Here is a 512,926-nt window from a genome sequence, read left to right as displayed (position 1 = left end):
TTCTGATGTTGGTGCCCCCAGAGCTGGACCCAGCACTGCAGGGGGGTCTCACAAGAGCGGAGCAGAGGGGGAGAATCCCCCCCCCCCTCACCCTGCTGGCCACACTGCTCTGGATGCAGCCCAGGACACAGTTGGCTTTCTGGGCTGCGAGCGCACATTGCTGGCTCATGGTCAGTTTTCCATCCACTAACACCCCCAAGTCCTTCTCCCTGGGGCTGCTCTCAATCCACTCCTCGCCCAGCCTGTGCTTGTGCTTGGGATTGCCCCGACCCATGGGCAGGACCTTGCCCTTGACCTTGTTGAACCTCATGAGGTTCACACAGGCCCAGCTCTCCAGCCTGTCCAGGTCCCTCTGGATGGCACATCCCTTCCCTCCAGCGTGTCGACCGCACCACACAGCTTGGTGCTGTTGGTGAACTTGCTGAGGGTGCCTCGATCCCACTCTCGGTGTCTCCAACAAAGGTGTTAAACAGCGCCAGTCCCAACAGCCACCCCTGAGGGCACCACTCGTCACTGCTCTCCACTTGGACATCGAGCCCTTGACCACAACTCTTTGAGTGCGACCATCCAGCCAATTCCTTATCCACCAAGTGGTCCATCTGTCAAATCCATGTCTCTCCAATGTAGAGACAAGGATTTTGTGCGGGACAGTGTCAAATGCCTTGCACAAGTCCAGGTAGATGACGTGATGTTTAATATAAACTGACTGCTGGTTATGTGATTTTTATCCCTGTGAAGCTGGAAGCTCCGTTCATGAGAAGGGCAGAGGCTGGTGCTCTGTGTAACAGAGGCACTTCTTGCCCCTGAGAACTGACTGCATAAAATCCTCTCTCTGAATTAGGGGTAAGTTCTGTCAGTAACAGCTCTGCAGAGGGACAGAATTAATGCTCCCATTTTTCTCACTCACACTGTAACCTCTGTGTTCCCCAGACGTGCTGGATTCTGTTGTGTCGTTGTACAGTTACTCTAACAACTGACTTGCTATACATGACTGACTGTATGTACTGAATACAATTACACAGCCCAGTGGCCATTTGCCTGCTGAGCTGACTGCCAGATGTTTGGAAATCCCAGACAAAAGATTAAGTTATGCCTTTACCATCCAGCCACAAAATCCACGTGGAAAAAGGACATATCTGAGGACATGTAGAAGTGATACAGTAGCTGTAGGTTAAAGCAAACTCTGAGGAAGAAGAAAGAGGCACTGGCCTGGGTAGCGCAAAGTACAGAATTCACTGTATGCCAGAGGTGCCCATCACAATTTTTTGGCTAGATGGAGCTCCGCACAAGACACAAAGCTGCTCTGAAAGTCTGAATCAGGCTTCCTCCCACATGCATTTCTGACATTTCAGAAGAGTATAGCTCGTACAAGTCCCATGTCCAGAAGTGTTATTACACACCTACTTTCTTTGTTACAATCCATCAGCCTCTCACACTCCCACCCCCAGCGCAAAAAGCAACTATTTTATGAAGGAAAAAAATATGTCTGAAAGTTTAGACATGCTGCACAGTCCCCAGGATCTGGCAGCACGATCACAGTCCCCCAAAGGAAGGATTCTTTCAGAGGCAGCTGCTGGCTGCCTCTCTGGACCTTTGCTCCTTGGTGCTTCATTATGCTGAGGAGTCCTTGGGGCTCACTGTAGGCAGAGCCCATGAGGACTCTCATGAGAAGATGATCCCTTACTTGCTCCTCTCCCCGCACAGACAAAACCATCCTATTACCACACCCTACCCACTGAATCGCTCTTCAGGTTAGAGCTCACTGAACAGACTATCTCACTAATCAGAGACTTTTTAAGTGCACTCAAATTGCTTCCACCAAAATCCAGTTTTGGTGACTAAGAGCATTAAAAAAAACCCCCAATTTTTCTTTGCTCCAACCCATTCCTGACTCAAAACACTAATCCCCTTTGTGCTTTTCCTCCAGAGCCAGTCCCAACCTGCAGCCCCTTCTGTCTGGTAAAAAACATCTGCAAGCTTCACTGAAAAAGCAGCAAAAAGCCCCATGAGAGCACATTGGAAAAGAGCAGCTTTTCCTTCTGTCCCATGGCAGGGCTGGCGCAGGGAGCTGGCTGCAGGGTCTGCCTTGGGAGCAGGGCAGGAAGAGCTTCTGTGCACCTGAAGGATGCTATAGTGCCCCACTCCTACCCCACTTACTGTACTTACAGCCCTCCAGACTGACAAGGATATTGTAAAAAAATCACCATGGGATTATACATCACCTCTTCAGGGAGGAGTTTTGACTGGTCTGCACAAAAATCTTTTGCAGTTCTTAAAAATAAACTAGAGAAAAAAACTAGTTCTCAAGCATTACACAGCTGAAAACAGCGTCACACAAAACAAACATATTGAGGAACAAATTTAAACAGTTTTTCCATTTGTTCAGAAGCTTTTTTTAACATATTTAAATCCATAAAGGATCCTCCTCTATAAAAGCCCTTGTTCATGTCTGGTTCTAAGCAGGTTAGCTGAGTTTCTTACGTAACTATTATGATAATCACAAGGATAGCAGCTGCTTATGCTCCTTTTGATTTTCTTCTTACTCTTCCTCCCCTCCACGCAGGAGATGAGATGCGTTAAGAAAGTCACGAGGGATATCTGAATACTGTCTATGGCTTCTGGGAATAAACTGCATTTAGAGCAGGAATTCAGGGACCAACAGAAGGTTGACTACATCTACTCTACTTTAAATCTGACTGTTAACGTTTTCAGTTTGTCAGAACATTTAGAAACAGCATTAAAGTCTTCATTACCCTCATTTGGGCACCTACAGTTCTGCTAGCAGCAGTCTGCGGATGTCTAAGGATCTGCTTTTGAACATGCCTTGCAGACCGTGCAGCCTGAACAGTGTCTGAACAGTCCCAGAACCTGTGGCAGCAGAGTAAGAGACTCTCTCAGCACAGATCTAATTGCACAGGTTTATTTTTCTCTCTGCAGAACACAGCAAAACAAGCTTGGGAAGCCCATGACAATCCCTTTATCTTGGAGCTCTGTGGTCTAAGCATTACGCATGTCCAATGTCACCATGAACAAGTTTTCCAGCCTCATAGTTGAGGGCTCCAGCCACACAGATTGTCACAACCACCTCCACGAAGAGCAAGAATTAGATGTATCTGATGAAGTAGATTACATGCACCAAACTAATACAGAGGGCTGGGTGATCAGCTCACTGAATCAACACAGATGATGTGTTGTTTGGTGTTTGTTTTTTTTTTTTTAAAACAAGTCTTGAAGCACAGGAAAGTTCCTGAGAGTGTATGATACACCAGAATTTAAACAGAATAATCTTTAATGGGCCAGCTAGCGCCAGGCAAACTCACAGAAAGCCCAGTGTAGGCTGCAGCCATTTGAAGGCTTACAACAGAAATGTGCAAAGTTCTATTAAAAACAGCCTTTAAAAAACCTCCCTGCATAGTATTTCAAAATTGGCTGAGAAGTCACCTCACAAATTTGGTTCTGAAAAATAATTACTAAAGGTGATACTTTTGGGGTCATACTTTATTGCAGCTGTGCACTTTCCCTCTCTCCTGGTGCCTAACTCCATGTGGCTCATAGTAACCTGAGCTATTATTTTCTCAGCACAACACTTTCTCATTCTTCTACAACCTGCAATATAGGATAACCTGCACTAGGGTGACTAGGACATCAAATTCTCCATAGACTCTCCCACTTTATTTAAAAAAAAAAAAAAAAGAGAAGCTGTTGTCAGAACAGAAAAGTTTGAAAACTGTTGTCTGAATCCATCCTGTCCCAGGACAGAATCTGTCTATATCTGTGTCAAACCTAGTGATATTTATCTAAACTGTTCCTAATATCTTCCCATGGTGGAAACTCCAAAACCTTGCCATGACCATAATTACTGAAGGTTTAATTCTCCTGAAAAATAAAAATTGTGACCCAGCTGTTTTTTGCTGTATTTCTGTACACACCTTCTTAGATTATCCACCAACTGTCAAACACCAGAAATCGCACTTCTCTGTGTTTTATGAGGAAGGTCACAAATATAACTTGCTAGCAAAAACCTGGCAATAAAATACAGTTCTAAATATATTGCAGACAAACCCAGCATTGTCTCCCTTTCCCTCGCTCAGGAACCTCAATCCTACTGCAAATCTCAATCCTGTTTCTGAAGTAAACAGGACATCTCTACCACTCCTAAACTTCATAAAGGGGGAAGTATTTGTTTTTAGAAGGTATTCTGTGAAAGAAACTGTCTTTTCCAAACAGAGAGTTACAATGAAATCAACAGGAGCACCTGCAACTTCCAACCAGGATTTTAGAATGTTGGAACATTCAAAACTCGAGTGTTAATAAATAAATATATATATCCTGATAGTGACACTATATATAATTGCTTTTGTCCTGTATTCATAAGCAACATTTGCTATTCCTTTCCTGAGTGGAAGAAATGGCAACTTTTCTCTTCAGAATGCACCTACTGTTAGAAGTCTGCAGTGACCTCATTAAAAGTTATTTCCACAGCCACCAGGCTGTTTGCTTTTGAGTTACTAGTGGTTTCTCATAGAGCAGGAAGAACTCAAAATAGCTTAGCATGGGCCAAGCTCAGGCCACTGCCACCCATTTCTTTACAGTTAATGTCTATCAAAGGGCTTCCTGTTGCTCTTACTAGGTTCTCTCTTTAATTGATCTTCTGTGTCCTGATTGACAGTGGAATTAACCTGAATCAGCACTGGCTTTCTCTGACCTATACACAATGCACAGGTCAGTCCCTGGCCTCACTAGACCTCTACAAGCTATTGCAATCACCATCCCTCCTGGCTGATGAGTGTTTGGGACACAGGGCTGGCTAAACTGTCCTGCCCAGAGAGGACTTTGCTCACAGAGAGAGCAAGAATTTAAGTCTCAAAAGGCCTTAGGAAGCAGAACTTGCTTGTTGAGGAAAGCTTCTGCTAAGAGACCTCACTCCAAAAGTGAAACTCAACTATCTCTTATAAACTTTGTTAATAATCCACAGGTATGCAACAGGATATTTTTTTTTTTTTTTAATAAAACAGCCCAGAACAGCACAGGCAATGAACTATTCATTTAGCCATGGCTGAATCATCAGGAAACATGCACTGAGATGTCACCGTGCATTGTGTAAATCACTGTTGGTAGTGCAAATGGACCTGAACTAATGTGAGTGCCCACATAAACACCTCTATACAGCTGTGCTGATTTGTTCTAACTTGTCTATTTGCTGCTGCGTTACCATGACAAAGGTTTAGCATAAAATACTGAGCAGATTATGTGTTTTCCTGGATATTGCCTTCAGCTAGCTCAGGTACAGCTGTTACTGTTGCAGCCACACCTTCTGGCTTTGGGGTATACATAAGGCGCAGAATTCAAACTACACGTTTAGATCATTGCCACAATGGAGTGATGATTAATCCAGGATTGAGGGAATATACAAATCTGCCCGCCTAATTATTAGACACAGTTAATTACAAGGGTTTTTTCCTAACTGAAATTATTCTGCTGTCACTTCACATACAAGGATTTAGCAAGGAAGAGCAGACATAAGAGAACCACAGTAATCACTTGTAACAATGAGTTCTGCCAGCTGCACAACGCTGCACACAGAATTTGTTCCTGAATCTTCCAAACTCCCTACGAAGGATGAGATCCAGTTATTTCCATCTTGATACACATCACACTTTCCAGCTCTACTCAAGTTTCAGGCTGTGTATTTCAAACAATCATTTATCACAGATTTATTTGCTACTGTTCTCACTGACTGACTTTTTCCTCCCGTAACTATGTAATGTTAAAGGTACCTATAGTACCTTCTTTAAATGGGTAAAAAGCAGATCTCTTTAGAGCAATAAACAACCCTCAGTTGTGTATTCTCTGATTTATTATATACAAGTATAGCTGCAGACCTACTCCTTTTTGATGCTGCCTTGACTTTCAAGTTTAGCTGCCTACCATTCAGCATTTAAAAACCATGCTCATATATATAATCCAGTTTTTCAGTGATGCTGAGTATCTAAAATTCCAAAATTCAGTCACTTACATAATAACGGGGGGCTTAACTTTACATCGTTAAACTGAATTAAAAAAAAAAACCAACAACAAAAGAGAACAAAATTCTCTGACTAGTGCTGGCAAATTACAAATAGAACCATTGTACTATCCCTTTCCCTTTAATTACACACTTGTCTGATTTTCATCAAGCTCCGGCAAGAAATATAACTTGTAAAAATATTTGTGAAATGAGAAAATGAAATATTATTTGTAAATATTATTTGAAAAATTGTATTGATCTGTATGTATACTTCTTGACGTAGCTAAGTGTATGGAAATTTTTATCCCAGTTCTGAAGCCATCAGATCAAACAGCTTCCCTGACAAATGCTTGTTATTCACTTTACACTCCAAACAATCAACATATAAATCAGCAGTGGTCCTTCCCCAAAACCATCTTTTGCATACTTCATCTCTCTTACAGGTAGTGAATCATCACAGATGTTTCCTAATACTGTTTGTTTATTCGGTCATGTTATAATAGCACCTAATGAAGTTGATGCCTCATACAGCAAATGTCCCTGTCCCAAAGATCTCAGTCTTAGGAGCTTATAATCAAAACCTGAAACTCTTTTAATATGGTTACTGGGCAGAAGAAACTAGAAAGAGCTTATAGAAAAAAAATGCCATATCAGACTGTATACTAAACACAACTTAGTCATTCTGAAATGCTTTCACAAAGGTGTTACAGCATGAAGTGAGCTTGTCACTCCTTTGTTTGCAAAGGCTCCACAGAAGTTCTCGTAGAGCCGGAGTTCGACATCTGATTTGCTTATCCATTACCACCACAGAGAGAAAACTATTTCTTATCACAGCGATACCAACAACTTTGTGTGAGGCCACACACAGATACTGATGCTTAGCTCTTTAGACAAGCATTTTGCTCTCAATCAGCCATTCTTCACCCTCCCAGGAAAAACAAGTAGCCAGACCTTTCATTTTTTTCCAAACAGTATTTTGAAATAGTTTGTGTAACGCTATCACTGTTAACATACCAGCTTAAAAGCACCTGCTGTAGAGTAGCATTTCAATTTCCAGATAGGACAAAATTGAAAAAAGAATAAAAACCAGAGAAAGTTCTCATGAGATACTAGTAAGGATAAGAAAGTGATTGCTCCATAGATGATTACTAAATCCAGAAAATGCCTAGGGACTGATGGGTTAAGGAGTCTGTAGAGAACAGCTAATTGGCTTGTATTGGCAGAATAAACATCATCATACTTAATACATTTCTGTATCTGAACCCTTTTTCCCTGCCTGCAAGCTTTTAAGGACATGGAGCTGTCAGTAACAAATAGCTGACGCTCCAGAAATGCTTTCGGATACTTTGTGATAAAGCTCCCTAAGTAAAAGTTCCCATATGTAACTTAAATGTGTGTTAAATACATCAATTGGCTGCGCAGCCACATTGTATCACTGTAACTTCAACCCTCCTTATTTACACTGCCTCTGCTGTTTGTCACACTGCAAGTGAGGCCATTCTATCTAGAATAGAAAAAAAACCAAACCAACAAACCAACCAAAAACTTCAGGGAAAATACTTCTACCTGTATAGTAAAATGACTCCTAATGTTTTCTGTATGGACAAACTGAAAAACTATAAAGCAATCAGGAGCAAAATTATAAAGGATTACACACAAAGCACTTAGATCAATGACAGACTAAAAGAATTATTTGAACAGAAAATCACAAATACAGCTCCAGAGTGAAAGTCACTGATTGGCATGATATAGGAGACTAGACAGTAAGAGTGAAACAGTGAATGAAACCAACAGATGAAACTGTGTAATTTCCTTTGCTGGAGGAGTTAAAAACCACAACACACAACACAGACTGTTAAACAGGGAGCCTGCAGCAGTAGATGGACCAACGCTTTACAAGGTTTCCAAATATACAGGAGAAAGCGTAACGAGAAATGCTAACACAACTTTATTTGGACTTGTACTCTAAGTACTTAGAGTGCAAGTTTACTTTTATTAATCTAGTAAATTGTGGCAATTAATTAAGAGATCAGTTCCCTTTAAGTATAATATAGAGTACTGGCACAGTAATAGCAAACATAGCACATGTCAACGCAGTGCTGTAAAGAGAATTTCTCTTGATTTGAGTTTCTAGTCTCCGCTCGGTATCACACAATTCTAAAATCACATCTCTCACGGCAGAAGCCTGGCCCTTACCCTCCACTGAAGACCTTGGCGTCGCTCGTTCGGTAGGTCTCGTGTGGACCGCCAGTTTAACGCTCTGCATCTCAGAAATCATTTGTGCTATACTTTCCTGGAGACTGTTAAACTGCTGTTGTAAACTCCCTAGACATGAACTGACTTGTTTAGTGTAGTTTAGCTGTTCATTTAAAGGAATTAAAAGAGAATCTATTTTTATGGAGTCATTCCTGTCTCCTCTAGTTAACAAAGCACCTTCTTTTATTTCCTGTGATGTCCTGGTTTGCAGCACATTTTTCAGCTCTGCTATGACGTCACTGAGATCCTTCTGCTGTAAGTGATGGCTGGAGGCCTGTTCTTTGATGGCTTCTTGCAGATTTATTGGCCCCTTCTGTGCTTCAAGCACCAAGACTTTCAATTCTTGCAGCCTTACTCGATTAACATAGGTGGAACCAAGAACACCTATAATGGCTCCCAGTATAGAACCAATAATAGACCAGTTCTTCGTTTTTTCAGCTCTTGTTCGCTCTTTCTCATGGCTTTCCCTTACAGCTGCAGAGAAGAGAGAGAATTTTTCTCTCTCAGATTCTTCTGCATTTAAATATGCAGCTCGGTACCTCTTCTCTTCCTGCAAGAAATACAGTGATTTGAAGGAGAAGGTATATATGAAGCTATAAAGCCTATACAAAAAAAACCCCAAAACAAACCCCCAGTGCAGATGAAGGAATGGAAACTAAGAACATCCAGTAGTTCTGTTTCAGAAATCTTCCTTTTAACATGGGATTTTCTTTATTAATCCTACTTAAGTCAATGAGACACCATTTTAAATCAAAACTGAGCAATGGAAAAGGTCATCAGGAATTACAGCTGAATATCCTCTACACAAGAATCTGTCACATGCTGATGACAGAAAAGGGGTACGAGTGGGCAAGGTCTTTCTCTCCCCATAACGCACACTTTTTCAGCCCGGCTTACTTCTCCAAACACTACCTTTACCACACTTCTCCCTTTCAGTTCTAAATTCCTTCAGTGAGAACTGAAAACAGGACTGGAAAGGGTGTCTCGGATAAGTTCATCTCATGAACATACACGCTTCTTATTCCTCCGCATTCTCTTTCTTATCCTGCTCACAGACAAATGTCTTTCCCTTTCTCCCTGCATCTCTTGGAATTATTCTCATTCTTCCAAGCCTTTATTTCTTTTGTGAGGTGGCACCACCACCTTACAGACAGTGGGGACTTGAGTGCTACCTTTCTTCATAGTCATGCAGAGCTCTATTCTTCTTTAAGTCTCATCCACACCTGATCCCTTATTTAGACAACTAGAGCTCTCTATTCTCTCCTGATGTTCCACCCACTGATCGAGGGGCTCAGTTTAAGCTCAGGCATTGGCACCCACTCCTTCCCTGAGCTTTGCCATAGGTATACCTGCTTCCAGGCCTATTCTCTGCTGTTGCTGCAGTTTCATCTGGATTTCCTGGACTGACGTGGGCTGACACCTTGCTTTTATCTCTGATTGATGGACTGTTGTTAATAACATGTTCTTGTCACCAGCCTTGCTTGGCTCATCTCGCTGAGGTGCTGTAGGACCGTGCCATGGTGGTGAGGATACTGCCCCAGCCTGCGCCGTGGTCAACCTCATCTTCCTGCTTGCCCTCCCTCATGGAGCAGCCTCCTTCTTGCTGCTCCCTGACAAAAGCTTTAATGAGTTGCCTGGGTTTTGTAGCCATATAGAAGGCAGCTGAGAGTATTTTCATGGATTAACAACCAGAAAGAAGCTTCTCTCATCATATGGAAGGTTAATTATTGAATCCCAGCTTTTTGTTGACTACTCACATACAAGTCATCACTACAACAATACATTTTCTAGGCTCACTATCTTCAGCTTTCTTGTCCAAATTTACTATCCTATTTTAGCATTAACATATATAATTTGCATAGCAGATCAAACCATCGCTAATAATTAACTAAAAAGTAATAAATTAACTCAGATCACTGTACTTCAGAACTGAACTGCATCTACAAAAACAGACCCTAGTGACAGAAGCAAAGCACACAACTTTTCATCGTATTTGCCAGTGCTCAAGTACCAACAAATTACCTGCAGCAACCTGTGTTCCAGAGTAGCCAGTTCTAAATACTGGGTGTCATCCCGAGAGACCCTGTCCAAGCGGTCCCGAATTTCCTTCAGTTTGATCTGCTGGGCTTCTACATTTTCACGAGCCTCTCGTACTATCCCTCGAGCTATCATAAAGACATTTTCAGCCTAAGAAGAAAGGGTATTTATTTTAGAGACTTATTATCAGACAGATCTAAATCACTAATTATATGAATTTTGGGGGGAAAAAAAATCCCAACAAAACAAACTATGCTCCATTTTAATTTAAGGGATAACCTGTATTTACTAGCATGCATAGACTAGAACACATTTATAATATGTCCACAGACAGAGCAGAAGACAGGACATGATTCTCCTTGGAAGATCTTCTTTGCCTCACAGCCAGTGTTTATACTTCATGTAGCTTAACACATAGTTCTTAAATTTCCACATTATCTCCATGTTTACCTCTGTCACTTTTCCCTGAGCCTCTCGAACTTCATTAATTCCAACAAACTCTTCATATCTGTCCCACCAACTCTTGCATGTTGCAGACATTTTTTGAAGGGAGTTTTTTCCCATAATGGTCCCAGCTTCTGTCAGCCGATTAAGACGGCCCATGGCCATTTCTATCGCAGACTTGGCTTCAGGCCTCTTCGGTGCTGATGAGCAGTAAGTCCGCACTATGTATAAATTCATTTTTGGACTCCACTTTATCAATAAATGGGGATACTGCAGGCCACAGGACACTGAGGACACACCTGACTTATATTTCATTGGCCCCGCATCTTGAATTTAATCACTGAATAAAAGTGTGACAAGGATGAAGAAGGAAAAGTTATTGAAGTATGGCTGATTAATACCTCTTAAAACTACATGTGTACCAAAACCAATAAAATTCAAGAATGGCTAAACCATCACTAGTCTTACAGCATTACTTACCTAGAGAATTTTCCACAATTTTCAACAAAGGGCAGTTCTGCCACAGATTCCTGCTTTTCTGTTGTTAGTAAGTACTCCCACCATGCTGCCTGATTGTTAATTCACTCTCTTCATCAACAGTGATTATGTGCAGATCCAGTACCAGCAGGAGCAGCCTCAGAGTAGAGTAATTTAGCGCTTCAGCACAGAAGTGATTGCCATATGAAATTTTGCCTTGTGCTTTCAGACTTGAGTTTGGTGTGCCATGTCACAGGTACTAACAGTTCTGCAAAAGAATAGAAAAGGAAAAAAGACAAGAGAGGGGAAAAAAATCTTGATAAGAAGTGGGTCTTGATAATTCCCTTTATCTTACACTTCACAGATACACAGAGTGTTGAAGAATGCAAAGACAAAAACATAAAGGACAGAGAAAACACAGGAGTGCTGAACTGAACACAAGTATTCTCATGAGACCGCCTACAAAAGTAAAACATAAGGAATAGCCATGAGATCAGAAAAATATCAGGTAGTGAACACACAGCTAGGGCTGCATTTTAAAATGAGCTTAAAATTCTTGTTTACACTGCAAAAGCAGACTGCTAGTTAGTTTGTTGTCTATTGATTTGTAAATAAGATGTTAATCTTCTGAGTGCATTTCTCTAAAAACTGTAAACAGGAAAACTTCCAAATAAGGTTTTATATGAAGTTTGACTATATTAGGCTTTGAATAATATATTATAAAAACATGGGTTATTGAGAAAGCTTGATAGCTGCTCTATAGTTTTTTTAAAACTGTTTTAAAACAGTTTTCCATGTTAATTTCAGGTGTCTAATAACATCATATATATGCAAATACAGGCATCTCCACAGGAAAGGATTCTTCCTACTGGAAGACATTTTTGATCCACTTTTAGCTGGCTACTGATTCTGAATGCCACAGGTTCATTCCCTGTTAAGTATTTCTAACAAATAGTAATAACAGCAAGCAGCATTGTGAAAACCTTGTCGGTTGTTTTATATGCATAAGAATATGGTAGATCAAAACAACAAAAACATGGAAATGAAGTAAGTTCTCTCCTTCCAGCATCACTCATACATCTTACCCTTACAACACTGACTCTATGTTGCAGGCCATGTACTAAAACCTCCGCTCAGATTTGTCCTCTCTAGACTGCAAGATTTCTCTCTTGTAACTGCACTACTACATGAAGAGTTTTACCAAATATTCAGGCTACTGAGGCAGTATAGCAAAAAGAGAAAGTTGTGACTTTTAGAAGAATTTCTATGTAGACAGTTGCAAACAAACTGCAAAGAAAGTAATCTCAGCCTGAGCTAACAGGACCTAAGACAGTTATCAAAACTTCATCTGATATAACATGCTTTATCCCTCTCTTGTTTCCTCTTGTAAGAAAAGGAGTTTCCTCTCCCTGCAGTCATTGACATATACTCTTTCCAATGGTTTACACCCCAGTTGCTACACACACTGGACACTGGTGGCGAGTAAGCCTAGCTTTCACGGGTCATATCTTATTTTGCAGCAGTCTCTTTTGTCACAGCCAAAATGTAAAACCAGGATTTCCGATACGTCGCCACACACTCACAGCTCTACTTCTCACCCTTGATAGGGGTGAAAATTCAGTTTTCTCCACATGACCAACCCCTTCCCTGCCGGAGGGGGCCCTTTCACCGCCCGCAGAGCTACGAGACTACGCTCCCGGCACCCTGCAGACCCGCACGGCAGAACCGCTACCGCCTCCAGTAGCCACACACAGGCCCGGGCAGCAGCACCGGTCTCACCTCAGCCACAGCAGGTGACCGGCGAGAGGGAGCGGCCCGCCGCGGGGGGCTCCCACCGCCAGCCCTCGCCTAGGCCGCGCCCGCCAGGGGCGACGCGGGGCTCCGTGCGCGGCGGAGGCTGGGCCGAGCCGCTCCTCCCCCACCGGGCAGCCGTCCCCAAGGAGCCCCCCTCCCGCCGCACCACCCAGCCCCGGGCAGCACCTCCTACCCGCCCGGGGACCGGCCCGGCCCAGCCCGGCACCTGAGGCGGAAGCGGCGGCGGCGGAAGCGCTACGGCGGCCGCGCGGGGCCAGGCGGAAGCGGCCGCCCGGCGGCGCGAGCCCGCGTGCGCGCGCGGGAGCTGAGGCGCGGCGGAGCGGAGCGGGCACCATGTCGGGCCGAGAGGGTAAGGCCGGGCCCGGGACCCCCGGCGCCGCCCGTCCATCCCTCCCTCCCTGGGCTTCACTGTCTCCTCTGTCTTTACAGGCGGCAAGAAGAAGCCGCTGAAGCAGCCGAAGAAGCAGTCGAAGGACCTGGATGAGGTAGGGCGGCGGGCGAGCCCCGGGGTCCTGCGGCACTGGGCGTGGGCCACGGTCCCTGCGGGCGGGGGGGTCTGCTTTCCGCTTTGGCGTTACCCCCTCAGCTCAGCTTTCCATAGCAATACACATTTTGTGAAACGTCACGTTTTGCCAAGCGTCGTTCTGACGTTTAAACTCACGGCCGTAAGGGACCAAGAGGTGACGCGCTGCTTTCCGCGACCCCGGTTTTCCCGGTTTTTGTCTGCTGACATCCCGCCTGCGTTCAGGGTAAACGCAGCAGTGCTGGCTAACGGAGGAGTTCGGTGCCACGGAGAAGGCTGCAATGTTCTCTCTACGGCAGCAGGCTGTGATGGGAGGTCTAACAAATTAACGCGGTCACAGGAGCCTAGGACAGGACACAAAACCCGGGGATTAACACTCAGCTCAAATAAACCAGGTACTAGTGAATCCTCTTAGAGATACTTAAACATAAAAGCTCAGAGTATGGGTGTAAGCAGTTATTTCTGAGGATAGTGGAGGATGGATGAGACACCAATGATTGGAAACAGATAGAATCACAGAATCATCTAGGTTGGAAAAGACCTTGAAGATCATCTAGTCATATAAATAAATATAGACAAATACCATGTCCCTTTGAAAAAGGAGAAAAAAAATCATAGTTTTCTAAATAAGCTTTAGAAAAAGAGAAATTTCTTTTAGAGAAATGGTAGAACCAATTAAGTGCTACAGGATCCAAGTGATAATAATGTAAAAATTAATAGCCAGTATGGATTTTAGTGCAGCTGTGGCAAACAAAGGCAATTCTGTCTGTAGCGGGGCAGTGCCATGTGCATGAAGTGAGGTTCTCGATGCTGGCTCCGGTGGTGTCCTCAGGGCAGGGCAGGAACGGGACCCGAAAGGTGATGGGAGGTAAGCGTGCAGCCTGCCGGAATGCCACGCTCTAAAAGCAGTTACTAACAGTTCAGTCTCTGACTGCAAGGACATACGGAGTGGGGTTTTGCAAAATTTTGTATTTGATCGGAGTCTAGGTAATATTTTGATTAGTGCCTCCTTTGGCTGGTTGACTGACAGTATGGCTAATATTCTCTTGGTGGAAAACAGAAGTTTGGAAGGGCCACAGACTGTCAGAGGACAAGACTAGTAGTCAAAGTAATCTTAACAAGTTGGAGAAAGTTTGAAAAAATGGATTAATTTAATTAGGCATGTATTCTAAGTCCCTTTCTTTGGTAAGACTAATCAACTTTATAAAATACAAGGAGAATGACTGGCTAAACTCCAGGTCCACCTGAAAGGATTTGAGACTTAGATCATACACTGAACATGAACCTGCAAAAACAGGTGTTGCAAAAGAAGTAAATCATACAAGATGTATAAACAGAATCCTGTGTGTCAAACATGATGTAATAAGATTTCTCTTCCTCTGTTGTGGTTTAACCCCAGCCAGTAATTAAGCACCACATAGCTGCTTGCTCACTCCCCTCGCCCCCAGTGGGATGGGGGAGAGACTTGGAAAAAAAAAAAAAAGTAAAACTTGTGGGTTGAGATAAAGACAGTTTAACAGGTCAGAAAAGGAAGGGGGGGCGGGGGGAAGAAAAAAAGATAGAGTATACAAAAGAAGTGATACACAATACAATTGCTTACTAGCTGCTGACTGATGCCCAGCCAATCCCTGAGCCGTGGTGCCCCCCCTGGCCAACTCCCCTCGGTTTATATACTGGTCTGGAATACCCCTTTGGCTCGTTTGGGTTGGCTGTCCTGGCTGTGTTCCCTCCCAGCTTCTTGTGCCCTCCCCAGCCTCCGCTGGCAGGGCAGCATGAAAAGCTGAAAAGTCCCTGACTTCGTATAAACTCTGCTCAGCAACAACTAAAACATCAGCGTGTTATCAACGTTATTCTCATCCTAAACCCAAAACACAGCACTCTACCAGCTACTAGGAAGAAGATTAACTTTATTCCAGCCGAAACCAGGGCATCCTCTCAGCACTGCAATACTGGAAGTGCTTGGGGGCAACACTTTGTGAGAAAAAAAAAAAACACAGAAGGGCATAAATGGGAGGGATTGATTTACTAACAAAGACACATTAGTCTACAGGGAAAAAAAACAACCCAGTGGAAAACGTGAAGAGAAAAACAGAATATTCTGTTCTGTGTGGTATAGGTAGGGGAAGTCATAGTCTTACACTGCAGCAAGCAAAGCTTTAACTTAAGAGGAAAACTTTGCAGTTATAAGGGTCGTTGAGCCATGGACTGGATTGGTGAAGAATCTGTAGAACCTCAGTTGTCTATGTCCTCAGTTTAGTTACTCCAAAATCCTGAGTGCCAGGGAAGATGCCTGTGGTCCCTTTCAGCCTTGATGTCTGTGAAGAATATGTATCTAAGGGATAGAATATGTCTGAGCTCTCTTGAATTCTGGAGGCTGTTCTAGCAGGGATGCTCAACAGCTGGCTTGCTTGTACGATTTGCCAGTGGTCTCGTTAGATTTCCTGGAACTAATACAAATGTATTAAACCTGGCACAAATAGTCACATGTACGTGGAAGGTTTTCTTTGAAATTAATGCTTGTTTTTAGTAAAAGCAACCTTTTTTCTTACATCCTATATAATCCAAGTTTTATTGTTAGACAGTGCTTGTGCACAAGGCTCCCAGTATCACTGGTTGTATATTAATGAATGGTTTTAGTGCAAACATCTATCATTCAGAGGGCAGAATGAGATTATGCCATAGGAAACAATACTTGTTTAATTTCAGAAAGATCAAACGTACAAAGTTAAATTTCAGTCATTGTGTTCTGGTACAGCAAAAAAAGGTTTTGTATATTTAGTAGTATTCAGCCATCTTGCATCAGTTCCATCAGGTTTTTATTGCTGTTAGAACATTACATTTATTTCTTATTGCTTGTCAGTTGTTCTTCAATTTTTTGGGGGGAGGAGATGTTAACAAAAACTGTTGTTCTTCTCTTTAGACAGATCTGGCATTTAAACAAAAGCAGAAGGAGGAGCAAAAGAAACTTGAGGAGATGAAAGCAAAGGCTGCTGGAAAAGGGCCCCTCAGTAAGTGAAGTGCCATACGGCTAGCAAAAATGGAGGGCTTGCTGGCCTCAAAAATTTAATGTTTTTGCTTGACAAACATAAAAAGGCATGTACCTCTAGGTTATTTAACCTACACCGGTAAGTTGAATGGCAGGTGCAGATGATAAGTAACAAATAAGAGGATAATTTTTTTTTAAAAAAAATTCACTATGCAATTTCATCCCCAAATTACTCATGCATGTTCTGGCTTAGCAGGTATAACAGTGTGCCTGGCATGGTAACCTATTCCAGTGGGATGGCGCAGAGATATTTCTACTCTTATTTTAGCATACCGTCCTTTTCTTTCCAGATATGTTATGTGTAGGCTTTACAAAGTTCAACAAATCCTCTTAGAGGATGAATTTCTTCAAGAGCAGTAGATTCCTGGCAGAAAAAAAAAATGTGACTGGAAATTAGTCTGGCTTCAACCCTTTTGCCTAAGTGACTGTAAAGTACACTGTGTCGCCGCAGAAAGTTTGTAGGGTGTGTCATGGTGGTGCATTGAGACCATTGATGGTCTTTGTCTCAGACAGTGATAGCAGGAGGTAGTGTCAGTGTGAGTCTGTGCACTCCTTGTACTCCTCAGTGTCTGCAGTGATTGGATTAGAGATGTTAAAGGGCGCACCCTGCCTATTCCCTCTAGGTGTTTTTGACCTGTGGTCCGTTAATATGACTAATCACTTTTCCATTCTGTTAAGACCCTTAAACTTTACATTTTGCTTCCTATTCTTTAGCAAGCTTTCAGTCTTGAAAGGTCCCAGAAAGACCTTTCCAGCAATCCCATGGCAACTTAGTCTCACTAACAACCTTTGCTATGGAATCTTGCCAGGCGCTGTTTGAAAATGCGAAGTTCCCTGGATTCAGTTTATCCATATGCTTAACGATAACCTCAGAGTTCCAGCAGGTCAGTGAGGAAGGATTTAACATTTATAGAAGTCCTGTTGACTTTCACAAGACTGTGTTTATCCATTTGCTTTGTTACAGACTCTTCTCAGAGATCAAGGTCAGACTTGCTGGTCTGTAGTTCCCCAGTTCTAACAGAATCCTTTCTGTACCTGGGATCTGTGCTGGCAGCCTGAGTCCTCAGACATAGTGGCTGTAACAATAAGTTTCAAATCTTAGCAGTTCTGCATTTTCACATTAGAGCTTGTCAGTGCTCTTGGAGGGAATGCCATCCAGTCCCACTGACTTGGGATATTTCTTGTTTGTTTATTTCAAATTGATTGAGCTCCTCTGATTTATCGGTGTACAAAAAACATGCCGGGTGTGGGACTCGGAATATCTTTGGTATTACAAACTGATGCAAAACAATTCACTGAGCCTCTCTTCTGTGTCCTTGACATTCTAAACTTGTTCTGCATAGGGCGCTTCAGCTTACAGATTTCTTAATAGTTCTTTCCTGCTGTTATTACTCTGCCTTTTCCTAGGCTGAATTTCAGTCATCTGGTCCTTGTCCAATGCTTGCCAAAGCAGATAGTGATTATGTTATTGCGGGAGGGCTAGACTATTCCCAAGAGCCTCAGCAAGGCAGCGCTGTTAGAATCATATTGCAGTGCAGAGCTTGTTGTTGACCATCAGCCCTTGCAGCCTATCTTGCCATAGCCTTGCTATTCTTTTTTCTTTTCCACTGGTCATATATGACACATGCGGTAAAAATCAGCATTTTCTAAAAAGTGCTGCACTTGGTGCTGCGTTAATATGTTGTGTTCTTTCACCCTGCTTTAGTCTCTTCAAAAATAGGGACTGCAGAGAACAGGTAATTCCAGAGAAGTGGAATTCCCATAATTGCAGTACCTGCTTCTGTTGCACTTCGATCCCAACCGGGGGCTCTGGTTGCTGTAGGGATACCAATGCTTTTATATTCCCTTAGCCTTGAATTTGATTTGACCAGACTATACTCCTGCTGTATAAGAAATAAACAATGGAGGGTGTCCATGGCGGAACAAAGGAATTGTTGAAATATTTAGTTCTGCTGTAGATTTATGGGGCATATTTGGTTCCAGGAGAAACTTGGTTTCTAATGTTAAGTAAGTTATTCATTCAGAGTGAAGTATGTGAGATCACAAACACAGAAGAGTAACACGTGCAAAAACAATTCACCAGTGGGGATCTGAGTTGTACAGGCAGTCTAGTGGGGATTTGAATTTATGAGGAACTAAATTTGTAGCTAAGCTCTGTAGCAGTTGTCTAACCAGTTGTGTTGTTTCTTTTGGCAGCCAGTGGTGGAATAAAGAAGTCTGGCAAAAAGTAGTTTGATCAAACTGCAGGGTAAGAAGTGATCGAGTTACTCAGTGGATCTGCAGACTTCAGAGTCATGAAAACTCACTGTCATTTGGGAAACATTGTACATTTTGTTTAGTCAGAATAAATCTTTTTTGTTAAGATGTGATATTTTCTCTTTACCTGTAGGTTTTGTTTTAAAAATGGCGTTACTCTTTTATACTGGAAATGAAACTTTTACCGAAGACCACTTTTGACCTTATGCAGCCTCAGTGCATCTGCTGGTTTGGTAGTCATTTCTGAGAATAAATTTCAACTTCTGATGTCTTTTGACAATGGGAGTCAGGGCTTGAATGTTAAAATCTGCAGTTTTAATCTGGAGGTTTAAGTTTAGCTGCAGTTTTCCAAGATGTGGCTATATCAGCGCATGCTCTAGTAAGAGCTGGAAGTTTTCTCTTGGTTGGGTTATACTTCCATTGCCAGCAAAGTGGTTACCTTAGGGTCAACCACTGTCCAGAACAATACTCCTTTTCATATTACTACTTAAGTGCACTGTGGTGCTATGCCCTGTAGTCCCAGTGGCTGCTGAACATGCCTTTGTCCTACAGATAGTCACCTAACACCTTGTTTTCCTTGAACTTCGGGGTACTGACATCACCACAGCTCCTTTACACTCACAGCAATGCCTCTGGGGGGAGAGGGGAGGGGAACAGTGCTTACGGGACTGTAAATTTTTGAAATGAGTAGCAGGGACAGTACACTGGCTATGGAAGCTTCAAGGAAGGAATATGATGTTCCCAAGGTATGAATTAAAGAATTAACGCAGAGTACTTCTTACCTGAGTGAATGGTAATGGTGGGATACAGACTGCTCCCTCTGTCAGGAAAAGTTTGCAGCGAGTGGGGGACCTTCTGTAAACAAGGCACTTCAACTGCATCTGTGGGGAGTTACATGGTAAATCTGAGGACATGTTCTGGGTTCATCAGGAAGAGACTGCAGATGTTGGTTGTCAGTGCACAAGGTGCTTAAAAAGATGTTTCTGCAGGGCTGGGGGTGTTACCTTCTGAGGGTGACTGCTACTGAGGGGACACACCGTTCTTCATCCTCTTGAAACACGAGGCCCCGTGTCAGCAGGGCAGGAAAGGCAGGTGCCCACGGCGGCTGGAAGAGGACGGGGAAGCTTTCCGCTGCCATCAGGCCCTTCACCCCTCAGCAGCGACGGGCGGCCGCTCGGGGCCGGCAGCAGCTCCCTCAGCCGCCGGGCGGGACGCGCCAGACTCTGCCGCCCCCGCGCGGTCAGGCCGCGGCGCTGCAGGCGACCGCTGGGCGCATGCGCACGGCAGCGGCGGGAAGCCCCGCGTGCCACTGCTGTGGGCGCGCGCATGCGCCCCCCGCCCCTTGCTGCGGAGCGCGCCGCCGGCGCATGCGCACTAGCGGCTGCGCGCACGGCGGTCTTCGCTCGCCTCAGCCTGCCGCTGCAGCTGGGCGGCGCGCGCATGCGCACCGCTCCCCGTCGGCCCTCCGCCCCGGGAACGCGCCGCTCCGCAGCTCCCAGAGAGGCAGCGCAGCCCGACTTGGCTGCCCGCTGCTCGGCAGTGCCACCGCTGTACGACTCGGCGGAGCTCCCACGGGGCTGCGGCCTCCGGTACCTCCGGGCCGTGCCGGGCGAAGCCGCCCCGGGCCGCCACCGCCTGAGGAATGCGCCGAGCGCCGCACTGCGCACGCGCCCCCTCTCCTGTGGCAGCCACTGGCGCGTGCGCCGTGTGCCGAGAAGTTCCCGCCTCACGCTTCCCGCCGAAGTGTGAGGGTGGGCGGTCATCCCTCAGACTGCGGCCAGGGGCACGGACACCCCGGGGCCACCCCACGACCGGGCACCCTCTTCCCAACAGTCAGAATATCTCTAGCGAGGTATGAGAGACGCTTGTCTGTAGGGCCTCAGCTTGTAATCCCTGCCTGCCTGTTCCTTAACATCAAGAAGCCAGGCCTCTCCAAAGAGAAGAACTTTCCAGACTTTTCCCTCCTGTGGGCTGTATTTGCTTCTGGCACTATGTGTGAGGGAGGCACGTTCTGCATCTGTGGACAGGGGCTTGGAGGTTAGTACTATAGCAGATGTTGGACACATCTTGTCATGAAATTATGTAAGGACCACAGTCCTCTATTTCTGTGGCACAGCATCCCACCAGCTCTAATGGTGCAATGGCTTATGTTAATAGTTTTCTGAATGCACTCTGTGCAGAAGTTAGGCATCCATTTTTTGGGGAGCTGGATCTTCTAGAAGACAGCACAGTGTGACAGCCCCATTTTGGTCTAAAAACACACCTATATATTCTTTAAAGCTTTAGGAGAATCAGCTTTGGTGCTTGTTTGGTGGTTTTGAGGAGAAGGGTAGCCCTGGATGCTATGAGGGAGGAGATCACTGCTGTTCCTGAATGCTGCAGTCTTGGGGGTGCAGCCATCTTAGGGGTGCAGCTAAGGGAAAGTAAGGGAAAAGTGCCCTTGTAAACATCAAGGGAGGTCTGAGGGTAAACAAAATGAGGGAGACATTGTTAGGACAAAAGCTGAAACTCTTTAGTTGTTACACACCTATGGTAGATTGGCTCCTTGGTGTCTCTGATGAAGCTGCTCTGTACTTCTTACCTGAACACCGAGAGATTTCACAACCTCTGTGAACAAATTTAGGTGATTTACACTGGTCCAAGTGAAAAGAGCCCCTAGAGCAATACAGGGTAAGCACTGGATGGCGTTGGCACCTCTGGGTAAAGGCTGGAAACCTCTCAGTGATACAAGCAGAAGGACCATTCTCTGAGTTCTGGTCATAGCTGCAATCTGAGCTGGGAGGCTGGGTAACTGCTTCAGTTATAGTCATACAACACTTCTGTCAGCAAAAGCCCATTTACCATAAATACATATAAGGTTTCAGTCACTTTGCACTTAAAGGTCAAAGCACGTTTATCATTGAGTGTGGTGGTGGCTAAGCATGATCAGGCATCTCTGCGTCTCAGCGTAAATCATGACATGAGTTAGTGGCTGAGCTGGCAGCACAACACCAGAGCAACATCTTGCCTCTCCTTTGGATCTCTCTCTTTAAATGAGGCTAAACTAATTTTAAACTTTCCAGAAGAAATACAGGGATTATTTTTCTTCCTTAGTGCTTCCTAAGAATAGTATTTATTTCTCTGTGAAAACAGAATTTTGATTTAATTAGAGAAAGCAAGCAAAGCACTTTCTTAATTATAAAGTAAACTTCCAGCTAAAACTGTTACATTTCAATTGAATTTTTTGTGAAAGTTCAAGTTTCTACGGCCTGCTCAAGGCCATATCTTTAACAGACGGGTAAATTAATCCAGTCGTGTATGCTAACCCACTCTTGGTACATTCTTGCCTCCGTTTAACCTCTTTAACTGCTCTAAGATGCAAAGTCAGTACCTTGGGTCTTATGGGTCAAGGCTGGACATAAATTTTTGATGAAATTTCAACAGACCAAAAAAAGGGAGAGGAGGAAAGATCTTGGTCCAAGTTTACTACAAGGTGGGAGACATTAGGTTATAGCAGGACTAGATTTTAGCAACTCTAGATCTACTGATAGAACTGGTATCAGGACCAGGCCTCCTGGACACCGAAGGACTTGGAGAACCATTTGTATTAAAAACAGTTAACAAGGACAGTGTGATTGATACAGTATCTGCCTCTGACATTACAGAATTGCAGCCAGGTACTTTTTACCCCTTCTAGCAGCCTTAGCTGACATGCTAATAGTTCATAGCCAGATCCAGATCCCTGCTCCCCTCCAAGGGGGTGAAAATCAGCCTTTGGTGACACACAGAAAATTGTCTTCTTTAAAGGTACTTCTCTGGAGATCAGATTGAGTCCTGCCAGCCAGCCAGAGCAGGTGAAGGCTGAAATTCAAGCATTCTTGAATGCTTTTTGCATTTTGGACAAAGAGAACTTATGTATCAGAAAATTATTCAAGGAAAGATGTGGGACAAAGCTGCCTTGGATGGTGCCCAAGCCACGGTCGGCCCCTGGGTCTGTGCAGAACACCGAAGGCAACACGAGCAGAGGCAGAGCTCAGGCAGAGCAGAGGCAGAGCTCTTGGGGGAGAGCTCAGTTCCAACACATGAAATGCAACCACAGATACAGTGTGCCCACAGTTTTGAATGCTCAGAGAAGAGTGAAAACACAAGCTTGCTTTGCTTTAAGTCAGCCATATCCTGATGGTGGCAGACCCTTACAGCATAGCCCAAGCACAAGTAGGTAGCTTGGCGGGGGTGGTTTAAAATGAGGAGGAAGAGCAAATGGGTGACACATCCTCTAGATCTGGCCAGAATATGAGAAAATGAACCTTGGCAGTGTATCAATAAGCAATTGTTTGCCCCAGGAATTACTAAATGAAATGAATGAGGTTGCCAGTCACAGTGAAGCTAACTTGAGGCAGTCTGAGTGAAATAAGAATGAAATAGATTGAATAGAAATGTGTGCTCCACAGCATGAGAGAATATGCAAAAGCATTTCAGCCAAAAATCAAGACAAGAGGGAAGGAGACCAAATGGCAAAGTGACAGATTGCTGCTGTGGGAGAGCTGTTCTCAATAGGCTTTAGTTTAATGTAGACATTGAACTGCTTTCCTGGCCAAGAGTCCTCCTGTATTTAGTATTAGGCTATGGAAATGAAGCTGAACAAACGAACACTTTGATAGTATGTTTTTACATAATGCTATGTAATAAATGCCATTTCATTCCTTAGTGCAGCTCCAGCTCAGTGTTAAACTAATGCAAAGACAATATAGCTCCTAGATCACATACATACATAAAATTAGCCACAGTCTGAAGGGCACAGAAAAAACAAAGCTCAGAAGGCATTAGGAAATGAACATCAATGATTAAAATAGTAGCAGAACAGATGCAAATATTGTTTATAGGGAAATCCATCGAAGGATATGATTGACATAATGAATTCAAGTCAAGCTCTAATGTTTTAAAGCACTTTGCCCACTCTTTAGAGTTAGTGCAGCTCCAAGGAAACCATACCCTACTCTGAATGACTTCCACATACTGATTCCTGTGAGGTCTTAAATATGAAACTTCTCTAGCAGAAGTCAGCCAGCCTGGAGAACTGGGTTTGAACTTCTGCTCTGCCACGGACTTCATTTGTGACCTTCCATAAGATATTTTGCATTTCAGTTTTCTTCTTTCTCCAAAATGGGGATAGGGGTGTTATCTTACTTCAGAATAATATTCTGAGGCTTAGTTAATAAATAATTGTAATGTACTGCGATTGTAGACCAAGAGTGGCTAAGAAAGCATGAAGTACACAACCCAAAACATCCTAAAAAGCGTCACTGCGCTGCCCAGCGAGCTTCAAAACATTCTGGGGAGTTTCTCATGCTTTTATGTTCTAGTCGATCCTTCCTCCCACAGCTGCCTTAAACAAAAAATTAGAAAGAGGTACACAATATAACACAGAGATACCACGGCAATTTGAGCACAGAGCTCCTGGGTCTAACTCTGCCTGACTAGTGATTCTTTCGCAGCATTTAGCAGCTCCGCCAATCTCCGTTCTCCATTTCCCTTTTCTCCAAGCTGTAATGGTACCATTTGGACCCCCATCTTCCAAGGACACTATAGTGGTTTCTAAGTCATGGCCTTTCAAAGATATGAAATACATGTCAGTTTTAAATTTTTTTTTTTTCAATTTCTTTCAAACAGCAGAATCGCTCATTCAGTCTGATCGTATTTGTAAGAACCAAGAAACTATAATACTAAATTCTTTCTTGCTATGAAATTTAAATATGGATTGGTTAAAGCATCTGGTCAAAAGGGATTGTTTTTCCCAATAGGCTTCATAAAATACTTCGAAATGCATGACTTGCTTTAAAAAGAGCAGTGTTTCTAAGCTGGAACCCTGCCTCACACTGAAATTGCCCGTTACAAGTGAAATCTTAGATGTTTATTCCAGTGTTTATTCCAACATACAGCTAAGCTGTTTTGAGTCCAAGTTTACCATTTACTCACATACACAAAAGTTATATGATTTGAACAAAGCTTTCCCAGACTGACAGTAGGAATCTGAATGAGGGCCTTTATTTCCTGTGCTAGTGCTGTAAGAACCAAGCTGCCCTAATTAAATAGATTAAACAAGACAGCCACTATTAAGTTACATCTGTCAATAAGATGTCAGACATGTTCCTGTACCACTTAAGCATCAGGACAAAGGTGGTGATCCCCCTGGCAAGGCACAGCAGTGAAATCTGGTAGTGGATACCTAGGAAGTTTACCCTAAGTAGTTTTGTACTCTAAAGAAGTAGTAGAATCTTTGCACATAACTCTGACTTAACAATTAGCTTTTGCCTTGTTTACTCCGTGGGCAATCAAACACTTCTTGACAAAACATTACAACATTTAACATCAGTTTCTATGTACAAGTTCAAAAACTGGTGGTACTGCAAGAAGACTGTTTTCCTAACTAGTGAAATTTGAAATTTGTGTTTTGACCACTTCTTCTCTTTGTGGAAACAAGCTGCTGAAACACAACCCAACTGTTTTAAACTCAAAATTAAATGTGAGGTGACACAGCATTTGAAAAAATTCTACTCAGATCAGGGTCATCAGACACTACTTCAATGTTACTATGAAATAAATAGCAGAAAATAGGTGTATACTGGCAGAATTTCTTATAGAAAATCAGTAAGACTAGACTGCCATCTCATGGATATTGACTAACCTGAGATTGTACCAAATTTATGAGGAAAAAAACCTGCATTGGTACTGTCACATTTGGTAAAACCAGATGGGTTTGTAACATCTGACTTTTGTTATTAGTAAATGATCATTATTCATTTTCAGGTTCTTTATTTGTACTGAAGAGATGCAAGGAAAAGAAGAAATATACACCTTAACGCTACCTGCAGCAGCTGAGTTCAGGTCAGTCTCAGCAGCAGCAAAAATAATGAGCTGCTGCTAAGCTTTCTCTGCATTTCAGGTGGATGTGGCCATTAATGGTGTCATACTCTCCTCAAGTTCTAGGTCTGTTGAAACAGAAACCCAGTTAGCATAAAGCTCCAGTCTTTTAACCATGTGGTAAGGATAAAAGACTGGGGTATTTTGTGCCTTTAAAATGGTACCACTGGTGCTGCTGTGGGGTGTTACTCCTGCTCTGCAAATTCCTGTGCAAAAGCCAGTGATATAGAAAGAAGGAGATGGAAGTGTGTTTACTAGCTGAGGTTAAAACAGTGTGGGGACAGTGGATGTGTTCTGCATGCTGCAGAGTTTGCTCAGTGACCTTGAACACATTGTTGTTTGCCAGCTTTGAAAGCAGCCTGAAATCTCACTGAAGCACACACGAGTAGCACGTTGTCTCTTTGGCCACTTACTTCACTATTTGGTTCAAATGTTCACTACTTTGACAGTATCACTGTCATTTTAGATTATCTGTGAGATTGCCCATTCCGACCTTCTTTTCTAGGTCTTATCCTTATACGAGTTTTTAAAATACAAATGGGGGTAACTTCAGAAATAAAAATGTTCTACATGGTAAATAAGTATTATTCTCGCTTACTAAGATTCCAAAATAAAAGCTTGTTTGGTAGAGGTTGGTCTGCTTTTATATATAATGACTGCTATATCACAGTTTTTGGAAAAAATTTCTGAATAAAATAAAGTCATAAACATAACAAATGATGCAAGAAAAATTCCCTTGGAGAATTACGAGAGCATTTTCTAAACCAGAAAGACAGTAATTTCAGGTGTCAAGACTTCTACTTTAGTGAAGTGTTTATTAGTCTAACCATCATTTCTTGATTTCTGCAATGCCTTCCTCCACTCTAACTTGCTTCCCAGAATTCTGAGTTATGTGCAGACCTCAGGAATGCAATAGCCATTAAAACCATGTGAATTACTCTCCACCACTGTTCACTAGATAATATTCTGCACTTCCTAAAGGCAGGAGATTAAGTAGGTAACAAATTTCCTAAATCTGTTCGGTATTTAGCAGCAGAGGGCCTGCCATTTCATACTGTTTCTACAGATATCATTGAACTTGTAGTACCTCCAAACCAGAAGCTAGCTGGGGAGGAAAAGAGTAAAGGAAGAGTTCATCTTTTGAAAGAAAGCCATTAATATACCCCTAAGTTCAGGTGTAAATGGCAAAGAGTTAAAATGAAATATGTACTAAACTAAATAAGTATTGCCAAAAAACTCCACAAAATTTTAATGGGGGGGGGGGGGGGGCGGGGGAAGAACCACCAACAGGGCAAAAGTACAGCCATGATGTAAAATAGCTTAGGTCTCCAGGAGATTTATTTTGATCTACTTACAGAAACTTATTTTTCCCAGCTGTGGGAAAATCATATTCTTGCTGAGAAGATAATTGTATTTCAGTTCTTTAAATTACCTTTCTTGCTTATCTTTTTGCTCAGTTCAAGTCACTTGTCTGTAATAAGACAGCATATCATCTAAACTTTGGTAAAGTGGTTCCTGATTTTGAGTGTCACTGCTGTCGGTCTGCCCTGGCGGCGGCACATCTTGGGCGCTGCAGCCACACGCCTGCATTGGCGGTGGCACATCCTGAGCGCTGCAGCCACAGGCCTGCATTGGTGGCGGCACATCTTGGGCGCCGTAGCCATAAGCCTGCATTGGAAAGGGCATATCATGAGTGTTGTAGCCGTAAGCATGCATCGGTGGCCCCATGCCTTGAGCGCCATAGCCATAAGCCGGCATCGGAAAGGGCATATCATGAGCACTATAGCCGTAAGCTGGCATTGACGACAGCACGTTTTGAGCGCCGTAGCCATAAGCGTGCATTGATGGCGGCACACCTGGAGCACCGTAGCCGTAAGCCTGTGCCGAGGGCAGCAGATCCTCGTCGTCGCTGCTGTCATCCTCTGATGATGATGGCACATCTTGAGGGTCGCCGCCATGGGCCTCTGTTGAGGCTGACTCATCTTGAACACTGCTGTTGTAAGCCTGTGCTGCCGGTGGCACACCTTCAGAGCTGCTGCCATTGGCCTGCACTGGTGGCACCTGCTGACTTTGCGCTGTCTCTGTTTCCAGTTTTTCAGAGGAAGTTTCAGGACTGTTCAAATTCTGACTTCTGTAATTATCGTCTTTCTTTTGTCCCATAAAGTAATCAGAAGGTGGTGCAAATTCTGGATCTCGCTCATCTCTGAGTTCCTCCTGTTTCTTTGACCATTGTCCAAACATCAATTCTGTTAGAAACAGGAAAAGTGGTAGATTGAATATAGATTTCAAGGTCTGAAGATCAGTCAGAAAGGAGGGAAAACAAATTAGCAAACAGAGAACATGCAGCTGTGTAAAGCCAGTTGAAGTTACTTTCCATCTAGTACTGTCTGACAGTCTGCTTTCTTTACAGAGCGGGAACAAAGGCATTGAGCATTAAAGATAACCACCATCCTCTCTAAAACTCATCCTAGTCACTTTAAGATCCTTTAACAATGTGGCCATTGGTTATGAAAAATGACTAATTAGTTAGGGGTGAATCAAAATACAAACCAATCAAAGCATTAAGATCTTAGTTATTAGAAGATGGAAATGATGAGATTATCTCTAGTGAGCAAAGGCAAAAACCAGTAACTTCGTTATTTCAACAGAAGTGGTAGATATTCTAGTTACTGTGACAGCTGCTGATTTCTGATTAAAAATACTTCTGAAGTACTGCAATGGAGTGACAGCTCAAGATCACCACACTTAAAAAGATATCCCCAAAACCTTCTCCAAAGATGTTCCCCAAACCTACTCTCTAAAACCAGTAAAATTCTTTTCAGTATTCATTTCTATCAAGACTTCTGTAAAAGATGAAGTAGAAAATTTTAACACAGAAGGGCTACACGTTTGTCTGACGTAGCAAAATATAGCCCCAATCAGAGAAGGAATTCTTCCTTTGCTTTTGTAAAAATATAACAAAATATGAAATAGTAAGGAGGAAAGCATATAAGAGAGAGAGGAGTTTTGTTTATTCCTTCTTATACTAATTTAGATGCTTGTGTTACCTTTATGGTCAGTGAAACAGTTATTTTACTTCACATTTTAGAGTAAGCTGTCCTCTGCTCTCTGAGTGTAATATTTGTTGCGTAGTACAGTGCTGCTTGGGTATCAGTCAGATACTAGGATTCCTCAGAGGCAGGGAAAAAAACAGTGTTGGGCAGGATAGAGATTTAACACATAGGACCTGAAACTTTTGGTTTTTAATGGAACCACAAAGTTTCCCCTCACAACGATGTTCATAAACAGAACACAAAGACGGCTGTGAAAAGTAAAAAGAAGCTGGAAATAACAGTCCTGCACAGAATAGGAATGCTGCCTGGGTACTAAAAAAGGTGGACATTTGTGTGCTTTCCCTATTTCTTGTTTGCTTTTACTTAGAAGTCAGGCATCAGACTACAAGAATGTGCATCAGCTTAAAGGTGTAAAATGAGTTAATGGGTTTGGGAAGGATCTAGAAGACAGCCATCACTGGATGTTGTGACAAGGAAAATGCTTCAAGATGGGACACTGGCACTGAAGTGGTCTCTGCCTGCATCACTTTTTAGTATCATCCTGTACCAGTTTCAGAGTAACACATCCCGCCATCACATAGCACAAACTACAGAAATACATCAAGAAAGATCATACTGAAAGACAGTGAATCTTATGAACTATGAAATTTGTCATTCTGCCAACCTCTCTGGATCATCCAGAAATGGAATAACTCATACAGAAGAAAAAATTATGGGGACATTTTAGCAGGTACTGGCGCTAAGGCATGCCTTCTCAATCACTGCACTGGACACTAGATAGTCATCAATACAATGGCAGAAAATATTTCTTTGCTTCTCAGTCTTACCATACTTTGTCACAAAATAGAAATGAAAATAACAGTGTGCACACTGCTTCCATACAATGTTTCTGAATCTACATTTCCTTACCTTTGCCTTTATCCCACTCTCGGACATAAGGCACTCCAGGCTTTGTATCTCTTCTCTCTTGGATGACAACCTCTACCTTCCTACTTGCAGTAACTCTTGGAGCTTCTGGTTCGTCAGTAACACCTTTCACCTCTGTGTTACAGAAAGAGATAGTAGCTTTTGTTAGTAATGGCAAAAAATTCATATGAACTTCATAGGAGGGATGGGAAGCAAGAGTTATGTGCATTTTTAGAGCTCATACTAGTGATTCAATTTCATTCTAATAATGAAATGTATCTGAGTGGGGAGGTGATTTTTTTTTTTTTGAATTACTGTGTATTAGTTCAGAAAAGATAATGGGTAAGCCAGATAATCGGGAAGCGTATCTGCCAAGAGACAATTCATTAGCTTTCTAGCTGTATCAAAAAGACTGCTGAAAATCTATAGCCTAATAACCCAAAAAGAAATGTGCTGAGTGTTATACTGAAACTAGAAGATTAGGTGAAAATAAGAACATTAGCATGTTATCTCCATTTCATTTACTGGAAGAAAACAATTTACATTCTTATTCTTCTGAACAGTAACAGTTAGCAGTGGCACATCAGTGTTCTTCCTTTCCAGAACACTTCCCAGTTAATCACTTGCATAGAATTCTGACAGTGAAATATTAGCTACATTTTACAGTAGGAGGCAGACAGTACAAGTGAGTAGCAGTGTCTTAAGGGAGACAGGGCAGAGATGGGATTAGAACTCAAAGTCATCACCCTAAATCCTAAAGTCAGCTGTATGTCCAATTTACAGACTGCACTGAAACTGTAGGAGTATGTATTATATGATATCAAAATTAACTTGTTACTACTTTTTATTCATCTTAAAAAAAGAGAGTAAAATTTCAGCAGCTCTAACCTCAACCTGCATAATTAACCCACATAATTCCTGCTGTCAAGTATGAATCAAAAAAAGCCTATGATCTACATATCACATTTCTACCTGCATTATTAAGCTATTTCTGGCATGATTTTATATCTACAGTCACATGAACTCTCACTATCTTAGCAGTTATAATAATTGTATATATAGAATATGTAATACCAATATATTGAATGTCCAAACCTAGATCAGAGTATGCCTGTCCGTCAATCAGGTACAGGATGAAATAGCAAGTATTTAATTTTAAAAGGCAGATCATACCTCCATTCTCCAATTTTTCTGCCTCTTCCTCTAATCCAGCTTCCCTTAACTTCTTAATCTTCCGTGCTCGAAGTTTAGACAGCCTTGCGTCCAGAGCTGCCTTCCTTTTTTCTTTTAGCTGTTCACGTTTAGTTCTCTGATCAAGTGTCTTAACAGCAAAGAAAAACATGAATTAATCTCCCTTTGTTATGATAGTCATCTACATATCTTTCTTCACTAAACGACTAAAAGCAACCCTTATCAGGTACCATGCTTCAACAGGGAAAAAAAGAACCAATTTTTTCTGGAGGCAGCTGCAGGCATCACCTAGTATAAGACTTAGACGACAAATCAAAGACAGTGATCACTGAAACTAGGATGGCCTCATACCCCAGTCTGCTCTTTAAACTCATACCTGTTCTCTTAGCATATCCAATGTTGCCCGTTGTTTATTCCTAAGTTCTTTGTCACGAGAAAAGGCAAAGTAGCCAACACCAAGCTGTCTGGCCTCTGCAAAGAAGAAAATCAGTAAATTTAAGTTACGCTCAGTTTATAATTGACAGTAACTACAAGCACCATTGTAGTTCAGGCAAGGAATTACTCCCAACAACATACATCACATTAGTTTTAGATGGCTAAAAAGGGCTTGTTTTAGATGATGCATGAAGTGAAGGAGAACACAGGAGGAGGTAATGAAATGTGAAAAAAATTTGAGAAAAATACAATTTGAAGAAAAATAAATCTAGACTTATGTACTGGTAATTTGAACGGTTATTACACATGTGGCTTAGCACATACCCACACTTTGCCACATAGGCACAAGAAGTAACTTGCCCTTGCTTCCTCTAAAACTAATCTCTTTGGTGATATAAAGTGATACAAAGTAAGGAAGTATACCATTTTCCCGAATGTCCTCATAATGTATGGGTCCCATGGGTTTTCTGAGGGCTTCTTCTTCTTCTTTTTCCCACTGCTGCCTCTGAAGTTCTCTTCTCATGTCTTCAGATAACAGAGTATTCCCATCAGGACCTTGTCTAATTAAAATCAAAACAAAACAAATGTCTGGGATTACGGAGCAGAATTTACCAGTTTTGCTGTATCAAACAGTGAAAGTGTGATCCACTACTGCAGTTTTTACAAAAAAAAAGATCATTGTAACCACCATTTAGTGATGCAAGATTGATGACTATGGTACATGGTGAAGACAGAAATACAAAAACTACCTCTGAAACAAGGAACTAGAAGAATATGTTATTAAAAGACAAAATCATACCCTTTCTCAGAAGCGTTATGAAATCATTATCAAATCACAGAATAGGAGATGAAATAATTGCTTTTATTGGCATCTGTTGGGATTCTAGCAATCACACATAGAAACATTTCAGATTTAACATAAGAAAATGAAAGGTATTTGAAATAACAAAAAGCTAGCCATTAATTTATCTAGAAGTCCATGCCAAATATTAATTCTCAATATGGGAAATGTTTTTGTTTTCCCAAGAGATGCAGCAGGATCTTTTTCTTTTGTCTAGCTAAAGCTGGTTTTGCTGACCAACTGTCATCCATAACAATGCAGAGACTGCAATTTCAAAGCACTCATACTCTCCATCTTATGTTTAAAATATAGAGAACACACTACCGAGTTTTTAGTGTGAAAGAATTTTCACTTCAGCAACAGTAAGGGCTGTTGAGGTGCCTTTAGATTATTTTCTGAAAACAATTCTCAGTGCTGCCATAGTAATTTCAACAGAAGAGCTGTTAAACAGCTGTTTAACAGAAGAGCAAAAACAAACAAATGGAGGTCTAACAAATTCACTTTGAATGTCATGATGAATGTGGAATTGCTAAAAGACTATTCTCAGTTTCCAGGCTAAACAGAACCAGGAATCACTTCTCTGGCATTTTCTAAAACGTATAATAAAATACAATTTCCATACAGGGACCACGGTTTTAAAGGATGCATCAAATATCCGAGAGATTGCTAAGTCAAATTTATTAGAACTCTTCTCTGCAAACTATGCTCTGTAAGTGATGTTTCAGATTTAGTCAGCGTTTACATCAAAAAGATGCCTTAGTAGTTTATTAAAAATTTCATTTGGGCTTTTATTTGATATCTATGGTCTCCATTCTGTTGCAATTTAAAACCAATACACCAGCCACATATTTCAAATGGTCAGCTGCCAAGGTGAAATAGAAGACTTGAAATACTATCTGAATCTATAATTGAAAGTTTTCATAAAAAAAAAATCACAGTCATGCACAATTACTCTGTAGCTACTCTGTCTAATTTTTAAGGCACAATGTTGTAACCAGCAGAAGTTTGTCTCAAGTAAATCTAGAGAAAGCAGTAGCATCAACAATTCTGGATTGAGAATGGGGTAACAAAGTACAGCTTCTCTTCCTTCTCATAAAATATGTATGTTAAATACTGCAAGAAACATCCACTTCCATTAGAGAAACCCCACCTTTTTCCTTGAAGTTCCTGATCCATTTTAAGTAGACTTGGTAAATCCTTCTTCATACAGCGTCTAGATCGGCCCAAGAAATCAACATAATCAACCCTGTAATGAAAGCAAAGGAAACTTCATGCAGAACTTCTGTTTGCAGATTTACAGAACTCTTAACCAGAAGACAGAAGCAGTGACACTTTCCAAAGAGTATTCATCACCTCCCAGGCTCTCCATGTGTGACAGTTTCTTCTACCTTTCAATTAACAGGCTCACAGGTTGAGAGGATACATTCTGAACAGGGCATATGACAGTTTTACCACAGACACTTACTCAACCTCTCTTTGAGCCGGCTGTTTGCCTTGGCAATAAGATGGTGTAAAAAAATGTTCAAAAGTTACAATGTCATGCAGTTTTCACACCAAAATAAAACTGAGCTTAGTACTTGCTTCCCATGGTGAAAATAATGATGCGGCATTGACTTCTTGCGGATATGAAATTGCTACAATATATTTCAATTATCAGCCTAAAGCTCATTTAGAATAGGCTGATAGCATTCATTCAACTGGCATAACAAAGGCTGACTAAAATGCAAGCAAAATGGTCCTTTGAAGCAACTCTTTATAGAACTGAATACTTAATTTACAGTTGTTGAAAAAGCTGTTAAGAGCTATACTTATTGTCCTGTAATGCTAGAAAGTTCTTTAGCATTAAGCTGCCTCAATTATCCCATCTAAAGAATTAATATTACATCTGAAAAAGTATGACTGGCAATCTGGTTCCCAAAACCCAAACTTTTAAAGATCTGTGCTTTTAGTAAGTTAAGTCTTTTACATAATTTCTAAGGATATCTGCAGCTTAGTATATAGCACTCAGTGCCCTTTGGTTTTTATTACGTTGTAACATCAGTAGAAAAAAAAAAAAGTCTGCATTCTCTACAGTAAAGATGTAACTATGGCTGCAGAATAACTATCATTAATTACGCCAGCACCCAAATATCCTCATTAGGATATGGCATTACTGAGATGGACAATATATTAATAATAATACATGTTACTGAAGTGAGATGTAGGCAGTCATAGAAAAGCACAGTGTGAAGAGTAAAATGTATCAGTTTAAATTTCTGCTACTTCACGGTGATGAGAGCACAAGGTAGTTTGAGCCCATCACTGGATCACTGACAGTTTCATCTTGAAATTCAGTAAGACGCTGGTAATGGGTATATCTGCCTTTCCAACCCAGCAGTCTTCTGGGACTCTGCTGGATTCATTCTCACAGTTTATTCTGAAACATTACACTGCAAATCTTATTCTTGGTCTAATAAACTAGAGAATGGGGGTGCTCTTTCTCATACTGGTTACTGCTGTTTTAAACTGATTACCAGAAGCAAAATCTCTGTTCCATACGCATTTTACACAAATGGGCGAGGAAAATGTTTAGTCAGACCAGTTTCATAATTATTCCTAATGTCTTGGATGAAAAACTAGTAGTTACTTGGAATGTCACAGAAAATTGTCACAGACTATTTGCTGTGCTGCAGTTAAACAGTGGAAGAAATGCTGGGAAATTGTGTTCTTTTTCCAATCCGAGTTTCTCTCCTTTAAGAGGAGGTCACACAAGGAAAAACTCACCTGTAAGTCACAGGCAATTAGAGAAGGGAAGGTGGATACAATAAAAACCCCAAGTTTTGCTACATTTGAATTCAAAACATCAAAGCATAAAATTGTATCAATACTGGGATCGGAACTCCCAGAAACTATGCAAGAAAATGAAAGGATATTACAAAGTCTCACTTATAGTACATTTCCCTGATTGATATTTCTCGAAATCCTGGATGTAGATCCTATTGCAGTGTTACCTACATGGAAAGGAAAGTAACATGAAGGGACTGTCTTTTAATGAGACATGAAATGAAAAAATGTTACCACCTCTTCTCAATGTGTAGTATTAACCAAAAATAAAGCACTCCTCCACATACTTTGGGGAATAAAATTATTTTCTCATACAATTGTCAAGAAACAGCCAAGTCAGGACAGCTTAGCTCCGTCAGTGGTACCAACCATTCTTCGTCTGGGTCCTCGGGTGGTGGTATTTCCACTTCAGGCTGAGTTTCCTCATCATCTGTGTCTTTTTCTGAAGTCTTTTGAGCAGCTTCGCTCTGATACAGTTCCTGTACTTCGTGCTGTTTGTCTATGATCTTCTGAGTGAAATCCACTAGGTACAAATCCTCAGTTTCTTCATCTAAGGCAGAAAATCGATTCTTAGAGAACAGCCACGAAAAGAACAGAACTGAGCACAAAGTCAATACAAAATAGCCACAATCAGCTTTTCAGCTGCCAGCAATGCCCTTGATCACACTATTGGGGAATACTTAAATATCATTCAGTGCCAAACAATCTTGAAGCTATAAATTGGCTCCACAGTGATAACCTCTATTTCTGAATAGAAGTTTTAGGGTATTTTAAAGCAATTAATCATTTGTGTACAATACAGAAAAGGTTGCGGTCTTTGCACTAAGATATCCTCTGCTCATTAACTATTTCAGAACTTTGTTATGTAACAGTTCAAATAGATTTTTGATGCTTAACATCTGGTGTATTGGCAGTAGTTAAGCAGTCACTAGAGTATTTTTAGAAAAGTAGAGAAAAGTGGTGGGGTCACGCGGACAAAGATGGACACTAGTAAAGAAAACATTAGAGATTAATCGCCAGGAGATCTGGATTCTATTTTCATAATTACTTCTTGCAAGGCACTGAGTGAGAGAGTAGAATTCTCTAACCCTATTAGCTGCATGACTGGCATTCACGTATGGACCAGCCAGACCCCCGTCCTGCTCCTCTTCTCTTCATAAAGGTGCAAGAATTAGAATGCAGGTCAGAACACCAGCAATGCAATCCAAAGACTGCATAATGGAGAATAAATTAATTTTGTTCTTCTAAGATTCTGTATTGAAAAAACAGAATATATTCCATCCACTTAATGAATGAGAGGGTGAAACAAGCCAACAGTGCTTTACTAGGACAGGCTCTCCTTCAAAAAGTAATTTTATTTTCTCTAGTACCTATATTTTTTCCCCCTTTCAAAGCAGAATAACCCATGTGAATCACTTTGTATAACTCAAAAAAAATTTCCCATGTAAGAAGGCAGGCAGTGAATTCATAGTGTAGCTGCTGTAAATCACCAGTCGGAAAGACCAACTTTTAGGGTGAACTGTACAAATTTTATATATATATGTATATATACTCATTTAGACTACTTTTGTTCACCTGGAAAGTCGCCTTTTGTCATTTTCTCATACAGCTTTGCTTTCTCTTCTAGTTTTTTCCTGAAAAAGAAAAAAAAAAAAACAACCCACTAGTAACACTGCAATTCCACCAATTGCAAACACAGTTCAAAATGACCAGTTTAGCCTTAGATAAATGGAACAGCAAAGTACCAGGAGTGCTTGAAATGCTTACTAGAAGCTGACTTAAGCCTGGCTTTTGTTTTGAACCTTAACTGACATTTCTGAGGATACAGAGGTATCCAGTTCCAGAGTTTATACTGACAATAACTGTAGTGAAGTTACAGAATTAATCTTAAGGGTAACTTGTCAAGTAGGCAGGTACACAACATAACAAGTATTCCATCTCTAACTACTACATCTGTCAGATAAATACTGGAAACTAGACCACTACTTGCACGTATGAGATACTGAAATACTGTTTTACAGAAAAAAAAAAGAAAAAAGAAAGAGATAACATGGAGTTACACTTAATCTTAGAAGTTGAAGATAAACCTTAGCTAATTTCTGGAATGGTAGAAGACAATTTTGAAGAGGAAGGAACTGCCTACAGAAAACTAGCAAATGGCTTATAAATCGCATTTTCAACATATATCTTATTGTGCAACTAACCCATTTAAAAGATGAAGTAAATCTTGCAAAAAAGTGAACCATTTTCTGTTAAGTCCAAGAAACATTTTGCTATAGAATTCTGATGTATCGCTGCCCTGGCTTTTAATTCTAAAGATGACTTCAAAAAAAAAATCAATAACCTGACATACAGAGACAGCTACAATACTGTGAGGGCAGGTATCCGTAGAGCATGGGACTGCCGGACTGCAGTTTGTACACTACTGGTAAGGAGCACGGAATTGATGCTGGTCTTACTGGTTGGGCTAATGAGAACCGCTGGTCCAAAACATGCATAACTTGCTTTATGTGCTTTTCTAAACTCTGAAAAAACAAGTTCTACAAAGCATTCCTTTCTTACAGAGCTTAGGAGTTACCTTGACTTATCCAATATATGCTCCTCTTCTGTCTTCTGCTCAACATCTTTCTCTGCTCGATTTGCAACTCCTGTGTTTTGTTTGTTCCAGATGCTTGGTTTCTGTGGAGTACAATTTTATAGCAACAAACAAACAAATAAATAAAAATATTGAAGTGGGAATGATTAAAAAATATTTCTACTCCATAATGCAAACTTTGCAAATCAATCATGAAAGACTTTGTAAATAACATCTTAAACATGTTTGACTTGAGACTATACCTACTGTGCTGTAGGCTGCAGCAGGTATGTCCTAAATTCCACAGATTGCAGTGTAATATAATAATTAAGGACAGGCTGAAAAGCAAAAAAAAAAAAAACCCAACAAAACCAAACCACTCAGAAATCAGACAAAATCTATTCTGGCAAATATGTTAAGGTTAAAAAAAATTAGTAAGAACAATCTTGCTGGTTACTAAAGTAATAACGAACCCATGGATTGCTTCTATTACCTTCATTTTTGATATAAAATACAATCGGTTTGCCTGTTTATAGCATAACACTGTAAATGCTGCATCATCTTCAACCATGGCAGCAATACTATATCCCACTACTAGAAATCTACTGAATGAATAAAACCCAGTCTGAAGTAAAGAGTAAAACATGGGAGATAATTGTGTATTCATTATTATACACCACCACACAGAGGAACAGATAGTTGAGCATTTATCAAGAGTGTCTCATCCTCCATCCTTCAGAGGAGCATACAAAATTTTGGCAGAAAAAAGAAACATCTTCTATAGTTACAAAAGCTGTGGGTCCCTGGGGAGCCAAGACTAAGTGGTGATTTTAGGGCATAAGCATGAGATAAGTTTTCTGCTATGCACAAGAATCTCACCTGGAAATGAAATTTAAAGAACATCCTCATCATGTAGATTTTACATCTGAATAGTAATATAGCTCTGAGTATTTATTTATTTAGATTTGGATATGAACTTCCCTACTTTAAGGAGAAAGAATGACAAAAACAACAACAGAAAAATATTTCTACCTTATTAGAAGTTTTGGGCTTTGTGAAGATGCCAGCATCTTTCAATAGCTTTTCCTTCTTGAATTCTTCTTGCTTTCGGAAGAGTTCTGCTTTGAGATCTACCAACTACATCAACAGCAAAACAAACAAATAACTAACCAAGACACATTACATGCATATACATCAGTTACTGTAATAAATAACTGTATTTCTAGTACAACAACCTGGCATTTACGGTTATATGAGCATCTGATTGCATTTTGATATGGAACTTTGAAGCACTGATCCAATCACAAAGATCGCTCTTAAGTTTACAGCAAACAATATACAAAAAACACAGAATGCAAATTATGATTAGGGATTTAAAACAAACCCAAAGATGTCCTTGATCCTTTGATAAATAATGGGAATAAGAGAGCCATAATTCCGTACAGATTTTACTAGCCTCCTGATGGCAAACAAATAGAGAAGGACTAATGAAATACCACTCTTGAAAAGGAAACTTCTAACCATCAGATAATGAATAAAGTCCTGTCTCAGAAAGAACTGATAAAAGTTTGCTTTCATAGAATATATATACTTTCCCAGTGTTTTATACAGACTGTTTATATAGTTCTAGATTTTCTTTCTTTCTTCTTTTTTAATAAATATGTAACACTGCATCTATGACCAATGCCCATCTCATCTTTTATTAGGAAACATCACCAGCAGGGGTATTATTTCAAAATTAAGTAGAAGACCTAGTCTGGGAGAGGATATTGTGTCATTTTCCGTGCAAGTCCTACAGAAAACAAATTTCACTGAGATACATTAAATCAGAGAAGTGGAAGACTTTAATGTTAATATTTGTCCTAAACACTAATGCAGTTGCTTTTCAGGGCCCTGTAACGATGTAAATATGTTGTAAATTAACCCTTCTTCCTCCACTGCTTAAAAGTGATCACCCAAAAAGTCAATGTTAAATATTTCACATGCAACAACCCACAGTTTACATTAACTGTTTATTTGGAAAAATTAAAGAGTTTGGCAGCCGTCTCTTGTTAACAGACCACTGGAGAGCAGCAAGGAACAGCACCTTGCCACCCCTAAGGGTCCGAGGTTAATTTGCCAAGACACGGACCTCCTGTTACTTAAGAAAAAAATCAGGAAATAAACTCTCATTTCCCTCTCATACCCTCATTTTATCATTACATCATGAACGAAGGCAAATTCAGCCCTGACACACTCAGGTCAAGCGCGCAGCACGTCAGGAAGGCGAAGGGTCATCACGGAGCCGGGATGTGACTTCAGACCGCCCGGCGTTACAGCAGGACGTTTTCAACCAGCATTTCCTTTAATGAGTGCGCATTTCAGTGGGTCGGAATTAAGGCGAGGAGACAGAAACACCCCCTCGCTGTGCTGTCTCCCCTGGGAGCGGCTCACACCAGCGAGGCCCCAGGCCCGAGCCGCACGGCCTCCGCCGGCTGGGCCCGCCCGTGGGGTAAGGGGGCAGGTCTGGCCGCCCTTACACCCTTATAATCCGAACGACAGGCCTTCCCGGCGAGGCGGAGGGGGTTTTTTTATTTCTTCCTAGCCGCAACCAGTTTCGCCCACTCACCGAGGAGGCGGCCACATCCAGCGGCTTCTTCCTCCGGTCCATGGCGGCCTCCGATCCTCCGGCAATCCCTTCACCGGCTGCTTTCTTCCCCGCTTTACGGCCTTACCGTAAAGCGCAGCGAAAGCGAGGCGCTATTGCGACAGCGCTGGTGAGGCCAGGCGGGCGCTTCCCTGCCGCCATGTTGGGGAGGTCAGGGGCCGGTGGATGGCTGAGGGCGATGCGCTGGGCCCTGCAGCACCGCTGAGCAGGGTGCCTGCTGCAATGGCGGGTCCTTCCTGCCTCAGAGCCTCTCGCTGTGGCCGCAGGGCAGCCTGCGAGCAAGCCTGGCTCAGTCTGATGTGGCCTGGTGGTGGCTGAAGCTCTCCCAGCCTGTGACTTCCCTGGCTGTGCCTCAGTTGTGTGTGAAGTGAGGCCAGATTCTTCAGGTCCCCTGTTGGAAATGGCTGCCTGTGGCTGCTGTGGCCAGTGAGAGTGGTGTGGGGTGCTCTGGGGCTGCTGGGCTGGGAGATGGCCCCTGTGGCCAGAAATGAAATAGGGCTTGGCAGGATTGCAGGCCCTCCCAGTTTGGAGCTAAATGAAGAACTACATGGTTGAAATTTGGTAAGGACAGAAAAATGAAAAAAAATCAATCTCTTTCCTGCCTTACTTGATACATGAGTGCTATGGGGATGAGACCTGAAATGCTGCTTGGAGCTGGAGACAGCCATGTCCTAGGCTGGGTTTAGCCCTGTGACCACTGCCCTCTGGGCTGCCTTGTTTAAGCTGTGTGTTTGGGATGAAGTGCTGTGGCTGTCCTGCTGTCCCTGGCCCTCTGCCTGTATGGATCTGTGCTGAGGAGGTGGGAGTTAATTAGCCACTGCTTTGCAGGACTGATGAGCGTGGTCCATAATACCTAAATACAAATTCACCTATATGTGCTGGAGCCAGCTCTGTAACCTCAGAGATGAGTGCAGGTGGCTCTTGGGGAGCAAGGTTCAGTGTCTTACTTACACTGAGTAGCTCATTGTATCCTTTATCATCCCCATGAAGAAAAAGGAATGTCTGATAGGTTTTAATTCAAAGTGAGTCTGAAGATCATAATTATCTGGAGTTACAAGAGGAAGCTGCCTTTCACTTGTCTTTATTAAAGTAGAAAAATATAAGGCGCTCTGATGTTGTTGCTTGGCAATGTGACAGCTGATAGAAATGTCGGATACAGTTCTTTTAATTTTTGAAATGTTTTGCTTTTGTGTTTGGAAAGCTGGGTCAGGCCTGTATTTAAATAGTTTATGGACACAGAATGGCAGTGCTGACAGAGATTCTCAGTTGCGACGTAAGCTACACCTGTATGCCAGGGAGTATGAAGTGTACAATTCAGAAAGAGCAATTTGTGGCCCTGGTGAAGCTGTATTGCTTTTGGCATTTTAAGAGGAGAAGGAAAAATGGTGGGAGAGAACAGACACAGAAAAGTGCAGGTCGTATTAGGGCCATAAGGTTTACTATTTTAATCTGCAATGGTAGAAGAGAAATGAGCATTACTGAAAAATAGGACAAAGGAATGAAAACATCTGTGCTATTCTAATTAAATCTCACTTCAACAAATCATGTGGTGTTGCCTGTTCAAACCTCACCTAGAGACAACACTGAGAAGAAGATCCAGCCCTGGGTTGGTTCTAATTCCCACCTTTTATTTGGAGGCAGTGTCTGTGTGAGGGCACATTTCCCTCCTAAAGTGCATTAATTCTTCTCCACATTGCTCACATTCTACATTACAGCGACAGGACTCGCTTGCTCACCCATTAGGGTTTCCAGTGCTGTAGGTGTTGAGCACATTCAGGAGCTCAGGAGTATTTTAATCTTGAGATTCTCATAACATGAAGTGGTGCTGAAGAGCTGATAGTCAGACTTGGTCATGTATACCTTCTTGTAACTGCAGGTGCAAAAACATGTGAAGATATCTTGGTCTCTTGAAAACTTGGCCTGTAAAATGTAATGGCCACTGGCTAAGCTTAATGTCTGAGAAACCCTACATGACCAGTTTTAGAAATGTAACACTAGATAGTTGTACAGGTACTACAATGCTTCTTTATATTTTCTGAATTAAATGTAAAATGATACAAATGCTATGTCTATTCAGGCTACTACTCTGGAAGACACTTTTTTACCTGTCTGTCATCTCTCCCCTTCAGATGCCTGAAACCAGCCCTTTGCTTGCAGGATTCCTTATTCTGTGGCACTGCCTAAGCCCCTGTAAGGCTGTTTGCAGCTCCTTCCTACATTCTGTCCTTGCTATATTTTTCCCCTATGACCTGCCCATATCTCTTAGCAAACAGCTTGTCACAGCACCCTGATTTCAATTCCTAGCAGCACATTACAAGCGAGCTCACCCTCTCTTGTAATGTTAGAAGCACGTTCTCCTTTTCCACATTTACAAACCCATTTCTTTGATTTGCTCTCTCCTTCCTGCGCTCTCTGTTTTCCTGTCCAAGCCATGGTGGAACAACACCCTTTCTGGTTTGGGTGTTGCTTAAAATGGCTCGGTATCATCTTGGCAGCCCTCTATGTATCAGGTGTTACTTGGATAGTCTTAGGGGATATGTGAAGATAGAAAGAGGCCCTGGAGGTGTCAGCATCTCTCTTAAAATGTTCCTTTCTGGTTGAGGGTGAGATGCATGACCAGGGTTGTAAGGAAAATCTGTGCTACTGAGTGGTTACATGACAGGATGCAGAATAAGGAATTAATCTTAGAAATTGCAGGCTAGCTCGTGGTGTTGCTGTGAGTGAGGATCTCAGAGCTGGTGCTTCTGCGCTTGCAAGAAACAGTAGATTGTTTTGTGGGTAGCAAAGGTGTGGCTAGATGTGCCTGAATTGGGAGTGAGTCAATCAGTGTCACTGATGCTGTATATAAATGGACTCATGCTAGGAGATAACCTTTGCCTCTCGTTGTCTCGCCGTTAACATCAGCAGGGCCTGCAGGCAGTGCTAAAAGCAGACCCGGGCAGAGGGGAGCACCGTGCTTGCCGGAGCCGCGGGGTAGCTCTGCGTGCTGTCGTGTTTCCCTAGGTGTGGGATTCGGCACTCGAGCGCGCATCCAGACAGATGGCTTTCAGAGCACTTCATAAACGTCAGTTCAGTAGTCTTGTGTTTACAGTCTAAGAACTGACAAGCTTTCACACATACTGTTCCCTCAAAAAGGCTCGATGTCAACTCTAACCTGTGGAAGGCTGTTCTGGGCATTTTTTTTTAATCCAGCCCACAGGCATTCATAAAATGCCAATGAGGGAGGGAGAGCTGGAATAAGAAGCTTTCCAAGTTGTGAAGCAAAATCAGCTTAGCTTAAAGAAGTGAGATCAGGAAGGGGAGGAATCTGCCGTTGTATGTATAGTACAGACTCAGTGTGGCTGTGCTATGCTTATTTCTTATCGGGAGTCTGTGAAAGCTGTATAACCTACCATGTCTGATCTCAGACTGCTGATAGCCCTGACTTCCTGGGGAATAATCGATTCAGCACTTCTCATTAGTATGCTGCTCATTTTAGCATGTGGCCTAATTGTGTTTACTTCCACAAAGCTGCATCAACACAAAAAGCTTGTTTATTATTTTTGAGGAAGATGGGGGATCCCAGTAGATTGTTCTAAGGGGATTTTGTATGAAACAGTGGCGTTTCAGCGTCTTGTAAGATTGGTGAGAGATACTGCACAAACTTGAAATTAATCAGTTGCAAAGCAGCCCCCCTCCCAAAACTAGACTTACAGGAGCCCAAAACCAAATTACACTGATGTTTGGGGGATTTGCTCTCTTATCACAGACACTAAGGTTTCATCCTACCCTAAGGATTTGATGTTCTATCTTACTTTCTACATCTTGGCTTTAAGATGAAATAAAACTGTGGGCAAATAACAGCTGGACATTTTGTGAGATAAGCCTTGATGCTAGGGCACTGTGTCCTCACACACTTTTATAGCCACTTGACATAAGGTAACATATCCATGTTTCTCTGAGGGATGGAGAAATTCCTTCTGGTTTTCTTTTTCTTTTTTTTTCAGGCTCTTCATCTCAGAAGTTATCATATGAGGGAATTTGTGCTATGTCAACAAATAAATTTTTAAAACAGGGCAAGAATATTTTTGCTTTCCATAATTTGCATATTTTTGGTTGCCGAGACTAACAGCTTGTTGAATTTGTTAAAGACTTAGTGTGTATGAGGCTACAAGCAAAACTGTTTGCAAACTAATTCTTGTAACGTGAGAGATCAAAAAGGGTTTCTTTCCTTCATAGCAAAGATTACATCTCTTGCCAAGATGAAGTCCCAGCATATCTTTTTTTACTTCTGTAAATTTTCCTAAAGGTACCTGAAGCATACCCTAGGTTTTTGTATTTTAGCATTGCCTTTACAGAGCATTGAATTGCTGCAGCAAAACAAAAAAACCAAAACCCCATCCATATCTAGATGGATATTGGTTTTTTGCAGGAAGACTAAAAGTTAAAAACATTTGGGTATGTAATCAGCAGGTGTGCAGGTTAGGAGAAAAATTATAAATGCTTGAGGTTTTTTAGCATGATCCTACGCAAAAAGTCAAAACCAGAAGTGGTGCATAAGAATAGTGTTTGTAACCTGTTCCTGGCACACATGTGGCTCTCTGGTTTTTGCCTCTTGGGTCACAAGCTGCAATGCCAGGCTGCTTTAGTGCTAGCTATTTTTGCTTGCAAACTACAAAATGGGCACAGAAGACAAATCTGATGGTGATTTAATGCTGAATTAGAACAAGATCTCAAGTAACCTTGTCATGCTCTAGGGGAACCTGTACTCTATGTATGGTTTTACAATGCACTTGAAATCATATCTTGTGTCAACACTATTGTCCTCTCTTCTCTATTTGCATGTGTTATGAGAGAGGGAGTGCTGCTATATGCTACTTGTGTAGAAAGACATTGTAATTCCTCTCAAATACAGCTAGAAAATAGGGATTCCCTAAGAGCGTCCAACAACTTAGATCAGATGTAGGCTTAATGCCATCTTACAACAGAATCTGTAAGGGGAACATAGTTATTGCAACTGGAATTAGCTTAGAAAACTATTATTGATAGCCTTACTTTTTTTTTAATATGCATTTTAACAAGCCTTGATGAAAATAGGCATAATGACCCTTCCTCCTTTGGGGAGCTTGTGTGCCTGTTCTTAAGTCTGACAGGCATAAGAAAACATTGAGTACCAGTTCAAAAGATTAATAGGTTTCTCACTATTTTCCTGTACTAAGGGATATAAATACACACATTTTCTAAACTAGAGATGTAAGAAAGTGCCAAAGAAAACTGGTTTATCAATTACATTGGGGAGCAGCTGTGGATATTTTCATCCTCAGAACAAGAACTATTGGACTACACTGTGAATATATTGTTGTCTGTGGTTTCTGTGCATCTGGCATAAAAGACAAATATGCCCTTTAAGAAATTGCTCAACTCCTTGAGATTTACCCATTCATCTGTCCACCCTTCTCTCACCATCTGTTTCTTTTGCTGTGGACATGTGAAGTTGCTCCATCCCTGCAGCAAAATGCAGCTTGGATGGTTCACAATCTGGCTTTTACATGAAGCGGAGTTCTGTCTTTGCAAGCACGGATGGACTTGCCTCTCCATCAAGGTGTAGCCCTATAAAGAAGCTGGGTTTTGCATTCCAGCTGCACATCTGCAAGCTCCTTCAGGACACTACAGACTTGTATTTCTTTGTCTCTAGGTCTGGGATGCCGGGCTGGAGGAAGACCCTTGTTTTCTGTCTGCAGAGAATGGAGGACAGAGGTAAGGCAAGAGGGGACAGCAAAGGGGGAGACTATAATCTAGGGGATGATCATGAGAAGGGGTTGGATTCAGTGCTTTTTTCCACCCATTGATATTGCTGAAGCTGCAGATCTGTCCCAAAACTTGTGACTTTTTATTAAAAAAAAAAACCCACCACAATGTAGCTTTCCCATTAGAAAGCACATTTTTAACTTAAAATCTATTCCTCTTCCAAAGTACTGGTCCAGATCTCTGTGAGAATGTTGTTAGTAAAGGCGTGCCTGCTTTGCCTACAGCTCTGTTTTTAATCTGAACCTGGCCTAGCATATACAGCTTTTACAGTGGTAAAGTTGTATCTATTAAAAGGCATCTACCCGAGCATAACAGTTGGGAATTTTAAAGCTCACATACCTACTTCACGATCTGTTTTTCTTCTTTTAAAGAAAACACTGTGCTATTGATTGTGTCAGACTGATAGACACATGCTCATTGTAGCTGTGACTTTCCAAAGAGGCTACTTTCTAGCTTTGAGTTTAAACCCTGTTACTTATGTTCATTTAGTGCCAAGGTGATGATGCAAGCCATATTTATATCACCTTCACTGCTCATGAAATGCTTCTGTTTATATCCCGCTTTTTGAGCTGAATTATTTTAAACCAGCAGGTTTATGGCAGCAAATTAAGGTTTTCTGACATGGTGGCAGGAATCTGGGTCCTGTAGCACGTTGCTAGACTACTTTGGAGGAGAGGGGATAGTTTATATTTACTAGTTCTAGCACAATATCGTTGAATTGCTGTTGGTGCTCTTTAAACATATATTGAATGGTGTCATTAAAGTGTGAACTGCGTGGGATTTCAGTTCAGTACAAAGCAACATGTTTTTTTCCTTAGAACCACAGAAAACTGCCCTGAGGTTTCTCATTTGTCTTCTCAGGCTAGAAATGCCAAAGCATGTGTCTGTTTTAAGAATAAGTATATATATAAAAAACTTTTTTCTGTTGGTTATCAATGATCCTTGAATTGCACTTTGAGATGCAGACATGAAGACACCCCTTCTGCACACTTTCTGTTTATGGAGGGTCTAGTTCTTGACACCGAGCAGAAGACGGGCTGGCATAATTGAGCAAATTATGAACCTACGTGTGATTTCCTGATGCACTGGAATGATGAAATCTGCATACTTGGGCAGGACATATCTCTGGCATATGATCATTTTTACCTTGATACACTGGAGAGATTTAAATCAGCATAATTGGGTATGGAGTTTCTCTACCATATGGGCATTGGTTACCTTGCAGTCATCTACCATATGCCTGTGTAGATGGCTAAGTGGCAGCTATGATTAATTTATTAAGAAAACAAAACTATCCTGTGTATATATTCCTTCTCTGATATTCTGGTAGTGAAAAGCTGCTGTTAGATGTTTTAGAACCGAGGGACCTTTTTGCCCACTGTGGCTAAAAGCCTCGATCCATTCTAGTTTGGATTCCTCTTTATTTTCAAAAGTCAGCTTTATCTGCAATAAAGTGTTCTCTCACTACCCATCATCCCATGAATTGCCCCCAAAACTGAACTGAAGGAGATACGTTGTCTTTCTGGATAAAGTAGTTGAGCATCGTGCGTGTTTGCAGAGACGCTTGAAAGGCTGTATAGCAAAAGATAAAGGAAAAGAGATAACAGCATCTAAGGAAGAACGGGGTAGCTGTTGGTGGCTCACTCCTGCTGCAGCGATGTCACGGAGGTGAGTTGCTCGTGCTAGTAACGGGGTCTCAACGCGGTAGATGGCAGTACGAGACTGCTAGTACAGCCACGTAGTTCCTATCCCAGCGGTACTGTGAGCACTTAGCAGAGGTTACCTTACATAAGGGAGCATCTTCCCCTGCAGTTCCCTGTCATCTCGCCAGCATTGGAGGAGTAAATTGGTTTCTTCTCCCCATTCCTCCAGTCTCATATGTGTAAAGTTCAGTGAGATTATAAGACAAGTGGAGAACACAGAACTGCAAGATGAGCTGATCCTGGATTTCAGGCTGCCAGTTCAAATTCTGCGTGAGTTAGTGGGACTCAAGTTTTGGCTTCTGCTTTGGCCAGCTCTCTGAAATGAAAGTTGGACAAGTGCTTGTATGTTAAGTAGCATGAGCATAGCAGCTGCCACCCTTTCAAACTCACAGCTGACTATGGCCTTGCTAGGAATAAGACTAAAGATTAAATAGGTAAGGAATTCTCCAGAAGGGCTGTTAGCTTTGCAGGGACACCAAAACACACACCCTAAGGAAATCCACATTTCTTTTGCTTGAGTGGTCCCTGTCCTGTTGTTGAACAGCCCTCAGGACAGGCCTCCTGATACAAAGGTTACTTAAAATAGAAGCCCAGAAGGCACTAAAGTGTTGCTATATGTATCACAAAAGAAAGCTTTGAGTGATTATAGATGTTATTTTAGAAATAATTGAGAAAAGAAATATTGAGTCTCTGTACATAGAGAGAGCTTGGAAGTGTGTGTGGTACTGCTGCCATTAGTCAAATATAGACAAGTGGAATGAGAACTAGAATAATACTTCAAAATGAATAACTACATCAGGCAAAAGTCCAATGATTGCTTTATTAAAGCCTTGATGAGTGCCAAGCAACTCCTCAGCTATACCAAGGAGCTGTACAAAATGTAAATTCCAGTATTTTATGAAACACTGGAGGAGGGTGCCTACACCTCATGGAAGTAAAGGGGGCTTTATATTTTTTAACTCTTGCCCACAGTACTTGTTTCCTTGCCAGCCAGTTTGGTAAAGATCAGAAGACTGAAATGGCAATTATTGTCTTTTTTCCATCCCCTTTGAATGTACATGCAAAAATAGAGTGTTTCCATTAAGACCAACAGTCAGTATCAATGATTTGCAACTGTCTTGCCTCCTTCTCTGATCTGAAATAGACTGTAGTCATTAATGTGTTACTGACAGCTGGAGCTGGGTCACAATGAGAAGGACGAGGAAGCAAGACAGTCATAGTAATGACTTTTAACATATGTTGACAGAGCTGTAGTGTTGCTTTCTGCACCCTGCTCATTTCTTGAACTGCTTCTGTTCACCAACCGGAAAAAAAGAAAAACATTTTATTTTATCTAGTGGCAATATTGAAAGTAGTCTTCATGAGATGCAAATGCTGATGTTCCTTACTGAGAGATGGATGGATGGATGGATGGATGGATGGATGGATGGATGGATGGATAGTGTTTCTCTGCTTACTCTCAAGTGCAGTAGTTCAGAGTGGGGTTTTGGTGGAACAGATGAGTGCTTAATGCCAGCTCTGGTTTAAGAGAAGCTCAGGAAGGAACCTGAGACTGTGGCATGAATGAAGGGTGGGTCCAAGCCTGTCTTCATGTCCTGAGCCATCTGCCACTGATGCACAACTGAAACTCACCTCACAGACTTGTTTAGCACAGCTCCTCGTTCATGAGGTCTGGATGGAGTAGGATCAGCAGGACCAAACAAGTCAGAGTCAAACCAGCTGCTGCCCTGAGCACCTGGCATGTTTGGTCTTGTCCTCCCTTCCCTCCCGGTGTACTTCTAAATGGAGTTCTGGGCATGGCAGATACTGCTGTCATGTTAATAGATGGCACAGAAGTACTTCTGCTAAGCATTTCTTCTATGGTTGTTAAAAGACACTAAGCTATTCCTGTGAGGAATGACAAATCCCAGGTGAGCAACTTTTTTTTTACTTGTACAGCTGGTAACCAGGAAAGATGCAGTTTGAGAGTGTAGGGACAGCTTAGATATCCTTCCCCATATAGAAAAGTTTGTCAGTCAGGAAATCAAAGCAAAATGTAGAGCATGTCCTAATTGGAAACTTTCCCAGGCTGAGATCTGTCTGATACCTGGGGTTCTCAGTGGTGCAGAGCCAACTATCCCGCACCTAATAACTCTTTCACTTAAGTGATTTGTAAAACTTCCCTGAGGCACCTCTGCAATGAGGAGCAGAGATGAAACCTTCTATAGCTAGAGGCAAATCTTGCTGCTAAGTGGATGCCTGGAATGAAAACCTTTATATGGCAGTGAGATGGTATGGGGATCTTTACTGTGGGTAAATAGCGATAAGCACTGTTCTTGCTTGAGAGGATTATGTGACTCCATGAAGAAGAACACTTGGACATGGTACAAATGGGTGATGTTTTATTAGTGATGCTGTGTCTGTGTCTAAGGGGAAAGATGGTGTGAGGGAGAAATTAATAGAAGCAAAAAAGGGAAGGAGGGAGTCCTGAAAGCAGTTTTGAAAGGGCAAGAATATGTTTCCAGGAACAGCATCTTCAATCACAAGTTAGAAAAGTGGCTCTTGCATTGCTGTGACTAAGTTCAGGCTTGTTTTTAAATTCTGTCTTCCTAAATAACAGTCCAGATCACACAGCATCAAACCCAGACAAAGCTGTCCGCTGGCCATCCTGAGGAGGCTTTCACACAGGATGGGACCAAATGCCGTTGTCTCTTATGTTGTACAGTTGTAAGCAAATATTAACAGTGTTAAGCAACTGTATCAGCTGCTAGCACTTCAGGCTCTGTGCCAACTGCTTGGATTTGGAGGGTACACAGAATAACGTGTAACATACACGGTCACCTCAGTGTATTGAATTTCTGACACATGCCTCAGTAGCCTGGAAATCAATAGGCAGCAGCTGCCGTGGAGTTCTGGGCACTGCAGAGCCCTAAACCCCGCTGTTAGCAGGGGAAGAGGCACAGACCTCTGAGTCTTGCTTAAACACTGATGGTTTTGGGCAAGCAGTGAGGAAGGTGCAAAGCTTCTCTGGCCTGGTCTTACTACGCTGTGTAGTCCTTCCAGCACCATCTTGCGTGTTGCTGGACCACTGGTGGGTAAATGTGGAGAATCTCTGTGATGGGGCATTGGCAGTAAGTGATGAGATTCTGTTTGTTTAGGAACACAAGGTGGACATCCAGTCTAGTGTTGTTGGCAGAAAAGGTGTCTGGTATTTGTGACTTGCTCTAAACAGCATCTAAAAGTTAAGAACCCTCAAAGGAAGCAAAGTCAAAGCTTTGGCACTGGCGTAAGCTCAGCAGTCAGGTCAGTGACGACAGGCATTGTGCGCAGGAGAAGAGACCTGATGACAGTGGTGTTGCAGGAGGAGGAGGGCCAAGGGGAGATACCTCATACCAGTGGGTTTGCTGGCTGGCAGGCAGCCTCACTGCTTCAGCGCTCAGAGCTCACTGCGCACTTTGCAGGGCTCTTACAGAATGAAGATGTCTTTGGAAGGAGGTGAGGGACTGGTCTGAGCCCCTTCATGCTTATGCTGTAATTTCCAAGGAAGGAGGTGAGGAACCAGCTTCAGAGCTGACTCCAAGTGTGCCTTTGGGACAGAAACAAGGAGCACTTGAGCTCCCTTCCAGCAGGAACAGAGCACAGTAGTGATCATATCCTCATGATGCCCATAAATGGCATGTATACTGGCATCAGTAAAATCCAAAGACATTCTCTCTGTCTAAAAGGTATTCTGCCTTTCAGAGAGATGAGTATCACCCAGAAGAGGCAGAATGACAGATTGCTTCCAGCCTTCAAAACCTAGTTGGACATGAGCACTTCTGCAGAACTCCATAGTATGAATGTATGCCCTGAAGTTCCTAACAAGAAGCAGACAATGAAGAGAGTAAACTGTTTGCACTACATGTATTTAAGGGAAAAGAGAACCAAGTGGGATTAAGAGGTAAACTTGCTATTAATCAACCTCTGGTGGTGATAGCAAAATGAAGATAATCCATTTTAAAACTGCCTTTAACCTTCTACCATGACAGGATTATTTTTAAATTCCATGATCACAATGCTGTTTACTGCTGTCTGTGGGTTACGGGACACTGCTGCATACAAGTGAGAGTGTAGCAGTCATCAGTGAAACAAATCCATCCTGACACTGTGTTGTGACAGATTTATGCCTTATATTCCCAGTCCCATTCCCTGTACCTGGAAGTGAAAGTAGAGACTGGTTCTTCATTACAGCAGCCATGTGCTATTTACATGTCATGGTGGGATTATTCTAGATACCTAACTAGATTTCCTTTGTGCAGGATTACATAGGTCAAAGTAATTTCTAGCTTGATCTTAACTATTGAATGCTGCCAGACAGTAGCAGTGAGTCAGTATGGGAGGGGAAAGCCCACAGTCCTCTCTGTTTCCCCAGGGGGTTTCCTGATGCCTCCAGATCACTGTTAAAACAGTGTAGCCTGGGGGGTGCCCCCCCACTAGTGGTACATCTTCACTCAAGCTGCTGGGAATGTCAGGAAGATAGAACACCACTCCTAAGGCTCTCCCAAGTGCCAGATCCTCACTGACTCAGAAATGGCAGAAGGGGAACTCTTACATCACCTGATTTGGGGCTGAAAGTGAAAATTGTCTCATTCCACTAACTTTCCTGGTTGCAGGGAGTCGGCTTATTCTCAGTGTGGGCTGATGAAGTGAGTGACCTTGAAGGTGAGGGAGCACATGACAGGAGAATCTGATAGGATGTCTGGAGGCATACAGAGCAAGGACAAAATGGAAGCTAAAATGCCTGGACATTCTCCCTTAACCCTTGTAGGAAAACGGGGTTTGTACTCAGGAGCCTCCTCTGACCACACATGCGATATCAGTGCCTGCTCACCACCCTGTGCATACAGCGTGCAGGAGAGTGCAACATCCACCTGACCTGAAAAGCCTGCTTTGCATGCTTGGTGACAGACCTGAACCTTCCAATCACAGGAGCTGGCTATTGAGCAAAAACTTGGTGCTTTCATCTTTTTTTCTTACAGCTGTAGTGGTATTTAAAGCACAGTGCACCCAGCTCTCTCCTCTCATATGCCAAAGCAAGCTGCTGGGAGGGAGGTACAGAGCTTGAAGCTACCTATGGTTCTACAGACTGTGTTCCCTGCAAACCTGTAACTCAAGACCTACCTTCATCCCTCCAGCCCTAGAGAGACACCTCAAAACACATGCAAGGAAAACTTGCTTTGTGTTCTGAGCCATGCTGCCTGTTTAAGCTGCAGGCACTGCAGGGCAGAGACCTTCCCTTTTGCCAAATTTGCAAGCAGCTGCAACTTCAGTCATGCTGTTCTCTGTGTGTGTTCCTCAGTGCGGCAAGGACCACCGGCGGGTGAAACAGTCAATGCACAGAGCTTGGTCAAGTCACCAGTTGATCAAAACAGGTTGCCTTGTCCCAGGGCATGTGGCCAAAGCGGAATCTCTGCCTCACACATTTGGTTTGACAACCATTTCTGCAGGATGGTGCAGCTGGGTGGGAAGACAGCAGCACTTTCTGAAGTTGTGGCAGTGTCCATGTCACCGTGGTGCCTAAAATCCCACAGCTGGACGTTTCAGTCATACAGACAGATTAGACATTGCTCAGGGACATGGATGTTCACTTCTGAGGTTTCCTATGGACTTTCTGCTGCTTGAAATATCCCTCCATGACTCCCCTCCAAAGATGTACCATAGCATCTGTCTTACATTGATTCTGCTTACGACTTCACTACCAGTATTTTTAGCTATGTTTTGTTTTCTCTGGCACAGTTTCCCATCTGAGTACTGAAGTTAGGCTAACGTGGAGCGCTTGAGAAAATCTCACCACGCTACATTTGGCTCTTTCTACAATAATGTATATGTCTAATTCAATTGTTAAAAGCCCTGAGCTACATTTTCAGCTAGTAATGTGCTTGCTATTTTCATGTTTAATTATTTCTGTGGCACCAATGTCCTTTAAAAGTAGCACTGTTGTAGCCATGATGGTCTAAAGAGATTTAAGGGAGAGAGTCTTTTATGAGATCAGTCAGTGTAAATGGCAGAAACAAATGAGTTTTTAGGTACAAAAAGTGTTGATTTGACCTTACTTTTAGAAGCTCCTTCCTATGTCATGTTTTCCTCAGACTCTCATTACTTTTCTTGAGAACAATGTTAGATCAATAATGATCACTTTTCTGGGAATCCTTCTCTAATACCCAGAATCTGAATATCATCAAGTGATTATAAATTACAGCTGAGGAAACTAAGGCATAGAAAGGGCAGGTGATTTGCTTGTGTGGGTGGTTGAGTCAGTCATATAACTCAACAGCATTTGTCTCCGTGTGCTGGGTTTTAACTATTGAACAAGCACCACCGTCTTCCACCAGGGTGTATTCTGGCTTCACATCAGTCCTTCTCCAAAAAGCTCCCGAGTTTTGCTGTCAGCTGGAATATTCAGTGTGTATCACCAACTTCCTGTAAGTTAGTGTGATGTGCTCGGATCAAATCCAGCTCTGGAGTTGTGATTTGTTGTGAGTCCCAAAGGTACCAGGCACATTTACAGTGAAATTGTGGAGGGCTGTGTTTTCCCCTGAGGAGCAAGCTGCAGAAATGTGCCATATTTAGTGTGAAGAAAGGAGCTCTTTAAGAAGTTGTAGCTGGGTGGGGAGTCAATCCCTACTTATGTTGCTACTCTGATGGTAAATGTGGGCAAAACCATCTTTTTATTTCTGTGAATTTTTCTGTGCTGCTAGTTGGGGATAGGCAGGGTCTGAGGTATAGCAGTGCTCCTGCTGCTGATAGTCCTCTGGAAATCTCTTAGAAGGGATTGCTCCAGGTGGCTGGAATAAGCCCTCAGATGCCCTCCACTCACTGTCCTTTAAACTGATGGGTAACTCCCTGGTTAGAAATGTGGAAGGGAAGGAGTCTGTACAGCGGTGCTGCTCTTTGCTGTGGTGGGAACCTCTCATGCAGTTCTTGGGCACTGCATGCCACTGTCTGCCCTCTGCAGTGCTGCAAACTCTTACGCTTAATTGAAGAGGGCTCTTCTCGTGGGTTTATGATTGTCCCAGCTTAACTCACTGGAAAAACATGCTACTGATAGTAACTTCAAAACCGATGCTCTCCAGCCCAGCTCCTACGTTGCTCTTGAAGAACCTGTGAGGCTGGAAGAAAAATGAGTTAACTTAAACATAAGTCTTTAACTCAAGTACCTCAGTTAGGATCCTCATCCCTTCAGACTCCCCCAAAGTCATGGACTTTGGCAGGTTTCTGCTTTCAGCCCCTTTGTGCAGAAACTGGTTTTCTCCTGTGACATGCGCAGAGCTGCAGGAGGTTGTTTCAAGCAGACTCTCTCCCAGGTGCCTTTGGGTTGAGCCACTTTGGTTTTCATCAGGCAGCAGAGAGGTTCCCAGACTCCCGCTGCCCAGCTTGGCATCTGCTGTGTCACACTTGGCTGCCCTGTAAACCTGCCTGCCAGTGCCCGGAACGGCAAATGCTTTTGGACATGAGCTGCAGGCAGAGCATGGAGGGTGAGGCTGCTGCCCCTCAGCAGGCTACTCGGCTGTCCTGTGCCAGCTGCTTTTCATTCAGGTAGGGACAGAAAAACTGGTCTGAAAATGAAGCCCGTGAGCTTAATTTTCTAGAGGATTGTATTCCTTTGGTATTGGAGCTGCCCTGTCCTGTCCGGGTGGTGTCAGACGTTAGCCTTCTGAAACTGAATTAGCTCATGCTACCCAGGGAGAGCTGGGTCTGTAATATTTTAGATTATAGCAGATGTTGCACATAATATTATCACTCTCACAAAGGGAGGCAGAGATGCAAAGCAAGACCTACCAGCCAGCTAATAAAAGGCCTAATGAAGAACAAAAAAAAGCTGCTAGTCATTGCAGAGATATGTTGCCCCCAGGAAATTAAAAACATGAATACCCTGGCATATGCAATAAACATCTCCTTTGTGCCCGTGTAAAAGCACTGAAACCTCTGGAATATTAAGAGATTACAAAGATGCTTTTCAGTCCCTCCCGCACTTCACCTGGTTGCAAGCGGTGGTGAAAAAGATGAAGTAGATCAGCCCGAGTGTTGTGCAACTTTGTGTTCTTGAGCCCCCGACTTGAGGCTGACTCCACGCCCGAGCGAGCACACCTGTGCCCGGGCAGCGCCCGCTCGCCCCGGGACCAGCAGGGGGGCTTCCTCCCTCCCTGGGGCTCTTCAACAGCGGCTGGTGACCCCAGAAACGCCGCTGTGGGTCAGAGCCCGCTGGGTGACAGCGGGAAGGGGGGGAGCGTACTGTCCAAGCACACCCCACCTGGGGAAAATTTATTAAAAAAAAATATATTTAATTTTTTCCGAACACCTCCCGCCCCCGGTCTTGCCTCCCCCCGTCATCCACGGCGGGCGGGCGGGCGCTGCGCCCCGCGGGGCTGTGCGCAGGCGGGGGCGGGCAGCGTCGTTTCCCCCCCTCCCTCCCCGTTCCCACCTCCCGCCCGGCCCGGCCCCGCCGCCGCCGCATGCACCGCCCGGCAATAAAGCGCCGGGGAGCCCGGCTGCGCTCGGCAGCGCCGCTCCCGCCGGCCCCCCCGGGCCTCTGAACCCCACCGCTGCCCCGGGGGGCGGCAGCGCTGCCCCCGCCGCCATGCCGGGCTGGAGGAAGAGCCTCGCCCTGTGCCTGCAGCGGATGCAAGAGGACGGTGAGCACGGCCGGGGGGAAGAGGAGGGTTGGAGGGGCTCGGATTTATCCTCCACCTCGCCTTTGCCTTTTTTTTTTTTTTTTTTTTTTTTTTTTTAGGGGGGGGTCCCTGGTGGGGGGGCAATTCTTTGCTGGCATGGAGCTCCGCTAATGACGGGGCTGGAGGGGGGATGCTCTTCGTGCCGGTAAACTTTGCTGCAGCAAATCTGTCCTTCCATCCCCGGGTTTGCTTGGTCTCTGCTTTATTTTCTTTTTTTTCCCCCCCTCCTGTCAGTGGTGGGGACAAGCCTGTGCGAGCGGTGGCTGCGCGGTCCTTTCTGGATATTTAGAGGGGTTTGCAGCATCTGAGCTCTAACTTTCTAAAGCTACCGGTGCTGCTGTTCTCAGCTGGTAATTATCCCTAGTGCCCAACTACAACTGGGGGTTAAAGGGTTTGAAAATTGCACAGAGGATGCGTCGCGGTAACCTGATTCTTATTGTGCTGCTTACTGTTGCTCACAGTGACTGTGAATTATTTTGTTTACGTGCTCACGAGTGTGATGTTAAATAAACGCTGGACCTGCAGCTCATGACAGTCGGGAGAAGACCTCCACAAGGTGGCACAACATAAGGGAGGTTTAAACCTTGCTCTCCAGCTCCTGCGTTTATAGATGAACAGGAATGAGAGTGGTGGGGAAAGTTTATGTCTACAAAATGAAGTGCAGTTCCCATGTGCTCTCATAAGACTCAGGTAAAGGAGTGATCTGGGATGGGCAGAAGTAAGCAGGAATGTGTGTCTTGTTAACCTTAGCTGTTTTGGTGCAAGTGGTTAACGGCAGGTTTTTCTTTTGCATCCCTTTCCCTGGCTTCTTTAGGTTGTGGGCTGGTAAGCAGACTTACAAAATATCTGAAGTGGCACTGTTGCATCACTTGGTGTGAGTAATGCAAAAATCAGGGAATTCTCTGGTCCTGCTGGCTAATAAGCATGGAGAGAAATTGTGCTGTTAAACGCCCTGTAAGGTGTCAGGACAGAGCCCTTAAGCTGCTGAGTCTTTCTGCTGCTGCTTCCTTGCTCCCACTGCTTTGGTAGCACACCATCTATTTCTGATGTTAGACCCCTCTGGGACCATGGCTTCTGCTCAGAGACTGCAGCTCACCAGAGATAGAGCTGCTAAAAATCTTGTCCTGTAGAAGGGGAAATCAATCCCCTGTTTGACACACTGAGACCTGTCGGTGTGAATTCAGCCCTGTTACGGCGCAGTGCTTTGTGATGCTGCTCTGCTGCAGCTGACGGGGATGCTCTTGCACCGCTGGACCAGGGGTGGCTTTAGGGGCATTCTAAAACAGTTACAGCACTGCTACGGTACAGCTGTATTGGGTCAGTGTGTTTGCCAGGTTACTTTCTCTGTGACTTCATATGTATGTACTGGCTCTTGTCTCTGGGGGTCTACGTAATGCCTCTCCTCCTCCTCTGCCCTCCCTCTGACTTCAGTCCCAGCACTGCAGTGAGTGTGTGACTGGTGTGCATCCCTTCAAGTACGTTGGGCATTTTCCCTAGTAACGTTGCATTTATTTTTATGGGTGGCTCAAGAGTAGTCGGTCTCTGGCAGTTACCTTTTAGTTAATCACAGAATGGTTTGTCTGGAGGAATAAATCTTGCAGGCTCGAGCTGATGCGCTGTGTAGAGGAGGAGGTATATGCCTGCTAAAGAATATGCTGAGTTTGTAGGGAACTTCTTTCCCCTTTCCCCAAGGTGACCAGTTTGATGGTCATATTACAGCACATAACTCTGCAGGGATAGCAGAGGAGGTATTTGGTAATGTTTTTGTGTCACTGCAGTGTTAACAGGTATGGTTACAAGATTTAACTGGATGCTAGAGAAGGTTTTGCATCGTGTGACGTATAACGCTGCCAGGAAATCTCTGCAGGGTTCTGTTCAGATTTTGATTTTTGCAAGCCTACCTCCAACCAATCTATGAAGAAATACTGACCTCTGGTTTTCCTTATTCAAAACAAGTTATGTCTGTGTCTCCATGCCTATGCAGATGCGGTAGTTTTTGTTTCAGGTATCTAAGCTGGGGAGCTTCTCCCAAGGGCATGCATGCTCTAGCCTATGAGTGTGTTCACTTCCTCTGAGGACCACAGTGCTCAGGTTTCCAAAGGAAATGTCCTGGCATTCAGCAGAGGCACAGTTGTGATTAGAAGAGTGGTATATTTTGGTTACTGAATATTAATGTGATGAGCATCTCTTGCAATTTGCAGCCATTCAGTGCTGGGTTGGAAGCTTCATTAATCACAGTTGGTACTCAAAAGGTCAGCAGTGGTAAGTCACACAGGGAAATGCAAGATACACGTGAACTGTGCTGAACTATGATTGTCGTTTCAAAATGCCACCCACAGTGAGTTTTCTTATGCATGTTTTGCCCTAAAATTTCTGTCCCTTGAGGGATGGGGGTGACTCCTGACCGCTTCAGAGAAGTGCTTCATTCTGTAATGTATTGTGTTCCCCACTACAAGAGGGTTGTACATGGGGTGTGCTACTCCTTACTCCATGCGGGGGGGGAAAAAAAAGGATTAATGTTAATAGCTTGGAAATTCTTGGTGGAAAATGTGTTCCCTCCAGCCTGTATTGATAATGGCCCTGTTACTCCCAAGTCAGGAGGTTGATTTGCTTCTCTCTGTGCAACTGTGGTGTTGTCTCAGACCTGGGAGTGGAGGTTAGAGCATACAGCCTGGCAGTTCTGTCCATAGCTGTGTGTACAGAGCTGTGCAGCCAGATCTCCTGCTGATTTACCTCCCTGAGAGATGGCCCTCTCTTGTGGGGCAGTGGAGAGAGCTAACTGGCCATGCCAGACCCTTTCCCATCCCAATTTTTTCCCTCGTGCTGCTGTCCTTTATGTGAGGACTGCAGGATTTGGACTATGTTCTTGCTGCTCCCAGGCTTTCAGTAGCAAAAGAAGCAAAGGCTAATTTCTGCTTTGGGAGCATGAATGTATGTGGGCAGGTGGGAAAGTCTCTGGGGGTTTTGGCACATCTGAGTGGATGTAGAAACTGGATGCCTAGGAAGGATAAACTGTATCTGCAGACTGAGCAGTGGAGATGCTTTTATCCTTACTGATGAAAATAAGTGTTATCTAGATGCATATGACTTGTATAACATGGGTCACAGTAGTGGGCAGACACCCTTTGCTAAACCTGAGACATTTTTCTCCTTCTACTGGGAGGGAATTCAGAGTTTGAGTGTAAATTTAGGTTGTTGATATAATTCCCCTTCCTCCCCCAGATGGTTTTCTTTCAGTAAAACCAGAAAATTTGACTCTCACCTTAAAACTCCAATATGATGCCTTATTAAAGAAAAAAAACCACCCCAAACCTTAAGAAAGGCTGATGTAATGGGGTTATAAAATGTGAAGTGAGTTACCTACCCCTTGCACAAATTGTGGGGCAACTGGAAAGAAGCTGGCGAAAGGGGCAACTCAGACTTGCTCCAAAAAGTGACGATATTGCAGGATTGCGTTGCTGCTGTTTGCTTCCTTCCCTTGTATACGGCTCTGTGCTGGTTACCTTGGAAACAGCTGTAGGAGTATATAGGGGCATTTTGCTGCTGTGCAGCCATGGGCAGAGGTGTCCTGTGGTGCGTGGGGAAAGGGAGATGCTTTGTGGTGCAGGATTTGCAGGATGAGGGCAACAAAGTAAAAACCCATTGCAAGATCTCCCTTTCTCTCCTGCCTTATCTTGCTGCAGGTGCAATTTGGCAGGAGTGGGACCCTGGGGAAAACTTAGCAGGGGGGTGGTTTTTCATGGTTTTGGCAGAGCTACTTAAATTTTTATAATGGGAAGGTAAAAATATCACAGCAGTCTGTCTTGAGGGGGTTTATAACAGCTGGGCTATAAACATCAGCTTTTTATTCTGTCCTCAGAACAGTGTACCGGGATGTTTTGCTCCATAGCTGTGAAACTATGATTATGGCTGGAAATGGGATTTTTCTTCACTTAATCACACACATCAAGGAGAAATATCCCAATAAGATGGAAATCTTCTGGTTTTGCATGATTACCAGAAAATTAGAAGATCTTTCATTGAGTTCCCCGTTGTTTGTGATATGCATGTGTGATGTGTAGAAAAACTAAAATAGAGTAACTGTTAAAAGTAATGTGAATTGTCTTTTGTTCACTTACCCATAAATGTTTTGATCTTGCAAACTGTATGGTGTGCATAACTTGAAATCAGGTGAACTATTCTGCTGCTTAAAATTAAGTGCTTGCTCTTGTGCTTGCCACATCAGAAATAATTCAGTCATTCAGAGAGGAGGTTTTGGTATTTATCAAGTTGTCTTAGGACCATCTTTCAGTGCCAGGTTGAGTCTGTTCAGTTTAATACGTTACCTTACAGAGTCTTTTTGTCCAAACCTACAATGACATGATCTATTGTACTGGCACTTAATTTTCACTAAAGAAATTCAACTGGATAGCTGTCACTTAAATAGCGTGCAACTGAGCTGCTCTGTGGTTGAAGGGCTGTTATGTCTGTTGGCTGAATGCAGAGTATTAATATATTCCTGTGTGTGATACTCTTACTTTACGGTGCATCCAAGCTTTGTCAGACATGAGGACTTCCACACACAGCTCTCAGGAATTTATGGGCTGCTGTTTGTTGGTAATACTCATTATACAGGCCATTGCTTTTAAACAAAATGTAAAAATAGAGGTTCTGACCCTCCAGTGAAGTGTGGTGGGGAATTAGGATTGCTTGAAGGCTGTGGTGGTAATGCTTAAGGGATAATGTTCATTCATCAAACTGATGGGACAGCCAGAGCAAATCCTGCTAGACTTTGATGGGGTCTTTTTCGTTCATTAATATGTTGATGTGGATTTGGCACCCATCAAGTGAGAGAGTAATAGCTGCACCCGAGTGCTGTGCTTGCCTGCTCCCCTCCTCTCTGGCTGTCACGCTGTCATGCTGCTCTGAGTTTGGGCTGCTGCTTTTGATCCTGTACTTCAGCAATCATAAAATTCAGCTCCGATTGAGAAGTCCTGCACAGCTTAAGGATGAAGCCACAAGGGTTTTACAGAATGACTCTAAAGCCTCATTAGAATTTGATTAAAGACAGAGATTGATATTGTTTTGCTTTTCGAAGCGGTCTGCCAGATTTTACAACCTGACAGCAATCCTAGACTCACAGAATTTGGCCGTATGAAACTGTATGGGCATCATGCAGCTCTGCTCTCTCTCTCACTTAAGCTGTTACACTCTGTAGGGCTTCTTGCAAAAGAGTTTTTATTAGCAGTGTTGAGTGATGATGCTCAGTGTTGAGCAAATGCATCAGCTGCAGTGGTTTGGCATGCTCTCCCTGTAGAGGTGCCAAGGTTGGAAAGTGGTGGGGCAACCTCTCAGAAAGCTGAAGACCTTGATGGAAACCATGAATTGTGGTAGCGAGGAGAATTTCAGAGTGAGAAGAATTGCCAGATCTGCCTGGATTCAGGCCATGCTTGTTGTTCTCCAAACCTGTTGGTGTTGCTATGGGTTCGTGCCAAGTGTAGTGGAAAAGCATGTGGGCAATTCCCAGGAAATGGATGTGGCCTTTGGAACTGGTCCAGTCCTGAGCTGTGATTGCAGCTGCTGACCTAGAGGTCTTCTGATGCTCTGGGTTGCACTAAGATAAAGATTGCTCAGGTTAAACTGAGGTGTGTGGCAAGTCTAAGAGGCAGATGATTTGCTCTGCCTGTTTTTTTGTTTGCTGTTTGTCTCCTCTAGGCAGACCCAAGTGCAGGGGAGCTGCCTAGTTATACCCCCAGCCAGACCCTTGCTGGGTGGATAGCTGAAGGAGGGTCCTCCACCATGGCATGTGCTCTGTGCCAGCTTATCTCTTTCTGTGGTTAAAACTCTGTAGGCCTTCCTATGTGTGTCCCATTTTAGAATAAAAATGTCTATTTTGTTAATTATCTGACTTCATTATAGTGGAATAAAATTACTTATTTTGAAACAGAAGTGAATTTACAGAGGTGTAAATACAGTAAAATATTACCAGGGTATAGCTCTGTTGAAATTATCCTTCGTAGATGAGCCCAAAGATAGTGAATTGGATATTTTTGGGGTGCTGCATCACTTAAATATAAAGCCACATCTCCTAAAATTCACTCCTAATCCTTGAAGTTCAGAGCAGTGATCTATGCCTGAAAGGCCTGTGTAATGTTTAGAGTGAGTTGAAAATTTGCCGAGTTTTTCCTGCCATGATCCCTTTTCCCAGAGGAGCCACAAGTCTGCTCCAGTGAATGCTGGTGATGACTCCACATGTATGGGAACTGCTCCTGCATGCACGTCTTAGTGCAAACACAGTTATACCATGTAAACATCTCTTTGTGTTCCTGAAACGAGTATAGCCACTGTGGATTGACACTGGTGTAACTGGGATTGGAGCATGTGTATTACTTGATCTGGAAAACAAATCCCATGCTGATGGCCTCTGGAAATAGTAGCTTCTCTTCTGCAGTGCTTGGCCTGGGTGAACCACACACTGGGATAAAACATCTCCTCTTGGAAGGGTCTGCATTTTGTCCAGTTATACTTGATCTTCCCATGAACTCCTTCCATTGAGAGGAAAAGTAATGAAGCTTTCCATTTTGAATTCAAGTAGGGTTGGTTTTTTCAGCCCTCTTGTTTTGTCAAGAGAATGAATTACTTTTTTTATTTTCTCCCATTTTTTTCCTCTTCTCTTTGTCTTTGGAAGATGAAGTAATTCAAATAATAAAACTAAACCAAATAAATTTTACAATTATGGTGATTTCGCTGTTACTGACTTTCCCCCTCATTAATGTTATATGAACTTGGCATCTAGTAATTACTGGCTTTTGCTTTTGAGCCAGAACTGTTTTCTGGCTCCAGCAAAATTTGCTGATTCTGCTGATAGCACTGGGAGAGCAGCTTTCCACTGGGAAATTAGTTCCATCAAACATATTTTCCTCTGACAGCTTCAGATGTTTTGCATCAAGACCACTCTGCATTTAAGGAGAAGGGGGCTACCATGTGCTGTTTGAGATCAAGGAAATGCTAGGCATTAAGATGTGGTTAGATCCATGTCTTATCTGTGTATTTAAGTAGAGGTGTCAGTGACCCTGCCAACTAAACTGCTGTGTCTTGATGAGTAGAAACCTCTTGCTGAGGCTGCAAAATAAATTCAATTCTAAGCTTTTCAAGCTGTCTATGAAGTAACACGCTTTTTTGCTTAACAACTTCATTTCCGCTGTGAACAAGGCATTACAGAGCTTTTGTTTTAAGTTATATTAACCTCATCTGCTGCTTTGTTGCCAGAGTCAGAGGCTATTCTGAGTATTTATTTGGATTATAGGTGTTGTCACCTTTTCTTGTACATGTGATGCTGTTAGTCATCTTGGTGACACCTCATTCATCTGTGCAGAGAAATAAAGGTTCTGGCTCACATTTGAGTGTTGCCTCATACAACCCAAGAGGGGAGCTGCTGCTAGAGGCAAGGATTACATCAAGCTTGAGAGCTGTCACTTGGGTCCTGCGGGATGGAGTTGAGGTTGGCCTCTGGATTATTTTTTTTTCCTGTCTTCCATTAAAAAAAAAAAAAAAAGTCTTTTCCTCTCTGTTCTCAGGGCAAAGTTAAGGTGATCCTACAGTGTCTGGGCACAGAGGGCCCCTGCCTTACCTTTGGTCCCAGCTTGACAAAAGCAGTTACCACAGAAGCAGTGTGTAGACTCGAGGCGGAAGGGCTTGTCTTCATTTGCATCCCCTTGCAGCAGAGGCCTTGAAGATTTAGCAACAAGTGAGATGCAAAGAAACAAGGAAAAAAATAAGATAATAAGGCAAACTGTCAGGCAGTGTGACAGTTTCACAGAAATTAGTGATGCTAAGTTCCTCTTTTCTTACTTGGTACCAAAGTGCTTTCCTGATGTAGGTTCAGTCTTTTCTATGTATGTTGCAGGACATGAAGATGTTTGCAGTAGTGGGGGCTCCTTCATTAAAACCATCTTGCCCAGATCCATTGTTTTTGACTATAGGAAGTCAGAGGAGATTCCCTGGAGCTGTCACAGTGGGATGAATTTAGCAAAGAGCTGGGAGGATGAGTTAGTAAATATTCATAGCAGCTTCTCTTGGGGCTACGTGTTAATCCTGAACAGAGGGCACTGTTGGGAATGAATATTTTGTTTCTAGATTAAATGTTGTTTTGCTTACTTTCATCTTGGAATAGGAGGCAGTCAACCTCCTTATTGTACATGCAGTCATGTCCATAAAAAAACCTCTCGAACCTCCTTTTTGTGATGGGAGGGCAGGTAGATGAGTGTGAGTCAGGGAGCAGTGCTGTGGTGCTGCCTCTTTGTCTTCTTCCCCCTTGGGAGCATTATCTCTTCACTCTTTTTCCACCTCTTGTTTTCCTTTCAAGCTGGGGAGGTACATGGCTGGCAGTCTTCAGTGACTTAGAAAAGGTCCTGAGGCCAGCATGCTGCGAGGTCTTGTTCCTGCAGGATGCATCTCTCCGGGTCCCAGGAGAAGAGCAACTTTGATGCGTGCTTGGTGAAGGACACGGCTGCTCAGAGCTGGGATGTGGTTGACCTGCACAACTTCTGTGTAGGATTTGGACTTAATTGACAGCTTTTTGCCTCTCCTGTACCTCAGCATCCAGAGGTGAAGTGGTCTTGTGGATACTGTCACTGCAGCTCTTAATGCTCTCATTTGCCTCCTTATTCCTGTCAATGGCTGAGGCCCTTTAAACTTGCATGGGTGTTGTTGGTTTGGGTTTTTTTTTCCCCTGAGATAAGGAATTCTTTCTAGACCAATAAGAGGGAATGAGAAATTGGTGAGCAAGTCTTAAAAGGTAATGCTCAGTCCCAGGAAAAGTGGGTGAATGACCAGTGGCAGAGCTGTTAGTGGAACTGGAGGAGCTGAAAGACAAGAGTTGTTTTAATTCTGCACTGCAGAAATCAATACAAGTTGCTGGAGAGTGAATGAGGGTGGAAGAGAAATAACTTGGTGTTCCTGCCTTTTATTTTGTCAAAAATAACATTTGCAAGCAGGTTTTGAATAACTAGCACAAATTGGTCTTTAACACAGAAGCCGCAAGTTGTGGAGGTTCCTTCTCGGTGGGTTGGAAGGTACCTGCAGATAACATGTTTGGGCTCTGTCCCCACATGGGGCTGGAGGCTGGTGTGCTGCCTTGAGGTAATTTCAAATGAAAACAAAGTTTAGGCATGCTGCAAATCCCATGGCACACATTCAGATGAGATATTGATGCTGTGAGCATGCTTCAATTTACTGGCCATATTTTGCTACTCCAGCATGTTTCATTTGCTTTATGTCCTTCTTTACATCCCATCCAAACACCTTGTGCAGAAGCACCTGGCTGCATTAAACAGCTGCCGTGTTCCCCAACAGATCATGTTGTAGTCCAGTGGTAACTACAGCAATTCCAGTGTGGCTGGCACTTATTAATTAGTCAGTTAGTATTGGGGATTGAGCCACAGACCTTTTGGTCCTGTGCCTAGCTCTGTTCCTGACTGAGTGTAGGGCTTTGAGCAAAATACAATTACCGTTTAGTTGCTCGGAGTGGTGGGGAATTTCCTGTGTCATTTGAAATTAATGGGACTGAGGAGTTCTGTGCCACTTGGAAAACCAGTCTGCAGACCTCTGCATGCCCCAGTCTTCACATCTGCAGGCAGGGATAATGACTACACTTTAAAAGGTTTTGATGCTCAGATCAAAACACATATGAAAGTGCAATTACTGAGTGTAACTTCATGACTGTCTCTGCTCAACATCTTCATACTCAGAATTATGCTAACTGTGCCAAATATTTAGAAAAATGATCAGTATGTGGTAGAATATGACTTTCTGGCACAGGGTTGCAAATCTATGGCCGCACACAGCTGGGCAGAACAAAAAGTTCTGTTTAAGTGTGTAGAAATTTCCTTCTACAGTCATGATCTGTGTTGCGAGTTTACCAGCTATCTAATCTAGTTTCCATCCATTACATCAAGTGATAATCCTCCAGCAAATTAGGTGCTGTTAGCAGCATTTCTGTCAGCCTGGGTATGGCTGCACATCGAGGCAACCTGCCTTTGAGGAATTTCAACATGCGCCTTAGTCATGCTGCTTCCTCAGCCTCTGGAGACTGCATTTCAAATGTTACACAAAGCTGAGCTGTCCCTCTTGCTTGTTTAACTGTATTTATTCTGCTTTTCCTCCCCCCACGACCTGCCAAGGGTGTTTGACCATATATACGGATGGCTCCTGGGTTGTTTTTTTGGAATAGCCATTGTAATTGGCTTTTTGACATATCTTGTCCTACTTTACTATAATTCCTTCACTGCCACTGTGCTTACGCAGGGGCATGTTAGTAAGTGAGCTGGGGATCAGAAAGCAAAAAATTTGCAAACCAGGCCGTGATGCTCGGTTTCTGTAGGGCTTGCTGGCTGTAACGTGTCCTTGCCTGGAGACAAACAGCGCAGCAGCCGTGTGCCTCCAGCTCGCAAAACCAGGCTTGCTCCGTGATGAACCCCGTGCTGCTCTTGCAGCCAGCGCTGCCCTGGTACTTTGGGGCAGCCCCTTGCCAAGGGTCATGTACTGCCTGGGAGAGTAATTCAGTGACAGGCAACAATGCAATGAATGCCATCCAGTTTCTGCCTCTGAATAATTACGAGGGAGTGTGGCTTTTGACCAGGGAGTGCCATCCTCTGCCACTCATCTGCTTCCGTGACTGTTGCTTGAAGCAGCTGCCCCTCTCCAGGGGCTTCCCAGCAGGGCATGGGGCCACTGATTCCCAACCACCCTTCATTGCCTTGCCACTTATCAAGCAAGCTTGAAGTCCTCAGGGTGACGTTCTTCTGTGCTGCTTTTCTCTCCCGCAAAATCATGCCACGATATTTAATTGCAAGCTGCAACGTTGGTGCTTGGTTTCAGTGCAGCAGTGGAGAGTGTGGAGGTGGGAGCGAAGGACAGGAGCTGGAGCAGTGTGGAGTGAGGGGACTTGTTTGCCTGTTGTCTCTCTCCACAACTGTGAGTTTCTTACAGAAATCCAGCTCTTACGCAGCTGGCTATAGGCTGGAGGTGCCGTTCAGCAGCATGAAGGGAGAGCAGTGTTGAATTACACTGCAGGGAGATCCCTCGTGCTGGGGTCTTAGCACGGTGGGCATGCTGTCAAAGCCCCTGTGTAGAAGTGGGGAAACTTTTCAGCAGAGTGTGAGGCAAAAGCACTGACAAAGCAGCCCTTGCATTACAGGGGCAGGTGGTGATGGCCACCTCCACAGTGTTTTAAAACAGTTGAGGAATTTCTTCTGTATATGGATATGTGCAGGGTTTTTTTTTTAATGTGAATCTAACTCCAGGGTGAATTGACTCTAGAGGCTTTTCATAGCTCCTAAGTAGGAGCAATATCCTTATTAGCTGTGCCCTGTACAGTGGGGTAGTCCACCACTTGACCTGTTGAATCTCAACACCAAGTAAGCAAAAGCCAGGAAAACACCCTAGAATTGTGACAGTGGCCCCCAGCTTTGCAAACTCATCTCTGGACACTGTGCCCCACTGCAAACCCTACTTCTTCCCCATCCACAGCTTTCCTTGTTCAGAGTTTTCTGCTGGAGCCTGGCAGATTTCCTTGAACAATGACCACTCTGAGCCAATGTGACAGTCAGTGTGTGAGTTCTGTTTCCCATCTACCTGTCACCTCCTCAGCCTGCTGCTAATCAGCCAGGTTGGTTAGCCACCGGCAAGCTATTAAGCCCTTAAACAGTTTTGACACAGTGAGTTAGACTCACAAGTCAGGGGTGAAATAGGTCCTATCATACAACCAAAATACTTTGATCTGTGCTGTGAGAGGAGAGTGTTGCTGATGGTGTTTTGGGGAATATTATGTGAGTTTGGGGGGCAGAGATAGCTCAAAAAATTATTTCCCTGTTTTCATGCATAGAAACTTGAAGTAGAGTGGAAAAGAACAATTTGAGGGTGGGTAGGGGGAGTAGAAAAACTAATTTTTGCAGCCTAGTAAGGAAGAGAGTGGAGGTGTTTTATTGGACTGTGCCATGGCTGGACAGATTTATTAGACAGTGCAGTTCTAGTGTACAATATTCCCATTTCACTGCAAGAGAAGACAGATGCTGATCTGCCCAAGATCCACAAAAACTCCTTTGTGGAAAGGAGTCCTCCTCCCAGGAAGTGGTTGCTTCCCACTATCTTCATGGCTGACTCTGGTGACCCAGCATTGGGAAGGACCTCCGGGGTCTACTTCCCCTGTGAGACATTAAAACACCAATCATCCAGGATAATACTGTTTCAGGAGCTCATTGATTTTTAGCGGAGAGAAGTGAGTTAAAATGATGAGTCACTGACCTATTAGAAAATGAACAACCTCCTTAGTGTCATTAGGAGCTGGTAATGGATCATCCTGGACAAGAGCTGGTGAATGGGGATTAAGGGGTCCCCTTGTGCCTGCCATTGCTCTACATGGTATGTGACTGCTGTTGCACTCACAATTATTTTTTTTTTTTATGGGTGAAGAAGCAGCACACCTTATATCTAAAAAGCCAACAATTTCTTGTGAGTGTAATTGAAATTCTAAGAGTCTAATCCTTACTAGTCCAGCTATAATTGTTACAGAAAAAGAAAGAATAATAACGCAGTTAAAATTGTTATACATTCGTGTTGCTGGCCAAGGAGGATACAGTGTTCGTACTGATAGTTTCTTTTTCCAGAGTTAGGATCTGTTTGGGGTAATTTTTGTTTGCTAAGACACTTTCACACCTTTGTTCATCAGTCTGTAGCTCCAGGTTAGGTTACAGTTTATGTATGCTGGATGCTATTTGTTCTCTTCATTATCCCTCCAAGCAGATTAGTCCAGCTCCAGATGTGCATTTCTATAACTGATCATAGGTAAGTTGTTTAGAGTTGTGAGGTCTCCAGTGTCAAGTCTGTGCCCCATCTCTTGCCATCCTGTACTGGTGTTCCCTCTGCCGCACCCTATATCTCTGCTCCTCAGGTGTGCTATTTCTCTGCATCATGTCATCATGTTGGTCATAAATATTCTTCACAGAATAACTACTTGTTACAAATGCTTATATAGAACTATGGTTGTACCATACAGATATGTCCGGCAAAGCCACAGATACTTGGTCAATTTAGAGAAATTGCTGCCACAGCTGAATCAAGTAAAGCTAAAGCTGTGGGCAGGTCAAGAAAAGCTCAGACAGAGCAAGCCACTGAGTGCTGAGGCCCTGCAAGCTCACTACAGAGCTTACGGCTAGTAACTGACCGTGGCAATGCCATATTACAGGGCTGCATGGTTACACTGCTGTGAGCAGAGAAGATGCGCTGAAGAGTCATCGTCAGTAAGGAGAGAGAGGCTGACACTCTTTCGTGCTGGGAGGCAAAATCAGCGGTATGTGCCCTGTATTTAGGGGTGGCTGTGGTCTCTCTATTGACTTGCTGGTCTCAGCCCTTGCTGAGGAGACCTGGCAGTGATGGATAGTGGGACTGGAGCTGGTGTAAAGGGCTTCTTCCATTAGAGGGCTCCTTGTGTGGGGGTATCTGAACTATCTTGCAGGCAAATTCCCTGCAGCTTTTCTTCTCTGCCCTCCTTGGTCCTCCCTGTCTGGGCTGAGGAGCTGTTGGCTTGTTCTGGGCTTTAGCTAGCCACAGGAGGTGTGGAGAAATGAGTGACTGCAGGCCTGGCCTTCTTATTAATTTGTAAAATACTCTGGGATCCTTCTCTGAGAAGTGATGAACAAATTTAAAGTTTTGATTTTAAAACTGAATAACACTGTAATGATTTTTTTGCTTCTTGTAACGTAGATTAACATTGAACCCATGCTTATTTGCTCTCTTGCTATTAAAATTTCAGTCCCTGCCTCTTGATCACTTTTTTCCTATCTCTGGTACCTGTGCAGGGCTTTGGGATAATAAAGTTAAAGTCCACTACTGAAGTATCTTTTATAGGTTTTATGCCAAGCCGTGACTTGGGGAGTTCAGTCAGTGTTGTGGTAGATATGATCAATAAAGCTCCTAGTTATGTACTTTGCTATGAAGTCTTAGTTCATTGATTTAAGGAGTTACCAGGAACTAGGGAAATAACATGGTTAATTAAGTTAATTGGATTGTAAGGTCTACAGGGATTGTGCCTTTCTGTCTGCTCTCTGAAGCACCTCAGACACCTCTGATCACCATAAAATAATGACTTTTTCTTTCCACACAGTGGCAGTTTAAACTATTTGGTTGCTTTAAAACTATTTGCATTTCAAGGCAACTAATTTCTACATGAGCCATGGAGTTACAGCTTTGTAGCCCTTGGCATTAGAGGTCCAGGTAGAGGTGGAGAAGGGGGTTCTTAATAGGACTCAGCTAAATGATCCCGAGGAATTTGGATCCTTGTATTTGTTTGCCAAGATGTCTTGCTAAGTGGTTACGTGTGCTCTTAGCAAAAAGCCTGTGGGGCAACTTCTAGTCTGCTGGTGTTTTATACCTTGGCCTTGGAGTTAATTTTAATTACATTTCTCTTGCCGTCCAGCAAGGCACGCAGAGAAATAATATATCAGGCTCTAGATAGATCTATTCTGTGGCATCCATTTTTCAGGGAAATTTGTAAACAGATCTCCCCCTGTCGAAAATGGAAATTTATTCTGGGTATATAAAGTGAAATCTAGCACAGAGGTATTCTTCTGGAGCTTGTATTTCTTCTAATTTATAGCTCCTCTTCTCTTCCAAGTGAATTGGAGACTTAAACCTCCCGTTATGGGTCTGTAATTTATGTTTTCAAAATTTTACTATTGTTATCTTTCAGTGTTTTTATGAAGCTCTGCTGTGGAGGTGCTCAGATAAGGTTGTATATTAAGTATTGGCCAATTCACTAGGAGCAAAACTGGGATTATAAATTACCAGAAACATTGTCCCTCAGCATGAGTTCATTCTCATGTTAATTTTTTTTAACCTCTTTTGAAGAATTAGGGAAGATGAGCTATGGAAAGATAGACTGGATGAAGCTATTATGCAGTGGCCGGAAAACTGTACTTGGGCTTAGTGGGTAGTGATTGTAGTCCCTGTGGACAAACAGATTGAGTGAGATTCCCCTGGCATCTCTTGAGGCTCTGGTAAAAGTCAACCCTTTCATTGCTGACCTATTGAAGGAAAAGAGAATATGCTTGTTGTGTTTTTAAGATGGCACTAAGTGTTAAGCTGTCACAAAAATATTGGTGAGGAAAGCGTGGGCTTGGTGATCTCCTGAGACACCTTCAGGAATATCTTTTTGATTCCTCTGACTTCATGGGAAAAGCAAGGAATAAATGATACTGAGAATGCGTGAGTACTGTGTTTGGTTCTTATATGAATTAGGGCTTCTTGTGTTTTTTTTTTTTTTTTTTCCCAAATGAATACTAAGGAGAAAGCATTTCTGTGCTGCTTAGCAATGCACCAGTCAAGTGAAGAAAATTCTTGAAATTATATTTATCTAGTAATTTATCTTGAAACTATCTTTCTAAAGTTTTAATTGTAGACCTGAACCCCCTGTGCCTCCAGTGTCACCCTTTCTGAGTGTTCTGGGACTCTTCCCCATGTTTCTAGTCCCACAGCAACCAAGGAGTCATCCAAACCTTGGGAGTAAAGAGTTTCTAGTTCTGTTGTGCTTGTTTTGTTTTGGTTTTTTTTTTGCTTCCCAGCCAAAAGCTCAACCCACTTTAATTTAGGGACCTGTCTGCTGCCCCAAATCCAGATGTGGGAGCAGCTTGGCGTTTTTCTTTTTGACATGGCTGTTGTGTTTTTCCTACAGCTGTTTTTCAAAGTGAAACAAATTGTCATAGAAAATTTTACTATTTCCGTAGTGCTATTTGTGATGGTGTAAGTGATTCATTCACCCTCTTGCCCGACCAGTTGTCTTGTCAGGAAAACACTTAATCCTGAATCTTGCTAGCCAGACTTGTGTGTACTATTCTGCTGTATGTTGATATGAAGCGGTGCTTTTAATTTTTACATGAGGAACTTCGTTTTCAGTATTTTTTTGAATTACTGAATAGAAAGCAAAGATGTTTAGAAGTTTTGTGTGGTTGGTTGGTGGTTTTTGTGTGTGTTTGGGGTTTTTGTGTGGTGGTTTTTTTCCTTCTCCTAAGAGAAGTAATATTTATTTACAAAAATGCTTTCCTTGAAAAAAGCCAACTTAGTTCTTCCTGGGAGGATGCAGTAACTGCTGCTTGTGGTTGGTACAAAATCAGAGGTATTGAAGAAATGCTTACCCTAACAGTAACTGAACTCCATGAAGACAGGTTTTCTGAAGCATCTAAGTATCGTATGGCTGGAAGTAGGAGTTGGTGGTGTGTGTGTCGTGGGTTTTTTTGGTTTTGTGGTGGTTTTTTTTTTTTACATGTGGATGTGTGTTTTTAAAATCTTGCCTGCAGACACCTGCATTTGCAGAAGCTGGCTGTCGCTTGAATGAAAGACTGTCTCCTTGTCGGCCATGCCTGATGTATGGGTAATCTTACTGTCATCAGTGGCAAATTTATTGGCTGCACTGTGATTAGATGGAGGGCAATGGAGTTGTGCAAGCAGTGCAGTGTATCTTGTTCTCTGTTGCGTTGCCATCCCCGTGGACAGGAGGAGCAGGAGAGGAGAGAGTGCTGGGGCGGTCTGCTATCGGTTCATCATGGTTTTTGTCAGTGAGCATCTATTGCTCTTGACCAGTTCCCTGCAAAGCTGCTATGAGAGATGCGTGACCAGACATAAAGCGTGCCCTCCTCAGTGTTTAAAGCTTCCTAGATGTTTCTGCAAATGCCTCTCCGATTTCTCCCCCAGTTTGCCCCTAAGTCCCATTATTCAGGATTATTACAGCTGCTGGAAGAAGCTCCTCTAACTATCTAGGACAGCCTGTCTGTTTTATCAGCTCTTCACAATATTCGCAAAACCCTTTTTCTCTCTTAACTAATTTTCACTTCCTGAAAGTTACAGGTTCTCAAATTTAGTTTTGAGAGTTTGTGGTTATGTGTGAGCTGAAGCAGGGCAGGGAAGTGACGCTCCTGGAGGGCAGGCTGAGGTCTTGCCCAGGGATACTTGGTTTTACCTCCTCTAGAAAACTGCGGACACCGTGAGTTGCCACTTCTGTCAACCCAGTGGAATACAAATCTCCATGGTACGGAACAAGGGGCTTTCAGCTTAGTCCTCTGTATTTTAGATCTAAGGAATTGTTATTCAGGCTGCAATCTTACCAAGTATATGCAGAGCTGAGCAGGTCTGTCCCTTTTACCCAGGCTACTGAGTTATCTGGGAGACTGCTGCTTTTCTCTCTCTCAGTACCTGATAGTGGGGTATAAACTGTTTGGTCCCATTAATGCACTCCTGTGAGCAGCAAAAGTGTTCTGCCAGCTTTGTTCCAACAATGCAGTGCTGGTGTGGGCACCACATTACCTGTGTGGGTACAGCCAGCTTTCAGATGGCAATTCTGAAATCCTCTTTTCAGGCGACAGTGATGGCTGTCCTTGCAACCTTTATCCCAAAGGACATGGCAAGCATAAATCTATCTCTGTTTTAATGCCCTGTGCACGCTGAAATGCCTTTGCTCCTACAATATCTCTCTGCATGCAACCACTGCTCAAACGGCAGCTACATCTTGGGCTGGGAGATGTCCTGGATTTCCCCAGCCTGCAGGAGGAGTTGCTATTGGAGACCTCACAGCGGGGGTTGCTGTAGGAATGGGTGCTTGCTTGAGTGTTGCAAATGTTTGAGAGATAAACACCAGTGCTGGAGAAAGGGAAGAGGCCACAGGAAAGGAGATGGACAGAAGAGCTGGTGCTGATCCTCTTGCCCAGGATCAGAAGCTGCACTAGGCGAAATGCTGCTGTTGGTGAGCTATGATGGAAATCCCATGACATCTGGAGGAGGAATGCCAAAGTGCTTCTGGAGGAGAAAGATTGCCACTGAGAGCTCCTGCAAGTATATTGCTCTTGAGCAAAGAGGAACTCAGAAGCTGAAGCCCGTGAAGGGATGAGAGGTCAGGTAGGTGCATTTGTTGTCTGAGCCACCAACTCCTCTTACCTCCATCCTGAACACCTACAGCAGGGAGCCTTTTGAAGTAGTCATTTTACTTTATCTATATGCGTAGGCTGTCTCGGGCAAAACACCAGAAATCCCTCCAAAAAACCAAGAAGAAAGAGAATAGTAAAGCACCTCCAAACTACTCCCAAGTGCTGCCTCTGCAGTGGATACAGCTTCCAGCAGCACAAACCACTGCATTGCAAACAAGCAAAACAAACAGAGGAGCTTGCACCTGAGTACTGAAATAAGCTACAAAACTCAAAATAAATGCTTGAAAGTAGCTCAGCAATAGCTTGTTAAGTTCTCAGCATGGGGGGTAGGGGGAATGAAATAAGATTTAAGCACTAAAAAAACCTTGAAGTAGCCTTTCCCCACTGTGAGAGTTAATTTGCAGCAAACTGCTGATGTCTGGTAGTAAGATTTGGGTGTAGAGAGAGGGAGTAACAGTTTGAGGCTATTTTGAATTGGTTTGGGAGACTGAGCAGTGCAATGTGTCTTTCCACTTGGTGTTTCAAATAGATCTCAAGACACTTGTCCCTTTTGTGCCCTGGCACCACCTTGCTCTACCCTTCCAGACAGTGTTTCAAAACTCCCTGTCCACAGAGTCTCTTTATTTAGTATCTAGCCCATCGTAGTAACATTTGTCATCTCTCTGTGGTGAGCACCAGAGATGCCATTGCTGCACAGTAGCTCCCCACTGCATGGATCAAGCCTTTGCCTGTCTAGGGCCACTGTGACTTGAGCAACTCATCAGCCAGATTGTCTCACTGCTCTGCCTGTGCACTTACACGAGGTACCTGGCAGTCTGCAGTGGACTTCCCTGTCTTCTGCTCTCAACACTGACAATGCTCAAGTGCTGATATGACTCACTCAACGTTATTCTCAAAGTTGTTATGGACCTCTTCTGGGGAGTTTTTGTCACTTTTATGGCTTCTTGTCTGCTAAGTCCTTCTGTCATCTTTATCAGTGTCCCAAACCCCTGACAGACACTGTGACCAGAAAGAGGCCATCTAGTTTTCTCAAGAGCTTCAGGGCTGGGACTTGAAGAAATGAGGCAGTAGAAGACAAAGGGTGGAGGGAATGCAAGAATGTATTTAAACAAGAGCTTAAAATACAAGCTGCTGGCTTTATCTCATGATGGAAAGATGGTGGGGTACATTTTAGAAATCTTTGTTACAACTTGCTAAAGTTTAACTTTGTAAAAGTGATGATTTAGACATTCTGTCCTCCAAAATAGACCACCCTTTCCTGCCTTCTTGCCCAAATAAGAATTGTAAAATTCTTAAGCCAGTGTTGAGAAATACAGGTATAACTCTGGTCAGAAGCAAGGAGATGGCATTGCTCACACCCCCCCCCCCCCAGTGTCCTGCCTGGGTGTGGCATTACTTCACTGCTCAGGACTGCCTTGGCCTTGCTCTCATGTACCCTTATTGTCATCCTTGTATCTGACTGAGCACCATCAGACAGCCAGACTGAGCTTCTCTGCTGTCCTCTGCCAGCCCTCCGATAACACTTTCCATCTTTGTTTTTTTGTGCAAAGTTTAGAGGCATCGCACACACACCAGCATCCTTTTCAGCTCATCAGATGCATGTAGCTACAGCACTGGCAGTTTTCATTCACTGTCAGCAACATTTACTTCTCAGGTTCCTTTTTTATTTTCCCCAACACTTCATTTTAAGCAGATGGTTGGAGGCTCTCCCTGTTGGCAGGCTCCAAACAAAGATGCTGTAGGATGGGATTTGTTTGCCTAACTTTGTCCATCTGCCCCCCTTCCTCATTGCAGAAGGGAAATCAGTGGTTTTGCCCCAATCCAGATAGCCAGCCTATCTGCAGGGATTGCTTTAGCTGTAAAGGGGAGTTGGAGCGACTACCTGAGGTGGGGACACCTGCAGAGTCCAGCTCTCTGGCCAGACATGGTAGTAAGTGATGGGTGTAATAAATGGGCCCAAACCCTCTGTTAAGACTAGAGGTGTTTTAGTGAGGTGAGTGAAGACATCCAGAGAGGGTGGGTGTCCCTGACCAGGAAGCCTCTTTGGTGACTTTGAGGCAGGAGGGAACAGAACTGGAGGTTCAATAACAGTGAAATTCAAGTTGTTCTTCAGTGGAGGCTGTGATGAGGGATCCAGACATGCCAATCAGTCCATTAAATCCTAACCTCCCATACTGAGTCCTCAGAGACATCACTTTCAAATCAGAAGGCCTGTGAAGGTGGCTAAGGGCAGGAAGAAATGAATGAGGGGAAGATTTGGTGTCCCAAGTTGGAGTGGTGTCTTGGCTGCTGGCAGATTGCATCTTTCATCTTTGTTGGCCTACTCAAAAGACCAACTACTTGGTGTAAATCCCTGCCCATCTACCTCCTGAAGATCCTCATTTAGGGTAGACCCTTCTGCCCATGTTTCTTCCAGCATACTGCAGGCATCAGTTTAATTAGAAATAAAAATTGATTAGTGTGGTCTCTAGTGGATCTTTCAGAGGTTTGGCAGCAACTGCAAATAATGTGTGTGCAGCTGTTTAGTGAGGGGGTGAGATGGCTCTTACTCCTCTTAAAAATTGATCAGTGCTATTTCTGGGTATTGATCTGAGCCTCCTGGACAGATGATGAGCCAGCTCTGTCCAAGGGCAGATGGGTGGCAGCTTCTCGAGGAGACTGGGAGAACAGCCCACTACGTGGGAGAAGAAACTTTTATTCTTCTTGGACCTGTCATGTATTTTAACTTTTCTTCCTCCAAGAACTTCCCTTACGGTCACACTTACAAGTTTTGAGTATGGAAGTCCCCAGCGTTTAGCGCTTAGTGGAAGCTGTAAATGGCACTCTGGCTGTACAGATCTAGCACGTGTCAATGTTTTATATTTGCTTGGGGAAAATACACATTGCCTCTCCCAGGCATAATTTGCTATAGCGGATGCAGGCAGGATGCCACTGCACTGAGGAGCTTTGCTCTAGCTCATTCCAGTTTTGTATTGAGTTGGTTTGTGACAGTAAATGAATTGATCTAAGTCTGTATTGGCGCAGTGGGAAAAGCAGTCTGTCTGCTGGTGGCTCCAGTGTTTGTCGTCTTTTCCTATTGCTTTTCATTCACAAAAGTCCACGTGCTTCGCTGAGCTCCCTACAGAGCTACGTGTGTATCTCAGCTCTGTTGAGTGAGAAGGGCAGGCAAGGTGTGGTGAGGTGAGGACCTTGCCTAAGGAAGAAACATGCCCACAAACCAGAACTGGGGAGTCCCTCTGTATGGCTATATGGGATTAAATGCTGCTGTACAGCTCCTCTTGTCAGCAGGAGGTCAGAAGTGACGCCTGGTAAACAACCACCTCTGTGTCATGTATTCCTCTTCCTCGTCACCTCTGTCCCTTCTTGACAGCTGAGTTTGGCTTTTCCTTTGTCATAAAAGCTAATTAGGGGAACAAGGTATCAGGGAGGATTTTAAAGTCCAAATTGCTTGATATCTAGCCAGGTATCCACAGGTTAGTGTTACCTAACGTGGTACATCCCCTTTGCTGAGCCTGCTCTGGCCACTGAGCCTGCTCTGGCTACAGAGCCTCTTCTCTTTGCTCAGGCAGTGCGAGCTTTGCAAGAGCTGTTAGCTGGGTGCTGTGCCCAGGCCTGACCCAAAACCACTGTGTGCAGTAACAGCCTGATCTCTTTTTATCTTATGTTAGAAATTTGTGTCCAAGCACTGGAAGCTAGCAGGGTGTGAGGGTTTGGGTTTTTTTGTGGGTTTTATTTGTTTTTTTAGTTTATAACCCATAGCTTTAATCCACCTTGAAATGAAGAGTAAATACATTTCTGTTGCTTCTGTGCCCCAGGGAAGTCTGTGTGTGAAAAGAGAAGGTTAGAGAGTTCAGGAGTTTGTTGCATGGGATTAGCTGGGAGGCAGATGGGGACTTTTTTTTATTCTCTTGGTAGTATACTGAGTCTCTGTAAGGGTAGTAGATTTCTCCATGTTAGTATCTTTTCATGGAAATTTATCTGAAAATGGACCTATCCATCAGGCTGTTGTGCACCCGGGTGCTCCTGTGTGGTCAGTAGGAACGGAGCAGGTCAGGCATCCCAATAGCAGGAGGGCTGTAATGTTTGCTCCTGCGCTGGCTTTGACAAAGCTCACGGTGTCCCCCCTGCAGAGGGGTGCCACCACTAGAGTCCCAGGGTGCTGTGGGGCTGGGCACGTTGCCTAATTTAGTGCTGCTTCTGAATCCTATAAAGTGGGGTTACAAATGGACGGGGCTGTAGTGTTTCTAAGCATGTGGTTCACTGACGGAGGTGTCCAGCTATGCACGAGCGGTGGGCGATGCTGTGGGGCAGTGCCCAGAGCCTGGGTTTCAGCATGCAGAGTGCCAGAGCCCCAGGGCTGTCTTGCCCTGCTCTGTGATGGGTGCAGTGTGCTGATGCCTGGCTTTTCCTGTGTGCTTGTCCTTCAGCCCTGTGCTCCTGAAGGCATTAATGAATGGTGGGGGATGAGGGGAAAGGGATGGCTTTGGGCTTGCTGTTGAGATTTAGTGTTGCTCTGAGCCAAGAGCAAAAACTTCCGTGGACTTGGAAGAAGCAGGACTGGATGAGAATTTGTGTCCCCAGAGCATTCACTTCACAGCCAAGAATAGCTGCTGAGGAGAAGGAAGTACAAGCCAAATGCCCCAGGGTGAATTTCCCAGGAACAGCTTGCTGAAGGGACAGCAGCCTTGCAGGGGCAGTCAGTGCTGGTGCCTCCCATCCTCAGTACGGCCTGAGAGCAGTGCAGGTAGCAGTTTTGCTTGGTACCTCCTCCAGGAGACTGCAGCAAACTTTTCCTTGCCTCCGTCCATGACTGTTAATCATTCATTTCCCTCTTCTCAGGATTTCTGGGTGTGCAGTGGTGGTGTGGTGGTTTTTTTTTTTTTTATTTGTGCAAATCTCAGTCCCTTACCACCTTTGCATCCTGTCTAAGATTATTTAATAACCTACAAATTTCTGCATAGAGCAGGGCTACTGGCTTTTGGGTGATGACTGTATTAGCTGTGCTGCTGACAGCTCCTTACATTTTGTGCTAGAGGATCAATTAAACAATGAAATAAGCCCCTCGGGAAAGAGGTGGGAAGGCCACTGTTTGATATTTAAAGCTTGACTGCACAAGGAGGACATGGAGAAATCAAGCCCCTTGGGAAGGTGCCAGGCATGAGGCCCACGCAGAAAAGGATGCTGGAGCTGCCTGGGTCATGGGCTGACTACCCCCCATCGCTTTGTCAGGCAGCTTTGCCATGATGGTGAGCACGACCCCTGGGCGATGCTGTGGGAGTGAAATTGCTATTAATTGGAGCAGTCTGGTCCTCTGGTTTGCCAGGATTTCCTGAGAGATTTGCTTTACCAGATCAGGCTTCTGGGGTGTGAAGCACAACATCCCGTGGTGGGTGGTGTCTGAAATGGCTAATCTTGTTATGTCATTGTGTAATTTGTTGGACATCTTATTTGGACCAGTGGGTGGTGGTCTCTCCATACTGGAAAATATATTTCAGAATCAGAGAGTATTCAGAGGATGGAAGAAGAAGAATTAATAACATGGAATAATTTTCTTGGGAAGAAAGTAAGTAAAGACTGGAAGCCTACCCCAGAAAGGAGATGTATAAGAAAGGACACCAGTAAGATATGTACCATAATGGCCAGTCTGGGGAAGGCCAAAGGGAGTGTTCAGTTATCCTGTTTTGGCAATAGAGGAACAACAAAAGGTGTGCAAAATGTTTGAAGTTGGTAAAGGAAAATATGTTATTAGCCATGCAGTGGGGTTATGGAGTTTGCAGTTCTCTAAAATGATATCAAAGGCAAGAAGATTTTTTTAAAGCTTCATGGAGGGGGGTGTGACTGTTTCAGGAGTAGTCAGAATTCATTCTAGTTTGGAGGGTAATCAGTTTTAGGAAAGGGAGGAGGCAGAAGGAACCTCAAACAAACCCTCTGCAAGGTTTTAGTCTAGAAGATACCTCAGTATAGAAGCAATGAACTATCTCCTTGGGATTAGGACAAGACCTCCTAGAGCGCAGAGTATCTCAAAACAAAGTCGTTTCCCTATGGGCCTCTGAAATCCTAGATCCACCTGCTTTTGTGGTGTTCATATGCCACAGAGTCAGTGTCTTCTCCGATCTTCCCAAGTGATCGTCTCGCATCCTAAAGTGTGAGAATCCAGAGATGTGCCGTGAACGCCAACCACAAACACAGGATACCTACTCAGAGTACCTGAGCTGACACGCTGTGTGGCCACTGGACTGCACAGAAATGCAGGCCCATGGTGCCAACCAGCATGAATTTTGTCATGGCAATGGGTCCAACACAAGGATATGTATTTCTGAACCATCCATTGGCATGTCTTCTGTTAACGACTGACCTGGAGGCAGAGCTGATGTGCCCTCCTGCAGCTTTGCGGGTTGGCTTCCAGGTACCTAAAAACCTGCAGGGATGCTCTGAAGTGCTGCTGTTATCTAGGATGCCTGCTGGCCTCCTCTCCCATTTCTGAAGTTGAGCACTTGGTCTCTTGTTCCAGCTCTTGGTACCCATGAGCTGAGGTGTGGCACCACACAGAGCTACTACTAGCTTGTTTGGTTCAGTGCATCATCCCCTGCTATTTTGGGGGTGGAGCTGTTTGCAGTAACAGGGATGCTAAGAAATGGCGTTGCTATATATGGCAACAGAGCATTTCTGTGCACAGTGTCTTGTTTGGTTTTCTCCTTTTAATGATATCTGTGATGAGGAAGGAATGATAGATCTTTTTGCTCAAATTTGGAAGAAGGCCTGGATGGCTCCCTCCATCAGCAGTATGAAAGACGTGAAGGCTTTCATCCTTTAGAGACAGGTAAATCTTCCATGAAAAATCAATGAAATGGCTTCAGGTGATGGACGTGCAACAGCCAGTTCAAACTTGTTCTGGCTGAGAGGTTCACAACAGTGTTCAGTCCATTAGCTGTGGCTGGGCCCATGTTTCATAGATCCCTTATATCACCCCCTGGCAGAAAACAACCCCTGTGCTCTTTGCTTTCTCTACTAGCTAGTTCTCTTTCAACGTGGTGGTAAATTAATCTCTTTCTAGAGGAAAAGAGCCTAGACGTCAGGATAGTGAGGAGGGTGCTGCAAACCAAGCAAAGCTACTGGAACTAACTTCCTACAAATGGCAGGTTTATCATTGCTGAGCATGTGGATTGACAAAGTAACCCAGCTACTGAACCTTGCTGTGTGTGGTTAAAAAGTGCAGCCCTGCTGTCTTCCTGCACATCTGATCTTACCTAGCGTTGGGCAGAGTCAGAAATAACATTGTCCTGGTAAACTAATTTCAAAATTTCCAGGTACTCGTCTTCGATTATAAATTTAAAAACTCACAGGAAAGTAGATATGGAAGAATTGGAAGCATGAGTTTTAATGTAAGAGCGTGTGTGTGTATATATATATATGATTGTAGGCATTCCTCATGTTTAAACTGAACTGAATCTAACCAGCATGCTGAGTGTAATTTCTTCCCAGCACTTCTGCTGTGTCTTCTTATCAACAAATTTTATAAAGCAGTGGGATGCATCTCACAGGTAGGATGTGGAGAGCTGGAGAGATTTGCTTAGGTTGCAAAACTGTAACAGGACCTGGATTCTGATGGCTTAGTAGACCATAACTGGCTACCTTGCAGAGATGACAGAGACCCCTTTATAGCCTCTAAGCTTTTAGTGCAAGGTTTTGCTTCTTTTATGATCTGGGGGCAGGTTTTGACTGGAGCAGTTGCAGGTGGTGTAGAAACTTGTTCTTTCCCAGACTGCTGTTGTCAGGCTGTGGGTTTTCTCTCCTTTCTCCCCTTCTACAGAGCTTGGACTTGGAAAGGGCTCCTTACTGAAATAAACGGTGATCTTGAAACTTTATGGCAGCCACATCATTGCTTAGAGTACTACTGTAATGATCATCGTAGCATTAACCATGGCAGCTTTACTCTTGCTAGTCATTGAACTGTGAACCTAGTTTATAGCAGTACAAAAAGTGGCATTAAACTGGTCACAAATCACTTGGTTTGCTGGGAAAGCTGTTAGGAGCATTCCTGTCCCATGGAAGAGCTGTTTGGTTTGTGAGGGCAAGTTTAAATGCAGCTATGAAAAAACAACAAAAAAATCTGTGTAGTTGTGTAGTGCAAGCAAGAGGTTGGCGTTGACTGGAAGGGGTTGGTACTAACAAATCTGGAGCTGAAATAAGCAATTTGGTCAAATTTTTGGTAAAAAGTTTCTAAGTCCTTACTGGTCTTTGCTGTTTCTGAGCATCTCTGGGTTGGAAGCTGGGATGGCTTCTGCTAGGAGCAGTGTAACCCTCCCGGTGCTGCCTGCACAGAGGAAGGTGCTCATATGGCCACTAGATTTTCCGTGTACAAAGCTGGAATTGTATTTCTGCACTCCTATCACTCTACTCTTGGTACAGAATAAGGCGTTTCAGGTGCAATGCGGAAGATGTGTGCTGAGTTCACTGCATCTGCCGGAGGGGCAGTGCAGTGCAAGTTGCCTACAACAACTGCCAGCAAAAGGCCTGTCTTGCTATCTGCTGCCTGTGTGTGTCCTCTCTTGTACTGAAAATTTCAGTGCTAAAAGCTTCCAATTAGATGAACGTGTGCCTTCAGAGCTGGGAGTTAAGTTGAGGTAGATTATTTAATATTCACAAATCCACAGCCTTTTTAAATCATCCGAACAACCACCAGTGCTCTCCCCATTTCAGGCTGCAGCTGTACGATGTGTGGCTTGTGACCTCCAGCTTGAGTGCCTGGGCCAGGAAGTGGCAATTGCTTGCTGAGTGCTCTTGGGCAAACATTTCTGAAGCTTATGAATACAATAAATGATATGTGGATAAAAATAAAATGCCAACTCTAGGACATGGTGAAAAAGGAGGGGGCTATTCCCACAGCTCAGGTCTATTAGACAGGGTGGCTGAAGTGTTAGACATTTCGCTTTCATTCCAAAAGTGCCTGAGTTACCCTGCTTCATTTAAAATGGGTCTTCAAATCGGTTTTGTTAAATTGCTGCAAAATCCTGTGTGGATGCTTCTTCAGTTGATTTAATCTTGGTTTATGTTGATTTAGTTTCTTGCCAACTTTTGCTAAATCCATTTGAGACAGAGTTAAATCAACTTACGAGTGTCCTTGCAATTTAATTAAATCGACTGATGTAGCTAATGTAACTGATTGTAATTAAACGCAAGCAGCTTTTATATAAAGACAAGCCCTGAGGGTGTTCAGGAAATCCCATCTCATGTTCCCATTAGCCCCTAAAAGGAGTTTGCTCACAATTTACCACCTCTGCCTCTGATCCTTGTCCCCGAGCAGAGCTCTGCCTTGTTGCGCCATGCTTTGCATTTAAGATAAACCCCATCCCTGGTTGCTCAGCCCTGTGGCTGCCCCACCGCCTGCCATCCCTGCCTTCCCTTCCACCGCCTGCCATCCCTGCCTTCCCTTCCACTGCTGCGCTTGTGTGGCCATGTGCCAACAGCCCCGTGGGGAATGGCAGTGGGTTACTTGCTGCCTCAAATGAATAATAACCTGCTCAAATGAAAAATAAGCATGTCCACAGCAAAAAAGAGGGTTTTTTTCTCCTTCCCCCCTCCCCCTCTTCTCTGTGGCATCCAGAGTCATCCTGTGGAAAGACTAAGCAGGGAGCTGCGGGGATGGGGGGTTGTGTAGGGGCTGGAACAAGGTACCTTATGAAGGATGCTCATATTCAGCATGAGCTTATACAGATTCACTTAGTGGAGGATTTTGCTGTCGTATTACTTGTTTCCAGGTGTTTAAAACCTCTTGTTTCTTATGCAGTCAGTCATGCTGAATATTGGCTTTTGCTTAGAAGTGCATTGCTTTTTTCTTGTTCTCAGTCTCAAACTGGAGGCTGCGGTCTGTAATGATGTAATCTTTCCTACAACAGCCAGATCTCACACCCCAAAGGCTGCTTTTTGATGTCCAGCAGGGAGCCTTGCTATTCAAGGAGCAAAGATCCCATATTAACATGAATTTCTGTGGCTCTGAGTGATGGGAGAAGAGAGGGCCAGATGGGAGAGCAGCCAGAGCAGGCTGTAGCATTCTGCTTTTTTTTTTCTTTTTTTTTCCCATGTTGCATGGACTCTCTGCAGTGATGGCAGCAAAGGGAAAGCCAAGGAGTATCCCTCTTCTCCCACCCCCTGCTACTAATGTCCCTGAAAGTCTGGGTAGCAGGAGATGGGTAGGGGAGGCACTATCCGTGTCCACACAAGCTTTTAATTTTTTTTTTCTCCTGCTCTCTGTTTCCAGCTCAGTTCACCCATTAAGAAAACATTAATAGTCTCTGATGATAGTTTCATGCTCTGTTTGCATCCCTCCTAACAAGACCCACCTGCATCTGTGGGAGTGCTCCCTCCATGAGTGGAGGTGCCATGCGTGGACGTGCTACTAAGTGACAGCCCCATGCACAAAGACAGAAACCCCCAGGGATTTGCTGGGGCTGTTCATGTCCTGGTGCTCAAAGATGCTCCTTCTCCGGGTCTTCAACGATCAACGTTGGGCCCTGGGGCTCGGAACTGGGCTCTTGTGCTGCCTCAGCTGCCAGATGTTCAGATGGAGGCTCTTTTCCAGGAGCATCAGCTCTCCACAGCGTCCACCTTGCCAAGGGCTTCTAGGCTCTCTTTTCTCTCTCATTCAACTCTTCTTCTAGCCTGGGGTAACCCTGAATTTTTCTTGTGCCTTATTATCTCTCTGTAGGTGAGCCATGCCTTCAGGAGCACTGGGAGAGTAGCTCCTGGGGCTTAGTGAGCTGAGTAAAGTCAAGTCTCTTGGTGCTCAAGAGAGTGCACCTAAGAGGAAAAGTGGCCAAGGAAGAAAGCGTGTGTGGGGGGTGCTGAGGTGCATCTGGGGCTAATGGATATGAGCTCCTCTAATCAGGAGGTGGGGTGGGAGACAGCAGAGCTTGAAGAGCATCAGTGGGAGGGGATTTGTGGACAGAAAGGGAAGTGACTGGCTTTAAAAAAAAATTAATGGTTTCTTTCCATGATTATTCATAGAGGGGAGTGAGGGACATGCCAGAAACAGCTTTTCTAGGATGGAGTTACTGGTAGAAATTAGGGTCATCTTAGAACAGCTGACTGTGAAATATAACTATCTGAAGGCTGGTAAGTCCTAGATCTCAGAGCAGAGTGTCAAAAGAGATAGGGTGGCCTTTGGCAGTCATGTTTCAAGACAGCGTTGGAAATAGGCCAGGCTGGATGGCTGAAGTGAAGCTGACACCTTGCAGAATAGCTGAGGATAGCTGAGCAAGGAAGAGGTGAACCTCTGAACCATCCAGCACGAGGCTGCTGAAAGCCTTTGTGAGGGAGGGAGGGAGGAAGGGGACGCTGGAAGGCACTGAACACAAAAATGAACATGATATAATTTTTCTCAATCTGTGGAAGTTGAGGGGGAAAAAAAAAAACCACCTTAAAGAAGGGACAGCACAGACATTTGTCTAGGTGTTAGGCAGAGCAGATCAAACCATTTGTACCTAAAAATAACATTTCCAAAAAGAAAATCTATCTCAAAGAATGAGTTTAAAACACTGTTTTGTTCACTTGTTTGAAATCCTTTTTGGTGTGCTCTGCTCACCCATAAAAATGCATTTAGACTTTTAATGAGTGAAAAAAATTGGAAAGTGATTTTGATTATTTTTGATGTTGTTGAAAGAGAAGTACTTGCAGGGAAGTTAATGAAGGAGAGAAAAAAAGGTGGTTTATAACATTTCTCAGCCCTCTCTAGTACCAGGGAGTGTTTTTGTACTGCAGGATCACACTGTCTTGCTAACCAACATCAAGGCAGAGAAAGGAAGCTGTTGGCAGAGGTGCTGTGGGGCATGAGATGAGTGTGTGCCATATGCAGTATGTATTTGTGTGATGTGTATGTAGCACCTATATGACAAGTCAAGAGTGCAGTTAAATGATGAAAGCAGCACCTAAATGCTATAAACACGGAAAAAGCAGTGGGGCTGCTGGTGCAGGGATGTGCCACGAGATATTCTGAGCATTTAGGGCAAAACCCCTATAGTAGGTTCAGTCTGGAGAAAAACTGGGAGTTGGGAGGGGGTAAGTGGATTAAAAACCTCCTGCAGTGAGTGCGGAGCTTGCTGAGTGATAGCGTGAAACATTTGGGTGTTATCTTGAGCTTTTTTAATTGAAACTTCTTTTCCCTTGTTCTGAAGATCTTTCTCCCTGAATGATTTTATTTTTTTTTAATCCAAAAAACACTAGAAAACCAATAGCATCAGTTTAACACAAAAAACCCCAAGCCAGTTTCCTTGGAGTGTTGGGCCAAGATGTTCCAATTGGCAGGGGGAAATAAATTTTATGCTGAAAACTATAGTCTTGAATGAAAAGGAGATGGTTTGGGGTTTTTTTTTTTTTTAGTTTAAAAAAAAACCACAACACCCTCTTGTCACTGAGCGTATCTTTAATTATCTGGAAAACATGGCTCCATCCTGTGGAGGAAAGACCAGGGAAATCAGTGATTGCATTTTAAGGAGTGCACTCAATAGATATTTCCTCTTTTAGCTGTGGAGATGTGGAGCAGGAGGTAGAAAAAGATGGAGAGAAAGGACTAGAAAAAGAGACATAAAAGGGAAAATAAGGCATAAGGTAACCACTGCTCATGTGCCAGTAGATGGTATTTAATTTATTTATTTTCCTTGTTCTGGTGTATTTCCCAGCAGGAGTTCTCTGATGCTAGAATGGTTTTGAGGAGAGGATGTGAGCTCTGAATACTGATATTAATGTAGCTAGCAACTCTGGATTTCATAAAGAAATGATTGAATGAAAGAAGTGGATAAAATCACTCACATTGACCTGGCTGCGTGTGAACCTGTCATCTGCTGCCTGGTAACAAATATTCAGTGTAAACCCGAGCTTATTTGTAAAAATTGTCCCTTGGGATATTTTTTCAGAGATTCAATACACTGTTTGAGAACTGTTTCAGCAGATGTAGTTGGTGATGCTGGGTGGGGTGTGCGTGTGTGTCTTTTTTTTTTTTTGTTGCAAATGCTTCAGTTTGGTTGGGAAGGACAGAGGTGCTTGGTACTGTGGAGATGGGATGCTGAGAGCGATGAGGCCCATCCTTCTGTCATCATGTGCGGGTTGCTAATGGCAGGAAGGAAGGGGAATGCCAATTGTTAATAAATACCTTATTCAGGGATCTGCAAAACAACAAAAAGGGCAGGAGATGGAACACAAATGATGTACATGCACAAAGTGAGAGTACCCTGTGGAAGAAGGGAGCACACAGTCATGCAAGAACAACTCGGTAGACTATGAAATGTAGTTTTATTCCATTAAACTTCAGTGTTTTCCAGGATACCTTCCTGAGCCACGCAGAGCCTGTGTGGCAAGCATCTTCATGTTTTCCTGCTTGGTAGACTATGAAATGTACTTAGTCACAGTGCTCTGTCCCTGATCACAGAATCACTCTGATCTCCCACTAATAACTTTTTTTTTTTAGCTCAACATCTTCATTCCCTGTGGAATGGGAGCAAATATATATTCCCAGCACAACTCTGACATTCCTGGGCAGTAATTTCTTTCCTCTCTCTATGCTCTCAATATTCATAAGACTGGTTTTAAAACTAAAACAAAAGGCAAGGCAGACTTGTGCAGAGTGTCTTTATGGGGAAGGTCCTGCTCCCCCCTGGAGTGCTGGCTGCAGGATGCTGTTGGATTTGGTGGCGACTGAGCACTGTAGAAACTGAGGCACAGGCACTGTGGTGGTTTTGTGCATTCTCTGCTGTCAGGGCTGAATTGGTGGGACTTCTTCCCAGAGCTTGTTTAGAATAAGTCTGTAAGTACAAGAAGGTTACACTGTCTTCGCCCTGGTTCCTCCTAGAGCTGTGGAAGTCCTGTCTGCTCCTGCTCCATGTACAGAGCCTGCTCTTTAAAGCTGTCTTTTTGCCTTCAGGTTAGACCATGTTTTTTATAATATTTAGGTAGTTTTCCTTCTAGATTTCCAAGCAAGGAGACCTTCCCTCACCCAGGGAGCCAATATTTCCATGATGTTACACTAGGGTGTTTGCAGAGCAGATCTGATCAATGTGGTCCACTGATACAGCCTTATTAAGCACAAGGGTTGTGTTACAAAGATGTTTGGAATTCCCCTCCTAGATTGTGCAGTTCAAGAGGGAAGTTGGCTTGACACTGCCATAGCAGCATGTCTGAAGCTTCTCTCTGGAGAGATCTGGTTTTCTTGCAGCAGTACTGCTATAGCAATGTGATTTCACAGAATCATCAAGGTTGGAAAAGACCTTGAAGATCCTTCAGTCCAACCATTAACCTCACACTGACCGTTCCCAACTCCACCAGATCCCTCAGCCCTGGGTCAACCCGACTCTTCAACCCCTCCAGGGATGGGGACTCCCCCCCTGCCCTGGGCAGCCCATTCCAACGCCCAACAACCCCTTCTGCAAAGAAATCCTTCCTAAGAGCCAGTCTGACCCTGCCCTGGCACAGCTTGAGGCCATTCCCTCTTGTCCTGGTGCTTGTTCCTTGGCTCAAGAGACTCATCCCCCCTCTCTGCACCCTCCTTTCAGGCAGTTGTAGAGGGTGATGAGGTCTCCCCTCAGCAGCCTCCTCTCCAGAATACACCCCCCACCCCCACCCCCAGTTCCCTCAGCCATTCCTCATAAGACATGTGCTCCAGATTTGACCAAATCCAGAGCCTCGTGCATTGTGCTCACCCTGGTATCCAAACTTGCCCTGGGGAAATGATGGCATAGCATGAAAGCCCTACTGGGAAGAAGGTATTCCCATGGTCTTGCAGTCATTTGATGACATTACACTTGCAAAACCAAGAGGATTGAGAGGTTTGAACATCTTGCAGACTGTTGGCACTGGAGCTGGACTGCAGCCTGGCACTGGGGAAGTGTGTCTGGCACTGGGAGCTGGGGAGCAGTCCCGCAGCAGGGTGCATCTGGAGCAGGATGCTGTGAGGATCCCGCTGTGTGCATTAACCAGGGTCTCCTGCCTCCTTTGGCCCTGCGGTGGCAAGCGGGTGGCTGCAGCAACCTTTCTCACCTCCCTCTTGAAATGAGAGTTGCCAGTGGCTGCAGCAGCCATTTAACTGAGGCCTGAAGCTCAGCCATGCAGGATGGCTTCCCCCCGACTGGGGCTGCTGCCAAGGGTTTGTAATTTTGCATCCCACAGGGTTTGTGGAACTGTTGAGATCGTATCCGTGGGGATATAATTGCTTTGGGGGAGAGGTGACCGGGTGGGAGAGGACACACAGCAAAGTAGAAGGCAGAAGTGAAGTGTTGGCTTTAAAGCAGAGGTGAGGGCTGCCATGGCTGTATCCCACCCCAGTGTATCAGCCTGTCTTGGTGACAGGCAGCCTTGCACCTGGGGATCAGGTGACATCAGGGAGAGGAGTTTATTAGGATCTTGCAGTTGGTAGATGCTTTATATTGGCTGTCATCTTATTTTGCAAAACTGCTAGGTATTTTCCATGTCGATCCCCAGCTGTTGGTGTAAAGTAAAAGTGAAGCACCACATTTTTGTGTTTATAGTGTTAGCTCTCAAAAAAAAGGGGGAAAAAAAAAAAAAGGCGATTCACTAGCACTGTAGGTTTTATATTTACATGCTGGTAATGGGAGAGAAGGGAACTCGGGGCAGTGCTGTCCCTGAGCCTTTCCCTCTGTGATGGCAGGTGACCACCCTTGCTGGCCCATGGAGAAAACAAAACCACCGAGTTGCTTCATGGGCTGTTGCATTTGGCTTATGGTTTGTGGGGTGGTTTTTAGGCACCTTATAGCACTTGGTTTTAGCAACTGTTTTAGGAATGTGCATCTGTCATCTTCACCCCCTCTAAACACTGCTGTTGCTCAGGATTTTATATCAATTAAAACCACTTTCAGATGTACTTTCTTACCACTTTTCTCTGCTCCTCTGGGAATTGAAATGAGAGAGGACGTGTCAAAATATTGAGCTTGAGCCTGCTTTCCTGTGGAGTCTGGCCCTGCTGTAATCCTAACTGCTTGTGACTGAGCAGTGTTTGAAGGATGACAAGCAAGGCGGTTTTGATGTGATCTCCAAAGAGATTCACGTGTGAACGAAGACTCCCTGGCTGTTACAACTCCTAACTGGTCTTTTGTGAAACTCTGATTTGGCTGTGTAGTATCCCCTGCTGCATAAACTGTAGCTCAGCCTGCAGCTTTCAAATACCACTAACTTAATGATGTTGCCTGGATTTTCTACAACCTCTGTGCAAATTTCTACTTGGAGCTGTTGTACACTGGTGTGTTATACCTTGCTGTGGCCAAGGATACCTAAGCCTCTAACTAGCACAACTGTTTTCCTTGTCAACCGCATTTGTCCTACTGCCACAAATGAGAAGGGAGCTGAGGTCAGGATATAACTAAATGAACAGCTGGGAAGGAGCTGAGTAAACCCCTTTATAAGGAGACCTGAGGACTGAGCGATGCTGAGAGCTCAGAGATGCATGTGCAGGGGTGAACGCTCCCTCCTGTGTCTTCACATCTTTGAGGAGCATGGACCTGTTGCCCTGGGCCCGTGCAATCGCTCCAGTTATCTCTGCTGCCAGTCCTGCTCTCCCCTTCTCTTGGCACCAGCTGTACAGCAGTGAGTTGTCTGCAGCGGGGCTGTGTAATTGCCTGGCTGTGTGGCAGCCCCCCATTATTTTAGCGGCCCCAGCAGTACACCTGTAATGTATGGCTGTATAGGATCTCGTGGGTGTATGGTATCCTAAAGCTCTGCAGAGAAATAAGAGCTAGCTCTGAAATCCTGTACAGCTGCAGAGATCTTCCTTGAAATATTCTTGCTCAGCCAGGGGAATAGTTGTCTGAGCAAGCCGATGACATCCTCTTTACTATGGTTTGTCTTAAAGTTTGGCCCTCCTGTTACCTCCTAAGGGGCTTGTTCATCTGCAGCCTTGCCTGTGCAAAGGCACAGGATCTTTCGTCTCTGCTGTTCTGCACCTCACCGGAGCTGCTCCCCTCTGCTTCTCCATCCCAGGTGTGTGGATCTGGCCGTGGCTGAGAGCTTACTGGGGGGTGTAGGGGGCACTGATACACAAGTACACCCTTTCTTTGCAAAGAGGGAGGCAAGTAAGAGCTAATGGCATTCGGTTCATGGCCCATTTCATATCTGCCAGCATGTGTGCAGACATCTGCTCGTTTGGTTTAACAGTGGCCACTCAGCTGGACATCCTCTCCTGCCATTTATACTGGAGCTGGGTCTGTCTGGCCATGCCCGTGCTATAAACTTTTGTTTCTTTAGGAAAACAGGCCAAAAATTGCTTTTTGTTACCTGGTGGTCAACAGCACCGAGAGCTTTGTTTGGAGCAGACCTACAGTACCTTTGCAAACACTGTGTTTTCCCAGTTCCTTTCTGTCACGCCCATGCAATATGGATATGCTCTGCAGGGTATGCTCCAGCAGCCTTTTTATAGCAAGTTAAAAATACTTGCAGCTCTCCATCTCCCTGAAAGCATTTGAATGGTATCAACCAGCAGGCCAGCAGTCCTGGGAGCCCATCTTTTCTGTGCTGATTTATGAGCTGTATCAGGGATTTTTTTGTCTTTGGGCAGCACCTTCCAATGACTTTTTTTGCAGACTCAGAATTTTACTAAAGAGACTAGTATTGAGACCCAAATCATCATCAATTTTCTTTCATCATCTCCAAGAACTAATTTTCAGCCAAATGCCAAGTCCCTAACATGCCTTAAAAAACTCTTACTACTTTGTCATATAAAGTATTATAGTTTGTCAAAGCTGTCTTTGCTTTAGGCACAATGTGCTTCCTATCTACTGTGAGGATGACTTGGGCAGTGAGGAGTTTTGTGCCTTCACAAATACTCAGTGCATCTTTTTTCTTTCTAACATAGGACAGTATTTGTCTTGGTTCTGTACTGCAGGGGGGTTTAAAAGGTAAACAAAAAACCCCCTTAAATGCAAACCCAGATATTCAGTGAAATAAGCTTTGTGAACTTTCCTCACAGACTTTTTAGCAGGTTTCTCTGATTCCCAGTCCATTCTTGCATCCAAAAATATTTTTTTTTTTTCTGAATTAACAGACAGACCTTTTCGGCATGATTGGGTTTTGCTGCGTGAGCAGTATTTAAAGTCTTTGCCTGCAGAAGACATTTAGCCAGCATGGCTCTGACATGGGCTGGGATCTTGGTTCTGGGTTGCATGTGACCAGCAGAGATAGTGACAAACCCTCCAAATACAAGACTTGTCTGCTTATAGTTGGAAGACTTCTTCAAACCACCCTCTCCTTTTCTGAGGCTTAATAAGCTTCAGCCCTTGTTGACTAACAAGTTGTTTCTAAGCCCCCTTGGGGATGTCTCATTCAAAGACTGTGCCTCTGGAGATGTACAGTGATGTGGAGGACGTTCCCCAGGGAACACCATCCTCTGGAGAAGGCTCACAAGGGCCATTGCTAGTTTGTTGGACATTGCTTTTCTCCTAAGGCAGGCCTTGCAACACACTCTGTCACAGAGGCAGAGTTCTGAATTTAATTTTATTACTATGTTATTGCCCCTAGAGATAAGCAAATAGAACTTCTGCAGCTCATTAGGAAGAGCAGAGGTGGTTTGGCCACAAAAAGTTCTCAATGTGGTGTGGAGAAGTTACTGCACAGAACCACCTGTTTTTAATTAATCTTTTGAACCAATTTGGTTCTAGCAAACCAATTCTATTAACAGGCTAAGCAGAATAATGACAGGCACAGCTGCTATAATTCCTTGTTATGCTTCTAGTTAAAACAAAATCCTCTTTGCATCGGGAAACACTAATCTAATGTCATGACTGTGTTCATTATGAAATCTTTGGTGGTTCAGCACATCCAAATGTTTCACATGTGTTTTCATAATTTTTCCCCTCCCTGCTATATGACCAAAATATGCAAATTATGAGATGACTTCTCCCCAGAGAAAGAGAGCTAATTGGTGCATTAATGTTCCTGAGATAAATCAAATTGAAGTCCCCTGCTATGATTAGCTATAGGGTAGCCTTACATAGTAGCTCTAATGTTCTTTGGGATGATTTAAATTTGATTTCAGTCAGTTTTGTATCTCACCAGCCAGACATGGGTTCAGATGTTCAGTTGCTGTCTTCAGAGAACTGGAGTGTGCTGGGTTAAGCTTGAATTAGCAAATGGTCTCAGCTGATAAGAAAAAGATACTTGCCAGATGGGCTCCAACCATCTATCCCAGTTATCCTATCCCTGATAGTACTAAAGGATGCCCAGAGAAGATGCACAGGTGTGTGTGTGTTGGGTGCTCATTCCCTACGTGCAGCCTTCCCCCTCCTCCTGCCTCCCAGCTGGGTGTCCTGCTCCTTGAGAACTGGCTGTGAGTTGGGTGATGTCCTTTGGAAACCCACCTGTGCTTTTGGCCTCCTTCCTGTCCTTAAGCTGTGGGTTTCACAGTGCAGCTGTAAACTGTGCAAGAATCCCACTTTATTTGGTTTAAATGACATGTCCTTGTGTGTGCCTTAAATCATCTTTACTGATGATCTAGACGAGGGGATCGAGTGCCCCTTCAATCAGTTTGCAGATGACACCAAGTTGGATGGGAGTGTTGATCTGCTCGAGGGTAGGGAGGTTCTTGCAGAGAGATCTCAACAGGCTGGAGCGATGGGCTAAGGCCAAATAGAGGAGTTTCAATGAGGCCAAATGCCGGGTTCTGCACTTGGGCCACAACGACCCCCAGCAGTGCTACAGGCTTGGGGAGGAGTGGCTGGAGAGCTGCCAGTCAGAGAGGGACCTGGGGGGGTTGATTGCTAGCCAGCTGAACAGGAGCCAGCAGTGTGCCCAGGTGGCCAAGAAGGCCAATGGTATCCTGGCTTGTATCAGCAATAGCGTGGCCAGCAGGGACAGGGAAGGGATCATACCCCTGTACTCAGCACTGGTGAGGCCGCACCCCGATGACTGGGTTCAGTTTTGGCCCCCTCGCTCCAAAAAGGCCATTGAATGACTCGAGCGTGTCCAGAGAAGGGCAACGGAGCTGGTGCGGGGTCTGGAGCACAGGTCTGATGGGGAGCGGCTGAGGGAACTGGGGGGGTTTAGTCTGGAGAAGAGGAGGCTGAGGGGAGACCTCCTGGCCCTCTACAACTCCCTGAAAGGAGGGTGCAGAGAGGGGGGATGAGTCCCTTGACCCAAGGAACAAGCACCAGGACAAGAGGGAATGGCCTCAAGCTGCACCAGGGCAGGGTCAGACTGGCTCTTAGGAAGGATTTCTTTGCAGAAGGGGTTGTTGGGCGTTGGAATGGGCTGCCCAGGGCAGGGGGGGAGTCCCCATCCCTGGAGGGGTTGAAGAGTTGGGTTGACCCAGCGCTGAGGGATCTGGTGGAGTTGAGAACGGTCAGTGTGAGGTTCATGGTTGGACTGGAGGAGCTTCAAGGTCTTTTCCAACCCAGATGATTCTGTGATTAAATCACCAGGGTACCTGCATCTCTGGCTAAAAGGTCAAAGTGCTTGGGGAGGAGGGAAATATTGCAGTGCTGGGACTTGAATGGTCAGGTTGTAGAGTAGGCAAAATGGGAAACCCAAGGAGGCAAGAAGGGGATGTAGGTCCAGATCTGGCTCGTGATCCAACACCCAGCCTTTGAACGAGTGCTTGCTGCTTGTTATACCTGCTCTGGGCCTGTGCGTGTATGCGATGTGTGCTGCTGCCTTTCGGAGATTTACAGCTTACCCTCAAGGTCTGACATTGCTAATTTCTAAAGTGCTAGTTTTCCAAACTGGATTTATCACTAAGAAACAGCAGAGGTTTCATGGATTAGAGTCAAACCATCCACCCTGAGAGATAGTGCAGAAAGGGGGATCCTGGCATGGGCTGTGTTTACTCCCTCCTGGAGCAAGCATGAAGCACGAGGCAGCCCAGCTCCTTTCCCATGTCTGAGCCTGGGCATTGCCTCTTATCCATGCTGCAGTGTTATCGCCCAACTCCTTGCCTGTAAGTGGTCTTCTCCTGGGATGTGGTATCTCACTGCATTGCTGTGAGGAAGCTGTAAAGCTTCTGGTCTCGTTAGCAGCTGCAGCATCTCTTGGTGCAGTGACTTCAGGTCTAGCTGGTGAAACATTGGGCTGCTCGCTGTGAGGGTTTGCTGACTGGAGTCACACAATGGGGGTTTCATGTTCAAAGGCTGTAATTTAACTTCAGATGGGATGCTTTTTTAAACTGCTCCAGTTTTCCTGTGTATTTTTACAGTGCATAGCCCATTAGAGCCCTGATGTGCAATTTGGGGTTTCTTACCCTACAAATACATAGTAAGAAGGGTATTGCTCAACTCTTTGGAGAGGCACTGGTTTGCTGTGCTGGGGCTACAGCTGCTTGTATGGCCTTAGGGACACGATACAGCTCTGCACGTGTGGCTGCTCTTCCCTGCTGCTGTGTATGTGGGGTAGCTTTTGCAGTCAGCGACCAGGCTGGCGTTCACGTTAGACTTGCACTGTACCTGAACGTGGAGAAACAGGCTCCTGATTTTTGTGCAAATGATGTTTCAATGAAACAGCACAGGGGAAGAGAGTAATGTAAGTCACTGTGTGATAATTTTGAAACTGTCTGCCCTGCTGTGAGGTTTTGCTGAGTGATTCAAGAAGTGACGTTCAGCACAGCTTATCAGCTTAGCTTAGTTAGGAGGAACAAGAAATTAGAGGAGTGATGGAGGCCAACCTTCAGAGACCAGCTTTGCCAGAGAAGGCAGCTGCCAAGCAGAGCTTTACATGACTTGTGCGCAGTGGAGCAAGACTGTGGAAATCCTTATGACTCCAACTTTAAGTGGCTTGCTGCAGATAATCAAATACACAACCCTCTGCTGACCACGTCCATCCTCTCGTGTAGGCGCGTGCATGTGTCTGCAGGCACATACGCTCACCCTCTTGGTAAGTGGATCTGTATCTCAGCTTTTCTGGCTGAGGTAGCTCCAAACCTGCTCCAGACAGATAAATGGGGTAGGGATAAACCACTGCTGTGATTGCTCCCCATCTGGGCTCTGTCCCTGCTGTGTTCATTAGGGAGATGCAGGTGGCTGAGCCAAAATCTGCCGGGCATTTGTGATGGCAGTGTCAGGAGGTGAGTGCAAGCAGCCACAGCACCCCTGCAAAAGGAATATCGTACCCAGCTTGATCACTCCTGGAGTTACAGTGCTGCGTTGTTTCCATGGGATGTGCCTGTCACCCTTTCCCATTGCTTTCATTGTCAGTACGGCTTGTGAAATATGTGGGTCTTCAGCAGGTATCACAGATGATGAGAAATCTGCTCTTTTTATGGTTAAAAATCCAGGGCCACTCTCCTCTAGAAAAAATCCGGGGTAGCCAATGGAGTTATGCCAGCAATGTATTTGGCACAGCAGGCCGATTGTAAAACCTGTTTGCTTCTCTGTCAATAAACCCTTGATACCTTGTTTTAGTGAAACACCTGAAGGGTGATGTGCAGCTTCTTCCAATAGTGAGGCCATCCATTGCTAATCATAAAGCTGTTTCAGCCAGGCTAGTAAAACATGATGGTTTATCAACTGTATCTGTGTGATTTGAAAACAGTTTCTATCTTTTAGGCACTTTGAATGTGATGGTATTTGAACTACAGCTTCCAGAGTATCCAGCATAAGCATTGCTCCCAAAATCAAAGGAAAAACACCAATACCCACCCCCCTCACACCCGAAAACCCTGCAGTAGCAAATAATAATCACTGTTAACATTTCGAGGCTTAATGCTTCTGCCATGGTACTTAATCGATAATTGAAATAGCAAGAGAAGTGTAGTGCTTGAAATTCATGCAGTTAATTTTATTGCTAGCACTTGTAATTTGAAAGTAATTCTGAAATCAATATCAATGTGACTTTGCGTGGAACGGGAAAGCCTGGAGTAGGTTCAACCACAAACAGTTCAGTATTTAAGTGGGAGCCACTGTTCTGTGAGAGATCAGGATTAATTCTACCCAGGTTTTTTCCCAGCTATAAATAAGATTTCCCCCACACCGTTTGGGTGCACTTAGTGTTTCTAAATTGCAGGAGGTTGTATTTCTCAAAGGCTTTGGATGCTTCTTTCAAGTTCTGTGTGTGTTCTGCAGGCTACTCTGAGTGCCAGTGGGGCTGTGGGAGAGGGGAGAGGCCAGGAGAAGGTTATGAAACTTCTCCCTGCCTAAATCCTGCTGTTTCACAGCAAAATATATTCTTGCACAGCTTTCCAGCTCTAGCTCCCCACTGCTGTAGGCTCCAAAGGAGGCGTTAATAGAGGCAGGAGCATGCTGGGGTGATTTGTACCTCTGTGTCTTCCTGATGAGCTCATTGCAAGGGGTTCCTCCTGGGCTTGGCAGGGGCTGCAGTGAAGGTAAAGTACAAGGGTTTATGCTGGAAAAGCATTGCAATGCCCTGGCTTTGCCTCAGGTCATTAAAGCTTCTGTAATTATTCTGCAGATGAGCAAAGAAGCTGGCTGGGACTACTGAATCTTTCAGAGATGTCTGTTTGTGCTGCAGGTGTCACTGTGCCCCAGAAGACTTTGTCTGCACTAATTGCTTGGGCCTCATTGGGGTTGGGGAGGCTCTGTGGGCAGTCCTGGTGGGCTTCCAGTGAGGAGTTGCAGGAGACCTGGAAAGGCAGCCAAGGTGCAGAGGGTGAAGGGGCTGTTGCATGTGTGTCGGTGGGAAAGTGGCCCAACTCTCACCTTAGAACTTCTCCTTTGGCAGAGTCCAGCCAATTTCATAACATCCCATTCTCTTCCCAAACTGCTCTAGCTTGGCAAAAAAACCCCACATTGGTTTCAAAGATGAATCTTGGTGTTGCCACCATAAATCTTGGTTTCCATCTTGTTGGCTGGAGGACCCTCATCCCTTCCTGAAGCAGGTCAGATGCTCTGTGGCTTTCGAGCCAGCCCTCCTTGGATGTCACGGCACGAGAGCTGGCAGCTTGAATCCTCCTCATGGTTTGCCTGTCCTTCTCCTGTTCAAATGCAACTGCATTTATGGGCACAGCAATAAACGTCACTTATTTTGCAGACTGTCTTTGTGGCACTGAAGTTCAAAGGGTTTTTTGACACAAATCTAAAATGACGTGTGCCCTGATCAAGAGCTTGAACCCAATTTGTGCGCCCGCAGCGTAAGCAGAATGCAGTGTGGGCCTTTAGTCTCCCTTGAGCAGGGATCGGGACCCAGTGCTGCCATCCAGTCTGTCTAGCTGCTTATTCAAACCGGCATCCTCTTGATCTCCGTGGGAGGGCTGACAAATTTAAGAGCGATGATTTCTCTATATGTAAAACAACCAGGTAGGCTAACTTTAGAAATAACAATGCTCTGATTGTTTTCCAAAATAGCTTTGGTGTGTAACTTCCAATGGCTGACAGAACTTGTGGGGGGTTAGTTAAATAAGAAAATTCTTTTTTACATTCAGTCTCATCCTTTAATTTATCAAGCTAATTAACTGATCTTACCCGGGGATGCTTTGTTCCTATGCAATACCCTCCCCCACCTGAGTCACGAGAAGACATCTGCATGCACGGGGTGTGTTATTCCCATCCTGTAAATTGTATGCAAGTACGCTGGTGCTTTCTCATTCATTTGGCTTTGTTTTAATCTTTTTCTCTTCACCCTGAGCTCAGCTGAAGTACATCACAGGTTCTGCAGCTAATTAGGATGATCACAGCTGTCCGCATCACATTGGGAGATTGAGTTAGAAGCAGTCAGGATCCCAATGTACTGGAGTCTCATTACTGAGTCTCCAGTGCAGCCACATCTAATGAAATTCAAACAGATCAGGTTAAATTAGATTAGTTAATGGAATTCTCATTTTCTCAGTTCAGTGTAATTCTGAACACTGAATCTTTAGTTTACCTAGAAAATAAATGTTTCTTTGAGTTGGACTTGACCTAACTCTGCAGGCCTAAGCTCCTTGGACCTCAGAGAAGTTAATGTCCAGGATCTGTACTCTGTGGGCTCAGCTTGTTGGTAGTTTTTGGGGACCTTGTGCTAGGGGATCCGGGAGTAACTTGGTACTGGGAGAGAAGAGGAGGCTTTGCAGTGCTCTTTCTTGGTGGCCATGGGGTGACCTCAAGGGAGTTGCATGGTGGGTCACTTCTGCCCTCAGTGACCATGATTGGGACAGAAGTACAGAGCGACTGCCTGTGCCACAGCTACTGTACCCCAGTGCAGAAGCAGGGTGGCCAGAAGAAATAGTGTCTGTTGCAGCATGTTTTGAAACGTTTGTCTTGTTTTGCTATTAGCAACTCAGTCCTTTATCCTGGTACTGCAAAAAGATGAAGGACTGGGCAGGCACCTGACAGGTAACTCCAGCAATTGCCCCACTGGATTGATGCTCTTGTCCCAAAGTAGACAAATTTCTGGAAATATAGTAGGACCTATTTCTTTGGCAAGATTAGGCTCCTTTTTTTTTTTTTTTTTTTTTTTATAGAGGCAGTGTCTTGCATGATCCCTTAGCAATCCCAAGCACAGGCAGCAAAAATAGCAGTGCTAAAGAGTGAGAGCAGCCTTCAAAGCTCGACAGGGAGCTGCAAAGTTGTGCAGGACTCGGCAAAGCTGCTGAAGTGTCTTTTTGCTGTGAGCCCTTTCATAATCAGCAAGGAAACAGGCAAGATGCAGTGAAAGGTCCTGGCCTGCTTATCACTGTCTTGGTGGAAGATGCACAGGCTTAAAGATTCACTAGGGATGGCAGGGTACCAATGCCTGCCGGGGGCTGACTCTGCTGAGTGAGGGTCCCTGGTACGTGGCTGCTGTTAATCCTGGAGTGACACGTGTGCTGGTGGAGGGTCACTGTATCTTCTTCCTGGTGGAAATGGCAAAAGCTGCTTCTTTGCTTACTTAAAGAGCTAATGGTGCGTGTAGGAAAGGATATGGTGTGCTAGTAGAGGGCCAGGGAGGCATGCAACTGGGGGGAAGGTTGGATGGAGAGAAAAAAAGAAAGATATTTGCTGGATTTCTCTGTCTTTAAGCAAGCTGCTTCACTTTTTGAACTCTGTCAGCGTGGCACCTTTTGCAAGTACTAAATTCACTTAATTTGTGATGGTGTTGTGAGTGTGGTTACTTGGCGTTGCTGGCTGACAGCATGAGGGCTTTTGAAAGGCCATTAGGGCTGCGTGCTGTGTTTGTCTTGGATCCCCTTCATTTGCCTTCTTGAACACCAGGCACTTCTAACTGTGTGGTGCCCTCAGCCAGCACACTATGCGGGCGTCTGTACTGCACTGTTGTGATCAGAGTCCCCCCAGGATCAGATGAAGCATTTGATTCTTTTCCCCATCTTCCAGCAAACTGAGCAAGTTTTGGTTAGAAGAAAAGTAACTTTAGGCCATACAGGGACACTCTGAGGGCTTTGAGCTTCTCCGGATGGTTTTGTTGTCACAGGTTTTGTTGCTTTTGGTAGCATCTGCTGGTAAAAATGAAGGTTTCAGAGCAAAGGTGGGTCTCTTCATGCCAATTTTCTTTTTTAAAGCTCTCCTTGCTGTGCCATCTATGCTCTGTCCTCTGGGGAGTTTGTGATTTGGCAGATATATTGTCCCTGTGTGCGTCCACCAGCCCACCCAGCTTGAAGTACAATATATTCTTGCTGGTTATAGGATGCTGTCGGGACTGGGAGCAGTTATTCATAGTGGCACTCCTCACTCCTTCCTTAATACTCATTTCTTCTCAGCTGCAAATCCTATTGCCAAGCACAATAATTGTTTTCATTGCTTCATTGGGAGTAGTGAGGTTAACATCTTGAGCAGCAGCTAAAATAGACAAGAGCAAATAGCACAATAGCTTAATCCCCTGGAAATTATTCTTTTCGGCAGGGAGTTATGTTTCCTTTTTATCTCCCTCCCCCTTTTCTTTTAAAGGGCAAAATTACATATTGGGTACAGCTGAGCCCAGGACCTGTAGTCTGCTGCTTCTGTGTGCAGAGTCACTGAATAATCCTCTGGATATCCTTTTCTTGAAGGGAATTTCCTGGCTAGAGTGTTGCGAGACCTTGGCAATGCAGGGAGCAGCAGTTCAACCACACGGTCTCACCTTCCCTAAACGTGGCCCGTTGCAAATGAGGTCCCTCAGTGGAGCAGCAGCTCTCTGGTCCCGCCTGCAGTGGAGCTGGGAGCGAGTTCAAGTTGTCATTGCAGAGATGAGCGGCTTCCAGTGTACATAAATATCCAACCCTTCTCTGTTGACTCTATCACTTTCCTTATAAACAGACGCACACTCATTTTCCAAGTGAGCCATCTGGGTTTGACAGATGTCTCTGGCTTTTTCTGGGCCCATTGTTAAAGGGGAAAAAGGGAGGGAATATTCTGAATTGAAGGAAATAGCTTCTGATGGCAGTCTGCAATTTCATGGGCTGGGAGATGAACTGCCCCTCTTCCCCTCAATTGCCATCAGCTCCATTGATTGTAATCTGCATTTGCAGCTTGGGGAGCATCTCTTCTCCTGGGAAGTGCTGGAATTGTCACTTTTTGGGGAAAGATGTTCAGGTGTACTTTTACCCTTGATACAGAGCTAGTGGTCTTTGCATACTGCTGAGAGAGAGGCAACACTGATTTCTGAAGCCATGTGAGTGAGGTCTTTACAGCCCTTATCTGGGACTTCATTATCACACTTTGCATGCCTCTTATCTATTCTGATTCCAAAGGTTTGCAGACACCAGTATGAGGTAAGGTCCCCCCTCCTCTCCATCTTAGAGCTGTGTGTATTCGTACACTCTTAAAGCCTCTTTGAATCATGTTATTTAGTACTTCTGTAGAGAGATCCCCGTGCCTGATCGTTGCTGACAAATTGTGAAGTTAGCAAAGTTGACATTATGGCTAAATAACAACATCAAATGTCAATGTTATGCTATCTATATCTTTTCATTTTTTCCTTTTGGATTTTTTGGTTGTTCTTGATGAAAGCATGTGAAATACCTCAGCTTCCTGAAAGTGATGATATTAAAAATAGAAGGGGAGGTGTGTATGAAGTGCTTTCTACGCTAAAGGTCATGCATCAGAAGTGAGTTTCAAAGAATATATTCAGATGGGAGGCTGGGATGAGACTCTTTGCTTCTGCTTTCTAATATGTGGGGGTGGAGTCTCAAGCTCTTACTTCCTTGACACACACGTACAGGTTTTGCTCTGCCTGAAGTTCTCAGCCATCCTCATGGCGCTGCTGGTGGTGGCTGCGAAGCATCTAGTGCAGAAGACTGACTGTGCAGAATTGCAGGGCTGCAGGTGTGCTGTCACGTACTGAATGTGAACATGCAAATTATCATAATGCTTCAGGGAGAGCTAAGTCCGAAGGGCACATTTAGGACAACTTTGCTAAAACCACAGATTTTATGGCTGCTTTTAGAGTTTACACGATTAGCTGAAGAGGGGAGGAGAGAAGCAGGGGGAGCACTGTAATTACTCCATACTGCATTTGTGGCAGCATACCAAGCGGGAAATTGTCAAAGATAGAAGTTTGGTAAAGAAATCTGTCAATACTGGAAGCCTCATTTCCTCCTCTGTGTTATCTTCCCTGAGGGAGGCAATAAAGGGTGGTATTACATAACCCTTGTGTTTATTTGCTGTAACAACTTCCCACAGAGCAGTGATTACCAAATTACAATCTACAGACCATCAGTGGTCTAGAAAATCATGGAGAATAATCCATGCGACAATACTACCATTGTTAAATTTTCGTTTATGAGATGAATGTTGAGATGCTTGCTCCTTGGGAAATGTGGTGTTGGACATAAGAAATGTTGAGTTACCAGTTATTTGATGGTGCAGAAATTTTGGAAGCACCCCATTACCCTAGAGTGGGGATGTCTGCTGAGGTCTCCTGTAGCCCTTTGGCAACAGCACAGCCCGTGTTTGGAGCCTGCTCTGAAGTCCTTGGATTTGAGTCGCTCTTTGAGAGCAACAGAAAAGACATAGCTCATGGGGGGTCCCACTGTGCGTACTTTGGGTGCTTGGATGCATGTTGGAGGGTGTACTTGAGTCTTTGATGTATAGATTTATGTGAGGGCTGCTGCCCTGTTCTCAGATGTAAGCCACCAAACCACGTTTCTGTTCTGTGCTTACACTACAGAAATATGTTTCCACTTTGTGAGCTTTATATGTGTTTAACAGAAAGGTGCCTGCCCTGCATTGTAAACATTTCTGAAAAGATTTTGTCCCTACTGTGTATCACATAATTCAATGTTTTCTTGCAAATTGTTCTGGAATAGAGCTTAGGTTTGTGCTTTTATGTGACTCTAGGGAAAAATGGTAATTTCTGCAGAAGGGTCTGACTTATGTACAATAATTTTAAGGGATACATGGGCAAGGAGGAAAACAAACAGAAACTTAAGTGGCCAGCATTTTGTGTCAACAGAAACTTTCGCACGTTAAAAAACTCTTTAAACATCATTTGCATTTAAGTATGGTGGGCTTCAGGGCAAGCACAGAGCTTCAAGTGCCTTTCCCTATCCATCTGCCGCTTCTGTGGTCTGTGGCAGCAGTGGGGTGGCAGAAACGTCAGCTTTCTGTGTGCGGCCGCCCTGGTGAGCTACCACAGCTCCGCTGGGCGTGGGAAAGCTCTGGCTCTTTTCCCCTTCTCCCTGCTGGACTCTGTCCTGGGGCTGTGCCATCAGCAATGGGCTCTTCCTGTGGTTTCCTTGCTCCTCTCCTACTGCTCCTTCTCTATCCAGCCCCACTGCTGTGCTCCTTTTTTATAGCTCGCTGTGGTGCATGTTCTCTGGTGGTGGTTGGCATGGGAATAATCCTGAACTCCTTTGTCCTACCAAGTGTTGGAGGAGGCACCTCCTCAGCCTGGGACACTTGCAGAACGGGCAGTGCATCTCCAAGAGCTGACCCCAAAGGGGATCTTAGGGGAGTACTGACCTGCATGTGGTCTTGGATCAGGGTGAAACACCCAAAACCACTGGGAAATACAGAATGTTGTAGAGTTAAAAGGCATAGGTGCTCTTCAGTACCCAGGTTGGAAGGCGCAGAGTCTGTAATGCTGAATAGCGTGAATGGTATCCTCTTGCTTGATGTGTTTATTTTGCCCATCAAGGTCTGCTTGCTAGCAGTGCCTGAAAGGAGGACCTTCACTGGCTCTGCTGAAGAACTGAATGTTAACACAGTTTGGGATTTGCAGTGGGGTCCATGGAAATGGCATTTAGCTCCCTTGGGGATACTTGGAAAACCCTAGCCCACAAAAGCGAATTGATTTACAGCTTTGTGAAGAGAAGTGTGATAAAGGGGTTTGGAAAGCTCAACGAGAGATGGGAGGTAGTTTGAGGCCTCTGCAGAAAGGGATCTGTGTGTTTAGAAGCTGAAACGCTGTTTGAATCAACAACTGGATGAATTGGATTTGTTTCGGGGTCAGTGCCCAAACAAATATTTGCAGTAAGACATTCACCAGCCTTTATTAAACCTAGACTGAGGCTAGCCTGTACTCTCTGAGGCAGTGAAGAAAGAGATACAAGATAAAAGGTTTACATTAGTATTGATAGTTATGTTTGAGCAAGGATTTTTTTTTGTCTTGCTTAAAGGGAAGACAGGTCCATGAGTGTTTGTGAGATGACAGAAGAGGCACTTTGGGACACAACTTTTCCTTTTCCATGAATTTTTAAAACCCCTGAAGCTAGAAAAGCTTTGCCCTCAATAGTGTCCTATGAAACTCAGAATTTGCTTTCAAGTGAAAAAACAACTGCAAACACACAGGGGAAGGCACAGGGCAAAATCCTGCTTTGAAGGAGTTAACAAGCAAGTGGAGCAGAGTGCTCTGCTGATAGTCTGCTTGGATTTTTCAAAGACATTTATCAAGGTTCCTCACAGAAGATGTTTAAGGAAATGAAGCAGCTGTGGAAAAAGAGAGGGAGGGTCTTAAAAAAAAAAAAAAGGCTAGTAAAGAGAAGATGAACAGAGAGTGGAAGTAAATAATGAGTCTTCCTGGTGGAGGGAATTCACCAGCAGAACTCAGGGTCTCATGCTGAGACCTTGGATCCTTCAAATATGCATCAGGGACTTGAAAAAGGAACAAAAAAAGACAAGAAATTAGTTTTTTTGGCAGCACAGAAAACTGTTTGGAGTAGTAAAGACAGGCAAAGTGTGAAGATGTGCAGAAGGATGTTCTGAAACAGAGTGACGGGATGCTAAAATGGCAGATGAATTTCAGGGTACGAAAATGTTAAGTGATGCACATAAAAGTAATTCTGTGTGTACACAAGGCAATGAGCTGTGAGATGCCAACAGGCTCTGGGGGTTTGAGGTCCTGGGTTATAATGTAGAGCTCTATGGTTGTGTTGGCTCAGTGCTCAGCAGTGATCAGAAACAAATTGAACATTAGGAGTTATTAGCAAAGGCAGTGGGAAGAAAACATGCTGCATCTGTGTAAGCCTGTGGCTGCATGGCCTGGTGCTTTATCTCCTGGGTCTGGAACACACCAGGAGAACTGGAAAGAGGCTCAGAGCAGGGTCAAAATGAGAGATACAGGGGAGGTTTTGTACCAGGAGTTTTCAAGATGACCAGGACTCCTTAAACTGAGAAAGAGATGGCTAAGGTGAAATATTGCAGCAGGCTGTATAAACAGTGGGAGACAGTGAAGGTGAATAGGGAGTGATTTCTGGTGGTCCACCTCCATCCTGGTACGAAGGGGCATCTGGTGAAGGGTGGGACTGCAAGTTTTGCTTCCAAGAGGGAGTGTAGATCAGGACGTGTAGTTGTAGCAATGCATGTGAAATACTAATCATGAGTGTAGTGGCCTTTTTGTAAATGTCTAGGAAGCCTTTAATGAAAGGTTAATTGGGCGGTGGATTGGCAGAGGTCTCAAGGGAGAATGGAGTGTTGCTGAGAGAAAAGGGTGAGTGCACAAGTGGTGCCAAATTGATTTTATTTCTATGTACCACAATAGGATGGTAATTCATGCTGTTCCCTAGTTCATGTTTGCTGAAATTGCAATGCCACCGTTCAGCCTGTGGCTGTCCTGTCCTCGTGGCATGGGTGCAAATTGGTCCTTTGACAACACGTGCCATTCCTTTGGCTTCGTTCGAGGCTGATGGGACTTCATCCCAATGGAGCATCTGGGTCTTGGGAGGAGCGTGCCCTGGGAGACCTGGGTGTCTCACAGACCTACCTTATTGTGCGGGCACATGTGATGCTGAGCTCTGTCCCCGTTAACCTTGTTGAGACCTGTTCAGAGTGGGGCTGGGGAGCAGTGGACTCCACTGGCTTTGCTTCTCATCACCATCCACATCATGGCATGCTGGCACTGAAGAAGCAAAGCTGATGAGATCCTGTTCTTGGAAGTGTATCTGGGTTTTATCTCTGTTAATAAAAACATAAGGTTAAAGGAAGCTCTGGAAGGGGGAACAGTCTTCAAATTAATTTAACTTTTTAACTGGACAGATATCTTGAAGATTGTAGTGGTCGAAATGAGCTGGGATCTTTTCCCTTGCTCAAGGCAAGTGCTGCCATGTCAGAATAAAATATTTCTGGGATCTGAGTGCCTGCCAGCAACAGGGCTGCAGACCATGTCAGGCTTTTTTTGAAGTCTCTTATTTCTTATATAATTGGCTGCATTTCATGAATTATCCCTGGGGTTGCTACTGTGGTGTTGTTACTAGGCTACACCCCCTGCACACTGCTATTTTGTTCGCTGCTCAGACTCTGACCTCCTAACTCCACGTGATTACTATGGAAATCTTCCTTTCACCTGGCTGTGTAATTATTAATGTGACCATATGCTGTCCTGTCTCTTGGTGCCACTTGGAGTGGGTAGGTTGAGGGCCCTCTTACTGGAGGGTTGGCTTTGGCATGAGGGGCACACACTGTGGGGCCATAGCCTGCATGATGCTCTTCATTAGGTGCCTGGGAGCAGATCTGTTGTCTCTAACATGGATTGGGGTCTTGACAGTGAGGATCAGGTAGAGTTGGGTTGGGTCAAAATGGGCCAGGTAGATGCCAGGTCTTATTTAGAAAATCCTTCCTTGTGTTTTGTTGGCATTTGGGCATGGTAGAGACATCTGCATTGATTCTTGTATATGCTGAGGACATATGGCTGCCCTGAAAATAACTTTTCAGTGTTTCAATGAGCAGAGTTTATTGTCTGCTCACGGATGTTCAACATATCTAGCTTTGCACAAGGCTGAGGCTGCAATCACTCTCCCATTAGGCTTAAGCTCTTTGGATTTACCCCTTTTCATATTGCTGTTAACTTTCTTTCCCCCCAGAATTACTTTGGTGATGTGGAAGGGGAGGACAAGAGGACTTGAACAGTGCTTTTGTGACACTTTTTTTCAAAACATCAGCCATTTATTTAGACCCTAAATTGCTTTTAAATGCAAGGCCCTTTTTCAGACTTGGATCTACCACTTTTGGTTGATTGTTTGCCTCCATTTTTCTGGCCTTGAAATACTGGATAATCTCTACTATCAGTGTCCTTTAGAAATGCATGTATTATTCTCTCTATTCTTTTTTCTCATATATTAGCTCCTGTGACATCCTGTTGTTAGCTGCAAGCCTAAAAATACCCTTTTAGGCTTGGTCAGACAGAAGCCCTTTCCCAAGGAGTAGCTGGGGTAGCAGGTGGGAGCATTGTAGTTACAATACTCCCGAGGAAAGCTGACTTCTGCTCTCTGAGAAAACCAGAATATAAGTTACTTTATTAGACCAAACTTGTAAACCAGAAAAGCTTTTCTTTTAATTGTTCAAAGGCTTGTCTGTTACTGGCTTTTTCTGAATTTTTCTAATAGAAAAAAAATCGTAAAGAAAAAAGCTGATAATTACTGGTTGATCAGATTCTCTCTAAATCTGAGAATGAATAAATCCAGGATAAAAGAGTCTGGGCACATAAGATTTGCAATATCATATAATAACCCACTGGCCTGGTGATGTGTATGGGATACTGCCAAAGAAGGTATTTAACAATACGCTCTTGCATGCTTGATAGGGCATCTGCAAAAGCCAAGTCATGAGCTCTCTTCTGCGCTGCTTGTGGACCAGCAGTATTTCCTAACCCGAAACCTACACACCTTAGAAAAGGTCACAAATGTCCTGGATTTTCTTAAATTCTCTGCTTTGAAGGAGAAGCCCTGGAAAACTGTATGACACCTGAAACTGTGCCCTTTTTTCAGGATGCTCCACTAATTTCCTGATGAGTAACCAAGCTCAAGTCCCTCCTGGTGCAGGCAGGTGGAAGTAGGTGAGCATGATGAACCCTGATGAATGTTAACGAGGAAGTTGGAGCCACCTTGTTCCTGTGGAGGTCCCAATGCTCTGAGTCCTCCTGTGGCTCCTGGTTTGCAGACTGGAGGGAGTCCCATGCCTCTCCCGCAGTGTGCAGGTGGGACAGAGTGCTGTCATACAGGCTGCAGTGGGCCTCTCTGTTCTTTTAAAAGCATGTTTTTCTCGCTGTCAACACTAGCACAGTCTCATGAGCTGGCACTATTAGCATGTGAGTTTTCCCTTCGCACTGTGCAGGAATAATTACCCTCTCTCAGCAGTACGAGTGTTTCTGTTCCCTCTGATTTATGGAGGCAAAGAACTTGTTTGGGAGGATGAGTCAGAAGTAATTAAGCTCCAGGGGTGCTGTATTTCATGGCTTTTCCTCTCTTTATTTTTGCTCTGTACTGTACCTCATGGTTACCAGTGCCTTGGCCTTCCAGGGAACGTGCATTAAGGCTTAGAAGTGAGCTCGGGCTGTATACTGTCTTGATTCACATTTGAAAACCAACCTGATTCTGTAACTCAAGAATGTGACACAGAGGTAATCTTTTGAAGCTTTGTAATGCTATTATAAATATAATTCATTGTTGGTTATTCCCAAACACTTGGCACCTTGTACAAAACGCAGGACGGGTGTGAGAGCTGCTCTGCAGGAGCATCCACATGCAGCTGCTGCTGGAGGGGGGATTTGGCAACTGCTGAGTTGCAGGGAGCGGTGTTGGGTTTAGGTGCAGAGCACGGATTAGAGGATTGTGAGGTATAACTGAAGCTCTTGGAAAGACAGTCATTCAGCGACCGGGGAAGGCTTTGAGGAAGGGCTGGTGCTCCTCCAGAGAGGAAGCCAAAGGTGTGTGTGTCTGAAGAGGGGGAGATTCGCAGTTGGTTTGTGTGGGAGTATGATGCTGTTTCATTGCTGTTGCTTGAATGAGTCATTAAATCAGAGCCCAGATGAGCAGGGAATCAATGGCATGGACTGGGGCAGAGGTGGGATACAGAACCATCGTTTACTGAACTGACGTAAGTAATAGATGGACAGCAGGTACATTTTGCACCTTGCTGGTGAAGGTCTGTGGGGTTGACCTCCCCACAATGTTTTGAGAAGGCATTTGAGCCCCACAGTGGCTGAGTGAGCATCAGGGCAAACTGAAAGACCTGCGGTGCAATGAGCTGCTGGTTGACCAGCTGGCAGCAAAGAAAGGACTTTTTATTACCCCCTTGAAATAATTCCTGCCCTGGTGTGGTGGTGAGCCAGGCACTGGTGCTCACAGGGGCCTCAATCTCACAGGCAGGATTTGAGCTGAATCATTTCCCTTGTTTTTCTAGAACGGTGTGGCAGAAAGTCAGTGGCAACCAGGTGATCTGGGAGCCTTGGGCAGTGCAATTCAAGTTGGGATGTCTGCCTCTTTTTCTGGTTTGGTTTCTTCTTCTTGTGCAAGTATCCCTTGTTTTAGTTCAAAACTTTTCCTGCTGAAACTCTCTGGTGATAGGAGACAGCAAGGTGGTTCACACGGTGCCCTGTTCCCCTGCTATTTTGCATGACACCTTTGCTGTTAGCTGAAACAGTTGCCTGATTCAGCCTCTGCCTTCTCCCAACTTGGGGCTGACTGATAAACCTCTGTACAAGCTGCAGTGACTGACAACTCTGCTCTCGCAATTCGATTTCTATTTAGAGTTTAATTTATCTCTCTCTCTCTGTTGAGTGCTTCTTGAGAACACTTCAGTGGCTTTTTCCTTCAAGTGTAGCAAAACTAAACAAAAGAGTTTGATGTTTCTTTGCTGGGCTGAGTAACTCACTGTTATGATTGATAATGGTGAAACTGGTTTATAATCTGTCTGAACAGTAATGCAAATCGTTAAAAACCGAGCAGACAAACTCCAAGTCCTCTACAAATCTGATTGCTTTGAACAGCAGATGATCTCTGGGGAACTCAGTGGGAGCTCTGGCTCCAAGGGTGCTTTGAAGCAAGAAGCTGAATGCATAAGAGGTAATCGTGAAAACTAAGGTGATGGATCAACAGTTCATTGATTTGTAAGTGCTGTTGATGGGTAGAATTGTCTGTGGTGTTTGCTAGCTTTTAGACAGTAATCTCTTGGTTGTCCATCCATGTCCCCCGCTGCCTTATTTCTGCTAAAGAGACCTCATTGTCTCAGAATTAATCCAGTTAGTTAATTACAGTCTTATTTTCCCTGTGGCTTCTTTAGTCTGCAGATCCAAACTGTGAATGGTGTAGCATGCATGGCGTAGTATGTTGTGGTTTTCTGGGCTGTGGCCAGCTCAGATTTGGGGTGTGGATGCTTGTGGGGATTAAGCTGAAAACACCAGTGTTGCAGCCTCTTAAACTGTATTTTTCTCAGGTGCATCCACTTATGCTCTTTGTTTACAAGAAGGGTTTTAGGAAACAAAAACACAATGCAAATCTGGTTAGAGGAAAAAACCCTAAAAAGACACAATGCAAATCTGGTTGGGGGGGGGGGGGAAACCACCAAACTAAAACATGCAAGCCAGCACTCATGGAAAGTTTTCTGATGAAGTTGCCAGCCTTCCTTGGATATGTTTTTGCAAACTGAATTTTGCTGGAAAGGTACCCAAGGTTTGCCACATACACAGGTTTCTGACTCTGATTTGCCATTCAGGCATCCAAGTGTGTGTTGCTTAAGCCATTCTTATGGGTGAAGGTGGTGCCTGGTGCAGTCAAATGATCGATCTATCTGTCCATCTACCTGATGGCCTCCCATCACTGTCTGGTTTGACCTTTAAAACCGTACAATGTCCTGCCATGTACAGCTTTCATAGATGGAAGGAGTTGTTTCTCTTTTGCAGATAAAGGCCGGTGGTGACCTTCAGTCATGTTAAATGCTGGGGAGAGATTTAAACCCAAATTCCTTGACCATTGGGCTATCCTTCATCTCTGAGCTGAATTCCTCCGTGGACAGTTTTGTAAATGCATGGGTCGCTCACTCTGAAGCACTATCTCCCCCCTAGATGGAGATAAATTCCCATTTCTCTCTGTTGTGTTGGAAGCAGCTGGTGTGCTCAAGACACCAGGATCATCCAACAATTACCCTGTTAATCAGAGCTTATTTTTCACTTTACTACTTTGAACACAAATATCCTAAAATGGCCCAAAGATGCACGGTTGAGTAGCCATGTGAAACAACTCCAGCCTTCCTACAAGTCCAAAATACAGGTGGCTGCTAAAAATATTGTTGCCTGGAAAAGTCTTGGGACCATTTGATTTACTGAGGGCAGTTACAGCTATCAGACATCTCTGTGGCTTATGTCAAAGGACTTTGAAGGTTGCTACTTGATTGCAACTAAGAGATAAGTTTCTTATTACAGGGCAGTAAAATTGGTCCCAAGCTACTAGTAAATCATGATGCTTACTGAGAGTAGTAGAGGAGCTGCAGCAGAAGGTGTGGAAGAGATGTTTACTGAGTCGGTTGTAACTCGGATGGCAGAGCATAAGATAGCAGGTTGCTTTAAATGAGTTGCAACCCTGTGGTGACAAGAGTTTGATGTGGCCCCAGAGTCTTAGCAACAAATAGCCTCATCTCCTTGCTAGACCTCTGAAACACAAGGTATGCAGAAGCCGCCTCTCTGAAAATCCCCAGAGACAGGCTGGGTCCTTCAAGAAAACGGCTTGCTCACAGCTTTGAGGGAAAGCCTTGTGCTGGTTTTGACGGCACTGCTGGATAGAAGTGTTCTTGCTGCTGCTGGCACTGCCGTGTTAATATTGCATCCCTCCCCTGTGACAAGGGTTTGAGGATGATTTAAGTATCTTTGTATTGTTTGCTGTTTGGAGGAGGTGTGAGAATTACAGGGGAAGCAGTGTCAGACATACGGGACCAGCGCAGGACAGGGTGAGCCCCTGCTGCCCAGGGAAGGCAGGATGGTGTGGTAGGGGGCTAGCGGAGCTGGAGATGGCTAATGAAGGACAGGCAGCATGGCCAGGAACAATCAGCTGAAAGGGCTGCAGGCAGGACAGGCAGCTTCCTCACCTATGAGATGGGCTGCTGTGGAAGATGGACCATGGAGACACCCCAGTGCAAGATGTCGTTTTTTGTTGACAGTGGAATTTGGCTTGTTCATGTTCAACATGGTCACTGGGAGCGAAGAGCTGGGGTCCTTCCACAGTCCCTGAGGGGGACAAGCAGCTGTAGAGCTCAAACCTCTTTGTCCCAAGGCAGGAATGAAAGATAAGGTAAAGGGGCTTCCCTCTACCCCATGGAGGGAAAGTCCATGGAAAACACCACACCTCCTGTCAGTGAGGACCACTGAGCCCGTTGGCTTTCTTAGCGGTAGAGGGGTACACTTGTGTTTTCCCAAGAGCTGCTGTTAGTCTGGACCTCCAAAAAGCACAGTGCTAAAATTTTTTGTGCCCATTGCATTGAAGTGGCTGTGAGGAAACTGAAGTTTTTTTTAAGGAGGTGTAGGACAAGTCAAAGGCGAGCTTGATTTCTCATCCTGCTGCCAATCTACTACATTATGGCTGTGCCTCTGGCTTTCCTGTTAAATGGGGCTAATGCTGCTTGTCCCTGGAGCAGGAGAGGCAGTGAGACACTGTCAAGGCTTCTGCACTACCAGAGCCTGGCCCTCAGTGTTGAATCTGGTTTGATTCCAGAGGGCAGCTGAGTACCACGCAGCCCTTCACTCACCCTTTCCCCACCAGTGCTGGGAAGGAGAAAATGAATCAGAAGGCTCAGGTATTGAGATGAGGACAGAGAGGGGTGCTTCACCCATTATGGTCACAGGCAAAAGACAGACTTGTTAGGGGAAGAAAAAAAGAAGACAGGAGTTTTAATTCAAAACGCTAACAATGACACTTAACAGACAGAATGGGACACTGAGAAGCATCACCACATCTTAAAAATCTCCCACCACCTCTCCCTTCTTCCCGGGCTCTGTTCTGTTCCCAATATCTCTACCTCTTATCCTGCATCAGCTGCAGGGGCAGGGGATGGGGGGTGAAGTCAGCTGGCCACTTTCTTCCTGCAAGGGGTGGAGGGGGAGCACTTTTCTGCATTCTTTGCCCTGCTCCACATGGCGTCCCTCTCAGAGGCAACAGTCCTCCACAAACTCTCTCTGCTGTGAGGCCTCCCCATGGGATACATTCTTCCTGAGATGCTCCGGTGTGGGTCATCCCCGTGTGTTGCACCTCTCAGCACCGAACTACAACAATGGGGGGGCTGCTTCTTCCCACAGAGCCCTGGGGGTCCTCCCCAGGCTGCAGGCAAATCTCTGCTCCCCTGGTGACCCCCATGGTGGTGGTGGTGGTGGTGGAGGGGGGGTGGCCCTGCCCTCTCACCACAGGATTACAGGGGGGGTTCTGCTCTGGCGCATCTCCCCGCCTTCCTCCTCCTTCCTTCCACAGACCTCGGGGTTGGCATAGGTGTCCTTCTCATAACTCCTCCTCAAAGTCCCAATCCCCTCTGATATTCCTCTTCTTAAATATGTTATTGCAGAGGTGCAGCTGCCATCGCTAATTGTCTTGTCCTTGGCCAGAGGTGGGTCCAGCTTGGAGCTGGGGGAGCTTTCAAGAAGCTTCTCACCGGGGCCACCACTGTAGCCACCTTCCTTGCTACCAAAAACCCCTCCACACAAACCCAGCACACTAAGTGAGGCAAGGGCCTAAAGAAAACAAACCCTGCTCTTTGCATCCAACATGAGAGTAATTTTCTCTCTGAAAAGCTTCTTCTGAAATGAGAATGGCCTTGTCGCTAATGAGTGCATCAAAGAACATCAGGGGGCACACAAAACAGCGCAGCATTTCTTCTAATTCCCTGCACTGCTACGGTAGGGCAAGAGGTCTTTTTAATTTGATTTAAGGTCCTTTTGCTGATAAGGATACAGAATATGGATGCAAATACTCTTTCAGCTGATGACATTTTGAAATGAGTATGTTTCTTTGAGATTTTACCCAGAGGGTATGTTGTTGTGTGTTTTGATTTGTTATGCTAAGTAATTGCAAAATATCTCTGTGCTGGGCAAAGGTTTGGTGCAGTGCTACCATGTGCGTGATTACACATCTTTCTTCTTCCTTCCCTGCCATACTAGATCTCCCTTTCCTCCTTATTGGTATTGTCTGTGCAAAATGAATTAAAACAAGCAAGTGCGTAGCTGCTAAATCCAGGAGTCTCCAAATGCTCTCCTTCCTGGGAAGGACCTGAAAGCAGCAGAGCCCTACCTGTTCAGAGTGGTTGCAGTGGGGTGCCTGTGTCTGTCCCACGACACCCTGCCTCAAGCAGGATTGCTTTGAGTTTAGTTATTCAGCAGAGCTGGTGTTTCCTGAGAAGGGTTACCCATGGCCTGCTTCCAGACTGGTGTCTGTGCCCTTTTTATTATTCAACCTGAAATAAATAAATACATGAAAAATGTGTTTCTTTAGCTGCTGTTGGAATACATTTGTTTTTCCCATAGGAATGGAAATAAGCAACCAAAATGTCATCTGTATTTTTTTCCATGCTTTTCACTATTTGAGACTTAGCATAGTCCTGCAGACCACTCCCTCTTCAAGCTCAGTCCAGCTTTTTCCAATTGCTTCTAATGAGATTCCTCCCCCCCTCTTTTTTTTTTTTTTTTTTTCCCTCTCCCCTAAGGACAGTGGCTAGCCTTGTCTTTATACTCCAAATGGGCAGCTATTCTGGGGTGGATTGTGGGGTAGATATTGTAGACCAGCACTGTTCATGGACTATTGAGTGTAATTCATAGATATGGTGGCCCTTCGCTAATTATTTATCAGTCCTATCCCAGCAGTGTCCAGAGGCCTCTGATCAGGTTTCCACTGTGCTGACCATGGTTCAGAGAATCCTTTTGGGATGTTTATCAGTAGTACGAGGAAGAAGAGGGTGACTGTGACTCCAGATGAGGAGGAAGGGTCAGGCAGATGGAGTTCATGGTACCAGAGCAAGGAACTGCTAAACACAGTGTGTTCCTGGTGACATCAGCTTCTTTTTTGGCACATTTAGTGATCCTTTTAGCTCTCTTTATGATAGCGTCCCAGAGTTTAATGCGATGCTGGCATCCTGATCACCCAGACTTGCACTTGCAGGGCTCTATTTGCAGACTAGTGTGTTCATGGCAGCACGTGCCACCTCCATGGCTGTGCGGATACCTTATCCCTGCAAACCTGCGCTGCAGGTGGTGGGTCAGGATGTCTGACCTGCCGTTATCTACGGGCGTGGAAGGATTGGCGCAGAGGAAAAGGGAAGATGCTTTGCTTGAATTTGTATCTCAGTATCTACAGCACTTAATTTTATTTTTTGCATTGTCAATTAAGTGTTTTTTTGTTGTATTGCCATAACTCCCTCTGGTGGCTAATTTGACAGTTCAACCATCTGTTTTGATTGATTTTACATCTAGATGAAGTTATGTCTTGGAGACTGCTTTGGATGGAAAAGGTGAGGAGTTTATGCCCTCTTGGGGCAGTGTATTTGCTGCCTGTTCTTGCTGTGCAGGTTTGCCTCTCTCTGGGGGTGAGTAAACTCACTCCCCTGACTAATTGTCCTCTGCCTCGCAGCTACTGAGGGCATCTGTAGCAATTGAAATCCCCATCAGAAGGGTTTGCTGAGTATCTGCTCTGCTGCCAGACTGCAGCTGGTAGAGCTGTGGCCAGAGATGCCAGCTGAGGCCATAGTTGGGAGTGAGTTGTTCCCCTCTCCACAAGCACCACTGCAAAAAGGAAATCCCAGGTACAATGGGAGCGTTGTGCTGCGGAGATTCCCAGGAGTTATCTGATATAGCTGGCAGTTATTAATGCCACGCTGAAGCTGAGACAGGCAGCTGTGCTGTGCAGAAATCTCTCTCCCAGCTGGAAGACTCAGAGGTGGCTCAGAGTTTTGGTCTCTGCACCGCTGGGTCGCAGCTGCGCATCCTGCGCTGGGACCATCACCTGCCTTTGTGGGCATCTCTGCTCCCTGCTCTGACAGACACCTCTGCCAGCTCCTTGCCCCACTTCCCCGGGGGGAAGTAGTTTGTCTCTTCCACAAGCTGCTCAGATACAAGAATACTTACAAGTTGTCTTTGCCTATATCATACAGAAACCACAGAAGAGTTGTTAAATAAATATCAGAATAAGTACTATGTTTCTGCAAAGGCATCAGTTTTTATATTTTTATATATATGCACACCTTTGTAGGAATTCTGGTGCAAAAATAATAAATAACAGGTTCCCCTTTTTCCCAGCATAATAGAAAGAAAAGACAGATACTATCTTTTTGTTCTCTGGGTATTATTCCTTGCTGCTTGGTATTGAGTTTAATTAAATTCTGGACATTTAACCCTTAAAGTTGATGGATTATGTTTAAAACTACATGCTAGTTAGAACTATTGTGGGGATAGTGCTGAAATGCTCAGGAGCTGTTGGAGCAGAAGAACAGTTATCTCTCTCTAGCTCCTGTGGGCTCACCTTGATTTAGTGCAGAAGTGCTAAAGTGCCAGGTCCCTAATCTATGGCTGGGAAGCTGAGAGATGTGGGTGATTTGGATCAGATTTAAAGTCTGCCCCCTATCCTGATGTATTTTGCCTGTTTAAAAATAGAATCTGGGGTGTGGTCCTCTTTCCTTCTCTCTTTCTTCATGCTGACATAACTGTTGAACTTGATGAACCTGCATGTATGTCAAGCCAATGTAAGAAACTGGAAAAAATTCTGTCTTTTTGGCACTGGCTGAGGTACCCCAGGTTTGTTTTGGTGCGAGAAGAGGATGGAGTTGGCCGTTTTCTTGTGTAACTGGTAGGTGTACTGGGCTGAACTCTGCATTTCTGTATGTGCATTCATCACACCAGTGTGAGAAGGCTGTCCCAGGATTTGTCTGCCCTCTGGGCTAGAGGGCGGTGTAGGGATCCCCTGCCACCCCCAGACTGGGAAGCAGTGTGGTCATGTCCAGGGATGCTGAGAACATCCTTTCTGTGAACAGCTGGGACTTGTTACCTTTTTTCTGTCCAACTTTGGGCTGTTGAACAGGCCTTTGTAAGGCAGCCTGGGGAGATGGAGATGGTGGCTGGTAGGGGAAGGAGAGGTAGCATGAGAAGGGGAGATGAGGAGCAAAGTCTGGGAAAAGGCAGGCAGTAATTGTCTTGTCTGGTCAAGGCTGAGCTGAAATCCTCCTTGAAATATCACCCTTCCCTGGTGGGTCATGTTAAGGGGTAAGTTACAGGCAAGTTACAGGCAAGAGGTTAGCAATTCCCTTTTCAGGTTTCTAAGAACATTAAATCTGCTGACCACAGGTGGATCCGTAAAATTACAAGAAAAACCTGAATGGATCAGCGTGATCCATTACTTCTTGCGGGTCTGAGATGGTATAAGGGTACCGCAGGGGAGAGCAGTGGTGAATCCTGCTGGGAGGGTTAATCCTTCCCGGAGCTGCTGCAGGCAGACCCAGGTTACCAGTTCTCAGAGACCTGGGGAACCATTGGGAAGCTGGGCAGGAGGAGATTAAATGCAGCAGTAGCAGCAAAGCTGTGCTGCCTGTCAGCACCCCTCCTCAGGGGGTTACAACCACAGATGCACTGTGTTGAACTCAGGGGCTCAGGCAGTGGAGCTGAGTGCTGGAGGTGCTGCAGCCCCAGCCAGAGTGCTTGTGTCTGTCTGTGCTCAAGGTGCTTCTCAGTGCAGGTGCCAAAAGGAGAAAAATTTATCGTGACCTGAGTGTGCTTCTGCTGGTGGTAGGAAATTGGTGGGCTCCTCACCTAGCCCTTACCAGATGTGCATCCCATGTCCCCAGCTGTGCCTGCTGCTTGCCTCTGCTGCCAGGGAATTTGTGACTCTTGGGAAACTAGTGATGGAGGAGCTGCAGCTTATTGGAGAGAGCAGGAGTTTTTTTGGGTAAATGCCCCATCACAGAGCTTGGAGACTTTCCCAGAAGGTTTTGACTCATCTCAAAAGCTGGTGGTTCAGAACTGGACCTGGGGGAGCTGCCTGCATTGCACTTGCTGTGATTTGTTGTGACTGGAAAAAAAATAAACCTGCAGAACTGGGGAATTTATTACAGTGATTAACTGTGAGCTGCAGAAAGTGAGGGACATCCTGGACGTGGAGGAAATTGAATGGGAAGTGGTATTGAGCTTATGGGATGGAATTGCAAAGAGCTCTGTTTGCAGGGTGGAAATTAATTATTGGATTTTGTCTAAAGCTGAGCTTATGTAAGAGGCGTGTCTTTGGAAGACTTTGCCACCTCACCTCTTGGCTTCTCTGTTCATTAAAGAGGCACAGGTAATGATCTGCCTGGTGACAGCTCAAGCCAGCTCAGTGGGGCTAGCTTGTGAAGACTGCTGATGTTTTCATTCAGGGATGTTTTAGTTTCAGATTAAAATTTTAGTTGACTGAAGGCAAATCAAATCTCTCTGCCTGTCACCCAAAATGCAAGCCACTGCAAGCCCTCCACATGCAGCTCTAGCATGTGGCCTTGAACAGGGATGCGGCGCACCCTGGCAAAAGCAGGGTGAGGAGGACATTGAGCTGACACTGAGATCTCCCAGTTTCTACAGGGATGTGGGATTGTTTGTGCCCTTCTCTGGCACCCAAGAAAAGTGGTTGCTTTGGCCAGTGCTGCCCACGCTTTGGCTTCTCTGACGCTGCTGGACTTGAGCATGTTCAGGATGGGACATCCCGGTGACAAGCACAGGGTGTGTGTTGGCAGCAGTTGACTCTGCACTGGTCACTGTTCATCTGCAGGAGAGATTCAGAAGAAAAGCATTTGGACTGTTACAGTAGGGATATTATTACTTGCTGTATATTTCTGTGGGCATCCCCCAGGAGCCCAGATCATAGACCAGGGCTGGTAGGCACTTGTCAGCCACAGAACAGTGTTTAATTCATTGATTGTTCTGCTAGAACCTTGACAGTTGTTGCGCTTTTTTCTCTTTTCATTTTCCCACATGCAGAGAGTAGCTCCAATATTTTTCTCTATATGTTGACCTTTGTTTGAAATGAAAGCAAAAGAAAATTGTAGAAAGCCTCAGTGAGAAAGCCAGAGGTTGGTCTCCTTTAATGTACCGCATGGCTTGTATCTCATAGAAAGGCCATTTGTCTGGTTAAAATGTTTTCATCAAAATTATTTTTCTAGAAGAAATGGCTTTTCAAAGGAAGCAAAATATTACTGAGAACTCTTGCTATTTCAGTTTTTATATTTTGTGGAAAGACATTTGTTGCTCATTCCTTTTTTTTTTCAGAAAATCTGTGGAAAATGTTAAACATTTGAGACTTCGATTTTGTCGTGGAATATATCCTTACTAATTTTCTAATTGTTCCTTATCAGTGCACAGGGAAACTCTCTCTCTGTATATGACCTAGCAGAAATAATAAAAAAACCTATTTTCATAGGCAATTCTGGTGAAAAATAAAATAAAAAAAAAAACCAAACAAGAGGAAGTGAGTGGTGCTCTGCCTCAGTGCAGTATACAACAGCACAGGTCCTACCTGTAAGGTTGCTCTATCCTCAGAAGAAGAAAAGAAAACTAGAGCTGCCCTGAAGCTCTGCAAGAACATATTTAAGTGGAAATAATAATGATGCAATTATTTCTTCCCTAAAAATGACATTTAGATGAAAATTTAATCCTTCCAAAAAGAAAACAATAATGACTAAAAAAAACCATGAAAAAAATCTTTATTACAATATTACCTTGGGGATAATGCAGTTAGTGGTGGGAGATTCCTTTAGTGCTGCTGGTCTTATGAAAGCTTATTGTGTTTTATTTTTAATGACGAGAATATTCAAAATATATCAGCAACAAAGCCCATATTCTTCTAAAATTGTGTCTTCCTTTGGATGTGCGTAGGTTTGCTGCTGGGGTGGAGGATGGCTGGGGTAGCTGTGCAATGCAGTGTGCTGCTGAGTTGGTGATCGCCTCTTACCAGTGTTCTGATTTTTGGTTTTAGGTCTTTATTTATGGAAATACATTTTTATGTCTTATCTCTAATCGAAGAGAGCACTGGGATGTCCAGCAAGTGTGTTTCAATATGGGGTTTTGATGATTTTTTTAATTTTTTTTTTTTTTTTTTTTTGTTCCTTACTGGAGCAACCCTGCAGGGCTACATTACACCTGTTTGGGGGACATTACGCTCAGAGTACCTTAGATTTATTTCCACATATAATTCAGTGGGGAGCTGAAACGTGACCTGCTGTAATGCACTCGCTCGGCATCTCTGGCCCCTTGCGTTGGTTATCCCTGTACAACCTCTCACAGCCTTTGCATGGGGAGAGGTTAAGCAGCTGAAATAAGATGTCAGTACCTAGAAAAAGGGTTATCTTCTTAAGATTCACAAGAGGTCAGATGATAGTGGCAGGTCACTTATTTAACCTTGCACTGGGTACAGCAAAGATTCAACAGACCTCAGATAAACTGTTGGAACCAGTGGCCAGATTGTGAACTAAAATCCAACCCTGTCATTTATGTATAAACGTGCTCTGAATATACCCTGCTTTTAAGATGTAGGTGACGAGCATTAAGAGGAGTTCCTGTGGAAGTGCAGTTGCAGTTTCTAGCTCAGCTTACTGCTTTCTGATCAAAGGGCTCTCTGCTCAGACCGCTCAAGTGTAGTGTGCGAGGGAGGCAAAGCCTCACAAGCATCGCTTCAGGCTCAGCATAATTAATGGTAAAGTACGACCCTTTTTAACATATTTGGAGGGAGTGGAGGAGAGGCTTGTGACAGAATTTGACAACCCCTTAATTAACGGTGTGACCTTAATGCTCAGCATGTGCTTGCTGAGCCCGAGCCTTGCCCTCATGTGTACCGGACCGTTGCTGCCCTGCCGTGCAGCAGGGTGAGAGACACCCCAGAGAGGCAGCTGGTGTCTGGCATCACCTCCCCAAACTGCTGGGCTTTGGCGTTTGGGAGAGAGCTGACAGGACTCCCCTGGGCTGCTTCATTTCAGACTGTTTTGGTTTGGTCGTTTAAATAATGATGGATGAGCTTCCTGTGTGGATTTTGAAGGGTCTGAAAAATGTGACAGGATTGCTTCCATTTCTCACTTTATATTTCTGACATAGGAAGGGAAGATGAAGAATGTGAGGTGCCTTCCTTTAAATTTGCAAGACTTCTGCCTGATGTGGTTAATAATTAGTATTTTTCATAGAACTGGATTAAAGACCTGGAAGCATGGACCCAGGGGAGGAGTGCTGCCTAGAGCACGTGTGAGAGGGGGATGTGCAACTGATACGATGGCAACTTCCTGTGATGGGAAAGTAGGAAGACTTACATGGAATGACAGGTGTGGTGACCCCTTGGAGCAGAGACCTTGGTGCAGCTGAGACAAGTTATGAGCTTCCCTAAACGCAGAGCATGCGTGTAGATGCTCGTCTTTTTTCTCTTGGTTAAATCAAGAGAGAGACCCACTAACTATTTTAAACCTTTCCTTTCACTTTACCATGTGGTTTGGTTCACCTGAGAAGTGTCAAGTCTGACCCTCTTTGATTTTACTAGAGCACTTATTAGCTATTTCAGCCCAATCTGATGTCACCCCTCGCAACACTTGATTGAAGGCCTGGGAAGGTATAGAGTCTTTAAGCAAAATGAGTTTGTGAGGCTGCACCTTGATTACTGGGTTCAGTTTTGGGCACCTCATTCCCAAAAGGCCATTGAATGACTCGAGCATGTCCAGAGAAGGGCAATGAAGCTGGTGCAGGGTCTGGAGCACAGGTCTGATGGGGAGCGGCTGAGGGAACTGGGGGGGTTTAGTCTGGAGAAGAGGAGGCTGAGGGGAGACCTCCTGGCCCTCTACAACTCCCTGAAAGGAGGGTGCAGAGAGGGGGGATGAGTCTCTTGAGCCAAGGAACAAGCACCAGGCCAAGAGGGAATGGCCTCAAGCTGCGCCAGGGCAGGGTCAGACTGGCTCTTAGGAAGTATTTCTTTGCAGAAGGGGTTGTTGGGCGTTGGAATGGGCTGCCCAGGGCAGGGGGGGAGTCCCCATCCCTGGAGGGGTTGAAGAGTCGGGTTGACCCAGCGCTGAGGGATCTGGTGGAGTTGGGAACGGTCAGTGTGAGGTTAATGGTTGGACTGAAGGATCTTCAAGGTCTTTTCCAACCCAGATGACTCTGTGATTTTTTTTTTTTTCATTTGACTGTATGCAGTGCCATTGAGATAGAGGTTAACAAAATAAAATAAGACCAGAGAAGAGCAGAAACTCTACTCTTTGCTGTATAGAAATCCTTTTGTTCTCTCAAACTTTTTTCCACTAGTGTATCAGAGACTGCAGTCAGAATGTGTGTTTTCTGCTTCTCTTCTATTAACTGGTCTGTATTTCCTTATGTTTTTATGAGACTGACAAGTCCACCCATTTCCCAGTAAGTCCACAGATTTTGAAATGGTGAAGCTTTGTATGAGCTGTGATAAAGAAACATGGCACATGGCCACACTTCTTAGTTTGCCAGTTGATTATTTGCACTGAATGCTCAAGTCAGTGTCTCCTGTGTGTGTAGCTGAATATTTGATTGAAATTTGGGCGGGGAAAAAGATCAGTCGCAGCTCAGCAAGAGAAAATAAGGTTCAAAGTTGGCATGAGTCTCCTTTTTTATTTCTTTCATTGCCTTCTGCAGTCCAGAGGGAGTCATTACTTCTGTTTACATGAAGCTGCCTTTTCTGTTTGCTGTTTGCATCTCAGTTTTGGGTGTTTTACATTGGTTATTTTCCGACTGCTGGATTTTTTTTCCCTAATGTAATGTATGCTTGCACTTGGTATCTTTTTAGGGCTGCTTTCATCTATTAGTGCGGCTCCTGAAATCAAGACACCAAGACTCAATAATGAACTTCATTAATCGTCTTGGCACCATGTAGGTACTGCACTGCGTGCAGCAGGGGTGCCTCCAGCGAAGGCGGGCTCTGTGTGTTTGGGAGGGAGTAGTGGGCACTGGCAAACGCTGCCAGAAGCACAGGACAGCGAGGCTGGAAGAGATGGCCAGGCACCACGTGGCCGTTGATGCAGCACTGGGAGGACAAATGTGCCTACCACTTCTGCATTCTGCAAGCTTTACCTGGCTCGAAGTGGAAGAGGGTTGAACTTTATCTGCTTGTATTTAGCCTTGGCTACGTCCCTGCAGCTGGTCCAGCTCCTGGCTGTCCCACGTGAGCAACTGCTTCTGCACCCAGGGGGTTTCAAAGCCCAAGATTCTGATTGCCAGTCGAATCACGTCAAAAGCTATCTTCTGCTTTTTCTAATTCTTTATGCCGTTTATCTTATCTCTTTTCAATATCCGTGTCTGAAGTCTGCTCCATTCTGTGTGTGTGTGTGCACGGGGACAGGGTGGGTCCCGATGGCAGCAGAGAGAAATGAGGTGGGAACAAATACTTTCTTATTAGGGCTGCAGGTTAACGGAATGAAAGCAATAGAGTTGGGGAGGTGCTGCCACATGTCCTGGGGACTGCATGAGAGGAAGATGAGAAGGGCACTTGTGATGTCCTGGAAAAGATTTTAAATCCTTGTTTAAACTTCACAGCATTGATTGAATTAACATCAGTGGCACTTGGATTCTTTCCTTTCTGAGTGTGTGTCCCTCAGTGAAAGATGCAAAGTCTCTGGCGTAACATCATTAGCAGAACACCTCCACCCTTTCAGGTATAATTGCATGTCAGATTGGACCCTTTCCCGAAGAACTGTGAACATGATCAGACTCCCAGTGGGGATCCTCCTGTGACGTGTGTGAGATGGCTATGGAAGTGATTGCTTTCCTCTTTCCAGCCTGCAAAAAGACTGGACTGTTAGATGAACGTGCACCTTGGGTCAGTGATTGATACTGTGGAAAAGAGTTGCTTTTGATTCCATCAGTTATAATATGACTTTTTTTTGGAAGCAATTATATATAATGTTTTTTAAGATTTCGCACTATTAATAAGTATTCACATTTTTTCATTATATCTGCCTCTCCACACACCTCCTTCTCACCCCCACCAGCCATTTCGTTTTAAATGACAGTAATTTCCTGTTATTGAGCAGCAATGAATAGTGTTCCTGGAGTAGTGGAGAGGTGGTGACAGTGCTGTTGACAGAGGCATGTGGCCGGTTGTGCTGGAAGGGAGCAGAATTTGGCTCCGTTATTAGCTTCTTCATAGGAGAGGTGAGACTATGGGTTATGTCATCATCTTTGAGATCTCTTTGTGCGTCCCAGACTACCCTAACTCATGGAAGCCCGCGTGATGTTTCAGCAAAGGGTTTTACACCTCTGTGCTGTACTTCCTTCCCATCCTTTACAAGGATCCACAGTCTGTCACCAGTATCTTGCCCCAACTGTAACACTTTTACATTTCAGCTGTGTCATGAGGAATGACATGTAGATCCAGAGATTTGCCTCTGCTTTCAGCTGCTGATAGAAATCAAGATCTCAGTTGCATCGCAAAATTATGGCTAGCTAACTAGTTCTTGGTATAGGGAGAATACTCTGTATGGATAGTGTCCAAAATGCTGCACTGCATTATCTGATGGTTGGAGAGTGAAATGACCCAAAGTAAGTCAATACAAAATTGAAGTTGGGGATGTGTCAAGACAACAAGAGACTTGAGCTCTTTCGGGCAGGAAGGATATGTATAGGATGTGGCTGGACTCCGCCCTCCCATCACTAGCCTCAGAAACAGTTGAACTGCTTCATGTGAAATCTCCCCCTTCCTCCCAAATGATATCTATACACAGATATATATGTGGGAGTGTATGTATAGCCTGAGGCAAACACCTGCCATGAAAAATGTCATCCCAATCCATTAAAACTTGGTGGAGATTTAAGCAACAAAAGAGAATCTTATAACGGAAAATAGAGTGCTCCCAACACAGCTTACAGAGTCCAGTGAATTGAGAAAAATGCCTCTTGAGCTGTATTGAATGGATTGTGTATTGAACAGGTCGTGTGTTGAGCTGTGCCGAACGGATCACTGAGGGCATCATTTCCAGGTGATGAGCATTACCAGTTGGGCCTTTCAGAGAGGCTGAGCAGAGGGATGTGTAATTGTGTATGTAAACGTCCATGGCTGCATTTTACCTGGTGTAAATCAGCTTAATTCTGGGGGCTTCAGAGTGGCTTTGGCTATTACCTTGGCTTAAGCTGAAGCCCTTGCTAATGGCATTAACAGGGAGCGCTGGGCTCCTGCCCTTCTCAGTCTCTGTCCATCATCATCCCCTGGGCTGCCAGTTGAAAACTCACAGCTGGAGTATTAAAAACCCAAGAGACAGGATTAAAAATGAAGGGATTTAGAGAAAAAAAAAAGTTTCTCTTTTTACTTGCCAGTGGTTTTGAAACTTGGGTCACATTTTCGGGATTTTTCTATCATTTCCTTTGCAAAACTAAAGACTAGCTTGTATTTGCACAAATTTAGGACCACAGAGAAAATGTAAATATGGTGAGACTTGGGATAAAATCAGACTGACAGCACTGAGCTGCTAACTCCATACTGGGCTAAATCATCATTATTTGGATTTACTGGAGTCCAGAAAATGCTTACCTCATGTTTTGAGTAAAGCCAGCAGTCACATCCTGCGTTCTTAATTGCTATTTGATATGAACCATGATAATTTCCATTATGAATCCAGTTTTAATTAAGCAAACACAACCTCTCTGTTCTTCTTTCTGGCCAGCTTTTGATGGCTTCTACTGAATTGTGACAATCAGGCTTCAATGTGCTCTTCAAATGCGGCAAGGTTTGGAAGCTGTAATAAAGGGGAGAACCATGTGCATGGCCTTAAGCAGTAGCTTTGCGTGGTGCAGAGGCTGTCAGTGCTTGCCACTGGCTACCAAGTAGGATTTTAGCCGTCAGTAAGTGCCGTGTTGCTTGGGGGTCTGTAAGGTGATATGTAGCTGAATGTGAATGCAATAATTTAAGGGATCAAGGGGGGCTTCAAGTAGGAGGGAGATGCTTTGTCCAGGGTGCTGCAGGTTCTGCCTGAAGCTGCAACTCCAATTGCATTGGAGGGGGAGCTATAAATCAGCAATTATTGTTACATTCTCTCTGATAGAGGGAGAACCGTTCCTGGCCCTTGTTGCAGAGTTGTTATACACCAGGCTGTGGCTAGAGTTGAGGCCAAGAGTGACAGATATTTGAACCATTTTCTGCAGGGTCTGCGCATGGGTTTCTATGCTTGGATTATGACTCCTTGGCCTTTTTCATGGTCTTTGAACAAAAGATGTGGGAAATGAAGGACAGCCTGCCTCGAGGTATCTGAGTGGGCTCATGGTGCTGCTTGTGCGATGTGTGACCCACACCCTCCTGCGAGAGCCCCAAAAGATGACTCCAGGAAAAGCAGGAGCCCCATCCAGGTATCACTCATTAGGGCATGTAGGGAGTGTGGGCTGAGAAAGTTGCTGGAGAGCTGATGAATTGCTGTAGCAGCATGGGAAAATCACTTGCTGCCGAAGGGCAAAGGGGTGGTTTAACATAGGCAGATAGATGTAGGCAGCAGGTAATTTATTTCTCCCCATCACTTGTAAATAGTCATGGTACATAAATAATATATAACAGCTAACCTGATACCTGATTAAATAATGGCCAGGGTAGAGCACGGGCAGGCACGTGAGTTGTTTCACATCTTGCTTCCCTTTGGACTAGCAAGAGAGTTAATGAGACACTTACTCAAGACTTACTTATGCAGGTCCCTGAGTGTGGCCACAGGAGTCTTAATATTTAAAAATCTTCTAGGCCTTCAGGTTTTGCCAGTGTTTTGCAGGAGAGTGGAGAGGATGGTGGGTTTCATGAGTACTGCCCAGGGAACAAGGCTGGATGGTAACGGGAGGGGGAAGATTGAATGTCTGGTCTCACTACATCTGTGTGAGGAGGAGGAAGATAAATGAGCGTTTGCTAAATGCTATTTCTCCTTGACCTGACAACTAAAGCAGTACTTTATTGTTTGTTCATTTTAAGATCGTGGGTCTTCTTTTTCCCCACAGTTCCCTGTGAAAAATTTGAGCTCAAGACAAACTTTTAGAGATAATCCCAATTTAAACAGTTAAGATAATTTACAGCTAATTATAATACTCCTCTACTTGAATCCTCCTTCATCCTTTGAGTTGTCTGATGATATTTAGCCACAAGTAGTCTCTTCCCGAACCACTTTTTACAGTCTTTACAATATTAACTGGGTTCCTTCCCACGCTGGTGGTGCTAATGGCCACTTTAAATATTAATACCCTTTTACTAATAATACTGGTAATATAGCTGGGGCTGCTTAGTTGTGATCCAACTGTCCTAGTGGAATGAAATGCATTAAGTATCATTCCCCAGTGAGACTGTAATTCATAAAAGCACGGTGGACAGTATGTTATGCCTGTCTGATGTGTTTTAGAGAACATCTCTGCTGATGACTATACTTTGGGAAATGGGAAGAACATTTCCCCAGGATATATAAAGTGGCTGTCTATTAGGGACATGTAGAGGATGTGTCAGGTTTTTGAGAAATGTACTAGAAAGAGAAATCAGATTTGAAAAAGCCAGTGCACCAACGAAGGCAGGCAACCCCTTTTTTTCCAAGGTGGACGAATCCGAGTTCTGTTTAGGCATGCGTACAACTTTAGAGCTGCATGTATGGGCTCAGGAGGGATCAAAACAACATTTTCAAGAGGCTGGCAGGACTTGTCTGAAACAAAGGTACCTCGTTAGCAGATACTGATCCTATCAGAAAAAAAGTAAATGATGTCTTTTGCTTCACTGAAGAAAATACTGCCTTAAACCCTCTCCCCAGCAGGAAGTCTCTAGGCAGCAGTGATTAAGGGTTCGGGCAGAGCAGTCTTGAGGGGGATCAAGGGTTCAGACAAGCCCGGGAGACACTGCGGAACTGTTAATCCTGTTTGATTTATTAATGGACCACATTGCAGAAGTGGGACGTGTTTGGAGTCCATGTACCCTCAGGACTCTGCTTGGGAAACAAGCTGGAAGACACATCTGGTACCACACGTGAAGTTTTGCTTTTAAATAATAGTTGGGTGGCTGGGAGGGAGCTGCCATGGAAGAGGGATGACAGAGTCACTGATGTGGAGGGGGACAGGAGCTGTGTTGGATGCAGCATGTAGAATCATGGAGAGAAGGGGCAGTCTGCAGTTTTATACCCTGAATCTTGCAGGGAAGAAACTAATGCTGTGACTGGGAAGTTACTTTGAATTTTTTTTAATTTTCCTTTCTGCTATATGTTTAGTGCAGCTGTCAGCGCAGTGAGGGGGCAGATGGAGGAGGAAAAGGAGGACAATTAAGGTGGAAGTCAGGGTCCTGGAGTTGGTCTTTCATTCCTCAGGTGTATGGATCAATTCAGGCCCAGGTGGTATAGGTTGGCCTTGCTAATAATCCTTTTAGTCAGTTTTCTAAAAAAAGAGAACAAGCAGTGAATGCATCCTTAGCTATAAGGGTTGTGGCTCTGATTTACAATGCTGAAGGGCTCAAAGGTGAAGATTCAGGATAATGAAAAATTCTCTGAGCTCTACCTGGGCCATGGAGGAATCTTTTAGCCAATCTTCCCACTATCAGCAGCCAGCAAGAGGGAAGGGAGGAGAAATAGAAAGAGCCATTATATCCCAGTAGCTTGTATTCATGATTGCCTGTCGTGTGGTATGTACCTGTGGGGGGATTCTGCTTGCATCTTCCTTCCCTCTCATCTTTAAAGGGTTTCATTAACATCTAATTGTCACTTGTTTTCCTCATTCAGAGCATCCAGGTGCTGTACAATGTTCATAATCAAGTGTGAAAAGACCATTTATAAAGAAAGCTCCTGCTCCTTCAGCAAGGTGTTTCTGAAAATGGCCTTTATCTGTGGTTATCGAGGGGAAAATAAGTGTCAAGAGTCTTGAACTTGACTGAGATCTTGGCTTGAGCCTACCAACCTTGTCTCTATGCTCACACGTCACAGTAGCATAGCAACAAAAGCAGGATCTAAAGGAACCAGAACTAATTTAATGGGATGATGACAATGTTGGCCTGTATTGGTGGCTTGCTGAGCAGCTCTTGGGACAAGGAGGTCACTCAAACAGGAGGGCGAGAGATGAGCAATGCAAGATGTTAATAGAAGCCTTAAATCCTTTTCTCTGTAGAACTGGGAGACTGGCTGGGGAAATGCATAGTTTTTGAGCCCAGGCAGGGGAGTGGTAATGAGAACAGAAGATACATGGGCTCCCCTTGGCCTCATGCATCTTGTTTCAGTCAGAAAGGGTAAAGTGTGAGAGGTGTTCTTGAACTGGCATAGCAAGGGAATAGCTCTCGTTGATGTCAGTTGTCTTAAGTTCAGACTTTCCCTTTATCTTCTCAGCCTGTTGGTCCTGTTCAGCAGTGCATGAGAGGATCAGAGTGATGGATTGTTCTCCCACTGGCAACATGCAAGGCTTGAGGACCCAGGTGTGTTTGCTCACGCCATAACCAGTGACATTGGGGAACTTAAAGGGTTAGTAAGGTTATGAGAATACTGTCCTTTGTGAGAAGGAACATATGTTCTCCTCTGTCTGATTGAAAGTGACTGTAGAAAACATTAAGAGTATTTTTTCCCCCTACACCTCACAGAATTAATCCAGTGGAAACAATCTGGATTTAAGCTAGCATAGCTGGAATCAGAATAAATACTTTATTTTTCTGGGCTATTAGGGTATTTGCTAGCTATTGGCTAAAACCTCTGCTGATATGACTTCACTAAATTCAGTGAAGCTTGGATCAAGGTCTCCATTGGCATATTTTTCATCCAGTTCATTAAGCAGCAAGCAGTTGGATCAGATAGGAAACAGAAAGCACAAAACACTTGCTGAGAATCTAATATCATTCATTAGTCAACTGGGCTTGCAAAAGAGTAGGGAAAGAGTTGTACCCACATCATCAAAGTCATGTTGGCCCTCAGTGGGTGTCTTGCCGTGCATCTCCAGCCCCTGTGTGAGAGGGACTGTGGAAGAGCTGCGCAGATGCAGCTGTGTTGATCAGCGGTCTGAGATGGTTTGCAGCTTGCTGAACTGAAATGGCGTAGCGAGGGAAAACTTCCGATGGAACAAGCAGCAAGGGACAAAAAGGATAAAAAAAGATGAGAAAGCATATCCATCCCCACAGAAATCCTGTTGATGCCATGTTGTTCCTGGGTGCTGCTGATGGCAAAGGGGAGCAGCTAGGATGGCTTCTGCAGCTGCAGCACCTAGCAGTCAATCTGGGACCATAAGGAAATGTTTATGGTGCTTTTAAAACAAAGATTTGGTTTTGTTTTTTTTTTTTTTTGAGCAAATGCAGTTCACAGGGTGTCTCAGTTTTCTTTAGGAGAGTTTGAGTGAATTTAGCATGAGCTAAACATATCTGTGGGCTTGCTGTGAACTGTAGCAAGCGTGCTGGAAAGGGTAAGCATCCTACGTGCCCATCCAAGAGTGGTGTGGCAGTCTCTCCGAGCCCTTCAGCACGAACACCCATGACTGCATGTGACTGTAGGAGGAGGGGGAAAGGCAAGGGTGCAGGAGGAAGGCTGCAGTTCCTTAGGAATGTGGAAAGGAGGATTACACCCACAGGGTTTGATACAGGAGAGCAAGGATTACTGTCTGTGTGTGACATCGTGTGGGAGAGATTAAAGTCATCCCAGGCAGGCAAGAATTGGGTGTGAAGCAGGAAAAGAGAGAGAGAGGAATTTAGGCTGGGAGGGATGTGGTACAGGTGGAAGGAGGAGAGTTCCTCTGGGTGAAACACAGATGGTATAAGATGACAAGAGGGTTGCTGTGGGTAGCAGGTGAGGTGGCAGCAGGGGTACAAGGACTGAAGGATCTGCAGGATGGAGCTGGTCTCAATTCCAGACCTTGAACTCCTCCTGGAGATTTCCTCCAGCTGTCTGAAGCAGGTGGTATGAGGTTTACCAGGACAAGGCTTTGATGTTCAGCTCTTGAGATAGGGGTGATGCAGGATGCTTCAGAGTTTGGGTGAATTGTAGAACATCAGGAGTCTTGTATTCTCCAGGAACTGGTTGTTGCCCTTAGCTGAAACATTAGAGGCTTTCAGCTTTTGGAGGGAGTTCCAGGGTTCCGCAGGTGTCACTTATCAGCTCCATGGAGAGCTTGCTGCTACTGTGAAGGAATCTCTATCCTATTCTCTTTGTAGTTGAGATGCCCAGACATTTCAAATAAATTAAGTCTCCACTGTGTCAAGTACTATGTTAAAATGTAATAAGGGATAGTTTTTGCCCTGAGGATACTTTTTCTGCTATACCAGGAGAAGAAAAACAAAGTATGGTATAGAAAAGCCCCAAAATAGAGGGATTGTTGGGCTTGTCAATGCATCATCTCAAGGGTGCCTCAGCATGTTTGGTACAAGGGAAGACTCTGGAGGGGAGGTGTCTCCAACATCTGGAGGGGCTCACATCTGGGGGGATTTAGACCTGGCTGGAGTGCTTTACAGAGGGTGTTCAAGTGTGAAAGTACAGAGAAGACAATCTGCTGAGTGTCTAAGGCTGATGTTGCATGTGGGGTGTCTACATTGTTTACTTATGTTTAAAATCCAACCATAAAATTGTACTTGGAGTGGCTGTTACACATTTCCTGCTCCAGGAGCAGACTTTCAAAGCCCACAAGAAATATTAACTTACAATTATGTCTGATTTAAAGGGAAAAGATCTGTAGCTTTGTAGCCTTAATAATTTGCTCAAACAGCTGTAGATTAATGAAAGTGTTGCTCAAGGCACATTTCCAGAAATAGCATGTAGCTCAGCCCTCTGAAGTCACGTTGGGTTAGGAAATGTGTTTGTTTTTAATGCTGGGAGTGCACGCAGGAGGTGGTATACCCAAGCACTGTGGGCTCGTGGTCTAGCTGATTGGGTGATGTCTGGAAGAGCTTGAAAACTCTTTCTTTATGGAGTTGCAGAGGTCTTAAGAAGCACCTTGTATTTGGTTTTACATATTGCAGAGGGAACATCAGCCTCACCCCAGCTAGTGACCGCTCAGCAGCCAGAGCACTGAGAGCCTGATGTGATATTTTTGTCCCAGGAGTCGGAAAGCAGGTATAAATCTGCTATTTGAAACAGTGAGATTTTGAAAGAATCTACTAAGCTTTTTACTCTGTAGTGCTGAACACTATTGACTTCCATAGTACTGTGTTCACCAGAAAACTGCTCTTTTTGGTGTATGTGTTTTTTTCAGTCTATTGTCTCTTAATTTGATTGAGGTCAGAATGACTAAGGACAAGAGGTTATTTGACAAGAAAACTGCAGTCTTTGAGTGGAACCAGTTCTCATTTCCCCTCATCATCCCCCTTGCACGCAGAGCCACAGGGACCTTGCCTCCATAAGGGCGGTGTGCTTTCCATAGAGAGTTGCAGTCTGTCAGGGGTTGCTTTAGCCTGGTGTATTCCAGCCTGGGATGAAATGCCTGTGGTGGTCAATGTACTGCGGTTGTTGCTCGTGTCACAGTAGTCCCTGGTGGCACATGATGGGTCAACGTTGTGTTGTAGGTATTAGATGTGCATGTTGGGTCCCTGATCTGCTTGTGAGGTGTTATCTCTGCGTTACTAAAGGAGAGCTGGAACACAAAAGGAGCAAATGCTCTTCTTGCTCTTGCTGAGATCTCTGGTCCACAGCCTTGAAGGTGGGACTGTTCCTCCCCTGAGAGCCATGGAGATCTCTGGCCATACCTGGTTCAGCTGAGGATGTGCTTTAGAGGGGAAAGGTGAATCTGGATTTTGTGTTGCTAGTCTCCACGGCTACAGGTGGATGATCTTTATTGCCTTTCACAGAATCACAGAATCATCAAGGTTGGAAAAGACCTTGAAGATCCTCCAGTCCAACCATGAACCTCACACTGACCGTTCCCAACTCCACCAGATCCCTCAGCGCTGGGTCAACCCGACTCTTCAACCCCTCCAGGGATGGGGACTCCCCCCCTGCCCTGGGCAGCCCATTCCAATGCCCAACAACCCCTTCTGCAAAGAAATCCTTCCTAAGAGCCAGTCTGACCCTGCCCTGGCGCAGCTTGAGGCCATTCCCTCTTGGCCTGGTGCTTGTTCCTTGGCTCAAGAGACTCATCCCCCCTCTCTGCACCCTCCTTTCAGGGAGTTGTAGAGGGCCAGGAGGTCTCCCCTCAGCCTCCTCTTCTCCAGACTAAACCCCCCCAGGTCCCTCAGCCGCTCCCTATCAGACCTGTGCTCCAGACCCTGCACCAGCTCCGTTGCCCTTCTCTGGACATGCTCGAGTCATTCAATGGCCTTTTTGGAGTGAGGGGCCCAAAACTGAACCCAGTAATCAAGGTGCAGCCTCACCAGTGCTGAATATAGGGGTAAGGGGTCTTTGGAGGTCTTCTGTTGGGACTGACCAGCTTTCCCTAGTCCAGGCAGGGGTTGGTGTGAAAGCAGAGTTAGTATCTTACAATGATGTGTTGTTTAAGGTCATGTAACGCCCTGTTCATCGGACACCTATACTTGAGGTAGCTGAAGTCAGGAACCTGTTTTGGCACCTGTGCTGCCACCATTATCCCTTGGGCTTGTTCCTGGCTCTGAAGAAAAACATACGGAAACTGGTATGAATGCTGGGCTTTGCCAGGAGGGTAGGGACCATCCCGGTCCTTGCTCCAATCATGGGTAAAGGATTCTAAAGTGTCCTGTAAGGTACAGGATTGTCCCAAGGGGTACGAGAGCAGGGCTAAATAAGATTTGCTTTCTTGTGAAGATCTGATGACTTGCTGAGTTGTGCCCAGCAGTGGGGCTGGCAAACTTCCCGCAGTCGTTGCTGCTCATCATTCCTGTGGTGGAGAGCTGAAGATCTCTCCCTCCCGAGGCTAATATGCCACCTCACTGCTCCCACTTCAATAAAGAAACATCCACTGTTCTGCGTAAGAAGCAAGAAACCTGCCAATTTGTTCAAACGCTGCTCCCCTGCAATAACACACGCTTTTCTTCTTAGACACTCACTTGATTGGGATTTTTCCATTGATGTCTGGCCTGATTTATCCATTTCAAACATAACTGCAAATAAAAGCAGAGCTCGTTGAGCTGATCCAATCTGACCTGACAGGGACAAAATGACTAGAGCTGGATGGAAATTCTCTTCCAACAGAAAATGACAGTGGAAGATGGGGGGAGATATGGCTTGGTATTTTCCACAGAAGTGGTCCATTTCTTTTTTTTTTTTCATTTGTTTCATAAGCTTAAATAAAAATTTGATTTTTTTTTTTTCTTTCCAGTGAAAACAATTTTTTGCTCATGGGTGGTAGATATCTTTTTTTTTTTGAGGGGAGGGTGGTGGGAAATTGCATTAATTAGGAAAAAGAGTTATGCTGCTGGAAATTTTTGGCAAGCCTTAAAAAAGCCTAATTTTGTGATATGTGTCTGCTGAGTGCATTGACTCTTGGTCATGTATGTCTTGGAGCAGCAGACTTCATTCATCCAACGTGGAGGTTTGAAAATATTGGCTGCCATAAGCCACTAGACACAAATGCAAGTGGATCTGCAATGGTGGGGGGGGAAGGGAGTTGCAGAGCTCGTGCGTGTTGCATTATTGTTTCTGTAAAGCAAAGTGAAGGTGGCACTTGACCCCAGAGTTGCCTCCAGATGGGATGATGTGAGAAAATCCTCGGTGATGGGGAAAAGGGGTGGCGGCATCAGATTGCAGGGAGGAATTGGCTCCTGAGAAGTGGGAAGATTGTTTCATTTCTCTGCCTGCCCCTCCATTTCACTGGGATTTATTGCTATGAAGATTGCAACTGTTCTCATTAACAACCTTCTCTTCTCTGCTGCCGTGGGTCACTATTAACCCCTTCACTGATGTGTGCATGGGGAGATGTGGCAGCTCTTCATGTCGTCTCAGGTATACTCGGTCTTCAGAAACACCAAAAAGAAAATATTCCAAATTGCATTGAATCCACCACACTTCTTTAAAAAATGCCCTTGTTCCCCAAGGATGGTGAAGATTGTGGTGTGGGGCTGCTGGCGCCGGAGGGAGTGTGTCTGGGCAGCATGTGGCAGAGCAATGGGAACACAATAGGCTGATGGCTTTCGGTCTGATCAAAATTGCTGTTCTGTACTCTGCGTTGGGGTAATGAAGTGAAGAGACTTTTATGGGGCTAACCATTGTTCTGGGGAGGTGGAAAAAGGCAATGGACTTAACAGTTGTGGTTTTTTTTCTTTTTAAAAAAAAATATTTGAGAAAATCCAACCAAACACTAGCTTCAGTCTTTCTTTGAGAAATTGTCAACAAAATGAATTCCGGAACTTCTTCACGAAAAGGGGGTATTTTCATTAAAACAAGTAGCTTTTCTGGGCTGCTTTCTGAGAGAAGATTTGTCTCCTGGTGAAGTGGAGAGGCTTCTGCTACCTGCAGTTGCTGCTGCCTTTGAGGGCATCACCTTCTGTCATGGTTATGTTCTGGTGCCGGTGCCCATCTTGCAGGCCTCCCTGATCTGTCATCAGGCCTCAGGGTCGCCCTTTGCAGAGGCTGTGGTCCATGTGGCTGGTTGGTTTGTTTTTGTTTTTTTCTTTTCAAAAAGTTTTGCAGTTAAGGCATGTTGAGAAGTGAAGTTGTTCCTTTTGGCTGCAGTCCCCTGTGCTCAGTTTCTCAGTCTAAACTGAAGCTGTTGGATATCTCCTACATCCCAGCAAGCTTGGTGCAGCTGGCAAGAACAAACATCATAAATTGGCAAGTCTTTGGGATTGCATTCATTGCATTGGCAGGATCACACCTCATACACTAATGTAATTTAGGGCTTGATTCTTGGAGGTGCTGAGCTACCTCATGTCCTTGTGGATGTTCAGGTGCTTGGAGTTTTCTCCAGCAACTTTGTGTCAGCGTTGCTGTATTCCAGGCAGCCCTGCTGTAACCATAGCTCTGTAACCATGACACTGAAAGAGCAGGCAGAGGTTATAAAGAGCCATTCACAAATCGGATAGCCTCTTCCTTTTAGACACGTTCATAATTTCTTGCTTGCATCTGCAGAGAGCTCATCAGCTCTAAGGTAGCTTGGCTGGGTTGCGTGGCCATTGGTTGTCCTTCCTCCCAAATCCATTGCCATCCATCCCGTGCAGGAGGTCTCTGAGCACTCAGTGTTTCTTTAGTGATCACCAGTTGTAGAAACTAGCGCTTCTCTTGAAGGTGCTCCCATCCCCTCCTTCCCCTGTGCTGGCAGCACATTTTGCAAGCCCTGTCCTGTGTGTCTGACAAGTGGATGGAGTCACTTCTGTCATCTCTGAGATAAGACCTCTCTACCAGGAAGGCACTGAAAGGAGCCTTTGGCAGTGGAGGGCCTTGGCACTTCTCTTTGTGGGGTCAGCTGGCGTCATGCTTCAGTGGAGCTGTCTGCTCTGGCACTTCTGCCGATTTTGACCCTGGGGGGTTCTGATGGCATCATTTGTCTTCTGAGGTTTTTCTGCATTATTCTCAGGCCAGGTATCCCCCTTCTTGCCAAGGGCCAGAGCTAGGAGATTTCTGGGCTGTTGGACCTGCTCCTGGGTCTCACAGATGTTCCCTGGAGCTTGTAATTTAAGAAAATAATAATGATAAAAAAAATCAGCTGTGTGATATCCTGAAATGTGCTTGCCTCCATTTGCTGACTCCTGATGTATATAACCACTGTGCATATCTGACTGTATGAAGCAGGAGAGGACATAGAACTGTACCTTCTTGTACTTAAGGCAGAGCTAATTTGCCTGTGCCAGGGACTGGAAATAGTGACAAGGAGAGTTACTGCTAATAAAACATTCTCTCAAAGAAGTAGTCCTGGGGAGCAACAAGGCTGGCAGCTGCTAAAGCAGTTGGTGTGAATTTGGAAGCACCAGAGCTTGCTAAGTGAGCACTGGCTGTTGCACCACCAGTGAAGGCAAGTGAGGAGCTGTTGCAGTGCTAAGGTGCAGCACCAGGCGCTGATTTAATGACTTGAGTAATGCCTGTAGGGTGAGCAGGAGTTGAAATGAAGGAAGATTCCCTATTTCCTTCATTTAGACTGACAAATAATTGAGCTAGGATGCTTGTGGCTGGGTGTCCCAGTTTGCTTCTCCGTGGAGAGACCATTCAGGACAACTTAGAGCTGTGTGTAGCAACTGGTCTTTTCCAAGGGGAGACCTGCAGGATAGCACCTCTGCTTGTTCCCAGCCCAAGGAGAAATACCCCTTGGTTTCAAGGGCATCGACAACCTTGGAGACAAGTCTACATTTTCAAGACGAGACAGTACTAAAAGATTAATTTTCTTTGCAGAAGTAATGCAAAAAGGACTAACTGTCTTTCCCGTGCACAGGACACCAGGGAGAGGAGAGGGACGGGGATGGCAAAGAGCTTGCAGAGTTTCACAGTGTTATTGCACGTTTGGTTTTGCTTAATGAGAGACTTATTTGCAGGCTTCGTGCTTGCCACTAGATGACAGCCTTACTCTGTGCACCAGGGTCTTGGTTATCATTATTAGGGGGCAGGGAAATTACGCTCTTAAAGGACATGTCCTACCTGTCTGTCTTCCAAATGCCTTCTTGCAAGGCAGGGAGCTGGGCACAGAGGAGCTGATGGTGGAGATAAACCCACTGAATAGAGAACATGGTACTTGAATTTTGGTCACGCTTCAGATGTGGGCAAATCAAAAGGTAAAAGCAAGAAATTGCATTTCCTTCAAGAATGAAAGGGTGGATTTGTTTTGAGGAGCAGGGCCGTGCTCTTTGGATTGCTTCTGCCAGCCTGACCCAGTGTAGTCTCAAATCTGGCAAGCTCTGAGCTCCACAGTAGGGCTCTGGGCTGGTTCCCATTGATGTTCATGGTGAGCTGCCCTGCGCAGGGACCTGGCAGAGCCTCCTCATACCGCTGAGCAGAGGGAATGAGGTGTGAGGACTCTTCTCCTCAAGCTTGTCGCCAAGGAAATGTCCCATAATCTCCTGTTTGACCACTTGATTGTTTCTCGTCTGCAATTTTCCTGTCTTTGGTTTAAGCCATAAAGCTTGCTGACCCCTTTGCTCTTCTCTGTTTTCTACATGTGCAGATACTGGAATCAGGTTGCATGGTGTTGTTTTTGGGCAGTGTCCCCTCCCCTTCCTTCTGCAGGCTCTTAGGATCTGGATGCTGCACAAGTGCTGGGGAGGGGAAACGCGAATTACCCGGATAATATGACTTTGCCATCCGTTTGTTAGGGTGGCTGTAGTATATAAAGTGATAAAGAGATCAGCAAGGCAGGTTTAATGGCATGAAAGCTTTCACACTGCCACTGTAATAGTATCAAATCTGAATATATGTGTGTTATGTCTGGGCTGGCTTTGGGACTGTGGAGCTGTGTCTGAAAGGAATACAAAGTGAAGGAGGTAAATGTGAGAGTCATTAGGGAGATTTTTAATACTGGTATTATGTGACCCATCTCAACCCTTCTCAAGGGGGGCTTTTGGAGAGAGACCCTCGCGGAGATTTTGAGTCCTGATTTTGGCTGGGATAGAGTTAGTTTGTTTTCTTAGTAGCTAGAATAGTGCTGTGCTTTGGATTCAATATGGGATTTGGTATGAGAAGAATGTTGATAATACACTGATGTTTTCAGTGGTTGTTTAAGAGATCAGGGACTTTCCAACTTCCCATGTCCTGCCCATGTGCAGGTGCACAAGAAACTAGGAGGGAGCAGAGCCAGAGCACTGGACCCAAACTGGCCAATGAAATATTCCATGTCATGTAATGTCATGCTTAGTGTGTAGAGGAGGGTCGGCCGGGAAAGGGGGGTTCTTTCCCGCTTCTGGGATTGAGGTTTCAGGATCTTGGTTTCTCCGCGATTGCTAGCTGGGAACGAACTAGGTATCAGTCGGCTGGTGGTGAGCAATAGTATTGTGCATTACCCCTTTGTACTTTCTATTATTTTTTAAAAAATTATTTTATTTCAATTATTAAACTTTTTATCTCAACCTACGAGTCTCCCTTTACCCCTCCAACTCTTTCCTACACCCCCCTGGGCTGCATGGTGTTTGGCTGCCAGCCGCATTTAAACTATGACAAGAGTCTTTGTTCAACCATTAAGTCGTATTCACACCATACTGTGCCCTGCCTGAATGCGTTTATGTTGTTGCAGTCACGAGAGCCCACGTTGTGTGGTGACAGGTGACACTCCCACCTGAACGTGGGTTTCCACCATTGCAGGACAAAAGATTTCCTGTTGGGCTGTGCCTTCTGGCCCTGCTCAAGTAGAGCAGGACTGTGCTTTGGGCTATATTTTGTCTGTGTTGTCTGTCCCAGGGCCCTTGTCTTCAGTCAGGGAACCTAAAGGGAATGTAGGTACCAGCTGGGAGGGGTGTCTCAGTGGCCAGAAGTGTGTTGCTGACAGGCTGATGTTAAAGAATCTGAGGTGTGACATCATTATTGATCAAGATCTTCTGAAAGCTTGAACCACTGAACTTGCCTTGTATTGAATTCTCTTTCTCTCCCTCTCCTTTCATTTACTCTTTTTCAATTATGCAATTTGAATATTCATTTATTGCTTGTGAAAGGTGCCAGCTTATGGATATTGTAATAGCAGCTGGGATTAGAAATTTCCTTCAGGAGTAGACAGTGTGCTTTGATCCCCGGGCAGGTCACAGTCTGTGTCTGTACCTTCTGTGTGTATGTGGGAGACAATTAAACATGTCCAAATTTGAATCCATTCTTTAATAGCTGGAACGTTACTGTTCATTTTTCATTATCAGGGTGTGAATATTCATGTATCTCAGTTCTTGTTAAACTACCTTGCAAACACATCAAATACCTTTCTAATTGTTGTGCCTTATACCAAAATTTGTGTATTTGCTTTTTGCAAATATTCAGCACAACTTCTTGATCTGAGTAGTATGAGAATCAGTGGCACCAAAGCCAGGGGATGATCTCCTTCTCTAATGGAAATGTTTCTGCATAGGTTTCACGGTTTGCATCATTGGGAAACCGAGGCAGAAAGTGTGCAAGCAGCAGCCTGCAGAGCCAAGAATAGGTCCCAGGCCTCTTGCCTTCCTACACTGGTGGCAGTTTCTTGCATGGCTGCAGGATGGTTTTGTGGTTAAGGCGGTGAGCTGGGCCTCAGGAAGCATTCCACGGTGCTATGCAGAGGTTGGGTTTGCTGCTTCCTTTTTGGTAATGTCCTTCCTGATTCTTCCCGATCTCTGAGAACACCTGTCTGTGAGTTGGAGCCAGTGCAGGCTGCAGGATTAAATTCCCATCTCTCTGAGGCACCGTCTCTTTATCCAACACTCTGCTGGCTGGAAAGTCTCTCTTTCTGTTGGGCGGTCCTGGATGGCTTGCGCCCGACAGCATCACTGACGGTACTGAATTATTGCCTCCAGGCTGATCCTGAGCACTGGGACGTGAGCAGGTGCTGATAAGGAGCGGATTTATGGGTGTGCAGTTTTGCTCTTGATAAACCTGGTGCTGTTTCGGTGTGCGTTGGCTCAGGCTGGAAGGAGGGCAGGGATGGATGCACCAGAGCACAGGGAGGGAGGGTGGGCAGGTCCTGAGCCAGCTTGTTGAGGCAGAAACCCGAGGTAATGCCAGCAAGCCCCAACTTACTGCTGTGCCTCACTGCAGGCTCGGATGCAGCCTCTTGCCTGCAGCACAGAGCCTGCCCCAGGCAAAATGCACAAGGAAAAGATGCGAGATAATGTATAGTTCCTTTATACAGTGTGTTACACACACATGCAACAGCCGTGAGCTTGTGGTCTGTACGGCTGCTGGATAACTCTTCTGAAACAGCCTTTTCCTGGATGTGAGCATTGCTATCATCTCTGTTTTGATTAGGGTGCTAATACATATTTATATTTTACTGCTTTCCACCTATCAGCTGAAGAAGGGATGTGCTTTACAAGTGCTTAGCTAGCTTGTTTTAATGGGCATAACATAAATAATAACACTAATGAGAGGGGAAGGAGGTAATACATGGAGTGGAACTCATTAATTATTATTTATTAGTCATTAAGAAGTTAACAAAGTGCTAATTGAAGTGTATCAGCTTCACTAGCCATGAGTGTTTTCATATGGCTGTAAGAAAGTCACTGTTTTTCAAAACAGAGCATTTTGAATTCTATTAAATATTTTTTGCATCCTTGATCTTTGCTGAAGGTTTTCAAGCTATGGTGTTGCAAGAAGATACCTGCTAGTAATTTTCAGCAGAACTTAGCCTCTAGAAATTTGTTGGAGACTCATCCTTATGTTAGAAGTACTGTTTGGTTTTGTGTTTTTTTCACTAGCTAGAACATGCCTCTCTCCACAAAAAACCCCAGACCTTTTTGTGTTCAGCTGAGTGTCCATGTCTTTTTCTGGGCCATATTCTGGTTTTATTTCCACCTTTCGATACTTGCAAACATACCTTATATTTACTGACAGAGCTGAGGTTGGGTTCTGTCTGCAGGTGTTTGTGTGTGCAAACATCTGTCTCTTCATTATGAACCCTCGCTGTCGATGGTATGTTTTGCTGTTTATTTACAGTTGTTACCTGTCTTCATTCTGTTTGAGGGAATTGAGCAGTAACACTCATCTCTTTGTTTTCTGCAGCCACCTTTTCCTCTTCTGTGACTCTTTTTCTCTTTTTCCTCCTTTCCATTGTTTGGATGCTGAATTGGGGTTTCTCCTTGCTTGCGAGAGTGGCTTTTCAGGCACTCGATATGTGGCAGGACACCTCAGCGTGTAGCAGACCCACAGGCTTGCCTGCCAGGGCTGTGCTCCCGCATGAAGGGGCATGTTGTGAGATGCCCCTGGCCTCGACGCCCTCCTGCTCTGATGCTTCTTGACAGTTGCGATCGAGTCCAGGAGGAGCTTTGAGCAGGAGTGTGTCTCGGCCCTTTGCTCTTGTTTCTGGCTCTGTTGTGAAGAATGAGGCTTTTCATCACATTAAATAGCCTTTCAGGAAACATGAATAGAAAGTCTCCCAGCTGCATGTCTGGTTGCAGCAGCCAAGCCTAGGGCGAGCCTTTGTCTTACACTGAGGGCTGCTGTGGGATGGACTCTCATAGGTGCCCTCGAGAAAAGTGTGGGTGCTGTGGGAAATGGTTAGCAGTGGCTTTTCAGGTCTCTGCTGGTGATGCAGTGTCTCCATAGGCTGTCTCCCTGCTCCCCTTGAGCCAAAGGATGGTGGCTACTTGTCCTGGTTTTGGACAGTGGTTCTGGCTTTTAAAGACCTGGTCTTGTAACTGGGCATGGAAACACCCAGAGCTGTTGCTGGGGAGCCCAAAGGGGAGCTGGCTGCAGAGTAAGAGAGGTGGACACTGGGGACTCACTCCCATTTTTCCCAATGGAGAAATAAGGAATTGGATGAAAAACCCTGAGTGTACCAAAAGAGAAGGCTCCAAATCCATGAGCTCTTCTCTTCCTCACCCTACTTTGGTCCCTTGAAGATACTTTAATGGACAGGCTCATCCTCCTCCCCTGTGAAGGGCAGGGGTGCTGTATAGGCTGCAGCTTGAACAGTGATGGGACCACCTTTTTTAGTCCGTTTTGGATCATTTGTAGCATGCATGATCCTCTCTAGGACTAGGACCACTAGACACATTATGAAAGTTTTACATGGTTGCATTGCATGTCTGTTCCTCCCCTTTAGTAGAGAAGCAGAAGGATGCAGCTAGCAGGGGTAGTGCAGGTTTTGCCTTGTGCAGGGATGCTCCAGGCCCAGCTGGCTGCAGGCAGCGAGCATGGTCATTCCCTCGCTGCACCCATGGTGTGGATAGGGCAGCTCCTGTCTTTCCTTTCAGGTGAGCAGCATCACCAGGGTTTCTGAGCATGGACACAGCCCCTCTTGGAGGAACATCTCCATCTTTATTGAAGTCTGCAGCTGGACTTCAGTTGTTCCTGTTGTTTGTTTGTTTGTTTTAATATTAGCTTGTTAATTATCCTAAAAAGAAATCTGTGTTTGTTCTTCTAAAAATAACAAATCCTTAAATGCTTTTGTGCCTGAATAATCTCAATTTGGCGACCCACAAACCATAGGCAGAAGCATAAAAGAAATAATTTTCTTTTTCTCTTAGGAACCAGATGGCTCAGTTCAATCTCTGTGACATTCTCCAAATGAAATTGTGTTGTAGACATTCAGTGAGAAACTAATTTCAGGAGTTTGGGAGAACTCTGGAGGGGTGAAGGGACCAAAATCACAAATTGTGTATCTCAACAGGGGACAGGAGAGAAGATGTGGGAGGGAGAAGGGAGAAAATAATTACAACACAATTTATTCTAAGCTTTTCCTTTCTTTTTTTCCTCTGCAAAGAAATTGCAAAATTCACATATTTATTCAGCACTCACATTTAATAGCAAACTTGTGTCAGTCTGTAGTTCTTGGCCTGAAGTTGTTAATTGAACAACTCCTTAAAGCTGTTTGCGATTCATGTTGTGGCAACTCTCTACGTACATCAGCTGGCAATGCTGCACTTTCCCCATATGTGACTGCAGCAGTGTGAATTTGGAACAGCGTATTTGAACATAATGTTTGCAGATGGATAGCTGTATGGCTGGAAGCTTGTAGCCTGCAAATATTTGAGTGGCTGAGTGTAAAATTTGCTTTTGCCTGAGTGTTCACACCTGTAAAGCTCAAGCCTTAGAGCTGGTACTGTGGGAAAGACAAGTTTGAAGAAAGGACAGGGAGGAGGAAAGAGGATGGTTCAGTTCAGTCATTGGGAACACCCAGTGCTGAGAGCATTGCTGTACTTGAAGACAACAGGGCAAGAGTGAGGGTTTTGAGGAGGAAATGAGGGTGTGGAGGAAGGGGAGAATGGACTTTAGCCTGATCGACTGTTGATGAGGGCTGATCTAGCAGGAGGAAATGGCTGAGCCTGTGTCATGAATCCTGATTTAGCATCCTGCTGACTACGCCAGTTTGACACGGATGAGCGTTTTAGATCACTTAAAGAATCACCATCAAAGGTATTAGCAAAAGTGATTTTAATATGAATTTGTAAAAGTGCAACTTAACAGAGTTCGATGGCAAGGTTCACTCTATCACTTACTGCATGGAAGAAACATACAAAGGAAAATCGAGTTGGAATTGATTTAAAATGACTTACCCAGAGACTGGAGATGCAAAATGGTCAGAGACCCTCCTGTTGAGTCTCAAGGTTCAGAGTGGACCCCCTTGCTTTCCAAACTCCTGATGGAGTTTAGGGGCAGCTGGGTCCAATCTTAGTCTCAGACTTGGTCAACGGTTTATGTCTAACGGAAGAGATACAAGGGGTAAGGAAAACATCCTGTTGAGTCACAAGGTTCAGAATGACCCCCTTTCTGCACTCCTTCGCAGAGAGGAGCCTAAGGTGTGGCTGCATCCATGGTCAATGGTTTATGGCTAATAGAATTAGATAATAAATAATTAGATACATGGATTTCATTAGACATTCATTCAGCATGTGTTGTGGTTTGAGCCCAGAGGGCAACCGAGCACCGTGCAGCTGTTCAGTTCACTCATCCCTTCCCCCTCAGGAATGGGAAGGAGAAAAATGAAGTTAAAGCCTCAGGAATTGAGATAAGGACAGAGAGGGGTGACTCACCCATTATGGTTATGGACAAAAGACAGACTCGTTAGGGAAAGAAAAAGAACATCACTTTAATTCACACTTAACAGACAGAGTGGGACAGTGAGAAGCATTACCACATTTTAAAAACACCTCCCCCCACCCCTCCCTTCTTCCCGGGCTCAGTTTTGTTCCTGATCTCCTCCCCTGCAGCAGTGCAGGGGGCAGGGAATGGCGGTTACGGTCAGTTTGCTGCACCTTCCTCCTCAGGGGGAGGACTCATCACATTCTCCCCTGCTTCATGTGGTTCCCCTCTCACGGGAGACAGTCCTCTGTGAACCTTCTCCATTGTGAGTTCTTCCCACGGGCATTGAGAGGCATCCCTGCTCAAGGGGAGAGTTGCCTGGTGTGCAGTACAGTTGCTATCCAGGGACAACTCAAATTGGGCTCATCCAACAATCTGTCATTGGTAAAAGTTCTCGTTGCTTTGAGGAGCAGCCTTGAGAAGTGTCCCAGCTCAAGGGCAGATCACTGCTGTGCAGCCATGCTGCCTAGCAGGGAGGGCTCAAAGGCAGCCCACTTAGGCTGTCTTATTTATGGGATAAAGTGATTAGCTTGTAGTCAAATTGCATACAATGGAAGAGGTACTCCTTGTACCCACAGCTTTCTTTGTTCCTTGATAAATAAGTCTTGGAAAAACCCCCTGCTATTCATGTGTTAATCGTACGGCCGATGTTTCAAACTCATACGCATTAGTGCTCACTGTGCTCCGCTCCTTTATGGGTTTCCTGGAGGAGTCCTTGACCCAGCAGTGGCTCTGGCCTTTACCTCCTTTGGAGCCTGTACCAAACTACTGCTAGTTTGGTTAAGGGGGGTCAAGTGCATCCATCACAGCCTGCAAGGTAGGTATTAGATCTGGACGTGATGGAGAGGCGCGGGGGGTTACCTCTCACTAGCCACACTGGCAGGCGGTTTTACTCCTCTCTGTGGTGGATGAGAAAAGTGCATGAGATCAGCAGAACTATGGGAAATTGTGACAACTCTAAACTGTGGTGACTATTGCTTTTAGTCATCTGCATTGTATTTTAGCAGAGAACAAAATTACTGTCTGGAATACATGAGTGCCATGGGAACAGCTTGGTTTTAGCTGCTCCAGTAGCCCAGGGCTGGAAAGCAGAAGATGGAAGGAAAAGGCTGGAATGGTGGTGATTTCCATCCTATTTGTAAGGATGTTTTCAAGCTAACTGGGATGTTCTGTGCTATTGTGTGGTGAAAACATGGGCTGCCTCTGGTCTCTTGAGCATCCTTGGACATGTCTGTTAGCCATCCTGTGCCTCGGTTTCCCCATGTTGGATATAAATTTTGATTCTCCTTTTAGGATCTGTTTTGGTGTAATCTGCCGTAATACTATAAGGCACTTCTGAAGATAATATATATTGCCCTGCTGCTATGGAGCTTCTGGATGGAAGAGGGTATATGGTGTAGGACATGTCAATGTTAGGAGTGTGTTTGATCAGGGCATAAAACACAAGCAGTAGAACAGAAAGATGGGGTGTAAAAGAGGGAAATGAAAACGTATTGTTATTGGCTCTCTAACCAGAACTTTTTTTTTTCTTCCCCTCCCTGGGGCAAAATAAGGTACAATTAATGTTACAAAGCCTGACACATTAACAGAGAGGTGCAAAGGTTTGTGAAACTGTGGAAATAATTGCTTTGACTCTTGCACTGGAGCTTTAGGATTGCTGAAGTGCTGGATGATATTTTTTCTGCCTCTGTCATTGTGATCTTGTTCCTGTGCATCACCTAACACAAAACATCATCCCTGCAGGCTTTGGAAACTGTGGCAAATTGTCATCTTGCCATTACTGACTTTTTCTTTAACAGCCAGTTTGTATTTCCATAGCCTGCAGCTGCCATCACAGACTTCCCAGAGAAAGGAAGGAGTGTTTTGTCTATTTGTTTCTCAATTTCTAGATTATTTTATACCCTTTTCTCCAGTGGGGGCTGCATTTGCTTCCATGCTAGCAGAAAGAGCTTGCTAAGAGCTTTGTCACTGTCATTATTTTGCTGCAGGCTGGAACCAGTGCTGTGCTTTATGAATTTCCCCCTTTCCCTCCTCCACTAAGGGCTGTCCTTCCAGACCACTTAGTTGGGCAGCCTCCGGAGTAGCCCCCCCTGTCCTTGGTAGCACAGAGTTGAACTCCTCTGCTCTGTTCCCAAGTCTGTTTTCCTAAAAGTAGCAAAAGCAAAATATTACCCCCTTTTTTCAGGGGAGGGTGTTGAGGCAAGGAGAGATTCAGTGGTATAATGGAGGTTGAGGCAAAGGAAGGAAAATTGTCATATTGGCTGTCCTTTGTCATCTGGCCTTTCTTCCCTTCTGTAATGAAAGATCATAAAATTTGACCTGCTTCAATTAAAGTTTACTATCTTGTGAATTTTTGGATGGTAAAACAATCACAGTCCTGGAATCCTCTTGCTCTCAGCTGGGAAAAAGGCACTGATGAGGGTGGTCTATGATTAGGTATGAAAATATAGCTCTATGTTTAGGCCTGTTAAATTTTGGCTGAAATGTGCCTAAGGAGAGCTGGGCTGAGGTTATAGTATTCAAACTTGGGTAGTTTTCTTAGGTGTTGTGTTCAGTGACACCAAAATATTGCACACCCCTCTTGCAAGCTTTCTGTCCAAAGCAGGAGTTTCCTAGGTTTAGCTGTCCCTATGCAACATCCAGCACACTGGGTTGAGAAGCCTTATGAGATGGATCTTAACCTCAAGAGAAAGGTCTCTTTGGATGGTAAATAAAGCTTGAAACCAGGGCGCTAGAGCTGACCTGGAGGTTTAAATCCAGCCCTCATCCCTTGAGTCTTGAATTTGATCAGATCCAAAGTTGGTGGTTTTTTGGGGTTTTTTTGTTTGTTTTCTGGGGTTTTTTTTGGTTGTTTTTGTGAGTCTTTTGGTTTTAGTTTTTTTGGTTTTGTTTTTTGTTTTCATGGTGTTTTGTGGGGTTTTTTTGGTGGTTTTTTGTTTGTTTGTTTTTTGGGTTTTTTTTATTTGTTTTGGTGTTTTATTTTGGTTTTTTATTTTGTGTGGCCACTAGAGACGCATGTGCCAGCAGCTTCCATGACATAAGAGATGTGCCCCTGAGAAACTGAGATAATGTGTCCTGTGGGCCCACAACATGTCATATGACGACCTGCTATGACTTATGAAGAGTCATTGTTGTTTGCTCCTAGGTAGTGTTGGATTTTAACAGTGGAGTACCCTGCTGCAAAAGTGAGGGACTTTGCATCTGCTTGTCCCTTCTCTGAGTGTCCCATCTTCTTCAGAGAGGAGCAAAAGATGGCTTTGCTCTAATAGCTGCCATGTTCTGTCATGATTTAAACCTGGCCAGCTGCCACTCACCCTTCCCTGCCCGGGGCATGGGGAAGAGAATTGGAGGGGTAAAGGTAAGAAGAGTCTTAGGTTGAGATAAAAACAGTTTAATAATTGAAATAAAATAAAATAAATTTTTAAGAATAATAGAAAATACAAACAGGTAATGTACAATGCGATTGCTCACCACCCACCAACCAATGCCCAGCCCCTTCCCAGCTAGCAATCCTGGGGAAGCCAAGATCCTGAAACTGCAATCCCAGAAGAGCTCCCACTTCTCGACTGACCATCCTCTATATATGGAGCATGACATTATACGATACGGAATAATTCATTGGCCAGTTTGGGTCCAGCGCTCTGGCTCTGCTTCCTCCCAGCTTCTTGTACACCTGCACATGGGCAGGACATGGGAAGTTGGAAAGTCCGTGATTTGTTAGCAACAACCAAAAACATCAGTGTATCATCAACATTCTTCTCATAGCAAATCCCACACTGAATCCAAAGCACGGCGCTATTCTAGCTACTAAGAAGACAATTAACTCTATCCCAGCCAAAATCAGGACAGTTCTTTGAAGATGGATGAAGTATGTGAGTTCTAATCTGTTGTTATTTTTAGCTCTGCTAGGAGGATTTACTCATTTCAGTTCAATATTACTGATATTTGGTGTGTGTGACATTCAACCTAAAGCCGTGGAACATCTCTCGTTGCTGACCTCTCTGAACAGCCCTGCAGTGCCCTGTGGCAGAGCTGTCTTTGTGTGGATGATTGGTTTTGGGTCTTGGTGGCCAGGGAGGAAAAGTGGATTGGAAAACTGATCCTGATGAGCAGTGAAGGATTAGCTAGGGAGATTGTACACTGTAAATGTGCATTTCCTTTCCTAGATAGTCCCAGGAAATGCAGAGAAAGAGGAAGCACAAACATCACCAAGAAAACCAATAGTCTTAAGCTAGTTTTGAACTTCAAGGAAACATCCAGCTAGTGTTTAAGGTAAAATTACAGGCTTTGTTGTCCAAACTCATCAGTGCCATGGGGCTGGTGTCTTGGAGCTGTGGAAGAGTAGGTTGGCTTCTCTTTGCTGTATATATCATTAATGCCAAAGCCAATGTAGTTCTGATTATTTTTTTTTTTTTTAAACATAATGTTCAGCAATGATTCATGAAGCAGAAAGGATGTTGTTTGATTTTGGTTTTTTTCTCCTTGCCCCCTCCACCCCAATAACCAGCCGTAGTTTTTTGCTTGCTGTCAGCTCAGGAAAAATCATGTTGAGACTTTAAATGGAACAAATAGGATGAGAGAAAGAAATAAGGAGTACTAAAGATGTTGGAGTTTGTTTTTAGAGTCATACAGTGGTGATGCCTTATCAGATGAGGTTAGTACTGGATGGGAGAGACTGTAGGAGCTGGCAACTGTAGCAGTGCTGGTGTGGGTACCAGTCTCTTCAAGGTGGGACTGAACTGTTGGCTGCAGGAGCAAGGAGGCTTTTCTCCCTGGCCTCAAAAATCTGAGGGAGCCAACTGCAGGCTACAGACCACTTGCTGGCACTGTTCTGTCTCCCAGTCCCTCCTGAACTGGTTAAGGGGGTAGTCAGGTGTCAAACCCGTCTTGAGAGCTCTGTTATTATCCAAGAGAAAAGTAGCCCCTGAGTACCAAGGACCCAAGCTCTTAAGGGTTTGAGGCTCAAACCCCCAGCTTCTGACTGGGCAAACAGCTGGTGAAGCTCACTCAGAACTGAGGCATTTAGAAGTAGGGGGCCTAGAAAAAGTCCCAGGGGATCAGTTAAATGCTTGACATAGGAGACACCATGGCTAGCAATGTTTTGCAGTCTTCCCCCCATAGCCTTCATGCTGCTGTGAGCAGGAGTACACAGAAACCAGCTGGTCCTCAGCCAAACTGATGGCTCTCTCAGGAGCACAGTGTGGTTGGCAGTATGCAAGAAGCCAAGTCAATTTTTCATCTGTTATTAGATCATCAGTCACTGCAATAAACGTGGCTTCTGTCCTAGCCCCTCTTTACACTGTGTGGCCATTAAAAATTTGTAAGTGGTATTCAGAGTTTCTTTACTTAGTTTTTCATGGAGGTCATACCTGGACCTGAGCTGAACCTTCAGCAGTCAGTGCTCCATTGAAAGCCCACAGAAATCTGTGGGGAAACTCCCACTGACTTTGAGTTGTGGTTCATGCTCCAATCTGTTGTCTGCTGTTTATGTTGTTTCAGAGGGATTATGAATTTTGGGTTTGGTCAATTTTCTGACTTTTTTTTTTTTTAAATCCAAAAGGATGTAGGCACCAGAGATATCAGTTCATTCTTCTACTGGTTGATTAACTTGGTTTGATTCACTATCATTTTAATCAGCAAAAGCACGTTTTGGCAGCTGAAAGGCCTAACCTACTGCAACAGTGCTTCCTACTCCTCACTGGCATCAGCTCTCCTTTTGACATTGTCGCTGGGAAGGGGGAATAGGGTGGTAATGCCACCTGAAATGTCAAGCACACAAATGCTCTATTAATTTGTACAAGCAAAGGGCATACTGCACAGAGCACCTCTGCTTGAAGGCTACACTGAAAGCAAAATATGCAGTAAAATAATGGGGAGGCTGGGGCATAAACCTGCCCTGGGCAAGAAGTTCAAAGCTGCTGCTGCAGCAGGTATCTGCTTTGCACAGCAGGTTTCTTTCAGTGGCTGGACATTCATCCTTTTGTGATAGTGGCTTTATCTCCTCCTGGGGCATCTGACCTGTTATGCAATGTCCAGGAGAGGTGACGTGGAGACATGGGCAGCCAACATAGCATGGTCCATTGGGGAAATAATCCCATTTCCCTGGGGGCTTTTGCAGAGGATGTCAGCTGGTAATGGACCATGTTTTAGTGGGAATGGAAACCATTATTCTCTTGTTTTATAGGGATGCCTGACCAAGGAGAGCCTGGCATTTTCTGATCCTCCTCTAAAAGTCAGTGATGGTCACTCTCTTGAGCTTTTAGAAGATCTTTTGAGGTTTCATATTTAACCCTGTTTTTGCTTGTGTGATGCTAGTCTGGTTTTGTGTTTAACCAAATCCAGTGACCACAGAGGGAAAGCGCAAAACTCGGTAAGCTTTAAAATGTGCTTTGTAAAGATTTAAAATAAACTGAAAAGGCTCAGTATTGAGGAGCAGTGGGCCTTATTAACTGAAGGCACTAATAATGAGATACAGAGTCTTTCCTTTACAGGTTGCCAGGCTGAATTTAGTCAGACTGTATGAAAAGCATGTTCCAAGTAACAGTTCATCTTCTCTCATTCCCACCTGAAGCCACAATAAATCCTCTGTTGACATCCCAGTTGTTCTGACAATAATCAGGATGCTACTGACAGCCAGGGAGGCTATCAAGAAGAATAAGTGGTAGGGGAAGAGCCTGTGACTGCTTCTTCAATGGTGACTGTATTTACATAGGAACCCCTAAGGAATAATGGATCAGTGAAGCAGTCGAGCTGACGGTACAATGCAGCAGGGGAATGGGTGTAGTAATGTGTTGGGGGCCCGTGGTGACCTTTGGAGTTCAAAGCGGTGGTGGGGAATATGGTTTCTCTGCCTACAGACTTCTCTGGAAGTGATAGATGAACACCTCTGTGTCGGTTTAGATCTGCATTTCCTAGACCATGCTTAGGATTGATGCATTTATTCATGGTGGTGGAACCCCAGAGGAGCTTATGCATTTAACATTAGCCACAATCTAATCTCTACAGACTCAACTGAAGGTCTGACCCATTTTTAACATCAGTCAGGTGGTGTTGACACCTTCCACAAAGGTTCTTACAATTTTGCTTGAAACTAGCAATAGCTTCAGGAAAAAGTCACTGTAGGATGAACTCTCATTTAATTTCTTCCCCGCTTTAACATTTCAGCTATTTGGAGCTTGAGTGTGAGGATTGAGCACTCCTAAGTTTTGGAACTGGGTGCTTCTGGTTTCTGAACTGTTTTCTTGGGCATGAATCTGAAAAGAGACTTCTTAAGGAGGGTGCACTCCTTTTGCATTGGGTAAAGACACCGCAGGAAAATTTTCTCTGCTGGAATATTCTGGCATTTGCACCTCAACTTCTGAAGTGAAACACTTAGGGGGGAGAAAAGCAAAATTGAAAAATGAATAACCACTTCTGAACATTTTGGATGGAAATGGCCTGTTTTCAGCCTGAAAGTGGGCAAATGTCTTGTTCTCCAGCATAGATTGCAGGGCACTGGTTGGAGTTACTACATTTGCTACAGTGAAGATGTAACAAAATTCTTGGATTGACTAGCTGACTTTTGATTTTTAGTTTTTTAATTTGTGAAATAAACCCGTGACCACTTTGCCCTTTCAGTAATTGGTCACTCCAGTCACTTTGTAGCTCCTTTTTATAGCACAGGTGAGATTCTGTCTTCTCCAGAGAAACAAGCTTGTGCTGGTTGAGCTGAAATAGCCAGAGAGGGTATATGACCAAAAAAAAAAAAAAAAAAGCGCAATCCTGAATCGCTCCACTGGAGGGAAGTGTTTGACATACAGTGTCGAAAGTATCAGTGTAATTTTTTTCCTTAAATCTACTTTTTTTCCCCTTTTCCTTCAAGTGTATATGATGGGAAACTGTGCAGCAAAAAAGCAACCAATATTGTCTGCGGACTATTTCAGCAAATCCTGTACCCCTGCAAGAGTACCTCTGTTTGAGATGCTTAAACTTCTGGGGGAGGAAAAAAGTCAAAATAACAGGTTTTGGGGATCTGTTGCTTTTCATAGCTGATTGAATTACTGTCATTATCTCTTTTGACCTAGACCTTTGACGTTTGACTGAGTCTGTGACATTTTCTTTAAAGAGATGGTGAAAACATTGGTTATGTCTTCCTAATGACAGACTAATCACTTTTAGAGACTAAAGGGACATGTTTCGGCTCTTACTTGTAATTGTTCTCTGCCTACCAATGAAGTCCTGTTCCCAAATGTTTTCTGAAGTTGTGTTAGCTGGTACTAACATTTCTACTATTAAAAAGCTTAGATTAGGAGCAAAAAAGAAAGAAAGAAAAAAAAAAAAGTAGCCCTGGAAAGTGTGCATGTGCTGGGTGACAAATGGCAGAGTGTGGCTTAGTGATCATGGTGCTGCTCACTGTGGTTTTGGCTGAACCCTCTCAGGAACAAAGCCCGTGATTTGCCGAATTGACACAGGTTTTCTCAGGTAAGTGGGGCTTGAGGTGCTCTGCTCCACATTTCCTTTGCAGGCAGGACTTGAGCCCTGAGCAAATTGAACATCACCTGAGACTAAATTTAAAACATAAAAACATTTCTAGGAGGTTCCAGTCCCAGCACAGCTGTGTGCGTGGTGAAATGTGGTTTTCCACCAGAAGGTGTTTGAGTTCTGAGTGGTAGTGGAGGATCAAACTGGGTCCAGGCTCTGTTGGTGCATCCCATGCTGTCAGGAGATGTGAGTACACTAGTGGTTACTGTTATATTTCATACAGCTGGTGCTTCTTTAATCTTACAAGATGGGTCCATTAGAGAGGTTGCTTTGTTGGTATTTGAGAGATGTTGGTTTGATTCTCTCCTTTTTCAGAAGTTCCCTCTGACCTTGGATAAATCACCAAGGGAAGCCTCAGCCCCATCTGTGATTTTGCACCCAGAGGCAGCTCCTGGCTGGGATTTGGGGACATAAAACCCCCAGGAAAGCAAGATGTGGGAACTTGTAGGGCCAAATCCAGGTCTTAGCCTCTGTTTCAATTACCTGTTCACAACAGAAGGATGACAGCTAGTGGCACTCCCTTGGGAATGCTGTGAGGATAAATTGGTTTAAGATGGTGAGTGGAGAGGGGTGATGCTGCAGGGAACAGAGAGTTAATGGGGGTGAGCTAGAGGAATGCCAGAAAACCAGTTTTAGAATTGACACAGGTTAAAAATTTGGAACACACATTAGTGTAGACGTTTGCTTGTAGATTATCTCTTCTCTCTCTGTGAGCAGACAGACCAGCTCCCTCTTGCTCATAACTGCGGAATTATCTCCTCCGGTCACTGCACACAGAGTGACTCAGTGGTAATTTCTGATTCTGAGGCAGGAAAGTGACTGTAGGAAAGTGCTTGGAGATACTTCCAGCACTGGGTGAACAATCGGCACTGTGCAGGCTGGTGTGGGTGTGGGACTGGGAGCGTGGCTGCAGAAACGCTAGTCTGAGCATCTCATCATTTTTTGTGTTCAAGCTCCAGCAACCTTTTCTCCCTCGTGCCCTCCCTTTTGTCATTTTTAAACCCTAATCAAGAGCAGGAAGGACATAAATGCAGCCAATCTGTTTGAACAGCTCTCCCTTTCCACCTAGGCCATGTCTGGATGCTTTACTTTAATGGGTGTGCTTTGCATGACTTCGTAGGATGCTTTAAAATCACACAATCAGAGGGCACTGTAATGGATCAGGATAGTTTTCTGCTTTCAGCAGCATCTGCTAAAGGACTGCCAGTCTTTTCTGTGCTGTGGCGTGAATTTATGCCTTAGTTTCCTGTCTAAAATGAGACTGATGTTGCTTCTCTTTAATGGGTGACTGGTGGTTTAAATAATTAAGGTGCCATAAAATTATTTCCTATTGTGAAAAGTACTGGGTCTGGGCAAATTCTGTTGTAATCCTTACAATATGTAAGTGCACTTTTGTCTTTTTTAAGAAAGAGCAATAGTTTAGACAAATTCTGAGTCTTTGCAGAAGGCAAACAGTTAGAAAGTCTGGCTGAGGCTGTGCTTGTCAGGGTAGGAGGCTTTTTCTGCAAGGAGTCTGTGGCTGCAAGGCGCTGTGCTCCCTGGGCATCGGCGAGCTTTTTTTAAGGTGGTGGAAGAAGAGATTGCAGCTTGGGCTGACTTTTTCTGGCTATCCTGGCTATGTGCTACATGGGGTAGATAGTCCAGATGTTGTTCCATGAGTTCAATGTGTGGTTGATGCCCACAGGTGTGCTGTTGGTGCTGGTATTCCTTGGTGTATGTTATTCTGAGGTTTGGCTTTTGGTAACTGAGGAGCTCTGAGTAGTGAAAAGCCCTGGGAAAACTTCTTTAACAGAAGCCTGTTTGCCTTTGTGTTGATTACCACAGAGGAGTACTATGTAGAAAACATGTTTGTTCAGCCAGTGGGCAAGAGGCAATGTGGCCTTTCCTCTCTGAACTGTGAAGTTTCCAAGGTAGGGCTGATCAAAAAAAAACTCAGGAGAAGATCTTGCTTTGGTTCTCACCATCCAGGTGCAGCAAGGAAAAAATTCTGCTCTATACTGAGCTCTGCAAGCCTGAGTGAACGTCCGATGTGACTTTAACACCTTGATGGTCCCAGATCTTCGGGATGCTGGGAGTAACCTCAGGAGTGATGCAAATGTGCCTGAGCAGCACTTCAGCTCCCAGCACGTTCACAGATGTTGCCTGTGCCTTGGGAACCAGCAGAGACATTCTGTGTGCTCTGCTCTTCACAAGGGGATGATTTTTCTTATTTTTTTGTCTCGCAAAGCGGGAAGGCTTTCATCTTTCCATCAGTGACTCAAATAAAGGTTGAGTCACTAGGAGAGAAGTCTTTACCATCTGATAGCTCCTTTGTAATCTGGGAAGAATAATTTGGTGAGTGTTGGTTTAGTCCCTACTGGGACAGATGTCTGCATCACAAAAAAATCGATTTGCCGTTTGAATAGAGAGGCTAAATGGACTGTGAAGACTGCTCTCTTGTCAGCTCTAGGGGCAATGATATCTTGTGATTTCAGGATATCAAATGTAAGGCACCTTGATAGGACAGAGAGGGAAAAGATGGAATTGCCAGGGCACAGTCTGCAGCTGCTTCATGGCCAAAATGCTCTTCTTGGCTTAGAATAACCAGAGTATGCCAAGAATATATGGATACATTTGTTTTAAACGTGTGCTTGGCCACACGCACCTGAGAACATGCACATACACATGAAAGCATGCATAGCACGTATGAGAAGAAGAGGAAGAAGAGTGAGTCAGATCCAAATGTCAACAGATGACAAGAAAATTCCCTCCAGGAAACCGACAGCTTGACTCTCAGCCTTGAAATGTTCATTGGTGACCTGAATAATATCATAATGCAGACCTGTCTCCCTCTTTATCCCCCTTTTTTACAGGCTTTTATTTGCCTGCCTTATTTTCATGCCCACATCACAGTTCAAATCATTTTAGCAAGATGGCTGTGCTTAATCTGACGCCCTGTGCCATGTGTATCTCGTTGATTACAGACCCTCTTAAAATGCTATTATGAGTGACTCTTTGCATGCCCTCCTGTCAGCAGCTTTTCCCTTCCTTAAGCCTTTTGAATGTCTTTGCTCACGAGATTATAAGCCTTTCAATAAATACAGTGTGATTACCGAATTAGTGTAAACTTTGCTCTGGGATTGCTAGTCACTTGGTATTTGGAAAGCAACAGCAATTAAAGGCACCTGTAGATGGTCTGTGCCAATGTCTGGCGGAGGCCTGAAAAGTAGCACAAAGATGTCTCTTTATTTCCGTGCAAATCATATTAGGAATTGGTGTTTGGTCTTTGATGTCTGCTTTCATGCTCCAGGTAATTTGGGAATAGGTGGAGCCACGCATCCCCTTTGGGTGCACAGAGGTCCTTCCCACTCTCGGGTGCAAGCTGGGCTGAGGTGTGATGGAAAGGGCTGGGGAAGGGGAGAGCGGGCTGGTGGACAAGAGAGGCAAATAATTCATTAAGATCTGCTCATTTCTGTGTTTCTTGTTGAGAGCTCAAATTTTGCAAAGCACTGTGCCTGCAAGCTTGTGGGGAAAAAAAAACCCTTTGAACATACAAAGTGGTGAGACTCTGCTGTCTTTCAGCAGCAACCACAGAAAAGTAGATGAGATGCATCTGAGTGGGCATTTATCCCTAATAAATCTCTAATTTCTCCTTGCCTCTGTTTCTTGTTTTTGATAAAGTGACATGAGAGGACGTTCCAAAGAGTTCCCTGTCTGACTTGCGCTCTAAGATGACTGGGTTGCTTTGAAAGGCTGTATCCACATTTTAAGATAAACCCCCTGCTGGGATGCTTGACCAGCTCAGGGAAGGGCTGTGTTTTTTAACTCCAAAGCCCAATTTTGGTCTATGTCTCCCTTTATAGTGCAGGCTGTTATTAGAGGACATCATGTTAATTGCTTGTTCAGATCTAATACGTTAACATGTTTTGGATGACACTTTAAAAATACTGAAGTGTTTTAGACAACAAGTCCCACTGATTCTTTGTGCACCCTGTATTCCTTGAGAAGTTGTCTGCTTTTGAGAAATCTTGTAGGAATGCAAGGAGAAAAAGAAGCAGCAAGCGCCCAGTGTGTCTGAATGAGAGGCTGCTCTGTCTGCCTTTGGCAGAGTACCCGCAGGTAATGTTGATGGTGTGGGAGACACAGGCTGGGGAATGCACTTTTCTCCCTGCTGGAACTCAAAAGCTGACTGCTTCCCTCTGCCACAAAGTGTCTCGAAAATGAGTTTGATTTGATTCAGGTCGACCTTCTGAAAACCAGTCTTGGTTTCAGGTTGCAGAGAGGAGATGTTTACGGACTCGGACTAGCTCTGTGCACCCAGAAAATGGCTGTAAAGGATCAGGCTGTGGAAAGTGTGACCTGGCTCAACTCAGTGTGTGCGTGTGGGCATGGACTGGGGTTGTCTGTGCTACAGGAGCATGTCCTGGAGGGTTCTTAAGGGGCCCCAAAGACTTGTCATCTCTGCAGACCCAAAGTGGTGCCTCGAAGGACTTATGTAGGCATCTATTCTAGTCCGAGTATTTTGTGTATAAGGCAGACTGCAGTAGATTGGGTTAAACCTGAGAAGAGAGGCCAAAGATGAATAATCCAGGAACAGCGTGGATGCAAGTGAACTTGCACATTGCTATTGGAGGCACTGAAACCGCAGATGGAAGGATTGGTGTGTGCTTTCCCTTTTACGTCAGTGATCCTCGTATGGACAAGTCTTCAGGCATGCTGACTTTTTGACTATTAGAGTGGAGTTAGTAGTATTCTGCTTGGAGCCTATATGCAGAAAAATGTTTGCTTGGCAGTGAGTTATTTTTATGCCTCAGGCACTGGTTTGATAAAAGCAACTAGTGCAACAAGAAGTGCACTATTCTGATAGGTGTTGGTTTTGGGGGCAAGAATATTTTTAGAATGTGAATTCTTAGCTTTTAGGAGGTTATTCTATTTAATAATGTTTTTTGAAAATGAGAATGGAAATTAAGTGTTTCAAAGAAATATTCCCTCGCCCCTCCCCTTAACTTGGCAGAAAATTATGAAACTTTGGGGGATTGTTACTACTTTAGTTCCATGACAAAGCAAGCACAAACTCCTGAAGCTTTCTGTGTAATGAGGAGCAGTGGGCATGGGTGAAGCTGTCTCTGTTTGAGTGCTCCCACCTCGAGCAAATTTCTTACTACTCCTTAGCCAAGTATTGGCATCATGCAATTCCACTCCAGGTGGTGTTAAATCATGTCTCCACCACTTCTGAATTTGGCTTAAGCTTTTTTTGTCCCCCTCTGTTCCTTTGTTGGCTGGTTTTTGGGATAATCATGGGAAGCCAGGCCGGACAGTAGGACAGCTTAGCAGATGGAAGGTGTCAGGGTGGTGTTTCCTGCAGTGAGGACAAGTGAGGTCTTCCAGATCCCACAGGAGACACTGGCTTGTTTTTGGAAATGGCAATTATCAGACATTTGACTATGTCTGATTAAATCCTTCAGCTGTGTTATATGTGCCTGTGTAAGTGTAACACGAGTGCAGTTGTCCAGGCACGCTCTCTGAGTATTGTAATGACTTTGTTAATGTAGCAAATACTTTCTATTATTTAATACTTTTAAGTGGTGTTTTTTGCTTCCTGTTCTATATTTTTATGGCATTTCACTGCTCTGTTAAATTGCCTGTGTACTTCTCCTGGTGCCCATTAATGGCAGATGAGTGGGTCTGATGAATGGGTTTCCAAAGCTGCAGGGAGCAGCTGAGATAAGCAGAACCCCATTTGCCTGCACATCTGCAGTGGCTGCAGCCATGGCTGTATCACGTACATGTACAAATGGGCTCTTGTTTTTAGTTCAAGATATGGGGGAGGTAAAAACTCAAGCCTTATGCAAACTGATTTAGTGCAATGTGTCCCCTGAAGTCCCTGCCTGCTGTAGAAATGAGAGGGGTTGAATCTCCCATGTGGTGTCACAGGAGGTGGCTGGTTCTTCTCTCAGCAGAATCCATCAGAAGGGTTTTACCCTGGTGCTGCAGGTTGGGTCCTGTATCTACAGGAGGCTGGTTTGGGGTCAAATGCTAGCAATTAAGTCTGCTCTTGGTGGGTTTATCCTCTCCCAGGAAGAGGAGACTCTTTATAAGCTACACATAACCTGCCTGGTCCCTCCTTCCTGCATCTCCCCCAGTCCCTTTGCTCTTGGTTTTCTCAGAACATCTCAAGGCTTCCACCAGGCCTGGGCTAACTCTATTGATTGATGTTTCTCCTGTAGTTGAAGGGAACAGCAGCACACCTTTGCAGAACAGAAAGCAACCCTGCTGTGGCAGGAAGAGAGGAGGTTTGAGAAAACTCTTGCTAGTTCTTTTTCAAGATCATTTAATGAAACAGTGCGGTTCAAGTGCTCCTGTGAAGCAGAGCTCAGTGGCATCCAGCTTGGTCTGAGTACGGAACAGGAATGAGATTGAATGTACAGCTGAGCCATACTGATTTATTTTTTTCAATTATTGTTTAAGGTCAATATTGCAACAAAATAAGCTGCAGCATAACTAAGCTAGATGTGGAGTAACCTGGGAGGTAGAATTTATGGTCTAGCTCTGCACTCCTACACTTTGAACAGACTTTAATGGGAACTGTGTGTGCTTAGCACCTGGGAAAAATCGAAAGCCATCTGCTAAGTGTTTGTGGGAGCAGATTTTTCCTTCCATCCAGACAACTCCGAGTTGGACTGGGAGCCTGGAAAATGGAGCCTGTTTAGAAGCTAACCACAAATCATCTCAAGGACAGCTCTGTTTCGCTAACACACTTTTTTGTCATGTTTGGTTAAAAAAGCCCTGGTTGCTAGCTGGATTTGGGCAGCCGATCGAGCACTTTGGCTCTGCATTTTCGTTGTGTCATTTGTTTGTTAGTTCACTGGTAAGAGAAATAAGTTGAAAGATCTGGGACCTGTGCTCCCTGCTTGGCCCTTGAGTTTCTAAAAGCTTCGATTCAACTAATGGTCTGATGTTTTGATAACTGGTGCTTGTGGGGAACAAGGCAGAAATTGTAGAACATGGACTGGGAGAACTGCAAATAATACATTTGTGTGGAAGGGAATAGGACAACATTGATTTTTGTTTTCTTATTGTCAACAAACTGATTACAGCATTTTTGCTTTTATCTTCCCATGGCACCTGTCTCCTGGGTGCAACAGGGACACCACTTACTATCTGTAGGTATTGTACATGGCACTTGGTGGGGCAAAAGCAACTCTGGCCTTGCAAATTACCAAGAGACACAGCCCAGCACTGGGATGCTCAAGGAGCATCATGCAGCTTTAAATTATGGGCTGTGGCATCGTCGTGTAACAGACCTGTTCATTCACTTGCTCTTAAGTTGTTCCTTGAGTTCTTTGCCTACCTGTTAGTTTTCAATGTAATTTATTCCAAAGCGTTCCCATTTCAGCGTGTGGTTTGCAAAGTCAGCGCACAGTAAACGTGTTTCAGTCTTTGCGGGGAATTAAAGAGGTGAAAGTAGGCTGAGTTCATGGAAGGACATGAGTAGCAGCAGACTGCCTGACTTGAGAAGCTGCTTATTTTTTCAGCACTGCTGATGTCTGGATAAACAGATACATTCTATTTCAAGGTGAGAAGAAACAGGAGAAAAGAGATTATTAGCTGTGCGAGGGGCCAGCGAGCTTCTGCAAGGAGTTTGAGGCCAAGGCATTCAGATTCAGCAGTCTGAAATGAAAGATCTGGAATAGAAGGAAGAAAATCTGAGCTGAACCAGCACCACAATTTACGCGTAGCCTAGTGAGGGCTTCTGCACTGTGGTAGTTGAATTCTTTCTCTTTTCTTTAAAACTTGAAGGTAATAGCTTTCCCAGTGCTTTGTGCTGTCCAACAAGCTGAAATGCTTTAAAGACAGGGGTGAAGTCCCCAGCCAGAAGTTGGGAGAGATTTAGGAGGAAACAGTATGTGAAGGACAGCAGAGCAATGAGCAGTTAAGGCTGTCTCTTCTCCAAGGCTGCTGGACCTCCGCTGCCTGCTTGGGAAATGCCTTGGGGAATGAAGGATCTGAGTACTGTATACAGGATCTAGATTTTCACATCCATAATAAATAAGGATTAAATGAAAGGCTCCTAATATTTTATTCTGTCCTGTGTTAATGAGTAAGATCTTATTTATAAAGGTGCAGTTTTATGAATGTTCTGCTGGTGATGTTCGTGTTTGCTGGCGTGGTCATGGCAGGCGGTGTATCTGGCCAGGAAAGAGTGCTCGTTACAGTTGGAAGGGAGCAGATGGATTATGTTTGCTTTTCTCTGTGTATTCTTTGATGTTTTTACTTAGTAATGGGTAAGATGTCTATATTCACGAGATGATGATGTCTGCCTTTGTATGCATTTTTAGAACGGCACAGTGCTGTTATAAGCACATGCAAAATGAAATTTTCCAGTTAAATTCTGAAGTTGCCTCTAGTTTGTGGCTGCATAATCTTTCAGACACGTCAGCTCTGGTTGGCAGATGGCAAATGAGAGGCTCTGGGCATCCCCTGTGTCCATAGTGAATAGGTCAGGAAGAAACAGGCTTAAAATAGCAGGTGGGGGCGTGAAGGTTAGGAGGGAGCTTTAGGGTTAGGAAAAAAGCCAAAGCTTTATCAGAAGAAGTAGCTGTTTTTCCTCTACCCCTCTAGCAGCTGGGGCAGGTTCACAAATGGCTGGGCATCCAACCTCCAGCAAGACAGGCAAAGGACAGATCCTTATTTCTGGTGTTCCTGACTTAAGATGGTGTCCCCACATCCCCAGCAGAGACTTGCTCTTAAAAGTGCCCCACATAGCCTGAGGTCAGAGAGGGAGGAGAATAAACGTGCTAGTTTCCAACATCAGTTATTCCATGGTTCAGTCTGCGTGGGCCCAAGCAACTGTCCCTGCCAACTTCTGAGAGGTCCCTTTTCACCCAGGGACGGCTAAGGGCTAATTAAAATTGTGTCCTTCAAGACTTGGATTTAATGAGCTGTTTAGTGACAGTGAAGAATAAGTAAGTTTTTTAAAAAAACACTTCAGTAGAAGGACAATTAAAACAATTTTCCAATGGTTTTAAGATGCATGAAAGTAAAAGCAGCAAGAATTAAGATCCCATCCTTCTGTGCTCAGGTGTGGAGGTGTCTGAGGATTTCCTCAAGCCGTTCCCTCCCTGGATGGAGGGACCAGAGTGCTGTTATGAGGATGGGCTTTGCCCTCATCTTATACACTCTGTGACAGCATTGATCTCTGTGACAGTAAAGATGCATTGAAAATGCTGGCAGCAGCACTGGGACCCGAAATGCTCTCATTTCCATCCTGTTTTCACAATTACCTGTGCATAGTTTAGATGGTCCAACCCCAAATTTGTGGTCTGGTTTACTGAGGTTTTGCTTTGCCTTCTCTGCGTTTCAGCAGTGAGAATGGAAGAAAACACTGTGTATATCTCAAAAGCACCTGTGTTCTGCACCGGTTCCCTTTAATGTCAAAAATGAAGGTGTCCTCAGAAGTTTCTAAGGTCAGAAGAAAGTAGAATGGCACTTCTGGGGATTGTTGTTTTTGATTGAGATGCCCAAACTACCTTGGCAAGCGAAGCTCCCTGTGACTGCTCTCCTTTCTATGCCCTTACATCCTTTCCCTGTGTAATAACTAAAAACACCGAGGTGTGAATTCCCCTTCTGCCTCCATTCTCTGACATGTTACTGTGTCTCTGAGCCTGGGGCAAACTTGCATTGCATCTGGTTTTACATATAAACTCGAGCAGTTTCAGGGAATCGTTTTGCTGCCAATCAAGTGAGCAATGCAGCGTATCGGCATTGCAGCTTTGTCTGGGTCCCCCTTTCCTCCTCACACCCTGACTGCAGCGAGGCATCCTGCTTTCATCAGCAAAGACTTTATTCTGTGAAATGTGGAGGACCGTCTACTCAGCCAATATAAAATGACCAAGAGCAAGGTCAAAACAGTATTTTATGGGAGATGAGACTCTGGCCTCTTGGCTTCTGGAAAGAGGGAGGTGTGGAGCAGCACTGCGTTGTACAGAAGAGCTGCATGGGAACCATGGGCATGGTGCCACCCGCTTTGGACTAGGTCCAGGCTATCTTCCCCCAAAGAACTTCCTTTGCACTGTATATTGCATTATGTTTATGTGTTATGATTGCTTGGAAGGATTCAAGTTAAAACTTAATGAGTTTCTGTCCGAGAGGCATTGTGAAAATAAATGCAATTCCGCCTCCTTGGACTCTTCCACACGCTCCGGCTCCCCCCACGCCCCTCGTGTCAGAGCAATCACATAATCATATGTTGCTGAATAAACAAAATGGCCTAATGTTTTAAATGTGGTGTAAATGGAGCAAATGACACAGATTTTAATTTATTTGATAAACAAATGTGCTCAAGGAGTTGGTTTTGCTCACCAAAGGGACATAGTGGTACTCTTGTCCCTGTTCTGCGCTGGTCGTGGTGCAGATGCTGAAGGACCAAAGCAACAGGATCGGAGGGGCTCAGCTGGCCATGCAGCCCTTAGGCTATCTGGGTTTTTGTGTTAGTATTGCTGTCCTCTTTCCTTGGGATTGTGTTTGCCATGGGCTCCTTCCCAGCTGTGCAAAGTCTCCCTCAGCCGCCTTTCATTTCCAGGATGCTTCTTTAATGTTTGTTGCCAGAAGGACGAAGAGGAGCCTGGAAAGCAGCAGCTGTCATGTGAGAGCTGTGGTAGATCAGATAGCAAGGTATTTATTTCATAATTCTCTTTGCCATTTCTTCACAATTTCATGGTTCTGGATAGGGCAGCAGGAAAGCTGAAGTGTACCTGTCAGTCACAGTGTTTGCTGAAGGGCAATCAGGAGTGACAGAGGAAGTGAAAGAGAAGATAAAGCAACATAATCAGCTGGGTTTCAGTGGGATTTTTTCATGCCTCCCATGCTCCCTTGCCTCGTTCCTGCTGTTATTCCAGCCAGCACGGTCAATAGCTGGCCAGGGACCATGTGTGGCTTGACCAAATTCCCACCCAGGGGCAGCCCATTTCTCTGGGCAAGGTTTTGCAGCTCAGGAGGTGCTGCCTGTGCTCCCACCCCCTTTTCTTACCCTGTTGCAGAGAACCTTTTACTAATTTATTAGCCTTTATTTACTTTATTTGCTCTTGGCAACCAACTCTGTAATACTCAGATTGGCGACTACTGTTCCAAATACCTGCCTGGGAAAGCTGACCCTGAAGTTATAGAAACTCTGGGATTTTGGGTCCCGGGGAAACCAAAGTGCACTTCGATTGTGTTGTAGATGGCCATGTTACCACCTCTGACTCCCTGTAAGCTCACAGTGGGAAATGGGAGCTTACAGGTAGAAATGTGCTAATTATTATAGCTGGATCAAGCATGGAGAGGCCTCAGGTCTGAATGAGACTTGATACTTTAATTTTGCCCTTAACTTCTCACCTTGAAAACTAACTAATGAATCAGCTTTCCTTCTACTGCTCTGTTTGCTTGTGTGCATTTAAAATTCTTAAATTCTTCAGGGGCAAAAGGAGCCCAGGATGCTAAACCTCTTTTTTTTTTTTTTTTCCTGACAAGTAAGTAGGCTTGTGTAATGGCTAAATGTTTGTGTGTTGAATGAACAATAAAGAAATGGAGCATTTGCTTAACTACATAAAGATATAAACCCCTTAGCACCCCACTGTAAAATGGCTATGAATTGCACAAGTACCTCCATGCATTGCATAGCTGTGGGGAACCCATATATTATGCTGTCAGGATGAGTGATACCCTGTTTTGGTAGGAACAACAGGAGTCATTCATTACTTTGAGAGCTCTTTTCAAGCTGACAAGGTGGCAGCCTGCACTCGCAATAACATCTTTTAAAGCTGAAAATACCCTCCTTGTGCTATCAGGAGAGGTTGGACTCTCAGAGAGCTTCTTCCTGCTGATTTGGCATTGGCACTGTCCGTGGGACAAGCGCCTTGCTGGCTCTCCTGCAAGGCACTGCGGGAGGTGGAGAAGCAATGGATGATTTTAAGAGTTATTGCTGTTTCCAACCTCACCACAAATCCTTGTTTAAAGGCAATATTTCCACAAGTGATTTATGAACCTAGTTGTCACAGAGTGGCAAAGGGCTGCAGGCACCAAAGTTAGTTTAGAGTTTTCGATGTGTTTAATCCTCTGGCTATAAGTGAAAATGTACTTGAAGATCTCACCAATAATTATAGAAGGGATAAGGACTTTTGGACATTTAGCTCAGCAGATGCTTTTTGAGAAGTGCTTTGTTGCAGGAATCGGGTCTTCGGCCTATTGAACGGGGGATCCAGAAAATAGGGGTGTTCAAAGTCAGTGGTGGCTCTTGAATTCTGTCCTGTGCTACAGGCCTGCAGGCAGGATGGAGCCACCTGTGCTGGAAGGGGGGTGCTGTGCAGCAGCAATGCCAACCAAAAAGTGGAACAGTGGAGCTGTTTGAGAGGCAGGGATGAAGCAGTGTGCTCAAAAGTGAGAAAACACCTCATCTTCAGTCAGTGCTAATTAGTCCCTTGCTTACAAGAACACCAAAGTAATAAATAATGAATTAGCTCCTATCAATATTCTGGACATGTAGTTGCTGAAACCCCCAAGTAGCCTTTTCTGGCTCTGGTAGCTCTAGTGGCGTTGCACAGATGCTTTATAAATATCTTTGCATGTTCACCTTTGCCTGGAACAACAATCCTTATGGGCGGCATAGTGCTGAATTAGAGTAAGAGGCATGTGGTGTGTCTCAGTGTCCTTCCTCTGCCCTCACTGATGTTCTGCACTGCCTTGTGTCTCCCTGATATTCTTCTGTGTTTATTATTACCTTTAGAGCTAGGGAAATACTTTGAATTACGCCTTTTGAGGCTGTTCACACATGCAAAATTGAGTTGTCTTTGACTCTTCTTCCACCTTTCATTTTCTAGTACTGAAATATTCTCCTGAATTCATTTTCTTCAGCCAGATTTGCTGTCCCTAATGTCTCAAAATGTGAGTTTAGATGTTGAATTATTATTTTTCTTTATAAATAATACATTTGGAGCCCTTGATGTAAAGCATGATTCCTTAGCCTTTAAGCCACAGTCAGTTTATGTTTTCAGAGCTTTTTTGTTGGTAATTGTGAAGTTTAAAAGCGTGGCTTTTTCAGAAATGAAAACTGAGATTCTCACATAATTAGTTGCCTTCAGGAATTGCAGATTTAAAAGAAACACCAAATGTTGTGAGACTCCCAGTAAAATCATAAGGCTTGGCCGCTCTGGGAATACCCTTAGATTTTTAATTTGACAGGTTAAGCACCGACAGTCTTCTGAGTGGTGCGTTTCCTCTAACAGGAATGAATTTTAAGAAGCTTGTATGGAATTTTTTTCCAAAAGTGAGTGCTGAGGTTTGCAAATATAAACTCTCACATGGGAAAAGCATGTCCAGTCAGCAACAGAGAGAGGAACAAAGCCAAGCTGGGAAGCAACCTGTGAATTCACTCAGAGCTGGCCCACACCATCTGAATATTGATAAGTCTCTTGCAATAACTTTTACTTCTGGGGCCAGCTGTTGTTCCATCTTAATCAATGTCAGAATCCCTTTGGGCATCACTGGAGCACGGATGTCAGCCTTGTCTGCTGCCTCTGCATTTCTTATGTAAGAGTGTTGAAGTTCTGCAGTCAGGAACTGCATTGAACAAAAACAAACAAAAAAATTTCCAACTTTTCGGTGGCTTTGTAAAATTAGTTGTTTGTTTGTTTTGTTTTCTGTAGATAACTAGATTTAATCACAAGGTTTCAATAAGGAGGACCTCAATACAGGGCCTGTGTTGATAGTTTCCCCTCTGCTTATTTTCAGTTGCCTGATATTAGGTCATTTGTCAGCTGCCTTCATCGCATGTGACACCACGTTTCTCACGCTGTCATGTACTATCAGAGGTGGCAATGACTGTGGTGAGAGCAGACCAGCAGCCTTGGTGTGTTTGAACTAAACATTTGGCGTGCGACCGAACTGCTGTGGTTTAAGTGAGGATCTCTTCAACACCTCTGGGAGATCTGTGTGCTTTGGGGTTTGTCCAGGACTTCTGTCGCGTCCACAAAATGACCCTTGTGCTGCAGAGCATGGCCCAGGGTGGCACTGATCTCATGTCTGGGCCTTTGAACCTCCATAATGGGAGCTTCATTTTGTATGAGCCACACATTTATTCATTCTAGGCTTAAGAAGCTTTTATGAAACTCCTATTTTTAATCCTTAAAGCAGTCCTTTCTCTTTTATAAAAGATGGTATATAGAAAATAAATGTCATTGTGTTACATTCCTGATCATCAACCCTACTGCCCAAAGTGTTGAACCATGCTGTGCACCAGCCCATTGGGTCATTTCTAAAGACATAGAAGCATAAAACTTCCCATGAGGTTTCTTTTTTTCCTTGTTCCTCATTTCTATGAGAAATCTGTTTGCAGGTGTGCAGAGCTGGAGGTCTTTTCTAGATTTTTGGATGTGGCGGAAGAAAAGCTCATTTACTGCAGAGAAACACCTAGGAAGACTAGTTAGTAAATGAGGTTTTCTTCCACTGCATCCAAACTCTAGAGACCTCCAGCTCTGCACACCTGCAGAGAGATTTCTCGTAGGATAGTTGAAATGATAATGAACGCACAAACATTGTGGACTGTGCTATAAATATTATACTGTATATATCTACATGTGTGTGTATCTGCACAGGGGAGGCCAGAGCTATTGCTCTCCAGATTTTGGTGAATTTAGGCCAACCTTCAATGGAAATAATCATTCTTGTATCATTTTAATCACGTTGAAATCTGAAGTGACCAGGAACTTCAAACTGTGGTAGAGTTTGGATCTGGAAATCCGTAAGTGAAATCTCCCTGGTGCTCCAAAGAAACTCTGAACCAAATGACCAGTTTTATCCTATCGCTATTATTTACAAGAGAGAAAAAGCATCAGTGTTAATTATTTCCTCTTAGCATCAAAGGAGGAGGTAGACTGCATAGGAGTAGAAAAATAGCTGATAGCTCATGGAATATAGAATAATATTGCCATAACAATTACCATAAATTGGGGTAAGATTTTTGTCTGTCAGCTTCATGGTGTGACTTAAATGAGGCTGAATTGAAGGGAAAACACTGAAGAGCAGAGGAAGAAATAAGAAAACTGGTACTGAAAAGCGAAGATGATGAGACAACACAAAAGAAATTCCTCTTAAACGGTGTCTACTGTGTGTGCTACAACTAGTGTTTCTCACATGCGCACTTTTAACGAGAGAGGCTGGGATTTGGGCTGAACCTGACAGAAGATGCATACAAACCTGAGAAACCTGTGCAGGCCAAGCTCTGTTAGAGCTGCGCACCTGGCCAGGCTTGGGTATCAGCACAAGTGCCCGGATTAATTACAGAAGGGGAAAATGACCTGCAGCAAGCCAATTTTTTCTCTTTCTAATGGGGCATGTGTAACACTTACAGCAAGCTATTACAATCAGAATCAGGTTGCATTATCATCTACTTCAAATTGCATCCAAATCTCCTCAAAGCCTACTGCTTCCCAGTTAGATGGAAAGACATCTCCCCCTCACACCCAGTTTTGCTAAATCTGCTGTCCCAGTGTCTCACTCCATGACATTTAACATCTTTGCCAAATTCAATTTTTGCAAAATCAGCCACTTAGCTGGACTGTGCTCAGCACAAGTGATTTTAGCAGCATGTGGACACCACAGTGATTGACACTGCAAGCAGCAACCCTGGGGCTCCCGGGAGAGACTTGCTGATCCCACGTTGGTTTCTGCCGTACTGGGCTTGCAGAGCAGACCTTGCTGTGTGGCCAGAAAGGTTAAACCCCGAGTTGGGCAGAGAAGTGTGTTTAACTGGTCAACTAAGGAGGCTGCAGCTATTTTTCTATGGCCTGGCAGGCTGTAGGGTTTGGGTATGTATAGGTAGGAAGGGTGCATGACATATTTTGGCTGGGTGTAATTGTTTTTGTCATATTTGCTGGTGGTGTAGAGTGCAGGTAGCAAAGAGCAGACGTGAGTTGGAGAGGGAGAAACCTGTGGTTGGCCTGAAGTTTCATACTCAGTTTTGCAATACTGACTCTTCTGTGGATGATGCAAAGTCATCTACTCGCCCAAACTGACCCAAAAGCTGGCAGTTGAAGTGCTCGCTGGTGTGCTGTCCTCTACCAGCCATGCTCAACCTTCATGCATGGCAGGGACACTTTCTCACCTCCCTTCCCAAATGGGATGTGGAGGTGGGTACAAACTGCTTCGTGCTCTTTGTGCACCTCACCATCAGCCCGGCTGTAGAGAGGAAAGAGCTTCTGATGCTGCAGATCCGTCGAGCTCTTAGCCCTTGCTGCTTAGTTGGCCAAATGCAGCGACACGTGGCTGCTGCTTATGGCTGGATAAATCAGGGTGGGGAGACTGTAAGGAGAGGTCAGACCTGAAGTGCAACTCATTTTCAGATCTTCATATTTTCACCTGTATGTGTGCTCTTAGCTCAGATTGCTCAGAGGGCAATCAGCTGGAGGAGCCTTCCCTACAAACCGGGCTCAGAGCTGAACCTGAGCTGAACCTGGGCTACTGAGGTACACAGATTTTGGCTGTACCCATTAGGAAAATGTGTTCTCTCTCCTAATTACTATTTATTATCTACTCTCACTCCCCCAAATAGTTGTTCTATAATTGCATTTTTCCTGAATAAACTTAGAAAATGGTAAAAGTTTTTTGTCTTTTGGTACTTAAGCATGTCCTTGCAGTCTCATTTGAAGTAATCTAGAGGTATGGTCAACAACTTTATAAATAATTAAAGATATGTACGTGTTTGGTTTTTTAATTTTTTTAAATATCTGGTCCTGCAAACAAACACATGAAAACTGTTACGTATGCATAAAATGTTGAACAAGTTTTGGCTGTGAAAAGCCCATTGACACATTCTATGCATCAAAGATCAGTCTAGCATTTAATACCAACATTCTGGTCAGTCCCTGTCTTCGTTATGCCTCAGATATACAGTGAATATTTTCTATCCTGAGGTCACAGGTCTAGTGATTCATCAAATTGTCCAAGTGATTGCCCTGTGAGTTGTGTTGCTTTGTAAGGATAGAGACCTGGGAAAACAGTGTCTCTTGATCGCTATCATAGCTTTTAGGCGTAAGGTTGTTTTCTAAAAAAATGCGTATTTTACATAATGAAGTCTTTGAGTTTTATAAGATATACAGAAAGACTGATCCAGCTGTTTACCGAAGTATCGCAAGATCTATAGGCGTAAAAAGTGTTTATCTGATTTGTAAGATGAATGTGATTTAACACATTTGAGCAACATGCAGTTTGCATCCAAGGGTATTAGTCTGATGGGTCCTCTTGATAGGCAAGAGCATGTCACGTATCCCTCTGTGAAAGAAGAGAAGGTCACTTTGTATGAAGGATTCAGGACTATCTTAACTCTTCCTTTATATAGAGATAAATCTCTCGTCTGGCTATTTGTCATGAACATGTAAGAGAGAGGGAGAGATTTAGACAGAGATTTTCTGATTTAGATTTTTAGATGGGTTATATTAGCCAGTATCTTAGCCTGCAGCAGATGTGCAAGAAAAGTCCATTTTTTCTTTTTCCAGTGACAGCTGAGCTTCAAACTTCATTTTTACCACAGGCAGAAAAGCATCTAGATACTTGGGTACGCCTTCAAGTATTTATCTGAGTCCTTTTGGTTTGCTTATCAAAATGATTTTACAGTGGCTTAGTATATAAATAAGTACTCCTACTATGGGAGAATACTGGATATTAAAAAGCTCTTGAATCTAGTAGAGAAATGCAGAACAAGAACTAATGGCTGAAAGATGGAGCCAGATGTATCTACAGCAGAAGGGCGATGAATGTTTTAAAGAGTAACTTTAAATAATCATTGAGACTATGGAAGTAAAGAATAGGGTGGAGTTACCATCTCTCAATACCTTCAGATCATGACTGAATGCCTTTCTGAAAGATTTTTTTTAGGAAATTACATGCTACTGAGCTCAGTATAAAGATAACTGGGCAAAAAGTAACGGTCTGTGTTAGAAGAGAGTTGTCACCAATTAGTAAATGGTGTCTCCCGGCCTTAGCTGCTATGAATTGAAACGGCTGAGGACTTGGTACCTGGTGGTGTGGAAGGCATTTTCTTGTAATGTTTCCAGGACTTCTGTATGGGCTGAAAGTACAGGTATAAGTTAGCTCTGAAGAGGAGGTAACTTTTTCACATTAAAAAAACCCAAAACCAACCCAGAGGGGTTTCCATTCAGCTTTTTCTTCTCTTTAGCTCTAACTCCTTAGTCAGATTTTGGGGGTACAGCGTGACAGGTGAACAGGAATACTTCAACTGTTCCTTAAGAGTTAGATGTATCTTTTCTTCCAATAACACGGTCAAACCCCTTGTTTAGTGTATAAAATTAATGCAGGAGCTAGAGCTAATCTAAGTTGTGAATTAAACCTGATGAGCCTGGACTAATCACTTATGCTGATGTCTCATTTCAAATATAAAGTATACCATAATTTATGACTACTTTGTAATTTGACATTTTCTTGAAATCCTCTATTTTATAAAGATTTAACTTTACAATTTTACTTGTTATAAAGGTTTGTTTCTTTTACTTTGAGATCCTGTAATAGAAACTCTCATCTAGGCAGAAGGTGTCACAAAGGGGAAATCATGTGTGGTAAAAAAAGTGCCTCCATCTGCCAAAGCATGTAGTATCTGTCCCTGGGGATGTTTCAACGGAAAGATGCAGTGAAACTAGAAGACAAAGTGTATTAGATGTTTGACTAGTACCTGAATTTTGCACCCACACATAAGTGGTGAGGTTTTTTTCTCCCATCACTATTTGAAGGAGGACTCTTATTTCACTCTTGCATGGGAGAGTTGCAGATACTCCTCCCTGGTGCCAAGTACCCCACTGGTGACATCACCAGGGTGGAGGTGAACCCTTTTGTAAGTCTCTTGCCACTTTTGCTCCAGGGATGCCACCTCCAAACTGTTCCCCTTAAAAATTACGTGTGAAACATTGAAGTCTCTCTTTCTTCCGAGAGCCATCACATTGAACTCCTGTACTTTTTTTCACTGAGATGCTCCCTTGAGGAGCTTCCCTGTCAAACTATAAAATCTCTGCAGAGATGCTGGCTTTGCTTGCTCTAGTAATCCCTTCTGCCAATTCTGGGACACACGTGGATCTGAACATTGTCAGAAAGGACAGTGATACATATTAGTGGGAAATGCTTCTGACAGAGCAGCAAGTGTTGCTCAATATAATCTTCCCCATGGAAGTCAAGAAGAGCTTGGTGCCCGTGGAAAATGATGGGCTAGGAGTTGCTGGTGGAGTCCAGCGCTGGCCTCCTGTCCCAGACATCTGTGCAAGCACAGCTCCCTCTTACAGCCTTGCAGAGCAGATGTTATTTGAGGTGGATACATGACTATGTGCTGGAGAGGAGTGACTGGGGCTGAAGGCAGAGATAGAGAGGACTAGTTTCCATATAGGTTTGTCCAATTTTCATCTTCTTTCTCATGCAATGATGTGTGGTTGCTGTATAAGAAGGGATGATGAGCTAGCTCAACCTTTGATCTGATCTGCTGTGTATTAACCTGCTACATCAACGTAATAATTTCTGTTGGATGAATTGTTAGCACAGTAGCAGTGAAAATCCTCATCCTTCAGGAGCCAATTAATCAGTTTTCTGTTCCCCGTGGGTGGTGTTGCCTGGTTGTCACACCATACCTCGTTGCTCCTAGTTAGGCCTGTGTTGTAGTGGATTTTGTCTTATGAGACTTGGCATCGAGATACAGCAGTGATGGAAATAGTACAAATTCTTTAGGCAGGTACAGCAGTTCACCTGGAGAATTGTGATACCAAAACAAAGTGAGAAATTTTGTGTCTGGAAAATGAATTTTCGAGGAACTTGGAACTCTAAAGCCAATGCTTCTCTTGAGGTGCATGCACAGGGTCTGGTTTTCTGCTGTCCCTGCACTGCGCATGACTGCTGTGGGAGTTGTGTGATGGAAAGCCACGTTCCCACTGATTATTTATACACACAGCAATGTAACTCAGCCTCTGAGTGAGGTATTTATACCAGTGGGATCCTAGTGCTGTATAAATAATTGCAGTATTGCAGGCATTGCCTGCTGACTGTATGGCATAACCACACTATTTATATGAATCTGACAATATAACTATAGCCGTGGAAGACGATTTAAATACAGCCAGCAAAGTAAGTATACCCTTAGGAAGGTGTAACTAACTACACAGATAATAGTATCAGGTAACTACACCCACAGGAGAGCATAAACATACAAATAATAGCCACAATGTAAGTATAATATAGAAGTCAGAGGGTCTCAATATTGATATAATAGTAGCAGGGTAACTTTACTCAGAGGAGAGGAATATAACTGTCTGAATCACAGCTGTAGCCTAACTGCAGTGACAGGAGAGGGTAGCTTGAAGAGTTACAGCTGTGATACATAACTCTCCCAGTAACAGGAGGTCATCTGCATGTGGCCAGAGCAGCATCTGAATTGGAAACTTTAAGGAACTGGGACTTGAAGGATGGGCAATTAACTGCAGAGGGATCTTCTCCCAGGCAGCACAGCGCTGGGGAGGTGGAAGTTGTGCTTTACCACGGAAGGATGATGGAGGAGGAGTGCGTAGTGGATTGCGCATGTGAGTTGCTGCTTTCCTGGAACTTCCTCAGGAATTCCGTTGGAGAACATAGTTTTAAGGTGAAATGCAGATGTCCTCAAAGGGAAAAGGTTTCCCAATATGTGAAATGGTGATGGGCCCATCTGGCTGTGGAGCAGCGACATCGTGCTGTGTGTGCTGAGTAGGGGGTTAGTAACTTCTGCTGGAAAGGAGGGGATGGGAGAGCAGAAAGACTCAAAAGCAGCACTTTGTGCAGTGACAAACAGCACACATAAGGGAAAATTAATGTCTCAGTTTTATCTTTTTTCTTTATCTTTTTTCCAGGTTGGTCTAATTGACCTTCTAAATATAGATGGCTTTATTTTTTTATTCCCATGTCTTCTACAACTAAAAAGAGAAATAAAAATCATGCCAGTTATCCTTTATTTGTGTACAGCTCTACAGCAACAAACCATCTGAAAAGACAGCAGAAGCAATCTGCGTTCCCACTGCCTGCCATGTTAGATTGTGACTGGTGCTGTGTTCTCCAAGCTGTGTTCAGACAGAAATTGGATTGAGTAAAATAATATGACTGCTGTCTCCTCTAGACCTTCACATGGGCTTTTTATCTTTCATAAGATGTGTGTTTGATGGTGGAAGGGGAATGACTTAGTTTTAAAATAGAATCAGTTTAAAGCTTCCACACAGTGCTGGTCAGTGTATTGTTTAAGACAAGAAACTGGGTTTTGGAGTGGGTTTTTTTTTTTGAGTTAATTTTTTCATTAATTGTTTGGAGGATGCTGATTATCAAAACCCAGATTTGAATACCTGAGGAGCTGTGTTGAGGATGAGCACTGAAACATCACCAAGTCCAGGGCGCAATGTTTCTGAGGTTTGCAAATCACTTGGCTTATTCCTGAGAAGCTGTTTTGATCAGTTCTGATTTTTAGAAACAGGGAGCAAAATAAATTCCTTTATCTCTGTGGAAACGTAGTATAAATATGTAATGATTAGATTGGTTTTCCTTTGTCCTTGGTGCAATGACAGCTGTTTGAATGCTGAGACAGCCCCATAGGAATTGCTGCCTGGAACAGACCGGTCGTTGTCCAAGGGATCATTGTATCTTATGAATGAATGGCTCATTGGAAATCTAAGAATAATCTCCATTACAGAGGTGAGCTGAAGTGTCTGGCCACTTCATTTTAATGTGCCAAGAATATCCTTTACTCTGCAAGCAAGATGATTGGGAAAGCCTTGAGGTTCAGTATTAAATTCCTATAGGGTGCAGGCATACAGGCATAAAGTGCAAAGACCAAATGAGATAAAAGAGGTCGATCTTCTGCTTGAAGTTTCGCATTTACAGGAGGAAGGATGTGCATTGTTCCCTGAAGAAAGCTTCTTTGGGAGGGTGTCTCATTAGCAATGCATATTCCCCTTTTTCAAGTTCAACCTGGGAGCATTTCCTGATTTGAAGTGACAGAATAGCAATGGGGCAACATGCTGGTGGGTTGGACATGGGTAGCAAGAAGCCCTACAGGTAGAAGTAAAGGCCACCAAGAAGAGGAGGGAGGAGGGGAGAGATGCTGACCATGGAGAGAAGTCAGCTACATTATTCACCAGTTCCCTTTAGGCCAGCTGCAGGACTCACGTTCTGCTCTGCTGCATTCAAAAATCACTGTGGCGGGTGCTTGGTGCAATCTCTCAGCCGATTTAACAACGCCAATGGATAGATTTACCAGATGGTATCATACATGAGTGGCAATGTCTGACAGACCCCCATATATTGCTTGAAACCAAGGTTTCTGGAATGACACAAAGTGCTTGCACGATCTGGTTGGGTCTGGTCCTAATCAGAGTTCTAAACAGGTCAGTAGCTGCAGAAATGAGGCCGTCTTGAGGATGTATGTGTTGCAAGAGCTAACAGAGGACTTTTAGGGGTCCTCTTCCTCAATTGGTGATGCGGGCATCTTAAGCTTGTTCTCAGTTTTGGCACTTTCTCCAGAAGGTAAATATATAGCTCTTGCATTGTTAAAAAGAATAATTATCGATGATAGACAAAGACTTTTAGAAAAAAGTCTTATTGTTCTAAATCTCTGCAAGAATAGTAAACAAACCAAAGCAAAACCAAACTACTCCTGATAATTAGAGCTGTTAAATAATGTTAAATAATCCTGATAAATTGCCAACCTGTTGCAGGGTCTCCCAGCATAGGCAGTGTTCACACTACCCAGTTTCTGTTGTTCATTTAAGCAGCTGGGGTGCCTTGTCCCTCTGGAATTGCTCTCAGGTTAATAGAGGGGAATATGGTTCTTTGGAGAGTGGTTTAAGACATGTCAACAAATGCCTAATTACAGTGTTTTGAACCCTCTGCCCCTTCTATTGCTTCTCCCTTGGTGATTGGTGAAAGCATGGGAGGATTGGTCCATAATGAACACAGAAGAATTGAAGCTGAAGAAAGTGTGAACACAAAAGGGGAAGAAGTGATGGACAGATGCTTCTTTTAGCAAGTTAGCTTATATAATTAAACCTTGGTAGGCCCAGGAACAACATCTTTGTTACAGACCAAATACATCCTATTTGCCAGTGAACCCCATGGTGTCACTGGGTCACTGATGATGCACAACTGATGGCATTGGCAAGGCTATTCATCACGGCTTGTGCGGGGATGAGTGTCTTCACCTGTAGCTCACAGGTTCCTGTCAAATGGTGGTGTCTCGACGGCTTATCTGACAATCTCAACTCATAAGTAGATTGAGACATTCATTAGTGCTCTTACTGACAGTCTTAGCAGGCTGAGCATGAGGGACTCTACATGCAGTGTAAACTCTCTTCTTGCACCCAGATAAGGCTCTTCCAGGGCAGGTAGAGGTACAAAGGCAAGCTGGTGCCATACTGCTGGGGAAATTATGCTGGCACTGCTGTGATCAGTAGGTGGACTTCTCAGCTTTGCCTTGAGCACAGTAGAAAATTAATAAAACAGTTGTTTGTCTTTAGTGCCAGAACCTGTGAATGAGGGGAGCACTCCTCTGTGTTTTTGCAGCATGAAAATAGTGAAGTGCATGAATGTACTCTGGTGGTACTTCCCATCTGGACGGGCTGACGTGCTCAGCTGCGCAGCAGACTGCTGCTGCTAAAGACATCCATTAACCTCCTTCACTGTGGGAGGGCTGTGCACATGTTTTGTGTTCCTCTTCAGTGGCTGATACAGTCCTGAAAAGGAAGGGAAAAACATAATTTTCTTTTACTGATTTGAAAAGTTACTGTTCTGAGAAACTGAGATTTTTGGGGGTGTTTCAGCCTTGGCCACGCAGCAGTGAAGTGCTTTACTTTTGCTGTGATCCTGCTAAATTCTGTTTTCCCTTTGAATCCCAAGGTAACACAGGGGAAAGTTAAAACATGGCTTGAATGTTCATTGGCACAGTGTACCAAGAAAATCCAAGTACCTGTGAGTAGGAGTAAGCCATGTGTGGTTGCTCTTTCTGGAGTACTTGGTAGCAAACATGTGGTTAAGATTAGGGTAGAGATACGCAAGGAAGTTCTGAGAATGTGCCTTTTTTTTTTTTTTTTCCCCTTAATAGTTAATTTCTATGTCTATTAAAGTGAGTGGAAGTTCTTAGCATGACCTGTGGCTCCAAGTCTTTTGCCATTCTGACATTATTTGTTTAGCTCCCCATAGCAGCTGCCACTGCAGACTTACTGGGTTTGGTTTATTGTATTTTGTTTGGATCCAACTGACGAGATCTGTTGCAATTTGTTGTCTTTATTGCAGTTATTCTTAGTGATTAAGGAGTTCAATATGCTTGCATTTAGCTAATGACCAGAAATTGTGCATTATAAGGTTTCAGTCCCAAAATTCCTTCATACGATACTTTTTTTCGCAGCAGTCAGCTGCTTTTCGTCAGTCTAACTTTCAAAGAAATGTAATAACAATTTAATGATAATGGTAAAACAGTTGTACTTCATTAAATGTAGTCTCTGTCTTTTCCTTTGGAATTTCAGCATTGCAAATTTTACTTGACTCTGAGTACTGTTTCATAACCACTCTTGCTTAAGGCCATTTCAGAATATCCCACCTCAACCCATACATGCTTTATGACGGTAATGGCTCAAATTCTACAAACAAAAAGAGGTGATTCACAGTAAACTTGCAGAATTCCTTCCCAAAGGATGTTATAAAGGCAAAAGATTTGTATATACCTCTGCAGACCTCCTCTCCATACAGCTGGGAGAAGTGCCTGCTAGAGAGACCTGCTGATCAAGACCCGGCTCGGAAGAACCCAGACAAGAAGATATTTGAAGCCTGGGAGACTGCTTGTGGGTGTCATATGCACCTGCCCTGTTCTTGGTCTTCCCTGGATGTCCTCTTGTGCCCACTGCTGAAGAGAGCATGTCGAGCTAAATGGAGCCTTAGTCTGGGTCAGTGCGGCTGATGCTGAATCACCTTTGTTGGCTACTGTGAAGCATGAGGTTTTTTCTAATTGGTGACTCAGTTTAGGATTTCTTGAATTATTTTTCTTTTAAATTTTTGGTTTTTTACTTTTGCCGCTGAACAGCAATGCCACTCTCCACCTCAGCCGGCCCCCTGGCAGTGATCACAGCCATGCTTCCCTCTCACTGGCAGTGAGAGGCAATGGTAAAGTTCAGTTAATCTCAAAGTGTTGGAGATTCGCTGAATTACTCAGTAGAGGATTAAGGTTAGTGTAAAGCCATTGTTTGGATGTCAAGTCCTTCTTAGCTGGTGGCTGTTCTTAGGAGGAACTGGAAAAAAGGGAGATTTTGCGTCAGTCAATAGCAGTTTTCATCAGCACCTTAGAAAAAACCTATACTAAGCCTGTCTGAAAACAAAGATGTATTTTTCCCCATATGAATTCTGTTCATCCAGTATTGTCTTTCCTTTCTGTTATAAAGCTTTCTTTCTGTTGTGTTTTCCAGCTGGCCCAAATACACCACTGCTTAGCAAAGCAGCCTCTTTTTAACTGAGGTCTTTCTAACGTTAATACCCCTGTATTCTTTTCATTGGAAACGCTGCTGTTGCTATACAAAATTGCTTTAAAAATTACCCTGTGACCCAGAGGTTGTCCTTTGTGAAGACAAACTGAAATGCTAAAAATATAGCTACACAAGGACAGAAAATCTGTATCATAAATTGGCAATATTCTAGCACATGAATAAAACGGAATACCATAATCACTGTTTCAAGGGATTTGTTGCTGAATGGATGCCTTTTCAGTCTAGGTCACCAGTTTATTTGTAGGAAAAGGTCCTTGCCATAACATGTCTGTTGCATAGTTTGTGTGAAATGACATGGTAGTCTCCATTTGTTCCCGTATGGACGAATCCATATGGGATAACTGGACATACTGGTAGGAGAGGCAAAGCACTGAGTGAGAGCAGGATTTTGATGCTGGAGACCAGCATGGGCAATGGCAGGTGAGGCACGGAGGGTTTGTCTTGCTGCTGCCACCACCACACGTGCCACAGGGTAAAGTTTGTCTCTCCACGTTGCCAGCTGAGTAGAGTTCTTGCACGCTGAAGTTTATTTCAGTGTTACAATGAAGAAAAAAGAACAGTCAAAGGAGGGTGGTTCTTGTGTAACTTTGCATGCTATGGATGAAGGGAAAATACCACCCTCTGCACTTTGGCTTTGAGAAGAGCAGAGGGAACTTAGCACTACTTAGGAAGAACAAAACTTAGTGAAGGAAAGAGGTGGGATTTAACTCCTTTTTCAGTACTTCTGTGGCCTTTCAAATCCTTTGTCTTGAAGCTCTCTGCCAGGCAGGAGACAGAAGGTTATCTTGAAAGCCAGGAGAGGTGTCTTGCCTTGAACTCTCTGGAGAAGGAGCTCAGTAGCAATGAAGATGACCATCGCTTCTCACCTCTGTGGATCTCCATGAAGTCAAAGCCCTTGTCCTTCTCTCACTGGTGCTCAGTGATTTGCATGCTGAGCTGTGTCCCTGCCTGAAGCCAAGGTGGGTTTTGCTGCATGTGATTTATATAGTATTTCTAAACTGCTGGGAGACAGTTTGCCAACCCAGTTTTCCTTCTAATGTTCATTTCTGCATGAAGATAAAAAGTGTTTTCGAGGATTCCCTTGAGGACCAATTTAGAGTTCAGTTTTGATTGAATTAGTTGGATGTATGTAAATAGAATCATGCATTTAATGGAAACTCAGATGAAAGACAGTTTCAGGAGGGCTCAGGGCAGATGTTGTGTTAGCCTGCAGCAAGCACCTCAGAGCAAATCCTGCACTTCTCCCTTTTATTGTGGTTTATTACTTTTTCCTTTACATTTCAGTCACTGATGAATACTGTTGTTGTGAGATGCAGCTTTGTTTTGGCACTTTTACCTTAGACCTACCTTGGGTCTGCGGCTGGCCCCTTTTATGTACCTGTGGACCACAGGAAAAATGGCTTTTGTGCTGTTCTTGAAGTCCTGGTGTTTGTGAAAAACTGGAGTCATAAATATGGATGGTACAATTTGTTGGCATGAGCAGAGAGGGAGGGAAGATTAAGGAAAACTGCTTTAATTAGCTGTCTGTGTATTGGGGGATGTGCACCCCATGTGTCGGCAGCCCGGAAAGGGGGATGAGGGACTCCTCGTTACCTCCCTGTTGCGAGCATGTGGCTGGTGAGGGACAGCTGCCTGCAAAGCCGGCGGCCCAGGCAGGGCACAGGCAGCGTGCAGGCAGCAGATGCAGTGAATGGAGCAGGAGCTGTAAGTATAGCTGAGGTTGTAAAGGGCTGCACGGTCCTGCATCTCCATCGCACACATTGGGTGTGCAGGGACTGGCAGCCAACTCACACCTCGGCTCAGTGAGCGCTGGAGCACCAGGCTCTGCTCCAGACACATCTGTGAATCGCTGAGGAAGGCAGCTTCCTCTATTCCTCACACCAAGAGCCTTAATTGCAATCTTCTTGACTGGCAGTTATTCTCATCTGGGTCCTTCATGAGGTCATGACATGACTGTATGACACCCAGAAACACCCATTCATCTTCCTGTGGGAAGCCGTGACCTCTGCAAGAAGCATCTGCTGGGCTGTAGCTGGGAGAGTTTTGGGACCACTCCAGCAAATGGGCTGCTGACGTGGCAGGGTCGGGCCCATCTGCTGAACTGGGAACGCAGGGAAGGCTGGAGACAACACTCCTGCTTTCCAAGGTGACTTGGAAGTGACCAGCTTGCTTCCTTTCCACCACAGGTCCAGAAAGGTCCTTAGTTTGTGTTTCCTTGGGTTTGCAAAGTTCAGTGCTAGAAGCTGGAAAAAGTTGGGCTTTCCACAGCAAAAAGGGCTGTGCACTTAAATATAGATGTATATAATCAGCTGTGGGACCAATTCTTTCATTTTAACCATCTCGGAGAAGCACAAACAACCCCAGTAACAGCAAGGTTTTTGAGTCTTGTATGCAGAATAGTCTCGCCAGTGCTGCTCTCGCTTGTAGCCACGCTATTTGGCCAGGGCCTGATCCAGTTCAGATGTGGCTATACTGCTGCTCTGGTATGTCTGTACGGCACGAGGTGCTATGCAATCAGATATCCTGCATCACTTTTTAAAAGCAAAGTAAGTAACATGCTGTCCATCTTCTCCCACCCCTAAACCTGCCTGCTTCCCTCCCTGAATCTGGGCTCTTGTGAGTTATTTAGCTAAAGGCTAAATCACATTGTCATACATATTAACTGGAAACAAAGCAAGTCTCAGCAGACACCTGAACAGATGCCAAATGTCAAATTTGATGGAAAATGCTTAATTACTTCTCCCAAACCTACTTTTTTTTTGCCTCCCTGTGTTTTTTGAAAACTCCTCTCTTGCAGTGTGAAATGTTCTCTCTGTTTCAGCTCTCAGTTCAGCTCTCCTGCCTAGGGCTTCTTGTTCCCTGTGAGAAGCTGGGAAACTCAGATGAGGGAGCTTGGAAGAACAGGATCATTTCAACTTAGTCTTTGCAGCTTATTTTTATTCTCAGTTTCATGGCCAGCTCTCTTCCATAGCATCATTTTGGCATTTTGAGATTTCCTTTCTGCTTTTGTCCTTCAGTGATTCTTTCCAGTGGATTTTTGCACTGTATCTCGTTGGCTGCATTTTTACCACTCGCTGTATGCCATGAGAGTTAACTGCAGAGTGCACAGTGATGATGTGATAAAACTTAGGGGTAGAGCTGCTTGGGAGCCTGTGATCCTAGGTGAAACTACTGGTCAAACTGAGATGGTCGGAGTCTGAAATGCTCAAAAACTTGTCATAGGAACTGTGTATTATGTGCATGAAATCCAGTTTCAATTCACTGTACTAAAGCTGGTCAGGGCACAGGCTTAAAACTTGCTTTCCACGGCCAAGGTAAGTGCTCTGTCCACAAGGCTGTTCTGGGAGGACCTCTCTTTTCTCCCTGCTATTTTTTGCTGTTGGTCTAAGGATGAATTCAAATGGGGTTTGTCCCTTGATGGGACAAATGTATGTTTATGAAATCATGGTTACTCCTGCAGGATAAAAAATCCCTCCGTACAAAGGCACAGCAGTTGGCTGTATAACCATTCAGAAGGACACCAGTGAGGACTTGATACACAGCCTTGGTTTGAATACATGGTCTTAGGCTGGTGCTGTTTCCAAGAGCTGTATTTTAGCTATTGAAGAGCTTTATGCACAAAGAGGTTGAGTGCTGCATTGCCAGCAGAAGCTTTGCATATCCCAAATGGTGGAAAGCAGGGGAATGAGAGCTACAGGGCTTTTGGGAACACAGTCTTGGGGGTGCTGAAAACACCTCACACGATCCTGTTCCCTACGAGCAGGGCAACTGCTGTGCCTGCAATGCAGGTTCCATGCTGTGTGACCACAGCTTGGAGCTTGTGCCAGTGGTAGCAGAGACCTTCCTGCACCACAGGCAATGTGGCTGTGGTTTGTGCCTCATGCAGACAAGAAGGAAATGATGAATTCATTTCAGGGGTCTCGTGGAGGAATTGGGGCTTTCTCTCTTTCTAAGCAGCTGCCCTGTTTCCAGGTCTTTTTCACCCTTTTGTGTTTCTTGTCCCATCCAAACACTGACCAGTGCAGTTGCTGCAGAGCACAGACAAGGATCTATAGTGTGTACAAGGAGCCTGTTGATGGTACAGAAGTGAGATGAATGAGTTGCCTTTTTTTTTTTCATATTTGAAATCCTTTCTGTGATAAATGAGTTCCCTGTGCTTGGATTTCTCTGCTTTCCAGCTCTGCCTGCATGTCTTCCCCTAACATTTTCATTTGTTGAGTGTCCCCTGTCCCACTGGGCCAGCCCAGCAGCAGTAGAGCTTTTCCTCGCACAGGATCTCCCAGCACACAGGGAGCCATGATTTGGGAGGAGGGGAAGGGATAGTGGTGTCTGCTTTTATTTGTTGTAGTGTTTCCACAGAGGTGAGAAATTAGACAGGGTGGTGGATATCTACAGGACCTGAGATCCTGCTCACTGTATGGCAGGACATGAGTAGCCTGTGGCATGATATTATCATAAAAAAGCAAACTATAAAAAGAAGAGAGTGAAATGAACTTGCATTTGCTCTCTTTTTAAAGGGTAGTTTCCTTAATGTCCCCCCTGCTCAGGATCCCCGAGGTGCTCACCTGCACCTGAAGAGCCTTTGCCATCTTCAAGCAGTCCTTGCCCACACGGGTGTTCGGGCTTGCACTGGGACTCCGATGTCCTCTCCCACTGGGCTCTGGTGTTTGGAGCATCCGTAGTCCCATCCAGAAACAAACCCAGAGCAATTCACTTTGATGTGTAAAGTCTGAATTAATGAAATGACTGAATTAATGTTTTGTGCCTCTTGGGGAAGAGAGCAAGGGGAACGTGTTGGCCTATATTTCATCAGAGCAAAAAACTTGTTTAGTTGCACGCACAGAGCCAAGATTTCTTAGCCTGTATGGTCTCTGTGTTGCTCAAAAGCAAGATCTCCAAACCTGCTCCATTTCCTATGTGGCAGTTTTGTGCTGACTTGTAAACTGCTGGCCAGAACAAGGGCAAAATTAAACTTTCTTTTATTTCTTTCCTTGAATGTCGAAATGGGATTTTGAAAAAGAAACATCTCCTCTGGCTGTTTGTGGCTGTGTGCAGTGGGACCCTGTTGGAAAGCAGAAACGCCCTCCTCGCTTCTGAGGAGGATCGTGAAGTTCGATTCCTTAATCATTGTGAAGCACGTGGATGATGCAGTGATTAATGCTAGAGAGAAGGTATGGCCGTGGGGAACATGGGGCCCTGGATTTAGAGCTGTCTGTGACTGGGGTGAGGTGAGTTGGGTGCTGAGAGGCCCCTGGCTCTGTAGTTTCATCAGTGTGTGGAAGGTTATTGCCATTAAACCACTGAAGAGAAAGGAGGCCCTCAATTAAAAATAGTACATATCCTGTAATTAAAAATGTGTACCTTCATATTTATGCACTTGGAGACTGAATTAAAGTATAAAACCACTCCTAAATGTGCACTTCATCATGCAGTTTATAGTTTAATATTCATACACTCGGCTCTGTTTTTCTGTGTGGTTTTTATGTGCAATCTGTCTGGAGTGGTCAGGGACGGCGTGCAGGCAGTGACAGTATTTGCACATGGCTTTTTGAGCACTGAGAAGCGGTAGCTGGCAGCCCTGGAGCTGCTTGGGGCCAGCCCGTCTGCCAGCAGATCAGGTTCCCTGTGTCCTGGCACAGTGGTGCCTGGCTAAATTATGATCTGAGCCCGCTCCACACAAGGCATGTTTTTCCAGCAAGTTGAGCATATCAGTTGTTCAGCTGAATCTCAGCTGGACTCTCTTCACTTCATTGGAGAGGGCAGAGCATTTTACTGTCCTAATTAATCATTAATTAGGGGTGCTAGGTCTTAACATGCAATGCTTGGTGTGTCACAGGAGCTGCTCAGCATCTTGCAGTATTAGCCCCCAACTTGTTTGCTCAACTTTAGCACTGAGCAAACTGCAAATGGGGAGGGAATAGGAAGGTTTTACTTTATTTTATTTTTTATTTTGAGAAATCAGGTCACCTTGTGCTATTCCCATACAAAATAGCTTTAAGAGAGAGAACATTTTCCTGCAATAACCTTGATTATTTTTCTGTGGTGCTTTCTCACAGAAAAATGTGTTGCTGTGGTCCCTGCTCATTGCTTTGGCAGAATATTTTTTTTAATTATTCTTCTCTGTGCAAGATGCTCTCGGGAATTGATGCTGAATCAAACGTAAAGGAACAGGGCAGAAGTGAGAGGAACAAAGCAGTAAGTTGTTTTGTCCATCTGCAAAATTTCCTGGATTCTGCCTGGTCCCTTGTATTAGCTTTATTTATTTGGGTAGAAACCCATTGAGATTGCAGTCTTGTCTTCTAGGATGACTTGTCCCAGTCTCTTGGTTTTGAAAAACAATACTGTGGTCTCCAAACCATCTCAGGGGTGACACTGGCTGTTTTCTTCTGCTGCTTGCAATCTGTTATGCTGCTATAGGAAGCTGTAAATGGTTTGTTTGTTTGCTTTTTTTCTACGCAGCTCCTGTAAATCTTTCCTCCCCTGCTCAGGGTGTGACTTACGACTCATCAGAGGGTTGGTGAAAATCACCCTGAAAGGGATGGGAATTATCAATTTGCTGGTCAAACAGCCAGTAAGTCATTTATTTGTAAGGGCTGGGAGAAACATTCCTGGAAATTGCAGCTCTGTTCCTCTTAACAGTTGTCCCCACTGCTCGTGGTGTAGCAGTGGTGTTGATTGTATTGCTCTCCTCTGGCGTGGGATGGCCGATCCCATGTCTGCAAAGACCTGGGCCAGCAAAAGGAGGAACGGAGGGTACGTTGCCACCCTGTGTGCAGGCCTCTCTAGATCCACTGTGAAATAGGCTTGGCAAAGCTTTGACATCAGAACTGGTATCAGGGTTTTCCCCTTGCATAAAAAAAAGCCTCCCCCACGGCTCAGTTGGTGGCAGTCCTAAAAGGTGAAATATTTTCCAATAATCCACAGCACTGGCAAACCTGCGCATGGGTGATATCTTCTGATGTTTTCCCATGTGCAGCCCTGGTCAGGCCTTGGACTTGCAAGGTAGGACTTTGCCACACCAGTAGTTTCAAGAGAGATGTTGGCCCTAGCAAAATCTTATTTGGGTTTTGCAGTGAGAAAGCCTTTAAAAGAGTGGGAGGCTGGGTCTGACCATGCTGATGTCAGTCTCGATTTAGCTGCGTTGAAGGGAATGAGGTTAGTCTAGATTGACACCGGCATAAAAGGAGGGCAGAATTAGGTTTACGGTATCTGAAAAATGTCTTAGGCCCTGATTCATCAAAGTATTTAACTGTGGCTGAATTCTTCCTAAAGCTCGTATGTTAGCATTTTGCTGACAGGGGACATTAACTTTTATTCTGAATTATCAGAAAGGACTAAAAGGAACACTTGAAATGGCTTCCTTCTGACTAGAAGTATAATTGGCTCTAAAATCAGGGGCAGACATGAGAAAACGTGTTTTAGGCTGAGAATTTCTTGTATGCTAGATAGTGTATTTAACTGCGGAAAGCAGCTTTTAATGAAACTGTTGTGTCAGTTGTGATGACAACATCGCTAGTAACAGCGGTGGAATTATTATTTTTGATAATGAAAGAACATACTATTATTTTGAGACAAGAAAGCTATGGAGTGGTCATCGTGTAGGGATTTTTTTTTACTGGCAATAACCTATTTCTATATGATGTTATAATCATGACATAATCACAATCTTGAGATAATATAAGCACTTGTCTACCCTTTGTGCATCAAAATGCCCCAGAGATATAATTATCTCACGGCTACTACATTTTCTGACAAGTCTCATTGCTTAAATATTGCAAGCCATGAACACTGATATGTACAGAAAACATTAAATATTCATTTGCTGATACACGTATTTATAAAAATCCCATTTCTCTGTTGAGTGAGCGGTGGTTTTCAGGTCACCCAATTCAATAGCTGTGAAGATATTTGAGGACTCAGGGATTCTTGCTCATTTGAAGTTCTGTAGTTTTCTTTTTCTTGGGCAAAATAAATACAGTAACTACTTTGCCAGGAAGCAGGAATACATTTTTTCACTGGTTTGTTCTGCTAATAGTCCCTGCACTGCAACTGCCGCAGCCTAATCCCTATAAACTTATAATGCTCTGTGCAGAGCTGCAGCTCCTCCAGTCTTTTGCAAGGTGCAGACTGACCTTCTACCCTCCTCAAGCCTCGAAGTTCATAGCAGGGAGACAGACAGCCTTGGTCGGGCTGCAGGAGGGGTGTGAGGTTCCCATTTCATCTCTTCTGTCTCCCTGAGCTTGGTGAACAAAACTTCATGTTTTGAATCATTACGCCGTGCTTGTCTTTCCTGCAGGATGAACAAATCCACCACTCGCCCCACTAAAAGTGTCCTTTATTTGTGTTGAAGCAGTGTGTACCTCCCCTATTGGTTTTGGCCGAAGCAACCCCTTGTGTTGAACTGGGTTTTGGCCAGATGGTGTCTGGGTGGCTTCAGATTCAGAAAGAAAAATGACCAGTGCTAGTAGCAAATGTTAGAAGATGTCTCGGCTTTAAAAAAACAAACCAGTTTGTTCCTAGTCTGTATCAGCACAGAACTGTCCAATTCGTATTTTGGAGAGTGAATTATTAGTTATGGCTACGTATAGACCCTGTGTGTGAGAACTTGTGGTGCCCATACTGTATGAATGCTGTGCGTGCCCCGGTGTCTCTTTGGAGTCTGTGTTGCTCTGGATGCTGGAAGCACCAGGTTTGCTCTTTTTTCAAGCTGCTCAGGATGAGGAAGGAGCTGGGGATCCCTCCGATGAGTTTTGCTCTCCGGTTTCACCAACAAGTGCGGTGCATTAGTGTCGCCTCTGATATCATTAAATGATCTAGGAAAATTAGACTGAGAGAGCCAGGAGCCCTCACCAGTGATTACATGGCAGCACAGAAACAGGCAACGGAGCTGCAAGAGGTACGTGTGCCCCTGGGTGCTCCTCTGCTGGCGTGCCCCGCTGAACTGATAGATAAACCAGGAGGCTGCATGTTCCTCAATAACAAATTAAATCTTCCTCTAGTAATTGCCTGAAACACAACTTCTGGTGTTTTGGACAAGCTGAGCAGTTGCACTGCTGCTCGTGCTTCTCCAAATGGCCCAGGCAGTGAGGGTTGCTTCGCTTGAGTGTACCAAATACTAGTAAGGCAAAGGAGCCAGATCCAACAGGAGAAAAAGTCCCGTGAATCCCAGGCAGTCAGCCCAACTAGCTTGATGCCTTCTCTTGCACTGAGTAATAATCCATGCTTTCCAGGAAAAATAGATTGCCTGCTGATGTACCAACTCACAGGGGTATTACATGAGGGGGAGAGGTTCTCTGTATTCAAGGAGCCAAACTGCTTCTAGCCTGGTGCTGTATCTCCTGTACAGGTGCAGGAGGATGAACTGAGGAGAGTCTCCTGTGCTATCCTTACTGAAGGGGAAAAAAAAAAAAAAAAAAAAAAGCAAAGCCCTGCATTTCCAGATGTGCCATGGCTTCGGGTTGGGGTAGTCCTGCTGCAGTGACTGAGAACTCTGTGAGTTTGCAGTACCAGTCCACAGTGATGCTTTTGGAATTTGTTGTTTTATTTCAATCCTTTTGCAAAGCCTAGCTGTCATCCTGCTCTTATGTTACTTAAGGAAAAAACCAAACCACCACAACACAAACAATTAAATAAGAGGTCAAAATGCCTTTAGTTGTGTGGTTTTTTAATCTGTTCAGCCCTGAGAAAACCTTTCTGCTATCACCCTCCCTCAGGTACGCAGATATTTACCTGTTGTTTGAAGGATAGTATCACTTTTATGCTTCATGTACTTCAAAGGAGGTTAAATAAATAACTCCTTTTAGTTTGTCTTGGACTCTTCACCCCTAAGAAAGTGTGAAGCCAAGTGGAATCAGGGAAGGACTATACAGCAAGCAGTTTGTCCATGAAATGCATTTGTTTTTAATTGCCTCATTAAGTCAGGTTATGATGGATTGTATGACCTTACCCAATGCAATCTGACATAATGGGATGCTGTCAGAAGTTCTGGAAAAATGGAGTGATATTCACTTGACTGGGGTTTTCTTGCTTGTGTTTATTGCCTTGTCGATCACTTGGCAGTGGTTATATGCATTAAGAACGCCTTAGCATGAGAAAGGGCAAGGTCATTAATGCTTTTTGTCATGATTACTTGATGAGCTTGTTGTTCCACCAGGAATTAATGCCTTGCTGGTAGCACAGGAAGGAGGCGTGGGGCTGTTGTGCTGTGGTGCAACGGGGTGGGTGTCGGGCTCACAGATTTCTGATGCTGCCTTCCAGGGCTCCGTCCATCAGCTGTTATCAGGAATCACAGCTGGTAACAGCACAGCCATTCCTTGCAACCCACAGATTAATTTTCAGCTGAGGATAACTGAGATATTTTAAATTCTTTGACTGGTGTTTAATAAACATGGCTTGAATAGGCTCCTCCACACCACGCATCTGTTTTAGAGAGGGGTATAGCAAATGGAGGTGTCGTGTCCAAGGCAAAGCAAGCTTGCTTGGCAGGTGGGGCTGGCTTTGCTACTCAAGCCATGAGGGAACTGGAGCCCTCCCTTATTTCCTGGCTTGTGTTGGTGGCTTGTGTAATGGAGCGATACAAGAATATCCTCCTCTTTCTGTGATAGATGAATTCTGTAAGTCTCAAACTGTTTAAATAAGACTTTTCGCCACCCAGGAGCTCCAAGTAGCTTCTCCAAAAACAGAGGAGAGAAAAAAACCACTCTCAGGTGCAGCATTATGCTGCATTTGTTTTCCAAACCCTGTAAAAAAGAAAATGGTAATTTTGAACACAGTACCTTCTGCCTTTTCTATTTTTCCCTTAGAATCTCCCAGTTGTTAAATTAATTTTTGGATTCAGCCCAAACTTATGAATATTTCTGTGTTCTTCATTTATCCCTCTCTCCTCCCCGTCCTTTTCCAGAATAATTTCCAGCGGATGAAGTTTTTGGAAACAGTATTTCCATGTACAGGTCTGACTCACCCTGCACATCTTTCCTTAAATAAGATGATACTGTTTTGTTGTGTTGTTGGTTTGTTTTTTTGTTTTTGTGTTTTTTTTTTTTCACATCATGGGTGGTTCTATTTAATTACCAAGAGCTGGACTGTTGACTTGGATGAAGCCCCGTTATGTGTAAATGCTCTTACAAGCATTGATTAGGATGGCAGGTTTTGACAGCTGAGTCAGCCAGAAACCTTGAAATATGCCATTTGGGGCTGTTTGTTGGTGATAATGAGTCTCAACTGCCACAGGCTTTATTCTTTTTTTCAAAAGTTTAGAGCTTTCTCCTTCATCAGGACAAGGGCATTCTTCAAATTCTCTTGAAATGGATGCAGCCCCGTCTCTCTCCTGCAGTGGTCACTGCTGTGGATATTTGTGAAGGAAATAAGTGAGATTTAGGAATTGTTTGGAGATAAGGTTGTTTGCATTAAAGCTCACGGGGAAGTTGATTTCCATAATAATTTTTGAGGTCTGTGGGACAAAAATGAATTCTGAATCAGAACACATCTAAACGTAAAAATTTACCCAAGAAATTTCACAGTATTCCTCAAGAAAATGCTGAGATGTGTTTCCAGGAGAGTAGATTGCTGTCTGGCACTTCTCTGGGACTTTGGCTGAACTTGACATTATTCTTGTCAGCTTCATTCGAGCTCCTCAGCGGAAGGCGGTAGAAGACTGAGAAAATTAATGTCAAGTCCAGTTTGCAGTTGTTGGGGCTTGTAGGCTCTGTGGATCCCTGTGCTTCTTGCAAGTGTCACACAAGGCTGAGCAGGTGTTTAGCCCCACAGTTGGTTTGGCCACCGTGGCATCTGCTTGTGGTGTCTGAAGTGAAAACACAACTGCACGTCCCTCTCATTCAGCCTGCAGCATTCAGACTCCCTGCACAGCCTGATCCATGAGACAGCTGACTCCATCCCTCCTCTTATGTCTCTTCCCTGTTGAGATTGCCCTGACAGACCCCTAAACCAGTTTGTTTCTGAGGATTGTCTATGTTGTAGCTACTGTGGACTTGGAAACCTTGGAGAAATGCAGCAGAGCCAGGCAGTGGCAAGGCTCCCATGGATGCCCATGAAAATAGAGCTGCTTCTATCAAAAGTTTTCTTAGAAGCCAGTCCTTTGGAAAAACACATATTTCGTCAAAAACCTCCTTTATTTTGGTTCCTTCTCTCTCTACTTGTCCATCTCCTCATTCCTGTTCTCACTCTTCTCTTTGCATCTTCCTTTAATTCCATCCTGCAGTTCTGGTACAAAGTGTTGTATCGGGCTGCCAGCTCCTCGCAAGGAGCTGGAGTTAGCGTGTTTTGGGAAAATACAAGCCCATGAAACAGCATAGAAATATGAATGCTTCTCTGGGGGCACAGGGGAATCTGCGGAGCTAAAACTTAGTCCTGATAAAATCCAGGGAGCTTTTACCATAATGAAGTTCTTTAGCAAGAACTGTTGTTTGTTTGGAGCTGCTGTGCGGTGATTATTTTTTCAATAAGAGTTTCATGTTCACCTGTGTATATCTGCAGTGATTACAGGACTGAACCTAAATGTCTGGGGAGAATATGCTAAACTTCACTGCTGTTGGTGACAGGCTTCAGTAATACCTACCTCCGCAAGCCTAGGGGTTTAGACATCTGCTTTATTTGGGCTTCCTGCAAATTACACCCCCAAGGAGCTTAAGGGAGTGAAGTAATCTGTCCTGACAGTTCATGGTGTGGAAATGTCCTTCCTTAGCCATCCTGCTGATGCATGACTTCAACATGGAAGCAAAGGCAGATTGATGGCAGAGAGCAAGTGAAAATCACACTGAGGTTTGGGTTTGACCTGGGGTAGTAGACACTGGAGAAAGAAGTAAATGGGAGAAGGAAATTTGGTCCAGAAATGTCATTCCTTCTGTTTCTTAACTGTCTAAGGTAGGTGAGGTATCTCAGCTTCTCGTACCAGAAGCACCACTGTGTATTGCTTTGCTTTGCAGTGCCATCTTTTCAGAGTATTTTGTTTCAATTCTGGGAGAGCTGAGCTGAGCCTCTGAAGAGCTGTAATAAGCCCATGTCTTCATTTCCAAATGGTGTCCCTTGAGAACATTAAGAAGGTGGTGGGGTTTAGGAGCAGTGAGCTGTCTGCTTCTCACTGGGGATGGCAGCCTCAGGGGTCAGGAGACCCTGTAATTAATAGGGAGTGATGAGCCAGCTGGGAAGCTCTGCACACAAGCTGAGATCCTGGGTGGAAGCTAAGGGAAGAGGGGGAAAGGTAGCGAGAAACCTGGGAATGTCCTTCCTCTTGTAGCCCTCATCAGAGCTGAGCCTTGGCCACGGGAATACTTAATTTGAAGGAGCGTATGAAATTGTTTTTCCTCCTGAATCAGATTGGATCCCTGTATTGTAGCCCTTGATTACTGTGCCAGCTATGCGCTTTGAGGTCCTGAATGTATTTGCATTCTGAGGAGTGTCTTGATGGTGGAATGTGCTCTTATCCCTGTTTTTAGCTGGGTGGTTGAGGCAGAAGTCCTGCTGATTGCAAGGGGTTGGCTTGGCACCATGTGGCATGGCCCATCACCTCACACAGGTCCAGAGATGATGCCATTCACCTCTCCTATGGTTAAGCTATGGTCTTCCATGCCAAGAAAAGGAAGGGTGTTTTGGGGCCAGTTGGCAGCTCTGTGGTCTCTCCATGATCTGGCCAGAGGTTCTTACAGCACGAGCCATCTGCTGCTTGCAGGAGTCTGCCTCTGTTTCTTGCTTACAGCAAGGCAGAGAGAGCTATTTCAGCTTGAAATGCTTGGGAGCAGGCTTTGAGAGGCTGATTATTCGCAGTCATGCCTGGTGCTACTGGAGAATAGGGTAGGGTTTGTTCCTCTTCAGCTTTCTGATCTGCAAAATAACAACAACATTTGTCAGTATGAATCCCCTGCGAGGCAGCGAGCTCGGAGCCTATGCGTGAGGTGCGGTGGTAGTTTGTCTGCAGAACAGACACCGTTTGGGAGGTGGGAGAGCAAACTCTCATCCCCCCTCATCCCACTGAAACACGCCGCTTTGCCAGCATGTCTCTGGTCTGCCGCAGAGTAAATCTCTTCCTTGTTCTTATGAGCTCCCGAATCCCCACCACCACCACCACCCCGACCGCCATCTGAACTACCTGCTGAAACACACGCTGGGTTTGAGGGCTATATTTCACCAGGGTTTGGACTGAGTCCCACGTCTTATAATCAAACTCTCAGGGGGTTAATGCCTCTTCTGCATGGCACCCTCGGGCTGAATTCAGACTGGCAGGGTAGCTTCCAGTTTCATTCCACTGATGGTTCTCCAGCCATCCTGTCTTACAAGCCGTGTGTATAACTTGATTCTGGTGATCTCTCTCAATACTGTTTCTTCTTTCTAGTCCTTCACTTCCAAGCCTCAGGGATTCAAGTGAAAGCAGAATTTTGGACCTGTGTGTATACCTTTGCCTCTGTGAAGGGGTAGAGATCATCCTCCACTAAGAAACCATGGTTACAGGATCAGTCCCTTTAGACTCAGATACTACTGTGTCACTTGTGATACTTTATACTACTGAAAAACTCTGTTTCTCTGAACTTGCTCCCTTCTGCAGCTGTCTGCCAGCCTGCATTTGGCACATGATCAGAGTTGTCACCTTTCCAGATTTCTTTATTGAACCAGAACAAAATTTCAGAGAGGCTATAGCATGGGAGTGCTGAGAAATAGTACCTGAAAGCATAAAGTTGTGGCTTTGGGGAGCTGAAATTAAACAAGCACTATCTTGACATGCAATGTTCGAACTTTCACAAAACAAGACCCAGAGTTTTGCTTTAACAATTTTATGTTGGTCTCTCTGTTTCCCTTTCCAGTAGAAAAGTGTCTACCTACATGCTCCTGGACTTGGCTGCAGCATATGTTTGGGTCTCTGCTAGTCCCAGGGACACCTAGGAGATGTGTCAGTCACCAAATGTCATTTTACCCCGCTCTTCCAGGGCTGGAGCTCTCACCCTACCTAGTGAGACTCAACAAAGACTATTTAATGGTGCTATTATGATTGCACAGCAACTTTCAGAGGCCCGAAGGGCACTGCAGGTGCTGGAAGATCTTGTGAACTACTGTCAGACAAGTGAAAGAAATGAAGGTAATTGCAGGAAAGAACCTGGGAAGGAAAATGTGTAAGTCAGATACGTTCATATTTTACCCGGGCATGTTTAATCATTTTCCATGATAAATGGGCACCGTCTGTTCCCCGGTCTCAGCACTGTTATTGTTACAGTGAAAAATACCGTGGCCCTGTCAGGAACTGGAATTTATTTATGTGGCTGGTGCAGTTTTTGTTGTCTCTACAGCAATTCCAGCTCTTTATTCATCCACAGATATTTTTGACCAGATATGTGTTTTCCCACCCCAGAAAAATAAACAAACAGAAAGCCTAATCTGCACCTGATGCTTTTAAAATTGGGAAGATTTTTAAAGCCATCTGAGCCCTGTTTTTCTTTGGTCAATATTAATTCTGAGACCACATTCCCTTGAAAGAAGCATGAGCTTAGTGTGAGTGGTTGGAAGTAGCTGCGTGACTCCTTAATTGCTCTGTCAGGCCTGTGCTCTTCCATTGCTTGAAGATTTTCAAATCCCCAACTTTCATTTCTGTAGCTGCAGTCAAGCTGGTAAGATGCTGTGCACAAGTGGCAAACCTCCAACATCCTCTTTCTCTGTTGCCTTGATTTATTGTCATGTTTATTATTTTGTAATAAAGCCAAAAGCCCAAACTAACTTGCTTGAAATGCAGCAGTTGCAAGCCACGAAACGGTTGACTTCTCAAAAGCTTCTTATGATCTTTGAAACAGTTGGAAAATATCTAAGGGAAAGGAGTTAAGTGGCAGGGCATCAGCAGAAACTTGCAGAGGGGTTCAGTGCCACAGACTGGTGTTAAAACAATTGAAGGTGTCATGACATGAAGCCTAACAGCAGTGCTGCATGGTGTGATTAATAACTGCAGCATGCAAGATGGTGTTTTGTGCTGTCTCTAGCCTCACTAAGCCTAACGAACTCAGATTTATGGAACAAGCATATTGTGGTAGAGAAGGATTAAGCAAGGATTTACCGGTGAAATAGTCCTTGTTTTGGAGGCATTTGCTCAGTGTTGAATGAGGACATGGTGTCTCTGTGGTGTCTCTCCACGCTGCAGCACACCCACGTGTTGCATGTGATCGCTGAGAACCATGCTGCAGTTGGTGATGCATGGGTTGACCTGCTGGCTTCGGGAACTTCCAAGCCCTCCAGTTTTGCCTGAGGACTGCCTGCCAAAAAAACAGGCCAGAGGTTTGGGTATGCTTAAATATGTCAGCTGTGACTTGGGTGGCCTGGTGTAGGCAAATAGGGCTATCTTTCTGCATCCCTACTCCTTAAGGTCTTCCTGCTGAGAACCTCCCTCCCTTTTGTGTTTGTGGCAGATGTGCCACACCTATGTTTTATAAAAATTAAGGGCAATAGTATTGGCTGCTTTCCTGTTTGAAATCACCTGGGATGCTCCAATGCTGAGAAATACCTAATAATACTGCTGGTTAGGGAGCAGCCTCTTCCATGGGGCGTAGGATGGCTCTGCTAATCCTACGTAGGGATAGGATTAAACAGGAGCATGAAGGAGAGGAGGATTGCGGGGCTGAAATAGAGCATGAGGCTGTTCTCAGTCTTCTTGGGCAAGAGGCAGCCACTGTGTGCTGCTGACTCATGTAATGACCCTTGTGCTAATGCTGTTCCCTATCATTTAACACAAAAATAAAACTGCTAAATTGAGACCAATTTGAAACATGCGTGGTTTGCTTTGGAAAACACTTAATAGCTGCTATACTTTAGGACTGTGATTGAAAAAGGAGGGATAAGTAAATAGTTTGGATTAATTTAGCAATATTAAACTGTTATTATTGAACTTTCCTAAATTCTACCCAAATCTTGGCTCAAATCAAACAGCTTCAGATAATTTGTGAGAAGTGGAAGGTGAAGTTAAGTGGGAATAGGACATGAAAAGAGTGTGTGATTACCTGAAAGGAAACCAAAGTGTTTCCAGCACTCACAGTAGTTAGTGAGTTGCTTTGAAGGATTTTTCACCCCTTAAATCCTTAGTGCTTTGAGGCAGCAATTTTGGCCTTCAGATGAGCAGAGAGCAACTTGCTGCTCTGACTGCAGAATAAATTTTGAAAGCCGTATGAGTGCAATCTACAGGATTAACAGCCAGGCTGGCCATAAAGCAGAAATCTTTCCAAAACAGGTTATTAAGAGATCTTATGATTACTTAATCATGGAGAAGTAGCCTACAAAGCCTGGATAGTTCACGGTGGCTTGTCACCTTTTATAGTGCCCAGCCAGATCCTGTTTTAAGAATGTGGACACCATCCTCTCCGCTGCAGACAGCAGCAACTCTACAGGCGTTTTGCACACTAAGGCAGACAGTGACATTGCATCAAAGACTATTTTTCCTTATCCATGTGTATGATAGGTCACTCGATACTGTGGCAGGTGGGAAAATGCAGAATGGGTTGAGTGCAAGTAGCATCTACAGTCACAGGGGATATGTGAGTTGTATCTTTAGTCCCTGAGAGCTCATCTCAGCAAAATGCTTTAAGTTGCTCCACATAAAGCATTTCTTGCTTTTCTGCTGCTCACTGTATTGCTGCAGCTCTCTAAATATTAATTAAATGAGAAAGGAATTGCACTCAGATGACCCTCTATTGCATTGCTTGCTGAATTGAGTCTGGGCTGCAGTACAGCCCCAAATTGGTGTTTTTTTGTGGAAGTGGTAATGGTGACTCAGTATGGACGACAACTTGAATTGGTTATGTCAGCTCTAACTAATGACATTGAAGACCAATAAAGTGACTCTTAGATTGGTTTAGCATTAATGGTCTCATTATTAATTATGTATACATGACAGCAGCATTAGTGCTAGTATTAACCATCAAAATAAAATGGAATTGTAGTCATAAATCTCACTGATGAGGAATACTTGAAGGATTACAGCCATTCTCTGAAGGAGAGGAGAGGAAATGGTGTGAGTCTGGGGTAGGAGTGAGATGGAGATGGGGGAGAGTTTGGGGAAGGATACCAGTATGATGAAGGAGGAGCCTGAGCACAGGGGAGCAGGACTAGGGGTGAAGTCTGCCCCTGCCCTGGGTGGATAAGGTTGGGTTTTCCTGCGTGGTGGCAGGAGTTGTAGACCCCATCACCCTTGAGCCCTGCTGCCTGCATAGTGCTTCCCCTTGCCTTTGGGACTCTGCTGCCAGCTTGATATCTAATCTGGGAACCACTGCAAAGGGTTTCTTCATTGTGCGAGGCTAGGACGAGCACCCTGCCCATCTCCCAGGGCACTTGTGAAAGCCTTAACGCCTGTGAAGAGCATGGGGATCGCAAACGGCAGAGACCAATGCAAACTGGGACAAGCACTTGCCAGGAGCAGGTTCTGCTTTGGGTGCTGCCCATGGACAGGAGGAAGAGGAAGCAGTCACAGCCGTCCTGCCCTGGAGGGAAGGCAGGGAGATCCTTGCTCAGCAGAAGAGCTGCCTTTGCTCCTGGTAGCAGAGCCAGCTCTGACCATGGAAAACTGCTGAGCCCAGACAGTGCAAATTACCTCCTGCCCCAGACAAACGTGGAAAAAGAAGAATTATGCCTCGGAGGGATGTGTGGGAACACACAGTTTCCTGGGGTGGTGCAATTTGCACAGCGCTGCTTGTCTGGGGCCACGTCTCATTAAAATCTAGGCCTTAATGAGCTGGGAAAGACTGCATCTGTCAAAGCTTGCCATTGAGGTCTGCTCTGCGGCAGTGCTGACATGGCCACATCTGGGTGCGAGAGTTCAGGCCTGAAAGGGTTAACTGAGGCTGGAGGTGGCTGTCGATGGTGGGCCATGCTCTGCCCTGTGCTGGCCTTCACATGGGGGTGGTGGGTGTGGGTTGCATCTTGCTCAGCGGTGAGAGTAATGGCTCTATTTATAATGCCTTAAATGAAGTGCATGATAATTTAATTTGTACATCCATTAATACTCTCTACTGCGGGGTTTGTTCTTAATTATATTGCTGTAAATGGAGTTTTAGGCGTATTAACAGGCTCTCGGTCCTGCTGCCAGGCACAGCCATGTCCATCCCACATGTGGTTGCTTGGAAAAGGAACTTTTCCATTCCACTACCCCCACTGCCCTGGTTGGAGAGGGCTTCTCCCAAGCTGACAGTCATTGCCCAAAAAGCACTTTTTCTCCCTGAAATGGCCAGGAGACAATCACGATGGCTATTTCCTTGGCATCAGTGTGGGAGATAGGATGGTGTTGACTCTCTCCCCAGGGTCTGAGGTCAAAAGGGTCCTGTGGGACCTACAGCCCCAGGGTCAGCAGCTACCTCAGCTCCTAAGGTTTTCCAAGGGCAGCTCATCCTGCAAATAGGAACTGGGCACCCAAATACCTTTGTAGGTTGGCCCAGGGTTGCCCTGACTATTATGTACTGATAATCTGCCTCTGCCATTGGTTCCCCTGGGTATGATTCCCCTGGATTCAAAAGCATCTATCTTCAGTCATGTCTCATGGTCTGGTTTACAGCTGAGAAGCCAGCAGTAAAGGTGTGTGTTTGTCATCTGCCTCACTCCCAGGCAGCCTTTCTCAAGCACACAGGGTTATTTTCCGCTTAGCCTCCTGACTCTGAAAACTGTCACTTACCACTCAAAATGATTGTTTCAAGGAGAGCACTCTTCTTACTCCCGACCCGTGCCTCAGTTTGCAATGTCAGGATGGCAGTAGTGGAAGGGACTCTGAGCTCTACATCTCTGGAGATTGCCATGGATGGGAGATTGTGTCGGAGCTTCCCACCCGGGGTTCTTGCATCCTTCTCTGTGGTTTGTTTGGCTGATGTCTGAGAGCAGCTATGGCCCTGGGTGGACACTGCAGGCCGCAAGTTGTTGTCCATTAAAGTCTGTTTAAAAATATCAGAGGGTCATTTAAAAACTTTTAGAGGCTCTAAATTATTTGAAAAGTTTAGAGAGCCTAAACTTTTGAAATAGGGGGAGAAGCTATTTGCAGGGATGTGTTCAGTGGTTGTGCTAAAAATGTCTTGACTAGCCTCTTCACCTTGAAGTGCCCCAGTGTCTGCAGGAAACTGGGGAAATTACTTGCCTCTTTCCAAAGATGTCGGTGAGAAATCGATTGCTGAAACGTGCTGGATAAATGTGAGTAATTATGCAAGTCCAGGAAAGTTGAGGTTCTTTCCTACAGACTGCACAGTTATTTAGCATTTCTCATAGATGCAGATAGTATTTGCTGTCTGCATTAGCTGTTTCTAATCTGTGAAATGAAGCCAGAATTATTTAAGAGTCACTGCTTTTTCTGAGCTGATGCTGCCTCTTTTGCCTGAGGAGCATTTGAAATCTGCCAGAATGCATGTATTGTCGAAAACAGAAATTGAAAACCCTATACAGGATCTGCTGCCCCTGTGAGTTATGAGCTTTCCCAAGACATCACGGAGAAGAAATGCCTGCTCTCGTTGTCTGCAAGAGCTGTGGATGGACAGAAGCAAAAGAAATCCTTCACCCTCCATCCCCCCGCCTGCTGCCACCCAAAACTCTCTCTTTGGGTGAAAAGAGGCTTTTGACACAGAGACATGCATGCATACACACACGAGTGCTTTCGTGCCTCCCAGTGACCTGCCTGCTTCTAGCTGTCCCTCCTTCCCAGGGAGCTGGAGCTGCCGAGACACAGGAGTAGGGGAGATCCCGTCCCCTCTCTGTGGCTGTGAGACCAAATGAATAAAGTGAACAAGGTTTTGAAGATCCTTAAGAAGTCATCGAGGAGGAGGAAGAGATGGAGAGAGGAGCTGAGGGTGGAGGAGGAAGGGGAGAGCCAGGAACTCTGTGACCCAGGTGGTTTGTGCCGCCTGCACCTCTGTACTGGTGGTAAGGGAACAGGAATGCTCCTGCTTGCCTGGAGATAGTGTGCCTGGTTGATATCCATTGCTTACGTTCCAGGAGAGCTTCCTACAGCCAGCCTCTGCTGTTGTGCTTTTCAAGGGCTGAAAAATATTGGTGGGAGAAGTGTTAAGGGTGGGGAGCTGGGGCTCTTGGGTCTCCTTTATAAACCTTCTGTTGCTTGTGAGGGCAGCATTTTGCACATCTGTGAAGCACAGACAGCAGGGAGTCTTCTTTCCAGTGGGACAGTATTTTTAAAAGTGCAGGGAGAACGAGTAGCTCATTGAGATTTTTGTTTGATATGTGTTGTTGCAGTTTGAGATATTTAAGCCTGGATGTTTGTTATGTATATTTGTGCAACAGAAAAGCAATGGGAAATCGAGAAATTTAGGTTGTTGTTTTTCTGAGGGATGTTTTTGTCTGCAAAAGTGTGCTATGGCCAAAGTTGGTCTGGACCCAGATTTGTTATACCCATCTTTATCTTCCAAGCAAACTATGCTGTGGCAGTAATATCACCGAAAATTATTCTGGTTTTAGTCTATCTATAAAAATGCCAAACAAGAGAAGCCCAGAACATGAAAAAGAGACATTTACAGCATTCACTGACATGTCCTCAGCATGGTTGAATCTGCCGGTGGCTGTGACCCAGCAGAGGAAAATGTGACGGGCTGCACACTTGGCCATCAGGCTCAGCTTCTTTCATTCTGCATTGCTGGAGTCCAGGGGATGTGAAGCATTTATGAAACTACACTTAAGATGAAGCTATGCTCATATCTAGCTAGTGTAGGTCACTGTTCTTTTCACTGTCACATTTGGTAGTTTATTTGCAATAGTATTGTTGTATCTTTTGAACGCTTTACGGGCTCACTCTTTTTCTTTCTCACCCACCTAATTATGTTGAGCTGCTTTTCTGACCCTACCCTGGTGCGTCCAATGGCCCCATTCTTACAGGATCTGGGTGGCTGGATGGCTTCATGTACAGCTGGAGACTGGGGGCACAGAGATGTTGTTGGGCTTGCCCAGGGTTACACAGATTGGGGCAGGGCTGGGCATTGGCCTCTGAGCTTGGGGCCTGAGCCAGTGCCATGATAAGCAACACTGGTAACTATCCTGCTCTCAGCTTCAGCTTCTACGTGAAAAATGCTTTCTTGCTAAAAACCTGCCTTGCCAAGGTGGTTCAGATCAAATGGGTGAGTGGTAGAAAGCCAGCAAATACTGGGGTGAAGGTGGCATACCAGCTCAGACTGTGCCTTTGTGCTTTTGTGTGTAATGCCTTCTTTAGTTACACCATGGCCATCAGGAGATCATACCCTAGTATGTCTTGCCATCTTTCTTTGTGACCTGGATCAGGCCTAAAGCCAGCCAGCCTAGAGGGCATTTAACTGGGCTGCCTATAACCCCAGTGGGTTTGAGCCACTGGAGGATTCTTTATCGACCTCTTTCTTGGGTCCCTCTGAGGTGTCCCTGCCTCTTCCAGTCCTAAGCTAGGGTGAGAACAGGATATCCTTCCTAACTGGGTCTTTGTTGCTTGTAGGATTTGATTTGATTTCATTTACTTACCCATATTCATTCATTCATTCTGCTTCCAGCTGCCCAGACCTTCTCCTGTCTTACCTCCTATCATGGTTTAACCCCAGCCAGCAACTAAGCACCACGCAGCCGCTCGCTCACTCCCCCCTGATGAGATGGTAGTTCAAGAGTTTGAGATGTGTTTTTGCCACCATTTTTCCAGTGAAATATGCTCAAATACTTTTTCTTAAACTTTTCATTATATTTTTTGTACCGTCTTTAGTTAGAAATTGATCAACAGATAAGAAAGGAAATTAAAACCTGAAAACATTTTAGGTATCAGAAAATGAAGCGGCAGTAGAAAATGTTAGATAGATCTAAATTGACAGTTAATGCTATTGTTAACCCTCTGTGTATTTTACTTTATCTTTTTAATAGACAGCTGTCAGCTGAGAGAGTTCACACCCAGCCCTGAGCTTTCCTGCTGCCTGGGAACATGGTCCCATCAGCATTGAGTTTTACATTCAGTCTGCATCCTTCTCACCATCTGCTAAGTTTTTGGGTGCTGACCTGAGAGATTGAGTGCTTTGGTTATTTTTTATTTATTTGGTTATTCTTTTATCAAAGGAATGATCTTTTGAACCTGTAGTTAATGCCAACCTGTATGGGCAGGTTAGTTAGATGGCCTGGGTCCACCTCAGCTGGACATACGGAGTGGACCTCTCCCTCTGAGCTGTGTCCAGGCTGCTTAGCAGGGAAAGGAGAGCAATTGGTGCTTCTCAACCCATCTCAAACTTGCAGGATGAATTCTCAAGAGTCTGTTCCTCTCTGTTGACTGTAGGGGAAGTATAAGTGACTGGCTAAGATGAAGATGTGTCTCGTGGGCTGGCTTCTCTGTGGCTTGTAGGGTTTTTGGAACATGAATGTGCAACTGTCTTAAGAAAGTTTTGGTTTTACTGCCTGGATATGTTTTAGGTGAAGGGCCCCCTCTTTCACAGTCTGCTACTCTGTAAGTTTGTTAGCCTGAGACTTTGTAAAAAGCTGAGCCGATGGCTTTTTTCCCTAAACGCAAGATAGGTAGTGGGTTAATGCCCCTTCTGCTATCTGGAAAACAGTGATAGAGATGGATTGCCAGAAAAAAAAGCATCTGTTAAGGCAAATGGGGAGAAAAATAGTGCATTCCTGCAGTCGGATTCTCTGCCGGCAGTTATTTCAGCCAGTTATATCACCACAATAAAATGTAAATGAATGCAATCATTTATTTTGCAGCCTGGAGGCCTAGTGGTATGAAAAGATAAGAGAACATTTTCCATTGTTTATATGGTGGAGGTGGCTTTTCTGTGTCTGCTACTGTCTCTCTGATACCTTGGCAGCATCTAAATGTTGCCTTTATTATTAAAAACACATATATGGGAGTCTAATATCTTAAACAGATTAGCATGGTGTTTACAGAAGCATCAGCCAGCCCCCGCTCCCCACAGGCTCTTTGGCATTCATGTGTCTTCTTTGGGAGCAGTGCACAGAAAGCAGAAATGCCATCGGCTGGCCAAGAACTGGTAAAAAAGCAGTTTGTGTGAAGATGCAAGGCAAGGAGCGATGGGCCTGGAACGTGTACGGCTGTCGCTGGTTGGAGGGACGAGCAGAAGGGATTGGGGGACGCCGGTGAGCTGCTCCTCCGGAGGCTGGAGAGGGGGAACAAAGGGAGGGTGGAGAACAATAGGACACAACAGTGGCATTGGGATAATCTCTGCTTGTATTTAGGCATGTTTAATAGGCCTGTCAGTTTTTCACATCTCATGCATTTTCATAAGGATTCCTCTTTGCCTCTTGTTTTATCTTCTTGTAGCTCCTTGGATTTCCCTGCGGACAGTCTCTCCAGATTTCTTTGTTTTGTTCTCTCTCCTCCCCACCCCATTTCAAAGTAGTGCTGAGTTGCCTGGCTTTGTGGTGTCTAAGCAGAAAGGCAGATTCAGCAAAGGGGATGTTTGGGAAAATCTCACGTTATCCTCAACAGAGGGAGAACTTTGGTATAGGAGGGGGGATTGGCAGTGACCTAGACACGCATGCCATCTGTCACAGCTCTCTCTGCACTGGACTAGGGCTCTGAATATAAACCCACGTCCCAGTTATGTGTAAGACTATGGGGAATTAAAACTTATACTCGAGATTTTTACATTTTTTTTTTCCCTCTGGTCCCTCTGAAAGCTAATATACATTTGTTCTTCAGGTTTTCCACCATCAGCTACCTTAGAAATATAGAGCTACTCAACTTCTAGGTTAAATAAATACATTCAAAGGGATGTTGCACAGTCTTTCAGATCATCTGTGCTAAACTCCTACCCTTCCATTGCTAAGTGATGCCAGACCTAGTTGCTTCATCCTCCCACAAGAAATCCCCCAGGCACATAATTAAAACCAAGCCATCCTTGTAAAGCCACTGGCTGAGCTCACCAGAATTGTTCCTGCATTTCTTGTGGCTTTGAAGTTCATGAGTGCTGGGGCTTGGAGGGATGTGAGGACCCACAGAGACAGAGCCCTGGCAGGCGAAGGAGATCAGGAGCTGCAGTGATCGCTGACGGGCTCCTCTTAGAGCCAGTCTTGTCCCACCTGATCCCTGGGGTGAAGACAAACATCTTCAGATAGGTTACTGGCCCAGAGTGGGACCACACCAACAAGAGTCCAAAACTACATGGCCAGCCTGTCCAAAGGGTTTGGGTGCTTTAGGTGCCTTTGGGCCTGATGAAACTTGATAGCCTTTCAGAAATGTCTCATCATCAGGATTTGGGGGCTGGTACTCTGGATATCATGGAGCAAAGCTCATGAGAAACCAGCGGAGTGTCCCAGACCCTGGGCAGGGAAGGAGATGGGAAGAGCTGCAGGTGGTGGTGGTGGTGGAGGAGGCCAGGGATGGGAGTCTCCCACTTGGTTGCTTAGGAAGATAGCACCTATACCTCATGCCAGCAGAAGAGCAGCTGCCATAAGGCCCTCTGTCCCATCATCGGGGTGGTTTTCACATGGCTTTTACACATTTTGTGATGACAGTTTGGTTTGTGGCAATTTATTGTCCTGCAGGTTTGTTTCCTCTGTTTATATCCCATGGGTCTCATTGTACAGCAGTAAATCATTGCAAAGCTGATAGTTTAGTTTCCAGCCATAAATTCAGATGCTGGAAAAAAAGATTTGTGTATTCCTATGCCTCTCTTCTTCGAATGTGGCTGTTCGTAGAGCTCCGTGTACCCCCAGGTGTGAAGATGTTTGGTAAAAGTGGTGATAACTAAAATAGTGTCTTGAGGAACCTCTAAATAAACGGTTGCTTTTTTATATGGGAATGCAGGAGGTGAAGTGATTTTTACACAGCTGTATAGCAGGGAAGGAGTGAGACAGGAACAAGAAAAAGATTCTTTTGGCAGAGCATCGGCACGAGGCTGGGTGTACGGGTGCTGTACTTGTCTGGTCCTGGTCGTGGTCTGGGGATGGTGCTAGAGTACTGCAAGCAGCAGTCAAGCAGCTGAGATCTAACCTGCTGCAGGTCCTGGGACGACTCTGAGACCTGGCACCAAGTGTTCTGCTAGCGGGAGCGGTATTGTTGCTGGTGGAAAGGGGAAAACCTAAGAGCAGGAATTAATGTGTGGCTCTGACAAAGTTAGGGTTAGTAGCATTGAGACAGGGATATTTGTAGATAAAGGCAACAGGCTGGAGACCCTAATAATCTTCTCCCCACCTGTGCCCTACGGTAGTGAGCGTGCTGTAAATGAAGCAGTTATTAGCAGTTATGCTCATATCACAAGATACAAACTGGTCTGTTGAGAGGGAAAGAGTTGCCCTTTTTTGACCTTTTGAAGCGACTTCCCTTGTGGTGACCAGCAGAAGGAGAAAGCTGTATTTCCTAAGTGGACCTGGTGCCCTTTCAAAGCCCCAGCATCTCCAATCTCCCTCTTTGCTAACGGGGTCATACAGCTGTGTTATTTCTGGTGTCTCCCCCACTTGCACGTCCTATAGTGGCTGCAGAAAGAGGATTCCTGGTGTACGCTGGAGAGTCAAAGGTGATTAAAAGCTCATGAATGGTTATGGGATCTCTAACTTCCAGCAGAGACAATTGTACAGAGAAAGCTTTTGATCAAACAGAATCAATCCATTGTAACCAAACACAAATTTTGCTGTAAAAATATGCTGTTTCAACTTCTTCAGCAATTAAACCCTTCCTCATCCGGACTGTTTGGTGCTAGAGATTAATTAGCTGATAATACTCTCTTTAGAATAAAGACAAATGTTTTCATGTCTTTGCTGAAGGCTAATATTTGCAGAAAGAAAAAGAAAAGTAGATGAGTTCCTTCAGTCTCTGTCATCTTGCCCCGATAAATATGCTTCCCTACTGTTAAGCTTTCCATAGCTTTCCATGAATTTGTGTGCCTTTTTCTCACCTTTCATATAATGCTAAGTGCTAGACAATGGCTAAATCAAAGCTGCAGGTGTCAGCCTTCAGAGGACTGGAGTGATCAGATTCAATCCGGTCCTTCCATCTTGGGGTCACCTGTCATAAATGCCAAGGAAACGGGTAAGAGTGAAAATGTGTAATGGGACAAACGGTCTTTTTCTTCAAGAGCAAGTATGTGAACGCTCATATGGTTAGAGATGGTATCCACACCCCGCTTGCTTATCAAGTAGTTGCAGAAGCGGAGTAGTTTAGTCCTTCCTGCAGCTTCATCTTGACTTAGTCTGCTGATGAGACAAGCACAGGTGAGCCTGGAGGCCAGCTGTTTGATTTCCTAGGGAAGCAGAGACATGTGCTGAATTAACTTCTCAAGACACTCTGTAGCACTTGCTTTGGCAGCTTTTTTGCAGTTGAATAATAAAAATAAGTAAGCAAAGCCAGGCAGCACAGGAGTTTTCTAAAACTTCAGGTACCATCTTTCTTCTGACCAACCTGAAGCCCCACCTGTAGGGTGCATCAACACCGACTTTGGAACAAAGTGTTTTCCTGCTCGTTCACCTGATGATGGGACCAATCCATTAATAAGGAAATACTAATAGAGAGTGAGAGTTTCAGGCTCCCTGACTATAAAATGCAGCTTTGATATTGTTTTTAGTCGTCAACATAAAATATAAGGTATAGACGGAACTGTAACCTTTGTGAAGGGCTGAGTTTGGGATTGCTATTTAGAGAAATGAACGTGGCAATTCCTGGATGAGAGAAATGTAGGGTATTGGGGTAGGAAAGTACTTCAGAAATAGGGATAATAAATGATGTCTGAAGAGAGGAGATATGGGAGCTGGAGTTCTCAAAGTCTCCCTTGGACCACAAAAGTAAATATCTCCCTTAGTGGGAAGTAAGAAATTGATAGTAAGTGCTTTTCAAAATACCACCTGTCAGTGAGATTTCATCCATTTTTAATTATGCCATCATGATGATAATTACTACAATTTAGGCATTTCCCAAACAAGTCTCTAGTTAATTATGGGTGCAGTCAATTCTTGGAAGAGTGAGTGCTGGGCCACCTCCGCGATGGTGCAGCTCTGGGTCTGATAACCGTAGGGGCAGGCAAATCTGCACCTTCTGTCAAACGGGGTAAGAAATTCAAGCCTTGTGTGAATGGAAAAATGCTTCAAGCAGGAAAAATTAATGATAAGCTTTCAGCTGGATGTATGCATTTAATTAGGGCTGGGCTCAGTTCCCTGCTCTGCTATTGGCTCCCAGTTCAATACTGGGCAAGCCACTGATGGACAAGTTTTCTGCCAGAGTAAACTGGTGTGGCTGTTTTGCAGATGAGAAAGCAACGCCAGCTATATGCGGCAGTAGATGTGGTCATTAGATTTGATAGTGGACAAGGATAATTTAGCTTGATGTCCTGTAAAAACACAGGCCAAAACCTTCATCCGTGTATCCCTAGTAACTTGGACAAGAGCAAGGCAAACCTTCTGGTTGGTTTTCTGGAAGGCAGACATCTGGTTTTGATTCAAGGAGACCAGAACAGATAATGTGCTATTTTCCCCAAGTAATTTGTTCTTGTGAGTGAAGCACCTTTACTGCTATTATTTTGAAAAGGACTCTGTCTGTAACAGTTTAAAATTGAGAGAATTGTACTCCTCTTGTCCTATTCTTTCTCTGTCTCCTCTACTCAAACCGCACTCAGTGTGATACAGGAACATTTGTACAACGCAGGCAAAATGACCCCCCAGATGAGGTCTATGTAAGCAACCATAATATTGGTGCAGTGTGTTTAATGATAATAAAATTCAATTTCATGGGTCCTTAAGACCTCTTGAACACTCTGTTATTGATTAATAATCGTGTAACTTGGAACTTTCAATCCTTTGCTTAAAAAACTAGTTTTTTGCTGGGTGCTAAATATCAGTAATAAGTGTACCGGCACAAACATACTACTTAAAAATGTACATATATTTCCTAGCAGAAGCAGTACTGATTCTGCATGATTATTTTAAATTTCCCAATATAACATGTCTAAAGTGAGGCTGTTTAATTTCAAAGCGAAGCTGCGTGTTGCAGTGACCGCAGCTTTCCTGTCATCCTTTCTGGGCCGGGAAGACGGATGATGCTCTGTAAGTAACAGTTAGATTTGGGTATTACCTTTTAACTGCTCCCAGTAAAAGATTGCAGCTGGCACTTAAGCAGGGTAACGAGAACCTGCTTAAAAGGGAAATGACTTTTGCCCTTTGGCATACTAACTCGTCTGGGGCTGTTACTAGCTAATTGCTTCATTAGCAGAACAACAACGTAAAATCCAGTGAGAAGGCTGTTGGGAGTACATCCAGGAAGGCGTAGCGTGACCCCTGTCTAGGCCAGCATCTGCAGTCGGCATTTGCAAGAGCCTTTCGTTCCTCTAAGTAAATTGGCAGTCAGAGCGAGTGGCAATACAGCACATGGAGATAAGACTATTTTAATTTCTTGCTTCAGGAGACTCAGCTGTCTCCTTGGAAAGACTGATGCCTTGTCCGTGGATTCGCAGATTGAGCAAACATACTGTACCATTTAATTATTAAAGAACAGCTTCAGCATTTCCTGGCAAAATAAACTGCGGTCTCAGGCTGATTCCGGCAACAGTGTTCCACCTGCAAGACCTCGCTTCTTACCATGGGCCATAGGCAGTACCACTTTGGTCACTACTCTTTGGGATAATACAGCTCTCCTAACCCCATTTCCAAATGTATTCAATATTTTCTTGCAATTCAATAGCTGCTGTTATTTACTACTATTGCAGCAGCATTTCCAAGTAGGGACCTGCCTTCTCATGCTCTGTGTTGTGCAGAAGCAGGAAAAAAAGATGGGCTTGAGCATCCAGCACCTGAGCTTTTGGTTTGCTGTGGATGCTGATAAAATGCAGCATCACCACTGAAATACTACCAGGGAAGAATATAAGAATACTTTTACACATGAATTGTTGAGATGTTCTTGTCAGCTGATAAAATAATTATAGTAGGTGGAGATGTCTGAGTAATACTGATAGGGTTCAAGAAGCTCAAAAAAGGAACATAGATGTGAATGTTTAAATTAGCTGCCTTCTTAGCTTTGGGACACAATCCAAATGCCATTCACCCAGTTGAATTGCAGAAAAGTGCCCATAAAATCCTACACATTCAGCCTTCCTGCTGATCTGGGGTGTGAATTATGGAGAGGACAACTAGGAAGACATCATCAGCATATAGCTTTCACCCCTAGCCTTCACTTGTCTTTAAACCATCTTCCTTGAATTCTAGTCTCAGTCTAATCTAGATGCAAATCATTACCATCTCTGCAGTTGAGGTTGGAGGTGCAGTCCCCATGAGTGTTACTTTTGAAACTGTGGGACTGTGGTGCTTATTCCCGGTGTCAGCAAATGCAATGGTGAGAACTGGGCATTTCTCCAAAGAACCTCTTGCTGATTTCTTGCAGCAGATGCTACAGAGGGTCGAGGGTCTGGAGAAGTTCTAATTCAGGGAAATAATTGCATATAGCCAAAAATGAAACATGGCATTTCTCATGAGATGGCCTTCTGTGAAGCTGGTGAGTTTGTAAGAAGTTGCACAGGATGCTCAGAGCATGTGTCAGAAGTCACCTATGGATGCAGAAAATATGTAGGGCTTTCAAAATACCAAGGGTGAAGGTTAATGACTGAAGCCTCTTTGTCTACTTAGCTGAGCACAGTTTCATGACCGACTGTCACCTTCATAAGTTACTGTCAGGGTAATTAAACCTAATAGTGCCACATCAAACTTTCCCCCCTGATGTTACTCCGTTGGAGGCTGTGGCATCGCACAGGGGAAAGCTGTAGCCACTCTAATTAGGACCAGGGAAGGTACTTGTAAAGCATAATTTAGACCATTTCCTTTTGGGAATTGTCTACTAATAGAGCGTGGTTTCAATGAAACTGTTCATCTTTCACGCTGTCGCTGGGATCATTTGTTAAGGGTAATCAGTTAAAGCAGTACAAGTGTCAGTGTGGGCAGAGCATCTTCTCCCAAACCTTTGTTACTGACAGTGTCAACACACAAGGATAAACAAGTTCAGCCTGGCTTTGCCAAGCTGTCAATGTGACCCCCCCGCCCTGAACTAACAGCATTTGTTAGCAGCGTGTTAGATTTAACAGGCACCAACAGGCAATAAACTTGGAACCTGGGGTCTGTTCAGTTGCTCTGGGGAGGGGGTGAGCACTTTCTGGCTACCCTGGAGCTGCTCTGTTTTACGCAGAGGATACGGGCATTTCTGTGGGAATTCACCCATCAGGAGGGAGAGCTTCATCGCTGACACACAGCATCCCATGAGACTATGGATATCTGATTTTTATAGATCAGCTCATTCTGAGTTTGGTTCAAGGCATTACTGTATTGGATTTGTTGTTTCAGCATTGATCTGACTTGCTTATCTAAGGCAGACTTTTTGTCTCCAAATGCCTTAATGCCACATTTGGCCGATGTTATTTGCTGCTGTAGCTCTCAAAGAGCTCCCAAGCTCTTAGGGGGAGATCCGTTGCCTGCTAATTGCAATGGCTTATCTTTAACATACACTATGGCATGAATATTTTTGAGAGATACCTTCAGTATGTCGTTGGCCAGTCTGTTTGATGTATTTTTACTGGACTAATTATCCAACAAAATCTGTTTGCCAAGGACAAGATTTTAACAAAGGGCTGTAGTACGAAGGCAGGTTGTTTCATAGCTTTTGTTACTGATACCTGTAATTATTCCAATGAGAAGTTAGTGATATGCTATTTATAGAGCAAAACCATCTATAGTGAACTTTGTTTATTTTGTTTTCTTTTTAAATGGAAGATGTACACTGGTTAGCTAGTTTAATGTAGTCTAATCTATAGTGATGATAAGAAGCCTGTCAGCCCAGTATCTGGTAATATCTGTTTTTACTTTTTGCAGACAATGTTTGAATACAAAATGGGAAAAAAAAAAAAAAAAAAAGGCTGCCTTTCCATAGAAATCTGCAGTTTTCTCCCCAGAACACGTTTTATGGGTCTGCCCACTGACTGTACCTCTAGTCATACAGAATTGAAGCATATATAAAGTAAGGTTGGAATGTCCTTTAAACTGATGAAGAGAAGATGAAAATAATCTGAACAAATTCACAAAGGCAGTATTATCAGTATTTGTAACATTAAAACATTCAACTGTAACTGTACCTGTTAGTAAGGAAATACTGCCTTTTAAAATATGTTTTAGTACAGTGTGTAATTTTCAGGATATGTATTAGACACATGGGATTTTGCATTACTATTCCTGAGAAAGGAAACTAGCTGTATGGCAACTTCAAGGAAAACTAATTTAATGTGAGCTCTAGTTTAGGTAGTTTCTGCTCCTTTAATTTTGTTCTGATACATATTTTTAAATATTTGCACGAATAGACAACTGTTCTCTTCCTTACCGTTTCTCTACAGTTTGCTATAGAAAAAGTGTAATCATTGCCAGACAGATACACACAGCAGTACATACATATATTCTGAATACTGTATATTAATTAATCACATGGTGTTTTGCTTTATTTATCTGAAACTTGGTGTATATCTATTTTCATTATCCTCTTGCATTATTTGCAATGGGTTCTATGACTTGGCAGAGCCACTTCAAATACCAGACATGATAAATGGTAATAGATTTCCCATTATACAAATGCTTTTTTATCCTCTTAGTTTAATTGCTGCATTTCTCACTCCTTCTATTGTGTGCTCTTGATGACCAGTGTCCCCACAGTCATTTCCTTAGCTGAAATGAGGATTAGATTTATATGCAGGAGAGCTGAAAACACACTTGTTTCAGTATCAAAGAGAAACAGCTGTGTTTTGTTTGCGACTGGAATTTCCTCTGAGGTAAAACCAATTGTCTTGGGACATACAGGCAATTCCTCTGGCTAAAGAAGTTCACTGAGCCTCTCAGAGAGTAAACTGGATCTTAATATTCAGGTCTATGTCTGAATATGCTTAAATCCCAGTGATGAACCTAGAGAGAGGATGAAATGACATAGTTCCTCTAGACTTATTTGTGACTGGTACTTCAGCACCATGAAAACGGCAAAATCTGGTGCAAAATGATAGTTTGATTGGGAAAAATGTTAAGTTCCTCTGCTACAGCTCCAGCAAAATTAATTGGAGATGCATGTGCTCAGTAGAGGTAGGAAAAGAAAAAGCAACCTGGACAGAGCAAGCAGCTGTGCACGGGGAGCTGCGGATCAGCTCGCGGGCTGTCTCAGAAACTGAACATCTGGGGCTCTGTGTCATCTGAGCAGCGCCCTTGTGCTCTCAGCAGTTGCAGAAGCAGGAGGAGAAACCCTGTGGCCTGGCCCCATCCCTCAACCCATCATCAGCCCCACGTGCATGTTTCTCACACAATGCAAACACGCTCAGGCTTTTCATCTTGTGTACGAGGCTTTAAATACATACATCTAAATTTATCTATACTTGCTATACATGTGCACACCTGTCAATGCTTTCAACTCTATATAATAAAGAAAACAAGATAGAGCCAAGAAGAAAATCTCTTGTGCAGTTATGTAAAGATTGATCTCTCAAGCATTGAGTTTCGAGGGTCTGTAATTGGAATTCTTGAATTTGAAATTCAGTGTTAGCTCCTCTGGGATTGCCATTTGTGCTGTGCGGCTAACGCTGCCACGCGTTCAAAGCAGCTCTCTTTTAGCCTTTTCCTTGCCAGAAAGCTTTCTGGGTCAATCTGTGTTACGTTTTCCTTTGAATTTACCAAACTGTGCATGTGTCCTTGCAGCCTAAAAAGTGGGAGAGTAACCCTGGTAATTAAGTGCAAAGACTCAGTGCTGAGATCAGACATCGGAGGTGAATTATTCTGTGTCATGTCGCTAAGGGACCTCCTGAAAAGATGCACCATGTTGCTGCCTGCAGCAGTTGGTCTGTGGAAACAATCTGCGACCTCCTAAGTCATCTGTGGGATCAGCAGAAATGTTGGCTAGGGAAGGTGCTCAGAGATTTTGTGTTGGTAAACTCCCATCTATTGAGAGCAGCCTTTAGCCCTCAGGTAATGGGGCCTACTTCTATAAATCTGGAGTTTCCCTGTGAGTTTGGGATAGATAAGGATAGAATGGTTTGGGTTGGAAGGGACCTTAAAGATCATTAGGTCCAACCCCCCTGCCATGGACAGGGACACCTTCTACTAGCCCCGTCCAAAGCTGGTCTTGAACAATGCCCAAAACCCTGTCCAACCTGGCCTTGAACCCTTCCAGGGAGGGAGCAGCCACAGCTTCTCTGGGCAACCTGTGCCAGTGTCTCACCACCCTCACAGTAAGGAATTTCTTCCTTGTATCTAATCTAAATCTACTCTCTTTCAGTTTAAAACTGTTCCCCCTCATCCTGTCCCTCCCCACCTTTCCTGTAGCCCCTTTAAGTCCTGGGAGGCCACTCTAAGGTCTCCCTGGAGCCTTCTCTTCTCCAGCTGAACCCCCCCAACTCTCTCAGCCTGTCCTCACAGGGGAGAGGCTCCAGCCCCCTGAGCATCTTTGTGGCCTCCTCTGGCCAGGGTTTCTGCAGACACAAAAAGTGTTTTTTCAGAAAAATTTCTTTAGCGGGATTTAATGCTGCCGAGGCTGTTGTCAGCACATAGCCCCATGGCATGTGCACTGGTGCTGGGTTTCTGGTGAACTGGTCCCATAAAATTGAGGGCTTTTATTTCCTTTGCTTTGGTAAACTCTGGATTAGCTTTCTGGTGAAGTGTAAGCATGCACCCTTAAGTGCTAAGGTAAAACGTTACTTTGCAAATTAATATGTTAATGTAGTACCAGATTCCCAGCCCTTAACAGCAGGAGACTGGTGATAGGTTCATAAACATCAATGAGTGATTTTATTCATCTGGGCAAGATAATGAGACAAAACAGCCCCCCACTGAAAGTCCTGGTGGAAAGGGTCTGTGCCCCCTCTAGCTGTGTCTTTGCCACCCTCCCCCCAAAACCCCTTCCTTCTCACTCCCTCTGCCACTACATAAAGCACGACTCCGTTTCACGGTAATCATAAATTAATTTCGAGCCGGCAGCCCCTTGCAGAGCCAGGCAGAGGTGCGGAGGGAGAAGCGGCACAGAGCCATGTGAGTGGAGCGCTGGAGGCTGCGGTCGGGGAAGATGTTTGCTGTTTCGCTCAAGTGTCGGCTTGGGGTGGTGAGACGGAGGAATAAAGGTATGATGAGAGCAGAGCGAGAGGGACTTGGAGGGGACTCATTTGAACATTTACTTTTCCTTAGCTGGGCAGGAGGGAAAAAGCTACATGGTCTGTGATTGATTTTCATTCTTGATGTGTGTTGGTGGGGGAGACTAGGATGATTTTACTTTTTTGCATGTCGTATGTTTTTCAGAGGTTGGATTTTTTTTTCCCCATTGACTCTCTGGATTTTTATTCTATCCGACTGCCATGGTCATTATTGCAGTAAAGTAGTTTTAGGTGTGCCTCAGAGTCTCACAAGGTTTCCCTTCTCCCATGCGGGAGCTGTTACTTTGCAGGGAGAGGCACTTGGGTGTTTGCTGGACTCCACCAGACTGTTTGGGAGTCCTGATGTCTGTCCCTCCCCATCCTACTTCTGGGAGGGGAGTGGGTTGAAAGGATGAGAAACCTGGGAGGATAACAGGGAGAAAATCAAACTTTGAGAAGATTTGAGGAGCAGTAATATTTTAAGTATATCTCAGAGTAAATTAATCTGAGACAGGACAGAGTTTCTGTTCTCATAGTCCTGAAGAGCTGCATGTGATGAGAAGTTTTTTTGTGCTGGACTGTGATCCCAGGGTCCCTTGCCCCTGGTTTAGTTTTATGAGTGTTAGATGGTCTCTGACCTTCCATGGCAGAGGTTGCTGTGGCTGCAGAGCTCCCTGCTCACAGTCCAGTTGCTGTTGCCTTTGATTTCTGAGAGGTTTGCATTTGAATGGGGCCTGGAGCCGTTGCTAACGGCTGGGAGCTCTGCTCTCCTGTGCAAGCCCTTACTGCCAGCAGCACTCCTGCAGCAGATCAAAGTCCTTTGGTGTAAAAGAAGACGACCTGCATTTTTATAGGGACCTCTACAGAACAACAGCTTTTAGGGGCTCAGTGTAACTTGGATATTATCGATTTCACACTTCACTGAATACACAAACTCAGCTGTTAGCCTCACTTAGGGGGAGAGAGACTTACTTGCCTGTGCAGGGATCTGTGCGTTGGTGCATGGGAACTCTTGTCAGGACACTGGCAGGTACAAAACTCTGGCAGCAAATGGCAGGGTCTGAATGCAATGCATGTGTTTCTGAGGTGGGCTAGACCTTACTTAAGTCTGGGGTGCAATTCCTGTGCGTGACTTGCCTAGTAAGTAAAAAAGTATTTGCTTAGATCAAGGTCGCAATTCTATGGGACAGACCTGAGTATAGAGCAGAAGCCTGAGGGCTGCTACACTTGACATCAGTTATTGGGGTGCTGAGAGAATAAGGGAGCATGTGGTTTATGGTTACCTTGCCGGGCTCCTTCCTCTGGTGAGTGCACAGTCAGTGCCATGCACGTACAGGTGTCAGCGAGAGGGTCCCTGTGCTCTTTGCTGCACAGACGGGAACGTTCACCCTGGGGTTATCATCCTGCTGTGGCAGCCTCGGGGTGAGTTTATTTCAGATGTATGAATTTGTATTTGGCATCGCTTGCTTTTGACAGTTTATGCTGATGTTTCTTTGTTTCTTCTCCTCCCTGGTTTGGAGGTTTCATGGGTTTCTCTCTGCACTGGAAGGAGTTTCATGTTCTCAATCAAACAGGGTGGCACAGGCAGGATTTCCACCTTCTAGAGTGACCCCTGGAAGTGCTTGGATAAAACACAGCCCTGAGGTCCTTTTTAGTGGGGAGATACCAGGAGATTTGGTGCCTTGTTAGTTTTTCCAGTTCTTTTCCCTGGCATGCTTTTTTGCTCGAGCATCCCGAAGGAATTGGCAAAAGTGTTGTATCATGAGGGATTTTTTTCTTATGCAGCTTTCCAGGGAAGTTCAAAAGACTGTTCTGACACAAGTAGAGTAAGTGCCTGCAAAACACTATGAAAATGCAGCCTGAGGTTGTAATAAAGGTTAAAAAAGTGTTATCCCTGTACTACCTGATAAAGTTTCAGTGGCTTTGGTTGAAATATTTAGAATTGACTTAGATCACCTGCATTTCTTAGTGACAGATTTAAATGAGCGAATCACTAATCCAATGCTAAATTGTACTGCTTTGATCAAGGATTAAACTGAGCTGGAATTGGCTTTTGGGACTAGGGCTTTGAAATGAACAGCCAGAGAGAGATGTTGTTACTTGTCTTCTATATTTTGGGACAGCTGATGTTTGAAGTACATCCCCAAAAGAATAATGAAAAATAAACGATGCCTAGGCACTGTTGCTATCAGAATGAGCCCATCATGACTGGGCAGCAACCAAGGGTGGGAGCTGATAGAAATTATGCTAGCGAGTAATGAGCTCCACTGCATTTCCCATCAGTAAATGCTCAAAACCAAACTAGCTATCTATTGCATTTTAGGAGATGGTCAGGCCTGGCACTAAAAATAACAACCGTCTTTGTTTGGAAGAGAGAAAGGAAGACATAGCAAAGGGGTTGCATGTGTAGAAGAGGGGCAGATACCCCAGCTTAGGTAATCTGTCTGTCCTCTGGTCCAGGCATTTATGTGACCCCGTGTCCCAAAACCGTGCTGGGCTCTGCCTGGGTTTCCAGCTGGATGCTTGCTTGGGGAGATACCCCTTCTGCTCAAAGTTAATTGTAATTTAATTGTAAGGTAATATGTTCAAATCTCAGCTATAGTGGCTGCTGTTAGGTTTATGTAGTTTTAAGCTTAAACATCCTCATGGAAATGAGGATTAATCTCCCTGTACTAACTGCTACTCTCTGCTTCAAAACAGACCCCTTTCCACAGGCTGGCACTTTTTCTTAGGTAAGCTTTCCCCAGCTCCCTTCTTTCTGCTGCATTTTCATTTTCTTCCCTCAAACTCCAGCTGCCCCTCCCCGGCTAATCCCCTCACTTCAGAGAGAAATTCTTGCTCTCATTCCTCTTGGATTCCTCCTTTTCTTTTCTTGCTGAGCCCTTGAGCTTTTCCTGGCATGGGGAACCTTCACAGTTAATCTGGCAGGCATTCATTTGGCTGACCAGTGACAGGCAGGGCTTCCCTGCCTGCAGCTCAGCAGCTGCCTTTGGCCAACACCGGCTCATACAGCCGTAGGGCTCCTCTCTCCTCTTCAAGGTCCCTTGATCCTCTGCAGAAGGTGCTGTTGAAAACCCCAGGGAACAAACAGTCACTTGTCCAATACAATAATTAAACTTTCCTCCATATTAGTGATGACATTAGCAAATGCTGTGGATGTCACGTAGCAAATGTCTGTGTGAGGGGTCACTGCCACCCACGCCTGTGGTACTGCCGTGCATCCCGCTGCCGTGGTTTCTGTACGGCCATGCCTCATGTTCAGCTGAGCTCAAATTGGACTGTTTGGAGAGTGGTGGTTGCCTTCCCTGCTAGCCCCCGATTACTACAGCAAATCAACTGTATTTTATAAATAAGTAAACAGAAGTGATGGAGATCCTAAATCATTAACCAGATACATGTGTCGGCCTGAAAAGTAGCAAATGAGGGAATTTAAAGGTGCTCTCACTGCTTCTTCTACTTCCCAAAGCCCGCAGCCCAAGGGAGTGGACGCTCTGCAAGAGCTGGTGAGACCAGGAGCTGCCTGAGCCACCAGCAGCACACACCGAGAGGCCTAGACCCCACTGCTGCGGCAGAAGAAAAAGCTTGGTTACTTGGTTTGAGATTCTCAAGCTTAAAGCATGTTTATTTTTGTCCACTCTAATTCCTCCCAGTGTGTGGTGTGAGTGATGCCAGAGTAATAAAAGTCATTTTGCTATTCCTTTGTCAAAAGCTGTCATTTGGAACATGCTAGACATCAAAATTTGTAAAAGAAAATATATGTTCTGCTTTTCTTTTACTTACCTCTGTGTTTTTCAGCCTTTTAAGCTCTACCAAATCATATTTACTACCTTTTTTCTTTTTTGTTTGGACTAGGTGCTTCCTTTTCCTTTTTGTTCTTCCTCTCTTGTTCTTCCTCTCTTGTGTCTGAATGGGAACGGAGAAAATAAGTAAGCAAAGAAAAAACACTCCGAAAACCCCGGGAACAGACTAGAAGAATGTGTTCAGAAAAACTGTCAAATAGCTTGAGACTTGCTATAAAATTATCAGTTTTAGCATGGCAGCTTTTATACTGAAATCCAGATTTTCAAAGATACCACATTTGTACTAGTAGGCGTCCTGACTTGTCCTTTAGACAGAAGTTACTGCATCCTGTTTGCTGTAGAAAGACGTTTTATTTCCATGTTTTTGTTGTGAACTGTGTCATGGAAATCAATCCCAGGAACTGGGAACAAGCTCTCGTGCCATGTCACCTTGTTTGCTGTACAGGAATATCACACCATAAAGCATCCTGGTTGTGTTTCATAGCAGGGAGCATTTCTGTGACTGGATTTCTGTTACCAAAAGATTTGCTTCCTGCAGATAAACAAGAAGTGTTTTGGATGTCTTGCTGACAAGGGGGAAAAAAAAAGAAAAACGTGGGTAAGCAGGTAAACTTTCCATCCTGTGGTGTGATGTCAAGTCCAGGGCACTGCACAGCGAAGTGGTAAGAGTGGAAAGTCCTATGGAGCATCTATTCCTGGAGGAGGCAGCAGTCTATTACTGCATTTATCTTCCAGGCCCTGACTAGCCAGTAAAACAAAGCAGTTTTTATTTAGTAGATGGGCAACCAGCGCACAGAGAAGTCAGACTTCCCAAAATGCAGCTGTGGCGCAGAGGTTGATCCCATGGTCTCGGAAACCTAAGGCTGAGCACAATATCCCTCGCTTGGCCACCTTTTCTTTAGGATGATGGTTGTCTCCTAGGATTTATCCTTACCTGCATGTTTCATAGTGGAAGACATCTCGGAGGCTGCTGCGGTGAATATTTATGGGGTTGTTCCTTTTGCAGCATTGAAAGCCGGGCAGTGGTGAACACAGGAAAGCCCAAACCACTGAGCTGGCAACGGCTGTGATTCCTCTTCTGTCAGTGTGGCTACGCTTCAGCCCTTTCTGTATCTCATTAATAACTTATGATTTGGCATGTTTTATTTATGTCTCCTAATGAAGCCCATTTTTCAGCCTGAACCCGTAGCATCCCAGGTGACTCTCACCTGCTGTCAGCACTGTGCGGCTCCTTTGGCCACAGCTCATCCCTCATCTTCCTCTGGGCTCCAGTGGCAGAGAGGATTTGGTCTCTTAGGGGGGGTAATTGAATGAAAAAGGGCCCTTGCAGCCCAGAGGCGGATGATAAATCCTTGCAGGGAAGCTGGTGTGCAAGGCCGAGTGTCCATGGTGGCATTAACCCTTCCTGCTGGAAAGGTACAGCATGTCTTGGTATCCCGAGGGCAAATCCTGCCCAGATCCCACAGGTGTGCTTTGGTTGCAACAGGAATGAAAGCCCCCCCCCTGCCCCAACCTTGCTGTGAGTACATCAAACCAGTGCAGTTCCACTGGCCCGTGTGACAGCCGAGCGTCCCTTTGCGCCGATGCACAGTGAGTCCAGGCTCTTTCTGGAATGGGTTGAAAAATCTGTTGTCCCTAGCTGTAAACTACTATAAAAAAGGGGTGAATTCCATGTTCTTCTTGTGCATGCCTGTGCATCCTTTCTGTTTTGCATTTAAAACTGTGTGGTGGGTTTTTTTTGTTATTAAAGCTAGAAAAAGGGGTTGGGGTCTCTTCATCCAATGCCCTCCATTTATGTTATTGTGATTAACAATTTGTGTGTGCTGGGGGTTTTCATGGGCATTTATTTTTTCTGTAACAACTATCCCAGCTGTCCCAGTTGAGACTCTCAGGAAAAGTCCAGGATGGTGAAAGCAGGCACTGGGGCATGTCAGGCTTAATGCATGCTGGCAACGCTCGAGAGAGAGCTCTGGGATGGGAACAGGAAGACAACACTGTGGGTCAGCGTTGGAACGGTGCTGGCAGAGCCACAGCAAAATGAGAAGTTAGCTTTTTAGACTAACCTGATTCCTCTTTGCATGGTGGGGATAGGGTTTTCCAAGAGGTGGCTGGTATTTAGGTGGCTAAAGGTATAGATAGCTGCTTATTGAAAAAAAACAAAAGAAACAAAAACTGAAGAAAAAAATACCCAAACTCCCTAAATATTTTCAGTGCCTGATCTGTTTTGATTTCACAGCCTCTTGGCAAGACAGTTGGACTTGCAGCTGGAAGAGGTGTTTCCAGCAAAGCTGTGTGAAGCTGGCAGAGGGGTTTCTGTGCCTTGCATAAAGGTCATTTCCCACCATGTCCTGATGACCAGCAGTTTCAAGAATTGGGAGGGAGATTTCTAAAAGTAGCTAGGAATTAACACCTCCTTAATTCCAGTAGAAGCTAGGAGCCTAGACAGACTTGGAAAGCTGTTCCTTGATGCCCAAGACACTTAAAAACATCCCACCCACGTATCTCTGTTTCTTTAAACATCTCACTAAATGGGAAAATCCAATTCTTCAGCTTTTTTTCCCCCTTTATCCCAACCAAGAACTTTTTGGTTGAACTGCTTGTCTCTAAACATTTTTTTTTTTTCAGTCAAGATAAGTATTTTCACTAGAAAAGGCTTTCAGAATCAGAAGAAAGGTAGTTTCTTCTTTCCCCAGGGAATGCATACGCAATGGATTATTATTATTTTTTTAAAAATAAGACTAGTTGTTGGGGTTCTGACACTCTCTCTAGTGTTTGTGAGCCGGGGGAGTGATCTGTACATGCTGTTGCCGTGGTGAGTAAATGGCACAAGACTGCAGCTCGTGTTGGCAAGGGGTGACCTACAGTTCCCAAATGATGTGGAGAACCCCTTGCAAAGATAATCTGACCCTTTGCTGCTGAAGGAGGATTGCTGCTATGGGTGATGCACCGTCTCATGGGGTGGCACTGGGAGAACAGACCTGCGCCCCAATTCCCACTCTCCATCACCAGCTTTTGCTGTTTAATTAAGACCCCTGTGATGTTCTTGGGCTTTTAACCAGTGGGGTCGTTGGATGAGGGGAAACAATGTTTTCATCTCTTGTGGTGGCAAGGAGGAAATTTGAAAACATGGTTTTTACAGCCATGAAAGATAAATCGTTGCCTGTTCTAGGTGAGCAGACTGTGATTTAATGCTAAGCTAAAGGTGGGAGGGAGGGCAGGAAGACCTGACTCCCTCTGAGCACTGATTTTGACTTTATACTTGTCTTCATCTCTCAGTCCCTTCCACCCTTCAGGTCTCTCATAACTCACCTCCAGGCACATCCTTCCTCTGTCCTTGGGCAGTGGGTTTTTTTTATTGATCCTGGATTGTGCATGATTGGCAGCCTTGCAAATTAAAGGCAGAACTTGACAGGAGAACAAGGAGGGTGTAGAGGCCACACTGATGCCGTTGGGACCATTTGCTGTGGCTCCAGTCGATGGGCTCCCTGTGAAGGGATGCAGTGCTGCAGCAGTGAGCAGTCTGGATGATGGAATCAAGACCTTCAAAAGCAATCCTGAGGAGTAATTTTAATAGTACTGACTGTAGCCTGGTCATAAATTTGTTCTTATGCTTGTCTTTTCCTGACTTAGAAATATGAATGGGGCATGGCATGCGGGAAGTCGTTTGCTGCTGTATTGCCAGGAGGTCTTGAAAGCTGTTGTAGATCCTGTTATCGATCAGGGCTTGTTTAAGTGGATGGGTTTGTCCCATCAGATGCAGGGCCTCGAACATCACCCTCTGCCCCATGTGTCCCCTGGCACAAGGGCATGTTGTGGTGATGCATGGGCAGCCCCTGAGGCTGGGAAGTGCTGCTGATTTGCATCTCTGGCTCAAAGGCTCAGCCAGGCGTTCTGGAGAATGAAGAAAAATTTCCTTGACTCAGATGACATTTAATCTGCTTTGTTATATAGAGAAAAATCAGACCTTAAATATGGAAAGCTGTTAAAGGTCCATGAGGTCACCACTGACCAATGTGTAGAGTATGTGAGAGAAAAAAATGCAAATTCAGATGATAGTGTGGTTTGACATTTAACTATTTTTGAAATAACACCTAGTTGGCCAAAGTTTGTAAGATGCAGTGAGCTCAGGGTCAATACAAACAATATTTTTGTAATATTATGTCAGAATTAGCATCTTTCTGCTTACGAGGTGTGTCTGAAGTTTCTCTGTTTCCATTGTACACATGTCACCAGAGAGGGTTTGGATGTTAAAACCATGGATCTAAAGAAAATTGTTTTCCCTGTTTAGTAATTGAGATACTTTCCTCCTGACTCCATTCCTTACGTACAGCTCTGTGAGATTTTTACCTACTTCTTCTAAGGCAGTGAATAACACAAAGCAGCCTGGAAGCCAGCATTTATAACAGGTGAGGAAATACCTTGATCACTCCTATTCCCCTGCACCTGTAGAGCTTTTTATCTGTAGCATCTCTTCCACCCTGTATAGGCATCTGGCTTTGCATGCTCACAGGGATGTGCCAAATCACACTTCATTTTTTTCAGAACTGACAGGGGATCTTCAGTAGGTCTGTCTGGAGGCCAATCTGCTCCTGTGCCCCAGGGCCATGTCAAGGGAATCGGTGGGGTTTTTAACTATTAGCTTCTCAGTTGCTCTGCTCTCTCAGTGTGGCAGGATGTACTTTTGTTTCAACTATGAAAATCCACCCAAATTTGACAGAATTGGAAGTCTAGAATCACCCCATGGGCCCCTGTTGTGGTTTAAACCCGACCAGCAGCCAAGCACCATGCAGCTGCTTGCTCATCCTCCCCCACTCCTGGGGAATGGGGAAGACAGTTGGAGGGGTAAGGGTAAGGAGACTCTTAGGTTGAGATAAAAACAATTTAATAATTGAAATAAAATAAAATAAAATTAAAATGATAATAATAGTAATAGTAATAATAGAAAATACAAATGAGTAATGCACAGTGGGATGGCTCACAGCCCCTGACCGATGCCCAGCCCATTCCCAGCTAGTGATCCCAGAGAAGAGAGAATCCTGAAACCACCATCCCAAAAACCTGAGTGGTCCTTCCCGATCAACCCTTATCTATGTACTGAGTGTGACATTAGATAATACAGAATATTCCACTGGCCAATTTGGGTCTGTTGTTTTGGCTTTGCTCCCCCCCCAGCTTCTTGTGTGTATGTGTACTAGCAGGACATGAGAAGTTGAAACGTCCTTGATCTCTTAGCAACAACTCAAAACATCAGTGCATTATCAACATTCTTCTCATATCAAATTCCATACTGAATCCAAAGCACAGCACTATTCTAGCTACTAAGAAGGAATGAAAAACCCCAAACCCAATTAGCTCTATCCCAGCCAAAACCAGGACAGCACCCCCAGTAAATTTTGTATAAAGCTGTTCTCCTTCCTTGTGAAAGTCTTAAAATTCAGGGCTCTCACCAGGCTGCTTTGTGCCTCCAGTCTGAAATCTAAAGCAACTAGACAAAATTAGAAGCCCGCATCAGTAAAAATGAATATTTTTTCCTTCTTTCTGCTATATTCACCTACAAAAAATTAAAAAAAAAAGATCTCCAGAAATCAGGAGCTAGAAAGGCAGGAACTATCTATAGACTGATGTTACTAGTATGGGATGTTTTATATCCTTCCTGGCAGATCTAGGCTTTCTATCCTGTCTCAGTGTAAATACCTGGTAAGGAACTAGGTTTTCATTTCATACTTTGATGAAATTACTTTGGATGGCAATGGATGAAACGAAATGGCTTTATTAACTAGCAAAATATTTTAACAGTGCATTGCAGAGGAGTAAGAGGACAAAAATAATGTGAAGTGAGGTTTCAGTGTTCCGGCTCTAGTGGAGTCCTGAGATGATGATAAGGTTACATACTAGCAAGGTATAAAAGTCTGTATTTCATATTTTGTAATCTGGCAAAAAAATGATGGTTTTATGAGTTACAGATACAAACAGAAAGCTAAACAACACTGGCTCTTGCTGTAGGCTAAAATTAGGGTCATTTTTCAATTAGTTCTGACAAATCTGGTGGTCACCAGCTGCTCTCCTAACGCAACAGTTAGCTAATAACAAGAAGTGCTTCTCTAGCTTTCCGTTCCCTCCCTGATACGTTATGCTGGCTCACTTAGCTCGGGTAAAAGGAGTGATCTGTCTCCTTGCAGAGTGTGTCGGGATGGGATCTGGACAGGATCCCTCCATTCGCTTTGGTCTCTGTTGTATTGAGCTAATCACATCCCACCATACTCAGGGGAAGGAAAATGGAACCATGTGCATCATCCTCAGGTCTAAGTTCTTGAAAAAAAAAAAAAAAATCCATTGTTTTCTTCTAATAAGGCTTTATAAAAACTTTTCTCTAAAATGTGTTGTGTTGTGCATCTGAGGCTCAGGGGGTCTGACACGCTGGAGTTGGGGCTGTGTCCTTGCCCAGGCTGGCAGCCTAGCGCTGAACTTTTCTCCTCTTGGTTTCACTAGGATCCTTAGGGTTATTGTAACCTAGTTTTTTGTGAGCGATTTCCTTTTCTCTCTCTCTCCCTCTTGCTCTTTTGCTTTACAGAGTATAGCCAGACTAATCACACAAAGCCATGGAAATCAACAGCAGTCTGTAATTCAGGGCTTGATAACTGATAGTGGGAGGATGCAGGGGAAGGGTTGTTACAAAATCGCCACATATTTTATCAATCCCCAAGACATCTGTCTGCATTTCCTTTTTTACAATCTATTTCAGGAAACACAAAACCAAAAGGAAACTAACTGCCTTTTCAGATAAATGGTCTATCTTCACAGCCAATACGCCCCTTCTCATCTTGAGTGCATTGGACTGTAGAGGAACAGTCATGAGATAATGTTTTCTCCTCATACATGCTCTTTTTTCCGCTGAGAAAACATGCCTGAGCAGAAAACAAGTGCTTTGGACGTTTGTCCAGAATCTTGCAGCGGTTTGCTTCGTACAATTGCTATTGCTGTGACTGTACTGCCTTGGATAGATGAGCATCCATTGCACTCGGGCCAAAGACAAAAAAAAAAAAAAGAATAAAAGTGATTAAAAACCAATACTTGCTGAGATATCTGTGCATGAGCACACTTTTCACCAAGGTACCTCAGCCTAAGCATGAAGTTACTAGACATCAGCTTTTTCTATGAGAAGATGTAGCCTTTTTGCTGCTGACTGGCACGTAATCAAGAGGAAGTATCATCCTTTTTCAGTCAAGGGCTTTGCACATAATTCTTGGTTTTATTTTATTTTTTTTTTCCCCCTCTCTCTGCTTGCTTATATATTGTTTGCTTAAAATATGTTTGCATATCTTTAAAAGTTTTGGGAAATTAGGAATGTAACTGGCAGTGAGGAAGTCAGAATCTTCCTCCCCATTTAATTTCTTCCCCATGTCTACTGCAACCCATGTGAGTGGTCTCAGAAATGGAGGTAGTTGGGAGTTTTTTTAGTTAAAAGGGAGAGTCAGAACCCAGGTATTCACAGGATCTGTAGAGTTCTGATATACCTGCCATTAGAAACTCCTTCCTGAGTCCAGGATGAGCTTTCTAACTACAGACTAAATAGAAAGAGACATTTCCCTGAGAAACAGGCAATGACTGGGTGGTCAGGACATTCACATGAGCAGAGAGATCCCAGCTCAGATCCCTGATGTGCCTGATTTAGATCTGGAGCTGGAATTGGCATCTCAAGTTATTTTAGGTTATCAGTTATGATATGTACAGCCTCTGTATCATCCCAGAAAAAAAAAAATCAGTTTTTGCAAGACACAAAAATACTTCCCCACTCAGATCTGCTGCCAGTACAACAAGAAATGCACATAGAGATATGAATCCAATAACACAGGTCTCTCTTCCTGAAGTAATTCTTCCTCTGCCTGTAAGTGAGGGCTCCAAGGCTGAGTATCGGTTTATCCAATATCTGTTCAGTGATCCCAGCTGGAAAATAAAATAGTGGAAAATGAAATAGTGGCCACTTAGTTTGCTTACCAACCACTGTCCCCATATATTAGCAACACCTATGGTCTTATATCCCAGAGATACTGGCAAGGTCTTTTCTTTGACAAAATCATCCCAGATTGGTAAAGCAGGAAGAAATAACTCCTTTTCATTTCTATGATACATAGATGAACTTTCAAAAAAATGAGACGTTTTCAGAAAGTAAGGAATTTAAATAGTAATAATACACTGTCTGTGTTCCTCCCATAAAGCAAGCGTTGCTTCCCTGAGCAGTTCCTTTCTTACATACTTTCTTTGAATCTATTCTGTGTTTTCTGATGGACTCCCTTCCTGCCCTGGAAAGAGCTATTGCTTACGGTTTTGTCTTCAAGCAATGATCATAATAATAGATACTAAAATGACTCAAGAAATCAGGTACTAGAGCACCCCCATTTATACATTTCGTTCTGGGAAAAAAATCCAAAGAAATATAGATAGGGCATAAAACAGACTGATTTGAATGACAAAAAGCAATTCTAACATCCCTCACAGGGTAAATTAAAATGACTGTAGTGTTTCTGATATATTTTTCTTGGAAAACAGCCAAGAGCTGAGCTTTTGTTGAGTAAGTTCAGGCTTTGTCTGTGTGTCTGTCTAGCTAAGGTGGTATCATTTGGTGCGGTGGAGTAGGCTGGTTTCAGGTTGCAAGCAGCACAGATGTGCTGATGGTTAAAGCCTCAGTGGCCAGGTCCACCCTGATTTTGGGAACCTCAGGGGGTGAAGTAAACCCTGCACAGCCCCTGACCCTGCAGGTACTGCTGGTGAACGCAGATGGATTAGCTGCAGTCTGGGGCTCGTACTCCCTGCACTGCATAGGGCCATACCCAATGAGAGAACAAGAGCTCAGTCCCTTTCGCACTTCTAGGCATCAGATGAAGTTCAGCCCAAGGGCTGAATATCATCAGCCTTTAAAGCTGTTGGGGGTACACATGAAGAGACCTGGAGATGTTACTGGTGGAAAACAAAGCCCATTGTTGTGTTTGTCTTGCTGTCATGTTGCGCAGTCCTGCTTCAGGCAGAGTGGGGGTGTTGAGAAGCTGCTTTTTGGGCAGAGTGTACATGGCTCATGTGTCTGTCTGTGGAGGCAGGAGCCAGGCCCCAGGTGCCCTGGGGTGGAGTGCTTGGATCTGAGAAGATTCAGATGAACAAAACCTGGGAAGTGGATGGGGACACAAAATCATCAGGTGACTGGTGTGAATTTGTGTCATGGTACTGAATTCAAGGACGCTGTGACTGCATTGGCCTGCGATTTGCTCCGAGACCTGTTTTGTTTAGGGGCTTCTTTGCAAACCCTGTATCAGACACCCATAATTTGGCTTGGGCCTTTTGAAGGATTAAAGTATCGAGCTGGGTCTAAGTAAGGTTGTCCATCCAACGCTGCCTTTTCCCCAAAGGGACCTGTGAAATCTCGTCAAAGCTGAAGGTCTCCAGAGGTGGCTTTAGGTCATAGGAGGAAGTTTGTTCATGCATGTCCCACTCGTGTATGGGTCGGAGCCTGGATCCTCTGCGGTCGCTCCTTAGGGGCCCATTTCAGGTCCATGCTGAGAATCTCCCCACCACTGCCACAAGGAATGGGGCTTAGAGCTGCAGTGCCTGGAGGGAGCCCAGCATGACCAGTCTGACCAGTGGGCTGGTGTGATGGGACCAGTGGGACAACCTCCATCGCTGGCTTTAACCATGTTTTTGGGAGATGTTGGAGTTACCCACGCTGGGTTGCCAGAACCCTGCTGCACCCAGAGTATTTGACAAAAACCCCCCTTTATCTGCCACTTCTATTGTAGCTTAGGGTAACATGATATTTTCATTTTCCAACAATTGCACCACTTTTTTCCCCTGCACATAAGCATCAAATGCTGTTTGCTGAATATTTCACTTGTTCTTATCTGGACTGAAGGTTTCTGTTACCAGTGGCCCTTAGGGGACCAATTTAGCTGCACTGAACCAGTTTTGGTGTTCAAATCCTTCTTTTCAAAGAGCTGCATTTCCACATCAGTTGAACCCTTCGTACGCTGCCATCTTCCACACTTCCAGCTCAATGAATGTTTAAAAAAGATATTTCTCCCTCCTGTCTATCCTCACACATACATATGCCTCTGCTATCTAAATGGGGGGGATGACATGAAAGCCATGCTGAGAAGCGGGGGAGATTTTAAAGTAAATGATGTACCGCGAGGGACACAACCTCATTCCGGCTGAGTGAGGTTTTATGCACAGAAATGCAAAATATTCAGCCCATGTATCATTAAAGTGTTGCAGCCTCTCCTAGCCAGCAAGTACCTAAGTAAATTCTGAATTGCTGACCGTGTCTCAGCTCTCTGTCCCGACCTGTGCCATGATACTGTCTTTCACAATTGCAAACATGTCTTGCAGCATCCCGTTGTCTGCAGGGTTCTTGTGCCGAGTAAATCTTCACCCTGTTTGTGTCTTGTGGCTTTCATGCCTTGGAGGGGAAGCCTGCAAAATTCTCTTTGTTCTCTTCCAGTCTTAGTAAGAGATGCAGGCAGAGGCGGTAATTTCATAGTCTGTTGTGTTTTTTGGATAAAACACACAGGATTTAAGATAATATGGGTGTTTTGGTGCACAGAGTATTATGAAATAATGCTTGGAGATTGGAAATGCAATAAGCGTTAATATTGTTTTAGGTTATGACTTTCCTTAATTTAACCAAGGTTTGTGATGTTGATGTCATGGTGGAGGAGAGAGGGCTTTGTGTTTTATTACAGGGATTTTTCAGAAGTATCATTCTGACTTCAGCACATGGGTCTTTTCATGAGGCTGGTGCCCTGCAATCACACAGATGCTTTAGAAAAGCCCATCTCACTCTCTTCTTTGAAACATCTTCCCACACTGAGCTGCACAGGAATCAGCCTATTCAGACTTTAGAGGATAAAGATACTAGAGCTAAAACAAACTCCTGGAGAGGATCCCTGAAGGTGGTGTGTGCATGTATCCTGCCCTGAGTGTGCAAATACCCCTAAATCCTGTATTTTCCTTTTGGGCCATTAATTTCCCTTCAGACTGTAGCATCTGAGTGATGGATTGCAGAACTCTGCCTATTGCCTGCCTATCAGTTTAACTTTTCAAAGCCCTTTTGAAAGCTGTGGCGCTGTATAAGCAGAAGATGTAATTATTTAGAGGTCTTTTTGCTGTAGCTATTGGCACAATGGAGTCCAAACGGTCTTTTTCACCCTAGTTGGCACAACCTTTCTCACCATAGGATGGAAAAAGCCTGATGAAAATACGTCAAGGGACTGTGATGTGAATGTTAGTACTGAAGATCTCCATCCCAAGCTGGTGTAACACAGCACCTGCTCTGTGTTGGCTGTGTGTGGTGTGCTGGGGAGGCGTGTGTTTTAATGCTGGTACCATGTAAATTGTATTATAGTAGTTGTGTGTTAGTATTAGTAGTATATTATAGCCCTGTAGCCTGCGCGGGGATATACCATGTGCAGGGTAATACAAAATGTGAATGATTGAACTCTCTGTCCTCAGCATGGCTGACTTGATAGAGCATCCAGGAGAGTCATTAGGCATGTTCATGTATTTCCCTTCCCATCTCAGGCACAGGCTGTTATCCCCGCTGGCTCCTGTTTACTGGACGCTGCTGCTCAATTCTGCATAGTCAGACTCTGCTATTTAGGGCTGGCACCAAAGCAGCATTATTTGTTTGCTTTTCCCATTCCATATGCATGTCTCCTCTTCCCTTAAAGCCATAAAGAGAGCATAAAGAAGACCCCTGCCTGCCTGCTTGAGCTTGCAATGACCACCCAAACAGGACACCTTGCCCAGGACACCTTGCTCTCCCAGTTCTCCCCTATGCAAAACATGTCTCTGAACGAGTTCCATGCGTGGTGGCAAAGGAGATATCAAGCCCATCTCCAGCACAAGCCCAAGTCATCGAGGGCTGGGATCCATTTATTTATTTGTGGCATATCCTCTCGGCTCTGGTAGTTGAGTTATTAAAATGAGGCTTGTCAGCACACCGAAGAGGGTTGGGGTAGCTTTGCATCTTTCATGCGGTTTGATCCTGCTCGGCTTGTTAACACTCAGTTGCTTTTGTGATTAATTATTCAGTCCTCTCCCTCGGTACTGGGGTATAATAGCACAGCCCCCATTTCTGCTGAGATTCACAGTTCTTTGCTTTTCCCTGCAAGCCCTTCACGCCACCTCGAAGCGCAGAGAAGGAGGTCTGGGCTGCGATGCTTAAAGAGCCTGTCAGCCACCCGAGCTGCTGCTCGCCCCGCGGCACCCCTGCGGCAGTCGGGCAAGGACCTGGGCTCTGCCCACGGGCGACCATCAGTCCCAGCTACTGCATGTGCCAACGTCAGCAGGGAGCAGCGGGGAGAGCTGTCCCCGAGTGCCCTGTCCCTCCAAACATGGGCTCTCGCTCTAGTGGGTACTTGCTGGATGGGGAGGCATCAGATGGGGGCTGGCATTGACTCCAGGTGCAGTCAGACACAAGAATCACAAATTGGAGGTGAGCTTGTCAGTAGAGAGACTTTATTTGGGGAGTCAGGCTTAGCAGCCCTCTTCCCTTTCTCTTCTGGATGCCTTTTTGAACAGCTTTCAGTTCAAGTTTTTGTAATCACTCAGGCATAGCTTCTTCAGCCATTTGGTTTTAGGGGTGGTGTTTGTTGTCTTGATTTGCTCTCTAAGGCCACATGTGCAAAGAAGTTTGCTAGCTCTCTGCACCCAGTGCTCAGGCACCTGCTTGCACATAGCAGGGGCTTGTGGCCGTGGTGGAGCAGGTGTGGGGTCCCTCCCAACGTGCCGCTGTGGTCAGGTGCTGGCGTGTGCTCACACTTGTGTGGACAGGTGTAGGGTGAATTTGTGCCCAGTGGGTGCTGTGGTTGTTGTTACTGGGGTTGTGTTTTGAAATGGGTGAGCTGAGTGCTTGTCACAGCCGAACCATCGCCTGTCCTCTGGGGCTGCAGGGCCCATGGACCACGTGCAACTGGTGGCCCAGGGAGGGCTGGCAGGTCCCCCTCCCCGGCTCTGGAAGGCACCTTCCCCCTCTCTGAGCACCCTTGGCTGTGCTTCCTGCTTGAAGCCCCAACTGCTGGATGAGGCAAGGCCTGAGGTCTGAATAATTAGCAAGGAATTAGTTGTATTTTCCTTATGGCTCGGTCTCCCTGGTTCTTCTGATGTTTGCATCCTTCTCCTTTCATCTCAGCCTCCGTGGCAAGCGCCCTGCGCAGTCGTGGGCCGCTTTGCCAAGGGGTGGGCAGGCGCAGCGCAGTGGGGAGGCCGTGCTTGTGCCCCAGCCCTGAGGGGGTGAGCCTGTCCTTTGCCCTGCTGCAAACTCCCTGTCTGCTGCTGGACGAGCTACCCTTCCTTCAGGTCCATAAAACAGTGAAGTGCCGACTCTCCTCCCCACCAAAGTTGTTGGAAAAGCTGATGACTTTATGCTTGGGAAGTTGATGAAGCATTAGCCTGGGTTTCTTTATGTTTTATTGGGGTCCGTAAATTAAACGAAAGCTCACAATGATGAGGAAAGGAGCCAGGGAGAGCAATTATTTGTCGGGAAGACATCATGATGAGTGGTTTTGCTACATGTTAATTGAAAGCGTTGGAAGTTTTAGCAAAGTAACACCCGAAGGCAGCTGGTACTGAGTGTATAGAGCAGACTACAACAGGCTGCATCACTCACTCGCTGCTTAGGAAGCTCAGTAGTAACCAAAAGGTGTTAATCAAATAGCAGCTCTAAGACTTTGAGCCAGATGACAGAGCCACAAAGCCCCAATCCTCTGAACATCCACGTCTCTGTTTTTAAAGCTAAGGCCCCTACCTGCAGACCAATTTACTGTCTCCAAATGTTGTTTGAGCCGCAGTTTCCCCGTAGGTTATAATTTTTGAATGGCTCGTCCCTGCCAGATCCCTTGGGGATGTTTTGCTTGACCTCCTGGAGCTGTACTTTGGTGTAAATCTGTGCAAAATCTTTGGGGCTCCCTATGCAGATGTGGAGCGCAGAGACATGTGTGCTCACAGCCTCTGCCTGCATGCCCTCACCATAAAATTTTCAACATGCAGACCCAAGACCTCAGACACCTCCCAGGTGGGTGGCGGTGGGTCCCTGTGAGCCCTGGCTGCCCACCACCGCATGATGGGGACTGTCACCGTTGTGGTGCCAAGTGTCACTGAGGCCCTCCCTGTCCCTGGGGCCAGATCCAGCCTGTGGGAATGACATCTCCTTTCCGATCAGAGAATCATAGTGTGTGCCTCCACCTCCAGTGTCCATTAATAGCACATAAATAACCCACTTGGGTCAGGGATGCTGAGGGTAATACGTAAGCTGGAAACAATCCAGAGTGAACGCTGGACTCACTGTCCTGGCACTTAGATCATAGCAAAAATAAAACTCGAGCCCAAAATGCCCTTTTCTTTTTCAAACTCAACCAACTCTTGAAATTACTTTGAGTCACACCATAAGTGTAGGTATCCCAGGTGTAGCTTCTTCATAACAAAACAGCATTTTAAGACCCCAATATCATAACCATTGAGCCATATTGGTCATATTATTTATTAATAGTTACCATTTCAACAGTATAAAGCTTCACTTCATACCGTTGCTTAGTCTATTTAATGCTTGTGGAACTATTCATGTTACAGGGAAGCTAAGATACATAATAACATGTGGGATTCAGACTGTCTATAAGAATGTTTACCATCTCATTTTTCAATAAATTAGCAAAAAAGATAGTTCCATAATAAAAGAGTATATGAAGTAAAGAAGTTTAAAATATACATTCTATATAACATCTTGGTAAAGTCCCACTTACAAAATCATTAAATCTCTCAAATTATTATCTAAATAAATATTTTATTGTATTTTAATGCGCTTTATTATATTCTGCTGTGCCCTGAGTACCTTGACTTCATAAATAAAAGAATTATTATGTAGAGTCTTTGCAATATGAAAATTAATGCTTAAATGCTTGGAGACCTAAAAAAAATTCAGCAGGTTTTCTAAGGCTAGTGATAAGGATTCATAAACACGCTAATTTTTCCACTCTTAAACATTTCAGGTCAATGGAGTACAAAGAGGAGATGTTAACAAAACCTGTGCTCTTTTAATAAGAGACTGGAGTGTTTGAAGGGCAGCGTACCCAACTGTTACACTGCAGCACACTAATAACATCTCCAGACACTGCAATAGCAATAAAGCATGTCAAGATTGTATAATAACTCTATTAATCACTTTTTCCAGTATCACGAAATGAGCATGTTATAGGAACCATCTAACCCCTGCCCCCTTTCAGTGCCTTGGGAAATCTGGGGCAGTTATTGCAGAGGACTACCATCCGTTGTTTGAGTCTCTGAACTCCTTTTTAGGGTGGTGCATGTAGCGTGTTTTTCTTCTTGGAAGGAACTGGGAGCAGGACATGCACGTATGTCTGTCCCACTTGCCTGCCGGGAGAGGCTTTGGGAAAGGGACAAAGACAGTTTGATGCAAAGGCACGTTAAACATGCTCATCCCAGCTTTCCTCCTGATCAGATCTCAAGTCCTCACTTGCGTTATTTAAGTATTTTTCCCCTAACTTTGTGACCTGGGGGATGGGGAGGGAAGAAAGCTCTGGGGTGGGAGCGTCTGCGCTTGGTTTATGGTAGGAGCCCATTGCAGGGTGGACATCAGTGCCCTCTCCAGCCTAGGGTCAGGTCTCCTGAGCCCTGGGCAGTGTTGGCAGTAACAACCTTCCTGCTGCTGTGGCTCTGCATTGCACACAGGATCTGCACATCACCCCAACATGAGGCTCCAAAGTCCTCAGTGGCCAAAGATTCATCGAGGGATAATGCCACAGGCGGTCTCTGGATGGACGGCCCGTTGCTGATTAAGCACACAATGGGGAAACTGGGGGTTCTTTTCCCCCTTGTGTAAATTTGCACATCTAATGACCTGACCGCCTGGGTAGCAGACACATAAAGTCGGATTGGATGGAGAGGTTTCCAAAAGGATGCTACTTGACCTCTGCCACCCACTCTTTCCGAAGCTTCTCAGTAGCCACAAGGCATCCCAGAAGAAGATAATTAGGCTTGTGCTGTTTCAACCTCCTCTGATCCCTAAGAAAGAGTTAATTACAGTCTTTTCCCTCTTGCTCAAAGGTGCCTGGGTATTATTATCAGAGCTGTAATTATTCATGCTAATTGCTTATTTGGAGAGGAAGAGAGAATGAGAGAGAGAAGCCCCAGACTCCACATCGGTGATTAGCAGAGCAGAGCAGGTGCACTTTGCTACGGCTGGACCGAGGTAGTGCCAGGGGTGGAAGGAGGTTGGTGATGCCGGAGTGTTTGTGAGCGAGTGGTGGAGCAGACCCCGTCCTGCTAATGCTGCCTCCTCCTCCGGGACTGAGAAAAAAGGGCATGCACTTCTTGCAGACCTTCCTCCGGTGGAGGGCACTCCGAGGTAATTGTACTGCTGATTGGAGTCTTCATTTGTTTTGTAGCTTAATTAACCTTTCATCGTTTTTTTAATTTTGTTTTGTTTTAAATCTCCCTGCGAGGGAGCAGAGTGGGTTGTAAGATATATGTCTGAGGTTTATGTTTAAGCTCCTCTGCAGATCTTGCGGCTGATACTTTATTAATTGAACGAAAACTTCTATGATCCCCTTGGTGTTGGTGTTGTTGAGTTGGGAAGGGGAAGAAGAGGTGGTGTGTCTGTCCTCATCCCTAGTTATGGGCTTTTAATAAAGGGTGAATTTCCTTTGGAGGCTTATTCCTGTAACCAGATCTGGGGCTTGCCTGTTAAAAACAATGGATTTAAGCTTTATTTATTGTGGTTAAGGGAGTCTGAAGTGTGATGGTCCTGATTAGATGCTTTGAAAGCAGCGGCATGGTGAAATTTAGCATGCTGCAGAAGCTGGGACTTGGTGGGAAAACGCTGTGGGAAGCTGTCTGCTTGTGGTTTGGGGATGGTGTTGTGCCGTGAGCGTGATGGCACACACCGGCTTCTTCTGAAGTGACCAAATTGTTGATGAGGTGGGAGCTTGTTGTGAGGACTTGAGTCATCCCTAAGAAAGAATTATTTTATTTTACTTTATTTTTCCCTGGAACAGCAGGACCATGTGTCCTGCTTGACAAGGATTGCAAACTGCTCCTGGTATCTAATCTTTGCATGAGGCAGTGCAGTGGTGAGCGGTCCACTGGCATGGGTTGTTTCCTGTTGATCTTTCGTGTTTTCTCTTACGCCTTTGGTTCCTGCTGTTCTTAAGGCTGAGAAAAACAACCTTAAGAATCACACTTACAGGTGACATGAACTATGCAGGTTTTAACCAAAAAAATGGAAGGAGATGCCCCCTGCCAAATACCTTTGAGTGTTCCTCTATCTTTATAAAGGTCTCTCTGCTGTCATCCTTGTGGACAATGGCCACTTGTTGTGCTGAAAGCCAAACCGGACTGCTCTCTCTTCTGGAGATCTAAAATTATTATCCTTGTGCTTTAACTTCCTAACTGGCCGTAATTATGTTTTAATGTACTGAATAATCTTTTCATCTGGATGTTTTACTACTTACTCAAATTATACAGGCTTTCCATGTTCATATCCTCTTCCTGACGGAGGAATTAGTTCAAGTACAGCGAGGTGGGGACTGAGGACTGCTGCTGCAGGGACTGCAGTTGTCCCCATCCTCTGGGGTGGGAGCCAGAGACAGGGACGGGGAGATGCTTCCTTGTGAGTATCGGGGAAGTTTGGATTTACAAAGAGGTCAGAGCCTTGCATCGCTATTCTAACAGGTATTGTGTTGCTGCATGTGAGCTGAAGGTTTATTCGTAGTTTTCTAAGCCTTTTGCATGCTGATTATTGGGAATGCTAGGCACCTCCATGAAGCCAAGGGATCAAAATTTACAGCAGTGGTACAACAGAAATAGCCCTTAGTAAACCCGGTCCATCCAAATCTGGATCCCCTAAAGAGAGCAAATTTTTGACTTCTCTTGAAATCTGTAGAAATTAAGAGTCTTTTTAAAGAGTTCTAAGGTATCTGGGCAAAGCACAGTGATTTTTTGTCTCTTTTTTTTTTTTTTTCTTTTTCTTTTTTCTCCACATATTTTCTGACAATTACCACTTCATCCTTTTCTGTTCTGTTCCCAAGCAATGTGCGTGCACATTATCCAGCTCCCACCCCAGAGCTTTCTTCCCACCCCATCCCCCAGGTCACAAAGTTAGGGGAAAAACACGGAAATAATGCAAGTGAGGACTTGAGATCTGATCAGGAGGAAAGCTGGGATGAGCACATTTCCTATGGACCTTAGATCTCCCAAACACCTCCGAAATAACGCTTCCTACAACAAGCTTCCCATGCACTGCCAGCAGCGCTTGCTTCCTCTCTGCCTGCAGTTTATTCTTCATGGTGGGGTTGAAGGATTATAAATGAGTGTTGACCTTGCACCTGTGTCACTCAGTGGTTCAACTCCATGTGCAAATTGCCTGGGGAGGTCAGAAATCTTTGGGCTGTAGACCTGATCTTTGCTTTACAGGGGTTAAAATATGGTGTGTTGCTGCCATCAAGGAGAGCGGGGCCCCAGAGGAATGTGCTCTGGAGGCTGCCAAAGCCCAGGGGAGACCGTGATCTCTCTAATGAGAGAAACACATCCCTCGGGGAGGGACTACATAGGGCACACAGTGCGTGGCTCTCATGGAGATCCCTGGCGGTGGGGCTCTGCAGCAGCAGAATTTACTTTGAAAATCTCTACAGTTCATGTCCTTTTCAAGTCCTAAAGGGATTCCTTGATGGATTTTTGTGTCTGCTATTTCTACTTGGATATGAGAGTTAGAGTATGTAGGTAGGGAAGAACTCTTAACTATTATTGGATTTTTCCATTAAGCTGTTGCTGGTAGGGAAACTAGGCTACAGATGCTGTGCTCAGAATGTCTCTGCTGGAATGGGTTAATGCTGGCTCTGGACAGGCTGGGGCTAAGCTATTGCACTGCCATGGTGTTCATTCCTGTTCACTGGGAAGGGAGGTGACAAGGCTGCCAAGAGCAACTTGTCCACTCAGTGCTTGGTATTGGGACCTGATGGTGTTTTGCGTGGTCAGTGACTGGAGGGTGACCAACATGCATCCTAGGGATGTTAACCATTGTTTTGATAATAGTAGTAGTAGTAATAATAATAAAATAATTTAAAAAAAATAGCCTAAGTGACCTGGAGTGCCTTGTGCAACTGTCTGACCTTGTGTGCCATAGGAAGAAGGATGTAGGATGTCTAATATGGGGGAGTCCAAACCAGAGACAACACCGTTGCCCTTGACCTGTTGACATCCAAATTTTTGGGATACAAGTAAAAAGGGTTGAAGCAAGGTGGCTGCAAGTACAGGGCAGGGTAAGAAGGCTGGGCAGGGAAGACTCAGTAGCAGTTTGGTGTGTTTGCTAAATACTGGCCTTTCATCTGCTGTTGACCTGTATTGGGCTTGGAGCTAATTGGGAGATACACAGCCAAGCCTTTCGGAAAGCAGGCGTGTCGAAGCAGACTTGGTGTGTTTTGATGTGAAAGGCTCACCTGTAAGTATCAGCCTGTCTTTCAAATGATTGCTGTGGGAGAGAGGTTTTGGAGTGAGATGGCACAGTTGGGTTTACTGGATTTTTCAACTCCAGAAATTGAAATCAGAAAATGTAGAGGAAAAGCTTTGTAAGAGGCTGGCTCTGGGAGTGGGGGGACTGGGGAAGCTGCCTCTCTAGTCTACATCAAGTATTGCAGTAGTTTGGGCAGTATTATAATTTTCTTTTTTTTTTTTTTTCTGAAAAAATCCTTTAAAAGGCTACATCAGTCAGCACTCATTGAGTTTGACCGATCTGAGATTCAATGCTAATTCATGGAGCTGCTCTGCATGGGGGGTGTGTGAGTGTCTTTAGGGGCTGAATAATCATCTGTCAGTTTGGGTTCTTGCTCCATCTCCCCCCAGTATATCTGGGGGTGGGGGCGTGGGGAATGGGGGAGGGAGACTTTACAAAACTCAGCAAGATTAATGAATATCTCAGGAAGAAAAAATTAAAATCTATACATTAGCTATCAGAACAGCGGAGCTGAGAAAAGGGGTTTGGCCAGTGACCAAATTGCACTTCCCAGAGAGTACCCTTCTCCATGGCGAGCCCTGACAGTTTCTGTAGCCACGTTGTGAGGAGCAAGTGCTGATTTTTATTTTTATTTTAATTTTTTTCTTGAGATATTGCTATTTCCTTCCTTTGCCCTCACAACACTGATGAGGGCATCCCCCATTATCCTCATCCAGGGCAGAACTTTTAAACCCTTGCTCAAATCTTTGTCATTTTGTCTAAACAGTGACATGCAGTGGTGACATAATGTGATAGAGACGTATGTACAAGTTTCTGTGGAGAGACATATGTAGGTATATATGTGTGTATGTATGTTTTACTAGCACTTAAATGTATTACTGGTTTCTCCCGCATTTCTTTGCTGATGCAGCAATCTGTGGTGGGGATTTTGTGGGCTATTCCCAAACTCACAGGCAGGCACGTTGCAGCTGTCTTCTATATTCCCCTTTTCATGCTCAGCCAGAGTTACAAGGTCCTTTCCAAGGTCCTTTCCAACATATACCGCCAACTAAATATTGTTGGTAGTATTCTCTTGACAGCAAATAACCCGTGCTGCTCTTGCTTTGGGCTGTGTTATTCTCTAACTCCCTCTTGCACTATGCAGGTGCACTATCCACACGCACATGCACACCGTGATGTTTCCTGCTGAGGTCCTCACCAGCTGTAAAACTTTGCTGGTGCCACTGCATGAGGCCCTTTGTATGCCCGTCATCAGAAAATGAACAGGCAGTGATCGAGCAGGGATTTGATCGAGCGGTCCTGGGTGCAAGGCTCAGCTGGAAGGTATGCTGTGTCATCTTAATCCTAACCTAACCAATAAGGTGGTGCAGGAAGCTCTTGTGTGAACTGTCTTAACCCCCTCCTCATCTCCTTCTAGTTGGCTGCTCTGTGCCTTCAATAAAACCTGACTTCGGGGGCTGATGTATATTAAATTTTTTCTTTCTTTACTCTTTGTGAGGCTTAATTCAGGTTAGCACATGAATTTTGCGGCTTGCTGAGTTTACACAAGGGGAACAGCAAAGGCAAATGTCAAAACAGGATCTCAGTTCCTGTTGAAAGGCTGGGAAAGAAGAAGATAAGTGGTATCCAGTGCTTCTATTGGACTTGTTTGGAATATCAACAAATTATTACGAGGGCCAAGTCAGGCCCTCCTGGCTTCAATACCTGACGTGCGACTCCTGAAGAGCCTGGTGCAACTGGGTTGAAATCGGCTCTGAAGCCTGATTCTCCCTAACAACTGGGTTTCTTGGGATTTTTTGTTTGGTTTCAGGGTGGTGTTTGTTGTTGCTGTTGTTGTTTTGGGGTTTTTTTAACCATCCAGCAGTTATTTGCTCTGGTAGGTCAGTTTATGTGGACACCAAAGCAAGAAATAATCAACTGTGCATCGCAGCAGCACCTTCTTTCTTGCAGGGTGATGTTGTGACTCTTTATATGTGCGTGTGAGAATAAAAATATTAAACTGCATCCCTTTCTGTCCCTGTTCTCCTCCCCCAGCTCTGCGTTAGCCATTTTAAAAGCAGCTGTGGAGTCCAACGCTCTGAACTGAAAGTACATGCTGCTCCCTCGTGGAGCCCCATGCATTGCAGGCGAGGCCAGGAGCGCAGCGCGGCTTTGCCTTGCAGCTTTAGGCAGATCACTGTGTATAAAGGACCTGGCCTAGCAGCCTCTGAAACTAGTGATGCTCCTTTTAGGAAGGGAAAATGGAATTTTGCAGGTAATGAAATGCGGGTTTTTGCTGGCTTTTCCAGCCAGCCGCTGCCTTAGGAGGATGTGGGAGTAGGTCGTGGAGCCGGCTTGGCTTTGGAGGGTGGATGAGTGAGGAAGGATGAGGACAGTGGTGGTGGGGAGAGATTTCTCCAGGCTTTTTTAGAGATGAGTTGACCTGAAGAGCGTGAATGCCCAGGATATTAGAGGCTTGCCAGCATGTCCAGCGTGCTCCCTGCAGGCAGCCCGTGTCTGCAGTGCCACAGCCCAAGTGAAAGGCAAAGTGCTGGGCACTGCCAAACACGGGGCTAAATCCCTCTTGCAAGAGATGGAACAAACCTGAGGTCTGGACTGTTTCCAGAGAGGAGCAGGAATTGACCTGTGTGCCTCCTGCTCTGCTGAGGAATCTGCTAAATCCTACCATCATCCAGCAGCTTCCAGCTCTGAGAGAGGTCAATAAATAAATGGTTCTTATCATGTCTGCTGGAAGTAGGTACCTTTTTGGTGAAAAGCCCTCTTCCCTTCTGATGCACAGGGAAGGGGGAGAGATTTGAAACGTGGCTGTAATCACAAGAGGGCAGAGTTGGTTCATGGCTCCTGAGCTTCTCCAGGTCATGGACCCAACAAGGGGCAGTGGGAGCTGGCCTTGCCCTTGGCGCTGGTGGCAGCCGGAGCTGCGGCAGTTGCTGGGCTGTCGGCACAAACGTGACTCCATCCCTCTGACTGTGCCCTTCAGCACCAATATTACCTGGGGGGAAATATATAAATAAGACAAGAGTATCTCTTGTGACCCTTCTCTAGTTGCTTTGAAAGGTCGACTGTACCCATGCTATACTTGTGGGCGTCTCTCTATGGCATTAATAAAAGCTTCAAATTAATATTGATGTTAGAATTGAAAACATAAATTGATTGTTAATTAGCAGCTGAACAGTGGCTCAAGCAGTGCTGGTAATGATGCATGGGAGTTGGCTTCCCAAGCAGTGTCTGCTCTAAACTACACAAATGGCATAAATGCAGATCACAGGTCCTGGTTGCGTTTAAAATAGCAGAGGTGTCATTACTAGTGTGCATGTGTATCTTCCTAGCAGATACTCAGCGGACTACTAGTACTGGCACATTTTGAGAGTATCTTTAGTGACATTGCCTGGAAGGAGCTGGAATGATCACGGTGGGACTGCCTCCTAGTTACCTGTTGGTGGTTGCTCTTGGCACTTTCAGATAATGCTGTGTCTGAGGCTTTTAAATAAATTTTAGATTTAGAATGATGGGAGGAAACAGTCTTGCATCATCTCATTCAATTCCAGGGGAAAACAATTACCTGGATTAGTTCAGCCACTGCTTCTGGGAACCTGCCTGGAGGCTGAAGTGCAGTGCAGGTACTTTTTGGAAGCCCTCCTGGATGAGAAATGAGTTTCTTGTCTCCCTCTGAGGTGCTCTGGCTCCCTGCAGAGTATCCTGGGATGGGGCAGACTTGTGCTCTAACTTCAGCACATCAAGAGCAGATCTGCTACTACCCGCGAGTGCCCACACATGAGACACTGAGGTCCCTGAGTTTGTGACCACTTGGGTCCTAGACTGGAGACAAAGCCAGTGCTGGGTATCTGGGCTGCAAACACAGCCTAGAGGCTGAAACCTGTTCTTCAGAGAGATGAAATAATTTGAAATGAAAATCTGAAATAGCCCGAGGTTATGTCATGTCTCCGAGCATGGACAGTGTTGTCTGGCTGAAGGAAACCTACAGGTCCTCTCTCCGTGCCTGTGCTGCTGGCTCTCTCAGCCGTGCCTACAGACATCTGTCCCATGGAGCAGCATCTCAGGCTGCCGAGCTCCCGAGTGCTGCCCGGAGGGATCTGTGAAGGTAAGAGATCCCACACAGGCTGTCTGCTGTTATCAACATCAAGGTGAGGGAATCTGTAGACTGTCCCCAGGACAAATGAAATAGTGCTGCTCACTTCTACTGGTTTTCACTTTGCTCACAGAAACCTGTCACAGGGAAAGGTACGGCCGGCCAGTGGTGCCGAGGCTGTGCGGCGTCAGGGTGGAAGATTGTCCCTGTTTCCCACACTGTGAGTCCAATTAGATCAAGGTTTTAAAAGATGAATGATGCAGAAACATCTTGTTCCTGGGAGCTTAGTGACTGAGTCACGCTGCCTGTGCCCCTCTTTAGCTTCAAGGGCTTTCTCTTTTTTTCTTCAAACTTGGGGCATTTTTGCAGCTACATGGCAGAGAAACAACTGGCAGGGCTGGATTGCTGTACTTCAGCTTTCCCCCCAGCTGCAAGTTACAATCCAAAGAGCATTTTGGTGTTGTCAACAGCTTTTCCTCTTGGCTGTTTCAGTTTCTATGCCAAGGAAACACAGGTTTCTCAGTTGTAGCTTTAGGAAGTGGACTAGCTTACTGGGAAACAACCAGTGACAACTCATCAGGCTTAGTGGGGTTGGAGGTTTTCCTTCACTTTTTTTTTTCCCTTCTTTTTTCTTTCTTAACTGGAGAGCCTTTGAACATAGTGAACTGTTGGGAAGTCGTGTTACCCTTCTGAAATGTAACTGAACTGTAGAGTACTCACTGAAGAGGTGCCCCTGGGTTGGGGGGAGGGTGTTTGCTTTATGTTGTGCTTGATGTTCCGGATGAGGAGTTACCAGGAGGAAATCTTTAATGTGTGTTGTTGAGGCTGGTTTGCATCAAAATAGAAATCCATTGCACAACTGTATGAAACGGTCTGAAATGTGGAAATCAATGCAAGTGTGACCTGTGTGACTTTTAGGTAAGAACATGTGTAACCTTCACCAGAGCTTTCTGGGTCTCACTGATGCCATCAAGACCAGCAATAAAATTATCTTGAATGGACAATTCGACATTCTATGGGATTTCTCCTGGCGTGGGGGAATTAGGGTGGCATTTTTGGGCCTCATCCTCCAATTAAATTTCCTTGAAAGAAAAATTGGAGTTGTAAAACTGAAGACAGAGCTATATCACCATCCAAGGCATGCTGGCATCTCCCACGGCCTTCCCCCTGCTGTGAATGGGATTGAACAGTAGCTCTCCTATGCAGCTGCAGTAGGGTTTGTAGCTAGCTCCGCTGTCTGTCGATCTATCGAGCATCTCCAGCGTGAGCCTGCTCTGATCAGGTGCAATACTGGTATCCGTATTACAGATCCTCCTCTAATGAGGTGATAGGAGGTGGTGCATACCATTAACCTTCCAGGCTGCTCTAATTACTCAGTTTCTGATCAGACAGAGCTTGTGTTAGTATGTGATGGCTAAACTCAGTAGAGTGTTGTCGGAGTGTCGTGGGCTCTGCTCTCCAGCAGACTCCTCTCTTCTCTTCCCTTGTTCCCCAGCTCTATACGTGAGGAAACCAAGACTGAAGCACAGTCTTGGCAAAGGGGTTGGGGGAGGTAATCTGGGCCAAACCCAACCAATAAAGCCAAAGCAAGCTGCAAGAATCCCCCAGGTTTTGTGTGCGTTTGCACTCAGTCATTTTCTGTATCTTTCTTCTCAGTCTTCATACTTTTCCCATAATTTTTTCCTTATCAGTCTTGGGAGTTGCTTTGAAATGGGACTTCCCTAATTTACATCCCCACCCCTCACTTATTTAATTCAAACACTGCTTTAATCCTCTTCCGGCCCTACCTGAGCCCAGTATTTTCACAGGAAAAAAAGCTTATTTCACTGGTTAGTTGTGTTTGCTCTCCGGTTTGCTGGCTGGGTGACTAACTCCTTAGTTTTGTAATCCATGAAGAGGTGGTGTCTGGTCGCACACAGAAGTGGTGCTTCAGATAGGCTGTGCGAGTGCAGGCACGCAAACGTGTCTCAATAGCTCCTGGAGCAGAGCCAGCTTCCAGCAGCACCAGCTGGGACCAAAGGTGATGGGTTGAGCTTGTCTAAACAAGCAAATGCTCTCTTCCAGAGCTGATGGGTGCTTCTGGTGATGTAGGAAGGACTGGTGGCGGGGCTGCCAGCCATGGACTCCAAGACAGAGAAGCATGAGAGGGATCCCAAACCCTGGGCATTGGGGGTAGCTCTTCAGGGCGCTGTTGAGAGGCAAGAAGAAGTGTTGCTAACTTCTCCCATCGATCCAGCTTTCATTGTAAAGTCTGAAGAGTGATTTCCTGAGGTACCACAGATGAAGTGACAGGAAGACACAGAAGGAAAAGGACTTCCTGAAGTGAAGTAGATGTGGTGGGAGGCACGCGATTAGCAGAGCTGGTGGTAAACATTGCCCTTGTCTTGATGGGAATGTATAGGGAACATATGTGCTGGCACACTTGGCTTGGCTTAACATGACTGAAGAGCCTCATCTAAGATGTAGAGTAATGCATCTGAAGTTGCTTAGATCTGAACTTGTCCCTAGGCAACGACATTTGCTTCAGTGAAGACTCATCTTGTACTGTATGTTCATTATGGCTGAATTCTGTTTAAGGATGCTCATGGTAGAGCATCCCATAAAATAAAATCAATTATGCTTCAGCCATCTTATCTCTACTAAGTGTAAAATGGGGATTGATTGTGCCTCTGAGAAGAAAACGCCATGTAACACTCCTCATCTTTGTCTAAATGTGTTCCTGGTAGACCAAAACCACTTAAAAACAGCTGTAGCAAGAGTAAGATGCTGGGGCTGGATGGGAGCTGGCGCTGTCTTGTCTTATCCTCAAAGATGATATAGGAAGAGCCCTATATTGCTTTAAAACAGCATCGTTTTTGGAAATGCACTTGAACAACAGTCTTGGGAACAGTCCCAAACGTAATACCTGATCAAATCGTGCTCTTGGTGTGTCAGATTAGCTGCAGATGCAATGATCAAGCAGTCCTGTTTAATAGATTTTTATCTTCTGTACCAGTGGATTCAAAGGGATGAAAAAGATCCGGAGTGCTGGGCCACAGCATGTGGGAGGAAAGCAGCCTCTGAGTCACTGGTGGTTATTAAATGACAGCAGAATTGCAGTGCCTCAAAAGCCCCAACCATGCACTCATGTAGGCCGGTAATTGTTGATGATCTGCAAAGGCAAAGCCCTGACTGAACTTCTGAGAGGGTCTTGTTTCCGTAACCAAAAAGAGGAATAAACCGGCCTTTTCGCCAACCTCTCAGCTGAGCTATGGGAACGCGTACGATGCAGAAGGCACGGCCCCCCCCTTGGGCTGCTGGCTGAGATGGGATGGCATCGCTGCCCCGGGCCCCCAAAAAGCAACCCCCTCTCCTCTCCTGCAGCACCAAGCAGAGCCCGGCGTGCAGCCACCTGGGAGGCCCACAGCTCTCACTGTGGTGGTGGTTCATGGTGCCTCTGTAAATGCAACAACTGGGGTGCAAAGCATAGCTGTCGCCCTTTTATTCTGGGAGGAAATGAGTCCCAGGGAGCGATGCTGGAGGGGCAAAGGATTGCTGTATGCAGAACCACTCCTGCTGGTGCTGAGAGGCCCTTTGCTTTCCTAAAAGGGTGAGGGTGCTCTTCTAGGATATAAAGCTCCACCCAGGGTTAATTGCCAGATTGAGATCATTCTTCTCCATCCTGTGGTTTCCTTATTCACCAGGTCTCTTGCTTGTACCTGAGTTGGTTTTAATTCCCTCCAGGCTGTGCAGGAAAGCTTTCTGGTCAAGGCTGAGGAACATCAGGTTTAACCGGGATATTTCCACTAGATAACAACTCTCCCTGAAGGATTTTGTTGGAAAAATTTCTCAACCTGTTCAATTCTCCTACAACCCTGGTGCCATGAGTGCGGGAGGACCCAAGCACTCCCAGCTCTGTGAAGCACTCCTGGGCTGGCACTGGTGGCCTCAGGGACCCGATGGAGAGGAGCTGAGTTGTGGAGGTGGCATGCAGGGCACTCCACTGCAGCCTGCTGTTGCCAGGCTCCCCCACCAAAAATAGCTGTGCATACCTGAGTTGAGGCACTGTATAATGCAAGCTTTGTGTGAGGAGAACAAATGAATTAGGAGCTTACAGCTCACTTTAAAGTCAGTAGAAGAAGGACCAACTTGGTCCTCCCTGTTGACAGCCCCAAGAGATCATGACTCTCATATCTGTGGTTTAACATGACTTTTTGCCCCTAAAACTGATGCTGACTAATTCTACAAAAAGACACATTGGAGCTATAGCTCGGTGCCCGGGGAGATGTTGGAGGTATTAGTAGGTCACTGTGCAAAACTCACCAGGGCTTAGTTTGAGGTCAGAGCCTTGTCCCCAGACGTAAGACCCACCTTGCTGCATGGAGGGGCTCAGACACAAATATGTACCTGCCCCCTGGCTCCTTTGGGCTCGCAGTAATGCTGGCTCCTTCCCTGCTGTCCTCATTGACTTGTTCCTCTCTAAGAAAACACAATGCTTTCCTAAATTTAGCTGCATAAGTACTGTGGGCGTTGTCTTTTCTCCCCCCCTTCCCCAGTTTCGAAAGCCATCTTAAAAACTGCACAGCGATTTAAATGGCAGCTTGATGGGAATCCATAGCAAATGACTCTGCAATTAGTAAATCTCTCCTATTGTGACAGCTCTATTATTAAACTGCCATAAATGCCAGGCTATTAATCTGCTGTCTCCTCAATCCCCATGCTTCCCGTTACTTGCCCGTACTTTTCACCATTGGATTTCTTTTCTTTTTTTTTTTTTTTTAAAGTTTCAACTGCCTTCCAGCAAGTGTTTCCAGGGAGGGGATGTGAGGTGGCACTTGCAGGGGGAGGAAAACTTTGTGACACTGTCCCGTAGGAGCTTTTCATCTGTAAGGCAGGTGAGAGAAAGCCCCAAATGGTTGCCTCTCACTTGCTTGGAAACTTTTGCTACTTCAAAACTGAAGAACGTGAAACTTGTAATTTGCACAAGTGAAAGTTTAGCCCTTAAGGAAGCCCCTTTTTGCAGGAAGGCAAATGGGTAGGGAGGGAAGCTGTGAGAGCAAACGGGCAGCAGTATTGTCTTAGGAAGTGATAGCTGTCCCGACAGCAGGGTGAACTCTGCAGCTGCGGTTTCCTCCATCCCATGATATAGATGTTCCTCTTATTTCTACGCCCATAAATCTGCTCTGTCTGTCTGCCCAGGCCTTGGGGACAGGCGGTGCCCTAGGCAATGTGGTGGGGCCGGAGCATGCAGGGCTGCAAACAGCAATGAAAGCAGAGCCTCAGATTTTACCCCAGACAGTGCCTCCGTAGTGCAGGTGTGTTGTGTGCTGGCAGCGGATGCTTGCACACACTCATCCCTCCTCAAAAAGCAAAGGCTGCCTAGCTGGGGGCAGAGGGAGGGATAGTGTGCGGAGGGGTGGCTGCTGTGGGGTAGGACTGGGGTGGCAGAAAGGTTTCACCTTTACAGAACCACAGAATCATCTGGGTTGGAAAAGAGCTTGAAGATCCTCCAGTCCAACCATGAACCTCACACTGACCGTTCTCAACTCCACCAGATCCCTCAGCACTAGGTCAACCCGACTCTTCAACCCCTCCAGGGATGGGGACTCCCCCCCTGCCCTGGGCAGCCCATTCCAACGCCCAACAACCCCTTCTGCAAAGAAATCCTTCCTAAGAGCCAGTCTGACCCTGCCCTGGCGCAGCTGGAGGCCATTCCCTCTTGTCCTGGCGCTTGTTCCTTGGTTAACAAGTAACCTTTAATCTGAACTTTGAGATTGGCACATTGAGGAGGCAGTTCTGGCACCTCTGTCCTGGGGTTTCTGCTAGGGAAGGAAATTGTGTCCTCCTTGCAGTGGTGTGAGGATGAGCTTAGCACAGGGAGGTGTCTGCTTGCTGGCAAGAAAACGCTTGGGAACGTCCCCACCAGCCTTAAATCTGGGACCTCTTGGCTTACAGCTGCTGCTTGGGATGGTGCTGGTCTCAGTGGAAAGGTCTGTCCCCCCTGCAGCTCCCCTGGCACCACGGTGCCCTCTGGAGGAAGAGCTGTTGATGCTGCTGCCTGGCAGCCTTGCAGAAAATCTGGAAATGTATTTAGAAAAACTGCATTTATAGTTGTCCTGTTCTTCTCCACTTCAATAAGAAGTGATACTGCCCTGTAACCACTATACTTTCACCTGCTGCTTGGAGAAGAGTGTATCTTGCAGTATTGTCTGGACTACGTCTTTCTGAAAGCTTGGAAATTTGGGATTGTATGGACTTTTAAGAGCTGGACTATGAAGAAATCACCCACCCCCTTCCTTGGCAGAGATAACAGGAAAGTGACCTATGAACCCAAAATCTGAGACTTAAAAAAACTGTTGTGGGGATGAACTGAAGAGCAGCAAAACTCCTCCCATAGGGAATTGTACATTATTTTTTCAGGCTTTTCCCTTGGCATCAATGACTTAAACATAGCCATGCTAGCATAAATCAGCTGTGCCATGTAGATACTTAAATTCTCTTTGCATCCCATTGCTATAGAAACTTCCCCAAAGCCTGGGTACCTGCACAGCTGCTTTGCTGGGGCATCTGGTCGAGGAGATCTGCTGTGAATTTGGTCCATTTTGGGAAGGACTTTTGTCTGCTGCTGCTTTTGGGCTGCTGAGGTATTAAAGAAAATGAAGATCTGCATCCACTTAGGGAGAGCTTTAGTCCCTTGTGATGAGAGATGGCTTCTGCCGAGCATGCTGCCCTCTGTTAGCTGTGGGTATTTAGGAGGCTCTTAAATACAGTATTATACTCCTAATTATGCAGAAATCCTTCAGTCTGGCCTGTTTCATGTGGAATTATACTCAACCATCAAATCCTGCCAAAAACCTTCTTCTTAGAGCAAGGGAGGCTGGTGCACTTGGATTGCACTTGGAGAGGTGAAACCCAGCCAGGAGGCCAAGTCGTCCAGCCCTGGGCAGGATGACCAGATGTGGGGGGCTGCTGGCATGGAGGTGCCCATCTCACCTCCCTTCTCACAGCGGGACGTGGGCACGGCCATGGGCACCCGCCTTCCCAGCCCTTCAACCTGTGTGGTCCCTGTAAACACTTATGCTGTCAGATGCCTCCCAAGTAAGCGGAGTATTTTTGTGTTTGTCCATGGGGCTGCTTCATGGCAGCGCTTCTAGAGGAAGCTGGATGGAGGCTTTCACCAGAGAAGATGGGAGAGGAGAGAGTGAATTTGGGAGAGGACTGATGTGGCAGCTACAGGAATGACTTGTGAAGAGCATTTGCACACTCCTCCTCCAGCACCCTCTCCTCTGGCTACACCCCTTTACACCAGGAATGAGTCATTCTGGGGATAACTAAGGCTACATGATGCTTTGTATGTTTAATAGCATATTTAAAGAGGCTGCAATTCAGATCACAAACATCCTTGGCAATGGTGCAACTACTGCCTAAAAAACCACCCCGACGGGCTTGAGGCGAATGCTGTTTCTAAAGGAATCCAGTTCTTAATTACCTTGGAAAATCACAGAAGATGTAGGTAATTGTTAGTTATGTCTGGGCACCACCTGCCTAGCATGCAGTGCTCTCCAGGAGTATGGTGTTTTAGGGGTGCACCTTGAATCTTGCGAGGAAGCTTTGATGCCCACTTTGCGATCTGTCCCTCACGCTGTGCTTGTTGGGTCAGAGCACCTCTAAGCTTCACTGCTCTGTCTGATCTCCCCCAGCCCAACATACACGCATCACTTCTCAGCTATATAACTTTCACTCAAATCTCTACATCCTGTTAAGCCTTGCGCTGCTTCTTAGCAACGAATTAATAGTTGAGTGAAAGGGTTTTATAGTACAATGTATTCTAGAGAATAAATATTCTTAAATTACCGTTCTGTAAGTAATTGGACAGACTAATTCTGTTATGAAAAACTTTTTCTAGGGAGCTCTTTTAAACCTGTAATGCTAGTTCCTGTTCTGCAGTAGGTCTGGTTATTACTGTGTGTCAGGGATGTCAGGTAATATGAAGGTGCAATATAGCAAAACGAGATTTTCATAGCTCTTCTTATAGCTTTGAGAAAAAAAATTTCTCTCTGTGCTTCTTTCATTTTTTTTTGCTTCAAAAACAAGGGGGCAGTCAAAGCATCTTTTTGCCAAGCGTACAACTTCAAAACTTGGCTTTCTTGGCAATAATTCATCCAGTGTTGATTCTGGCCTGGATTCTGCGTGTTCATCTTTGTGGAGTAATAAGGTTTGTAGCCGTCAGCCTTTCAATATTGTTCCCAGTGGCCCTTGCACAGAAATATACTCTTGGAGTAGGAGGTGTAGCACTGGAGAGTGAACTTCTAAAACAGTTCCTGTGCCTTTGAGTAGCAGAAAAAATGTCCAGGAAAGCACAGGGAAATAAGATGTTGAGGGAACAGCTCTGGTCTAAATGTTACTCATGTTACTCTAAACTTTATGGCAAAAATGAATAAATCTCTAACTTTTATTGCCTTATGGCACACATAACTATTGTGTTTCAGCATTCAAATGGCTGCTGAGGTAGCAGAGACTGCACACTTGCTGCCTCTTCTCATGTGTAATTAAAAGGTACAACTGAGAAGGCATCTTTCTCATAAACTGGGTCACTGGGTTAATAGAGTTTTGAAAATATCCCCTCCTAACCCGTGCCGTTGATATCTCAGTATCTATCTAGATTTTAATACTGTTATATGCCTGTGATATGTGTGTCTGTCATCTGCTTGCTCTAAAGGTTTTTTCCCTTACTCGAGGAAATACTCTGCATGATAGAGATCACTGCTGAATGCAATACGATGCTTTGACTGGCAACAATTCATCTTCATTTGAACACTAAATATTCCATTTCTTCTAGCTAGTGAAAGGCTTGATTTAGGATAGCGGCTTAGTGACTATTCCAGGCAAGGGTTTGAAAAGGCAGTATTCAGCTGAACTTTACACAAATTCAGTTTTTTAAAACTAGTTAACTTCTGACGTTTTTGTGTCTGCTACCCGTTCCCCGGACTCTCATGTCTCCTGCTGCCACAGGTTTGATGGAGACACTCTTGTAGGGGTGGTGTTTGCGCTGCTTTCTCGCTGGGTTTTAGTATGTTCCCTTCAATAGTGATTCAGCAGGAAATTCTAGGTTTTAGGGGGAGGAGGAATAGGGGAAGCAGTTAATGAGCTGTATTTGCTGTTCTGTCAAAAGAGATGAATCTTCTCTCTATTTTACAGATTGCTAAAGTTAGGAACTTAATCTGAGGCACTTGAGATGAACTGTTCTCTAGGAAAAGATGTCTTTCTTCTTGGCCGTCCCCGAGGAAGCCCAGGTGACGCTCTCCTGTTAGACACCTCATATAGGTGGGGATGGATCCCTTCCCTAGCACCTTCCTGAAAGGTGCTGCTCTTGTTCTGAACAGTGCTGCTGAGACTTTGTGACAGAAAACGTAACTTTACTTTCCTACTGATTGAAACACTAAACACTTCATCCTTCTCCCCATACCTTTTGGGCCCAGGTGCTGTGTTGCTTTTCTGAGATACAGTCTGGGTAGGGTGGGCTGGCACACTGCTACTCCTAATGGTGTGGCCTTCCCCAATCTGATAACGGGAATATGAAAAAATGCTGTGATAACGGGTGTGTTATCCCTTTTGGATTGGTAGGATCTTGCATGGAGGTGCCAGGTGCCTGGTTTCCTGAGCAGCAGGGGTGAAGATTTCATGGGAAGGAGGACTCAGTCCTCCTTGGCCTAGAGCTGTATGGCCATGACCTGATTTTGTTAATTTTCAGATGTCTTTCAACTCACTTTTTCTACCCCTCCTCTCCTTCTGAGAGATAGGGGTCATTCTGCCTTTGCTGTTAGGGATACTCCTGTCCTTCCCTAAGTGCATTTCTCCCAGAGAGATCACACGATCAAGCCAACACCTTTTTTCTCATGTAATGCAAATCCCATCTACTCCAGGTAGTCAAGATTACCAACTGACTTTACTTCCAGCCTGTGAGAGCAATAGCTTGTAGTTGTCATTGTGGTTAGCAAAACAAAAGCAATTTCTCTCTGCTTATAATGGAAGGCAGTTGTTCTTCCCACCAGCTCCTTTAAGTCTTCTTCCAGCCTAGAGCTTAGCAGCCAGGCCTGGCCACCCTGAAGTTTGTGGGATCACACACAGACTTCTGCAGGATAATGATTTTTCTGCCCACGTCCAAATGACACCGGCTACCAGTTACGAAAGGAGAATGGTAAATTCATCTGTTAGCTGCTCTCTCTCCTGGAAGATTTACTTCCATCAGGGATTTTTATAGGCCGATGCTGTGTCTTTCGTGATGGGGATGTGTGGTGGAAGAAATTTATTGTTCCCTTCCTAATAGATAGCTGTAATTTCATTTCGGAACAACCACTTTATGTGCGAGAAAGCGATTCCATTATGCCACAGCACAGCGTTGGGAGCATCTGTGGCAGTGGGGGCATTTGGATTAAAGAGAGTAAAGGCTGCACATCTGCTGCCCTCCACCCCTATTCACAGAACACACTGTTAATCCTAAAGAAAAGAGAGCAATTAGCTTGTAAACCCTTCCTGAACCCACTGGAAGATTAGCCATTTTCAATTAAAGCTTTTCAGCTGGAAAGATAATGGGCTAAAATTTCCAGCTTTTAAAAAATACTATTATTGACCATGTGGTTTTATTTCTGTCAATTTACATCCTTTATAATTAGCTACCCTGGGATAATTAGGACTGCCTTGCGCTATACCCCGTTCCCCACTCTTTCCCCTTATAATGCAAATGGCAAACTGACTTTGTGGTCTGTCTTCTGGCCTGTTGCAACTAGCACTGATCCACTGCAGTTGTCTGGGCCCGCGCTGGGGATGAGCCGTAAGCAGTACTTCTGTAGGTTACTGTAACTCACGAGTAAAAGGATAAACCTTTACATACCACTATGAGCATGCTACAACTGTTCCCAGGGAGCCTGGATGGGATGAGGGAGGTTGATCCCATCTTGCAAGCCTGCAATAACAAGCAATTTGCAGTCCCTCGGGGAACTCCACACACTCTAAAGCCAAAATACTTCTTTATATATCACTGGTCCCAGCATTTGGGGGTTACCTGGAGCTGTGTGTGGCATCGCTTTGACCCAGCTTGGGAGGTAAAACTTCACAAGCCAGAGCTGGAGCCAAACGGGCAGATGGAAACGCCTCGCCCCAAAACACGCGGCTGATCGACTCTGTCTGAAGGCGTCTGCGTGTTTGAGTGCTTCTGAAAGCTGCATCGCTCCTGGGGGCATCTGTGAGCCAGGAGCCTTCCTGCGGCAGCAAGGGAGTCTGACCTGGTTTCACCCCACGTTGGAAAGCTGCTGCCGACCACTGTGGGGTTGGCAGTGCCTTTTGGGTCATCTCTTTTTGTTTACTGTGACCTGCTCCCTCCATGTTTCCTGCCGCTGTCACAGGAGCGCAGCGCTGGCGTCGCTCAACGTGGGCTGTGCCGCAGACCCAGCGTGGGCAAGAGCCTGGGGCTGGAGCTGACGGCCAGCTCATGGCCTCATCCAGCGCTGACCACTGCGGGGTCCCCCCTCAAACGCGTGTCCCTATCTGCACCGTGCGTGCAGCCTTGCAGCTCGTACTACCGCGAGTTGATGTCATCAGCTGTGTTTTAGGGGACTAGGGGCTTGGGTGTTGGTGCTGGTCTCTTCTCACAGGTAATTAGCGATAGGACAAGAGGGAATGGCCTTAAACTGCAACAGGGGAGGTTCAGAGTGGACATTAGGAAAAAAATTTTCACAGAAAGAGTGGTTAGACAGTGGAATAGGCTGCCCAGGGAGGGGGTGGAGTCACGATCCCTGGAGGTGTTTAAGGGTCGTTTAGATGAGATGCTGGGGGATGTGGTGTAGGGGAGAACTTTGTAGAGTAGGGCTGATGGTTGGACTCGATGATCCCAAGGGTCTTTTCCAACCTGAATGATTCTGTGATTCTGTGATCCTGTGTGACTGAAACACAGCCCTGCCTGTGATGCTGTTAGTAGCTGTGCTACATCTAAACAAAAGAAGAGAAGAAAGGCTGATCTTTCAGGGAACTGCTGGGCTGTGTACCAGGCTGAGGGACCTGATGTGGAAATGAGCCCTCTGGCCATGGCCAAGGACTTCCGAATGAGGTAAGCTCAATGAGTTATCGGAATGCAAAACCACCGAGAGCTCTGACTCCTGGGTGCAACGTGGGCTGTGCTTTCTCTGAGTCACCAGAATCATTGGTATTGCTCCTAGTTCTTGGCTGTCTCCCATGCAGGCCTCGGCCAGGTCCCATCCGGCTTTGACTTGTCTCTTCTAGAAGAGTTGCCCAGAACAGGTACTGCATGGTAGTGTGTAAGAGTGGATATAAAAGCCATTAAAGCTTCTTTTGTTTAAGGAATATGGCTTGGTGCTCCTGGGATCTCACTGGCCTTATCATGCTACTAATACTAACATTGTCTTCTTGCAGTCAGCGCTTTTCCTGCTATTTCTTTATTGAAACGCATATGAAAATATGCCTTGGAAAATATTTTACATCTGAACTAGTTAATACAGCACCTTGGAGAGAAGGTGTCTGATGCAACAGAGTACAAATGAAGCCTCATTAAGCAGGAATTCAGTGATTCTGCTGAATGCCCCAGCAATTAAATTTCATCTCGATTCATATGCAGGTCAGGAGAGTTTGGAAGGAGAATAGAGGAAGCAAAGCACTGTGGCTCTGTACTATGCAAATTAGTGTTAACATGGCATTTCATTTATTGTTAATGCATTGTTACGCTGCTACTCATTGAAAAGAAACTGTGTGACAACTGCTAAGACTGATGACCCACTTGCTTATTTTTCCGTCTGTGTTGGCAGCATTGCCTCTGAAAAGACCAGTGCCGAGGTAAATCTTTTAAGGGGAAGATGCAGAGGTTTTTCTTCCCACAGAGAGGAGTGGAGTTGGATGCTGACTAAATGTTAAGACTTGTCCTTCAGGCTGCAGTAAGCTGTAGCGTTGCCTCTCTCTCTCTTTTGGGGTGCGATGTGGCATGGCCCACATCCTGCTACTGGAAGGATCCTTTCTTTGGGCTCAAGAGCTGGGTCCTTTTGGAGCAAGAGGAACAAGTCTTCAGTCCCTACTGTTGCAAAGATCTGAGTTCTTGTGGCATGTTATGTAGTAAGAGGTTCAGGGATGCTGACTTGCTTTGCATCCCCATCAACACGTCCACACCTCTGCTCCCATGGGGCAGCTCCCTGCTGTCGCTTGGGCTGATGGAGCTGTGGGGCTGCTGTCCTGTTTTTGGAGGGCTGAAGTGCCAGTTCCCCATTTTCTCCCTATATCCAAAGATCCACAGCAGGATATGTTTCCTCTCTTCTGTTTTTGATTAATGTGGTCTGTGCAATGGAGCTTTTGTCATTTAAACTGCCTACCCATAGTGAGGAAGGAGGGTGGATACTGGCTGGCTGCTAATACAGACTCATCACTATTTTAATTCTTGGTGATATTAATAAAATATAAAGAAGAAACAGCATTTCTGCTGAAGAGGAGAGATCATGAACAGGCTCTGCCAGGGCAGCACTGGTGCTAATATTGAGGTGCCAAGTGCAGCTGCTACATACTCACTGTAAATTGGAGTGGTTTAATGACCTTAAAACTGGGAACCAGTCCCGTCACTGAAGAACTTGGACACTTATTCTCCCTCCAGTTTTTTAGCTGTAAACAACTTGCTATGGCACATTGATCACTAAAAGCTGAGAAGGTGGGAGCTGTTAGGCATTTTGGTTTCCCCCAGGTGCATGGTGCTGCTCTTGGTCTTTGTTTCTTCATGGTTCCTCCATTCACACGTAGTTCTTTGCTGAGCTGGTTCAGTGCACACTCAAGAGGATTTTACTTGTGTCCCAAGGCTGTTTAGTATCTCCTAGATACATTGCTGTGAAAGATGTGAAGGCAGAAAGAAAAGTAAAGCCAATTAGGAGCATCCCCAAATTGGGAGGGGGGTTATGTTTTGCCCTGAAAAAGTGTTTGTTCTGTCCAATATAGCCACAGAGGTAGAGATAAATGGGAGAAACATGCTCTGTCTAGCTGAAAGTGGTGAACCTGCCTTCAGATGCTGTACATGCAGCTTCCAGAACTCTGCTCCTTTTGGACCAGGTTATAAACTCCCACCTTGCCCTGGCATGACTGGTGGTTGCCGATAGATCATAAACCTCCTGCTGCATTGCTTATTGCTGCGTCTTCTCAAGCTCATCTCCATTTGGCTTAAAAAAACATTGAAAAGCTGAGATTCACTTCTGTTGGGATGACCTCTGCTAACAAGGTCCCTGAACGAGCTCTTTTGTATCATTAGAGCTGGCCAGGGAATAAAGGATCTTGTACTTTGCTGCAGCCTATTTGTCTTCCGCTGTTTCTCTGTTGGCACTGGAGTCTCCAACCCTGTAGTGTCCTCCTCTGATTACCCAGATCCAGAAATCCAGAGCTTGGGGTAAATTGTGGGGTTTCTCCTAAAGTTCAGTGACTAATTAAAAAATGGCATAGCATATATAGAGTATTAAGGGAGAAAGACGTGCTCCATGCTGCCCTGAGGACCAACTCTTTATGGCCTCAGCTAGGGCAATGGAGCTGGGGCTGCTCTTTGCATAACCTGAAGTACGACTGAAGGATCCGTAAATGCAATTGCTCCCCAGAGTTCAGAGCACTTTCTTCCTCCCACGCCAACTGAGCATTACAAGTCCTTTTACCAGGGTTTTGGACCTGTTTTCACAGCTTCAGATCACTGACTGAGGTATTAGCTAAAAGGGTGCAGTAAGGAGGAGCTGCCTGGACGAGGCAGGTTAATCATTGAGGTTAAACCCAGAAATGCTGGAAAATGCTTTGAAGCAATGTGAGACGTGTCTTGATGGGGGCATGGCTCGCAGGCATGATCTGGTGATGGTGCCTGCTATTTATGGCTCTTGACGTGAGATTTGAAATACCTGTTTTACCCAGCAGCATGATGTTCTCTGGCAGATGGTTGCAGAAAGCACAAACCTGACCCTACGGTTCACCCAGAAAAGCCCCAGTGGCAAGACAGAGCATGAGAGAAGGGAGGCCAGGAGAAGGTCGAGAGGTGTGCGTGAAGGCACCATCAGGACCATGGTGATGAATGTTTTTGTGGATCTGAAAGGATGTTGTACCTCAAATTGGTAAAAGAAACCCCCGTGACTACTGAAAATGGCAGCACGATCTTCTCATTTGGGTTTTGGGTTAGAATTTTTTAATTCCCAAATCTGTGTAGTTATTTCTCTTCTGTCACAGCCTCTCTCATGTAGTCCAGTCCCTTAAATTTGCTGTTGTTAGTAATGATGCTGGTACATCCCATCTCTTTTGTTAGCCCAGTGACTTGACCCTTGAGTTTTACTCATGGACACGTTCTCATGCATTTATTCCTCTTGTTCCACAAAAAAGTTTTTGCCAGGAACACATATGGAGAAACCAAATGTAAAGCATCAGTGAACGTGTATTTACAAGGTGAACATGGAGACCATTAAAGCTCCAAGGACAGCTGTGCTCTGTCATCTGGCTGAGACCAGCCAGTGAAGTTTTTTAAGGGAGTTAAATGTAGTTCATTGTTCATTTCAGTGGAGTGTGGTGACCACTTTCCATATGAGGTTGAGACAAGATGTTTTCTGTCTTCCATTTAGCTAAAAAACTCTTCTAGTTAACTCACTTGGCTTTTAGTCGCTTGCAAAAGGAAAGTGTTGAGCCATTTCAGGTTATAATTTCTTACCAGGGGTTCAATTGAGGAGACTAGACTGATTTGAAGAGAAAGGACCAGTGCTTCCCAGACACAGATTCTTTGAATTGTTTGTAAATTTAGCAAGTGAAAATTCAAGTGCCTGGGCTTGCATCTGCATGGAACAGGGAAGGAAATGTCCCCTGCAGTTAGGAGGGAGGGAGATCTGCTGAGGTTGGCCAGGGGATGTTGGTCAGGCCAGGGGATGTTGGTCATTAGGAACGGCCAAAAGTTTCAGTTTTTAAAAACTGGAACTTCCAGTAACTGCAGTTTTGAGCCGTGTTTCTTTCCTGCACTAAAAGTCCATAGCTTTGGTGTGCATTTCAGCCCAGTTAGGGATGCTGGTGGACAGGCAAAATGTGTAATTGGGGAACACTGAAGCACTGGTGTCACATGGAGAAAGGGTCACTGCAGTGCTTCCTTCTTCCCATTAATCACAGCTCCGGGGGGCATCCTACATTCCCCACCGGCGTCTTCCCCCACAGTGCTGTCAGGCGATGACAGATGTGGACATCTCTTTCTGAAATGGTTAAGCAGAAAAACGCACAGCAACTGTTTTATTGTGCTCTGGTGGTGGAGGGAATGGATGGGGGTCTCGCAAGTACCTCTAGCAGTGCTCTCTGTCTCGGTGCTCTGCGTGTGTGCATGCAGCAAGGGCTCTAATTGCCTACTGGATGGGTCAATTTATCTTTCAGTGTTCATTACCTGTAATAAATTAATGCTTAGTATTGGCTGGTGGAATTTGCACTTAAAGGAAAGAGTAATCAAGGACTTCTTGCTCTGGTTCCATTATTAAACTGTTTAAATGCCCTTTTCTTTAAAGATTTTTTTTTTTAAAGTCCATTCTCCCTTTCCTATAAAAACATATCAGTAAAACAGCATGTTGTGTTTTGGGTCTGTGTGTGAAAAACAGGGCATCTGCTTAGACCAAAGATGAGCCCTGCTGCAGGCCTCAGGCTGGCATGCAGTTGTCTGGGCTTTCTAAATAAGCACAACTGTGTAAAATTGGAGCAGATGAAATGGAGCAAATGTGCAGCTAGTGGATAGCTGGGTAATCAGCTGTAAAGTCTCGTCCACCAAGACAGTGATGGATCTTTCTCTTGTCCCTCCTCCTCCTCCCTGTCTGCTGCAACCAAAAATCAATCAAGGAGTGGTGTAGGCTCTCCAAACCTCTTGATTTTGTGCAGAGATGGGTTGGAGTTCCCAGTAAAAACTGGCTTTCCCAGTAAGACATCTGGAAGCACTGGGTCTGCTGTGCTAGAAGCAAGCTTTGACAGGGTGGATGAGCAAAAAGCGGGGGTCTCCAGCCCCAGGCAGACCCCTGATGTGCAGGCATGTATTTTTAAATGGAAGAAGTAGGATGGGGAGAAGGAGATGGCAACGTAAAATCTTAATTTAAGATCTGAATTTAAAAGAAATAGAAAGCATCTGCATCAGTCTCTTCTGAACTTTTCCTAACCCGAAGCAATTTCTGTTGCTATTAATATAATTTTTATATGCGGTTAGAACTTCGGTGTTTCTCTGTGCACTGTAAGTGTGTGTGGTTGGGTGTTTTTCCTCATCGTTTTCCTGTGGCTGACTGTTCATTACGTTCATTCAGCTGTCTTCAGAGAGTCTCCTGAGACTTCCTAATGCGGAATGATGTAAGATCCTCTGCAGGTTCTCCTGGGCTCGGAGCGTGTTCAATGCTAAGTGGTCCATTTCAGGATCTTGCTGGAGTGTACTGGAGTTCTGTGACTTCTGACGAGTATGCTTTTGGATGTGTTTAAGTAAGTAATGGTTTAAATCAAAGGAACAAATACCCGTAAAGCAGTGGAGTAAATCACTGATATTCTGAATAGCCTGTGATCTTCCCTCTGCTGTCCTCCCTGTCTTGTTTGCATGAAAGTGTATTCTGTAAATGTCATCCCAACCAATTTAGGCCATGTAAGGTTTGCAGCTTTCACCAGTGTTCTGGGAGGACTTGTAAGTTAGCTCTGGGGAAAGATACATTAAGTTCAGGAGCAGGACAGTATGTGTCAGGTACAAGAAATGATAAACCAAGAGCTAGTACATGTGTGTGCATGTAAGGATAGCTACTCCTTACTTACAACGAATGAATTTTGCTCAAAGGTCAGCCTGTTCCTGAGAAGAGTAAATACCCTTTTCTCTAGACCGGTGGCCTGTTGACCGGTATTGCCTCTTGGGTGGTGTGGGTGAGAGCCAAGAGCCTGTGTGGATGGATGTTTCCAGTAGGGACCACCGAGAAGCGGTTCTAGCCGTGGACTGTCCTCAGCCCATGCTGTCTTTTGGCTCAGTGTTTTATACTAAAGGGGGGGCCCAAGAAAGCATTCCCTACACCCTCTTCACTCCTAGGATGGTAAGAGGAGATCAGTACTTGCCAAGAAAGCAGAGCTGAGATTTTTTTTTTTCTTTTTTTCATGTGGAAAGACTTTTTTAACATCTTCTCCACCCCCCCACCCCCCCAATTAACCTCTTTCTCCAATGGGCACAGTGTGTGGGTAAAAACCGCACATTCTGAGGTGAGGCTTGTATGTAGTTGACATTGCCAGAGCATTTTTGGATAGCTGCTAATTCCGAGCACACGAGCATGACGTTAATGTCAAGAGGTACAGGAGGATGTACAGACTGTTCATGAAAAATCAAAGCTTTACATAACTGTTCCTTGAGTTTGTCAAGCCATAGTTTAGGTTGGTGCCTCATGCTCTTTTATGACACCTATATATTTTGATGTTGTAACATATCTTTCTGGGCTGCCTAATTTTGTTGGGGAGTGTGGTGTACCCTTTTCCTTCCCCGTTAGAAACTCAAGCTGTTCGCTTCAACTGGTTGTAATATAGTGCCACCTGAAACATGAAGAAAGTGTTGTGTTTATGGGTTTTGGCCAGAAACCATAGAGTAAACATCTCTATCCTCTTCCAGGCTCCTGGTGCCCTGGTCACTTGCCAGGCAGCTCAATGAATGCCACGAGCAATTCTGGGCTTGAAATGCTAAAATGCCTCTTCTTTCTCCACTGGCAGCAGAGAAATGGGGCAGCTCCATCCAGTTCTCACCCACAAAAATGAGCAGCTTCAACTATGTAGTAGACCTGCCCTCTCATACCGTTTCTTAATGCAGCAGATATTCTGGGAAGAATTTTATGGTGGTATAAACAATTGTTTTTAGCTTTTTTTTAAAACATCCTACTGGAGATGCCCATTTCATGGCATCCAAAGCAATGGGCTATTCTCAAATTAGCAGCTTCTTGTATTTGTGGTGCAACTGGAGATGTTTTTTTCCTTTAAGATGAGATTTCTCTACAGCAAAAGCATTAATAGCTGTGTGAAAAGATTTCTAATTATAAATTTCATCTCAATTACTAATTAAGTCTATTGTTAGACTGAACAACTTCTTAAAAACAAATTATGGACCAAAATATCTCTTTTGTAAGTAGGTTTTTCTTACTTAGTAATTTTATGGCTTTTGTATAAGTTGTGTGCGCATGAAACAGCTGAGTTTGAACCAAAATAGAGATACTGTTGCATTTCAATCCAAGCAAGAACTCTGGCATTAGGCTGAAGCCCAGCTCTCCTCCTCCTCCACGTGGGCCACACAGAGTTAGGGTCCCCAGGTCTGCAAAATTTCCTGATGGAACATCCAGATGTGTTCAGGCCCTTTTGATTTACCCAGATTTGTTTCCTAAGGAAACAAGACTTAACCTTGCTGCCTCTCCACCAGTTTCCTTCTAAATTTGTAACCTCTTGACCACTTCCAGCCAAATCTAGTAGGAGTTTCAAACACGACCGGACCCTCATACAAAAATGTAGATGGCTTTTGTGCCTTGGGCAGTGCTTGCCTTGCTCTCTCTTCACATTTGGGGGTATAATCTCCCCGTTACAGATGATACCAGCTCCTGAGGGAACAGAGCGACTGTGGAGAGCGCTGCCTTTTGGATGCCAGCTATGGGCTGGTTGGTACAAACAGAGTTTGTGTCTCACAGCTTGACCGAAGCGGGGACCGGCGCAGTGCTGCGGGCAGATGCGAGCTCTCCCTGCCGCCTCCCCTGCTGTGTACCCCGTGGCCAGGACTGTAGCATCACCTGCACGCTCTGTATCTCCAACACAAGTCAGCCTACTTTTTTTTTTTTTTTTCATTTTTTTCATATTAACAGCACAGGCAGCAGACACTGGTTTATTGCAACAATCACTTTCTAGTCCAGCACCACACCTCAACCCTCGGTGCAGGCCCAGCTGTTTTGGGGGAAGCCCTGGGGTCAGGACTCCCCGTGACCCGGGGGGGGCAGCATTGCCCCCAACGCCTCTCTGCCGTCCAGCGCTCGCCCAAATCCTAGCACAGGACTTGCGTGCGTTTTGCCGGTGCTGGTTCCTCTGCCCTTCCTAAGAAGGGGTTAAACCGAGTTCTCAGAACACGGGGTAGGCAGGACCCAAGACTGCAGCTTCTTTACTCCCCTGCGAGCTGTGTGTCTGGGAGGCAGCGTAGTGCTCTGACAGCAGCTTGACATTGCCTTGAAAGGTGCTGGAGGCTCTGCGAGCACTTGCCAAGAGGGGGTGGGGGAGAGGAAAGTGTGTCAGGCAATACTGCAGCCGCAGCCGCCTCCTGCGCCCAGCCCCGCTGCTGCTCTTGCTGCAACTTGGTTGCGCGAAGCTCCGCGGCCGCCCAACTTCCGCGGAGGGGCCGCGCTACCTCCGCTGCAGCGCCGGCTGCACGCGTTTCTTTTCATTTATTCGGTTTTTTTATTCTATTTTTAATTTTTTTTTATCCCCCCCCACCCCCGCTGCCTGACATCCCCATGACATCCCCGGCAGGGCTGAGGCAGGAAGGGGCCGGCCCGGCGCCCGGGGCCGATGCCCGTTGCCGGCCGGGGGGGCGCGGGGGGGAGCCCCGCCGGGAGTGAGTGAGCCCCGCCGGGGGGGACTGAACCCCGGGAGGGACTGAACCCCGCCGGGGGGAGCCCCACGCCCGGTGTTTGCTGCATCTGCCGGAGCCCGGGCTCAGCGGCTGCCGCCCCTTCAGCCAGCCGGTGCCGTTTCATCACTGCGCTTCTAACTTTTGCTCTGCAATGCCTGATGGCCAGTCGAGCCGAGAGAACTAGCACGGGATTTTTAGGACCAGCTAGAAAAACCAAAAAACCCAACAAACTATATCCTTCATTTTCCTATTTCTACACAGGACTGGCGAGTCACACGTTAAGCAGCCATGTAAAGACATTTCTTTCTAAAGGATTGCCACATTTTTGAGTCCTCGCAAACTGGAGTGCCCAGGACGATTTTTTTTTTTTTTTTTTTTTTAAATTTTCCTGCCGAGGAGCAGCGTGTGCGTTGCAGCCCCGCTCGGCTGGGGGAGGCAGCTGAAACTGAGCCCGAGCTGCCTGGGGAGTGACTCCAGTGCGGGCAGGGAGAGAGAAGGGAGCGGCTCTTGCAATTAGTTGAATGATTTGATAGATAACAGCAGACATGCTTTGTGGACTGAAAAAGGATTTGCAGTCAGACTTTGGTGAGTGAGCCCGTCTGTATTTTTTTTTTCCCTCCTCCTCCAGTAGTTTACTTTTGTTTACTCTGATTTCCTTTAACCACCTTAAATATCACTAACAATTTCATGTGATACTTTGAAGGGGGTTTTACAAATCCAAACCGTTGCATACAAACTGTGACTTAATTGCTTTGATTTACAAAATATATCTCTGCTTCTCAGTAAAGAATTTCTCCCTGTGACCACTGGAGAGTACCCTTCAGGCTGCCTCCCTCCTTCCCCTTCTCCAGCTGGAAGATTGGCAGACACGGGCTGTTCTTAAGGCACCCGGTATTGCGGAGTCTTTACGGCTGTTTTGGGTTTTTTTTAAAAACAAAATCGAAATGTAGCTCTTTTATTTATCAAGATAAGCGTGTGAATGGGCTGGGCATTCGGCAATGGAGAATAGAGGGCTGGCGGGAAGACGGGGGTAAGGGACTCTGCTGAACGTGGTGGGATCACTGCCATCACCCCCACCTCTCCTGCTATCTGCTACTACCTTGTCTAATAAATATTTCAGCTCCTGCTAGAAATCTGTCATTTCAATGAGCTGCTAACCCCTGTTTTAGAAACCTGGGGTGATCAATTCACTATTACCATGGAGTATAAAAAAATCTATTTCATTTCTGCAAAAGAGTGGTTAGATGAGTGTAGAAGGGCACCTTTATAAAGGGCACAGTTACCAAATCCTGGCCCCAGTCTTTCCAGGATGGACATGCACTGCTATTTTGAACTGGGTGCAATATTCAGGTACTTTGTTGCATGCTGTAGCTCTGCTTGTTGCAGCTAAATATACTGCATGGAGCTTACTCTTCTGCTCTCATGCAACCGTTTCCCTTCTCAAAACAAAGACATGGGAGTTGGAAGTACGGAGGTAATTTATGGTTTCTGAATAATTTTACATTGCCTGAAGTGATGTAATGGGACTGATGTTGTTCTCTCCTTGGCCTCAGACACCCTAAAGCATGAACCTAACTTTAGAAAATTGCTTTCCCTCCCTCCCTAAATTTGAGGGGGAAAATAAACCCAGTGTAAAGCAGCTTAGCCTGGCTGTGTTGCCTAATCCCATGGATGGTGAGTAGATGCAGTGTCCACCTACTGTAGCAGCCCAGCAAAGAGGGGTTTGGGGGCTGGGACTTATTTTGAAGCTGCCTGAGACATGGCGATGGGTCCTGGTAGGCAGAGGGAGTCTGGGCGCGTGATTTAACAGGGCAGGAATGCAGCCGTTCCATGAAAAGATCAAAAGACAACTTGGCAGGAGCTCCCATCGCTCTTGGGGCTGAGCCACAAGCTGGGCCCCTAGCTCAGAGGTGGCTGACACCGGCTGCGCTAGAGGAGTCTCCTGGATGCCACCAGCCACAGGGGTCATTCATCCAGTCCCTCCAGTGTCTCACCAGAGGCATCTGGTGCTTCATACGTTGGTGCAAATGGCGATGTTGACTGGGTGTTGGGTGATCAAATGAGAAATATTTCTCATCTCAGCCCCAACCTTTCTTGGAGAACCTCGGGTGGGTACTGTGCATAGCTCTGTCCCATAGAAGGGAATGTTCAGTTGCTGAGCTGGTAAGGAAGCCTTCTTCACCCTGGTGTCAGACCCTTACAGCTCGTGCTGGTTCTGCTCCTGAGGACCAAGCCCATGCTTCCATCACCCAGTAGATATTCTTTTCCTCAGCATCCCACAGGTGAGGCCATCCTTTGCAAGAACCACAGAGCAAAGACAGAGAGAGGATGGGCAACCATCTCGTTTCATATCTGCCATCCCTTTTCTTCTCGGTTATTTTAGTGCACAGAGAAAAGGTTTGAGGAGGATTGATTACAGCGCATTGGATTTGGCTTTGCTGACATGTAAGGGAGCTCACTTTTGGTCACTCAGCTGGTTCTTAACGTGCGTTTTCTCCTGATAACCTGGCTTTCTCATGAGGCTCATGTCCTCATCTGGAAATCATCTGAGATGGAAGCAATAAAGTGAATTGCTATCACATCACTGATTTTAGCATTTCAACTGTGATAGGCAAAACCAGAAACCAGATGGATTGTTTCAAAGAGGTATCCAAACGTTTCAGAAGTTCTTCCTGGGCCCACCACTATTAGGGTCTTTGTGTTTTCTTTGCTCTCCTCCAGCTACTCTCGGAAGTTTTCAGATGGGACAGCTTGATAATACAGAGCTTTTGTCTGTCCTTCAGAATGGAAGGGTCAGAAAATGCAGACTAACTGTCATGTTTTATGGAAGGTGGGGGAAGCGTTTATCTTCTGGTTAGAGTAAGCTTGTGTGTGGCTCTGCTGATACCAGTGTGAGTGTGTTTCCACAAGAGACCTTGCAATTTCACAATTGGAGGACTTTCCTGAAATGCTTTATGGCCTTTCTGAAGTCCGGGAAGACCCCTTATGTTTTGCTCTAGCAAACTTCATGTTCAGTTAGTCCTTACTGCAGGATCACTGCAGGAGTGGGCAGAATGACAGAGCTCATCAAATCTCCTTCATGCTGCTCCAAGTGACCAGGTGAGGATCCCATCACAAACGAGCCCAAGTTAAATGGTTAATTTGCTACAGCACAGGCAACTTCAGAAGACCCTTTGTGTTTCAGATGTTTGCATTTAGGTGACTTCATTATTTTTTATTTCTTAAAATATGGTTTGTATAGAAGGCAAAGGAAAAATAAAGATAGTAGATGAGGATGTTCACTGCTTTTCTGTTTAGGTTTGTTGTTTGATTTTAGGGGTGGTTTTTGTTGCCATTAGAAGCCACATTTTAGTGTGAGATGGACTCTCTGCAGACCAAGGAGAGCAGTGCAAATTTCCTGTGCCTTCTTCCTGATCAGCAAGCTGCACCCTTTATTTGCAGGGTGGGAATGGCCAGGAAAAGAGACTTGTTAATAGATATCTGCCCCTTCCTGCTTGTTGGTTTTCAGGGGATCAGCTCCCCTGTTCTGTGGCGTTCTGCGATAGCCCCACATCTTCCCCATTTGCCAAACAGTCGGGGAGAAATAGACAAAAAAATGTCGGAAAGGAATAGAAAACTAATGTGAAGAGCTAGAATAAGACAGGAGGAAATCTTCACAGATAAATCTCCTAGGAAGAAAGATTTTATCTTTCTTATTGAAGAATTTATCACAATAGTGCTATTTAATATAACTCCTGCTCATCAAGCTGCTTACGTCACTTGTCAGCTTTGCCTCAGTTGCAGCAAAATGAAAGATTAAGAAAAAAAGAAACTGAGGTGTGCGTACCAAGACAAACATCCCTGGGTCTGGAGCTGAATCACAGTGATCTTTACTTCCTTGAGCCAAAACTGAGCGGAGTTTGTCTGGGCCATTCCTCTGTCCTGAGCTCGTATTGGCCGTACCTATCTTATCATCCGTCCACCTTGCATTTGAATACATCCATGCTGGAAACACCACATCAGCTCAAATTCATTCACTAGACTTAAATAAAGCTTTCTGCATCTGCAAGTTTGGGTGCCACTGCTTCCTGTCCTAACAAAGATGACAGATCAGTCCTTCCCTCTGTGCATCGCTCTTCTGAATGTGTGAAGACAGCAATAACACTTTCTCTCTCCTCCCTCTTTTCTCTTTAGCATAGACAACTCCTTTCCCCTCTCAGTCTGAGAAGTTGTGGTCTTCTAGATGTCTGACCAGACTGGATGGATTCAATCTCAATGAACTCCAGCTGGACCAGATCTTTCTTGAATTGTGATACCCAAACCTGGGCACTGCATTCAAGCTGAGGCTTTTATCAGTGCTGAGTGAAATGAAAGGATGATTTCAGAGATCTTGCAGGCTATACCCACCTTTATATGTACAGGGTGTTATTTTTTCTTGCATATGACATGGCACTGTGGAATTACATTTGGTTTGCAGCCCACAGTATCTGAAGAGTTCTTCAACTGTCACTTAGATAGTTTTTCCCCATCCTTTAATCATTTAATTATTCCTGCCCAGGTCTGGTAGCTTGCACACTCCTTGCATGAATTGTATATTTGTTTTTTCAAACATGTATGAATCATTCTGGATTCAAAATTTACTTCCCAGACTGCTTCCAGTCCCTCATAGCTGGTGGCTGTCAGTAAACTTAATAAGAGCAATCTCTCTGCAATCATCCAGGTCACTTAACAAGAACCTGGAGTCTTACCAGACTGGGGATGGGCCCCCGCAGAACTTCGTTTAATACATCCGTCCCTTCTGATTGTGAACAACTGATGAATTTTCTCAGTGTGTGGTTTTCCAATCAGTTTTGCATACACTTCATAATCATCTGTATCCTACTTCCCAAACATAAAAATAGCATGTGAAACAGTGTCAGAAGTATTTCTAAAATTGAGATATAACAACTTGCATTTTCTGTCTATCCAGAAATGTTGCTCTGTCATAGAAGGAAATTGAGTGGACATGACTTATTTGTGGTAGATCCAGGTTTGCAGTTAGTCCTCCTCATCTTCTTTTAGCAGCTCACACACAGATGGTCAGTTCCAGGAACTGAAAGAGGTGATGGATTTGTCATTGTCTCACCCCTGCTCTGATATCACTTCTGTTTGTTTTGTTTTGGTTTTTTTTTTCAAGTTGAACATTGCATTTTGCTCTTCTGCAGTCTTGTGATGTCTTACCCATCTTCCATAAGGTCATAAGGAAACCTGCTGATGGGACTAGGACTTCAGTGACCAGATTTCTAAAGTTTTGTTGACTGTCTTAAGTGTTAATGAGCTGATCTGTGGAGTGGAAATGAGTTCTTGCTCTTTTCTAGAGACGACCTATTCCACCAAAATTACTTTTTATAGCAGAAAAAAGACTAAAGTAATTTCCTACAACTTTTCATGGCCTGTAGAAATTATATTTTTATTCATTTTTTCCCCTCCCGTATGGAGGTTACAGAGGTTTTCCTCTTAAAAGGTTGTGCTCATGTACATCTCATTAGTACACATTTGTTAGTAGAAAGACGTTTTTCAAAGCAAAGGCCAGGCAGATTTAATAAAAATGTCAGTCCATAGTGTCAGCTGAACAACTGCCATTGAGGTTTCCTTTCCAGCACTAACAGTTGGAGTCCAGTTTCTAGCCCAGACATTTGCCTCCCTGCCAACCTGCTTAAGAAAAACTCATTACCGCTGGAAGAGGTGCACTCTGGCTTTGAGTGACCCATAGTAGGGGACTGAATTTCATGTGGTGTGTTAAGCCTTGCTTTTGGCTTTATGTCCATTTACTTTATAACGTTTGTTGTATTTTGTTAATCCATATAAGCCAAAGATAACCACACTGCCAAAGCGTTTGCATATGTTAGGGCATGTAGGATTTGATTTATTTTGAAAATGGACTGTTAAAACTGGTGCTTGTGTGTGAATGCCAATGTTTATTGCTTGTGATATTATCTACTTAAGGATGAAAATCATATGAAATTTTACCCAGAAGGTCAGAAAAAGGTGTTGGACAGCTTAGAGGGAAGCGTGCCTATGCTTTTGTGTTTAGGCATGTGTAGGTGCTGCAAACAAAAGAAACAATTAAAGCTAACAAGTAATAATAATCAGGAAGAGGTGTTGGTGCAGAACTGGAGGAGAGAAAGTAGAGCAAAAATAAATATTTAGCAATGTTCATCAATTGACAATTGAATGCTAGCAGGCATAAGAACATTTAAGGCTCTTTTCAGCTGTCAGTTCAGCTACTGCATAATTTTTAGCGTGTGAGTAATCCCATCAGGGTAGGCATGGTCTTAAGCCTTGATAGGATAGGACCCCCAGGTCATTGTACGGCTGTCTATTCAAGGTGGCAGAATGCTGTTTCAAGACAAGCGTGCTTAAGTGGGAGTTAGGAAATTCTGGTTCTGTGACAGTCTGACTGCCAGTCTGCTTCTGATTTTTTAAAAATATTATTATTATTCTGTTCATAACAAAAAAAATTACTAACCAAGCTTGACGTTCTCAGCTGCCAAATTTATTAATCTGTGGATGTACAAATCAGTCTGGTAACTTAAGAGATGTGCAGAATCACACAGGATGAAGAATTTATCTCCTTCCATTCCCAACAATTGCCATCCCCAATTTTTTATTTCAATGAAAGTATTTTTTTTCCTTTGACCGTGTGTTTTTGTTCAAGGATCTGATAATTACATGCTTGGAGATGATGGCTTTTCAAAAGCATCTTTCCCAGCAATTTTCAACTGGAGATGTGGATAAAAATATCTCCCCAATTTTTTTATCAGAAATGTTTTCAGTAATGTGCAATTATGAGCTCTGCCTTCATTCAGTTCATCCTGGAAGAATTTGCTTCACAGGGAAATTCGTTTCCTAGCTGCTGTAGATGCCAGCATAGTTGGCAGCTGCAGGTTTTTGTAGGGAGGAGGGAAAAAAAAGGCCCAGAAATTAAAATTGCTGTGAAGTAAATTGGTCCCAACACCTGGAAACCATGAAAGGATGGGATATCATACTTTTTTGTTAAATCATTGTTAAACTGCTTTGCATGTCAGTCTCAAAATGGCCTTGTAAATTATTTAGTATAGCTAAGTGATGAAGAGATGATTCCACTAAATCGTGCCTCACAACTGATCTGTTTCTTATTGTGCAGGTTCATGAAATCATGTTAGAGAGGTAGAAGGGTTGCGGTTTTCTTCCCAGCAGTACTCTAGCTTCCAGTCTCAGTGTATGATTAACACTCGCACGGTACATCCTAATGAAGCTGTAAGGAGCTGGCTCAGGTTTGGGGAGAACAATGTTGGTGTTAAGGTGAGAAGGGCTGCGGAGCAGTTACAAAGACGATAAATATGCTCTTGTCCTGGGAGGCAGGAACTTGTGCTGGTAAGAGTAAGATCTGGCTCCCTGCTGCCCTGGTGTATGGATGAAAATGGGACTTGCTGCATCCTTCTGCTTCATTGCATCCTCTTCTTCCCCAAGGGAGGGAGGTAGGGCCCTGGTCTGGTGTCTGCTGCTGTTTTGGAGGTTGTATGCCAAGTTGTTTGCAGCTATTGAGCAAACTGACTTGCTCAATATCCCAAATAACTCTTCCTTCCCAGCTTCTCCTCCCTCCTCCAAGCCCTCTTTGTGCCTGGGGAGCCCACAGGTCCAGCACATCCATCCCCTGCCCTGCGGGAGCTCTCGCTGTAGCAAGGGTGGGATGGCACAGCTCCAGCCAGCTGCTTTTCTCAGCCAAAAAGCCAAGCTCAGTCATGGATCTGCTCCTCTGTCTTTGAGCAACCATATGCACAACCATACAAATGATGAAGGCCTGAGTCAAACCTCTGTCAGGTCCCCATTGTTGTGCCGCCAGCCTCAGTGGAGTTGTCCCAGCAATAAATCTGCTTCTCCACAAGGTCTCAGTGGAGATCCTCTCCTTTCCCGCTGTTGGCAGGACTGCTGATCCGTGTGGGGTCGTTACGGCAGTGGATGGTTCAGTCTGAAATGTGAGGGACGTGGCCTGCTCCTGCCCCGGTGATTTATAGAGGATAATTTCTTTGTGGAATACAGTGCCATTTGGGTAGGATTAAACTCCTGGCTTAAGATGAATGTATGTGTTTTGCTAAAGGTTTTTTTTGTCAATAACATAATATGTTTCCTATATAACCTACTGTGTAAACAGATTGTGTTCCCTCCTGCCATGAAATGCTGCGCTCTGTTGCTTGTGCTGCAGGAGTACCTCAAACCTGCAGCCCCGCAACCCCCCGGGCACGGAGGGGATCTCTGGGCAGATTCTCTGCAGGTTCATCCTCAGCCAACCCCTCTGCAGCATGCAACAAAGCCACGCATGGGGATCAAGTGTTTGTGTGTGAAGTAGGAACGAATGGACTAGACGGGGCCTCGGGATAGAGCCACAGAGATATCCCTGAAATCCAGGGAAATCAGTGGGAAGATGCTCAGGTATATATTATAGATCCGGATCAAACAGCCCAGGTGACTTGCAAACCTCATACCTGTGAGTACAAAGAGAAGTTGGTTATTAATAATAATAACTTAAAAAAGGATCAAAGCAACTCCTCTACCCCCTTGTGTTTCAATTTCCCCCCTACCTTCCCCTCAAGTGAGCTTGGCAGAGGGACCCCATCACTTAGAGGGGGGGTAAGTATTCACCTTGCAGGAACTGGAAAACAAAACGTTTCGGAGGCTGCGGCAGAGGCGAGCGAGCAGAGCTTTGCTGGCTTTCTCTCCTTTCTAAAAGTCCCTTTATCATTCAGCAGCCGACTCAAGCAGTACCACGAGCTATAATAGGCAATTAGCTCCTAGCAGATTTATGTGACACTGCGTTTTATAAGCAAACAATCATGTGTGTTTAATCATTAAATGGATCTGCTGTATCTAACGTTCACGGAGCCAGTCTCTTCTCTCTCATCTCTCTGTGCACACACTCAGCTCTCTTGCACGGGGATAGACCCGTAGACATTCATACTTGTGCAATAATGGTGGAAGTGTATCACTTGGCAGCTGCCTTTGGGTCTGGCAGGCAGTGGCAAGAGGTAAGTGCTTGGCAATATCTGTTCCCGGAGACATCCAGACTCCATCTAGAGGTTAGCACGGTGGGAACGGGAGGTGTCTGGTGCCAGGATGTTCCCCGCTAACCCCAAGGACCCTCGGTGTGGTGAGGGGCTGGGCAGGCACCTGCACAGGACCCTGCTGTCACACGCATGCATCCAGTGATTGCAGCGTTCCCCAGACTTCTTGAGGTTTGGAAAGTAGTCAGTTTTAGTATTTGTAGTTAATTTTAGATATACCTGAACACGCTGCTTTTCCACACATCTATTACACACTCGACAGAACCTGCTGGCTTTAATTTTTATTAGCACAAGTGCCTTGTTGAATCAAAATTAAGTGGGTATTTGGGAAGCATAATGTGAAGCATTACACTTAATGGTCTGTGTTCCTGAGTGCAGAAAGGCTATCACATGAGTCTCCTCTTTTCCTGAGACTCTGAGGTCTTTAGCTGCATCTGATTTTTCCCCAAATTCATTGCTACTTCTTATCCTCCGTAAGCCTTAAAACTCCTAGCTGCATCTTTTCAGGTGCGTGTTGCATCTTCTCAGGCATTTGCCCTGTTTAGGTATAAACATGCCGAGCCTCGGGTTGCAGTGTGTGGGGAGAAGGCAGGTCTGGGGGGTACAGGCAGAGCTGTGCTGCTGGGGGCTGCTCAGCCCAGCCCCAGGGGGGCCTCCTGTGCCTCTGCACTGTCTCATCCAGGTTCAACCCTTGTTCAAAGGGGGAGCAAGTATCTGCCTAGAGCAATGCAAAAATGACTTTTTCCCGGTCCTGGGCGTGATACTGCCGTGAGCCAGTCCCCGTGGCTTTCTGTGATGCTCAGGAGAGCTTGGGCTCTTACCAAATTGCGAGTGCTGTTTTCACCGGTGTCCCCTGTTCCCCAGCCTGTGGCTCCTGCGGTTGGCACCCCACTCCTGGCTAATCCTTTGGCTGGGATGATTTTGGATTTCAAACGTATAAACAAACCCAAAGGGAAAATTAACCCACAGAACTGTGGGGCTGGAATTCTGCACAGAGCAGGATTTCTGTGTGAAAATCCCAAGGCTGTCCCCACTTGCTCACAGGTACTCACAAGAGTGAGCATCTCTTGTGAGCCTTTCCAAGGGTGGCAGAGCCCAGCTTGCAGCAATTTGTTCAGATTTTCACCCAGAGTTTCCATGCCTTTTGGGAATTCTTATGCTGGCTATAGTTGAGACTGGGTTCTCCACCTGCGTAGCATCACCCATGCAGTGTGAAGCAACTGGAAACCAGCGCGACAGTTTATATGAAGGCAGCTACATAAAACAGCTGGAGCATATTAATAACTCTGCTGAAGCGGGGTCTTATCCGTCTTTCATACTAAACAGATGTTTGCTTTCATGGCGGTGGTGCTGTGCTGATCCTTGGACACCAGCCTATTTGGAGGATGGGATGTCGGCAGAGTCTGCAGCCAAGGCAAGGCTTGATGGGAAGCAAGAAGTGGGGCAAAAACAGCAGCAGAGCTTGTTGGAAGCAAGATTTAATGGGCAATTCAGGGAAATTTTTAACAGCTGGTTTGATGGGGTCAAACCACACCAGTTCCAACATCAAATAACTTCAAGCTTTGAAACTTTCTTATTTCATCTTGTTGTCCAGCTAAATCTGATATTCCCTGGCTCTTTGATTTCTCTCCTTCTCCCTCCCTCCTTTCATTTTAAGCAAGGCTCTTGCTTAAACTTTTCTTTAGGCTTTTAACTCTAAGCTTATTCCATCTCTCACACAGCTCCTGTGAATCCTCCTGACATAGTCGAGGATAAAAGCAGCCCAGCCGCGTACCCAGGCCATTGCATAATAGATGGTTTGTGTGTCAGTCTAAAATCTACATACGTTTAGATCAGTCATGAAGGGGGAACATCTGTATATATTCATATATAATGGCTTTTACCCCATGAATGAATAATCCAACTCCCACGATTTGGTATTTACTTTTTTTGAAACATTGCTACTTAGCTAAACACTGAGGGGAGAATCACATTTATGGGAATTAAGTCTTAGTAAGGTTTAGCAGAGCTTCATGGATAAGCTGGAAACAAGTCTAAATGGGGTGCCGGAAATCTTTCTTTTAAAATAGTTAATGCTGTCTGGAACTTCTTCCTTATTTCTTGACTCCCACTGGCTTTTAAGCACTTTGCATCAGAATGCGGTGCAAATCCAGGATAAAGCACCTGATTTGCAACCTACTGCAATCTTCTCATACGATGCCATCTTCCAGCAGTACTAGTTGTCTTTGCAGTCCTCCTAAAAGGGGTTCCTTGGGGCTGCACTGTGAGCTGGGGGCTCCAGCTGGGGGATTGCCCCATTGCAGCGTCACTGGCAAACCTGGCTGTGAGAGACCTTGGTGCCCTGGCCCACGGGATGATGGAAAAGCTGTTGAAGATATAGGCCCCCCTTGCTTTAAAGAAAGCTGGGGACTTGCTCCATCTGCTCTCTGCTGGGTCAGGCTGGTTTATTCCCTCCTCCCAGCCAGCAAAGCCCCTGAGCCTTGTCACCTCACTGCAGCTGTGGCTGAGCATGCACCTGGCCACAGGCCACCCTTAGCCAGGGTTGTCCTGGTTCACCAGGCTGCTCTGATTTGTCATAGCTCCTTTCGAAGCTATAACCTATTTGTGATGATAAGATCAGTGCAGTAGCAAATGAGGTTGTGGACAGTTTTGATATCTGCTTCTCATAGTTTATTGGACTTCTTTATGCTAGTGCTGATGGCATCCTTTAGGTTTTGTTATGGATCTGTTTTTTTGGTCCACCCCTTGAGCCCTGGCTTATGCTTTTATTAAATGTTACTCATTGAAACACATCTCTTCTGTTGCCTGATTTGCCTGGGGTCTTTTTGGTTTGTTTGTTTTGTTTTCTTGTGGTTTTCAAGGATTTTCTTATTGCTGTTGGCACTGAGATTGATTAACACCACGCACGGACCTGTCTCAATCTCATCCCCCTCTTGAACTGGCACAGCAAATCTCCCAGTTTTGATTCCTCATTTCATTTTCTGGGGCTTTTCCCTGAGCAAGAGCAGACTTGTAATTGGGAGCAGAGAGAGGGTGCTAACCTGGTGAAGTGGCGGGGTGACCTTTCTCGCAACAGCGCTGCTTGGCTCCCCTTGCCCACCCCTTGTTAAATCTTGCTGGTACAGGGGTTGCCCATGTCAAACTGATGTTGCTTCTGGAGATCAGCAGAGAAGCAGGATGTGATTCACTGTAAGAGGGGGTTTTCCCCAACTCCTCATCCATGGAGTTATATTTTCTAGCAGGTTTCCTTAAGATTGGTTAACCACTCTTACTTGCTCTCCACGTTGCGTGCTGTAAATTTAGCATGGGTGCTAAAATTTTATGTATGCCTTTGGAAGCACGTAATTTCTTTCTGTAACATGGGGTTTCTTGGAAGTGCTGTAGGAGTAAAACAAAAAAAAGGTATTACAACTGTAGTGAGTCTCTCTTCAAAAAGGATTACCAGGCTGAATGTTGACACGGTGTCTTGTTGCCACCTCATCTGAATTCAGTGGGTTTTCCTCTGCCCTATCTACCGCCTGCTACAGGAGGTTTGCTCTTGGCTACTTCACCACTGAACTGGCAGAAGTTACCCACCTGCAGCAAAGCCCAGAAGAAAAAACTCTTGTCTCAACCCACTAATTTACAAACTGAAGGATATCCAATGATAGTTTTTGTTACTCCCACTTTTATTTCAAAACTCATGCTCTGTCTCTTCCCATTGGTGTACATGTTGGGGAGTGGGTATTCCAGTTTTCCTCTGTTTGAAATTGAGCATCTTTCAGCAGGAAAAGGCAATTCAGAGAACCTGGGCACTCATTGCTTTTTGTCTCTGCTGCAGAAATACTGATGTATCCTCCTGCTTCATTTGAGACGGGATCTCAAGCTTTGAGCTGGCCAGAATCACAGAAAAGACTTCTTGTGGACAAAAATGACCTTTTCACTGAACTGTGATTTTTCTTTTCAGCCAACTTCAGCCCAAATAGCACCTTCACCTTTTTTTTTTTTTTTTTTTTTTTTTTGAAGGCTGCATTGTCTTCAGCCCGAATGAGCCATTCAAAATCCAGTTTATCCCCCTGCATAATAGAGGTGAAAGACCTTAGACCTGTTACTGTGAACTGTGCTCTGAATCCCCTAAGGGGTGCCAAATGATTTTTAGAAAGATGCCCATCCATCATGACAAGGCACCCTGTAACACAATATTCAGGAGGTTAATTCTTCTCATTCAGTGGAGAGGACATGCACAGAGAACATGCCTAGATGTTCTAACATCTAGGATGAATCTCTAGAGCTTTCCTTCCCAAATTCTGGCTCTCTTATCTCTCCACTAAAGTGTTATGTGCTCTCCTGCCATGCTCATGCACCAGATCAGATTGCCTTCTCCCCTTCTCTTCAATACAGCCCTGCCTTGTGCTTCCTAAACTCCTTCCCTCTCTGAGAATTTAACAACCTCTTGATTTGACAGTGCTTTTATAAGATCTTGGAGGATGGAAGACAACAGGTACCATTTTTAAAGCCAAGATCATAGGAACCAAAAGGGAGTTTGTAAAAGGCAAAATAGGTCAAAGAATTTACTATTCTTATCACTGTAGCAAATTGATCTCCATTTCAAAAGGTGGAAATTCTGATTTCTGCCTGTTCTGTCATCCCCAAGCTGTTGATTTGTGCTGCATATTCACACCCAGGCTGCGCATGAGGGTGCTCAGTTCTTGGCACTGCCAATGGCTCCTGAGTCCTGTCCTCCCATCTCCTCCCTGGACCTCTGTGGGTCCAAACCCAGCGTTAGGTAAGACAGTAAAAAAACCCCAAGACAAAATATTTTGTAATATGCACATTGATAAATTTTTTTGGCTTTAACTATTGATATATGTCAAAAATAAAAGCTTTTGCCTGCTTGGGTGTTATCTTTTGACAAACCTTCCCAGTTGGGAGGCAGCTTAATGCCAAACCCTGTGCAGTGAAAGCAATCATGATGGTTTTCATTAAAACAAAGCTTGTTTTCGCTTTTTGACTAACTCCAGGGTTTTTAAACAAGCAGGTAATAGTGGCCGCTAGGTTTAGGTGGCACCAGTGATATGAGTGCTGACGTCTAATAAACTGACAGTATTTAATTTCATTTCATTGAAAAGCTGCAATAGAGCTGTCTTTTTTATTTGATTTCACTCCACAGTCACTTAGCATGGCATTTGGTGCTTGAAAGAAGGGAAATCCCCAGGGTTTGGATTCAGCAGGCTGCATTTCTTATCCATCTCCATATTCAAGAAAAAGTTTGGAAGCTTATGTGGAGTTAATAGGGGGAATTGTATTCCCTTACTAGCTAGGATTTACTGCTGCCTGCTGCATGGATTAATAAACCCAGTTGTATCTAGAGAGGCATTCTTCCCTGGGAATGATGTTAGACTTTATCGGTCATTTCTCACCATATTACAATTGCTTACTTGAATAACTTTCATGAAAGATCAGTCTGAAAATGTATCTTATTCGTCTTTAATTTTTACTCTTGAAAGGTAGTTTCTTCAGATAACGCAATCAGTATATCAGCAATATTTCATCTTCCTAGCTTATTGTTGGACTCTCCCCAGTACAGTCTACGCTGCTTAATAAGAGAAATTGCCAGATTGACTGGAAAATGTAACTTTAATAACATCATTTCAGGCACTAGAACCATTGAGAAATGATAATCTCATTGAGTTGGTTTCTGCACTGTTCTTGTCCCCAGTGCACAACATTACCACGTATAATGTGTGTGTGTGTCTGTGCGTGCAAATGTGACCTGCAAGGGGGAGAGAAACTGCATAGTTTCCCCTGCCACCGGGTCGTTCATAAATATAAACTGATGAAGCTGTCTGAAAATGCCCGGGAGGGTAAGAGGGATTGCAAGAAAGGAAGTCTCTCTCCCTTTCTCACTTTATTTTTATTCTTTAACACTAGAAATTTAAATCTTGCTGGGGAGTGCTTAAGAAAAGTGAACAGGAGAAGGCTCACTGAGTGAAAAGGGACCTTTTTGGTATGGATGTTTTTAGAGGATGCTTTGGAAGAGGTGGATAAAAGTGATGATGTTTGAGTTTTGTTTGGAAAAGCTCTTTGTGCTGCAGACCCAGCCTATGCTATCCTTCAAGAAGCTCTTAATAAGCTTAACAATACTCAAAAGCATATCCTCACCAGAATGGAGAAAGAGTTGTCCCTGATATTTTTAAATTAAAGAAAAGAAATCACATGTTACTTCAGAAGAACAACATAAGCTCCTCTGTGAGCAGAAGAGCAAAAGAACGCTTATTTTCAACAGTTTTGCATCCAATATCTCTGGTTCTCCTCTGTGCCATGCAAAGGAAAACGAGTGGTGAAGCTGGTCTAGAGCTGGTTTGCACAGCAGCTCTTTGTTTTGCTGAGAGCAATAATTTGGGTCTTTCTTACTCAAAACACAATTTTAATGAAAGTTACAGGACTCTAATCCTCTTTCAGGCTGCTCTGTCTGCCCCCAAGGTTGAGGGATATTGGCCACTGGGTTTCACAGGTGCAACAGGACAGCGAAGATGGATGGATGTGCAGACAGCATGTAAAATTAATTTTTACAGAAAATCAAGCAAAAGAAAAATGGAGCTGGGTTTAATAAAAAATTCTAGTCACTTTTTCAAGTATTTTTGATTCCATCTCTCAGTACAGCTTGAGTGGAAATTAAGAACTGCTTCCAGGTCCTCTATCGCACATTCCCTCAGATGCGCTGATTAGATAAATAAAGTTCCTCTGCACTGGCTTCCAAAGCAATAATGGGTGACAGACAATACGTTGGAGCAACGTCTCTGGTATATAAAAGACATGAGTGGAATGGCAGGTTGACTGCAGATTCTTAAATCATGTCTTTTTCATTTCTTCCCCTTTTATGCTTTTTTATGGAACGTCACGTATTTAAGGAAAGCACAAGGAGTACTAGATTTTGGCATTGCAAGTCGGGTCCAGCGTTTATTCTTATCAGATGGGACTTGGATCAGTCCCTGGGTGATGTTTAATATCCTGTGAAAGTTGATTCAAGTTATAGCTTTCCAAAGCCTGTCTCTCTGGGCTTTGTACACGTGTGCACACACACAAAAATTAGATCTTTTACTTGTTTACTAAATGCTGAAACTCTTTTCACTTCTCCATGACAAGCAAGAGTCTTCTTCCATCAGTGTTACCTATCTGCTGAGGGCTTGTGGAGGGGAAGAAATACTCTCTGATATCCCTTGGAAGCCAACCTGCTTGATAACAGAGGCGTGTTCTGGCTCATGTCTCATAAAGGCTACTGCTATGCAAATAACTATCTACATAATTTCTGGTTGGAAATGGTTGCTAGAAACAAATTGTTCCTTTAAAAGTAATTTTGGTTTCTTATTAAAAAGAAAAAAAATAGAAGAACAAAGCACAGAATTTTCTATTGAACAATAGGCTATTGTATCTTTTATAGATCTGTTTCCTGTGAATAAAGCAGCAGGTGGTTATGAAATTATACACGCCTTAGAAGAGTTGGTAGATAAATGAATACAGGCTTTAGAAGAAAAGAAGGGGAGACGTGGAGAGTGTGGGGAGATGAATTTCATGCTGTTTGTATCAGGGAGAGGAAATTAAGAAGTATAACTTCCTCTTGGAATAACCTCGAAGTCTGGACAAGTTCTCCCTGGCTCAGATGCCAGGAGCAATGACTGCACAAATGGATGGAGGAGATGCCACCAAAACCTCTGACGGCACAAGAAGCTGCAGTCAGTGGAGCATGTTCCCAGCCTGGGGAAGGGAGTGCAGCGTCGTCGCAGTGGGGCCGACAGGTACTGGCAGCAGGTTGATAACGCTCTTTGAGATTTATTTTTTTTTCCACCAGAAGTAGCTGGGAAAATGGGAGAAAGTTCTGTCATTGTCTCTAGGGCGAGGACTTTGTTGCAGAAAGCACAGTTATTGTATGGCATGGCTGTCCTCTCGCTGTGCTCTTAGGAAATTTGTGTTAAGAGAAGTTGAAGAGAAAACGTTTCCCCAAGCCCTTATTTGTCTTCTATGTAACTCAGGAATATGTGCAGTGAGGGGGTTTGTTGTCAGTTGCTCTTCACAACAGGCATTTGTACCCCAGATTTGTTGGTACGCCTATTTATGAAATCAGGGAGGGGCTGCTGCTGAAATAACTTGGTCCATTCCAGAGTTGGAATGGTAAGGGGAAATTTTTTTTTTAAGTCTTCCTGGTGCAAAGGAGAAGAGAGGCATTTCAAAGCCCTGCTTGGGTCTGAGTGGCTCCCGTGAGAGAGTCGCTTTGAGGTGGAGGTGCAGCACCTCCTGTGCTGATGGAGGCGGAGATGAAATCTGTGATGGGCTCTGAGTTTTTCACCCACCTATTTCCAAACGCCCCACCCCACCTCCTGGAGAATAGAAAGCCAGAAAACACTGGGCCTTCTAAAGACTGGGGGGCTTTTTTGGACGCAGCAAGCAAAACAGTGTCATGACAATGCAATTGTGCTGCAGAATCCCAAAGCAAAAGTGACATTTTTCTTCTTGTTTTTAAGCACTTCACAGGAGCATGGGCTGTCTTGCCTAAGGATTTAATATATTTGTTGCTGCATGCTTCAGCCAGTTTTATGTAGGGCAGGATCATGAACTCTAGCTTAACTTTTGCAGTGTTCTAGGAAAAGCAGTCTGGACATTACTGGCAGATGTTTTAATCGATTTGGGTTCTATTTAGTTATTTTCTTTAACTTTTCTGATACAGAGCTGGAGCAATGCATTTCTGGAGATGGGAAAAGAAGTGAACATCTGTATTTGACTTAATGAACTCATGTACAAATTTTCCAAGGGCCTAAGGAGCTTTGGATTTGCTTGAGCAGAAGAAAATTCAAGCCACCTGCTGAGGAAGACTTGAGGAAGGTGGGATCCTTCATGGAAACAGAGACTCTTGCCTGAAGCGGCGACACGGGAAGAGCTCTTGGGCTGTGCTGGACTCCGTAATTAAGTAGTTTCAGGAAATCACACAATCTGTAACAGTATTCAAAAGTGGGCTTTTTTGTTTCCCTGTCCTAGTCTCTCTAGATCTACTTGTCTCTTGTGTTAAAGGCTAAGTGCTTTGAAGATGGGAGGCCACCGCTGTGCTGCTCTCATGCAGAGCTGACACAGCCATCTCCGACCTGCTGCGGCCATGCTAAAATAACCCAAACTGCCCTGAGGGGGACGTGCTGGAGTTTCGGTTGTGTAGAGCCTTGCAATCAAACCCAAACCCATTACTGGTGCATAAAATGCTACAGGGTGTGATGCCACATGCAGTGCCAGCCTGGGGAGAGGTGAGAAGGATTATGTTACTGTCCTCCTCTAATGATGGTGCAGCCTCTGGCCAGGCTGTAGTGGAGGCTGTGTAATTTGGGAACTAAATAACAATTTGAGATTCAGAATGGGTGCATGTGATTCCATCTCATTTTCCCTTCCCTCCTTCTAGTAATATGACAGCTTTTTAAAGGTGATTAGGTGCCTAAAGATACAGATAGATTATTATAGTCTGTTTTTGAAGTACATGTCTGCATCTTCAGGCACTCAGTTATCTTTAAAATCCCAGGCCTTGAAGACTAGCTCCCCGGAGGCTGTAGTTTGAATCATCACTAGCTGCCTGACCCACTCTCACATACCCCTGACTGCTCTTTACCTGACTACAGATAAATGCCTCCCTTGACTTACAGAAATAACTCTCCTCAAAATGGTTCAAATCACACTTAGTTTTAGTCATTTGAGTTCCTGCTTCTAACCTCATGCTTTTATTCTAGCAAAAAATACCAGCTTGCGTTAGCATGAACAGCTTTTGGTTCTTAATGCTGTTTTCGTATTCGTTTCTCTAAACAAGGAGTGCAATTACCCCATGGCAAAATAACTGTCTCCAACTGTCTTTTTTCCATTAAACAAATGGAAGGTTTTACCTCTTGGTCTTCCCACAAGATTAATGCACTTTCTCTGCGGGAACTGTCTTAAAGCAATACAGGAATCTGAACAACTTGCAGACAGCAAGTCTAATTGTCACAGAATCTTATTTAGCCAATGCCGATTTTCATTAAGAGGTGATCTCTGTTAATAACATAGACTAATAAATCTTCTAAATGAAAAAATCCTTCCTTTTTCCGCCTACTGGCAGCGATAATGAACTCCTAAATCAGTGCTCTTTATGAGGAAGCTTTTTTTTCCCTATTTTAAGAGAGTTTGGCTTGAGACCCAACTGATGTCAGGAGATCCCGATGCCTCTGCTCACATCCCATTGCGAATTTAGCTAAGAAAAGTTGTGGTGTTATTGAGATTGGTTTTGCTGATAGTTGCCACAGAGAAAGAATTTGGCCCAGGACGTCCCCACTGGCTCCATGAAAGTCATGGAAGCTGATGTGGTGTCTCAGAAAGGCAGCAAGTCAACCTTGGTGAGGGTTCAACAAATGGGTCAAACAATTCAGGAAGCTCAAGGATCCTTAATTTAGAGAATTGGATTTCCTGGGAGTTAAGACTGATTTAAGTGTATGCATCTGACCCCTGCATATCAGTCAGCTGGCTTCTAGGTGATTACTGGGCAAACAAGCATCTTGGTTAGAGGAGAGACTCCTGTTTGTGCCCTCAGTGAGAATACAAGGGCAGGGGACGTAAATTCAAGCTTACTATTAGACCTAAGAGAAACCACATTAGACACAGCCATGAGAAATCAGGAAATTAAAATTCTGCAGCTTGTAGAGCAACTTGTCTCACCCCAGTTCTTAATCTTAAACCAAAAAACCCACCAAAACCCAACCCAGCCCAAAGACACAGACTGGGTGGGTGGCTATCAGAAGGACAGACTGCAGGCCCGGGCAGACAGGGAGGACACTGCACAGATCCACTTCTCTCCATGCCCCCAGTTAACTGGCTTTATTCCCTTCCTGTTTGGATTGTAATTATTAACAACTGTTATTCCCCTCTCCTTTCTTGTCTTTTCCCCTAACATAGTGGGTAGAAGTAAATAATCCCCAAAACATTAAGTGGTGTAAAAAAGCAGGGAGAAATGGTTGTGCTGGTGACAGAGCAGGTGACAGGACATTTTTATGGCCCCACGGCCATCGCTGGAGCTGAGGTGCCAAATGGCATATATGAAACAGGCAGCAGAGCTCTGGCTATACAACCCCATGCTAATTAACTGCTGAGAGACTAATGTCTGCCGAGTCCTTGCTCTTCTTGCTGCTGCTAGTGCCCCTCCAGTACCTCCCAGTATGATGCACCTTGCCGCTAGGGAGCCTGGTTTCCCAGGCTATACATTCAGTGGTGAGATGCTAAGACAGAGAATGGGGAAAAAAATCCAACCTGAGTAAAGCAAGAGCAGGCAATGAAACAGTTCAAATGTTCCCTCACCTTTCTTTTTTTTTTTTTTTCTTTTTTTTTTTTGCCTGCCCCTCCCAACTTCCTTCTTTGCCTTGTGCCTAACAAGGTTTTTCTGGAAATGGGTGTTTTCCTACTAAGGCTGAGCTGCCTGCTTCGCTCAGGAGGCAGATTTGGTCCCATTTGGGCCACCTCTCTTGCAGTTGAAGTGTTCCTGTGCCAGGCCCTGGCTGCGTAGCCGAGCGGTTTTGTAGGGCAGTAGCTGCTCCTTGCTGCGCTGCCCCCAGTCCCAACTGGGGTTTCCCCTGGGGGAGAGGTAAAAGAAGACTGTATCTGACAATTTTATTTTATTTGGGTGAAAGTTAGTGGGAAAATACCTGTATTTTGCTGACCTCTCCTCCCACCTCATGCTTCCTAGGAAAATCTGTGCCACTTTCCATGCTGCCTGTCGAGGGGATGGTGCCTCCAGTGAGGGTCTTTAGCTCCTGAGTTGTCTTGCCTGGAAACCAGGATGCTACTGGCACAATTTCAATTAAACAGGAACAAACAGCATAAAATATTACAGTGCCCTGGGTGGAGGTGACACATTGCACTAGAGCCACCGAAGTGCCATTGGCTACGGGCCCTGCTGAGAGCTGCCATTAACTGGCAGCAGGGTGGGATATTGGAGTTTGCCCTGACTTTCCTTTCTTCCTGCCCCTGGTACTTCACCTAAAACAAGGAGATGTTTTTCCTACTCCTTCATTTGTCAAGTTTGTTTTCGAGGGAATGAGATGGGATTATCTTTTCTTTTTTGTCACCACATGAGACGTATACTACTGTAAAACACTGCTGCTGCAGGGGAGGAGACCTTTGTCATGTGTGCAGGGGTAGGGACTCTGGAGCTCTTCTTTCCCTGGTGTTAGTGAGACATTAAAATGGCAAAAACTATTGTCAAAGAACTTATAGGAACTTTTCTATTTTGTCACAGATTCCCATGGGACCAATATATGGAAAGTGTTGTGCTCTCAGTTTTATTGAGGGTCTTGTGTACTTGGTGAGCTTTTCTGAAAGATCTAGAGCCAGCATTAACACCGCTGCTTGAAAATCACCAATTACACAATTTTTTTCCTTTGGAAAATTTTTGGCCCACTTGGTGTGAGAGAAAAAGCTTGAAAAATATGCCTCTAATGGCTCCAGCACTGATTACTTGCAAAAGGAACCCACGCAGGCTTAAAAAAAAAAAAAAAGTTATTTTCCCAATTTTAGGGAGTAGAGAGGTTCATGAATTTTCAGTGCTTGGGTTGGTGCTGCGATTTGGGCCGACTGAGCAATCAGGCTAGTTCCCAGCATTGCCTCTGAACCGATGCTGTGCTAGGCAGGAGAAATGACTAAAGAAGAAATTTATGTTTTTAAAAAAACAAAGTACACCACCCCCCCGAAAAAAAAAAAAAAAAGCAGCTCAGAAAAAAGTGACTCCATTAATACCAGCTTGAGTGGCAGAGCAGGAAATCGGCTGAAAATGAACAAAGAGCCACACGGCAGGGATGCTAATGCAAGCAAATGCCAATTCACACTTCGGCAGGCGGCGTGTAGCAGCTTCCTTTCCTGTTCAAACATTTTAGCCAGATAATGAGCAAAAAACCCAAACATTTTTCGCATAATCAACTGAGTTTGGAAGGGAGAAGCAATAGAGGAAGGAAAGCCACGGTGCTAATTATTTGCCGGCTGATATGGCTGTCAACGAAGCAGCGCGGGACTGTGCGGGGGGTGCGTTGCTAATTGCCGGCAGCAACTGCGGCTCCGGTCGCTGCACTTGCCACTTGGTTGGTGGTGGAAGCTGTTGTTAATGCAGGGACAACCTGGTTGCTTGCTGAAATGGAAGCCAAGGCACGTCTGCCAACAGTTATTGGGGTAGGGAGGGTAACCCATTAGCGAACTGGGGTTTCATATCAATATTTATTGGGGTTGTGATGGGGCAACAAAGCGTGGAAGGGTGCTGGTGGCTGTCTGGTGCAGGGCGATGTGTTTATGGGAAGCAGATGGTTGATTGCTTTACTTTGCCAGCAGATGATGGAGTTGGCTTCGAACCATCCTGCGTGGTTTCCCAGGAATGCAGGGATCCCGTCCGCAGCAGAATGTTGCTGCCTTGAGCGTGTTACCTGAGGTCAGAGCTGGCAGCAACGCTCTCACGTGGAAGGTGGCTGCGTGCTGGGGTGGTCCTCACCATCCGCAGCCTCCTGTGTGACCGAAGGCACACTGATGCTCTGGTGGCGTTGAGACGCTCCAGCCCTGCATGTCCCAGGGTATTTTGCAGGTGCCTTTTGCAGACTTACCTCCAGGCTGAAAAAGCAACCTCATGCTGAGTATCCTGAGCTGCTGGTTTGGGGTTCCTCTTCCGACGTGCTGCTGCATTTGGGAAAGAAATAAAGGGGGGTTGTAGCTGCTGGGCTGAGTGGTGTGGGCAGGGAGTAGTTGGATTGGCATTGTCCTGCTGTTCCCCCAGGAAATGCCACCTTGCTCTATACTCCCAAACCATCCCTGTTTTGTGACTGCACAGTTCTGCAAGGCATGGGGCAACAGAGAGAGGGTAAGGCAAGACAGTAGGAAAAACCTTCTGGAGAGAGAAATTAAGATGAACATGGACAACAGTACCAGTGATTGAAAGCTCTGAATCTTTATCACTATCAAACAGCTACTGAAGAGGAGATGGCATAAGGCTTTGCTTTTTTTTTTTAAAAAAAATTGGATGCTGGAGCTAAACTGTCCCAAGTAAATTAAACTTCTTTCCAGAGTCATTAAGCCCAGATTAACCTTGGCCCTGGCCTCCCCATCACCCAAAGAACCACTGCTATTAAAAAGGCAGATTTCATTTTCAAGCCTTCTGCTCCTAGAGTTGATGCCAGGCTGTACCAGCACCTATGTGAAATCAAGGGCTTACCTTGGCGCTTGCTGTAATTCTCTAGCCAAGTGCTGCTGCTTTCACTGTCAGCATTGAGGAACACTACAAGACCTCCATGGTCAGGACAGTGCTGTTTTATCCTACCTGTTCTTCCCCTTATTTTTTGGAAGGCAGAGCTTTGTTCCGCTGTTTCACAGAGGTCGAGGCTCAATGTGTTTTGGCAGCAGTGGCTTGGGATAGCTTGGTGCTGGTCTCGTGCCGAGTGCTAGTCCTTGCTTCTTTAGAAATCTTCAGTTTAGTGGTGATGGAAAAGCATTCAAGGTGACGCAGGAGAAGACTCTGGATATCTACATTGTCTCTCTATGGGCTGCAAAATTTGGGCTGAAAAACTAAACGGTGTTTATTTTTCAGCTGAAACTTTTTATGGTTGGAAGTGCAGATTTGAGTCAGCCCAAACTTTTCACTGAGTTTTGTCAGTTTGTGAAGTTACTTCAGTTGGGGCAACAGGGATTAAAACTAGAGAATTCTTTAATTTTTTTGCTGTTTTTGGAAATTAGGTGGAACCTTATTTCATTTTACTTCTAAAAAATGTTCAAGCCCTTGAGCAAAATTCCTCTCCTGGTGGTGAAGTATAACCCACGTGATTCAGTTTACACCATCATTTTTCTGTTTGTGGGGAAAGTGGGCTGCCAGCAAACTGAGCATTGGTTTTGATTCTCTGTGTACAGACCACTGTCTGGAATGGGGCTGAACAGAAGCTGTTGTTCCCTTTGTACACAGCGAGACAAAAACTTCTCTGTAACGTATATTTAACTTACTTAAGGGCTGTGGACAGGAATAAATGGATAAGGTTTTCAGTAACCCATATTTATACTATCATGTACAACTTCTAAACCTTCACAGCTACTGAAAAATTGGGAAGGGCAATCCAGGAATGTGGTCACTGAGAATGGGAGTTATTTGGTACTACAGGGTTACTGGAAATTATTGATCGAAAAAGCGCCAGCTTTTTAGGAAATGCCATAAAAATAGACATTTTAGATGGATGGCAATGAAATCTGTAGAAGCATGCAGCCTTCTCTGCAAATAACTTCTGTACCATATAGGAGTCTTCCAACAGGATAATACAAAGATATTTAAATTAAATTTCAACTTATGCTGGACGGTGCGTTTATAGTGCATAATACTATTTTCTCTTTTCTCTGACTTTTTTTTTTTTTTAAAATCACTTAAGAGAAGGCACTCTCTATACAGAGGCTGGAACAGCAACAAGAAAATGTGACTTTGAAATAATGGGATCTATAAGAATAGGCAATTTCGTTCAAGTATAGTGATTTAGTGCCCTGTTAGTGTCCTGATGTATAACTCCATTTCCAAAGACCGTAAGTTTCTTCACAAGCGTAATGACAGGCTTAAAACTTGTGAGACTAATGCTACAGCTTTCTCTGTCCTCAGCTGTTCCACATAATTACAGGAGTAAGGGAATTTTGTTCTCTCCTAACGGATTAGCTCCAAAAGGAATAAATCAGATAATGTTATTGCCTTCTTGTTTCTTTCCCTCCCTCTCTAAGAAGCAAGATAGCCCACACAGCGCAGTGCAAAGCCAGGGCTGTTTTTTTCTTGCCTACAGTCCGTGATACAGATGTGATCCCAATTCCGGTGTCACCAGGACAAACTTTTGAAAGTGCTCTGGTTCTGTTGTTTGTTGCTTTTGGTACTAATTTCAGCTTCTGTGTTTGCTCACAGACGATGGCCCTTACTCGAAGGGGAGCAAGGACTCTGGTGGGATGGACGCAGCCCTGGTCTCCAGGAGGCAAAGCATCCCAGGTAAAGGAGAGGATTAGTTCCCGCTCCAAAACGTTGGGGCATCCATTACACTTTACCTGGCTACCCCTAAAATGGGTAAAACCCCCAAAACCACCCATTTTGGTGCGTCTATCAGCCAGGCTTTTGCTGGAGGGCAGAAATGGATGGTGGTAACTGTTCTCAGCAAGTGTTACGTTACTGGTGCAATCACAGTCTGGCATGGAACTATTGGTGGTGGTTACAGGGAGCCAGGAAGGGGCTGGGTCCTGTGCTGGGCTGACACCCACAAAGAGGAAAACAGCAGCAAAGGAGAGAGGAAAGAAGAGCTGCCAGGTCTGAGCTCGCCGGAGGGAGGGAGACTGGCAGTGTCTGGCAAGCTTCGTATTTCCCATGTGTGACTAAGTTTGTTTTGATATTTAGTCAGTCACAGCAGACTTTTGTGTGAGATAAATCTTCCCCTGCAGAAACACCCCCAGGGGCTGAAGAGGGAGTGGAGAAGTGGTAGTAGATTCGCCTCTGTTGGTGCTGGGCTTTGTCTGCCAGCAGCACACCTGCAGGTTTGGATGGGCTACTCTGAACAACCCCTCTCCTTCCTAATAGAGCCTGAGGTTTGAATTTGACTTCTGACGGTTAATGACCCAGTCACAGGTTTGTGTGTTGTAGGGGATGGGGGAGGAAATGGGGGGACCTTTTGCTACTGCTTCATCATTCAGCAATTTTCCTAGGGGATATTCTACATCCTCTGGGGCTTCTGCAACACGTTGCCACTGTACCGCAGCCCTGATGGAGAGAGGCTGACTCCTCGCTCACAAAAGCCAGTATGTCCAGCAGTCCCAGCTCAAGACAGGGAGGGCAAAATTCACATGTGCTCCTCCTACCCTGGAATGCTTTGAGTAGCAAAATCCAAGCACATATGCCAATAGAAGAAATCCAAGACTACTGTCGTATGGCACTTAGACTATGTCGTGAAGCACCAGATCCTGTTTAACCAGCTCACTTTTACATCTCTGGGTGTCTTTGGTAGCAGCAGTAGATTTATAGAGGCATTGGTCAAAATCCCTTATTGCTTACCTTGATAGATTGATCTCAGGGACTTGCCTATTTTCAGAGCAGTGATTTCTCCTTGAACCCATAACAATGGGTAATTGCACTCTGGGAGTTCTCATTTTAAACACTTACCAAGGATCAAAATTAAACCCCATTGAAGAGCTAATAATCTCCCCTTGCGGCACCATCTGTGTTGATCAGTCATGTCTGTAGTTGAGAGGAAATTTGCAGGATAGTGCCGGATGGTGTTCCTTCCAGCACAGCGGGGAGCCCCCACAAAGTTTCTGTCAGCCCCTGGGATCCTGGGTTGGTGAATTGAAAACTAAGTTACTGTAGTTGGCAAGGGATCAAAACTGAGTTTAAAGAGCAGAAGCATTATGGACCTGACGTTTTACAACAAGCTGCCAGTGCCACGTTAAATGGGAGCCCAGCAGTGCCTAAATGCCTTCCAGACTGGTGCTAGATTGCAAAGAGGTTCCCCACTTGCATTAATCAAGTGCACGGATTATTCTTGGAAGTGCTTTACAAAACAGGTAGTAGTACATGGAGGGACTTGAAGCGAGGTGCAATTTCTGGTGTCATGGTGGCATTACACAAGGAGCAAAGTGCTAGTGATGAGGCACCACAGTGCCAAACGACACCGTGTTTTCTCTCAGTGAAAGACGATGGGGAGGGGAAGCCCTGCACCAGCACAGATCTTCTGTGTCAATATGTTATTTAAGACACCCTGCCTTGCTCTGGAAATGGTAGTGTGCAAGAGGTTTCAAATGTTCCCTCTCCAAATAGAGCATCTCATTTAAGCCTGGTGGGGTTTGCTGTGCAAACAAACTCCTGGGCCATTTGCAGGGTGGGTTTTAGTCCACAGCTGTGAGACTGCTGTTTGCCGTGCGCTGCCAATGCCCATCGCCACCTTCGCCTGCACAACTTTGGAAAAAGGCACCCTGTGTGAGGGACACTGTTTGCCTCCTGTAAAACTGTGGGAGATTTCAGTACGTCAGGGATAGTGGAGGTGGATGGATCATGTTGTAAGCAAATTCTGCAAAAGTTTCGTAGAGGAGGCTCTGGCAAGGCATGAAAGTCATCTGATTTGCCCCAGGGCTAGTCCTCCCTTGAGCTAAAGGTGCGAGTGCCGTCATGTGGATTAATGTGGAGCTGCCTTTTGCCAAGTCCGCAGAGCTCTTGGGTTTTCCTTGGGCCGGTGCTGGCTCACCTGCTATCTTACTCCCCTCCTCCATATCAAATCCAGAAGTTGAAGCAGTTTGGGGACCCTGTTTTTGTAAAACCCAAACGTGAGCTGTAATAGGATCAAAACTGGCATCAGGTTGGGCTTATATATAGGTGCTGGACAAACAAGAGTGTCGTCTTGGACTAAAGAAAGGTAAAATGTATGCTGCCTGCAGCAAACAAAGAGGTGATACTGGTGCGGCAGGTGTGGGGTGTGCAACCCCTAAACCTGACTCTGCCATGTGTATTATGGCTGGCAGTGGAGCCAGTTGTGTTGTAAAAGTGGCTTGTAGCTTCAGTTCCAGCTGTAGATGAGGTGGCTAACATGGAGGAAGTGTGTCATAGACCGGGTGCAGATGGGTGGGGAAACTGCTGCCAGCGACTGAAGGTCATGCCTCCCCCTCCTTCCCCTGCTGATGGCAGGATCCCACCCCTCTCCACATTATGTTCGTTATCTCCCTCCCAACTGTATTGATGTCTCATGATATGTTTTTAATCACAATATTTTAAGAGACACCCTGTTCTGTCCATCCAGGCAGCTACTGCAGGTCCACAGCATCCTCCTACCTGGTAACTGTGACTGCCTGACATGCAGCCTTCCTAACACCCACCCTGCTCCATATCATAATTCCTGAGATGGTGTCCCTGGACCACTGCCCGGATCCCATCACCCTGGGTTTGAGTCCTTCCACCGCCTCCAGCACAAAGTTTTTATCCTCTCACAAGCTCTCACTCCTCTGCCTTATCCTGCTTGGTCTTGCCTTAAAGACCTGCATGCAAATGCTTTTCCTCCACTGCTGTTGGTCCACCAGGACACACTTCTGTTTCACAACTTCATTTTAAATAAATGGAAGCTAATTGTATAAATCATCCCAGGTCTGCTCTCCCCCACCACCTGTAGGAAAAGGGTGTCCTTGGGATTGGGAGGAATATACCTTTCACTGAGATGTTTGTCTTTATTCCTGATCTTTCAGAGGAGTTCAGAGGGGTCACCATCGTGGAGCTGATTAAGAAGGAAGGAAGCACCCTCGGGTTAACCATTTCAGGTGGCACAGACAAAGATGGAAAGCCAAGAGTCTCTAATCTGAGGCCGGGAGGACTGGCTGCAAGGTGAGAAATGGAAATGGGGTGCAGAGAGCACAGTAAAACTGGAGAGGAATAGTTGCATGGTCTAGCTACTGAATGAATATAGTTATAATTAAAATAGTTGGCCCCGACTCCCTTTTTTCAAGTGGCCCGAAATGCAAAGTTGTTGCTTCAATAAGTAGGACGTCTTCTATTTTGAGTTATTTCCCATGCTCTGTGCAATTATGCTCTGAAATTTTGTGTAGGGATATTTGGGATTCTGTGAAATTAGGCAGCCTTGTCAGGAGAGCTGCATGGTACAATACATCTTGATCAAGCTAAGTGGTTTAATATTGTATCTGTTCTGAATACTGAGTGTTTGAGGAATGTTATTGGCTCAGAAAAGGAATGGGAGAAGAAAAGCTCTAAGAAGCAGAGAAAGGGAAGGAGTAATTGAACAATCTTGCAGTAAACAGGCAAAGGGAAAGATGTTTTCTTTTTCCCTGCTGGATTTTTTTCAGACAGCTCTTGGTGTGCTTCTCTTTGACTGATTGCTCTACATGAATGGGAACAGAACAAAAAGGGAGGTTGTGAACACGTAGACCGTGATTGTTGCTGTATGTACGGATCTGAACACTTGCCACCGGGAAAGATAGATGGCTGTGATTTTAGCACTTCCTTCTGATAGCAGACACGTGCAATCAAGCAGCTAAGATCAGCCCAACATGGGTGGCTTGTTCAGAAAGTCCTCCAGTTACCAAAGGTTTGCCAGGCATGTCCTGGCTGAGCATAGCAGAGTCTTTGTGCTACCACTGCATTTTTTATTTTATTTTTTTTTCCCCTTTATTTGCAGAAGTGACCAGCTGAACGTCGGGGATTACATCAAGTCGGTGAATGGCATTAACCTGACCAAGCTGCGGCATGACGAGATCATAAGCCTGCTGAAAAATGTGGGCGAAAGGGTAGTGCTGGAAGTAGAGTATGAGCTTCCGCCAGCTGGTGGGTGCCTCTCTGATAACACTGCTCTCTCTTCTTAGCTGCTTTTTGTTCTGGGGTACATGAGGGCTTGCTCGTGCTTTAGCCATCGTGGCCAAGGCAGTAGCCAGGGGCATTTTGACGTTCATCTGAGCGCTGCGGTGGCTGCTGCAGAGCTGCGTGCAGTCGGAGCAGAGCACTTTTTCCAGCACAGTGGGTGCCTGTTCATGCACACTGGCAGAAGATGGCTGATTAGGTCTGTCTTGCCTCGGAGTGACTTGGTAGCACAGGCCAATCTGCCTCCTGATGCTGCTTCAGCTTGTTTTTCCCTTTTGGAGGGTGGCTATGGGAGGTTTTATTCAGTCTTAAGCATGCATTGCCAGATCCTCTTTTCTGAACTGTGGAAAGTGCTGTTATTCCTCGAGATGCTTTGAAATGTGATGTGTTTTCAGAAGGGAAGCCCAAGCAATCTGCTTTCCAGCTAAGGGGCCCTGGCAGAAGTTGGCAAGCCCAACTCACATTACTAGGGCTTGTGTCCTGATGTGGAAGACTCTGTGCTCTTGCCCTCATTTGTTTGTTCTGATTAAAATAAATTCCTTGATGCAGTTCCTCATCCCACTCTTTCCATTGTGAAAATGATCTCCCCAGTTATTACTTATTCAGTTACCCAGATCAATCAGAGGATAATTGGGCAGAAGAAATAGAACAACCGAAAATAAGAGGACAGGAAAAACAAAACTAATGAAATCTAAACATTTTGCCCCAGATAGGAAACTGTCTTACACTTCGTAGCTTTGCTATTAGCTGCTGCCTTTACATGAAAAGTATTGAATATATAAATGACCATATAAAGCCCTAAGAAGAAAAAAAAAAAAAATCTGAATTAACTGAATCTCTATCCATCATCCCCCTCTGTTCTGCTGTAAAGGTTAGTTAGCTTTTGCATGCAACCTTGGTAAAACAAACTGTGGCTCAATTTTTCTATGTTCTCATGCTCACTAGAGATGACAACTCTTAACCTTTCTCCTTAGCTGTGAGCCTGGCTATCAGGAATCTGATAAGCTGTACTTACCAGCCAAGGAGTGGTGCCAATACCGCATGGCTCAATCAATAACAGCGGTGCAAAATGTCTCCACCTCTGAATGAGCAGGAAGAGCACACTGAAATAGTGACTTCTCTCCAATGAGATTATTGATGCTGTTTATGACTAATCCAGACAAAGAGGCACTGCAAAATACAGGGAATTGTCAATTACTGCCTTGCTCCAGTTCATTGTGGGCTTTTATCTGCGGTGAGGGTTTGTTATTGCTGCGTGCCTCTCTCCTTCCCTGGGCAAAGAGCAGAAATATAGTACAATTCAATAGCTTGTGCTTGTGGGTTTGAATTTTTCTCCCCGCTTTGTAATTTCCTGCTTTGGAAGAGAACTTGCAAGTCCAAGTCTAGTTTTCAGGCCACTGTGTCATATCATTTCTTTAATGAATAAACCAAGCCCTGCGTTAACACAAGCTTAGGTTTCCTCGCTCCCCACTGATCTTACGAAAGGCTGTTGCAGGACTTTATGCTTAGATGCTTAGGACAGAAATTGGATGTTTTCTGAACTCATTTGGATGCTTTATACCCTTTTCTTGGTATGCGAGTATGACCCTTTAGCTGGGAGCCTTCCTGTGCCCTGAGCTTTTCCCTTTTGGCTGTGTCCCTGGTAGCAGTCTGTGCCCAGCAGCAGAAGCAAAGCAGCTGCGTGGTGGACAGTGTTTTGGGGGTTTATTTGGCCTTGCTGTAGCCTGGTGCCCAGGGCTGCCTGCCTGCAAGGTGGTACCAAGCCTTTGCTTCTTTTGAGTTAGTTCAAGGGTTAGTTTAACCCAAATTAGGGTGCAGGTTGCCAGCCCTCAGGGTGCTTGGCGGTGAGGACCAGTGTGGTCAGTGAGGGCAGTGGGGAGACTGGCTTCAAAAAGCCCCTCCTGAGCCAAGGGAAAATGCTAGCGTGGACGTGCCTAGGGGAGCCTTCAATTTGCCAGGTTGAAGTCAAGCTCAGAGTCTTTTTTCTGATTATCCTCGTGGCCATTCATTGCAGTTGGTTTGAAGATTAGGAATTGATCTTTTCAGAGTGGACCAGGCTGAAATGCCATGTGCAGTTCTGGATGGAGAAGACTGGGAAATTGTCCCATATTCACTGCAGTAGTTCAATAAATCATTAAATAGCAGGGGATGGCAAGGGACAGAAACAGTTTCTTTCTTTTTCTCTTTACTTTTGTACATTAAATAGTACTGTGTATTTAATATAAAATTACTGCATTGCCCCTAGGATCAGTTTAAAGGATTCACTTAATCTTTTTTTAAAGTCAAAATATGAGAGGTAACGGAAAAAAACCCCAACCTTTTGTACTGAGGATTTGGGATTTTCATTTTCTTTAAGGTCAGCTGGTGACTTGATTCCTTATGCTACTGCTGTTTTTTTTTAATAAGTTTCCATCTGCAGCAGAAGCTTCTGGCTTTTGAGTAATGCCAAATGCATTAAAGCCAGTTGATAAATGAGACAGTTTTACTTGAATGTCAGAGTATTAACCAAGACAAATTTGAGGGGAGATGCACAACACTGAGCTGGTGAAATCATCCTAAAACATGATGGTTGGCTCAGATGAAGGTTCACACATCCAGGTTGGGCTCTTTTTGCCTCCAGACAGGGAAGGTCTTGGGCTGGACTTTCATTTCAATGCCATTTGGATGAGTTTTGATATTATTGTGCAGAGTGGCGTGGAGAAGGTTTATCTGGGGGTAACTGGGTTTTCCTCTCTTCCTTTAGTGCCAGAGAGCAGTGCTGGCATTATTCCCAAGACCATCGAGGTGTCCCTCTACAAGGAAGGCAACAGCTTTGGCTTCGTGCTGAGAGGTTAGTAGCTTCTCCAGTGAGAAACGAAGAGGGGACAAGCACTGGCAGAGGTGATGTGGGAAGCAGGAATAGAAAAGTAAGAAGATGAATGTCATAAACCTCAGCTGAGAAGTGAAAGTGTGACCTAGAGAGCATCCTGTGCAGCCTTCAAGGACTGCCAGCTGCCGAATCCGGGGCAGACTTCTTGCTTTCAGGCTGTGTCAGCTGTTCTGTGATAAATGTCTCTCCTTTCTCAGCACTCTTGTTCAGACTTTCAAACCTCTGGTGACTTACGGCTTTCCTGGTTTGATTACAGGGGGAGCCCATGAAGACTGGCACAAATCCAGACCGCTGGTGCTCACCTACGTGAGGCCGGGTGGCCCAGCAGACAGGTACTGCTCACATCACACCTCCAACATTTGCTTTCACCAGACAGACCAGCAGCTCTCACCATACTCTTGGATGTTTCTCCTCTTTATCCTCCTTGCTGGTGCCTCCCCAAGGCTTCTCATGCTGGTGGTGGGACCTGTGGTGTGAGGGGAGGATGGGTCTGGTGCTCATAGGCTGACCCATGTGTAGATGTTATAGTTATAAGCAGAAACTCCTCTTCCAGAGGCAGCCACTTAATTAACCCTGTGCAGATGAATAGCTGATGCTGTGTTAGAAAGCAGGAGGCAGTCTGTCTGTTCTCATGCTGCTAACTTAATATGATGGGCCTGGTACTATAAATAACCCAAACTATTGTCCCAAGGAGTGTTCAATTCCTACAGGATCAAAGTAATTGGCTTTTTAATATATATACACACACACGCACGCATATATGTGTACACCCACAAAATATACATTAAATACATACAAAATATAGATAGATATTTAAATATAGAAAATATACCTAAATATATATACACAAAAAACCTTTTTGCCTGTGACTTCTGACAGGGAAGGGTCCTTGAAAATTGGGGACAGGCTGCTGAGCGTTGACGGGATCCCTCTGCACAGCATGACCCACGCTGACGCCCTCAACATCCTGCGGCAGTGCAGCCAGGAGGCACTCTTCCAGATTGAGTATGATGTGACCATCATGGGTAAGGCCAAGATGGTTGTGGTGGCGTTTTCTCTGACTGCCTGGAAAGTATGTGAGACTAGACACGGTAACTGGGGTACTCAGTTTCAGTGGAAAAATTGCTGAGCGATGTGCTGCCAACATGGATGTCGGGGGTAGAGATCAAAGTCGGTTTAGTTGAATGTATTTGAAATGCCCTTATCCAGTGATGTGTCTTGATGGGAATGATGACTGGTTTTAGAGAAGGGGGGAAAAAAAGGGATTTTCTAATGTAGGCAAAGAGGGTCTAGGAGAAGTTGGAGTTAAAGGGGGCCGGAGCACTCTGCCAGCACTGCAAATACCACTATTAAATGTGTGCAGGGGAGGGAGCTGCAAGCAGGCAGATTCTTGATGTGGCTGTGGCTTTGGTTATGAATTTTGACACTGCTTAATTCTGGAGCTATTCCCTTTCTTAGAAACGTTAGTTCAGATCTGCTTCTGAAATAAATGAGGGGTGATCAACTGTTTGACCTCAAATAAGACAGAATTTACTGGAGGGCAGAGGATGGGTATTTCTAAAAAGTGTTCTACACAGTAGATATTAACTTTGAGGGTTTGGAGGGTTAGTGTTTTGCTTTTTTTTCAGTTGATTTTCAGTTTCAAGCCCTGGGAAAGGGTTTATTATTAGCTACTGTAAAGTCATTTTGAGCTGGCTTTGTGACACACAGCTGTTACTGCAGGGAGCGTTGTTAATGAGTTTCAGGTTACCACAGAGTCCGAAGCTGTGTTGGTTCTGGAAGCTCGTTGGGCTGTGTGTTAGATTTTGATGTTGCATATACATTTCCAGAGGGGTTTCTGCCTCCACTGGAGCCACAAGCTGGACTAGGTTGGAGTCTTTTCTGCAAATCTCACAAACCAGTCCAGCACATCTGAGCCTAGGATCCAGTGAGGAATAGGAGTCCGTGATATCCGACTGTTTTCTGATTTGTCAGTGAGGAGGGAAGTAAAAAGCATCTGTAGCTGAGAGAATTTAGTACCACACCACCCCCAAGGAAAGAGAGCTGAGAAAACCAGAACTTGCTCCATGCAATGTGCAAGGAGGTTGCAGCAGGATAAGGGAGCTCCTCGTGCCAGCCCTGAGGGCTTTCTGCTTCCTTCTGAGCCTCCTTCTCCCAAGCTTTCCCCTTCCTTTCAGGAGAAACTCCACAAGTGTGTCCATACTGGATCTCCCCTGGGGGAGGAGGCTGCCAGGACCTGGGGAGCCATGTGCCACACAAACATGTTCTCTGCTGGGAGAGCTGGAAGGAAAACCTGATGCCTCGGCAGTTGCCTGCATGCTGCCTGGTGTCTGCCATGCTACAGGAGCAGCTTCTCTTTAGAAATTGGCTGGTATTCATGAAAAAGAGGAGATGGTTAAATGATGGGAAACAGAAACTACCCAAACCCTATTTTCTACCTTTTTTAGCTGATTGTGATTGTGGTAACTCTGTGGCGATCAGTAAGGGATGGCCGTTCCCCTCCTTGCAGGCTGGCTGGGTGGGGAGGGGGCAGGTGGGGTTGAGGAGGGATTTTGCACAGAGCTGTCACGTCTGAACAGTAGCAGACAATTAATGGTGCGTGGGAAATGGGCTTTTTTTGAGTTTTGTTATTTGTTCGGTCTCCTGGTGTCTATGTTGCAGAAAGTTGATTGTTTTAAAACCTGACTTGGAGCAAAAATAGCCATGAAGGTGTCTTGGTATTTCTTCTTGAGGAAGTCTCCCACCTAAAACTGTTAGGGTTGAGTGAACACAGAGTGATGACAGGGTTTTATGCAGTGCTGCTCCATCTTATGTTGCTATATAGTGGTCCATAACCAGATACTTCCCAAGATGTAACAACAGCCCCTTTCTTAGATAATTTCTGCATAGAGTGTGCTTCTCCCCAGCCCTGTAAAAGGATATGCTTGCTCTGCTTTCTTTTAAGGCAAGATAATGCAGAACGTGTAGCTTAAAACAATCTCTGCAGACAGGTTTGCCAGGCAACACCTCATAACTGCAATGGGAGATGAGTGCATCATCCCCAAATCCCCACTGTTGCAGATATTCTCTTTACCAGCCACAGGAAGATGATGAGGGAAGGGAAAATCAGGTGCTGGAAGTAGTGTGGGGATGTTATTAGCCTGAAGGGAGCACTCCTAATTCCTATTTTGAAAACTTGGTGAAGGCGCTGGGGGGGACATGTGGCCACACAGTTCACTTGATTCATTGTAAGAGCTGGAGACACCACCACGAAGTGGTGCTTGGCCTGTTCATCCCCAGGGAAATAGAGGTTTTTACATCACGCTTGCTCTCTGCTGTAGCTGTACACGCTGGGATGGTGTGGGCTGACCCTCAGTGAGGGAAAGTTGTTTTTCCGCATCTGTCCTTGGTGAGAGACCAAGGCTGCTGCGGGGGAGTGTTGAATCACGGCGTTCCCCAGCTGTCTGCGTGGTTTCCCAGCCAAAATTGTGCACTGAGGATGAGCTGCATGGGGCCAGCCCTGCTCTCGGTGCGAGGGACGTGGCAGCTGCTTGCCATCACCACTGAGCATCCCCCGGCTGTTGGGCTTTCACCGGGGAGGCCAGTGTAGGATGGGGACGCGGGAGGCTTTTAATCAAATTGGCTGAGATTTCTCAAGGCCACTGAAGGAATTAAATTAATCTGCCTTTTCCATTTAAAAGGAGCACGAACTGGGCATGCACCTCCCTTGGGTGTTGGGAAAATCTCTGCCCTTTGCTGATGCCAGATAAACGTTGCAATGAACAGATGCTTTCCTGTGGCGACACTCTATCTTATGGGCCTTTTAAAAAAGGGAGGAAAAAAGAAAAATAACCCAACAAATAAACTGATCAGCCAGAAACTGGTGGCATTTGAATAGATACTCCATAAATAAGCTGTGTGTGCCATGTCTTGAGGCACTGGGCTCAAGCCTTTAGGGTCGACTCATGGAGAGGGGAAGCTCTCTGCCAGAGATGATGAACGAGCAAAGCGATTTGCTGTGTCCTTCTCCTCCTCTCCCTTCCCCTGGCTGCCTCTCTGCCCGTTCATTTTTTAGGCTGAAGATTTTTAGGCCTGTGGGGCTCTCCTGCTGATGGAGTGGAGGGCTGGTAGTGTCCCACAAATGGGTGACTCTGCTGAGTGGTGGCAGAGGGTAGAGCCTGAAGAGGAGCCCATGAAGTCAAATGCCTCCGTGTGCTGGTGAAGCTGGAGGGATCATGAGCTGCTGGGCTCTGTCAGGAAGGGGGCAGCTCCCTGGTTTGGTGGTTCTAGGAGGTTTTGGATTTATTATTTTTGCATTTGCAAGGAGGGGTGCCTTTTCCTTTGTCCTTTTTTACCTTTTTCTTTTTCCTTTTCCCTCTTCTCCCCCAAAGTGCATTACAGCAGGGAGAAAAATCATCCCTGTCGGCACCTCACTTATTCCCTGAACAAGTGCTCTTAACACTTGCCAGCCTGGTTATGAGAGCCATCCCTTCCTAGGGAGGTGAGCAAAGCCGGGTGAGGCTCAAGGAAACCTAGTGCAAGAAGGAAAAAACCCCACAATATTTCCTCTAAAATAAGCTGCTGAGAGAAGGATCTTTTACAAAACACCAGCTTTGAGCTGTGGGGTAACCAGCTCTCCTGTACCTTCGGCACTGGGATGTCTGACTATCTGGAGCAGACTGTTCCCCTGGTATCCATCACGATACTGGCGAGTACCCCTCCAGTGTGTGGGTGTGAGCAGGTTTTGCACAGCCCTGTGTGTCCTCCTGGGGTCAGCCATGCGGACGGAGCGATGGGATTTGCTGTACTTCAGCAGGTTTTGGGAGGCTTTCCTCTTTCTGTTTTGGTGGAGAAGGTTAGAGGGTTGGTTAAACCTATAGTGAGTCAGCTGGTGGGTGCTGAATTTCCACCTGAACGTTTTGAAATGGCTGGAATTTGGGTTTGGAAGGAAAATGCAGGCAGGATTTGGGGGCAGATGTCAACTGATTCAGGCCTGAGCTGCTGATGCTGAATTTTAACAAGGTTCTATCCAATTCATTTATCCTATTCATTAAGTGAATGCCACCTAAAACCAGCAGATGTTTTCAAATAGGTGGAGGGCTTAAGGGTTTATTTGGTTACTGAAACTATTGTTTCTGAAGATGGATGAAGACAGCATGCGTGCTTTCCCCCTGGCAGTGTCAGGAGATGTAACATTATTCATCCAGCATGGATGGGTCTTCTGGACCCTGTCTGACTGTCCACTAAACAAGCATGTATTTTTGGACAAGTTGTGTGACAGCTGGGCCTCAGTTTCCCAATCTGTAAAATGGTACCATCCTCCTCTGGGAAGCACAATTCATTGCTTGCAAACCACTTTCAAACCCTTACATGAAAATCTGTACAGCCATGCAAGGCAGCATATGCATATGTGGTTTTTCTGTTCCTTGGTAACAAAACCCTAGAGAAATGATGCAAGCTGCTGTATCCGTATTAAACTCCATGTCACTGGCCTCAGGGATGCTTGTTCTGCAACAGTGTGATTTTTGACCCTCACTACATGCTGAGCAGCATCTGAGTTGAAGATCTCATGAATGCTGAGCCTCCAGAACAACTGCTTAGACTTTCTTGGCTTGCGAGAAGGGATCTTGCTTTAAGTAAGGTGAGATTTGCTGTGAAATGTGGGAGAGCCGCGGATGTCGTTTCCACAGATGCTGTGGGTGAGTTTGCGGCCGTGCATGATGGTGCAAAAACACCTGGTGGTGCCAAAACAGCAATGCCAATTGACTCCCTACAGTAAGGTTATTGCATGGCCTGCCCTGGCCTCTCTGTGTTTCTTTTTCAATTAGCTTGGGTGTAATAGCCCCATCTTAATTACGCCTCACAAATATTGCTAAATTGCAGACTCCTGACCTTTGATTTGAGCCAAATCGTTCCCTAGAATAATTAATAGAGGCTTGGCTGGTCTTTCCTCAACAAATGCCCCTATAAAATGGATTTGGAGCAATTCTCATCCATGCCACTGGGGATGGGAATTAAAAGGGATAGCGGGGTGGCCTGTGTGGTGGGAGGAGGGACCATGGGCTGGAGGCAGGACTGTGATTTCCTATGGTCTTATTGATAACCTCGGTCCTGGTGTGGGAGTACCCAAAGCTCTTTTTTCTCACCATTGTGCTGAGACCTCCCTGGGAAACACTTGGCAAAGGTGAGAAGCTTGGAGGCTGGGTCAAACTAAGAGGAGTAGGTATTTTCCTTGCAAAGACAGGTCTACCACCCCAGCAAGCTTTTTTTCATTATTTTTTTTCCTATCTCCTTCCCTTCAGCTGGAGGAATATAAGTCTGTGTCCCTCTTCAGAGGATATGTGCTGGACACACACGGGCTGCAAAACCAACATATAGCTGGTGTTTACTGTTGGAAGAGATCCTCAGTCTCTTGGTGCTTCCTTTGGTAACGAAGGCTTAAGTGCACCTTCTGCAAGCTTTAGCTAGGTCCTTTGTGCATCTTTTGATTTATCTGGGACTACTTTTTGCCAGGGCCTGGAGCTCTCCCCAGTGGTCCTTTTCAACAGAGGATAAACAGTGTTTTATTTGAAGCCTGCATAACCTTTAACATGGCTCATTCCTCCTCCTTCCTCCCCAGGGAAAAAGGGCACTGTGAGCAGACCAGAGCCTGAACATCCTCTGGCTCATCCCCAGGGGAAATTTCCAAGGGAAATTTGTGTCTCCAGAGATTCAGCATCTTCAACAAATCTCAGGAAAGACCTCACTGCAGCTTAGCTTCTGAGATGTGCATTAATGTTCCTGTTTACCAGAGAGCAAGAATGAGCCATGCATCTAGTTTTGGAGCCAAGTAGCATCAGCATTTTTAGCGGAGCACAGCTTTGGAAGAGAAAAGCCTTACTATGAATAATTAAGGGCTGAGAAGGCATCAAGCTCTCAGAGGGCTCTGCTGGCCTTTCCTTCAAAGTGGATGGCGGTGTTTCCATGAATTGCTTTTGTGGGGGGGTCAAACTACATATGGGGTGCTAGATGTGGGAAGTCTGGTGGTGATAACACGTTCATGAGTCCAGCCTCCTTATAATAGCTTAGGTAATCTGGAAGCAAATGTGTGTAACAGAGGTGGAGGGAATTTCTGTCTAATCAGCCATAGACACAGGCTTTCTTTTTCCTCCCTCTTCCTCAGAAGAGATGAATAGGTATGATGCAGGCGTATGCTAACAGGTGTAATTTCGTAGGAGTTTCATAGTCTCACTTACAGCATCTATTAAGCTTATTGCAGAAATTCATCTTTTAAACATGAGTTACCCCTGTATTGTCTGATGGGAGAGAGGAGGCTTTTATAAGCATGCGGGTAGGTAGTGCTGTGTCTCTGCTCCCCCTGTCACACCAGAGGAGCTGAAACGAGCAGTTGAAGTGATATTTTGAAGCTGGTGCTGAAGCACACAGGAATTGACTGACTTGTGTAATGGTAATCAGCACACAAGACTTCCGAGTACTTCAGAAAGTGGGATCCTGTTTCTTTGCGCCTTTTCTTTTTTGTTTGTTTGGGAAGAAGCCTATAACAGTGGTGTCCTTTTGATCTTCCCTTTTTGTGCTTTTAATACTGTTGATGAGACTGCTGCACAGCCTTTGAGCAATCTCTTCCTCAATCTTGCTATTTAACCCCAAGAAAAGAAGCAAGGGAGTTGTGTCCATGAGTGAATTGTTGTAATATCTCTTCACTTCGTCATCATATATATTTTTGTGCAGAAGCAATTTTGCTTCTTGAGTTTACTTCTTTGTTAAGATACCACGTGATACAGATTATAGCATGTCCAAACTACAGGTTTGCTGATACACATGGCAAGTCAGCACTATTGGCCAACCCCCTGCATTTAGAAATGGAAAAGGCTGTATGAGAAGTGTCTTCAGATGCTCTCTTGTTTTGCAGATACTGTAGCAAATGCTTCGGGTCCTTTACTAGTTGAAATAGCAAAGACTCCAGGGTCTACGCTAGGAATCACACTGACAACAACCATGCACCGGAACAAGCAGGTCATTGTCATCGACAAGATCAAGCCAGCCAGCGTGGTGGACAGGTACAGATCTGAACAGGCTGCTCCTAGCTCTACTTTTCCTTTCTCTGCTGTTTTTTCCTCCCCTTGTTAGTTATATACCATTCTTCCCTGCCTTGACTTGAAATGGCCATGTCCACATGTTCATAGCACTAGGAGTGCTAAAAATATCTGACCCAACACCAGTGGACGCTCCTCACTGGGAATGAATGTAACTTAGTGCATGTGAAAGCTGAGCTCTGTTTTAAAACCCTCAGATCTGACTGCCCTGGAGCTGTGGAATGGCAAAAACTTATCCTGGAAACTTCTGGCTAGAGCCTTTTCCTGATGGGCAAGTCAACTAGTCACCTTTTACATGGGGATGCAGAAAGACAGGCTGTTATGCAGCCCTAGCTGTGGTTAGTCGTGTTGCTGAGCTGAACGGCTAGCTTGTAGGACTTAACTCACTGCTGGGTGAGCCCTCAGCCAGCCAGACTAACTATGAGCAGGCACTATTAAAAACTTAAAGGATCTTTCCCAAGCCACCAGTAGCACTGACTCAAGCATGAACCATCTTAGTTAGTATTTTGGGCAATGCTTGAATCTAAAGTTCAAATTGTAAGTAAAAAAATGAGATGTGAAAAAAAAAATTCACATGAATTCAAACAGTAATTCACAGTTGGATTTTGTGTGTGTCTGTTCCCAACTGTAAGGACATGGATTTTGGCCACGTGTATAATTACCTCTCTTGCTGTTTCCTTTGCAGATGTGGCGCGTTGCATGTTGGCGACCATATTCTCTCCATTGATGGCACAAGCACAGAGCACTGCTCCTTATTAGAGGCAACTCAGCTTTTAGCTGCCACTTCAGAAAATGTCAAGCTAGAGATATTACCTGTTCACCAAAGCAGGCTGCCTTTGAAGCCTCCAGAAACAGGTGTGTTCTCCGTGCAAACACTGTTGGTCGCCCTCAAAACTCACTTGAGGTCCCTACTGGGGTTCTTGCTGCTTTTGAATGCTGGCAACAGACTCCAAAGAGAGACATCTGTGGAGGCAAAAAAAAAAAAGAAAATGTTTTGATGAAAAGCATGTGATTAGATGACGTTCTTCAAGGATGTGAATAGGGAAAAAAGGTAACATCTGTGCTTGAATGGGAAAATTGGAGTTGGGAATCCCAGGGTTTTGCAGTGCTGAGTGCTGTGCAAGCTGCTTTCTTAGTACCTCAGATAAGAGACTTTAATGGGGAGAGAGGAAAACAACCTTGGTGCTGGCAAATATATTTCCAAGCGCAGTTTTCATTTGCTGATGCCTGGTAAGGCTTTGTAAAGGACACTTCAGTAGCTAGGCAGGGTCCTTATGGACTTCCTTAGGAAACAAAACTGTAACGTAAGTGTTCATCTTCCAGACCAGCCTGTTTGAACGTGAAGCAGCCAGGGGTAGAGTGAATGCATCTGTAGCTGCTGCTTTCCACCACCCCCCCCGAAGAAATACCGGGGGAAAAAATTATGGTTCTAGTGAAACCAGGCCCAAAATGCCTGTAAACGTCATTAGGAATTCACCCTGGTGAGCATCCTTTGCCCACCCTTAGTTTCTCCTTCCACATGAGAGGCTGACTCAGGCTCTCATATAAACTTCATTGTGATCATAGCCTCAGCCCACGCTTTTGTTACAGTCTGACTGGTGGTCCTGTAATTCAGGTGTTTTGGGTGTGACTGTTCAGTACCAGCCCCTTTTGCAACCATTTTCAATCACTCGTCTGTCGGGGACATGCATTTTATTATTATTGGTGCACAGTAGCCCTGGGTACAGCTCTTCTTTCCATTCTTTTATAGGATAGTTTGGGGAAAGGAGGAAAATATCTGTGCTGTCTTCTTTAGCATGATGCAGTGTAACAAAATCTAATAACATCTCCATGTCTAGAAATAAATCTCTTACATTTCCAGTCCAATTTGTGCAGAATTAAAGCAGTTTAACAAAGGGGATGGATGACTTGACCTTTGTGCCTAAGAAAAAATGGAAAGCTATAATCCTTTTTCAACGGCTGTTAAAATGAACTATTCTCCTTCCATTAGTGCCCTGGTCCTAATCTTCTTTCAGAATATATGCATTCAGCAACACATCAGGAGAAGGAGGATCTGTGGAAGAACAGCTTGGTGTGTTTGCAGCTTTTTTACCCAAACCTCCATAGATCAGATCAGTTTGCTGTGGCAGAAATACAGAACGCAAACTTGGGAGAAGAATTGCAACCATGAACATGAAAAATAAGGGCTATAACAATTGTTCCCACTTTTGATTAAACTCTTTAACACGTGAGGGGTCACAGGGAAGGACGCTGTTCGTCCACATGGCTGTTAGGAGGCAGAGGTGTGTGGCTGGAGAGCTGTGCTTGGGCTTGAACCTTCACCAGTGCTGGTGCGGGTGGTGGGGACAGGAGGGAGAGCGCTTTGGGCAAGAGGAGCAGGTCACAAAGCAGCACTCCTCAGGGCTGTGACAGCCACGGCTCCGTGCAGCCCATGGTGAGCAGCCGAGGAACTGCACCGAAGCTGACAAACTGCGTTTGGACCTGGGAGAGATGCTGCCTTCTGCTCCAGGTGCCGAGTGCCAATTTCACAGGCTGCTTTTTCTGACTTTAGGGAAACAAACAGGGGCAGTAAGGAAAAGTGGGCCGTGCAAAAGCAAACTGTCATGGTTGGCAGGAAAGCGAAGCCCAGGGAAAGCAGCTGAGAAGAGGAGACCGTGCAGACGCATCCCTGTTCAGCATTTGCATTACTGAGTCCTTCCAGTGTGTGCCTGCATGGGGCTTGTCATTATATTTTTTAAAAGTGGTTTCTCATGCAATCAAAATCCGGTTACTGAGGATGTGGAGAGGGATCTGAAGCTGCAGCAGCCATGCAAAAATACAGTCTAATGCTGAAGCACGGGATTTATCAAACTGAGTTTGCTTTCTCTGTGGCTCTGGGGGCATTTGGAGAGTTTGTGGTAGGATTATGCCCTGCTCACAAGATCAACGGGAGCGGATGGTGCCTGGGAGCAGTGCTGGGACGGATCGATTTCCTCAGGCAGGGATGATGGGCGAAAGCTTGGGGAAGGCTGCTCTAGGTTTTTATCACAGAATTGTCCAAAATCTCTTCTCTTCCCTAATGCACTGACAGCTGAGTTTCAAAGGCACTTTTTCCTGTTGTCAGAATTGAGCTAAGAATATATAGACAAATGGGAGAGTATTAATTACTGTAAATGGATTAAATGATTTTGTGTATATGCCCATAAGCTCTGTCCCTCATGTTCTAAGTGTTTAATTTTATTAAGAACCTTCATTTTTGTCTAGATATAGCTACATATATTGATTTTATTTTTGTTTTTAAAAGCTGCCTGGCTCAGAATTTACTTTTGAATCCACAAAATAGAAACCCCAGAGCTGGAAGTGTATTTTTTAAGAGCTTGGTAGCCTAAGTGCTAAACTCACAAAATGTTTAGCAAAGACTAAATACAGTCACTATATTGGTTGGAAAACCTGACCTAAATGATTTGATGCCTGTGCTGCACGCACACAAAATGGATTTCCACCGTTAAAGGCGCTAACAGATGACCTTTAGATGAGATCTCTGAGTGGACTCACTAAATAAACTGAGTCCCTGTCGCAGGTTTGCACCCTCAGAAAGCTCTGGTAGTACCAGTGCTGGCAACGTCTCTGCCGACTTGGAGGACACAGAGCCGGGAGGAAATCTTATCCTGGGAAGGCGGTTGCTAGTCAGTACAAGTGGTTGCGAGGTTAAGAGCTCTGGGATAACTCATGCTGCAGTGATGCTCTGCTGTGGGATGCCATTCATGCTTAGCTGAATAAAACAGATGCTTGCAATCTTGCTCATTAGCCAGCAATTCCTCTCAGAAGAAAATAGATCCAGACAGCATGGTGCAGAAATGTGGGAGAGAAAACCCAGTGCTGTTGGGCAGGGAAAACCAAACTGACCCTGTGCTGCCCAGGGGCAAAAGGAGCGTCAGTGAGAACAGACAAGGGACCTGTGCCTGGGGGGCTGTTTGAGGCACTTCAGAGGAGACTTGTGGCATCATGACTTGAAATCGCAAAGCCACAGTTCCTGGGACAAGGGATTTCCAGATGATGGATGTCATGCTGTGACAGGTTTCTGCCAACACGTACTGGGCCGGGGTCAGGGTTGAAGCTAAAGCAGTCGTGTGCCTTTGAACAGAGTCTGCCATGTTGGTGTCATGTTTCAATTGACTGTTTGCCACAGCGTTGGCATCTTTTCCTGTGCCGGTCGCCCTCCGTAATTGCCTTTAAGCAGTGATGTATAAAATCCCTTTTGTTCTGGTGAGCTGGAGGCGGCCCTCTGCTACTCCTCTCTTTCATCCATATGTGCATTCCCGGGCAAGAGCAGCCACTAAACAACCAAACGCTGAAGCCAAGCAAAGTGCTCAAAGCAGTTCTTGGCATGTGCAGAAGGCGATGAGCCTTGTCCCCGGGAGGGCAGCTCCAGCAGAAAGGTGGGAAACAGCACAAAGAGGTTTCCCCGGTGCTGTCGGATAATGCTGATGGCCTCTGTGGGAAACCTGTGGCTGGAGGGAGCTTCTGCACATCACGCAACAGACTGCAAATGGTAATGACATCTGTGCGCTGCCAGCATGGCTTAGACAGGCCGTTGGCTCAGTTTGCAGAGTTTTTTATGAAAAAGGTGTGGATTTCTGCCACTTTACATCAAGTGTCATGAGGTTACATGGGGATGTGTTTTTGCTGCTGGTGCTTGACACACTGTGGTTGGGTCCTGGCTTGCTCAGAGCCACTATGATGCTCTTTTCTAGTCTCCTGTCTTACGCTTCCTACCTTTTCTTTCTCTCACTTCTCCTCCCTGCCTGTGGTGATTTCTGCTCCCCTGGGTGCCATCAGTCAAGGTGCAGAAGAGTGACCACCACCACTGCTGGGACCCCTGTGTCAACTACTGTCACACCCACCACCCCGGGCACTGCAAGACACCCACTTGGAACCAGGCGTCTGGACAAGATTACTGCAAATGTAACCTCAGCGCGTGGCATTGCCCCCATCCCTGCGTGTGTTCATTCATGTTGTACCCCTCCATTTCCTTAATACCCAACTCTGTATCCTGGCTTCTCACTCGTTTCCTCCTCAGTCACTTGGATCTGTTTCCACAGGTCCAGTGCTGAGGTACAAAATTAGTATCTGCAGCCCAGCACACACAGAGATCTGGTCGCTGCGACAAGAGCGGTGTGCTGGGCAGACCCACGCTCCCATCCTCTAATTGCCTGGTTTTGTATGGCAAAAATGAGTTGCTGTGAGACAAAGAGGGCATCTCTGGTGATGTGTAGGAGATCCAGCTCAGCCCTGATGCCACACAACATGTTAGCAGCAGGATTATGGCTGCTTCAAAATCTGTAAACCCACCTCTGGCAGGAAGCAGGCTCTGTGTGGTCCCAGGTTTCTCATCTTACAGCAGTAAGATAGGGCAGAGGAAAGATTTCACTGTGTCCGAACTGTGGGAAGCAAACAGGGCAGCCCCGTTGCCCAGCAGCTCAAGTTCAAGCTGTGATTTCTCTTTGTATGTATTTAAGGTTCATTAGTGCCATTGTGCCAAGCTGCTGTTGGCCGCCCTGCATCCAGGATGCATTTCTCACTTGGTGGCCTGGATGCTGCAGCGAGAGGCAGCCCAGTCACTGGAGACTGATTCTCCTCACACCAAAAAGGCCATTGAATGACTCGAGCGTGTCCAGAGAAGGGCAACGGAGCTGGTGCAGGGTCTGGAGCACAGGTCTGATGGGGAGCGGCTGAGGGAACTGGGGGGGTTTAGTCTGGAGAAGAGGAGGCTGAGGGGAGACCTCATGGCCCTCTACAGCTACCTGAAAGGAGGGTGCAGAGAGGGGGGATGAGTCTCTTGAGCCAAGGAACCAGCGCCAGGACAAGAGGGAATGGCCTCAAGCTGCGCCAGGGCAGGGTCAGACTGGCTCTTAGGAAGGATTTCTTTCCAGAAGGGGTTGTTGGGCGTTGGAATGGGCTGCCCAGGGCAGGGGGGGAGTCCCCATCCCTGGAGGGGTTGAAGAGTTGGGTTGACCCAGCGCTGAGGGATCTGGTGGAGTTGGGAACGGTCAGTGTGAGGTTCATGGTTGGACTGGAGGATCTACAAGCTCTTTTCCAACCCAGATGATTCTGTGATTCTGAGACACTGCACACCAGAGAGCAATGTCCAGCTGGAGTCCAAGCCCACCTTCACAGCATTCCTGTAGCTGCAAGCCCAGGACAAGGTTCTCACCTTGTCTTGAGCCCTGGAGCTGTGAAGAAGCAGCTAATCTGAACCCCTCAGGTGCTGGGTGAACACCCATTAGGTGAACCCACAGCTGCACTTCTCTGTGCATGTCCTTAAACCGCTCTGTATTTCCCCAGCTCTGGTGGCCGCCAACTTCTCGTCTCCCACTATGAACGCGCAGGGCTTCCCTTGCCAGAACTCGAACACGCTACCTCGCAGCTCCCACCCCATGAGCCCCCGCACCACCATGCTGAGGAGGAGGCAGAAGAAGAAGGAGCACAAGAGCTCACGTAAGAGTGGCAGTGGGCTGGGGCTGCGTCGGTTGGGGTGCACGTGCTTGCCTTGCTGTCCTTATTGTTGACTCTCAGCTGGGGTAGGATCACTCATCTCAGCACTGTCAGTGCCTTCCTCAGCCTCGGTCACTGTCCCCACCCCTGCCAGACCAAGGCCTGTGACCAGATCTATGCTGACTCTGGCTACCTTGACCTTCTGCCTCTCTCCTCCTCTCAGTGTCACTGGCCTCCAGCACGGTGGGTCCCGGCGGGCAGATAGTCCACACGGAGACAACAGAGGTGGTGCTCAGGGGAGACCCTTTGAATGGCTTCGGACTTCAGCTCCAGGGAGGCATCTTTGCTACTGAAACCCTGTCTTCCCCACCTCTCGTCCGTTTTATTGAGCCTGACAGCCCGGCAGAGAGGTTAGAGACCTTGCCCTTGGATGCTGATGGTGCTGCTGCTGAACATTTCATGGTTTGGTTTGTTTTCTCTCCTCAGAGGCTCATTTAGATATTTACTATCATCCTTGTAATATCTCCCATTCTTCACTGGGCATGGTTTACTGTCACTGCCATTTCTGCACTCGTCGGCTGACCGCGGCCTCCCTCGCATCCCAGGTGAACGTCTTGGCACCAGGCTGCGGCTGTTCTGGGAGGAGGAGGAGGAAGGGAGCGTGTGTCTGTGTGAGAGAGTCATTCCCATTCCTTTTTTTTTTTTGTTTTTTTTCTTTCTCTTTGAAAGATAAAGCTTTTGTCTGGGTGCAGAAAGGGGAAAGATCTAAAGAAGTGGGCCCAGCAAAGTGTTTGCTGCCTGGTTTCATTGTAGCAGAACCCAGCTGTATAAATTGGCCTTAAAGCCAAGGTTTTGGACCACAGAGGAAGGCTCTGATTGAGAAGCTAGTAGGTGCTGCGTTTAAGCACTCTTGCTTTTGGCTCTGTAATGCTGGGAAAAGAGCAGAACGGAGGAGTGGCATTAACTGCTGTGTGTCACCCCCTGGGGATAGTGGGAGCAATGACTCCTCTGGCAGCTGAGCTCCAGCTCAGGGGCTCTGGCTAAACTTTTTGCACTACCCTTGCTGGCTGGATTTAAAGTCTGCTCGGGTGCCTGTGCACTACAATGTAGGTGCCCTCTAGCAAGGCTTTTCTTACTAAGCAGCCCAGGTTCCAGCACGGCTTGAGCTCTTGTGGGTGGAAAGGAGAGCTGGTTTCATTAGATGGAATTGCGAGGTGAGCGAGCTGGCGCTTATGCCCCCGTGCTGGTTTCTCTTCCTGCCTGTGATTTCCACTGCTGGTCTATCCTGCACAGGGGTGCCGGGGGTGCAACGACGTAGCAGTGCTCAGTGTCTGCTGCAGACACTTCCCTGGGGAGGAGAAGTTTCTGAGGGCCCCATCAGCATGTGCGAATAGTTTGGTGTCTCCAAGCCAGCCCGGGAAGAGGGAGTTGTATGGCAGGGAGCATCTGCAGAAGGAAATGCAGATCCTTGCTGTGCAGACCAGTCTCTGTGTGGTGGCCTCTCCACGTGGCCAGGGCGGGGGCAAGGTGGAGCGTGAGTGCCTAGTGCTTCTGACTGGGAGGACAGGGACAAGGGGCTGGCGCAGGAAAAAGTTGTCCTGAGTGATGCAGGTTAAGAGAGATTTCAAAAGCCTTTTATGCCTTTTTTGTTTGTTTGTTTGTTTCCAAACAGGGTTTAAAAAGGGATGTGATGGTGTTCTGTTTTTTTAATCCTCTATTACCAGGGTGAACTTGGCTCACATTGCAAAGCACCCAACTCCTTTTATAAATCAGGCAGCAACAAAGCCTGCTGTCCCAGTGGACGAGGGAGATGTGCTGAAATCCGCCTGGCTTTGCTTTATCCTCTTGCCAAGCCTGAAGCGAAAGCAAAGACTCGCAGTGCAGTCTTGCTTGGCTCTGATGTGTCACACACACTGCTCTCCCTCTCGGCTGCCCACCCAGCAGGATTCACGCTCTACTGGCTGCCGCTTTCTGGCGACAGGGAGCAATCCTCTCTGCGTTTGCAGCCTGGATTTGATTTGGGGATTAAATCTCTGCGGTGTATTTCTTCCTTTCCTAGACCATGCTGCTCTTCCTACCTAGCAGGAAAACACTGTATTTCCTCCCCATCTTGAAGTGGTAAGTGCACTGGGTTTGCAGTGAGGTGAAAAAGGCAGGTTTATGTTTTCATTTCACTTTTTGTTTCTTGTTATCTCACAGAGCTTGTTTGCTCCATCCTTCCTAGACACTTTATTCCCTGCCCTTCAGAGGTTCTGCTGTAGCTGCAGCCTGAGACATTAGAGCCTTTTTTCTCCCCTTTACCAAACTGGGCTCTCAGCTGAGGCTGGGCTATGCTCTTTCTTGAGCTGCAGTTATTGCTCTTTGCAAAAGAGGGTGAGCAGTGGCAATACAGGGATCAGGCTTAGCAGCCGGGGTCTGTCCTGCACATTCACACACTCCTGTGCAAAACCTGTGAATCTGAATGTACTGTTGTACAAGCACATGATCCAAAATCACTTTGTCCATCTGGCTTGCCGTGGAGGAGCTGCCTCCTGGGCGTGTATCTAGTTGGAGTACTACCAGGGAGGAGGACGGCATCACCCTCTTTTCAGGGAGGTTGGGCTGCCTCCCGTTTATTATCTGCTTTGTGCTAGCTTGTGGCAGGCGGTTTGAAGCAAAAGCTCTCACCTGCCTGAGTTGTGGTTTGTTTTATAGCCAGTAGCCTCTAATAGACCTCCCTCCCCACCTGTTGTTTTGTTTCCTGGGTGCAAGATGAAGCCTTCAGGCTCCAAATGAGACAGTGATTCAGCCCCTGTTATCAGCAGGGAGGGTGAAATAGGAAGGTGCCTGACATCCCCTCTTGGCTGCCTTGAAACATGCAGCTTTTGTGTCCTTCCTCCTGCAGCTGTCACTGACAGCAGTGGGAGAGTATCTGGCTTCTCCATCTCGGTATCCAAAATCAATGCTTCCTGCTGGCTTACATGTTTTCTAGCTCTGCTCAGACACAATTGTTTGATCATTGTGTTTCTGGCTTTTGAGTATGAATAGTTTGCAAAAGGAAAGTTTAGCAGCTGGGTAAAGCTGTCAGCAAACCTTTGACCTTTTGGGGGCTGGGACCCACCCACCTGTGTGCACACACAGATGTAGTATGCACAGAGATGCGCGTGTCTGACCTGTGCAGGCCCACTCTGGGGCATGTAAGGGCATGACAGGTTGGTTTCTGCAGCCAGCGATGTGGCTGTGGTCACAGCTGCTGCTGCTCACCCCACAGCTGGAGCAACCACGCAGATGCTGATGATGCTGAGGAGGATCTTTAGCACATATCCTGCCCGAGGCTTGAGTATGCGCTGCTCTGTGTCTAGCAAGACACCTCCACTGCTCTGTTGGTGTCTTTGAGCTCAAGGAATGAGTCATGACAAGATGCAAATCTCTGCAACCCCAGGGAGACATTCCTATTGTGGACTCCAACACATCCATAGGGCTGTCTTGCACTCCAGGAGATGCCTGTACTCTTGTTCTCTCTGATTTTAATGCACTTCTCCTCCCGTGATCTCAAAGCACTTTGTGAGTTCTGCTGTTAGACTGCATATCTCTGAGACAAATGCCCTCTCTTTTGGAAAGCCATCCAAAAGGAATGTGTAGGATCCCACAGCAGAGCCAAGGAGAGCTCTGCAGGAGCCTTGGCTCCCTGGGCCCTGCTCCCAACCCAAGGGCACATGCCAGCTGGAAACTGGTGTCTCTGGAATTATTCTGAAGGGTTAACAAGGCACGTCGGGTTTCCTTGCACTTGTGGAGGGAGCCAGAAGGTTGCGGCTTCACTCCACAAACTTTTATAAACCTGCAAGACTGGGGCTTAAACAACAGTGATTGACTGAGGCTAATAGTAAAAGAAATAAAATACTTCTGACCTAACGGAGCTGTTGGCTGTAAAACACCCAGGCAAATCTACCTTGAGTGAAGAAACAGAAGAAACGGTTGTTTTGTGAGAAGGCAGCTCTGGTGAGAAAGGTGGGACATGTTTGCTTTGATGCTGTGTAAAAGTATCCTGTGATCTCTCAGCCCTTGCGGCTGAAACAGTGGTGCCAAAATGGATTGTATATTTAAAAAAATTGTCTTTGCGTGCCCTTGAAAGACAGTGATGTCTGTGTGATGCAGATGTGGATCCCTCCTTTCCGAAAGGTGCATTGTGGCCATAGCAAGAGAGCTCTTGGTGCTGGAGGAGGCATCTCTGTCGTCCTCCTTGCCATCTTCATATTTATAAGCTGATATTTCCAAGCACATCTATGGCTGCATAGCCACAAGTCCAGTGAAGGACTGTAATTAAACTGGATGTAATTTATTCACAAGAGTGGATTCATTTATACACCATGGAGTTGTCTGTCCTAATCCAAGTCTCCTTGAACAAACAATTCTCAATTTACATCTCATAAAATAGCCAGCGTTTTACCATGGATGGCATGAACTCAGGCAGCAGTGTAAATATACTGCAAGTTTAATACCTTTCTACCAGTAAAATAACCTCCCTAGGCTCTCTCCAAACTTGCTCATATCTCAGCTTTTGATGGGCCACTGGCAAAAACTGTTGTGCTTGTGCATTTTTCTTGATTTTAGATGTGTGCAGTTTTTCTTGATAACCTGGCCTTTTTCATATACATCCTGTTGTTTGGAGGTGAATAATGCAGCCCCTGTCCGTTGCCTTTGGTGTTATCTTCATGTGCCTGGAAGCTGTGGTACCATGTTTTCTTACAATTGAATTGGGTGTGAGCGATGAAGAGTGGTTGGAAGGACTAGTAAAAAACAAGCTGTCTTCCATGAAGTATCAGTGGAAGTTGACATCTAGAAAGGAGATGGTGAAGGATGTGCTTGATCAATTAAACAGGAGGGGAATAAAGATTCTCTGAAGAAGGCTCAAAACAGGATAGCTGATGCCTTCTGGGAAATCTTTGTGGTAAAATAACTCCAAATGTCGAGGTGACCATTAGACTTGATCTCATAACCCTCAACCTGTTTAGAGACCACTCTGTAGCTTACATTAATGGTGGATGAAGAATGGTTTCACAAGCTCTGCTCAAGTGGACAGCCTTACAGACAGGTGATGAGTGGAAAATCTGAAAAGATGTGGTTATAGGGAACAAATGATGAAGGGTATAAAGAGGGAAGATGAGCCCCTGGCCAGTCACAGGGAACACCACACTCTTGATTTTGTACAGCCACAGGCCAGCTCATGTTAGCTGTGGGAGATAACTTGGAGGATTGTCTGGCTGGTGTTGCAGTATATTTAAAAAAAAAAAAGGGGGAAGGTGGATAATGAATGTAGGAATGCAGTGGTTCATGTGTGGAAACACCTTGCTTCTAAATCCAGAGGGGTCCCAAGAGACAAACCATGCTGTAGCAGTATATCTCCAACATAGCCTTGCCATCATTGTTTTTCTTCCAAAGTAAAAAAAAACCTGCTGATCTCTGTTCTTGGAGAAAGTGGGTCTAAACCAAAAACCCCAAAGGGCCAGTTGTGGTTATACTGGTGGACTATTGCATCAGAATAATATTGGCCTTTCGAGGCAGTTAAACAGTATCAATGTACGTTTGGCTTCCAGAAATGCAATTACAAGGGATAAATGATTATCCAATTTGCTGAGACGTTTCAGTGAGTTCATTGGATTGTAGCTTCAGTATTAGCCATGTATTAAGCGGAGGAGTCTGTGCAATTTTCAGTGCCATTAGTTTGGGTTTCAGAGGGTGCAGGCACATGGAAAGAGCTGTATACCATTAGATAGGGTAGGAGGGCACATGGCCTTGCATTTATCACTCTCATCTCTTGGCCATGGTGTTGACTTTTGGGACGGTGAGAGTTACTTTTTTTTTTTCCCTGGAAGTTACAGGAAATGTGACCAAAAATGGTTATTTAGCAGCAAAATATGTCTGACCTTAAGCAGACCACAAGAGTTTGCTGCCTTGTGACCTTCCAGGGGCTCTTGGCACTGGGACGGGCATTGCAGAATGAGTTATCTTCTCTTTGGGGCCACTTCTGCAGGATTGGTCACTACTCTGTGTGTCTTGGAACAGATCTGCCTGGCAAAAGTAACTCATGGCTGGTTGTGGGGTTGTTTTTTTTCTCCTTTCCTCTTTTTTTCCTGCCTCCTTGTTCCCTTTCCCTCTTTTCCCAATGTGGACTGCAGGTGTGGGCTGCTGCAAGTAGGAGACAGAGTCCTTTCTATCAATGGCATTGCGACTGAGGACGGGACTATGGAGGAAGCTAATCAGCTTTTGCGTGATGCCGCGCTCACCAACAAAGTGGTGCTCGAGATTGAGTTCGATGTTGCAGGTACGTTGCCAAAGGAATTGCTGCTCCTCACTGCCAGCAGGACTCCGCCAGGGCCTTTGCTAACCCGTAGGAGGGAGTGTACTCACACAAATACATGAGGGTTTTGTTAGAGCTCAGAGGGAAGAGTGAGAACACCCTGTGAGGATTTCTCATTATTCTCTAACGTGCACTGAGAGGGAGGGTTCTTCTTCTGATCCTTCCATAAATGCCTTGTGCTCACCACTTGGTTGAGGTAAGCCTAAGGAGTAGATGAAGAGGCCACCTGCCCTTTGAATATTTACCCATTAATATGAATTATATTTATATTAATTTATGGCCTTGAACCAAGGAGGGAGCCAAGGCTATTGGCTGGGGCTAAAGTGCAGCTTTGTGTTAAAAAGCAAAAAGAAAAGTTTTTTCCTTTTACACTGACAGAGCTACCTCAATCTTGAAATACAGTGTGATGTGAGCACTTCACTTGACGTTCAGAGCATGTATTTTTAATGAGCATCCGAATTTTGACCTAAGGTCCGCAGGGCCTCAGATAACAACCTTATTTGAAACAATAAAGCTGAGTTTTGTGGGCTTGTTTTTCTTGGTTCCAAAGAAACCATCCATGCAACTGAAAACTCTCTGTATTCTCCTATTTTCTTTTTTTGTCTGCTTTGGTTTTATAGAGTCTGTCATACCCAGCAGCGGTACTTTCCACGTTAAATTGCCCAAGAAAAGAGGTGTAGAGCTTGGAATTACAATCAGCTGTAAGTATTGCTCAGACTTGCGCTAGCAGTTGCAAGAGCTGCTACTTTCCACCCTGGCACATCAGAGAGGCCCAATGGAGAGAAATCAGATTACGTGGGGTTTCCTGGTAGCGTTTGCAGTGCTTGTGATTTATCCCAAACTGAATTAAATGTGTGGTTCTTGCCTCTGCGAGCTGGCGGGCACAGAGAAAAGCAGCTGCATGGAGAGTTGGGGCAAAGGATACGTCTCAACTGATTGGTTGGTTTGTGCCACAGACTAATATTATATATATTATATGAATATTATTTTATATATTATATATAATATGTATGTTATATGTTATATATTATATTATTAGTAATATTATTTTTATTTCCTTGCTCACAGTTGTGTTATGTTCCTTTTAAAAAACAATTGCCTGGGTCTGCTGGGACCCTTGCAGGGAGAGGTGGAGGGAGGAGAGCAAGTGTGAGGTGCACCCACAACTTAAAGTGTAGAGAGGGGAAACTGCCAAGAGGAGGAGGAGGAGGAGAAGGGTGGTGGGCCTTAGAGGTGGGGGGAAGGCACTTTAGGGACAGGAGGGTGCAGGGCCGGGTTTGCTGGGAGTCATTGCATTGACTAACCCCAGCCATGGAGGAGGAGATCCATGTGTCAGGACTTGGTGGGCACAGAGAGAACGAGACATAAACCTTTTTCTTTCTTTTCTCCATTCTCTGCTCACTCTTGATTAATTATCTCTGTTTCTCTTCTGAAGCGTATTTTTCATTTAAAGACCTTTTGGCCTCTTTGGAGAGGATGCTGTAAGGGGGTCATATAGGCAGATCCATCCCAAATTTCTGGCTAACTTGGAGTCTTATTATGCCTTGCATTAATGAATTTTTCCTTTATGGCAAATGTGAGCAGGTCTCACGTCACTCATCACTCTCTCACTGCTGGGTAAATGGAGTTGAATCATCTCAGATTTGCCATGCCCAGAGGCTGCCACCACCTCTCAGCTGAAACAAAGCAGCTTGTGAGACTGCAGTAATGGGATCTCGCATCGCAGCCCTCAGGAGCGTGGACCCAGCTGTGTCTGGGGAATGGAGTCACTGGGGACACTTTAGGTTTCATTAAAATAGATAAGCTATTTGCAATTACCTCTTGGCATTTACAGCATTAGTTAGTGAGTTAATTGGAGGTGTTCTGGTCTAAGTGGGGGATTCTCAGGAGTGACTTGAACATCAACAGGACGATGGCTTTGCGCCCTGTGTTATTTCTTCTCCCTCTTCCCAGCTTTCCCTAGTTGCGCCGTGAGTATAATCCTGAGAAATAACAGCACGGTATTTAACATTTGGCTTGGTAGCAATTACTGTCTGAAGACATCAAAGTGCCTTCGGAAAGCAGCGGGGTACCCGTAATAACATTTCACTGGTGGGGGAGCCGGGCATGGTGCAGCAGCCCAGCCTGCGCTGAGTTCCCAACCTGCTGCCCTGCCCACGGCGTTGGTGTTGCATGCTCAGGTAGCAACCGAGGTCGGTGGATCTGGTAGCAAAAAACTTCTGGCTTGAGCATGGCCAGGGTTTCACCCTGATGAAGCTTCAAAGATTAGTTTGTATCTGGGGCTGGAGAGCAAAACAAACCTAGGAGTTGCCAGCAAAAATACTAGTTTTTATTTGTAGAGTCTCACTTAAATGGGATCTGCTTCAGATGTACATTTACACTTCAAACATATTTTTATGTTGAAAATGTTTTCATTTGAAATTTGTTTAAAAAATTGATTTTACACACTTTTTTTGAAAACACTGCTAAATAAAAAGAAACTGACCCCTGGGTTTTAAATAGTTAGATACCCATTATCCAACTACAAAGCAGTTTTTTAACAATATAATAGTTCTGATTGTTGAACAGGTTTGCAGGACATTCTTTAAGTAATGCATACGCATAAACTTAAGAGATATTTCAGTCCTTTGCTGAGTCAAAGCCAAAATTATATTTACAAATGGAGCAAAAGACAGCCATCCAGAAAATGCTGTGGCAAGCCTGAAATGCTAGTTGAATCCTAATTCTGGTTTCATATATTAGTCTGTATAAGCCTATGTCCACATGACCCTTAGCAAATTAGATCATCATTTTGTCACTCTGCCTCTGACCAGGCAGATAAATATACCGGTTTCAAACGTTAAAACCAAAGCAGGCAGCCTTATGGTAAGTACCTCCTGCAGAGACATGATGTGAATGCAGGAGTGTGATGCAAGCAGCAAGAGAAAAGAGGTAAAAATAACTCTTCTCTATTTTGCTCAGTTCCTCCCAGTTCTGCTGATTTGAATGCTTGTGTAAGTCTAGAAACAGTTCTTACAGCTTTCCTTCTGACAAGGAAAAGCATATAACTACTGTTTTAAAGTAGGGGACTTGGTTTACTGGCCTCCCACATTGGATTCCCGTTCCTCTGTAAAACTGGGGCAGGTTAAACAGATGACAAGCTGGAGGGGTCAGTAGAAGACTGTTGTGGTCACAGAACTGGGTTTGTTCATAAACTTTGTTGCAGATACACTGCAAATGAAAGATGAGTTGCTTTCGTTGAGTTTTACCTCTCGGCTTCAGCAGGCTCATCTGTAGTTAATTCCTCTGTCTAGGAAGGTTTGCTGCTGCCTTCTTACACGGGCAGAAAGTGTTACGACCTCATCAGAGGAGCACTAAAGAAATAAAAGCGATCAAGTTCTTGCTGTGCTGTGGCTCTCAGAGCTAATTGGGAGATGGGCTAAGTACAAGGAGGGAGAGAAGGATTCTTGATGGATGTGTTGGAAGAGTCAGTGTAATGGAGCTGACTGCAGGAGGAACCATAAATCTGCTGGAAAGCCTCATAAAAGGGTTGAAAACCCAGGAGGCTTTTGTATGAGGAGGGCAGGCGCTGCTGGTTCTGGGGTGAACATGCAGAGAGGGTCTGTGCTTGCTCCTGGTGAGGAGCAGATGTTTGCTGAGGGCATTTCATCTTCTCTGAGGTCTCAGGGTTTTGCAGAAGGAGAAGGCTTGGGCTGGGCGAGCCCCTGGTTGTGGTCTGTGTGCACAGATGGGTTTCTTCCCCTGCTCAGACACAGCGTGACAAAGGGGTGCAGCAAATCAAGATGCATGATGCAAATATATGCATATAGCATTATTTCCCCTTCCATTCCCCAAAGGATGAATACAAAATCCAAGGGGTGAGTCTCTCACTGACTGTGCTTTGTGTTTCTGTGGCACCTCGGTGTCCTCAAGCCTCATTCAGTCTCCTACGTTTACTAAATGAAAATTAGCAAAGCAAAACACCGAAGCTGCCTCGTGTGCACTGTTTCCCTGCACTTCATCCAGGGGTGAAGGGACAAGAAGCCAGCAAAATCACTCTTGTTTTCTCCATACTCCAGTGCCTTGGTTTCTGTCCCAGGGAAAAGGCTGCGTTTGTTAGTGAAACAGCTGCTCTGATTGAAGAGGGAAGCGTGTACTCCTTCCTGCTCGGCGTGGTTCAAAGCGCTCTGTGGGCTGTGAAGCTCACTTGTTTGCAGGGACCTCTGAGGTGCTCTGAATGGTGGGGATGCAAAGACGAGCAGACTGAGATTTTTGAGAAAAGGATGTGAAGAATTGGCTCTTGTTAGCCTGAACTACTTGTCGCCATTAGCAGAACACATGCCTTAAGTGCTCTGATCTTGCTGGCTGCATTCAGTTCTAATGATACAGTTATGCCTTTGTAGGTTTTCTGTAAATCTCTTACAAATTAAAATCTCCAACAGCGAGAAGCTAATGGTCCTGTATTCTTGTGTGTTCAATACCTGACCTCTTAAAATAAGATATGGATTTGTTATTAGCCTCTGGAAAATGATAGTTGATTACAAAAAAGATTGCTTTTTGTGTTGTGGGGGTTTTTTTTGTCTGTCTCAAATATCCTCTCCAAGGGCTAGTTATGAAATTTGCTGCGGGGTACAGGTGTTTTGTTGTTGCTGTCTAAACAGATATTGAAATTACCATTCATTTTAGATATGCGTTAGTGCTTTATATAGCACGTTTATCAAATTACCTTTATATATCTTAACAAATCAATTCCTGTGCCCTTGGCGTGAAGTACTGCAGATACTGAGTAGGTAGTATATCTGCTTGCGGGTGATAAAACCGGAATTTGGGTAGATAGATAACTTCGATTAAGTCGCTTAAGCAGTGTAATCGCTGTCCTAGTGAGAAGATGGATCTGTGAGCCCAGCAAATCTAGCTTTGCTGGCGCTGGATTAACCTGGGACCTGCCACCAGCCCGGCAGAGCATGTCTGCGAGCGGCAGTGTGCCCGGCAGCCTCCCGTCCTACCCCCTCGCTAATGCTGCAGCTTCAGCTGAGATTTGCAGCTGATTCACTCTGGTGCTTCTACCAAAGTGGGATATTCTGTCCTGGTTTTGCTATCTGGAGATTTGAAAGCAAATAGATCTGCGGTGGGGCAAATATCCTGCTGGAGGCACTGATAATTTGGGCACCTGTTGCTAAAACGAATGATAGAGCAAAAAATTGGGTACTGGGGATTTGATGTTCGTTGCTGCTTTTTGTAATTGATTCTCATTTGCTTTTATTCCTCTTCTCATTCCTTAGCTATCCTGAGATTATTGGGTTTCTGATTTTGTTTGTTTTTCCCATTTATAAATGCTTGCTTTCTTAAATGTATTCTTATGGCATTATTACAATTTCCTTAATTACACGTTGGCAGAGTGCTGCTTTGGCTTGGTCAATAACGAAGGGCATTTATAACAGGTTGATGCATGTGAGATATGTGCTCATGCTCCTTGGAGGGGAATAATTTACCAATACGAGTCATTATGCATTCTATTAAAAACACAAACTGGACATGTGTTTCTGGCCTCATCATCCATCACAGAGTAAACACCAAGCGAGCCAGAATCCCAGAAGAGGTGGCGAGAGACTGAAAGCAATTTATAAAAAGTAAATAACAGTATTGATCAATTCACCTTTTTATCACTGCCCTGTCACCACTGCCAAGCAGTGTTTTCATTTCGAGTTTCTCCCCCACCCCATGCTTCTGCCTTCACCAGCTGTTGATTTATGGAGCTTTCTCTGGGGCACTCGAGCACATTTAAACTATCTTTTGTACTGGTAAACCCACCAAAAATACAAATGTATCTGAAAAAGAGCCTACTTCCATCTGAAGTGGTTTGCCCTGGCAGATAGGGACCACAACCAAGAGGGACTGCTGAGAGAGAGCCTGGGTTTCTGCACACCAGCTTCTGCCTCTGTGCCTCGATCCATCTCTTCCCTTGACTCCCTTTGCTGCCATCTCTGTTTTACAGACAGGGAAGCAAGACCCAGAGGCAAGTCCGGGCATCTGAACCGTGTCTTCCTTCAGCAAACAGAATTACCAAGGCACTGTCCTTTGAAGAGAAATAACCACATCAGCAGCAGAAATGAATGGATAAAGAGGCTTTACTCATCTGTGCGTCTTAACTCCAAAGACCACAGCCCTAATAAAATAGTAATGTACTTTCAGGTGTTTTTGTTTAATTGCAGGCAAATTAGAAATGGTTTATCCAAAAGCTCACCAGGGATCTACACATCTAATGCCTCTGACCTAGACTGAGCCGCCACTTCAGTGAAATTGCAGCGCTCCCGCCTGTAGAAGGGCAGCCGTTACGCAGAGGCGTGTTGTCACCCTGTGTGAACAGCCCAGGACTGTTAAAAACGTGGGTCCCGGGGTGGCTGGGGCAGTCAGGGACAGCCTGGTCCCAGCTGATGGGCAGAAAGCCCAGCTGGGCACTCTGCTGGGGCACTGGGAAAGACTTTGGGATGCCAAAGGTGAATTAATGAAGTTAGTAACTACTGTTTTTAAAACAAACAGCAAGTGACTGTTCTGTGCTTTGAGATTTCAGTATCTTAACTTTGTATCTTATGCCTCTTGAGTGAGAATGATTATTCATTAAGTCTCTCTAACTTACCTTTCAGATTTGTAGGTGCTGACTAATAATGGTAGTTCCATAAAGCCTTTCCATTTTATACTAAGTGATTATTTAAAACAGAGGGCTGCAATTTATTAAAGTTTGGGTACTCTGATGGTAGGGACAGTTGTATGCGCTTGTACATGGCTCTTCCATTTGACTGAAGTCTCAAGAAAATCTGTTTGGAAAACACAACTTCCAAAAAAAGTGCAAACAAAACCCAGAATGATTTTTCCTTAAAACTTGCTTTGTTTCCTAATGGACAAAGCACTTGGTTTGTGCTTCTGACACAGGAAGCTTGTGCTGCATTCAGTGCTGACACCAGCTGTGGAGCTGCAGAAGGATGAGGTCTTGCTCTCTGCTCAGAGACTGATCATGGGCAGGATCCCCACTCATGTTGCAGGGTTTGTAAGGCAGACACCAAGATAAATGCCATTTCTGCAGAACTTGAAGCATGTTGTTGTCTATACTTGCTTTTATTTTTTTTTAATTTCCCCCCTTTTTGCTCTTTTTAAGTGTTCACTGTCTCTGGACACATCATTCCAGTGTGGCTGGGTCACGTTTAGAGATGGCCATCCCCAACCCACCACCAAGACTGTGGAGATCCTCCCTAACCCCTTTCTGTCACGTTGTCTCTGCTTTGAAACTAGTAAACAAACCTCGCAGTGAAAAGTATTTTTGCTAACCTGGATTGTTTTGACAGAACCAGGCTAGGGAGCGATTAAACATGCAGCGATGCCAGCCCGGCCCAGGGCTCAGGGTTTGCTAGCAGGGTCTCCCATCACCGCTGCTCGGACCACTGCGTTGTAGACTTCCCACAGCAGCAAATACATCCCCTGTATTGGAAAAGAGAACAGCAATAGTAATAACGGAGTGCTACATCTTTGTCCCCTGTGCTGTTAGTCGACAGTGTGTGGTCTTTTCAATTAGAGGGGGGACTTCTGCATTGATTTTAGCTGCTGCACCCCATCTCTCCCTCCCACTGCTCAGCTCTGCCTGGTGTGTGTTGGTCTATCTGCTGGCAGGTCCGTGCCGTGGACAGGCTGAGTATAGGCACGAGCCCTTGGGGAATCTCCACAACCCATCTGCTTCTCCTTGACCTATGGCTGCAAGCTGAACATGAGTGTCCAGAACAAAATTATCTGGCACCACGCTCCAGTAAGAGATAGGGAAAGTAATTCTTCTAGGCTCTGTATCATTCAGCAATCACATTGCCGTGACTATTACAAAATCAGTCAGGGTCTGCTCTTCGCTGTCTGACCTAACTTTTGTACTCAGCCCTGCTATGACTGAGATTGGCTGTCTTTTTGCTCTGTTCAGTACAGAAGGTTTAGTTATATCTGGGAGAGGGTATCCTTAAAGGTGATGGGTTAGCACATATGTTTTTAAATCTCATAAATGAATGTAAACAACAGAAGAATCTAGAGCAGAGAGGTTGATAAGAGGAAGCACTTACTCCTTTATGTCTGACTTTCTGGGGTGCTCTCTAACTGATGTTCAGGCAGGTGGATCTCTGTGTGGTTGATGCCACGTGCCTCACAGATATTTTAATCCCTGACCTGCACCTGATATGTTCAGATGCTGCGAGTTTCTTCCTTCCCACGCAGATCAAAGCTTCTGTCAGCTTTAAATGAAATGATGCAATTCCCATAGCAAGGCAGGAGGGACTGACACAAGGTGAGAAGGATGCTCTTGGCATATGTTTGGTGTGTGGATGGCAGAGAGGTCAGGAGAGTTCCAGTCATAAATGTCTCTCAGATTTCTCAAGAGAGCAGCAGGTCTTGCAGGGAAATTTGAAAATGCAAATTGTCCTAGAGATAACACACTTGCATCTCTCATGGGCTGAAAAAGTTATCAGGGTTGGGCAGAAGAGAAGAGTTGGAAAGCACCCCTTCCAGCTCCAACACTGAGACAAGCCCTGATTTATCTGGTTATATGATGAAGTGGCCTGAGGAGGTGAACCAGCTGGAAAACAGTCGTTTATCTAGTTTTTCCTGGGTTATTTTCCACCTGGAAAATTTCCCAGCCCACTTTACTTCAAGAACACAGAAATGCTTATATTAACCACAGCGCTGAACTAGGTACTCCCTAGGCAGCAGTGCTAACATCTGACTGCTGCCACAGCCATTGACTCGCTGTCTCATGTCAGCGATGTGGGTGAGCGGGTGTTTAACAGTGCTGGGATCGGGCAATCCCACCTCTTGCTGCTGGACACCACACGTCCTCCCCTTCAGGAGAAGTTGGAAGGAGGCAGCTAGCTAACTTGGGCAAAGGGCAACCAACAAACTTTTGCAGGGATTTACTTCTTTTTTTTCCTGGTGTGGCTTCCAGAGTTCAAGTGTGAAGTATCATTTTGTCAAAGGAATATAAATTTCCTTTCCTTACGACTTCTTCTCCCCATTAACCATCACTGCACTATATAGCAGATTCAATACCAAGCTTAGTACCTATGTATCTCTTTTGCAGCTGCAAGCAGAAAGCCTGGGGAGCCTTTGATCATCTCTGACATCAAGAAGGGGAGCGTAGCACATAGGTGAGTGCAGAATTTCCCATCTGCCAAACCCATTTCAAAATGTCTGGCCCAGTAATGAGAGGTAGAATGAAGCCCAAGCAGTATTTTGCCAGCGTCCAAGGAGATCTCAACCTTAGAGGTTTGTCTTAGACCACAGTAGGGTTTGCAATAAAAACTGTCTGTGCTGAAGCAAGTAGAGTTGAGCTAATGGAGAAGGTGGCCAGGGCGCTGATTCAGATGTCTGCCGACCCTATGGGACACGGATGTTTAGCATTTAAGAGCATGTGGTAAAGGGCATCATATATCCCAAAAGGTGCTGTGGCTCATCAGGTAGTTTGCCATGTCTCAGCTCCTGCTCAGGTGAACAGAGTGAGTGAATTGTGGGCACTGGTGGAGAACTGTGCAAATAACTCAGCATTTATTGACTTCCTCTCTGATCCCAACACCTCATAGCAAGGCTTTCAGAGGAATTTAGAGCTGCTGGAGGGCTCATTTCTGAAGAGTGCTCATACAGGAGTTTCCATAAAAGGTAGAATATCTGTCAGTTAAACATCAGGCATTTTTCAGTGCTGTAGGTTACCCAGGCTGTATATCTAATCTTCCTGCCTTGTTCTGTGTTGATGCCCAAACTTCCTCTAAGTTAAAATTGTCCCAGACTCCATTCATGGTTGTTTCCCAGAAAAGATCAAGGACAGCAAAAAGTTAATATTGTCACTGCCACTGCAGGACTGAATGTGTCATGAGATCTGAAAGGCAAATACAAATGTACTTTTAGTTTTCTTTTCCTTTCCACGTAGAACTGGCACCTTGGAGCCGGGAGACAAGCTGTTAGCCATTGATAACATCCGACTCGACAATTGCTCAATGGAGGATGCTGTGCAGATTTTAAGGCAGTGTGAAGACCTGGTCAAATTGAAGATTAGGAAGGATGAAGATAACTCTGGTACGGAAATCCTGATGCAAACCGGTGCCTGTCCACTGTAATGACATTTCCCAATAGGTAGTGCAAACCAACAAAGATAAGGGCTGCTGCCCGATTGATTATAGCCTGGTTTTGTTATTCGGCCCTTAAATGGAGTCTGGAAGGTTAAAATCCTGTTTGGTGTGAGCATGGCTGAAGACCTCAGGCTTTTGCTTCTAAATTCTGCAAGTCTTTCGTATGACCTCTTTCATATGACTAATTAAAAAATTCCACATTCCTGTTTTCTCTTTCAGATGAGCAGGAGACAACCGGTGCTATTATCTACACGGTGGAACTGAAGCGATACGGTGGCCCTTTGGGAATAACCATTTCCGGCACGGAGGAACCTTTCGATCCTATCGTCATTTCAGGCTTGACTAAACGAGGGCTGGCAGAAAGGTGAGGTTTGGGGGCAGAGCGGTTGAGTTGATGTGGGAAGGGATCTTGAACTTTGTCAAGTTTCCTCTGCTGTCATTATCGCTTCTTAGGTGTTTTAGTCTGCTAAAAAGGAAAGGTGCTATGAAGGTACCAAGTGTTAGGAAGCAGGGTGGTTGGGAGTGTGCTGTTAGGGCTGTGAGAGAGGCTCAAAGCAGGGCACTTCTGGAAAAGTCAGAGCCAGTGTGTCAGCTGAATGCACGAACACATGTTTATCTGTCCCTCTTCTACAGAGGTGCTTCCTGGTCTGTGATTTCCCACGTACACCTTGCGTGGGGAGAGTGCCCAGCCTGCCCACGAAACCACTGTAGACTCCTGTCCAGTACTCACCTATCGCTAAACTGCAGCTTACAGCCATGACAGTGGTGTGTCCTGCTGAAACCACAGATCTCAGGGGTCTTCTGACCCATCCTTGCTGGTTGCTTAGTCTGTTACATGTGGAGGTATCTCGGTGCATGGCTGGCGTGCCTCAAGCAGCAGACATTTATACTGTATAAATGTAGGTGCAGATCTACCTTCAGCAACCAGGGAGGTTGACTTTGTGTGTGCCTGTGCCTGAATATATGTGCATGTGTGGGATTTAAAGGACATTGCTGAGAATATAAGGTGGAACTGAGTCATACACTGTATCTTAATTCATCTGTCTATACGGTAGCTGTGACTTGTAAATAAATCATTTCAGCGGTCCTGACTCACGCTTCTCATAGGGTTACTTTACCCTGTGCTGCCTGACAGGCCGAACAGCAGAAAAAACATCCCTGAAAAAATAGTTGTGAAGTACTAGACCTTGGGGAGGTTTGACTGCAGATCTGGCCTTCTGGTTTGTTCTGTTTCAAGGCCACACTCCCTCTTAGCTGGACTATAAAACAGCTCAGTACCTCTTTCTGCACTGGGTTCCTCAAACTCTCAGCACGCACGCTGCTGCACATTTCCATTGCTTCCCTTCGGTACAGAAAGCAGAACATCAGTGTCTCCCAAGAAGTAAGGAAGAGGGATGGACTTAGTCATTAGTGCTTCTTCTCTTTGGGGATTTTAAATCACTGCCTGCCACTGTAGGATTCAGTCTTCTTCCCTAGAAAATAATAGCCACAGAGCATCTGAGGCTTTTCTGCATAGCAGTTCTGCACTGTACCTGCAGCCCAGCATGAGAGAGGTTAAGGACAGAAAGCCCAAACGCTGTCAGGTGTCAGAAGACAGTCTTGTACCCGTGTTGCTCTCAGTTCCCTTTGCAATGCCGTGGCTGTTTCTCCTTCGAACTCGGATACACATCAATGACTGCTTCATGGAACAACATAGCGCAGGCAAGTGCTGCGGTACTATTGAATTTTGATCAGGAGCTGGCAGGCAGTAAGGAATGAAAAGCTTTTTGAGAAGAGCAATGGAGCTGCTCAGGATGTTCACCATAGCTGACTAACAAATAATGGTGCCTGTGCAGAGGAGTGGCATGGGGACAGAGCAGCGCCAGGATTTCTCTGGGTAACCTTGGCTCCCTGCGAGGAGGGCGAGGAGCCTTGGGATGAAGGCTGCCCGCAGGAAAGGTGCATGGTGTTTCTCCTGAGAATAACAGAAGGGAGTGGCTTGACATTGTCAAGGGAAGAGGGGTGGTCCTATGTTATCCTAAAGTGTCCCTTTCCTACTGTTGCTACCCTTCCCTGTGTCACAGGTGCCCTTAGCCAGGCTCTGAAGGGTGGGACAGGTTTCTGAAGGACAGGGATTTAAACCCAAATCTGTGCCTGGCTTTTGCTGGAGCACAGGACGTGTTTCAGCAGCGCTGTCACAGGTGGACCAGATCCCAGAATCTGATAATGGGAATGTGCTGTGAAGGTCCGTGCTGCAGCTTGAGCTGCTCGCTTGGTGATGGGGAAGGCAGGGCGTCCTCTAGGATCTGTCACATGTCTGTCACAGCGGGTGACAGGCTGTATAAGCTGAAAAGGCTCCAGATTCAGATGACTTGGGTTTTATCTTAACCTTGAACATTTTTCTCCTTGTATGTGTCTGATCTTACAGAAACCTACAGAGGCAGCTCAGGCTGTTGGATCAGTGTCAAGCGGTGGCTGTCTCCCATGTTAGTCTCTGTTTCTCCTCCTTCAGGGCCTGCAGGTGGCTTTTACCCTGGTCCATGGACTTGTTTTCCTTCTTCTTGGGGAAGGAAGTGTGCCTGAACAATACTGTTCAATTCTGGTTGAGGTGTAATGGTTCTCCAAGAGCAATTCTGGGCTATCACTGGCATTTTAAAGCGCCTGACCAGCCTCCTCTAGTGCCACCTGGGCAAGTAGATGGGGGGGGGGGGGGCTGACAGGAGGGTTTTGTCCAGGAGTGCTCAGCACCAACCCATGTTGGCAGGGAGGAGAAGGGACGGTGGCCCTGCCCATGTGCCAAGTAAGTCCCTACCATGTGCACGTGGACACCTCTTCTCCAGTGCTTGCTGGAAAGTGCCTGCAGCCCCTTTTACACCTTGCAACTTACCTGTTGCTTGATTCTGCTCTTGCATGTGTCCTCTGGGCAAGAAGGGACTTGGAACATGCAGCTCCTTGGCCTGGTTTGTGTTTGAGGTGAATTGAGGACTGTCAGTGATGATGGAGCGGCACAAGGGTCATTAGATAGAAACACCTTTCTCTGTTGCTCCCACTCGGCTTCTGTCTGCTTGTCCACACAGGGGTGTCTGGAGATGGACAGATGGGAGGACTGGACTTTGATTTACTTTTCCCTCCTTGAAGAAAAACACCTGGCTGAACGTGACTTTTCTCTTTAATAGTTGCTGTACTTTTCCCTGCTGAGGGACTTTCACGGTTTCTGCAGAGCTGTTGTTCAGAGGCGGGCGGTTGGGCTGGTGTCTGGATAGGGGAGTGATCTTACCCCTGGACTCAGCACTGGTGAGGCCGCACCTCAATGACTGGGTTCAGTTTTGGGCCCCTCACTCCAAAAAGGACACTGAATGACTCGAGTGTGTCCAGAGAAGGGCAACGGAGCTGGTGCAGGGTCTGGAGCACAGGTCTGATGGGGAATGGCTGAGGGAAGTGGGGGGGTTTAGTCTGGAGAAGAGGAGGCTGAGGGGAGACCTCATGGCCCTCTACAACTCCCTGAGAGTGCAGAGAGGGGGGATGAGTCTCTTGAGCCAAGGAACAAGCGCCAGGCCAAGAGGGAATGGCCTCAAGCTGCGCCAGGGCAGGGTCAGACTGGCTCTTAGGAAGGATTTCTTTGCAGAAGGGGTTGTTGGGCGTTGGAATGGGCTGCCCAGGGCAGGGGGGGAGTCCCCATCCCTGGAGGGGTTGAAGAGTCGGGTTGACCCAGCGCTGAGGGATCTGGTGGAGTTGAGAACGGTCAGTGTGAGGTTAATGGTTGGACTGGAGGATCTACAAGGTCTTTTCCAACCCAGATATTCTGTGATTCTGTGAGATGTGGCCCCACGCTGGGTTCAGGACTACCGCAGGAGGCCTTCAGCTGCTGAACCACCGCAGCGAGCCGGATCGCCTTTAAACCGCCAGCAGTTTAAGCTTGATGTTTTTCGACTGCGTAGATGAAACTTTTTAAGACAAATACTCCGGTTCCGGTTTGATCTGTAATTCATTTGAATGCACAAGTTTTCCCTGAGGGCTTTTTCAGGCCGCGTTGGGCGGGACACGAGAGACACCTAGCGGCTGGCGGCCGCCCTGGCCCCCTCCAACATGGCGGCGGCAGCAGCGGCCCGAGCAGTCCCGCCTGCTGCTTGGCTGCGTTTCCTAATTTGATGTACTTAGAGTTGATGTTTCACAGCAGCGTGTCTACCAAAGTTTTCTATGTGGGGGAAAGATGAGCAGCTGTTTTGCCCGCGACGCTATATCAAATCGCAATTCTGGAGAAGCAGCAGTCCAATTTGGAGATGTAACCTGAGAGAGGCGCGTTGCCATGGACAAAAAGATATTGCAGTCCAGATTTGCATCTCCTCCTGGCTTGATCACACAGGTTCCTGATAGCTAAACCTCACAGCACTGCTGGAGGAGAGGACTGCTGCTCTCGCTTGCTGGCATTAGGGAGCTGGAGCGTGAGTGCGGTGAGCTCGGTCCAGCCAGCGGTGAGTGCAAGCTCCTGCCTTGGCCGCCAGCTCTGGCGATGGACTCATCCTGCCCTGCCTGCTCTTCCCGGAGCTGCAGCAAACACGGGGAGAGGGAAAGTGAGCCCCTGTCTGTGGGCAGACACAGAGGGGAAGAACGGAGAAGGGGGAGAACTGCCGTGGCTTCTTAGTTTGTTCCTGGCTGTTGCTGAAGCCGGAGGATTTTTTTAGCTGGGAGCAGAAGCCAGTGCTGGAGTGTGGCTCAACAATAAAACATAGTAACCTCTTCCAGCACACTGGTCCTGATGGAGAAAGTCACAGTGTAGGGGCGAGCTTTAAACATATCACGAACTGATCTGCAACTGATTCTGCTCATGCTTGCACGCACAGTCTGTGTGTCTTGGGCCATTTTGGTTTTGTTTTTTTCCAGTGGGTTTCTAGGTTTGTCTCATCATTTCTTTCCATCACTGTGAATGTACCCTTCAGTTCCATGTGTGACAGCTGGTGGACATCACACACTGGAAATCCTTGTGCTTTTAACATGTAGACCCCCTTGCTTTGAAGAGTTTTGACTGTAAGCTGATCTGCAGCCCCAGTTCCCGAGGGGCCCAGGATCTGAGGAGCGCATACATTCCTGTGCGTATTCGGATCTGTATGCACGGGGAGAAGATGCTTGGGGACACCCAGATTCCTAGTAGCGATGATGAAGGGGAAATCATGGGTATACAGCGTACCAAGGGGAAACCAAGACATATTTGAAAGTTCTGAGAGTTAATATGCCATTGCTTCAAGCGACAACTTAATGGCCTGTCTCTCAGAGGCAAATTGCTTTGCTGAAGTTTCTAACAGTGCCTTCTCTCTACAGAACTGGAGCCATCCACATCGGTGACCGGATATTAGCGATTAATAACGTGAGCCTCAAGGGCAAACCGCTGAGTGAAGCCATTCACCTGCTGCAGATGGCGGGAGAGACGGTCACGCTGAAGATCAAGAAGCAGACAGAGAGTGAGTTGGGGAGCCTGGTTTGGGGTGGGAGGGCAAAGGCACACCCCAGCAGGGACCTCAGGCAGTGGAGTAGGTAGCGCTGTGGGTTTTCCTTCATGTGTTGTGGAAGGTGTTGAGGCAGCATGGTCAAGGGCATGACTGGGGACAGAGGGAAAAGGTGGGTGTTTTTTGAACTTCTGACTCAGAGATTAAAAAAAAAGGCAACACAGGGACTCTATGTGATACTGGGAAGAGATTAGACAGCGGATTTATTGGCGATGATAATTTTTTTTTAGATTGACCCCTTGTGCCATTGTTGCCATTCCTTCTCTGTGTGGGTGTTTCACACAGAAATGAAGCACTTCTAAAAGCAGAAGAGTGCAGTTATGGTTTTTTTTAAATATAACCCCCCAAAATGATCAAGGGGACTTGGAGCTGTTAGAATCCATGAAAAAAAACCCTACCTTTAATTCAACTTTTTGAAAGCAATTGGCAATAAATCTTTTACACCCTTTTTCCTGGCTTGGGGTCGTAAGATCATCTTTCAAAGCATCTACCTTCATTCTAGAAACCCCCTTCTCTTCCCTGCCAAGCTCCCTGTGGCTTTGAAGCTATTCTTCTTCACACGGTATGAAAGAGTAGGAGCGTACTTAGTACAGGCAGGCTACTTTTTTGGGGGACAGAGAGGGGATTGACAAAACCAGGGAACGTGCAAACTTTTCTCCTCAGCTACATAATCAGAGCCAAACAGAGGCTTTTTCATCAAGTTCAGAAAGTTGCGAGTGCATTCTGGCTGCATCTCTGTCTCTCCCCACACCCAGTATTTTTTATGGTTTTTTGTGCCATGCTTCTGCAGTCTCTAGATTTAGCTGGACCTACCAAGCCAGTGGCCCACGGTGCTGTGGGAATTAAAGAAATCAAGTTATAAAGCTCTTCCAAGCAAGCATGGCCCATGAGATGTCTGTCTTTGGAAAAGGAGCATTGCTCTTAAACATAGCACTTCTGTAGACCTCAAAGCAGTATGAAAGTGTGTGGCAATGCATCTATGTGGCAAATGGAAGAAGCCGAGGCAGGGAGTGGGGACTTAGCAAATAGAGGTAGAACTGGGGAATTGATTCCTCTTCAAGAAACCCCAGTCTCGTTCCCTGCAGCCAAGTGTCTTGATCCTCGGTCTGAAAAACTCTTTTTTTCTCCCTGCTGACACTTAGCATTGTCACAGCCACTTGCTGAAATAATTGACATGCAAGTGCCAGTTGGAGACTCGTTAATCATTCTGTGAATGAAGCAGGTGTAATTGAAATTTCAAGGTAATCTTGAGTTAATCATGGTGAGCAATCTTCTGAATGCTTGGAAAATAGGGACTTGCAGGGCACTGGGCTTTGTTTGGTAAAATAATCTGTCCTCATTGACAAATGCAGACTTTCAGAGGGCTTTTTATCCCAGCTTCTGCAAGTCAGAGATCCAGGGTGTGGATGGCTAACAGGATATCTAATCAATGAGGAAGAACTTTAAACTATTCAGTATAAAGAAATGCTTGCGCTGAGAAACCATTCCTTGCATAGCTTTTGCCTGAAGGGGAATTTGATATAATGATAATAAGGGCCTATTATTACTAAAATAATGGAAAGGAAGGTCTGAGCTTCGTCACCCACATTCAGCTTTTCATTTTCCAATCACTAATCAGGGGAAATTCAGCCTCAAAATACCAGGCCCAGGAATTCCACCGTTGTCATGAGACCACATGGGAGACTCTGGAGAGGTGGTGATTAGCCTTGAATTGATATAAGGTTGTACAGTCTTGGAAGGGGTCTATAACTTCTGCTGCGGTAACTTGGGACCAGGTTGCACTGTCGTTGGAATCTCATTAAAACATCTGTTTGTTACAGAAAGTTTGCAGCTAGCACTCTGACTAGGTGCTGCTCTGAGTGAAAAAAGAGGCCCTCTGGGACCAGAGAAGCTCTGGGCTATTGCTTGCAGAGGCCAACACTTCTCTGGGCAGGGCTGTTTGGAGGAAGCTTCCAAAGGCACAAGAAGATGCGCTTGTGAATTGAGATTAGGTCCCAACTCTCTCATATTTGGGAATCTTTAAATCCCCATAGTTGCTTCTTATATTCCATGTGCTAAAAACTCAGGCATTTTTCCTTGATTCAGCTGGAGATAAGAGTACTGCATTAAATGCTTTCAACTGCATTGCACAAGCCTTTCTCAGCTACTTTTGAAGAGCTAAAGAGGTGTTTCAACAGACTTACACTACCTGGGCTTGCTCCTGTGTCAGCAAAAGCCTTTCCTGGAGGCTTGCTCTTCATGCCTGCTAAAGCAGCATGTTCTGGTTTCAGAACCCTATCCCAAGAAGTCGGGGAGTATAAACGAAGTGAGTGACCCAGAAGATGAACTGACAGACTCCCAGAAAACTAGCAAGTTGTCTGAGATATACTCCACCACAATTCCTAGCGTGGACAGTGCTATGGAGTCCTGGGATGGCTCTGGTATTGATGCTGGGTATGGAAGCCAAGGTAAGCCAAAGTTGTCTTTTCTTAGGGGGCTCTGGGCCAAGGTGAAGGTAGGCAGAGCCTCTGAACCTGTCTGGTGACTGAACATGAGCCGAAGCCTGTGGGCTGACCACATTTGCATGGCTTCTCACTTCCAGCAAGGAACAAAATGTATTTTAAAATGCGCTCATGTGGCGCTCTGAGTTGATGTATCTGTTTTAGGTTTTTATTGGCACATTTCTTCTGGCTTATATGCATCATACTGTTCACAGCATTTTCAGAACGATTACAGCACTTTATAATTCACATAATCAGAGGAAGTGTTCACTGGCCTTATGTCTTACAGAATATTTGGTCCATAGCTCACTTTTAATTCTTCAGAAAGGCCATGCAGGACATATTAATCCTCTTCAGGATGTTTTAAAATCCGCAAGAATGTCTTGTGACTATAAGCACTCACTTAACAAAATAATTAAGGTAATATTACAAGAAAGTATCTCTAACTCTCTAGTGAGTGATCAGATGAACACATCTTCGAGGCCAGGTTTATTCAGCTGTGGCTTCTGGCAGACATATGGAACTAGGATGGAGGTTGTTCTAGTCATGGGAATAGATTTTTACTTGGAGAAAAGCACTGGAAAATAGTTATTCCAGTTCAGATTTAGTGACGTAAGCTAGTATTAGCCCGTGTTGAAACAAAACAAAACCCTGAATCACCTCCGCAAAAGGAAATTGGTGAAAAGACTGATGTCCAGAACCAAATGTGAAAGCAGGGAGGGATGTTGCAGGAGCACTGTTGCAAAGTACCTTTAATGTGCTGAGCAAGGTGCGTGCCTGCGCTCGCTGCGCTCTGACATAGAAAATTTCAAAGGACAGCACCACACATGTGTCTCTGCCACCATCCCTGCGTCTTCTTCAGCCTCCGTTGGTTTGAAGTCTTAATTTGGGAGTGCAGTTGGGACTGGAAGCTTCATTAAGGAGGAATCCCCTGGCCTTCATAATGCTGCAATCCTTCTCCATCTAATTGAATGTTAACATAAGTTGGACACTGGATTTAGCAAAGTGATTGCTTTTACCGGTAAATTGAGAACGCGTAATTGAGCACAGAGCCCCAGGGAGTGGGGCTGATGCCAAGTTGCCCAACATCCACAGACTGCAACTTTGCTTCAGGGGCTCTCTTGTCTTCCCTGGTAATTGCATTTGGCTGCATGGTGGTGTGCTGGTGCTGGCTGGCAAGAGGGATGCAGGAGGGTAGGGAGAAGGACACGCAAGGTTGCCCATGGGATGGGCAGGGAAGGCAGGATGTGGGGAGACCTGGGATGCACAGAGCCTGAAGATTGGGGTTTACACCCCAAATGGAGAACTATAGCTTGGGCTCCACAGCCTTGTAGGTTTTAAGTTCATCCACAACTTTTGGAAGCCACTCAAGGAAGGGTTTGGGCGAGGAAGCTGTGCTGGGCCTGGTGGAAACATGCCACCAGGTGGCTCTGAATTCCAGGGATCCAGCCCATGTCCCTGGAAGGAGGAGGTGAAACCGGTGGCGCCCAAATGACAGCTCTGCACACATACCCCTGCCGTCCCTGGCCCCCTGCACCCTGCCCAACCTGCTGTCCACCCACTGCAGGGACCTTGTTCTGCTCTGGCAGGCAGCGAACACTCCTGACTGCTGTAAGATGTTGGCAAACACTTTTCTGGGGCTCTCTCCAGAGCAGTCTAACCTTTAAAAACACACAGAGGAAACGCTCAGCTAAGTCAAATAACAGGCCTTGGCATTTTCAAAGAAAGTGCTGGCGTTGTCTTTGGGTATTTCCAGTGCTCTTGGCTGTTTGGGAGGTCAAGTCTCCCTTAATTATGTGTTTCTCCGTTACCTCTTCCTGTTCGCTTGGCACAACATGTGATGGAAGCATACGATGTTTCTTGGAAAGTCTGTGAGGATTTCTCTGAAGCATTGAAAGGGCAGCAGAAGGTGGGCAGGGGACTCGGGAGGTTTATTTCCACTGCAGATGGCACTGACACTGCTGAGGAATGCTCTGTTTTGGAAGGTTTCTGTCCAGGCAGCTGCTTGTGAGACCTGGGGATCTTGTGACTTGGTGGTGATGGATTTGCATCTCTAGAGTGAGACACTGCAGTACGGAAAAGTCCATGGGGGCAGACGTAGCGAAACTTGTCTGATTTCATCCTAACAGTCCGTATTGATCTCCTATCAAATGTGATACAGATGAGCCTCCCCTTCGCTCAAGCCAGCAGAGTTTTTCCTCCTGTTTCTTGCCTTTAACACACGTCCCTGAAGCAGTTTTCTGTACCTGCACCAGCTGATCCCGAAGGCATGGGAGGGCTCTGCTGGCTGTGGGAGCTGGCTGGCCGCTCTCAGGATCAGGACTGGCTCTTCTTCATTTCCCACTGCTGAGCACACTGGAGCTGGTGACCACCACCAGGTACCTTCAGCACCTTTATGGTTGTTGAAGGGAGACTGTTGCTTCTGCCTGCTCTGGATGCAGTTTCTTTGCTACTGTCCTTCCTATCCTATTACTTCTTTTGTGCTGTCCATTAAGTCCCGAAGACAATTGAGGATCTAAATGAAGACTTTTTTTCCTAATAGAAATTAGGCCTCCAAATCCTTCAAAATGAATGGGGTTGGGCATGCTGAGATAAGCTTAGCAGCATCTTCTTTTTACCCTTTGAAGGACTCACTGTATTTAAAGATGGCTGCTTCAACAGCACAATTTCTATTGGGTTCAGTGTGGAAACAGGAGCCGTTAACCAAAGTTGGAGCTGACTGGGGGGAGGATCTGCATCTGTGGTAGATGTAGTCCCAGGTCTGTGCATCTCAGACCCATACCACAAAACTACTCAGAAGTGGGGGAGCAAAGAAAAAATGGGGCACCTTCTGGCAAGATCCTGAGAAACTGCTTTGGTTCAAGCAAGAAGAAATGGGAAGAACAACCTCTTTTGGATGACTGAGATGGAAGTAGTATGCAATCCACCTGGCCTCAGGTTTGGGACTTGGGGGATGAGGCTCTCCTGGCTCAGCGTGACTTACTCCATTTGGGTTTTCTGACCAGGTATTACCCCATCTCTCTCCACCCCCTCTTGCCTTCCCTAGGTACGTACATACCTCAGGCTGCGGGCATAGCCCTCCATCCACACGAATGGAGACACAGCAGGCAAAAGAGCAGCACCCCTCCGGGCGACCCCAGGAAAAACTACCCCTACATGGATGGAAGCTTCAGTGAAGATGACTGGGACAAGCCCAGCAGGTGCGGAGGGGTGGGAGGAGGCAGGGAGGCATGACTGGAAATGTGGGTGTCACTTGTAGGGATGAGGGAGCATGGGAATGGGATGGAGTGGCCAACAATGTCCCCATCTCGGCGTCGGGCGGCCATGGGGAGGGGTGCTGGGGTGGCAATCTGCTCTGTCGAACCACCTCCACATTGCCAGGTTACCCTGGGTGTAGCTCTGTGGCACCTCTGCCATGGCCAGGTGACATTTGTGTCTGGAGTTAGGGCGGTCTCAGCTGCACGGGCCACAGGTTCTTACCATGTCTCCTATTCCTGCCATGTAAAGGCTGCAGTATCTTCATAGTTTAGGTGTAATAAATAGATATGGTCAGGGCAATCCCCACATGTGTTGGCCAGACTTTTTCGAGTGACGATGCAGCTTCACAACAGCTCAAAGCCACAAAGCAAAAAAGGCCAACCAGAGCTCTTGGAGGACCAGTATGAGGCTGCATGTCCAGATTAAAATCTCCCAAAGCTGTGGCTGCACGTCTCTCTCCGTCACAATTTGGCCCTTTCAACACCACAAACAAAGCCACGTTGAGTGAACGTGGCTGAGTTAATCCCCCGCCTAGCCAGCATGGGAAAACTCCTGCAACACCTCCTGAGCCCCTGGAGGAGGCTGCAGCTACCCCTTGCTTTGGGTGAAAATCCTGCTGGATTTGCCCTGACCAGAGGCTGCCCCTCACTGAGCCACACACGGTGGAAAAGCCTCACTGCTTCGTAACTAACCCTCCTCTCAACATTCTCCAGAGTCCCCATAGTTGTGTGTCTCGTGTTGTTACTGTTGGTTCTTTTTTTTTCTTATTTTTTTCCTTAACTTTTGTTTGTCCAAACAAAAACCTTAGAACATCTCATGGCCATTTCCACCTATTTAAAGATGATCAAACTGGCAGGAAGGCTGGCAGCGGCGGAGACTTTGTTCTTGTTTCGCCTCTCAGCAAGAGCCAGCTCACAGAGGTCGTTGATCCCTCATGGCCCTCCCAGCGAGGCCGCCGACAGCTGAAGTCAGCAAATCTGAGTGCTCGAAGCCCTGAGTGTCCCTAATGAGGGCTCTGGGCCCTGATGTCAAAGTGCAAGTGAAACGGTTCATGCTGCTGAGCCCTTTTTATTAGGGAGAAAAACAAAATGTCTCTAACCCCGGCTGCCTTTAGCCTGGAAAAACCTGCTGACCCTGTGGTGTGAGAGCCCGTACTGATTCATCCACGTCCTGGATGTGTTTGTTCTATTGCTGATCTGAGAGGCAAGAAACTGGTAACTGAAAGGGACGTTTGCCTCTTCGGGAACCTGGGAGCAGAGGAAGGAAATGAGTAAGGGGAAAGAATCAAAAATTCCTTGTGGGGGGAAATTTTGGTTTGTTTTTATAAAGTCTTGCTGGGTGTTTTTTTGACCTTTCTGCCTGGTGTAAAGACTACTGTCCTTTAAAAGCTGATGACAGGTAAGGGGTGAATTTAAAACACAATAAGCCATGTCAGATACTGCTCTCTCCAGGCAGGCCATGATTCCACAAGGAGCAGAAGCGTGTGTGTGTGTGACTTTATGCCTGCTACATACTCCCATTTAAACCAGTGGATGAAAAGCAAAACGTGTGCTAAAGACTTTGCAGTTAATAGAGATCTGGAAAAAGCTCTATTAATAGCCCAAGGGGTCATTATGTATTTAATGGACGCCGACCTCTCTTTGACTTGTACTGAAGTAAAATATTTTGACTTTGCTAAGTGGCTCTGGTGGATGAGCATCCCTTCCCGTCTGTGGCGCTGATGACCATTAAGCCATGCGAGATGCTGCCAGATGTTGCAGAGGTGGAGCCTCGTCCATGCAGCTCCTGATAAGATGCGTAGAAGATGCATTAGGGCTGCCCTAATGTCCCTGTCCCCTTGGGGTCTCTCCCCATGACACATTAGTGGGTTTATCATGACCTTGATTTAACACCGCAGAGAGTTTCCTTCAAGAGGCTCCTGTTAAACTGAGCGCCGATGGTCTGAGTTTGGCCCAGAGTCGGGTGTACAGTAAGCAGTGTCCAGTGTCACCTACTTCTCTGGCTTGTTCAGAGAACTTCAGCATGTTTAATTGCTATTTGCTTTAGAACTTTGTGAATTAACCCTGGCTTGTGGTCAGAGATAAGAGTTGCTGAAATTACCAAGGTGGGAAATTGCAGGACCCCCAGCAAGACGCACACGATGTTAACGTTAGCGTGTGTTTGTACCAGCTTGAGAGAGGTTCTCTCTACCCGTACTCTCTGCTGTAGACAGAACTGGTGGCAATCTTTACATGGCTGTGTCATGACTGTTATATAGCAAAAAAGAGACCTCCTGAAAGTAACAGCTCAGTTCCCTGGCCATCCCAAGGCAAATGAAACTCGGTTTGTATGGGTTATACATGACACTGTCGATATTGTTGGCTGTAGCGTGCGTTTGCTTCTCCAGCCCAGGGCAATCATTTTTATATACATCTTTGCATTATTTATTCTCATAGAGACCTAATGTATTTATCATTTTCTCACCATGTCTGTTACCCTCTGTGTTTTTCTCTCTCTTCTCAGGTGTTCTGTGTCTCAGATCTGAGCTCTATCCCATCAGCCTTTGTACTAACAGTCTCTGAGGCTCCTGGTTTACCCATAATGCATCCTTTTTTCTTTCACTTCTCTATTTCACCAAAACGTCTTCCTAAACCTACAATCTTCCTACAGGCACTTTTTAATTTACCCTTTGAACTCTGACATTACTACACCAACTTAATTCTTCCTTTGAAGGACACTTGCCCCGTTAGTAAATGCATGGAGGTCTCGTATTCGGACTCTTGTCTGAAAAGTTCATATTGTTTGCTTTTGTATATGAAGACTCTTCAAGTCTCTGCTTTTACTGGTGAGACACTTGCTGTAGCCTTGCGGCTTTCATCCCGCTGCAGAAGAGTGCTGACAATGTTTGGTTCCTACGTTACAACAGATACCCCAACCGCCAAAATGGCCTTGAGACCACTCACGAGGATAGTTTTTGGCGTGTTTTTGGAGAAGCTTTGGAGGATTTGGAAACATGTGGCCAGTCTGAACTTTTGAGGGAGATTGAGGTAAATCACTTTCTGAATTTGCTACTGATCTGACTGTTTTGCTCTTTCTGTAAATGTTAGACTGTTTCCCCGGATCTGTTAATTGCCTGTAGCATCCCTGTGCTGTCAGTGGTGTGAAGAAAGGTTTGAATTTAATCCGTGTCAGTGTTTGTGCTAATGGATAACTATGTCTCATTAGACAGTTGCTTGCGTGCACTTTTTCCATGAGCCACTGACTTACCCACCAGGAACTCCACGCTCTTTTTGCAAACTGTTGCTGGCCAACAATCTTCACATGACTGTTGGCAAACCTTCTCTATCAAACGGTAAATCCCCTGCTTGGAAAGTTATTGTCTGTCCAAAGCACTTAAAGGCCAAGCAAAAGGAGACCCCCAAAACCCCACTGGGACTGAAGCCTTGGCTTACTTCAAATATAGACAGGCCCACCATATTTCTTGCATTCAGCTGTCACTCTGCCGGAAACTGTTTCAGTGAAATAGGTAATTGGAAGCTTTTCAGCCAGCCTTCCCCATGGAAAAATCTGAGAAAGTAATTGCTTCCTGCAGAAATAAAGGTGTTTCCTCTCTTCACAAACCACTTTCTCTTTTCTTTATCCAAAATACTTTGGAGGTCATGTTATTGTGTCCGGTTATAGGATGGGGAGCCTGAATTTCTAAGCCGTGGGATGCAAATAAAGGCCTCCCTCGAGACTGTCAAGCAGGGGGAGGCAAACCTGCCCGGCAGGATGGGGGCGGTGCTACTCTCCTCCCTACTTCAGCTACCACAGCCCAAAAGGAGTGGGACCCTGTGAGTGCATCTCTCCCCCTGCTTCTGGGTGTTGAGGACTGGGGAGAGCTGCGTCGTGCCCTCCATCACCCCCAGTGGGACTGTTTTTATGCACAATTGCATATAGCTTAGGCGTCAGAGAGAAAACCACAATTTCTGAATAATTGGAAGTGGAAAAGAAAAGTCCTGTTTTGGTCTATATGGTGACAAGGGACTTACTAATTGTTTTTTCCTCCTTGATACTTAGCAACTGTAAGTGGGGGTGGAAATCTCAATTAAATTTATTGTGCTGAAGCATGGAACGGTGTATTTATTATTTTAACCGCTTTAAAAAATGCTGACTTAAAAAAAACAACCCCCACAGAAAACCCCAAACCCCCATCCCCCACAAACTATAACTTCTTCCCTTGATCACTTATTTCCTGGACCTGAATGTATTTTAAAGAGTTTAGGCAGCCACTGTCAACCTTTCTGAACTGCTGTTAACTGCTTAAGAAAAAGTACCCCTCTGAAATGGTGCAGAGATATTTCTCTTCTGTATAATGGCTGGCATCTAAATGTAAAAGAAGGGATTTGTTGGACTACTGTGAAATGCCAGGATAGAGAAAATATCTTTCTGCCCAATCCTTTTCCTTTTCCAGGGATCCATGGTGCAGAGACGCGTGGGCTTTTGATTCATGCTGGTTTAAGGCTTTGGAGCTTTGACAGTTATAGCAATGCTTTTAAAAATGTAAAGACATCTTACAAAAAGCTGAGCACCTCTAGGGTTTTGGTGTATTTAGCACATTTCTAGAATATTTTTGAAAGTTCTGGGGACAAAAGGAAAGTGCTGTGGTTTTAGCAGAAGTTTGATGGGTTTCAGCTCCCCTTTTATCGAATCCAAAGTACCACTGATCTGTTCCTCCCTCGCCGTGTACCCATCCTTCCTGAGGTGCGGTGTGGGATGTGCAATGCTCACTGGGGCTTTTGCTGTACTGCAGGTTTCTAAGCCCCAGCTCCTGTGATTTTATGACGGTCAGAGGTTTCTATTTTTTTATTTTTTTATTTTTAAATTCGACCCCTCGTGCTCTGCATTTGGAAAAGAATAAGAGTCATGCAAGATGATCCAAGACAGCCTGGAAACAGGTTCATACACAGTAGCAATCCACTCCCAGACTATGGGGTACGGGTAGAAACAGGATTTTTCCAGTATGTCTAGTGGAGTGTGTGTTCCCGCTTTGCTTTGAGGGCAGCCAAGACATGGGGAAAAATAATGTAGGGCAGCAACAGGCTAGAGAAGTCCAGAATTTGCCCTTTCTGCTGCCTGCACTTAACCCAGAGCACCTAGGAAATTGCTTATGATGCCACAAAGAGTATTTACCTTGAAGACAGGAAGGAGTTGAATGCTGTTGGGTACTGGCTGGTTACGGTATTTGCAGTGCAGGAGGGAGGACAGTAGCACAACGTGTACAGACCTTTCTGTTCTCCTCACTGGCTCTGCAATGCTGGTGTTGGTACGGCATGGCACGGCATCCTGGAGGGTGTTGGGGCTGCCTGAGGTCAGTGAACAAACGTACCCTGTTTGGCTGTACCTCTGTTTGCTAATCTGCATTTCAAGTATGTGGTAAGTCAGCGTCCTTCCAGCATGTGGCAGGTATTTGAGTTTTGTCCAAACTCGAGCTGATAAGTCATTTTTGTGTGAAGACCCGAAAAGTGCAGAGCTAAAAGGTTTTCTGTATTTTGGGATAATGTGGGTAGTGCTGGCATTTTCATACTGCCACCAGAATTTGCTTTATTTGCCTTTCTTCCAGCTTGGAGAAAAGAGCGGGAGGGCCTTGATTAGAGATTTAGTCAGATGATATTTCCCAAGTACAGGAGCAATTGCTCTTTGACTTGCCACATTTAGCATTGCAGAATTTTGCTATCTGCTCCCTACCTTTCCTTTTCTGTCTTCTACCTTTTGACATTTAATGGGACTGCAGACCCTTGGAGCCTGAACTTTGAAATGACAGTTTTCATTATGCTGTTTAAATGGACTCTGTGACCTGGAGCCACTTGAGGATCCACAGACTGGATTCTTGACTCCTTCGTTAGCTTTGATCAATGTAATCTCATTAGTGAAAAGCATTGCCAAATGGAGTAGAATCTACTTATGGGCATCTTTTAATGGATGCTATCAAGGATGACCAGGCTTAAATATTACTTAATTTCATATTTTTAACTCAGTTTTGCTCAGTGACAGCTCCCATTTACTGACAGATAAAATCCTAATTTCTCTGCTGAATTGGCCTCAGTGGAGTCCAAGGTATTGACTTCCCTGGGCCCTTGCCAGCACTGTGCAATGCTGATGGTGAGCTGCAGCCTGCAGAGCCAGGCAGACACCGTTTCCTCTGCGAGCCCCCTGAGATCGGGGTGTTCATCCTTCTTGACTACCAGGAAGGTTCCTGCACAAGCTGAGGCCTGCCTGGCCCTGTTCGTGTAGATGGGGTTATCAAAAAGCAACTTTAAAAAATAATTCGCAAATGCTTCCTTCTGAGATAAAGCTCCATGTTGGGGTGGGGGTGGAGAGCATACAGCAGGTCAGCGACAGACCTGGCAGCAGGCTCCTCAGGTCTGGAAATAGCTTTTATAGCTAACTGGAAGAACTTCTTGGTAGTTATTTTCTGATTAATGAGAGCAGTTGCTGTCTGTGCCACTTCTGTTGCTGCGTGGTCCATCTCTTCCTGCTGGTGTCTCAGCAGAGTGACCGTGTGCCCTCACCCTACAGGCATCCATCATGACAGGGAGCGTGCACAACCTGGGCCTGGAGGGCAGCAAGTTGCTCCTGGACTCTGTCAACCCATCGGGACTGAGCCCGTTGAGGAAGGCAAACTCCAGCTGTGATGATGGACAAACTGAGAGCAGCAGCTCCCCTGCCAAGAAGAACGAGAGGAACCTGGACATGAAGAAGATCGAGAAGGAAATGCAGGAAATCATGTCCCCCACCCCCCTCGAGTTTCACAAGGTCTGTGTTGCCAAGGGTTGGTCTGGCTGTGGCACTGCGGTGCCTCGATGGTTAAAGCTGTAGAAACTTTGCAACCTTGTAAAAAATCTCCTTGTTCAGAGGCACCCCCAGAAAACGTTACTTGTTAAAGCTGGCCCCCACCAAGGTCTGCAGCAAAGGTTTCCAGAGGGGCAGATTCAGATGAAGAGGCCTCTTCAGAAGAGTAACAGGATTTAGCTGCCATGCTTCAGCAGGGTTCAAACCTGTGCTTTGCTGTTTCCCTTTATTATATGAGATTTCCAGGTCCTTGTGTTTTGGAGTACATTAACTGGTGCTACAGATACAAGCAAAAGAGCTTGAAGTATGGCCCCATGGAGACCCATCAATCCTTTTCCAGTGGCACGCTCCATTCAGTTGGTCACTTTTTGTATAAAAAATAACTCAAAATAACTTATTTTGCCTCCCCTTCCTCTCCACCCCCAGCCTTTCCTGAAGTGCAACTGGTAGGACCTCAGCGATGGGATACTTGTTTGAATTCAGTACCCAGCTGAACGTAGCCAGTTTAAGCATGGTGCAAGGCAACAGTAATTAGGAAAAGTAATTAACTGTAGAAGCTGCTGATGCAGAATGCAAGCAGGGAAGGGAGCTGGAGAGGTTTCAAAAATTTTGATTGCCTTTTTCTTTCCTAGTGTGACTTTAGAACGAAACCTGCAGTTATGGTAGCTGGAAAAAACAACTTTTTCGTGTTTGATCTGCTCTTGTCCTTCAGGGCATGGCAAATGTGCCTTTAAATAAAACTCCTTCGTACCTGAAGGAGGAGAGCTGTGTAATTAGACATGTTATAGGGTGACTCTTCATTCCGCTGGAGCATCTGGTGTTGGCTGTGTTTGGAGCTGAGGTTGAGGCCAGGTGGGCTGTTCTGGTGTGTCATACCAGGCACATCCATGAGGCTCACCCAGTCAAGAGCACAGCGATGGGGTTGGAGCCTCACAGTGGAGATGTGTTCCCAGTTCATGGGAGGCAAAGGGAGATTTTGGTGGTAGTGGTGAATCAGTTGTCCCTGGCTCCCAGTGTTACTCCATGGCAAGATACACTTCCAGCAGTGCACACCTCCTTTAGGCGAGGCCGAAGCATGACGTGTGCAAGGGAAGGGTGGTGGGGTTACTCCTTTCTTGTCCTCCATTCAGCACTTATTGATACGAATTTTCTGAAAAGAACTTGTGAATAATATGGAGAAGTTTAGGTGTTCCTGCTGAGTGATGTATTAAAAATGAGCTGTCTTCACATTTGACATGCTACATTGAAAATTCCCTGTGAACAGGTTGATTTTTCATGTGCTGGTCTGGCATAGAGAGGAGGCACAGCGTAAGCTGGGCTGGGGAAGGCGATGCTCCGTTAATAACACTTGCTTAGTTGCTCTTTGGGTGAAACACAGCAGCTGTCTATATTACACTGTTTGTGTTTCCTTCCACATCCAAGGGAGAGGGACTGTCATGGGGATGGTTATACATCAGTCACCAAAGCACTTTTCCATGCAATCTACCTAAGACGGCTCAACCCATATTAGCTGCCAGGCTAAGAAAAATCTGACCGGGAGACTCAGAGCAGAATTACCTGTGTTATTCCTATCCTGCCTAACCCTGTCTCCTCCTTCCTCTGCTGCATTGAAACATGTGTTTTCTGTTTCTGCCCCTCCAGATGACGCTCCACAAAGACCCAGAGAGCGAAGACTTTGGATTCAGTGTGTCGGATGGCCTGTTAGAAAAAGGTGTCTATGTAAATATGGTCCGTCCGGATGGGCCAGCAGATCAGTGTGGCCTCAAGCCATATGACAGAGTGCTTCAGGTAATAAATGCAAAATGCAGTTCTGGAGGCTGGGACGGAGTGAATGAGTGGCTGAGAGGAAGAGAGAAGTGAGACCCATCCATGGCAGCACTAACTTTAATGAAAGGTAATAGTTAGCCAACTAGGTGAGCTCTTAGCCACCGAGCACTCAATGAGACCTGTGTTTTATAATGAGAAACCACCAGGTAGTACCCCCAGGTGGTACCCCTAGGTTACACCCAGTCCAGGACACAGCCTGTCCTGGCACCGGCCTTTTTGAGCTTGGGCAGCTCAAAACAACAAAAAAGCTGTGTTGCTTCCTCTCCTCGCCCTCAGTCCTTTTTCTATCATGTAAGAGGGTGATTTTTGGATGAGCTGGACTGTGTTGACCAATACATGCGTTCCTGCGAAGCCCCATGTGAAGTTAAGTGGTGTTCATGAAGTTCTGTGCATGCCTTTGACAACTAAAAGAGTTTTCTAGGAAACACATCCTTCAAGCAAAGTGTTTTTCATGGATATTTTTCTTTGAAAGATACTTGTTCTGAAACAGCTGATGCAGAAACAGGATAAAAACTCTGGTCAAAAGCACAGTGTATAATAAATGTGACCTGGGCATATCAGACTACCAGAGGGACAGTAAGAGCGTGGTGAGTTTTGGAGATTGGAGAGGAGCTTTATATGGATGAAAAACAACTATTTTAGCTTTGGGGCAACTCAAACAGCAAGTGAGAAAGTGCAACCCCAATGGAAAAATTGCCACCATTTGGAAATGCAGATATTGTGACCATATTTGGAAACACTCAGAAGGATGTTTAGTTTTACTAATTTCTAGGCGGGGGTTGTTAGCAGTAGGATTAGAGCCAATATATTATGTACATCAGGTAACTGGAGAACTGGCAGCTCTGTGGGGAACCTTGTTTAAGCTTGTTATGGTCTCTAGCCAATTGGCTGCTATACAATTATTCCTTCTCGGCTTCAAATAAAAGATGGTGCAAGAATGAACAAGAGCTAATTAGGCTCTGGGCTGCCTTTCTGTTGAATGTTGGACGTGTCGCTTTTTGTGAGTGCCAAGTGCTCTGGGAGGCGTGCCCAAAAATCCTAAACAGAGCGGCGTGGAGACTTTCGACACCCCTCTTCCACATGCTGCGCCGCACGGCTTACACCTACGAGGAGACGAGGCGATTGCCGTCGTGTTGACGTGCCGAGCTGTGAATGAGGGATTGCAGACCTGGTCCGGGCAACTCCCATCAAGAAGGGGAGAGATGCATCGCTGAGGACGCTTCACAGTGCTGCTGATTGTGGGCGTGATGATGTGCCTGAAGGCCAGCGAAACGCCTCGTCCCCGCTGTCACAGACCCTCTGCCTCTCGGCTGGATGGATTAGCCGGAGCACGGCGTTGCACTGATGGCACTTCTGCACTGGAACTGCCTGACTGGCGTAGAGCAAAGGCAGAGCAAGCTCATGGCTTGTCGCTCCTTGTCCATGTGTGGTTTAGAAATTGCCCTTAGTTACTGTGCTGTAAGGACCAGTATTGGGGTCAATGGTGTGGACACCAGCTAGGGCAGGGGGACGCTGCTACCGTCCCAGAGCCCAGCTCCGTGGGCATGCATTAATGCTGGGAAAGGGTTTTGGGTGAAAGGGTTGCATGGCCTCATCCAGCCCTTACCCAGAGAAGGAAGCAATGCCTGGCCCTAAAGGGTTCTGCTGGCTCCAAAGGTGGGTGGGGAATTCCTTCCTCCCTTCTCTGCTTCCCCTCCCTGTGCCGCTTGCCAGCCCCTCCATCCCAGAGCTGTCGTGGCACCAAGCCTGAGTGCTCTGGTAGCTGTAGGCGGGAGAGCTGGGGTGGTTCTTGCAGGTGACCCAGCTGAGAAATGTGCTTGAAGATCTGCAAAAGACAGCAGTGAAAGTGCTTTCACTGCTGAATCCTGCAGAGCGAATTTGCAGCCACCTTCTGAGCCCACGTGAAATGCATACAGACTCTTCTGAAATGAAGGACGGAAATGGGGAGAGGAGAAGCAGAAACTGTTCAGTATAGTCTCAATTTACTACTGGCTGAGCCGGAAAATGGTTGACAGAAGCCTTAGGGTCTGAGCTGTATCTGTTTCCTAGGCACTGAATACCCCACATCACAAATTTAAGGCCAATAAAAGCCGTGATGGCCAAAAAATCATGGAAAATGGCAACCTTTCTCCTATAGACTTGAACTGGAGAACTGGTTTTGAGCCCTGCAGTGTTTAATATTTATCATACTGCCCCAGACAGGGTTTATGCCTGATCCAGACTTTTTTTCCCCCTTCTTCTACCAGTTATTGCATCATTTCTCAGCTAAGCAAGGATGTGCTCAGCCTGAAGGGGTGCCCCTGCTCTGCTGTGAACCTGGAATCAGGGACCCCCAAGAATTGTGTGTTTTCACAGGTGTGGGTTTAGCACCAACCTTGCGTTTTCTTACTAACAAACCTGGTCTTTTTGTTGTTCCTCCCCATGGCACATCCTAAATCCATCCCGGCAGGTAAACCGCATCCGAACGAGAGACTTTGACTGCTGTCTGGCTGTTCCCCTGATTTCGGAGGCTGGAGATAAGCTGGACCTGGTGATTAGCCGAAACCCCTTGGCACTGGCTGCCAACGCTCCCCCGGAGGGGAACAGAGAGCTGCTGGCGCAGGTGGCCCGTGGTGCCGAGGTCAAGGCGAGTGTCCAGACGCTCTGAGCAGCGGGAGCGGAGCAGACGGTGCCTGGGGCCTCTGCTGAACCGTTGTGTTTTTTTGGGGTGTTTTTCCTGTTTTTTGCACTGGTATTTGTAAACGCTGTGTGTACCATAACCTGCAAGTGGGGAGGTGGGTCTTCAGTGAGCCTGTAGACCGCCAAAGATTGCTGGGAAGGTTGGAGCTGGATGTGCATCTGAGGCTGTGGGCAGCACCGGCGATGGGGCGAGCTGCCGACGGGAGGAAGGAGCATCCCCTGTGGCAGGGCATCCCCCTGTGCCCCGGCTGTCGGGGTGCGTGGGGTCCTGCCTTCGACATCCTCACCCTGAAGGTGGCTATATAGGCCATCCTATAAACATCCTATAGGCCATCCTATAAACACACATGGTGCTATTATGTTTCTTGTTTGCTTGGTTAATTGCATACAGCAAGACTGACGCCTTTCCTTTTCTGTTGTGCCCAGCTCCATCCTTTAAACACTCCTGAGAAATCGATTTCCGCAGCCCCTTGCACTCCTGGTGCAGGGCTATGGAGACTCCTGTTTAAAAGACATTTCAGAATGTGCTTGAGAGTGGCGAGATGCAATTCTTGTTCAAAAATTGATATTTGCAGCTGTGTCCTGCCAGCCCCGTCCGTGCTCCCTGCCAGGGCTGGCTCACCCTGCAGTGGGATGAGGCACCTTGTCTCACCGTCGATTCCCGTGAGCAACGTGGTTACCTGTGCTGGAGGAGTTATTACAGAGCAGAAGGCCGTACCCAAGGCTAAAGGCCTTGAATTCCTGCCCAAATCCCCAGCCACTTTGTTTGTCTGGGCTTTATGGTGATCTCTCGCTTGCAAACCTGGCCTGTGCCCGCAAGTAAATAGCTGAACAGCGATCTTCCCAGGGCTGTCCCTGATGTTTTGAATGAATCAAACCTTGTCGTCTCCTGTCAGGCAGTGGCATGAGAAGCCCTTTGTTAGGTGGAGGTTGTGTCCCGTGTGGGCTGGGCGCTGTCTGTGTGTGCCCACGCGGGTTTGGCTGCTCGCCCCCAGTCCGCCCGCCTTCGCCCGTCGCTGGCCTCTCCGCGGCTTCACAAGCATGATGCCCCATGCTCGCTCCCCTCCCTCCCGAGAGCCCCGTGGGGAAGAGATGTTTGCATTAGTTGGCTCATCTGCTTGCCACGTTTCATGTATTAGCACTTTATGATGATGCTCATGGCCCGGTGGTGGTGGCGTGAGCCTGGCATTGCTTTCCCCGGCGCAGCCTCAGCACCCACCTCCCCCTTCCACTTTCACCCTTCCGGTTCCTCCGCCGCCGCCGGTGCGCGCAGGGTGTCGGGTGGGGGTGCAGCACACGTTGGGTCGCTTTGCTGAGCCAGGACTCGTCCCTGCACTGTCCGTCCCCGAGCCGCTTTGCGACTCCGTCCCTCCGCCGTAGCGCAACGTATCAGGGTGTTTCTTCCAGACACATGCCTGGCCCCATCCAGCTATTTGTTGTTGTAGCCATTTTCTCTTCGAGTATGCAATATCCCATACCATTGCTGCCACAACTAGGTAATGTGCCATAATTGATACTGTGGAGCATTGACAGTGCAGCCGGAAGTGTTTTTATATGCAATATTCTGAGCAGTGGAAGCTCACTGGGGCTTCTCATAGGTTTTTAATGAAGACTTTTATTAAAGGCTTTAAAAAAAAAAAAAAAGGAAGAAAAACTTGGTCCTTGTATCCCTTCCTATGCATTTTGAATGATATGAAGATGAAATGCATTAAATGTGTATTTTTATCCATATATTAGAGTGTATTCCTTGTAAAGTATTTTTATATGCTAATTTTCTTATGTATCTATGAAAGCACAATATTTAAAAGTACAGCATTTCAAAGAATATTTTAGTCCTGTTTTGGACCTATTTGTAAATCTCTGTATTTAAATGGGATTGCAATGACTTTGACTTTTTTTTTTTAATTAAATAAAAGCAAATTAAATGCATTTGTTTTGCTTTGTGTCTCTGCAGGAGGACAACAGTGAGGCAACACTCTGCTTCCAGCCCTATTTTAACTTGCCAGAGGACCCCCAGTTAGGAGACACCTCGAAGGACAAGGGGGAGGGCACGCAGGGGGGTTGGCTGGGGTGCCACTGCTAGTAGGGCTGGGGTTGTCCCTTACCACCATCCAGCAGCAGGACTTGGGTCACTTCCCTCCCTGCGGACACGGAGGCAATTTTGCTGTCGCTCTTGGCAATAAGAGCTGGAGATGCCTGTGTGTGTGGTTCACTTGGCCACACTGGAAATCTTGTTGAGTTAAACCTGGGCCACTTCATGACAAAATACTGATGCAGCAAAGCACGTGGGTGGCCGTGACGTGGCTGCAGCAGCACTGGCAAATCTATGGTTAATCCCTGGGGATGGGTTAGGAACCTGCTGGAGGACGATGTGCTGGCAGGAGGTGTCCCTTCTGGTGCTCAGCACCCTGCAGCTGTAGTGGGGTGCCACACCGTGGTAGCCGAATCATCCCACCTCTGAAACTAGTCGTCCAAAGAGATGACTGACACAAACCCAGAATGTAGTTCCTTGTGTCCCTATGGTGAGGATTTCTTCCCTTTTTGCTCTTACAAAGGGGCTCAGGGCACCTCTGTGCTCCCAGCGTGAGCAGCACAGGCTGGGATCGCTCCCGGATAAAGCCACAGGGAATCTGCTCACCAGTAAGGAAAGGGTGAGCTGGGTTTTGCAACCCTTCATGACCAAGCGGGTAATGCAGGAATTTTCAGAGGCTGAGCATGGTATGGGAATGCTCCTGGTTAGACCTGGGAAATCATTGCCACGTAAACAAGCCTTATCTGCCATCTCTGGCCGCCCTCCTGGGGCACAGACTTCAGAACAAGGCCCTTGGCATGTTTGGCACCGGGGACTTGCCAAAGCTGGGGCGATGGCAGGTTGAACGAGCGCCCGTGCAACGTGACCGACGGGGTTTTGGTGCGTGCACGAGGTAAAAGGTTAGCATGGTGCTGCTCCCCTGGTATGTGCTGCCGGGTGCCTCGGTGGGCACTGTGTGTCCTGGGGACCTTGGTGGAGGGAGCCAGCTGCACCCATGGGCAGGTGGCGGCTGCCCATGGCAGGTAGATGAAACCCTTCGGCGGCAGCTTGTGGCACTTTTAGTGGCTTATTTATTTATTTTAACCTGAGACACATTACAGTTGCTATCTGTGCCGATAGCAGGCTACTCAGTCCAGACATTGCACCAATGGGAGGAGAAATGCCCAAGTCCTTGTATCACACCCAAGAAAAATAACCAACCAAGCCAAAAAAACCCCAAATAAAGGCAGCTGTGGGGCTAATCCTGGGCATGGGGTGCTGGAGCCTCAGCAGTACTCAGGGCCTGCTGCATGAATTCTTTTCTTCACACAAATAGAAGCCACCTACATGTTGGTTTCTTCTTTCCCTACCTCAAATCAGGACTTGAGGAAAGGCCTCACTGCTTTAACCTTCATCTGTTTGACTGAACAGGCCATCAGCAAGCCTGATAAATATTGGGGGTTGGTTTCTTTCTCTTTCTTTCTTTTCTTTCTTTCTTTCTTTCTTTCTTTCTTTCTTTCTTTCTTTCTTTCTTTCTTTCTTTCTTTCTTTCTTTCTTTCTTTCTTTCTTTCTTTCTTTCTTTCTTTCTTTCTTTTTTCTTTTCTTTCTTTTCTTTCTTTCTTTCTTTCTTTCTTTCTTTCTTTCTTTCTTTCTTTCTTTCTTTCTTTCTTTCTTTCTTTCTTTCTTTCTTTCTTTCTTTCTTTCTTTCTTTCTTTCTTTCTTTTCTTTTCTTTTCTTTTCTTTTCTTTTCTTTCTTTCTTTCTCTTTCTCCTTTTCTTTCCCTTTCTTTCCCTTTCTTTCCTTTCTTTCCTTTCTTTCTTATTGGGCTTTTCTGATGTATTTGAACTCCCCTGGTAATGGTGCCATGCAGCCAAGATGGTGCAGACAGCAGCAGGCAAGGCCCTGAAATGGGCTGAGTTGGGGCAACTCATAAAGCTGCAATTGTCTCCCTGCACGCCTGTGAAGGGACCAAGGAAAGCTGGTGTCTGCAGGGACAGTCCGGTGAGGACATCAGCACTCTATTTTCAAAGAAAGAAAAGAAAAAAGAAGGAAAATAGAGGAAGAAAAAAAAAAGGGGGAACTTTGTCATGGCCTTGTAAGACTCAGCAGATGCTCAATGGCACTTGATGAAAAGTAGGTCTGGGGAGAACAAAGCACCAGTGATATGTAAGGCCGGAGGCTGGACAAGACTGAAATGCTGTGGGTTGGGACCAGCACTGACCCTCCTACATGCTCAGCCAAAGTCACCGCTGGGGAGGGGGGGCGGGGGGGGAACCACACCCAAAAAAGCCCAACAAACCAAACTGCTGTTGCTGACCCAGGGATGGTTTAGCTCTTGCTGGGCAGTGATTGCACAGCATCAAGGCCTTCTCTGTTGCTCAGACTGCCCGGCCAGCAAGCAGGCTGAGAGTGCACAAGAAATTGGGCAAGAAATTGGGAGGGGACCCAGCTGGGCCTGCTGACCCCCCTGACCAGAGCTGTACCCCACCCCATCCGGGGGTGAGCTCAGCGATGAAACTGGGGAGGATGGAGGCAGCCATGGCTCAGGGACTGGCTGAGCTCCGGCTGGTTAGTGGTGAGATATTGTGTTCTTTTGCACAACTTGTTTTTCTCATTTTTTTTCCTCTTTGTTGTGTGTTTAATTTTTTTCTTTCCTCCTTTTTTTAATTATTAAACTGTCTGTAGCCCAACTCATGAATTCTTGCACTTCTACCCTTCCAATTCTCGCCCCATCCCAGTAGGTGAGGGGGCGAGCGAGCAGCTGTGTGGGGCTGAGCCACACAGACTCTGACACACTATGACAGACATGAAGACGGATCGTGAGCTGGGCCAAGCAGCTTGGGCTTGCTTATATATATAAAATGGAATAGTTTATAAGGACAAAAAACCCAACCAACAACCCCACAATAAACAAGAGGTTTAAATGAATTGAGCTACTCAAAGACCAAAAAAAGCATCCAAGAATATAGCTGGTTTATAAAGGAAAGTTTTATTTTCAGTTATAAGGTGATTACAAACTCATCTAAAAAAGCAAAGATGACTTAAAAATATCCATATACATTTTATTTATCTAAAAAGCAAAACAGAAACTGCAAAATACAAACATTTACCATATACACAAAGGCTAGGGTTTTTAGGATTAAATTACACTCCAGGATTTTTTTTCAAATACAAATATTCTGTTTTGGAACACACAAAAAATGTCTTAAAATGTTTTAAAAATATTTTTAAGGTGTTTTTTTCTTAAAAAAAGTTCAGATGACATTTTTAAGGAGGCCGTCATCGACGCCACCTCCTTGCTGTATGTGCTACTCATCACATTACTGTAGTCACAGTTGCTAGGAATTTAAATAATAAAAAAACCACCACTGTTTTTTAGCCAAATACATCAAACAAGATGGACCACCTCTTACAACGTGAAGTCCCTGGCAACGTTATCAGGTAACAATCACAACATTACACTGGAGAAAAACAACATCCTATTGAACAACGAGCACTTCAGAACAGTACTGGGATGCTGCAATGCTGAGAGACCATCGCTGGCTTCCAGAACAGGAGCAGATGACAGCTAACTCAACTTGCCCCCAAGGATTTTTTTTTTCAGCCTCTCAACATGATTTTGCCACTGTTCTCATTTTTTTTTTAATTTTATATATTGAAAACAAAAATAAAATCTTTTTAATATCTCAACTGCAGAAGCAGATAGATTTAGAAACAATATGTATCATGCTAACATGTAGTACGCTACAGGACTGAATCCTTCCCCTGCATATGCACACACACAAAAGCACACAAGCACAGCTCCTTAGCATAACCAAGTTTCACTTACTTTTCCCCATTATTTCTTCTGATTTTTCAAGTCAGGCCATGTTTTCCCTGTGCTGCAAATGGGAAAGTGAGCGGCCCTGTCCTGTCGTGCCCTGCAGCGCCAAACCACAGGGAAGAAGCCTCCAGAGACTCTCTCCTTTTTAATATGTCTTCAATTTGCTTTACTCCTAAAGCTCAGGGCTGTGTAAAGCTTGTGGCAATTAAATTCTGACACTTTTGCTGATTACTTCAAATTAGGACAGAGCCATGTCTGCTCTGCCATTCAATAGCTCAGCAATACCGGCAGGGTCAGGCTCTCTTCCAGTTGCAAACCCATCACGAAAGTCTTCCACCTTTGATGGGGATGGCGGTGTGATACATTTTCTTAATGTTTTCAACCTGCAAAATTTTGAGCTTGCCTCTTTTTTTTTTTGGCAAATGGTGTCTGAAGCTTTTTCTGCTCTTGTTTTAGGACACAGGTAAATTGAAATCACCAATTCACACTGACAATTGGAAAAAACACACAAAAATTTTTTACTTTTTCTGTTTATTTTTTAATAGAAACAAATTCAGATTTTTAATTTTTTTTTCAAAAAGGAGAAGCATTGTTCATGTACAGGTTTATTGTTGGGCTGGCAAAAAAGAGCCATGATCCAGTGGAGGCTGCAGGGCTGGAACGGGCCGTTTTCCAGCTGGGGCTGGTGCTGGTTATGCTCAACTCTTTCTTGAGCAAGCTTTCCCATAAACCCAAATTGACCACTGATACCAATAAAAAATTTCTGTGACCAAAGTATGGAGCTCAGGGGGCCTCTTTTGCACTAGTTCATGGGTATCTTAGGTGTCAGCCGTCACCGAATCAACTGAATACTGTCTTAAGCTTAGCTTTGACTACAAGAAATAAAACAAGCTGCTAGGGTCTGACAGTTCCCGACCTTTGCTCATGCAAATATACAAATACACAACTACACGTCAATCCTAGCCACAAAGCTTTGGATGCTGATTTTGGAAAAAACAAGCCCAAGGCAGCTGCCTGAACTGACACCACACCCAGCCTCCCATACCAGGAGCCACGTGGCGCTTGCAAGGAGCCAGGAGAGTTTCCAAATCCAACCTTAAGGCTTCCTTGGAGGGGCCACGATGCAGGATTTTGTCACTACTCCTTCCCCTCTTCCACCACCCCAAATTTAGGAAAGGCCTTTTGGACACCCTGGAAGGTTGGCTTTTTGCAGGCAAGTGGTGCCTAAACCTTCTCAATCCTCATCCTAAACAGCTCTGCAAGACTTACACACATGATCTGCTGCCTAGGAATAGAAGCAATGTTCCCACTTGTGTGCGTGCATACGAGAGTGGAAGATTCCATCTACTAGTCTACTTAAACACAGATTTTTGTTTTTTTACTGAAAGTGAGCAACTTCCATTGAATCTCCTGGAAATGATGTCAGGGTCATCTTTCTTCCAAGTGTACTTGAGCTGCTTAACTAACTTGTCCACTCCATTCAATACACAGCTTATTTAACATTTTATATACATTATGCTTCCATGAGTGGTCCTGCAGTGACCACAAGACGTGGAAGCTAATAATCAGTTATTCAAAAACGTTCAAATCCTTCTCCCACGGATGGAGTGTTGCCATTGATGCAACAAGTGGGAGCTTTGAACCCAAGTGTGACAAGCACAACCTCACCGAAACCTTAAGTCTCCATAGCAAATAAAAACAGACTAGGAGGAGACTTGTAAAAGGCCTATCGAATGGAAATGTCCGTGTGTCTTCAGATCTACTTGGCTTGTCTAACGCTGAGACAGAGAAGAGGAACCAGGAGTAGCTGCAGTTGAGAAAGGAGGAATCACACAGGACTGAAAACAGCTGCAGAAGATGCTATCCTGACGGTGACATTAAAGGCTCTGCTCATGGTTGCTGGGGGTTTTTTTGTTTCAGCAAAAATAAGGCTGCACCTTTTTTGTTTGTTTGTTTCTTTTCCTCCTCTCCCGAAGAACAGCAGTGAAAACCAGTTTTGCTGAGCTGTTTCAGCAGACCATTCCTAACTCCCCTCTACTCCAGGAGCTGCGCTGCTGCTGCGGGGTAACACCAGCGTTGTTCTCAATGGCAAATACAGCTGCTAGGCTTTTGTATTCTCATTTACAACACAAGAACAAATCCATTGTGGACCTACTATCTCACACTTTAAAGAGGACTTTTCTAAGTGTGTGGGTCTGTTTGGACCAGATGAAAAGGAAAGCTACGGATGAGAAGGAAAATGAGAACAATAACAACAACAACAATAAAAACCAGTTCTATTTATGAAATCATACTGCTTAAATACCCAAATACAGACTACTGGTAAAGTCCCTTACAATAGATGCTCATTCAGTGAGATCATAACTAGTGACAGGTGAACTGCAAAAGTTTGGAAAATGGAGAAAAATAAGAAACGGGTCCGAGAATCTTGTGGGGTAAATGTTCCCCTTTACATTTCTACTATCTCTTGATTTCAGTTCAGCTGGAAAGACATACTGCTGAAACTCTGCTGTTTCCAAGCCCAGAAGAACCCAAGAATACAAAAGGTATGTGAAATATTAAAAGGTGTGGGTTTTGTCTTGTTTTATTCTGGTTTCAAACTCAGGGATCTGGTTCTAAAGATCTCATGTCAAAACTGCACTAACTTTTCCCTGGATCCAAACCAGTTCATCCATGACTAGTCATGATAGTTTAATATAGAGTTCCTCATTTACATAAAACAGGTAAAATAGCTCACAAGTGTTTAAACAAGTAAATTAGGAAAAAAAATCAGTTGTATTTGCAGTCAGAAATAGGTAGAAAACACAGACTTTTTTAAAAATTATTTTTTAATAAATTTGGCAGAGGATCATATTGAAATGTAAATTTATCACCAAGAAAAGTTCAGAAATCTGATAAAAGTGTTAGGAAAAACCCCAAAACTGTAAAAATGTGAGTGTGCTCATCAGAACTCAAACCCCAGATAAACCAAGAAGAATTAATTATATTTTTTTTGGAGGGGAGGGAAGAAGGGAGAGGGGAACTATTTTCCAGAAACAATAATTTCTTAGCTCTTCTTGAGTCCCAGCCCTCCCTTGCAGTCATGCTAAAGAGCACAGCAGGGCCAGAGAAGTTGACACAGAGAACGCTTCAATGAGGTTGTTGCATATGTGCGAGACATTTTCACTTGGTACATGGAAGCGACTGATTTGAATGGCACAGTTTATATTGAAATGGGGCTGGGTTCTAGTTCTCTAGTAGTTGTACTTTGAAAGGTGTAGTATTAGCCCTCTGGTTCTTCACACAAAGACACTCTCCACAATGTGGGAGATGGTTTAAATACCCAGCTGACTCGCTGGAGACATCTTTAATGGAGCCAAACCATTTTTTTTCCCTAACTAAAGCTTGTCTCAGCTCTATAGCACAAACGTGATGTACAAACTATATCTCAAACGCAGTTGTATGACAATGTGTATATAAAAAAATAAAAATCAAGCATCAGTGTTTCATCTGCACTCACAGAAACCATTAATTTAGACTTCCTAACCTGCTACTCCTTCTTCACCCAGGCAAGCGTGCCTGTTTACTGCAGACACTAATTGTAACTCAAAACCGAGGGTCCAAGCTGAAGCCCACTAAGAGAGTTATCTTTGATTACAGTTCCTTGCCTTTGACAGTTACAGGCTATTAAAAAAAAAAAAAATTAGCTGTATGCATGTTTCTTTATTTTGGGCACATGTGATGACACCCACTGGCTCACAGGTTTCCTCCAGTGACTATCAGATGGCTGTTGTCACTGGCCCAGCAGGTGTCATTAGATGTTTGCCATCTCCAGCTGTGGAAAAGTTTCATTTATAACTCTCATAATACAGCAACCAGCAAAAAAAACCCAAAAGCAATTCTGCCATGGCTGGTTTTGTTGCTGCAACTCAGCTACCTAATGTAAAACTGTGTACCAATTCAAACTAGGAAGATTTGGAAAGATACAGATGCAGTCACTTTTTTTTTGTTTTGTTTGTTTTGTTTTAATTATTTTGGTCCATCTCTTGGTTTTAAGTCACCCCTTTTCTGTTACAGGAAAACAACAAGCTAATCAACAAGTGTTTGTGCTGCTGTGGCCAGTTAGTCCATGGGACAAGAAAAGAAAAAAAAAAAAATTATGTGTAGGAATGTTAAGAACTGGATATGTTCCTGTTTAAATGACAAACTCTGCCCTGACAGACTAAGCTGACAGCAGAATAAGCAGATACAAACTCTGCTTTTATCGAGCATTTCCTCTAATTACCTTTGGATAGCCTAACTGTGGTATCATAAGAAGAAAAAAACCTCTCCCTCTAATACAATGCCCACAAGAAAAGGTTGAGTTTTGCCAGAGAACCTGTTCCCAGCACAACCTGCTCAAGTTTTTTTTTTTTTTAAAAAAGGCTTTTGTCCATGTTTTGGACAGTCTTCAGGGGGCAATTCCCCATGGAAACATCCACCTGGCCCACACGAAGCGGAACCCCCATTCCTACCCTCCTTGTAGTGGTTTCTCTTCACTCCCTAGTCTAACCTTGAACAGTATGTAATTCCTTCTGACCAAATAAAAAATATTTCAGTGTTACATGTTCCCTTCGCTTTAACTTAAAATCCCAAAAGCCCTGTTTCTTCAGCAGATAAGATTCATAAGCCTCATAAGTCTGCCCTCCACTCCCCCTAAAAAAAAGAATAAAATTATGGTTTAACCCAATGATGGACAAGGAGACTGGGGGCTCTAGGTCCACTGCTGCTATTTAGTAACATGGGACAAGGGACTTAGTCCTTTTGTCTGTTCCCCCAACAGTAATGAACCCCCCACCCCCACAAATAAATAAATAAAGCAAATCCTGGTTACTGAACTTGGCAAAGCATTTTTGAGATACATGGATGAAAAGCACCTGTTTGCTGAGTGATATTATTATCTTCATGACTATTATTATTAACAATGTGTCTGTTATAAATACTAGTTACACCAGGTGTAGGTGAGCAGTTTCGTTCCTCCTGTCAGGGATGACCTGGTTTGTGTTCACCTTTGGACGGTCAGAGTCCAGAAGGGATTCTTTTATTTTTCTGCCCGAAACCAAAGTCCAATGATTAACAAGCAAACAAATGAGCAAGCGAACACCAGAAGCACCCAGAGGGCAGGTGCAGCTTTTCCCCTCTCAGCTCCTCAGCACTCGCCCCTGCTGCCTCAGGGATAGGCTGCCCCTCCCAGTTTGCAGAATTCAAGTTTACACCAGTGCCACCATGCTAAAATATGCTTTGCTAGAAAACTCAGGATCAGGTACTCCACCTCCCCGCTCACGCACAAACAGCAGGCATTTCAGTTAAGTAAAAAAAACACCCCAAAACCTAAAAAAAGAAAAAAAAAACAACCAGTGAACCATGCCAAATCCTGCAAAACGCCTTCAACTCCTCCTCTCGTCTGTGTGACAGGGTTCCAACGCCGCGCTTGGCAGGAACGGCTGCAAGGCTTTTCACACCCAACTTCCCTGCCTCCCTTGCAAACTCTCTGCTCCAGCTGCCCGGCTGTATCTTTATTCAGGGACTGTGCTAAACATAACTGTACCCTTTCCCTAATGTGACCCTGAAGCCTGTCATTTACCACAATTGAACCAGAGGGTGGAAATACTACACCTTTGAAAATTCTCTTGAAACAGCATCTTTTTTTAATCATATCTCTCAACAGAGCTCCTTTTGTGTGTTCTGTAGGTTACCCTGCTCCCAACCATACCAGCACCTAAAAATTGCTTTCTGACACTTGAATGTATTGCTGGCAAGACAATCAATTCAAGTGGTAAGGTGTATAATATTTAGAGATAAAGATATATATATTTAAAAAAACCCAATAATAGTAAATTCCTGTAATATGTCTAGTCTGATATGAAAGCTCTCCCTCTACAGAGAGGCATCTGCTGTGATTACCTTACAAAATATTAAAAAAAAAACACACACAAAAAATAACTTTCTCTGTGAGAAATAAAAATAAATCCTAGTGCAAATATAAAGCTCTGTAAACCTGGTCCTATGAGAATCTATGGTTAGTAAACGGCAGTTAAAGCAGGTTTATCCTCTCACAGAGAGAGCTCACATCATGGTTTCCACAATGATATGAGTTGGCTTGATCAATCCGCCATTCGAAGTTCCATTGGGGCAGAAGGGGGTGCCACTCTCCGTTTCTTTGGACCACCGATTCACTTCCTTGGGGGCAGCCACTGCTTTTATCCTCTGAAAGAAAGAAGAAAAGCAAAGGTTAGAAGACCAAGCAGCCCCCCGTGTCTCCCATGTGCAGGATGGAGGATGTGGCAAGCCACGGATGGGTCTGGTGGCCATCAGACGTGCGTGTGCCACGTGGCTCTGCAAGGATGTGGGGACCCAGGCTGCGGAGCACCGCGTTCAACTTTTGCTCAGCTGCAAAGCCTGACTTGAGACAGGCAAACCAGACACGAGAGGGCATTCACAGCGTTATCCAGCATCCTGCACTTCGGGCTTTCAGTGCTGCAGCTGCTGCACAAATTATGTGCGTTCTCCTTCCTCATTTAGAAACAACTCTGCCTTTTAGCCCAGCCGTTCATTGCCAAGTGGCAACTTCTCTCCTACATCTCAGTACACAAAGGAAGAACTAAATGGCATCTGACCAGTGTTTACTCTCTTTCCTTTCCTAACATGGTCTTTGTGGAGTGTTTTGGCTACTTTTAGACTTGTCTCTCAATAGATGGTGACAATGTAGGCAGGAAAATAAACACTCATGAAAATGCTCTGGCCACAGCTGAAAAAGACCATTAACACTTGGAGGAAAACAAATGTAAGCGTTTGTTCTCTGGGAAATGTTCTTTTTTGATTCTATTCTCTTTTTTTTCCTAACCCAAAGTGTCCCACTTTCTGCTCCAAGAATACCCTGGGCTGCATTTAAGACCATCTCATTAGGCAAAAACAAAACTAACCTGAAACCTTAGAAGAGAATTGCTAAGTTTCATGACTGCACAGTCTCTAAAAACTTTCCACTGGAAGAAAAAGAGACCAGCGGAACCTGTGCTGAACTGCAAAGGGCAAGAGATCACCTGCAAATCCACACCCAAGAGAATCTGCACTGTCAAGTCTGAATTCGACCCAAAGTTTTCCAAAGCTCAGGGCAATCTGGATCCATTGTTTTGATTTGATTCATTAGGAGTAAGAAAAAAATTAAAAAAGCTAAAAAGTGAAGTCCACTGGCAGGAGGGTTTGACTTTTATTCAGTCCCCCAGAGCGAAGGCCACGTGTGAGAGCCAAACAATGCACAGGTGGATCCAAATTTCCCTGAAATTCAGTGAGCTCTTACACAGCTGGGTTTGACCCAGGTCTTTCTCTAGTTTTCTCAGTGATTTGTAGGATGGTGCTTCCTTGTCCCTGTGGGCTGCAGAAGAGAGTTCTGGCACTTGGAAGCACTCCAGTCCTTGAGCACTTGTCTGCACGTGAAGGCAATGATTTGCCAAGCTGGAAACTGCAGAAGTAGGATGCAAGTGAAATCATCTGGTGTTTGTCTGAGGACAGAAGGCTTTGTGTTTGTTCTGTTTCGACTGTTTGCCCAAAGGACAGGTGATCTTTAACAGTCTTATTTGCATTCACTGCAGGAGAGGCACCCAACTTTGCCCTACCTGGACAAGGTGGCAGTTTTCCAAGTATTGTGCTCATTTTGTATAAACCAGCAAGTTAAAGCTCCCTTTCTCTTCTAGACGACCGGTTGCTCTTACCTCAATAAGTGATCCATCTGACTGTATGATGCGGATGACCATCACCATAGGGATGCAGATCATGGAGGAAAGGGCAAGAACCCAGCCCAGGCCAATTGCCCAGTCTGGGTATGTGTAGACCTTGTTGTAGGTCAGTGGTTTGTACTTGGCCAAAGAAAAGATAAAGCACCCCTGTGGATGAGAAAGGAAAACAAAGTGAGGCTCAAAAAATGCTGAAAGCAGTAAGGCTATGGTGCTACCACTGGCTCTAAGGAAGACAGGCAGTGAAAGGCAGAGCTGATGGATACCGTAGGTATTTCAAACCAGTGGGGGATTTATTCTTCCATTTAAATTATTGAAAGAGCATCTGCATTTGCTTATAGGTGAACTGCTGCTTTGCAATAGGGTCTTAAGCAATGGTGCTGAACAGCTGTAATACTCTGCCTGTTCTTTTTCAGGGCTCAAATATTTGCTATACACTGCAAGGAGGTTATTGGGATGTTCTTCGCAGCAAATTACATACTTCAAGCTGAGTGCCTGCCTCAGATTGCTCACGTCTTTTTGTTAAAATGGCCTAGTAGTCCTATTATACTTAAAGTAAGGAGAGCTCTTGGAGAGTGAGTTTTCTGTGTCACGAATGTAATATTTTGCCAATCCTAAGAAAAATCCACTCAAATGCAGTCAACTGCAATTTGCGCGGGCACAGTAGAGAGCTGTCATGTTAACAGCTAACATCTCAGAATGTGAGGGGTATGTTCAAGCCTCCAGCATCTCTTTGCAAATTGGTCTCTGAATGCAACAGCCTTCACTCAAAGAGAAGCAGTAAGAGGTGGCTCAGAGCTGCCACGTGGAAGACTTGAAAGAGCATGGGTCAGTACTCACCACGCAAAGAACTGGTGTGATCACAATCCAGCTCCATTTCATCCAGGGACCAGGTCTGTATCCAATCATATCCTCAATGGCATCATAAATATTATCAGCGCCTGTGACGGATCAGAATCGAGCGTATAAAAGCCATGTAAGCACTGCAGGATTACAGCTGCTCCCCTAGCCCCTCCAAGGGGTATTTAAAGCGAAGATGAGGGTGTCAGATGTATTGTTCAAACGCTTCCTATGGCTGTGAAGTTTAAGCTGATTTTCTCCCTGAGAAGGTCAAAGGTTGGGGGACTCTCTTCCTACACCTCCCTCATTATTCGGATGCGGGATGCAATGCTGATCCCTCCTGCCCCCGTCACGCACCCACTCCTCTCCCCAGACTCTCACTGAACTTGCCACAGGGATCACCATGGGAAGGACATGACAGCAAATGGTACATCCTGCTTCTACAGAAATCTGACTGATGTGGAATGGAGGCTTTGTCTATTCTGCTTTTCTAAGGAGATGGAGTACATGAAGAACCAGGGAAACAACCTGTCCTAAGCAGCAAACATCTTCTGATTGTTCCTCAGCTGCCATCTCAGGCAGCTACAGAGGCTGCTACTGTCAGACCTTGGTACTCAGCATCGCCTAAAAGTAACAGGACAGAATATACTTTTCTGCCAGCTTTCTTTTTGTATTTTTTATTTGGTTGTCTTGCCCCTTGCGGACATTGCAGCTCTGAAAGGAAATTCTCTGAGACAAACAGGAATTTTCATGGCTGGCCAAACTTTCAACTCTCTTCTCTAAACTTAACACATGTAAATGCTTAATTGTGCTTTTATTAATTAGCAATGGAAAAATACTTTTTTTGTGTGGAAAAACACTGGAGGCTGGCTTCATCCCAGATGCAAATTTGTCTCCAAGATGTCAGTGCAAATTTAGATTAATGGTATGTGTCTGTTGCTGGGAAGAAGATTCTGGGGTGGCTGATGATTAAATGTTTGGCTAGCAAAATTGTCACTGACTCATCAAAAGGTATCAGATGAAAGGATTCTCACTTACCATAAACCCAGGCTACAGCAATACATTCAAAGAATGCAACCCACAAAAGGCATACACCACTAGCTGCATAGTAGTCAAAGAGTTGAAAAACATACATGCCACCCTGTAAAAGAGAGACACAAGGGATTAGGATCCAAAAGGAAAAAACCAATACTTCAGGCCCAGCTCCCAGTAGCATCTACCAACGTATTTTAATGATTGCTGTTAACGAGAAGAAATATCAACCAAGTAGGTAAGGTAAATATTTGCATCACCTTCCCCAGGGAATACATGTTTACTATAGGAAGGATTCCAAAAAAGACAATGATTAAACAAAATTAAGCCACTTCGTATAATCTACTGAGACACTTAAATCTTTCCTTCTTAATAGTATTTTAGGATGGGCATTTATAGAAATAAACGATGTAAAGACATAATAGGTTACCTAACATTAACGTCTCCCAAATACTAAAAATGGAAATCAGTTTATCAGAAGGATATTCACTTATTAATTGAGTGGAAAGACTTTTTTCATGAGAATAGTTCATTTTTTTCTTTCTATTTATACTATGCTGTTAGACTCTTTGCTCTCAATACAGTGAACTGTATATACCTGTACTTTTACTTGAAAAGCTGTGTTTGTTAGGTGCCTCTGTTACAGGTGCTATTTTAAATCCCACAGTTGTGCTCTTCCAGTTGTTTTTAAAATCTGGCTTGGATTTTATTTTGGAGATAAATATCACAGTGCAGTCACTGGAACACATTCCCGTCTTGTTTATACTAGAATAAATCCAGTGGTATTTAATTGATTCAAATCTGTGTAACTAAGATAAAAATCTCTTTCCCTGCATGCACTGGATGGATTCTTAATCTGCTCTGTGGAAGGTTCCCAATGTGTTTTATCATTTAGAGCCAGATGTTAATATTCATGCTCATGTTGATTAGTACCGGAGATCAAATTGAATTTAATGAGATTTCATGTCTCTGTTCCTCTAACTCAAAAGGGGGGAATATATAGCTCCCTTTCAAAATGCTTTCAGATCTAGGGATGAAACATTCTCTGTAGATCTAAAGAGCACTGCTCCTCTGAGTGGCTAATTCCATGCAGTCTCATTCATAGCTAAAATTGGTCTGAAAACTGTCTAAAAAAGAAGGCAATTTCTAGCACTGGTGCTACTTACCTCAGTCACCATAGTTAGTCCCAGAAGATAGCTAAGGAAACATACTATAGCGATGAAGATTTCCCGTCGGTAACCCTTCCTTAGGAAGGATGGGTGCAGATCAACTAATGACGTGATCTGTCCTTCAACTTCAACAAACTAAAGGGGAAAAACAACAACAGAAAAACGTGACTGGAAAATTACCCACCATATTTAATCCGGGCTCATACGTGTGAGCCATACCTGAACAAATGCTCCACAGCAACACCCTAACTGTACTCTGTGGCAAAAAGCTGCTCTGAATAAATAAATCAGAAACCATTCCTTTGTAACCCAGAGGTTGAAGCGTGGGGGTAGTAGTCACGTCGGAACAAGCTTTCAGAATTGCTGTTCATTTCCTAGCAGCTTTACGAACTACCAAAGGGGCTCTGTAAATGCAAGCCACAAGGATAAAGGAAGTTAATTTGATGACACAAAGGCACTTATGTGGCTTTTATGTTGTAGCTGTTCCAGATGAATACAAGATGTGTGCTAGAAAAGAGACAGAGAGAAAACACTCAAAAAAGCCTAAGCTAGGAGATCTAGGAGAGTACCTCCCAGCCTTTTTTTTGATGTGCCAGAAAACCTCACAGGTACTAGTTAGGTTAATTCCACAATTGGCTATAATTCTACTCTTGGGTTTGCTAGTGAAAATCCAGCCAAGGGAAAGCAGACTTTGATGTGAAATAGCAGCTCTTCTTGACTGAACTTGTCTTTTCTGAACCTGTGAGCAGAGCACCTCTGACTGAGGCTCTGGGGTACCTCTGCAGCAATAATGGTTCATAGAGTCCTCATACAAAGATTTGGTAAACTATTTGCACATGTAAATCAAAAATGAAGCTCTGAATAGATGAGCTAAAAATCTTACTTTATCTAGCTTCATGATAACTATATTTGTACTTACTTGCCATTGGAAAACTACATCTGAGATGTGTAACTTAAGTTAACCAAATAACCCAAATTGGGTTTCAATAAAAGTTTAAAGTTAATCAAAAACCAGATGCACTTCACCCATGGAGAGAAGTGACTACGGAACTCCCCCCAGACAAATCTGAAGAAGGGATCATTCAGCTGATCTGTACTTTCAGCCTGGCAAGGTACAAAAGCACCAAGTTCAATGAAGACATGAGGATACCACGGAGAACCAAGGCTGCCTCTGTAGAAACGATCTTCGCTCTAAGTGGATAGATCATCTTATAACTAATGAGTTATCAAGGGGAACATTATTTCAGGAAAAGCTACCTTTTCCTACCCAGTATCTATACAGCTCTTACAGTGCCCAGAAGTGCCCTGTAACAACTCTACCCTCTTTGGCCACGAGCTGAAGCTCCATTTTGGAAACACAGACCATCCTGCAAACACTCCACCAGATTTTGTTGCCTCCTGTCTTGCTACTTTGACTTCTGTAAAACTGGTTTTCTTTTTAAATGCAACCCTTTCCTTTGGGCTGATTTGATCTTAAACTGCTCCGGCATTCCAGAAACTTGCTTGACTGCACTCCAAAAAACCAGAGGGGTGGAAGAGAGAAATTAAGCGCTCCAATTAGTTTTAATCATTCTACGCAGCATTTTAAAATTACTAGACAGCTTCCAATTTGCATAAGCACAGGGTTGCTGAACCACGGCATTGGGCACTTTTACATTTACTTTGGAACGACTGAAAGTAGCTCACTAGAGTTCAAAGATTAAGCCGTAAAGAGCAATTTAGGGCAAATGAAATATAAAAAATGTATAAGATTAAGTACACAACTGGGTAAAAATCCATTTACGGATCTCTCCTCATATGAGAGAGCATTTAGCCTAAATGAACATTCCACCCTTACCAATTGGGTTTTTATAATCTGACTTTCCATTTGAGTGCAGAAGGCTGCCTGTTGCCCTGAAAACTTCGGCAATTTTGAATGTGTAGTTACTGCATAATCCCTGGTCACCCATGTTTCCTCGTAAATGGACTATCTAGAAATGATTTACAGGTTCTTTTGAGGTATTTAGTCCAACATTCCTATAAGCAACCACTGGGAAAAATAACCTAACTTCTTGGACTGAACTTTTAGATTTTTTTATGCTCACTAATTAATAGCAGCATGTGCTATATAATTAGTACAGCTGAAACCCGAGATGCTTTCTTGCCCATTTGGAGGTACTGAATGTGCGCTGGTGACGTGAAAGTCAGCAGGATCCCACATTGCTCAGCAGCTCTGAGCCTAAGGCCACTGAAAAAGGCTGCGCCTTTGTCTTCTGTTCGTGAAGCCACCCTGGCTATACTGCACAAAACATTTTGTGCTTTTTGTGCCTCATGATGGCTTCCCTTTTCTTTTTCGGCACTTGGCAACTATCAAAGCCTGTATTCCTAGTTGTTATTAATTCTTACAAAGTGTTTTAATGTATCTACACACTGCAAATGATCACAAAGTACTCTGTGGAACAAACTTCTGTAGTATTTTATGTTTTAAAATGATTAAGCTTTTCTCCAGAGTAGGAAAATACTGCACTATGACCAAAATAGTGGTATTTTGAGGCCAGACTGGCACTGCTATTTAGGTTAGGGAGTACTGCCCTAGTCTTGTGCACTCCATTTACTCCTGATAACAAAGACTTATTGAGCCACATCATACTATGAATTGACAGTCATAGATTCATCAAATGCAGCCCCTACACTAAAAAGCAATCCAGCTGAATTCCTCCTAAGCAGCATCAGAGGTCTCCTCTTCTGAACTCATGACTGTAAACCCAGCTTTTCTGTCAGCAGCACCGAGGCAATAAGCCACATATCTCTTACCCATTGTACTAACCTGGCTATCCAGTCCAAGCAACAGAAGCATAATAAAAAAAAGGATTGCCCAAAAGGTGGGCAGCGGCATCATGGACACAGCTTTTGGGTAGGCAATGAAGGCCAGGCCTGGACCTAGAGAAAAAGAAAATAGGAAAGGGGGAAGGGAAGGGAGAAGAAATAGTAAGTACCAGCTCTTTGGTAAAGGTAGCCACACTCAAATGCAGGAATGCCTGGTTCCGTTCAGATAAATCCAAACGCGGCTGGAAATACCAGAAGTGAAACAGTTTGGCTCTTTTATCTGAAATCGAAGCACGCATGACTACAGCAGAAACCACAGGCAAACCCCCGAGGCCATTGCTAACAGATCACCAGTTTTAACATCTGTCTCAAACATGCCAATAATGGAGGTGTCCTACACCTGCTCGCTTGGATGCAGGACAGTATTGGGGGCAGGGGTAGAAGGGGTGACCCAGGGGAATGGCAGAATCCCACTGCTAGCCCACACGGTCACGATGAAGATGATGACGATGAAACTCTTTTGCATGCAGGGAAGGGGACTCTGCTCCAAACATTCCCTGGGATCTTCGCTAACGCAACCACTGTTTCCCTCTGTATGAAATCTCCAAACCCAGCATGGCTTTTCTAGAGCAGGGTTTGCACTCCAGGAGTCTGCTCCTTCGCTTCTGCAAACCCTCACAGCTGCACTGAAGTGATCAGGCTACTCCTAGTTATATCAGCTGTGGTCCCTGAAAAAAATGCCTCCTGCTGTTAGGAACTGCTGGTGTGTAAAAATCATTCTGTGTAAAATCCCTTCCCCATGCTGTCACATCATCTGCCCCTATCTGGCCAGCCTACGCAGACCTGCCATGGTAACGCTGAAGATGACCAACATCAGCCCCAACTGCAGAACGGATGCAACAGTCTGGGAGCACCAGCAGGGCTGGGAATAAGTGCCTGGCTTCTCTGCTCTGGAAAACAAAGCCTTGTGTGCGAGTGCTCATCACTAGACTGGGGCTCGTCTGCGCTGTGAAGCAGACGGCATCTCACTCACCCCCACAACCCGAGCACACGGGCAGGGCCCTTGCTTGCTGATCTCCAAAGGCGCTCTCACCCGGAGCCAGGTGCTATCAGCTATCGCTTAGGAGAGCTTTTGTGGAGAGAAAGAGCCTTCTCCAAGTGGGAGACAGGAACACTGGGAAGCCAGCATTTATGGCAGGCTCTCAAAGAGGCCGTAGAAATTTGGTGAAGCTGATAAAAAAATTCTGAGGGCAGATTTAAATTCAGATTAAACCCAGGAATGCCTGGCTTGTCTGTTTATTTGGTTTAAGGAGCCTTGAAAACTGGCATTTTCCAGTATTTTAAAGTGGATTCAAGTAATTTTCAATGTGAAAAGGAATTTTTTTAAACTGCTGCAGTGCGGGGACAGAAATCTCATCTCTGATCTGTACATAAAAAATCTCTAACGCTGCTCTTCCTACCTCCCACTTTTCCTTTCCAACAAGAAAGATGGAAAAAGAAGCAAGAGAAAGAGGCAAAAAAAATATGACTTTTTTCAAACTAAAGAAAACTTTAAGTCACTGAAAATATTTGAAGAGAAATAAATACAAATTAGCCAACAATCGAGCAACTAATTTTATTTAAAATGAAACACAACTAAGATTTTATATGACAGAAGATACCAAAAAATTGGTGAATGTCTCAAATTTTGGGGGGGCTTTGCTTTTTTTCCCCCTAATTCAGTGGATACAGTAGATTGTCCCTGAGGGAGAACTGCTACCAGATGGCATTTGCAGCTGATCTGTGCAATTGATGAGACAGATGTAAAACTGCTCTCCTCAAAACTTGCTGCAATTCTGTATGCTTTGGCCAGTGAAACTGTCCTTGCACTGTGATACCATCTACTACCAAGTGCCCTAAGCCCTGTGCTAGCTTTGATCTTCCTTTGAAACTAAGTGTTGAAATATAAAGAGAAAAGTCCATGTGAAAGAAAATGTTCCTAGCATCCCCTCGACTGAATTTCAATAATCAAAAATCATATTTAATTTGAAACTCTGTTGCTCTGAAGGGTGTTTTGTAGAAGTGAAGCACTTGTGGCTGCTATTAAGAGCTAATTAGGACCGCCACAATCCCAGCCCACTCGCTGGCCGTTTGCTGGCGAAGTGCCACGGCACGGCTGGAGATGCGCCCCGGGAGCAGAGCGCTGCGGAGGCAGAGACCAGGCAGGCATTACGGAGACCAAGGCACTATAGTCAGGCCTGCATAATCTGAATTTGTTTGCAACTGGAGTTTTAAAAAAGGCAGATCTTATGCTGTTTTAACGCTGCCACAAATTGCACAGGCAGTAATGTATTTCTTCCAGCCAGAGACACAGCAGATTAGACAGGACTCACTATGGTGTTCTTGAGCCTCCACTGCTTTCCTCTCTCCCTTTAAAAGTATTTTTGAAAAAAAAATCAAGTGCTATTTATTAAAAATCTCCTTTCACTGGGAAGTCAAAGGGGTCTAATGTACTGTGGTGTAAATTTAAGCCAATGAAAGTTGGCAGCAATGACCAGTGCTTTAAGTGGGAGCCATCCCTCACTGATGAGGGTGTCCCAGGAACATTGCACCAAAGCTGAATTTGGCACAGGTAAAAAAATGTGGCCATGAGATTCTGCTGTCAGCAGATTTGTCAATGTTCCCCTGGCTTGCAGAAAGGCAAACAAGGAAACAAATGGTGTCACGCACAGGGCAGGAGGGATTTCACTTGCTGGGCGGAGACGCGGGGGAGCAGGAGGTCTTGGCCCCGTGGACAACATCCTCTCCCTGGTGCTACAGCCAAGCGGCAGCGCCTCTGCTCACCTTTTTCCTGACCCAGGGGAGCAGTTCTGACCTTGTGTCATAAGAAACTTAAAAAGGCAAGGCCGAAAAAAGAGGCCTGAGCGCCTGCTGAATGTCTCTGTGCTGAGAAGTCAGCAGCAGGGCAGCAGCAGCAGCAAGAGCCTCCCCCATGGCCCCACGTGGGCCCTGGGTGCTCGTCCCACGGGGACCAAGAGTGGTCTCCAGTGGTTCTGCACTAGATCTCTGCTGAGAAAGGCAGCACGTAAACCCATGGGAAGTGGTTTGGATAATTTTGGTAATGTTTACTGTCATGTAAAAATGTCCTTTCAGATTTAGGTGAAGACCAGCCAGTGATGATGCACAACCCAGTGAACAGTCAGATGGTTGCAATCTCTGGCCATTAGTTACTAGGGCTGACTTTATTTAAAGTCATTTATGTAAAGCAGAAAACCTGAAGGAATCAACAGCAAAATATGCAAGAAGCTGAAAGCCAAGTTTGGAAGCTAATCAGTGCCTTTGTTGTCCCTGTAAGCTATAAAATCCCTCCTTTAAAAAATGGTTTTTGAGCTGTTGAAAAAATGCTACGTAAACACTAAGTGTGTTAGTTAATTTGTATGTAAACATTATTTAACAATCCAGTGTTACTACAGAATTAATTCTAAAAATGTCAAGCAACAGGAATATAGCTGCTTGTTTATCAGAGATTTAATAATAAAAAGTAGAATAAATATTGACCAGATAAAAACCTAATGTGGAAATACTTTTAACAATGCTACTCTTGGAATTGATCCACCTACAAAGCAAAAAAAAATGGGGCTATTTATGATTCATTCAATAGGATTATTCCCTTGCTTCTTGTTTTCAAACAAAGCAATCAACCTCCAATCAAAATAAGCATTATGTCCAAGACTGTTAACTAATTGCACTTGCAAGAGATATGCCAATTGCAGCCACCGAAGAATCCAGTAGTGCCACCAATGTCATTAGTTTTTCATTAGCCCTCGTGAAGTGAGGTATTTTTCTTAAAGACTTAACTCCCAGAGCCATGTGATTAGAAGATATATTGACTTTTTCTTTTTAATAGCATATTTGCAGAGGAAAGCTTTCAAATACTATGCAGGTGAATTAAAATTGCTCAAAAAAATCAGAAAGAAACGCCAAAAGTGCACTTGGGTGACACTGTTATTAATTGAATCTGATTAGCCTTAAGCCTCATGGCTGTCGAGGCCTGACTCATTATTTTTGAATGGTAATTCCCATCTAATCTGTCTGTTCTATGTGAAAACACATGGTTACACCTGCCCTCACGGACAAGACATACACAGAGGAAAAAAAGTCATCTGCTTTGTCTGAGATACGTTCACATGCTATGAGGATTTAGCCTTCTTCAGCTGCATGTGTGCAGCTGGAGGTTAATGGGAAGAACAATTCTGAAATAAGGGAGGAACCTAAGTGTACATCCAGTTTTAAAATGGACTTCTCACAGTTCTGTCAACCTCACCCTGAAGCTACAAAGGACAAAGGCAGGACTGCAACAACTAGAGTTCCTGTGGATGAAACGGGCCACAGAACCCAGGAGATGGGAGTTCTCCAACTTCTCTTGCCTTTCAGTGAGATGTGGGAATATACGCGGGTATATCCCTTCAAAAGGCCAAGGTAACAGCCCCACTGCAGTGCTGTGCTGCGAGCAAGCAAAACTGAGCTATGAAAAATACATAAGCACTGGCTATTTGCATTTGGATGAAAATAAAGGTAGTCTGAAAAGAAGGATGGAATAAATTCTTGAATCAATGGCATTCTGGACCCTGGATAAAGGTGTGGTTATCTTAACTCTAACCTCAACGCAAATGGATTAGCACACTCTAGGAAATGTGGTCGCTGCCCTGTTAATCAAGACAGAGTAAACAATACAACCCCAGCTAACCCTCACTGCTCTAGATGAAAGCCCAAATCAACAGTGCACTTATTTTTCTGGAGATTATGGGAAATCTTGTTCTGTTTTTATTGCTTAGATGTTAGCTGATTGAGTCTGCAGAACTTTGCTCACACGCTAGGCGGCAGTGCCCACCACCACTGCCACCAACACCATCGTACCTGACTCTGCCACATCAGCAATGTTCACCCCTTGCTCTTGTGCCATGAAGCCCAGGACGGAAAAAATTGCGAAGCCAGACACAAAACTGGTACCACTGTTCAGGCATCCCAGCAGCAAACAGTCCCTAAGTCACACATATGTCATGGAGCAAGTTAATTAAAAAAAAATTAACCCATTGTCCCTACTTTATTTACATCATTTAGCTAAAACACTAAACCCCCTTGGATGGAAACTTGCCTATAGCAGTTGTATTTGTACTTGTTGTAGCTCCCCAGGGAAGTCATTGCTCCTAAGCAGATTGCATATGAGAAGAAGATTTGTGTCCCTGCATCTATCCAGACCTAAAGGGAAAGATGGAAAAACTGTTATTAACGGCATCATTGCATTGCAACACTCAATGCAAACACACAGTTCAAACTATGCAAAATCAACAAAATAATTGCTTCCATTGAGGGTGATAGCTAAAGGATCAGGGAAGGAGGGAAAGAGAACACCACATTTGCAAGTTTGGCTTTTACAGGGAAAAGAAAATTGTTAGTGTCAGAGCCTACAAGAACATCATCTCTTCAACAGCTCCTCTATCCCCTCCCCAGAGATGCTCAGTATTTCTAGTTTCTTAGTCATTCAGCTGATGCTTCCTGTTGGTGCAACGATAAATGTGTTTCAGTGCAATAGGAAATGCAGAAGTATTTATGACATTGCTCATTTCTGTTGTAATTCATTTCAGTTGGAATCAGCTGACAGTCACTAAACTGAGGATGTGAAAAGCTTGAGAAACAGGTTTATGTATTTGGTTTGTTTATTTTTCTAGCTTTCTGGTTGTTTTTGTATCTGTTCAAATGCAAGATAAAAAGCCATAGGGGTAGGGGGAAAACAAGCAAAATACAATGCACTTTGTAAGATATGTATCTGATCTTGGTCACATGGTTCTTTCTCCTGATTACATTAAAAAAAACATATACAGAGTGAAATAACAGTACATTATCAACTTCTCAGTAAATACATAGCAAGCTATCAAAATGCATCCATTGAATCCCATCTGTTTGCTTCTTGATGCTAATGCAAGCCTGCTAACACCAGTAGAAACCACCAAGGAGTTTGAGTAAGTGAGAATTAAGACTGTAGACCATTACCTCCTCCCTCCCACCCTCACTTCCCAGCACCTTGCTGACTGGTGTCTCCTTGGAGATGCTGCTTTTGCTAGACCGTGGGAGGGGGCCTGCCAGCTCACATGAACCTCTTCTACATTACTGGCTGATGCTCTGGGCTTAGGGCTAATAGTAGATCATAAAAATGATAGAGTTCCATAAAAGAAGATTCATTCATAAAATATAATGTCTCCTGTGAAGAGAATCTCTTGTACAAAGAGGGCAAGACCAGAGAATGAACCAAATTTCCACAATATTGCTTTCAATTATACTTTTCCTACTTCAGCTATTCAGCTATCATTGGAGTTTTATTTTAACCAAATACTCATTAGAAGGAAATAGCAAAGACAGACATTCTTCCCTCTCACTGCGACCAACATTTTGTTATTTTCAAAGATCCCTGTTTTCTTTTTTTTGGGGGGGTATTACATTTCTTTTGCGTTTCTCACATGATCATTATTGGCTGAAATGATGTTGGCCTGCTCAAGTGTCACATATTTGCACTCTGTGAGCACAGACAGAAATCTAATCTTTATCTAATCACAGCCTATACAGAAAGAGTAAGCCTAGCTCCACTAACCAGGGCTAAGTGAACAGTAGTTCCTGTGCCTCAGAAAGCATTTTTCTCCACTTTTGCATGGTTTTCATTCTATTATTTCATTCACTTCTTTCCCAGTCTCCTCCTACTGAGCAGTGGGAGCTTAGTGACACTGGTACTCACAGTTGTCGCTTGTTGTTCCATCTGTGAAGCTCACGAGTCTCTCCTTTGAAACTAAAGACTATCCTCATTAAAAAAATGCATCTCCCTTACCTTACCAACAAGAAAGCTGAGATTGTATAACGGGACAGAGTCTACAGCCTCAGAGTCCTTTGACACAAAAAAAATACACACGCATACACACACATACATACACATGGAAAGATGCATTAACACATGTAACAGTGACCTTCTCAAGCAGATCTCTGGAAAATATAACCCAGCGTTAATGTTCATGCTATATTTGGACCTCTAAAGACCATGGGAAAAAATCTATTGCCATTATATCACCACCATCACCCTCCACCATCCCCCTTTGCATAGGAAATCATCCTGCTCCCCACTCCTGGTTCTGTACCTGTGGGTCAGCTAACCGTGAGATATCAGGATAAAGATAAAACTTGATGCCTTCTGCAGCTCCAGGCAGGGTCACACCACGAATGAGCAGAACAAGGAGCATGATGAATGGGAACGTGGCAGTGATGTACACTACCTGGCAATAAAAAAAAAAAAAAAAGTATGTTTAATCTGTGTCAGTCAATGCTACACCTCCAGAATCAAGAGAGATGTAACAGTGGTAATTCAAAGCCCCCTCATACCTAACAAGGACCGGATCCGAGTTTCTGTGTCTACTTTTAGTTTAATGGTCTTTACCACCTTACTGCTTTAGGCCTAGAGGCAATGCAGGTTCATTAATGCCTCCAGAACCCCAGAGACAGTGGCCATGTCACTCAGGCAGAGAACATGCAGGATTTTACGTAACTCATGACTTTCATTAGAAATTCTGCCTTTGCCCTGTTTGTCCTCCTCACATGACAAGTGCACCTCTGACAGGGAAGCAGAAGAGATTTCCTCACTGAGGGCACCTGAAGCATTACCTCATTCTTTATTTTGCAAACTGTTTTGCAAGCTCTCTGCTACCTCTGATCTTGCTGTGCAGCCTCACTACTGCTTCTCCAGGCAATTTCACAAGGCACTTCTTTCAGAGATGAAGATAATTTGGTCTGTGCTCCTGTGTCTCCCCTTCCCATCACCTCAAATGCATGAAGCCCTTCAGGTTGGCATCAGCCTCAACAGTGGTAATTTCCAGTCCCATAACTTCATTCGTGCCCTTGCTGCCTATTCAGCAACATCATTATTGGAAACTAAGGCTCTATTCATCCAGTTTGAGAATATGTCTTCATTATCTTTAACCTCTATTCCCACTCCCTTTGAATAACAGCCTGCTTCTCTTCTTGTTATCTTCTCATTCATTTGATGAAAGAGCCCTTTGCTTTAATCTCCAGTGCAAGGGTTAATTGAGCTTGCATTTGACAGTTCTATCTTTAGACCCACACTTTTTGACCTCTAATATTTTGTTTTCTTTGCTCATCTGTGCTTTCTCTCATTTTTTATATAACCACTGTGTTACAGTCAAGAATCACTACTGTCCAAGAAAGGGCATTTTTCATGGAGTCAGATGATTCCCCCAGGTAATTACAGTTTGCTGCCATGAGTTAAAATGTATTTTTGTTTTCCAGAATTTGTTTAACTACAGCAAAGCTCGCGGGATGCACCATTTTTCTTCTTAAGTGTGTCCTCTGAGAATAATGACTAGAACTCAAAGCCTGCATTGCCATAATAATTCACAGAGCTGGACTGATTTCATAAAATGAAAGGAAATCTTTTCATACATGTCCTTTTTAATTCTCTCCTTGAATTATCTCTATATTTTCCACTGACAAATAATATATACTACACATTAGCCCAGTTTCACCAAAACCAGAAGGATAAAAGGGGGATTTCTGTGATTTCTTATTTTTTTAATATAAGCCAGGCCTATGAAAAATGGAAGTTTTCTTACCAAAAAAAATATATGCCTTGGTGTATTTGCAGGAACTAAATAAACGACACTCAGAAAGTGGACTTTGTGCTGCAGGTAAAGATTCTCTCGTAACACTGGAGGCATTTTTAAGGTCAAGCACATTATCCAAAGCATAAGCACAACTATTATTTTTTCTCATGATTTCACGTTTATTTGTCCAAAATGCTACTATGAGATTTAAAAACGATGTGGGTTTTTTTTTTTTTTTCCACTCTCCAAAGAGCCATTAACACGCTGGAAAGCAGGGAAGTGCTATAAACAACCATCTACTAAAGTAAACTAGACTTCTCAAATAATTCAAGTCCTCCATTAGAGTTTACAGTTTACTTTTGTTTGACCCCAAAGTTAATGGAGTCAACCGGAGACTTTCCAGTGGTTTTGATGGGCTCTGGCTCTACACCCGCATGAGTTCAGACGCTGCAGAGAGGAGGCTGCAAATTCCTACTAACCGTCTTGTCTTAGACATGAGGCCATCTTGCTGGATTTCCAGAAAACACAAGTTTTTAGAAAACTGATTTTAACAGACCTGTTTTCAATCTGTTACCTTCACATGGGCTTGAAATAATGTACCATCGGGAGCTCGGAATAATCTCTCCGTGCTACCGTAACCTGAACTGAGCAGAAACCAGGCTTGCCAAAGGTACTGCAGAAATGTGCGCTTCCACTTGGCTACCGCGGGAGATTTACTGTGTTCACCTTTACTATAAAGCTTACACAATCACCTCATTGGGTCACATCAATCAGAGGGAACTGAGAAGCAAACATTTTTGTCAAGGTATACTTTAGAGGTGTGGAAGCTGTTCTTTGGGGCAAAGCTGGCCAGAAGCCAGGGTAAGGCACCAGCATGATTTTAATGAGGCTCCATGATAAAAATCACAGAAAGCAAGACAGAAACGACAGTAAAGCAAGTAGTTTAGTCAACAGTGGAACTAATGAGGTCTGGTTTCCTACGGAGTTTTGTCTCCTGGTTGATTCTGCAGTGTGTAACAAGGTAAAACTGCTAAATGATGCTTTTTCTGCAGTTGAGGCATTTGCAATTGCTCACTCGTCCTGACTTCTCTGAGGGCTGATAAAAGATGGGTTCATGCTGTGGTTTTTTAATCAGGTGGGACACTAATGAGGTTGCTCCCTCCACCTAGCTGACAAGAAACGTGTGGGAACTTACTATCTTGAGATCTCTCTACCTCTGTTAGACTTACCTGAAACGCTGCCTCAACCAACAGCTAAGAGCCACACATATGCAATGGCTTCAAAAGCCTTTTCTCATGAAAATAGGTTTAAAAACACTACTGTATGCAAGGGGCAACAATATCATGCTTCACGTTGTTAAGTGATTGGCCAAGATTTGCTGTAATTTGCTTCTTGCACGGGAGTAGGGTGAGGTTCAGGAATGATTTAATTGTTATCCTTTAGAGAAAAACATGATTCTGAAGAGCACACGATGGGACTAAAACCACAAACTATCCAGGATCTCTGTTAAGGAGAGTGCTTCTAAATGAGTACCTAAGTTTAGTCTTCTGTGTCTACACAGAGCTCTTCTGTAAGTGAACGGCATTTCAAAAATGCTATGCATCCACCAGTTCCCACTGACTTAAAACATCCTTACCACAACTATGTTAACATCCACCCCGCTGCACTGAGAATGAACTCGGCTGGTGTGAGAGCACAGACAGGGAGCAGAGAGCACCACACATCACAAGCCTAAGACCTGCCACGCTCATGACACGCATCAGTGGGACGCTCATCCTCAGAGAGGCAAAGTGGTACTCAAACCATGCTTGTATCTGCTTCTTGATACCATTCTAATAATGGCTACTTGACTCACAGGCATTTTGAGCACTGGCAATGACTTTTGAAAGTCAGTTGAATCTGAATCCCTCTTTTATTCAGTGCAAAAATATATCTTTTTTTTCAGGAAATGGTGAATACTTTAACAAACAGCATTACTTAGTATTCCTAATATCTGTTAACTGCAATAATTATAAAAAGGGTAAAGAGCACTTACTTTCCCAGTGGATTTAACTCCTTTCCAAATGCAGAAGAAACATATCACCCAGACGAGGAGAAGACACAGTGCTAGATCCCACTTGATAATACCAATATCTTCAATTCCTGAGGACAAGCTCAGCACGTTGCGCCTGAATATTTGAAAGGAAACAAAACAAGAGATGCAGGAGCTCAGTTGATGCAGAATCTGGTTGCGATGGCTGAGAGTATGTGTGATGTGAGTATCTGAGAGGGTGCGTAGGGCAGCAGATCCCCGCCCTTTGAACGCTGCTTGCTAAGTCAGCGTGGCTTATGTGAGCAAAGCTGAGCTTTGCAGCCCTATATCTTCCCTAGGCCTGTGCTACACTTCTGTTCAATACATTGCACAGCATTTAATTTTAAGCTCTTTTTAGCAGCCTGTGACCACCTCAACACAAGATAAGAAAGAACAAAAGAGCTATATTTTATATATATTACTCAGAGCACTGCGGCTTTCACATCTGCTCCCTTGAAGATGCAAGCCCAGCTCACTCTGGCACTGCCACGAACCCCGGCTCTGAAGCCACATGGCAGCATTGCACATGACGTCTCCATCACAGACACTTGCAACGGGCCTGCATCCATGTGTTTCTCCTCCTTTTCAGTTCATTAGCAAGACTGCCCCAAGAAGGGAAGGGAAAAAGCAACGCAGGGAACTATCACGCTGTGTGGCTTTGCGGGGCGAAGGCTGGATTATTGGCTCTCCCCTCTCGGTCCCCCCCCGACACTGCCTGGGCGCGCTGCTGTCTGCCCTCAGCACGGTCTTGTTTAGCTAACTTGAGATAGTTGGTAAACTTATTCTGTCACTTAGGTTAAATAAAAAGAAATTCCTAAGCTGGGTCTTAAGGAAGCAACATCCGGCCATCAAAATCCTCTGTTCCTGAGGGTAAAAATTCATTAAGGCTTCTCTCTTTTGGTAATAGCCATGGGACATTGTTAAATACTGATTTAAAACTATTTTTACTTTTGTGCAACATACACTGTCCTCACACACTGGACAGACCTTGTCATACCCGATACTTACTTCATTTGTCAAATATGTATGAAAGAACAAACTGTTTCTTACTGTTCACTTAGCTAAAACTCCTCTGCAAACAAACCTACTAAACTCTGAAGAGTTTCTGCAAGGTTTTTTTAAGTCAAGGAGAAGCTTAACCTCAATTACAACAGAAATGCCTTACCCCAAGATGAGAGAAATGACCTTGCTACCTAACAAATTGTTAATTAAATTTTATTTTCAGACAGCTATAAAAATCAGCCACTTTCCTTTACCTAAGTTGTGGAGAGCTGAGCCCACAGCAGTCTGGGGTCAGGCCCACAAGTGTGGCGAGCGCAGCTTTGCGTGTGGATCCAGTATGAGACAAACCACTGTGGTTTGTTTTTCCCCTGAATTAATTAAACTTTTTTTTTTTTTTTTTTTTTTTTTTGCTATTACCATGGAAATAATAGCAAATGAAGTCACCGATGAAAAATCTGCAATTAGTTTTTGGAAAAAACCCCTGGATCGACTAGTTTAATAGTACTCAAACCCTCACCCATCTGTTTTTGTGTCTGTGTTTGCCAAATTCACTTGGATTACCTGTGTGAATGTGTTCTCACACCAAATGTTTTATTCTCTCTGAACGTGTGTGTATTTTGTTATAGAAAAGGACTAATGGCACCAGACAGGATAAGTCTGCCCTAATCAGCACAGCTATGGAACAGTGACAAGAAACCCCTCGGTAATGAATATTTGGCCTAAAGTTGCAGTCCTGGTTCACCTGAGCCTAAAGAAACCAGGGAAAAACCTGCTGTGCGTATACAAAAGAAGAAAATATATTTATAAGATGACAAAGTTCAGCTGCAACCTTCTGTGGCTTTTTTAAAAATAAATGGCAATTTTCCAGTCTAAGGGGCAGTTCATATTAAAAAGGTAACCTATAGAGCTAGCTCTCAGGAAGCCATGAATAATTAACTGCAAATGCTTATTGGAACAGGGAGCTCCATTAATGCATTCAGCTACAACTTCTTCGCTTTTTATTAGGGAACTAAAAGCAAGAGGTCATCTCACCTAGAGTTTGTCCCAGCAATCCTTTCAAGCTTTTTTGGAGGGCACCCCAGTGGGTTACTGAGAGCCAGATATGTTACTTTGCTGTGGTGAGGCAGCAAGCGCGCTAAGTGATGTGCTGGCTTTCTCTGTCCTGCGTTATCTCATCTCATGAAGATCAACTACCTCAAGGAATCCACTCAGAATTACCAGGGGACCCCCAGCGTTACAATTGTTTCATGAAATCTAACCCAACATATTTTTGCCACAGAAGCACTCAACCTGGATTTGCGATACCCTGGAAATTCAAGTTCAGGAAGGAGCACAACCCAGGCTATGCTGGTAGCTCTTCAGTTTTGTTACACAATGCATTGCTGCTTAGATTCAGGCAAGCCCACTCAACTAACGTCATGGCATTTATATATGAAGCTGTTACTAATTCTAATTTATAGCCTTGATGCTGTCATTAACTGTCACTCATATATAATCAATGGGACAACAGGCTGGGGCTGAGTTTGTTGTAAACATGAGTTCTTGAACCTTGTTGATACACTAATATGTTCTAGTGATGTGCAATATGGAAATGTAATAGGAGCTGTAACTGGCTCTAGAACATAAACAAAAATAAAATTAGGAGAGTTATGCAATCCCTGAAGGATATTCCAGCTCGTTAATCAAGTGAATGCAGACAGGACCTTTTGTACCAGGAAAGGCGAAGCACCCTTTCGTGTTGGATGGACAAGAATAACTAACACTGAAGCAGTTGTACCAGAAGAATATTAGAAGGAGAATATGAAACAATTTTTAAAACTCTCAAGTTTGCCCCTAAGGCAGAGACAGCTGCCCTAGATTTTGTTTAGTTTTTGTGTTGCTCCCTTTGGGATTACATGCCATTAGCATGTGATGGTCTTTCTTGGGATTTGAACGAATAAAGTCTGCTGATTACAAATATTTATAAACACTTGGCCAGCACCAGACAATCAGAGGTTTTGTTCAACCATAATTATCCCATAACACTTATCCCTTATGTATTAATATGTGTGTAAGCCTTTAAGGTTTTGGACTTCAAAATAAAATCTTTAGAACTAAGACATGAAGCATGTGATAATACCAAGAGGTAAGTCTCCTGATACAAAGCCAGATTTGCTTAACTCCCTTTTATTGCTGCTCAAGCAAGCATGTGATTTGCACAGAACATTAATTCAAATGAACTGAAATGTCAGGCTGTACTATATGTCCAGGCAGGCTGAGAAGGACACGTGTTATTCAACACGAAGAGGTTAATGCATCAGCGTGGTCAATTGTATCTGGGCAGCATTAGTTTTACAAAGCAGTACTGATGAGGACGCTACATAAATATCCCACAATAAAAATGGCATTGGGTTTCAGAAACCAAATACTCACAAACCCCTGAATTAAATCGGAATTCATTGTGCCACAAAGCAGATGGATATCTTCAGTTAAAGACTATTTATTGACCTGTCCTTTCGATGTGGGTAGCTCCCTGGCTGGCAGCTGGCATTGTCTATGATGGCAAAGTACCTGAAAGTTCTTCAAATTATTTTTAATTTCAGAACTGTAAAGAATAGTAGCACGGCTGGGGAAAAACTGGGGATACTAAATGCTTGCACCATGTGAAAGCTATGCAACTTTAATTACAACAGTTCTGCATGATCTCTGTTCTTACTTTAAGACACCAATAGCTGTTTATGCAGAGAGAACAGCTATTTTTAATACTTCTGTAAGTGCCATGAGTCCCGAAGGCAGCTTGCTCTGTTAAGGGCAGTTCCACTCATGATGAAACAGTGAGCTATGGACAGTATGTCTGTACTAGTAGGATTACGGAGACAAACTCCTCCCTAGCGTGACTCCAGGGAAGAGTTCATTTCATCATGTTTAAAACTGTTATATGAGGACAAAAGTTAAAGTGGCTGCAAAACGCAAGAGAGTCGCCCGCACGAGCACTGATCACTGAGCAACCTTTGCTCCATCCAGCTGTGCTACAGAAAGAGAGAGGGCAAGACAGAGGGAAGGGGAAAGTGCTGTGAGGATCAAGGATTTGTCCTCCAGCCTCAGGCACCTCCAGCCTGACTACATCTGTTAGGCTGTGCCTGCAGGAGGATTTGGTTCAGCTTGCAGGGGAGTTTTGAGGACAAAAACTTGTTTTCTTTTAGAGCAAACTTAACTAAAAGCTCCACCCATAACGTGCTCCCATGGGGACACTGTTCCAGACAGGCTGCCCTGCCATAAGGCCCTTGACCATATACCTGCTGTGTTGTTACCCACAGAAAGCTCTGGTGTCCCCCGAGGTCCTGGAGCCTCCACTTTTTCTTTTACAACCTCTTTTCCAACTCCCAGACCTATTCTCTTTTGCTATGGCATCTTCAGTCTCCTGAAGTAGACATGCCACCTGGGGCCCCAGGGAGACAACTTGGCCCATAAATCAGTGTATTATAGGAGCAGAAGCTTCTGGAGCAGGAAGACAACCCCATGGACACATCAGGAGGCTGCTAAGCTCATGGCTGCCCCCAGGTACAAGAGGACCTGCGAGCAAAATTACTGCACAAAACTGATGATGAACACAGTGCTTTTGAAGTCCTGGGAAAGCAACTCTGTTTCAGGGGCAGCACTGTGGACCCATGCTTCTTAGGGAGGTCTTGAGGAGACCTTTGAACATCCTACCAAGCCAGCCACTCATTTGGATTCAAGGTCCTCAGCCACAAAGTCATGGTGGGAGAGTCCAAAGGAGTGACAGTTGCTTCCTCTTCTACTGCAACTTGTGTCTAAGTTCCCCTAAAACATCCAAAGGTATCATTTAACAAACTTTTTCCAACTCCCTCCATATTTACAAGGGAGGAAGTCAACTAGGAAAGTATCTGCCACTCAACATGGAAATGCAGTGCTCATGGCACAGTGAAAAGGAGAAAAGGACTGCTCTTACAGCCTGCACCCCATCTCTCACACTGGTCACTGGTGCCTTTTGACAAACTGTTCATTCAAGATCCAATCTGCCCTTTGCATTCTGGCTCTTGTGTAACAAATTTTAGTACAGTTAATAATTTTTTTTTTTTCTAAACCTAACGCATGCCAAATATCTTCAGCATGAACATCATTCCTGCTGGGACTATTGGCCGACGCTTCTTTTTCAAAATAGAGAAGTAGGTACAAGTTGATCAGGGACCAATCTGGACTTTAAACATGCTGAAAAAGCCAAGCTGGGTCAGAAACTAATTCTACTATTAAGTGACCGTCTGAGCAAACCAAAAATAATAATTTCTTCCTATGCCATTTGTAGATCCTTTGGATTTAAGTTTCCCTACAGGTGTCTTCCTCTGCTGCTATGTTTTGATGCCTATAAAAACACATAGAGATTTGAGGTCATGCCTGTTCAGAAATCAGGTTATGCAATATAATTTAAAACTTGAAAAATAAGAGAGAAATGGGAATAAGAAGCTTAGGCCTGATGAAATGAAGGCATCTGGCAAAGCAGCCTCCTCAGAGACTGCAGAGAAAAATGATGTAACAAAGATGACCCGAGAAACCCAGAGTACAGGACAACGTCCACCACCTCTGTCAGTTTTATTGCTGAGGTCAATGCCTTGCATCATTGTCAGACTGATAAGAGATGTGTTATAGCTTCACAGAGTGTACTGGAAATGTTAACAGCTGGGGAAGAGGGAGAGGCAACCACGAAGGTGGTGATTTGTCACTGTTTCCACTCTAAATCCCTGCTATCACAGCATCTGAAATTACTTACTTCTTTTCTCATGCTGCATTCAGAGAATCCCAACCAAGAAGGAAACAAGTTTTCTTCCAAACCAGAAGTTGCACTGGGCTTTTAGGGCTCCCTGTAAGCTCTAGGATGAACACAGTTATATATCTAATGCCTTCCTCCACCACTCCCAGACTTACCAGTCTGTCTCAAGATGGGCGAGAACTGGTAGCAAACACAGGTCAAACAGCTGACACCCAAAGTAATTTTCTTTTCCTATATAACATTACACACGGGGCTTCCATAAAATCTCAGGCCTGACCTCTGGCATGCCACTGAAGTGCCCCAAAGACACCAGGAAGAGGGCGTACTTACTCCCAGAACTCCGTGACAGGAGAGGTGAAGTTAGTGGCATTCAGTGATATCCAGAGCGTTTTGTTCTTCCTGAGAGTGTCTTCCACGCAGGTCGGCGTGTTCCACTTCTGGTGGCAGTGCGCCCATGGCAGGACGCTCTGGAATGACTGGAACAGGTAGTAGAGTCCCCAGGCCAGGATCACGATGTAGTACACATTCAGAAGGGACACAATCACTATGGAAGCATAACCAATTCCTGACGAGAGGGGGAGAGAAAAGAAACACATGCAGGTGTGACACACGCCTCTTGCTAGGGCACCTTGTGATCTCGTGGAGCTGGTGCTATTCCCACTGCATTGTGGACTTGTATCCTGCTCTACCATACTGTTTATGGAAACTCAATGCAACTCAACTCAATCACACATAAGCACAGACCTGCCACCATCTCTGACCAGAGCTGGCACTCAGGGCTGAGTTTCTGGCTACAGTTTGCTGACATCGGAGGGGAGGTCTGCTGCATGTCTAGCCAATTTAACACTAACCCAGCTATTTCAAGTTTTAGTAGAAGGAAGCCAAAGCATCATGCTTTGCTTATTTGGGAGCTACACCACCTCACTTCTTAAGCACCTACGTGGGCAACCTCATTCTTGTCACACTGTCCCCCAAGCCAGCTTCCTCGGAGGCAGCTCGGCTGGGCAGTCCCTGCACCACTCATCGACTGGCTTGGCTCAGCCTATGTGCAAAAAAAAAAAAAAAAAAAAAAAAGACAGTTCTTGAATGAGTCAAAAAGGAAAATTCCAAAGCTGTCAATGTGAAAGCTGCTGTTTCTGCCCCAATTTCACTTGTGCAAAGGAAGCATGATATTGTAGCTGTTATGGTTAATTAGATCAATGTTTAACTCTGCTATCAATATTTGACGATAAAAAATGTTCCCTGTTTTTTTTTAAAAGCAGGGTCATGGGCAGATAAGGGTGAGTCCTACACAACTTCGGGAGGTGGCGGAATGCTGTTCTGGTGGAGGCTTTAATTAAAATACACAACTGTTCTCCCGAGTCTGGTATCTCTCTCCTAGCTCGGCAGATTAGCTCTACCATATTACATCTTAAGTCAGAAGCAGTCACTATTTTTTTAAATACAAAATGAAAGGACTCTGAGAAGTCCCATCTACTGAAAATCTTTTAGCTCCAAAAAGCTTACAAAGTTTGTCATTTAGGAATAACAGGGAAAAAAAAGAGATTTCCTTTAAAAACTTAGAGCAAACTCTTACATGAGGAAGAAAAGCCTACAAGGTTCCCTTTAACATCATTCTGACGGCTACCCTAGCACCTGGGATACCTGCCTCATATTTTACAATTTCAAACCTTATTGCAGCAGGAGTCTTTACCACCAGAGATTATTTTTATGCCAGGTGAAAACAAGCAGAGCAAGTATTATTTATTCTGTACAGCTGCATTTCATTCCAGATACACAGCTCGTCACATTATTAGAGCTACAATTTCTCTTTATGGATGCCTGGGAGATCACTATTTAAACAAGGAACGTTCCTTCCTCCTCAAAAAAAAAAAAAAAAAAAAAAAAGGCTTCATAAAAGTGGGAGGAGGAGGAAGAAAATGGAGCTAAAGCAGCACAATTACATCAACTTCAGCAGTGTTCAGAGTATTAGGTGGGAGTGTGAGCCACGGAGAAAGCCCCCACTTCTGCTTGGGGTGACATAAGGGAAGAGAAATGCCTGGAACAGCAACAGTGGCAGAGCTAGAGACACGTCAGCGTTAAGTGCCCACTCTTTCCAAATGGGATTTGAAGAGTGCTGCTCTGTTTAGTGCAATTATTCCAAATGACTCTGCCAGTGCTGTCCCGCTGTAAAGGGTAAGTTATTCACAAAGATAGGCATCCTTGGTAATTTTGCTAACCTGTCTTTCATTTTTCATTCTAGTTAACTTCCAGAGCAGCATTTGTATAATTCATGTGAGCAGTGAGTGATTCTTCACTCACTGGCAAAGGCCCTTCAAGAACATCAGGCCATCGTGCCTGGTTGCCAGGACCTGCTCAGTTATGACAAAAGTCCCATTCCTGAATCCCACCAAAAAATGCTGTCCAGGTTTTGGCTGTATCAGTAACAGACAGATGATGCCAATGATAAGCTTTCATATGGCAGAAGGATTTTGACTTCCAGACCAGAATAATATTTTAAAGAGGCTTTCAGTAAGGCCATCCAGCCTTTCGAAACAACACTTTCTCCGATACCCGTGAACAAAATGTGCAATTGCCTTTTTTCAGGCGTAATATGCAATTTCTTTCTTGCTTATCAGCAGTTTTGCCCGTTAACAAGATGATAGCATCAAAATCAATACCTTTCTTTGTCCTTCAGACTCTCTGACTTCTACCTTTCCAGGAACCAATATCATACCTCAATTACTACAGCAAATAGCTGAATTAATGGACATGAGGGGAATAGTGTTGCTGCATATAGTTTACAGAGGTGTCTTTAAGCAGTAAAGCACAACAAGATGTACTAACCAGTGAAAATAGGGCAGATCTTTTCCCAGCATGTAATTCCACCTTCAGAGGTATACTGTCCTAGCACCACCTCCAGGAAAAACACGGGAAGACCTCCCCCAAACAGGAAAATGAAATAAGGTATAAGAAACGCACCTGTTGAGAAAATATCATAGCACAGAATTGAGATTAAGTGGGTGACTTTACACAAGATAGTCTAAAAAGTGTTAACAGAAATATATAAACAAAGAAACGTATTTGATACTTTAATATCAGTATACAATAATCTTATTCTGAGGTATTTTTGCTCATACTCAAGCTCTGCAAGTGAAATGGGTATATTAAGCTGGAAAGGGCATTTTCTTACCTTTTTAAAATGAAAATCTGCAATAACAATGGGGTTAGGCACACAACAGTTTCACGTGGCTCAGAATGCTCTTGTTCTGAAACCCACTCATCTGAAATCCTACTAGTCTATATTAATAGCATACCTTATGGTTAAAACTCAGACTCAATTGTAGCAGAAATAAAAGAGCAGAAAAGGTTCATTAATATAAAATTTTAAATTGCTGCTGTTTTTCCATAATTAAGTTTTAACAAAAAATTAAAAATAACACAAAATAAAGTAATAAAACAATCTCTCCCAAAGACTGGTGAGGAAGGCAGAAAACAGACGTGTGATTATTCTTTTCAAAAATTGGATGAAGGCACTGAAAAATAGTAAGCATAAGGCTGACAGATTGATTCATGAGAATGAAATAAAGAAATACTCACCTCCGCCATTTTTGTAGCAGAGATACGGAAACCGCCAGACATTGCCTAAACCAATAAATCCACCAGCCACGGACAGCAGAAAGTCAATCTTGCTCGCCCACTTCTCCCGCTGGGGCGGCTTTCCTTCTGCCTCATCCTCAGGCCGTGTCCCCGGGCTCTTGCCGGGGGAAGGTTTGAGGATGTCCTTGTGGAAATCTTTCAAGCACTGAAGCTTTTCCTTTGTTGCCATATTTCTGCTTTCTACATAGAAAAAAAGAAATTATCCTGGGTTTATTAAACAGTCTTTACTGGAAGAGCTCTCTAACACTGCAAGAACTGTTTAAGCAAATACATTCCATAAAAATCAGTGCTGTTTATCAAGCTGAGATATGAAAATACATCTACCTTCACTGACCAGGAGAGACAAACCACCCCGGACTCTGCAGTCACCTCTTTGCGGCCAATGCCACGTTGGGGATAGCAAAGGTTTGACAGCGCTGCCTACCTGCTGGCTGCAGACACAAGGTGTATAAAGACTGCACAATGCATCAGCAAATGGTGTTACTGAGCAAGTGTCTCGTGCTGTTTCCATGCCCATAATAAGATACAAATCACTGCATCTGATTCCTTCTCAAACATTTAAGTGAAATACAGCAGAATAGTAAATCTCACCTTTCCAGATAAAACCTATTCCTCTATTTCCCAATAACCTGAATCATCCTGTATCATTTATTGCCTGCAATTTCCTTTCCCTGAAGTATTATAAAGCTTTCAGAAAACTACACATTCATAAAAACTGGAATGGAAAGACATTTGTTCTAATCAACCTGCAGGAACTGACGGAATCTTTTCAGTTTATTCCATTTTCATAACTGCACTGTTTTCCCTTGACATCAATAAAGGGACAAAAATAAACCTTTATATTCAATTATTGCCTTATATGCACCTATGCAATTGAACAGTTTGCCAAGAATGATGGCTTCTTCGTTAATTAAAAAGTCGGTGGCATGAGTCACCTGATGCAAAACCCAAAGCATATTAAACCATAGCTGGTTTTATAAATTATATATATCATTTATGATGTTCAAAAATCATAGTTTGCGTAAAAACAGTTAACACAAAGAATTACTCTAACAGGTGCCTTTAATGAAAACAATTTAGGAACAACTTGTAGCTTTTATGTTAACTCAGATCTCAGGCATATGAGGCCAATTCATTCCCCACATAACCCAAGTGACTTTAGCCGCATCTGACAGGTTATTTTTGCATAGTGTTTTGATACTGAAAAGCACATGAAATTTTCACCAGAACCAGGCAAACCAGCAAGTTTATTCCAGACCACAACCATTCCCTGCTTGTACATGTCATTATTGGTGCAGAGTCATAAAAAAATCATGCTACAGATTATCCCATTTGATAGCTGCAAGCTTCCCTTGTAGCTGCTTGCTGGTTTTGATCCCTAACCTGATATAGCTTGTGGCAGTGACCTGAAACCTGAGTTGACATTAGCTCTGCAGGAAGTTTTTAATTCGAACATGATTTTGAGATAGATATGCATCACTGTACCCGTAAATCTTTCCATCCACCACGGAAAGTTTCAGAAGGCTAACAGTTTTGCAAACCACAGCAGCTCGGTATTTGCCCCACTGACATACTGGTGGCCTCTGCAAAGCAGGTATTGCGACAGCAGTCGCCTATCAGGCCATGATCTAAAAAGGGACTTTAATCTTCACAATGCTAATCATTATGACTTTCTACTGTTTTTTGAAAAAGGCCACTGCTGGCTGCACAGAGGTGATATGAGCAACTGCAATACTCCTGACCAACAGCAGAGAGAGCTCATAGAAGGAGAAAGTTAATCACAGGGTGATGGATCATCCCCACCCACTGTAGCGGTATGAGGGCAGGACACATATTCCCCTAAAATATCTCCTACTGGTTGCTGTTAGAGACATGGTATGAGATAAAGTAGTGTAGTAACTGAATAAAAATGATAGGGCCAGCTCTACCTAGTTGCTTTGGGGAATCGATTCACAATAGCTAACTTGCGTTCCTAGTATCATGCGTGGAGATTAATGGGGGTGCCTCCAAGAGGGATTCGCAGTAGTCTTAACCTCCCCAGGACATCTGTATCTCACTCCAAGCCCCAAACAGGTACCACCCTGCATCATCTCCTGGAATCATCTCTTGAGGGAGAAAGAAAAAAAAGCAGGTGCAACCGCTTTTCTTCAAAGAGGTACCTACAAGGTGGCTGATGTCCTGTTCTCACTGCAACAGCAACCAGGCATGGAGAAAGCCCAACTTCACTTTCTTTTGCTATTTGTGCTGCTTGAATCCCTATCTTTCATCTTGCTGGAGAATGTCATAACCATCAGGCAACAGGCTATTCTGGGCTGAGGAATGGAGGGCATTCGGACTGTCTCTCATGGAAGCTGTTCTACACAGGGGTTACTGAAACACTCATCAACAGAGGAAGAAAGTGTGCAAGAGAGTAACTCACAGCGTTTAGGGTACACGCTTGTTTTTCAGACAATTTTTTGGTGAACTGCTGGGACAGCTATTAACCTGCTTAACAGGGCACAGAGATGTATAGATTTATAGATCCCTGCAGGCTTAAGGTTTTGAAATAGGAGCCTAACTGCTCCCCGTGGGGATTGATACTAGAAATACCCCGAAACAGAACACTGGGCACACGGGCTACCTTTATGTCAAAAAAATGAGGGGACCTACAGACATTAGCCACCTCCAAGATTAAAAACTCTTCCAGGATCACAATTTTTTGCAATCTACTTTTATCTTGCGACACAGAGTTCTTTATTTTTCTGCCAGCTCTAATCTTGCCTGCGGATTTACTTTGACCCAGGTGTTACTCAGTTCTAACCAGAGTTTGCAAGCCTGACCAATTGATTGAATTCTGTAAACTCTAGCTCTCCCTGGGACAAGATGATCACCCTGTGGTTTGTCCTAATTAGGTGCACACGAAGTGTGAAACAGTGCCTTTTCAGGCTCCTACTTCATAACTTTGTGGGACTGCCTTTTAAAAACAGATTTCTAATTTGTCTTAAAACACCTCAAATTAATGGCCATGCTTGAAAACCTAATTATTGAGTGTAAACTTTGTTTCAGCCTTAGCTGGAGTGTGAAGATGGATCCTGATCTTTCCCTTAGCCCACAAATGACAAATCCTCAAGGTCACGCTTGCTTTTTGGGGTGCCAGGAGATGGGCCACCACAACTTTGTTGCAAGTCAGCAGCTCTTGCTAGTGGGGCACGGTACAGTACCTGTCCAACCCCTGCACAAAATTGGTAACAGTCCAGTTTTACTGCGTATCTCTTATCTAGTCCTGCTAAAATCCCAATTGTGTTCCAAGGGCCGGCAGCTGTGGCTGGCAGGCACGTACTATCAACCAGTACCATAGGAATTGACGCTAAGAGGCCACCTGGGACTGTGGTCCCAGCCCATGTCACGTTCAAGGGATGTCGGATTTATCCCCCTTTGCTGCCAACCATTGGTGTCCACCCAGCCATTCCCAATTACAGGAACTGTCTACAAAGGCTGCAAGGGTGGGGGGTACAGGCGATTCTCCTTGGCGAAGAAAAGCCAAGAAAATCAAGTTTGTTTAGTGAAAGGCATTGTCTTTTTCCTTAATGGGGTTGGAGTTTCATTTCCTTTAGTTATGTCCCACTGGGTGAGGTTAAAATATCTCTTAAGGGAAACAGTCTGACAGAGATGCTGAAACAATATGTTGTCACCGCCCAGGTCAGAACCAGAGAATAATAGGTTATTTTTACTGTATCACTTAGTGGGGATGGTATCCGAGATCTAAGTCCATCTGATTCCCCCAAGGAAATATATTGTAAGAAAATGCTCTTACAACCACATAGTCCAAAAGGAGCAATCCAAGTCCGAGGCATATGTCTGCCTCCTGGAGACACATGTCTGCCTTTCAGGAGCCACATCTGCCTGTGAGAGTACCCCCTCCAGGAAGCTTCAGATAGCCCCAGGAAGCTCTGGCTTCATCTGATGAACTTAATACAGATAAATAAAAAGCACCAGTCAAGTCTCCCATTTACAGTGCGCTACCAGGCTGAGTCCAGCCAAACAGCTACAGCCTGTGAAAGCAAGGGGAGAAAGGATCCAGACTGGGCCAGGCCCAGGATCTGCTCTCACATGCACTGGTACAAACCCTGATTAACTTCGGATGAAGTTATCGATTGTCAAATTGATGCTGATAAAACGTGGGAAAATAGCACAAGGGACCAAGCACAGGTGCTTTGCACTTCTCAAGCATCCGCTCCCCGGTGTGGCCAGGAGCATCTCAAGGGCTCCTCTCCTTCTGCAGGAGAATCATGCATCTGTCCCTTGTGGCTGATGGACAAATTTCCTCATGTGAAATACCTCTGCAATAACCCAAGCTCTCTTACTGCCCCCCGTGACTGATTAGTCTTTGGTGCACAGCTGAAAATACCAAAAGATTAGCCATAAGCAGAGCGCTTTCGCAGCCAACCCAGCTTGGGCCATCAACTGTGCTACAGCTATGGTCTCTTTGCACGTACAGCCTGCACCTCAGATAACCCATACCCTTTACAAAACACGGGCATTGAAATGTAATCCTTCAAAACATGCAAAAAATGAAGGGTAGGGGATGGGGGAGGCACTGGGCAGAGGGATCAGACGATGAGAGATGCAGATGGGGGAAAGCCACCAGCGCGGACAGGACCTGCTGGTTGTCAGAACGGACATAACTCACATTACTGCTGAACCACTGACTTTTTTTGACAGACAACCCATGGATTACACATCTGAAAATACACTGTTCAATTTCTGCTTTGGGATTACAGTAATGATCTGCTCCAAGCTTCTTGTAGCCAGAGACAGGTGACCAACACAGGGTAACACCTTCCAGGAGAAGCCCTGAAGACAAATTCATCATGGATGCTACCTCGTTTAATAATCTTTAAAAGTCAAGTCTTCAAAACAATGGTTTTCCAACTGCTGATGGAAACACGAAAATCAAAGTCTGCCTGTACACACAAATATGTATTTGTAAATATTTACACATGCTAAAATGCATGCCTTGTCTTGCATCTGAAGAGCAGAAACCACAGCAAAGGAGCTACTTCTTTTTTGGTCAGCGCAGACAGACTTTGAATAGGGATCCAACACACTGGATTGGTGACTAGGACCATAACTCAACATTTTTCTAGATCCTTCTTCTGTTAGAGAACTAACAGCAAAGTACATACTCAGAGTATCTCTGACCTTGCTGGGAATACTGCCCAAGGAATGACTCTACTGCTGATTTTATGGACTATTTTTGCAGTGTGATGTGTACTACCACTATGTTTGCTTTCAAGGACCCTTTTCAACTGAGTTCAGCCTGTGTATATTGTATGTCTTCAGCTTCTCAGTGCTCTCTCCTCTTCTGTCTCAATGGCTTTTGAAAGACATCTGTTTATCACATTACAATTAATTTTTCTAACCCTGCTTAAGCTCACTGCCTCTTTAGACACTACCATCTCTCTTATTTTCCTGCCATTTTTTTCTTTTGTATCTTGGAAATTGAAGTCAACCTTCCTTAAAAAAATTGAGCTTTCCTAGATCTGCCAATCCATTTGCGGGTTGGTTCTTTTTTAAATTATTATTATTTGATATTCATATTCATGAATATTTCAAAATTAGCTGCCCTGATTGCTGGATTAGAGCTGCTCTTCAAATAAGCAGCTTCTACTCTCATTGAGAGCAATGGAAAAGCTGCTATTGATTTCAACAGTAGTAGGATCAGGTCCCGAATAAAACTGCATTTATTATGTTTGGCTCATTTCCTAGGATTACTTGGAACTTTGAAAGCTGTAATTCTTGATGTTGACAGCTTTCCCTCCCTCCTGGAGCGGTGTGGTTAAGCCAATCAATACATGATTAAAATAAACAGCCCCTTGATCAAACTTATGGCTTCAGTGCAAGTCTTTCTGATCTGCAGAAGAAAAAGCCTTTATGTTTGGCAGCCCTCGAGGCCACACCAGTATCCAAAGAGCACCTGACATCATTTATCGTCCTTAACTCATATCCAAGTTCTTTCTGCTTCATTGAACAAGATACCTATGTTTTCTGAAAAATAATACTGCTCCCTTTATCGCACACATTGCCTCTCTTCTTAAAAATGCCTCTAAAAATTCCCTGAACTACATCTCACTGTTCTCTTTGTCTTTAATGGACTATTCTTTTTCTGATTACTTTTCCCTGGGTATGGGTAGTAATCTAAACATCTATCCATTTGTCCTTTCTTCTTTCTCAGTTTTCCCTCCAACTTTTGCCATCTCCCTTCTCACTTTTTCAGCGTTTCCTTTTCTTTCACTATGACACTTGTTTTTAGTCTTCTAAGATTCACTGGAAAACCTGTTACTGAAAATTGTCTAGGAGCAAAATACATTTTTATACATCCTTTATAAAGCTGAAGTTTATCCTGAAAGGAAAGCCTAAGGCTTAATGCAATTTCTTTTTCACCAGTTGTGGTCTGGACAAAAGGTATCTTTTTTCCCCACATGCTTTTTTCTTGCTGGTGTTTCCATTCATGCTCTTCAAATGCTTCAAATAGGTACCATGTCACAGCACAGAGCCATTATAAAATCCTGCATCTTTGCTTAGATTTCAGCAGCAGAAAATCTGCAGTCACGTAATACTCTAGATGCTCATTTTGTTCTAGTTATTTATGTGAAAGAACAAAGCAGCTACAACTAAATCCAGAACAGGAGGAAATCAAAAACTCCTTTCCTGTTGTGTGGGGTGGAAAGGAGAACGAATATCCACAAACTCCAATGGGTTTCAGAGGGAACAGGACCCTGGCCCTCAACACAAGGGCTGAAGTGAAGGTGATGCTTCCCAGCCTCAGAGGGATGGAGCCTGATTCCTCAGGGAGATGGCCCAGGGCAGCCCTGGACCCAGCAGCGGTCAACAAGGAAGAGCATGGGATGCAGCAAAGCAGAGGACTGGCACACTGCATCACACTGGTTACAACTCCATCCTCCTGAAATCCTCTGTGGGCACAGTGTCTCCTGTATACCAGTGAGAAACCAAGTGTCCTGCACCAGAGAGCTGTGGTCCTCCTGCTCTGTCCCCTACCCGAAGAAGCCCAGGGGCAACTCTTGCAAAGAGGACCAGAGGGAAGGGGAGCGTGAAATCAAGGGTTGGCAGAAGCAGGGAGAATGGAGGGAAACTGCTCATTCCTCGTACACCGTCCCGGTGATTATGTGCAGGAGAACATCCAGTTAACACTTGGTTTTGTTCATGTGAAGCCAATTGCTGACCTAATTTAATGCCTCCGGGTAAGCCAGCTAACAGCCTCCTGACTGTCAATAAGGTGGAAAGAAGCACCAGCTCCCTGCTGCCTTCCCCGCGTGCTCCCTCTGCTGTACCAGCTCTCCCACTGTGAAAGTGAAAAAATGTTAATTCACCGGGTGACACCACCTCTCGAGGCCCTCATCTTTTAAGAGAGCACCCTTAACAAAATGCAAGAGTATATCCAAGTGGTGTGGCAAGGTGATGGCTTTCCAAATGAGACGGGCATTGTCAAAGAAGATTCAGGGAGCTGTGCACATTCTTGACTCTTCAATCACCTTGTATCCTGCAGTTATACAACTTCTGACCAAAGGAATGAGCATTTTCATATACTGTTTTTGATTCTGAAGGTCTGCTGTTGAGTGGATTGCAATTCTCTAGTAAGCTAGATTTAATTAAACTAGTTCTACTGCCACAAATAAACCACAACAAAATCTATAAGGGATGTCCCTTGTCCTGCTATAAAAAAGGCAAAAACCTTAAAGCCCACAAAGCTTAGGAACTTAAATAGTCAGTGGTGTGCACTGTGTCTATTGAATTTTTTGCATGTGATTAATAACGTATTGATTCTATGTGACACATCTGCAAGGCACTTGCAACACATGTTAATGTCAAACAGCAATCTCTGTGCTACGATAACCGAGCAGTGCCCCAGTGCAGGGAAGAGAAACAATAAAGTAGCCATTTAGTGAAGCAAATGCGCAATAAAATGTATGAATTCATTACTTCAAAGTAATTTTTTCTTGGGGATAAATCATTCCACCCTCATCTGCTTTTTCAACTAATTCTAAATTTAGCCTTAAATTTACTGAGTTTACTAATGCTAGTGTTCAGGGCTTTCTCATAACTGAAGATTTTTTCAGTATATTTCAGTATGTTTTCCAACTAAGTAAAAAACAGATCTACGTATAAGATTACATGTTTTTGGAAAAACAAGCGGAGTTTTCCATATCCACTGATGGCTTTGATCAGCTTTGTAACCAGGCTGTTGCCATACCTGCCTAGGCCACCTCCACACAAAGACCGAGTTGTGTTTTTATTGCCTCTATCCATTCATCTTAACTTAAACAATAACTGATTTCTATCCCACCTGTGGCAGCTGTTTAAACATGTCATACAGTACCTTATTCCCACAAATCTAGATCCCAACACCATCAGTGGAGGAGAATAATCCTTTCTTCTTCTTTGTTCCTCTGCCCCATCTGCATAACACCTGATTTTTCTTCTAGAATACATTAATGGAAGGAACAGTTGCGCAACACGGCACCGTGGGTGGAAAATGGCCAGCCAACTTGTACCAGGAAAACAGCTATCACACGCACGCGATCAGCAGTGTTAGCCCCGTTACAGGGCTATAAAGTCTGGGAAGGTTACGCAGCCCTGAGGACAGAGCCACAAGCTCTAAAACTTAATGAGTGAGTTACTTTTGATTTCAGTCTTGATTTCTCCTCCAGGCTGGCAGTAATTATCAGCAAAAGTATGATTCAGTGACAGGAATGAGCTGTAGACTTTTAAGATGAGTTGCTAGGGTGAAGCAATGACCCCTGCCACCAAATCGCGGTACTCGGGTGACTCCGGTGCTCAGCCAGGGCACCGCTGCTCACAGGCCTTCAGTCATCAGGGATTTCCTAAGCACCCTGATGTTTAATTTACTGTTATTGTTTTCTTTCCTTCAAGAAAAAAAGCTGGAACAGAAACTTCAACCATATGAAGTTTCACACAGGAAATGAAATCAAAACTACTGATACGGCAGAGCAAAACAGAGCGCGGGGGGTTTCTGCAGAGGATATACTAAAAGAAGAAGTGGCAAGTTGATGAACAAGCTCACAGAGAGCGCAACTTTGCAAAACAGGTCAGTGAGCTGTAGACTTTCACAAACACAAAAAAGCGAAGCTGTGTAGACACTATGGTGTTTATTTGCTTTTATGCAGCTGGTGCCAGGTGCTGGCTTGCACGGCTGGACGCTGGCACATTTTGTTTAATCCCAGAACAACCTTGGCTTGGTCTCTGGCTGCAGCTCTGTCCTCTGAGCTTCCATGGCTGGCCAGAGCCACTCACCATGCTCCTGGAGGGCTAAATTTCAGAAGGAATACGGCTATGTCCTACAGACCTCTCAATAAGCATTATTTGATCAAAAATCACCAATTTTTTATCACTACCCATCTGTTTTGAAGGTCTGAGTTGGAAGTAAAACCTTTGGTATAGACTACTAAACCAATATGCTTTTAAATATCACATGATTCAGGGTGATTCCCAATCACAAGTGTATTTTCAGTTCGCTTTTGCCACAGACCTCTGACGTGAGCTCTCATAGATGGAGAGCTGTGCTTATTTTTATGTCACAAGATATGAAAACCAAATAGCGCTAGAACAAAGACTTCACTTCTCCAAGGAAATGAACATATAAACCACTTCTGCATACCACAGTCTGCAAAGTGCAGGGCACACACCAAGCACAAACAAAACCCTGATCCCACACACTACTTGGACAAAAGCCCCACGGAATTCACGCTGGAATTGCTGCCTCCAAAGGGAATTTTGTAAGAGCAAGGCTGATTCCAATACAAGAAACAAGTATCTGCAGCCCTACCTTTATACCAGTGTCAATCCCACAGCCTGCAGGTACTTGCTTTTCTGTTGGTTTTTGCAGGTAAGCATCCCCAAATATAGCATGACAATATATGAACAGCCTGAGTATTTTTCTCCATCTCTTATCTTTTCAAACAAACACCAGCTGATGGTTTTCATTGCAGGTTGCTTTTATAGTCCTAGCTTGACTACTGTAAACTTAACCTACTCCTGTTGACCAGTTCAGAGATGCAGTTCATAAAGCTGAACAGTTGAGGATCTTTCTTAGTGCAATTTCAACTAAGTGAACATGCTTACACTAGATACCAATGTGGCACATTAACCTTTAATATCCAAAGCTGTTTTCATCATGACTGCAATTGTTTTTCATTACTTTTTTTTTGGTGTGTGTGCAAAAGCTAATTACAGACAGGTGGGAAACTGTTTGCAGTTCCAACACAAATGATGGGTACGTGACAAACAGCTGAGATAGCCATAAAAACATGCTGTATGTAAACTAATGGTAGAAAGCGAGAGAACTTTTGGTTTACTTTTCTGGATTTTTGTAAGGAAGTGACATGTGTACAAGAGATACATGAACTTCTGATAGTTTTGCAGAAGAAGAAACCTAGGTGATTCAAAATCAGATTCCTCATGTGAATGTTATCTATTAAATTTGACTTGTCATGTATAGCTTGTGTACTGCAGGAAGCATGGAGGAGAAGGGACCTTCAACCCTCCCAATCCACAGTATCTTCTGCTACTATATTCCCTCTACATGGCACAACAACTTTTTCCACATGTTGAAGAGCAACCCTCTACACCATTTAAGGAAGATCTGTACGAGGAGAGAGAATTGACGTGGTTACAGAAGAGGGAGGGCAGCAATCACTAGAAAAAGTATATGAAAGCATGTCTGTCCTGTTAAATATCAATTTTAGAATCATGACTTGCATAACAAGGGACAAAAAAACGCTTTTCGTTGCTCACATTTAGTCTTTCCTCCAGCTACTACGGTAGCTCCATTCGTAAACTTTACTTTTGGCAGAGCATGATGGGAAATAAGGTGTTTGCATAAGCAATATACTTCTTGCTGATAAAGGAGAGATATGAAGAAATATCACCTTATTTTGGTGGACTTGAAAGAGCAGCCCTATAAAACTAGTCCCGTATTTCTTTTTCCTAACAATTGGGAGCTGCTTTTTTTTTCAATAACAGTTAGATTGTTGTTGAAAATTCGCTAGATTGATATGGTGAATCTCTGCATGGTTTTGCTTTCTTTAGGGAAAATTAAAATAACATTCTGACAAAGGGCGGTTTTTGGCTAGCATATGGGCCAACCCACGAAAATTTGCTACTCTACAGAGTTCGCAGACGCCCCTCTGCACGTCCGAAGCTCTTTGGCAGACAGCTGCAGGGCTGGGAAGGCATTTAGCTGAGGAGCAGATGCTCTGTGCAGCATTAACTCCCTCACGTGGTTACAGCCGCATGAGGAAACCAGCATGTAACAGCAGAGCGAGGGCAGTTGGTGACTCACTAAATCCTAAATACCCCAAAGCTCGCTTCAAGGCTGCTAGAGAATGGGATTTGTAACTGAAAGGGAAAAAAGGTGATCTTTACTTTTTAAATACTTATCGTCCTGATATAATTATGCATCCAACTCTTCAACTGATGACTTTGGTTGGCACTTCATGAAGATTTGAAGAGATCTCAAGTGAAATACTGGTAAAAATTCCAACTAATTTCAAAGATATTCAAATTTCACCTACTAATCTCATCTAAGGTTATCATTTACATCTTGATTTTGATGCCACATGAGTAAAACCACTGTAACTTCATTGTCCTTCAGGAGGTCGTTCCTGTTCTATGCTGGTAGGAATGAGAGTGACTCCAACAGGGAGCGAGGAGTTAACAACACACAGAACACCCCGGCTGAATCAGAACGGGAACTGGATATTAAGCAGAACCATAAAATAATTTAGCTTAGAAGAGATTTCTGGAGGTCACATATCCCAGCCTCTTGCTCAAAGAAGGGCCAACATCAAAACCAGACTGAGTTCCTGATGGCCTTATCTGGTCAAGCTCTGAAAACCTCCAAGAGTGGAGACCACAATCTCTGTGCAACACATCTCACTGCTTCACTCCTCTCAGTGTGAACAATGTTTTCCTTATAACCAATCTGAATTTCCCTACTGGACAAAGAAAGAAGATGAGGAGGAAAAAGGAGAAGAGGATTAACAGAAAATGACAAGACAATAACGAATGGAAGGTTCAGTCTTCATATTCTGATACCGCACACATACGCTACAAGCAGTTGGAAAGGAAAAGATAACAGAGGGTGTGTGCGGTGAGTGACAAACGGGTAAGCTCCAGGTTAAGTACAAAATAAGCAACAGTCCCTGGTGGCAGCATATCAGATGATACTCATTTTATTGTCAAGAGTAAAAACATATTCCTTTAAGAAAAACAAACAAAAAACCCTACTGAATGTTACAATGCATGCCAAGCAATTATTGCTTTTCACAATGTGTCCTGTGACTCACTGTGCCACAATAAATTGGCATATGGTGCTCATTCAGGGTATATAACTCACACATTTGCAATAGCTCTAAAGAGCTAATAGTTACTTGGACTGTAGTTAATTTTTGGGGTTTTTAATTTCCCCATGGCAATGCAATAAATGTCATGCTTATTATTGTATTATTATTTTTTTTAAAAAAATAATGGTTTTAGTGGCAGGCAAGTGTCATTAATGCCTGAAATCTCTTGTATGCTAGGGAAATCAATTCAGACAATGTCTGGCATGCGAAAGCACATAAATAATTGGTAAATACTACCTGTGGTCTTCTGGGTCCAGATTTGCCTGATGCCAAGAGCAATCAACTCCTTTTTGGCTGCAAAGGATAGGAGGGCACTCAATACCTTGCAGAAGGCACTCAGTACCTGGCAAAAATCAAGCTTTCCGTGTGCCAGCACCCCATGAAAGAACAAACCCTGAAGCACATATGACAAAAATGGTTCTCTTCTCTTCTGAGGGAAGGCAACCTCCTAGAGAGACACGGAGCCAGATCTCAATAAGGTGCCGAATATTCTCCCTGCCTGGCAAAGGGGCACTTCCTGTGGTTACCCCACATAAAAAACAGCCCTAACTCTCATATTGAACGAGACAGAAAAATAACAAAGCATCTGTCTTTCAGTGAGTCTGCCTAAGAACAGGAGTAGACTGGAAATCCATTTTTTATCATTAAGACATCAGAGATACTTAAAACCAGAGATCGAGTAGTGGCAGAAGAAACTGTGTCTGATTATGAGAAAATTCTTCTCCTGTAATCTAGATTACTCAAAAGAGCCCAGGCTACACCATGACCTGTGAGTGCCACCAAGACAAAATGGCTTCAGAGTGCTAATGAAGCTTTCCATCATACCGAGATGATTTAACGGGGAAAAAAAATTTATATAGACAAGGTCTACCTAACGCTTGTGTACATTTGACACAAGTCCACTGAAGTCAGTGCTATTCATGAGCAAAAGTGAATCAGTAAGACAGAAATGGACCACTGGGATTTTGCCCACGTAGGGCCTCAGAGCTACAGCCGAAGTGCCACAGGTTTCAAGGTCAGCAGGACTGATTCCTGAAAAAGGGGGTCTGGCTTTGATACTGTTTACACAACAATAAAGCAATAGCAATGCTACTGGAATCAACAAAGCTACACTGGAGTAAATCACTTGAGAATTAGACCCTGAATTTGTATGTCTTTGCAGCTAATTTCACAGGTATTAAACAACACTAACCTCTCAAAATGTAACTTGGAAAGAAAAACATAAACAAGCATCTCAGCCTACAGCTCTATCACTCCCTGATCCCCAAGGAGGCAATTATTCCCTCGGTGGTGTTCTGTATGGGCCAAATACAGTGACTGCCAACACAAATATTTTGCTCCTGGGTTTTTGCTTTATAAAATGTAAATTTGGACTGTGTGGCCTCGGGTGTTTTCTTCAGCGTTTAACACAACAGGTTCCAAATGGTCATCGGGGAATATGATCATGGCCTTAGCATGAATGATAAGGGTGAATAAAGACCTACTCTGCCTATTTCCTCACCTTGAATCTCCTGAACTGTTTAATTGTGGGGAAGACAGTTGAAACTGTGGCTGAACCAAGACTGTCAGGGTCTGACCTACTTTTTTTATTGTTATTCTGTAGATTCTTTGCTAGTGCTCACAAAATATTATCCATCTCCTTAGAAATATCTTTGATTTATTAACATGTTTGCTACATCTCACTTACCTACATTCCTCTAGGAATGTACTTGCGAAAGTGCAAAAGTACATAAAAATTAAGTAGAGCTCAGACCTTTTTCCAATCAAAAGTTGTATTCATCTATGCAGAAATGTCAAAGTCTTCATTTCACCCATGGAGATAAAACCACCATTTAGGTAATAACCACCTTCTCCTCAACGCAAAGACCCTCCCTCCAGAGAAGAAAATGCTGCCTTTGTCCAGATCCCATATGCTTCTTCTCTTGTTGGTTAATTCATGACAGCGTTAGCTAGATTTTCATTATGGGGTATTATTTGTAGCTGCTGTTTTCATGAAGCAGCTGTAATAAACAAGTGAGATTTATGTTCCTTTTTAAATTGCTTGAAATAATTAGTGCTGTTAAATTTAGACTGTGAAGGAACCTACTGATTTCTCCATTTTTTTTAATAAATACAGAAGCTACAAAGCGTTCTACCACCACCAGTCAGACTTGGGCCAGAACAGTATGCGCTCCATATACTATCCAAAATGTGTTTTAGATGAGAAAATAATCTAAGTTCTCCAAACAACCTTTTAAAAGTAAATGATGGTTGTGCTGAATTGTTTTAACAACTGCACTGCATGTTATTCTTCTCTAACCTAAACTCAGACAGGACTTCTTTTTATTCCAGTTTGGGTACAGATGGGCACCCTGGTAAGCTCAACGGAAAGCAGGACCAAAACTGAGACTCAGATCCAGATCAGAATTTTGCAGCTGACTTCCTAGCTTGATGATTTATACTGCATCCAACTATTATAAAAGCCCTGACCCATGTCAGGCATTCAAACGCCAAACTCGGAGCTTGTGGTTTGTTCTCATCTCTGCATCATTTACTTTTTCCACTCATTCCCCTCAACCACAGCTTGCTGTATTGACAGTCCAGATACTTATTTAAAATAAGTAAACACGATGCCCTCTCCAACCCAATTTGGCCATTTCACAGCTACTGCTGCATTTCAGAGCCTGATTCAACAAACCTGCTTCATGACAGCACCGAACAAACATCCTCTAAAAAGCTTTCCACTTCACGAGTTTGTTTGTTTGTTTGGTCAGTTTTGTGATTCAACAGTCTTACAGTATTTTTCTTGGTGCAGGTGCCACCATCCTGGCAGTCCAGGTTTCCTCAGTGCAATGGGAAAGATAAGATGAAATACCAGGGGGCCACGACAGAACTTAGCCTGAATGGTTCTACAAGAGGGGACTGATGTCGAGCAGATGTTCAGCTGACGACTACCCCAGAAGAGGTGAGGAAAAGATGATCTGCTGTGGGAAAGACCACATTGTGCCATGCATAGAAGGGATACAGCAACAATATACTAACTGTATAACAAAGAAGGGTACAAAATGAAGACAAGGAAAAGGCTAAACCTGTCAGTTTTTACATTATGAACTTTTATAATTAGAGGAGGGAAAAATTAGGGAAGGTATGCAAACAAGTATGATGGAGCTGGGAAAGGAGTCTGGAGTAACGTGCAGAAGACAGTTGTAGTAGGTATCAAAATATAACATTTTAAGTACTTCTTTGCTCTATATATGATAAAACAGTAATAACTTCTACATAAATGATAAAATCCCAGGGCATTAAAATAAATACATAGGCATTCTGTCTTAAATAACTCTTGGGTAAAGTAAGTAAGTAGCACACAATGGGATAGGGATTTAGGAAGTATAAAGCCCTAAACATCTCAGGAAAGCAGTGACATTGCCTGAGGAGCAGCTAGCTGCAAAGCTGTGAATCCAAGAAAGACCTAAAGGTGATTTCAGGTAAGATTAGCCAAGTAATACAGTTTCTCTGTGTGATGCTACTGAGTGATGCAGGAGAAGGGTCAAAAGCTAAGCTATTTCTGGATGTGTACATCTGAAGGGACGATATGGAAATCTAAAGCATAATGCTCTATCAAAACAACCACAGTGGATATAGCATGAGCTGTTCAAGTCTCCACAGATTAGCAAGGAGATAGAAAAATTAAAGGAAATACAAATAAGGACAATAAAAATGATCTAAGGAGAGAGTAAGAGAGCTAAATTAATATGGTCCATAAATGAGAAGACTCTTGGGCTGCGATCCAGCTATAAATACCTTCAAGGTACTGTGTGTAGAGGAAGGTAATTAATCTAGCTCAAAAGATAGTAGGACAAGAAGCAATTGCTTGAATTTAGGAATGGAAAAATTCAGGATGTAGGATAAGAAAAAGTTATTTGAAGAGACACATCTGCTCAACAGGGCAGACTCCCAAGGTGGTAGCCAAGGCACACTTACTGTATGCAACTGAGCCACAGCTTTCTACAGTCCAAAGAGATCACCACAGACCAACTTACTGATCTTTTAGTCTCTCTCTCTATGGGTTATCTGAAAGACTGCTCCTCTATTTAAAAAAAAGAAGCACACCCAAACCTATATATCCCTGTAGTGACAATACATCCACACCAGAGCTCAGAAATGGGGGTGTGCAGCACTCCGATCTGCAACACAGGTAACGGCAAACTTCTCTAACTCTCTTCTGGCTATTCAGTGGTGTGTCCAACATGAGTCTGCTGGGTGCCAGGCAGGACAGTGTCAGCAAGACAAAAACTGCTGACCCAGCCAGCAGAGTACCTCAACACTGAGGTTGAAGGCTGAAGTGGGAACTACCTCTTCTGATACTCATGGTCTTCCCCAGCCTTGTGTTAAGAGATCCTGCATGGAAGCTTTCAATGTCACTGCATAAATTGTATCCTTTGATTTATGATTAGCTGAAAACCAACACTAGCAGTATTTAACGATCCTCAGGAGCTCTAAAATACACTTGCATTAAGAAAATAAAATAAAAACCCCAAAACATTTGCAACAGGCCTTACAATTTTCAATGACAAATGGGTATACACAAATGTGAGGAATATAAAACCCAAGTACCGTTATACCCCCCCTTAAACAGATCCCATCCCGACTGCACTCACCAATCGGGACTTCTGTCCCCTCCTCAATGTAGATGGGCAGTGGTGATTCCTCCATAGGATGAGGCACTGATGGAAAGTAATGAATTGTGGTAGTATTTGTCGCAAAGTGACTACAATAAGATGGTCCCTTTCTTATCATTACAACTACATATGGCTGGTTACTATCACAAAGGGTCCTTTCTCAAAGTGGTCACCTCCTGTCACAGTGACCGGTCCAAGTCACAGTCCTGAAGGGTTAATCCCCACCGAGCATTCGCCGCCACAGGAGTCAACCCCCTCTGAACGGGGCCTGGGAGAGGTCCCTGTCCTGAATGCTTCATGATCCTGCCCTTTTTCTATAGCCTGACTATTCCCATTCCTGGAGTTTAACTCTTCTTTGGAAACCACACAGTTGAAGAAGCCAAGGGGAGCCAATGCACAGACAGGCACAAATAGAGTTATCGAGTCAAAGTTGTAACATTTCATGCACAGAACCAGAAGAGAGAGGCTCTGATGCCCAAAGCTTGCCGTTAGCCATTGAAAAGCCACAGCAGGTGATGGAAGGCTGCACCGCAAATGGCCTCTGGACCACAAACTTTTCATTATTCATTCATTTTATAGGTACTGTACTTAGGAAGCTCCCGATTACTTGTTTGTCATACTGAAATCTCCAGACAAAACTCTTCAGATCTGTGCTACAAGCTTATTCTTGCAGTTTCCAGACACCACACAGTCACTGCTGCAGGGTTCATCTGTTCGGGTTCTTCTCTATTTGGGAGCTTCTTTCCTTAAAGGTGGTTTTGTTGCACTGTTTCCCATTTAAAATCTCTGGGAAGCATGTGCTTCACAGGCTTTTCAAGACATTTGAATGAAATAATAATGAGCTACAAATGTTGAAAATTGTCATAATCAAAAGCCTTCTGGATTTTTTTTCCTTCTCCGTTACCTTTTAAAAATGATGATGTACCTTCTCAAAGATACAAACTCTTAAGCTAATCTCAGCTAGGATTCCAGCTGCAGGGAAGGAGGATTCTTTAATCCTTTGTGGGGTATCCTTCACCTACTACTGGCTTTTTCTCTTTTTGTTTGAAAGATTGTCTTATGATATCCATAAAACCAGCCAAAGAACACTTGTGGTTTAAAGCTATTAAATAAAGTGTCTTACAACATTTCTGCTAGCAACACAACCAGAATAAAGAGTGTTTTCAACAGATGCTTGACTAGCAACGGGCTTAATATAAACCCCACACTGGTGCTTTGCGGGATGCAAAGAGCTGCCAGTTCCCTGCCTTTACCTAAGCCCACCCCTCGCTCACGTGGAAGATGAAGGGAAGCAGAGGGGAGAGGAAAAGCAGAACACGGTTGCCTACAGAACTACCGTACAAGCCACAGAATTCATGGTCTACCAGGGCGCCTTGCGCAAGCCACTTTTATCTAGAAGCTGAACTAACATTCCAGCTCAACAATAGCAAAAAAACATTTGTTACCACACGGCATTTTGCTACATATTAACCAGCAGTTGCTACGCAAGCATAATGGAGTGCTGCAATTCCAAGATATATGTTATTTTTCAAAAAAAAAAAATGAATGTTGACTTATGGGAAATCAGCCTGAGGTGAGCGCTCGTGGGCTTGCCATGCCACTGGACGCAGTACATGCTTGGAAGTTATGCAAAGCGGGCCCTGCATTGGGAACAATGCAGTCGTTTTCCTTGCTAAGCTAATTTTGCATTAAGGGAATGAGAGTCTTCATCTATGCAGCCCCTTAAAACATTAAATCAAATTTATTTACTAGGAAGAAATACCAGAGCAGAGCTTCCTATACTACTCAAAAGAGTTTTCAAATCTGAGATCTGCAAGCAAACCCAGTCACTAGGTAGTGTGGAAAAAAAAAACGGTTGTATTTTTATGACGTGGCTTTCTTGGTCCCATGAAGAATACTGTACCGGGCTCACCCAGACCAAGCAGTCAGTCTGGAGCCAAATGCTTTCACAAAACATTTGCAACAGTATTCACCAACGGCTTGTGGCATCTACTCTGATTTTAATGGGTATCACCATAGGTTGTAGAAAAGGCCTGAAATACCTATAGGCTATTTGAGGCCAAATACGCGTATACGCACTCTCTCTTACCCACACGTATACATGCACACACTAGTACACACGCACACAAACAAATGGCTCTATAGGCAGAACTTGGATTTTGTAGGATCCAAGGCAGAGAAGCTGACTCTTGTCACAGGGCTTGGGAATTGAGGACTCTGGGGTGCTAAAATGAGCTCTCACTTACAGGTCTCCTCTGCTTTGGGCAAACCACTTGAACATTATCCCTCCAGGATTTACACACCAACTTTATGGGCATGTTGCTTAAATGTCTGCAAAGTGCTTTGCAATGGTTCTAAATTCTGCAGTGATATGCACAGAAGAACTGCACAGACAGATTTAAGATAACAGTTGCTGAGCATTATTACTGTATAACTACAGCCTATTTTTACATGCTCTATACTTGGTTTCTATAAACAGATGGTAAATGTTCAGTATTTGAATGTTTTAATGAGCTTTATAACCCTTTCATAATTTCATAAAAAGGTATAAATAACACTTACATGAAGCAGAGTCTCTCCTGAATGGATTTTCTCTTCCTGTTTGGAAAAAAAAAAGAGAACAAGAAAAGGCAAAAAAAATATTTTAAAAGAAAAAAATGGGTCTAGCAAGAGAGGTCAGACATGTTTCAATGTTATCATGCATAGTGTTTTCTGAATTTCATCAGTCTGAACTTGTATTTGAAGAACATCAAGACACTGAATGTAGTACCAATGCCAAAACAGGAGATCATTTCTCGCTCCTTTCATCCTATGTGAAACATCACAGAAAATCTGATTCTATCCATCTCAAGAGCAAGGAAATTACACTGCAGCAGTGAAAGAAAACGCAAATGCCACGTGATCTGAAGCAAAAAAGGAAGAACTTTTAACTACGTTCCAGCTCACTGATAACCTTGTGGCTTGACGTACGGGTTGCTCTCCTACCTACGGGCAGCCTACCTACACCAAAACCCTAAAGCAGGGCACTCCTGCTGTGTTTTGGCCCAGGGTAATTGTTTTTCCACGCCTGTGCTCAAACGCCGACTGCATTCAAACCCAGGTCAGGCAGCCACGGCAGCGAAGGCGTTCTTGGAGGCTGTGACCATTCTGGGTGACAAGAGAACCACAACAGGAAACCCAGTAACTGCTAAAATGCACAAGCCTTCCCAGCAGCCCATGGGTTTTAACAGCCACCCTCCTGCAGCCATGTGCCACCTGCCTGGCTGCCTCCTGCCCAAAGCTCGCTTGGCAGGATGTGGATTTGATTCACGCTCCCCTTCCACCAACGCAGCTGGTGGGTTTGGTAGATGCTCTTGGAGCAGGGTTTAGGGTTGCCACTGAGCGGCTTTTTGATGGTCTAAATCTAGACACATTGAAAGAAAAGACAGAGACTGCTAGAAATACAGAAGATGCTGTAGGACACCAGCCACAGTTTCAGAGTCACAGACTGGCAGCATGGCAGTCCTTCCAATGGCCGGGTTTGGGGAAAAAAAGGACAATGAAGAGTGGCAGTTTCACTTAATTTCTACCACATTATCTTATATCAATATTAGCTACTCTGTAAGCAATTAAAGGGTATTGCCTAGAGTTTACATGCCTTGGGATGATACTCATCTAGCACAAATCAATTAAATCCATGGCACTACAACAGCTGAGGATTCAAGTAAATATGCATGTATGGAAGAAATTCAACAAATATTAAATCACTGCACTTTCATCCTCATGCTTTTCTTCCAAATGCCAAGGACTCAATCCTGCAAGCCACCCCCCCCCCCCCCGAGTTACATTAGAATAAACCCGAGTTCTGTGCCTGGAGCACCTAAGAGGACTGGGCTCAGGATTACTTTAAAAAACATAACCCTGATCCATTCTGGTCACGTAAATTAAGTCAGTGATGAGAAGTCGAAGGCACTAATCCTACTGGGTAATCTATTCAAAGCTGCACTTCTTAAATGATCTACAATTTATTAGTATGACCAATCAAATAAGCATTACTTGTAAAAAGGCTTTAACTACCATGGCTTTCCCATCCATTTTTATGTGTTGTAATGTGGTTAAATTTTAAAGAAACAAATCAGCATAATCTTTTCAGAGTCGTTTGCCAGCATGATTAGAAGTCTCGGTACAGCACCAGTGCAGAGACTCCCCTTACTGGTGGAACTGGCAACACTGCTGCTGGGGCACTGGGGCAATGTTGACCCATTGCCCACTGGGGCAAAGCTATGAGGCATTCGAAAACCTAGATGGGGCAAAATTAAAATAGTTGGGATTTGCTGCAGAGTCTTGAGGTGCAGTGATGAAAATTCTGGGAGCATCACTGCCTAGGAAACATGGCAGCCTGCTGAAAGGCTCGTGCCTGGGAGTCTCTTTGGAAACACCCAGCCCACGGGACTTGGCTGGAAGCCATTAAGATATAGCTCAGTCTTGGTTAGGCAGAGTATCAATTTAAGGAAAATTCACTGAAATATTTGCAATGATTAGCTGTAAGACAAGATCCTCACCGAGGCTTTAAAAACAGAACTGCGCTCAGACACGGGAGGTTTCCCGAGCACCCTGCAGAGAGACTAAGCCAATCTAAAGCGTCTTCTTGTTCTTCCAGGGCAATATTGCACCTCTTTTCATACAGCATTTTACACAGACTGAAGCCTCCTGCCACAGCCCCAACATTTCACCCCTGGCATTTAAGAAACCTCCAGGCATCCCACCCAAAAGCTACAAACTCGTGACTACCAGCAAAGGGTAGTATGCCAAATTTTGCTCCTGGTTACAGCAAAGTCAAATAAAATAAAAATTAGTAGTGTTAGAAGCATTCCAAATTTCTACTGGCTTCTACACCAAGATCTCTAACCAAACAAACAAAAACCCCAGGATTTTGATCTAGCACCCCCAAGCATGGAACCACCTTCTCGGTACCTCCAAATATCACTGTGCCATCTGCAATCTCCTGCTTTTTGCAAAGTGTGGCAAAATAACCCTAACGCCACAGTGAAAGATGCGGGTTAATAAATGACATCAAGAAGCGGCCTTTCCTCTCTCGGTCAGGCTGCAGGCAGGGGGGCTGGGTGTCCCGGCCCCCTCCCGGGGCAGCACCGGGAGGGACCCCACGGGGAGGGAGAGGTGTCTGTCGCCCTCCTGTGGGTGCAGCCTCAAAGCAGCCCAAACCCTGAGAGAGGTGGGAAGGGGAAGAACCAGAGAAGGTGAGGCACAGGCAAATAAAGAGAAAAAAAAAAAAAAAATACATGCAAAGCAGAGAAGAGACAGTTGAAGAGGAAACACAAAGATGCTATCTCTGAAAGTGCCAAAAATAAAGTTTCCAGTGTCAGTTAAACCAGGGCAACAAAGACATCCTCCTGCCACACTCGTGCTTCAGCCTCGACTGACTCCGGGCGAGGGACACAGCCATGCTGCTGGCTGCCTCAACTGCTCACAAATTCTGCCTTAAAAAAAACCCAACAGCCTTCAGGGGAATCTTTCCGTAATACTCGTGCAAAGGTAGGCAATGCCAAAAAGCACTCAGCTCGCCCAAATGCAGACCCAGAGGTAAATACCTGGCTGTCAAAAACCATCAGGGTTTTCACCAAAGCCTCTCCCCTCCAAATTCCACAGCAGCAGGTTTTAATGGGCTGATTTACCCTCAAACCTAAAGCCATAAAATTTAAACCTGTAGCAACTGTCATCTGAGCCCCAAATTACACAGCCGATGACATGGCCCCAGACCAGGGCTGCCTCACTTTTTTGCTAGACCAAAACTCAAAACATTGTGACATACAAGCAATAAAAAAAAAAATTGCAGTTACCAAAATAGCACTATCAACGTAACCAGCTCCTCTCGGCACATTTTCTTAATGCCTTTCCCAATACGGTTAAAAAAATGGGAACTAACCAAAAAACTCCATCTTTACACCTTGGCACAAACAGTGCTGGAATACGTGTGGGGCTGTATTTCTTCATGTTTTTCTGGATCCTCTCCCACTACTTTTTTTTCATCGGTACTTTCCTCTAAACGTAGCTCTTATTAAACAGCAGAAATCAGCTTTTACAATTTCTAAATACAAAGTTTTGCCACTCTCGAAGCTGCCTAAGGAAAACACAGCTTGCCTTCCACTTCATAAATAACACATACTCTGCACATTTCTTCGCCTGTGTGAAATAAATTCTTCCATGTTCTTATATGGAAACCTTGCAAGTCCTCCCACATGCCGCCTGTTACAATATCAGGCAGAGATGGGCATTCATTATCTCAAAGCCAGTGGGTGAATTTTAGATCCAAGTTACCCTGAGACGAACCCAGAATTATCGCCCCTTTGCACCACGCTGAGCTCGGTAACCTGCCCTGTGCAGTCCCTGCCTCTTATTTCCAAGCCCCAATCACAACTTTGATTCCAGCACGCCAGGAATCAACAACATAAGAGGAAAACGAGGGGAATAAAAAGGAAGAAGCAGCAGCTGCATTACCCACCAGGTAGGCCCATTAGCATCAGATGGAGCATTGCCTGTACCAGCCTCTTCACTTGAGGTTAGCGCACGGCAGCCAGAAAAAATACAGCGGGGAGGGGTGGGAAGGCGAGAGAAAAAAAGGGCAAAAATAGCCGGGGAGAGAAGCGTGCTCCGTAGATGTGCTGGAAGGCCGCCAGCAAGTGGGTAATTGCTGCAAACTGTTATCGCGAAAAAAAGTTCACGCAAGGTGGGGGGGGGGGTGGGGGGTGAAAATAACCGCTGGGGGAGAAAAAAACCCGCGGGGGTAAAGAGGCAGCTGGGGAGGAGGGAGGGTTGAAAGAAGAAGAAAGGATAAATAAATAAATGGAGGGGGGGGAAGGGAAAGCGCGCCCGGGGGCACCCCGACTCGGCGCGGACAAAGGGAGGACGCCGCCGCCGCCCCCCGGCCCGGCCCGGTTCGGCTCCGCTGGGCGCGGAGCGTCCGCCCTTTGTTCTCCGCGGTAGCGGGGGGGTTGCGATCCGCGCCGCTCCGCGCCACTCCGCGCTCAGCCCCGCCGCCCGCTCGCCCGCCCTCCCGCCGCCCGCCCGGGAGGCGCCGGTACCTGCGTCCGCTGGCCGCGGTGCCTGCGCGCCGCTGCGCCCCTGCGGCGCGTCCGGCGGAGCGGTGCGGCGCGACTAGCAGCGCCGAGCGGGAGGAAACGGTAATTTATAAGCGCTTTCTTCCTGACCTCTCGTGTCTGTTGTCTAATGAGGGAGCTTTGAGCATCACCCATCCTGCTGAGTGGAAAAACACCGGCACGGCCTCTTCTTTGCTGGGGAGGGGGGAGCCTAAAGGAAGGGGTGTGGGGGAGGAGGGGCCATGCCGCAGACACGGCGGCGGAGCCGGGGCTGGCAGGCGGCCGCGGGGCGGCGGGGAGGAGCGGGCGGGTGCGGGGCAGCGGCCGCCACCGCCGGGGGGGCCGCCCCGGGCCGCCCGCCCTCCCCCGCGGGGAGCGGGGAGCCCGCCCGGCGGGAGCCGGCCCTGGTCCCGCGGCTGCCGGGGCAGGGAGGGAGCGGAGAGGAGAGCTGCCTGCCGCGGCTCTCTCGCCTCTCTTCGTTTTTAAATTTTTGTGCTTTTTTTTTAAAAAAAAAACCCTCTATTTTTTTATCTTTACACAAAGAGCGCCCTTCTCGCGGACAAAGCATCCCACGGCGTTGTCACCGGCGCTGCCCGTCCCCGCGCTTTGCGCCCCCGCGGCCACTGTCGTGTCCCCCCCCCCCCCCCCCCCCCGGGGAAGGTGGCGGGGGCTCGGACTCCGGACCCGCTGTCGCTCGGTTTTTGGGGCGTTTGGACTCAGCAGCCGCGTCCTGCTGGAGGAAGCAGAAGGCAGCGTGGCCTGGCAGGTGCCGGGGCGAGCGGGATCTCGCTGCTCTTCTCTGCCCGCTCCCAAAAGCGCGGTCCCCGGCCCCGGTCGCAGCTGGAGAACACAGTACGGCTGGGGGCGGGGGGGGGGGGGGGGGGGGGCGGGCAGCAGGAGGAATGAGCAGGGTAATGTTGTGTCCTGCCTTGGGTTTCATTTGCACCGCAAGCCGGTGCCTTTCTGCTGCAGGCAAAGAGGTATGACTCAAATATGTCTCTGCTTTCCTACCCGCATCTCCTCTCGTTCTGTTAATGAAAGGGGACGGCATCATCCAGACTCGCTAGGCGTTTTCATATAACCCCTGCTGAAGACTTAGTCAGATCCTCCGGGCTGCAAAATACCATTTGCATTGTGGGGGCAGAGTAGCGGGGAAAAGGAGATCTTGGGCCATCTGTGTTTCGCAGAAGTCCCATGGTGCTAACCTTGCACTGGGAACAGCAGAGATGGACCAAAGAAGAGCAGACAGTCGCCACTGCCCTGCTCTCCTCCCAGGCTTTTCCCAGACACAAGACCCCACTCGACGCCACAAACTAGGACAGCAGTCCCTGGGCAACCCACCTTTGGAGCCCATCACCTATGCAGAGGCTGCTGGGGGATCAAATTCCATCACGGCAGCCTCCAGGGAGGTCTCTAGACAAGGCTGATTTTCCTTGGCTGCTTCATGCAAAAGCACTGAGCTGCACCCCTTCTGCACGCTCCTTGCTGGCAGGACACTATGCCAAATACAGTGTGCCACAGTCACGCAATTAATTTTCCCTGACTCCAGTGTACCCTGTGGTTTTCCAGTATCCCAGCTGATCTGCAAATTGAGTAAGTCTCCTAACTGAAGATACAGGTATAGGGTATATGCAGCTCATTGATGACATATCTCCACTAAACAGCCTGGTTTAAACTAATAACACGATGTAGTGCATGCTGCCACCTACGTCTTCTGATTCAGGTTTCTTGTGTACTGCAGCTTCGGATTCGTACTCATCCTTTGCTGAAGGCAGCCAGCAGTTTGTGGGACTCCACCATGGACCACAAATACCGGTGGCTCTGGCCACACTAGGGAACGAAGCAAAACATTCCTCACCGGTGCAGCCACTTGTTCAGCTGCAGTGAGGATGTTTCAGTGCAGAATAGGAACCGGCAGAAATGGAACCGGTGAAATGGAAGTAGCGGCTGGAGCCTCATCTGTGCGAAGGATCCTGCCAGCACAGCTGTACCACTGACAGCAGTGGAATATTTTGCTCAAGTTCTCTAGAGGAATCAAAGCCTGTATTTTCTGTCTCTGGCTCTCCCTTGTTCTGTTGCTCCTCGCTCATTAAAAGAAAAGTCAGCCACACAAAGCACATGGTTGCTCTCTGTGTTTAGAAAAAAAAATAAATGTTTGGGGGAAAAAACCAACAGCCAAAGCTGTTTTGAAGTCAGAGGCATGTAAACAGTACCTGGAACTAAGTGGAATAATAATAATAATTAGTCCTTTTGTGTCATAAATATTGCTGTCTGCTGTTTCATTATGAGACAGCACAACTTCTGAGAATGTGCCTGATGAATATTTGGGGGAACTCTGCCTTCAGCTGCAGCAGCGTACGGCAGCACTAATGCCTCTGGCTCGCTTATGTAACCGAAATCACAAGTTAGAGCCCAAATTACAAAGCATAAGCATGCGTACAATATTAAGCATATAAATGGTGCCTGAAATTACTATCGTTTTCCTGTAGGTCTGGCTTTAATCTATTTGTATTTTTACTTCTGCAGTTCTACTGATTTCAATGGGTGCTGGCGCCATGCATAGCATAACCAAGGCTAACCCCTTAAAAACCCCACCATGAAGGCATTAACCCAAACTTAACTAAGACGGGCCAAAATCACTCTGGTTACAGGTAGGTGTAGTTCAAATGACTTGTATACCAGATCTTGAGTGTATCCAGCATTACGATGCTACAGAAAGCAGAATATACTGTCCCTGTGGCTGCTTTGCAGGCCAGGCAGAGCAGCAGGCTTTGGCACCCCAGCCCAATCACCTTCCTTTGCATTTTCTCTCTTTCTTAGAGCCTATTTTCGCCATTAACATGCTGAGCTGCTTTCTGGAGTTTTAAGGTGTTGCGTGCTGATACAGTGAGCGCCTCTTGTATCTGTTTAATCCAATAACATAACTCTTTTTTAATCTCCACGTCTGGGTCACAGGGTTTAAAAAAGACACTGGGCCAAATCCCCAGCTTGGCTACAATGTGTGGAAATCTACCAAGAAGGCACAAAAGTCAGAAGAGATTCGCTGTATTTACACCGTGTAAAAGAGGTCTCAAGGGGCAGGGATGCGAGTGCCTAATTTTGCAGATGGATGCATATTAACACAAGTGTATGGCAGAGTTAGATCAGATTTCTGTCAGGTGAGGTGGATGTAGAGAGGGATATCACACCAAGATCTGAAATATGCTCATCAGCAAATTCTCATTCATTTTGAAATCAACATGGATTCAATATTTCTTGCTTTTTCAGGAAAAAAACTTGTTTCTTTTCAATGTGTGGCTGCTAAAAGGAATATGATGTTTCACAGACTCAAGACCAAGGCAGGGCAAGAACAAGGAGAAGGTTTTGCAGGGATAGGGAAGATTTTGCATGTAAACATTAAAATTAAAAAAGCAAAATTTATCCAGGCACAAAGTCCAGCAGAAATCTAGGGGACAAAGTAGACAGTACTGTCTGTAAAGAAGGGGTATAAGCAAGAATGGTGAAAAGATGGTCTGAATAAGTCAATCATATTAACGATTCTCCAAACACAATTTTCTATGCAAAACTATATGGGGGCAATCTTCAGGGTTCCCCTGTATGGCAAAGGATCCTGAGCTTGAAAAAGGGAGGCAGATTTTGTGAGGGATTTGCACATCATGCAGTGACTCTGGATTGCAGATTTTAAGCATTACTAAACCGGGGAATAGAATTGTTGCTATTGCTATTACATACCAGGATATCTCACTAATCCACTCAATCCACTAAGTTGCTGTAGTTTTAGTCTGTGTTTATTTTAGATGAAATTATGGCCCGGACAGTTAATTTTTCTTAGTTTATCCATTTAATTCATATATAAATAAGATATCAAACAGAAATCAAAACATGACCGGTGTTTTTGGTACACTCCCCATCATGTGAACCTGCTGGTTTACAAGTCAAACACAAAGACAACTAAAAACCACAGGTCTTCTTGAAAAGTAGCCCCATTGTCTTTAAATTCTATGATCAATGTGATGTTAATGCTACAGGTGGCCTATTTTACTTATATTTGAGACTGCCTAGCCATTACGGGATTGCCTCCACTGGTCCTTTTCTTACTTCAAGTTAACTACATATTAACGTGAGGCATGTCTGAAAGGCTGGAGCCGGTCCTTTCTGGACAGCAGTCGAGTTTAGAAATGCCTATTCCTTGACAGGAGCTGATTGCTAAAGTGAGGGGCAAATCCAGAGGAACCAAACAGCCTGGAACCAAAGTGGTCACACTGGCTTTTGGAAGAAGTGGAGTGTCTCAAGTTAATTGATGGTCAGCTACCTGGAAATAAAAAACTCTCATATATCCAGAGGTTTTCACCGTGATTTTAAAGAACTCCTGAGCAATTTGAAGTCCTTGAAAGGAATCCACTATAGAATGAAAAATATAGGTATTATTAAAGAATGTCTCCAAACTGAAAGCCAGCCAGTTTCATAAAAATGAGCTAAAAACCAATAACAGGTACTCTGTCTTCTGCTGGATGCTGCATGAACCGTATGTTTTGCATTTTTGAAGTCACTTCTAAAAGTTTTTTCTTCACTGTTGCTATTGGGAAGAACAGTAAAAGAACTGTGCATAAATGAGGTTAAAGTAATCTAATTAAAAAAAAAACCAAACACATGCTTTCATCTTCAATTCATATCCAGTAATTTGGGATCAAACTTTGAAAAAAACAGATAAAAATTCAGAAAGGATTTTGAAGGACGACTGTTTCCCTTTAAGATTAATGATAAACACACTTGTGTGTTCAAGGGAGAATAGATCCAGTGTTATGTAACAGGATAAAGAAACAAAATCCTTTTTCCTTAAATTAAAATAACCAGTATGTGTGTGGATTTTAGTCAATCACTGAAAATTCAGGAAACCCATTTTCTTTCACAATTGCATTCCACATGCTAAAATTGTTGTCTTGTAACTTTTAAACAGAATCACACAAAGACAAAAAAGATTTGTTTGTTCTGTTCGACCACGCTTTGCCAATAGAGGATTGTTCCCCAAGGAAAATTCTGCAGCACTTGCCCTGTGCAAAAATCCAAATTTGTGCTCATCTTTTTATTCTATGTGGCATTAGTAAATCCAGTTATTGCAGTTCCCAGTTTTTAATCCGCTTACCTAGTACTAGATGTATGGTAACTTATCTCTTTTAATCATTTTTTGCCTGAACTATTACATAACAGTTCTTATCAAATCTTGCAATGCCTGCCTAAATTTGCCAAAAATGGGACAAGATCAACAGGTAGTGGATTTTTTTAATGTTGGCATTATTCTTTGCTGGCTCAATCATATAAAATTTGGAAAAAAAAAAACCCCAAAACACAAAAGGAAATAATTTTCTACCATATAACCTGCATTTTCCACTTCTGTATTTCACAAAAATACTCATACCAGAACTTCTGCATCAGAATTTGATACATAAAGTTCCTTTTTATCACATGAATTCAACTTTCCAAAAGAAGGAAAATGATACTATTAATAACCAAGATACAAGCCCTGAAAAGGCTAAGTCTCTGAATGTACTTGCTGAAAAAAGCCATCTTGTTGGAACTAATTCTGGAGTCATTATTTGATACAATGCAGAACAGTTCAGAGAGATTTGCACAGAAAGGTACTGCTGAGTTAAGGTAATAGTCACTCTTGCATGAAAGAAGCACGTACGTGTTTCGCTGAGCTACTCGGAGCTTTGTCTGCAGACCAAAGTAAATCCTGCTTATGTTGGCATGTCCTTGCACATGTCCACACTTAATGTTTTCAGTCCTGAAAGTAAAGCTTCAAGTCTGGGCAGTTTAAGTGACGTTCCCTCAGTGGAGTAAATCTTCTGTTAGGGCTACTCCAGTAGCACAAGGTGTGCTTGGAGACAATGCACCTTTTGAACATGCCTCTTTCCCTGCTAATAACATACCCACCGTGCTGCAGCTAAATATTCTGCTGCTGCATGGCCTGCGGAGAGGTTTCCTTGGCTTCATGAGCAGAACAGTTCCTGCAAAGCCCAGATGGATGCCACAAAGGTAATATGAAAGCTGGGAAACCATAGGAAATGTAGGCTAGGAGATAGGGAAGAAGTTGTGGCAGACCCACTGAAAGCAATAAAAGGTCAGTGGGGTGCCGTGCAGAACCACTTCCATTTCCACTTGGAGCTGGTCACCAAGCTGGGCAGGCTTGGCCTGACCGTATCTCAGGTGACAGCGGGCATCGCAGTGGAAAATAGTCCAGAAATTTATGGTGGTGAGCTCACTGATGCAGTCGAGCCCTCTCGACTTACGTGACTGATCCAAGCAAGCCAATGGATTAAACTCACTGAAGAGGAAGAGGAGTGATCACTCGAGTGAATTCATACATGCTCATATTTCTTTTTATTTGCTTACGGGTCCCTGTGCTCCCTTACCTCTCAATGTGACGGCAAAACACTTATGAAGAATGTGTAAAAAATGATTTTAAAGTACCTAGTTTATTCTGACAAATTACATTGGCAGGTATAGGCAAACAGAGAAAATACCGTAAGAAACAAAACCATTCCCAAATGCATGCTTTTACCAGTTCAAGGAGATAGAATTTCCAGCTAGGTGAATTAATGCACTGTAAGCAGAGAGAGAAAGGGCATCAAATGCTTGAATGTCCAGAAAAAACAGAAAATTTCAAATAAACCCTGCAAGCTATCCAGTAACTGCTTATCCAGTTACATGATTTTAATTAACAGAACTGGAAAGCAAACATGTAATATAAACTTAAAAACACAGCGCTTTGGTTTTCCGGACTACCGATCCAAATGCAAAACAAATTGCTTGCATCTGGTGGCAGGGGAGGCAGAGGCGGCTTTGGGAGCTTCGCTTTTCACCGCCGGAGCGACGTAGCAGCATCCACTGTACTACCTACTTACGGTGGCTCAGACAGCTCCTGGCATGTCCGTGCCTGCTGCCCTTTGGCACAGCCTGAGCACAAACACTTCAAGCATTGTCCACATACTCCGAGGAGGATGCCTCAGCTTTCACCTCCGCGGCAGCATGTTGCTCCACAGGGCAGCAATGTCACTGAGGAGAGGCCAGCGGCTTGCAGGCTTGGGTGACCTTGAGCCTCCCTAAGCAGTTACCTTTTCTGGGCCTTTGGCATGCTCTCAAGTGATCTTTCAGCCAGAATCTCCGCTGCCTAAAATAAATTCAGCAATATTCACTGCGGCATCCCTGCACTTGTCTTTCGGGATACCTGACTCTTATCTCCCAACCTGGGCAAATACAGGTTTTGGAAAGTTTACCCAGATGTTTCTGGGGCAGCGAGCTCCTGACCTGTCCCAAGGACAGGGCGTCTCACTTGGTGTTGTTATGAGGAAAGGCAGAATTTTAGGGAGTTTAGTGGAGCCTGTACCTATATGTTAATGGTGTGCATATCTGCCATGCTGTTTAGAGACAGCCTTGACAACAGTATCTTTACAAGGCGTTTCTTCCTCACCTCCTGAAAAACTGACCCATTTAGGAAGAAGAGAAGCTGGAGCAAGGGGTGTTTCTTTGACATTTTTCAAGCCTTTGGCATGGGGCCTGTGGCAGAAGAGGCTGGTGGCAAGGGACAGAGCTGTGAGGCTGCACACCCCTGGGAGCCACACGGCTCCAGAGCAAGCAAACACAAATGCTAAGGAGACAAAAACGCCCCAAACCCCATGAGCTGGCAGCGTGACCCTGCCTGGCCAATGCACACATGTACACGTTGCATTCCCAGTCTTCATCTTGAAGGCCCAGCATATCTTCATCGGGTCTCTCCTCTCCATATAAACCCAGACAGAAATAAAAAGACTTGACAGGACTGATGGACACAACCCCAGGATTCAGGAGCAGCCACCACTTTGTGTTTGGCTCCTTACTGGTTTTAGAAGTACCTTGCTTTCTGAAAGTTGTGGGTTATTTACTAATCCTTAGAAAAAAAAATGTCTGATCTTCCCTTCACATGAAATTAATACAATTTGCTAACAGTTTACTTAAAATGCCCATCTAAGCAGAGTAGCATGCAATCACCAAGCATTGATGTAAAGCAATACACAACAGGAGCTTGTAAGGTCTGTCTCAAGCTACTCAGGACTCTCTCAGTTACCTCGGGCTTAGGTTTATGGAGTGTGCAGGAGCCCCTTTGTCATACTCAGCCCTGCAGCTACTATGTCAAACACAACGCAAACCAGTAACGACGGGGGTGTTTGTCCCACTGAGATCCACCAGCACAAGAGATCACACCAGGATTCTTCCAGTCTGGCAACTATGCATTCAGCTAGGACTGTCCCTGTAATGGGCGTGTTTTCCCTGCCAGGTACCCACCATTGTCCCATGAATCAAGAAAGCAAAGCGCCGGCCGGGTCCAGGTGGCCTTACCCTGCCCAACAGGCAATACCAACTCAGCGTTGCATCGCTGCAGAGAGCGGCTGCTACCTGTCTCTCCCAGCCAGAGCAATCCCGCTCTGTTGTCTCTACATGGGGAAGGGAAGGGGTGGAATAGGCTTAGTGTGAAGCACAAGAAATCCAGATTTGTGCCTCTAAAGCTCTCTGGCCAATGCTAGTCAGCTCTGATTTGTATCAAAGTCCAATCTGATCACTTGATGATTGTTAAACGGGCCACAAAGGGTTAATATTTTGTGCACAGTTGGTCACAGGCTGCCTGTAGCACAGCAATTTTCTCCTACTGTCTCAGTCAAAGACCTGAAGTTTTCTTATTTTTACTCCTGCATGTTTGCCTGTTGGGCTCCTTAAGTTCATGGAGAGAAGTATGAAAACTTGCCCCTGAGCTCTCACATTTCCTTGGGAAGCACATCCCAGTGGAGCAGTGGAAGTGGATTTGGGATGCCTTCAGCACTCCCAAAGACACCCTTGGTCTGTGTTGCCCCACAGCAAATGCCAGCGGGGGGGACGTCGGTGGCACAGCTGGGGGGGTGGAGCTGGCAGAGGAGCTGTGTGGCCAGGCTGGGTTGTAGCAGCTACCGGGCATCATCTGGAGCAGCGAGGCCCTGGGATTGCCTGAGACAGGGCTGAATAAATCACTGAGCAGAGGCACAGAGTGGAGGGTGTGGTGGACCCCTGGGAGCTTTTCCATCCAATTCCTCTGGGTATGGCATTTACGGAGGTACATCCACTGGCCTGCTGGAGCTCCAGGCACAGGCACCAACTCCAGACGGAGCAGCGGATGCTGCCACATGCCCACTCCACCTGGCTTAAGCTCAGGTTTCCCCTCAAGCTGAATTAATGCCACCCCAGAGCTCTTGGCATCTTTGGAAATGTTGCTGCCTGAATTTCACTTCCCTACTGGGACACTGAGCTCCCCAGTTCTCCCAGGAAGATATAGGTTCAAATCCAGTTCATATTTCTGCTGTTCTCCACCAGCATCACAGCTGTTTGCTCCAAACATGAAGATATTTTTGTAAGAGCAAAAGCATGAATTATTTCCAAACTTGCCTCAGGATGAATTTTCAAGGGTACTGCGGAGACTGTTTCCACAACAAAACAGGAGCTATTCTCCCACTGAATTGTTCATGTTACTTTCATGAATGCTAGAAAAGAGGCTGGCTTTTTTAAAATGTCAGCAGATACCTGGAATGGGAATTTGTTTCAGTTAAATCCTTTGGAAGCTATTGTTGTTGTTGATGTTGTCTAACCTGACTGAAAGTTCAATTTGGCAATTTTTATTAGACCTGGCTTTTAGGCATAGGCAATTAGCTTAACAAAATATCAGATAGGATCTCTGCTGTGTTTGCAATGCCTGTTGCTCTGATTCTTACCTGGTGGGAAATGGCTTTGGAGGAGCACAGCTACGTCTTTACAGCTGTTTACATCACATTTCTGACAGAGCTCCACCCTGCTTTCCCCATTTATACTTTGTTTTTCATGAATAAAGGTCATGGCATTGGCATCACAAAAAATATTGTTGCTGTAGAAGGAATTCAGCTGTCCCCTCTGGGTTATAAAACAAATCACATGACAGGACAGTAATGCACTCAAAAGTTGGCAGGGCAGAAATCAGAGATGAAAGAGAAGCCTAAGACCCACGGAGATCTCTGCAGACTTCCAGCACCTCACAAGTCAGCTGTGTCCCTGCCTGTGCTGGGCCGCTGCATACTGCATAGTCTCTAATATTTTGCACAATCTAGTTTTAAACGTCCCCCAGCTGTTAGTAGTGGGTCTGTGGTGGGTACCTGCCTCCCAGCCTAACAGGTCACACTGCTGGAATTTGCTTTCTATTAGTCAAAGGGCATTTTCTTTGTATTAATGTCATACCATGTCCAACACCTTCCTGCAACTGTTGTTGGGCCAGGGGATGTGGTTACAAGACACCCGGCCCCACTTCGGTGTGCTGTACAAGGAAGTGCTGTGGCAAGGGCACCTTGGTGCCAGCAACTAGTTTAAGTAAGTCCTTGGCTTGTGTGGGACCCTGACCTGGCTGTACCCCAGCTACACAATACATCTTTTTGGCCATGTTGTATCTACATCAGGTATAAATGTATCGTAACTACATCCCTTGACTCAGCTATAAAGTAAATGAGATCTTTCCGGTGTTTTTGTATAAATATCTACACTGTCCTTCGTGTTTGTGCTTGTGTCAAAATCACCACTTGGTCTTTTGGTTCAAAAGCCATTCTTCTGATCTTTCATTATGGGTGAGTCTCCCAAGCTCTCTGATGTTTTCTCTTCCCTTTGGTTCTGCTGGTACTTCCTAGCGAGGTGGTATTTTAACTAGCTGCAATATTCCAGGAGTAATTTCATCACCAGTGCTTGCAGAAACACAGCCCCAAACTTACGGTCCATGTTTTTATGATTCTCTTGGCATATACCGAAATCTGAATTGTTCTGAGGGGAAGCCAGCAGAAGTTGCTGTATTATTGTCATAGCCAAGGACACACGACAGCCAGTGAGCAAAAGCTCAACATCAAAGCACTGGGAGCACTTTTAGCAGGAACACTACTCAAGCAATCCCCAATTCACAGAATTTAGTAGGAAGCGTATTGGAAAAGAAATTCCAGGTTAAACAGATCTTCAACTTTCCTTCCCAGGATCACACCGATACAAGTGAGTAGTAAATCAAATTCTAAAGAAATAGTTGGGGATTTTATTAGTAAACAGCCTAGATGTGAACTCCTTGTTTTTTCTTGGCTACAGTCCCATGGAAGATATGTTTGAAACTGAGAATTGTCTGAATAATAATGAATACTAGTTTTTACACAGTATTTTAGTGTAATCCCAGAAAATATAACTTAAGGAGTACAGATCTTCCTTTGCAAAGCCCTCAGGATTCATGTGGCAATAGCCAGTAATCAGATAAAATACAAGTAATTAATAAAGTATTTCATCATTAGAAAAATTTCCAACACCGGAAGATTTTGCAAATCACCCATCAGGTTTTGCACATCCTCTGGCATTTGAGATTTTGTCAGTAATGAAAGCTAAATGAGTGGTGAATACAAGTATAAGGCTTAAAACAATGTCACACAGGCTCAGTGTGCACATAAATAGTGTTTTAAGGGAGCTGCTAAATTTTAAACAAAATTGTTTCTTTTCTTTATAAAGCAGTCTCCTCTTGATTATTAACAGAATAAAAGTTGCCTCAAAAACAAAGAGGTTTTTTAATATAAAACCATCACACTCCTATTTTCCCTTAGCATTTGCTAAGAAGTGGTTGAAGTTACATCTCCATTTAAGGTTTCCACACCTCTTAGTACTTTGCATTGTATTTCCTCCATGAAGTTTCATAACTTCTGCTAACTATGTAGGCCTGGGAGGCCTGCAGAGCATATCTATGCTCTATAGGAAGTGGTTTTAGTGTTGCTCTAGCAACCTTAAATCAGTACTGAGTAAGCAGAGAAATAACATCAAACTCTTGTCCGTACATCCTCATAATTATTAAGAATGGAGGCAGCAGTTACAACGATCAAGCCTAATACCCTTCAAGGAAATTGCAGTTCTGTCTCTTTTATTGCTCCCCTACGTTTTAATTTGATAAAATTTGTAGTCCTGGTGCTGCTTGTTGCAGTACACACTCGATGACTGGGGAACTGTTCTCTCCTTTGCTCACAGTGTCCCCAGACATGAACTAAGTGGATAACAAATCCTTTGTGACTTTGTGGGTAATGTAAAGGGAGAAGGATCTCACCCACTGAAGAATCCAGGTCCTCTTTTACTTTACTCCTGCTGACAGAGCTGACTGCATTTTGGGGGAAAGCAATTAATCCTTTTTTTTTTTTTTTTTTTGAGCTTTTTGAAGCTCCTTTAATTCACCCTTGTAAAGCATTTAGGGATCATCTGATGAAAAGTCCTAAAGAAACCCATGCTGCTTGGGTTGCAAAGCGAAGGCTCAAGCTCTGAAAAAAGAAGTGTGCTTAGAACAAAAAGGTTTTGAACACAAAACCAAATCATGGCAATGCACACTGACAAACACTTCATCTGCCTGCTGCCGGTAACGTTTTTCAAATACACATAGAGTATTGTCGAGGACCTTGGCTACCTTTGTCTGTCACCGATCCAAGTCTATTTAAGCTTTCTTCAAAAACAGTTCCTGCTGCTACTCAGGTATTTTTTGCTGTTGCTTTTGTTTGCCATTCATCTTTCTGGTACCAGAACTGAACAGAATACTTCAGGCAGTTTTCTAAGGGCATTGAAAGAAAGTCTAAAGCTTCCTCCTCCAAGACTCTTAAATAGTCAACCCATATCCTTTTGATGTCAGACCTTGTTTTAGGTTGATACAAGAAAGGCTTTGCCATCTTTGATCAGGTTTGGTTGGGTTTCTTCCCTTTGGTTTTGATTTTTTCCAGTTTTCTGGATAGATTTCACACAGCTTGCCACCACAGCTCTAGTGGACAATAAAAAAATGTACGGGAACTCCTCCAAAGTACGTGTTTGCAAGAAGTGCTATGCCAGGAACATCATTACTGCAGTCCCAGTAACTAATCCAGAACTGATGCCATAACTTTTATGTGTACCAGGGGCACTGAAACCCATGCTGAAATACTTGGCAAGTCTGCTCTTAAATTAGGATATATTCTATTGATATTGGCTATGATCGACCACAACATTCCTTGGTTTTGAGGTAGTACTTCTGAAGGGGGAGGGTTTGCGATGCCAGTTCTTGTCATATGTTTTCCTGTCTCACCCTATCTCCAAGCCCAGATAATCTGATGATATCCAACTGTCCTAATGAGCTGCATCTACTTCTAGACTGAAGCGTTGACAGCTGCCTGTCCTACTGCCAACAAAAACTTCTGAGACAACTGCATCTCATTCCTGCAAGTACGCAAATTGCTTAGTTTCCAGCCCAAATATGAGACATAATGATACTTCTTTTCATTGATCCAGGTCTAAAAAAAGGTGTGTCAAGAATGCACTCGATCATTTCCTCACGTGCAATTTAATCCCTCAGCTGGAAATAAGGTTTCTGTCTACTGGTTACAGAGGAGAAATCAAGGGCTCGTGTCCCTTACAGCAGAGGTACAGTCACACGGGCTAAGGTCAGTGAGAAGGACATGTTCCTCCAATTAATGTTGGCATGTGTTTACTTATATTTTTATACATTGGTAATTCTTCCATTGGCTGCTCTTGGATTCAGAGCACATGGCAAGAGTTCAGCTTGTTCTCATTCAGGTAGGATTTAACACCCTTAAATCTTCACCAAGACCTAGCCCATCTCATGCACACAGGATTTGTTTTCTTCCCCACAGATAAGGCCCAAAGCTGACGGACCCAAAGGCTCATCAGCCTTTCCTTCCCCCTGACTGCAGGTCCAGAGCACCAAAATTGGGTAATTGGTGAGCAGATAAGACCAGGCTCCCAACAAGCCATTAAAAACTAGTCACAGCCTTCTAGAGAGAAAGCTGCCTAAAACAGAGACTGAATGTGCAGGACAAATTTTGTCTTGGGTGACTTCAGTGTCCACAGGAACAGTATACAACAATCCCTAGACAAAGACAGAGAAGAGACACACAGAAATGCTGATCTTGATCCAAATGTGGTCAGAATAAATAGAAGCAACACCTCCACTGACAGCTGATCAGGGCAACTCGTCTCCAGGCAGAAATATTAGTTTTCCTTGTCAAAAGAAAAACCCACATCTACCATTTGCCCCTCGTAACTTTTACAACTTGCCAGATTCCAGAAATCATGGAAAACACTACTGAGCCAGGGGCCAAGGAGCAGAAAACCTAGGGGAAACACATCTAGTCCTGGCAGACTCCTGCAGCAACCCAGGTCACCGTTGTGGCCTCTCCCATGCCAACCTTTCACACTCTGTTTTCACAGCTGAAGGTAGGACCCGTTTCTTCAATTCAGGTTTTCCTCAGCAAGTTCCTCACACACATACAAGCAGAAAGACTCAAGACTCTTATTAAGATCAGTCTGGAAAGGATGAAAGAGAGAGTTTATTATTGTTCTAGGTTTTTTTTTTCTTTCTTTTTTTTTTAATTCTTGGGATGTGCTCAAACATTACGATGGTGGAGACCATATAAGTAGCTAGATTAGAGCAACAGACATAACAGTGGTATTGGATACAGAAATAGCAGCCATTGCCAGTTCCATGGAAAGAGAGAACAAATGAATAAACATCGATCATAACATCTGAAACCACCAGGCTTGGAAAAGCCTCTTTATTTTAGGAATAATCCACTGAAAGATGCCAGGGCTAGATCTGACCAGCTCTGACTTTTTCTCAGGAGTATAACTGCCATTGAGGAAGAAAAGGATGGTTGAGGATGGATAAATCCAGGAACCTTCTATGCCATCATCTTTTAGTCACTAAGCTCTAGGGACAAATACAAGGGCTTGTTTGTTTGGTAGGGCTTATTTTTGTTTTTATTTTAAATCTGTAGTTTTTCCTAAGCATCTTTTCCAGATGTTTTTCATGCTGAAAAACTGCATGCAGTCCCAGGATGATGTACAAGTTGAATGCAAAGGCAAACAAAAAATCCAAATAGTTCTCAATGTCTCTTGAGTACAAGATGGTCTCACCTCTACAGGACCTTCACCCCATTGGCAGAGCTAATACACCATCAAGAATAAGGCAAGGAAGAATCCAGAAGGAAACTGTAAGCACGTTGACTGAATGTCAGTGCAACTATACTGTAAGTCCTATCCCAGCCTATGGGGCTGGAAAGGTATTTTCAGTGTCTGATGTTATTTAGGAAGATGTTTCTGAAGGAACACAGGCTGTGCCATTTCGAGGAGGGAGGAACTGGCTTCTTTAGGATTATTGAAAGCTTACTAAAAAAGAAGCTTTCTGTATTTCCTCACAGCTGGAGACCAATCATTGCAACACAATTAGAAAAGCTGGAGGCTGAAAGAAGAAGAGAAATTCTCTGATTTGACCTGAGTTCCTTACATTATAGCTGGTGTGTGCAAAATGCGTCTGGGTTCTGTGAAGTGCAGGATACTGAGTATCTCTGTCTGCCTCAGCAATATTTTGAGCTTCACATTGAGCTGAGTGCTCAAATCTTGGAAGGTGGCATTGTGAGGCCAATCCCTTGGGACATCCTTGATGTCAAATTCTTTGAGGATACCTGAGTAGACTATGCAAAGAGATCACTTAATGCATTACAGAGAGGTGATATTTACCTTCTATAGCGCACCAAGAAGACCATACATTATAAACCTGTGCCCAATTTTGGTTTCCTCAGCAAAAGACAAGTACTGAAAAATAAATCCAAGCCTTTAAAACTGCAATACAGTTTTAAGAGTCTTAAGATACTGATTCAAGATGGGGATGCCTAAAATACACATTATGGGTGAAATGCCGGCACCATGAAAATCAGCAAGAAAATCTCCTAGTGACTGCGTTGGGACTGTATCCATACAGTTTGTCCAGACAAAGACAGTATAAACACCAGACGCTCAATTGTCCCTGAGCTAACAGCGCTCAGTTGTTTAAGCACAGGAAATGGCCCACCCTTTTCCCACCTTTGTACACCCAGGCAGGGGTCAGACACAGTGTAGCTGCCATAAGGGCAAGGCTGATCCAAGTTAATGTCTGGCATAGGGTGACCAAGGCAGGGAGATGGCTGAGCTGCTGCCCTGGAGCTCTGTGAATGATTGCAGGGGCAGCCACATATGGGGCAAATGTACAGTCAATCTGTGAAAATGCCCTGTGGCCGGGCAGATGCATTCCACCAGTTGTCCTGGAGAAACTGGTTTAAACCCCTGCTCAGGACACAGTTTGCTTTCTTAGAGTATAAAGTCAATACTCAGGTGAAGGAAAGATTTCAACAGTTGCCTTTATAAGGGGAAGAAGCCCAACGAAGCAGAAGTACCACTGCCATCGACACAACACATCCCACCTCCTTCCAGTACCTTTTGCCACCATAACAGGATCCTGAAGTAGTTGTTTTTAATTCAGGATTGAGGTGATTTCATCCTTCACATTCATTATCTGAGTAAGCAAGTACATACTTCTCTCATTCTTCATATTTGTCTTGATTATTCACCTTTGGTAATGGAACATGTAACAGGAGAGGGAACGTGTGAGTTCACTGCCAGGGAGTGCCTCCGCAGGCAAAATGAAATGCAGGTACAAAAATCAAAAACCGTGATGGAAGAGAAAACTATTTTTTCATTTTTCTTAACTTAGAAACTCAAGGCAAAATAGTTGCCCAGCGCTCTACAGGAGCTCTCCACAGATTAAGTGTCACGAAGCCCTCATGTTGGGAGTAGCAACAGAGAGCTGAATTTTCATGCTACATAGACATGCACACATTTAATCCGGTTGTGGTTTTCTTAATATGCAAAGATCCTAAAGTCAGCTCTGATTCAACTCATCAGTTCCAGCTAATTTCCAAGCTAAGGGCTCTAATAAGCAGATTCAAGAGCATCTGGGCAAATTTAGCTCCAACAATTTGCCTCTAGAACATCCTTTGAATACATTTGCATCGTCTGCGTTCACAAAGCTACATAAAACACGCCTTGCCAGATGCTGGCTGGGCCTCTCAGCCTGGCATGCTGCTGTCGCTGCTGAATATCTGCTAAAACCTTGACAAAGTGCTTTCAGTCATTCACCTTTCCTTTAGCTGATATTAAACGTGCCCCTGTATAATGGTGTGCAACAAATGCCTGGAATAATGACGATTTAACCGCTAGACAGGCAGTATGCGGGCTGAGGGCTCATTGCCCCACATCACTGTGCCACAACCTTGACCTAACGATAGGATATCTGAGAGTAAGAACGTAGAGCAATCGCTACCACCCGGACTTGGCTTTCCCACTGCAGCTCAGTGCCAAATTTGATAGTCTCTTTGGTGATCCAGGCACATGCCCATTAAGACAAGTTTATTTTAAAGAGGTCAGGTAGCAGCTGATGGGTGGTGGGAATCTTTTAGCATTCCCAAAACAGGCAGCGTTTGAATGAACAATCTACAGATGCAAATGTCAGCAGATGTATTGGCAATACCCTGTGCTAGAGCCTTCATGAACTTTGAGTACTTGCTGTTTGGTGCCTAATCATAGTCCCTATAGCAGTTCGTTACTTACAGCACGTTGGGATCTAGGGATCCCAGTCAGATTTGGAGTCCCTTTGTGCCAGGTGCTGCACAAACACAAATGCCAGTTCTGGTAGATCCTATGAGCTGAGGCCCTGCAAACTCTTTCCCATGTGCTGAACTTTCTGTACAGCTGTAACTTCACTTGGTTCAGTCTGATCTGTGCAGATATGCAGTTCTATTGTGTTCTAGTTCATTATCTATTTAACACCTATTGAACTCTCTGCAACTGCTTAAAAGCATAAAGTAAATCATGCGCATAAATGTTTGTAGAATGTGGGGCTTAATAAAGACCAGCAGCAATATAGGCAGAGGAAAGCTTGAGAGAGAGGGAAGATAAAAGTAACCATAAAGGGAACTTGTGATTACATAGACTAGCTACATACATAATTTGTGGGCTTTGCGGTTTGGGAATTCTGTTTGTTTGCTTAATGTAAATGAGCAAGAGAATTTAAAGAATCTCTGCCACCTACTGAAGCTGAGAACTGAAATGTTGTAGGCCTCACCCAGAGCATTTATAAGTCCTTCCTTGTTCAGCAAAACACTTGGCCACGTTTTGCACTCTAAGAGAATACCAAATAGCACGTTTTCTGCAGGAACTGGGGGCTGCTTGCCCACAAAGTGCAAACCCAAATAAACATGTTGTCCCCCAAATACTCCTGCACAATGAACATAAGGAGGGAGCACTCCTGGGAGGTTTGGGGTGTTTTTTCTTTTAATATTTGTGAAGTCTTTTCTGCATTACTTGACTAGCTCTAACCAAAAGTCACCTTTGGGAATGTTCTGCATTCAGAGTCTAATTTAGACGTACCCAATTTAGATGCAAGTTCTCACCATGCATCACTTTCAGAACAAGTTTCTTTGTAAGTTGTTGACAGAAAATGTTTATAGTCCTATTATACTCAAGTAAAAAATGTGAACTGAGTAATGGATGTAATATCTTTTCCTTCAGTTTACTGGAGTTTATTTCCCTGTTGTGCAAAGTTTTGCCCAGATTTTTAAAACAAATTCACTTTGTCTTGAGTCATGCTTTTTATTCTCCATGAACAGTATAACAAGCTGAAGTTTGAAGAGTTTGCAGAGTGCATCCGTTTTGGAGTGACAATATTTCCAGGGAACCAGGACTCCTAAAACCAATTATGTTAAGTAGAAATGTTGTAACTCCTCTGCTTTGGGGAACATTGAGATAACAGGTCACCTTTAACTTACTGACACACTTTGAATTTTGACTACTGAATACTTGCAACAATCTACACATTGAGTATCAGCTACTCGTAGCACTCGGTAAACAGAACAAAAAAGGTGAAACTGATTTTTTTATCAGCTCTCTGCAGGTCTAAAAGTCTTATTTAACAAAGAGTTTCTATACTTGCTGAAGTTAAGCATACACTGAAGATAAGCATAAGCCTGAAAGCTTTACTGAATTCATTCTCAGTTAGATACATTTTTACAGTTTTTGCTTAATCTGGGCCACAGCTAACAGCTGAGTAGTGATACTGAGTGTAATGACCGGGACTCCAGGGAGGGTGAGGATGCTATTTTTGACCCACTTAAATTGATTGCTCTTCAAGTTTTGTGTCAGTTACAACATGTTACAAAGATACAGAGACTCTACAAACAGGCCCAAGTTATCTTCTTGGTTTAATGACACCACACTTTCTTATAGGTCTCCAGAGCCCTTTAGCTTTTTACCTTGTCTGGTGGCTTTCTTTTCACTCCAGTGTTCCAAGTTGGCTGATCTCATTGAATATTGATACATGAATGGAACAGACCTTCCCTTTATTTAACATGGGTCTTGTTTGCTGCTCTTCCTGGCATCGGATCATCATTACGTCTGCAGGGAGGGTTAGCTTTTAATTTGTGTGTTATTCTAATGTGTCTCCATCAAGATAGAGGCATGCCCCAGCAGGACAAGGTGCTGTGAAAGTTCAGGTTGTTGCTGTTAGCTTCCAGCAAAGGAAATTATTTTTCAGCCACCCATGTTGAATTGCCAGTGGCCAACACAGAAACCTTTTGTCGAACCAAAGCTACTGGACCATTGATATTTACAACACCCAAGATGCAGCCCAGCCAGACCAGCAAATCAAAGGCTGAGAATCTTGAATTTCCTGCTGAAGGCTTGATCTTGTTAAGCTTGACTTGCCTAAGAAAACTTCCTTCATGATATTAATCCTATTGATTTAAACATGAACCTAATCCTTTTCCTACTGAAATTCCCCATGAATAGGGTGAGGAGAAGCCAAAACTTGTGGATTACACCAGTGAAAGAATATGCTATGAGTGGGCATTATGGGCTCTGGGAGGAACAGAACAGAACACAGTGCACGATTATGAATCACAGGATCATGCTCTTAAACCAAACACAGGGTCCTTACAAGCTTTTCTCTGAAATGAGTGGGAAGGAGGCTGTCAAGGCTAAGTCAATGCTGTATTGCAACACACCTTTGCCATAACTTCGGTTGATGGTTCTCCCAGGGGACCTGCCTGTGGACAAACCACACTTTCCGAAGGCTTTTATGACCTTCACATAGAGACCTTTCTCTTTCTAACAAAAGCAAATCAAGCTCCCAGCTCATGAGGAAAGACACTTAGATTATGACAACCTGCTGACACACATGATAAAAGTGCTTTTTTCAACCCAAAATAGCTAGAATATCCCTATGAAATATTCTTTCTCACACAACATGCTGTTTTCTCATTATGTGTGTTGACATTTTTCAGACTGACCTCAGCTAGATATTTTGTTCCGGAGTCCCCATTTAGTGGAACATTTAAACAATAACACTTTGAAGCATGCTCAGTCTCTCTTTTGAAGTCCATTCAGGCTCTGCCCTAGGGTCAGCAGGCGCATTCCAGCAATGATGCACGGACCATCTGCTGTACAAGTTTAAATCCCACTGGTCCTATACCTAGAGGTACTAACATGTTGCATAACTCGCACTGAAAAACAGCCTGTCAGTTCAGACAGGGTTTGGATTTATTCCTATAGTTCTCTTCTCCTCCCGCTGGAGGGCCTGTGCACAGTAACCTTTGTGGTTTCTGGGGACTACAAATTAATGAGATAAATAATAAGAAATGACTTTAAGTTCTTGCATTCAAAACTTTTATTTTCTTTGCCCTGGCACTGTGATTCTCAGAGCTTACTGTTTGGCATCTCCTTTAAGTGCCTTCCCATTCCAGGCTTTTCACTTAGGTGGGTTCTGGCTAAGTTACCCTAAATAGCGGTCCATGATTTAGTGTCAATTGCTGAACAGGGGAAAACCAGGATGGTGCAATATGAAGGGTGATTTTCCAAGACAATGTCAATGATTCAGATGACCAATGACCATTTACTTGGGTAGGAATCTGGCATCAAAACCATGACAGAAATCTCTGCCAAAATATGTCTTTGTCTATATATTGTATCCATTGTGCTTTAATGTTAACTAGTCATTATTAAACTTAACAATGCATTGGCTAAGGTTAATGTATTTCAGACCCAAGCACTGTTGGTCTTATTGATGCTATGTAAACATAGAGGAAGGAGTGGTCCCTGCCCTTGGGAGTTTAAAATCTAAACTTGGACAATACACTTCAAACATATGGTATATCCTGCAGTCTGAATTACCAAACTTCAATCAGCATTAACAATTTATGTTGCACATATGTTCTGCATTTGGGGGCATTAGCCCTGATGGGCCCCTTGAAGGAAATGTGAGTGTATGTACAAGCTGACCCATTAATGATGGCAGAAGGACACGGCAACAACCGGGAGAAGGCCAGTTGAGACCTGTGGGATGGAGTATGTCACAAGGGTAAGCACGGCAGAGGGACATAAATAGGGTACAAAAGGGAGATTTAGAAGTCTTGTAGCATAAGCAAAGGAGAACAGCCATAGCACAGCAAGTTTTTCAAAGCAGCTCTAGCACTAGTTAAGCACCAAAATAAGTGGGCACAATTCCACTTTTGAGTATCTGTCACTTATTTAGATGCCTCCTTGGAAACTGAGCTCTCCGGAAAATCTGTCCTCAACGGTGGGTGCTGAGCACTAGACAATCTGGCTTGTTCGTTTTCTCAGTATGGGGTTCATCTGTTCTAAGGAACAAGTCCTTCTGGAAACGTAAAAAAAAAAGGCAGAAAGAAGCGTTGGATACAGAAAAGCACACAAGCTGCCTCGTGGGCTAATGATCAAGAAAGGCAGAACAAGCAAATTTCATAAACCAGATGAAGCCAAATGTCTAGTCACCAGGACCCCTCACAAACATTGCAGTAGTCCAGGAAAGATGGCGGACATGGGTTAAAGCACTGAGTAGGAGTCAGAAGATGTGAATTGACTGATTTACTTCATCTCCCTGCTCAAAATATTCTCATCTGTCCAAAAAAAGAAGTGGAACAGGAATATCTGCCCCACTACCCTACAGGAGAAAACTGTAAACATTAGTTAGGATCAAAATACAACCTCAGACAGAAGCAGCAGCCCATGGGATTGAAGGGAGATCCTCTGAGGCTTTCTGCTTCCACAAAACTGAGTTGAAAACAGCATAAAGGAGCACGAAGGGACATAAAGCTGAAAAGCATAATGTGGGACACACTCCCATGTGTGCAGAAATCCAGCCCCTGGGTGTGGAGGGACATAAAGCCCCCATTTGTTAGCCATGCCTCATGACATAGTACTAGTCAGTCAACCTTTTAGCTAAACCTCCTCAGACCTTGCTGTCACCTCTGGTCCCCGTGAACCAAAGCGGTTGCCTTTTGCATAATGCACCTCTGTCTTTGCGTCACCTCTGAACTTGTCCTTGCGTCTCCCTGGTGGGATCCTGTAAGAGGATTGGGTGGGCCAGGAGGGATCAACTTCATTGTTTGAGCACAAAAAGCCATGTTCATTAATAGGCAGGCATCATAGAACCAGTCATGGAAAAGAAAAAGAGTGGATTTGCCATTAAATCGGATATTCTTGGAGGTTTTCCTCAGCACAACTCCCTCTGTTTAGCTAACAGAAGCAACTGAGAGACCTGCCCAGTAATTCCTGAGTTCCAGTCCCAGCTCTGACATAACTCTGAAGCCAATATAATCCTCTTTTTCCCTACAACAAGGCCTCAATCCTCTACTGCCATAAATCAGCCTAACTCCTTCCACGTAAGTTAGCGTTACCCCATTTGAAGATTTGATTCAGAAATTAGGACACTACATGGCAGGATCCTGCAGAAATATCCAGGAAAATCTGGTCCCCAGAGAAGTTTACACTCCAAACCAGCAAGACGTGTACCTGTGAGCTGTTCTCATGACATTTTAGGCCCACAGAGTGGTTACCTCCTGACAGGACATGTTCCTCTGAGATCCCGGCTTACGAGTGATGGATATCTCTCAGGATAATTAACCATCTTCAGTTGCTGCTGCCAGAGAAGGGAGGGAGCTTTGCAGTGCCCACTGCACAACCATAGGTTAACTCTACCAAGGAGCTGCCAGAGACTTGCTTGGTTCTTGATCCAGTTCAAAGGGGCCGGATCAGGAGCTGGTAATTACCCAAAATTTAAACAAGGTTCCTAGTTCACATCCATTGCCATTTTCTAGTTACATTTGCCCTCCTCTTGGTAAATAGCAAATATTTTCTTGGAAACAGTCTCATTTCTTATGCCAGTGGCAAAATAAACCCCAGCTCATCATGGATATGTCCTTTCCAAAGAATTACCACAAAAATGTCTGAAACCCTATAAAGGCTGTTAATGACTAAATCTCCATAGGGCTTTTTTCCCCCCTTCCTCTTCCCTCTTTTCTCCTTGCTCTGACGAGCTGGTGAGTTGGGAATGGTTTAAAATACCACAATAGCCATGGCAGGACATCAAGAAAGAAAAAGGAACAGGGTTTTGAAATACTTTGTGTAAGGCTCCAAGCACTTGAGTTGGTGCTTAAGTGACTGGACTTTACCACGCAGCAGTCAGATGATCTCTGCAGCTTTGGGAAATAGGAGAAACTCTGGAGAAGGGTGGGGGGGAAACGGTCTCTGCCACATTGGTCTTTATTGTCTTATGGATTTTATCACAGTATTGTTCTTTATTTCCTGCTATTTATAGGCTCTCATGTTTTGTGCTGCTTTCATGTTTGTGTTATCTGCCTTCCCACGACATGTTTCACCCCAGCCCTTGCCTACAGCTGGATCCATAAAGGCCAGACCGATGGTTTTGAATGGCACATCAGGGCTCATCTTCTTTCTCTGGGCGATGCATGCAAACTGCCCTTTTCTGAAGCACTGAACAACCCAAGATGGGTGATTTAAACACTGGTGGTTGCTTTGCACAACTCTTGCGTAAAGGAGCCAAGGATTTGCCACTGAGGTTTTGGGTATCAAGCAATGACATTCTTTAAGAGCCCCAGCCAGCGATGCTGGAGCTGTATCCCCTGAAATTCATGTTTTACAATGGATTTAAACCATCAGCCCATCAGTGCATAACTTGATGATAACCACTCTGGAAAATTCACCTGAATTATTTTATAAATCTCGTCTTTGTGCAAGGTACTGCAGAGAGAACGTGCTACAGGGGCTATTCTCATCCTAATTCCTCATGATTTAGGGATGTAACTCCACTACCTGAACTAGCAAAAGTGAAGTTAGTTCTGGTTTGAAACAAACGATGAGGTTTATAAAAGTCAGATCCCTGCCCTAGTCAACTTACTGCCTAAAAGGTGGCTCCAGTAGGCCGTGGGGCTAGAAATAAAAATGGGAGAGGTGCAAAATAATGATGAAATCACTGAAGTCAGTGATTTAATCCTATCAGCATCCTTGTACCTCACCCCACAGCAGTTTCCAGGCAGCCAAAACACCAACTGCAGGTACAAAACAGAAACCAGGCTGCTGGTTAGGTGGGCTGGAACTGAGCAATTTACCCCAACAATGGCCCCTTCCTGTACTTAGCGAGTGACAGCAAGCCTCTCGCATCAATCCACAGCTTGCATCGCTTCTCATGTACAGAACAGCCTGCCTTGGAAGCAACCACAATGCCAGTAACAACAGGGAAAAACCCTTCACTTAAACAGAGAGGAACAGCAAGCCCTGCTTTGGGACCCTTTCACAATATGTATCCAGCAGCAGCACCTGATATGGGCTGCTGGAGAACTATGAAGAAAATTAAACTCTTGCTTAGGGATGGAGCCAGACTTGGCCAGCTTTTGCTTACGGGATTTTTGGGCAAGTTACTTCCCCTGTTTTACCTGTGAGTGTGTGTAAAAGGGCTGAGGAACATCGTTCTTCAGTGCTGCAGGGCAGCATAAAGGCACCTGTTTGTCAGTGAGAGTCATTCTGTTTTGCCTGAAATTGTGCCTATTCTGGGAACATCCCTTGGAAAAAGAAGCAGAATTTCTCTGTAAGCAGTGTGAAGCACAGGTTTCTGTGGTTATCCTTCACTCCCTATAGCAGCCAGACTGAAAGAGGATACATGATAGAAATAGAAAGCCTCTATGATGTACCAGACTAAGCAAAGATAGAGCACAGTTCAAGGAGAATTAAGAGGTGGCAAAGCGCAAGCTCACGTTGGCAAGTCCCAGGATTCTTTCTAAGGTGATGCTAAGAAGCAAATTTATGTCAAGCCATAAACATCGCTAAAGCAAAGGCCCTGTCTCCCAGGCACCAACCAGTCCTGAAAGCTGCCATTTAAAATTTTTAGCGGCCATTACAGTGAAATAATCCATTTCGCCACATGCAGACAATGTGGGGAAAGCCATGTGGCAATTCTTTTTCAGGGTGGGAGAAAATGAATTGCCACTAGGAACTCCATAACACTGGAAACCAAAGACCGGACCAATTCTTATCCCATCTGAAAAACAATTAAAAGTGTGAAACAAAAGGTTTCCAGCAGAGACTGCTGCAGAGGCTTAAAAGACAGTTGCTCTGGAGCAACTGCTGTAAAAACATAGCCCCAGCCCTCCCAAACAGTGCCGAGTGCCTTGGTGTCCATGGGGATCAGCATGGAGGGGGGGTGTCACCTCTCCCAAGCCCAGCAGTTACATTTTCCTTCTGCCCTTTGTTTCAGCTGATGAAAATCTGACTGTTTTCAGCTCGGTGGCTGGTACGAGCCAACTCCTGTTTATCTCCTGAGACACGCTTTTCAGCGTGTCATCAGATGCCCTCTCAGCCACCATCTAAGGCGCACTGACAGGTTGCGGTAGTTTTCCAGTCAGACTCTGAAACGGTTCTTCACACTTTTATCGTGGCGAGATTAGATTATTGTAATTCTTTATTGGCCGACTTCCCAAAGCGGGCTCTGCACAAACTCCAGATGGTGTGAAATGTGGCCGGCAGGATTTGAGTTAAGGACAATATCATCCATTCTGTTAAAACCTCTACCTTGGCAACTGGTTAGACAGCAAATTGATTTCAAAACTGTCCTTTTTCCCTCTGTGCACAGCTGAGGTCAGGTCTCTGTCAGCAATCTTATGATTCGTTACGGTCTGGAGTACGTTACCTGGGCTCACACTACCTGGTAAATAATTCTCTGAGGAGTGATTTCAAGAAGGTGAGGGTAGTTTAAACCTGATTTCCATCTGCTTGTTCTCCTCTAAAGCCTGTGCAAAAGCTGGGCGGGATACTGCAATTACACCCTTTGCAAACATTAGACAAGGGTGTCAGGGAGTGGTGGGCTCTCCTGCTTTTACTGCACCAAAACTGCAGCCTAAAGTTTTGGTTTTCCTCCCCCTCCAGGTTTAACGGAGCAAACCACAGCCCTCCTCCGGGCATGGCTGGGGAGAAATGGTGATGCTAGCCTGATCCCACAGCGGTAGCCATCTAAACGCAGCACATCTCTAAAGGTTTTCTAAATTGCAGGTGGTTAATCTTGTCCCTTCCAACCCCTGTGTGAGCCACCATGGGGACACCCGAACAGCAGCCAGGCTCCCTGCTTCTGCTTTTAGAACTGCAGGGCCTCATCAGAAAACACAGACTGCTGGTACACGTTCTTATGTGCCATCTTTCACTTGTATAAACAGTGGCTACACAATCAATTGATAGGATAACAACTGGCTTCATACAGACCACTACAAATAAAACCTTCTGGTGTTTTGGGCTTTTGTCTTCTTCAAACTTTCTTTTTCTGGAAGAGCACAATATGAAAGGTGTATTCCTTCATATTTGATTTGGTTTTGTATTGAGCCCAAGAGTTAAAACCTTCCCTGATTTAGCTCATGGTGGTTAAATTCCTACAGGCCTTTGGTGCAAGGGAAAAGTTTTGGGCAGGCTGTAATAAGGATCTAGTAAGAACGATCATTTGGCCTCTTTTTATTAACTGCTATTTACAAAGCAGTATGCGATTTGCTGCATAAGAGGGGGAAAGGCTGGGGACAGCTTTTGCTGTGCAGTGGAATGGCATGGCAAACACGGTGTGCTCCGAGCTGTTTACCTTCCCTGTCACTTCTGAAGGGAACCTGTGACCTGCCACTCATGGATGTGAATATAAAAGCTCATGCTGTTTTGGTTGGTTTGTTTTTTTTGTTAGTGGGAGACAGCTGACACAGACTGTTTGCTTTGGGAAAACAACCAAACCCTTTTGTTTTGCATGAAGGGGGTGAAAAAAACCTGTATATAAAGAATTGCACTGACTCTGCAAACAGCTACTGCATAAGGAAGAGAGAGTGGTGGTCAGCTCTGGGGTCACGCTGACTGTCATTTTAAACCTACAGTGCCACCATCATTTTAGAAATTCAGAAGCCCGGGGAAGCTGTTGAAGACACAAAATACTTCCCCATATGGATAAAAATACATTATTAAGAAAAAAGAGCAGTGTGAGAACACAAAGTCAGGATGGTTTACTTGAAATCATAAGAATTCTGAGTTCAGATAAAGTGAGATGTTGGTCTCTGATCCTTGAGTTTAGCTGATCTGCACTTGCCATGGGACTGGGAAGTATATAGGGACCATCTATGCACCCACCATGCCAGGCTGGACCAGATACCTGGTCATCTTAATACGAGAGAGCTAGCAGGAACGGCTTCAGGATTACTGCAGCTTGTATCACCCTAAGGGAACAGCTTCTGCAATCTAAAGCCAGCACTTTCATAGAGACCTGCCTCCGTGCTTCCTCGAGCACAATGTCACCTATGAGAGCTGCAGACACACACCTGGCAGCCGCAGGTATCCATTCATCCCATTCCCAGGTTTCCCCAAACCAGGAGACCACTCAGCTGCTGAGTGAAGGTACCACCCATCCTCCACTGGTGCTGACAGTACAGCCTTAGCTTTAATCTGGAATGAAAATGCTACTAATTTTACAGAGGATCTTTTAGTTTCCAACATCTCATTTTAAAGACAAATTTTATCAGTATTTGTTCAGCTGAATCACTTCACCAGTTGGTGGGTTTGAGACGTCTGGATATAGGCATCTAGAGTTATTTTAAAAGTTTGTGACCACCAAAGGCACCTGCGTGGTCCTGGCAGGTAAAATGCAAGACCTACAGGAGACCCACATCCTTTTTAAGGGACAGACAGAGCTCGTGTGGGACACACAGAGGCACTGTAGTATATCACAGTATCTTATATAGTGCCAGAGGCATATGAGTGGGCAACTCCACTGCCTCCTATGTGAATCAACCAGATGTTTGCAGAGAATCTGCTCCCTGCTTCTTTCATTGCTGAGTACTGAGCCACAAATGCATTTTCTGCATTTCAGAAAACTGTCCAACAGGAGTGCTGGGAAAGGCAACGCCTGATTACACAGAAAATCACAGACAGCCTACTTGTATCTCAGCACATGGTCCTTATTCTAGTGGGAGGTCACTAGAAATGTCTCCGTGACTCCAGCTACCACGGCCTTGAGCAGCTGAGCAACATGAGCCATGCACAGTACGCTCAAGTGTCCATGCACCCAAACAGCGATCCATCGATGGTGAGAACCATCTGATGGGCCACATGATAGACTAGAGAATCAGACAGCAGACCTCACCCCACTGTGTGTCCCATAGCGCACCAGCCCAGACACATGCCATTTCAAGCCAAGTTCTTTACCAGATGAAAGGAAGGCTCTCTTAATCAGATCAACAGCACAGTAAGCGCTGTGGCCCTCGGCTGTGAACATTAGTGTTCAATATGCCAGGTGGCTTAAGCTGCAAGTATGTAATCTCCTGTTGCTGTGTAGCTTTCAGGCATCCTTCCACATTCTTAATTCTCCTGATAAATTTGGAGATATTTGTTTCCAAAGAACACATTTTCCAGCAATTCATAACATAGAACGTCACACATTATGAACTCTGTCTACCTGACTACAGCCAAGAGTGCAAGAGCTCAGATATCCCATAGAGCCACTTTTAGATAGCTGGGGGAAAGCACATTAAAAAGCTGCATGCTACATTCTCTCTATACCAGCACTGTGACCGTAAGTGTAAATGACTACTCGAACCTCAGGTTATTTGCAACCTAGCTAGAGAATGAGTAGAAAAATAAATAGATCATGAGCATTCATACAGAGTCTTTAATTAGAGAGAGGAACGTGGCACTCTGTGGAGGAAGGCCATACCTTCACCTGGTGCAAATCAGTGCAGCTCCATTATGGAATTACATCAGTTTGTGACAATGAGGAATCGGTCCAGGTACATATGAGGATGTCTGCCTTTACCATGGAAACACAACACCTAAGCAAGGGACCACACGAGCAGCTTAACAGCAACTGTATTAATACTTGACAGGGCAGGAAAGAAAAATGAAAACAATTGCTCTAATTGAAACTACGGGGGGTGTGTAAGTAGGGCAGAATGCACAGTAATTACCTGATTTGGAGTTGAGCCAGAACACCAACACTAACGCTCCTGCTCTATGGGACTGCGAAGGAGCCTAAGTAAACAGGATTTTGGTTTTCCATCTTTGGCTAAAATGGTTGTTTATACAGAAACAGAGAACTGTGTAGAAAGACATGGTGCATGCTCAAATCTGAGGAATGAAGCTGGGCTGCAAGCTGAGGAGCTGAATTTCCACCCACACTTGCACCAAATGGCAAAGAGATGTGATGCTCCCTGGGAGAAATGCTTCCTGCCTGGACAGCAGATCTGTGCACGGGCACAGCTTTGTCCAGCTACAGAAAGGAAATGCCAGGTTACTGCAAATGAAATCAAGGCTCTGTTTACATCGAGTGTTAACGTGAACCTTTTGGACAGCCTCAGGCTGAAGGTGCTACCACCTCCCAGCTCACTCTCCCACAGCTCTGCAGCAATCACCTCTGCCTCGCTCACCTCCCTGCAGTCCACTTGCCACGTGCCCACCCCTGTCCCTTCCTCACAGCCATCCCCAGCAGCCCCCAGGCCCTGATCCTCACTCCCCACCGCACCCTCTCCATGTTCCCTGCAAAGAGAGGCAAACCTGCATGGAAAGCTGCCCAGAGATCAGTTCCTAGAAAAGTCACTTCCAACACCACGGTGGACTCCCAGGCACGGGGTGCATGAGAAGCATGAAGACAACAGTTAATAGCCAAATGAGGCTCCACTAGTAGAAGGGATGGGGGATAACCTGGCCTAGGGCGATCTAGGAGTCAGCTTGAACTATCAGTTGAGAAGCAGCTATAGGGTCTATGGGAAAGACTAGATGAGGGTCTGGAGGAACAAAGCTTCTTTTCTGAGGAAAAAACGATGAGCAATGGCTTACCCAGAGATCCCCATTCGTGGCCCAACAAGCGTGTCTTAGTCACACAACAACTTCAAGCATCTGCCCCATCATCAGTTATTGCTTCACGACTGTGCCAGCTCTGCCAGCGAGTAGCAACTGCCACCAGCTGCCAAGGTGGTGTGACAGAGCTCCAAGTCCTGCACGCTACCACCACACACGCTTCTGACCCTCTGACCCATAGGTTCTGCAGACCATCACAAATCCCCTGAGACATACAGTTCCCCACAGCCTTACAGGTTGTTTTTAGTTAGACAAATCCAAATGGCTGCCACAAAAGCTTAATCTCTTTCCAGCCACACTCACGCTGAGTGTCAATAGGAAAAAGTCCTATGAATACGCTTGATAATTACAGAGCCGTGGCTGTAGCAAAGAACAAAGTATAATGCAGGCTTGAATACTCAGGAAATTGACTGCTGATATGTTTCCATTCATTGTTTTGTTCTCTGTTCTCAATGTTATATTAAAATCTCCTACTAAGAATGAGCTTTCTTGTTTAATGGAACTTGTCAGTTAGAGGAAATCTGCTTGAGCTGTTTGATCTATTCTTTAAAATAATATTAATTGCAAATTTAGCACACGTCCTTATCTTAGTTAGCAAGTCATTTGAAAACTAAAGCTGATATTTTTCCAACTTTATTTGTTACCCACAAAAAATCATGGCCCATCACTTTCTAACTCTAAGGCATTTACCATCCCTTTGCTCCGACTATTCAGTCCTGGCTATTCATTAGATATGTTGATCAATCGTACCAGTCACCTGACATTGTTTTCCTGACTCTATTAGTGAAAAGTGATAGTAGTGAATAGCAAATAGTAAACACGGTGTGAATCTCTGGTCATGAGAAAATTCATGAAACTTTGCAGTTTGTGAGCATTTTCATAAAGTCCTGACAACCATATCAACTTATTCAAGTGTGACCTCACATCTATAGGAAATCACGCTCAGTGCTTCTGTCTGCCTCTCCGTTAATGGAACTAGCTGTCTATTTTGATTCCATGTGACTCGTAGTTAAATACTGAATTGGCATGTTTGCTATTCATTCTGATTCCCACCATGTGCACTCACAATAACAAATCTTAACTTCAGGCTCTGAAGTTGATGTACAGCTGAATCTGGATTTCCAAAGTCCTACAGTTCAATGATATTTAAATCTGGAGGTTTCACTTGATTCCTTGCAGACACAAAAGAACCATTTAGTAAAATCAGACGCAGTGGCCAGTTTAGACTCTCTGTAAGTCTGTAGGATTATTTCAATTTGCTGGTGCTGAACCTTCAGTGAAAATCTGCAAAAATGGGTTGCATTGGGTAACTCACAGAAACAATATTTCTTTTGTGAATGTCTTCCTGCTTCCAATTATATCAGAATGACGGAAGAAAGGGGAAATAGCCGATTCCAGGGTTCATATAATTAGACATAATACACTCTATCATCATCAGTACTTGATGCTTTTCTTTAGGCAATCTCAAAGACTTTCGGAAATGCTCAGAAACCACTGTTCATGTCAGCACGATCACAAGTGCCATCACTTTGAGGAATTTCACTTTATAGACAGAGAAGCAGCGGCACAAGCCCCTTCCCCAAGAGGCAGCAGCATCAGCTCTGCATGCAGACCGTGAGCATCCTCCCTTCCCCTCCATCTTAACCACTCTGGCAGGCACCAGGAGATGCCTCCCTTCTCTGGTGACAGCAGATTTGATTGTATTTGTGCTCATTCATGTAATTTGCTTCACCCTGGCCTTGCTAAAAACATCGCCCTGGTGCTGTGCACCTCCGTCAGCCCTGCAACACCGTTTGCTGACACAGAACAGTCGACTGCTGATTCAGGGCAGCGAGACACCCCTACAAATGTACCTTAATGTCAGGACGTGCCTCAGTCACGACTGTTCATGCTGTTGGGGGAGCCTGAGCTCCCTGCCTATGTATTGTTTCTGGACATGTACCATCCTCCTCTGCTCCATCTCCCTGGCTCCTGACTAATTCAGGCAGCTCAAGTCACAGGGAATTCCTCTAAAATAAAACCATTCTCCCCCGCCCTGATCTTTTCTTAAAACACGGGCAGAATTGTTCAGAACAACCCAAGGGAAGAAAGCCAAAGAGGAGGCGACCTCCTCCCAAGCCTCAGTGCTGGAGGTCGAGGTGTGGCCGACCCCCCCACCCCACCCCCCAAGCTCCCAGGATCATTCCAGCACCTTTGTCTCATTCCCTCCTGGAGCGACGCCCTCCCGCGCTGCCTCCCACGCGGCTCGTGTTTTCCTGCGGCCCATGAAGAGCTCTCTGTTCCCCCACATGAGTCATGCCCGCAGGCTGTGGGCCAGCGACATCAGCCCCTCCGCGGCCCTCGGTGGGGCTGAGCATGCTGGCTGCCCCTCGGCATTTGTTTGGAGCTTTGTGCCGAGTATAACAGCCGGGACTGTTTGTCGGGGAGAGCAAGGAGCTGAGAGAGTGTGGCTCGGCACAGGACGATGGCTACAGTGAGCAATCTGTTGTGGGGGATGCCATCCGGCGAGGAGGAGGAGGAGCAGCCCTGCTTTCACACCTAGTAGCAGGCAACCCCTCTCCTGGCATCCCCAGAGTGGTGCCGCATGCTAAAGGCTTGCCAGCTGTCGCTACCTGTGCCAGCCACCCTGGGACACTGGCACATGCTGCAAACACCTCATTATTTGACCGTGTTGGCACTTCATCTGAGACTGGGACAGAGAGGGTGCGGCTGGTTCTCAAGACTGCTTTAAGATTACAATAAGATCTCTTTATGGGCATAAAATTACCACTCTGCAGTACTGGCAAACCATCCCCTTTTCCAGGAAAGCTGCTTTGTAGTACCGCAGGAAAGTTATCCCTCTGGTGTTGCAAGCTACCCCAGAAGCAGCACAGTCCTGTGGCTACTACAGGTATTTCGGTCAAGGGATTGAATGACTTTATGACCTTGACGGATGCAGAGTCAGCTCAAGAGTGCTCAGCTGTGCAAACAAAATGTTGCCACCCCAGTGATAAGAGGGGAGGGTGCCCATGCCAGGGCAGAGGAGGGGAGACGGAAGGATACAGCAGATAATGATGACTTGGGGAGACCGCTCCAGCTCTGGGCTTGCCGTTTCAGGGAGATAGGCACCCCACGTGCTTCAAGCCAGTCCTCTTCCCTCTGTGGCAGGACCAGCCAGCCCAGTTTGCCAGGTCTGTGCTATAATCAAAATGTGTAATGAAGCATTTTTCTACTCATTTGCTTCTGCTAGCATTGCTGCAGATTAGAGCCACCCCAGAGTGGTTTGCTCACCTATGGACTTGGTTTAAGTTACACCAGCAAAGCCCTCTCCGTGTCTACCGGGGAAGGGTGCTGGGTGAGCTCCCCAGTCTAACACTGTTTTAAAATGTCAATAAGGCAATTACACATAGAGAGACACACAGCAAACTTGTCTGTTCCAGTGCGAGGAGAGTTCTGCTTTTGCTCTGAATCATTGATCTGTGCTCACTATTTAGTTCCTGTCTGAGGGTTAGACTACAGCTCCAACCTGCAGTTCTGTTTTAGATTTGACTGAACCTCCATGAAAAGGTCAACTACGTTTATGAGATTCTAGCACAAGAGATGGGAAACACCTGATGGCTGCTATTGCTTTCTGAGGCCCTTTTTGTCCATGAGACTTCAGTACCCTGATCCCAAATCCTTCCCCCAGTTTGTCCTCCAACCCTGGCTACATGCTCTGTAGCCAAATAACATCCCCCCCCCCCCCTTTTTTTTTTTTTCCTTCTGGAGGCACAGCAGCTGTTCTGTTTTGCTGCTGAATGAAGCAATGTTTTACCAGCTACGGTTTACTGATTTGCAGATTTTGGTGGCAACGCTGTCACGGAGTTCCCACCATCAGTCCCTGCCAGCATTTCCCGCCTGCCACACAACACTCAGGCCTTTCAGCTGGGCCGGTGCAGTTGTTCCCAGGGGCCATGCTGATCAGGGAACTGATCTAGCTGAAATAAATTGCAAAAACAAAAACCAAAACAAACAAACAAAAAAGAGGAACATAAAATCCTTACTATTTTACAGGGCATTTTGTTCGCTGCTTTTAACCCCCATCAGTTCCTGATGCAACTCACTGCAGAGTCACAGGAAGAGTTATTTGGGCACAACCAGGGCTGAGCTGGAGTAAAATGGTGGGAAAAAAAGCCCGGGATGAGAACGCCCAAGGTAGCATTACTACTAAAGCTTCCTTGTCCTTAAACCACAGCCAGGGTTTCTTATCTCAGACTGACATTATCCACGAGATCACCATAACTTTCCAGTAAACAGCCAATTCATTTCACAATTTACATCATTACGTACCCCGCACACACCAGAGAATTAGCTCTACAGATTCCTTTAGGGCCTTAAAAGGATCCTTAGGCTTCAGTTTTCATTTTTAAATGAATACAAGCATTCAACTGAGCTGTAAACTATTAAAGCGAGACACTACTTCAGTGATAAACAAAATATTTTCCTAATAATTCACTTAACTGTCCCATTCATGGACCTATGCCTTTGGAACGGGACATGCTTTGGGATTCCAAATGACACAAATAATAACAACAACAGCAGCACATTCCATTTTACTGAACGAAACAGTGATATACCAAAAGGCTCATGATACATTATCACTGGCTGTGCAGGAGTGTGGGTGGGAAGCAGGAGGCTGCAAGAAGAGACAGATAGAACGGCTCCTACATGCGACTTTTTCCTCCGTGCTGCTATTTGCCTTTTTGCTCAAGAAGTGCAGCAAATATATTAACACCCGCGTGAAAAATGAGCTGAGGTAATTCCGTCTATGAGCATGTGATCAGTCCTGCTGCCACAAATGTTTTCCCTCTAGGTCTGTATCTGAATCTCACACAGACTGACTCACGCTGCACCCGCATACGTCACTACTACCCGGCAGCGTCAGACTGTCATTTGTTTCCTTTTGGAACGGGATGTTCTATAAAAGCTTCAACTCCCACTCGACAGTTTATGAAATTGCAGTTCTTTCACATACCTCCTTTGTTCCTGAGCAGCAAGGAGTTTTCAATTTGTTTCTAAGGTGCTAAAACAGGAGCAAAGAGTGGCCTGAGCTCAGGGATACCTCAGCCAAAGCTCTAACAGGATGTGTCTTTCAATAGCATGAAGGTGTGATGGTTCTCAGTGCGCAGTAGAGTTTGTTCCTGAGGGAGACAAATGAGGTACAGTGCAGAACTGTTGCTTCCAGGGTTGCTGCTTGTTGTACAGCCCCACATCTCATTCACAAGGGTCCTTCTCCCGCAGCCAGGGAGAGATTGTCAACATAAATAGAAGCTGAAGCTCTGGATATCCTAATGGAACCATCAAAGCAGAACCAGCTCTGCTTCAGAGTGCCTCACCATGATGCTCAAATACACAACAGTCGCTTTTCAGTACTGGCGAGTTTGATCCTCTGCTCCTAAAATGCTAATCTACATCTGTATCTTAGTCTGGATCAGGTGTGTGCTTCAGAAGTGAATCCGACTTACTGTGCTTCGATTCATACTGAGGCACAGCTTCAGAGCTCAGTCTACAGGACTAAGCTAGTGCTAAACCCCAAGTGTCAATAGTATAGACATGGAGTCCTCAGCACCACCTGGTTTGTTCTGGTTTGGTGCTCCTGTTACATCAAACTACCTGCTACTTACCTTTTAGAGCCAAAAGTCCTGGAGTTGTTAGATCCCAGCACAAAATTGCAAAAGAGGAAGGTGATGTGGTTCTAGGGGTGCAGCAGAAGAGGCTACAATCCCTCAGGGATCCCTGCCCACGTAAAGACCAAGTTCATCAGGATACACCCATAATGCTGCCAAATTTCCTGCTGGGAACATCCTGACAGGCAGCTGATACAGGACAGAACCCAGGGAGCGGGGAGCCAAAGAATGAAAGGATGCAAAAGATGATGGCATTTCTCCTGTTTACTTTTGGGATGCTGCTATGATTCAAGGCAGGCTAAAATGGATTTGTCCTCACACTGGGTGCACTGTAAAATGGATGCATCGCTATGCAGAATCCAGTGTCCCCTGCTCCAAGTGCTGCTCCCCTATTTACCAAAGAGCTTTAACCAAATGGAGATCTTCGATTACTTCCTAAGGGTGCAACCATTCCTAATGAGGCAGTCAATGACAACTTTGTGTAGTAATAAGAGTATTCCTAGCATTCTTCAGAAAAAAAATATTACTTATTATCTGCCTCTGGGAATAAAACGGGAAGCTTAAAGATGGAGAAAATTTGGAAAAGCGAAGCTTCTACGTGCAAACTTGCGCATAGTCTTTCTCTGAGACTAGTGCCTGCAAGAAGATGCCCTAAGAGTGTCTGAAGATGTTTATTCTGACCTCCTGGACCTTTGTCCAAGGTACATTCATTGGGGTTAAATAAATAAGCATTAACAAACCCAAAGCTCCAGACCTTCTACTGTCCTGCACTGAGCCAAGACCTTAAGTAAAGAGGCTTAAGGCACATTTATATTTCCTTTGACCTAAAGACCAAGCACAGCTCAGTCCACCCCAATCACTGAGTGAAAAGACCTTTATGGCTGCGCTACCTTGCATTCAGCTGCCTGAGAAATCTTTAGAAACCACTGTAAAGGCAGATCGTTGCAGCCTGGCACTCCCTGCTTGCTGCAGACACCTTCACATGCAGCACAGGCTGGGGAGAGCAGTCAGCACCCCAGCCCTGACTTACTTTCACAGCAGCCCTCAGGAATCCTCCTGGTACTGTCTGGCCAGCTTTAGGTAATGCTGCACTGCAGGAATAACATTGCTCAGGCTCTCAGTACCGGCCCTCAAGCTTTGGCAGCCGTCAGGACAAAAGACAATCTATAAATGCAAGTCATTATAATCTTACAGCCATCACTTATAACTTTACCTGGACTTACCTGGGTTGATGTGGAGGGCAGTGTTTCTCTTGACATTCAAAATGAACGCGTGCACTAAAGAATACGAGGCTTCTCGTACACAGGGTATTGTTCTGGATTTCGTATTTCTTCGGGGTTGTCTTGGCAACGAAGAGGGTTTGCTGCTAGAGGTGTGTGAAACACTGGGCAACAAAAAGCAAAACGACTCCCACTTGTTTCATTCCATCACCCAGTTAAACCAGACTCCTTTTCAGTCTGCTGGGATGTTATTAGTGTGTTGTGTGTCGGGAGGGGCAGCACTAATCAGCACAGACTCCTCCACCCCTGGCAACACTGTGATTTTGAAAATAGCAAAAAATGACATTTTTCATTGGAAAATGATGTCTATCCAGACACGCTTACGAGCTCTGTTCCCTTTCTCCCTTCAACTTTAGGAGTAGCTCCCTGGAAGGCAATGGAACTGATTATGGATGGTTTTAAGCAAAATTAGTTTTGGTTTTTGTTTTTCCGTTTCAATTATGGAAATTTTAAGTGACTTCAGTGAAGTCAATGGGGTTACTGTGGACTGATTCCAACATAACTGTGTTTGCCAATTTGCTCTGATCTAAATGAGTCCTTCTTTTGTGAAGAGAAGAGATGCTGGACAGCTAATGGTACACCTGGTCAGCAAGTGAGTGGAAATGCTCCACTTGCCCTTCAGGCTCAGCTCCTTCCACAGACAACAGACCTTTATTCGCTGTGGATGATGAACAGGAATTATTCTGGAAAGTTTTTAAAGCATTTTTGGAAGCGGTTTCACATTGCTTATTCATGTCATTTGCTTTTATTTTTACTTACTGAAGGCATTAAAAAAATTAACCCAAACAGCTGTTCAGATTCCTCTATTTTTTTATGTAGCAAAGGGAAAAAAAGTCTGAACAGCTGTGTCAGTAAAACACAAGCCAGGTGGCCTCCCTAAGGCAAAGTTTGTATGAAATCTATAAGATAATGTTTTTATTATCTGAGTTATTGTATTTCTTTTTTATTACTTTGCTCTTGTGGATTCTTAAAGAGGTATTGGCCATTTATTTCTTATCTTCATCCTCCTCCATCAGTATTTAAGCTGTAGCGTAACTCAACACAGATGTTATGGTGATTCAGCCATGAAGGGTGAAAATCGCCCTTTCAGCACAATCCTCCTGAATCTATTTTGAGAACTTGAATGGGATTTAAGGCTGGCTAAGGAGCAATTTTACAGATCTGGCCTTTCTGTGCGGAGAAACTCAGGCCATGGCACCAAACACCTCCCTAGGGATGTGCAAGGGACTGCCCATGAAATGCTGGAGGAGGGAATTTGTTTGCCATGTTGTGTAACTAAGTCACCTGAGATGCACAGTTCTGTTCCAGTTCCTTGACAAGGTAGCTGGATCATCCTCAAGCAGAGGCTAATGACTCACAATTACACAACAGCCTGAAAGAACGGTTGTTTTGTACGCCAGTGTGTGAAACATTGGGGATTTGTAAGCTGCTAGCCAAATTCTCAGCCGGGTGGCGCTGAAATCTATATAGCCAGATGGATTTACACCATGGTTGCTCCACTGCTGTCATCTCAGAGCATATCCCTACTGACAAATGCTCATGAAGAACTTCCCCTACTAAGGCTTTGAATTCCTCAACCAGTCTCCCATCCTACATGGAGAAAATTTTAGCCTTCAAATCTCTGGTGCTCCTCCATGCACTCGCTATCGTCATGAGAAGGTTCCAGCCACCTGCTCCAAGCCCTGTGTTTCATGGCACCACACTCCATACGTGCTCCAGGCCATCACACCATGGTCCAAATCCTAAGTCTTGTCCAGGCACCCACTGCTCATCTGCTAAGTCCCTTCTGTATAAACCCACCTAAGAGCATGCTTCTATTGCTATAAGGAAGCTTCCTGATTTATGGATATGTTTCTCCATAAATTGCTTATTGATATTTTCTTCCCCGACTTCTGTCCTTGGATTATGAACTCTGCAGAACAAAGTAAAAGCACTGAAGTGTCTTAAAATTGCCAGCCACATCGCAGGTCTTACAGCAAGTGATATTCATAATAAGAACAGCAGTGATAATTGTAGTCATAATTAAATAATTTGTTGCTGTTATTATTCCTTCTCCTATTCCTATAATATTTGACATACACAGGCGCCAAATAGTTTGAGTCTGAAGAAACATTTTCAGGTGTCAGAGTGCAAAAAAAAAAGAGAAAACAGTTTTATATTATTACAAACACATATCTAGCTAATATTGTTACATATTATTATATAGTAATTTTATATTGAATTATTTTGCTGAACTTTCTATGTTTCAAAGTTGCTTTTCAGCTTATAGCATAGTGATAGTATATAGCTAAATACCTGAAATTTCTTTATATATCAGTAGGATTAGGATTTTTTTCTTCTTTTTTTTTTTTTGGCTTGAGAAAGAAAATATGTAAAAATGTCCATTTATGAGAAGGACCATCTTCTGGGGAAAACAGAGCAGAATCATCACTGACTCTAAAGGAGAATTTAATTCTCCTCTAAATCATTCCCTTTTGGTACATTTTCTTCATATTTAGTAGCTGGATGCAATTCCCTCTATATGTACTAAGCCTGTGTTATTACAATTCCAGCATGATATATGTTTATTTGGAGTCTAACAAGATCATGAATCAGGAAATAGCATTTCACTTTATATTATGTATTTATTTATTGTGTTAGGATGAAATTTACCTGGGTCCAGAGAACAAAATTAGGCTGTTTCAGCCCTTGGTTTCATATAAGTTATTTTCCTCTCAATGCCTATGCCCTGTGGACAGAAATTTATTTCACCGGTGCTGAATGAGAATTCTCCCATTCTCTCACTGCCTTTAGGTATGATTTCTATACCTTTCCTCCTGCTTCCAATTTTGTATCCATTACTCGAATGCTTGGAAACATGATATATAGTACCAACAATCAGAGAGTGAGAAAGTCTGCAGTATGTAGAGAATATTTTTTGTTCCTATTCAATCCTTTTGTAATTAAAGAAATCCTACTCAGTAATTTGATGTCTTCAGTGACATTATCATACGTCAGATCCTAACCTTCCAGTTGAATTTTAGGGGCTGGTTGACCATTAGAAAGACTACTTTGCAGATAGCTTATGGGATGCAGGTTTGGAAGATCTCGGTTCTTCTCTGAAGTATGTCACACACTGAACAATGAAATTAAATGGAATGTGTACTAATAAATGTAAATATGAAAGCAGAAAATTACATCACAGAATATAAGAAAATTCAATGTATTCAATAATATAACAGTAATTATCTTCAAAAATACTAAAAATATCAGTGAAAAACATTATGAGAACTTTGATAATTGTCCAAACATGTTCTGCTTGCTGTATTTGATAACTTCGCAAGAACTTAAGTCTCAAAGACTTGGAGTCTCCGTGAGATTAGATACTATTCGTACACAAAATGCAGGAGAGAAGTTAAATGAACAAATAGCAAGTTTATCTCACATAGAAGAGTTATAAAATCGTTAAGCAAGTAAAAGTTTATTCAGTTAGTTGGCTAAAGCCCAGCAAGGATTTCACAACACTATCAGCAGGGTGTTGAAATATTAAAAAAAACAAAAAAACAACCCAGCAACCAAATGCTCAGTTTCAGAGAAGCATTCTCATTTAAGAAACACTCTCTTAAGTATTTCTTAGATAAGGAGCTGTTTATCAGCACGTCTGTATGTTCTTCATGGAATCAAGGTCTGTGCAAGTTTTTTCCACATACACCAACATTTTCTCAGTGTTTTGTGATTTCTTCTTGCTCAAGCACCAGGAACAGGAAAAGTGGAAGTAACAAGCACGTACAGTTACAAAGTGGTATGACATAAATATTATTTATATTTACGTAGTGATTTGAGCCAAGATAGAGAGTATCACAGTGTAATGAGTTAACCAACAGTAATTTCTCTTTCTTGTGCACAGAGGAAAAATATCTCTTAAAAACATGGATGGATAGGCATATATCAAAGCAGGAGCACAAGGAAAGGTAGCTCATGCAACTGCTGATATAAGAGAAAATTGGAAAGCTCTGAAATAAAACAGAAACAAAATTGAGGTGTAAAGACAATGAAAAATGTGCTCTGGACATCCAATAAAACCCCGGTGTAACTGTATTGATCATGTAGCATCCTTTGAAATGGAATGTTTCTGAATTTCTGCTCTGTGATAGTTAGGAATAGTCTGGCCATCTAGGAAATATTTCACCCTACCTTCCAGCACAAACAGAAGTTTAAAAACAATGTAAAGGTAAATACTTGCTGATGCCTAACACTTCATTTACCAACAAGAAATGATGCATTTTGTATCAGGATTACATTATAACCAAGACTAATTTTTGTATTGTCTTTGGCAATTCTTTAACAAAAACACCTCCTGAGGAAACACGTGTAACTCACAGGTTTTCTATGTTCAGGGGAACTTCTCTCAACAGCTGACTTACAAATGTTCATACAAAACAAGCTGTACTGTAACCTGCTTTTAATCTAGCTGCCAGATACTACAGAGGTAATGTCCTTGGAGATGGCACCAGGTTTTTGAAGGAGCTACCCAGTGATAAAGATCTTATGGAAAACCAGAACTATTTAACAAAACCAACCAATGAACATACCCCAAATTCTCTCAGGAAAAGGGAAACATCTCACCATCATAATGTAAAGCAACCATCATCCAGTAAGAACCCAGGCCAAGCCTCAAGAGGTGCATCACAGCATGAATTATATTATAAGGTCGCTTGGTACAAGTGCACAGATTGACTGATCACAAACACGCCTGCAACTTCTGTATCCAGGTCTACTCTCTTGCTTAGTAAAAGAAATCAATCTCCATAAAAAAGCAACCACTTTATATATCTACATTTATACATGTAAATTCATCAATATTCAAAACCAAAACTATAAATTCAAAGATCAGTTCTGGAAACAAAACAGGCATCATCAAAACACAAACCTAAGAAGAAATAAAAGGGAATAGAAGAAAAGAAGGGACAGCTGACAAGTGGTAAAGAAATAGTGAGAAAATATTTGTGAATATGTTGGATCATTATCAGATAGATCTTCCCTTGCATCCAGTTTTAGTTACTTTTGAGAATAGCTGCGTGACTAAAAATTCACTCATGTCTGTCATTCTCAAGACACACACTATGCAAGATGCAACCCTGGAAAGCAAACAAGCAGGAGCATTGTGCACCATTTGAGTCTTGTTGACTCCTACCATGGCAAAACTCTGATTAGGAGTAATTTTCACTGAGTAATGTGGCAGACTCTGCATCCAACAACCAAATGATACTTTCCTGAGTCAAATGCAGTTTATAAGGCTTAAATCATTAAGCGTGACTGAGCTGACCAATCACGCCGCACGAACATGGACTCATCATCACTAAGTGATGTCAAAAAAATAACCACATCAAGAAAACCAAAAGCTTAAAATTTGGAACAGCACAGACTGAAAAAATTCAGTTTCTACACAAGCAATTTGTCAAAAGAAAAAACACTAAACTTGACAAGGAATTTCTTTTGCTGAAAATTACATGCTCAGTTATGATTACATTGCTGGTGTTCCCCTGCTCCTCTTCCTCCTGAGTTTCTATCTAGGAAATATTTCCAGAACTTGCTGGTTCAGTGACCTTTTTCAGAGTCTTGGCATTCAGCAACAAAGCCTTATTATTATAAATACTTCAGCTATATCATTTCTAAGGAAATTAGACTGTCATAATCTCCTGCTGACTCTCACCTAGCAATTTTAAATCCTTTAGTGTGGGAGAAGACTCTGAGGTCAAAACACTAATTTTGTTATTTCATTAAAAACTAAGGAGGAAAATTAGGATAAAAATTCCAAAGCCTGGGAAGGGAATTCAGGAAACATTAAGACGAGAGAGGATGAAAGCCAGCACTACATGGATAACTCTAGAAAATCCCAAGTCAAAGTACATCACAAATTTCATTTTGGTACAAGATGATAAACAGTACACCCGGATTGCAAAGACTTTTTTTTTTTTTTAAAAAAGTTTTTTTAGCCTTGCTCATTCATCCTTGTACTTGAATAACAGCCCATCCTTGAGCTTACAGTCATGCAAATTCTCCTCACTCACACATGAAGTTACACTGGCTTCCAAAAGATTACTTTTTTGAGTACAGACATCATCCCTGAACATTAACTTCTAGCCTTCAAACTTGTCACGTAATATCTATTATTTAGATACTAGCTACTATCTAGAAATGCAGTTTTGACGTGACCAAGGTATTTCATCACCTCACAGAAGTACATGCAATGAATCAGCGGTAGCATGAGAGATCCTCTGTCAACTCTCTCTCGCACTCAGTGTTGCTTTACAGAATGACATAGTATCAAAGATAATATCCAGCCTCTGGAACAAGCAAATCACAGATTAACTAATACAGAACATTAAAGCCCAAAGTAATTTTCCCTGCCCCCCTAGAGAACTGTAACCAACACTATAGAAAAGGCTAAATGAAATCTTGCTGAGTCCTGTGTGGAGCCCAGCTGCAAGCCAAGAGTGATGTAAGATTCGCCTGGAGTTTGAACTGAGCCCTCTGCGCTGTTCTGAGAGCTCACCATTAAAAGAAGAATAAATGTTAGCAATAAAAAGTCCAAGAGAATGAACATCTGAGAGCCCAGTCTAAAGATCTGCAAGGGATCTCATAAATATATAGTAAACATCCTCACTGATGGATTCCCCAGCAGAGGAAAATTCTACATTACCCACAAAGCACATTTTTTACAAACCGCTTCTTTCTGTCTGGATACAAAGTGAAGCAGAGCATTTAACATATAACTTGTAAAATTCAAAGTTTAAAGCCAAAGAAAACAACCAAGATTAGAGCTGCTCAACAAAATCATATCTCCCCCTTCACACAGTTTCTTTTTATTTTTATAATTTGTCGATGAACCAGAAAATGAGACTCTTAACTGTCAGTACTGTTAGATATCACGGCTTTGGGTACACAAAGATAAATTAAACAGCATGGGCTTGAATCACGTCAACACTACAGGCAACTGCTGTGGGGTTTGCCACCCAATGTGTTGGTAAGGGATCAGGGTGTTCGCTGTCGATTTGTACTTTGGTGCCCTAAGCTCTAAAGAATGCAGTAGGTCCTGGCAATTTTTGTTGGCTCAGGTTCCTCATACATGGGCCATGTGTGACCAAGAGTAGCTTCTCATGAAGAATACAGCAAAAAGTTGAACACGCTCTGCCAAAAAGCCCCTGGGAAGCAGGGTTTGTTGGCACATCCCTACCTTCAAGCAAGCAGCCAGCGGGGGTGCATCTTAGAGTTCTTCAGCTCCAGGCAAAAATGGCATAGGTCTCCTCTGAGGCAGGCTCTGAAAGCAAAATTACAGAGGATACGACTGGTAAACACAAAAGGGAAGACAGAAGAAGCATGCACCAATGAATATGCATACACAGAACTGGAATACTGCTCTGTTACCAACAGCATTTACACATATAGGATTCTGGTTTTCCTCCTGGCATTCAGCCCTGGTGAAACAGCTGATGCTCTAGAGTACAGTGGTCCACCCTTCTTCCAGCTGGTCAGATACCAGCTGAGGGAACCCCTGTAAGCACCGCGTAGCTCTGGCAACAAGGACTCGCAAGTCAAGTTTATGCCCACACAGAGGTGCTCGAGGTGGCCTTTAGCTGCTGAAATTCCCACTGCCCTCACATCTACTCCTTGTTCTCTCCTAGGTCACAGCAGAAGAGGATGTGGGTGAAACACAGCTAGACTGGTCATGGACTACCTCTTGGGATCCATCATGTTTAGACCCTATATGCTGGAGCTGCAGTGAGATATCATTTGAGAAAAGGAAGAGAAAATGTGCATCTAAAAAAAAATCTGGCATAAACCACATAGAATAGCTAAAGAATAAGAAGTGACAACAAGCTCTGCAGTCAAGGAAAGGGTAAAATCCTAGCCCTACTGAAGTCAGTGGGATGTTTGCCAGAAAGCTCTAGACAGCTTGTTTTACCCAGGATTTTTAATTAGCGATTAAATGATTCAATGGCAAGTTTGCTGTTTTAAGAAGGAAAAAATCATAGAATAGCTCCAGCATGCCTCTCCCTGCCCCACCTACCCCTTGGGAGGTACAGATCATACACAGCTTTTTTATGGGAGACTTGACAGGTATTTCATTGAACCTTAGTTGAAATCTGTAGTTTCCCAGGGCCTGTTGCCTTCCCCAGTTTGGGGATGCAGATAGGAAACACCTGCTAATGACACCAGAGACACAGCAAACAGCAGAGTTATGTGTCACCAGAAAGCACGCTGGAAACCTGGCCTCTCCAGTACGGACACAATCTGTCTGATGGTGGATAGTATAGATGAAGAAATAGGATGCTGCATTCATTTAATTGATGTACGTTTGAATGGATTTGAATTCTTCTGGAATGACATACCCACAAATAAATAAGGCATCTTGCCACCTTAAGGCTTAAGTCACTTTGTTAAAAGCCCCACAACCCAAATGATCTATTCACACCACACACTTCTCTTATTCTACTTGATTTTTCTGCTTTTCTCAGTCTCCTTCTGCTTTTCCTTCCCCAAAGTACACCGGTTTCTATGGAAACAAAACACGTCATCGGAATGGACAGAACTTGGTGACATCCCCAAGTGCAGACAGAAGATGCAATTTAAATAAGCGTTTTGCAGTTTCTAACACGAGCTGAGGAAGGCGACGGGCGATTATCCCGCGCACGTGTGCGTACATGTGTTTGCGCGGGCGGCCTCCCGTGCGCGCACGCGCTGCCTCTCGCCACGCGATTCACACACATGTAACGCCACCGGCTCCCTGGGACAGCGCGCAGCAGAAGGCTCCGCAGAATCCATCCCATCCTATTCTGTTTTAATATAGCTGAAAATTGCTTTGACAGCTGAATGGCTTCTTTGTTTATAACTCGTTCTTAGCTGACTCTGCTGCATTATGTAGCTTTGTAAAGAGATTACTTTGTCAAGAACTGAACATATATGGCCTGAGCATGAACAATTCAGCATGATGAACTGCATTCATTTTATATGACGTATGGGGCTGCGATCCTGCTGCCTTTCATGTGTCTGCTTTTCTCTGTGGGTTTTGTTTTCTGATCTTTAGTGTTTCTTAAATTTTCTTGGGGTCTTTGGGATTATCTTCTTTACCCTTTCCTGGACAGATGCAGAGAATTTTCAAAATGTCAAATCTCAATACGTTGTATCTCACCCTAAATGTTATACGCAGCCAAAAATTTGGTTTGGTACAACAGGAGACCATCATTATCCAGTTAGCTAATCAACCACCTGCAAATATCCTACTCCTGCCCTAAATTGCTACAGTTTTGTTAATATTTGAATTGGTTAATCAGTTGAATTTAATATCAGAATCTTCAACACAGCGATGCTGCAGCAAAGGCTTAGAGAATGGACCCCACTATAAGAAACACTGTATGGAACATACACAGCTTCTTACCTTGTCCCTTCATCCTCAGCCCTAAAAGCAGTCCTAAGTAGGAAGATCTCTGTCTACATGACTTTGGTACAGCTGCACAAGCCAGTCCCTTGTTTTCACAAAGCCTTAACAAAAATATTGAAGGGAAACCAGCCTGCACGCATTGCTGGCACTACCAGGGCTTTGCACTGTGCACTGAATGAGCTTTACTGGCTCTGCTGGCCATGGCCTTCAATGGTGCTTGAGTTGACTGTACTGGTGGTCTCTTACCACTGTTGCAGTTTCTACTTCTAGCCATGGCTTGCTTAGAAATTACATTATTTCAGATTCACTTTGTGCCCTGCCCGGAGGCACAACACAGACTCAGGGCATTTTTCTCTGGTTTCTCCTGGCTTTTTCCTTTCTCCCTCCCTCATTTTTTTAAATAAACACCATTACTTCTGATGGGTAGATGATATGGTCTATATAAAGATGACTAAGAACATTAATTGTCCTAACGGCAAAATTCCTATTGACTTTGTAGTAGGCGTTACATTGATCTTTTGCGGGTTGGAGACTGAGAGCTTTACTTAGAGACATCACTGGTTTTCTTGTGCAGGACACTGAGCTGGGCCTTGAAGCATCTTGCATTTCAACAGTTTTTGCTCAACCCATGAACTGGCAAAACTCCAATTTACACTACGCCCTGCATTTTGCACTCAGTGGTATTTTACCACTTCTGAAAATACCAACCTTCTCTAAAAACAGAGGGGAAGTTTGTCAGACAGACAAATCCCTCCTTATCTCTTAGTCATAACCATGATCCACTTCAGATGATTTAAAGAGCTTCGTACATATTAACCTTTAAAAAAAAAAAAGACAAGAAAAAGACTTCTTTGCAAATCACTGTTTGAAAACAGAAGCCGCAGAAAGATTCCTCACAACCTTATTTGCTCCCACGCATACTCCTAATGTGCACATATTTCACAAGAGTTGGCACACTACATGCTAATTTGTTGAATATATATATTTTAAATTCACCATCTGTGTGGAAGTTCTTTGTACTAGAAACTAGTATCTTGACTAATGAATTCCTTATCTTCCACCCCTCCAGCAAATGATGGACTGCTGTCTATCACTGACAAAAAAATGCCACTGACCATGCAATATTCAGGTAAATGATGAAAGGCCGTACAGGCAGTTCAGAAACAATTATTCTTGCTGTACTGGGAATTTTCAGATTTAGCAAGAAGTCATGAGATCTTCAGAGAGTCAGTAAATTTCCACAGACGGTTTCTGTTCTTCACCCCCCCTTGTGGCAAACCTGGCTGAACCACCAAACATGTCTCAATCGGTCTGCAACCTGCTCTGCCGCAGGAGCCCTCGGAAAATCCCAGGCCAGCAGACACCAGCTGTATCGGGTTATGGCTGGTGCCAATACAGCAGCAATTTGCACCATCACTGATTGTGCGCGGTGGTGGGAGAGGGTTGAAGTCAACTGGATGAAATACACCAAAAGCACTGTGCAAAAAAAGGGCATGAGAGAGAGACAAAGATAGTCATGGTTTGCAGAGGAAATGTAAATAATTTCCAAGATCAGAGGGCCCTGATACAGCCAGAAAATGAGAAGTAGAGAGGGGAAGGAAAGTGTGTCATCAACTGGCAGCAGGATCTTTCTGGAGTAAATAATACAGCTTTGCATATTCTAAGTGTGCCTCGCACTTTACTTCAAGGAGAACTCTGTATTGTTAATATCATAGACGACGGATTTCCATGTTCATATATCGTCTCATTTCAGTGCTGCTGGCACCTAGAAATCTGAATTTAAGTCTCAAAAAAAAATCTAAAATCCCTGCCTCTGACTCTAGTCTTAGTTGTTCCCTGCCAGTGTATGAACATGACTATCCTTCTGTAAGGTAAAAGTTAATAACAAGCTAAATATGTCCCACCTAGAGGAGCATCCATGGGTCACATTGTCAGTCTACAATCATACAAGACAACATGAAAGCTTATTAAATGTCACTTTTCCAAAAAGCACCTTAAATTTTAGGCCCTGACAACGGATCAGTGCATTACTCCTTTCTGACTAAAGGCATGTAACCTCAGATTAGGTGCTTCAATTTGGACAAACATGAATGTTTTGAGCACAACATCAGTCAAGAAATGATGAATAAAATTCAGGGGAACATTCTGCAATTTAAGGAGGCAAGTAACAATACAGCAGAATCAGGCAAATTCAACCACCAGTGAAATGATGAGTTTTGTCCATTGGGTGTATGGCCTTTTTGTGTTTTCTCTCCAGGACTGTGCCAGGGAATACATTAGACAGTGGATTCCAGGCTCATGCCACTTCTGACTCCCCACTGGCTCACTTGATTGACTTGCATCGAGCTCCTCACAGACATGAGAATATATTTACCCAGAGAGGAGATCTTGTACACTCTGGTTTCCAGAAAGATACTAAAAGTGCAAGGGCTGATGCTATTAGCAGATGGATACTATCCTTGTTCAGAATGCTTTAAGCCTTTCATACTTCTTGGAAAAGTGTGCATGGTGGGAGCAGAACCACAGGCCCAGCTCTCAGTGCCCGTACACTGGTGGAGGTAAAGGTGCTGGGCATGAACATATGAGCAGCAGGTCAGACCACTATGGACCAGAGCATTTAGGACTGCATCTACAGAGCAAGGAAGTCCAAGGCTATTGTAAATGGATCTTTACTGTCAACTACAATTTTTTCATAAGGATTGGCAAGCTTTCTGTGGACCTCAAATAGTTTCTAAAAGTAACTTTGGAAATCCTCAAACAGAAAGAATCACCCCAAAGAAGCTCTGATGTAGTTTCCTTTGATGAGAAGGGATAGGGGGAGGTGCAAGAATTTCCTCATTCTCTTATCTCAGAGACAGGCAGTATGATTTTGCACAACCGCAGCAGCCTGGGCTCAGCCACGCACGGGGTGTTTCAAGTTCTCCCTCAGCAGGGCAAAAGTCCACTTGAAAAAGAAACAATGGGGAAGGAATCCCCGACAGCCACTGCTCTAGTCTGAATGCTACCAGGCTCTTCCAGTCCTGCTCTGTAAACAGGAATTGCCTTTGGACCCTTAAAAAACATGCACTATATCATTCTGGAATGGCGTTAATCTCTCTGTCATGGAGGTCAAAGCAAGCTTTCTATTATAAGCTCTGTGAAACCCACCTCCTTCCCAGCCACTCACTTTTAGGGAACAAAATCCAGTCAGCCAAAACTGTCTGTGTGTAACAGGGCACCGGAGCAGGCACTTGAGGCAACATGGGCGAGGCATTTTGGAGCCGAGAGACCTCCGAGCTGGAGGGTGAGCCCTCGGTAAGGTGATACTGGCTCAGTGCCACAGTTAAGGAAGAAGAAAAGACAGTTTTCTCTTTGCTTCCTTGCAAAGGACAATAGCCTATTCATGGACAATACCAGCTGGAGAGGCCACTGCCTCACCTCCCACTCAAGGTCCAGAAGGGCCTTGCCATGGTGCTCCCCAGCAGCAGCCACACTCCTTGCCTGCCCTTGCCATGCTTTCATCTTTCCCAGCATCTTTGCAACAGTCCTTTTTCATCCATTTCAATAGAACTTACAACAGCTAGAGCCCAGGTAGGATTTGGCCTTGTGTTTACAAACGACAACATCCCAGCCTTGCAGTCACATTGGCTGGAGCAATGACTGACATGTCCCAAAGCACAGACACCGATACCCAGGGCGTGGTAAGCTGGGGGTTAGCTAAGGACCCTCAACTTCTCTTTCTTTAACACATTTTCTGTGTATTTTCCTAGGGGTCCAGAGTGCACATTGGCTTTGCTGATAAACTTATCAGTAGCAGAGTGAAACATCCGTTTCGTTTGTACTGTTTACACAGAGCCTGTTTCTCCAGTTGGTAAGTCAGGATTGAGTGAACAGGGTGACCCTGGTTTTAGTTCCATCCCCCGTGAACATTGCTCCTAGCAGTGCGTGCTATGAGTCAGAAGATGGGGGAGAGATGCTGCATCAGGGGCCAGCCCTCCCCTACCCCTACCCTGGAGGTCTTTAGCTCCACACTGGAGGTCTTCTACCCCTATACATCATTCCCAGCCCCAACCCCACCCCTAGAGATGAGGAAAGGCTGTGGCACAGTATGTAGACGCCGATTACATCTCCAAACAGGAGGAACACAATCGGTGGGATCCGCCTGCTTTCTAGCCCCTTTGTGCTCAGGGGCAGAAATACAAATAAGCCTCAATATCTTTTTCCTGCTTAATTGAACTGAGATCCGTTTTTCAATAGCAGGCCCTGGCAGATAAGTATTCCCTTTTCTCAGTATTTATTTTTTGGGAGGGAAAGCCTTTCACTGGCTCCCATGACACTCCCCTCCAGCACTCGGGAGATGCAATGGGTCAGCAGGTAGAGCTGTGATTCAGGGATGCTCCTACACCCACTGGAAGCTGGTGTTGCCATGCCAACCCTGCACACCCTGTGCACAGGCAGCCCAGGGCACAGCAGGCTGCTACCGGGTCTGTGCTTTTGCAGATAGATTAGTCCCAGGGGACCCTCCAGAGGAGGACTGGGTTGAAGCTTTGGCTGTAGGATGGATGACAGTGTCCCAGTACATTCTCAGCTCACCTTCTCATCTCCCCTGCCTTGTGTTGTCTCAGGGAGAATAAGACCATAAACTTTACAAGTGAGTTTTCCTCCTAAATGAATTACATCATACAACCATTGCTAATAGCTTGTGTTGTTTCAAAAGGACCACAGAGATGGAAGTGTGTAGGAATGGCAACAACTCTCCCAACAAGCCCAGGCACCCCCTGGCAGCAGCCGCACCCACCCTTCACCTGCTCAGCAGGTAATGTCATGTGCCACGTGAGACAAATCCAGAGCCCATCTCAAGCAAAACACACAGGACACGAACAATTAGCTTTCCTCTGCTTAGACTCACCAAAAGGGCTATTATAAAACTGTTCTTTCCGAAAAGCACTAAGTGGCAAATCCAGCTCTGTGCAAAGCCAACAGAGGTGGAGGGACCTGCAGACAGCTCACAGGATGAAGACTCAAGTTTGAACTTTATTGTCTTATTGCACTTGGAGAATTCCCTGGGTAATTTTCTGGGTATTTTCTAGGTTACTTCCTTATTGCTCTCTGGGTAAACTAGGTCACAATGCTTGCCTTGTCTAAACCTCGGTTTACCAACATATAAAGTTAAGGTGATGGGACAAGTTGTCCCCTGCTTTTTCTGCATGGAAAGGCCAAGCAATGCCCCTCTCCTTCATCAGAGCCAGGAAGGCCTTTAAAATCCCCAAATTCACAACAGCTGAGAAGTGCTGCATGTTGCTATAGGCAGCTCAAGATGAGCACCTGTGAAATGTGGAGATCAACTAGACTGATTAAAAAAGATGTGCTCAGGGTTCAGTACCTTTTCGTCCCTAAGAGCAAAAGGTGCATCATTACAATTGTTTTCTCTTGATCAGCCTGCCAGCTAAAGTAAGAATACCTTTACAGATCACACTGAAATCTCAAGAAGCACTATAGGAACAAAGAGATTCCACCACCCACTGTGCTGCATCCCAGATCTGGCTGTTTCCTTCTGAGACACTGCAGTACATCCCAGCCTCACTGGCTGCCACTCTACACACACTGTTCGTTCACCTGTGCCGACCTTCTCAAATCAAAAGCTGAGCATTTACAACCACCGTAACGCTTGGGGGTCCTGCAGCATGTATAGTGGGATCTGATTAAGGGAAAGATACTGTGAACAGACAATGCAGAGAGACATAGAGGTTGCCTCGAAGTCTGAATTGATAGATACAGCTACCAGGTTTCCCTTAGCAAAAAGGGGTAGTTCACAGCACCATAGATAGAAAATACAAAATTTTTTTTGAAGCTAGACATTTTTTTTAATAAGATGTCTGGCAGCAACAACATTTTACTGCAGTGTTAACATGCAGGATAAAATATACCAACTAACTGCACCCAAAGACATGAGGCTGTTCTTCAGAGAGCCTCTATATTTCAGTGTCTGCATTAAATATGGCAATAAACCTGGACCAATTTCAGTGTATGTTACACTGCATCAGCTCTCTCATACTACCTATAGCTGCCCATCCTTTCTCATATAAGATCCAGCAATCTGAACATACTTTTTTTACTTGAGTGACTCCTTACTCCCTTAGTGTTTCAGAATTTAGGGGTAATTTTGTCATCAGGTCTTTAAAAATATATCCCCAGTATTTTCAGGGGCAGAATTGTAACTTAGCAAGGCCACTACAGGGAGACAGAGGAGGAAAGCTGTTGCCACAGCACTATTGCCATGACTGTTGTTTCCCACAGCATCCTCTCGCTGCCCTCCACGCCCTAAGTGCCCCTTGCCTGGCTTCTCCATCTCAGTTGTCTCACCTGTGAACTATGGATTTTCTGTTTCATGGCCCTGCACGTGCTGTCTCCACTTTATGGTATCCTCACAAGTCATTACTATGACTTACGTAGCCAGGCTTGGTACACAGGTTCAGTAGCACAAGTCCTTTGAACCTCATTCCTCAAGTCCACTTTTCATCCCATTATCAGATTGGTACTGAATAAAGGCCAGGTGGAAAATCCCAGTGTGAAATGCGCTCCTGTGGTTGACATTCACATAACGGCTATGTTCAGAAAAGGTATGGTAAGAGACCTCACCATATACTGGACTACAAGACTTGTTTGTGTTTAGTCTAGTTTGAACATCTCAGTGCACCTCAGGGTCAAAGTTTCACTTTTCACAGATAAACTTTTTAGAGGACTTGCATATTAATGACATATCACTAGCCAGAATCAGAACTAGTTCAGCTCAGGCAGTTACTCTAGACAGAAAAAACATTCAACCAGTGACTCTGAGACATGAACTGGCTCCAGGTCTTAAAATGAGGACCATTTGTCACACTGCCTCACTGCCTAACTACAGCAATTAAACAGCCAAGGATGGGAATTCAAGACAACAAAACTACTTGAAGATGTTAGGAAGGTTCCTCACTGCCTGTTGAGGAAAAAAACCAAAGAATAGCTAAATTTTGACAGTTTTAAGGCTTTGCTTGCTACAGTAGAATAAAAGAAAGTGCCACAGCGATGGCTGTAGTCATCTGATTACAATGACCTTTGGCCACACCAGGTCCTTTAATGCACGTGTGTCTTGTGTTGCGCTGAACAGAGGCTATAGATACCTGCATCCTGAAACACCCTGCACATACAGTCCCCAGAGGGGTTTTGCAAACTGCTCATATGAACTGTTGCATTAAATTACATTTAGCTGGAGCGATCAGTAGCTCATCACTTGACCTCTGGCTCCGATCCCTAATAACTGGAAGCATCTGACATAAAGAAAGCCTGTAGAGAAGGCACAGGGAAAGAAATAACTGTGCTAATTAAGCTATGCAAAGTGCCTTGGAGAAGAGTGCTCCACTTCAAGGATACCCTGACATTTCTGACCTATTACAAGTATCAGCAGAAAAATTTCAGGAATTTAATGTGGAGTGTTTAAATGAGATAGAGGAAAAGAAATCAGTAGCATTTAAAACCTCTTTCTTCCTTACAGCTAAGCCATATCAGCTTGGAAGACTTAGTAAATATTCTTAGCCACTAATGTGTCTTTATTTTGATTGTACAGGAGGTAAATAATCCTCATAAACATGATAGAAAACCATGTTGGCCTGGCACATTTCTGATCAATTCTTTGCTCGCAGTATAAATGTAAATGGAATAGTCCTATTGCCACATCCTGCTTAGCACTTAAATACCATTTTTCTAATTTATTTCCATCATTTGAACCTAAGGACATAGAGGAATGTTTTGAATTTTATCTATGATAAATATTTCTTTCTGAGAGTGAACCTGTAAAAATACAGCCCATTTCATAATACACTAAGTATCTTTCACATCCAAAAAACCTAACTTCTACAGTATCCTCATAGGAAACATATATTGGTTTATCCATTTTAAAAACATCTTTAAACTGAGGCTTGAAAAAAGAAAGTGACTGATCAAGGTCAAAATGAATGTTCAGTACAGAGCTGAGGAGAGAAATCCTGATTCAGATTCCTAGTTGCCTGCTCTACCGGTGTGACGGTATTCCTTTCCTTGCCTACATTTAGGAACAGAATATCTGGATGTCCCATTCAAATAAAAGGTGTTGAATGGGAGACAACTCTTCTTCCTAGGATGGTTTGGAGCCCCCCAGAAGAATTTCTAGTTGTTCTTCAAATGAAAATGTGTGAATTATTATCTAATTTGGGTAATAATTTCACTAGTAGACAAAATTCAAGCCTCCTGTATTGTAAAATACCCTATAATCTGCTACCTGGCATCTGTACCTTCATTCAGATTCACCACATCACTGAAGAGTGTCAGAGTACACCTTTTTATAGCTATAAAGATGAACTTAGAGCACAGCCCAGGCTCTGAATATGTGGGAATTCAGAGTTTAGTTCATACTCATCACAGGCATAAAACTGAGATAGCCTTTCTGTACTTTGTCATGTTGCTGAAGATTAAATGAATTGGTTGCGATTAATACAGGAGGGTCATAACTAATAGAAGTCCTTTCCATCCAGGTGTTTTTATTCAGTGTTTAGAAGAAGACATGAATACTTGGATCGAGTCTCCCTTGATTTCTCAGGTTTTGCTGTTAGTGGGAACACAGGACTGGATGTGCAATCTCCTAACACTCTGGTTTGTGCCTCCAGCTATTTTTAATCCATATACCAGGGCAACAGCTTGCTACTACTACTAGCTGAAAGAATTACAGTGGAAGTGACTGATGAACCTGAGAAGAATCAGAATAAAGACAGCTGACAGTTTCAGCATTTTCTCCCTCTGACCCCCTATCCAGAGCAATATCCTGTAGAGAGAGAAATCTAGATGCTATTGAGTAAGAGAAGGTTGACTGGGAAAGGCAGCAGCATGCCTTTGGTGGCAGAGCCAAGGAAGAAAACGATCTAACTCTTCCATTACAAAGTTCCCACTGGACCAAAAACAAAACAAGCATTCAGTCTGGTTACGCTTGAGACTGGCTTTTTAAACGCTTATCTGGGTCTCCTATTTTTCTGGATGCTGCATGCTGTGCCCTTGTGCCTTCACTCCTCTCCAGCAGCCATGCAGCCTGGGGAAATCTCTGTGCTCTGACTTGTGCTGCTCTGCTTTTCCTAGTGATGCCATATGCTAGTCAAAGCTGCCTTATAGGGTAATAGGTTATTTGCAGATTTAATACGATAAAACACAAGGAAGAATATATTTTTGTTGTTTTATTTACATAAACAGCAATGTAACTGTCTCTCCCCTGTCTCAGTCTTGTGCTATTAATACATGTAAAGAATATACAAATTTACACCACATGTGGAACCTGTCAACATAACTAGTCTCTAGCTAGAATACTTTCCATGCCATCTATCTCCATATAGCCCATCCTTCTGGGACACATGACGCAGAAATGTGTTATCGGGACACATGTAGGCACTGGACTGATGAAAGGAATTCAAGAGAAACAGAAACAACAACGCTGCTTCTTCCAACCTCTGCTCAGCTTGTAGCTGCTGCTCTCTGAAAAAGTTAGCAAGACATGAAAAAGATATCGTCGTCCCAACTTGGCCCTGGTTTTATCTTTCATACAGCAGGCTTTTATGTAAAGCTATATTTTTCCAGAGATTATTAAGAAAAAGGGACTAAAAATCTACAGTTGTCAGTTTTTAAAAGCAAGTAATCACTCCCACGCAATGGCTGAAAGGCAAACTTGTACCTAAAGGCTTGCAACTGGCATCACTGACATTTTTCATTGTTCAATCAAAATGTTAAAAATAAAAATAAACAGAGCCCACAAAGAGAAAAATACACTGGATTTTAACATTCTTTCACAATTCATAACCAAAGCTGCGGTCAGCAACATGGAGCGAGAAAGACGTTTGGTTATAAGTCATGACTTTAATCAGACAGTCTCACTGGCATCTCATGGAAACCTTCCAAATTAAATGGATGTCCAAATTAGAGACATTCAGACTAAAGATGAAACATCACAAATAAGCTCTTTTGTCTAGAATAAATAGAACCAAAACAGTCAAATGCTCAGGAAGATAACTGATACAACATTGTTCCCTTGAGCATCTTTGTTAGTGATTAACCCAGTGTGTTTTAAATGCCTAAAACAATGAAACTAGTGGACAAGCTATTCTAGTCCTCGGGGCACAAACTGTCCTTCTAATCTCTGCTCACCAGGTCTCCCCACAGCCACATCCTTCTAATGCCCTGCTTCTTCCTTCCAGCCTCCAGCTGGTGACTCACACTATTTAATCAGCACAGCCATCAGGATATTCACCTACCAAATCAGAGCAACCCCTGATCTCACTGCCGTGACCTCTACCATGCCTATTCCCAACTTTTGTTTATTACTTTCACTTATTGCGCCAAATCTAAACTTAGACTGTCTGCACTTCAGGGCAAAGCTCCCATCATGCGTGGCACAAAGCCCTCCCATCAGTCTCTGCACACCTTATGTAAGTGTAAGCATCTTAACTGCCCAAAGGGATAAAAGAAAGAACGGACCACAGCCCTCAGGCCTGATTAGGTTTGAAATCAAGGGTAAAACTTCCACTGGCAACAACAGTGCTGGATCATGCAGAAAGGGACTGATCCAGGAGGTACTGCCGAGTGCCTCTTGAAGGGTCTGCATCTTCTCTATGGTGAGGGATTTCATCTTGCAGATTAAAGTCCTAAAGCCAACAAACCATTTTAACAAGAACCATGAAAAACTCCTCCAGCAACTTGTTAGAAAGTTACCTGTCATGAAAGACACACAGCACTAAGGACTCTTGAGATGTAGGGGTCACCAGAGGGTATTTTATCTCTCCCTCTATATTTTCTTCAGGAAGAATAGACGGAAGATAAAAAGTGAGATTAAGTCACAGAAGGGGATGTCTCTACTTATAAGATACGCCTTTTCCACCTAAGTCAAGAAATCTTCAGAAGATGACCATGAGCTGCATTACCATGCACTGCACAGAGTTTTGTACATTCTCTCCACTTCCTCGTTAATGTTACCCTTGTATTTTATGTAAAAACCTACATTATATATTATGTTATATAGCTCAGCTGATGTTAAATTTATCTCCAAGTCCAGTTACTAATTAGAATGAGGAAGAACATCAATGTAAGCGGCAGGACTTTCGATTATGTCAGATCGACAAGGGATACTTTAACAAAGAAAACAGTCAAATCATGTCTTGGACATGGTGTCCGATCATCCACGGACAGATTACCTGGGCCATGGATTGACCCACACACCCATGGACTTCTCCCTACAGTTTCAGGTGCCTCACAGCCAGGACACAGACTCATACTTGCTGACAGCTTCCCGGTGCCTAAGGTTATCCCTGTGCTCTAAGGAGATACACTTACCACATTTTGAAAGATGAACACACTGACTAGTTGCTGTCTCACCAGCACATGCTTTGTATTAGCTGTGGGTAATCTCCCCCCCTCCCTTTCCCTGCCCTTCTTCATTATCTGGATAAGTGGCTGCAGACCTTTTCCGAAGGAGTAGTTTTGGTAGTCATCACAGGGTTGTATTATGAAAGAAGGAGCTCAATCATATTAGTATCTTAACTGTAAGAACAGAAAGGATGCATAACACCAAGTTTCTACCTTCCAGACCCCCATATTTCAGATCTCGTTCTGCATCCAGCAGTCGATGCTGACGCTTCTATACAGGCCTGGCTCCCTCCTCCACAGAGTTCACCAGCCCAAGGTTTGTCTGGAGGAAATCTGCACTTCAAACAGGGATTTTGGTGAAGTTTGATGATGCAGAAATGTATCAAAGCAGCAGCCTGCAGAAAAGCAGGGTATGGGCAGCAGTGACCTACATTTCTTTCTGCAAACATCCTGTTGCAAAGGTCCCCTATTTGTATTTATGTTAATAAGCAACAGAGGGGATCCAGGGTGCTAAGGCACTTTTTGAGCTCTATAGCAGCAGGACTCCTTGCTCAGTGGGGTGGAGCTGGGAGCCTCAGGCTAAAAAAACTGGCTGGTCACTATGCAGACTGCAAGGATTCCAAAGCATATGGTACCCATGGGCTGGATCTACCCACTTGCAACACACTGCTTTCTCCCTTCCAAAAATCCCACAATCACTTTTATTGCAACTTAGCTCAGCTCCCTTCTCTGAAGGGAAAACACACAGCACTTCTGGACCACATCTGATATAATGATTCTGTTCACAGTTTCCGAACTTCCCTTTAACCATAGCCCAGGGAGTCAGCAAAGAGATAAATCACACCCAGCTTCACAAACACCTTCTCCACACTGCATTCATGGGTATCCAGAGAGAAAGAGAGTGCACACACACCTCAGGATGAAGGATCTGACTCACGAGATATCAAGGAAGAGTCAGATGAGGCACCAGGAGCATCTCAGCCCTGAGGAATTAACCTGTTTCACTGGAGCTGAACAAGGACCTCAGCCCATGCAGGAAAGATTATCAACAAAAGCAAATTTTTATATTATTTATCAAACACTGTAAACATGTATCACATTATTTCAGAATATCTCTTCTTAGCTATCCTATCCTACATGGGAAATGGAAGAAGCAAGACTTGTAGTAATTTTGGAATAATAGGAGGTGAAGAGTAGGTAGAAAATGCGTATCTAAGAGTTATTAGCTAACAGTAGACCCTTCCTTTCCTAGATTCTACTTTTCTGATAAAGTTGTTCCCTCTGTTACACAGTTATTTAGCTGAGATTTGCTTACTTACTTAGCCATTAAGTCAGGTACACAAGGGGTTGTACTCTTCTTTCTACTGGATACAGTCGCGGTGAGCTTCCAGAGAAAAGTCACCCCTGTATCAGCTCGACACATTCAGTTTGGGACTGTGACTTCTCCGAAATATCTAGTGATATAAATTCTTGGAACAAAGGGGGAAGGAGCCTTATGCCATACATATGGGAGCATGGCTATATAGAGATAATACATGTCAGCCTCAGGAGACTTGTAACAGCAAGGTTTTTTTTCATTGCTTTCATCACCTAAATGTCTATATATGGGGTGTTACTGGAAATCATGTGACTTCCTGAAGTTCAACTTCCCCTGCTTGTAAACATGTGTAAGAATTTCACTTTCTGATTGCTGGAAACTAAAAGTAAGGTAATTCTCGGTAAATAGTTGCCCTACACAAAATTTATGTTAATGAAAATAATTCTTGTAACTTATGCTAATCTTCTAAAACTGCAATATTCAGCCATACCCTTCCTTTACAAAGCTTGGATGTGCTGGCACACAGGTATGAAATTTCGTAAGTTTCATTATTTATGATGACATTGTTATCAACAACAAAAAATACCTAAATGAAATATAATAATTAAGTGCACTCAGCTGCATTTTCTCTGAGAATTTCCACACGCTCCGAGTGTGGGAGAACTGACTCATTCTTTATGAGGAAAACGCAGTATATATCCTGCTAATTATTTCTGCTGAGAGTAGTATCTACAATTCACTTATTATATGAGAGTTACAAGGCTCTGGTACTTTTTCAGTAAAGTGCCATTAATACTGCAGCTGGCTACACTACAGACACTCTGCAGAATCTTGAGAAATTATGTTTCAGAATGGGTGGAAATGCTTTAAATATACTTTTATTCAACATATTTTAGTATTTCTTCTTTGAATGTACTCCCCTGTCAAATAAAACAGTCTCAGCAACTCCAGCAGGATGAAAAAGAAAGCCTCAGCTGCAGCTGGAATTCAGAAATAGATATTACGAGCACCAAAAAATTTTGTGCGTTGTTAAAGGATTCTTTGAAGGAGTGCAGGACTGGAGGTGCCAGTCCTGCCATTTATTAATCCTCTATTATTAAAGGCCACATTCCAGGATAACTCTCAGAACTAGGTAACAGGTTGTTAATTAGTAGTCACTATTATATAAAATTAGAAACAAGGGAATAACAACACAACAGAAACCATGACACATGTTATACCCGACATAGATCATTTCACAAATGGTCTCTGTGTTGAGAATACTGCCCATGCCTGGATCTGCCCTGAGCCTGCCCAGTTCCACCACTGGGCCAGCCACAGCAGAAAAGTCTACATGTAGCAGTGTGTGTTTGCATAAACTAAGAAAAGATGGCAACATACAGGGAAGAGGAAAGGAGATGGGAGATGAGGAAAGCAACAAATGAGATGACGCAAATTACATCAAACTTGAAAGAACCTGTCAAGGCCTTATCCTGCTATAGATCAGTTGCTGTAGTTAGCCGAGCTGCTCCACCTTTCTGATAAACTAAAATGAATCCCGCTTAATTTCAGTGCCATTTGTATCCAGGCTTATGTGTGTGTCTGGCTGTCTCTAGGATATACATTAGGAAACTAATGGAAAGTACCTGATAGCATCAGTCAGATAAGATGGCTGATGTTCCCTCTACAGCCCAAAATGTTATAAAAATACAAAATAATATTTTGGGCTGAGATGACTCAGAAATGAGCATCAACTTGCCAACTTGGAAGGCCCTAGGATGTTTGCTTCAAATAGTATCTTGGTAACAAATTTGTATGCCACATTCACATACACAAATCCATACATAATGAGATTAAAGGTCACAGCTCCTTAGGAGAAGCCCTGTTAATACTGAAAGACAAAAGTAGTCTGCTGTCTACAAACAGAGAATTTATACTCCAAAGGTACTTCATTAAGTGAATTGATCTGTTTCTACAGCTCTGCTCGTAATAACCTATAGCAAGAAGAGCCCCTTATTTATTTTTTCTCATGTTTTTTATCTGGCATTTTTTTCATGCCTGGCTTTCAACTGGGAGCATTACATTTTGGGTAAAGGACTTATTCTGAAGATTTACAGACTTTTGATAGGCTGAAAACAGCTTTGTTTTTTTGGGGTTTTTTTGTCCAGGAAAAGTTCCCCTCGGTATCTAGGAACTCTGTTAGAAGGACAGGAACGAGCCCTTATATTATGTATTGACAACTAACATGTGAACTTGGTAACAGTTTATTTTAAGGGTGCCATCAGAGATGAGCTCTATAGTCAGCAGCAACAGGAAGAATTAAGAATGGGAATAGGTAGACTGCATGTGAAAATCAAAAATTCCTGTCAGTCCTCTAGAAAAATTTCCCTGCAAAGAGGATGCCATATACCTGGAGATGTTTACAGATGGTCGCAAGGAGAAAACCAAAAAAATCTTAGCAGATTTGGAGATTAAGTTTACCTAAAGAGACGGACTGGGTCAGCTATAGGGCTAGATTATTACTGTACTAAAGCCACCAGACACTTGAGTCATGATGCAAGCTGGCTATCAATATCCTGTAACATGCCCCCCAGACCCTTTCTTTACCTTGCATGGTCACTAGTCACATGTGAAAACTATGACAATTTCAAGCATCATGGTGAGATCTGTACTTTTGTTCCCATGGGTTATTTTGCAGACCAGAAAAAGGGGAAATGTTTGGGAAGCTAAAAGTCACACACTTTGATATGAAAAAACAGGCTGCTTGAAAGTATAAATTCTGAGCTCCACATTAAACAGAATTTATCAGTTTCTTAAAAAAACCACAGTATGCTTTGGAAGTTAAAACAAACTTCCACATGATTGAAGCAGAAACCTCATACCTGATTTCTGTGCATTTGATGTGAAATACAGAAACCTCTGATTTAGAGTTCAGCATGTTTCAATGGATTCCAAACAGCCTCAAGGGCAGCTCCAAAACTAAAGGTACCTGTAAAAATAAAAGCTCAAATTTCTCAAAGAAACCAAAGGCTTGGTTTAAACCCTGGAAAAAAATTTGTGAGGACTGGTCCATGCTGGATCACCAGAACTGTTGATGTCTGCTTCTGCACCAGTCTGGTCATGGCTGAAGCACAACATCTGTGAACAATCTCTATGGCTTGCACTTAAGAGATACACACATAGAAACCTTAACTGAGTCTTCCTATAAATTCAGTCTGGACCATCCTGCAAAACTAGGTGACTTCGAGAGCAAAGCTCCCAAGGCCTTTGACACAGAGGCATGAAGACTAGGCATCACTTGCTTGACCTATTAGCTGCTATTTGAAGGTGTACAGGCTTGGCATAAATTAATTTAGTCATAAAAAGGTTGACAAAATCTTTATCTTGCTAGAAACAAGCAGCAGCAGAGAGTTTCCTTGCTGAGAAGTCCCTAGGTCTGCCCCTCCAGCGGGATTTAAGGCTCAAGAAACCCTACCTCTCCTTGCTCTCAGGGTCTTGCTCACACCACCGTCTCCTGGCTTTCTCTCTCTAGCATCTATGGCTGTGGGTCAATATTTTAGTCCCTGTAATTGTAATTGGGGCAAACAGGCAACTTCTGCCTTTCCCTGTGGCCAGCACTGGCTCACAACACCTTGCTCAGCACTGGAGCAGGACCAGTCCCTCCATCTTTGAGCCTGAAAGACAGCACCCAGGAAACCCACTGGCTGCAGCTGGCTGCAAAAACTTCCTGTCCACAAATACTTCCCAACACTATTAAGTAAATAACACATAATGGTGTTGACTTTACCTCTACATTGTACCTAGCACGTAGCCACAGCTAGGTATTGCACCACACGGACCTAATGTTTGCTTTTCAATGATGGTCTGTGTTGACTTATCAACCTCCAGGCTTATTTCCCACCCCTGAATTGAAACAAATTGTTATACTCCCTCCTAATTGCCCCAAATCTATTGCTTGTCTCCTCCACGCCCTGGGATTGTTCAAGTTATCCATTTCATGATGCTGATGCTCTTCTTGTACTGATGCTAGTTTGGTATTATAAAAGCCCACCTGATTACTGGCACTCTGTTTAGTTTCTGTGATTTCCAGAGAAGAGTTCAGCAGGTTCCCACAAATATCAGAGGCTTGGCTACAAGTAGACTTGTACTGCAGAGACCCCAACACGGGAAGTGTGACAGCAATCCCATGCTCACAAGGTGGTTCTGCGGGGCTTTCTGAGAAATAGGGCTCCCATTAGTAACAGAGGCACTACCAGTCCCTGGTCTGGGATGAACATTTATACCACCAACAACTGCTTATTAGTGCTAACATGAAAAAATCTTCAATATTCAACATTTAGAGACCTTTATCAAACATTCTTAACACTTAAAAATTTTTTTTTAATAATGACAAGATACAAAATTAGTAGCATAAGCTACACTAATTTTCCAGTCTGCTTGTATTTTCCACTTTTTTTCATTGCATGAGCATTATAAAGTAAATCACCAAAGTTCCAAATAACAATTAACACATGTAAATTCAGGGCGTAGCTTTTGAAATACAAGGACAGTAAAGGAGGCCATTGAGAGACTCACTCAAAGACCACTACCTTATTTTTGCATATACATTAGCTGTACAGACCTTACTCTGGCCACATATTAATTTCCCCAAACCTAGGTTAGCTTCCACAGCAAGGTACCCAGCTCAGCACCAGGGGCTTTTCACAGAGGTGGAACACAAGCACATCCCTCACACCTCTTGGGAGAGGAATCTGACCTTCCAAATTAAAACTTCACTACAACATTAAAAAGCCTCCATTTCTTCCCATCAACACTGTTGAACCTTACTTTTGCTTGGCGGATCCTGTTTCCCACAGCCCTGCCTCTCCTCCCCTTCTCCTCCCACATCCTTTCCTCCAGAGCTTTCCTTGCTCCCATCTCTCTAATCATCTTGGGCTCATTTCCAGAGATCTGCTTTTAAAAATACAGCAGCGTGCTATAAACAGGCTAGTCTTGTCAGCTTTAAAACTCGCTCGAGTTACTGTTTCTGAGGCAGGAGAGGGGAAAAAGGGTATTCCAAGGGGACTCCCTTGACATGACCATTTATCTGTCTACATCAGCAGTTCCCAAGCTTGTCAGCTTGCAACCTCATTTCCGGGCTCGTGACCTCTCTTCCATCAGCGCTTCTCGGGGTCGTGACCCTAACTTTGGAAACTTCTCATCTGATCAGTCAAAAGTGACACCTCAAGAATAATTTTCCAGTTGGTGACATGTTTGTTTATGCTCCTGAGTGGCATGATTACACTGAAGTTCAGGTTCAAACTTGTCTCTTTGCTTGTTTTTAAGTCTGGAAAGAATTTCTGGGTGTCACTCAGACAGCAGATAGTGAACTCTAACTTTTGACTGTTCTGGTTAAAGACAATTATATCCCAAACTGACCTGGTATGGCATTAAGCACTCGGCTGCAAAGTTTAGCTGTGTCTAGATGAAGCAGAGATTTTGCTTCTCTGCAGTCTGAAAACGTCATTGTTTTCTCTACTTGCATGTCATGATGATTCAGATATAAAAGTTACTATACCCAAATCACTCCTTATACAGTAACATGGTTTCATCCACCCCATCGTCCATCCTCACTGCCTCACACACATGAAATTGGATGAACTCTCATAGCTGCTTTTCTGCACATCAGTTCATCTTTCTCTTTAAGGTCACTGAAAATGTGTGGTTAGTGAAAATTTTAATATTCAGATTTCTAACTCTGCTTTGTCATCTCTGCTCACTGGTAGAAGGGTAGTGGAGGGGAAAACAATGGTAAAGTGGTTTGAAGAGATCTTGAAAACGCTACTGAAAACGCTAACCTTCAGAACATTTGCAGCTTGGATATGCTACAGCTAGTTGTGCTTTGGAATTTCCCTGGAATTAAAATCATTGGGAATTTTTCCACTACCTGTTTCTCCTATTTTCACATAATTTCCCTACTCAGTCTACATGTCTCTGTAGAGGTGGTTTCACTTCTGCATTAAAGACCAGTTCTTTTAGCTTTGCTGCCCACAGAATCTCTCTCACATGGTACTCTCTTACTCTAAGTCTAAAGCAGTTGTTTGACTTTCTATTTGACCTCAGTGGATTTCAGTGTTACTGTTTTTCACTTTAAACAGCCAAGAGATATCTGCCTAGACACACCAGGCTGGAATTTGGGGAATATAAAGTGGAAGCTGGAAGCTTAGCAGCAGTGGCAGCACCTGGGAGCAGCCAGCCTTCATACCTGCCTTGGGAAAATACAGAATATAAATCTCGTGTCCAAGTGGAACCAGTTAATATAAGTGCATGAGAGGACCCACCACCACCCATGCAGATGAGGGCAATCAAGTTACTGAAGACCAGTAGAGGAGACAGAGAGGAGTAAGACACTCAGGGTCTGTGGCTTTGCACCGCTCAGGCATGTGTGAGCACACAAGGCAGTTGGGTATAACCCCTTTTTGCAATTATTCAGTCTCCATGTGTGAGCTTTAAGCATCTGACTTTGGTTGCTGCCAATAAAAAAAGATTAGGCTGAAAACATTTCAGCATGAAAGACAACCACTGAAGCCAACATCAGGGCTTCTCTTTCCCTCAAATATGGCAGTGCAGGCCAGAAAATGAGGAAAACGATGTCACACTTTGTTAGAATGAAACTTGGTGAGCACCAGAGCACAATCATCAGAGAGGAGAAGATCTGGCTTGATCCTGTAATGATTTGCATGAGACCATCACTTGTTTGCTACTGTACACCGCTTTCTGAAGGGTTGCTGATCCCTACTGAATTGCAAATGGTTTTCTCTTTCTTCCTGTCTTTTGTTGACACACTGTGCTTATAAGAGTGCACCAAGGTCAGGTTTGCCTTCCATCTTCTCTTGTGCCATTATGAAATGGAAAACTGGTGGAGATGTCAAAGTGATCAGGCTGGAAGAGCTGGTGTGGTTATTGCTACAGAGTTGAGCATACTCTGAAAAATCCCTGCCTGAGACTTCTCCAATTTCAGGGGTTCAGATGGACAGGAGATTTCAGGTTTGTGGGGAGTTGTCTGGTTGTGGTTGGATATTTATTTTTTTTTTTTACATATTTGGATTTGCTTCAACTAGGACAGAATTTAAAATTTTTCCAGAGAGGTTGGAGCATTGGACAGATCCCAAATCTGTAGATACTAACCCAACCTCATGGTTAGAAAATGTGCATCTTCATTAATAATGTTCTACATAAAGGAAAAACTGTACTGTTAAATGGAAAAGAGATACCAAAATTAAAATAATTGTGCATTAAAGGAGGATTGGTGGTCCCAAACTCTGCGACTCTGCGTGGGCTAGATGGAATTTAGGAAAAAAAAAGCAGATGGACAACTGAAAAGATTTTGATCAGTATAGGAGATAAACCCTCTTTTTTAAGAAAAGGCTTGCTATCAAAGGTTCATGGCTGAAAAACTGAATCATAGCTGTTGTAGCTACATGGTGTCTGTATAATCAGGTTTGACTCCCATTTGATTTATCAAATGCACAGGCTCCTGGTTTAGTGGTGTACAGAAGCACACTTTGAAGTGTATATTTCATATCTAGATGAAGTTCTCATGTACAGCTGCAACATTTGTAAAACATCCAAGAAAATATAAAGGGGCCTTTTAAGAAAGAGACTCCTGCAGCTTGGTACAGAGGTTCTTCTCTTGAAGATTACAAGACCATTCAGCTAATGTTTGGGCTCTTCCTGCTGACTCAAAAACAAACAGCATGTGGAAGTGTTGAAAGGTAGTAGAGATACATTCAGGATTTTTTTTCTAGTAGCAACTTCATATGCTTTATCGATCCACTAGAATATGACACTAGCAAATACTTTTTAGAAAAGGTGAATGTCAGAGGATAAGGGAGTGGCGTTCAGCTAGGTCTCCATTATAGCTTTCAAAAACACATATAACCATAGCAGTTCATGTCATTACATGCCCAAGGTCTCTCCTACCACTGGCAGCACAGACAAGACTCCAGCAGATACCTTCAATCTATGTGTTTTAGACTTCAGGGTACCAGAAGGCCTTTCCTAAACAGAATAATCTGGGGAAGGGTGGGGGGAGGTTGGAGAGATATGTAAAAGATGGAAGTGCTTTTGAAAAAAGAGAAGCCTTGCATGCAATCATGTAGCAGCCACAAAGCAAAGGATGAAGAGAAAGTATAAAGAGAACTCTGCTGGCCAATCTGACAGCCCTCCCAGAGGAACGAGAATGGAGCTGGCACATCTTGGTAAGGCTCCCACTGCCAAGGACTGTAGACAGAATGATGCTACGGGACTCATTCTGCTCAATTTATTACAGGAAAGATAATCATGTTTGCTCATTTTACTCATATATCAGTTCTGAATCTGGGCCCATTAACCATATAAACTATATAGAGAGGAAAAAACAGTGGTGAAAGAATCTTGTAAAGTGGCAAGGGAATTGACTCAAAATCTCTAGTTCTGGGTAAGTGCATGACTGTCAGAAAGTTCACAGGTCCTCCTGTGTGATCCTGTACCTGTCAAAGGGAAAGAATCTAGACAAAATAAGATCTTATTTGTGAAACTGAAAAATCCACGTAATCTTTGAAAGGAAGAGATGAACTCTTTGAAACAGCAACAAGGATGCAAAAGGAATAATTCATCAGTTTGTTATTTCTTGCCCTTCATTGGCATACTATTCCCTAAACCAGCCCAGCAAAAAACAGAGACATGGAAAACGAGAGCAACTAGGTATCGACATGAGAGCAGCGAGTCTTACTCCACCAGTTCTTAAAGTAAGAAGCTTAACTACATGATGATAACAGATCACATCTGAGACACCAAATCTTCAATCCCAAAGACAGAAACATTTTATCCACATCTGTGAAATGATAATGATCCTACAAACTTGAAATTAAAACAACTTTCTTTGAGCATGCTAAAAGGCACAAATGCCAAAACAAGATCAAGGAACCTGAAACTAGTAGTGGATGAGACAATATGAATCAACAGAACAGCCCAGTGATGCTGGGGTCAAGCAGCTGGGGGGGTGGGGGGGGGCATGACACCACAGGCCATAGGTATTTGAACCTGTATCTGAACACGTTTACGTTCAGCATAGCATTATCCACGTTCATGCACAAAAGCAGAACTGTGCGCTACCCTTGAGGAACACTGCAATACTGTCTCATGACATGATACTCACAAGATGGGCACTTCTCTAAATTAAGTGCTTTCTAACACCAGATAGTCTTTCAGACTTGCTTTTTTAAATAGCTTGCTGTCCAGTGACTTGGAGTCACATGTTTGTGCCACTGATCATTCAGAGAGTATTTCACAAATTCTTTGGGAAAATTCTCAGACTTGCCTAGATAAATAACAGAACTATGCCTGTCACAGAAACTCCCTTCTCTGCCTGGAACAAACTGAAGACAGGGGGAGATGTTTCCACAGTCAGCACCAGAGCTAAGACTAAGGAGTGAAAGGTGGTCACCTGTAAGTTTGAACTCCAGGGCTACTGCTGACAAGCAGAACCACCAGAATAAATGGTTGGTGGATTGATACATTTACCACATGATGGAGCAGAACTGGAAAGGAAGGCTGGGTTTATATCTGGCCAACTCCTGTTGTTTCAGAAGAAGCAACAGAGACTGTTCAGGGATGCAGACTGACATGCAGACAGGGAAAGGCACAGCCAGAGCTAAACCCAGGAGTGTGGCAGAGACTGCTGGGTGGGCTCAGTCACCTCTCAGGAGGAGTAGCAGGGTCTCCCCTTGCCCCTGGCTAATGCCTGGCTGTGCCCAGTAGGAGCTCATAGCAATGAGATTTGAGTGAGCTGCACTGGTGTGCTTTGAGATCTTATGCTTTATTAATTTCCAGATTTATGTGTCACTGCTCTGGAAGCATTGGTGCATCTGTGGAAAGGCAGTTCCCTGTTCCCAGCTATCCTAGATGCATATGCATAGCAAGGAGAGAAAGGGGGGCACAGCAGTTTTAGAGGGACAAAGGGATTTTTAGATCCTTGCAGGTTCCTTCCTTTTCTCTGGCATGAACTAGAGCACCTTGAAGACAGCTCGAAGATGTGCTCTGTTTCCCCATGTCCACAACGGGCCCTGCACTGCAGTGCATTTCAGTACAGCCCATTTGCAGTGTCCCTGTGCAGCATTTCATGAGCTGGAAGTAGTATACAAAATGGGTTGCTCTTGCCTCTTCTGCTCCCTTTCTACAGCCTCCGAGAGCTGTCAGGACAGCATGTGAAAGACTAAGTGCAAGTAGGAATCAAGTTCTGCCACAAGAGTGAGAAGTTTATTAAATGAACTGGCTGGTAAAGGTGACTGGAAAGTCTGATGCGTTTAAGTGTAAATCTTACAGGACAGATCATCCTCAGAAGGAAACTACGTGCCTTCAGTTATGTCCGAGATCACCACATACCTCAAGAGAATACTCCAAAAGGAACCAAAAATTCACAAGTATGAATGAAAGCTGCTCCGCTGAATCCTGTGATCCACTGCACAGCAAGCTGCCACAGAACTAAACCCTAAAATGCTTTGGCAGGGCTGACCATGCAGCCCTCTGCCACGTACCACTGAGGCTCAGCAGCCTTCATCATCTCCACCTCAGGCTTCACTGCATAGGTGGCCTCACTCATTCTCTTAGGTATACCTGATGGGCTTAAAAGAGGATTTAGACACCCAGAATTAGGCCTCAAAACTGCACTGAAGTTAAAGGGCACAAGCAAATGGTGCAAACAGCCCTTCTCCTTGCTGTCCAAATGTAAGAGAGGATGCAACGGAGGGCAGCAAGTTCTAATGCATGACCAGAAGCTGCTGTAAAACTCCTTGAGGAAACAGGAGATCTATTATATTTATCACAAATTTGCTAAGTAAGGTTAATACCCTGGCATTGACCCTGCCTTATATGCCCTTAATAATACTACCATGCTTTGTCCCATTAAGATTTTACAGCAGAAGAGATAACACACGGTCAATAACCCATTATAAACAGGTACTTTTCTTCTCCCCCTCACCACGGCCCCCACCCCATTGCAGCAGGTAAGATAACACTTCAGCCAGAGAACTTGTTTCCAATGTCAGCCTGCAACCAGTTTATGCCTGAAGAAAAAAAGAGACTGATCAGCCATTGTGTGTCTTTATCCTGGCAGTTGAATAGCCTGTGTGAATATCAACTTATCATAAATCATTCAATTGCTGAAAGTCATCTTACCGTCAGAAGGAGCTGAATAGCAACCATTTCTAAATCCTTATGTACATCCATTTACAGCAGCTGAGCTGTGGGAGTATGTAGACCTATTTTTCAGCTAGCACGATAATCAAGCCATTCCTCATTTAAAAGTGAATTCATTTGCCTTGGTATTAGTCCCAAAGAACAGTTCCAGAAATTGATATGTAATCTCCAACTAAAACTAAGATTGAGCTGAGGCCGCCAAACTCCTTTCTTCCTCAAAACACATTTAAAGTCCCCAGCCAGATTCTGATTTTGGTGTGAATCTGAACATACTGAATTAAATTTAAAAGCCACTGCTTTAGACTCTCAGTAGCCCCAGTGTAGCTATAAAGATCAGAATCTGTCCTTAATATCTCTGCACACTGGTACTGTGCAGAACTAGCTCCAGACTATTTATAGCTCACACTATATATACACACTGCAGCTTCCAAAAGCATATTTTATCTTTTAGAAGGACAATGCTTTCAGAAATGTAATAAAAGGCAAAGTTTTGTTAAAAAAAAAATCTGCTCAAACCCTTAACCTGGAAGAGTGGCCCACGCTGCCAATCAGATAATAAGCTTAATTCTTACATCACACTTTATTTGTAGCTCACTGTGTAGTTAATGGTTGCAGCTTATCTAACAGGAGAAATGTGAAACCAGAGTTTTAGAACAATAGAAACAAGGCTGTCACCAGCAGGCTGCCAATGAATCATGTCCCCGCAGTCAAGTTCTCCCAGAAGGTCATTTGTAACAGAAATACATCTCTGCCTGGAGCTGGCAAAATGCTGAAAAGTGTTTCTCAGTTTTACCCTAATAAAACATGGAGCAGATCAATTACCAGAACAACTTCACCTGGTAGTATTTTTAAGTTCTGCTGATTGCAAGACTTAGTAGTAAAGGTTACCAAGTGAGCAGGCCTGTTTGCTTCTGTGTCTGGGATTCTAGAGGTGGTTTTACCTTGAAGGTATCTAAAAGCAACCTTTTACAAAACTTAAGACAAAAGACACCATTCTCTTTCACATTAAAAAAAAAAAAAGAGTTAAACACTAAATAACTTTCTTCCATACTATTCAGAACTGAAACCCTGAAACTGCTGAAAGACAGTGAGCTCTGTAAAAAGGATTTGCCAAGAAAGAGAAAGCAGCACTGACAGTTTCTCTTTTGTGTACAGAGAGATATGCAGAAAAAGGACAAGGAAGTATAAGAAAAATATCAGGTACTACCTCTGTCATAAATATGGAAGCTGTTTTTTCTCATACATAATTATTTTAAAGTAACTGCTCTGCCTGCAGCTTAAAGAGGAAAAAAATCTCTTCTGCTGCACTTGCAAAAGAGCTCCAGATTTTCTGCAAGAGGGAAAAGAACAGATGATGGGGGGAGCTATTCTTTTAAGAAGAATGTCATTGGCACAAACAGCTGGCAGTTGGTGGTGTATTATTTATATGTGCAGTTGCTCATGTTTTTTAACAGATAAGAAAGCAACATCGCATTTGCAATTCAGGTGAGGAATACGAGTGGCTCTACAGCGCCACTGGCCCCTAGGCCATATTTCTTATCATATCAGAAACATCTGTCACGGTGCAAATGAATTCATTATAAAAGCACATCAAATATGCAGTTTCAGGATGAGACAGCAGTCAGCAAAGGAACCAGAAAACCAGCCTCCCCCTATAAAAGCTGAAATGGTCTGTCCCTTATTCACCAGTTGGGATGAGGGCAAACACTAGGAGGGGGAAGGGGGAGAAAAATAGAGAGAAACCTTGGAAATGTCATGATTATAAATTATCCTTTCTCTAGGAACCAACTGTGTCTGAGAATAGGCTTGCTCGCAAGGGTCTGGCAGTTCACACGCAGAGCGTGCAGGCACGCTGCAAAATTATTATCACATCACTCCAGAGTCGTCCTCCGGGCTGCAAACAGACCTGACTGTAATCCTGGCCTTCGTGGTCCAGAGGACTTGACTTGAGAAAATACCAGTGGGCTGGGGTAGAAAGGACGTGTGGAGAGGTGGCCAGCATGGGGGTTACCATCAGAAGTGCACTCGTGGGGGCTCCACTCAAAGATGGAAATTAATCCATTTTAAGGGCAGCTGAAGATGAGATGATAGGGGAAGGCACTTCCAGGGAAGGCAAGGTGCATCTTTAGTTCTTGCTGAGGAGAAAAACAGAACAGGTTGAAAACTGCTCATGCATCCATGTTCATCCCTGCTGTAACACTGCACCTGGCACAAATTTAGAATGCAACAATCTGTAATATGGGCCATGTCTGTCTCTGGTGTTGTTCTCCAGGGCTGGGTCTAATACCCCTGTGAGTACAAGGACATTTTTGTGCTCCTCTTTAGCAGGGACAAAGACTACTCAAGGTGACTTCAAAATCCCTCATGCCTAGAAGAGGCCTAGAAACACCTCTGTAGCTCTGGAAGCAGGCAGCTGGATTGAGATCCCCATCCGTGTCAGACTGAGTGACTGCTCCCTGCTGTGCCTTTGGGCTTTTATTTAAAAATACAAGGGGAGAATGACTGTGCCTTTTGCCCTTGCTGAGAAACTCCTCTGAACTTCAGCTGACACACAAGGGAAAGCTACGGACAGGCCCTGGACTGGACTGTTACTTCTTTAGTCCGTGCACAGCCACCAGGCACACACCGACTCTTCTGTCCCACCAAAGACCACTTTGGTGAGCCTATACGGCTGCTGCTGCAGTTGTGGATGAAATGGGAAATATCCTCCTTTTCCCCCCCAAGGAATACTATAACCAGGCATGCAGCTTAAAATAGTATTTTTCCTCTATTTTTCTTAACTTTGCTTCTAATCACAAAACATATATTCTTAAATATGCACACATCAGCAGAAACAGTGGGTAAGGGCTCCCATTCTAAAACAAACAGAAACATGCACTTTGAGCCCTCATATGAAATGGCAGTAAAAGCCCAACCCAATAATTATTTTTCTTGATTTTCAGCCAGATGAGGCACAAGACAAATAAGTCATCAAGGACAAATAAAAGGAGGTTCATTCATCGCATTCAGGGCTGGAATCTTTAATGGTCACCAAATGAACTAAGATAACTAAGTAACCATTGTAAATATTAATCTTTAAAGGAAAACAATACTCCCAACAACAGGAAGCCTGATAAGACATTGGATGTTGCCATCAGTGTTATGGAGTCTCTCTAATTTCCTTAGTTTTTTCTTATGCCTGTAGAGGGATCAGGAAAGGGAACATATGGTATCTCTCAAAGGAAGTAAATTAACATTATTAATAGCCAATGTGGGAGAGGTGAAACAGTGATTGTTCGTGGTGGTTGTTATTGTGCTTTTGTTGGGGGGGGGGAAGCCTGCCTGCTAGTGAGTTTAAGCACTCAAGCCAAATTAAAAATCTTGTATTTATAAACAGAGATCTGATAACAGTTGCTTAAGCATCCATGATGCTTTGCCAGTGCATGCACGTCAAGCTGATCTGAAGGGACCATGTCTTGGGGTTTGTCCCAGGAGTTAGCTAATGCAGATGAGAAGTTATGTCATGGTCCCTGCTCCCGAGTAACATCTCACGTTGACCCTCACGTTTTTCTTTGAGTTAGTTTAGCTTGAAGCAGAAGGAACAAGGATGGGCAGACCTGCGCTTCTGAGGAACAAAAGCTGTCCTCTGCCATCCACTGAGGCAGCTGATCAAGAGCCACTGAGAAGGTGGGTTCTTGCAGGCAGCAGTCACTTATGTGGGGCATCTACTTTCAAATGCACAGAGATGGCACCAGCAGGTTTGAGGGCTGTACAGCAGTGTGGTACATAAATAGCAGAATTATTTTGTGGGACGCAATGATAACAAAGTGCTGTATTAGGATGGACTGAATTGGTGACCTGGAAGGGTATTTCAGAGTCCTTGGATCCCTTGCGATTTCCCCGCACTAAGAAAAGAATTTACCTTTCTTAGGCCTCTGTTCTCATCTCTCTCCCAAATACTTGGTATTTACTCTAAATAACACTGACACTTACAGAACAGAAGTTATAAGCTGTGGCTACTCAAAAGTGCGAGACCCTGATCCCAACCTCAGTTCTGTTTGTCCCAGAGCACCTTAAAGCATAAAATGCATTCCTCATTTCTTCACCAGATCCTATACATCCCACTTTCTTCCCAATCATGAAAGCCTGAGACAATTCCTAGCTGGCCTGGTAGAGGTGGACTTCATGACACCTTTCACACTGAGACAACCTGCAAAATAAATTTGGCAAATCTTAGTAAAAACGAGAGGACTTGATTTAAAAGTACCCAGTGAGCTTGGTAGATACAAGCAAATTTGGGGGAAATTGTTCAATAAACTCTTCAGAAAGAAACAGTGAATTTTGGTATAATTAACTCACTAGATCTTAATAAAAATTAAGTAGCCTAGTAAGAAAACCTAATGCTTCAGGGCACATGGTGATTGCTTTATAGTGACAAAGAAATTCCCTCTGCCCTTGAATACCTCATCTGCAAGTTGACAGCTGGATTTTTGTTTCTAGGCCTGAAAAGGACACCTTAAGACAGCACAGACTTTAAACTTAGACAGGTAAACTGCTCTGTAAGAAAACTGTTTCCCTACCGTACAACTCTACTTGAAGAGATAACTCTGTAAACTCTGATTCAGTTTGTGCCTTAAAGCTGGTCTAAAATACCTCTTCCTGGGTGATGATGGGATATTTTATTTCTTAAGAAACTCATCATGTTGACCAAAAAGTTCATGAAAGGCTGACAGAGCTGTGCATTGTTTGCTGGCGCTGTGGAGTTACATGACAAGGATAAATTGCTCTCTGTGCTGGAGCCTGGATGGTTTATAAAGTTGTGCAGTTTTCCACACTGCCAATTTTAGGGCCCTTTAGTATTTCAAGTTATGTAAACTTATAATAAAACTGTTCCTCCTTGGCTCTGAAGAATGGGACTTTCTGCTCAATCAGGACAGGGCTGAATTCCAGACATAAAAAGGGAGGATGGTTTTATGATGGCTTAGGAGAGGACAGTTCCAAAACATCTATAGAAGATGACAGATATTTAGCCAGGACAGTTCTACAATCAGGTAAGGCAAAGAAATTAAATGCATCAAGTCAGACTCTTTAGTGACTGAAATACCTTCTAAGAAAGGTAACAAATCTACATATCTTCATAATCTTCACTACCAATACAATGACATCACTCTGATGATTACAACTCATTACACTGTGGTCACACATTCACTCGTTGCCCGTCCCCACTTTCCATCCACATCAGGCACCAAGTGGTTGTGTGATGAAAACAATTCTACTCTAAAACCACAACCTCAAAAAGAAAAGCAAGTTACAGTGCACTTCCAGGGAATTACACCACCAAGTCGAAAAGTTTAGGGATCTCAGAAGATAGGTTAAGGCCCCAATTTTACTCTCATACTGGTGGGGTCTTAGAGACTGCAAGTCTGCAGCAGCTGGAGAACATGAGCAGCACTGGGCCACGCGAAGGACACACACGTGGTTAACCCCTGCACAACGCTATTTCTATTCTTATCATGTAATTAATCACATTTTGTGAGAGCTTCGTGGAATGAGTGAGTTGTCTGGGGCTGGCTGTGATTACTCAGTTGTAACTTGGACTCTCCACCCTGTCGGGGGAATATGGGGAAATACAGCACTCCCTCCCTCCCCACTCACCCCACCTTGGGCCAGAGTGCAGGAGACATCCCCATTTCCCCATGGCACACAAGAGAGAGAAGGGCAGACTTGGCTTCTGCCCTGCTCTTGACCAGAGCAGCAGCACCTGGAGTGAGACATCAGGTGATGATAACAGGTTATTTGTGGTAAAGCTCAGCAACTTGATTACTAATCACTGGAAAAAGGGGGAAGCTGAGGAAGGATTTTGACCTCAGCAAGTGTATCAGCTGGCAGGGGCACACACACTGCCTCCCAGGGCCACCCCAGGGAAGAATGCCTTCAGGGCACTCCTCCCTGCACCCTATGCCAGGGCACACCTGTAACTGCCGCAGGACAATTTATAGGACAAATATTGAGGATAATTAAGGATAATCTCTGCTTTAGGTGTCTTACAAAGAAGGTCAGGTACTCTCTTTCCTTGGCAGATGTGATGAAGTTAGGCAGCTCCCATTAATAGCAGGTACTTGTTTCTCAGAACAAATAATAATAAAACCCCCTAACTATATCCTAAAAATTTCCTAGATTTAATCTTCTCAAAACTCAGACAAGATCATTATCATGAGTTTTGCCTCTAAAGAGCTGTAACAGTGAATTGCATTACCAGCACCAATCTCCTCCTGGTATGTGTTTTCCTTTCTGTACCCACACTAGCAAATACAGAGAGGTGCTATAATATTTATGTCCTAAGCTCAGACAGTAAGATCCTTTCAAATAACTTGGCAGGTCAGGGTAGATTAGATAGTCACATGAAAGCAAAGGAGGAATCTGCCCCAGCAACTTCTGCTATTTTTTTGTGGTCTGTTGATTTCATAATATTTGGTCACAAGATGTTGTTTTCGATATTCACTTATTATCATGCCATGCTTCTTCCTAAATAGCCTTTGGGTAACAGACATTTGTATCGCTGTCAAAGTGGAGAAGATGGGACTAAACAATTCCTGCTCTTGAAAGATCCCACTATCCCCCACCCAAGGGGACTTGAGAGGGCATGTGTGGCATGATCTCTTCTGCCTATGGATGTGACAGCTGACACAGGAGGAGGTCTGGTAAAACGGCATGTTCCAACCTCTGTTTCACAATCCTTGTGCACCTAAAAGTCCAATTTCCAAGAAATCAGAGCAAAAGTGATGATTCCCATCCATGTGATGAAGGGATATTCCTTGGGAACATCTGTCCTGTGCCATCAGAGGTAGGATGCTGAAGGTGAAGGATGAGCCGCCAGAAGAGGCCAACTGGCCTGTAGTCAAGCCAAGCCTGTGCTCAGGCAAGAAGCAAGTTCAGTGATTTCAATGGAAAGGTTGATCCAAAATGTAGGAAAAACATTTGGCAACACAGACACTGAGAGATCATTATTACAGTCAAGCCATTTGTAGCACTCCTGGCCTAGCAATCTCCTTTATCATGCCTTCATGTGTGTCTCTCTCTTTTTACATCTAGGCACACTGCTGCAGTACTTGAGCAGCTTCAACGACATTTCTGACATATCAGCCTAACTATATGTTAATTAAGCTTATGGGATTGAGAGCAGCATTTGATCTTCAAGGCTGCATACAGCAATTGAGCTTTTACAAATAACCATGCCCACATAGTTATGAAAATAGGAGCTGAAAGAGGCCTTTGCATGCAGTCCAGGTAACAGCAGTTCTACACACTCCATAACGTTAAACAAACACAGGTTATTTATCTCTGTACTGCTCTGTGCTTTTGTGATCCTTTGAAAGCTCAAAGATAAACAAGAGTCCCCTGAAATGACCTGTCTACACTAGATCAAAGAATAGGCAAGGGAAAAGCCCTTGCAGTGTTAGGCCAGTCAAACTGTCCATGGCTGCAAGAAACTTCTCGCTAAAGCAGGTTCTCCCCCACTTATCCTCTTCATGTGACACTTCAGCTCAGGCAGACCGGCCCTAGTGCCCTTGTTGTAAGCTTTCATTAAGCCCCAGGCAGCTTTATAAATGAATGTACCAATACAAGCACCAAGGTCTGGCCACTGTCAGGTTAACAGATTAAATGGGCTATTGATCCAGCCTGGCATCTGCCACCTTCCCCGATGACCTTACAGTCTGGTACAGACAGAACTGAGCAGAAACGGTATCCAGCTCCAAACTCCTCTTCACCTGGGGGAAGGGAGGAGGGAAGGATCCTGGGTCTCTGGTTTAGTCCTCCCTAGAAAAGTCAGGCTTAGTGATGCATGGGGCCTAGAGTGTGCATAGGCAGAGCAAACCAAGAGGCCAAGGGGTGAGCTCTATATTGCGCTAGATACAACAGCAAGGCCATCGTGTACAAAGCAGAGAGAACAGTGTCACTGTCACTATTTGTGATAACACCGTCTCTGCTTTGTGATGTATTAAAAATAAAAAAAATATGAGTGAGCAAGTCAAGCAGTGCTCCTTAGCTCTAGCTCAGCTGATCTTGTTGCCCACCACCAAGTTCTGTGGAAAGGCGGGTGGTGAGCTCACATGGATGCTCCTAGCAATGAACAGCATCTCACAAGCAAAGCCCAAGGAGCAAAGCTGACTTACTGCACACTAGTCTCCAGGTTTGTGGTCTTTGTTCTGGTGGATGGTGGGACTCCCTGGAACTGTAGATGACCGTTACATGATGCTAGCCAAGAGCTCCACTCAAAGCCTCACCAGCATCATGTTAAAAGCCTCTACAATTAATCTTGTATTTTGCTGGCTCCCAAAAGAGTGCCATGACAGGGCAGGGGGCTGACACTATTTTTAAACTCTAGGATGCTGATCTGAAGCTTGTCAGATTTACACTCCAGCTTTTTAATTCAACTTGATGAGCACCGAGTCTTCACATTAACTGTGCCTCATAGAATAGATGCTTGTGTTCAACAGATCCACCTGATTCTGTATCTCCCTGGTACCAACTACATGACCACAACTTAAACCTGCAAGCAAAAAGGCAGAGAAAGACAAGCTCTGACACCCTGTCTCCCTCTCAGGAGCCCAATTCAGCTCTGTTTACAATGAATTTTGTATTCAGGCAATAAAAGGCACTTGAGCTGAAGTGCAAGAATGGGGCTAATTTACCTCTAAACAACAGTACCACTCAAGGGCTTCTTGACTTGCAGTTAGCCCTATTGTTTGGCCAGTAATAGTTATAGATCCCCCCAGCACATATTCAGACCTTTCAACTCCTAGACCTTAAAAGAACTACTTATAAAAAGACAGATACCATCATATTACTTTACAGATTGGAAAACACAGGCTTGAAAAAAGTATCAGATAACTTGTCCAGAATCGCATGATAGTAGAACTCAGAATCACACCTACAGCTCTGTTCTCTAATGCCCAACTGTCTGCATAATTTTCAGTCTGTCTCTGCTGAAATCTTTTGTTGTGACAAGAAACTAAATGCTTTATATCACTTCTGACTCAAACTATGAGATCACGTTAGTAAGATGTAAAACTATATGCAATGCGTCCAAATTTAAAGTTTTCTCAAAGCAGAATGGAAACGTTTTAGTCAAACTGTAAAAATGGGGTGGGCTTACACTATCAGAAAGAAAAAAAACATTTTGTATTCAACATAAGGATACATTTAGCTTGGCAATGGAACTGTCAAGTCTGACTTTTGCTCCTCACCCCATCTCTGTGATGAACCAGATTAAGTATTTTGTGTTGCACCTCTTCCTTACAGGACACTAGAGATAGCTAATAACCCAATGCCAGTAACAAAGCACGCTCGTACAGATAAGTCAAGTGGCTAAGCCTGAAAAACTGTGTGCACCTGCTTGGAAGCACTACTGAAAAATTTGGCTTCTACCATGTTTCATGGCTGTGATTTTTAAAAAGAGACAAAGAGCTGAACACCCAGTGAACATCAATGCACAATGACTGCTGACTGCATTTTCTGAAGTCCTTAGAAAATACCAGCCCTACAGTGCCAATTAAAATACCAGCCAAGAAGAATAGTTCAATCCGTAATATAATCATGTAGTCATATTAATTAATGATAACTTCACACCATTAATCCCAGAGTGAGAGGGACAGTAGAGTATATACAGTAGCCTAGAAATGCATCGGGTGCAATAAGGCCATACAGCAAAAGTGTGTTCTTACCATAAGTGACTTACGCACAAAGCTGCGTCAGGCTTGGTGCTCTTTGAATGCTCCCTCGGCACCATCGCATTTGAAATTTTGGGTTGGAGCCCTGCTTATTCATCCATAATGAGAAAGTCAGACTGATCTCTGTTATTCCATCCTGAGCCCAGCTTAACTTCATTAACTACCAGAACAAGGTCATGCTCTGTTACATTTGTACTTTCACATCCCTTAGTAACTTTGAATCATCCTAGCTGTCAATGCACTGACATCTATGGTCTTCCAGTGTCACTCCTTTGTTTATGTTCAAAGTTCATTCATTGCCTTCTTCCATTAGGGCTCTGTAACACATTCTCTGCCCTAGTACCTCCTGCTACCTTCTTCTTACTCAAACCATCAAAAGTTTCTATCTGTCACTGAAGAAGAAGTAGTTTCCATGGAAACTCTGAAGAACAGGCTAAGTTAATGAGGCATAAAATGAAGACAGTGTCCTCAAGCTCACCCATTTTTAAAATCTAGGTCAGCAATGTTTGCTTAAAACATTCCACTCTTCTAAAACCATGTTCACTTGACTGTTAAGGATGTAATAAAAAGAGAAGCTCTAGCATACCCCAAACTTAGCATGTTTAATATAATACCATATGTCCATGTGAATAAAACATTCTTACAATTTCTTCCGGCCTGTTTTCCCTGTTCAGTTTCCTTGGATAACCAATGGGCATTTAGTTTTATCATCCAGTTATTTATCTTCACCAAACATTTACTCTGGCCATCATAATCCGACTTTCAGGTAGTTTTCAAGTGACCTGCTACAATCTCACCAAGGGCAGGAGGTATTAGTTACGTCATCCATTATAATCTCATTTAGAGGATCTACAGGAATGAAAGGACTGTGAAAGTCAAATTCAATCTCAACTTGAACAACACACAGGCAGAAGCCAAGGAATGAAACCAACGCTGAAATTCTGAAATTTGAGTTTGCTTACAGCTTACAGTAGTTGATCTCAGCCACCAACTACAAGTAGCAAACACTGATCTGTTGAAGTGTAATGGACCATGCTACAGTAAATGAATTAATTACATTCAGTGGGTTTCCTTAGTGAGAATCACAGTTCCTCTCAGGAGGAGAAACAGACATACCAAGTGTTAGTGATAAAATATGCTGTCAAGTACGTAAGGTTATGGAAGGCTGCTTCAAAAAAAATGCTGTGGAGGGAAATAACACTGATGATTTGTTAGTTATTTCCTCTGCTAATTGAAAGCAGATGCAATTGGATAAAGTCAAACACCTTAGGATGCAACTATTTCATCAAAGGTACCCAAGTTTTCAGGTGTGTCTTAATCCACTATTTATCTGTAATTGATGCTGACAGAGGGCCTTCAGTGCTTTGGATAGCTGATTGATGACCTGTGCCTGTTAAAAGGTAAGGTCCCACGTAACAGGAAGCTTTGCTTTTTCTGTCCACTGTTGATGGTGATGGGATTTCAGCTATTGATGACAAGCAAGAAACAAAAGGTTAAAAAAATACCTATAACCTTATGACTTTCTGAGAAAGCAAGGTGCACATGATGACAGCTTACAAAACCAATCTGGTGCCCTACTAAAAATCTACTGCAAACCATACTATGTTCCTTGTGTTATTAAATATCAAATCTGAAGCAAATCAAGAATTTTTCTGGCCAGGCCCTTTTTCCTGCCTAAACACCTATGTAATATGTTGGTTTAGGAGTGATCTACAGTCAGGACAGTTTGAACAGCTTAGCTGAAGCAGAACAGCAGCCCCCAAACACACTTTGGTATAATCCAATTACACTAATTAAAATAATTATTTCCACTTAGCTTGTTACTGAACTGCTTGCTTGGCACATCTAGAGCCAGTGCATACAAAGGTCAGGTGCAGCCTCTCCAAACTCTAGGGAGGACAAAAAAAAAAGTGTTGTGGGATACAAGTCTCTAGATGTTGGTGGTGGTTTGGTTTTGCTCAAGTATGTAAGTTAAAAACAGGCAGGTGGAGAACCTCTGACTTGTTTCATCTTGTCTACACACATCATGCTTTCCCCCTCAGCTCTTACTCCACTCCTCAGTTGTGCTGTAAACTGAATTCCTAGCCTGGGAAGTTTCCTCCAATGGAAAGCTAGGAAACAAAGTGTGCTGAAACCTTGCAATTTCTCTGCAAATGGGTACTTTGTGGTGCTGATTCTAGAATAAGGTGTACAGCTTGCCCTCTAAATTTGCAATTGAAGCGTCTGCTACTCATGCCTACATCTTTTGCAGAATCTCTGGAGGAAAAAGCAATCCATTTTAGAGAAGAAACAAATAAAGACATAACTGTCAAACTTATTCTGTATTTTTTCAGCGAGCCTAAAGGAAAGTTTCCTTCAACACACTCCATGTTGCCAGTATAGCTTTGTCTCCATCACTTTACAGTTTTCTAGTATGCCTGTCTGCTGCCAAATCTTTCCCTTGACACAACCACAGAATAAAAAAAATCCTTTGCTTCCCTCACTTGAACCTCCAACAAGCCACAGTGGCTTTCTTAACTACAGCCTTCTACAAAGCAGCAGAGAAAACAGTTCTCAGTCATTCCCACTGGACAACCATACAAAACAGCCTGATTTAATATTTTTCCTTGTCTCAGCGCTGTAGACCTCTGATATTACCTTGAATAATGCCTCCAACCAGCTACTCAGAAGCCACTAGGTCTTTCAAAGGGCCACTATTCCTCTTCCCCACACAAGACAGCAAGTCATTTTTTTTTCCCTTTGCTAACCCAGGACATGGGATTGCTGCCTCACCATTTGCATTTGGCCAAAGCAGGTGTAAACAAAACTGGAGTTCTGGAGTTCCCAAAACAGCACTGACTTTGGTATAGTAGGTGCTGCTGTAAAGGAACCTGTTGGCTACAAAAATTGGGGCATCAGGGTTTTTTTTTCACATGACCTCATGTTCTCACTCACTGCTCTTATCTATATCAAAAAGACAAGGCCACAATGTGCACACTATCAATATTTCCCTGTGCCTTGGATTTTTATATTCTAATGACATATGGGTCTTCATGCTGCACTTTTAAGATAACCTCATGTGCCCCTCAACGACTACAGTAAGTGTTAACTGTCAGGGTATGTGTCTTCATTCACAAGATATATACCCAAACTTCCAGATGAAAACCAGATGAGCTTGGATTAGCTACTGTTTTAACACCTGGGTGAAGTTAAGAAAGTTAAAAGCATAACACAGCAAAACAAAGTAATACAGTTATCAGTCAGCTCTCTGATTATTATGATGGGGAGAAAAAAAATGTCTGTTCAGTAGATCAATAGATCTATTGATCTATCTGGAAAGAACATAAATAATGCAACATGTGCCAAGCACATGTGGATAGAAGGCATAGAGTAATCCATCTCCAAATGGCACCTGCTGATTTGTTGAACATATAAAATATGCCCTTGCAATCTATTGATTGTCATAGAATTGGATCAAAACAATGATCTCTTAGCACTGGCAGTAGTCTGGCTAGGGCCCAAAAAACCAAAATATATGACAAATCCCAACTAAGAATCTTTTAGGTGCCACCTCTTCTGTCTTTCTCATTCAGGGAGTTTTTGGTGCGTTCATTTATGTTGCTCCAGAACCTCTGGGTTATCTCTAATCAAAGCTTATGCTTTGATGAGAAACTGCATTCCATCATTCAGATGTCCTGCTTCTATCCCAGGAATGCAGCTAAATTAAGAGTTTGCGTTATCCCAGGGAGATTGTGGGATGCTAATCCATTCTTGTGTTACATCTTGGCCTTGCTCCTCACACTCTTTGCTGACAGCTTTAACAGGCAGGGCCATTAATTTATTGCAGCTTAATCCAAATTTACCTGCAAAAGATGTCACCTGAGACTAAACATTCATGTATCACTTCACCTGGCATTAGATCCCATCAACACACCAGCCAGAAAAGAAGTGTATTGATATTAACAATTTCTCTGTTAATGCTTATTGCCATTCATTTGTCTGATCCTCTGCATAAGCATACATTGCTCCAGGCTCATCCTTTCACTTTGCTCCTGGTGGACCCATTTAATGATCTGAATGAGAGTAGAGAGCATACTAATTAAATTCAGATATTGAATCTAAATCAGGAGGTGCTGCAAACAACAGTGCAGGCAGAGAAAACATAATCCAAAAGGAGTTCATAAACCTAGGGATGGAATGGAAAAACCTGTGCGATCTGAGAGAATACAGACAGAAACCTTTGGGGAAAAGGGAAATAACGTGAAAGATACTTTCATAGCAGAATCACTGCAAAATGGTAATGTTAAATGGTCTGTAGAAAGTAAATCAGATCAAATCTTGGCGTATAATATGGCATTAATGAAAACAACACATGGCTAAAGAAACTGGAAGTTTCCTTGATCAGAAGCAGGACACATATCTATATTCAATTTAATCCCAGGGTGCTATAGGCCAGAAATACAGCCAAAAAAGCAAAAGGGTGAGAGGAAAACAAAAAGTGATTTATAAGGAGAGATAAAGGACTAAATGTGAGTGGCACAGCCAGATGGATGGGGGAGGAGTAGAAAGGCTGGCAAGAGCTTGCTAAGAAAGCTACCATGGAAGAAGAAATCTGCAAAAGCTCCTGGGGCTCAGCTGGAAAAAAAACCCCAACCTGGAGTCAAGCTTTATTAAAAAAAAAAAGGAGGGTCCAGGGTTACCATCCAGAGAATGGTGACATCTAGAAATCCGTCAGTCTGAAATATATTCCCCAGGGAAGTAAAACTAATGGCTAATAAGTCAGGAATGGGCTAAAGAGTAATTAAAAAAACCCAGAAACATTACCATGTCTTTTTGTGCATATAATTGCTAACTTTTTAAGCACCAAGGGGCAAATCATCACCTGAACTAGACCACTGCAGCTTCACCAAAGCCTGTGCCAGTTTACACCAGCCAAGGTCTGGCATACCTATCGTAACTCATACGCTGAGTTACAAACTGTAATACATCCTGCCTCCACCCAGCAGAGTTCCCTTGCCCTTTATATTTGTTACTCAATACATGTTTAAGGAATACAGGGCCGGAAGGGCCTTCTGGATTGTCCAATCCTGTCTTTTGCTATTACAGTGAGCAATACTCATTCCAGCTGACAAACTGTAAAATGACCTCGGTTGCTTGCTCACGCTGCTCTTTTTCACAAAGACCCCTCTATACCTCATATTAGGGTTAGAAAACCTAACTTTGCGTAAAATAACTAAATTCACTTTAAAAGCTCCCTCTTTCCTTTGTTAACAAGGTTCTCCTCTTACCCTAGCATTTAGTGAAATAGGGAGATGGTGAAAGAGGGGTAGATGCCTCCTCTAATTACAACTGATATATTGGAGGGGAAGTGAATTTTGCTAGAGAACTAAAGATGTTACTAAATGGATTCTTCATGATCATTTCCATGGGTGATGCTTTGACCTCAACAATACTCATATGACCCCAGAATGGCCATGATTGCCATGACCAGTCATAACAATATTTTCTTTATTTTTTTCAGAAATTCAACAGTATTGAGTGGCTGGAGATACCAGACTGAAACCCCGATCCAGATGAAGTCAGCATCATTGCCACTGGCAATGATTTTGCTGCATCTGCATGCCTCAAATGTTTGCACCATCTGCCATTGCTCCTCTGCACCAAAAAAATCCCTCCCCCATCTGAGGTTCAGAAGCAAAGAACTGTTGTCCCTCCCCATTCCAGCCTTCCCAGAATTTCTGAAGGCAAAAATAAACAACCTTTCACCAGGCCAGAATACTATCCTTCGCATTCAGTGGTGCCTAACTTGCCCTGGGTCATCGCCAATAGGTTTTTCACAGGGTTAATGATTTTGGGAAGCTTCAAAAAGCATTAGCACAGAGAGAGCAACGCAGAACTAAATTCATGCCAGTGGAAGACAGAAGCTTTATGAGACTGGCCTGACTACAGCTGTTCCAGGAAAAAGGCATTCACTCCACCTCAGAGAAGGGAAAAAGAAATCAGACCCTGGCTTATGAAATTTAATTAGAAGAATCATTTTACTTTATATGCAAAGAATTGCATGGACCAGTAAAAATCTTTATATGGCAGGGGAGAAGTTGACTGCAGTTAAAACTGGGGAGCAAATTCACCCTTCGACACGGCACGCTACAATGTAGGAGGAAATAAAAAGGTCAATTGAAAACCATTTTCCCTGCCAGGTATCTTCAATGACCCGGCATCAAAGAGATTATCAACGCAAGTATTTCACAAGATAGTAGAAATCCAACAGATTTGTGTGGAATGATAATAACAGATCAACTGATATATCTGGAAAAAAAAACCAAACAAGCTTTCAAATGAGCCCTTCAACTCTGAAGCAGAAGTCACTAAATTAACACTAAGCAAAAGCTAGGGAAGCCACTCCGAGCTTACATTTATGCTCAGAAATTCACCTTTCTTTTCTTTTGTAGGGCAACTTTCAGCTCATTTCAAGGCCTAAGCAGCACCACATACTTTCTTCTGCACAGGCTTCCCCTTCCCCCCTCTTCTAGAAGAAGAAATCTCCGTGAAGAATAGAGTTCAGATTTTGCTGTTCCTGTCCAACAGCTGAAGATAGGAGAAGGCAAACAGGAGAAGGTTGCTGTGTTATGAGATGTAGATTAGAGAGGAAAACCAGCATCCTTTATCAGGTCATGCAAGTTAAATAGGAAGGAACTGGCTCACAGTACTTAATATGCTGCATGTCCATGAATGCCTTGCAAATATTAACTAATCCTCACAAAACCCTTGTGAGATAGGTTAATATAAACCATTTATACGTCTGCAAGCAAACAGCGAGACTGTCCAGAGCCTGCCTGTGTGCTTTGTTAGTGATTCACGAACTGAAGTAGTTCAGTCAAATACATCTTTTAATGCTCTCCAGTCCATCTGGCTTCGGTGTCAGCAAACATGGCCAATATCATGTTGAAGTTCCAAGCATGGCCCAACCCTCTCAGACAAGCTGGGACCTAGAATTTCATGGAGATCTGTGCTGGGATCATGGGAGGAGTGCAGTTTTAAAGGATTGGGATGAAAAGCTAAGGAAAAGGCTAGCCATTTCAGCTCAGCTTTGGAAATTTTGGGGTTGGTCCAGGTGTGACTCAAAAAAATTTGGGTGTGTGGCATAGGTTAATAGTTGGACTGGATGATCTTCAAGGTCTTTTCCAACCTAGACAATTCTGTGATTCTGTGATTCACATTCACACAGACACCAAAGATATTCTCCATTTAGAGAATTCTCACCACCAAGCCTGACTGGCTGAAAGGCATTTTCCCATGAAAGGCACATCCTCCTTGTGTGTCTAATCCAGGAATTTAATACAGCACTTCAATAACTAATTTTACACCCTTATGTTCTGTCTCCTCAGCCTGATTTAATTTCCCTGATTACTGAGGAATTAATTCCACTCCTTATTTAAGCTAGTGAGCACAGAGAAATGGATTTTTTCTTCCTTTTTGATAGAAAAGGCTTGCATTGGCAACAACAACCTGGCCAGATTTATCCTATTTTCCTGCCCAAACTATGAGACTGAGGGAAAGTGGCAAAAGAAGTTGTTTAGCCTCCCACCCTGCAAAATCCAGTCTCTTTTGGCTAGGAGTGAAGTGGGGCAGCTGTAACAGTGGGGATGGTCCAGTGCAGCAGAACTAAGGGAGTCCTCAGCCAGCTGAGATAAAACCAGAAAATTGATCTATTCTTGACTTTCAGCTGACAATTCAAATACTTTAGAAGAAGTTACCTTAGTAAGGTAAACAATTGCTCAAAGCAAGGGAGGCACAACTAGTGATTTGATATGGGGATAGGATCCAGAATTCCCAGGGTCTGTTCCCAGCCTTGCCACTGCATAACTGCAGGTTAGCAATCATTCAACATCTTTTCCCTCAGTTTATTCTTCTTTATAGGGTGTTACATAACTTAAATGCAGGACTTCACCAAGGATGTGTTCCTACAATTCATTATGTGAGGTGCCACGAACCAGCTTGCTGCTTTGACATCATAGGCTGAATAGCGACTGAATTGCTCCATGCCTTGGTTTTCCACTGACATAAAGAGAATATTCACGTGCTTTGATATCTTGGATGGAAAAGAGATGCAAACACAAAAGTGCTACTCTTCTATTGAGAGGAAGAGACAGGTTAAATTCTACCCTTTGGTTCCCCACTCCATTGGGAGTGGCATGAAAACATAAAGATGACAGGCTGGGCCCCATTCTATTAAGATTTAAATTTAGCAAGGAACTGGAAAGTTACTGGGAGCCTTATGTCTAACCTCTGCCTCAGAAACAAATATGCATAATTCTTGTCCCATAGCTAAATTTGAGTGAATTATAAAATGCCAGGCCAATAAAAGAACCGTCCAATGCAAACCTTATCTGTCCTAGATACACATATCTGCTTACAATATCCTTTGTTAGTTAAACAAAACAGAATCATTGTTGCTAAGAAGTTAATATTGTTTAAGATCCACTGGCTAACATACAGAATGCTTTCCTGAGTTACCCCAAACACATTCTTTTTTTATTCTCAGTTTCTTCTCCCTCTTTTTCTTTCCTTCCGACTTGGCTAATGCTGAAGTTTTCTTTAGGTGAACTTGCTTGCAAGGTGATATGAAGCAAACATTTCAGTTGATACAGTGAAGGGTAAATAGCTGTTCAGATCAGAACAAACAATTAATTTGAAGAGCAGAACATAACTAAAGTGACTCCCCAAGCATTAAACAAGGGCCTATTTGCTCTATCTCCTACCAGCTCACCTTTTTCTTGATTATTTCCTTAACGTGCTTGTAAGCCTTTTAAATTCCTTCGTCCAAACAGTGAGTTACTGTGGAGTAAAATCAACTATAGTGTTCCAATGCCCCTACGAATAAACACCCTGCAATGCTTTCTATGATGCATTTGATTTGATTGTTTTTCCTAGTGCTGAGACAGGACATGATAGAAATATCCATCCAAATGAAAATAAAAAGAAGCACTTCATTCCCAGAGCAATATTGGTTAAAATACCAGATATAAAACATGTCCCTGGCAGAAGGATATCACTACGCCGCAGGAGTGGAGAGTTGCTAATGTCCATCTGACGATACCAAAAACTGCACTTCGTATCAATCTCCTAAAACCATCCCATCGTCTCCCTGCATTTCCATGCCCTGCAGCATTATAAGGCCTACAATTAAAAATACACTGTCAGGATAATTTCACCTGCCCTGTAGGTGTGCCAACAGAACTCTGTCCGCCCAAGAGGTTACTACTTTACACCTCTGACTGATCTTGCGTACACCAGCAGAAATCCAGAGAATCGACTGGTCTGTAAGATATGATAGCCCTCCAGGATCCTTGGCTGCAGGTCTCTCACAGAAGGCTATGCAGCGTAAATGATGTCACGGCAAACTCCATGCCACTGTGAATAGACATCCTGAGCATCTCTATGCGAGGCTGCAGCCTGCAGTGTAGGCAGGCACAGATATGCTGAAGCTCTGTAGGCGAGACATACTTACAAAATCCAAGAACATCTTTCTGCTTTCACAAAGACAGCATTGATAAGAGTCACTTTTTACAGCATGTGCTTCCCTATCAGAGGTAAACATCTCAAATATTTGGCTTTCACCGACTACCAATTTTTCTAGCCTAAGGATTGATGAAAAACATTTGACAGTCTGAAAAATGAAGTCTTTCATTTTACACACAAAACAGGCATAAAATTGGAGGCAGCAGTGGAGACTGCCTGATCTAGGGATCAGTCCGAGAGTCCATGACAGACCTTTAAAGGGTTTAATTCCAACAGGCTGGCAGTGAAAAACCCCTTAAGCCACGAGCAGTCCTTATAACCATACAAATAGCAAACTCCTCTTCAGCAAGTGCAAGAGGACCAAAATCCAATGAAAACTTGTGGCCCATGCACAAATTCACTCTGAATTTCTGCTGGCATCAAGTAGGCCTCATTATGAAGATAATGTTCAGACCTAAAATGTATGACACTGCCAAGTGGTGACAGGTAAAGTGGACTGTCTCTGCCCTGAATGCATTTGACACCATTTGCTAACTCTTCAAGGCAGAAAGGTATGAGATATGGCCCGGCATAGTAGGAATGAATGTCAAAGATAAAATATGATCATCAAATGTGTTGACTGAGTTTGTCTTGCAAAGGAAGTTTAAAGTCTGGCTGTCTGGGGGCTCCTGAAATAGCATTTCAGAGATTAGCAAAAAACTGCAATAAAGTAGTCAGTGAAGATGCATCATTGTCCCATACTGGGCAGCATTAGAATCCCTCACTGCATGTCATCAACCACTACAGGAAAAAAGCTCATGGTGACTCATTCTGGCTGAGGTGGTAGGGATCTGCGGCTTCAGAGCACGAGGAATTAATCTGCTGCACTGTTCTGTCCATTGTGAAATCACACGTCTGTGATAGAGCACAGGCCAGCTGTGACGCTCCCACATGATCCTGAATTATTCCTTTTTTTTTTTTTAAGCGTATCAATGCTGGGGAAGTCTCAATTCAAGTATGAATTTAAGAGCTAAATGGAAGAACATGTTCCTTTTCAGACCAAGGAAGATCACTCAACAAAATGAGACATCAAGTGGAACAGTTCCAAGTCCAAGAAAAGTGATGCCAAGATCAAAGAGTATCTCATCTCAGAAATACCTCCCTACCCCTCCACAGTTAGATACAATCACAGAGCACAACATAACTAAAGATTCAAAGCATCCATAAAAAAAAAAAGATAACAGCACCCTAGATCTAAACTGAGGAAGGACTATTCCCTCCTGCCTTCAAAACATTTCATAATCTGCATTCTTGATCGATTGGGATATCCTTTTTCAAAGCTGCAGAGCACTCTCACTCTCTGGAATCAGAAACCAAGATAAACCTCCCAGGAACTAAGGACTGTCACAAGCCTCCCACTTGCTGATCCAAAACATAACTCTTCCAGCAGCTTTCACAGCCATAAGCACAAAGGACAATAGAAACACACATCACATGCACACATCTAAAAGCTTACAACGACAGGACACTTCGTGGCACAGACAGCCCATCCTCACAAGGAGCACAAAGGGAGAGCGGGTGATACGTGACGGAGACATCACTTGTGTCCCATCACTGTGTGGTGCTACACTGGTGCTTGGGGCAGAGGGAATAGCCAAGCAGGAGCAGGCAGGAAGTTTCCAACTCCCAGTCCAGGGTGGTATGTACTTCCATGAACCCATCACAAACCCAGACTGGGAATCTTCCTTTACAAATCCCTTCCTGCTTTACTTCATTGGATGCTGCACTCGCCCACCTCTGCTCTGCGTGCAGGTTTATCTGCCATGGACCCTTCCATGCACATCTAGTCTAGCTTTACAACAGCCCCTATAAGTTTCCCCTTTCTGCCACCTCAGCTTATATAAGCTACTACCTACCTATTATTTTAGATTATACATAGCAACATGATTGGGAAAACAGAAACAACAAGTTTGGGGATGATTTCCCTCCCTCCCCTCTTTGTTTGGTTTTCTGGAACTACTTCATCCCAAACATTTGTAAATAGTGCCTGGAGTTACATTCCAAGTTCCAGCAGTAAACACTAAACTAGCTAATATATATAGAAGGATTCCTGTTCTTCCAGTGTATCCAGGCAACCTTGCAATACAAAGTTAAAGCACAGCTATTTGTTCAAAAAGTGTTTTCACAGCTATTTCCTCTTCCCCCCCACCCCCCCAACTTTTTCCACTAGGCACTATTTATCATTGGGAGATTCTGTTCCCTTTTTCCCTTTTTAAAACCTTTACAACATCTCATTTTAAGAGCAGCAAAGCACAGACATCTAGCTTATAATAAAGTTTGATTTTGTTTACAAAGAATGAAAGAAAAAGAGCAAAAGTTTCAAAAGAGCACCTGAAGAACTCCTTCGTAACATACCGTGGTAACTCTGGAAACAAGATTATTTCCAAATGCTAAGGAAACCAGAATGCTGTAGGAAGACAAACACATTTACACAAATGCTAAAGCAAGCTGAAAACGTCCTTTACTATATCCTACCTAATACTAGTTGAAGTTTTTAGACTAAAAAAGTTCCCTCAGAGAACATAGGTCAGACTGAACTAAAATTTTTCCAAAGGAAAAATATCAATTTTTATTAAATTTTCCAACAGAGAGAGATTTGGAGTAAAGCCAACATCTCAATAAGAAGTGGTTTTAATTTGAAAACATCAATTCAAAATGAAAACTGTTACTCTGATATCTTGGGCACCTTTATTTTGCTAGGCAATGTGGACATTTTATGTTGATGTTTCTTATTTGAAAAACTCTTCAGAATATTCTTCTACTATATAGTTCAAACTTTCAACTTCTGCTTCCTATTCGGTTTAGAAACCATTTTTCCTACTATTAAAGCTTCCTGCTGGGCTAAAGAAGTGTCTTCTCTGAACATTCCCTGCTCCCAGTGCCATTCTTTTCCCATGAAGTGCTCTACAGTACATAGTTGAAATTTTTTTTATCTGAATAACAGTCAATTAAATACTGCTCATTTAAAAAAAAATATGGAAACATTTATTGTTTTCAGCCTTTGGGGTGAGGGTAGAAGGAGAAATAAGGAAAAATCTCTGAAGATGCTATTGCCAAAATCCGTCATTGCATTCTCATGCCATTTTTTGCAAAGCAGTCCTAGTGTTTTCCAGCTTAGTGTGTCCACCAAGCTAAACAGTGGGTGACACCAAAGTTATGAAATCAACTCTTACTTCCTCTTCAGAAGCAAAACTGACTTCCTAAAGGATAGTTTTTGCCTTTACAGAATCTGCAGATCTGGGGTCATGTAGACAAACTAGGAAAACCAGCCTGACATGAGGAAGAGCTGGAAATTAATTTGCCACATGTCTTAAATACAGAGTAGTTTACACATCTCAAGTGTCCAGAATGAACTCCCACTGCCTTTGCCAGGCAACTCAGCTTCCAGCAAAGTCTTTTTCAGAGTGCTTTGTTCCTCAATTTACCAGAAAGGAAGCAATGGGTGCAGGGGCAGATGCTGATTTAGTAAACGCACAGACTCCTATTGGGCAAGTTGCTTTTCCTGAAGTTGTTTATGCCGAGAGCTCACTTTGAGAAGCTGAGGTCAGCAAAGGAGTATAGTTTATGGTTTGGCCTCAGAGCTGCTGTGTAATTTGTCTTCCAAATCCTGGTGTTCAGAGGAAACCAGCTTCACAGTCACAGCACTTTTCTTCACCTTGGTACTAAATCTTGGCTTCTTCTTCAACAGGTGAAGATCTTCAATGATTACTTACAGCTTGAGCCCATAAGGTGATATCTAAGAACAAAAGCAGCGGGTAAGGCCCACTACAAATTTCTTCTCATTTTGAAGAATTCCTTAATTCTAGCAGCTTCACTAGATAATATGGTGGATTCCACTAAGATTGATGGGACTGGTGAAACAAAGCTGATAGTGATTTTCATCTGTCAGTGGTACCTCACAAAAATGAATCCCTAGGTCTTTGATGCTACGTTTTAACTATCTAGTTCCAATGGTAACACAAGGAGAACATCACTAATTTTTTTTAAGTTCAGTTGTGAAGTACCAGGCAAATAAAACAGTGACACAGCTAATAATGATACAAGAAAGATGCTGTTACAACACATCAATTTTTAGGGACCTGATTACAGCAATGATGAAGTGCTGAAAATCAGTAAGAACAACCATAATCATGTGTAGATTCCATCTTCCCATTATTTCCCAATTAAAAAAAAAGAATATAACCCAAATAAAGCAAAACATTTCTAACAAGTAAGTTTCCAAAAGTCTCTGAAAGATGTCAATGGCTGTTCAGTCACTGCAACATATTTTCTATTTCATTGCTCCCATACATCAAGGGAAACAGTGGTTAAGAGGAACAATGTTCTCATGGTTATAAAACACAGGACTGAGCCAGAAAGCTCTGTTCATGTTTCCGGTGCAACTTCTACAGAGTACTTTCTCTTTGTTTTGATATCTCTTTTTTTCTTTTAAACAAAAATAGTCATACCAAACAGACTAGCCAAAATGGAAGGGAAACCGTTCAAAAGGGGTTTTTAAATCACTTTTCCATCTCAGCTGGACAGCATGACAGAAATTCACAGTATTACTTGCAGCAACAAGGCTGGGTGAGTACAGACTGCCTTGTGTGCTCCCAGGCACATCAGGATGGCAAGGAATATTGGTTTTGCTGGTGATGAGCTTTTGTCTTGATAGAATCAGGGCTGAAACGTTTGCCACCTTGCTTCTAATGTAAGGTAGTTGCTCAAGCTTTGGGCACACACAAACATCACTTCCCTTAAGCTCTGTGTAAACAAATGCCTTGGCAGTAGCTCACATTTCTGGATTACCTCTGCACATAAATGACTTCATTTCCTTAAAAGCAAAAAGCAGCTAGATGGGGGTTGGAGCTTGTTTGGTGATTAACTCTGCCTTTTCCCCCTCTCATGCCCAAAAAGTTAGAGATAAACATAAAAATAATTCAGACACACAGGCAAAATAATAGCTTGGAGGGGCAAACTTTTCCAAAAGGAAATGGAGATTCATCACCCAAGGAAGGTGTGGTTCTGTTGTGGGACAGGGCAGTGTGTTACGATGCTCCTCCAGTTATCTGAACTCAGCAAGTATTATGGTCCTATGCCCCAGGAGTTACACTGCATCACCCAGATAGGCAAGGGAGGGCAGACCCATCCTAATTTTCTATTTCTGAAAATAGGATCTGGTCCTCAAGCAAGGGCTTGTTCCAAAGCTCTGTGAAATAATGGATGACCTCCAGTTATTTTGGGCCATGCCTACTACAGAAGGCCAACTAGAAACTGAAGACACTGAAAAGCCATGCATACAGAAAAAGTGAAAGGGTGGGAAAGGACCTAGACTTTTTGGCAGATGGACTGACTCCTTCCCCACTCTGATTTTTACAGTTGTTGCTATTAGATGCTACTAGGAGGGCGTCAACTTGGTTGGTTCACACAGCAACACCAAGTTTTCCCAGTCATGGAAAAACAACTGCTGCTATTATAGGATGATGGTGAAATCAAAGTCCTCCAACTCCTGAAAGTCAAGAGTAAAATCCATAGACCACTTGTAAATCAAGGATACAAACCCAAGGGGTAACCACTTAAAAGAGATGGACCAGATCTGCAGTGTGACTTGGATGCCACCATGTCAGCTTATACCATGTGAGGGATCCATCCTGCATATTTTAAAGCAGCAAACAGACTAGATTAGGCTGGCCTTAATCACGCAAGCGTTCTCTTTAGGGAATGGCTGTCACCCAAGAGACTTAACAGAGCACAGCCATTGTTGGCAGGAGAACAGAGGCCAAATGCTTTTCTGGCCAGCCCCTGTGGAAGGGTTGTGAGGTCAGAAGTGAGAAAAGCCTCCTTGCTAGCTCTACCAGCACTCCAGCAGGACTCCAACAGGTTGCAGAGCTACTTTTCCTCCAGACCAGACCACACGTGCTCCTTCAAAATACATACTTGGCAGACGGAAGAAAACTTGGAGAGGAAGCAAGAGAGATTCAGAGAATTGAAACTCGGACTAGGCACTGTCTTCGCACACTCAGCCAGCAATCTGGAACTAACTTATCTGCTAGAAAAATGTAATTGCTGTGATCAGCAGTCCTCATTATACATTTCAACTGCCCCAAACTACCACATAATTCCTTCCTTCCTTTTCACGTACCAAGTAGCTAGCAGGTGTGCACTCACCCAGCTTTCCCCATGTGAAATAGCAGCATGACTCTCCCAACAGCAGTCACTCCCTTTCCAGCAAATCTTGTCTCCAGGATTCTCAGTAGTCTCCTGATGTGTTCAGCTGGGTAGGCAGCACCTCTGACCAAAAGCACTTCTAAGGAGCAGCTCCGAGTTCCCAACCAGCTTGTCACCCTGGGATTCCTTTCTCTGGTTAACATAGACAAGAGCATGCAGAGGACATCTGTCCAACCAATGTTGCACACACACTGCAGGAGTAAACCATAGGTGTTCGAAAAGCTTAGCTTCTACTCCAGCAGAGCCGCATCACCTGATGTGGTTAACTGGGTTTGCAATTTCTTTTTGAGAGAGTGCCGAGAGGTCCTAAGGCCTTATACTTTATCAGTACTGTACCTGCTATAGCTAAAATTCAGCTTGCCTGGCCCCTTTCAATTCCACCAAAGGTGGTATTGGTAAGCCACCAAACCCTTTGTTTTTTCACTTCCTGATGACCACTATAGAACCTGGAAAGCCACACATGGGTCTCTGCATACATGGCCATGGGTGTGAGTACACACGTGAGCGTGTGTGCACCCATCTGTGTGACCAATGCCCTCTAGAGGGAATCGATGTCCCATCAAGACAGTTGCTCTAAAGCCAAGGGTGCCAGATATGGCTACTGCTGGCCACAGCTGCTGAGACCACTCTCATCACTGATGTTCCCAGCTAAAAGCCTACTGAGAAAGGTATTCCATGGAAAAAAACCAAAAGTTAAGTGGGTTGGGGTTTAAAAAAAACCCCCAGAAATCTAAGAAGTGCCATTGTCTGGCAATTACTAAGGGCCCCCTTGGAGAATATTTGACAGAGCTGACTGCACAGTGTACAAGTTTCCTCCCCAAACACTATTCTGAATACTGGGGCCAGGGAGGCAGAAGAGATGAATCAGAAGCTAATCCTCACCTGATGACACCTTTGCAACAAAGGGATGGTTTAAGAGCACCAACTGCCTTAAGGTCCTTTCCTGCCAGCAAAGCATCTTTAAAGAAGCTCATCCACTACTCAGGTTGTGTCTGCATTTGGAGAAACATGTATCAGCTGGCCAGAGAGATGTGGAAACACTGAGTAAAACTTTAGTGAACTCATTTCCTCTACTAATGGACCCTTTCAGCCAGGTCAGAGCAGGCACACTTGTAGAAAGGAGATAAATGCTTTTGGTATTGGATTGGCAGAGGAGGATGGCAATCTATGCATATAACATACCTCTCCACACATTTCTGAACACTAGTTAGAGAGGGAGCCTTTATCTGATTTGGCCTTTCTGAAAGTGTCTGCATAGGGAGCTTTCTCTCCAAATGCAACCTTGATCTAACCTTTCTGTATATGACTTTGATCTATAGACCCTGACATGAAGACAGCTTTCACCAGGGAGCTGTCATTTTGGAGGAAGGACCCAATAGAATGAGTATATTTATATCTCAAACACTTTGTAAAGCTGTTACATACAGTACAGTCTATTCTCTTCCATTGCATATGTATAAATAGTTTCCTCCTCATCTAGGGGTCAGTTGAGCTTGTATCTCAGTGCCTGCTCCAAACTCAGAAGCTCACTCAGTGTGTCTGCTTGTGCCTATCAACTGCTTTGGGTACACAAGTTTCTGCTGTCACACATGCTTAAAATCCTGACACCACAGATCCAAGGAGCCTCCAAGACTCCTTTAAAACCTAAAAGGCAGGTGCTTGCCTGAAAATCCCACCTGTAAACCTCATATACCAGATACTGTGAAAACATACTAGGTTGGGCCTACCACAAAAACCCCAGCTAGGGGGACAACAGTCAGAGCACTAACTGGCTTCTGTTCCTACTTCAGCCAGTAATTTTGTGGCCAAGAGCATATTACAGGATGTGGGAAAGCAGAATTCATCCCTGGGCTTCCCAGTTTAGGGCCAGGGGCTTGCTTCCAGCTTTCCAGTGTCTGTGCATATATTTGGCATAGTACAGCCTAGGTCCTACTGCAAACGCAGCCCTTTTGTACCAAAAACCAGAAAACACTGAAGTATCTTCCTTGACTTTCTAGTCTATTCTATTTATGGATGCCAACACAGGATCCTTTCTATTTAGTGCACACTTCTCTATCTCCTAAAGACCAGTATCCCTATTAAGGTAGAATCCATAGTCCTGCAAGTTAAGAGGGTTCAAGACTAATGCACTCAAAAGGCCTTTATTTCATCAGGTAAGACAAAAGGCCTCCTGGCTGGTGGACATCCCACTCAGCCCAGCCTTTTACTGAGATTGAGAAAAGCTGTACCGAGGACTTGGTCCAAGGGTGATGCTAGCTTAGAAATGGAGGAACCTCTATTGGCTCCTGCAGTGTTTATCTTCCCTCTAAACGCTGCGCAGTATTTATCTGCTCTCCAATACTTTGTACAGTCTGGCTTTAAATGCCTCGAGCATTGAAGCTCCTTGAGTTTAGACAGACCAACAAGCCAGCAATGAGGAAACACTTCGCCAAAAGCCAGCTTACATATGGCTTTTGCCTCATTTTTATCATCTTGCTGCTCTTGTTTAAATTGTTTATCCCTCAAAGATTTTTTTTTTATGCTTTCATTCTTCTCCTCATAGTGGGACTTTTTTTCCCCAAAGACTACTGGACCTTAGCTTAGCATTTGGGAAACTGAACAGAAAAATCACCCAATAATGTTTTACAGTTATCAGTAAAACTTCTAATGCTTAATTTTAGTCATTCTTCAAAAAAAGTGCAAGGAATGATCTTTCCAAACCTCTGGCCAAGTCTGCTGGCTAGATTTATTTATACATGATCCCAAAATCCTGAAATCATAATAGTTCCAGGAAAAGAGAAAAAAGGAAAGAAATGCACTTTATGGGATCTTTGGTTGGTTAAGTCCACATCTATTTCTGCTTGATATCCAAAGCCAATTTGAGCTCCCTGACCACCATCATTCTGTTTATTAGACTTGTTTATGTAATTTCTAAAAATAGAGAAGAACTATATTTTTGTTACATTAGAACATGAGTTTTTTCTTAAAGACTGGGATGTTAAGGAAAGAAGCCACTAGGGTAAAAGGCAGGAAAAGTTAAGAACATTTCCTTCAGCCAGCTTCTAAAACACACTGTGCATTTCCTCTCCACATGAGTTGGAGAACAGTTTTGGAAAACTGTTGTTTCTCACACACTTTCATCTCATGGCTGGTTCCAGAGACAAGTATTCACAGCTGCATAAAACAACTGAGAATCTGCTATTTGCAATTATTGTTCTTTTCTTGATCTATAAGAATCTGGAGTGCTTACACATGGCTCCTTTTGTCCTTTCAGTCTCACTCCTGTCGCTGGCCTGCTGGCTTTGTGCGGGGTTGCCCACGTCTCACCCATAGGACTCTCCCCGCAGATACAAAGCTGGCAGGAAAGCACATCCCTACCAGTCATTCTTGCAAAAGGGTCCTGAAGACTTTGTAGTTATACCCAGGTCATCCTGCTCTCTTCAGCTATCTCAGTCAGCTACGTGGACACTATTAGCAGCTCAGAGTCTACAGCACTAAGATCCATTGGCGCCAAAATTGCTTCCCTTTTCCACTCCTGTATTTGCTGGACACAACAGACTACTTGTAATTACGTTTGCTTTAAATCCAAGCAGAACCAAACATTTCACACATGCTCTCCCACCAAGGGACTCTGTATTTAGGAATGTACATGGTGGTTTCCCCTCCTGAGGACTTTTAAGAGCTTTGAAAACATAATTAAGCTTCATCATTCCTGAAGCTGGTAAATGTTAGAACATCTTTTTTAAGATGTGCAAGCTGAGGTTCATCAGCTGGTTCAAGTTTACGTACTTCCATGGCACAGGTGGGAAAACTCCCAAGACTGAGTGTAGAGCCTCTTTTCTGCTCTCTGTGAGCCATAAGACACTTACGAACAGCCCCATTTTTCTCCCCGACTCTCTCCCAGCAGCACTCAGTAAAAAATATTATCTTATCTTTCCTGGCCTGGCCTCTCACATCTGTGGACACCACAAATCATACCTATCAATCCCTGGAAATACAAGTTATTCCTATTTCATAAACATGTTCTTTTCCTGATGGCTGTTCACTTGGGCTGTCAATGATGTCCCCTGCTGTGTATTATGTGCAGGTGGGAGGTCCGGCCACGTCAGACATCAGCTGCCACATCCTGACCCCTTGCTCACGGCAGAGCAGGCCCTTGCCATTGCACCAAGAGAAGGCAAGGCACTAAACAGTGCTCACGAGACTATCTGAATTTGGCCCTGGATGAGTGCCAAACACCCAAGCACTGAATATGAATGGACTAACCTCAAGGAAAACTCATGTGTTCAACTCAGCTATGCTTCCTATAATAAACATGAACTTGCAGGTCCTCCAGCAGGCCAGATCAGGTACCCATCTAAGGGTAATGGGTGGTACTAAGATGAGTTATCTTGCTCCTTAAACACACATCTAGTATGAAACTAGGCCACCTCACGCAACACTAGGAACAGAATAAACATCCCAGCAGTGTGTTCTGAATGTGGTACTTACAGCCAGGAGGGATAAATTTTACCACTAACACCAGGCAAAATTCCCATGCCTCGTTTGCCCCACAGATCACTTTTCTGTATAACACCAGCCTTCATGCTCCTCCCACTCACCCAGGAGTCCTGAAGGGTTGGGTGATGGCAGCACAGAACTGGACTGGGTGAAACAGCCTGACTTACTCCAGCATACAATAGCAGCTTCTTCTCATGTGGGTAGTTTATCCTATCTTCTACCTCCAGCACCCTACAAGTGCACACGTGCAAGAGAATAAAGGTATCTGTCATGAAATCTGCAGACACAGCATTTCCCAGGTGGGACACGAACAATCATCAGACAACACTAGAGACCTTTATTTGTCTTCTGGAGAAGTACCTTCCGAGTGCCAGCAGAAGGGCACGTAGTTGATCTAAGTTTGCCAGGTCAGCTTTTAGCACAAGCTGCTCTCGTCTGCCTCCTTCTCCCCTGTTCACCGTGTCTTCCCTTCCTGGCATGCAGCAGCCTTGAGAGGAAAGTTACTGTGCCCAGGAAGGGCTTGGCACTGCAGTAATGTACATTGACAGTGTGTTTTCTTCCCTGGCGCCCAGCCACACACAAATCCCCTTTCTGAGTCACTCCCAGTGAGAAAACCAACACCGGCATTCTGCTCTGTTGAAATGGTAAGGCTGAGAGAGCAAACATAAAAGGAGCTGCCTATCAGAAGGGGCCAGGGATGAGCCGATGTCTGGAAGCACTGGAGGCAAGGGGAGGGAATTCCTATAAATGCAGTGTAATACTGATAAGGAGGTAGAAAAAAAAAAGTAGTAAAGGATGCTGGAAAAATACCACTTGGCAGAGCAGATGACACATACTTCCATCAGTGACCTACAGCAAAAGTCAAGCCTCACAGTCCAGATTCTCACTTTCTGCTTTTCCTCTCATTATTTTTATTGCCATAACATTTCTCACAGACATCAGGGCCAGTTTTGCCCTGCTCTGTACAAATGTGACAGATGCCATCTTGGCAAGTACCAGGGTTGAAACAGGGACCAGCAGAGCAATAAAAGCAGGATTCTCTGCAGCTTGAGGTGGAAAGCCAGGCCAGCCAGCTGGGAGCTATAACAGACCAATATCCTCTGCAGATCAGGCACAGATGTGGATGTGTAACCACAGGCCAGTGTGTTACACAAACACATCATGT

General features: G+C 44.4%; 4 protein-coding genes and 2 long non-coding RNA genes across 22 annotated transcripts; 3 read left to right on the top strand and 3 right to left on the bottom strand.

Annotated features, from left to right (window-relative positions):
* Positions 1-7,931: 7,931 nt before the first annotated feature.
* Positions 7,932-13,313, bottom strand: CCDC51 (coiled-coil domain containing 51). Of its 4 annotated transcripts, none has more exons than XM_074835667.1 (5): positions 13,242-13,313; positions 11,225-11,489; positions 10,751-11,084; positions 10,286-10,450; positions 7,932-8,813 (listed from the first exon to the last, which is right to left on the bottom strand). In XM_074835667.1, the coding sequence occupies exons 3-5, from the start codon at positions 11,057-11,059 to the stop codon at positions 8,037-8,039; spliced, it is 1,251 nt and encodes a 416-aa protein (XP_074691768.1). In that variant the 5' UTR covers positions 11,060-11,084; positions 11,225-11,489; positions 13,242-13,313; the 3' UTR covers positions 7,932-8,036. The 4 variants fall into 4 exon arrangements, with proteins under 4 accessions (XP_074691768.1, XP_074691766.1, XP_074691769.1 ...); XM_074835665.1 differs by lacking the exon at positions 13,242-13,313 and adding an exon at positions 13,001-13,234; XM_074835668.1 differs by lacking the exons at positions 10,751-11,084; positions 13,242-13,313 and adding an exon at positions 13,001-13,234.
* A 13,768-nt stretch (positions 13,314-27,081) lies between these two features.
* CCDC174 (coiled-coil domain containing 174) lies at positions 27,082-40,280 on the bottom strand. Of its 4 annotated transcripts, XM_074835903.1 has the most exons (12): positions 40,194-40,280; positions 38,618-38,722; positions 37,589-37,689; positions 36,586-36,644; positions 35,380-35,560; positions 33,338-33,433; positions 31,770-31,906; positions 31,288-31,382; positions 30,894-31,041; positions 29,724-29,855; positions 27,618-28,007; positions 27,082-27,429 (listed from the first exon to the last, which is right to left on the bottom strand). In XM_074835903.1, exons 1-12 carry the CDS (start codon positions 40,233-40,235, stop codon positions 27,290-27,292), a joined length of 1,626 nt encoding a protein of 541 aa, XP_074692004.1. In that variant the 5' UTR covers positions 40,236-40,280; the 3' UTR covers positions 27,082-27,289. The 4 variants fall into 4 exon arrangements, with proteins under 4 accessions (XP_074692004.1, XP_074692002.1, XP_074692005.1 ...); XM_074835901.1 differs by having other exon boundaries at positions 27,082-28,007; XM_074835904.1 differs by having other exon boundaries at positions 27,082-28,007; positions 38,618-38,750; positions 40,194-40,273.
* A 15,971-nt stretch (positions 40,281-56,251) lies between these two features.
* Positions 56,252-349,676, top strand: GRIP2 (glutamate receptor interacting protein 2). Its single transcript, XM_074835669.1, has 24 exons — positions 56,252-56,373; positions 286,910-286,990; positions 290,215-290,350; positions 291,159-291,304; positions 294,081-294,167; positions 294,463-294,538; positions 295,086-295,231; positions 302,095-302,242; positions 302,964-303,133; positions 307,097-307,222; positions 308,603-308,755; positions 308,976-309,162; positions 314,908-315,053; positions 315,710-315,790; positions 324,172-324,238; positions 325,015-325,160; positions 325,433-325,577; positions 330,509-330,648; positions 332,964-333,140; positions 336,220-336,373; positions 339,337-339,457; positions 342,969-343,205; positions 344,883-345,029; positions 347,518-349,676. Exons 1-24 carry the CDS (start codon positions 56,319-56,321, stop codon positions 347,713-347,715), a joined length of 3,270 nt encoding a protein of 1,089 aa, XP_074691770.1. The 5' UTR covers positions 56,252-56,318; the 3' UTR covers positions 347,716-349,676.
* Positions 349,677-352,729: 3,053 nt separating this feature from the next.
* SLC6A6 (solute carrier family 6 member 6) lies at positions 352,730-470,823 on the bottom strand. 10 transcript variants are annotated; one of them, XM_074835654.1, is made up of 20 exons: positions 470,631-470,823; positions 455,716-455,799; positions 448,443-448,603; positions 446,568-446,733; positions 406,932-406,967; positions 404,349-404,414; positions 399,949-400,005; positions 387,230-387,469; positions 386,477-386,611; positions 383,981-384,215; positions 377,848-377,980; positions 374,337-374,471; positions 372,311-372,414; positions 372,073-372,197; positions 367,178-367,290; positions 364,369-364,506; positions 363,209-363,311; positions 362,171-362,271; positions 361,310-361,480; positions 352,730-359,807 (listed from the first exon to the last, which is right to left on the bottom strand). In XM_074835654.1, exons 6-20 carry the CDS (start codon positions 404,401-404,403, stop codon positions 359,667-359,669), a joined length of 1,986 nt encoding a protein of 661 aa, XP_074691755.1. In that variant the 5' UTR covers positions 404,404-404,414; positions 406,932-406,967; positions 446,568-446,733; positions 448,443-448,603; positions 455,716-455,799; positions 470,631-470,823; the 3' UTR covers positions 352,730-359,666. The 10 variants fall into 10 exon arrangements, with proteins under 10 accessions (XP_074691755.1, XP_074691760.1, XP_074691754.1 ...); XM_074835659.1 differs by lacking the exons at positions 399,949-400,005; positions 404,349-404,414; XM_074835653.1 differs by lacking the exons at positions 446,568-446,733; positions 448,443-448,603.
* On the top strand, positions 410,439-415,803 carry LOC141928049 (uncharacterized). Of its 2 annotated transcripts, none has more exons than XR_012624657.1 (2): positions 410,439-410,871; positions 413,205-415,803. It is a non-coding gene; the product is annotated as an uncharacterized LOC141928049 (long non-coding RNA). The 2 variants fall into 2 exon arrangements; XR_012624658.1 differs by lacking the exon at positions 410,439-410,871 and adding an exon at positions 412,337-412,443.
* A 202-nt stretch (positions 470,824-471,025) lies between the features above and the next one.
* Positions 471,026-499,898, top strand: LOC141928048 (uncharacterized). The gene is made up of 4 exons (XR_012624656.1): positions 471,026-471,155; positions 476,746-477,634; positions 485,386-485,491; positions 497,036-499,898. It is a non-coding gene; the product is annotated as an uncharacterized LOC141928048 (long non-coding RNA).
* Positions 499,899-512,926: the final 13,028 nt, after the last annotated feature.

This window comes from Strix aluco, chromosome 11 (genome assembly GCF_031877795.1).
Source record: "Strix aluco isolate bStrAlu1 chromosome 11, bStrAlu1.hap1, whole genome shotgun sequence".
Taxonomy (NCBI): Eukaryota; Metazoa; Chordata; class Aves; order Strigiformes; family Strigidae; genus Strix; species Strix aluco.
Note: the sequence above shows the minus strand (reverse complement) of the source record. Positions and strands in the feature narration are given on the sequence as shown.

Excerpts from the sequence above, each read along its gene's own strand:
- SLC6A6 (XM_074835654.1), bottom strand. The coding sequence starts at position 404,403 with ATGGAGGAATCACCACTGCCCATCTACATTGAGGAGGGGACAGAAGTC. Across the intron at positions 400,006-404,348 it reads GGGGACAGAAGTCCCGATTG|CCAAAAAGGAGTTGATTGCT; the intron begins GTGAGTGCAGTC and ends TATCCTTTGCAG. Across the intron at positions 364,507-367,177 it reads TGCTTGGACTGGATAGCCAG|TTTGTTGAAGTTGAAGGACA; the intron begins GTTAGTACAATG and ends TTTCCCCTTTAG.
- CCDC51 (XM_074835667.1), bottom strand. The coding sequence starts at position 11,059 with ATGAAATATAAGTCAGGTGTGTCCTCAGTGTCCTGTGGCCTGCAGTAT. Across the intron at positions 10,451-10,750 it reads CTCAGGGAAAAGTGACAGAG|GCTGAAAATGTCTTTATGAT; the intron begins GTAAACATGGAG and ends CTTTCTTCTTAG. Across the intron at positions 8,814-10,285 it reads TGGAACACAGGTTGCTGCAG|GAAGAGAAGAGGTACCGAGC; the intron begins GTAATTTGTTGG and ends TATTTCTTGCAG.
- CCDC174 (XM_074835901.1), bottom strand. The coding sequence starts at position 40,235 with ATGGACCGGAGGAAGAAGCCGCTGGATGTGGCCGCCTCCTCG. Across the intron at positions 33,434-35,379 it reads GAGGACCCAGACGAAGAATG|GGTTGATTATGTTGATTTCT; the intron begins GTTGGTACCACT and ends CTTTCATTACAG. Across the intron at positions 31,907-33,337 it reads CAGGAACTTCAAGGAAAAAG|ACAAGGTCCTGATGGGAATA; the intron begins GTGGGGTTTCTC and ends GATTTTAATTAG.
- GRIP2 (XM_074835669.1), top strand. The coding sequence starts at position 56,319 with ATGCCGGGCTGGAGGAAGAGCCTCGCCCTGTGCCTGCAGCGGATGCAA. Across the intron at positions 56,374-286,909 it reads GCAGCGGATGCAAGAGGACG|ACGATGGCCCTTACTCGAAG; the intron begins GTGAGCACGGCC and ends GTTTGCTCACAG. Across the intron at positions 343,206-344,882 it reads CCCCCCTCGAGTTTCACAAG|ATGACGCTCCACAAAGACCC; the intron begins GTCTGTGTTGCC and ends CTGCCCCTCCAG.